Source organism: Bos grunniens, chromosome 6 (genome assembly GCF_055505025.1).
Source record: "Bos grunniens cultivar Pamir isolate PY7600 chromosome 6, Bosgru_T2T1.0, whole genome shotgun sequence".
NCBI classification, from domain to species: Eukaryota; Metazoa; Chordata; class Mammalia; order Artiodactyla; family Bovidae; genus Bos; species Bos grunniens.
In genome coordinates, this window is record NC_141170.1 from 98,786,257 (window position 1) to 99,362,972 (window position 576,716).

The 576,716-nt window shown below is 39.2% G+C and overlaps 5 protein-coding genes, 2 long non-coding RNA genes, 1 other non-coding gene and 1 pseudogene across 44 annotated transcripts; 5 read left to right on the plus strand and 4 right to left on the minus strand.

Annotated features, from left to right (window-relative positions):
• The first annotated feature begins 48,072 nt into the window (after positions 1 to 48,072).
• Positions 48,073 to 199,817, plus strand: ARHGEF38 (Rho guanine nucleotide exchange factor 38). Of its 3 annotated transcripts, XM_086406904.1 has the most exons (14): positions 48,073 to 48,439; positions 97,475 to 97,662; positions 127,226 to 127,349; positions 147,287 to 147,434; positions 154,496 to 154,513; positions 168,078 to 168,277; positions 171,629 to 171,762; positions 177,712 to 177,816; positions 179,961 to 180,083; positions 183,824 to 184,135; positions 188,768 to 188,911; positions 189,731 to 189,929; positions 190,074 to 190,333; positions 199,285 to 199,817. In XM_086406904.1, exons 1-14 carry the CDS (start codon positions 48,244 to 48,246, stop codon positions 199,468 to 199,470), a joined length of 2,337 nt encoding a protein of 778 aa, XP_086263030.1. In that variant the 5' UTR covers positions 48,073 to 48,243; the 3' UTR covers positions 199,471 to 199,817. The 3 variants fall into 3 exon arrangements, with proteins under 3 accessions (XP_086263030.1, XP_086263031.1, XP_086263032.1); XM_086406905.1 differs by lacking the exons at positions 188,768 to 188,911; positions 189,731 to 189,929; positions 190,074 to 190,333; positions 199,285 to 199,817 and having other exon boundaries at positions 179,961 to 180,054; positions 183,824 to 184,065; XM_086406906.1 differs by lacking the exons at positions 48,073 to 48,439; positions 97,475 to 97,662; positions 127,226 to 127,349; ... (2 more) ...; positions 168,078 to 168,277; positions 171,629 to 171,762 and adding an exon at positions 174,455 to 174,589 and having other exon boundaries at positions 199,285 to 199,644.
• LOC147371078 (uncharacterized) lies at positions 87,325 to 100,176 on the minus strand. Of its 3 annotated transcripts, XR_015165790.1 has the most exons (4): positions 100,038 to 100,176; positions 90,714 to 90,828; positions 87,924 to 88,026; positions 87,325 to 87,482 (listed from the first exon to the last, which is right to left on the minus strand). It is a non-coding gene; the product is annotated as an uncharacterized LOC147371078 (long non-coding RNA). The 3 variants fall into 3 exon arrangements; XR_015165788.1 differs by lacking the exon at positions 87,924 to 88,026; XR_015165789.1 differs by lacking the exons at positions 87,325 to 87,482; positions 87,924 to 88,026; positions 90,714 to 90,828 and adding an exon at positions 99,345 to 99,536.
• Positions 199,818 to 207,323: 7,506 nt separating the features above from the next.
• Positions 207,324 to 231,851, minus strand: INTS12 (integrator complex subunit 12). Of its 2 annotated transcripts, none has more exons than XM_086406912.1 (7): positions 231,716 to 231,851; positions 224,666 to 224,830; positions 221,941 to 222,093; positions 220,719 to 220,906; positions 219,104 to 219,263; positions 211,577 to 211,723; positions 207,324 to 208,011 (listed from the first exon to the last, which is right to left on the minus strand). In XM_086406912.1, exons 2-7 carry the CDS (start codon positions 224,819 to 224,821, stop codon positions 207,427 to 207,429), a joined length of 1,389 nt encoding a protein of 462 aa, XP_086263038.1. In that variant the 5' UTR covers positions 224,822 to 224,830; positions 231,716 to 231,851; the 3' UTR covers positions 207,324 to 207,426. The 2 variants fall into 2 exon arrangements, with proteins under 2 accessions (XP_086263038.1, XP_086263039.1); XM_086406913.1 differs by having other exon boundaries at positions 231,650 to 231,785.
• A 28-nt stretch (positions 231,852 to 231,879) lies between these two features.
• GSTCD (glutathione S-transferase C-terminal domain containing) lies at positions 231,880 to 381,852 on the plus strand. Of its 5 annotated transcripts, XM_086406907.1 has the most exons (12): positions 231,880 to 232,100; positions 244,744 to 245,184; positions 245,846 to 246,313; positions 257,951 to 258,202; positions 263,733 to 263,826; positions 349,502 to 349,617; positions 349,778 to 349,822; positions 351,929 to 352,057; positions 368,423 to 368,556; positions 370,468 to 370,498; positions 374,883 to 374,952; positions 379,063 to 381,852. In XM_086406907.1, the coding sequence occupies exons 2-12, from the start codon at positions 244,765 to 244,767 to the stop codon at positions 379,197 to 379,199; spliced, it is 1,896 nt and encodes a 631-aa protein (XP_086263033.1). In that variant the 5' UTR covers positions 231,880 to 232,100; positions 244,744 to 244,764; the 3' UTR covers positions 379,200 to 381,852. The 5 variants fall into 5 exon arrangements, 4 of the variants coding, with proteins under 4 accessions (XP_086263033.1, XP_086263034.1, XP_086263036.1 ...); XR_015165787.1 differs by lacking the exon at positions 263,733 to 263,826 and having other exon boundaries at positions 231,962 to 232,100; positions 379,063 to 379,422; XM_086406910.1 differs by lacking the exon at positions 244,744 to 245,184 and having other exon boundaries at positions 231,963 to 232,100.
• A 27,371-nt stretch (positions 381,853 to 409,223) lies between these two features.
• On the plus strand, positions 409,224 to 409,306 carry LOC147371081 (small Cajal body-specific RNA 18). The gene has a single exon (XR_015166303.1).
• A 19,038-nt stretch (positions 409,307 to 428,344) lies between these two features.
• On the plus strand, positions 428,345 to 528,763 carry NPNT (nephronectin). Of its 25 annotated transcripts, none has more exons than XM_086406918.1 (16): positions 428,394 to 429,215; positions 430,156 to 430,311; positions 431,421 to 431,521; positions 449,338 to 449,388; positions 469,467 to 469,559; positions 474,052 to 474,144; positions 479,265 to 479,384; positions 480,702 to 480,821; positions 482,675 to 482,809; positions 483,118 to 483,240; positions 484,624 to 485,013; positions 497,711 to 497,797; positions 498,372 to 498,470; positions 505,206 to 505,462; positions 506,843 to 506,933; positions 508,315 to 509,622. In XM_086406918.1, coding segments are annotated over exons 2-16 (2,007 nt in total). In that variant the 5' UTR covers positions 428,394 to 429,215; positions 430,156 to 430,309; the 3' UTR covers positions 508,560 to 509,622. The 25 variants fall into 25 exon arrangements, with proteins under 25 accessions (XP_086263047.1, XP_086263065.1, XP_086263061.1 ...); XM_086406931.1 differs by having other exon boundaries at positions 430,189 to 430,311; positions 449,215 to 449,388; XM_086406917.1 differs by having other exon boundaries at positions 430,189 to 430,311.
• Positions 510,290 to 517,973, plus strand: LOC147371083 (ragulator complex protein LAMTOR5 pseudogene; annotated as a pseudogene). The gene has a single exon (XR_015165791.1). The product of XR_015165791.1 is annotated as a ragulator complex protein LAMTOR5 pseudogene (transcript).
• A 12,805-nt stretch (positions 528,764 to 541,568) lies between the features above and the next one.
• LOC147371084 (uncharacterized) lies at positions 541,569 to 545,576 on the minus strand. 3 transcript variants are annotated; one of them, XM_086406942.1, is made up of 2 exons: positions 545,413 to 545,576; positions 541,569 to 543,694 (listed from the first exon to the last, which is right to left on the minus strand). In XM_086406942.1, exon 2 carries the CDS (start codon positions 543,623 to 543,625, stop codon positions 542,861 to 542,863), a length of 765 nt encoding a protein of 254 aa, XP_086263068.1. In that variant the 5' UTR covers positions 543,626 to 543,694; positions 545,413 to 545,576; the 3' UTR covers positions 541,569 to 542,860. The 3 variants fall into 3 exon arrangements, with proteins under 3 accessions (XP_086263068.1, XP_086263067.1, XP_086263069.1); XM_086406941.1 differs by having other exon boundaries at positions 541,569 to 543,697; XM_086406943.1 differs by lacking the exon at positions 545,413 to 545,576 and having other exon boundaries at positions 541,569 to 543,341; positions 543,476 to 543,686.
• A 494-nt stretch (positions 545,577 to 546,070) lies between these two features.
• LOC147371085 (uncharacterized) lies at positions 546,071 to 550,630 on the minus strand. The gene is made up of 3 exons (XR_015165792.1): positions 549,719 to 550,630; positions 547,682 to 547,743; positions 546,071 to 547,187 (listed from the first exon to the last, which is right to left on the minus strand). It is a non-coding gene; the product is annotated as an uncharacterized LOC147371085 (long non-coding RNA).
• Between the last annotated feature and the right edge of the window lie 26,086 nt (positions 550,631 to 576,716).

Sequence of the window (576,716 nt, forward strand, 5' to 3'; positions counted from 1 at the left end):
AGGGGACTAAGAGATACAAACTACTATGTCTAAATTGAAGAAGGAAGTGGCTAACCACTCCAGTATTCTTGCCTGGAGAATCCCATGGACAGAGGAGCCTGGCAGACTACAGTCCATGGATCACAAAGAGTCAGACACGACTGAAGTGACTTACGACTGAAGCAACTTAGGATGCATGCATGCTAAGTCGCTTCAGTGTAGTCCGACTCTGCGTGACCCCATAGATGGCAGCCCACCAGGCTCCTCTGTCCATAGGATTCTCCAGGCAAGAATACTGGAGTGGGTTGCCATTTCCTTATCCAGATTCCTAATAACCAGTGCATAAAAGGAAATAAGATGGATAACCTAAGTCACCATAGGCCAGACCAAAAAATTAAAGGAAAAAGTTTTAATCTTATATCTGATTAAAGATCAGTTCAGTTCAGTCACTCAGTCATGTCCGACTCTTTGCGACTCCATGAACCGCAGCACACCAGGCCTCCCTGTCCATCACCAGCTCCCGGAGTTCATGTATGCTTGCATATTGTATAGAATGGATAAGCACCAAGGATATACTTATACTATACAGCACAGGGAAATATAACCATTATTTTATATCTTTAAATGCATATAACCTTTAAAACTATTGACTCACTATGCTCTACACTCAAACTAATATATTATAAATCAACTATACTTCAAGAAACTATTTAAACATAAAAAAAAATTAACTGAAGTATATGATAAAAGTCATAAAAATCTTGAATATACAGAGCTATTTTTAATTTTGTTGATTTAAACAGAGGATGTTAATATATGGATGTTTATCTCCCCTGAATGTAGGGCCATAACATAGTAACCTGGACCAGATTTACCAGCCACAACAAATATTAATAACTAGAAAAGTGTAAAAAATATAAGAAAAAGTGTTTTCAGGCTTGGGATAACAGGAAATGTAGAACTACTATCTCTGATACAGATGAGAAACAAATGAGATGAGGGCTACATAACCCTGGCTTTTTGCCTAAAGACATTCTACTTTTTGGTACTGATAGGGGGACCCCAAGCAAAGCACAGTGATCTCACTGAGCTAAGAAAACTTTCTCAACCTGATAAAGGGCATCCATGAAGATTCATCACTTTCTCTTGAAGATCAAGAACATGGCAAGAACGTCCCTGCTTTCTCTACTCCTTTTCAATATTTACTGGAGATGCTAGTCAGTCCACAAAGCAAGAAAAGAAAGAAAAACCACAGAGATTGCAAAGAGAGAAATTTGCAAGCAAACTGATCATATATATACAAAATCTTAAAGAACCTAAAAAAAAATTACTTGCTAATGAGTGACTTTAGCAAGGTCCCCAAATCTGAGCTAACATGCAAAAATCAACTGCATTTCTATATACTGACAACAAATAGTTGGAAAATATATTATAAAACATTTCCATTACAATAGTATCAAAACCATGACATTTTAAGGGGTAAATATAATAAAATATGTGCTTGCATATATGTTTATTGAAAACCCCATAACATTGCAGAAACAAATTTTAAAGGACCTGAATCAGTGGAGGAATATATGATTTCATGGATTAAAATGGCAATTCTCCCAGTATCTAGATTCATTTACAAAGTAATCCAAATCAAATCCCAACATATTTTTGGCAGCAACTGACATGCTGGTTATACAATATATAAGGAAATGTGAAGGACCTAGAATAATCAAGTAATTTTAGGAAGGAAGAACAAAGTAAGAAGATATATACCACTGGACTCTAAGATCTATTACAAAAAAATTAACTAAGAATGAGCTATTGGTGAAAGAATAGACATACAGATCAATGGAACAGAATGTAGAGTTCAGAAAAAGATCCACATATAAATGGCCATTTGGTTTTTAACAAAGATATTAAGGGTAATACCTTTAATTAATTCAATACCTTTAATTACAAAGGTAATTCAATGGGGGAAAGGACAGTCTTTAAAAAATGATGCTCAAACAATTAGATACACATATGAAAAGAAACCAGCCTGGATCCTTACTTCATACCAAGTAACAAAATCAGAATTAAATGTAGACTTATACTTAAGAAATAAAACTTAAAATTTCAGTAGAAAACATAGGAACAAATGTTTTATACTCTGGGATGGCACGAGTCACAAAAAATTGATTAAGGTGTTCACTAAAGAAAGATGTGGGCTCTTTAATAAACATTGTCAGGAAGATGAAAAGGTAAGCCGCACAGTGAAGAATATATTCATGTTACATGTATTTGACAAAAGAAGTGAATTTGAAATAAAGAACTTTTGCAATTTGTTAATAATAATATGAACAGCAGCCCATAAACATGGGTGAATATTTTATAAAAGAAAACATACAAATAACTAATGAGCACATGAAAAGACAATATCTTTAGTCATCAGGAAAATGCAAATGAAACTGCAATTAAATACCATTACAATGATCAGTAAATGGTCTGACAACCTTAAGTATTGAAGAACATTGAGTAAAAATTCTCATACATGGCTGCAGGAAACGTAAAATGCTACAATCAGTTTAGCAAATAATTTGTTAATTTTTACATTGTCCATAAAAAGTACTGTATCCATAACAAGGAGAACTAATTAGCCCTCATAGCCACACGTAGTATCAAGTAGAAAATGGTTCTAATAGTATTGAGTACATTTTAAAGTATTTGAATTAGCAAAATGTCTTAAAGAGAAATGTGTAGTCTTGTTTTTACATCTATTGGGAGATGACATTGTTAGGTGGCTCTACAAATGTTAGTGAAAGTCGCTCAGTTGTGTCCAGCTCTTTGCGATCCCATGGACTATACAGTCCATGGAAATCTCCAGGACAGAATACTGGAGTGGGTAGCCTTTCCCTTCTCCAGGGGATCTTCCCAACCCAGGGATTGAACCCAGGTCTCCTGCATTGCAGGCAGATTCCTTACCAGGTGAGCCACAAGGGAAGCCGTAAGATATTAGTTAAGGAATAAAAAATGTTGTAATAATGCTAACAGACCAGGTCAATGTACTATGATGACAAGACATAGAAGAAACTATTAATTTTCAAAATACATCACTTTAAGAGAGACAAGTGGTTGCAAAATTTAACCATAAAAAGAAATAGCCTAATAATAATTATCATGATTTTTAATCTACAGCTAAATTCTATACCCACTTCTTCATCCAATAATCAACTGTTTGATAACAGAGGTCCTGTGACCTTGTCTAGTTTGAAAAAGTCTGTTTTCTTTTTTAAAATCTCCCCTGGAAATACTATTAAAATAGTATTACCAAAACCTTAGGAACATATCAAATTAAGTATAGTAAAAATATTATACAGCAATACAAGGAATATTGATGATATTAACCTAATTTACTACATTAATATTTTAGAATACATGTAAAGTGAGTCCCTTGGACTGCAAGGAGATCCAACCAGTCCATTCTAAAGGAGATCAGTCCTGGGGTTCTTTGGAAGGAATGATGCTAAAGCTGAAACTCCAGTACTTTGGCCACCTCATGCGAAGAGTTGACTCAGTGGAAAAGACTCTGATGCTGGGAGGGATTGGGGGCAGGAGGAGAAGGGGACGAACAGAGGATGAGATGGCTTGATGGCATCACCGACTTGATGCACATGAGTTTGGATGAACTCTGGGAGTTGCTAATGGACAGGGAGGTAAGGTACAGTCCATGGTGTGCTGCGACCCCATGGACTGTAGCCCACCAGGCTCCTCCATCCATGGAATTTTCTAGGCAAGTGTACCAGAGTGGTTTGCCATTTCCTTCTCCAAGAGATCTTCCCAGCCCAGGGAACCCGGGTCTCCCACATTGTGGGCAGATGCTTTACATCTGAGCCACCAGGGAATCCCTACATGTAAAGATATATGTGATTTAAAAGTTGTATAGTTCTTGTATTTGTTTTATCTACTGTTTCAGGTGTTCAGTCATGCTAAATGTGGAATTGCTGCTTATCTTTTTAAAGTAAATTTAGTTAAGCAACCCATCAATGTAAATATATGACTTTAGTAAGTAAAATTATGAATTCAGTAAGCTTTCCAGGTGTCTCAGTGGTAAGGAATCCTTCTGCCAATGCAGGAGCCACAGGAGATGTGGGTTTGATCCCTGGATCGAGAAGATCACCTGGAGAAGGAAATGGCAAACCACTCCAGTACTTTCGCCTGGGAAATCCCATGGACAGAGGAGCCTGGCAGGCTATAGTCCATGGGGTCACAAAGAGTGGGACACAACTGAGTGACTAAACAACAACAACAAAGCTGAAAATCAAACGAAGTGCAAACACTTTTAGTTGTTCCTCTCCATACACAAAATTCAAGGGCATCACAAGACATATAATCAACTAGAAATATATGGGGAACTTACCAATACATAAAGCTCAAGGTTAAATACTTTGCTCCTAGCACAGAGCCTGACACAGGAAGAATCTGGTAAATATTTGTTAAATAAATTAACACAAGGTAAACTGTGAAGAGGGAATTGAATTACAAACAGACTTCTAGGTTTACAAGCCGTGACATGTTTCATAAATGTATATTTTCCAATGGCTCCACAGAGCATGATGGATTGCAAAGGGAAGCCAAGCTAGAATGTTAATTTTTTTTAATAAATGAAGCACAATGTGACTAGCTCATATTTAGCAAATTACAAATTAATTGTGATAAAAATTGAGAGACAGTGAGTTTCCTTGAAGAACAGATGTAAGATTCCCAGTTCCAAATCTAACCCTTGCTGGACTAAATTAGAATATATATTTATCACTTCTTTCAAAAAGATAGTCACCATGATGGTATTAACATATATATTTCAATGAAAAATTCGATTTACACTTTTCACATTGTTCCAAATTTGTTTCTTAGTTTGGAAATCAAGAACAACTGCATAAATTACAATGCATTTAAAGGTGGGAATTTTTTTTCTTATACAATGACTTTCAGAGCAATGTTCTGTTAGTAACTAACTCAGCCAGGAAGGTTTTGGAAAGAAAAATATGTTGCAAATATGTATAAGTATATTGTCCATAAAATGCACACAGCTTTCAGAAATATAGTTTTATATCTTAAGGAATATAAAACCTCATAGAGAGAAGAATTTCTGTACTTTCTATAAACGAATAAAAAACATAAGATCCTGGAAAATGTTTTGTGTTAAAGTTGGAGAGACAAAATTGTTACTTTTCCTAAGATTTGGCTTATCAAGGAAGCTTATATCCCACAGGTTTAGACCTTTGAAACATCAACAGTTTTAATGTTTATCAGTAACACTGAACTTTGCCTCCCATTGAATGGCATGCTTTGCTAAAAAGGGTGTGTGTGGTGATCATAATTCAACAGTTCTAAGTATTGTTGTCGTTCAGTTGCTCAGTTGTGTCCGACTCTTTGCAACTCCATGGACTGCAGCACGCCAGGATTCCCTGTCCTTCACCATCTCTGAGTTGGCTCAAATTCATGTCCATTGAGTTGGTGATGCCATCCAACCATCTCATCCTCTGTCACCCTCTTCTCCTCTTGCCCTCAATCATTCTTAGCATCAGGGTCTTTTCCAGTGAGTTGGCTCTTTACATCTGGTGGCCAAAGTATTGGAGCTTTAGCTTAAGCAACAGTTCTTCCAATGAATATTCAGGGTTGATTTCCTTTAGAATTGACTGGTTTGATCTCCTTGCTGTCCAAGGGATTCTCAAGAGTCTTCTCCAGTTTGAAAACATCAGTTCTTCGGTGCTCAGCCTTCTTTATGGTCCAACTCTAAAATCCATGTGTGATTATTGGAAAAACCATAGCTTGGACTATATGGACCTTTTTCAGGAAAATAATGTCTAAGTATGTGAAAGTGAAAGTGAAGTTGCTTAGTCGTGTCCGACTCTGCGAGACCCTGTGGACTGTAGCCTAACAGGCTTCTCTGTCCGTGGGATTCTCCAGGCAAGAATACTGGAGTGCGTTACCATTTCCTTCTCAAGGGTATCTTCCCGATCCAGGAACCGAACCCGGGTCTCCCTCATTGCGGGCAGATGCTTTAACTTCTGAGCCATCAGGGAAGCCTAAGTATGCTGCTGCTGCTAAGTCACTTCAGTCGTGTCCGACTCTGTGCGACCCCAGAGAGGGCAGCCCACCAGGCTCCCCCGTCACTGGGATTCTCCAGGCAAGAACACTGGAGTGGGTTGCCATTTCGTTCTCCAATGCATGAAAGTGAAAAGTGAAAATGAAGTCGTTCAGTCGTGTCCAACCCTCAGCGACCCCATGGACTGCAGCTTTCCAGGCTCCTCCACCCATGGGATTTTCCAAGCAAGAGTACTGGAGTGGGGTGCCATTGCCTTCTCCAGCCTAAGTATAGTGACCACTTTATTTTCAGGAAGCTATTTAGATCAGTGGAAACTCTGCAGCTATGTCATTTAATCTGGCCCCAGAATCATTCAACATTACCAAAGTTGCAGAAGTGGAAATTGCCAATATTCTTTTGTTTTCTAGCTTCTTTTCAGACTTAAGTACATTTCCTTTTGTGCTTATATTCTACAAAAGCCCTCAAAAAGTAGCTGTTAGAGAGTTGTGTACTCAGATAAATAATATTTTATTAGATCAAAGGAGCATAAATATAATATTGTCAAATAAAGAGAATTTTAAGGAGGGACTTCCCTGGCTACCCAAGGTTAAGACTCCAAGCTTCCACTTAGCAGGCACAAGTTTGGTTCCTGGTAGGAGAACTGAGATCCCATATGCCTTGTGGAGGAATGGGGGCGTAGGGGAGAGGGTGTTAAGGAGGCTCATCCCATCGTTAGCATCTCATCTCATTCATTTCTCACAGTATGCATTGCCACTTCCCTCTTTCCTCAATCCCTTCTCAGGTCCTTATTCCCTGTTAACTATTCTACTTTTCTGGATTATTTTACCAGAGCATAGGCTTGTAGATGCTTGTACTTACCTATACAATACTATTTTCTATTTCTTCTTTAGGACAAAACCCTCAGAGCTACAATACACCCAGCTAGGAAAATCATTTCCCAGCCTTGCTTGTAGCTAGGCAGAGCCACATGATGAAGTTTGGCCAAAGAGATGGAAACAAAAGTGGTGGAGGAGACTGCCTAGAAGGCTTCTTGAAGATGCTGAGAAGTGGACCCTTTTTGCCCTCCTTCCTGCTGGCTTCCCTGGTGGCTCAGATGGTAAAGAATCTGCCTGCAGTGTGGGAGACATGGGTTCAATCTGGGTCGGGAAGATCCCCTGGAGGAGGGAATGGCAACTCATTCCCGTATTCTTGCCTGGAGAAGCCCACGGACAGAGGAGCCTGGGGGGCTACAGTGCATGGGGTCACAGAGAATCAGACATGACCGAGTGATTAACACTTTCCTCTGCACTGCTGACTGTAGGGTAGAAGTAACAGGCAGTGTTTCCACAGGCATATGGGAGCAGCGCTAGTGTGTGAAGGATTATGGAGCCAAGACAAGATGACCACAAAACCACCACACTAGCCCTGGAATGCCCACTTCTGTGACTTCTTTTGGAAGAAAAGTGAAATATCAAATTTTAAATACCACGATTGGACTGTTTTCTGCGGCACACAGTTGCACTTATTGTGGCAAATGGATAGCAGGCTTGAATATGGTAACTGCGCACAGTTTGGGCTTACCCAGCGGCTCAGAGGTGAAGAATCCACCAGCAGTATAGGACATGTGGGTTCAATCCTTGGGTCAAGAAGATCCCCTGGAGGAGGTAATGGTAACGCATTCCAGTATTCCTGTCTGAAGAATCCCGTGTACAGAGCAGCCTGGTGGGCTACAGTCCATAGGGTTGAAAAATGCTGGACACGACTGAAAGAGCCGAGCACACACACAGGGGACAGTTCAGTGAGGGGACTGTTTACAAGCGTGTGAGCAGGACTAAAAAAAATGAACACATTTACCAACTTCAGGGAAGCCTGTTTGGCCTCTAGGCCTAAGGAATCAAGGAAGCAGATACGCCCAGCAGGCAGTGAGTGACTCAGGATAACAGTCACCCTGGTCTCACCTTCCACCTGCTCTTTTCTTCTGCTGTGTCTCCTATTGGCCGAATTAACCGTAAATGAGAGGGCAAAGGTAGTCTGTTGAAATAGTCTATACAAGTCCACCTCCAAAGGCCCAAGGCAGGTCGGAGAAGGACAGAGAATGAACCTGGAGGAGCAAATAGGAACCGTTCAGCACAATGGCTTCATTACTTTGCTGCTTTCAACTCCATTCCCTCACTTGCCCCCAGTTCATCCCACATTCCATTGTGGGGCTAATATTATCAGTAATATTATCTCTTTGCTTAAAATTCTGCAGAGTATCCTAGTTTCCTAGCAAGTCAAGTCCAAACTCCACTGTGCACACAAGGCCATCACCCTCTGGCTCCACCCCGCTTTCCCAAACCTATTTTTCTGCAAGTTCCTGCATGTGTTGCAACCAAACCACAATGATCGCCATTCCAAGTAATAGCCCATGCTTTCACATTTCGTGTGCCTTTTCTCTCTGTGCTAAAGACACAGAGTCTGCTTCTTGCTACTCTATGAAAACCTACCCATATATTAAGGCATAGCTTGAGAGTATGTACCCTATGGCCCCTTCCTGAACCTTTGGGCAGAGTCTCTACCTCCTTGTAAATATTAGCACTTTGTTTCTCTCCCCTGTATGGACTGCCAACTACTGACTCCCTCCTTTACTCCCTGTGTGTTCTTTCTCAGTGAATGGCCTGCTGGTTGCCTAAGACAATACTTTGGAATCACCTTTAACACCTCTTTTCCCTCTCATTTCTCATATTCAATCCTCCAGCAAATCTTAGTGCTTGTATCTCCAACACATATACGTAATTCAACCCCTCGTCACTACCTACCCGGGTCCACCACCCAGTTCCTGCTGTATTGGTATAATAGTCTCCTTTACATCAGTCCTTATCTACCACTGCTCCCTTAACAGCAGAGCAGCGAGAGTCATCCTTCTAAAATCTAAACGAGATAAATCACTCTTCTGTTCAACATTGTCCACTGGCTTCTCATCTCACGCAGAGGAAAAGCCAAAGGTCTTGCAATGAACTACAGAGTCCTAAGTGATATAATCCCCACTCCCTGACACATACACATGCACACCACCTCTTACTTCATTAGCTCTTTTTCCTCATAATTCCTGTCTCACTTACTTCATTCCAGTGATGTTTGTGTCTTGCTATTATAGAGTCATCAAGCCTGTGTCCTCAACCTTTTGCACCACTCTGACTTAAATGTTATCATCCTCCCTACTCCCCATCCCACATGGTTTATTGTGAATTCTTGAAGTTTTCTGTCCAATTATCTTCTTTCCAGTGAGGCCATTCCTAACAACACTATGGAAAATAGAAACGCCTCTGCTCCCCTCACTGCTGGCATGTCTTCTTCTCTTTACCACAGCTCTTATCTACATCCCACTGAGTGGCTAGAAAAACAAGAATGAGGGGATGAATTCAGGAAGAAGTGTAGAGAGGCCTGTCTCTGCAGTTGTGACATCAGGTCAGAGAGATGAGAAGCACTATAGGGTTTCTTGGAGAAGGAAATGGCACCCCACTCCACTATTCTAGAATCCTGTGGACAGAGGAGCCTGGTGGAGTGCTGTCCATAGGGTCGCACAGAGTCAGACATGACTGAAGCAACTTAGCATGCATTCATGCATTGGAGAAGGAAATGGCAAGCCACTGCAGTATTCTTGCCTGGAGAATCCCAGGGATGGGGAAGCCTGCTGGGCTGCCATCTATGGGATTGCACAGAGTCAGACACGACTGAAGCGACATAGCAGCAGCAGCAGCAGCAGTAGGGTTTCCTGGTCTAAAGTTCCCAGTTGAACACCAGTGAAGTGTTTTCTTCTCTTCTGGTATCAGTAGAGGCTAATGGTACTCATCAGTGGCCTGATGAGCAGACACAGAGCTTTGTGCAAAACTGCAAGTTAATTTGTGGTCTCCTCAAAGCAAATTCACAGTTTGTCACTCAATTGAATTAGAATGACAACACAATGGGAGAAAGCAGACTGGTCAAATTTATCTCTAATATTAAGCTTTTAGTATTTTATAGACAGCTTTTTACTCACTGTTTAACCAAGAAGAGTGTCATGGCCTAGCAGAGGACATGCAGGGTAATTTTCCCTGTAATTATTTCAGAAGACTTGGCAAAGAAATCAATGTTGGCAAAATAAATGATATCCCAATAATAATACTATTTGAAATAATAAAATTTTAAGGGATAAGAAAATTTTACTATTTCTCCTATTCACTATGCTACCCATGGATTTTCTAAATATGGTATGGTGGGAGGGAAAAGGGACAAAGACAGGCACACTATTACTTAGCTAGTACAGTTTTTGCCATTTGGTCTATCAAAAAGTTGATGATTTCTCTCACTGGGGCTTCTGTTGGGGTCAACTCACCTTCCCAGGAAGTCATCTTTGGGTTCCCTTTCAAGATAGCCCAAGGGATCCACACTTGGTCCACGTGACATCTGCACGCATCCTGTCCTACCAAATTGTCTCATCAGAGCCATGCCTTTTTCTTCAGCCATCAAAGCTACCTTCAACCTGCCTCTCCTTTAGACATTTGTGGGAATTGGATAGCATGTCAGCCCCTGAGCCTTTGACTATAGGTAAGAAGGAAGCACCCCATCGTGTTCCCTAGGTAGAGAGGAGGAGAAATGTCATAGCACTCTGAAAATAAATAAAGACCACCTTGATGAAAACAGATTCTATTTGTTCACAGCCTATTATAGTAAGGAAGTCAGCAGCATCACTTGAGTTTGGCAGAGAATCAAAGGCAGGAAGAGGAACAGGAAAGCTCCAGAGTATGGGAAGATGAGTGGCTTTAGGTATGCTCTGATTGGAGATGGTTGGTGTGGGGAAGAGCCAGAGGAGACCTAACTAGAAGCAGGGTATCTTTTTTAAAAAAATTAATTTATTTTTAATTGAAGGATAACTGCTTTACAGTATTATATTGGTTTCTGCCAAACATAAACATGAATCAGCCATAGGTATACCTATCTCCCGTCTCCTGAACATCCCTCCCACCTCCCTCCCCACAGAGCTGAAGCAGAGCATCTTTATGTGATGGGTTTGAGGCGCATATTTGGATTTTTCGGACTAGTTCTGAGTTGAAAGTGAGGTTAAAAAAATAGGAAGCTGGCAGTCATGGGCCAAGTCCTAACCATTCTGGCTGATTGTTACAGACGTTGGGCTTTGGCTTTCCCAGCTGGTTGCTGGAGAGGATGTGGGTGAGTGTTCACTTTATATATACGATCTAGTCATTGTTCTGGAGAAGGCAATGGCATCCCACTCCAGTACTCTTGCCTGGAAAATCCCATGGACAGAGGAGCCTGGTGGGCTAGAGTCCATGGGGTCGCTAAGAGTCGGACACGACTGAGCGACTTCACTTTCACTTTTCACTTTCATGCATTGGAGAAGGAAATGGCAACCCACTCCAGTGTTCTTGCCTGGAGAATCCCAGGGACAGAGGAGCCTGGTGGGCTGCCGCCTATGGGGTCGCACAGAGTCAGACACGACTGATGTGACTTAGCAGTAGCAGTCATTGTTCATTTGTATATTTAGTCTCTTATAATTCTCCCCCTAGGGAAGTAACTTACTCATTTCCAAGCTTCTCCTTAAAGTGTCTTTAACGTAGGCTAAGAATGCATCACCTCATTAATTTTCAAACTGTCTCTTTTTCAGTGATTTTGTCACTAAGCATGTCCAACTCTTGAGATCCCCTGGTGTAGCCTGCCAGGCTCCTCTGCCCATGGGATTTCCTAGGCAAGAATACTGGAGTGGATTGCCATTTCCTTCTCTAGGAAGGAAGGGTTGCCATTTCCTTCTCCAGGAAGGACTCTTTTTTAGTCATCTCTTTTTATAATTTGTCAGTAATTCAACATTCTGTTCTCAAGTTTAGAGCCTCACCTAAAGCTGAAAAAATAGTAACCACCTTACTTTCATATCCTGTTACAGAGGCCTCAGTACAGAGGACTCATCTGAGAAGTTTGGCAGCAAAAAAAGGAAGAGAAATTAAGTGGAACTTAGAATGCACAATCAGGCAAATGAGTCCTTTTTCCTTCTCTTCTTCTCCTTTTCTTTTCTAAACTGTAAGCCCTCACAATAAAGTTCAAACTCCTCAGCATGGCTAGATCCTTTGGCCTCAAGACTGGGTCCAGGCTTGCTCCTCTGGTCTCATTTCCTACCACTTCCAAACACCACCTTGTGTGGCCACTGCCAGAAGTGAAGCTGAGCAGGACCCTGAGGGGCCTTCCCAGGGACAGACCCCTCCCCGCTGCCCCCTGCCTCTTGTTTGCAAAAAATCTGCAGGCTCCTAGGCCTTCCCTGAGTTATAAAGAGAAAATTTAATCAGAAAAGTGAGAAAATGGAGAAATAAAGGAAAATAGTCAACTGAGACAAGATAATACTAGTTTAGGCATAAAACAAAGTGAAGGATTTTTAGTTCCCCATCAAGGGCTATAGAGAATATTCTGAGCCCTATCCTTGAGTTGTTTTGCAGAGATTAAAACCCTCACCAGGTGGAAGAAGTTAACTGGATGCTAAACACCCTCACATAGACCCCAGGCCAGTTGGAACGCATAAGACTGATGATGTTGACCCCTGAACTACTGGCTAGGTTACCTCCCATCAACCAAGAATGTGAATGAACTGATCACTCACCCTGCAACTATTTCTTTTACCTTGGGGCCTTTAAAATTGCTTCTCTGAAAGCCATTTGGGAGTTCATGTTTTCTGAGTGTAAGCTACCATTCTCCTTCCTTCACCCCACAATGGGTGCCTTACAATAAATGCTGTACTTTCATTCACCACAGTCTGGTATCAGTATATTGCTTTGCTGTGCATTGGGTAGGCAAATTCAAGTTTGCAGAGTTCCAAAGAATATCAAGGAGAGATAAGAAAGTCCTCCTCAGTGATGAATGCAAAGAAATAGAGGAAAACAATAGAATGGGAAGGACTAGAGATCTCTTCAAGAAAATTAGAGATACCAAGGGAACATTTCATGCAAAGATGGGCACAATAAAGGACAGAAATGGTATGGACCTAACAGAAACAGAAGATATTAAGAAGAGGTGGCAAGAATACACAGAAGAACTACACAAAAAAGATCTTCATGACCCAGATAATCAGGATGCTGTGATCACTCACCTAGAGCCAGACATCCTGGAATGCAAAGTCAAATGGGCCATAGGGAGCATCACTATGAACAAAGCCAGTGGAGGTGATGGAATTCCAGTTGAGCTATTTCAAATCCTGGAAGATGATGCTGTGAAAGTGATGCACTCAATATGTCAGCGAATTTGGAAAACTCAGCAGTGGCCACAGGACTGGAAAAGGTCAGTTTTCATTCCAAACCCAAAGAAGAGCAATGCCAAAAAATGTTCAAATTACCACACAATTGCACTCATCTCACACATGTCCAAAGTAATGCTCAAAATTCTCCAAGCCAGGCTTCAATAGTATGTGAACTGAGAAATTACAGATGTTCAAGCTGGATTTAGAAAAGGCAGAAGAACCAGAGATCAAATTGCCAACATACGTTGGATCACAGAAAAAGCAACAGAGTTTCAGAAAAACATCTACTTTCTGCTTTATTAACTACACCAAAGCCTTTGACTGTGTGGGTCACAACAAACTGTGGAAAATTCTTAAAGAGATGAGAATATGAGACCACCTTACCTGCCTCCTGAGAAAGCTGTATGCAGGTCAAGAAGCAACAGTTAGAGCTGGACACAGAACAAAAGACTGGTTCCAAATAGGAAAAGGAGTATGTCAGGGCTGTATATTGTCACCCTGTTTATTTAACTTATATGCAGAGTACATCATCATGCGAAATGCCAGGCTGGATAAAGGACAAGTGATTGCTGGGAGAAATATCAATAACCTCAGATATGCAGATGACACCACCCTTGTGGCAGAAAACAAAGAAGAACTAAAGAGCCTCTTGATGAAAGTGAAAGAGGAGAGTGAAAAAGCTGGCTTAAAACTCAACATTCAAAAAAAGAAGATCATGGCATCCTGTCCCATCACTCCATGGCAAATAGATGGGGAAACAATGGAAACAGTGACAGACTTTATTTTCCTGGGCTCCAAAATCACTGCAGATGATGACTTCAGCCATGAAATTAAAAGATGCTTGCTCCTTGGAAGAAAAATTATGACTAACCTAGACAGCATATTAAAAACCAGAGACATTACTTTGCCAACAAAGGTCCATATAGTCAAGGCTATGGTTTTTCCAGTAGCCATGTATGGATGTGAGAGTTGGACTATAAAGAAAGCTGAGCACCATAGAATTGATGCTTTTGAACTGGTGTTGGAGTTGGTGCTGGCAGTGAGGTGGTGTTAGAGAGGATTCTTGAGAGTCCCTTGGACTACAAGGAGATCCAATCAGTCAATCCTAAAGGAAATCAGTCTTGAATATTCATTGGAAGGACTGATGCTGAAGCTGAAACTCCAATACTTTGGCCACCTGATGTGCAGAACTGACTCATTGGAAAAGATTCTGACGTTGGGAAAGATTGAAGGCAGGAGGAGAAGGGGACAACAGGATGAGATGGCTGGATGACATCACTGACTCGATGGACATAAGTTTGAGCAAGCTCCAGAAGTTGATGATGGACAGGGAGGCCTGGTGTGCTGCAGTCCATGGGGTTGTAAAGAGTAAGACACAGAACACTACATAAACTTACTTGATAAAGTGGCATCAAGGATTCCCAAGGACTGACTCCAGTTTTGAAAGAAATTCTACTGTAGACAAAGTGTTATCAAACAGCATTGCACACTACAGAGAAATCATTCATGAAAAGAAGTCAATCAGTGTGGCAACCTTCATCACTGCTTTATTTTGAGAAATTTCCACAGCCACCCAACCTTTAGCAACAGTACTCTGATAAGCCAGCAGCCATCAACAATGAAAAAAGACTCTCCTCTGGCAAAAAATTATGACTTACTGAAGTTTCAAATGATGGTTAGCATATTTTAGCCATAAAGTAGTTTTAAATTAAGATATGCACATTGTTTATTTAGACATAATGCTATTTCTCATTTAATAGGCTACAATATATTGTAACCATAACTTTTATGTGCACTAGGAAACCAAAAGATTCATGTGACTCCCTTTATTATGATATTTGGTTTATAGCAGTGGTCTGGAACCAAACTTGCAATATGTCCTCATGTCTGTGTTTAGAAAGAGAATGTTCTATAGTTTCCCTAATTTGTAGATCTTTTCTGAAAGGCTACCTTAAGATGCAAATAGTCCATTAATTCAGTCAACCAATCAACAACCAAAATACCAAATATACACAGGACCATTCTAGGTTTGAAATACTAAAGTGTGTAAAACATAGTCTATGTCTTCAGTGAGGTTTTAATTACTTGGCATTTCAAGGTGTGATAGCACTAAGAAGATAAAATGTGGGAAAGCCATTCACACTGAGTGAGGGGGTTGCTTTAACTAAGGTAGTCACTTCTTTGCGGTTACATTTTGATTGATACTTGAATGATGAGTAGGAGGCAGACACGTGGTTAAAGAAAAACAGATGTCAAAATCCTGAGATGGAAAGGAGCCGACTGTTTAAGAGGCAGAAAAAGCAACATGGCTGGGGAGTAGGGAACAAAGGGGAGGCAAGGCAGCAGGGGAATGAGCACGCAGGTATCGCAAGGATGGTGGATTCTTTTTTCTGGTTATAAAGAGAAGACACTGGGTGATTTTAAACCAAAGTATGGCAGGGTTTGCATCACCCTGTAGAAAGCTCACTTTGGCTTCTGTGTGCAGGATTAAGGAGGCAAGAGTTCTCAGAAACACATGATTTCCCTACTTAAGATTTGTTCTGCTAGAAGACCAATTTAGAGGCTGTTGCCATAGTCTGAACAATAACAACAAAAAAAATGGTAGTTTTGCATTATTAATGGCAGAATATATTTGAGGGATAGAATTTGTAGATTCTACAAGTTCTACATGTGTGTGTGTGTTAGTCACTCAGTCATGTCCGATTCTTTGCAACCCCAGGGACTGTAGCCCACCAGTCTCCTATGTCCATGGGATTCTCCAGGCAAGAATACTGGAGTGGGTAGCCATTCCCTTCTCCAGGGGATCTTCCCAACCCAGAGATCAAACCTGGATCTCCTGCACTGCAGGTGGACTCTGCAATCTGAGCCACCAGGGAAGCCCAGATCTTACTGATGAATTAGAAGAAATCAAATATTTGATTTCTTGGTTCTCCTAATTGTTGTACTAAGTGTAGTAGTATCTTTCTGAGCCCCCTATAAAAAAAAAAAAAAATCCCAAACTCCAGTTTTCCTGAGTATTCATCCTAATTTGATAACCAAAGGAGAATCATATTAGGTGTTTTGTCACTGAATATTTATCTAAAAGTGACATGTAATCTCCACCCTTAAATACAGGGAGGCCAGCTTTATTTTTAAGAACTCCCAACCCACAGAATTGTATTTACAGTTTTAACCAACACTTATTTCAATATACTAGAACATTTTTCCCATTTCTTTTTCATTTGTTTGGCTTCTCATTTGGAGTTCAAGTTCCTATGAGAGCACATACACATATTATTTATCCCTGGATTCTCAGACCCAGTTCAGTTCAGTCGCTCAGTCATGCCCAATTCTTTGTGACCTCATGGACCCCAGGATGCCAGGCTTCCCTGTCCATTACCAACTCCCAGAGTTTACTCAAACTCAAGTCCATAGAGTTGGTGATGCCATCCAACCATCTCATCTGTTGTCTACTTCTCCTCCCACCTTCAATCTTTACCAGCATCAGGAACTTTCCAAAGGAGTCAGCTTTTTGCATCAGGTGGCCAAAGTATTGGAGTGTCAGCTTCAGCATCACTCCTTTCAATGAATATTCAAGATTGGTTTCCTTTAGGATGGACTGGTTGGATCTCCTTGCAGTCCAAGGGACTCTCAAGAGTCTTCACCAACACCACACTTCAAAAGCATAAATTCTTTGGTGCTCAGCTTTATTTAGAGTCCAACTTTCACATCCATACATGACTACTGGAAAAAACCATAGCCTTGACTAGATAGACCTTTGTCGGCAAAGTAAAGTCTCTGCAGTTTAATATGCTGTCTAGGTCATAATTTTTCTTCCAAGGAGTAAGCATCTTTTAGTTTCATGGCTGAAGTCACCATCTGCAGTGATTTTGGAGCCCCCAAAAATAAAGTCTGTCACTGTTTCTACTGTTTCCCCCATCTATTTGCCATGAAGTGATGGAATGGATGCCATGATCTTCATTTTCTGAATGTTGAGCTTTAAGCCAACTTTTTCACTCTCTTCTTTCACTTTCACCAAGAGGCTCTTTAATTCTTCAATTTCTGCCGTAAGGGTGGTGTCATCTGCATATCTAAGGTTATTGATATTTCTCCTGGCAATCTTGATTCCAGCTTGTGCTTCTTCCAGCCCAGCGTTTCTCATGATGTACTCTGCATATAAGTTAAATAATCAGAGTGACAATATACAGTCTTGACGTACTCCTTTTTCTATTTGGAACCAGTCTGTTGTTCCATGTCCAGTTCTAACTGTTGCTTCCTGACCTGCATACAGATTTCTCAAGAGACAAGTCAGGTGCTCTGGTATTCCCATCTCTTTCAGAATTTTCCACAGTTTTTTTGTGATCTACACAGTCAAAGGCTTTGGCATAGTCAATAAAGCAGAAATAGATGCTTTTCTGGAACTCTCTTTCTTTTTTGATGATCCAGAAGATGTTGGCAATTTGATTTCTGGTTCCTCTGTCTTTTCTAAAACCAGCTTGAACATCTGGAAGTTCGTGGTTCACATATTGTTGAAGCCTGGCTTGGAGAATTTTGAGCATTACTTTACTAGCGTGTGAGATGAGTGCAATTGTGTGGTAGTTTGAGCATTCTTTGGCATTGCCTTTCTTTGGGATTGGAATGAAAACTGACCTTTTCCGTCCTGTGGCCACTGCTTTCCAAATTCCCTGACATATTGAGTGCAGCACTTTCACAGCATCATCTTTCAGGATTTGGAATAGCTCAACTGGAATTCCATCACCTCCAGTAGCTTTGTTCATAGTGATGCTTTCTAAGGCCCACTTGACTTCACATTCCAGGATGTCTGGCTCTAGATGGGTGATTACACATGATTATCTGGGTCGTGAAGATCATTTTTGTAGTTCTGTGTATTCTTGCCACCTCTTCTTAATATCTTCTGCTTCTGTTAGGTCCCTACCATTTCTGTCCTTTATTGAGCCCTTCTTTGCATGAAATGTTCCTTTTGTATCTCTAATTTTCTTGAAGAGATCTCTAGTCTTTCCCATTCTATTATTTTCCTCTATTTCTTTGCACTGATCACTGAGGAAGGCTTTCTTATCTCTCCTTGCTATTCTTTGGAACTCTGCATTCAGATGCTTATATCTTTCCTCTTCTCTGTTGCTTTTTCTCCTCTTTTCACAGCTATTTGTAAGGCCTCCTCACACAGCCATTTTGCTTTTTTGCATTTCTTTTTCTTGGGGATGGTCTTTATCCCTGTCTCCTGTATAATGTCATGAACCTCTGTCCATAGTTCTTCAGTGCTCTGTCTATCAGATCCTAGTCCCTTAGTTCTATTTCTCACTTCCACTGTATAATTGTAAGGGATTTGGTTTAGGTCATATCTGAATGGTCTCGTGGTTTTCCCAACTTTCTTCAACTTAAGTCTGAATTTGGCAATAAGGAGTTTATCATCTGAGCCACAGTCAGCTCCTGGTCTTGTTTTTGCTGACTATATAGAGCTTCATCTTGGCTGCAAGGAATATAATCAATCTGATTTCAGTGTTGACCATCCAGTGATGTCTATGTGTAGAGTCTTCTCTTGTGTTTTTGGAAGAAGGTGTTTGCTATGACCAGTGTGTTCTCTTGGCAAAACTCTATTAGCCTTTGCCCTGCTTCATTCTGTACTCCAAGGCCAAATTTGCCTGTTACTCCAGGTGTTTCTTGACTTCCTACTTTTGCATTCCAGTCCCCTATAATGAAAAGGACTTCTTTTTGGGGTGTTAGTACTAGAAGGTCTTGTAGGTCTTCATAGAACCGTTCAACTTCAGCTTCTTCAGCATTACTGGTCAGGGCATAGACTTGGATTACCATGATATTGAATGGTTTGCCTTGGAAACGAACAGAGATCATTCTGTCGTTTTTGAGATTGCATCCAAGTACTGCATTTCGAACTCTTTTGTTGACTATGATGGCTACTCCATTTCTTCTAAGTGATTCTTGCCCACGGTAGTAGATATAATGGTCATCTGAGTTAAATTCACCCATTCCAGTCCATTTTAGTTCCCTGATTCCTAGTTCCTATGCAATATTGCTCTTTACAGCATTGGACTTTGCTTCTATCACCAGTCACATCCACATCTGGGTGTTATTTTTGCTTTGTCTCCACTGAGTTTTCAGTGGAGAAATAACTCAGCCCCAGACAGAATATCAAAAATTGGTAAAAGAGAGAAGAATGGTGCTTTTTGAGGGGAATTACCTAGCTAGTTTTGATTTATGGCTATATCCATTACTAAATGGAACATCTTTTCTTATTTGAGACAAGAAATATAGGTCACTTGATCAGAGAGAAACATAGAACTCAATTGGTGCTAATTTTTTAAATATATTTTTGGGGAATCATCAGTAAACAAAAGTGGGTCTACTGAGTACTGATGTTACAAAGTATCTTGAATGTCACATTCTCCACGTTCTTTAGCCATTCAACTCTCCCAAATAATCACCATCTTCAATATTCTATTTTTATTGCCTTCATTCCCCCCATTTAGAAGTTTCTACTCTTGTCTACTAATATTTCCTGTATTGTCTACTAATATCTTGAAATGAATATTTAAAAAACTTTGAGTTACTCTGCTAGCTGTCACTGAAGTGTCAGGTAAATACAGTAATAAGAGTATTAACTATTAATTTCTTTCTTAAAAATTTTGTGTTATATATATTTTAAACAAATAAAATGATAAACTTTAAATATGTAAAATTATATATATATATAATATTTAGGTACAAAAGTGTTACATGCCCACTGTAACATATCTAAGCAATATTGAATGTATAAGGTTAAGAATTTACTTTTCCACAATTCCACCCTCAAGAGACAATCACAAGTTTTCCTTTGAGACACATTCTTCTGGATTTCTTAAAAACATCTTTAAACCACTGTATCATGGATTTCATAAAAATGTGATCAAATTATACATAATCTGTCAGTTTATAAAATCATCTATGTAGTTGTCTTTATCTTTTCTCATCACTAAGTATAGATACAACATTATTTTAGGAATTGTGTTATATTCCATAGATGACTAGTATATGTTTTTTAACTTGATCTCAACTGATAGCCAATTAAGTGGTTTCTATTTTTTTGTTTTTTTTTTTGAAAACAAAGTTGCAATGAATACCTTTGTACATACATCTTTCTACATTTGTACAATTATTTCTTCAGGAAGAATTCTTGCAATTTCTGAATCTAAAATTATCAATATCTAAATTTTGAATTTGATTTTACTTTAAATGCTGCTAAGTCGCTTCAGTCGTATCCGACTCTGTGCGATCCCATAGAGGGCAGCCCACCAGACTCCCCCATCCCTGGGATTCTCCAGGCAAGAACACTGGAGTGGGTTGCCATTTCCTTCTCCAGTGCAGGAAAGTGAAAAGTGAAAGTGAAGTCACTCACTTGTATCTGACTCTTAGCGACCCCATGGACTGCAGCCTACCAGGCTCCTGCATCCGTGGGATTTTCCAGGCAAGAGTACTGGAGTGGGGTGCCATTGCCTTCTCCGGATTTTTTTTTTTTTTTTTTGTACTTTAAGTAGATTGTTCCAAATTGCTTTTTATAAAGTTGATTAAGTACTAATTTACATTCCCATCTCCTAAAATGGTCTGTTTTCACCACTAAGATATCATTTATTTTTAATCTTTTCCAAGAAAAATTATCTTATTGTTTGAATTCAGTTTTCTTTCATTAGTAGTCAGATGGAGCATCTTTCATATGTTGAGTGGTTATTTGCACTCTTTCTTTGTATTGTTTTTTTCTGAATTTTGCCTTTTCCTTATTTTATTTGGTTATTTGATATTGATTTGTAGTAGTTCTTGTAATTTATGGTGATTAGCCAGCCTGTCAATCATATATGTTAAAATATTAATTCTGAGTTCATTGTATCTACCTCCTTCGTTAGGTATTTTTATATGCAGTTATTTTAATTTTAGGTAGTCAATTTATCTCTTTTATATGTTATATTGATTTGTATGTTACATCTAGGTAGAATTTTGTCAACTAAGTTATAAAATTATTTAATTGTATTTCTCCCTAGCATCTTATTCTTTCATTTTTCATTTAATTATGAGTTTACACTTAAAAATAATCTTGTTTATATACTTATTTGCTAGTAAATCACTATAAATTTCCAAGTAACATAATAGCAGAATATATAATTTGTGATTATAACTTTCAAAATAAATACTTAAAAAGCATCATTTGAGAACTAATGAAAACACTTCTAGTAAAAAAGGTTCAAATTTAGAAAACAAGTGAATAAATTATTTGTTAAAATTTATAAAACTAAAAGTATTTTGCTCCTACCAAGTATTGAGCTTCTGATACCCTGCTGAGTGTTTTGTGAATTTATTATTTGTAGAGATTCAGGTCAGTTGAACAGTTTTAACTGAGGTCCTCCACTTTACCTGGTGCTGGGGATACAGCAGTACAAAGGCCCTGTGATAAAGAGATTTCTGGAGGCTAATGAAGAAAGAAGATTTCTCATTTCTTAGAGAAGGGCTTTTGTGTCTCTCCCTGGTCATGAACCGGAGAAACATTGAGCTTGGAGATTTGGTAGCCATGTGGCACCACAAGGGGGCGCCAACAGTGGGGTGAAGCTGAACTGACGGGGAAGACTGCAGAAGTGAGCGAGAGAACCTTGAGGTTTAATGCTTTTTAGTTGCTGAATCAAACCTATCCTGATCCATCTTTAAACTTGCCAGCTATTTAAACGAATACATCCCTGTAATTGTGTAAGCTATTTTCTGTTCCTTTCATCTAAGACATCGTAACTAACACAAAGGTCGGCCCTCTCATAGCTTCATTAGTACTGTGTACTTCTCTATGTCCGCACATTTCTCATGGTGTTACATCAATTTACTTGTCTGAATATTGTATACTAATCCATACACATGGAATCTAGAAAAATGGTACTGACGAACCTATTTGTAGGGCAAGAATGGAGTCACAGGTGTAGAGAATGGGCTTCTGGACATAGTGTGGGGAGGAGTAGAGGGACGAATCTCCGGGGGGAGTAGAGGGACGAATCTAGAGAGCAGCGCTGACATATATACACTGCCACGTGTGAAACACCTAGTGGGAAGCAGCTGTACAGCACAAGGAGCTCAGCCTGGTGCTCTGTGACAACCTAGAGGGGTAGGATAGGGGTGTGGGGAGGAGGCTCTAGAGGGAGGGGATATGTGTATACTTTTATAGCTGATTCACATTGTTGTACAGCAGAAGCCAACACATTGTAAAGCAATTATCCTCCAATTAAAAATTTTTTTTAATTTTATTTTATTTTTAAACTTTACAATATTGTATTAGTTTTGCCCAACATCGAAATGAATCCGCCACAGGTATACCCGTGCTCCCCATCCTGAACCCTCCTCCCTCCTCCCTCCCCATACCCTCCCTCTGGGCCGTCCCAGTGCACCAGCCCCAAGCATCCAGCATCGTGCATCGAACCTGGACTGGCGACTCGTCTCATACATGATATTACATTTGTCTGTATCCTTTTAACATTTTAAGCAGCAGTTGTATCTATCCTGTATACTGATTTCTACTCACTCAGTAAAGAGCTCACCAGGTCTAGACATCTCAGGTATTTATCAAATGTGTAAGAAGAAATTGTACTATCAAGGGATCTTATATTATTTGATTTCTTAACTTCCACTTATTATGCACTGTTTTTCTTTATTTTTTTTTAGTCAAAAATACAGAAAATCACACAAATCCATGTATATTTGTGCTGCATGTATTGCATAATCCCTAATTTTCTTTTTATCCAGAAAAAAAAAATTATCATTATCTGCCAGTTTAGGTAGGTCAAGCTTTTAGGATAGTATTCTTTTGCATATCTTAAAAATGCATACAAAAAGAATTATACTATGTATAATATTAGGCAACCTATTTTCGGTAGCTCATTCATTTTAACTGCTGCGTTAGTTTCTTCAGCACGGGAAGATATCATGTCTTATTTATGCTGCCATCTATTAGTGGAGATTTGCATTGGTTTCAGTTTTCACTATTAAATGATACTTCAATGAATGACTCTGTTTATGTCTTCTGTGAGAGCTTTTCCATAATAGGCCTAAACAAGAAACTGATGGTCAAAGGGTACCCACATTTGAAAGTGTACTGGATACTGGATATTGCCAAACTTCTTTCTTTCCAAAATGGCTGAAAACTTTCAGATTTTTATGTATGTTAAAATTGCTTTCCAAAGTAGTTGTACCGATGTATACTTTAATCAATAACCTGAAAGGGTAATCATTTATCCACATCACTGCTAAAACTTGGAATTGTTAGAAGTTTTACATTTTTGCTAATCTGATGGATGTGAAATCACTATTATTGTTTTAATATTTTTGCCCAAATTACTAGTAACAATGCAATCTTTTTATGTATTTAATCATCAGTATGCTTTCTACTATTTCAAGGACTAACCTGCTCAAATTCATTGCCTATTGCCAACTCTGGATTGGAAGGGGCTGGATTTTTTACTCTTTTTTCTACTTTATATGTAATAATTTATTAAATATGTTTGATACGAGTCCTTTATTTTTTTAATGTTGTGAACATATTCTCCTTGTCTGATAATTATCTTTTCAGTCAGTCAGTCAGTTCAGTTGCTCAGTCGTGTCCAACTCTTTGCGACCCCATGGACTGCAGCACGCCAGGCCTCCCTGTCCATCACCAGCTCCCGGGGTTTACTCAGACTCATGTCAATTGAGTCAGTGATGCCATCCAACCATCTCAACCAAAGTTGTTCAACATGTGGCTTATAAATACAAAACTTACTAACAGAAACAACTGCCACCATGCATACGCCTGGGAAATGATTAGATGAAAACCAGCATATAGGATAAGAACTGCCAAAGTGTTATTCATGAAATATTTGGTAACATGGGAAACTGGATATGCTTTAACACTAATTATTTTACATATATATACATATATAGAACAAGCTCCGGGAGTTGGTGATGGACAGGGAAGCTGGCGTGCTGCAGTCCACGGAATCACAAAGAGTTGGGCATGACTGAGCAACTAAAATGACTGACTTGATACATATACAGAAAATACGTAGGAAATAGCATATCAATGAAAATGTATATAATGATAGTAGATGTACAATGATAACCATGATTTTTAAAATGATGCGAAAATTAAGAAATAGCTTCTGGGCAAATATCAAATCCAGCCACTCTCAGTAAAACATGTTCTAAAGATAAAATTGAAAGTGTGACTTTAAAGTCTTTTGGTAAAACCTCAGAAAACTCTAAGGGGAATATTTTTGTTGAACATAGGCTTTTAAGAAGCACATAGTATTATTCTTAGGCCATCTTAGCAGAAGTCTAAGGTAGAGAAGGATTTATCTTAAAAAGATTTGTGTGTGTGACTTTTGTTTAATGAGCTAAATTTCAATGAGATTCATGAAAGACTAAAAAAAAATGTTAAGAGACTTACATTGCAGAAATACCACCTGTTTGGACGACAAAGGTTAGAAACAGCACAAAATTAAAACAGGCCTTACATTATCTCAGATTTATAGAGAAATGTAATATCTCATGCGTTGTTGTTCACTAACAAAGTCATGTCTGACTCTTCGCGACTCCATGGGCTACAGCCCACCAGGCTTCCCTGTCCCTCACAATATCTCATACATATTAAAATGTAAAGGGATTCTATAAAAGGTGTTGAAATGAATTCTCTAAAATATCACTACTGTTTCTGGATGGTGGGACCTTGGGATGATGTCTTCTATCTCCTTCTGTACTAATCTGTACTTCTCAAATCTTCCATGAGTGCGAGTTACATTGCTTATCCTTCTAAAAACGCATAGAAACAAATTAACAGGAATTTAGGAAGCCAGAACAAGATCAATACTCAGTGTCTGCTAGACACATGGGGAGGTTAATAACCATTTCCCCTCCTAGTTATTGGGCTTCCCTAGTGATTTAGACTGATGGCATCACTGACTCGATGGACGTGAGTGAACGAGTCTGAGTGAACTCCGGGAGTTGGTGACGGACAGGGAGGCCTGGTGTGCTTCGATTCATGGGGTTGCAAAGAGTCGGACACAACTGAGCAACTGAACTGAAGTGAGTGACTTAGATGGTGAAGAATCTACCTGCAGTGAGGGAGACCCAGGTTCTTTCCCTGGGTCAGGAAGATCTCCTGGAGTTGGAAATGGCAACCCACTCTAGTATGCTTGTCTGGAGAATTCTGTGGACAGAGGATCCTGGCAGGCTATATCTATGGGGTCGCAAAGAGTTGAACAACAGAGCGACTAACACACAGTCTTAGCCATTGTTGTGTTCTACTCCCTTTCTTTGACAAGCTTCTCATATGTGTGGATTATATTTATCCTGAAGTTGTTTCTCACAATTATTTCTTTAAACCTATGAAATCTAGCTCGTGTCACTATACTTTTCTGAAAATGATCTTCAATCGTCAGCAATCACAGACTGCTGTCTAATGAACACAGATTCTGTCAATCTGTGATACTGTAACTCCCTTCTTACAAAAGTTGAAAAGCACTTAGAATATGGAGAAAAAACTGCATCAGAGGAGTAAATATGATCTTGTTTTAGAAAAATAACTCTGTTGTCCTTTGTAAGGTAGAAAAGAGAGCGCAGTTGTAAAAGAATTACCATTTGCACTTCCTTTTTTGGGAGATGTCTATTCATGATTTTGCCCACATTTTATTATTGAGGGGTTGTCGTTAAATCACTAAGTCATGTGGGACTCTTTGGTGATGTTCTTTTTATCAATTCGCTTGAATTCTTGCCATTAAGATATTATTAATGATCTTAACTGTTTTTCATATTTGTGATTTTCTCATTTGCCTTATGATTTTATTTTTGTGTTTTTGAGTCTTTGTTTTTGTTATAAATATATGTTCCATATAACAAACTCAAACAACACAGACATGCATAAAACACAAAGCAGATGACAGGGTAACATGGAATGAAAAAATCATCCTAAACTAATCCTTCCCGCCTTTTCATGCCTCCTCAGTTTGTTTACAGCATTGTTTAAGATCGTGTGTGTGTCTACGTGCTTTCAGTAGAGATTTTCATTTCTCCAGCATGGCCTGGTGTTTTGGATTTGAAGGAGAACAGAAGGGAAGGCTTGGTGCCTCTACTGAACCCCTTGTGTCCTTTCTGCCTGAAATCTGAGTGGAAATAGTACTGATCTAGAACTTCCATGGAAAGTATGGCAAAATATTTTGGTGACTGAAGGAACAATATGAAATGACCCTTTGTTTCAGACTGGATTTGTCAAGTCATCTATAAAAACAAACTGCAAAACCATTAAAAAGCATTAGGGAAAGCTATATTAACATAGCTTTATTAATACGAGTTCCTCTGCGAACACAAACCCACCAGACAGCTGTTTCCACAAGAAAGCACCAATGGGTCTTCTAGCACTGGTCTCTAAGTTCTATATAACGCATTGTTAGCTACAATCAAGGGAATACTCTAAAGCTTAGCAGGCACACAAAGACAGATATAGGGAAGCTTTTGGCTGCCAGTATTTGCTGATCTTTGTTTCCTTTGAGAGAGGGAAGAAAGGGAAACAAATTTGTCCAAAGGACCCAGATATACAATTTTTATTTTACCTAGGTTTAAAACCTCCATGAATTTGCTACTATGATGAATTGTGTTTGTATTGCTGAGGTTTGTATTTTATCTACTTAACTGAGCAGATTGTTTATCAGGTCCCTGAACACAGACAATGAGAGTCATTGCAGTCTGCTTTTAAGACTGCAGATATAGAACTCTCTCCCTCCCTTTCTTTCTTCCCCTTCAGGGAAAAAAAAATCCAGGAGCCCAGGCAATAAATTCTCCTAACCTTCTCCCCTTATCCCAGAACAGTAAATATAGCTTCTTTGTGGAGATGGTAGACTTTGCCATTCACTTATTCATTTATTCTTTAAACATTTATAAAATAACATTTATATAAGCTCTCCTTTAGTCACCAGAGATGCAGAGATGAATAGAATACAGGCCTTTCCTTGAGTCCCTGCCAGATGACAAGTCAGAGCTACAAAATATTATTGCCAGTGATGTCAAATTACAATACACAAAGAAAAGAGCCAGGATTTATAGAAAGTGGCTAAGAGAACTCACACATAGCATCACCACATAGACATGGGAGATGATGGTACAGCTGCATGTAGATTTAGGAGGCTGAAAAGGGTTGCTCAGGTAGACAAGGCAGGGACAAGTACTCTAGAAAAGAATGAATGAAGCACCAAAGATTATTTCCCCTTTTTCGCTTTCTCTGTCCTCTCACTCGGTAAACTCTTTCTTGCCACTTTCTTTCATTCCCTTCATTTAAAACAAGCTGACCCATCAGACAACAGGAATTAAGTTTAATGTATATGAAACTTCTCAAAATGCTCAAAGGAAGGATGCCCTGGAACTATAAATATATTCAAATAATTTACAAAATATCATTATGTTAATGAATTAGTGTTTCTGGAATCATATTTTAAATTTATGCAAAATATTTCTAGTCTATGGAAAGGAAAAAGAAGAGTGTGTACACAAAGATTTATGTGCAGGGATGTTCAATGTCACATCACTTATAATAAAAATTGGAATACCCAAGTTCTAACTTGAGAAACTAGTTATATAAATTATACATATTAATATGACACAGAGAGATGCTCATTACATTTTCTTAATTGAAATAATTACAAAAATCTGCAAAGTATGGTCTCATATCTGTATCAGTTCAGTTCAGTTCAGTTGCTTAGTCATGTCCAACCCTTTACAAACCCGTGGACTCCAGCATGCCAGGCTTCCCTGTCCATCACCAGCTCCCGAAGCTTACTCAAACTCATGTCCATCGAGTCAGTGATGCCATCCAACCATCTCATCCTCTGTCTTCCCCTTCTCCTGCCTTCAATCTTTCCCAGCATCAGGGGCTTTTCCAATGAGTCAGTTCTTCACATCAGGTGGCCAAAGTATTGGAGTTTCAACTTCAGCATCAGTCCTTCCAAAGAATATTCAGGACTGATTTCCTTTAGGATGGTTTGATCTTCTTGTAGTCTAAGGGACTTTCAAGAGTCATATTTGTACAGAAATGCATAAAAGAGAAATTGCACAAAGGATATACTGTCTGTGAAAGAAATACTATTACTTCCAGGTCCTGGAGTTGCAGTTAATTTTTATTATCTCTAACTGCAACTCCAGGACCTGGAAAAAAATACTATTTCTGTTTTTTCAACTTCCCTGGTGGCTCAGACGGTAAAGCGTCTGTCTACAATGCTGGAGACCCGGGTTCAATCCCTGGGTCAGGAAGATCCCCTGGAGAAGGAAATGGTAATCCACTCCAGTACTGGAAAATTTTCCAGTGCCTGGAAAATCCCATGGACAGAGGACCCTGGTAGGTTACAGTCCATGGGGTCACAAGGAGTTGGACACGACTGAGCAACTTCACTCACTCTGTGTTTTCAGCACTGTCTATAATAAACATGTCTCATGTTATAATCATAAGAAAAATCATAATAAATTTCAGCAGCAGGGGTTGGGTCAAATAATAGTTTAATGGACTTATAGAATTTCAACTTTAATCTTTGCTTTCTAAATGAAAGATCAAAGGGAAATAAATACAAGGAATGTCTGCTTGTCTCGTAAAGGAGAACTGTGACGTTGGGTTTTAATCGATTGGATAAACATTTGAAAAAACTAAGTGGAAACTACTATTCAGATTCAAACACTTCTTCTTGCAATCAAAATTTCAAATATTTTTCTGTCTTCAAATTTAAGTAAAAACCTTTTAAAAGCATAGCACATATTGTGAATTAAGCATGTTCACCTTCAGATGAACTTCAAGACATAATTTTAAAACATATCTTTTAAAAGATAATTGAGATTGAATTATTACTGGCTTAAAGAGTATTCTTTTTGTATACCACAGTTTAGCAGCCAGATGCAGATTAGTATTTATCAATCCAAGGTGACCTTTGCTCTGTCAATAACGTTGCTTAGAAATGAACTCTCAAAATTTGTCTTTCTTAGCACCTGTTCTGATTTTAAAAGTTAAGTTCTAGCATTGTAAAAGCTATTCTCTTCTGATGACAAATATGTCATCAGTGAGGTTGTGATGTATTGATTTGTTGAAAATCATAGTAATAACTATATTTCCTTGTCATTAACTATATGCCAGTGTCACAGAGGTGGTGAGGGAGGTATAATTATGAGAATGTAACTAGGCCAAAACAATTAGAATGTAATTTATTTAAAAGAAATATTTTTTCAATAATGTTACAGGTATATGGCATAATAGTTAGAAATTTATACTTGAGTTTGGATTCTGACTCCATAACTTACCATTTATAATGTTGGGAAATTACTTAAACTCTCTAACCTTAATTTTACTCTTTGTACATCAAGAGTCATTGTACCTATCTCATGAGGTTCTTGTGAGAATTAAGTGCCATGATCTATGAGAAGTACCTTGCTTATAGCTTGCACATACTGAGCACTCAATAAATCCTAGCTAGTGATATGTTTCCCTAGCATCCTTGACATATAACACAGAAAGAAGCATAAAGCACCTCTGTTTATGTTTTGAATCTCTTTTATTCAATGACATGCTTACAGGATACCTTTTCTCATTCTTTGGTATGCAATGTACTAAACAGAACATTAACTTTCTCTGGCAAGTGTTGAAAGCTCTTGTGATTTTCCTCAAGCAGTTGTTCTTCGATCTAGGCTAAAAGATTTTACATCGTCAAACTGTCCAAACTGACCTAACTCAATATGGGACAGTTCTGAATATGATATACAGGGTTCTGAGAATGTGCTCGTGGATTCTGCAACAATGGAATGTTTTCCACTTATTAAAAAACAAAACTGTTGTCTGCCTTACAGATTCATTCTATTCTTCTATTTGTTTAACATGTTGGGTGCACAGGAATTTTTATTTGGGGGAAAAAATCTTGCCCTAACCACCACCCCACCACACCATAAATAAATCCATGCTATACTCTGGTCTAAGAAACAGTAATTTAGGTGCCAACTTGAAGCCATTGTTTTCTAGGGTGTCCTGAAGCCACAGTGAAGACACTTTTCCTTTCTTTTATCTGGAATGCTTACACTGACCAAAAAAAAAAAAAAGGAGAGCGTTGAAAGCCATTCTTTACTGATAGGAGTTTTTTGGTTTTTGGTTTTTTTCAATCACAGTGCTTTGATGTAATAAGGTAACTGAGATACCAACCTTCAGGAATGAGAAACTTTCATTTCTATCTCTCCATCTCAAGTTTTCATAATTGTCCTAACACTTATGGCTTTTGTCCAAGACTCAAATCAGATGGTATTTGAGAAAATATTTATGTTTCCTTTGAGTTTATATGCAAGTTTATTTATTGTCACTTTTGTGGATAAATATGTAGAGTCTCTCTCTTCAAATCACAAGATGAAGAGATAGAGAAGCTACCATTCTGATCACTCTTTTCTTCTCTGTTCTGTTTACAGTTAAACCAGTATCACCTTCTTCATTATTAAAGGGAGGAAATAAGACCTCGGTGATTTACTCTGAGAAATAAATCATCCCAAAGACAGAAATTCCCAAAATTAAAGTCTGTATTTTAATATGAAATGAAACTTGGTAACTCAGCATTTATATTTAATAGTAGCTTTTCATTGACTAAAAGAAAGGTACTGATTTGGATTTAATATAACAATATACTTCTAGAAATGTTTTCTATGAGCATTATACACATATTCACTGGTAAAGTTAGAGGTATCCCATTTTGTCTGTTTTGTTTAACATTTTAAGTAACTTTAAAGATACACCTTAAAGGAAATTTAATCATCTTAAATTATTAGGTTCTTTCTAAGCTTCTATAGTTACCAGTAACTAAAAGTAGAAAGGTCCATAACAAAAATAAATCTTATACCAAATTCCCATTCTCTCTCTCTTTCTCTCTCTCTCTCTCTCTCTCTCTTTCTCTCATACACACACACATACACTCACATTTACTAAACAATATTTGCTAGCAAACAGGTAAAAATCAGTTAATACAATGTGTATTAAATTGGGTGATACAGCCTATCACCACTGTGGGTGGAGACAAATAGGAGACAGTTTTCAATGACTGACTCTGTGACTTCACCTCTCACCCTAATTTCCCTTCAGAACAAACTGTATAAGTGACATAAATAATTTCTTGAAACTAAAATCAAAATGAGTCTTAGTTAAAGCGATAAGATAAAGTACACAGATACATGTTGGTCAATTGACCTTGTTGCTAGTTTATAATTACTATCTACTTCTGACTTTCTTGTGACTTTTTCTAAATCTTTACATGAATTGTCACACTCATCTTCCTATCTACCCTTGAGCATTCTCACTTTCCCCTTCTACCTCCTGATACATATACAGCCCTGCACCTTGCCATAATTATATACTCAAGGTTTCTCTTATAACCTGTCAGAGAAGTCAAGCTTCCTTCCATTTCCTCGGTAATAGGTTAAAGCAGTTATCCCAGTCTGCCCAAGTTGGATTAAATATCACCCTGTTGAATAGTCTGCTTACTGAATTTCCCTGTACAAACTTCTCTCTTGGGGTGTACACAGTCCTAGTTCAGAATCTCTGCGCTGTTTCTTCTCTCTTGCTTTTGATGGTCTCACTAAATCTCTGATTATTGCCTTCTAAAAGATCCTTCTATTTTCTCAACTTACTTGCATTCTAAAAACTTTTGGCTTTCTTAACGATTCTTATTTCCAGCCTTTATTGCTGCTGCTGCTACTGCTAAGTCGCTTCAGTCGTGTCTGACTCTGTGCGACCCCAGAGACAGCAGCCCACCAGGCTCCCCCATCACTGGGATTCTCCAGGCAAGATCACTGGAGTGGGTTGCCATTTCCTTTTCCAATGCATGAAAGTGAAAAAGTGAAAGTGAAGTCGCTCAGTCGTGTCTGACTCTTAGAGACCCCATGGACTGCAGCCTACCAGGCTCGTCCACCCATGGGATTTTCCAGGCAAGAGTACTGGAGTGGGTTGCCATTGCCTTCTCCTTCCAGCCTTTATAATCCCACCCAAAATGGTCTGCACACTTCGTTTATACATTATTCATACTAATATTAGGACAACATTTAGCACATTTAAAATCAAGTAGCGTATTTGTTTTTAAGTTTGTCTCTGGTTGCTCTGGATTACTCGTAATCTACATATATATTGTCACAAGGAAAGGAGGAGGGAGATATCTATGCAAAGAATGCCTACAAAATGAAATTTTTGTCTTTGAGAATCTGGGCCAGTTATATCACAGTTTGCAACCATGGGGGCTTCCCTGATAGCTCAGCTGGTAAAGAATACGCCTGCAATGTGGTAGACCTGAGTTCAATCCCTGGGTTTGGGAGGATCCCCTGGAGAAGGGAAAGGCTACCCACTCCACTATTCTGGCCTGGAGAATTCCATGGACCGTATAGTCCATGGGGTCACAAAGAGTTGGACGCAACTTTCACTTTCATTTTGCAAACATGAAATAGAGGAGAAATTGTGTCTGGATTACTAACATGTTGTTGAAAGAGGGGGAAAACAGCTTTGGCATCAGAGACTCCATTTAGTTCTGGGTTTGCAACTAGTCAATTGGATGAACTTTCACAATCACTCAAGTTTTTTGGACGCCTGTTTCCTAAGATGTGAAATAGTGAAATATGTAGTTTAAGGTTGAAAATCTAATTCAATATTCATTCACTCTGACAATCAGGCATTGCTTTCTTTTGAAAACACCTGATCAGAGACTACAGAAAAGGCAGGGACTTCTCTTTTTATGAGGAAAAATGCTGTTCAATGGGAAAAGCACAGGTTTGAGAGCCTGACGCACTTGGGCTAGAATCTCATGACTGCTTCAACCAGATGTTCTAGAGAGGGGTCTGGAACTTCCTTCAGTCTCAGTTCTGCATCCGAACAACAAGAATGGCAGTATTTGCCTCCTAGAATTGTTTTGAGGATTGCCTGAGTTATAGTTTGCAAATAGCATGAACATGGTCGGTGCTCTATAAATTGTCGCTGGTCTTGACACTCTTGTTGGCTTTTTGATTTGAAAAGGAGACTATTTTGACTGGGTTAGTGACCCGAAGAATTCAGTGCTACAGAGAACTTGGTAACTTGTAGGGTGTTTAAGAACGTCTAATACAACCCTGAAAACAAATGAAATAATGCCATTTGTAGCAACATGAAGGACCAAGAGATTATCATACAAAGTAAAGTCAAGTCAGAAAGAGAAAGACAGATACCACATGGTATCACACGTGTGGAATCTAAAATACTGCACAAATAAACCTGTCTACAAAACAGAAACGGACTCATGGATGTAGAGAATAGGCTTGTGGTTGCCAAGGGGGACGAGCAGTGGGGAAGGGAAAGGTTGGAGGTTTGGTATTCACAGATGCAACCTATTATAAATAAGATGGATAAACAAGGTCCTACTGTATAGCACAGGGAACGATATTCAATATCTTGTGATGAACCATAATGGAAAGAATATGAGAAAGAATGTATAAATATGTGTGTGTGTGTGTGTGCATAACTGAATCACTTTGCTGTCCAGCAGAAACAAACAACGTTGTAAATCAACTATACTTCAAAAACATTTTAAAAATGTCAAGCACAGAGATATGTAAATGTTTTAATAAAAAAGAGAAAATTCCCGTCTTCTCCCCTCCAGGTCCTCTGTTCATATATGTATCTGTCCAAACTTTTCCCAAATGTGCAATTTTATGTACATAAATGTAATTGCTTCTTTTCCTTAGAAATATATCACATTATGTATCCTGTTAAATAAAAATACTTAAATGATGAGTGGAAAGGTACAATGATTATTTCTTGGTTTAGTAGGAAAATAGTATCTTTGGGATAAAATATTAGCTGTGACCAAAGCGGAAAGAAGAGATCCCCATGTCACAGAATTCTTTTACAAGAATTCTGCAGGTGTTATTTTCATTAGACATTAGTCACAATATTTTAAAAGAAATATAACTTCACAATAAAAATCTCATTTTTCAAATAATCATGGTGGTTGGGGGATTTATATATAAAATCATATACACATTGTCTAATTTGCATGAAGTTTTCTGAGCATGTGGATCACAAATAAGAAAATAACTCTCCCAGATGCTACTAGGCCCTTTTCCTGTAAAGCCACTTACTTTCAGCAGCCTAACAGAGTTTTGAAAACAGAGGCTGGTTGGGAAAGGATATAGATGTTCTGCTGTTATTTGTTACTTCAAGGGCAGACTGACCTAGTTATGGTTGCCATGGATACTGTAATTTTGAATTTAATAATATCCTCTGAAGGAATAGTAATACAGATCCTGAAAATGCAGAGCCTGTCCTGAATCTCAGCCTTGAAAGGTCGAGAAACTGAGTCAGAGAGGCTGAATGATTTATTCCATGGCAAGACAGAAAGTGAAAGAGTCACAGAAAAATCTCAGAAATAGTGAGACTAATGCTTCTGGTTAGTTCAGTAGCCAATGTGCTTTTAAAAGTCATTCAATCCATAAAAAATTCTTCTTAGCTTAACCGATATATAAGACCTTGCTGTACTTATTAAAAATACACTCCTTCTTCTAGTCATCTACAAATACTGGTTTTCAACTCCAAACTAAGAAAGCACAAGCATCTGCTTGGAGTCAATATACTGAGGTCTTACAACAAACAGGTTTCTGCACAAGTGAAAACCAAGTGAAATAAAAAAGAAAATGCCTTGGAGGTGGGAGAACAAAAGGTCTTTCCTTTTGATTTGCATCTCCAAGATCCTTTAATGGTCATATATTATGAGTCTGCAGCATATAGTCCTGCCTATAAAACATGGTACTATGTCATATAAAACTAAATATTCAACCAAAATATTAAGACTTTATTTTTCAATAAATTGCTTCTGAATTATTCACATTTACAATAAAAGAAACAAAGTTGACTGCTTACAACTAAAATTCTTTACAGTTCTATCTCCTACTTAAAAGCTGCTGCTGCTGCTGCTAAGTCGCTTCAGTCGTGCCCGACTCTGTGCGACCCCAGAGACGGCAGCCCACCAGGCTCCCCCTTCCCTGGGATTCTCCAGGCAAGAACACTGGAGTGGGTTGCCATTTCCTTCTCCAATGCATGAAAGTGAAAAGTGAAAGTGAAGTCGCTCAGTCGTGTCCGACTCCTAGCGACTCTATGGACTGCTGCCTACTGGGCTCCTCTGTCCGTGGGATTTTCCAGGCAAGGGTACTGGAGTGGGGTGCCATTGCCTTCTCCAACTGAAAAGCTAGTTAACATCAATTAAGCCTAGATTTTAGGGAATAAAGATGGGAGAAATCAGAGAGGGAGTCAAAAAAAAAAAATCTTCTGGATTCTCCCTGGGAAATGATAATATCTCATTGGAGAAGGAAATGGCAACCCACTCCAGTATTCTTGCCTGGAGAATCTTAGGGACGGGGGAGCCTGGTGGGCTGCCGTCTATGGGGTTGCACAGAGTCGGACACGACTGAAGTGACTTAGCAGCAGCAGCAGCAGCATCTCCTGTATTGATCATACTGACCAAAGTTGCTGGTCTGCTGGAATAACTGTTAGATAAAGTCTGAAGAGCATTGGAAATTGAACCAATGCTCCTAGATACTGGTATCATTAAATAGAGGGTTTCAAATATTCCATGGACACGCTTTCTTGCTTACACAGCTGGTTTTGATCATGGACAGGCTATCCCAGGCACTTGCAAAGATTCTTCCCCTTCCCAAGATAGATTTCCCCCTGGACAACCTTGAAAATCTTGTAATGGATGATTCATGACAGCTGAGACAAAACCCCAACTGTGATCATATGTCATTGCTAAAATTTCTTCCGTCAAGAGGATCAAAACATCAGAAGGTTTCCCTCCCTCCAGACCTCAGCTCCCATTCATTGTTTGCTGACAAGATCATTATGCGGCTGCGTGGTCAGTGCATTAACAGAAATTGTTGCTTTCAGAAAGCACAACAGTGAGTATAAAAACCCAGCTACAAGATAACAGGGTCACTGTGAACAATTTACAGTTGAATAGGGAGCTCTCAGAACTGGCTTTATGGTCATATCACAGATGCACTAATGACCTCATCTCTGAGGAAGTAATGTTCCCTGATTTTCTCCTTTGTTTTCAGACCCATATCTTTCTTTTCTGGGAAAGAAAATACTAATCAGAAAGAGAGAAAAAAATTACAGCAGTTTATATTGATCTCATATTGCTCGTCATAAGATTTCAAAGGCAAATAGCTCGAAGGGTGCATAACCTAACAAGTCACAGAATATACAAATCTCCCTCTGCTATGATGATAGAGATATGCCGCTACGTAGTTCCAGAGGAGGGTGTGAGTGATTGTTCTTTAGGGGACAGGAAATCTATGTCACAGAAGAGGGGACATTTAAGATGGGCCTTGAAGAATGAGTAGGACTTCACAGGATGGGGAGAGTGATTCCAAGTAAAATAAGCAGCTTGAACAAAATCAAACCTAAAAGAGAATAGAAATTGGTGTATGTGATGGGTATATATGAGTCCAGCTGCGTTTTCTAAAGATAGCTACAGCAATTTCTCCCCTTTGGTAAGCTCTTCTCATAACGGGACTTTGATATTCCTCCCATTGAGAAGGTGGGGGTCTGTGTTCCTTCCCCCTGAATCTCGTCAGGCTCTCAGACTCTGGTGGAAGTGATGCTAGGTGACTTCACAGGATAGGTCATCAGAGTGCATATAATTTCTGCTTGGATTTCTTGAAGCCCTGAACCACAGTATAAGCATTCTGATTTCCCAAAGACTGCCATGCTGTGAAGGAAGCTCAAACCAGCCACATGGAGAGATCAAAGAGGCCCTGAAACCACGTGAGGAGAGAAGGCTGCTGGTCCACCCATGGCTATTCTGACTGCCTGCTATTTCACCTCCTGCCAACATCTGTCTACTAGGACATGAGAGAGCTGAGTCAGTACTGCTTGGCTGAGCCTTCCCTGAATTCCTGACCCACAGAAACTGTGAGCATGAATGCAATAATAGGCATTGTTTTAAGCAACTGTTTTGAGGTGATTTGTTACTCAGCAATCGATATCTGGAACAGTAAGTAATGGACACAAAACTGGACAGTCTGATTGAAGCCTAGAGAATGTTTGCATTTCCTTCTATGTGCAGTGGTGAACCATCCATCAAGCTTTTTAATCTGAAGAATGACATGACCTGATTTATGGTTTAGGAATGAAATTCAAGAGGCACTGGACATGATGAATTGGAGTAGAGACCAGGAGACAAAGAGAATGCTTGCAGGAATTGTCCAAGTTTAACTGTGCATGGAGAGGAAGTGAGATGTTGATAAGATTTCAGATCCCTCAGATTCATCCCAAGGAATAAAGGATAGGTAAGGGAGAATTGTTCCTAGATTCTCTGAATGCTGAAAAGTGCGTTTGTGAGTACTTGTTCTATATCAGACAATTTGCTGGCACTTTATATCAAGCAGAGTGGCTAAGATATCAGGCTCTGCCATAAAAGAGAGGTCTGAATTTGAGTATTCCATTATTTATGAGTTGTGTCATTCTGGGAAAATTACTCAACTTCTCTGAATCTGTTTCCAATTTTGAAAATACAGATACGATCCTTCCTCTCTCACTATTCTACCTGGATATAATCCTTATGTATACTAGCTGTCTAATAATAAATTATTGAAAACTTCTTCAGAAGTGTTATTCTCTTGGGTTTCAACTTCCTTATCTCCTTTCATGGAATTCCATCCATTCTGGCTTATACTTCTACCCCATTACTGAAGCTACTTTTGAAAAGCTTGTCAAACAACTGTGCCAAATTAAAACAATCATTTCTTGTGTGTGTGTGAAATGGCTTAGCTTTATCTGGAAAATATAAATGTTCAGACCGTAAAACTCTAAAAATAGATACATTATAATTTTCTCATGTGCCTTAAACCTAAAATTAAACAAAACTAAAATGATAAAATTGTATAAGAACTACCTATGATAAAAGTAATATATGTACTTGGTTAAAAAATTCAAAAGGTATAGAATGGTATTTGGTGGAAATATTAGAAAAAATAAAAGTTTCCTGCTTCATTCCTTAAACCGCTCCCCAAGCTCCATGTCTCACCACCCAAAAGTAACCACCTTTAAGAAAGTTTTTAATTTTTTTGATGGTTAGCACTATAAATATATATATATATATATAAGCACTATGCTTATGTCACTGTTTCTTAATTTACATATTTTATCCAAGGTCTGTTAACCCCAAGCTATGAATGATAGTAAATCTAGTTCATTGAAAGTATCTCTCTATTAAAGAATCATTTTCTATTTTCATTTTGTTTAGCCTCTCAGCAGACTGACTACTGCTTCATTTTGGAAAAACGTGCTTCCAACTTCTATGATGCAATATTCTTCTGCTTTTTTCCCACCTCAATGGCAGTTCTGCCTCTTTTGCTGGGTTTCCTTCTTCAAGGTCTGATTTTGATCCTTCTCCTCTGGGTACATTTTCTTCCTAAATGGTCTCATCAATGCATGGTTTTAAATATTCTTTATATTATGATGACTTCCAAATTTTAATCTGAAATCTAAATCAGTCATGTTCGACTCTTTGCAACCCCATGAATCGCAGCACACCAGGCCTCCCTGTCCATCACCAACTCCTGGAGTCCACCAAAACTCATGTCCATCGAGTCAGTGATGCCATCCAGCCATCTCATCCTCCGTTGTCCCCTTCTCCTCCTGCCCACAATCCCTCCCAGCATCAGAGTCTTTTCCAATGAGTCAACTCTTCACATGAGGTGGCCAAAGTATTGGAGTTTCAGCTTTAGCATCATTCCTTCCAAAGAACACCCAGGACTGATCTCCTTTAGAATGGACTGGTTGGCTCTCCTTGCAGTCCAAGGGACTCTAAAGAGTCTTCTCCAACACTAGAGTTCAAAAGCATCAATTCTTCGGTGCTTAGCTTTCTTCACAGTCCAACTTTCATATCCATACATGACCACTGGAAAAACCATAGCCTTGACTACATGGACCTTTGTTGGCAAAGTAATGTCTCTGCTTTTTAATATGCTATCTAGGTTGGTCATAACTTTCCGTCCAAGGAGTAAGGGTCTTTTAATTTCATGGCTGCAATCACCATCTGCAGTGATCTTGGAGCCCAGAAAAATAAAGTCTGACACTGTTTCCACTGTTTTCCCATCTATTTCCCATGAAGTGATGGGACCGGATGCCATGATCTTCATTTTCTGAATGTTGAGCTTTAAGCCAACTTTTTCACTCTCCTCTTTCACTTGCATCAAGAGGCTTTTTAGTTCCTCTTCACTTTCTGCCATAAGGGTGGTGTCATCTGCATACCTGAGGTTATTGATATTTCTCCCGGCAATCTTGATTCCAGCTTGTGCTTCTTCCAGTCCAGCGTTTCTCATGATGTACTCTGCATGTAAGTTAAATAAGCAGGGTGACAATATACAGCCTTGACGTATTCCTTTTCCTATTTGGAACCAGTCTGTTGTTCCATGTCCAGTTCTAACTGTTGCATCCTGACCTGCATATAGGTTTCTCAAGAGGCAGGTCAGGTGGTCTGGTATTCCCATCTCTTGAAGAATTTTCCACAGTTTATTGTGATCCACACAGTCAAAGGCTTTGGCATAATCAATAAAGCAGAAATAGATGTTTTTCTGGAACTCTCTTGCTTTTTCCATGATCCAGCGGACATTGGCAATTTGGTCTTTGGTTCCTCTGCCTTTTCTAAAACCAGCTTGAACATCTGGAAGTTCACGGTTTATGTATTGCTGAAGCCTGGCTTGGAGAATTTTGGGCATTACTTTACTAGCGTGTGAGATGAGTGCAACTGTGCGGTAGTTTGAGCATTCTTTGGCATTGCCTTTCTTTGGGATTGGAATGAAAACTGACCTTTTCCAGTCCTGTGGCCACTGCTGAGTTTTCCAAATTTTCTGGCATATTGAGTGCAGCACTTTCACAGCATCATCTTTCAGGATTTGAAATAGCTGAACTGGAATTCCATCACCTCCACTAATTTTGTTCGTAGTGATGCTTTCTAAGGCCCACTTGACTTCACATTCCAGGATGTCTGGCTCTAGGCCAGTGATCACACCATCGTGATTATCTTGGTTGTGAAGATTTTTTTTGTTCAGTTCTTCTGTGTATTCTTGCCACCTCTTCTTAATATCTTCTGCTTCTGTTAGGTCCATACCATTTCTGTCCTTTATTGAGCCTATCTTCCAAATTTATAAATCCAATGTCTACCTGACAGTTCCCCTGAATATCTTACAACCATCTTAACCTTAGTCTATTCCTAAATGGAATTCTTGACAACCCCATCAAAATTCCTCTTCCTCTTGTCCTTCTGTTTGAGCATATAGCATCAATTTCCTCCCAATTAGTCACTCAAAACCTGGAATTCAGCCCTCATTTGTCTTCTTACTTATTCACTGCAATCACACCACATACAAGTTCTGTCAGTTCAACTTTTAAAACGTATTTGAGTCCATCTCTACCACGACTACCGTAGACCACGCATTTCTTGCCTGAACTCTTGTAATACATTTCTAACTTACACTGATAAGTTCTTTTCCTTTGTCCAATCCAAGGTATTTATGATTTTATTCAGAGATGTGATTTTTGTTTTGGAATTAGGAGTTTTACAAACTAAAAGCACTGGGTCTTATAAAGATTTATATATCATTTAATCTATCAGTTCAGTTCAGTTCAGTTGCTCAGTCATGTCCAACTCTGTGTGGCCCCATGGACTGCAGCATGCCATGCTTCCCTGTCCATCACCAACTCCTGGACCTTACCGAAACTCATGTCCTTTGAGTCGGTGATGCCATCCAACCATCTCATCCTCTGTAGTCCCTTTCTCCTCCCTCCTTCAATCTTTCCCATCATCTTTTCTAGTGAGTCAGTTTTTTGCATTAGGTGGCCAAAGTACTGGAGCTTCAGCTTCAGCATCAGTCCTTCCAGTGAATATTCAGGACTGTCACTGGTAATGTCACACAGAAGAAATGGAGTAGCCTTTATGATCAACAAAAGAGCCCAAAATGTAGTACTTGATCTCAGTTCGTTTCAAAGGTAAGCCATTCAACATCACAGTCATCCAAGTTTATGCTCCTACCAGAGATGCTGAAGAATCTGAAGTTGATCAGATCTATGAAGAGCTAGAAGACCTCATAAGACTAACACCAAAAAAAGATGGTCTATTCATCATTGGGGATTGGAATACAAAAGTAGGAAGTCAAGAGATACCTGGAGTAACAGATAAGTGTGGCCTTGGAGAACACAATGAAGGAGGGCAAAGGCTAACTGAATTCTGCCAAGAAAATGCACCAGTCATAGCAAATACCTTTATTCAACAACACAAGAGATGACTTTACACATGGACATCACCAAATGGTCAATACCAAAATCAGATTGGTATTCTTTGTAGTCAAAGATGGAGAAGCTGTATATAGTCAGCAAAAACAAGACCTGGAGCTGACTGTGGCTCAGATCATCAACTTCTCATAGTAAAAATTTAGGTTTATACTAAAGAAAGTGGGGAAAACCACTAGGCCAGCCAGGTGTGACTTAAATTAAATCACCTATGAATATGCAGTGGAGGCAATTAATAGATTCAAGGGACTGGAACTTGTAAACAATATGCCTGAAGAACTATGGATGAAAGTCTGTAATACTGTAAAGGAGGCAGTGAACAAAGCCATCCCAAAGAAAAAGAAAAGCAAGAAGGCAAGGGTCATCTGAGGAGGTCTTACAAATAGCTGAAGAAAGAAGAGAAGCTAAAAGCAAGGGAGAAAGGGAAAGGAATATACAAATACATGCAGATTTTCAAAGAACAGTACAGGGAGACAAGGACTTCTTCAATGAACAGTGTATAAAACTAGAAGGAAACAACAGAAGGAGAAAGACTACAGATCTCATCAGGAAAATTGGAGATATCAAGGAGACATTTCACCCAAAGATGGGCTAAATAAAGATTAGAATTGGTAAAGGTCTAGTAGACGTTGAAGAGATCAAGAAGAGAAAGAAAGAATACACAGAAGAATCATACAAGAAAGATCTAAATGAACCAGATTACTATGAGATGGTGTGGTCAGCCACCCAGAGCAAGGCATTCCAGAGAGTGAAGTCAAGTGGGTCTTAGGAAGCACTTCTGTTAATAAAGCTAGTGGATGCAATGGAATTCTAGTAGAACTATTCAAAACCCTAAAAGATGATGCCATCAAAGTGTTGCATTCAAAATGTCCGCAAATCTGGAAGACCGAGCAACGGCCACAGGACTGGAAAAGGTCAGTTCTCATCCTAATTCCCCAGAAGGGTAGTACTAAAGAATATGCTAACCATTGGACAATTGCACGCATCTCTCATGCCAGTAAGGTCATGCTTAAAATCTTGCATGCCAGGCTTCCCAGGTGGTGCTAATGATAAAAAACCTCCCTGCCAATGCAGGAGATGTAAGAGACATGGAATCATTTCCTGGGTTGGTAAGATCCCCTGGAGTAGGAAATGGCAACCCACTCCAGTATTCTTGTCTGGAGAATCCCATGGACAGAGAAACCTGTTGGGCTATAGTTCACAGGGTCACAAAGCGTCAGACACTACTGAAGCGACCTTGCAAACATGCAGGCTTCAGCATTATGTGAACAAAGAACTTTCAGATGTCCAAGCTGGGTTTAGAAAAGGAAGAGGAACCAGAAATCAAATTGCCAACATTCGCTGGATCATAGAGAAAGCTAGGGAACTCCAGAAAAACATCTACCTCTGTTTCAGCTACTATGCCAAAGCTTTCAACTGTGAGGATCATAATAAAAACTGTGGAAAGTTCTTAAAGAGATGGGAATACCATCTGCAGATGGTGACTGCCACCATGAAATCAAATGTTTACTTCTTGGCAGGAAAACTGTGACAAACATAGACAGTGCATTGAAAAGCGGAGACATTACTCTGCTGACAAAGGTCCATGTAGTCAAGGCTATGGTCTTCCCAGTGATCATATATGGTAGTGAGAAATGGACCATAAAGAAGGCAAAATGCCAAAGAATTGATGCTTTTGAACTGTGGTGCTGGAGATGATTCCTGAGAGTCCCTTGGACAGAAAGGAGATCAAACCAGTCAATCTTAACGGAAGTCAACCCTGAATACTCATTGGAAGGACTGACGCTGAAGCTGAAGCCCCAGTATTTTGGTCGTCTGATGCAAACAGCTGACTCATTGGAAGAGTCCCTGATGCTGGGAAAGATTGAGGGTAGAAGGAGTAGAGGGAGTCAGAGGAAATGGCTGGAGGGCATCACTGATGCAATGAACATGAACTTGGGCAAACTTAGGGAGACGGTGAGGGACAGGGAGGTCTGGTATGCTGCAGTTAATGGGGTTTCAGAGAGTCAGACACAGCTGGGCAACTGAACAACAACAATGTCACAAAGTTGATCTATGTCATGAAGCTGTTTTAGCTGAAACTAGAACTGGGTCCTGGATTCACTGTAGAGTGCTTTTTAAAATAATGAGCCATGAACTGCATGTTCTTTACTCCTAATAAAATTAAGAGAATTAATATCAATATCTGATTAAGTAGTATAAAAACCTTGTATGGAAACATTTTGTACCTCTTTCGTAAAATATAAAGCAGACAAATTAGAAGCCTTGTTCCTTCAGTCTCATTCATTTTCTAGTAAAACATTCCAGTGGCAAAACACTCAAAATCTCTTTAATCTAGCCATTCTTACAGGTAGAAAAACTAAACCATGTTTTTTACATTGGTGATACTAAACACACTGGCTTAAACCATGTCAAAAAGATAAGCAAGAGAACAGTGATTCATTTTATTTCAAGGACTCTCTGTTGAATCCCTTGGAAATGTATTGAAAAGAACTCCAACTAACAATATCTTTAGGATGGAGGTTCCTTTTTATTCTCATAACAAGAAGTGTAAAGGTGGATGGCCACTCATATTCATTCAGTAGCTCAGTGTAACCAGAGCTCATGGTTCTCTGGTCTTTCCTTATGGACACAGGGTAGCTGTAACCTCATGCATTGCACCCGAAATCAAGTTTGGACGAAGGGGGAAGGTTGAAGCCAGCTGTAGAGAAGAAATGCTTTCCCAGAATCAACTCCTTGTCCCCACATCCTACCAGAGGTCTCATTTGCCAGGACTAAGATTACACAGCCACCTGTAAAGGACTAGGATTACATGGCCACCTGTACATGGCCAAGGAGTACATCAAGGCTGTATATTGTCACCCTGTTTATTTAACTTCTATGCAGAGTACATCATGCAAAATGCCAGGCTGGAAGAAGCACAAGCTGGAATCAAGATTGCCAGGAGAAATATCAGTAACCTCAGATATGCAGATGACACCACCCTTACGGCAGAAAGTGAAGAGGAGCTAAAGAGCCTCTTGATGAAAGTGAAAGAGGAGAGTGAAAAAGTTGGCTTAAAGCTCAACATTCAAAAAACTAAGATCATGGCATCCAGTCCCATTACTTCATGGCATATAGATGGGGAAACAATAGAAACAATGACAGACTTTATTTTTTTGGGCTCCAAAATCACTGCAGATGATGACTGCAGCCATAAAATTAAAAGACACTTGCTTCTTGGAAGAAAAGGTATGACCAACCTAGACAGCAACTAGAAAATGGACACAACATTATCATTATAATTGGCCAAGCCTAATGTCACCTGGAACAAAGTAAGGGTCTGTTGACAAGGAATAGCATGCAGTGGGAGGTGGTAGGAATGAACATCAAGAAAGCTATTAACAAGGTCTGCCCCATTCGTTGATTGATTAAAAGACGGTTTTGAAAGAATTTATCTATTATTTTTAAAGTTGACATAGAAACTGTTGTGAATAAATTGCAAAATATATTTACTACTGAATTCATAGTGTATGTGTTAGTCACTCAGTTGTGTATGACTCTTTGTGACTCCATGGACTGTAGCCCGCCAGGCTCCTCTGTCCATAGAATCCTCCAGGCAAGAATACTGGAGTGGGTTGCCATTTCCTCCTCCAGGGGATCTTTCTGACCCAGGGATCAAATCCAGGTCTCCTGAATTGCAGGAAGATTTTTTTTACTGTCTGAGTCACCAGGCAATTCATGGTAACTATTCAATTCGTTCAGTTCAGTCCCTCAGTCGTGTCCGACTCTTCTCAACCCCATGAATTCCAGCACGCCAGGCCTCCCTGTCCATCACCAACTCCCGGAGTTCACCCAAACTCATGTGCATCGAGTCAGTGATGCCATCCAACCATCTCATCCTCTGTCATCCCCTTCTCCTCTTGCCCTCAATCCCTCCCAGGATCAGGATCTTTTCCAATGAGTCAACTCTTTGCATGAGGTGACCAAAGTATTGGAGTTTCAGCTTCAGCATCAGTCCTTCCAATGAACACCCAGGACTGGTTTCCTTTAGGATGGACTGGTTGGATCTCCTTGCAGTCCAAGGGACTCTCAAGAGTCTTCTCCAACACCACAGTTCAAAAGCATCAATTCTTCAGCACTCAGCTTTCTTCACAGTCCAACTCTCACATCCATACATGACCACTGGAAAAACCATAGCCTTGACTTGATGGAACTTTGTTGGCTAAGTAATGTCTTTGCTTTTCAATATGCTATCTAGGTTGGTCATAACTTTCCTTTCAAGGAGTAAGCGTCTTTTAATTTCATGGCTGCAATCACCATCTGCTGTGATTTTGGAGCCCCCCAAAAATATATTGTGTATCTTCTCAACTGGTGAAATTTTAAAATATAATAAAGTTACCACAGCCAGTTCTGCTATTCTTGCTTTGAAAACATAAATTTGTTTCAACAAAAGTGATATATTAGGGAACTCTTTGAGTGTAACACAATTTCACATTTGCTTATGCGTGATTTTATCTACTTGAAACATTAGGTGAATGCAGAAAACCATATCCAGATGCCCTGAGCCATGGGGATGTACACAAAACTCATGCATGAACACCCCTCAAGATTACCAGGCCCTTCAGTTCAGGGCCTGCTGTACTAGCCACACCCATCCACATGTGGTGATGTACATTTCCATCTGACTTTAAATACCACCGCTTTCATCATTTCCTCATGACTTACAGCTGTAACCCTTCTACTACTCACTTCCACAAGCAATGTTTAGTGCTGTTTCAATACAAAGAGCCACGTTTATTGTAGTATTTATCTATTTCTTAGCCATTTATCACAAGTAAAACCATGCTACCATTTTTTTTTTCAGTTTTTTTTTTATCTTTTTTTAGTTGGTCTCTGACAAAGTTTCTGAGTGTTTTAACCCTAACCACGTATTTCCCGTAAGTCCTGCGGTTCCAATTGCACAATTTTGCACTAGCACTATATCTAACAGCATATGTCTGTCAGTAACCAGGTAAATAAACACAACATACATTACACATATATGTATATATAATAGTAGAATACAACTGAGGCATTTTTAATGTGAATTAAAAAAAAAAAAAAAAAAGCTTATTTCACCTCTTAGCAGTGAATGTGCCTTGAGAAGCATTTATTAAATGTATTTGGGACGGCTTGTTAAAAAGACTATCAATTATATTAAATACAAGCCATTCAATATGCCAAGCTATATATAGATGTCTCTATAGTGGGTGAAGATTTGTCATTTATCTTTTAAGGTAATTATGCAAATTTTATTCAGCCCACACACTCGGAGTTGGAAATATTTTTTTTTTCTCTTTTTCTTCATTTTAAAATCTTGTCTAACAAGAATTAACCACGATTCAAAATGGGCAGCACAAAGCTAGATTTTGGCCGTCCCTTTACAGCAAAAAAGGAACCTATTTTTCTCCTTCGGGTCTCTTTTCTTTAATGAGGGCATACAAAACACTCTGCACATTCCCAGAGATTCTGAGAACTTCCCCCTTGAGAAATCTCAGAAAATACAAGGAAAAACAACTTCAAAAAAATTAATGAAAGGCCCATCACTATTTGCCTCTCTACCCTCCCTCTTCCCCAGGCCTTTCCAATTTCTAAGTGACTTTTCTCACTTTCAAACCCTTCCCCTCCTCTCATTTCCCCAAGGTCAGCTGCTTTTCTCCAGCACTCCATCTGCGAAAGAGAGGGAAAAGATCCTTCGGACATCACACATAGGCACAGTGCTGATTTTCCCCAGGACCAGGGTGTAGAAGGATGGGCCTGGGCTGTGAAAGGACTTATTTCAACCTAGGGCAGCAAGTGGAGAGCAAGATATTGAAAAGGCTCCAGGTCTTTCCCACAATGCTAAGTGCCTGACCCCTGGCCAGTGTAAACACTTGTTTTCTCAGGATTGTGGATCAGGGTTTGGCATGTATGTTTTTAGCAAACAATCTGTGAGTGCTCAGTGTTCAAAGGCAGAAGCATGACTTTGAGTGAGCACAGTAATCCTTTCAAAAAAGAAAAAAATCTGTCTCCAATGTTGTGATGTAAACGCAAATTCTCACGGCCCCACACAAGCTCCGCAGTCACATGTGGGTGACTCTAGCTGAAAGTCACATAGGAGCTCAATCTGCCTCCAGGCAGCAGAAACAGCTCCGTGTCCCAGGGCACCTGTCCACACCCAGAGGCGCACACTAAACCCATAAGCCGCAGGTTACACAGGCGTGCTTCCCCTCCTCCCGCCTCACCTTATTCCCTTTCCCCACCCCCCGCACCCCCAGCCCTCGCCCCACACAATGGGATTTTTGTTTGCTTCAGCAGCATGTGACGGCGGAGTCCCTGCTTTGCCTAGCTTGGTGTGGCAGGTCTCTCAGGTAACAGGTGGCAGCTTCCCCTGTTGGATTCTAGGTATAAAAAAGAATGACCTCATAGGGGTGGAGCCCCGGGACTCCGTGGAGGTGGCAGTCACAGACAGGTCACCCTGGAGAGAAGCCGGTTGGTTGGAAGGAGGCAGTTAAACTCCTCAGGCTGGGGTTGTAACCTTCACCCGGGAGGCCCTTTAGCAGCCAGCGATTGCCCGCCGGCCTCTCAAAGTGGTCTCAGCCTCCGATGGAGCCCAAAGAAGCTCCCGGGAAAGAAAACATGGGCACCAAGAAAAAGAATCTGCCCTTCCTGAGGCCCAGGCTCTATATGCTGGAGAGAAGGAAGACTGACACTGTGGTTGAGAGCAGTGTTCCTGGGGACCACTCTGGTACCTTGAGGAGGAGCCAGTCTGACAGGAGCGAGTACAACCAGAAATTACAAGGTAACCTACAAGAAACCAGTGGGCCGGGGGTTACCGCACTCCCAGCTCTTTCCTTCCTACTCTTCCATTTACAAAGAAAACATTCAAGGTAGAGGAGAAGAGCAAACATCACCTTCCTCTATAAGAAGGAAAGTAAGAAAATAAGAAAAATGAAGGAAGTGTAATTCATAAATTATAGTACAAATTTATTATGTCCTTCCAGAGTTAAAGAGCCAATTCTAAATTATTCTTAATAGTACCATGTCTTTTTTTGTCTGCCACCTTCCCTTACCTTGCTTCTCCCTCCTCCACCCGATTTAAGAAGCCAGAAGCACTAAAGAGCAAATGATTTAGAACCCTACACAAGATAGTTTATCTCAACAGATAGGTGTGAGATGTCACACCAGGAGATCTATCCAGGTAATTGTAGTGAACTGTGATTGTGGTTATCTTAAATAGGGGCATGAAAGTACAACCACATCTGTGAAAAATAAGGAATGTTATAGTCACTGGATAGTATAATAGGATTTCTTGAAAAATCACATAGATGTTCATTCCTTTAGAGTGAATCAAGTAACATCCGAATATGGTAAGAGATGCTTAGCATGCTTAGACTGAATTGAGGAAATAACTTCAGTTTATTTTGTGATGGTCATAAGATAATCTGGCACAGTTATTATAACACGTCCTGTTTTAGGTCCTGAATTGCTCTTCCTTCCCATGCACCCTCTCTTTTTCTTCTTCTTTTCTCTTGAAGGTCATTTGTTCTAGTCAACTTCATTTTGATGTGGATATCATGCAACATTTTAATCAGATACCTGTTATGTGATCTCCCTCTTTGAGGCACACTGTGGTTGAGGGCTCATTATCCCACCATGAGCTGTCATTCTGGACTGAAAAACTACCATGAAACTAGAAAGACCAATGGGACAAGCTTGTATTTAGAAGGTCCCTTTCATAAAAAAAAAATGTGCTTGGATTTAGTGATGCAAATTAAATTAAATAAGTTAAATGTATGTAAATTAAATATTTAAGATTCCTGCTATGAGTTCATACTTTTAAAAAAATATAGCTCAGGATTAAAATGCAAAGTTGACTCTTATAACTAAAGAATTTTTTTTAATAGGAAAGGGGTATTGTTTGAACTTTGAAATAATTTATTCTCAAGGATATGGATAAATTGGAAAGCATGCAAAATTTTTTTTTCATAAACAAAATTTTATTTATTTATTTTGGGGGGGGACATTTTTGCACTCACATAATTTTGAAGCTAATCCAAGATATGATAATATCAAATATATCAATATCTGTATCGGCAATATCTTTAGATATTTCTGCATGTACTTGTAAGTATAAGAAGGTTAAGACAAAAACCATAACCACAATATGATAATCGTACCCTAAACTCTCCAATAATTCCTTAGTATCATCAAAGATGCAGTCAGATTAAAAAACAAAGACATCTCATAAACGTAATAAAATTTTAAAATAGTGTTTGTTTAAATTAGGATCGCAGTAAGTTCTGCACAGTGAGATGGGTTACTTTTAACTCTCTTTTATCATATAGGGTTCCTTTTCTTCTCTCTCCTTGCAATTCGTTTGTTGAAGAAATCTGGTGGTTTACCTCAAACTGCTTTACAGTCAGGACTTTGCTAGTTGCATCCATTCCCCCAGGGTTGCAGACAAGCTCCACCGTGGTCTGCTCTTCTGTCAGTTGGTGGTCAGATCTAGTGTTGATCAGATTCAGGTTTGATTTTCCTGGCAAGACTACTTCATGGGAGCACCATGCTTTTTCACCTGGAGGCTTATGATATCTAGTTCTCTTCTCCTTCTCTGATCTTAGCAACTGATATCTAGATCTGTTCAGGCATGGCTGATTCCAGCCAGGAACCAGGAAACATAGCATCTTGAGGAGGCTCCCAAGAACCAGACTGCCATTTCTCCAAGGAGACTGTTTCCTTTCAATGAAAGTCACTCAGTCGTGTCCAACTCTTTGCGGCCCCATGAACTGTACAGTCCATGGAATTCTCCAGGCCAGAATACTGGAGTAGGTAACCTTTCCCTTCTCCAGGGGATCTTCCCAACTCAGGGATCGAACCCAGGTCTCCCACATTGCAGGTGGATTCTTTACCAACTGAGCTATCAGGGAAGCCCAAAATATCTATTGATTTCAATGGGGAATGGTATTTGGAGAACATGATCTGGGTGCTAGGAGTGTTCCTTACACAAGAAGTTGTTTTTGCCAAAGGTGAACAACAAGTTAAAACCTATGCTTTAGGTACACACTCAGCCTTTGGAGCCCAAGAAATCACTGGCCACGAGCACTTACTTCTGCTTGAACAGATCTGGATGTGACAGGAGCTGTTTGCCTGAGGGAAAAGAAAGTTACCCTCCCCAGTGGAGCAGGGCAAAACTGTGGGCAGTTGCCTCAGGGGTCTTGGTTCTCCACAAGAGAACATCAAAAGGCCCTGGGAAGGGGGTGATCCCACACTCCCATTCCAGCCTGGGAAAGGCTTGTTGTACATGGCCACAGGGAGGAGCCTGGGAAGCACAGAAATGAAGCCCAAGGAGGGAATCTGGGGATGGATTCTCTCCCCTTCTTTGCTGGAGCAGTGTGCGTGCATGCATGCTCAGTCATGTTCGACTGTTTGTGACCCCATGAACTGTAGCCCACATCTGTCTGTGGGATTCTTCAGGCAATAATAGTGGAGTGGGTTGTCATTTCCTTCTCCAGGGGACCTTCCCATCCCAGGGATCAAACCCGCATCTCTTGTGTCTCCTGTATGAGCTTTCATACAGCTACCTGAGCCACACTGAGCCACTGGGGAAGTCTTACTGGGGCAGACAGGGCTGCTTTTCTTCCCCAGTAAAGAATGAAAGTGCTAAAGTCATACACATTCTGTTTCCAATCCTGGCACTTCAGTTTACTACCTATAAGACTGAGTAAATCACTGAAAATTTCTGAGCTTCAATTTCTTTGTCTATGAAAGTAAGAAAATTACACCTACCACATAGTGTTATTGGCAGAATGAAATTAGATAATTACATGAAACATCTAGAATATTGGTTGACACACCGTGCTTCATAAACAGCAGTTATTTTCAATTTTAGAAATGATGGGTACCACAATGATAGAACAAGACTTGCCCTTTATTAACCCACATTTTTTAATCTACTAGTCTATTTCAGGCTTCCTTTGTGGCTCAGCTGGTAAAGAATCCGCCTGCAATGTGGGAGACCTGGGTTCGATCCCTGGGTTGCGAAGATCCCCTGGAGAAGGGAACAACTATCCACTCCAGTACTCTAGCCTAGAGAATTCCATGGACTGTATAGTCCATGGGGTCACAAAGAGTTGGACACGACTGAGTGACTTTCACTTTCAATCTGTTTCAACTCTGTCTTTTGAGAAAGAGACAAATAAGAAATTCAGGAAAAACCCACTGCTTTGTCTCTAATAATGTTTCTTCTTTGTGAGATTCACTAATTCAGTATTTTTTTGATCCATTAGCAGAATAAAAACAGAAAATATTTTTTGCTTTCACTTCCTAAACTTAGCTAAAAGAAAGAAAAGTCTGTGGCCACAAAGTACAGTAGATGTTTATTGGTTATTCTGCAGAAGACTTCAGGCTTCTCATGTTTGCCACTGGAGTTGTGGTTTTTCTATGCTCTGTTGGATCCTGTCTTGGAAGGAAAGACTCAGGAGTTAATCCATGGTCCTAGACCTGTCAGAGTACAGAGGAGCACATTAGAGCTGGTAAAGATGGGCTGGCCTCCTGATAAGTAAGATTTTAAAGATGCAATTCAATAAAATCCATGGCTGATCTCTAAAACCTAATAGCACTTTTAGTATGATTCTTCTATAATTGCTTTGGCAACAATAGAGGGCATCTCTCATTGTTGTCGGAAGCAGTCAGTTCTGTGGTTTGCACTCTGGTCTGTCCTCTTCCCACTGTCACACAGATGAGTCCTAAGTCACCTTTGTTTGCATGCCCAGTTGTGTCTGACTCTTGCAACCCCAGGGACTGTAGCCCGCCAGGCTCCTCTGTCCATGGGCTTTCCCAGGCAAGAACACTGGAGTGAGTTGCCATTTCCTGTTCCAGGGGATCTTCCCAACCCAGGGATCGAACCAGCATCTTGTGCCCCCTGCCTTGGTGGGCAGACTGTTTTCCACTAGTGCTACCTGTGAAGCCCTAAGTCACCCTAAGAAACTCTTTATTATTGCAATGCCAAGAGTTTTTCTTCTGCCTACCTTGGAACTGATAGCTCCCTGGGAGGCAGTGAACAAAGACCTGAGCTGGTTAGAGCCCACAGACAGATGGCCAGAGCCATCATGAGGTCACAGTGGTTTCCAGTAGTGGAAAGCAGCCTCAAATTATTGATTGAGCACTGCTTGTCCTTCAGGACTGTGTCACTATCTGAGTAATACAATTCATTGCTCTGTCCCTGTAAGCAAGTTCTCTAGGGTTCTGGAAGATGTTAGATCTGTCTTCAGCATCTCTGGGCTCACCTCTCAACTATACAGTTTATCTGTTCTATTCAATTTCTGACCAACATCACTTTAGTAGTGTGAATCTTAAGTTGTAATATTTTAAAAATGGTAAGGGAGGGATGAGAGCTACTAAGTTAAACGATAGACCATGATTCCTATGAGAACATCATAAAATCTTTGTAAGAGATTATAATCACATCATTCTTACTAAGCCTTAAGTTGTACAATAATAGTTCGATGCTAAGCCTACTGTTAGTGGCTTGTTTTTTCAACAGATTCATTTCAGTTAATTAGCATTTATTGAATATGTTATATGGTAAGCAAAAAACAATATGTGCCAGGAATTACAACTACAAAATCAATAAGAAAAAGCATCTGACCTTTACTCCAAAGGCGCCTGGATCAGGGTTGGGCAGAGAGGTTGTTAGAAAACACTGCACTCAGAGATGATAAGGTAGGAATGGGGTGAAGGTGCGGAATTGGGAGAGAAAGGCGTTTTAAAGTCTTTGTTGAGCTTATCTCTGTCTGAAATAATGGTGTTTGTTTCCTTGTTTATTGCTTATTATTGACCCATTTCCTCTCCCATCTCTTGCCACTCCCACCCCTGCCAGTTGGTACAAGAGGCCATATCTGTCTCACTAACTTTCTGTCTTTGTACTTAGAATCATGCCCAACACATGGGAAGCCCTCAGTAATGTTCAAATAGAATGAATGCCTTGAACCATCCAGTCTAGGCAGGGAATCAGTAGGAGGAAAGATATGAAGGCCTGAATTAAGAGCCCTGTGTCTTCATATGTGAGGATATATGTCTCTGTTCATAAACAAGATTCTTCAATAAAAATAAACAAATATATTCGAGGTAACAGTGCACAGAATTGCCCTTTTGACAAATAATTCTGCCTTTCAGAGCACACCAGGCCATACCTCAGCTCACTGCTCTTCTTCCAATCATAACAACAAAAGTTACATCATTTTAGTGTCCCAGCTTGCTCAGCCCCTCACTGGGAGCTGAGAGTTTTTTACTGGGAGCCATGGAGAATGATCGAAGCAAGGGAAATTTACTGGCTAGTTGTTAAAAGTTTTTTCTTTGGGAAATGATTTTGTATATGACTGTATGTGTGAACTCTATATTTGAAACGCACCTCATTTAAACAGTTACGCACAAGTGTCTGTGAATATACAGATCATTCATCTGTCTGATGTGTCTACTGTATGTAGCTACAGATTAAGTTGTATGTGTGTGTGTGTACTTGAGACATACTTCTTTAATGATTGAAACTTTTAATAAAAAGTTTATTGATTAACATTCAACAGCCTTTTCTACAAACCCTATATGATTGATATAGCTGACATTATTGGTTTCCTTTCAGTGTGCATGCTATGGGATGAATGTTTATGTTTCCCCAAAATGCATTTATTGAAGCTTAACCCCCAACGTGATGGTATTTGGAGAGGGACTTTTGGGAGGTAATTAGCTCAGGAGGGTGGGGCTTTCATAAATAGGTTTAGTGCTATTATAAGATATGAGAGATTTGCTCCCTCTCTCTCTGCCCTTTGCCATGTAAGGATGTGAAATGACAGACATCTGTCCACAAGGAAGGGGGCCTCACCAGCACCTTGAACCTTGACCTTGGAGTTCCCAACTGTGATAAACAAATGTTCATGGTTTAAACCACCCTATTTATGGTACATTTGTTACAACAGCCCAAAATGACCAAGGTAGTTGCGCAGTTACTTTCATCCTCTATGGCCTCAGTAAGCCTCTGGTTAATTTTTTGACCAATGCGTATTTTTGCTTATCAAGTGTCAGGTGAAAGAGAGAATGGTGGGTTAAATGTCCTCACACTGGCAGATAACAACACAAAAGGCACATCTCCAGTTCATGTTAGTTCCGTGATGCTTTCTTTTTTGCAAAGCCTATCATATCATTTTCATCATAAAAGGATTGATGGCTTGTTTTTATGAAAGCCTGAGATGTTCTTACTATGGACGTTAATGAACAAACCACTCTTCTGCATGGACTTTATACAGAATAATATATTTTGCAGTATGAGGTAAAAGACTAGATTAGACTTGGTCAGATTATGGGAACATTTAATTTGTAATGACTTTTGAGAATACAAGCAAGAGGAGTCGTCAATACTGGCAGATTTGCTGATTTTTGTTCAGGGAGTAATGAAGGGTGGAATAAAAGTAGTTGTCCAGCTGTTTGTCCCAGTTTCTATCCTGGGGCCATGGGTCTTTTTTTGTTGCTGCCTTTGTTCTTTGAGTGTAAAGTAACTCATTCCCCTTTACTTGCTTTTAGTGAAATGGGAAGTACTTGGATCAGTAATGTGACACCAACAAAAATAAGGTGTGTTTCACAGTTTGAATGGCAAATATTTATAAAAGGCAGCCGCTGTATAGCACAGGGAGCTCAGCTTGGTGCTCTGTGATGACTTAGAGGGATGGAATGGGGGAGTGGGAGGGAGGCTCAAGAGGAAGGGGACATAGGGCTGATTCATGTTGTGCAGCAGACGCTAACACAACCTTATATTCCAATAAAAATAAGATAAAATAAATAAGCTACAGGAAAAAAAAAAAAAGGCAAGGTACTTTTGAAACTAAGTGATTTCTCTTTCATCATGTGCGAAGACATTTTAAAAAGCTTATTTTACTCTCTTTTCCAGTAAAGGCGTTTTGCAGTTTTTAGAGGACACATATGCATCAAATAAACAGAGTCCTAGAAATCAAGGAAGTTTGAGCTATTCCATTGAGATGGGAAAATTTATTTCTTCCACGTTTAACTGATGTACCTCTAGATATTTCTCCAGGCAAGAATACTTCCCAACTCAGAGATCCAACCTGGGTCTCCCACATTGCAGGCAGATTTCTTTACAGCCTGAGCCATCAGGGAAGCCTTATAACTTTCGTAAAACTAGCAAATTCAGCCTCTCATTGTTTTTTTTGTCCATCAACATGATGGGTTTATCAAAACACAAAATGAGAAATCAAGAGGGCGGGAGGAGTGAATGGAAGGAAGGAAGAAGAGAGGGAGGGTGGGAGGGAATTCCCATAGATAAGCATGAGTAGAAATAGAAGTCACTTTAGTGATAGAGCTGGGAAAAGACGAGTGAGCACTCAAGCTATATTCATCTTTGTTTCTGTTGATACAGGAAAAGTAGAAAATCGTTTTTTGTAGAATTACTTTTTCTTGATACCATAATCATATTAAGTTCAGTATGTTTGTGGGCATTGGTTTCCTGGTGATGATGGAATTATGGCAGGAATTTCTAAACTTTTCAACAGTGTCACCCTGAGAACGAGGCAAGACTTGGCTTCAGGCGAGGCTTTAGAGTGCCCCCCATCACCCCCTTTCTACCAAGCAGATGAGGAGTCCTTGGGGCCCAAGGTTCCTGCCTGCCTGGGATCCTTATTCTCATTTCTAGACTGAGTTCAGGGTATCTAGAACCATGGGATTTTCTGTTCAACAGGCCCAAATACTGGCTCCAAGACCTGCTGGAACCTCTTCCATTCAGTTTCTCCTTAGGACAGACTGTAGTTGCAGGGGTGCACACCCTTTGACTCCAGGGTCCATTGCTTATGCAGATGTGTCTGGAGCTTGATCACGCTGAGGTGTTCACACCAGGCCTAGCAGACCCCTTGTGGGTGGGGAAGTGGGTAGAAGGAAGGGTAGGGATACAAGCCTCATGACTGGGGAGAAGGATTGTACCCCCAGGGCCTCCTGCCAGATTTTGGCATGAAACTCTGAGGGACCTGAGAAATCTAAACTTGAACTTGGCCTTCTGGATTGTTATGAAAGTGTATTTATCAAGATAGAAGGCGATAACATATTTAACAATTTGCCAGCTTGATTTACAACTTTTTATTTTGTAGATAAGGGATGTTGGCCTCCGTTTGTACACTTGCTCCAGGCCCCAAAGGAGGCTGCTTAGTACTGTTGTCTATGTTCAGGACATAGCCTTTCTTCTATACTAAGCTGTGGAAAGAGAAAAGGAAGGGAAGGAAGACAGCATGACTGCCATCCTCCAACAGCCATGTCGTGCATGCTGTCACTGCTGCTGCTGCTGCTGCCGCCAAGTCACTTCAGTCATGTCCAACTCTGTGCGACCCCATGGACTGCAGCCTACCAGGCTTCTCCATCCATGGGATTCTCCAGGCAAGAACACTGGAGTGGGTTGCCATTTCCTTCTCCAATGCACTGCAGTTGTGTCCAATTCTTTGCGACCCCATGGACTGTAGCACACCAGGCTCCTCTGTCCATGGAATTCTCCAGGCAAGAGTACTGGAGTGGGTTGTCATGCCCTTGTCCAGAGGATCTTCCAGATCCAGGGATCAAAGCTACAACTCTTGCGTCTCCTGTATCGGCAGGCAGGTTCTTTACCACTAGTGCCACATGGGAAGCCCTCGGCCAGGGCATTCACACATTGTCATTTGATCCCAACACTTTCTCAGTTCTGGCTTTATAGTTGAAAAAATAGATATATAAAGGAGAAATGACTTTCTCTCTACCCTCCTACATTCAAAAGCTGGATCTATGAAATAACAGGCAGATTAACAGGAGAAAAAGTATACAAGTATATTCATTTTAAATATTATGTACTGGGGCAGGGGGGGTGGCTTCACATGAAAAAAGAAGTAAATACCTCAAAAAAGGTTAGAATCAGAGAGCTTATAAACTATCTTGCTAGAGGAAGGGGAGGAGAGTAAATAAGTAAATAGGGGAGAGTAAATAAGGAAAGATGGACTTAGAATTGCAGAGAGAGGTTGGTGACAAAGTCTGTCCACCTGTGGTATTACTTCTAGTTTCCTGTCCTGTGAGAGGAGTGAACCTCCCCTGGTTGACAGCTGAGCTCCTTTTGGAGGATCTATCTCCAGGCAGATAAGGGGGTACACAGAAAGCCTCTCCCTGCATTTGCTGCTTTTCAAGTGCTCTCAACTCAAATGACCATGGTAGCAAATTTGGGGGTGGCATGTCTTGAACTCCTTCAGGTGGTAGAGTTTAGATTTGATTACAAGTGCTATAAATATATGCAAAAATCGAATGTATCACATTCATTGTCTTACTAGATATTTTGTCTGTGTGGCTTATTAGTAATAAGAAGTCAAAGCACTTTGAGGATTGTGATACATGCTGTGTGATGTGCTGACAACCCTCTGCTACTATGATAAAACTAGATCTGCTAACATTTTCATTTTGGAAGTTACATTCTTTCTCTGGCATTATTGTGACATTCCTCTGTGGGAGTATTGTTGCTATTTAATAAGTGCTATCTCTTGGTTTAATTATTAGGAAACAAAATTACAAAGGTAGGTTAAGCAAATCTGCCCTATTGTAATAGCTTAATCATCTCCTCTCCATTTCCCACTTCCTTGGGTATCTTGACACCATTTCCTTAATTTTATGCCTGTTATCATTTATTTGCATCTCATTAAAATTTAAACACATCTAAAAAATTAAAACCCCTATTTTATAGCAATGGGTGGTGGTGGTGTGTGCATTTGCAAATGAAAAAAATGGAATTATATGCTGAAAACAAGTAGTTCTTTATCTGGGTAGGTGATATTTCCGTAGAATTCTATGTAGCTAGTCTAAATTGCGAGTCTTAAATGCAGCAGGAAATAGAATGTTATGATTAAAAGCCTTTGTCCCAGGTTGTTCCAAACAATTTTTTCCTTGATTAATGAGTCAGAGAAGAAATGGAGACTTAGTAATACCTGCACTGAGGCCCTTGAGAGTAGATACGATCTTGACAGTCTGACACCTAGCTCTTAAAGAAGAAAACCTAAAGGTCATGTCATCTAGCTGTTGCTTTAAGTACGCTGAGACACTGTGCCCCTCACAGAAATTGTCTTTTCTGAATGCTTCCTAATGTTAGGTCTCCAATGTCACTGCAAAGGCTGTTGCAGATTTCTGCTTCGGTCTTTGTTGTGGAATAGTTGATGAAGACATTGTTCATCTCTTTCAGTGCCATCCAGGTTTATTCAAGGAAAAACTTTGGCTCCTCCTAAAAATTAGAATATGTTGTTCTTGCTAAGTCATTTCAGTCGTGTCCGACTCTGTGCGACGCCATAGACGACAGCCTACCAGGCTCCCCCATCCCTGGGATTCTCCAGGCAAGAGTACTGGAGTGGGCTGCCATTGCCTTCTCCTAGAATATGTTACCTTTCCAGATAAAAGCAAGCAATTTATCATGTTTAGCCACCTGAAACTCAGACTCGCTTTTGTACCTAATTCCTGGCCTTTGTATCAGCTGCATCTCCCTGCCCCTACTAAAATTTCCTTCCTCCAAATATCTGAAAGAATGGATTCTCCTCACTGAGATCTTTGCTCACCTTCTGGGAGAGTCATTCCAGACCATACTACCTGCAGTGAAAGAGGGGAGGACAGCCTTTCCCTTTATTCTCTGAGGTTCTGTGGCTGGGGGCCACAAGAGACAGAATAAAAGGATAAAGTGCGTGTATATTTTATTTGATGTTAATATTTTTACTTGGCACAGAAGACTTCATAGAAAGAAGTGAGAATCCCAAAGCAGTTAGACCCAGGGGCTTATATATCATTTTAAGAAAGAGTGATAAATTCTGGAAATGTGCCAAGACAAAGGAAAAGGGGTTTTGAGCTGGGGGTATTAAATTGTGAAGAAGTAAAAAGGAAACATATGAGGGAAACTAACAGAATATAAAGGTTATTTTAGTAATGTTTGTTTGTACAGACTCATCATGATGTCAACTCCTCATCTCTGGTGATAAGAATTCTCTCCTCTTCCTGATACAGGAAGGGCAGAGAGCCCTGCCTGAATCTGGTGCTTCCCAACTGCCTTCGGCTCAAAGTAATGAACACGCCAGTAAGACATATTTGGGGGATGGTATTTACTGATCCCCTGCAGTGTCCTTCACACCAGCTCTCTAGAATTATGCTGTTTTATTCTATTGTTGCCTTTCTCTTTCACTTGAACATAATTTTCCTTGGGGGAAGAGAGTTAGTCTCATTTTAACACTTTAGCAGTGCTTGGTATATGGTAGATGCTCAGCTCAAAGACTACTTACTCAATGATTCAAAACTATTCAATGACTCACTACAACTATGTTAATCCTTAGCATTGGTATATTGGCTTTCACAATTCTGGCATTCAATTTCCCTACTACTTAATTGGAATCAGTTTTTGAGTTAACTCCTCTCATTTCCCTTTTTGCAAAAAGAGAGGCTATAAATAAATTTAATTAAACAAGAAAATAGAAAAAATTTCTTGGCCAGAGATTATGAAATCTCAGTTTTATTGAATTTATCCAACAAGCTGATACCTAGTTCATACCAACCAGATACTAGATCCTGAGAATATAAAGATAAACCAAATTAAACCCAGACTATACAGTGAGACAGGCCATGAACCAGTAGTTGTAGCAATAAGTGCATGAAGTAAGGCTGCAGTTTGGGTTCCTGGGTTGCAGATTCTGAGATAGAAATTTGAGTGCAGGGGGTTTATTAGGGAATGTCCTTATGACGACCTGGAGAAGAAAAAAGACAGGCAGAGGACTGGGAGAGAAAGAGAAAAGTTTAGCTGTGACTTGGTCTCAGTGGAAGCCTTAGCTTACTCTAAGGCAAGTTCTGAAGATGAGATGATCTTTTGGAGTTGTCTCAGTGATCTGGAGGTCCTAGACCATTATATCACCCTTCAATTATTGGATGGGGACACCCTGGGGAGAGAGATGACCTGAGAGGTACTCTCATCTGAGATGATTCCTAAAAAGGAGCTGTTGGCTGGTGACACTCCCAGAATAGGGGTAATAAGTCCTTTTTTTCCTGAAGGGGAATTGGTCAGCTCATCACAGCACTGATGCCAAATTAGTGGTTGTTATTATATTAGAGACATAAGTAAATCAGTATAGGAATTGTGATGAGAAACAGCTTAATTGGACCTTTAAAAATGTCAAAATAAGAGACACTGAAATCTGAATCTTGAAATCCAGTTTGGATTTTTTTCTGGGGAGAGGGGATAGAAGAGGGCATTCCAGAAAAAGGGATTAAATATGTCCTAGTACATGGAACAAGGTAATAAAACTGGTTTTTCTGTTTGGGCTTCAAAGATGGAAAAGACAATACTAATACCAACTAGCATCTGTAGAAGGCACACAGGAACATTACATCATTTCATACTCTTAACAACTTTGCTAAGAAGTTATTGTCAAATATTTATAGATAATAAAATGAAGGTTAACAAAAGTATAGGCACCTGCCAAGTGTTTCACAGCTAGTAAGTGGTGATGTCAGAGTTATACTGAGGTCTACTTGGCTCCAAGATCCATACTTTTTCAACCAATATGAACTCTATTGTTCTAACCAGTTTTTAGTAGGCTTCCCTGGTGGCTCAGACAGTAAAGCACCTGGCTGCAATATGGGAGACCAGGGTTCGATCCCTGGGTCAGGAAGATCCCTGGAGAAGGAAATGGCAACCCACTGCAATATTCTTGCCTGGAAAATTCGTGGATTGAGGAGCCTGGTGGGCTACAGTCCATGGGGTTGCAAAGAGTCGGACACGACAGTGACTTCGCTTTTGTAGTTTTTAGTAGTACCTCTTTTGCAGTTTGTTTTTAGGGAATAGACTGATTTTGATACAATTTTGAACAATACTCAAAAATATTAAGACACCCTTAAGTTCTACCAGCATATTCACCTGCAATCTTAAAAACCACAGTGACTAGTCGGTACTTTCCAGGAGCTGTATTTTATGCTTTCAATAAAATGTTTTATGTGGACTGAAGTTGGAAAGATATGCAATTGCAATGAATGAGGGATACACTTGATAAATTGATTAGAACCTTCTATTCTAAAAATATAAACCAAATGATTTGAATTATCTAGTCTTTGAAAACTACCCCTCCTCACTAACTATAGAGCACAGAGCAAGAGGAGAATGTTTGATGGAAAACTCGGTCAGAATGTTAAACTATATCACTCCTCTGCTTCATATTCCCCTCAATGCCTTTTCATGTTCTCTAGCAGTGGTATCCAAAGAAAGGTATGGGAAGTCCCAGAGATTTTGAGACAATTCATTATAAAAGGAAAAATGAGTTTAGTTTTTAGTCTTATCTTTTGAAAATATCTATTTTTGTCTATTCCTTATAATTATGCAATACATTAATACAGTCCATGTATTGGAGGTACAGTTAATCCAAACAATTTAACTGACACGTGAACAAAAAAGTTTGGGATGAAATTTTGACACGGGCTACAACAGGGATGAATCTTGAAGACATGATGCTAAGTGAAATAAGCCAGACACAAAAATACAAGTATTATATGATTCTGGGCTTCTCTGGTAGCCCAGTGGCAAAGAATCTGCCTACTAATCCAGGAAATGAGGGTTCCATACCAGGGTCCAGAATATCTCCTGGAAAAGGAAAGGCAACCCACTCCAGTATTCCTGCCTAGAGAATTCCATGGACAGAGGAGCCTGGCTGGCTACAGTCCATGGGGTCACAAAAGAGCTGAACATGACTGAGCAACTAAATAAAAACAAAATTATATGATTCCAAGTAAAAGAGGTACCTGAAATAGTCAAATACACACCGACAAAAAGTGGTTGCCAGAAACTGGGGAAAGGAGAGTAGGGAGTTAGTGTTTCATGGGTCCAAGAGTTTCAGTTTGGGAAGATGAAAAAATTCTGGAAATGGATGGCGGTTATTTCAAATCCTGAAAGATGATGCTGTGAAAGTGCTGCACTCAATATGCCAGCAAATTTGGAAAACTCAGCAGTGGCCACAGGACTGGAAAAGGTCAGTTTTCATTCCAATCCCAAAGAAAGGCAATGCCAAAGAATGCTCAAACTACTGCACAGTTGCACTCGTCTCACACACTAGTAAAGTAATGCTCAAAATTCTCCAAGCCAGGCTTCAGCAATACGTGAACCATGAACTTCCTAATGTTCAAGCTGGTTTTAGAAAAGGCAGAGGAACCAGAGATCAAATTGCAAACATCCACTGGATCATGGAAAAAGCAAAAGAGTTCCAGAAAAACATCTATTTCTGCTTTATTGACTATGCCAAAGCCTTTGACTGTGTGGATCACAATACACTGTGGAAAATTCTTCAAGAGATGGGAATACCAGACCACTTGACCTGCCTCTTGAGAAATCTGTATGCAGGTCAGGAAGCAATAGTTAGAACTGGACATGGAACAACAGACTGGTTCCAAATAGGAAAAGGAGTACGTCAAGGCTGTATATTGTCACCCTGTTTATTTAACTTATATGCAGAGTACATCATGAGAAATGCTGAACTGGAAGAAGCACAAGCTGGAATCAAAATTGCCAGGAGAAATATCAATAACCTCAGATATGCAGATGACACCACCCTTATGGCAGAAAGTGAAGAGGAACTAAAAAGCCTCTTGATGAAGGTGAAAGTGGAGAGTGAAAAAGTTGGCTTAAAGCTCAACATTCAGAAAACGAAAATCATGGCATCCGGTCCCATCACTTCATGGGAAATAGATGGGAAAACAGTGGAAACTGTGTCAGACTTTCTTTTTTTGGGCTCCAAAATCACTGCAGATGGTGACTCTAGCCATGAAATTAAAAGACCCTTACTCCTTGGAAGGAAAGTTATGACCAACCTAGATAGCATATTAAAAAGCAGAGACATTACTTTGCCAACAAAGGTTTGTCTAGTCAAGGCTATGGTTTTTCCTGTGGTCATGTATGGATGTGAGAGTTGGACTGTGAAGAAGGCTGAGCGCTGAAGAATTGATGCTTTTGAACTGTGGTGTTGGAGAAGACTCTTGAGAGTCCCTTGGACTGCAAGGAGATCCAACCAGTCCATTCTGAAGGAGATCAGCCCTGGGATTTCTTTGGAAGGAATGATGCTAAAGCTGAAACTCCCGTACTTTGGCCACCTCATGCGAAGAGTTGACTCATTGGAAAAGACTCTGATGCTGGGAGGGATTGGGGGCAAGAGGAGAAGGGGACGACAGAGGATGAGATGGCTGGATGGCATCACTCACTCGATGGACGTGAGTCTGAGCGAACTCCGGGAGTTGGTGATGGACAGGGAGGCCTGGCGTGCTGCGATTCATGGGGTCGCAAAGAGTCGGACACGACTGAGTGACTGAACTGACTGAACTGAATGGTTGCACAACCATGTGAATGTACTTATTGAAGCTTAAAAATGGTTAACATGGTAAATTCTATGTTATGTTTATTTTACCATGATAAAAAATTAATGAAGCTTGGAGACACCATGTTCTAACAGTAAAATAGATATAAGGCCACTCAACCATGACTATATCTTTCCATCTCTGGCCTGAGGGACAGTTTTACTTCAGATTGTCTTGCCTTTATCCTTGCTGTTTCCTCAGCCTGGAGTGTTTTCCCTTGCCTTGGTTGTTTGATAAACCCCTATTCACCTTTTCAAGTCTACCTTTCTGTTATTATGCCCCAAATATCTTTGAGTGTCCCCTGCTGTATACATTTCTCATATTCATTATTCACAGGTCAGGGTTTCTTACTTTTGATAGAACTTCTCTAGGACAGGAGCATTGGTATCACCAGCCAGCACCTAGGGAAGGCTGGCCTGTACTTAATAATCCTGTTGTTAAGTAAGTGAGTGAGTAAATGAATGAATGAATGAACAGTGAATGGGTGGTGTGGCCATGAAACCCAGAATGTGTGGTGAAATCCAAAATGGTTACAGGAGGACCTTCCCATGGTGGGCTTCCTTGAAGCTGGATCCGAATCACTTCTGCACTGACTTCAGGGTCACAGCCCCTGGGTAGGGATATAACTCACATGAGGGAATAATTTTTAATTTTTATCATACTGCATATTTCCCTCCTTCATAGTGTGTTTTCTTGGTCACCATTCACAATTCTGTTCTCATTAGCAAGGGCATGCAAACATCACATGTACCTCATCCTGGGGAACCTATAGATTATGCCTTGAAATTAATCTTATACTTTTATAACCAAATTTAGATAAAGAAATTAAATTATTTTTGTTCTGGGCTAAGTGAAGATTCTGAGTGATTTCCTTTTTTTTTTTTTTTTTGATTAACAAAATCTATAAATCAAAAAATATAAATAATGTATTGAAAATAAATACTCTCCTAGAGTTTGACTTGCTTGTTAATGTCACACCAATCAGACATTTAAGACAGGCATTCTGTTATAATGGTGCTACCATTTTTAAAATATTCAAAACAAAAAAATATTTTTAAAATAATACAATTATAATCTCATAGGTGTATTTTCTTCTTGATTCTGAGCATTTCTGTGTAGAAGGAAAATATTAAATTAAGATATGAAATTAGATTTCTGTTAATTATTAAATTCTTGGGAAGCAAAGTCAATACTTCTCTGACAAAATTGAAGCTTCATTATATTGCAGTTGCAAATGAAAATTTTTTATGCCTTTGACATTTCATACAGAGAGTATAATTAACATAAAACTGTAGTTAAATTTTTTAAAATGAATTATAAATCAAACAAGATTTTGGACTGGGATAAACCTACCAGAGAAGCTATGGTCCTGTATCTTTTTTCCATACATTCTTATCTATACGTACAAACTACCAACAACAAAAATAATCATACCAAACAAAAAACTCAAACCACAATTTGCTCTTATTTCCAAAATATTCTTCTCTATATTTATGTTTGTGTTCAAACTCTGATAACTTTTCCTATTCTCAGATTATATCATATATAGGAAGAGCCTTTTCATATACTCATTGTGTATACCATGTGCATATATACTATATAATTATATACACTAACAATACAGACATACTACATTTTCTTGTGCTTCACTTTATTGTTCTTTATAGATATTCCTTTTGTTTTTTACAAATTGGAGTTTTGTAGAAATCTTGCGTCAAGCAAGTCTATTGGTACCATTTTTCCAACAGCATTTGCTCACCTTTTGTCTCTGTATCCCATTTTGGTAATTGTCACAGTATTATTTTAGTTTTTTATTATTATTACATTTGCTATGGTGGTCTCTGATCTTTGATGTTACTATTGTAATTGTTTAGAATGCTAGAAACTGCACTTATACAGCACGGCAAACTCAACCCATAAATGTTGTGTGTGTTCTCACCACCCCACTGACAGGCTGTTCCCCTGTCTCCCTCTTCTCAAGCCTCCCTACTTCCTGAGACACAAGGGTGTTGAAAATTAGACCAGTTAATAAACCTACAATGGCCTCTAAATGTTCACCAGAAGGGAAGAGTCACACAAAACTAGATACGATGGCATTTAGTGGGAAGGCATGTCAAAAACAAGCTAGCCCTTTTGCACCACGCAGTTAGCCAAGTTTTGAATGGAAGGGAAAAGGTTTTGAAAGAAATTAAAAATGGAATTCCAGTGAACACATAAATGATAAGCAAGTGAAACAGCCTTAATGCTGAGATGGAAAAGGTCACAGTGGTCTGGATAGATGATCAAACCAGCCACAACATTCCCTTAAGCCAAAGCTGAATTCAGAGCAAAGCCCTAACTCTTCAATTCCATGAAGGCTGATGGAGGTGAGGAAGCTAAAGAAGAAAAGTTAGAAGCCAGCTGCGCTTGGTTAATGAGGTTTAAGGAAAGAAGTAGAAGCTGCTTAGCAAGCTATCCAGAAGATCTAGCTAAGATAACTACTGAAGGTGGCTACACTAAACAACAGATTTTCAATGCAGATGAGATGGCCTTCTCATCTGCGTTGGAAGAAGATACCAACTAGGACTTCCATAGCTAGAGGGCAGAAGTCAATGCCTGGCTTTAAAACTTCAAAAGACAGGAGGACTTTCTTATTAGGGGTTAATGTACCTGGTAGCTTTAAGTTGAAAGTAGTGCTCACTTACCATTCTAAAAATGCTAGGATCTTGAGCTTCCCTTGTGGCTCGGTGGTAAGGAATCTACCTGCCAATACAGGAGACATGGATTCAATCCCTGTTCAGGGAGGATCTCACATGCCTCGGGGCAACTAAGCCTATGCTCTGAAATGATTGAGCCTGTGCTCTAGAGGAGCCCAGGAGCCGCAACTACTGAGCTCACATGTCACAACTACAGAAGCCTGTGTGCCCTAGAGCCTGTGCCCCACAGAAAGAGAAGCCACTGCAATGAAAAGCCTGCTCACTGCAACTAGAGAGGATCCCTTGCTCGCCACAACTAGAGAAAAGCCAGTGCAGCAATGAAGGCTCAACATAACCAAATAAATAAAAATAAAATTACTTGTAAAAATCCTAGGATCTTTAAAAATGATTCCCAATCTTCTCTTTCTGTGTTCTATAAATGGAACAGCAAAACCTGGATGACAGCACCTCCATTTACAACATGATTTATTGAATATTTTAAGCTCACTGTTAAGAATTATTGCTCAGAAAAAAACATTTATTTCAAAATATGATTGGTCATTGACAGTGCACCTGGTCACCCAAGAGCTCTGATGGAGATATACAATGAGATTAATGGTTGTTTTCATGCCTGCTAACATAACGTTCATTCTGCAGCACGTGGATCAAAGTATATTTCAACTTTCAAGTCTTATTATTTAAGAAATACATTTCATAAGGCTATAGTTGCCATCAGTAGCAATTTCTCTGATGGATCTGGGCAAAGTAAATGGAAAACCTTCTGGAAAGGATTTACCATTTTAGATGCCAGTAAGAGCATGTGTGATTCATAGAAAGCAGTCAAATATCAACACGAACAAGAGTATGGAAGGAGTTAATTCCATTCCTCATGGATGACTTTGAGGGGTTTAAGATTTTAGCAGAGGAAGGAAGTGTAGATGTGGTAGAAAGAGTAAGAGAACTAGAATTAGAAGTGGAGGCTGAAAATGTGACTAAATTGCTTCAATCTCATGATAAAGCTTGAACAGTTGAGGAGATGTAGTTTCTTGAGATGGAATCTACTTTTGGTGAAGACGCTATGAAGATTATTGAAATTACAGTAAAGGATTCAGAACATTACATACACTTAGCTGCTAAAGCAGCAGCATGGTTTCAGAGATTAACTCCAATTTTGAAAGAAATTCTACTGTGGGTAAAATGCTATCAAACAGTTTTGCATGCTACAGGGAAATTCTTTCATGAAAGGAAGAGTCAATTGATGAGGTAGCCTTCATCATCGTCTTATTTTAAAGATTTGCCAGGCTCAGTAGCAGTTTCCTTAAGAGCAGGTAGTGACTGCTTTTGGGGGAGCAAGAAGGAGGCCCAAGTTGCAAGGCCATGCTTGTGCATACACCACCCAAAATTCTTTGTTTAGAGTCAGTGATATTTTGAGACTGTGAGGGAGACCCACAGAAATTAAATCACTGACTCAGGGCCAGAGGAAAAGTAAACAGGAAGCCTAGACTCAGCCCCAAGTCTTCAAATAGAGTATATAGGCCATTGTATCATACTGACTCTCAGGCTTCTGGAGCAGTAAGATGGTGGAGTAGAAAGACTTGAACTCACCTCCTCTCGAAAAAACACCAAAATTACAACTCACTGCTGAACAAGTATCAATAAAAAAGACTCGAACCTTCCAAAAAAGCTATTCTACAGACAAAGACAAAGAAGAAGCCACAATTAGATGGTAGGAGGGATGCTTTCACAATATAATTCAAATCCCATACATGCTGGGTGGGTGACCCACTAACTGGAAAATTATATCACATAGCTTTTCCCACAATAGTGAGAGTTCTGAGCCCCACATCAGACTCACCAACGTGGGAGTGTGGCCTTGGAAGGAGGAGCCCCCAAAGCACTTGGCTTTGAAGGTCAGCAGGGCTTGAGTGCAGGAGCCCCACAGGACTGAGGGAAGCAGAAACTCCACTCTCCAAGTCAAGTCTTCACATGTACTGGGACCCAGGGCAGAGCAGTGACTCCATAGGAGCCTGGATCAGACCTACCTGTGGGTCTTGGAGGGTCTCCTGGGAAGGCAGGAGTTGGCTATGGCTCACTGTGAGGGCAAGGACTGGTGGCGGACACCCTGAGAATAAACATTGGCATGAGCGCTCCTGGTGGTTGCCGTTTTGGCACTGAGACCCACACAGTAGTCTGCAGGTTCCAGTAATGGGTCACCTCAGGACAAACAACCAACAGGGTGGGAACACAGCCCCACCCATCAGGTCACTTAAAGTCATCCTGAGCTAACAGCAGCGTGTAAACACACCCTTTGACAAGGTCCTGCCTACCAGAGCCACAAGACCCAGCTCCATCCACCGGTGGGCAGATACCAGTTCCTCCCACCAGGATCCTGCATAAGCCCCTGGACCAGCCTCACCCATCAGGGCACAGACACCAGAACCAAGAAGAATTACAGTCCTGCATCCTGAGGAATGGAGAAGACAAACACAGAAAGTCAGACAAAATGAGACAGCAGAGAAATATGGAATAAAATAAAATTGCAGAACAACAAGTAAGTGAAGCGAGAGAGGCAATCTGCCTGAAAAAGAATTCAGAGTAGTGACAGCAAAAACGATCCAAGATCTTGGAAAAAGTATAGAAGCACTGACCAAGAGAATGCAAGAAATGTTTAATAAAGAGTTGGAACCTTTAAGGAATAAGTAAACAGAGATGAACAATATAATAACTGAAACAAAAAATGTGCTAGAAGGAATCGGCAGAATAAATGAGGCAGAAGAATGAATAAGTGAACTGGAAGACAGATCGGTGGAAATCACTGCTGTGGAATAGAACTTAAAAAAAAGAATGAAAAGAAATGAAGACAGTCAGAGACCTAAGGAACAACATTAAATGCATCAACATTTACATTATAGGAGTCCCAGAAGAAGAAGAGAGTGGGAAAAGGGCCTGAGAAAATATTTGAAAAGGTAATAGCTGAAAACTTCCCTAACATGGGGAAGGAAACACTCACTCAATCCAGGAAGCACAGAGAGTCCCAGGCAGGATAAATCCAAGGAGGACCACACCAAGCCACATAGAAATCAAGCTGGCAAAAATTAAAGACAAAAGCAACAAGGGAAAAGCAACAAATAACATACAAAGGATTTCCCATAAGTTTATCAGCTGACTTTTCAGCAGAAACTCTGCAGGCCACAGGAAGTGGCATGATATATTTTAAGTGATGAAAAGGGAAAACTTACAACCAAGAATACCAGCAAGGGTCTTGTTCAGATTTGATGAAAAAATTTAAAGCTTTACAGACAAGCAAAATCTAAAAGAATTCAGCAGCACCAAACCAACTTTGTAACAAACACTAAAGAAATTTCTCTGGATGGAAAAGAATTGGTCACAATAGAAATGATAAAATTACAAATGGGAAAGCTCACCAGTAAAGACAAGCATACAGTAAAGGCAGGGAATCATCCACTGACAGATGATCAAAACCAGCAATTGTGAGAAGAGTACAAATGAAGGATATGAGAAATGCATTTGAAATTAAGAAACCAGCAAATTAAAACAATCTTGTATATATATAGAGAGAGATTGCTATATCAAAACCATATGATAACCACAAACCAAAAATTTACAATAGACACATATACACAAAAGAAAAACCACCCAAATACAACACTAAAGATAATCATCAGATAATAAGAGAAGACAGCAAAAGAGGAAGGGAAGAAAAAAAATCTACATAATCAAATCCAAAGCAATTAACAAAATGGAAAAAGGAATATATATATTGAAAATTATCTTAAACATAAAAGGATTAAATGTTCCAACCAAGACACAGACTGGGAGAATGGATACAAAAATAAGACCTGCATATATGCTGTCTCGGAGAAGGCAATGGCACCCCACTCCAGTACTCTTGCCTGGAAACCCCATGGGTGGAGGAGACTGGTAGGCTGCAGTCCATGGGGTCATGAAGAGTCGGACACGACTGAACGACTTCACTTTCACTTTTCACTTTCATGCATTGGAGAAGGAAATGGCAACCCACTCCAGTGTTCTTACCTGGAGAATCCCAGGGACGGTGGGGCCTGGTGGGCTGCCGTCTATGGGGTCGCACACAGTCGGACACGACTGAAGCGACTTAGCAGCCGCAGCAGCACGTGCTGTCTATAAGAGACTTACTTCAGACACAGGACACATACAGACTGAAAGTGAGGAGATGGAAAAAAGCGTTCCATGCAAATGAAAATCAAAAGAATGTTGGAGTAGCAATACTGAGACAAAATAGACTTTAAAACAAAGGCTGTTATAAGAGACAAAGAAGGGCACTACATAATGATCAAGAGATCAACCTTCTTCAAGAAGAAGATATAATAATTCTAAATATTTATGCACCCAACATAGGAGCATCTTAGTACATAAGGCAAATGCTAACAGTCATAAAAGGAGAAATCGACAGTAACACAAAAATAGTGAGAGACTTTAACACCCCACTTACATCAATGGACGGATCATTCAGACAGAAAATTAATAAGGAAATACAAACCTTAAATGAAACATTAGACCAAATAGTCTTAATTAATATTTATAGAGCATTCCATCTAAAAGCAGCAGAATACACATTCTTCTTAAGTGTACACAGAATATTCTCCAGGATGGATCACATGCTGGTCTATAAAGCAACCCTCGATAAATCTAAGAAAACTGAAATCATATCAAGCAACTTTTTCAGCCCCTACACTACGAGATTAGAAATCAACTACAAGAAAAAAAAAAACTGTAAAAAACACAAACATGTGAAGGCTAAAACAATGCACTACTGAACAATCAGTGGCTCACTGAAGATGACACAGACAGACGGAAAGTTATACCATGTTCTTGGTTTGGAAGAATCAATATTGTCAAAAGAACTATACTGCCCAAGGCAATCGACAGATTCAGTGCAATCCCTAGTAAATTACCAGTGGCGTTTTACACAGACCTAGAACAAAAAATTTTTACATTTGTATGGAAAAACAAAAGACCCTGAATAGTCAAAGCAATCCTGAGAAATAAAAACGGAACTGGAGGAATCAGGCTGACTTCAGACTATTTCACAAACCTACAGCCATCAAAAGAGTTTAGTACTGACACAAAAACAGAAATACAAAGGACAAGATAGGAAGCCCAGAAGTAAACCCATGCACGTACGGTCAATTAATCTATGATAGAAAAGGCAAGAATATACAACGAAGAAAAGACAGTCTCTTCAGTAAGAAGTGTTGGGAAAACTGGACAGCTACATGTAAAAGACTGAAATTTAAATATTCTCTTATGCCAAATTCAAACTTAAATTGAAGACAGTAGGGAAAACCACTAACATTCAGGTATGACCTAAATCAAATCCCTTATGATTATACAGTGGAAGTGAGAAATAGATTTAAGGGCCTAGAACTGATAGAGTGCCTGATGAACTATGGAATGAGGTTCATGACATTGTACAGGAGACAGGGATCAAGACCATCCCCATGGAAAAGAAATGCAAAAAAGCAAAATGGCTGTCTGGGGCGGCCTTACAAATAGCTGTGAAAAGAAGAGACGTGAAAAGCAAAGGGGAAAAGGAAAGATATAAGCATCTGAATGCAGAGTTCCAAAAAATAGCAAGAAGAGATAAGAAAGCCTTCCTCAGCGATCAATGCAAAGAAATAGAGGAAAACAACAGAATGGGAAAGACTAGAGATCTCTTCAAGAAAATTAGAGATACCAAGGGAACATTTCATGCAAAGATGGGCTCGATAAAGGACAGAAATGGTATGGACCTAACAGAAGCAGAAGATATTAAGAAGAGATGGCAAGAATACACAGAAGAACTGTACAAAAAAGATCTTCACGACCTAGATAATCACGATGGTGTGATCACTCATCTAGAGCCAGACATCCTGGAATGTGAAGTCAAGTGGGCCTTAGAAAGCATCACTATGAACAAAGCTAGTGGAGGTGATGGAATTCCAGTTGAGCTATTTCAAATCCTGAAAGATGATGCTGTGAAAGTGCTGCACTCAATATGGCAGCAAATTTGGAAAACTCAGCAGTGGCCACAGGACTGGAAAAGGTCAGTTTTCATTCCAATCCCAAAGAAAGGCAATGCCAAAGAATGCTCAAACTATCACACAATTGCACTCATCTCACACGCTAGTAAAGTAATGCTCAAAATTCTCCAAGCCAGGCTTCAGCAATATGTGAACTGTGAACTTCCTGATGTTCAAGCTGGTTTTAGAAAAGGCAGAGGAACCAGAGATCAAATTGCCAACATCTGCTGGATCATGGAAAAAGCAAGAGAGTTCCAGAAAAACATCTATTTCTGCTTTGTTGACTATGCCAAAGCCTTTGACTGTGTGGATCACAATAAACTGTGGAAAATTCTGAAAGAGATGGGAATACCAGACCACTTGATCTGCCTCTTGAGAAATTTGTATGCAGGTCAGGAAGCAACAGTTAGAACTGGACATGGAACAACAGACTTGTTCCAAATAAGAAAAGGAGTACATCAAGGCTGTATATTGTCACCCTGCTTATTTAACTTATACGCAGAGTACATCATGAGAAATGCTGGACTGGAAGAAGCACAAGCTGGAATCAAAATTGCCGGGAGAAATATCAATAACCTCAGATATGCAGATGACACCACCCTTATGGCAGAAAGTGAAGAGGAACTCAAAAGCCTCTTGATGAAGGTGAAAGTGGAGAGTGAAAAAGTTGGCTTAAAGCTCAACATTCAGAAAACGAAAATCATGGCATCCGGTCCCATCACTTCATGGGAAATAGATGGGGAAACAGTGTCAGACTTTCTTTTTTTGGGGCTCCAAAATCACTGCAGATGGTGACTGCAGCCATGAAATTAAAAGACGCTTACTCCTTGGAAGGAAAGTTATGACCAACCTAGATAGCATATTCAAAAGCAGAGACATTACTTTGCCAACAAAGGTTTGTCTAGTCAAGGCTATGGTTTTTCCTGTGGTCATGTATGGATGTGAGAGTTGGACTGTGAAGAAGGCTGAGTGCCGAAGAATTGATGCTTTTGAACTGTGGTGTTGGAGAAGACTCTTGAGAGTCCCTTGGACTGCACGGAGATCCAACCAGTCCATTCTGAAGGAGATCAGCCCTGGGATTTCTTTGGAAGGAATGATGCTAAAGCTGAAACTCCAGTACTTTGGCCACATGCGAAGAGTTGACTCATTGGAAAAGACTCTGATGCTAGGAGGGATTGGGGGCAAGAGGAGAAGGGGACAACAGAGAATGAGATGGCTGGATGGCATCACTGACTCGATGGACGTAAGTCTGGGTGAACTCCAGGAGTTGGTGATCGACAGGGAGGCCTGGCGTGCTGCGATTCATGGGGTCGCAAAGAGTTGGACACGACTGAGAGACTAAACTGAACTAAACTGAACATCATTCACAAAAATTAACTCAAAATGGATTAGAAACTTAAATGTAAGACCAGATTCTATAAAACTCTTAGCAGAGAACATAGTCAGGACACTCTGACATATTTAGCAGCACAAACTTTTTGGATCCACCTTCTAACATAATGAAAATAAAAACAAAAATAAACAAATAGGACCTAATTAAACTAAGAGCTTTTACACTGCAAAGGAAATCATAAACAATATGAAAAGACAATCCTCAGAATGGGAGAAAATGTTTGCAAATTAAGCAACTGACAAGAATTTAATCTCCAAAATACGCAAACAGCTCCTATAGCTCAATACTAAAACAACCACAACAAAAACAAACAAAAAACTCAATTAAAAAAATCAGTAAAAGATCTAAATAGACATTTTTCCAAAGAAGACAAGTAGATGACCAAAAAGTATATGAAAAGATGTTCAACATCACTCATTATTAGAGAAGTGCAGATCAAAACTACAAAGAGGTATCATCTCACACCAGTCAGAATGGCCATCATCAAAAAGTCTACAAACAATAAATGCTGGAGAGGGTGTGGAGAAAAGGGAACCCTCCCACATTGTTGATAGGAATGTAAATTGTGCAGCCACTGTGGAGAACAGTATGGAGATTCCTTTAAAAACTAAATATATAGCTACCATATGTTCCAGCAATTCGACTCCTGGGCATATATCTGGACAAAACTCTAATCCAAAAAGGTACCTGTCTCCCTGTTTGTAGCAGCACTGTTTACAATAGGCAAGACATGGAAGCACCTAAATGTCCACTGATAGATGAACAGATAAAGAAAATGTCTTGTTTACATATATAGTGGAATATTACTCGGACAGAAAAGGGATGAAATGTCACTTGCAGCAACATTGACGGACTTTGAGATTATTATGCTAAGTGAAGTAAACCAGACAGAGAAAGACAAATATCATATGCTATCATGAATACTTGGAATATAAAAAATGATTTGAGAACTTATTTATGAAGCAGAAAGAGACTCACAGACTTAGAAAGCAAACACGATTACTGAAAGGGAAAGGTAGGGGGAAGGGATAAATTGGGAGTTTGGGATCAACACATATATATACAGTTATATTTAACATAGATAAACAAAGACCTATTGTATACCATACCATACTTCATACTTTGTAATGACCAATAAGGGAAAAGAATCTGAAAAATATATTTATCTATGTATTTATAGAATTTTTTCAGATTCTTTTCCCTTATTGGTTATTACAAAGTATGAAGTATACTGTGGTACAGAGTAGGTCTTTGTTTGTCTGTGTTAAATATAGTTATGTATATATGTGACAGACTTTATTTTCTTGGGCTCCAAAATCACTGCAGATGGTGCCTGCAGCCATGAAATTAAAAGACACTTGCTTCTTGAAAGAAAAGTTATGACCAACCGAGACAGCATATTAAAAAGCAGAGACATTACTCTGCCAACAAAGGTCTGTCTAGTCAAGGCTACGGTTTTTCCAGGAATCATGTATGGATGTGAGAGTTAGACCACAAAGAAAGCTGAGCACGAAGAATTGATGCTTTTGAACTGTGGTGTTGGAGAAGACTCTTGAGAGTCCCTCAGACTGCAAGGAGGTCCAACCAGTCCATGCTAAAGGAAATCAGTCCTGAATATTCATTGGAAGGACTGATGCTGAAGCTAAAGCTCCAATACTTTGGCCACCTGATGCAAAGAACTGACTCACTGAAAAAGACCCTGATGCTGGGAAAAATTGAAGGAAGGAGGAGAAGGGGACGACAGAGGATGAGATGGTTGGATGGCATCACCAACTCAATGGACATGAATTTGAGCAGGCTCTAGGAGTTGGTGATAGACAGGGAAGCCTGGTGTGCTGCAGTCCATGGGGTTGCAAAAAGTTGGACACAACTGAGTGAGTGAACTGAATTGATATATGTATAACTTATCGGTTTGCTGTATACCTGAAACTAACACAACACTGTAAATGAACTAAACTTCAATAAAAAGTAAATTAAAACAAAAAAGGAATTGTCAGTTACCCTGTGCATGTGTGCTCAGTCATTCAGTCAACCCCAAGGACTGTAGCCTGTCAGGCTCCTCTGTCCATGGGATTCTCCAATCAAGAATACTGGAGTGGGTTGTCATTTCCTCCTCCAGGAGATCTTTCTGATCCAGAGATGAAAGCTGCATTTTCTGCATCTCCTGCATTGGCAGGACGATTCTTTACCACTGAGCTACCGGGGAAGCCCATCAGTTGCTCCAGCCTTCATCAACCACCACCTTGATGAGTCAGCAGCTACCAACATCAAGGCAAGACCATCCACAGCAAAAGGACTATGACCTACTGAAAATTCAGATGATGATCAGCTTTCTTTTTGCATAAAGTATTTTAAAATTACGGTATGTACATTGTGTTTAGGCACAATGTTATTCCACACATTAAAAGATATAGCATAGTGTAGACATAACTTTTATATACACTGGGAAATGAAGAAATTCATGACTTGCTCTATTGCAGTGGTCTATAAATGAATGTGCAATATTTCTGAGGTATGCCTATACACATATGCAATGTTACATGGATCACTGTTTTGTATACACTCTTTGGAACCTGTGGCCTGCAATAATTAAGCTGAATTAAAAGAGTCTGTTTCAATTGATTGTAAAGAAAGGCAACTTTCTCACTTGTATAAAATATATACAAGTTGAAGAATGATATTTTCTACATCTAAACCAGCATAACGTTTTTGTCAATAAAAAAGAGGAGAAAAGCAGTGACACTCGGCTAATTTGCCCACCTTAAATTTGTCTTTATCCCCAATTCATGCATGATTAGCACACATATATATATATTTAAAGACAAGAATGGGATTAATCCCCACTCCCAGACCTTATTTCCTTCTTTCCTGGGTTCTGCCCCAAAGTCCTCTTATTAATGAGGTTTTCTTTGACTTCTTTCTATGCAGGAGTAACCACTACCCACCACTTGGTTTATTTTCTTTCATAATGCCTCATCACTTCCCGGTATGCTATATATTTCTTTATTAACTATTTGTTTGTTTCTCTTCTATCACTAAAATGTTTCATAAGTACTGATGTTTTTCTCGCTTTTTTTTCATTGTTGTATTGTCAGCATCTACAAATGGATTTCTCAGGGTTTGGACTATTTGGGATAGATAATTCTATGTTGTGGGGTGTCATCCTGTGCATGGTGGAATATCAGCAGTATCCCTCACCTCTACCTTCTAGATTCTAACAGCACCCTCATCCCCCAATTGTGACAACCATATATTACTCCAGACATTGTCAAACATCCCAGGCAGGTTGTGTGAGGAGGCAAAATTTGAGATTGAAAATCGCTGATCTAAAACAATGCTTGGCACAATGAGCACTCAATAAATATTTGTTGCATTAAAAAAAAAATGGATAAAATCAGTATTTCTCAAGTCAAAAGTTTGCCTTCTCAACAGTAGAACAATTACAACAGAAAAATTAAATGCAAAGAGAACTTTCTCAAATAGAAAAGTTCTGTTCCCATTCGGGGCTTCGACTTTGTCCTCTGTTATTCATCTTTTCCTGCTGAATACTTGAAGTAAAAACAGTTCTCATTTGTTCAGTTTCTAATTGTTTTTGCTCCCTATGCTGATCACCATGAAAAGCGAAAGTGATCACCAAAGGACTCTGTAAATTCGAACCAATGCCACTTAAGCATTTTTCAAGCCAGGTAAGCTTTGTTGAATTCCCTTTTGAAATCTACTTCTCTACTTTCTGCAGCAATTAGCAGTCAGAGGAAATAAATCACATGCCCTTTGAATGAGGATAAAATATTTCCCTGCCCCAGTGTTTGAGCTTTCAAATTCAGAGCAGTGGAGGGTCTGCTCCACCATATTTTCACTTAATACTTCACTGGCTTCTCTCCAAAACCTGCCTGACATGCAATTATTTGCAACCTATTTCACAGAAGGCCTGCTCCATTCATCTTTCTGTGGATCAGCTTTCCGCTGAAACTGATAAAAAGATTTTATTGTGTGAAGCTTAAGTCTGTAGAGTTCAATGCAATGCTAAGCCAAGGGATTTGGATTTTATTTTATTTTTTAAGCCAAGGGTTGTTTTGAGGTTTATGGGGGCAGATATGACATGCAGCAGAGAGGGGGACAAAATTAATCATGTTGGTGGTTTGGTAATGATCTACTTGCAACAAAACCCTAGGTAGCATTATGGGTGAGTGTTCACACTATATGGGTAGAAAGGAGACTATGGGTAATGGTCAGAAGATTTGAACTCAATTTCTGACCCTGTTATTTAAGGTAAAAGACTTACTTTCTCTAGAAATTAGATTCCTTCTTTGTATAATGTGATTGAACTTGATAGACTCTATCACCTTAAGTCCCTTACTGACTTTTTCTCCAATATTCCATATTTCTTTAAATGACACCAGTATCCCATTAATAGCCATAAATCCGAGAGTCAGCTTTGACTTCTCTTCTCCTTTACACCTACCCGGATTGCTCACCAGTGCCTGGGTCCAGCTCCGGCTGATCCAGGGTATTCGAAGCGAGGATGGCATCGGCGAGGATCAGGATACAATAGCTTCAATTAGATATTAATTAAAGATATAAAGAGTAATAGAATGAGGATAGCTCAGCAGGAAAATTCAGTGGAGAAAAGAGGCTGAGTAGCTTGGTTTACTCGGGAGACCAATAAAACTTCAAGACAAGAAGTTTGCACCACTTACAAAGGCCGCAGGCGTCCTTCCGTTCTCCCAAAGGAGAGGAGACACTGAGGCCTCCCCGGTCGGATCTTAGAAGCCCAGGCAAAATTAGTAAGCTTGGTGGGTTCCACGCTCCAGATGGAGACTCAGCCAGAGTGAGAGAGCGAGCGACATGGGGAGACCAGTATTTCAAGAAACTGATCCCAATTCTTTGTTTTCCATTGTCTACTTTTATACACTGAGATGTTATGCAAAAGTCACGCGGGGTCAGCAGTCCTGACTTTTATCAAAGTCAGGTGCTTCATACAAATGTATACAGAGGTCTTAGGGGTGTTACATCATCTTCTGGCCAGGGGGCCTGCTGACAATTTATGACCCTCTCCTTGTGACAGCGGTCAGTCAACCAGGACACTTATTTCTCAGAGGGGTGATTATTCTTAAAACAGACGCCACCCAAATAAAGTTACATTCCTATAGGGTGAGGGTGTAGTGGGTTTAGTTAAGGAAAGAATTTACTTAGCCTAAGGTTTAACGGGATTATTATCAAAGGTTAATACTTATTTTTTCTATATATTCGTTAACGTGTTAAGGGCAGGGGATGTGGAGACTTAGCAACAAACATTGGCTCAACAAATGAAAAACCCTTCACCAATACAATTTCTAATCAGCCCATTATACTTATACTAATAGTTTTCTAACTTTTCTAAGGAACCTGTTTTTAGAGGGTTTAAAGCATCTCGTGCCTCTCATGGTTGGGAGGCTGTGAGCAATCACATGTGGCCAGACAAGCCTGTCAGGCAGACTAGGGAACCTTCAGAGGAGTTTGTAGGTTAAAACACTCTTGTCACGCCCAGGAGTTTTTATTAACTGGAGCTCTAAGTTAACTCCTTCTCTGAAAGAGGTGGTGGGGGACAGCCCCCATAAAGTCAGAGGTGTAGGTGAGAGCACAAAGTAGTAAAGTAGGCAGGATCTGGTTATGGGGGTAGATGCTCGAGGATTTCCAGGGGGACTTCTGAGGCTCGATCCCGCCTTTGCCTATGTCGAGCCTCCTTCCTCATGACCTTTGCCATGGGCGGAGTGCCTCACTCTGGCCCCCAACACACCAGTTCATGTTAATTTCATCTCCTAAATTTATCTTGATCTGTTCATTTCTCTCTATCCTCTTGACAACTAGACAAAGCTTAATTTCCCCCAGCTCTCCCCTAGCTTCCCTGATGGCTCAGTTGGTAAAGAATCTGCCTGCTGTGCAGGAGACCCCAGTTCAGTTCCTGGGTTGGGAAGATCCCCTGGAGGACAGGACTGAGTAACTAAGCACACACAGATCCAGGTTCATGGCCACTTGCCTGTCTCCTCGCCTTCATCTTTGTTTTCTGCCTTCTTCCCCAAAATCTGGTTCTACTGAGGTCGAAGTGATCTTGTGAAGACAATTTGATGTCACTCACATGTTTAAAATTTCCTCCTTCATTTCCTATTATTCTTAAAAATTCCGTATTCCACAGGACTTCCCTGGTGGCACACTGGATAGGAGCCTGCCTGCCAATGCAGAAGAAATGGGTTTGATTCCTGTTTGGGTGGAGGGGGGATTCCACATGCTGTGAACAAACTAAGCCCATGAGCTGCAAGTACTGAAGCCCATGCACCTAGAGCCTGTGCTCTACAACAAAAGAAGCTACTGCAGTGAGCAGCCTGCGCACCATGATAGAGAGTAGCTCCTGCTCACTGCACCTAGAGAGAGCCTGCAAGCAGCAACAAAGGCCTGTGTGTGTGTGCTCAGTGGCTCAGTCATGTCCGAATCTTTGTGACCCCATGGACCATAGCCCACCAGGCTCCTGGGTCCATGGGATTCTCCAGGCAAGAATACTGGAGTCTGTTGCTATTTCCTCCTCCAGGGGATCTTCCTAACCCAGGGTTTGAACCCAGGCCTCCTGTATCGCAGGAGGATTCTTTACTGTCTGAGCCACCTAGCATAACCAAAAATAAATATATAAAAATTTTTAAAAATTTTATATTCCCTAATAAGGCCTTCAGGATCTGTCTCCTGATCATTTCTCTAGACTCATCTCCATAGCACATTCTTTAACATTTATACTTTCATCACACTAAGTTTTTTGCAAGCCTTTGTTTGTCGCCAAGCATTTGGACATGCTGCTGCTTCTGCTCAGGATCCCTGACCTTATCTCCTCACCAGTACTACTCTCAGATTTCACTCGTGCATCTCTTTTTCAACAGGCCTGACCATTAGGCTATGTTCTGCTTAGCATATGGGTCATAGTTTGCTGTAATTATACTTGTACAGCAGTTTTTAAATACTGACTGATATTTTAAATTGCAAAGTGGTTTGTTTGTAGAATCTTTCTCAATAATTTTCTCCTCTTTTACAGTTGTCTCATTCAACTCCTGGTAGAGCAGCAGTGTTTTGGCAACTTAAAATTTTCAAATCATTTCAAAGCATTAAAGCAGTTTTCATGGAAACACACATACTCTTTTAACACTAGTTAAGTTTGAATTAATGCAATTATAAGAAGTACAACTGACATAATCAGGTTTGCTGTTGAACACAACTAATTATTGGAAAAAGTGCAATTTGATCATTAAGTGGATAAGTGCACAGGCATCAGTGGCTACCTCTTAGGGAAGGAATGGAAGGTATTGATTTATCCTGCTACTTTAATAACCTATCTTTACTTCTAGATTATACATTTCTTGACAGAAAGGACTGCTGTTTTATTCACTATAATATAACCAACATGAAGCATAGTCCCAGCTCAAACCTACTATGTAATTTAAGAAATCAATATTAAATTAGATACAAGATTTCTTTAAAAATATGAAATTCATAAAATTGCTAAATTATCTTCAAATTCTGCTATTTTTATTTAATTATAAACATACGTGTTGTTGTGATTAAATTATGGATTAGGGTCAGGTTCTTACCTTATGTTATCCTTGTGTTGTCCACAGTCAAATGACTCTGTGAATTACATAATAAGTAAGAGTTGCATGGTGTATGTATACTTGCCTGGTCTGGTCTTGGGGGCTTGAAATGGGTGTGAGGGCAGATGTTGGTAAGCAAGACTTTAAGTAAAACTTTAAGCTTTGTGTATTAAAATATTAGCTCCAAACTTCCTTAAGTGATAAATGAGATTTCCACATCATAATGGAAATAAAAATCCATGATCATTTATTGGTAGCCATTGATAAATAATAGCAGCTAGGGTCCTTAATTGGAGAAGGCAATGGCACCCCACTCCAGTACTCTTGCCTGGAAAATCCCATGGACGGAGGAGCCTGGTAGGCTGCAGTGCATGGGGTCGCTAAGAGTCGGACACGACTGAGCAACTTCACTTTCCCTTTTCACCTTCATGCATTGGAGAAGGAAATGGCAACCCACTCCAGTGTTCTTGCCTGGAGAATCCCAGGGATGGGGTAGCCTGGTGGGCTGCCGTCTATGGGGTTGCACAGAGTCGGACACGACTGAAGCAACTTAGCAGCAGCAGCAACAGCAGCAGCAGCAGGGTCCTTAATCCAAATAAATAAAGACCTAGAATATTAAAAAGCTGTGTATGTTAGCAGGACATATTTTAGTCATCTTGCTTTTCAACTTTCTTGAGAAGCACATTTTCAGTGAATTTCTGAGAAACTTATTTGCACTGGTGATTTAGCTCTAGGACAAATGAGAGAGAATCAGATTTTTTTAAATTCAAGGGTTTATACTACACTAAACAAGAAAGAAGAACTATTATCCCTACCTCATTTGAATTCAGCCTGAATAGGAAGAGGGCACATTAAATGGCCTGGTATTGAACAGACTTTGCAAAAGATCTTGCTGTTTTGTGCTTTTTTTTCTAGAGCAGGTCCAGAGCCAAGAAGACTAGTTTCCTGATGGTTGCTCCATGACCCCTCCCACACTTGGAACATTTCTGAGGGGAGAAAAAAAGGAGGAAAAGCAGGTGCAGCCATTCTGAACCAGATATAGAAATATGACAAGTAAATCGTGGTCATGAAAATAACGGCCAACATTCTTTGAGAGGTTTCTGTGTGTTAGACACTGAGTTAAGCAATTGACCTGCTTTATCTGGATTCTCACAATCTCCTAGCAGTGGGCAGTGGTCAAAACGCAGCTTTAGAAACCAGGCTGACTAGGTTTCCAGTCTGAATCTACTTACTATGGTGTGACCTTGGGCCTTAACCTTAACCTGTGTTTCACTTCTTTGTGTGTGCTCAGCTGTGTCTGACTCTTTGCAACCCTATGGACTATAGCCTACCAGGCTCCTATGTCCATTGAATTTTCCAGGCATGAATACTGGAGTGGGTTGTAACTTCCTCCTCCAAGGGATCCTCTCCCGACCCAGGGATCAAACCCACATATCCTGCATTGGCAGGCAGATACTTTACCACTGAGCCACCTGGGAAGTACTTCACATGGAAATAAAAGGAAGGGAATTAAAATGTTTCCAGTGTATTATCTTTAGAAAGATTGGATGGATGCACTTTGCACTAACTCCCCTGCATTATCTGAACACATGAAAAAAAATAGGCATTTTTATTTTGCTTTTAGGAAATATTAACTATGAAGGAGTTCACTTTGTCTTAGCCTAACATAGGTGGTCTAAAACCTTCATGATTTACTAATAAACCTTCATGATATACTAATAAATAAGATGAGACATTGTATAGAATAGTTGAAATAGAAAGCAACTTCCATAGTAAACACCAGCTTTTCCCCCTTCTCCTCCTCTTTTCTGTTTACCAATGTGAGACCCCCATCCCCTGGAAAAATGTCTGGTTAATAAAGACTCAGTAAATATTCATGGAACTTAAAAAAATCCATTATGTAGTATTTTTGTAAGGATTGAAGAGCTAATTCAGGACAGGCTCAGTATTTAGCACAAAGTAAGTAACCATCCCTTGGAATCCATGGGAAATTGATTCCAGGACCCACACAGATACCAAACTCCACAGACGTGCAAGTCCCTCATATAAAATGGCATAATATTTACACATCCTCCAGTATTTGTTAATCATTTTTAGATTACTCATAATACCTAATACATTGTTAGTGGCATGTAAATAGTTGCTGGGCACTCAGCAAGTTCAAGTTTTGCTTTTTGAAACTTTCTGGAATTAAAAAAAAATTTTTTCTCAATCCTTGGTTGGTTGAATCCATGGGTTCAGAACCCACAGATACAGAGGACTGACTGTACTCAGAAATGTTAGGTTTTATTATCATTACTGGGGGCTTCCTGGTGGCTTCCTGGTAAAGAATCTGCCTGCAATACAGGAGCTGCACGAGACACAGGTTGGATCCCTGGCTTGGGAAGATCCTCTGGAGTAGGAAATGGCAACCCACTCCAGTATTCTTGCCTGGAGGATCCCATGGACAGAGGATCCTGGCGGGCTGAGTCCATGGTGTTGCAAAGAGTTGGACACAACTGAGTGACTCAGCACGCATGTCCATTATCACCGCTATCACGATTGTTCTTATTCTTCCTCTACAGAGGAAGCAATTTAGTGAGTCCAAATGACTTGGCCAAGGTCACACAGCTAGTGGGTGGCAGAGTCAGAATTGAACTGTGTGTGTGCCTGTCCAGCACAATTTTATTGCACACAACACAGCATACCCTGATCACAGCATAAGCAGACTGGTTAAGGAGGGAAGAGAGCCTGGGCTTCAGAGTTAAGCGTGCCTGGTTTGAATCCCATCACTTCTGCATACTCTGTGAGCCACTGCATTCGCTTTCCTCATTTGAAAAATTAGTGTGATACTCCATTTGCAGCATTGTGAGGAAGATTATAGATACAGATATAGATATCTATATATCTATATATAGATAAAATATAGTATATATTTTTCATTGGTATATAACAGGTACTTGATAATTGTTACTCTTATAGGTGATCACAATACAATTAGTATAACTGCAGTCACAGTGTATAATGCTTTACTATCAAAAATATTTTTTAAGAAAATATACTGATGCTGGGAAAGACTGAGGGCAAGAGGAGAAGGGAGCAACAGGATGAGACGGTTGGATAGCATCATCAATTCAATAGACATGAATCTGAGTAAACTCAAGGAGATAGTGAAGGATAGTGTCCGTGGGGTCACAAAGAGTCAGACACAACTGAGTGACTGAACAATAACGTCTATTATATGAACAAAATATGCTCTATACTTATAGTGGAATATTATTTGACCTTAAAAAGAAAGACAATTATTTTTTAAATTGAAGTATATTTGGTTTACAATGTTATGCCACTCTCTGAAGTATATCAAAGTGACTCAATTATACACATGTATGTTCTTTTTTTATATTCTTTTCCATTACAGTTTATCATAGTATAGTTTCCTGTGCTGTACATAAATGTAACAGTTTGCATCTACCACCTCCAAACTCCCAGTCCCTCCATCTCCTCCACTCCCTCTTGGCAACTGCAAATCTGTTGTCTACGTCTATGAGTCTATTTCTGCTTTGTAGGTATGTTCATTCATGACATATTTTAGATACCACATATAAGTGATGTCACATGGTATTTATCTTTGTCTTTCTGACATACTTCACTTAGTATGGTAATTTCTAGTTGCATTCATGTTGCTGCAAATGGCATTATTTCATTTTTTATGGCTGAGTAGTGCTCCATTCGGAGAAGGCAATGGCAACCCACCCAGTACTCTTGCCTGGAGAATCCCATGGATGGAGGAGCCTGGTAGGCTGCAGTCCATGGGGTCGCTAGGAGTCAGACACAACTGAGCGACTTCACTTTCACTTTTCACTTTCATGCATTGGAGAAGGAAATGGCCACCCACTCCACTATTCTTGCCAGGAGAATCCCAGGGACGGGGGAGCCTGGTGGGCTGCCGTCTATGGGGTTGCACAGAGTCGGACACGACTGAAGCGACTTAGCAGCAGCAGCAGTGCTCCATTGTATATATGTACCACATTTTCTGTATCCATCCATCTGTCAGTGGACATTTAGTTTGTTTCCATGTGTTGGCTATTGTGAATAGTGCTGCTATGAACATAGGGGTGTGTGTATCTTTTTGGTTTATAGATCCGTCCAGGTATATTCACAGGAGTGGGATTGCTGGATCATATGGAAATTCTATTTTTAGTTTTCTGAGGCATCTCCATACTGTTTTCCATAGTGGCTGTACCAGCTTACATTTCCACCAACATCGCAGGAGAGTTTCTTTTTCTCCACACCTTCTTCAGCATTTGTTATTTGTAGACTTTTTAATGATGGTCATTGTGACTGGTGAGAGGTGATAGTCAGTGTAGCTTTGATTTGCATTTCTCTAATAATTAGCAAAGTTGAGCAATTTTTCCATATGCCTACTGGCCATCTGTATGTCTTCTTTGAAGAAATGTCTATTAAGGTTTTCTGACCATTTTCTGATTTTTTTTTTTTTTGAGTTGTATGAGCTGATTGTATATTTTGGAGCTGTTCATATACTAAGCCCTTGTCTGTCTCGTTTGCAAATATTCTCTCCCATTCTGTAGGTTATCTTTCAAAATTTTTTTAATGGTTTTCCTTTGCTATGCAAAAGCTTATAGGTTTGGTTAGCTCTCATTTATCTTTTGTTTTTGTTTCTATTGCCTTGGGAGACTACCCTAAGAAAACATTGGTGTGATTTGTCAGAGAATGTTTTGCCTGTGTTCTCTCTTGGAGTTTCAGAGTGTCTTGTCTTATATTTAAGTCTTTAAGCCATCTTGAGTTTATTTTGGGGCATGGTGTGAGGGTGTGTTCTAACTTCATTGATTTATGTGTGACTGTGGAACTTTCCCAGCACTACTTGCTGAAGAGAGTGACTTTTTCCCATTTGATATTCTTGCCTAAAGAAAGGAAGACCATTCTGACATCTACTATACACAGATGAACTTGAAGACATTATGCTAAGTGAAATAAACCATTCATAAAAAAAAGTTCTATGAGTCTGCTTATATGAGGGACCTACAGTAGCCAAATTCATTGGACAAAAAGTAGAATGGTGGCTGGGGGAGGAGGAAACAGGGAGTTACTGTTTAATGGATGTGGGTTTCCCTTTGAGAAGATGACAAACTTCTGGAGAAGGATGGTGGTGATGGTTATACAACAATCTGAATGCACTTAATGTTGCTGAACTATGCCCTTGAAAAAACTAGTTGACATGGTGAATTTTATGTTATCTATATTTGCTGCAATGATAGGGGGAAAAAGAATATATTTTTGTATAAGAGGAAAATATTATTATTGAAATTATTTAAATAAGAAATGAGTCTTAAGATTATCCCCTGCTTCTTCAGTAATATTTTTGATGTTTTATATTGAGTTTCACCGAGAAGTCACTTTAGTCTTTATATTTTATGAGGGAGAAAGTGTGTGTGACTATTTTTATCCACAACATATGTTTCTATTTGAATTGGCAGGTGAGTATCAATCAATGTGGGCATTATTCTAATGATATTGTCAAAGGAGAAATAATATTGTTATGAAACCAAGAGAACATTTTATTATACACATTACCTTGAAATAACATTTTTGCCAGGAAATTTGATGCAGCACACATATGGAACATGATAGAAAGAAGCCAAGCTAAAGTGCATTAGTTATGTGTGCGGTACATGATGTACAGTCCAAGTTCCTGCAAGATACAAGGATATAGTAACTCTGAAGGTCATTCCATCACCAGTATAATATTTGAAACAGTTATGCTGTTTATACATCAGGTTCTCGTTTTTATAAGCTTTCCTTTCTATGTGATTTTTTTAAACTCCTGTAAAGTTTTTTTCTCTTTTTTGAAGAGGAGAAGGTCCCTTTTGTTTAAATTGTCTTGTGCTCCAAATCCAAACCATTTTGTCTTTGAAACATGACTTGCTTCTGACATTGAAACTCTTTTTCTTTTTTTTGAAGTTACTATAATAAACGTTAAATTTTGAGAAAAAAATTAATATACTCATAAGGTCATTTGTGTGTCTGTTCTATTTGCATCTGTTTCAGTCTCATTACCCTCATACTTATTGATGTTCTCCTTTATCTCTTGCATTAGTTCTGCTTTGATAAAATACCCGCTCTATTTGCTCACCTTAGGTTGCCTTTCTGGACTTATATCAGAGCCTTTTGGACAGCAGCAGGAGCTGTAGGCCTCCGGTCTTTGATCCAAACTCCTCCAAGGCCTTGTTTTCTCTCTAGACACAAGAGTGAGCATTTTTGCCCATCTTTTCTCTCTCCAAAGAACTCCTAGCCTCAAAGTACTGATACTGCTAAACTTTGTGCTGCTGCTGCTGCTAAGTCACTTCAGTCATGTCCGACTCTGTGCGACCCCATAGACGGGAGCCCACTAGCAATATCCTATTACTTGTTGAATGTTTTTGTTGGGAGTTTGGAGAGAGTGAGTCTCTACAAGAAGTCTCTCTCGTTTCGTCTCCTGCTCTACTGAGATGTTTGGGTCCTATCTCCACTTAACTGGTACTCTTACTAAAGTAATGTTTTCAGAGAGACTACAAGGGTGGCTATTTGCCAGATTCTCCTGTACTTTAAAGTAGTGGCCTTTTCACATAAATGATACATAACAAGGGGGCAAAAATCAAAATCTTTTCTTCTCAGAATCCTTTATACCTGATTCCAGTGAATTCTAGCATCCACCGTTACATATGAAATTTAATTCAAGTGCTACCCTCACCTGAATTTTTTTCTCTCAGGAATCTTATAAGAGTTTCTCTTAATACTTAGAGTTTAAAAATTTCTCTATAATGTGTTTAGGTGTGCTCCTTTTTACAATGTGTAAAACATAAAAGGCAATTAAATATTTCAGAACTAGAAAGATGAGACAGTTTTATCAGTTTCATTGGTTTCTGTTCTAACATAACCTCTCCACCTATTCAGATTCCTTCTTTCTAGATTAATATTCCATATGATTTATCTTTCCCTGTTTATTTATATCCTATTCCTTTTTGCACTTCCTTATCCCCTATGGGACCATCTGCCCTCTCAGTGGGCTTCTCTGGTGGCTCAGCACTCTGTGCACGCATGCATGCTAAGTCACTTTATTATCATGTCCGACTCTTTGCGACCCCATGGACTGTAGCCCGCCAGGCTCCTCGGTCCATGGGATTCTCCAGGCAATACTGGAGAGGGTTTCCATGCCCTCCTCCAGGGGATCTTCCTGACCCAGGGATCCAACCCACATCTCTTATGTCTCCTGCATTGGCAGGCAAGTTCTGTAACACGAAGGCCACCTGGAAAGCTCCCAGCCTTCTGGGCAAGGTACATGTAGAATTACTTTTAATGAGGCTCTTTTGGTGGTAAACTAAGATCTTATGTTTCTAAAATGTGCTTATTTTACCGTCATTTTTGAGAAGGTTTTGCTAGGCAGCTCAACAGTTATTTCAGTTATTTTTCTCTCAGCTCTCTAAAGGCATTACTCTACTATGTCACGGTTTGTGGCAATGCTGATGTAAAGGCAGCTACGAGTCTAATTGTTATCCCTTTGTTGGTAATATGTCTTTACATAGTATTTTTATTATTTTAATAGTTGGCCTCGAAATTTTGACATGTATTCTTAATTGAAAAATATCTAAATTACATTAATGCCTTTACATTTTCTGCAACACTACAAAGATGTTTAAAAGTTTAAAATACTTATAAAATTGCCCTCTCCTCCGGTATCTCCTACTCCCTCTCAGCCACCTACCACTTCAGTCATTCATGTATCTAGGGTACACAGTTTTTAGCAGAGGACCCAACCAGTGGAAAGTTTTAAGGTGAGAGTGTGTATGCCCTGTTCAAGGACCAGGAAGGAGTCAGATATATGCATTACTCTTTGTCCCCTTTCAAGTCTTTGCTTAATTTGAGAACTTCCCTGCTGTCTTTTTTAAAATTTCATACCTTTTGAGTATTTCCCTTATGGCTGTATTTTCCTCCATACCACTTACTACCTTTTGTATACTAAATAACTTACTTATATTCTTCTTCCTCCACTAAAATTTATCTCCATGAGAAAACGGATTTTTAAAAACATATTTTTAAAATTACTGTATCCTCAACTGCTGAAACACTTTCAGGCTTATAATAGGCCCTTAATCATTTGTTAAACAGTCATTGAATCCAGGCCCCAAACCCACATAAGAGCCAATTACTGTTCTGGAATTATTAGGGAACATTCCTTCCTGCCCCCGCTTTTTTTTTTTTTTTCTTCTATCATTACTCAAAGCCATGGATAAGACAATTTTTACTGCTGTCTCTCCCACTGGAGCATTATTTGTATTGAACCAGTTCACCTTTCCTTGGGTATATTTCCTTTCTGTTCCTGGCTTTATGCTGTTTGTCTAAACAGGCTCCCCCCGTGCCCAGAGATCTCGCCCAGATCCCATCTCTAACATGCCCTGTCTCCTCATCGTGAACACGCAGAGTTCCCATCTTCCCAGGACACCAGTGTCTGTAGATGTCTCCAGGGTAATTGGTAGTTGCAGCCTCCAAACTTAATTCCCTGGTCTGAGCTTCAAGTTTACTCCAGACCTCAGAGGACTTCTTAACCATTTTTGAAGGCTTATTCATTCATTTAAATAGTTTTAAATGTTTTATCTGTTGTTCTGTAAACTCTCTGAGTCTCTACCAGGAAGTCAGGATTCATTTTTCACGATCTGTGTGGCTCAGAGGTTAAAGCGTCTGCCTGGAATGCGGGAGACCCAGGTTCAATCCCTGGGTTGGGAAGATCCCCTGGAGAAGGAAATGGCAACCGACTCCAGTACCCTTGCCTGAAGAATCCCATGGAGGGAGGAGCCTGGTAGACTACAGTCCATGGGGTCGCAGAGTCGGACACGACTGAGCGACTTCACTCACTCACTCACTCACTTTCAGGATCTGTGGAATATACCTGAAACGGCGTGCCTTTCCTCTATAGTTGTTCATTTCTTCTCTTTGCTGTTGTCATCGCTGTAACCTTCAAAGCCACTGCGCCACTGGGGCCGTTGTGTGGTTGTTCTGGGAAACTATTAAAATGAATTCAATACAGTAATTCATCAGATCACAGGGACTCTCTGCTTTATTGTTGATGTCTCTCAAATGGAAAATTTCTGTCCAATTCTGTACCTATGGTCCAAGGGTGGTTTTTATGGCCTATACTGGAAACCAAGACATTGAGGAAAAATGAAAAACTGTATTGACAGAAAACATCTAACTGACAATCTCATGTCTATTTCATTATCAAAGCTCACGCTACTGGGATGCAGGCAATCTTGGACAAGTAGTTCAGGAAGACTCAGTGATAAACATGGAAAATTGGAAGGAATCTTACAACGTGTAGTTCAATGTTCTTAAAAGGGTAGTCTAAACAGAGACTGATCTCTCAGGGGTCAGATTATTTAGGGATTCTGGTTTCCTATCACCTCTGTAACAAATCACCACAAATACAGTAGTTTATCACAAACGTATTGTCTCAGCTTCTGCAGGTTAGAAGTCCAGAGTCTCTGCTTACTAGTCTCACAGCTGAAAGCAAGGTGTCAATAGAGCCATGCTCCTTTCTGGAGGTTTGAGAGGGAAAGCCATTCCTCAATCTTCAGATTGTTGGTTCCTATTTCCTGGTGGCCTGTTCTCACCTTCTGAAGGCCACTCACGTTCCTTGGCCCTTAGGCCCTCTTCCTCTCTCTTCAAAAACCAGCAATGGTGAGTTAAGTCCCTCACAGTCTTCACCTATCCTCTGCTCTCTTCTTCTTTGAATGGTGAATGTGATTAGATTGGGTCCACCAGGAGAATCCAGGATAACTTCCCCATCTCAAAGTCTGTAACCTTAGTCACATCAGCAAAGCCTCCTTTGCCGGGTGAGGTAACGTACTCACAAGTTACGAGGACAAAGATGTGGACATCCTTGAAAGACCATTTTCTGCCTATTACAGTGAGCAAGAATCCAGATTATAGAAACCAGGAGAAAGTATATCAATAATTAAGAGGTAAGTCAGGACCACTAATGCCCAGAGATACTTTCCAAAACCCAGAAGTCTCTCCATTCAGAAGTGCAGCAGGGTATTAGCAGAGAACCATGAGTCAGACTCAGGGATGAGGCCCAAGAAGGTGGATCTGACATTAATAGAATTTCCCTAGCCTGATGGCCTCTGGCCATCTCTCAGACACCATTAAAATTTATCCAGGCTGGTATGCTTTCCCTCTCTGTAATGGCAGAGTACTCTTCATGGAAGCAGCAGCCCTGAGACATCACTCTCATCTTCTCCTGAAGCTATTTCCTGGGCTTTCCTTTAAGAATGGCAGTGGTTGGCATTTTCAATCAATTTTGGGACTTTCGGGCTATTTAAATTATAGGCCACCAGCAGAATATCTTTTTTGGGTGTTTTCATCCATCTGTTTTTGTAGATTGGCTAGCTGTGGTCTGAGCTCATATCTCATTGGTAAGCTTTTGTTGAAAGTGACAAGGAAGAATCAAAACATGCTAACATTTTGATTTTCTACCAATTCCCTAATTATGTGTCTTGGTATGCAGAAATATACATTTACCAAATACTTTGCCACTAGATTTTAATGGTAACCAACTCTCCAGACTACAAATGTCCTCCTGATAGCCTTCCTCCCCTGCTAGGTCAGTTTCACATAGGTTGCATTATTTGCAGCACTCGAATTTCTAGATATCAAAATATCTATCTCATAAGAATAAAAAGAACAGAAAAAAATGTGACCTAACACATGGATATTTATGTGTCTCATACAAGAAGTCTAGGAGTAAAGAGATACTTCACATCTTTCCACACACTGCTGTCCATTGTGTATAGCTTTAATCTTTGTGACTAGTACTTCATGTTCCATCATGGCTGCCACCCCTCCAGGATTCACATTCACATTCCAGACAATAAAAAGAAGGCAAGAACCATAAGGGGTGGAGGATGGAAGAAGCAGAATCCCAGCCAAATTTGCTTTTTAAAAACTCCCGAAACCACTCTCAGAGATTTCTGCTTAACATCTTATTTGCCATAAATGAGACATAGTTTGAAAAACAATCTAAGAAGTAAACATTTTTATCTATTCAGAGTTCAATTTATTTTTAAAAAGTGGGAGACTAAATATTGCTCAGGCAAATAAATGGCAGTGTCTGATGATCATACTGTTATTGTAAAGAATAAAGATAAGTGTATATACATGTATATATGTGTGTATATATATACATATATACACACATATAATATGCTCACCAAAAAATATCTATTGTAACTTCTGTATGTACATTTACATGTGCATGAAAATATTTTGAGAAGGTTACACACTAAATTAGAATACAGCTAAAAATACAGGGAAAACTATATTATAGCTAATAAACAGGAATTGCCTCTAATAATAATAGCAAACATTTACAGAGTATCTACTATTTTAAAGACACTATTGTACTTAACAAACATTAACTCATTTCATCTTCTACAATCACTTAACTTACAGATGAGGAGACTGGTGCACAGAGAGTTAAATAACTTGTTCAAGGTCACATATCTAATGTTAGAGGTGGAATTTGAACTCAGGAAGTCTGACACAAAGTCTAGGCACTTAACCTCAAAAATATAATTTTATAGCTTGAAAAAACTACTTACCTCTCCTTCAAATCACCCCGATAACAGCAGCAGCAATAGCAACAGCAACAATAGCAAAGCAGAAAGAGCGCACACAAACTCTAAGCAAAACATGGGCTATCAGTGAAGACTGTCATCAACCTCCTCAACCACGCCCCACACAAGCAACCTTTGGGGGCTTTTTCACCCCTCAAAAAGATGAGGGTTCTCCCCACGCACACAGCTAGCCCAGGAAAGCTACGCAGGATTCCAAACGTCAGCTCTAGTCTCAATTTCCTCCGCGAGCTATGCCCCTATTTCTCTTTCTCTCCCATCTGAACATAGCTGTCCACCCACTTCAAGTCATACATTTTTCTTGCCAAGTTGATAACTATAAAATAATGAGATCGTTATTTGCCCTAGGTGGTGGAAAAGGTCAAGAGTAGAGAAAAAGGAAGCCTATTATTCCCGTGTCTGGAAATAACTAACATTTATATGGTTTTAAAGACCCTATGGAACTTCCATATACAGTTGCTCATTTAATGTGATGGTTTTCGCTCCTAGTTTACAGATGAAGAAACTGAGGCTGTGTAAGGTTAACTATTTTTTTTATCCACCAAGTTTTCTCTGTGAAGAGTGGCAAAGCTGATCTTAAGTCTGATTATCTTTTCCCCAAACTGCTGCAAAATCCTTTTACATAAACTTCCTTGGCCAAGAATTTCCACATATGTTCCTCATGAAATTTGTGGCTAGAATAGTGAAAATTCATCATCACTGCTGGAAAAATAAAACTTGAGGGTGAAAGAAAGAGGCTGGAGTTGAGGATCATTTACATGTTACAGTTTTCATGCATGGTAGCAATATTCTGGTTAAAACAAACTAAATGGGGTTTTTTAGTTTTGATTTTTTTTTTCTTTTTTTTTGCTGTTGGCCATTTTTAAAGTCTTTATTGAATTTGCTACAATATTGCTTCTATTGTTTTATGTTTGGGTCTTTCATCACGAAACATGAAGGATCCCAACTCCCTAAGCAGGGATTGAACCCGTACTCCCTGTGCTGGAAGGCAAAAAGTCTTAACCACTGGTCTGCCGCTTAAGTTTCAAGACTATCTAAATGTTCTTTTAGCTTCCATTTCCCTTTAGTTTTGGCACAATCTTTTAGTTTATGCTGCTGCTGCTGCTGCTAAGTCACTTCAGGCGTGTCCGACTCTGTGTGACCCCATAGACGGCAGCCCACCAGGCTTCCCCGTCCCTGGGATTCTCCAGGCAAGAACACTGGAGTGGGTTGCCATTTCCTTCTCCAATGAATGAAAGTGAAAAGTGAAAGGGAAGTCGCTCAGTCGTGTCCGACTCTAGTGACCCCATGGACTGCAGCCCACCAGGCTCCTCCATCCATGGGACTTTCCAGGCAAAAGTACTGGAGTGGGGTGCCATTGTCATCTCCATTAGTTTATGCTAGCTCCTGGAAAATAGTCATTTTGGAAGTTTTATTTTTCCTTCTTTCCTAAACATTCAGCTCCTCTGTGGCTTTATCTAGAAATAAAAGATGATCATAGCTGACTGCTGACTTGGTAATCTATGTTGGTTGTATTCATGTGTTACAAATAGTTTTATATAAAAACACAGTATATGTAAAAACACTGTATAACTAAAAGATAAAAGTTTTAAAGGTCAAGAAGGACCTTATAACAACAAAGCTTGTGCTCACAGTGTATCATGAAGAGTTTGTTGGTTTAAGAAATGCAGACGTAGAACGTGTTTAGAGACTGGATGGGAAAATGATGTAAGTCTTTGTTCCCACAATAAACTTGAGTCAAAAGAGCAAACAAGATAGCTCACAAGATCACGCCACTCTGAATTCTCTCAGAAGGTTTTTATACCTGAACAGAAAAGTTTCTGAAGTTAAATATCTTGACTAACACTATTTCCACCACTGTGACCTCCTAACTTGGTTCTGAACAAGATACTGTGCAGGATTAGAACATATAATTTTTCATTAATAAATCTAGGATTGTACATTTAAAGTGCAGCAACTGGAGAAATTGGTAAAGTAAATTAAATTGAAGTAGTAATTGAGTAGTAATTGATGTAGTAATTGAGTTCCAGAATTGAGAACTAACAAAAACCTGAGAATGTATTTTTAGAATATTTCTTGGCCAAAAATCAGAAAAGACTCCCTTCTCTTTGCTAGTCCCCCAAAACTGACAGATTATTTGAACCCCCATTATTCCCTGTTGCCCTTTGACTTCCAACCCCCCAGCTTTTAAAAGGATCAGTCAAAAGGAGGCTCACACAGGTCACAAGATCAGGTTACAAATACAATCTGCTCACTGCATATCTCCTCACCTCCAGCCCTGCCCTCCTCTTTTATATCCAAAATAGTTTACAATACTGACATCTCACTATAACTTTTCCTTCGAATCTGGGGTGCTGAAAGACAAGATTTTTATACCTTCCAATAAGAGTACTATAAATTATCAAGCACCCCCAAATTCTCAAAATTTGCTTCAAGATATGAAAGCTCCTTCCACGATTCTCTCCTTCAATAACTGATATAGATTATTTCTCTAGCACTGAATGGCCCAACCTTTGTAAAACCATGTGCTCTTAGATGGTATTTGTCAAATCCTTCTTTCCTGAGGAAGGAAGAATAGTTTCCAGGCAAATGACCCAGAAGCATATTCACCTTCAAGTCAGGATTGTTCAAAAACCAAACTAGTACACCTTTCAAACTAATGATGGAATTACCTTCACAGCATCATTCCAGCCTCTGCCTGGACTCCTGAAATTACTGAGCAAGAGAGAAAGGAGTGCTCAATACTTCTTGTGTCTCTTCACATTCTTGGGGCAGTCTCTCTTTACATGGAATCATTAGCTCTGCTATTATATTTCTTCAGTTGTCTTGGCTCTTTCTGGAGTCAGCCAAGAGAAGATCCTGCAACTCTATGGGCCATAGCCCACTGGGCTCCTCTGTCCATGAGATTCTCCAGGCAAAGAACACTGAAGTGGGTTGCCATGCAGGGAATCTTCCCCACCCAAGGATCAAACCCATATCTCTTTAAGTTTCCTGCATTGGGAGGCAGGTTCTTTACCACTAATGCCACCTGGGAAGCCCTAAAAAGGTCTTACTTTTCAGTTACTAGAATCATATTGGTTTTAAAGGAAATAAAGTTACTTCTGCAACTACAGAGACTATGATGAAAATTAAGTTTGTAATGACTTCAAGTCTGAAGTGAATTCATTTACAGACACACATACTCGCTGCCCCACTATCTATCACTGCTCTGATTTCATCTGTGACCTAGTTTGTGGCTTCCAAAACTTTACATCACTGTGGGAAACTCATCCTTGAAGATATTTAGCTTGCTCACATTATACCTTCTATAAAACCCTGGCTACATGTGAGCCTTCCCACTTATTTCAACATCTCCTGAGCACTGTGATTTTTTTATCAAATATTTCCATTTGGCAGTTCAAAAATTTTGCAATAACAAGATATGCATAGTATTGAAGATGAGGCATAAGAAATCTTGGTTGAAATGTATTTAACCTACCACTGCCTCACTCCTCATGGATTCTGATTGTGAACTGAAAGACAAATCTCAATCACATGTAATTATTTTCCATATTATGGAGATTTGCATACCACCTACTTAGAATGAGGGACAATTATTTTTAATAGATACAAAATTGGAAAGTGTTCCATTCACAAATTAAAAAATCTTCCCTTGATTTAAAAGGAAATGTGTCGAGAAGTTCCATACTAGGATTTTATACATTTTTACCTCTAGCTGAAGATCAGGTTTATAATCTATTATAATAGCAATGGGGTATTTTAAAGACGAGACATGTCAAGTATTTTTTAACTGACTTGTTAGAGATATTCTTTCTGAAACGCCACTCCTGCTCACAGTTTCACAGCATTCCAGCCTGAAGGAGAACATCTACACATCACTTTCCAAGAACACAAGTGAAGACACCTAAGCCTTCTTCCTTGCTAACAACAATTCTGCAGTGATGGATGTTTGTAACAAATGAACAAGAAATCCTAACAGAATGTCTCAGGTGTATTAATACACATTTTCATTTAACAGAAAAGATGACGCCACAGGCTGGGTGTTCCACAGCTGAGACCCTAACTCAGGAGGATGAGCATCAGATTCAGAGAATGATGGCAAAGCGTGCGAAAATCATCAAGGAGCTGATACAGACGGAAAAGGACTATCTCAATGATCTAGAGCTGTGCGTTCGAGAAGTGGTTCAGCCCTTGAGAAATAAACAGGTAAATGCAACTTTGAGGGTCCCTCCAGCCCCATCCTAAATAGGATCACCAGAACCGGGAAATCACAGAACCCAAGTGTATCCGAGGATCCTTATCCTCTATCGCTGCGATGGCAGGAGCAATGGGCCCTTCCCCTGAAGCCCTGGGTTCAAGACAGCAGAAGTCATCACCAGACTCAGACTTCTGTCAGCACAGGGACACCCAGCATCAGGGAAACTGTATTCTAAGATATGCGGAAATGGAAATTCAGTTTTTGCCACTTTGAAATTTCTATGTGTTCTTTCTTGAATGCCCATGGAACTGCCAACAAACTCTGAGTGGTTGAGTTTTTAAGCAGTTTAAGAACAAAGCACTTAATTTGATCTAAAGATGGTCAAGTTTTCAGAAGAGAAAACTATGTGGGTTTTTTTTCCTCCCCTATGTTGAGAGCTCAATTGAATTATGCCTATTAGCTAAGTAAAATGAAGCATAGAAATGAACTTGAATGTAGGGTAACAATTTTCTCTTAGGCAGAACTGGCCTAAGACAAAAATAGAGGTGTTTATAAGTTAATGTTTCTCCTCCTCTTTATTCAAGATCTTTTCAGGGAATTAGAATAAAGGTACAAGAATTTTCTCTTACATATATGTTAAATCACTAAGGTGGTAAGTGGTCCTCACATGCAATTCAAACAATATGCAAAAACATAAACCAGAATGTAAAAATGATCAGGAATTCCATGACTCAATGATAATCACTATTTACATGGTTGGAAACATCCTTTCAGACATCAGTTTGGATACTTGCATATCAAAACACTCACATATATTTTATAGATAAACATAATCAGAACCACACATGCTATTTTGTAATATGCTTGTTACATTCAGCAGTCTGTTGGACCTATTTTCATGACCACTAACACTTCTCAATGTTTTTCTACTATTACTGATGCTGAAACACACATGTTTTGGGTATTGTCACCTTATCTGCTTGGAATAAATTCTTAGGAGTGGAATTGCTAAGTCAAAGGATATGCATGCTTAGGATTTTGATAAAAATTGCCAACTTAAAACCAAAAAGTTGACAGTGTTCTAATTTTCATTGCCACACACATTGCTTGAGCTGGTATGTGGCTGCATCATCTTTACAGCTGAGCATTATTGGTTTATAAACAACAGTGAAGACCAGGTACCTTTGGTTTCTTCTGACAAGTATATATTCATCTGCTGCTTCTTTTTAATCCTTATTCATATCCAGATCTTTTGCCCTTTTGAAAAAAATTATGGCTTGTCTTTTTCTTATTGTTTTATAAAACCTCCTTTTATCTATATGTGGCAGCTGATTTTCTCAGTTTGTCTTTTGCCTTCTAACATTGACCAAGGTTAAAAAGTCAAAACCTTCTTTAAGGCTTATTCATTTGTTTTTGCCATATTTAAGTGGCCAGATATATCCAACTTTGTGGATTCTGGGTTTGGCATCTTAACATGTACCCCAGATTATAAAAAGATGGCAAGTCAGTTGTTCTAACATCAGTTATTAAGCCTCTTCCCCAGTAGTTTACATTTCTTAGCAAAAGACTCTTCTCAGAAATAACAGATGAAGTGGTCTAAAAATCAGGGAAAACCAGTGTAGATCAAGGTGACCTTTGATGTAAAAGGGTTTTTTGTTTTTTTTTTTAAATTTAGGCCAATGTGTAAAGCAAAGAGGCCAAATAGGCAAAACATTTTCCCTTCATCAGGAGTCATCTTTCATTTTCCTCCTTCATGACTTTTTATTAGGTATTGCTATTTGTCAGGTCCTGATCCAAACACTTCATTAGTATTCCGATTTAATCCTCTTGCAGTTTTCATGTTAGAAGACAATTTTATGAATCTGGAAATTTCTTAGTAATTCTGTAAGAGTAAGAATAACATTTACACTCATGACAAAAAGCTGCTCTTGATTCATTGCTCAATATATTAAAGTATTTTTGGTGTGTTTTTCACTTAATTTAAGCTAGCTGCATTGATGCAACCTCTTCTCTGGCAGATAGTCATGGTTGTTAATACAATGTTTATTTACATATTTACTCAAATGTTGATTTTTAAATGCATGTGGCCTCAGACTCTATCAAATATCTACCCTCCCTTATGGTCCAGTCCTTACTCCTATTCTTCAGAAAATTTTATACCTAACACACTGTCTCCATAATTTCTCTCTCTCTGTACCTAATTTTGCCATCCATTTTCAGTAATTTCAACATTCAGGCACAGCCTTTCACTCAGTTCTTTGACTTGTTCGTTATAGTCAATGAGCTTTCCTCAACCCCATCTCAGCCGCTCTCTCCAGGGGCCCATCCTACAACCATCACTACCAGTAACTTCATGCCTTCTGAACCAGAATTCCAAGCTTACCTTTCTCTAACCCCCATGTCCTGTCTTTCAGCACACTCCCACTGGTCCTGTCTCCAGCAATTTCCAGAGCAATTTCTCCAGCAGTGCTGCCAGGGCTCCTCAGCTACTGAGCTCACCCCTGCCTATTCACGTGTTCATCAAGCCCACACCTGGTGTAGTTTCCAGGCTCCTTCACTGTAAAATCACTCCTTGCAGATGAATTCAATTCCCTTTTCTTGCTCTCTTTCATTTACTTGCCTGAAAAAAAGCTGCCTTTAATGAAGTTCAATTGTCTGTGTACTTTCTACCTTTACCATATGCAGCTGAACCAATCTCTCTTAAAATTCATAACCATTTTTTTCAAGTGGGGCCCCCATAATGTCTCTGAAAGGACTCTTTCATATCTTCTTCTTGCTCCTCACACCTCAAACACTCTCTTTTCTCTTCTAACTCTCAGTTAGCATCATCTTCCATCATTTCATGGAGAAAATAGTCACAATAAGAAGATTCACACACTCTTCAAAAAATCTAAACCTACCTGCATCTCCACTCATATAACCTGGCTGGTGGATCCTGCTTCTCATTAAGGAGAACCTCTCTACTCACAGGATTTTATCCTCTCAAGCTTACTCCTCAATTTTGGTCCTGCCAGTGTCCTTTTTCTGTCCTGTGTAATCGGTTTTACTCTGCCTATTGGATGGATTTTTCTCACCATCACTGGCTATCTTAAAAAATACAAACAAAAACTCTCCCTTGATCCTAAAAGAATTGTCTATATTCTCTGTCTTTACTTCTTTCTCTTTTTTAAGTTGACTCTGAAGTATTTAATATGTATAAAAGCATGTGTGACTGAAACATGTTTTAAAATAAACACAATTTGCCAAAGCTCTGTCCCTTGATGAGTTAATGATCAATACCAAAAAAAGAGACTACATATACAAGAAAATGCCTTCCTTTGAATTAATAATCTTTTTTTGAATCAAATGGAATAAGACATTTATTTAGAATGTCTTCACTTTTAGAGCATCAGCTACACTGGTGAATTAAACTGGTGCCGCCAGTGTACATTCCATTCCTGAGCTGTACACCTGGGTATGCGCTTTAATTTTTGCTTGCTTTTTCACTTCTGTTGTCTTATTTTTTTGCTTCCTATGTAACTCTTAGGAGCAATGCTAAGACTTGGTGCTTCAGACCGTGTAAAATAAAATGTTTCTGTTATGTAACATGTTTATTTACTTGGCTTGTTTAACTTTGACTCTTAATACTTTGAATTACCATTCTCATAATTCTAACTACCATTTCCTTTGTCATTCTATCTGGATTGTTCATAGCTTGTTGATTTTTCACATCCGGCACTTCCCAACGCGTAGTTATCTTTCAGTGCTCTCTGCCTTCCTCTTTGTGGAATTTAGCTTCAGTCCAGTAGTCTATGTCCTTTCCACTAATGTTATAATAGCGATCAGTTGGAGGTTTCTCAGAATTCTCATGTCAGATCCACCTTTCTCCCACTTCATTATGCTTTTAAGCTTTGGTTAAGTAAAATACCGGAGAAGGCAATGGCACCCCACTCCAGGACTCTCGCCTGGAAAATCCCATGGATGGAGAAGCCTGGTAGGCTGTAGTCCATGGGGTCACTAAGAGTCGGACACGACTGAGCGACTTCCCTTTCACTTTTCACTTTCATGCATTGGAGAAGGAAATGGCAACCCACTCCACTGTTCTTGCCTGGAGAATCCCAGGGACGGGGGAGCCTGGTGTGCTTCTGTCTGTGGGGTTGCACAGAGTCGGACACGACTGAAGCAACTTAGCAGCAGCAGCAACAAGTGAAATACATGTTTAGGAATTCAGAGGATTCAGAGGATTCTGAATCTAAATCTAAATCATTCTAAATCTATCTGCATACTGAGGTAGTTAATTTACACCACCAGTTCATTAACTTTACCACCTTTTCCTTGGACATTCACTCTCTGTCCTGTTTCAATACCATGGACTTTCCACATAGGCCACCTGTCATTAGTTGGTGTCAAAATTTAGAAACTAATACATAGTTTTCATGTTACTATGGAAATGATCTGCAACCATGCTTAGCTAAACCATAAATAAATATTTATTTATGGCAACATAAATAAATATTTCACATGTACAGGTTAGGCTGGAAGGGACTTTGGGAAGTCATCTGATGGATGTCTTTTCTCTTGCTGAGAAGACTCTTCACCACATTGTACTCCCTCCATGTCTTCTTTCTAGGCAGCTGATTCATGTCTTTTCAGCCCCAGAAGAAGCAAGTCAGTTTATAAGAGTGAAAATTGGAAGAAGGAGGTTGAAAACTGAGAAAAGCCCTGTGCTTATCTGAGTGAACTTGCTTGAATGAATCAGGGTACAGATGACTGTCTGGAATAACCTAACAGTGGAAACAGTTTTATGTATAAGGAAAGGACCAAGAAGTGATTGAAAAGCATAGTCAGATAAATTTAAATACATGTTTTTAGTTTTTTTTTTTAATTTGTGAAATTCAGATAATACAAAAATACCAAAGATCTCAAGGACACAATAACATCTTACAGCTATTCAGTTTCATTTTCTAGAGACAAACATCATTAGCAGCTTCTTTTTATCCTTCCAAGGATATTCTATTTATGTGTATATATTTGAATACACATTTAGTCTGTTTTCATTTATGTAACAAGAAAGTTATGTGTAATTATTCTGGATTTGTTTATATCTGCTCTAATTGTGTGAACTTATACTTGACTTTTTTATTTTATGAAAAAAGGACAAATCATTTTGTAGTGACAAGAGCTCAGTTGCAATTTCCTGTTAGAATTGGGATACTCTTTCTGGCAGCAATTTTGTAAATAATTTTCATTTGAAAAAATATATAGAAGAAAATAAACATGTATAGCTTTACCACTTAGAAATAAGCACAATAAATATTTTGGTTTATTGTCTAGACATATATCAGTTCAGTTCAGTCACTCAGTCATGTCCAACTCTTTGCAGCCCCATGAATTGCAGCACGCCAGGCCTCCCTGTCCATCACCAACTCCTAGAGTTCACTGAGACTCACGTCCATCAAGTCGGTGATGCCATCCAGCCATCTCATCCTCTGTCATCCCCTTCTCCTCCTGCCCCCAATCCCTCCCAGCATCAGGGTCTTTTCTAACGAGTCAACTCTTCGCATGAGGTGGCCAAAGTCCTAGAGTTTCAGCTTCAGCATCAATACTTCCAAAGAACACCCAGGACCAATCTCCTTGCAGTCCAAAGGACTCTCAAGAGTCTTCTCCAACAACACAGTTCAAAAGCATCATGGACATACCCAAATATTTCGTGATACTATAATCATACCACATATGTGTGTGCATGTATATATATATACCCTTATGGAAACTTTCCCCCAAAAAACGTTTATTTACATGTTGTATTTTAAACCACAAATAACAAGTACTAATTTAAATGGAGAAATATTTTATTTTCTTTATTGAAGGACCATACATTTGAGAACAATATCAAGCTCTCTCTGGATGGAGAGCCCTCAAGTGGAAAATGGTGCCGACCAGCATTATCATGCAAGTCTAGATGTTGTGATGGCCGTTGTACTGTGCGACATATGTGGCCTATGACACACTGTACTGACATCCTACCAAAACCCTCTCCTCCAGGGTCCAAAGTGGGTAAGGGAAGGCCTGGAATAGGAGAACACAAAAGGCAAGGAATTAAGACAAATCCTTAACTTGCCCTTTGTTTTCAAAGTGCAAGAGAGGGAAGGGACCACGGGGCCCAGGGAATTCAGCTTCCTGCTCCTGTCCTCCACCTGAGTGAAGCTGCTATAGCTTAAATTATGGCATCAACCCTGATAGAGAAGCTTATGCATAAGGAGAGAACATAGAGTAGATCAAATCATCTCTGAAAGGAGCCAGGGAGGAGGAGGATGTAAATGCATGATGGTAATAAAAATACTGTTCAAATATGGCAACGCCATGGAAATCTGTATGTGGGCCTCCCAGGTGGCGCTAGTGGTAAAGAACTTGCATGCCAATGTAGGAGGTGTAAAAGATGCGCATTCTATCCCTGGGTCAGGAAGATGCCCCTGACCCAGGGATAGAATGCCCACCTGAAGAGGTGGGCATGGCAACCCACTCCAGTATTCTTGCCTGGCGAATCTCATGGACAGAGGAGACTGGCAGGCTATGGTCTGTAGGGTCACAAAGAGTCGGACATGACTGAGTGACTAAGCATGCACACAGCAAAAAGATAGTCACGGCTCAGTTGCTGTCCTGTGAATTTTAAGTTGTAGTTACTACATTTTAGTTTGATGAATGATTTTTATTTTCCTTTGGAGTTTGCTGTATTTTTTAAAAGTATCTGTTTATTTATTTTGGCCATGCTATGTGGCATGCGGGATCCTAGTTCCTCAACTAGGGATCAAACCGATCTCTGGAGTGGAACCACGGAGTCTTAACCACTGGACCTCCAGGGAAGTCCCAAGTGGCCATATTTGTAAGGACTCCCTCCTCACCAGAATGAGTCCATTGTTGGCCTACATGAAAGGGACTGCAGCTTCAGCACATGTTCTGGGAATTTCTGAAGATTGCCCTCTCATCTGAGGTTTCTGATTTGACATAACTGGTGTCTGCCTTGACCCCTCAAAGCTGGGCTCTACCTCAATATGCAGCCCTTGGATGGCTCTTTAGATGAAAGGTGCTCCCAGGAGTTATACAGAGCACAGAGGCTGTGTAGCAAACCCGCTGGACAGCCTGCCTGTCTCTCAATTTTAGCTTTGCTCCTTGGATGCACTCTCTGAGATTACCCTTCCAAAACCACCACCATACTCTTCATTCAGTCATGTCTGACCTTTGTGACCCCATGGATTGCAGCGTGCAAGGCTGCTATATGGAATTCTCCAGGTAAGAATACTGGAGTGGGTAGCTATTTTCTTCTCCAGGTATCGATCCCAGGTCTCCTGCATTGCAGGCAGATTCTTTAGCAACTTAGCCACCAAGGAAGCCCTGAGATTACCTTAGTTCTGTCTGAACCTCCTCCCTAATCCCCACCCAGCTCAGCTCTTAGACACCCACTTCTCCTTAAGAGGATTTTAGACAATCACGTGTAATGAAATTTTACCAATCTAACTGAACAAAGAACAGAATTATGATCATGATAATTCACTGAAAAACAAGATGAAAGAACCAAGACAGAAATATTTTATCTAATAATTATTAAAATAGACCCAGTTTTCACTTATAGATTGATACATATATCATTTATATATATCTTATTTATATATTTCATTTATAGATCGATATATAGCCACTAGGGAAGCCCTTACAGATCGATAGGTAGATAAATTAGACTTCTCAAAGCTATTTGTTAAAACTTTGCTTACATAACAAATAGAGGAAATCATAGGTGAGCAAATTTTTTTTGTCATGAGTTTTGAAATGTCATAGAAGCGTCTTGTCAAAATTGTCCTCTCTAGCTGTCACCTCCACTAAAAGACTTTAACTGTTGCCAAAAATAAGTCATTCATTTTTAACAGGCAACTATGCAATTTTTTCCCCTCCTTTTTTTTTTTTTTTTTTTTATCATCCAGCTACTCTTTTTTTAAAGACATTTTTTTTGGAGCACTTTTGGTTCATAGCAAAGTTGAGGGAAGATTTCCTGTATTGGCCTGACACCATGTATAATTCTCCCCATCATCAATATCCGCCACTAGAGTGTTGGTTTTGTTACAACTGATGAATATTAGCACACTGATATATCGTTACCACCCAAAATCCATAGTTCATATGATGGTTGCCTTTTAGCGTTGTCCCATCGGCAGAGGAGCCTGACCGGCTATGGTCCATAGTGTTGCAGATTCTGACACAACTGAAGATACTTAGCACATGTACACACACATGGAATTTTACAAATGTACAATGCTGTGTCATTGAGGTATTGTGGAGAGTACTTTTACTGCCCTAAAAATCCTCTCTTATTCCCAGAATGTCCTACAGTTGTAATCACACAGTATGTAGTCTTTTCAGATCGACTTCTTTCACTTAGTAATATGTCTTTAGGATTCCTTCTCGTCTTTCCATGGCTTGATAGCTCACTTTCTTTTAGGACTGAACAGTATTCCATTGTTTGGATGCACCACAGTCTGTTTATCCATTCACCGAAGGGCATCACGGTTGCTCCAAGCTTTGACAATTATGGATAAAGCTGCTACAACAACATTGTGCAGTTTTGTGTGCACATGAGTTTTGAGTCCACTTGGGTGAAAACCAAGACATGTGACTGCTCGATCATATGGTAACGAGATGTTGAGTTTTGTAAGAAACCACCAAATTGTCTTCCAAAGTGAATGTACAATTTTGCATTTCTGCCAGCAATGACTGAGAGTTGCTGTTGCTTCATATTCTCACAAGCATTTAGTAATATCAGTATTCTGGATTTTGGCCATTCTAATGGTGTCTCATTGCTTTAATTTGCATTTCCCCAGTAACATAGGATGTGAAGCATTTTTTCATATGCTTATTTGTCATCCAGAGATCTTCTTTGGTGAGGTGTCCATTAATATTTTGGTTCATTTTTTAAATGGGTTGTTTGTTTTTCTGTTACTGAGTTTTAACAGTTCTTTGATATTTGATTAATATTCCTTTTCCAGATGTGTCTTTGAGAACATTTTTCCTAGTCTATGGCTTGTATTCTCATTCTCCTGCTCTTTCATGGTTTTTTAATTTTAATAAAGTACAACTTATCAACTATTTCTTTCATGGATCACACCTTTGTTGATGTACCTAAAAAGTCATTGCTGTACTCAATCATCTGGTTTTCTCCTATGTGAGGTGTTTTTCTTAGGTTTGCATTTTACTTTTAGTTCTATGATCCATTTTGTTAAATTTATCAAGAGGGTAAACTCTGTGTCTAGATTCATTTCTTTACACATGGACATCCAGTTGTTTCCGCACCACTTGTTGAGAAGACTATCTTTGCTCCATTGTATTTCCTTTATTCCATTCTCCAAGATAAGTTAACTATCTTTGTGTGACTCTACTTCTGGGCTCTTCTATTAATCTATTTGTCTGCTCTTTTACCAATACCATACTATCTTGATTTACTGTAGGTTAATGGTAAGTCTTGAAGTCAGATGGTGTCAGTATTCCAACTTTGTTCTTTTTTAATATTGTGTTGGCTATTCTGGGTCTTTTGTTTCTTCATATAAACTATATAAACTTTGAAATCAGTTTATCAATATCCACAAAAGAACTGTTGGGATTTTGATTAGGATTGCATTGAATCTATTGATCAAGTTGGGAGGAACTGACATCTTGATAATATCAAGTCTTCCAATCTGTGAGCATGGACTGTCTTTCCATTTATTTAGTTCTTTGACTTTGCTCATTAGAATTTTTAGTTTTCCTTGTACAGGTCTTGTATATATATTGTTAGATTTATATCTAAATATTTCATTTGCAGAATGCTAATGTAAATGGTATTGTGTTTCTAATTTCAAATTCCACTTGTTCATTGCTGGTATGTAGAAAAGCAATTAACTTTTGTCTGTTAACTGTGTAACCTGCAATCTTGTTGTAATCACTTATTAGTTCCAAGAGGATTTTTGGTTGATTATTTTGTATTTCTACATAGACAATAGTGTAATCTATGAGCAAAGACAGTTTTATGTCTTCCTTCCCAATCTGTATGCCCTTCATTTCCTTTGTGTTAGTGCACTAGCTACAATTTCCAGTACAACATGGAAAATGTGAGATAAGAGGGAACATCTTTTGCCTTGTACCTGATCTTAGTAAATATGCTTCAAGCTTCTCACCATTAAGTTAGCTGTAGGTGTTTTGTAGATATTCTTTATCAAGTTGAAGAAATACCTCTCTATTCCTAGTTTATTGAGAGGTTTTTTTTAAATCATGAATGGACATTCAGTTCAGTTCAGTTCAGTCGCTCAGTCGTGTCTGACTCTTTGCAACCCCATGGATTGCAGCACGCCAGGCTTCCCTGTCCATCACCAACTCCCAGAGTTTACTCAAACTCAAGTCCATTAAGTTGGTGATGCTTTCCAACCATCTCATCATCTGTCATCCCCTTCTCCTCCTGCCTTCAATCTTTCCCAGCATCCAGGTTTTTTTCAATGATCAGTTCTTCACATCAGGTGGCCAAAGTATTGGAGTTTCAGCTGTAGCATCAGTCCTTCCAATGAATATTCAGGACTGATTTCCTTTAGGATGGACTGGTTGGATCTCCTTGCTGTCCAAGGGACTCTCAAGAGAGAGTCTTGACTACAAGACTCTCAAGGGACTCTCAAGACCACAATTCAAAACATCAATTCCTCAACATTGGATTTTGACAAATGCCTTTTCTGTATCTATCGTATGATCATATGATTTTTTTTCCTTTTTTAATCTGCTGATGTGATAGTGAAAGTCACCCAGTCATGTCCAACTCTCTGCGACCCCATGGACTATACAGTCCATGAAATTCTCTAGGCCAGAATACTGGAGTAGGTAACCTTTCCCTTCTCCAGGGGATCTTCCCATCCCAGGGATCGAACCCAGGTCCCCCACATTGCAGGAGGATTCTTTACCAGCTGAGCCACAAGGGAAGCCCACTGGTGTGTTGGATTATATTAACTGATTTTTGAATATTGAACTGTTAATGCATACCTTGGATAAATCCCACTCAGTTATAATGTATCATCCTTTTTATACATTTTAAAATTTGATTTGCTAATATTTTGTTGGTGATTTTTGCTTCCCTCTTCATGAGAGATACTGGACCATAGTTTTCTTTTCTTGTTTGGTTTTGGCATTAGGATAATTCTGGTCTCATAGAAACTCCCAGCTACTCTTCGTGTATCTGTTAACTTCCAAATTTTTCAGATTGTATTCTAGGCCTCAAACAGATTCCACCTTAGTTCACTAACCATAACTTTCTTAAAAATCAACCTCATCTCTTCCATGAAATTTCCCTGAACTAAGTAGAATCAAGATATTAATTTTTCATAGACATGTCTTATTTATGCAAGCAATCACCATACTCCATTCATATGTTCTATCAGTTCAGTTCAGTTCCAGTTCAGTCACTCAGTCATGTCTGACTCTTTGCAACCCAATGGACTGCAGCACGCCAGGCCTCCCTGTCCATCACCAACTCCCGGAGTTTACTCAAACTCAAGTCCATTGAGTCAGTGATGCCATCCAACCATCTCATCCTCTGTCATCCCCTTCTCCTCCTGCCTTCAATCTTCCCCAGCATCAGGGTCTTTTCCAGTGAGTCAGTTTGTTGCATCAGGTGGCCAAAGTATTGGAGCTTCAGCTTCAGCATCAGTCCTCCCAATGAATATTCAGGACTAATTTCCTTTAGGATGGATTCGTTGGATCTCCTTGCTGTCCAAGGGACTCTCAAGAGTCTTCTCCAACACCACAGATCAAAAGCATCAATTCTTCAGCACTCAGCTTTCTTTATGGTCCAACTCTCACATCCATACATGACTACTGGAAAAACTATAGCTTTGACTGCTGCTGCTGCTGCTGCTAAGTCACTTCAGTCGTGTCCAACTCTGTAAGACCCCATAGATGGCAGCCCACCAGGCTCCCCTGTCCCTGGGATTCTCCAGGCAAGAACATTGGAGTGGGTTGCCATTTCCTTTTCCAATGCATGAAAGTGAAAAGTGAAAGTGAAGTCTCTCGGTCGTGTCTGACTCTTCGTGACTCCATGGACTGCAGCCTACCAGGCTCCTCTGTCCATGGGATTTTCCAGGCAAGAGTACTGAAGTGGGTTGCCATTGCCTTCTCTGATAGCTTTGACTAGACGGACCTTTATCGGCAAAGTAATGTCTCTGCTTTTGAATATGCTGTCTAGGTTGGTCATATCTTTTCTTCCAAGGAGCAAGTGACTTTTAATTTCATGGCTGCAATCACCATCTGCAGTGATTGTGGAGCCCAGAAAAGTAAAGTTTCTCAATGTTTCCACTGTTTCCCCATCTACTTGCCATGAAGTGATGGGACTGGATGCCATGATCTTAGTTTTCTGAATGTTGAGCTTTTTCACTCTCCTCTTTCACTTTCATCAAGAGGCTCTTTAGTTCTTCTTCACTTTCTGCCATAAGGGTGATGTCATCTGCATATCTGCATATTGATGTTTCTCCCGGCAACCTTGATTCCAGCTTGTGCTTCATCCAGTCCAGCATTTCTCATGATGTACTCTGCATGTAAGTTAAATAAGCAGGGTGACAATATACAGGCTTGTTGTACACCTTTCCCTATTTGGAACCAGTCTGTTGTTCTACATCTAGCTCTAACTGTTGCTTCTTGACCTGCATACAGATTTCTCAGGAGGCAGGTCAGGTGGTCTGGTATTCCCATCTCTTTCAGAATTTTCCACAGTTTGTTGTGATCCACACAGTCAAAGGCTTTGGCATAGTCAATAAAGTAGAAGTAGATGTTTTTCTGGAACTCTCTTGCTTTTTTTGATGATCCAATGGATGTATTCTATAATATATCAAAATTCAATGCACACAGAGTCTTGCAAGATATTATAATTGGAGGAATTTGTAAAGGGCATCCCTCTATTTTTTTTTAACAGCTGCATGTGAATTTATAATTATTTCAAAATAAAAAGTTAAATTTAAAATTATAATGCCCTTATTTTTTCTTTTTTCCTTTCTCTTTTAAAACTACATTATCCTTTTAAATATACATGTAAAATTTTATGTGCAAGAATAAAAACCTTTTCTATGACTCTACCTTATTTACTTTGCCAAACTTTCCAATTAATTCTCTTTTTATTGTGATTTCAGGGAGGAAAAGACTACATTTTTAGAATAAGGATATACATTAAGTTGTTTATAAGAAAATTTGTACTATTTAATAATCGCCTACATATGTCGGCTCTTTCTTGTGCTATGCATAGAATAGTAGAAATCCTTCTATATTTTAAACCAAAGGGAGGGAAAAGCCAACTAAAGTCCCTCTCTCCACTTCTTCCTCCTTCTCAATCTAGTCCTTTCCCCTGTACAGTCCATCACCTCCTATGATCAAACTTCTCAGTAACAAGACTTCACAGAGTGAGTGCAGAGATAAAAGGCAGGTTGATAATATAAAAACGAAAGCTGCCCAGAAAGTCAGAAAACACAGCACTTTAATTGCTATATTAAATAAAAATCTGAATAAATCAAAGCAATTCCTACTAACCATAATTCAGGTGCCGGGAGCAATGACTCAGAAATGCATTTGAATTTCTGATTCTGCTTTGTACTGGCTTTTCTGAGCTAATGTGCTGACTTTAAAATATTATACTTTTGCTGGAAATCTGCTTGAGGCATTGATACATATATCCTTAAATCCTCTGAAAATACTGATTTTCGTACTTCACTAATGGTCCAGTATTTAAGAATCTGCCTGCCAATGAAGGGGACATGGGTTTGATCCTGGTTCAGGAAGATTCAAATGCTGAGGGGCAACTAAGCCCGTGTGCCACAGCTGCCTACCTCGTCCAGGCTCTAGAGTCCATGAACAGCAACTGCTGAGCCAAATGCCCAGAGCCTATGATCGCAACAGGAGAAGCCAGGACGATGAGAAGCCCGGGTACCGCAACTAGACGGTAACCGTCACTCATCGCACCAGAGCAAGCTTGTGCGCAGCAGTGAAGACCCAGCACAGCCAAAATACATACATATATTCAAACCTTAAAAGAATACTGATTTTCATGGTTACTGAGATCTCATCACAATGAAGAATCTCATGATCGATATGGCCAGGTTAGAACTCCCTGTTTTTTAAGATCAAAGACTTCATTTTTACACTCATTGTGGAATCTCAACATTTATTACATTATCTGGCCTTTGTTCCTCCATTATAAGGTCAAATAATTGATGTCACATTAGAAAAGGGGGGAAGAAAGTCAATGAAGTTTTCCTCACTTTTTAAAAAGTTTGTCGATCAGTTTGGAAAAGGCTATAGTTGTGGAACACTAAATTTAAAAATAAAAATCACATAAGTAAACAGTGCGGCCAAACACAAGGTCACTGTGTTAACATATAATACGTAACTGACATTGAGTCATCACTGTTCAGATTTTCCCTGGGAGGAAGCTTTCTGTTTCGTCATCTTGGAAGACAGTTTGCTGTCAGATTGGATTCAGATTTACTTGGGTATGGAAGTGATACATCAATATTCCAGTATGTGAAACTTATTTTCCTAGCCAAGAAAAGCTCTTATCTTTGCTTGTTCAGAAGTCCTCAGCTCAAAAAAATATGGGATTTTAAAAAATCCCTGAATTACAGTTTTGTGATGGAAACTCTCCCCCAGTTCGTTACATTTATAATCACCTCATAAGCTTCATTTTAAGGCAACTACAGTTTTCTCTAAGTTTTATAATCTATTGTCCAGATCGAAACCTGATAGGCCAAGTGAGGAGATAAATGAATGCATTTTCCATTTCAGTGCAGGATCTGGAAAGCTCAAAATTGAAAAAAAGGAGAGATGTGATAGGCAAAATCTATTTTAATATCTAGGAAAGTCATCCCTTCAGCCTGAGTAACAAGATCGTGCTCATCATCTCACTGCTCAGAACTAAGATGCATAAACCACTATTTTAATTTGCTTTTATCTGTAAACGTAAGCAACAAAATTTCAGTGGCTGTGATTATTATAATGATGCTATAAACCTCTCTAACAGGACACCAGAGATGGGGAGCACCTTTCCACATAGGTGAACTAAGCATAGATGAGCACTGCTGTGCCTAGGGCTATGAATCCTGGATTCCAAAGAAAAATACTAAGTCAGAAAGGAAGCATATATTGGGGATACATGTATTTATTAATAACACTTATTTAGGGTACTTTAGATTCAGACAAGATCATTGATTACACGAGTCAATAATTTGAGGCTATTTGGAATACACAAAGACATGTGAGACTCATCGTTCATCATCGAAAGACTAGTTAGAGGTGTTAAGAATCCCTAGTTAGAGGTGACAAGATTCACAGCTATGAAAAGATAACTTGGAATGCAAAGCAACAATTGATAAGTGCAGACAATAAATCCAGTTGGAGTTCACAGAAGGGACAGATCACTTCCAGATAGATTAAGCAGGCAATATTTCATGGAGAATGGAACATTTTAGTTGAATATGCAAATTAAAACATTAAATGTTTGTAAAGTGTCTAGGCCCTTTGTTGAATTCTGCATGGAAATCATGGAAATTTATGTCATGATCCTGCCCTAAAAGAGTTTATAATATGGTCAAGAAAATGACTCATAAATGCATAAAAGGCCAAGTAACAATCAAAGATACGTTTCAAGGCAGTGCTAGAAATGATCACAACAGAAGGCAGTTTGTTATTAGTTATGCTAATTACTTATGCGGTAAACAGTTACTTTAGACATTAGCAGAAAAATGATACCAGAATTTGAAAGGAAAGCTATCTCTTTTTGTGTCCCAGGACTCCACATACCCATGTTTTTCTCCCTACTATTCCAAAGACTCCTCCTCAATCTTTCTTGTCTTTTTTGCAGGTTGATCCTTACCTGTAAATGCTGAAGTAGCTCAGGGCTCAGTCTGTGGCCCTCTTCTCTCTTTTGTCTCCATTCACTCTGTTGAGGATCTGATCTGGTTTCGTGCCTTTAAATTCTATCTACATGCTGAAGGTTGATAAATTGTATCTCCAGCCTGGACATTTTCCCTGAAGGCTTGCTTTGCTTATTTTCATCTCCCCATTCGAACCTCTACATGATCGTCTACAAGACAATGCAGACTTAATGTTAAACCGGAGTCCCTAATTTTCTCTTTACAATTTGCTCCCCTTACAGTCTTTCTCTCCTCAGTAGAGAGGGGAGTTGCTTGGGTAAAAACTCTGGAGTCATTCTTGACTTTTTCTTTCAAACTGTCTATCGAATCTACCAGCAAATGCTATTAGCTCTGCCTTCAAAATGTACCCCAAATCAGACCACTTCTCACCTCCTCCTTTACTTCCATTCTGATTCCAGAACCTATAAATAATCACCTAGATTATTATATCTGCCTCCTGATGCAACTCTTCTCCATCCTTGTTTCAACAAAACAGTAATTAAAAAAAAATATTAGTCAGAGCCCATTCCTCTTCTACTCAAAGCCATCCAAAATGACTTTTCAGCTTACTAACAAAATCTAACATTTTTATGTGACCTACATGGTCCTAAAATGAGATAGTCCTTCATTCTCTCTGACCTCACCTATTTCCACATTCTTGCCTTCTTGGTGTTCCTTAAACAAGCCAGAGGCACCACTGTTTCAAGCCCTTTGCTCTTGCTGTTTTGTTTGCCTTGAACATTCTTCCCCAAGATAACTTCAAAGCTTACTCCTTCACCTCCTTCAAGCCTTTACTCAATAAAATATTCCATGGCCACCTCACTCTGTCTTACACTGGGTTCCCTCTAAAAACTCCATTAGAAAGATTTTACAGCAAGTTGTTTATTGGGGAGACAACCTCTGGAAGGGCGGGAAAGGAATGAGAAATGAGCCAGGGAAAGGAGGACAAGATAGGGAAAATTTGTAAGCAGATTACTTCTGTGGCCACTTGGGGCCCATATCCTACTGGGAGCTCGAGGACACTGTATGGAACCTGCCTGAGGGCTGGCCTGCATGCAGGGTATCATCCACCATTTCCTGTTAGAAATGGCTGGACGGATGCTCCTGGGCATTGGTTCGGTTCTTGAAAATTAAAACTCTGCAATTGTGTTATTAAAGGGGGGGAAATTGGCCAATGTTGAGTCAGTCCTTTCTAACATCAGTAATTTCTTTCAGATATTAGATCTGAAGGAAATAGATGTTCTGTTGAAAAGATTATACTTTTGTTTCTTTGGTTGGTTGTTTCTGACTGGTTGGTTTTTATACCTAATAAGCTCTGAGTCTGAGTATGCAGGGAGAAGAAAGGATAAACATATGAGTATACACACACATAATGAATACTCAAGTGATCAAAACACAAAAATGTTTACCCCATTAATTGTGCTCAGCAAGAAGCCCTTAAATATAATTTGGTGCATAAAAATTTTACATATTTTTAAAATAATGTCAGTGATTCAAACAGTTTTCAAATTATTTTCTCTTGTATTTTCACAATATAATTCGGTGTTTATACTTTTAAAAAGATTTTCTAAAGGGCCACAAAATTTACTGAACCTTCAACTCAGAAGGGCTATTCCTAGCAGAATTATTTGTCCTCTGAACATTTTATGTAAAACCCTGAGCAGGAAAGGACAGGAAGCCCAAAAAGCACCTCTAACCCTTATCAAGTAACTCTTTCCTACCTGTCCCTGAGTTAAGGCAGATTGGAGAAACAAAGCAGAAACCCTGGGTCGACTTTCTACCTTTTATCCAAGATATCAAATTGGGTATCTTCCTTTTATGCTATTAGTCAAAATAAAGTTTGGGATGAACTTCTCGATCCTCTTCCTTTGTCAGTTGAGTTCAGTTCAGTCGCTCAGTCGTTTCTGACTCTTTGAGACCCCATGAATCGCAGCATGCCAGGCCTCCCTGTCCATCACCAACTCCTGGAATTCACTCAAACTCGTGTTCATCGAGTCCGTGATGCCATCCAACCATCTCATCCTCTGTCGTCCCCTTCTCCTCCTGCCCCCAATCCCTCCCAGCATCAGGGTCTTTTCCAATGAGTCAACTCTTCGCATGAGGCAGCCAAAGTATTGGAGTTTCAGCTTTAGCATCATTCCCTCCAATGAACACCCAGGACTGATCTCCTTTAGGATGGACTCATTGGATCTCCTTGCAGCGCAAGGGACTCTCAAGAGTCTTCTCCAACACCACAGTTCAAAAGCATCAATTCTTCGGTGCTCAGCTTTCTTCACAGTCCAACTCTCACATTCATACATGACTACTGGAAAAACCATAGCTTTGGCTAGACGGACCTTCATTGGCAAAGTAATATTTCTGCTTTTTAATATGCTGTCTAGATTGGTCATAACTTTCCTTCCAAGGAGTAAGCGTCTTTTAATTTCATGGCTGCAATCACCCTCTGCAGTGATTTTGCAGCCCCCCAAAAAACAAAGTCTGACACTATTTCCACTGTTTCCCCATCTATTTCCCATGAAGTGATGGGACCAGATGCTATGATCTTAGTTTTCTGAATATTGAGATTTAAGCCAATTTTTTCACTCTCCTTTTTCACTTTCATCAAGAGGTTTTTTTTTAGTTCCTCTTCACTTTCTGCCATAAGGGTGGTGTCATCTGCATATCTGAGGTTATTAATATTTCTCCCAGCAATCTTGATTCCAGCTTGTGCTTCCTCCAGCCCAGCGTTTCTCATGATTTACTCTGCATAGAAGTTAAATAAGCAGGGTGGCAATATACAGCCTTGATGTACTCCTATTCCTATTTGGAACCAGTCTGTTGTTCCATGTCCAGTTCTAACTGTTGCTTCTTAACCTGCATATAGGTTTCTCAAGAGGCAGGCCAGGTGGTCTGGTATTCCCATCTCTTTCAGAATTTTCCACAGTTTATTGTGATCCACACAGTTGAAGGCTTTGTCATAGTCAATAAAGCAGAAATAGATGTTTTTCTGGAACTCTTTTGCTTTTTCCATGATCCAGCAGATGTTGGCCATTTGGTCTTTGGTTCCTCTGCCTTTTCTAAAACCAGCTTGAACATCTGGAAGGTCACAGTTCATGTACTGCTGAAGCCTGGCTTGGAGAATTTTGAGCATTACTTTACTAGCGTGTGAGATGAGTGCAATTGTGCAGTAGTTTGAGCATTCTTTGGCATTGCCTTTCTTTGGGATTGGAATGAAAACTGACCTTTTCCAGTCCTGTGGCCACTGCTGAGTTTTCCAAATTTGCTGGCATATTGAGTGCAGCACTTTCACAGCATCATCTTCCAGGATTTGAAATCGCTTAGCTGGAATTCCATCACCTCCACTAGCTTTGTTCGTAGTGATGCTTTCTAAGGCCTACTTGACTTCACATTCCAGGATGTCTGGTTCTAGGTGAGTGATCACACCATCATGATTATCTGGGTCATGAAGCTTTTTTTTGTACAGTTTTTCTGTGTATTCCTGCCACCTCTTCTTAATATCTTCTGCTTCTGTTAGGTCCATACCATTTCTGTCCTTTATCGAGCCCATCTTTGCATGAAATGTTCCCTTGGTATCTCTAATTTTCTTGAAAAGATCTGTAGTCTTCCCCATTCTGTTGTTTTCCTCTATTTCTTTGCATTGATAGCTGAGGAAGGCTTTCTTATCTCTTCTTGCTATTCTTTGGAACTCTGCATTCAGATACTTATATCTTTCCTTTTCTCCTTTGCTTTTTGCTTCTCTTTTCACAGCTATTTGTAAGGCCTCCCCAGACAGCTATTTTGCTTTTTTGCATTTCTTTTCCATGGGGATGGTCTTGATCCCTGTCTCCTGTACAATGTCATAAACCTCCATCCATAGTTCATCAGGCACTCTATCTATCAGATCTAGTCCCTTAAATCTATTTCTCACTTCCACTGTATAATCATAAGGATTTGATTTAGGTCATACCTGAATGGTCTAGTAGTTTTATCCACTTTCTTCAATTTAAGTGTGAATTTGGCAATAAAGAGTTCATGATCTGAGCCACAGTCAGCTCCTGGTCTTATTTTTGCTGACTGTATAGAGCTTCTCCATCTTTGGCGGCAAAGAATATAATCAATCTGATTTCAGTGTTGACCATCTGGTGATGTCCATGTGTAGAGTCTTCTCTTATGTTGTTGGAAGAGGGTGTTTTCTATGACCAGTGCATTCTCTTGACAAAACTCTATTAGCCTTTGCCCTGCTTCATTCCGTATTCCAAGGCCAAATTTGCCTGTTACACCAAGTGTTTCTTGACTTCCTACTTTTGCATTCCAGTCCCCTATAATGAAAAGAACATCTTTTGGGGGTGTTAGTTCTAGAAGGTCTTGTAGGTCTTCATAAAACCATTCAACTTCAGCTTCTTCAGTGTTACTGGTTGGGGCATAGACTTGGATTACTGTGATATTGAATTGTTTGCCTTGGAAACGAACAGAGATCATTCTGTCATTTTTGAGATTGCATCCAAGTACTGCATTTCAGACTCTTGTTGACCATGATGGCTACTCCATTTCTTCTGAGGGATTCCTGCCCTCAGTAGTGGATATAATGGTCATCTGAGTTAAATTCACCCATTCCAGTCCATTTTAGTTCGCTGATTCCTAGAATGTCAACGTTCATTCTTGCCATCTCCTGTTTGACCACTTCCAATTTGCATTTATTCATGGACCTGACATTCCAGGTTCCTATGTAATATTGCTCTTTACAGCGTCGGACCTTGCTTCTATCACCAGTCACATCCACAGTGGGTATTGTTTTTGCTTTGGCTCCATCCCTTCATTCTTTCTGGAGTCATTTCTCCACTGATCTCCAGTAGCATATTGGGCACCTACTGACCTGGGGAGTTTCTCTTTCAGTATCCTATCATTTTGCCTTTTCATACCGTTCATTGGGTTCTCAAGGCAAGAATACTGAAGTGGTTTGCCATTCCCTTCTCCAGTGGACCACATTCTGTCAGATCTCTCCACCATGACCTTCCTGTCTTTGGTGGCCCCACACGGCATGGCTTAGTTTCTTTGAGTTAGACAAGGCTGTGGTCCATGTGATCAGATTGGCTAGTTTTCTGTGATTATGGTTTCAATGTGTCTGCCCTCTTATGCCCTCTTGCAACACCTATCGTCTTACTTGGATTTCTCTTACCTTGGACATGGGGTGTCTCTTCATGGCTGCTCCAGCAAAGCACAGCCGCTGCTCCTTACCTTGGATGAGGGTATCTCCTCACGGCCGCCCCTCCTGACCTTGAACATGGAGTAGCTCCTCTCAGAGGCCTCCAAAAAGCTCTGACATTTGACCACAGTCTCTGGTCTAATGAAGACTCTCCTCACTCACCTCTCTTGGCTGTGCTCCTTCTCTTGCTCATCCTGAGGGGTCTGTCCCAGGGTCCCAGCCTTACTTTCTGCATGATCAGGCCTTTCCACGTGAATGTCTCCCAGCCTGGGACTGTTTCCGGGCAGGTATCAAGTAACTGGGGCATTTAACTGCGAGATTAGTGAAAAGGCTTGCTGTCTAGCTGTGATAGTGACTTAACTTGCAGTTTAACTCAATTAGCCAGTTTAGAGTCTAGTTTCACAGCAGGAAAGTTCACACATACAAATCAGTAGTTTTGAGAAACCTGATGAAATAATGGCTAGTTTACCCTGAAAAGCTTTGCAATCTAGAAGCCAACCATCTGAGTAAATGCCATCGTAATTAGATAATTATTCCAGCCCTGCAGTTGCCAGGGCCTTCTGCCAACATCCTTCTTCCCCACTTGCTGCAGTTTCTGTCTCACAAGGCTTCCTCTTCTCAGTTGCCTCACCAAAAAATAAAACTAGACCTGGTTCTTCCCTTTCAGAACATCCCTCCTGGGTCCCCACTTCCTAGAGTTGTTTTTAATACATTTTCACTGTTCTTCCACTCTCACCTTGTTACAGTTAAAATCTTAATATCATTGGGCTTTTAGCTTTCAACATTAATAATGGAGCAAACTAATTTAGTGACCATGCCCAGGCTTCACCATAATGCTGTGTGCATGGTACTGGCTTGTAGAAAGGACAGATAGGACCCAGGTTTTCTGAGACTGAGTCAGATGATATCCAAGATGGATTTCCTCTATATGAACTCTAATACAGGGTTCAGAGTTGGACCTTATATTGAACCTACTTTGTATGTGTGTGTGTTTGTGTTTGTATGTGTGCACACTCAGTTGTGTCTGACTCTTTGCGACCCCATGGACTATAGCCCACCAGGCGCCTCTGTCCATGGAATTTTCCAGGCAAGAATACTGGATCAAGTTGCCATTTCCTACTCCAGGGGGTCTTCCCAACCCACATCCAGGGATTGAACCCACATTTCTTGCATCTCCTGCATTGGCAGGTGGATTCTTTACCACCTGGGAAGCCCATATTGAACCTAGACTTATTGTCAAACCACATCAAATAGAAATATTGAAGTCTTCTCTAGAAACAATTTCCAGAGAAGCATTTGGATGGTGGCAATCACAATAGTCCTCAAAAGCAATGTTGTTTATTTTCTTCCTTATTCTAGAACTGTTGTATGTATATACATTGAACATTAAAGTTGTGTGATTTTGATCATCAAATTAGAAGCTTAAAATACATTTCCACATTGAGGTCAGGGCAGTAATATCCAACTGTGGGTTTTTAATTCATTGGGTTTTAGAGGAAAACAATGTAATTACTGCTATAATTTGCCAAGACTAGTTAGAAAGCCTTAAGAAATATTAATAACATTAGCTCAATAATTACACTTAAGAAATTTATCATAAGGAAATAATCATGGATGTGTGAATATGGTTTTAGTCAGAAGAGCTGCTTATCATAGTGAATACAGCAATCTATCTAGATTTCAAAGATTTAATGACTGATTAAGTAGACTACAGTATTTCCATATAATATTGACATTTAAAATAGTGCAACTGTGAAAAATTAATGACATGAAAAGATGTTCATATTATACTAAGTTGAAAAAACACAACTTATAACAGGGTTGAAAGTATATAAATCTTTTGTACAGTTGTACACACACACAGAGAAAAACAATATGGCAGGACATACCTCGCAATGTCAGTGGTCATTTCTGTGGGGTAGAATTATATGCAATGGCATTTTCTTTCTTTTAGTTATCTGTGTGTGCGAGGTTGCTTCAGTCGTATCTGTCTCTTTGTAACCCCATGGACTGTAGCCTGCCAGTCTCCTCTGGCCATGGGGTTCTCCAGGTAAGAATCAGTATGTTTCTCATCAGTATGAAATGAGTGGGTTGCCATTTCTTCTCCAGGGGATCAAGCCTATGCCTCTGATGTCTCCCTGCTTTGGCAGGCGGGTTCTTTGCCACTAGAGCAACCATTTTCTTTTTTTTTTTTTTTCTCTTTTTTTCTTTTTTCTTTTTTTTTTATTTAAAAAAAAATATCAAAATGAATCCACCACAGAACCATTTTCTACAGTGTACATGAACTACTTTTCTGGAAAAAAAAAATTTTTTTAACTTTGTTCCTCAACTTCTTTTCAATGGTCACTTTTAAAGGTGTTTGTGGTTGGGGTTTGCGCAACACCTGAGAAGGTTTGGTTATTCCTGTCTTTGACTGTGTGTAGGTTGACCGTCCCAAAGCTCATTAAACAGAAGACAACAAGCAGGGATTTCCCAGCTGTAAATGAAGGAGGAAGTGTAGCCTTTGTTAGCAAATCTTCCAGGTTTAGTAATAGCCAAACTGAGCACAACAGTTTTCTTTGCAGATAAAATTTAGCAGAAAATTATAAAATAGCCACTAAATGTGATATTTTGAACAACCAAATGAGATGATTTTGATTTTTTTTTCTTTAAACCACTTTGATCTCCTCATACTTGTGACTCAAGGCCCAGTAGAGTAGAGAAAAAGGATATTTATTGATGGTTCCCACAGAGAAAATCAATCATTTCAATTGTAGTGATTCAATTCAATTCAAATTGTCAAACTTTTATTGAGTAACTAGGTGGGAGTCTAGCACTGTATTAGAAACAGTGGGGCATTCAAATAACTCATGAAGACAAATGTCCTGGAGGAACTCACAGTTTTTACATAAAGACAGACAAATTAATAAATATCTCCTAAATATAAAATGGGCTTCAATATAAGCACTGGGTCATCAGAGCAAGAGTCATGGCAGCTCAGGACAGGGAGAGGTTAATTCCAACCAAGGGAGCAGGAAAGATTTCTTAGAGGAAGTGAGATTCTGGCTCACTTCTGAATAAAGAGAAGTGTGTTAGTCCCCTGTTAGTTACTGAAACAAAATTCCAACTAACTTGAATTTTAAAAATCAGCTCATCAGCTTCTATAATAAGGATGTCTTGCTTTAGGCAAGGTAGATACAGGAGCTAACATGATGATGTCAGATTCAGTTTTCCTCTCTGTGTTGGCTTTGCAGCAGTCAAGTTCTCCACAAAGATGACTGCTAAAGACAGAAACTTACATTCTTAGGGCTAGCAATCTAGGCTCTTCTATTTCCCAACAACTATTGATTAAAAATCAATGAAGATTCTCATTGGCTCTGCTTAGCAACCTGCCATCCTAGGCCAATTGCTATGGCAGTGGGTCACATGCTCACCACTGGAGGGAGTTGGGCAGGGGCAGGCACCATGACTGATAATTCCACCAGATCAGGTAGAACTGGGCAACCGTGGCTTCTCCCAGAAGCAACAGAAAATACAGGGAGCTGAGCAAAACTACTGGGCAAATGCTACCATTACCATATTTCATTTCAGATGGGTAGAGTGTTGTAAGGTATATGAGGGCAAAGCCTTTGTGAGCAAAGGAAAGAGCTTGGGGCTGGGATGTGATCGTGGGAAAATGCAAAATACGTTTTGAAAAGAGTGAGTACAAGATGCTGGTGGTGACAGAGGAAGTCTATACTGATGATTAGAGTCTCTGAACAGAGAAAATTTTAATGATGTGTTTTCTTTTACTTAGACACTTATGGCTGGGCAGATTTGCATATACATGCAACCATACATACAGCAATTATTTAAATGTAATGGGAACTTACTATTTGAAGTATATCCTGTGAATACTTTTGTGAAGCAAAAAATTAAACTGTCACCAAAACACTGACCTTTAATATTTCTGTCTTGTATTTTCAAAAGATTATATATTGACTTTGCTTAGAATAATGTATACACTTAAACTAAATCTCTTTATCAAAAAGTGAATTTTATTTCATTTAAAATACAACTCAGCCTAGGCTGAGTACTGCCCATTTCTAGTAAATAATAAATGTATGCAAATGCTTCCTTGAACTTACATCAGTAATTATAAAATCATCTACCAGTTTTAAAAGCCTATTTAGATGAGACATTTGTTTGTTCCTTGGCATAGTAGAGACTAAATGTGAATTCATCTCATGATTCACAAGATCCCCATGGGCTATGGTGATACTGGTGATTGAAACTGTACCAATTGATGTTTTAATACTTTCTGTCCTTCAGAAATAAAAGAAATCAAAACCTATGTTTTTTTTATTTAGAATTCATTGCATCAAGCTCTGATTGTAGATAGAATACAGAGTTAGATCCTTACTAAATGAATTTAAAATATAAATTAGATATGTGGGATTCTGACCTTGAGAAATAAATTGTAGAGGTGACAAATTTGTGAAAACTTCAAGCTAAAAAATCCAAACAGAGATGATGAAGTATTCTATTATTATGTATTATTATGGACTGTAGCATAGAAATAAAAGGTCAATTTCCAGCTCAAACTCTGTCTTGAACTTCATAATTTTGGGCATGGTAACTCTCTTCATTCTGCATGAATTTCCCTGTTTTCACACTGATTCATATTTTACAGAGAAGTTGGAACAATATAGGAAATAATAAATATTAAGCACTTTATGTCCTTCTGAATGAAGACCCCCAAATAAATGAAATAATAGTAAGGTTGTTGTTATTGTTCAGTCGCTCAGTGTCCAACTCTTTGCGACCCTCATGGACTGCAGCACGCCAGGCCACCCTGTCCATCACCAACTCCTGGAGCTTGCTCAAACTCATGTCTGTTGAGTCGGTGATGCCATCCAACCATCTCATCCTCTGTCGCCCTCTTCTCCTCTTGCCTTCAATCTTTCTTAGCATCAGGGTCTTTTCCAGTGAGTCAGCTCTTCACATCAGGAAGCCAAACAATTAGAACTTCAGTTTTAGCATCAGACCTTCCAATAAATATTCAAGGTTGATTTCCTTTAGGATTGACTGGTTTGATCTCCTTGCTGTCCAAGGGATTCTCAAGAGTCTTCTCCAGCACCACAGTTTGAAAGCATCAATTCTTTAGCATCAGCCTTTTTTATGGTCAAATAATAGGGTACACTATATGAAATATTTCCTTATAAAACAAGTAAATTAGGGATGAAATTTGATACTTTAGAAGGATTTATTTCAAAATATGATTTTACAAAATGTTAAACTAGCACATCTAGAATCAATCAATCTAGAAAAAATTGACTCATACAGAACTTTTGTTAAACGTATTTTGCACTATGCAGTTATGCCTTTGTGATTTAATTAATGCTCAATACATTACTCAATTGATATGTGTACTCAAGAGATATGTGTCATTTAAAATTATAATTAACAAAAAGTCATATGATTGTTATCTGCCTTTTAGGTATTTTTGTATAATACTAAACATACTTACTAATATAAAATAAAGTCTTGAAAACCCATAGATATTAGGCAGAAGAGCCACGTGTGCCCTGTCCTATAGTTTTCTTGAGGACCAGACTAATGATAATAAGGTGAGGAATTTCCCAAGATGGTTGAAATCCATATATCCAGCCAGAATATATTCCACAGGAAGCAACTGACATAGTCACAAAATTTTAAGCAAGGTGCAATATGTAGTATTGCTTTCATGTTTCAGAACATCCTGATCAACTTGGGCTTCCCTAGTAGCTCAGCTGGTAAAGAATCCACCTGCAACCTGGATTGGGAAGATCCCCTGGAGAAGGGAAAGGCTACTACTCACTCCAGTATTTCATGGACTCCATGAAAGTCCATGGAGAATTTCATGGACTGTATAGTCCATGGGGTCACGAAGAGTCATACAGGACTGAGTGGCTTTCACTTTCATCCTGATCAAACTAATATCCATGTCCAGTTGTGGAACAAGGTTTCAAGAATGAGATCAATGTCCAAAAAAGGATGGGATAAAAAATGAGCAGCCCGCCTCCTCCCTGCCTCCTAAATATACGCAGCACTCCTGAAGAAACTGTTGTTGTTCAATCGCTAAGTCACGTCCTACTCTTTGCAACTCCATGGACTGCAGCATGCCAGGCTTTGCTGTCCTCCACTATCTCTTAAAGTTTGCCCAAATTCACATCCACTGAGTTGGTGATGCCATCTAGCCATCTCATCCTCTGTCGCCCCCTCCTCCTCCTGCCCTCAATCTTTCCCAGCATCAGAGTCTTTTCCAGTGAGTCGGCTCTTTGCATCAGGTGGCCAAAGTATTGGAGCTTCAGCATCAGTCCTTACAATGAATATTCAGAGTTTATTTCCTTTAGGATTGACTGGTTTGATCTCTTTGTTGTCCAAAGGACTCTCAAGAGTCTTCTCCAACACCACAGCTTAAAAGTATCAATTCTTTGGCACTCAGCCTTCTTTATGGTCGAGCACTCACATCCGTACACGACTACTGTAAAAACCATAGCTTTGACAATATGGACCTCTGATGGCAAAGTGATATTTCTGCTTTTGATTATGCTGTGTAGGTTTGTCATAGCTTTCCTTCCAAGGAGCATGTGTCTTTTAATTTCATGGCTGAAGTCACTGTCTGCAATAATTTTGGAGCCCAAGAAAATAAAATTTGTCACTATTTCCACTTTTAATATTTGCCATGAAGTGATATGACCAGATACCATGATGTTCATTTTTTTTTTTTTAATGTTAAGTTTTCAGCCAGGGTTTTCACTCTCCTCTTTCACCCTCATCCAGAGGCTCTTTTGTTCCTCTTCACTTTCTGCCATTAGAGTGGTATCATCTGCATATCTGAGGTTACTGATATTTCTACCAGCGATCTTGATTCCAGTTTGTGATTCATCCACCCTGGCATTTTGCACGATGTACTCTGCATGTAAGTTAATAAGCGGGGTGGCAATATACAGCTTTGTTGTAATCCTTTCCCAATTTTGAAACAGTCAGTTGTTCCATGTCAAGTTCTAACTGTTGCTTCTTAACTCACAGAAGAAACTGATGTTGAAAGCATAAAAAAGAAGCGGCAATTGTTGCCCTTCATTTCCCGGAATTCTTCCAGGTCTGTCTCTTATTCTATATCCTGTTCCCAATTTCCCTTCATTTCTTGACTCCTTTTCTTCTGATCCTTAGATGAACTTGCTGTCTCTCTCTCACCCTTAATTTTGCCAGACTTGTTTTGGACAAGTAATTCTGTTTTTCATCTTTTAAGCTTCTCCATGACTTGACTATTGATGACTTAGTTATCCACCTATTCCTCATGTACAAAAAAAACCATAAATAAAAGACATCTGCTCCTTTTCCCTGTGGCAGCTGAGTGGAGCCTGAACCAAGATGCTGTTTGATTATGAAATGAGATCTGGTTTAAAATCATCAAAAAGATTTTGAGTAGGATCCAGCAAAATCTGGCACATAGCTCATCATGCTCTTCCTGGATAGGTTAGGATCATGGGCCATCCCTTACTAATCACACAATGCCTTTGACAGAGATTGGCCTCCATTGCAATTCTTAGTACATAAAAGGACTTCAGAAATTATTTAGTAAAAGAATGAATAAATTATTATAAGCACCAGCTATAACATCTAGAACCCATTACACTGGTTTTTGAGGGTGTGTGTGTGTGTGCTTAGTCACTCAGTTGTGTCCCACTCTTTGCAACCCCAAGGACCGTAGCCTGCCGGGCTCCTCTGTCTATAGAAATTTCCAGGCGAGAATACTGGAGTGTGTTGTCATTTCTTTCTCCAAGGGGATCTTCTGAATTCAGGGATCAAACCTGCATCTCCTGCATTGGCAGGCAGATTCTTTACCACAAGCGCCGCCTGGGAAGCACTTTTGAAGGTGTGCATGAATTTATAAAATATGATGAATCTTTAATTAGTAGAACATATTTGGTGGAGATTTCCATTTACATTTCTTTTAAGGAAAGAAAGCAGGAAACAACTCAGCACATCTACTTGTCATCACTTTCAGAACATCTGTGGTTTTAAAACAACTTTGAAAATAGTTACTTGCCTAGAGTAAGGTCTGACTTCTGCTGTATAAGCAGTAAAATGTTCTAAATTCATATGTACTCATACATACCCTCATAGAGGGCAATTAATAAAATACCAATTATGGACCCCATATCTTCTTCACACTCTGGTTCTTACAGGGGGTTATGTAGATGTATACTCAACTCATTAAAATTAAGTCAAAATAAAGAAAAAGAGGAAGGTAACAACAGATGCACCATCCCAATCTCTTGCATGAAGAACTGCACATTCCCTCTTGGAACCCCAAATAAGAATGTTTACAGAGGCAGCTGATGAAAGCAGTATGGGCTGGCATATAAAATGCTTACTGTTTAGCAGGAGGAAACGTCTTAAATAGCGTGCATCTCTCTCTCCATCAGCTGGTGCTCAGTGTTTGTGTTTCTTCAGGTTGATCGGCTGGATGTGGATAGCTTGTTTAGTAACATCGAATCGGTGCATCAGATATCAGCCAAGCTGCTGTCATTGCTGGAAGAGGCCACGACAGACGTAGAACCAGCCATGCAAGTAATCGGTATGTTTATTCTCTTCTCAAGTTCTCCAATACAACAGGAAATAATATTTTAATAGCCTCCCGTTGCTTTGGCTTTATGTTTCTGACTCACCAAGCTTCCCAGGAGATATATAAACGCTTAACGCATCTTAGGGCTCATTGTAATTACACACACTCTGTATTTATTTTCACATGGGTTTATATCCATTTGCCGAAGTCCCTCAGTAGCACTAAGCACACCATTTGCTTTTTTAATTTCCAATCTTTCAACCTCTTTGCCTTCCAGATGTTCTCTTATTTAGTTTTATGGCCAACAGTTACTTGATTCTTAAAGAATTAAACATTTAAATACTTTAATAGCTTTACTGATTTTAGTCACAATGTCTCTTATTCATCTTATGACTAGGAATCCACGGATTTGGGGATTGTAACATTTGCAAGGAGAGTTTATATGATTATTAAAACAACTTAACAATGACTTTTCCATGCTTTTCCTTTTTCTCTATATTATTTGCTTTTCAAATATGTTTCTACTCTCACACAGTCATAGATAATTTTCTTATTCTGATAAGATTTTGAAAAAAAATACAGAGAAATCACTGAAAAAGTGTTGGGTCAAATTTTTGTTCCCTCTATATTCTCCATTCATTGGGCATTTATGTATCAAATCACCTAATGAGTATCTATTAAACAGTAGCATATGCCAGGATTCTTAGGAGCTTCAAGGGAATGTGGTGTTGTGAACTACTTGAAGGCGATTGCCACAACCAAGATACCACAGACACAGTGCCATGTAGGCCAAACATTTTTTAATGTGCTGTAATCATTTTTTCTGTTTCACAAAAAATATTTAATATATGCTCATTACAAAATATTAAAACAATTTGGGAGTATACAGTGTAATTCAACCCACCAACGCAATGAGCATCCCCTTAAATAACCATTATTGTCAGTTTGATATGCGTCCTTCCTTTGAGACACACACACACTCACACCTTGTGTTTTTATTCCCCCTCATTATGTGTTTGTTAATGGGGCTTCCCAGGTAGCTCAGCGGTAAAAACCTGCCTGCAATGCCGGAGCTGCAGGAGATGCAGGTTTGATCCCTGGGTCCGGAAAATCCCCCAGAGGAGGAAATGGCAATCCATTCCAATATTCTTGCCTGGAGAATCCCATGGACAGAGGAGTCTGGCAGGCTACAGTCCATAGCATCTCAAAGAGTTGGGCACAACTGAAGAGACTTAGCATGCACACACACAACGGAAAAATGGCATGAAATTGATTTTGTTTCATATTTAAGGAAGATCCAAAATTTAATAAGCAAGATTGATCTTACACAAAGGTGAAACAACCTGGGCCATTTGTAGTGTTTTACATGTCAAAAGGCCACCCCACTTAAAAATATTCCCCCACAGTTTTTAATTGTCGTTTCTTGTGATTAAATGTCCCCCTTATATACTGCAGAACTTCAGGCCATAAAGAGAATATATTATATGGGGAATCAGAGAATTCTTGAAAATGTTACTTGGGCTTAAAGTATTAAGTCAGATTTCAGCAAGTGAGGTCCATGTTGAGAAGACTAAGTGGAAATAATAGCGTGAACAAAACCATGGACAGAAAATGACAAGTGTGTTTAGGAAACGGTGAGTGACCAAGCTGAGCTGGAGTGAAGAAATCACATAGGGAGGAGTGAGAAATGAATCTGTTAAGTGTAGAACAGGGACCAGCTGTACTTGGAATCAAAGTTTGGAATTTACTCTGCAGATAATGAGGAGCCATTAAAAGATTTTTCAGCAAGGATGTGATGAGACACAAAAGTTTCTGGAGAAAAGAAACTATGGCAGGTATGAAAAGAATGGATAGAAAGAGAAAATGAGTCCTCGACCAGTAAACAAGTCATAGATAATTTAGCCATGTGGTAAGAAGCAGCTAGGCTAAGGTGGATACACTGAGAATAGAAAATAGGTGTCAGATTCAAGAGAAATGTAGAAAAAGCACAAACAAAATGTAGGGGTTGGTTGTATTTGCTGGAATCAAAAACAGTTCCAGGTGTAAAAAGTCTTGTATTCTGATTTGTCTAGAACATCTTGGTTTTAGCCTGTTCAAGCATCCAGTCCAGTTTAGCATTTGTCCCGGACTTCCTCATTTGTTAAGGACGATCGTTATTTATAGTTGCGCCACAGAGATTTGGTAAGACCTCTTCATCATGCTTTAATTTCTGACATGGCTTCTCTTAGCAGAATGTTAAGAGTCAGGTGCATTTTAAAGAGTTCTTATGTGGTAAACTCTAAAAGAGAGCCCGTCTCTCTTTTCCCAACTTTTTCTAGTCTCAAGGATACTTATATCTTCCTTTGAAGTACAGCACACAGGGAAACGACTGATAAAATGAAGACTTTTGGAAATGAATAGCTAGCAAGATCTAACTGCTTCCTGTTCTGGTGAGGGTGGGAGATGTACTTGATGCTGTAAGTCCTGCAGCCACTGGGTAGAGCAGCAAGTGGGGTCATGACCCACACTGGGTGGCTTATGCCCTATGCCATGACTAGTGGGAGGCATCAAGCCCCTAGAATGACAGTCAGTGGGTTTAGAGGGATACGTAGAGAATTAAAGATTAGATGCAAATGAAATACGTGTAGAAAGTGGAGGCCATTTGTGTCAAAGGTGAATTTTCTGACCATATTGTAAATGCTACTGTTAACTTTACTTCGGAAAATGCGTTAATGTAGATTATCATATGAATACATATTTTGGTGGAGCATCACAGTAAAATAATGCTTTTTACTAAAGTAAGAAATCTCTGAAACAAAAGTATTGTGGTGTGTATGTAATAGACCTGTGATATTTTATTAATTGAAATGGTAACTGTAGTTAAAGCTCACATGCAGTTTTACGTATATAAAATTGAAGTGAACTATATATAATATTCAGAGAATATGCACACTTTTTTTGGTGTTGGTCACTAGCTTTTAGAAATTGCATTTTGTTCAAAATCAGTAGAAGTCTTTAGTTAAGATATTCAACAAACAGATGGAAAAAGTAACTTCAGTTTGTTAGTCTTCATGATTGCAATTACTGAAAACAAAATTTACCCTTATGGAAACAAGGAATTAACTGAAAGATAATTAAACAATGAGAGATTATACTGTATAACAGATTTAATTGTGAAACTTTGTAATTGTATTTTGGAAAACTTGAATTATGAAAAGAAGCTGTTGGCAGAACTTCTATTTAGTAGGATAAAGTAATATACTTTGTACCAGATTTTACAACATCTAGAAAAATATCTAAAAATCACAAATAGAAACAACTTGTTTGATGAGTTTTACTTTGCAAAAAGAGAGAAAAGAAAATGGAAGCAAGAAGACAGAACTTTGAAAATATTTAAACTCAAATATTTATATATTTTAATATAGAGCAATATATAATCTGAATTTTAATATCTTACATTTAGTAGAATTTTCTCCTAGCTTATGAGGTACCTTTGTGTTAGGAGGAAAGTATTTCCACAATTAAAAATATTATGGTTTATATATTTGAGCAGCCAAATAAATAATACTAGCATTAGATTTTAACCATAGAATAAAACAGAGTCCACACTGATATGAATAAATGAGGAGAAAGGAAAGCTCTTCCTTACTTAAATATCAGCAAGTAAATATAAAGGAAAGAGGAAAAATTTAAATCTCCATTAGGTAAAAACTGTAGTCATAATTATTATCGAAGACTCCACTGAGTGATGCCAGATTTATTGAGTGAAAGTTTGAGGAGAAATATATTTTCATAGTTTCAAACTGTCTCCAACAAAAGTGTTAACTTCAAAGGGAAAGATGGTAACTTTTCACTGAGAAACCAGGCAAAGAGTATCTTAACCAAGCAAGTGATCAAGGTCAACAGTACCAGGAAATAACACACATTCATATCACGAACCTTGTGACACAGGGCACAACATCATATCTGTGGTACTTTTGTCCAAAAAGATGTGCAATCACATCCAATCATTAGAAAACATTAGACAATAGCAAATTCAGTGAAAGACGCTGAAAATAACTGATTAATATGGTTCTAAAATGCCAAAGTCATTAAAGACATTGTAAGACTGAGGAGGAACTCTTGAAGACTGCAGAAGACGAAGGAGGAGTAACAAATAAATGCAAGTGGGAGCCTATATAGACTAGAATGGGAAAAGACCATTAGTGTCACAATTCCAAGTAAAGTTTTTAGTGGATAGTATTAGAGCAAATGTCATTTCCTTTTACTGAAAATTGTACTATGTCGATGGAATATTGGGGAAAATGAGTGAGGGATATTTGAAAACTACTGGTACTATTTTTGCAACTTTCCTATAAAACATAAAATTAATTCAAAATGCTTAATATATAATGGTTTGCAGATAAAACCCAATTGAAGTTGTTCGCAATTTCAAGTTCACTAATGATAAATTGCAATACTGAGGAAAATTATAGAAAATTTATGAAAATAAAAAGTAAACCAGTAGGACCATAATTTAAAAGAAAGAGTTGGAGGCATAATTTTAATTTCCCTACCCTTTATATCTGGCCTGGCTTCATGACTTTCTTTGACCAATAAAATGCAGCAAAGTGATCTTCTACAATGGCCTTGTGACAGTCACTGTCTGCTCAGGGAGAGAGAAGGTTCAAACAACCCAGTCAGGCCAGTCAACACGGTCAAGGCCTTGAACATGTGAGTCAGGCCCTCCTTGGCCAGCTGACTTCATGCTACAGACTGCAAACCTATCAGTAAATCCCATTAACACCACAAGGAAACAGGCCATCCCAGCTGCTGCTGCTGCTGCTAAGTCACTTCAGTTGTGTCCGATTCTGTGCGACCCCATAGATGGCAGCCCACCAGGCTCCCCCATCCCTGGGATTCTCCAGGCAAGAACACTGGAGTGGGTTGCCATTTCCTTCTCCAATGCACAAAAGTGAAAAGTGAAAGTGAAGCCGCTCAGTTGTGTCCAACTCTTAGCGACCCCATGAACTGCAGCCCACCAGGCTCCGCCACCCATGGGATTCTCCAGGCAAGAGTACTGGAGTGGGGTGCCATTGCCTTCTCCCCATCCCAGCTGAGCTCTACTCATATCATCAACCTGGAGAATCATGAGCAGATAAATAGCGTTGTTTTAGGCCTTTAAAATTTTCTTGGGGCAGGGAAGGAGGGTGATTTCCTGCATCAACAGCTAACTAATACAGATACAGAGAAGAAATTAACTAATTCAGCTCAGATAATAAAGAGAAACTTGATTTAGAAGGTGGCTTTTAAGCGAGGACTTGAATTTACAAAGATGGAGATTTGAGCAAAAGACTTCTCAAATGACATAGAGGCAGAAAGCAGAAGAGTACGGGAAGTTCTTATAGAGGACAGCAGTTCAATGTGACTGGAGCACAGTGACAAGGAGTACAAGTAGCCATATCAATGGAGTTCACTGGCACTTGCCATCACTAAATCTTTCATCTTGCTTTCCAAAAGGTAAACCGATTTGGGGTGAGATTTCCAAAGTCATGCTGCCACAAAATGAAAAGCACAGCTGTTCCATTTTTTTGTCCTTAGATCGCATGAAAGAGTTTGTGATTCATAGTTCTAATGCCAAAGGAGAAACTTTCCTGATACATAGATAAGCCAGGAGAGCTTTACTCAATTAGAAAAAAAAAAAAAGAACTTGGGATTTGGATGAGGTTCAAGTTTAAGCACAGCGGAGCACATGTTTGTAGATCCAAGAACTCTGGGAAATTGTCTGGACTATCATACCAAGATAGAAACTGGATTTTAAAATCTTGACTGAGCAAGCTGCCTAGACAGGAAATGGGTTTGAAATTTTTAGGGATGGGAGTGTGAGAAGTGACTCTTGTTTCCACTTAAAGATCATTTTGTAACAAATGAATAGTGAACAAGGACCAAACAAGTGAAGTGGTAGTGCAGAGTTGAAGAACACACAGGCTGCAATCTCAGGCTGATTTAGTTTGTATCCAGGCTCAGCGGTTGCTAGATGTGGGCGGTTGCTAGATGTGGGCTTGTAGGCGAGTCACAAAGCCCCACTGAACTAAATTTGAGGCAATAATACCTACCCTACAGAGCATTTATGAAGATTAAATAAAATAATGTATATAATGATAACCAGTGCCCATCCTTCATCAATAGCCAATGCATGATGTTACTAACTTGTTAGGACCCTGAGAATATTAAACATACCCACTTATTCACAAAGCTTGATTTCTTATATGCAAAATGTGAACTTTTTAGAGATCCTGATCATGTTTTTCAAAGATTCACCGGCCTGTGTGGTTTCCAGGTGTTCCCCATATGTGTGCATCTTGATCATTTATCTATCTATTGGTACTTTGGCAACATGTTTCCTCCTATGCAGGATGATTTGAGATACCAAGTATCGTTTCCACATTTGATAAAGTGAACAGCAATTGCAGTAGTAGTCCTCAAGGAACTGAGCCTTCTGGTGTTCACACTGCCATGCAGTCTGGTCCCATAACGCCTCTAGATGGCCCTGAGAGTCATCAACTAATACAATGCATAGGAGGAGACCCTGTGCCGAAGTCTGGCATGGCCTTAAGAAAGCTGGATGTTTCTACATTTTGTTGATTTGGGGAGCCTGCCATTTAAGAAATCCAGCTACGCCAGTGGAATATCACATGGAGAAAGATTAGAGCTGAGACTATCTAGTGAGAAAGTGGTCCCACTGTCCCAGCCTCCCTGCCAAGGCACCCAGACTTGGGAATGAGCCATCTCAGACCATCCAGCCAGTTAACCCTCTGAATGAGTGCAGCCCCAGCAAATCTCAAGTAAAGGAGAACCACTGAGCTGATACCTGCCAACCCACAGAATCAGGCTGCTACTGCTGCTGCTGCTAAGTCGCTTCAGTCGTGTCTGACTCTGCGACCCCAGAGACGGCAGCCCACCAGGCTCCTCCATCCCTGGGATTCTCCAGGCAAGAACACTGGAGTGGGTTGCCATTTCCTTCTCCAATGCATGAAAGTGAAAAGTGAAAGTGAATTCGCTCAGTCGTGTCCGGCTCCCAGTGACCCCGTGGACTGCAGCCTACCAGGCCCCTCTGTCCATGGGATTTTCCAGCCAAGAGTACTGGAGTGGGGTGCCATTGCCTTCTCCACAGAATCAGGAGAGAAGATCAAATGGTCTCTGGTCTTAAGGCACTAAATTTCAGGGTGGTTTGTTACATAATGACAGAGAACCAAAACAGGGCTGTGTCCTCTTCTATAAATTTTCAACAATGTTGTAATGTTTCAAAGTATTTTTAAAAGACTGAGTTATGAACACATGTGAGGTTACTTTCTCTGCTTACTTCACACACAGGGTAAAGAGAACCAGAGCTGACAGAAGCTTGTGGTATAGGAATTACAGTTTCTCACGTGCTTTTTCCTCAGGGTGAGTTTATCCTCGGAGACAAAGACGGTATAGAGCTTTCTGTTCTTTGAAGATGGAGTGGGTGAAGCACTGTTACTCTGTGGCAGTCCTTTGTTCTCCTGAAGCTGTGTCTCTTGTATGTCCCTGAAGCAGGAATCTGTGCCCTTAGCAGTGATTCTGTGAAAAGAGATTAGTCATTGACAGTGATGCTGTGTGGGAGATGCCACAAAGTAGTTCACCTGAATCACTGTTCTGGTACTATTATATCGTGTGCACACGTGTGTGTGTGGGTGTGTGTGTGTGTGTTACTCAGAACATGGAAAGGCCTGGCTTGTTCATCCTGACCAGTGAGGGCAGGTTTGGGAGCTTCCCCCCTGCTCAGTGGGATATGTGAGGCCAGCAGGTGGAGAGAGACCCGGACACAGCAGCGAAAGGTCAGGGCGTTTTATTCCAAAAACTGTCAGTAACAAGAAAGCTGTCGGCTTCAGAAAACAGGACAGAAAAAAAGGTGGAGGGGGGTGGTTCAAGGTCAAGTACACACAAATCCACAGAGGAAAGGAAAAATCAGCAGGAGGCAGTCACCAGGACACAGTGCAGAAGCTGGACCTCCGGTCTCCTGAGTGAGGTCAGGGTGGGCCCCAGGTCTACCAGGACTTATTTCTCATAATAAAAAGAAAACCGGGAGGGCTTAGTAACAAGTTCTATAGTTCTGTTCTCTGAGGAGAAAGTGAAGTTCTACAATGTGGAGCTGGCTCCTGGGGGTCAGTGGCTGAGTTGTGCTGTTAGACTTGAAAGGAGTTGTGGAAAGTCAGATATTGTACAGAATACACACAGAAGTCCTAAACTTCTGTGAGTGTAAGAGTGCTGTGAGTCCCTGAACACTTTCCCAACTGTTAGGAAGTCAGAGGAGAAGCTGTTAGCAGGGATGCCACACTTGAGGGGTACAAGAGCCTGGCAGGAATGTAGCCTTAGGAGGGAGCCAGATCGGTGCCCTGACACTGGCTCCATCACTGCTACCCCCGTGCTGGGGCAAGTCACTTGATCAGTGAGGACTGCCCTCGCCTGCCTGGAATAGAAACTTCACCAAAAAGACTTAGCTTTTTCCCTCACATAACAAGAAATCCATAACTCAATAGCCTAGAACAGAGACAGCTACTTGCTGGCTACTTCCAGCTTTTTCCTTCCCAGTACTTAACTTGTGGTATTTGGCTTCATGGCCTCAAGATGGTTACTCCACTGCCAAGCATGCTTCCTGCAGGTAATAAGAGCAAAACCATCTCCTGCTCTGGCTCTTTTCATTTGGGGGAAATAGAAAGCTTTCCCAGTGACTTCTCCTATACCTCATGATCTCATTTTACACACACATTATTCCATCTCTCTCTCTCTCTCCCTCCCTCCCTTTCTCTCTCTCTCTCTCACACACACACACAGAGACCTAACCACCTGAACTACCAGAGACTGGGGAAAAGGTTAGTATTTTTAACTGGGTGCATGTGTGGTCCAAACAATAAAAGTTTGGGAGATGAGAGAATAGATAAGCAACTGGCAACAGAAAGCAGGTTCACTGGTTCATTTTTTCCAATGGGGATGGCCAGACCTTGGTGGTAGAGGGGAGAGACAGAGAGTGCACCTGTCTAGGACACAAGCCCCAGGTGGGGGGAGTTTCTTGTCTGTTTTGTTATTGTTGTATTACCAGCACTTGGAACAGTGTCCTCAATAAGTACTTGGTGAATGAATGAAATGAATGGCGGAGACAATGCTCAGTATCCAGGATGCCAGTTGGTACACTGAGGGAATACAGTCATTGTCATTGCTCTTGTTGTTACCAAGTCCTCCTGTGGTTTTTCCTGTGTTGTTTTCCAAGGCTGGTAGGTGGTGAAGAGCAACTAGCAGAGGCAAGCATTCTCAAGAGAGGTATTTACCAAGGTGGGCTGAGAATGGGGTCTTTAGCATTATCAATCCTGAGGAGGGAAAAGTTATTGTACCTTTTCCCAACCTAGGCAGCAGAAACGTTTTAACTTTCAACTCTCAGAGAACCAATGTTTCCTTAATGTGTGAGTTGTTATAAAAAGCCCATCATAGAGTTAAGGTATCCAGGAAGTCAAAAAGGTTCAGGAAGAGACCTTGAGTTATTATCAAAATCAACAGTTTTATCCTTGAGTGTTGCTGCTGCTGCTGCTAAGTCACTTCAGTCATGTCCGACTCTGTGCGACCCCATAGACGGCGGCCCACCAGGCTCCCCCGTCCCTGGGATTCTCCAGGCAAGAACACTGGGGTGGGTTGCCATTTCCTTCTCCAATGCATGAAAGTGAAGTTGCTCAGTAGTGTCCGACTCTTCACGACCCCATGGTCTGCAACCTACCAGGCTCCTCCGTCCATGGGATTTTCCAGGCAAGAGTACTGGAGTGGGATGCCATTGCCTTCTCCTCCTTGAGTGTTAGTGTTAGTTCTAGACTAATACTTAAAAAGAAAAGAAAGTGTAGTCGTTCAGTCTTATCCAACTCTGTGTGACCCCATGGACTGTAGCCCACCAGGCTCCTCTGTCCCTAGAATTCTCCAGGCAAGAATACTAGCATGGGTTGCCATTCCCTTCATGGGGTCTTCCCAACCCAGAGATCGAAACCACATGTCCTGCATTCCAGGCAGATTCTTTACCATCTGAGTTACCAGGGAAGCCCAATTCCAATCCAACCATCTCACTGTTCAGATGAAAAAGCTAAGAGCCTGAGTTTCTCCAAATAGCATCACTAATTCCAGACACAGTTATAAGGGAGCCCTAGCTCTTCCTGATATAGGTCTTATTACATATTACATACTGTCCATTACTACTGCCTACTATTGCTCCCCAGTTTATCCTGCCCATCTGTTACACTGTCAGTGATGGAATAGCCTTTCCTTTGAGAGACCCCAGCACAATTATGACATTGTCCTCTGTGGCACTGGATGCAACTGTGGTCATGGGACAGGACCCCACAGTCTGCTCTGGCTCCCTTCCTTTCTCTTTTTTTCCTTTTATGGTCTATCAGTCTCTTACTGGTCTTACCCTGCTGCTGCTAAGTTGCTTCAGTCGTGTCCAACTCTGTGCTACCCCATAGATGGCAGCCCACCAGGCTCCACTGTCCCTGGGATTCTCCAGGCAAGAACACTGGAGTGGGTTGCCATTTCCTTCTCCAATGCATGAAAGTGAAAAGTGAAAGGGATGTCGCTCAGTGGTGTCCGACTCTTAGCGACCCCATGCACTGCAGCCCACCAGGCTTCTCCGTCCATGGGATTTTCCAGGCAAGAGTACTAGAGTGGGGTGCCATTGCCCTGTTCCCTCCTAAAACCACTACTCTAAAATTGCTATTACCACATCACCAGAGACCTCAGAATTGTCAAATCCAATGAACACATTTTTCCGAATTTATCATATGGTAGCATTCTTGCCTGGAAAATCCCATGGATGGAGGAGCCTGGTGGGCTGCAGTCCATGGGGTCGCTAAGAGTCGGACACCACTGAGCCACTTCATGTTCACTTTTCACTTTCCTGCATTGGAGAAGGCACTGGCAACCCACTCCAGTGTTCTTGCCTGGAGAATCCCAGGGACAGGGAAGCCTACTGGGCTGCTGTCTATGGGGTCGCACAGAGCCAGACACAACTGAAGCAACTTAGCAGCAGCAGCAGCAGCAGCACTTCTGAAAATTTTTAACCGAATAATTCCTAACATCAGAAGAGAAATTTCATGAGCCCCAGGGAATGTGGAGTTCCAACCTGAAGCCACAGCCACAGGCATGAAATAATTTGAAATCTCATTTTATCTTAAGAATTCAAGTAAATTTTCCATGCTATCCTTTCACATGAAAATAATGTTTTTTTTCTTCAAATATCTTTATAAAATTCATACTCAAGGGACATGCTCGTTTGAATCCTGTGGCTACATATTCCACCTGGCACTTGGGTTTGAATTTCATAACCCTAACCAGCGTCCCTGGAGTATCTCTCAGTACTCAGTGTTATCCCCAGGCGAGGCAGGAACTGAACGAGACCAAAGGCAAAGGATAGTGGCTTCTGTAAGCAGCGTTTACTCTACAACCTCTTCCTTCTCACCTCCCTCCTCATTTTGCCTTCCCCTGGAGAACAGAGGAGGCTCAGAATAAAAGGAATGAAATGTATGCACCTGGCATATGGGCTGGCTGAGCTGCTGCCTTGCTTCGTCCCAGTGGCTGGGCTTCCGTCCAGGGAGGACAGCAGACCATGAGAAACTCTCCCAGTCAGTCTGCTGCAAGCTGCCAGGGGAGCTTTTTCATCTCATGATGGCATATTTACTCACCCAGGAAGTGTCATTCAGAGGCTTGTATTATCTTACTCGGATCTCAGAACTTCTTTTCTGGAAGGGGGTCATACCTATGCTCTGTCCTCAGAGAGGTCCCACTCCTGTCTCTGTATTCTGAATGCTCTGTCCTGATAATCAGGTTTTACTCAGAACTGCAGAACTGCCTTTTGGGATAGATCTTAGATCACAGTTTATGCTTGAGAATTTTTCCTTCCAGTTTCATTGAGATGTAATTGATATATTACACTGTATAGGTTTAAGGTGTATTGCATAATGATTTCATTTACATACATCATAAAGTGATTATCACAATGAGTTTACAGAACACCCATCCTCTTATCTAAACATAAAATCAAAGAACAAAACCTTACCAGCTCAAATAAGATGTATGCGTGCTAAGTTGCTTCAGTAGTGTCCGACTCTGTGTTGCAACCCCATGGACTGTAGCCTGCCAGGCTCCTCTGTCCATGGATTCTCCAGGCAAGAATACTGGAGTGGGTCGCCATGCCCTCCTCCAGGGGATCTTCCCAACCCAGGGATTGAACCCATGTCTCCCGCATTGTGGACAGATTCTTTGCCAACTGAGCCACAAGGGAAGCCCAAGAATACTGAAGTGGATAGCCTATCCCTTCTCCACGGGATCTGCCCGACCCAGGAATCAAACTGGGGTCTCCTGAGTTGCAGGAGGATTACTGGCCGAGCTATCAGGGAAGCCCTAATCTCTTTTCTAGATCTTCTATTTCCTGAATCCCAGACTCATATTGCAATTCTATAAAGGGCTCTTCACTTTAATATACTATGGGTGACTCAAATTCAATACTTCTAAAATTAAACTTGTTGTCTTCCCATAAAAACACCCTCTTTATCTTCTCATCATTGTCTATCCACGTGTTTACTGAAATCAGCTTCCTGAGATATGCATGGAGTTATCCTCTTCATCTCTTACATGTGCAATGTCCTTTTTTTGTTCTCTTCTTCATCCTCCCTGATTTTGCTCTCATGGTTATAACTAACATCTAATGAACATTTGCACATGCCCATATAGACACATTACATATTTTAACTCATTTAATCATTAAACAACTCTTCCATTATGATGGTTTCTTACTACAGATGAGGAAATTAAGAAACAGAGAAATCAGGAATTTTCCCAAATGTCACATGAGTAAATGGTAAAACCAGAATCTGATACCAGGCAGTTGATTTGAGAGCATTCTCTCAACCGCTATAACATTCTACTTTAGCCCTTATTATTTATTTCTTGAATATTTATAGAAGTCTTTCAATTGGTTTCTCTTTTCTAATCTCCCTAACTCCTCCCCCAAATTCCATTGTTCAGATGACTAACTCCCACAGAAAACTTTCTAAAATACAGTCTCATCGTGTTAATCTGCTGCCTAAAATCCATCAGTGCTTCTCCATCACCTTCAGGTTAAAGTTCCAACTTCTTAATAATGCACAAAGTCTTGCATGGTCTGGCCCCTGCCTACCTATACAGCTTCTTCTGAAACCTCCCCCCAGGTGTGGCACCAGCCAGCCAACTGAGATCACTTGCAGTTTCTGAGCAGAACTTGCTTCCTCCATGCATCTCTGTGCTTTTGTACTCACTCATAGCTCCTACTTCAAGGGTAGACTCTTATGGAAAGAGCTCAAAGTTTCTCAAGAGCAGAATGGCTCACCCTCTGTATTTATAGTTACTGTCATACTTTTCCCACAGCATGCTAAATGGAGTTTACTCTTCTCTATCCTTTACTGACCTTGAGGGAAGTGTTGATTCTTTTTCTCTGCAGACCTACCAAAGTACTCAGGGCATGCTAGTCACTCATTGGCTTTCCCAGGTAGCACAGTGATAAAGAATCCACCTGCCAAAGAGCAGGAGATGCAAGAGACCCCGCTTCCATCCCTGAGTCGGGAAGATCCCCTGGAAGAAGAAATGGCAACCCACTCCAGTATTCTTGCCTGGAAAATTCCATGGACAGAGAAGCTTGGTGGGCTACAATGGGGTCGCAAAGAGTCAGACATGACTGAGCATGCACCATCACAGTCACTCATTAAATGGCTATCAAATCAGTTCAGTTCAGTCGCTCAGTAGTGTCTGACTCTTTGCGACCCCATGAATCGCAGCACGCCAGGCCTCCCTGTCCATCACCAACTCCCGGAGTTCACTCAGACTCACGTCCATCGAGTCAGTGATGTCATCCAGCCATCTCATCCTCTGTCGTCCCCTTCTCCTCCTGCCCCCAATCCCTCCCAGCATCAGAGTCTTTTCCAATGAGTCAACTCTTCGCATGAGGTGGCCAAAGTACTGGAGTTTCAGCTTTAGCATCATTCCTTCCAAAGAACACCCAGGACTGATCTCCTTCAGAATGGACTGGTTGGATCTCCTTGCAGTCCAAGGGACTCCCCAGAGTCTTCTCCAACACCACAGTTCAAAGGCATCAATTCTTCGGTGCTCAGCCTTCTTCACAGTCCAACTCTCACATCCATACATGGCCACTGGAAAAACCATAACCTTAAAACTACTTGAAATCTCTTTCAAAAAAAAAAAAAAAAACACCATAGCCTTGACTAGACGAACCTTTGTGGGCAAAGTAATGTCTCTGCTTTTGAATATGCTATCTAGGTTGGTCATAACTTTCCTTCCAAGGAGTAAGCGTCTTTTAATTTCATGGCTGCAGTCACCATCTGCAGTGATTTTAGGATGAACTAAATAAAGACTATAATTGCTTCATTTCCTTTTATGCCATTTTCCTAAACAAGGCCTCTGATAGGCTTCTTGGGCATCATTGGTTTCACCCCGGATCACTAACCTGCAAGGGAAATTCATCTAGATGTGGGGTCAGAATAATATAGACGCCTATCACTTGGTTTGGTACATCTTAGGGATGGACATGAGAGTCTGGAGGTAAAGAGGTGGGCCAAGAAGAACATGAATATGTTTACATTAGTGAAGGGAGCAATGTGCCCCACAGGATAGTGATGCCAGGACATAAAATGTGTTCAATAATCCTGAGAGTTGTTCTTAAAGGAGATAAGTAAGTGCATTTTAAAAAGTGCATTTTCTTCCTCCTTTTGCATGGCAGTTATTCTGAGGGGAAGCCAATGTAGAAAGTCTTGGGATGCAGAATTTTTTAAAGAGAAGCACACGATAGTTATATTTATTACATAGGATTCTGGTGCTTTTGTGACAGATATCCAGGAGGGAAATTACCTTCGCCAATCTTGGCTCAGACCCTTCTCCACTCTTAATCATCCCTTCAAACTCACATACAGTAGACAGAGCAGTTGTCCTTCACCACTGAAGAAACGCAGCCCAGAGTTACGTTACCGTGGAAACAGAATCTTTTTTTTTTTTTTTTTGCTTCAAGACACATCGCTTCATCTGCACTATTATGAAGCAGAATACATTGGTAGGGCTGGGAGGGGAATCAAATATTCTGCCCGCCAGTATTGTGCTTGGCCTCTGGGTGAATAGATGACTTTCAATTAGAGTGCTTAAATATCTTTTAACTTTAATCATTGTTATTAGAGGCCCAACAGAATTTTACTTGGAAAAGAGTAAAAAATTCAACTCTGCTGTTCAGGAGAGAGCTATAAATTTTTTCAAGCTAGAACATTTCTCTTAAAGAAAATACAAGCGAATTTACAATTAATGGTTTCATTGCGTGTAAAATAAATGCCTTTGTCCTTTGTGTTTTGACTTTCTGACTTGATCCCATTGTGGATTTATGAGATTGTCCAGACCTCTTTCTTCCTTTGTCTGTACTCTAAGCTGCTTTGTAGTGAACATACGTATTTACAATTTCCTCTGGCATTGGGCTGCAGGTATTCAGGTTCACCCTTCCTGACTTACTGCCAAGCCCATCTGAGCGTTGACTCCCTAGGCCAGCCAAAGCCCTCGCTCCTATTTGCTGCCTGCTGCAGTGACTGCAAGGCTTGCCTTTTTTTATGCCCAACACTAAATTTAGCCACTGTCCTATTTTATTCTCTCCTCCTTTAACTACTCTCTTTTCTTACTATTTGTGTTGCTAACTGTCGTGAAGGGTGAATCTACAAGACCTCCACTGGCAAGAGGATCAATTCAGTAAAATCCCAGAAATCTAATAAGAAGCCCTCATCCCTTCAGTTCCCAAAATGCTTACAGTCACTGCATTTTCTTACAAGTCCAAAAAAACATAAAAAAAAAATAAAAGTAAAACATATACACACATGCAGAGTCTAATTTTAATCATAGGGAAATCCCATAAGTGAAAAGAAAGAAACATCTTTTATTAGTTGTATGTAAATTAGGAAAATGGGCTTCCCAGGTGGCTCAGTAGTAAAGAACCTGCCTGCCAATGTAGAAGACGTAAGAGATGTGGGTTCGATCCCTGGTTCCAGAAGATCCCTTGGAGGAGGGCACAGCAGCCCACTCCAGTATTCTTGCCTGGAGAATCCCATGGACAGAGGAGCCTGGTGGGCTACAGTCCATGAGGTTGCAAATCATTGCCCGTGACTGAAACGAGTTAGCATGCACAAATTAGAAAATAATATAACACTTTATAATACTTTAAAATTATTAGTATCTTAGTAAAAATAAAAACAAAAACAAACAAATGGAACATAATTAAACTTAAAAGTTTTTGCACGGCAAAGGAAATCATAAAATGGAAAGATAACCCTCAGAATGGGAGAAAATATTTGCAAATAAAGCAACCAACAAGGGGTAAATCTCCAGAATATACTAACAGCTCATGCAATTCAATATAAAAAAACTAATCAAAAAATGGGCAGAAGATCTAAATAGACTTTTCTCCAAAAAAAAAAAAAAAATACAAATGACCAAAAAGCACCTGAAAAGATGCTCAATATCACTAATTATTAGAGAAATACAAATCAAGACTACAATGAGGTATTATCTCACACTGGTCAGAATGTGCTTAGTTGCTTAGTCATGTCTGACTCTTTGAAACTCCATGGACTGTAGCCCGCCAGGCTCCTCTGTCCATGGAAATTTTGAGGTAAGAATACTGGAGTGGGTTGCCATGCCCCTCCCCCAGGGGATCTTCCCAACCCAAAGATTGAACCCAAGTCTCCCTCATTGCAGGAGGATTCTTTACCATCTGAGCCATCAGGGAAGCCCTGCCATCATCAAAAATCTACAAACAATAATCCTGGAGAAGGTGTAGAGAAAAGTATACCCTCCCACGCTGTTGGTGGCAATGTAATTTGGTACAGACACTATGGAGAACAGTATAGAGGTTTCTTAAAAAATGAAAAATAGACCCATCGTATGATCCATCAATCCCATTCCTGGGCATATATCCAGAGAAAACCATAACTCGAAAAGATGCATGTATGCCAATATTCATTGTAGCACTATTTACAATAGCCAAGACATGAAATTTACCTAAATGTCCATCCACAGAAGAACAGATAAAGAAGATTTGGTACATATATACAATGGAATATTACTCAACCATAAATCTAAGGCCGTTTGCAGCAACATGGATGGACCTAGAGATTATTATACTAAGCGAAATAAGTCAGACGGAGAAAGACAAATCCCACCTGATATCACTTATATGTGAAATCTAATTTTAAAATGATACAAATGAACTTATTCACAAACACAAACAGAGTCACAGATCTGGAAATTATACTTATGGCTACCAAAGGGAGAATATGATGGGAAGTGATAAATTAGAAGATTGGAATTAACATATTAACACACTACTATATATAAAATAGATAACTAACAGGTACCTACTGTATAGCACAGGGAACTCTACTCAATATTCTGTAATAACCTATATGGGAAAAGAATGTGAAAAAGAATGGATATATATATATACACCAGTCATATATGTATATAACTGATTCACTTTGCTGTATACCTGAAACTGACACAGCATTATAAATCAACTACACTTCCATAAAATTTTTTAAAAGTTGAAGACCTAGTGTTTTAATTCTCGAGACAGTAGAGCAGCATTAGAAAGCAAGTGACATATATGGAGGAACTAGTCAGTGCCAGCTGATTTAACATCCGCATCTCATTTAATTCTCAAATTCATCTCAAGTGTAACTATTATCTCCATTTTACATCTGAAAGAATTAAGGCTCAAAGAATTTTTTTTTAAAGTCATTCCTGCAGTCACCACACAATCCTAGACAATGATTTCTGATTCTGACTCCAGTGTTTCTGCCAACTCGTCACTGTGTCCTGCATACAGCAAAACTCTCCTATGGGAAGGGCTAAAATCTAAGGAGAAAATGAGGAGAATATGGCCTCTAATCCTGGCTCTCCACCTCCTGATAGAACTGTGGAAAAACCATGTATTTGTTTTGAAGTTAGATTTGTCCATTCTTATTTAATATGGATAAATAAGCCCCTTTCTCCTCATATGTATAAGGATTCAAGTAGTTAATGTAACCAAAATATGTTGAAAATCTAAAGGGCACTTCTTTTTCTGTAGGAAGAATGCCTTTTGTTATTATAATAGACCCAGATTAGCAGGTCCATATCACTTGCAATCAGTTCAGTCCCAATCATTATCAATCCCAAATTCACAATGTTTTTGAGAGCAGATCTATTACATATTTCTTCTGTGTTTCCCAAATCACCTTAACACAATTCTGGGTTGGATAGTGGATGCATTTTTATTAGATGAAGTGACAATTAAATCAAACTATTGTCCAATATGGACTTGAGCCATCAGTGATAGATCCCATTTTATCATATATCAAAATATCAAAAAGGACTCCTTAAATGCCTGGACATAATTAGCCCAAGTTGCTTTATGAATAGTCATAACACTGGTTTATAGTATTATGCAACTGATTTATAACAGGAATGATGGCCAATTCTATTATCATGTAAGAGAAAATATTTTCCTCAACTTCATTGCATGTTTCAGACAAACTCAGGAAATGTTAGTAAAATAAACAGAAAAATAATTGACCTAGACCCTGAAATTTCACTCTCCATACCTCTAACTAGGGGTAAAGAATCCACCTGCCATTTCAGGAGACATAAGAAATGCAGGTTTGATCGCTGGATTGGGAAGATCCCCTGGAGGAGGGCATGGCCACTTGCTCCAGTATTCTTGCCTGGGAAATCCCATGGACAGAGGAGCCTGGCAGGCTTCAGTCCTTAGGGTCACAAAGAGTTGGACACAACTGAAGCGGCTGAGCATGCATGCACTCACTCTAACAAACTGACAATATCTGCTCCATTTGGGGCATTTGCTATCTATGTATTGTAATCTGACTGTTGCATACACTATCTCTTTAATTTTGTAATGACCCTATGAAACTGGATCTATTAATGTCTTTGCTTTATATGTGAGGAAACAGGTTCAAAGAGTAAAAAATAACCTGTCCAAGTCATAACCTGTCCAAGTCTGTTGCACAGCCTGGCCTGTACCATACAGACTGAGTCTAAGTGTAGGCTTTAACTCATGTCAAAGAAAAACCCACGATGTAAGAAAAACCCACAAAGTAAGAGTCATGAGTTTAAGTTTTATTCAGGAACTTACCGTGGACTCTAGCCCAGGAGATGGCCTCTCAGTGGCTCTGAGGAAGCTATGCCAAAGAGGGGGAAGAGAAGCCAATTCATACATGATTTTGGGAGCTAGGAAATACATGCAATCAAGCATACGTCTTGGTAAAAGATTGCTGCCAGTCACAAAGAACAGATATTCCAAGTTAATAATTTTAGTGCTTTTCTATGAACGGCAAGATGCAAGAGTCTGGGGTCATTGAAATGCTTCCTGAGACATACACCCAACTATCAAAGGGCCTGTTTATCCAAAGAACCAAGTGCCTCTGTGGTTTTTCATCCTGAATTCCTCTCAGGGTGGGCAGTTACAGTGCGTGGGGACAGCCCTCATAGAAGCAGGTGGGGAGGGATGCCCTTTTTCTCTGTTTACACCAGAACTCTCTACACCAGCCAAGTGCATAATCTGAGAAAACCAGCTTTCTTTTGCTGCCCATCTTCATTAAGCTCATTATCCTTTATTTTATAAAAGAAAAGAGGAAAGGGATGAAAAGAGAAGAGAAGGAGGAGGGTGCAAAGAAAAAGAAAAAAAAGGGAGAAAAGAAGGTGACTCAGTGTTGTCTATTGCTCCCCCCGCCACCCCGACATAACATGGGCATAAAATGCAGCCTGCCCAACTTTTTAATGCTAATCAACATTGTTGCAAAACAAATACGTGAAGTGCCAGTTTGGTCTGACTTGATGTCATCTTGCCTTTGTTTTGGATTTATCAGGAGAAGTATTCTTGCAGATTAAAGGGCCACTGGAAGATATTTATAAAATCTACTGCTATCACCACGATGAAGCGCATAGTGTACTGGAGTCCTATGAAAAGGAAGAGGAGCTGAAGCAACATTTGAGCCTCTGTATCCAGTCCTTAAAGTAAGGCCTTTTCAAATGATGGTTTCCATGCACTCTCAGTCGCCTAGCAGGGAACATTTTAACTGGATGTAGATGAAAGGTCTCCCATAAATCTTATGTTTTATGAGGCTTGCTGGGAGCACTACTTTGTGTTCTCTTCATGAAAAGCTGACATGCCAGAAACCCTGATTGACTTTTTTTTTTTCCCTGCAAGGATGACTAAAAATAACACAGGAAAGATACAGGGCTCTGTAGAGATAGAAAAAACGCAATATCAAAAAATGAAACGTAGAAGAAAAGCCTTTCTTCAGGCTGTGGTTACTTGTCTGCTCCCACCTAGGTCAAGAAATAAGTGGAAGCCCGTGTGGCACCACGGTCACGGGAGCGCATCAAATAATAGAGCTAGGGGATGTCCCAGGACCCTCTGAATGCCCCTGGCTGCTCTGAGACGGGGGCCCGAGGGGAGACTGGCAAAGACAGGTCAGGCCCTTTTAGAGGTAGTTTCAGGAAAATTAGTTATGCCTTCCTCTTCTCTAAATTGTTCATGGGAAGTGCTATGTAATGTACAGTGTTGTTGTGTTCTTTTTTAATCTGGTAGAAATATTTGTTTGCTATAAAAATCTGAAAAAGGAAGTTCCCTGGTGGCCTGCTGGTTAGGATTCCAGGCTGTGGCCCAGCTTCAATGTCTGGTAAGAGAACTGAGATGCTGCAAGCCACATATATGCCGCCCCCTCCAAAAAAAAAAAAAAATCTGAAAAAAATACACTAAAAAGCATGAATAAGATTAAAAAAAAAAAACCTTACTATTCCATCTATTAATTCTTTACTAACCATGGATTAAAAACCACAGTTTGCACTTTTTCTGATCCTATTTGTATGCATAAATATGAAGATGTATTGGGTTGATTCTTATAAATGGAATTGGTATCTGGCTTTATCTACAGTTTTCTACCAAATGAAGTTTAAAGCCAAAATGTCTGCCCTACTCTACATCCTACCACATGGTTCTATTGTGGTTTTTCACTTCTAAGGTTTATCCATTGTCAAATGGTTTTGATTAGGCTAAGAATGAACCAAGCAGAGTGCTATGGTATTTAAATCAATGCACCCCAACCCGTCTGATTCTCCCCTTTCATGTACTCTCTTATGGGGGCAGAGGGTGGTCCTGATATAGTACAACTGAACTAGAGTGAAATCAGGAAGCTAAATGAGACTGTTCTGGATAATGCCTTTCCAGACTGGAACTGGGACTGAAAATGGGTTTAAATTGGACCTGACAAATTTCTTAAAATTAACTTTATTGCCCTCTACTGGCCATTAAGTAACTGCAGTTCTTTAACCATTTTTCATGCTGTGGAAAAATAACAATTTTGAGTCACTAAATTGCAAGCATTTACATAGTACTTGTTATAGCAAGCGTTGATCTGGTTCCTGAAAATACAAAAATAAATCAGTCTTTGACCCTGCCCACAAGCAGCTCCATATGATTAGGTAATTCTTAAAGATAATATGCAATGAGTGATTTCAGTTCACCATTTCTCCATTAATTACTGTTTAGTTCAGTGTTAGCAAATCAGTTTAGGTAAGCTTTAAAGTTGAAGTTGTATCCATCTTAATAAATTCATATATTAGAAGCAACATCTAAATTTACAGGTACTTTTTCCAAAGAGGAAATAATAGTTTTATCCTCAGTGTGAAGGATGACCTTTCTTATCTTAAACTAGTGACAAGATCCAATAAATGTGTATCTTGAGTCATTTTCCTTCTTCAGTTTCCAGAAATAAAAGAGAGAGATCTTAACAGCACGTGAAAAGTAGCACCTCGAATCCTCACTCCAATCCCAACCCCAGGACTGGAAGTCGATATGGGGAGAGGATGTAGTTTATTTTGGCACGTGCTTCTGACAACTGACCAGAAGTGAAGCAGTCTGTTCAGAGTGGGGTGCACAATAGCTTTTGAGTCCTAAGAGGAAGAAATTAACTCTGTCAAAATAGTCCATCAGTCAGTACAGGTCAGGATCATATCCCCTAAAAAGTAAGCTAAAGCAGAGGTGGTTTGGAAACTTCCTCATTACTGAAAATTACTTTCAGATCCAGCAGCTTATTTGACGTTTTTTTCTAAAAGCCTCAAGTTCTTGCCCTGGTGATATCCCAAATCTTGTATATTCTGCCCCATTCTGATTTTAGGGAATTATTTCAGGTGTTGGAAGGTGCTAAGGTTTACAAAGCACAAAATCCAAAGGAAGTAATATTGGCAGGACTATTTCTTCAGGGAAAGAAAATCAAAATAAAATAGTTTAAGTTAGATCTATTTTCTCCAAAGTTGCCTTGCCATGAAAATAAAGTTAATGATGAATTGTACTAGTCTGCCTGAAAGCTGAGAGCAGGAGAATTATTAACATTAGTATAATACTGACCTCAAACGAGCTAAGCTTTAAATTCTGAGAAACAGGTTTTCAAACAGGTTTATAGGCCAAAGAGAGTCTGGAACACCCCAAGGGCTTGACTTCCCTTGCCAGGTAATCAGTCAAAGCTATTACTGGGGCTCTGCCTTTTTCTTGTGGCTAAATAACAGAGCCCAAGTACACAGTTGCCAATTTCTAATGGGTATTAGGTATGGCCTCCATTTTCTACCAGGCCGGAGGGTATTGGAACAAGTGTGTTTGAAGCGGTATCCACGGAGAAGGTGGCTTTATGCCTCAGAAGTTAAAGCCACAGAGGTTGCATTTTAACCAAAATTAAAATGTTTATTGAGGGCCTAATTAATATTTATTATAAATACTAAATAATGTTGAAAATTTTTTTTTTCAAATATGTAAGCATAATTCTTGCCTCCTGGGAACATACCTTCCAGTTGGTAGATAAACAAAACTATGTGGAAAGCTTAACAATAATACAAAAGTTAATTTAAATAACATACTAGAAGCTGTCACGGTGAGGTTCAAGACTAATTTCCAAAAGGAGAGTAGAAAGATTTCCTGGTCCGGTAACCGGGAGACTTGCGCTCATAACCTAGGGCTATCCTTTGAAGCCCAGTATCTTTCAAATGAACACATAATATTTGTATCCAGAAAATAATTTTGATTCCCCTTGAAAGGTCAGGGCAGTGTTTCTTGCTGTGTGAGTCCTCCTGCATCAGACCTGAAAGGGATGCGTATTAAAGGAGCAGGTGCCTATGCTCTGCTCCAGACCAGAAAAATTAGGATTGCTGGGCATCCAGGCCATGAACCTGTGCTTTAACAAGCTCCCTTGGGTAATCGTGCATACACACTCAAATTAAGACCTACTTTAAAAAAAAAAGACCTACTTTAGGAGGAGAAAGCATGCCCACGGTACCCATTTCCTGCTTTCCCTGAAGCTGTTTCCATGACTGTAGATACAATCTAAGTAGTAATTTCAGGATTTGGAGACGTTAAGAAAGAAAAGGCCAAAACAATCCAGAAGCACAATCCCACGTCTTTGTCTATAGCCTATAAATTGGAAATCTGCAAGTTTTTAATTTATTCAACAATAAGTATTTACGGAGTCATATTAGTGACCTCTAAGATTACATGAAATATTGATTCAGTACAGTTTCTAAATTTATGCAAGTTATTTGCTAAGGATCTAGTTCCTTAGCCTCTTTGGAGTTATTTAAGGTTTCTGATCTGTGTGAGGAAAATGAAAAATAGAACAGCCATGAATGCAAGTGTAGCTATAATTAGAATAGGCTGTCTGTAGCCTCCTTTGTCTGTTTTTCTAGTTATAAATACCACCAAGTCTCTGATGCCTTTCAGAGGTCCTAGAGACTTATTTGTAATAGGATAAGAATGAAGGAACTTTTCCAAGTTTTTTGGGAGGTAGCAGGAAGATGCATTTCTAGTTTCATGTCTAGTTATGACAAGTTTATCTACATTTTTCTTCTTCCTAACCAAGGTCACCATCCTCAGGAGGAAAACTTCCAACCTGTAGTCATCTAGACATTTTGACTGATCAGATTGCTGCTGTAGTTTCTCCATACAGGGAGTAGGAAGGAAGCTAAAAGCTCATGCAACGCAGCATCAAAGGAATAGATTTAAATTTGTTCACCATGTTTTATGTATCTTAATATTATTCTAATAGGGTGTTCCAAATGAAAATTAAAATCTCTTTTGGAAACTCATTCATTTCCTGGTTATGTGGTATCATGTTTGAACAAAGACGATAATCCTTAAGAAATAGCCACATAAAAACTTTTGTTAATGGTAAGTCAAATTATAATGAGCCCATGAAGGTGTAAGGTGGGGTGGTGAATATATTAAGTTACTTTACCCGCCCCAAAAGTGTAAATGGACCCAACTTAACTTCCTCTTTCCTGAAGTGTCCTTGGCTGGGGTTAACTCCTGGAAACTTTTAGCCTAAAAAGGAGATTTTTTTTTTTTAAATGATAAACAAGTAAAAAGGAGTTGTTATAATAAAGTACCACTATGCCACAACTCCAGCTAGATTTCCCTGTTGGAAAATCTCAGGTTTGTTTTCATATAATGTTGTATTTACATTGTAGCAGTGAAAGTCGCTCAGCTGTGTCTGATTCTTTGTGACCCCATGGACTCTGCTGCTGCTGCTGCTAAGTCGCTTCAGTCGTGTCCGACTCTGTGCAACCCCATAGACGGCAGCCCACCAGGCTCCGCCGTCCCTGGGATTCTCCAGGCAAGAACACTGGAGTGGGTTGCCATTGCCTTCTCCATTGTGTGAAAGTGAAAAGTGAAAGTGAAGTCGCTCAGTCGCGTCCGACTATTAGCAACCCCATGGACTGCAGCCTACCAGGCTCCTCCATCCATGGGATTTTCTAGGCAAGAGTACTGGAGTGGCTTGCCATTGCCTTCTCCCCCATGGACTCTACAGTCCATGAAATTCTCCAGGCCAGAATACTGGAGTGGGTAGCCTTTCCCTTCTCCAGGTTCTGATCTTTTCAACCCAGGGATCGAAGCCAGGTTTCCCACATTATGCAGACTGTCAGCTGAGCCACCAGGGAAGCCTGCATTTATATTAAATACAGTATTTAATATATGTTATAATATGTAGGCTTTATTTCATTGAAATAAGTGAAATAGAGAAAAAAAATTGTCCATGTCTTCTCTAGGAGTTAAAAAGAACAATCTTGTCTTTCAACTTCAAAGTATGTGTTTTGGTTCCAAAATGATCACATTTTCACTTGTTTGTTTTCATAGAAAACTGCATTTTTATTTTTACTCAACTTCTGTCCCAAATTTTCTCATCTATGACTCACAGAGCAAAATGAGAAAGGAAATTCCTTAATAGAAGGAGATAGAAATCAGGGAAAGAATGTGAGTTTAAAAGAAAGGAATGGAAAGAAATACTGGGTAGGGGGTAGTGGTGGAGTATTTTCTTTCATTGAGATAGAAGAGTTCTTCAAACAGCAGTTAATAATTGTCTGAAATTGTAGCACCTGCTGATTTTTAAAAGTTTATAATCCTTTGTTGGATTCCCAGCTGGGAGGTTTGGGATTCAGTAAAACCTAGTTATTTCAAGATGTCTAGGAATCCATTCATACACTATGTCAGGAGAGTGAAGGGTAATTGCCTTACATATATGTACACCATTGTTTTATACATATATAAAGTACTAGGATTAATTTTTTTGATTTATTAAGTCCATTAAAATTTATGAAATTCAGCACAGTTGTTGAATTTTTTCTCAATCATTGAATATGAAAAGACCACCTAGTAGAATGTGATGGTATCATAATTTTTTAATTTATTATTTTTAAAATGTTTATTATTATTATTCTAATTTTATTTATTTATTTGGCTGCATTGGAGTGGGATCTATAGTCACAGCATGTGGGATCTAATTCCCTGAACAGGGATCAAACCTGGGCCCCCTGCACTGAGAGCACCAGGTCTCAGCCACTGGACCACCGGGGAAGTCCCCATAAAATGTTTTTGTGCTGGAAACAATCGTTGTATTCCAAAAGACTGAAAAGCAGAGGTCAAGGTGATCAGTTTTAAATACAGGTTATTACTGTATTTCTCTATATCCACATGAGGCTTGTATCTCCTTTATCCTTGAAATTTAACTTGAAAGATTCCCATTTTCTAATTGTTTAATTAATTTGACAAGTATGTTTTGTGATCCTACCATATGCCAGTCAGTTTTTCAGGAACTGGGGCTACAACATAGAACAAGACGAACATAAATCCTTGCCCTTGCTGGCATCTGGGAGTGGAGAGATAAACACAATAAACCAAATAAATACATTATTTTAGAAAGTGACAAAGCATTATGGGGATAAATAAACATAAGGAATGAGGATAAAGAGTCCAATGAGAGGCAGGTACAATGTTTAAAATGCCAGGCAGGGAAGGCTTCACTGGGAAGGGGCATTTGAACAAAGACCTGAGGAGATAAGGAGGGAGTCCTACAGGTAACTGGAGGAAGGGTAGTTAGCAAGTGCACGGACCTCAAGGCAGGAGCCTGCCTGCCTTCTTTGAAAAGGGCAGGGAAGCCTGCAATTGCCAAAGATGGGGAGTAGCTGAACAACAGGGAACGAGGGAGAGAAGGGGAGGAGAGGCAGACTGCATTGCCTTGGGAGGACTTTAGTTTTGCTTGAGTGAAATGGAAGCCACAAAAGCTAGTGATGCCGAGTGAAATTTTCTATGGAAATTATCTCACTGAATAGATGAATTGTCTATAATCAATCTACATAAAACTTTATAGACAGAGATTGTAGTTTTCTGCATGCCAGTTACACTTTCCTTTGTAATCTTGTAATCTGTTTCTCCTACTACTATTAATATGTTTAATAGATTCTTATTTCATAATAGAAACAAATGTTGACATTTAAATCCATTTTCAAAAGACTAAAATTTACTAACTATAGTTTAAATCAAGAGTTGCTAAGTTTATATAAAGTGTGAAACAAATATGGTAGATGCATACTAAAATAAAATTTTAGGGACATGATTATACGACTAATTCTACAAAAACATTCATGAAAATGACTTGCTATTTTACATAAGATTTTAAAATTTTTATAATCTTTGCTCATTACCTCAGATAACTGGATTTATATTAATTTACTTTTTTTTTCTTCTCTTGTAGGAACATATACATGCAACAGTAAGTACTTTTGTTTAAATAATAGCAAATATAAAAATCAGGGAAAAAGCTAATGAATATTTCTGTGCAAATTAGGATTTTTAGTTTTTATAATGATGTTCATTGCTTTTAATAAGTAAGTCAAGATTTCAAAGACATTTACCCTAGACATTCTTGATGCATTTATTTCCAATTTGTCTCAGCTGATTTTACATATTAGATTATTATTATCTTAACCTTATTAAACTTTTTGGAAGAATCTTGGGGAATAATTTACTTAAATCACAAGTTTGCTGGTAACAGGAACTCTTTGGGAATTGTTCATCACACATGTATTAAAGAATCTTAATGTGTCCAAAAACACTTCTTCCTAAGGAAACATTAGTCTAAAAAATTTTAGATTAATACCATAATGTTTTTTAAGGTTATATAGATTAATGTATAAGAGATTACTTATTCATTATAGTAAAATATTGAGTTTCTTCTGACTTAGACTCTGATTTGCAGAGAAAAAAATTGTGCACACACATGTGTATGTGTGAAGATGAAATAACTGGATGACATCTCTACACATAGATATCACCAGACGGTCAACACCAAAAAAAAAAAAAGATTATATTCTTTGAAGCAGAAGATGGAGAAGATCTATACAATCAGTGAAAACAAGACCAGGAGCTGGCTGTGGCTCAGATCATGAACTCCTTATTGCCAAATTCAGACTTAAATTGAAGAAAGTAGGGAAAACCACTAGGACATTCAGGTATTACTTAAATCAAATCTATTACAATTATACAGTGGAATTGACAAACAGATTCAAAGGATTAGATCTGATAGAGTGCCTGAAGAGCTCCAGACAGAGGTTTGTGACATTGTACAGGAGGCAGTAGTGATCAAGATCGTCCCCAAGGAGAAGAAATGCAAAAAGGCAAAATGATTGCCTGAGGAGGCCTTACAAATAGCTGAGAAAAGACGAGAAGTGAAAGGCAAAGGAAAAAGGAAAGATAAGCCCATCTGAATGCAGAGTTCCAGAGAATATCAAGGAGAGATAAGAAAGCCTTCCTCAGTGATCAATGCAAAGAAATATAGGAAAACAATAGAATGGGAAAGACTAGAGATCTCTTGAAGAAAATTAGAGATACCAAGGGAAACTTTCATGCAAAGATGGGCACAATAAAGGACGGTATGGACCTAACAGAAGCAGAAGATATTAAGAAGAGGTGGTAAGAATACACAGAAGAACTACACACAAAAAGATCTTAATGACCCATAAAACCATAATGATGTGATCACTCACCTAGAGTCAGACAGCCTCGTGTGCGAAGTCAAGTGGGCCTTAGAAAACATCACTGTGAACAAAGGTAGTGGAGGTGATGGAATTCCAGTTGAGCTATTTCAAATCCTGAAAGATGATGCTGTGAAAGTGCTGCACTCAATATGCCAGCAAATTTGGAAAACTCAGCAGTGGCCACAGGACTGGAAAAGGTCAGTTTTCATTCCGATCCCAAAGAAAGGCAATGCCAAAGAATGCTCAAACTACTGCCCAATTGCACTCATCTCACACGCTAGCAAAGTAATGCTCAACATTCTCCAAGCGAGGCTTCAATAGTATGTGAACCAAGAACTTCCAGATATTCAAGCTGGATTTAGAAAAGACAGAGGAACCAGAGATCACATTGCCAACATCAATTGCAAGAGTTCCAGAAAAAATCTACTTCTGCTTTATTGACTATGACAAACTCTTTGTGTGGATCACAATAAACTGTGGAACATTCTTAAAGAGATGGGAATACCAGACCACCTTACCTGCCTCCTGAGAAATCTGTATGCAAGTCAAGAAGCAACAGCTAGAACTGGACATGGAACAACAGACTGGTTCCAAATAGGGAAAGGAGTACATCAAGGCTGTATATTGTCACCCTGCTTATTTACCTTACATGCAAAGTACATCATGCAAAATGCCAGGCTGGATGAAGCACAAGCTGGAATCAAGATTGCCAGGAGAAACATCAATAACCTCAGATGACATCACCCTTAGGGCTGAAAGTGAAGAGCAACTGAAGAGCCTCTTGATGAAAGTGGAAGAGAGTGAAAAAGCTGGCTTAAAACTCAACATTCAAAAACTAAGATCATGGCATCCAGTCCCATTACTTCATGGAAAATAAATGGGGAAACAATGGAAACAATGACAGACTTTATTTTCTTGGGCTCCAAAATTACTGAGGACGGTGGTTGCAGCCATGAAATTAAAAGACACTTTTTTCTTGGAAAGAAAGGTATCACAAATCTAGACAGTATATTAAAAAGCAGAGACATTACTTTGCCAACAAAGGTCCGACTAGTCAAAGCTATGGTTTTTTTTCAGTAGTCATATATGGATGTGAGAGTTGGACCATAAAGAAAGCTGAGTGCCAAAGAATTGATGCTTTTGAACTGTGGTGTTGGAGAACACTCTTGAGAGTCCCTTGGACTACAAGGAGATCCAACCAGTCAATCCTAAAGGAAATCAGTCGTGAATATTCATTGGAAGGACTGAGGCCGAAGCTTCAGCTCGAATACTTTGGCCACCTGATGTGAAGAACTACTCATTGGGAAAGACCCTGATGCTGGGAAAGATTGAAGGCAGGAGGAGAAGGGGTCACATAGGATGAGATGGTTGGATGGCATCATTGACTCAAAGGGCATGAGTTTGAGCAAACTCTGGGAGTTTGTGAAGGACAGGGAGTCCTGGCATGCCCCTTCCACGGGGTCGCAAAAAATCGGACGATGATTGAGCGAGTGAACTGAACTGAGGGCAATATAGAAATTATAAAAGCAACACACACATACACCTACTTTGAAAGATGTCCATTTCATAGAAAGAAAGCATATCTAGCCTAATAGTGAAAGGATGATATTGACTTAAATATGAACTCATATTTACCAGGACTTAATACAGCACATCTGCCTTAGCATGCTCAGGAACAATCTAAAGTCCTGAGCTCCTAGTGTGTTTGTGTGTTTGCTTTGTGTGTGTGTGTGTGTGTGTGTAGGTGTATCTGTATGTATTCTAAACTGCTGAAAATTTACATCAACAGGATAGATTGTGAGGAGGAAAGTGAGCAATTCTTTTATTTTAATTTTCCTTTAGCCACAGACTTTATTATTTGAATATTTGCAACTACTATTCTATACACAAATTTCAATTTCTTACAAAACTATATATCCCCTATTGTTAGATCCCATCACTCTCCATTTTATGCCGCACTTCCATCAAAAAGTATTTCCCCAAATCACCATGTACCTGATTGTGTGTTTTTGTTATTCAGTTGCTAAGGTTTGTCCAACTCTTTGAGATGCTATGGACCATAGCCTGCCAGGCTCCTTTGTCCAAGAGATTTTCCAGGCAAGAATACTGGAGTGGGTTGCCATTTCCTTCTCCAGAGCAATTCTTTTAATACGTTAGCATGCACAGGCTCCTACATACAGACTACTTAAACAAACAGTACCTTGTATTGAAATGCTGCTTGAAAATTGCACTAGCTTTTGCCACAGTCCTGCTGTGTGGGACTAGCTGACTGCATGTGCCCTTCTAGCCTGTTCTATAGCTTAAGAACTCGAAAAGAGGAAGAAGAATCACAGTGTGTAACTGGACAAACATCAAAGCCACATTTGCCTTGAGTTATTTTCCTTCCTGATTCTCTCATTCAGGTCAGGCATCACACACGCTACTACATAAAGGGGTAAAAGGCAATGTCAAGTGCTATGTAATTGTTGAGCTCCTCAGTAGCCAAGGCCAAAATGTTGCAGCTAGAGTGGCGTTTATGGGATGTGGGTTTTTTAATGACTTTTTTGAAAAAAAGATCTCTTACTTACTGAAACTAAAAATGGTCTTTTTTTTTTTTTTTTTTGCAATCTACATTTTTAAAAATACAGAAAGGCAATGATATTATAACTTCTGAAAGGTTTACTTTGAATTATAATCTAATGCAAACATCAAAGACAGTATTAAAGTGACAAGAATCATAGATTCTTCTACCAGAGTCTCCCTCAAAGCATCTGATCCAAGTACCATGTTCTAAAGCTAGAAAAATATCCCTATTATAAATTTACCTCCAGAAATAAACTTCTTTATCTTAATTATTTAGACTCTTCTATATGCTTAGAAGTAGTCTGACCAGCTATTTCTACCTTTGCATTGCAGGATTTTAATCAATCTCAAAAGTTTTATAAGTTATTTTGTTTGTTAAGGTTTTTATTTTTTTAATTATTGAAGAAACACTGCAAAACATAGAAAATCAAAATGAGGACATTAAGAACGATTGGTTCTTACATTCCAGAGTGAACTACTTTAACATGACATGAGTCCCTCACTTTCCTGCCATTTTTTCCTCTATACAGATACATGTTGACTGAAATAGGACAGCTATATATTTCCTGTATGTCAACTTGCTACCTCTTCATCAATACATTATGGACATCTCTCTATGTCAGTAAATATAAATCCATCTTGCTGTATGACTACATAATATTCTATTTGATGTATGTACCATAATTTAGTTTACCAAACTCTTACAGATACTTGAATTATATGTCTTGCAGATGACTTTATGTGTTCATTCTTACATAAAATTTTGAACAACAGTTTATTTTCTTTTGATGAATTTCTAAAACTGGAATTTCTAGATCAAAGTGTTTTTGATACTTATTGCCAGATAATTTAAGAGAAGTTGAACTAAGTTTTAGTCCTACTACTATGTATGAGTTGCCCATTTATCTACTACTTGCTAGCACTAGATAAAATATTTGGATCCTTACAATTTATGGCAATATCATAGGCCAAAAATAGCATTGTAATGTTTTCATTACCATTAAAAATGATCTTGAGCATTTTTATGTGTTTAACCATTTGTATTTCACCACTAATGAATTATCATTTTAATTGATTATTCACTTTTTTGGAGATGTTTGTCTTTTTCTAAAATATTGATAATGGCTCTTTAGTGAGTGTATTATCCATTTTTCTATCTTATGTACTGTAAATAATTTTCCTTCTTATTACTTGACTTTTAACATAGTATATAGTTGCTTCCAGGAGAAGGCAATGGCACCCCACTCCAGTACTGTTGCCTGGAAAATCCCATGGATGGAGGAGCCTGGTAGGCTGCAGCCCATGGGGTCGCGAAGAGTCAGACATGACTGAGCAACTTCACTTTCACTTTCCACTTTCATGCATTGGAGAAGGAAACGGCAACCCACTCCAGTGTTCTTGCCTGGAGAATCCCAGGGACGGGGGAGCCTGGTGGGCTGCCATCTATGGGGTTGCACAGAGTCGGACACAACTGAAGCGATGCAGCAACAGCAACAACAATAGTTGCTTCTGTTTATGTTTTTATCTGTTCAGTTTTACAGAGCTAAATTTTAAAATACATTGATCACTTTTTTGTACTGTAGCTTTTGGATTTTGTATCTCACTTAGAAACTTCAAGTTTGTTTTTAAACTGTAATCCCATGTTTTCACCAAAGGTCTTGTATAGTTTCATTTTTAACATTTAAATTTTTGATCTGGAAATTATTTTGCTGTAATGAATTAATTTTTATTTTTCTATATGGTTAGCTAATTATCACAATACCTGATATTGAATAGTTCCTCTTTTCTACTGAGGAGGAATGTCACATTTACCATGTACTTAATTTCCATACATACCTGTATTTATTCCTTGATTTTCTATTTTGTGCTTGATTTTCATATGTCCATACCAAATTGCCTTCATTTTTGTAGTTTTATATTTTGATATCAGGTATAACTAATCTCTGGGCTTCCCTGGTAGTACAGTAGTAAATAATCCACCTGCCAATGCAGGAAATGTGAGTTTGATCCCTGGGTCAAGAAAATCTGCTGGAGAAGGAAAAAGCAATCCATTCCAGTTTTCTTGCCTGGAGAACCCCACGGACAGAAGAGCCTGGTGGGCTACAATCTATGGGGCCTCTAAGAGTTGGACATGACTTACCGACTAAACACACAAACACACACACGCATACAACTAATCTCAGCTTAGTATTCTTCCTTTTCAAAATTTTCTTGAATATTCTTGCATGTTTCCTTCTTTAAAAACATTCTCTTTTGTTAAAATTATATCTACTCATGGTTTATAAGGGCTTCCCTGGTGGCTCAGATGGTAAAGAATCTGCCTACAATCCAGGAGACCTGGTCCGATCCCTGGGTCAGGAAGGTCCCCTGGAGAAGGCAATGGCAACCCACTCCAGTATTCTTGCTTAAATTCCATTGACAGAGGAGCCTGGTGGGCTACAGTCCATGAGGTTGCAGAGTCAGACATGACTGAGTGACTAACACACACATGGTTTGAAAAGCCCAATAGTTCTAAAAGTTATAAGAAAAATAGTAGTCTACTGTATAGCACAGGGAACTATATTTAATCCCCTTGGATAAGCCATAATGGGAAATAATATAAAAAGAATGTATATATGTATATAATTGAGTCACTTTGCTGTACAGCAGAAATTAACACAATGGTGTAAATTAACTATACTTCAATCAAAAAGTTAGTTAATTTAAAAAAGAAAAGGAAAAGACTAATCCCTTTCACTAATCCTTTTCCCCTTCCCCTAAATGCTCCTCACCAGAACTCAAGTATATTCATTTAGTTGACAATTTTGGTATTTATTTTCATGACTCTAAAAACACATTTGACTCTTCCTTCTTATGTATTCACTTCTCTCTATGGAAGACAAGAATTTATCTTTCTTCCCTAGCTGATCTCCACCACACACACACACACACACACATATCCTTCTCACCTCTCCATTCTCCCTATGGAGTTACATTATAATTTGGATAAGAGCAATAATTAGTGTTTGAATTGTTATACCTGAGTAAATTTCTTTTCAGAGATAAACCTTGGAATAAACAAATACTTATTTTGCTGGGAATTAACTATTATCTTTTTCCCCTTTACTTTTCTTTTCTTTGTAATCATTAATGCCAAACTCACAGCTAATCATCTTAAAGTCAGCCTGATGAAATTTGTAGGCTATCCATTTCATCTCTCTGTAAAACCCTTTCCTAGAGACTTCTGACCTATTGAGTTTGGACAAATTACACTGGACATCACTAACTCCCCTTGCCTGGAAAACTCCAAAGACAGAGGAACCTGGTGGGCTACAGTCCATGAGATCACAAAGAGTCAGACACAACTGAGCAACTCAGCGCATACATACAAACTGCCATACCTAGTTTCTCTTTGTCTCTTGCCTGTTTTTAGTAGAGGACATCCTTCAATAATTTCCTCTATTCATCAAAGAATACATGGGAAGGAAATGTTAAGAACCTTTACATCCAAAAGGTCATTATTTTACCCTCACACTTGACTTATATATAGTGTGGTTTGGAATAGAATTCTAAATTGAAAATCATTCATCTTCAGAATATATAGGTAATTCTTCATCATTTCTAACTTTCAGTGTTGCTACAAGAAATTCAACGGTTTTTCTGACTCCTAATTGTTTGTAACTGCTTAGTTTACACGTTTCTCTGAAGGACTGTAGGCTTTTCTCTTTGTCCCTGATAATTTGAAGTTTTAATAATTCCGAGGTGTGAGGCAGTTTCATTCACTGTGCTGTGACCTCAGCAAGTTCTTTCAAAGCGCTAACTCATTTGCATTGAATTATCTTACAGACGAATTCCTTCCCATATGTGCCCTCTTCTTTCTCTCTGGGACTTATTATTTTGATATTGGACCTTTTAGGCTGATCCTCTAATTTTCTTATATTTTCTTCCATTTCTGCATTTTTGCTCTTCCCTCTAGAAAGTTCTTGAACATTTTCTCCAACATTTACGAGTTTTTATTTCTGCTGTTATCCTTTTAGTTTCCAAGAGCTCTTCCTTAATCCTCCAAATGATCTCCCTTATTTGTATAGCACCTTAAGAATTACACTGTTTCTTAAAGAGGTTTCCAACTGGTTCTTTTTATTATAAAACCCACACCCTTCTCCCTTTACTTCCATATATTTTCAAGGACTCTAGTTAATGAAACTTTGGAGGACTGATGAAATAACTACTTCATATTACTGGTTCTTTCTGGTCTGCTATGTCAATTACCGTTTGCTCATCTCCTTTAAATCTTCTAAGATTTGCTAGTGGTTCTGTATTTATTTTCAAAGCTATTTTAAAATTATGACAAGTGCTATTTGTTTATTATTTGTGCAGCAATATATAGTTTCCTCTCAAGTTGACTTATGATGTTTTTAAAGAAGAGTAAATGGAAAAAAATTCGATAGCAGTATGGATGGTTTGTAGCTTCTGTTGATTAAATATTAAATTTAGGATTCTTGTGGCCATAAAATAGAGGAAATTCAAAGTAGTTTGATCAATAGCTACATGATTAGTTTTCTTTTCATTTTCTCCTTCATATTAAGAAATATAGATATATCTCAGTGTTGAATCTGATTTTTTGTTTTCATCATAGTTTTTACATTGCTAAATATCACTTTAATTTTCATTGTGCAACTGTTTTCTTATACTTGATGCAAAATCTTTATAGCAAAACTGGATGCTTCTAAAACAAAGCCAGCTGTGTTTACTTGACTTCGTAATTTTTTGATAATAATTTGTAATGAGATTAGTGTAGCTACTTTTGGTACTAAATATTTGCCAAAGTGTTCATGATAATGTAGAAGAATATGAAACATAATTACAATTTAATAACTACCTTAGTTTTCAGCACAACATAAATGGGGAATTGTGATGCATTTGATTACTTTCTAGGGGGTAGGCTAGTGATAATTGGCTGCTTGGCTAAGAAAGTTATATCACATATAAGACTCATCTACCTTGCACAGCTGTCAGACTCAGTCTTACTGGGAGGAATTAGACTGGGTAAGAATTGTGGCACTGAATGCCTGGAGCGTCATTATCTAGTAATACATTCTATCTTTTCTACCACACTGCTTGTCTGTGTAATGCAGGTATCAGAGCATCATTGCTCATCACTTGGGCAACTGTCCAAAGTGCTTATCTTAAGACAAAGGTGTCTGGGAGATTTCTCACTTTTGAGAAAAATTTTTTTTAGTATTCACATTTGTGATGCTTTTAAGAGAAACAGTTATTATTTATAATTGTTATTGCTTTCATTTGAAGCCTGAAAGGGAGAGAATAGAACTTTTATGCCAAAGAGTGATACAAAAAAGTAATGATTAGATTTGGACAGAACTAAAGGGCCTAGGTTGGGTTTTTGATGGATCCTGATAAGGGAAGAAGGAGAGCAGCTCAAAGATACAAGTACATTCTTTAATATATCTGGGGATTTACTTTTCGTAATTAAAAGTTTTAAAATATGTGTATAACAATAGACCACACTGATAAACTATCTTAATAAAATTGACTTTATTTGATCAAATTGTTTGATTACATCTACCTTTTGATAGTACTTTCAGTGATTTGAGAAGATTAAATAAACTAATCCTGTGCCGTGCTGTGTTGCTCAGTTGTGTCTGACTCTTTGTGGCCCCATAGACTGTAGCCCAGGCAAGGATACTGGAGTGGGTTGCCATGCCCTCCTCCAGAGGATCGTCCCAACCCAGAGATCAAACCCAGGTCTCCCACATGGCAGGTGGATTCTCTACCATCTGAGCCACCAGGGAAGCTCAAATTAATATCTGTGATAGTAAAAAGAAAAACTCAGAAGAAATCTGATCATATTCATAAGGATAATATGATTTCTTCTACTCAAGTTAGTACCTTCCGTATTCCTGACTTGTTCTTATTTAAGGAAATTATTTCTATTTAAGTGTCTAAATTGTTGTATTATTGATGAACTTACAGTTAAGATATATAAGGCTGCTATAGTTCAGATTCAAAAGTTCTGCTATTGATATAGCAGTTAGAAAATATGTTTTTAGTTATTATTTTTTAGTATTCATAAAAGATTACATATTTTCCCATCCATTTTACCCAGTCCTCTTGGAAACCAATAACATCTCTTTCTCCTTCTCCTTCTTTCCCTCATTTCCTCTTTCCACCCTGTCTCCTTACCTCCCTTCCTTAGTAGATTTGGTGCATATGAGTAGAAAGTGCAAGATAAATCATACTAAAGCAACAGTTTCTCAATAAAGTGGGCAAGAATGTATTGATACAACAGAGAAAAGACAGTGTCTTCAGCAAGTGGTGCTGGAAAAGTTGGATAGCCATATGTAAATCAATGAAGTTAAAACACACCCTCAGACCAGATGGGCTTCCCTGGTCGCTCAGTGGGTAGAGCATCTGCCTGCAATGTGGGAGACCTGGGTTTGATCCCCGGGTTGGGAAGATCCCCTGGAGAAGGAAATGGCAACCTACTCCAGTACTCTTGCCTAGAAAATTCCATGGATGGAGGAGCCTGGTAGGCTACAGTCCGTGGTGTCGCGAAAAGTCAGATATGACTGAGCAACTTCACATCTCATACCATACACAGAAATAAACTCAAAATGGTTTAAAGACTTAAGTATAAGACAAGACACCATAAAAGTCCCAGAAAAGAACATAGGCAAAACATTCTCTGATGTACATAGTACCAATGTTTTCTTAGGTCAATCTCCCAAGGCAGTAGAAATAAAAGTAAAAATAAACAAATGGGATCTTATCAAACTTATAATCTTTGAAAACTGTAACCAGCAAAAGAAACCATAAACAAAATGAAAAGACAACCTATGGAATGGAAGAAAATATTCACAAATGATGGGACTGACAAGGGCTTAATTTCAAGGTATACTAATAGCTCACACAACTCAACAACAACAACAACAAAAAAAAACACAAACAAACCAATTTTTAAATATGGACAGAAGATTTAAATAGACATTTCTCTAAAGAAGACATATAGATGGCCAATAGACACAGGAAAAAATACTCAATGTTACTAATTACTAGAGAAATACATATCAAAATCAATGAAGTACTCTTTCACACCAGTCAGAATGGCCATCATTAAAAAGTCTACAAATAATAAGTGGTGTAGAGAGTGTGGAGAAAAGGAAATCCTCTTACACTGTTGGTGGGAATGTAAATTGGTACAGCCACTGTGGAAACAGTATGGAGATTCCTCAAAAAACTAAAGATAGAGTTGCCATTGGATCTAGCAATCCCATTCCTGGGTAGATATCCAGACAAAACTATAATTTGAAAAGATACATTCTCTCCCATGTTTATAACAGCACTGTTTACAATAGGCAAGACATGGAAACAACCTAAATGTCCATCAACATATGAATGAAGAAGACACTATAAATACACACTGAGTAATGGAATATCAGTCAGCCATAAAAATGAAATAATGCCATTTGCAGCTACATGGATGAATCTAGAGATTATCATGCTAAGTTGAGTAAGTGAGAAAGACAAAGACAAATACCACATGATATCCTTATATGTGTCTAAAATATGACCCAAATGAACTCGACTATGAAACAGAAACAGGCTCACAGACTCACAGAGAACAGACTTGTTGTCAATCGGGAGGAGAGTATAGGGAAGGGAAAGACTGAGAGTTTGGGGTTAGCAGAGGCAAACTATTATATACAGGATGGATAAACAACAAGGTCCTACTGTGTAACACCAGAACTCTATTCAATGTCCTCTGATAAACTACAATGGAAAAGAATATGAAAAAGAATATATAGGTATAACTGAGTCACTTTGTTGTACAGTAAAAATTAACACAACACTGTCAATCAACTATACTTCAAGAAATTTTAAGCTAATAAAAAGCAATTCTTTACTCCCTTGCAAACCTTTAACATTTATTTTGGTTTTCCTTTAAAAAATGTTGTCTTTTGGGTTGATTCACCATTTGTCTCTATGGATACCAATTATTTTCTCAACATGTAAATAAAACTCAGTCATTTATTCAGGACTACTGTGCAAGTTTTTTGGGGAAAAAGTTCAATGTAAAATAACAGCACATTACAGAAAATGTAAGTAATCTATTATTTCAAGCTACAAATATTCATTGAGAGAATATTATATGTCATGTTGGACATATAATGGTGACAGACAAATTGAATATAAACTGATCAATAGAGAAAAAAAGACAATTCCAGATAGTGCTAAGTGCTGTAGTGAAAATAAAATGAGCACATGTGACAGAGTGATTGGTGTGTGTGTGTGCACCATATTTGCACTTATGTGTGATAAATTTCCTTAGTTTCTGATTTATCAAATGAAGAGTTCAAATAGATGATCTCTGGGGTATCTTCATTTCTTTTCTAGTGATGTAACTTTGCTAACTTTGTTCCAAGTTTTTAGATCCATTTCACCATTTCAATTATGTAGTCTGTTGTCTACCCATAAAGTACTTGAAAAATAATTGAAGAATGAAACATTCACCCATCAGAATTTGAAAGCCATGTCTGTCTGTATTCTCTGTCTTCTAAATAAAAATCTAAAGGAAAACCAATGAGTATATCTTTCCATCAGAAGGGGCTCAAAACACAATTTTCATCCATGTTCCTCTTACAGTGTCTCTTTTTTTGCCTCTTTGCATAAAGAGGCTTTTAGAAACCACTGATTTCTGGCTGAAAAAAAATGAATCCAGTTGGTTGGACAATGGATGTCCAGTGGACAATGGCATGATCAAGTTTGTAGCTTTTTCTTTTCCTGTAGACTTCTCGGCTAGTGGGATTGACTCTAGGCTCATCTCAGAAGCTCTGAAGGGGATAGCCAGGGGTGAGTGCTCACTTTTGTGTAGCCATTTGAAGACCTGTGGGCTAAGAGGAAGTCCACATGGAAAGGCATTGTGTACTAGTAATGATCAGTGATAGTCATGGCATTAATAATATCTAGAGAAGTATTGCATTTATTGGAGAAGGAAATGGCAACCCACTCCAGTATTCTTGCCTGGAGAATCCTAGGGATGGAGGAGCCTGGTGGGCTGCCGTCTGTAGGGTCACATGCATGTATTGGAGGAGGAAATGGCAACCCACTCCAGTATTCTTGCCTGGAGAATCCCAGGGACAGAGGAGCCTGGTGGGCTGCCGTCTATGGGGTCGCACAGAGTCGGACACGACTGAAGCGACTTAGCAGCAGCAGCATTGCATTTATTATAAATCTCTTTTGGGGACTGTGGTGGAACCTCTGGAACACTGTAAGTTTAACTTCTCAATTTGGTAGAAGAAAGAAAACAAACTTTGTGTTTAGATTTTTAAATGATGACTTTATTCTCCTCACTTAATAATATCAAAAATAACATCAAGAAAATGCATTTTTCTTCGTTGTCATGGAAAAGTGCAGTCTAAAATTGTTTCCCACTATTATTATAAAGCCTGTTATTTAAAAAAAACCTGTAAGTGGAACATAGTTGGAAATCATGCTTTCAGTCCTTTTAGGTAGACAAATATACTTGTTTTCTTTTAAATTTTGTTTAGAAGTAGACTCTTTCAGCCTTGCTTCTTTCTGTCACCTATTGCCCTTGCTTCATTTAGAAATTGAACATAGCCAAATCAGAGAAGAAAAGGGTGAAAATCATCTTCAAGATTAATCATAAAAAAAATCACAAAAATAAAAAGGAGTTAAGAAGACAAATGTTTGTGAAACTGATATGATGTATCTTTATTGCAGAGGCAAACCAAACTTACTGGACATGGGCTCTTTGATGATCAAGCCAATTCAGCGAGTGATGAAGTACCCGCTATTACTGTGTGAACTCCGGAATTCCACCCCTTCCTCTCACCCAGACTTCCAAGCACTGGAAGATGCCTATGCCGCCGTGAAACACATTAATGTAAACATTAATGAACTCAAAAGACGAAAAGATTTAGGTAAGAGGAGATATGATGAAGTGGGAGTTTTGGGTTGAAATCTTCTGTTTATCTTTTGGAGGATCAGAATGTGTCAGAAGTTACAGAAGGTGCCGTGATAATGATCATTTTATATCTAGAGATACAGGCCAGGGAGGAGAGGATGGTTTTGCCTTTCTAGCTAGGTTCTGAAGAAGATCACGAGACACAAACTTTGACAACTTTTCATCAAACAGCCCTACACTCAACCTCTTTTGACCACCACATGCCTGGTGACATATTATGGGCTGAAGAAACCTACAGCATATGATCCTCCTGTTCTTGGTGTTATATATATATGGCAGAAGGAATGGCCAGGTAGTTGGGAGCAGTGAATAGCTAGAGCTGAAAAGCGGTGGTGAGAAAGGTGGATACAGGGAGGATGACCTGGCTAAACAACAGGCTTATTTGGTTCTGGAACACAGAGAATGGGTATTTTGGGCAATAATTGCTCCATGAAGGGAGCAATTATATTTCTTTCTCAGATTAACAAATTATTCTTAACTGTTCATTAGCTAAGAGGTCAAGTGTTAGTCACTCAGTTGTATCCAACTTTTTGCAACAACATGAGCTATAGCCCGCCAGGCTCCTCTGTCCATGGGATTTCCCAGGCAAAAATACTGGAGCAGGTTGCCATTTCCTACTCCAGGGGATCTTCCCAACCCAGGGATCGAACATGGGTCTCCCACACTGCTGGCAGATTCTTGACCATCTGAGCCACCAGGGAAGCCCAGCTAAGAGGTAAGATTCACCTCTCAAGGAGAATGTAGATTTTAAAACAGGAAGCACAATTAGATGGTTTCTATCTTCTCAGAGTTAGCAGTGCATTGGGGTAGACTATGGGTCCTCTCTCAGTGTGATTTGTGTCCATAAATTCTTAATTGGCTTTGTAGTTCTAACTTTAAATCTCAGTTCAACATTTAGAGCAATGGTAGAACTGTGGAGCTAATTGATCCAACCACTGTGTTTATTTTTATTGCCTTTATTTTCTAATTTTTATTTTAAAAATTGTATGTATTTGTATTAATAAATTGTAACTATAAAGAAGAGCATAGAGTGAAAAGGGAAAGTTGCAGAACAAAAGATGCCATAAAAAAATAGCCCATAAACAAAGGATTACTATCTAGAATATATAATTATTGATACTAAATAAATAATAAAAATATTCTAATACAAAAAATGTTAATAATAAAAATGAGCAACTCACAGAAAAAAACCAATACATTTTTAAATGCTAATATCCACTAGTAATCAGGGAAATGCAAATTAAAAACATAATGACAAGTGTTTTCAGCCCATAAGATTGGCAATGAGATTTTTAGTGAATAATGTTAAGTGCTGAGTATTAGTTTGCAGGTAAGAATGTAAATCCTAAAGGAAATCAGTCCTGAATATTCACTGGAAGGACTGATACTGAAGCTGAAACTCTAATACTTTGGCCACCTGATGCAAAAAGCTGACTCCTTTGAAAAGACCCTGATGCTGGGAAAGATTGAAGGAAGGAGAAGATGGGGAAGACAGAGGATGAGATGGTTGGATGGCATCACTGACTCAATGGACATATGTTTGAGTAAGCTCCAGGAGTTGGTGATGGACAGAGAGGCCTGGTGTGCTGCAGTCCATGGGGTTGCAAAGAGTCAGACATGACCGAGTGACTGAACTGAACTGAACAGAAGGATGTAAATTGGAATCACCACTTTGGAGAACAATTTGACAATACTTATTAAGTTGAAAATGCATACACCCAAGACACAGAAAATCAGTTTCTAGATATTTGAGAAACTGGCTCATATGCTGGTGGAGAGGTATACAAGTAACTAGCAATGTTCATAATAGCAAAAGGAAAAAAAAGAAAGAAACAAGCACACAAAGAAAATGGAGAGTGGCTTCCATATTAATTCAGATAGATAAACTGTGTATTATAAACTACGGTACCATAAGAGCATAAAATTAAAGTACATGTATCAGTTGGATAAATCTTGAAAACACAATGTTGACTTTTTTAAAAAAGTAAACTAGCAAGTGACAGAAGAATGAATGCAATATGGTACCATTTTTAAAAAAGACTGAAAATATTCAAAATAATACTATATGGTATATGACTACATACCTACAAAATAAAGGCATGGAAATAGATACAGATATAATAAAGCTCATAATTGAGTATCACCATTTAGGGATCAAAGATGGGGATCAGAGAAGCTTCAACTATTATGTGATTTTTTTTAAATAAAAAGATTAGAAACAAGGCAAAATGTGAGTGTTTGATAAAGCTGGGATATGGACAATAGCTGTTGTATTAAATTAACTTTGCTGTTTGCTTAATCTTCAAATTTCAAAGTTTTAATGAGGAAAATTTTTCTACTCCATGGTTCCAGTTTGCATACTAACATTTTAGTAAGTTTTCTTTAGAATTTTCATATCCTTTTTTTTCTATTTTCTTTCATCTCTCTCCTCCTTCTTCCCTTCCTTCTGCAACATGTATGACACTACTGTTTTCTGGGTCTTTCAAAAAACTTAATTGTATATCATGAACATTTTTCAAGTTAATGTGGTCTTCTTTTAAATGGCTCCATAGTAGTCCATTTAAAAATGTGTCATAATTTATTAAACTATACCTCTATGGATAAACTTTTAGATTGTTTCCAACATTCTGCCGTTAGGAAAAATGCTCTAGCAAATAAAACTTTGTAGGCTTGATTATGGGAAGTATATTTCTCTACATGGACTTCCTGGTCATAGACTATACTATTGTTATATTTAAGGTTCTGCCAAATTATTCTGTACAAAAACTATATTGATTTACTCTTCATCAATGGTGTATTAGTATGCCACTCTCACCACATCCTTACCAAAGCTGAAGGTTGGGGATAGTTAACATTTTGAACAATATGAGAGGGAAAATAATTTTAAAGATAAAAAAGTATAGCTCAGAGGGATGGCTCAACTTACCTTAAATCTCTCAGCTAGTGGAGACAATTTTAGGATGGATATGAGGTCTCATGTTGGCTGCAGTTGTCTTTCCATTAGGTCTTGATGCTTCATTCTGGAGATCCCAAATAACAAGCGTATTGTCTAAGAAGAGAGAAAAGAGCTTAGTTTTTCCCCCAGTATCAGGAATTTCTCTAATGTGGGAGGCAAATGCAGTTGGGCTTTGAGGAGCTCAAGTCCTAGGATGGTTTCTGAAGGTTAGTGGTGGGGAAGAGCAACAAGCATGAGCCAAAACTCAGAGTTTTATCTCAAATATAAATATTATTCTTAAATACTTTGGATGAAACACACACTTTCTGTACCGCATATGTTCGAATATGTTATTGCCTTCTTCCATTTCAGTTCTGAAATACAAGAAGAATGATGAGGAAGAATCACTTAAAGATAAATTGTCTAAACTAAATATTCATTCAATTAGCAAGAAATCAAAAAGAGTGACAAATCATCTAAAGATTCTGACCAGAGGAGAATCACAGGTAAATTTTCTTCTTGGGCCACAAACATTTTCCTGGGGAACACGAACACTGATACTTTGGTGAGATTTCATTTTATTGTTATCAGAGCTGTTTCTGGAACACACTGACAATCGAGGTAACTGCCCAGAGCTGTTCCTTTCTTTCTCTCTCTCCCCGCCCCCTCCCTCCCCCCTGTGGGATAATGCATTGGGTGGTGGTGGTTTAGAGGGTAGTTTTGACTCTATTTTAGCTGTGGTGCTTCCGTTCATGGAGAGGACAAAAGAGAGATAAGGACAGGACAGGGATCAACAAAAGATGCCCCAGGAGTCCTGATACCATCAATTAGCACATGAAAGAAAGTTGTGTCCAACTCTTTGCAACCCCGTGGACTGTAGCCTGTTAGGCTCCTTCATCCGTGGGATTTTACAGACAAGATTACAAGAGTGGATTGCCATTTCCTTCTCCAGGGGACCCAGGGATCGAACCCAGGTCTCCCGCATTGTAGGCAGACTCTTCATCATCTGAGCCACCGGGGAATCCAAATTAGCACATAATCTCACCCAAGGCAATGCCCTCCTTTCATCTGTCTCCTTTCTGCTTTTTAAAATCTCATTTCTTTTAGTACCCTTCGTGTTCATCTTATATTTATTTCACCTATAGTGTTTGGAGGCCTATCTTAGTGTGATTTTTCCTACCTGTTATCCCTTACCTCTTCCCCTACTCTCAGGTGCATTATATTCCTGGGTAACTCTTTGGTGTCATCCTGAACACTTTCATCTGAATCCCTAATAAACAATTAATGGATTAGCAAAGCCTCTCAAGCTTTAATGTGCATGAGAATGACCTGAGGAACTTGCCAAAATATAAATTCCTGGGTTCCACTTGGTTCAAACGTGTAACCTCAAAGTTTGTATTTTTATAAAGACTCCAGATACTTTTAAGCTGATCGATCTGGAAATTGAAAATCACAAGATAGAAAGGTCAAGGCCCAGAAGTGGTAATACAGTGGGCCTCTAACCAAAAGTAGGCAGAACAGTTCTTAAGATACTAGATAGTACTTCCCGACCCCCCTTTTCCTGTGCCTGATTTCATTCTTCATTATGTTAGCATCTCTAACAAAAGTTTTTACTTTGAACTAGAGGCAACTGGTTCAGCTCTGACTCTTCTTATCTACCTCACTGTTTGGCTGCTGTGTTTTTTTTTCGTTTCATTAAGTCTTTGCAGCTTTCAGACCACTAAGCTAGAAGTGGTCTCTTCTCTTCTGAACGCCTGACACACTTACTCAATGTATCTCAGCCTTGGCCCTGTTAGTATTCGCAGGAGTCAGCACAGAAATTAAGAGCAAAGTTTCTGAAGTCATTCAGACCTGGGTTTGAACCTCAATTTTACCACTTAATAAATATTTTTCTTTAGGTGCATAAATTCAATATTCAGTTCAGTTCAGTTCAGTCGCTCAGTCGTGTCTGACTCTTTGCGACCCCATGAATCGCAGCACGCCAGGCCTCCCTGTCCATCACCAACTCCTGGAGTTCACTCAAACTCACGTCCATCGAGTCGGTGATGCCATCCAGCCATCTCACCCTCTGTCATCCCCTTCTCCTCCTGCCCCCAATCCCTCCCAGCATCAGAGTCTTTTCCAATGAGTCAACTCTTCACATGAGGTGGCCGAAGTACTGGAGTTTCAGCTTTAGTATCATTCCTTCCAAAGAACACCCAGGGCTGATCTCCTTCAGAATGGACTGGTTGGATCTCCTTGTAACCATCTGTAAATTATAGTAGTGGATTATAGTAGGACCTAATACAGGAAGTGGTTGTGAGGATTCAATTGTTGGGGGAGCGTGTAATGGCCTTGGTTCTGTCTTGCCGCAGCAAAGATTTGAAATGGCAGACGAGTGCTATAGCTCAGAGTTTTATTTGGCAAAGGATAGTACACCCTCAAGGCATGAGGGCAGGCTGACCCCAAAGGATAGACGCCCTAAGGAGAGGCATCTATCCGTCTTGGATTCCTCTTTTTTATGTTTGTCTATTCCACCCCTTGAGCCTGCCCTATGCAAATTGGGCTGGCTGAGCAGGGGGCCTGTTGGTTTCACCTGAGGTTCTCACTCCTGTCCTCGGGTTTTCTTTTGTTCCATATTTGCAGGTTTTTTTCCTCTCTTTGTCTTTTAGCCACTGCCATTTTGGACTCCTTTTTCCTATTCTAACTGCCTAACACAATGAAATGATACATATTTTAAAAAGTACTTAACATAATGTGTAAGTATTCAATATATTGGCTATCATCATCACTATCTTATTTTGCATATAAAATACTGTTATTTATCTTTTAACCTGCAGACTTCTTACTCCCTTGCAGATAAAACTTCTTTATGCTTAATGTATTAATCATATCTTATACTTCCTGTGTTTTATGATGTTTTGCCATCTTAAAAAAGCTTGCAGGCCAAAGAAAATGCCACTGGTAGGGCTAACCCACTCTTACAGAGGGCAAAGAACTCAGCTGGAATTGCTTCTTTCATTTGCAGACCAACGAATCCTGGGTCTAGAGCCACAACCATCTCCTTATCTAAATCTCACAGGTGAAACCAATATTTCTCTGCCCTCGATCATTCCAAGGCCAGGTACCAGGCAACCAGAACCACTTCTATAGCCCAAAGCCTGCTGGAATTATTCAAACTGGCTAGTTCTAAACATTTTACCCTGCCCCAGCTCCTTCTCTGTGATTTCTCACAGAAACTCCAATAAAGACTCTAGCCTTGACTTTTCCCTTGCTCCTTCCTGCCAAATGACGCAATCTCACTGATTCCCCTGTGATCCTGCATGACATACGGTGACCACTTCTCTAGGACCTGTGAGTATAATCAACCTCCAAGCTTCATTCTCTTTTCCTCCTGTGGCTGCATTGTCCGTTCCCTACCATACCCAATATGGATATTCTTACAACATATGGCTTATATCATCCTGTATTTACTTCTTGCTTTTCTTCCATTGAATAGAGGAGATAATTCCAGGCCTCCCTCTCTTCAATGTGGAACTATAACATGGGAAGCTTGGGACATTTATGGCGTGTGGTCATAGTAACAGAATTGAATTGGGAATTCATTTGAAGAAGAGACCGTAGCCTCCATGAACATGTGTAAATGCAATGTAAACAATTCTCCTCTACTCTTTAGAATGTTGCTTCTGATCCAAGACAATACTGTTGAGGAACAATATCCAGGTCTTAATCCTGGGCAGGCTCCTGTAGAAGCTGTTCCAGTCTTTAATGCATTTGCCGTCAACTTCTGATATTTTCCAACTGCAAACTTAAAGTGAATTGTAGTTAAAGTAGCCTGAAGGGATATTAATTAGATTTTTTCCCATTAATCTTTTGAGAGGATGTCCTGTCAGCAATGAAGCATTTCACTGTTAATCAGAAAATCAGCTGCATATGCTGGACTGTAGAAAAGATAAATCTCAAATCAGTCAATTTTGCACTTGTCAGCAGCTCAAGTGAAATATTTGGTGGAGTTAGGGTATAAAACTGTTACCCAAGAGGAAGATTCTATTCCATTCATCACACATATATTGAACTCCTTTGTACCCAACACTGTTAGAGATTGCAAATGCAAAGAGTTCTAAATTCAGACAGTTTGGGCTGGAATCCTAGTCCTATTAACATGGGTAAGTTTCTTTAACTTTTTATATTAGGTCACAGAGAGATTCTCTCTCTTATAATCATCCAGATGTGCTGTGCTGCACAAGATCCTCCAGGATCCCAGTTCCCAGTTTTATGCTGTGCTCTTCCCTAAACATATTGTCTTCATCTGCCTCATTAAAGCTGGGTCACTGCCATGTCTTCAGTCAAAGTCCCAAGGACAATGTTGTAAGCCAAGATTCAGAAATGAAATGCATCACTTCCGCTCACATCCTATTTGCCCAAATTTGCCGTGTAACCCAGTTACCAGGGCAGAATCAGCTGCAAGGGAGTCTGGGAAGGGCTGTCTACCAGGGCAGCTGTGTGTCCATCTTAAACTAAAAGGGCAGGTTCTATCGGTAGAAGGTCGACATGGGGAATGTTCAAAATGTCTGCCACACCTCCTGGAACTTCTGTTTCTTTATCTCTAAAATGGGGGTAATCATAGTATCTACTTCATAGGGTTGTGTAAGACTTAAATGAGAAAACGGAAGACAGGTTTTAGCATAAGTGTCTAAAACACATTTGAAAGTGAAGTGAAAGTGTCAGTCACTCAGTCATGTTCGACTCTTTCCAACCCTATGGTATAGCCCACCAGGCTCCTCAGTCCATGGATTCTCCATGCAAGAATACCAGAATGGGTTGCCATTTCCTTCTCCAAGGGATCTTCCCAACGCAGGGATTGAACCCAGGTCTCCCACACTGCAGGCAGGCTCTTTACTGTCTGAAAACATAGTTAGTGTTTAGTAAATGTTACAGATTATTATTATTAATAAAAAATACTTCCTTTCCAATGCTTGCAATCCATCAATGGAGAGAATTGCTTAAATCATTAACTAGTGAGAGCACATAGGATGGTGCAATTAATTTTCTGGAGTGGAAAGAACAGGAATTAGAGGAAGGAGTTGTAGCAGGGGTGACAGTTGAGCAAGTCTTTAAAAAAAATAAACAGGACTTTGCAGAGAAGAAAAGGGACAGCAGCATAATCCAGCAAAATAGCACAGCATGAGAAGGCTTGGAAATAGGGAAGTGGAACCGGGAAATATTTTTCATGCCATGATCCTTGAAACTCTTATTTTAGCATCATCTGGGTCCCAGCCAGGACACACAGAGTAAAGTAGTTGGTCCTTGAAAACTACATTTCAAAGAAATCTGTCCAAGCATTATGCTTCAAACTGGCTCAGAGCATAGAGCTCCTAGGGCAGAGGGTGATGAATTTTGTGCAGATTACAAAGAATGAGGCTAAGGGAGGTGGGAGGGGGGTTCAGGATGGGGAACACGTGTACACCCGTGGCGGATGCATGTTGATGTATGGCAAAACCAATACAATATTGTAAAGTAAAAAATAATAATAATAATTAAAAAAAGAAAAGCTTTGCAGATAAACAATTTTAAAGGACTTAAAAATATTAAAATAAAATGTCACCATTTTCTATGCATTCAGTTCTAAGGTCAACCATGTAAACTAATGGATGTAAGAACTGAGAACAACTTCAGTTATTAGCCAGTACCAAACTGATTAGACATACCATATTCCATAAAACAGGCGTGTGTTCACACAGATTTTGCCGATACAAAGCTGGTTCTGATCTTTTTTTGTATAATTTTGAATGTCAAGATATATTTCTAGTCATTAACAGCATAATGTCTTCTTAGAAATTGCCACAAGCACATAAAAAGCATATTTTTCTGAATGCTAACAGGTATACATGTAAGATACCAATGACAACAAAAAACTGAACACATGTGGGCACCATCTTAACTCTGCAGAGTTTTACTACTGGAACTGTTTTTGTTAAGATTATTCATCATCTTTCAAATTTGAGCTGGTAACGAATTATGATATTTCTTTAGCCAAGACCCTAAGAATATTTTCTGAGTAACCACTGGGAAATAAATAGGGATGAATCATATCTGCAAAATGATAAATTCTACTCAATAGATCAAATTTTTAATTTCATTTTACATTTTATTAATTATCTGATAGACCTACAAATGCAGTGTAATTTAGGAGAACACATATAATACATGCCATTAAAAACTCTAGAGGGAAGTTTAGCATCCCACATCTACTGTGACTGGGTGAAGCACACAGCTCTGCTGCACTATTGAACATCAGTTGTGTCAATTGCTGGACAAAGAAAGGACTGTGTTAAGACAGTCAGCATAGTATGAAAAGTTTTCATCTAAACAAGGAGTTTTTTCGTAACATGCTGGGCCAACATGGTTTGTGGTTTTCTTAAAAAAAAAATACCAGATTCCTCTGAATTATAAAAATAATTTCATCTATATTTTAGGTGAAAGACAATACCTTTAACAGAGAAGAAAAGCTATTTCGATCTTTAGAAAAGACTGTGAGGCACTGTGTGAAGAACATTTCATCCTGTCTCCAACACATACAGGTGGGTGCGACACCACTGTCTTTTTCAATGTTTCTCTACAAGAAGGTCTTGATGTCTCTGGTTTTAATAAGGAGTAGATGTGACTGTTCATTCATTTATATGATGACACCTATTGGACCAAATTTGGGAGGCTCCAAGGTGCTGGTGAAGGAAGCAAATACAAAGACTTGGATTTTGCTCTCTGTCCCCTTCCTCCTCCATCCTTCCCCTAATCTAAGTCATCATACAGTGGGACAAGCATGGTTCACATGCTTGCCACATGGGGCCGGACCATTAGCATAGTTTCTTTATAATATGCTAAATGGCAGACGAGGTAGAAACATTATTTGTTTGATTATACCAACATATGTTTTTCCTGGCCTGAAAACACATATTTGCAAATTTAAGATTAGGACTGAGGGAAAAAAGAAAACCAAAAGAGGGGAAAAAATAAAACTAGAGAAATTAAAAAGTAAAAAGTGCATAATATAAAGGCCATAAGTTCAGTTCAGCTCAGTCTCTCAGTCGTGTCTGACTCTGAGACTCCATGGACTGCAACACACCAGGCCTCCTTGTTAATTGTCAACTCCTGGAACCTGCCCAAACCCACATCCATCAAGCTGGTGATGCCATCCAACCATCTCATCCTCTGTTGTCCCCTTCTCCTCCTGCCTTCAATCATTCCCAGCATCAGGGTCTCTTCTAACGAGTCAGTTCTTCTCATCAGGCGGCCAAAGTATTAGAACTTTAGCATCAGTCCTTCTAATGAATATTCAGGGTTGATTTCCTTTAGGATTGACTGGTTTGATCTCCTTGCTGTCCAAGGGACTCTCAAGAGTCTTCTCCAAAACCACAGTTCAGAAGCATCAATTCTTTGGCACTCAGCTTTCTTTATGGTCCAGCTCTCACGTGCATTTGTGACTACTGGAAAAACCACAGCTTTGACTAGAGGACCTTTGTCAGCAAAGTAATGTCTCTGCTTTTTAATATGCTGTCTAGGTTGGTCATAGCTTTTCTTTCAAGGAGCAAGTGTCTTTTAATTTCATGGCTGCAGTCACCATCTTCAGTGATTTTGGAGCCCAAGAAAAGAAAGTCTCACTGTTTCCATTGTTTCCCCATCTATTTGCCATGAAGTGATGGGACCAGATGCCATGATCATAAAAAACCACAAAAACCCACATGTGCATCTCAAATTTAGCTGTAGGCTACCTCCCAGTCAACCCCAAAATGGAGATATGATCATGCAATTTTAAGACAAACCAAATATCTCTATTTATTTTATAACTGGTAATTTGTAACACCCCCTTTACAGTTCTGATCCTTCTCCAGGGGATTTTTCCCACCCAGGGATCAAACTCACATCTCTTGCCCTGGCAGGTGGATTCTTTACCACTGAGCCACTTAGGAAGTCCTAGTTAATAAATGGTCCCTTCCTATTTTCTAGTTTTTCTCTTGGATATGTTTTGGAAGATGTTTGCATGCTTTAAAAGACGATCATACAGAAGATTAAGCTGACAGGCATAGTGATTTGGAGACAAGTTTCTATGTTACATAACCAACAAGCCATATTCTTTTTATAAACTGATGCAAAACCTGATTTTGCAGTCAGATTTGCTAATCTCTTCCTAAAGCCCTGATTTCTGTGAAAGGAAAATCAAACCATAGTTATAACATCCAGAGAGCAGTGGAAACCCTGTGCCTGAAACACTTTTCAAGAAGTCAGTGCCTCCTGGGAACATCTACAGAAAAGTCTTCTATTTCCACTAACTGATTCAACAAAAGTGTGATCGTCTTCTCTCAAAGAGAAGATTAAATTCATCAAGGAAAACTGATGACATAAATCAAAAAGGAGTGATTTTTTAAATAAGAGATCTGTAAGAATTGAATGATTAAAAATAGCCAACAAGGGAATTTAAGATGGATTCTACTTAATAAAAAAGGGTGTCGTACCAACGGAGAAATATGAGAAAGCGACAAAGGGAAAAGTAAGGATATAGGTCATTACAAGTAACGTGACTGTGCAAAGTGTTTACAGAATTTTTCCTTCCCTTTGTCTTTTTCTCTCGGTGGTACCAGTTATATTGATGAAGTGCAGATTTAGGATGCACTCCCTTGTACTCACTTCAGAACTTTGCACTTTTGGTAACTTTGCTCTTGGCTTCCAGGATGCCATGCCTTTAGCTCTGCAGAGCATGATGGAGCTCCAGGAGATTTCACACAACAAAGATGAGGAGGAGAGCAGCTATTCAGAGTCTCCAAGTAATGCCCCAAATCCCTCTGAAGACTTTGTAAGTTATTTATATTCACAGATGAATGCAAATGGAAATAGTAGGGTGAGAAGAAAAGCTGCTTTTCATTTACTTCTTTGGAACTAAAAATAAAACGTGCACTAAAGCAAATACTAATGTGAAAATTAGTAGATTTAAACAGGAGTTTTTTTAATCATTAAATATTTTGAAGTGGATTTGTGAGGCTTTTATTATAATCAAAATTTAAGAGGGCTCCAGACTGTGTTTGTAGGATATCCAGTGTCTGTGCAGCTTTTAAAATCAACATTTAGTTTAAGTCTGCAAATGGTATATTAGGGATTTATTAAGTTAGGAAGCTGTGATTTTCTTAGAGGAATCTCTGGAAATGCCTAGAGTTTTTACAGGAGGAGTGAAGATATTCTGTGAGGATGACTTTTATTAACATACTATACACTGGAATGTAAGAGAGTAATAGTCGCTCAGTTGTATCCAACTCTTTACGAGCCCGTGGACTGTAGCCTGCCCGGCTGCTCTGTCCATGGAATTCTCCAGACCCGAACACTGGAGTGGGTAGCTGTTCTCTTCTCCAGGGGATCTTCCCAACCCAGGGATTGAACCCAGGTCTCCCACATTGCAGGCAGATTCTTTACCATCTGAGTCACCAGGGAAGCCCAAGAATACTGGAGTGGGTAGCCTATTCCTTCTCCAGGAGATCTTCCTGACTGGGAATCAACTAGGCATCTCCTGCATTGTAGGAGGATTCTGTACCAGCTGAGCTACCAGTGAAGCCAAGTAAGACCTTTCTGTTCGCAAGGGGCTTTTATTTAAGAGTCATAGATCTTCTGTTCTGTGGTAAAATATTTGTTTCCTAAGAATTATATAAAATATACAGAATTATAAAGCATAAATTGGGAATCATTAAAAACATGCTTGAGGCAAGAAAGTATTTGGGCAGCAAACTAGTCTGAGTAATATTTATTTTAATTTAGTATCTTGGGCTAGATAGGTATTATTATTTCATAATAATATTTCAAGTATTATATAAAAGATATAATAGACTCCTCCATCATTCTGAAGGTCCTTGAAAATGACATTATTTTTGTATTGGTATTATTGGCATTTGGGGTCAGATGAATCTTCACTGAGTGGCCTTTGTATTGGAGGATATTTAGCTTTCCTACCAGGCTCTGAACCCCAGTAAATGTCTGCCATCTCATATTTTCGAATCCTGGGAAGTGATACAGCACCCACTCCAGTAGAAAAATACCCAGAGACATCTAGCTTTCCTGGCACTGGGTAATGAAAAGTCATGATTACATCTGAAACTAACATGGTAGATTAGATGGATGGGAGGAAGGAAGGGGCTGGGAGAGGCAAGGAGAAAGGAGAGGGTTTTTATAACATGTTAAATGGAAAAAATGTGCCTAGTTCTTTATATGTTTTCTGGACTTAATTACAGTGAGCACATTTTAGAAAAGTCCTCATGGGTTTGCTCTCTGGTTTAATTCTGACTCATTAAGGTGATAAATATTTATTGAACACCCTGTAAGACCATAGTATATAGCTTCCCCATCATCAAGCATGCTCCAGAACCTGACAGAATGAAGAGATAAGGTATCCTTCCCTACCTTGCATAAAACCACAGGATGATAAATTAGGCTAAATTAGAAAGCTCAATATAAAAGTACCTTTGTATAAACAAAGTGTATTGAACTCTCTTTTAAAAAATCAAATATTAAGCACTCAAATCTATCTAAAGGCAGAGCAATTATTTTTATCTAACCATGAGAATATCTATCTACACATTTTGTATAGCACAAAATATGAGAATAAAATCTGATTCTTATCTGTTCCAATCATAATTCCTATGTACAGATGAACTGGTTCATGTCTGTGTGTCACAGAACATATATATTGTAACTATATTCTAATATTGTAATTAGTGGAGTAGGAAATGACAACCCATTCCAGTATTCTTGCCTGGAAAATTCCATGGACAGAGGGGCCTGGCAGGATATAGTCCATGGGGTCACAAAGAGTCGCACATGGCTGAGTGACTGAGCATTGTAATTAGATTATTCATTCAACTATGTCACAAACACAGTAATTCATCCCAGAACAGTAAACAGATTCTTTGCTTAGTTGACAGACTCATTAAATAATCTGAAGGTGTATATTGATTATTTTATAAGCTAGATATCAAATTTAATCTGTGCTGGCTATTGCTGGCACCAATATGAGATTGGTTTCCCTCCTCTTCTCCAGTTCCCATGAGTTCAGACAAAGTTACCAGAGTTCATGAGTGTGTGCTAAGTCGTTCAGTCGTGTCCAACTCTCCTCTGTGCATGGGATTCGCCAAGCAAGGATACTGGAGTGGGTTGCCATGTCCTTCTCCAGGGTATCTTCCCAACCCAGGGATCTAACCCAAGTCTCCTGCACTGGCAGGCAGGCTCTTTACCACTAGCATCACCTGGGAAGCCCTACCAGGGATCACATAAGTTATTTAATACAAACTGCTGCTCAGACGGAGAAGGTGATAGCACCCCACTCCAGTATTCTTGCCTGGAAAATCCCATGGACGGAGGAGCCTGGTAGGCTGCAGTCCATGGGGTCCCGAAGAGTCGGACACGACTGAGCGACTTCACTTTCACTTTTCACTTTATGCATTGGAGAAGGAAATGGCAACCCACTCCAGTGTTCTTGCCTGGAGAATCTCAGGGACGGCGGAGCCTGGTAGGCTGCCGTCTCTGGGGTCACACAGAGTCGGACACAACTGAAGCGACTTAGCAGCAGCAGCAGCAGCTACTCAGATGTTGATTCACTAGAACATCTTTCAGGGTACAAAAGAGAAATCTTTTTCCAAATTGCTATAGCCTAATCATGACACCCAAGCCTATATAATAAAGGGAAATATTGGGTAGTTAGCAAACATAGGAGACTTAGAACAGAGGGGAGGCAAGAGGAAACAAAAGAAATTAAATCTAGACTGCTCGGGTGCTGGCATGGAGCTAAACAGTGATTCAGTGTTCATTTTCAATGCCTCAGACCCACAAATAGAACAATTTAGGACACAGGATCAGCATCAGCTTAATCTTGCAAGGTATTTAAAGAGGAAGCAATAACTATCTAGCCATTTCCGTAACAGGAACAAAATACCTGTAATAAGGGGGTACTCTCTGTATAGAGGATACAATTGCACTACCAAATTTAACCAGCAGGGTAGACAGGGAAGGGGTGGGCGTTGCAGGTGTGGGAGGAACAGACACAGCCTCTCCTAAGACCAACTGTCCTCCTTTTATTGCTAGCAAAGGAGGCGAATGATATGTGCATTATTAATAATACAGGTTTGGTAGTCCAAGGTGGAGATTACCTGCAATGCTATATTCGGGAGGAGCTCCACTTGGCTCTGAGATTAGAAAGAAGGGGAAGGGGAAAGTGTGGAGGGAGATGACCCCACTGACAAAGCCAATAGTTGTGGAGAGAAGACTGGAGCATAGTTTGGGTGTGCAAGTTTCAACTTTTGTATTCTTCTTCCTGTTCACTCTTCAGTTCCAACGTTAGAGTCTAGAGTTGCTATTTTAGGTCCTTGCACAGGTTTAGCTAGACAAAAAAAAAAAAAAGAAAGAAACACAACATGATCCCTTGCTCTTCGAACTTGGCTGGGTACTTTTCTGCCTTCCTTTGTGCTCCAGCAAAGAGGAAGTAAGCCTGTTGCTAACAGCTCTGGGCTTGGTATCGGGTGTTCACTCCGTGATGGCGTTGTTCTGCTCTTTTGGCAGGCAGCTCATTTGCAGAAGCTCGTCCTGACGCCCCTGTCAGCCCTGCTGTCCCTGTTCCCAGGGCCTCAGAAGCTAATCCAGAAACGCTATGACAAACTGCTGGACTATAACAGCTACTTGCAGCGGGCGGCGGCGGATGAGTCAGACTTGGCCAAAAGGGAATATGAGGCCCTCAATGCCCAGCTGGTGGAAGAGCTCCAGGTGTTCAATCTGGCCGCGCGGAAGATCCTCCTCAATTGTCTGTGCAGTTTCGTCACCCTGCTCAGGGACCTGATGATCGTGGCCCAGGGGGTTCACACCACCACGGTGCCGGTAAGCACAGCAGCAGGATCTGTCAGAAACCACGCCGTGCAAAACAGCCTGCTCATAGCGTGCCTGAGTGTGGTGTGCATGTGTGTGGTGTCCGTTTTAACTGAAGCCAGGCAGAGAGTGTTCTGCGCCTTATCCCTCTTCCCCACAGGAAGCTAAAAGCAAGTTTCCTAGTGCAGGTTTACTGTGACTTACACACACGGAGTTCTTTTTGGAGATTCCTTTTCAAACACCGAACATCTTTCAGCTTGGCTCCCTTTGTTGGCAGAGCCAAAGTAGCTCCATCTGCCTGATGCGATCTTGAAGCTTATCAATTTATATTTTGTATTATCTTCCTATTCAACAGTTTCTAAATGTTAACCACGACTAAGACATGGATCCAAAAATAAGGCCATCTCAGTGTAGTGACAGAAATAGGATATCCGTCAAACCAGTCTTTGTTTTGCTTTTGTGTTTCTCTGAGGAATAGAAGCCTGATGTGTGTGTGTGTATGTGTGTGTGTGTGTGTGTGAGAAATATGTGCATATATATGTGCATATATCTAAAACAGGGCTTCTTGGTGGCTCAGCAGTAAAGAAGCCACCTGCAGTGCAGATGTGGGTTCCACCCCTGGGTCAGGAAGATCTCCTGGAGGAGTAAATGGTGATCAATCCACTCCCATATTCTTGTGGGGAAAATCCCATGGTCAGGGGACCCTGGTGGGTTACAGTCCATGGGATCACAAAGCCTCGGACATGACGGAAGCGACTGAGCATGCATGTGTATATAAAACATAGATATAGTAGTACGAAAAATATATATCTATACCTATATATCTTAACTTTCCATTAGGGTATAATTTTATAATCATTTTCTGAAGAAGAAGAAAGATATTTACACCCTAATATCAACTTAAAAAAAATTAGCTTTGTTACCTGGCCTTTCAAGTGTATTACTTATCTTTCAGCTGGTTAGATATCTAATGGACATTTGGAGAAAAATATATTGTATAATTAACTTTTAACTTATCCTCTGAATTAAGTTGGATAAATAGGTGCTACATTTACTTGGCTCAAGAGAAAAAGCTATATAAAAATGTATAAGCAGCCTCACACCCATTCTGACTCCAAACCACCTCATCTCCTGCTCTCACCCCCATTGATATTAGTTTATTTTTATTGTGCCATTAAAAGTCTAATAAATGCAAATATGTGTTTTATTTCTTACACAAACTAGCAAACTGTAGTACCCTTCTGCAGCTTGTGTTTAACATCCATGTCAGTACATAGCCTCGTCATTTCTTCTACATCTTTATATGTCTACTGCATACTTGTACAATATTTTTTGGTAACAACTTTATTGAGATATAATTCACATACTATATACTCCACCTGTTTAAAATATAACGATTCAATGATTTTTGTAGATTCACAAGAATCATGCAGCCATCACCACAATTTTAGAAAATGGTCATCACCCCCCAAAGAAACTGTGCCATTAGCAGTGACTCCACTTTTCCCCTAGCCTCCCCAGTCCCAGACAACCACAAATCTCCTTTCTGTCTCAACAGATATGCTTATTCTGGACATTTGGTATAAGGAGAATTTTACAACATGTGGTTCTTTGTGACTGGCTTCTTTCACTTAGTATAATGTTTTCAAGTTTTGTTCATGTTGCAGATGTGTTTTACAACTTAATTCTTTTTATTGCCAAATATTACATTCTATGGGTATATCACATTTTATGTATCCATTCATCAGTTGGTGAACAATTGGGTTATTTGTACCTATTGGCTATCATGAATAATGCTGCTATGAACATTCAAGTTCTTAATAGATATATGTTTCCACTTCTCTTGGGTGCATACCTAGGAGTGGAATTTCTGGATCATAAGCTAACTCTATGCTAACCTTTTGAAGAACTGCCAGTCTGTTTTCTGAAGTGGTTGCACTATTTTACATTCTCATTAATTATGATTGAGGGCTCCAGTTTCCTCAATCTGTCTTTTTATTATGGCTGTCCTAATGGATATGAAGTGATAACTCATTGTGGTTTTGATTTGCATTTCTCTGATCAGTCCCCTATTTTAATTTTTTAATCCCCCCCATTTTTAAACTTTTAAAATTGAAGTGTAGCTTATAAGATTATATGCAGTAAAATGCATCTATCTGAAGTGTATATCTCAATGAATATTTGCACATATATGCATCTGAGTTACCACCACCCAGATCTAGATATAAGCCTTTTGTGGTTCCCTGTTAGGGAACTATAATTTCCAGATTACAGTCCTCCAAAGGTAACCACTCTTCTGACTTATATTACCATGCACTGTTTGGCCCGGTTTGTATTTTATATAAATGAAATCACACAGCATGTATTCTTGTGTATATTAATCTGTCCCTATTGCAAATTTGGAAAACTCAGCAGTGGCCACAGGACTGGAAAAGGTCAGTTTTCATTCCAATCCCAAAGAAAGGCAATGCCAAAGAATGCTCAAACTACTGCACAATTGCACTCATCTCACACGCTAGTAAAGTAATGCTCAAAATTCTTCAAGCCAGGCTTCAGCAATACATGAACCGTGAACTTCCAGGTGTTCAAGCTGGTTTTAGAAAAGGCAGAGGAACCAGAGATCAAATTGCCAATATCTGCTGGATCATGGAAAAATCAAGAGAGTTCCAGAAAAATATCTATTTCTGCTTCATTGACTATGCCAAAGCCTTGACTGTGTGGATCATAATAAACTGTGGGAAATTCTTTAAGAGATGGGAATACCAGACCACCTTACCTGCCTCTTGAGAAACCTATATGCAGGTCAGGAAGCAACAGTTAGAACTGGACATGGAACAACAGACTGGTTCCAAATAGGTAAAGGAGTACGTCAAGGTTGTATATTGTCACCCTGCTTATTTAACTTATATGCAGAGTACATCATGAAAATGCTGGGGTGGAATAAGCTGGAATCATGATTGCTGGGAGAAATATCAATAACCTCAGACATGCAGATGACACCACTCTTATGGCAGAAAGTGAAGAGGAACTAAAAAGCCTCTTGATGAAAGTGAAAGGGGAGAGTGAAAAAGTTGGCTTAAAGCTCAACATTCAGAAAACTAAGATCATGGCATCTGGTCCCATCACTTCATGGGAAATAGATGGGGAAACAGTGGAAACAGTGTCAGACTTTCTTTTTTGGGGCTCCAAAATCACTGCAGATGGTGACTTCAGCCATGAAATTAAAAGACGCTTACTCCTTGGAAGGAAAATTATGAGCAACCTAGATAGCATATTCAAAAGCAGAGACATTACTTTGCCAACAAAGGTCCATCTAGTCAAGGCTATGGTTTTTCCAGTGGTCATGTATGGATGTGAGAGTTGGACTGTGAAGAAAGCTGAGCACTGAAGAATTGATGCTTTTGAACTGTGGTGTTGGAGAAGACTCTTGAGAGTCCCTTGGACTGCAAGGAGATCCAACCAGTCCATTCTAAAGGAGATCCTGGGTGTTCTTTGGGAGGAATGATGCTAAAGCTGAAACTCCAGTATTTTGGCCACCTCATGCGAAGAGTTGACTCATTGGAAAAGACTCTGATGCTGAGAGGGATTGGGGGCAGGAGGAAAAGGGGACGACAGAGGATGAGATGGCTGGATGGCATCACCGACTTGATGGACGTGGGTTTGGGTGACCTCCGGGAGTTGGTGATGGACAGGGAGGCCTGGCATGCTGCAGTTCATGGGGTCGCAAAGAGTTGGACACGACTGAGCGACTGAACTGAACTGAACTGATTGATAGATATTTGAGTTATTTCCAATCTTTTTCTATTACAAATAGTGCAAGAGTGATTTTATATGTGAGCAAATGTATTAATATCTTTAGGAGAGATTTCTGAGTGTCCACTAGTGTGTGGAGCGATCTGATTGCAATTTCATTCGGGAACTCCTGGTGATAGCCATCAACAGGTCTTTCCTCTTGTGTTGTTCAGAATCTTCAGAGATGTCCTTTCAAGTTTTCTGTCCAAAGGGAAATGGTTGACTGTGAAGCCCGGTTGGCAGGGTCTCTGGATCCAGTCTATATCCACTCACTTAATCACCCTCTTTCTAACTTGGGTCCCCACTGTCATTTGTGCCTAGTGTCCCAGTCTAGAGACTCTCCATTTTACCATTTGCAGAGAAGAAAACTTCCATCTTCTGCTCAAGTATTGAAAGTCACCAAGATTCACTGAGATGGAGAAGGAATCTTGGGATCCAAATGCTTCAGAACAGTTCCAGTTGTCTATATCTGCATAACAGTTTACACCAAACATGGTGGTGTGAAACAACCAATGGTCACTTATTATTATGGTCTCTCATGGTTCTGGGGTTCACTGGGGTCAGGTAATCACTCTCAGTGTCTCAGTCAGATAATAACCGGGGCTGAAGTGTCACAAAGATTTTCTCAGGCCATTGTCTAAGGTTGGTGGTTGGATGATGATAGAAGACTCAAGCAGTTGGAGATTGGAATAGCTGGGGTTGCAGATACCCCACTCCTTCCACCCCACTCCCACTGGATCTTTCAAGATGGTCTTTTAATATGGTGACGCCAGTGCAACTGGACTTCTTCTATAGTGACTAGAGTCTCCCTAAAGTGTCCCAAGAGAAATGTTGTATCATTTCTACCTTTAGGTACCACAGTTGGCTTCAAGCATCTCTGAAATTCAGAATCGAGTACTAGAAGAGGTTCAAAACCTGAATTTTGTAAAGGATAACAGTGCTACCTTTATTGAGAGGAAACTTAGTTTTGAAAAGAAGAAGCCTGTGCAAACTCTGGTGAGTTTGGTAGCATTCAGTAACAATGATGACTATCACTTGCTTTCCTTGTTCAAATCATAGTATGTTATTTTTCATATCACTTATTTCATTCTAGTATCTTATAATTACCTACTTATTACACATAGAATTTCTCATTTATTTCTACCTTCTGCACTATGATCTCCATAAGGTCATAGGTTTTTATCTGTTTTGTACAAGATGTATACAGAACAAGTGCCTAAGTGTACTTGACGCAGGTAGGCACTGTATAAATATCTGGTAGGTGAATGAACAGAATTTTACAGAGCAAAATCATTACAGTTTAAACCTTACATTTTTCTAGATAAGGAATCTTATTCTGCAGAGATGAAGTGGCTTTTTCAATGTCACTTAGTAGTAGAGCTGGGATAGGGGCCAAGCCTCTTGACTCCTGCCTAATTTACTATTTCCCAGAAAAATACATGCACATATACAATGTAATTAATTAAATATTGTTTATCAAGTGCTTAATACATAAGTGCCTACAACATCGCAAAAAATTTAAAAATGTTCAACAACCAAGAAGGATTAGAACCTCTGCCTTTTTATTCTCAGCCGAATTTTCTTTCTTCTCGACAACACTGCCCTCATGTGCTAACTAGAAAATTTTTCACTGCGTAAGTCAGCTAAATACTTTCACAATAATACCTGATCTATGCCTCAACATTGAAATAATCCCAAATTAATGTTTGGGTTCCACATTTAAAAAAACCTCCAGAGAAGAAATACTTACCAGTATTTATTTGTGAGGATTTTATTATACATCTGTCTAAATAAACATCTCTCCTAACTTTCCAGCCAGAAGTGCCACGCCAGACGGACACTCACCGCTCCAAACTTCTATCCACATACAGCACAGAGGAACTCTACCAAGCTAAGCGCAAGTGCAATGCCACACAAGAATATGACATCAATCTTCTGGAAGGGGAGTTGGTGGCTGTGATCGAACAAAAAGATCCACTGGGGAGTACCAGCAGGTGGCTTGTTGACACAGGAAGTGAGTTTTTTGCATAAGATGCAAAGAACTTCCACCTCTCTACTGCTTGAAATCTTCCCAGGGGCCTCTGTGTGCTTCTCCAAGTGCAACTGTTTGGAAAGAGTATATAAATAACCTTGTTTCTTCTTTTTATTTCCTACCCAGTTATAAAAGGATATGTGTATTCCTCCTTCCTAAAACCCTACAATCCAGCAAGAGTGCAGAAGGTGGATGCTGAGAACAGGTTCTGCGATGACGATTTTGATAACATCAGCCTCTTTGTGTCTTCACGGCCAGCCAGGGACAGTGTCGCAGGCACCCCAGAAGGTAGCATAAGTGGTAGCAGCTCATCTCTTAGTGGAACATGTGGGAAGTCTGAAACAAATGGTACTGACGCTGACAGTCTTCAAGAGGCAGATGAACAGGTAAGAATTTGAACCTTGATGTGAAGAGGCTTGGCTGTTCAAATCATGAAATATGTTCTCCCTTACCGTGAGACTCGGGAAGTGTCAGCTTCCGTTTTGTGTACCTTTTTCAAGGGATTTAATTCTCTGAGCCTGTTTCCTCAAATGAGGAAAAGAAGACAGTAATCCCCACTTGGCCAAGTTGATGCGAGGATTAGAAATAATGTGTAAGTGAGCTATCTATGAATTGGTTGTTTTTAATCTCTAGCATAACACCACCACATAATGACGTATACTATATACTGAAACTTTGAAAAGCTACCATTCCCCCATTTAACCAGTGCAAAGTCTATTGGCATAATCCTTTCCCAAAATGGTAAGTTAACTATTATATAGGGCTCCTTTTGCTACCTCAGAAAGTTTCGGTATATTTGTTAATCCCCAGTGGTGACCAATTAACTGGTTCCTTTTTTTAAACTTGCTTTTTTCTTTACTGGCTTTATTAATTAATATTAACTTCTTTAAAAAAATAAGGTTAATACATGTTATTTGTGAAAAGTCAAAATAGTAGAAAAATATACGTAAATTAAAAGTAAAGATCTTTATTCTCTCCTCAGTCCTACTTTGCAGAGATAACATGCAGGTATATCTTTTCAAATACTGTATTTATCTGAGTATGTTTATACTTACATGAGTGGGAACATATATGTTGTACATAATTTCTTTTCACTTAACAATATATCTTAGACACAACCATACTTAAATATCTACCTTCTTCCTTAACAAATTCTGCATAACACTTCATTATTCAGATATATCACAGTTTATGTAACTATTACCATAATAATAGACATTCAGAATATTTTGAGCTTTTTAAAAATTTCAAACAATATTTCAGGCAAGATCCTTATTCATCTATTTTTATACACTTAAATGAGTATATCTATAAGGCAAGTTCCTAAAAATATTGGAGCATCAAAGGAGATATAAAGTCTTGATAGACAGTGCCATACTGCTCTTCAAAAATATTTTATCTATTCAATTTCTTTCAACAATACACTGAATGCTGTCCAATTCATGTCTGAAACTTTAAAAATGGTTTTATTAAGTACTTACTTACATATCATAAAATTTATACAATTTAAATATACAATTCACTGACATTTAGTATACTAACAGTTACCTGAATCCAACTTTAGAACATTTGCTTTACCCTAAAAGATTCTTTGCACTCATTTTGGAGCCCTTCCTGTTTCCCCCTTTAGGCCCAAGAAATCTTTAATCTACTTTTTTCCTCCATAGATTTGCCTTCTTTGTATTTTTTGTATTAATGAAACCACACAGTATGTGGTGTCTTACAGACAGCTGCTTTCACTTAGCATAATGTTTTTTGAGATTCACCCATGTAGTAGTATGGATATGTAGTTTGTTGCTTTTTATTGCCTAATAGTATTTTATTCTTCGAATATAGCTTATTTTGTTTATCCATTCACCAAATGATGGACATCTGGGATAACTTCTATTATGAATAATCCTGCTATGAACATTTTTGTGCAAGTCTTTGTGTGAATTTCATTTTTCTTGAGTGGAGTTGCTTATTGGTACCATTAAATTTTTAGAAAACTGTCAAGCTGTTTTTCAAAGTGATTGCACCATTTTATGTATCCAACAACAATCCGTAAGGATTGTGAACTGCAGTTGCTTCACATTCTTGCCTTATTGCTTTTTTTTTTTTATCACAGCCGTCTTAATGGAAGTGAAGTGGTATCTCATTGTAGTTTTGATTTACATTTCCCTAATGACTAATGCTGTTGAATATATTTCATGTTCTTATTGACCATTCCTGGTTGTTTTTTTTGATGAAATGTCTTTTCGGGTATTTGCCCATTTAAAAAATTGGGTTCACTTCTGTTCTTATTATCCAGTTTTAAGAATTCTTTATTTTTCTGGATACAGTTCTTTATCAGATATGTAATTTGCAAGTATTTTCTCCCAGCCATGGCTGATTCTAAACTCATCTCTACATTCCTGTGTGTTTTTACCACTTTCCTGTCTTGAAGTTTCAAAACCCTTTTTTCACTTATTCACTCTCAGCTTATTCAGAGTTTTTATAAGACTATATAATGTTACAATACCAACTGATTAATGAACTTTTTTTAGTGAAATCCATATACTTGATTAAATGTCCTGGCTGACTTTGCCTTACCTCAATAACCTGGAAGGACAGACATTGGAGGACGAAATTTGTGAAGACACCCTAAAGCTGGTTAGATGTTGAGTTCTAGTTTTTACTTGGCTTTATAGGAACTTTTAGATGAAGTGCCTCACTTAGGCTCAGCATGGATTTTGTAGTTTAACACTGCATCTAGTGCCAGTAGCTACTGCCACTGCAGAGTAATTAATTGCTTTGAGTAATCCTATCAATATGCATCATGGGAATTAGGTCCATTAGAAGTTTCCATTACTGAGGGGGAAAATAAGAATCTTCTTTTGCTCAAAACAAAGTATATTAATGACATCTTCCCAAAGTGCTGTTTGTTCTCCTTTTCCTCTGAGATTCAAACCAATTCAAAATAGGCTATGGTGTCATGGATATAAATACAAATATTATTACTGGTACAACTGAATTAGAAAAGGCAGCTTGGATCTGTGAACACATAGGATCCCCTGCACCCTTCCTTTGACTTGAAATAACCCAACTCAAATTTCAGATTTCTTCCATTAAATAATAATGGCATGGTCTATATTAGTTTTCTATGCTGCATAACAAATTATCACAAACTAAGTAGCTTAAAACAACATAAATTTATTATCTTATCATTTTCTTGGTCAGCAGTCCAGACCACAGCTTAGCTGGGTGCTTTGCTTGGAATCTCATAGTGCTACAGTCTAGACGTTTGCTTGGCTGTGCTTCTTTCTGAAATTCAAGATCCTCTTCCAAGCTCGTGGTGATGGCAGAATTTAGTTCCTTGTTCCAGTAAGACCAAGGCTTCCATTTTCTTGCTGGCACAATCTTTGGTACTTCTCAAAGAAGACCAAGTTTAATAATGGCTAAAATCCAGCTCTAGAGGGAAGTAATGTCTTGAGAATCAGTGCTCTTTTCTTTTTCCATGTGAATAATACTGAGAACATAATTTTTGACTTCTGAAAAGTTGGTTGTTTTGTAATAATTCTAGATTCACTATCTGATCCCCCCTCTTAATGTTTTTCAACTGCTTATAATAATGCTATATGTCTAGCATGTAATCATTTAAAAAGTGCTTCAAAAGTTAGAAGGCTGTAACATAATGTATCTAACTAGTCATTAAAATGATGCTTTAGAGAGCTATTTATTGAGATGAAAAGATTTTAAAATATATCTTGAAGTGAAAAAGCAGGTTGCAAAAATTATGTGTACTATAATTACATACTTAATACCACTTTAGGTAGGTAGAAAGAAAAGAAGAGGACAAGGAATAAAGGATAAAAGAACAAGGTATTCACAGAAATTGGGTAAATTTTTGTGTGCTTACCTTTATTTGAAACTTTTCTTTTACAAAAATTACTTGCATGATAACAATTTATATTTTTTAACTAAAGAACATGAAGGCTTGCTTTTGTGGGTGAGAGAGAATGAGCATTTTTCACGCAATATGACTATCTTGGCTTCCTGAGCTAATATGATGTAATATTGTAAATGCTCATTTTGCAGATTTTTTAGTTTTGGAAAGGAAGATTAAGATATATTATGATTTTAGTTGCTGCCAATTAGAGAACTGGGATGAAATCAGTAAAATGAGTGAAGATAGGTAGAGTGGCTCACTAAGCGAGGAATAATTAAATGCACAGTTACAGAATTAGGAAATGGCGAATTGGCAGTGGCACCGCAAGGAAAGAGCTGGTGGTTGTAAACAGCAAGTAATACATTGGGTATCGGTCAATAATACAATAATACAGGGTGTTATTAAAAAAGGAAATGTGGAGAACTGGATTGTAGTCACAGAATATTGTACATAAAATGAACCAGAGCTTTATATATTGCAAAGAAGTAATTAATAAAATATATTTTACTGAATGCCAAGGAAAGGATCAGATGATTATGGCTTAAATTTCTAAAACTGTAATAAATGTGTCTGGACCAAAACATAGTAACATTGAAAGTTGAAGGATATGGCTTAGAACAATGAAAACATTTTTTAAAAAGAGAGAAAACCTTTAGCTCTTAAATTCATAACTGAAAATTTCTAACTTGTAGTCTAATGTTATCAACTACTGTCTCTTTAAAAGCAGATTTACTTCCATTTTGAATATTTATCTTGTGTTAAATGGAGGCACAAACATATCTAAAAATTGAAAAATTCTCATCCTAAGCTAACTATGGACTATGATCATCTAAAGTATTCAAAGTGTATAATTTTGTAATTTAACTTTAAAATTTTATGAGTGTTTATGTTGAATGTTTAAAATATAAGCTTTGCTAGGTAGATTTTTTATTCTCCCTGAGAGTATATCTCCCAAATTGAAAGACCACCATAAATATTTAGGAATCATATTATTAGTAGGTAATTTGACTTGATAAAAAATCTATAGCTGCACTGATAAAGTATGTATATTATGTATGCATGTATGCATGCTAAGTTGCTTCAGTCGTGTCCAACTCTGTGTGACTCTATGGACTACAGCCTGCCAGGCTCCTCTGTCCATGGGATTCTCCAGGCAAAGATACTGGAGTGAGTTACCATGCCCTCCTCCAGGGGATCTTCCTGACCCAGGGATCAAACTCATGTCTCTTATGTCTACCTGCATTGGCAGGCAGGTTCTTAACCAATAGCGCAACCTAGGAAGCCCCATAATATGTATAAAAATTGCAAAAGATGGCTAGCAACTACTAATGTGGGCTCTTAAAAGATTATTTCAGAAGCTGTATTATAATATATCATATTCCTGAAAGCTTTTGCAAACCATATCTTCCACTCTGTTCTTACGGGTATATTCAATGCCTTCACTTTCTAAACAACAAAAACAGCAGCAACAGTATATTAGAGATTCCAGTCCCTTTCTACAAGAATACACTCTGCACATCCTTGCTAGAAGAAGAGTTTGGTTCCTAAAGTACTATGAGATATGAATGAAGCACACGATTTGGAGTTGGAAGATACAGTCCAAGTAGTACCAACTAGCTCTATGATTAGGAGCATGTTACTTCTCCAAGTTTCATCTCACAGGGTTGTTAAGGAGACAGCACATTTGACATGTAAACTGTTGTGAGAGCTATAAAAGGTGGTCATTATTGCTACCATCTCTCATCTGAGATGGGAATGCCAGACAACCCTACCTGCCTCCTGAGAAATCTGTATGCAGGTCAAGAAGCAACAGAACTGGACATGGAACAAGAGACTGGTTCCAAATAGGGAAAGGAGTATGTCAAGACTGTATATTGTCACCCTGCTTATTTAACTTATATGCAGAGTACATCATGAGAAACGCTGGGCTGGATGAAGCATAAGCTTGAATCAAGATTGCCAGGAGAAATATCAATAACCTCAGATATGCAGATGACACCACCCTTAGGGCAGAAAGTGACGAACTAAAGAGTCTCTTGATGAAAGTGAAAGAGGAAAGTGAAAAAGTTGGCTTCAACCTCAACTTTCAGAAAAGTAAGATCATGGCATCTGGTCCCATCACTTCATGGCAAATAGATGGGGAAACAATGAAACATTGAGAGATTTTTTGGGGCTCCAAAATTACTGCAGATGGTGATTGCAGCCATGAAATTAAAAGATGCTTGCTCCTTGGAAGAAAAGCTATGACCAACCTAGACAGCATATTAAAAAGCAGAGACATTACTTTACCAACAAAAGTCTGTCTAGTCAAAGCTATGGTTTTTCTAGTAGTCATGTATGGATATGGATGTGAGAGTTCAACTATAAAGAAAGCTGAGCACTGAAGAATTGATGCTTTTGAACTGTGGTGTTGGAGAAGACTCTTGAGAGTCCCTTGGACTGCAAGGAGATCCAACCAGTCAATCCTAAAGGAAATCAGTCCTAAATATTCATAGGAAGGACTGATGCTGAAGGTGAAACTCCAATACTTTGGCCACCTGCTGTGAAGAACCATGTCACTGGAAAAGACCCTGATGCTGGGAAAGATTGAAGGAGGGAGGAGAAGGGGATGACAGAAGGTGAGATGGTTGGATGGCATCACTGACACGATGGACTTGAGTTTGAGTAGGTTCCGGGAGTTGGTGATGGACAGTGAAGCCTGGTGTGCTGCAGTCCATGGGGTCACAAAGAGTCAGACACAACTGAGTGACTGAACTGAACTGAACTGAACTGATTGTTACCATTCCACTGCTCAAGAATTTATGGCATCTCCTTTTTGGTTTTCTCTTTACTTCTTTAATTTGCAAAATGATACATACCCACCAGTCTGTCTTGTATGTATCTTGTATGACTCAAGATAATCTCATGTGTTCTCATATGATATTCAAGCCTTTCAGCCTTACTTTCAAAACAAACCAACATATATTTGAATTCCTACTATATATCATTGATATGGTCAATGGAGAAAAATTAAAATGTGGTTCGTCTCCTCTAGCTCATGCTAGAGCTGTTGAAATGATACATGTCAGTGGTGTCAGAATACCATCAAAAGCTAAATAGTTCAAGTTCTAAAGAACAGCTTACGCTGTATCTGTACCATTGACCCTTGAACAACTCTGGGGTGAGGGAGCTGACCCCTGGGCAGCTGAAAATCCACAAAAAATTTTGATTCCCCCCAAACCTAACTCCTAATAGTCTACTTTGAGTAGAAGCCTTGATGATGATATAAACACTTGATTAACATTTATGTTTATGTATTTTATATATATACATACAATAAAGCTAGAAAAAATATTAAGAAAATCATAAGGAAAAGAATACATTTAAAATACTTTACTGTATTTACCAATATGTAAGTTTATGTCATTTACAAAATGAATCATTTAATACATCAACATTATATGATATAAAGCAAATGTAATTTTATTTGCATTACTAATGCTAGACATCAGAAATGAAGAAATTATATAAAAAAGAAAATCATATTTATTTACAGGTATAACAATTTATGCATTGAAAACAAAGAAGCACTCGGATTGTTTTATGGTAGCTTAGTATAATCAGTATGATTGCTTCACAGTAGCCTAACCTATGCACTAATGACTAAATCATAAAATTTTTTTGGCATACAGTATTACAGTCATAGTCATAGTATTGGGTGGGCCAGAAAGTTTTTTTGGGTTTTTTTGAACAATCCAAACAAACCCAAACAAATTTTTTGCCCACTAATACAAACTGGAAATGTTACAGTTTTTAAAAAAATCACTTACCTATGATGATAGGCTGATATGCAGTCTCTTCAGTTATGAGAGGCATACTGAATGGTAATATAATTCTTTGAAAGCAAAGTTATCAAACAGTAAGAAAACATTATAACATTATTAATTTTATGTTAAATATCACTCATCTGCTTTAGTAATTTAGTATTTTATACATTCATGACATCTTATTTTTTGTCTTTTCAATATTTCTTAACTATGTGGTTCATCTGTGAGTTTTTTCAAATAGTCACAAATCTCCCCATTTTTTTTACAATATACTTACTGAAAAAAAGTGTGTAAGTGGATCCACTCAGTTGGGTATTGCCCAAGGATTAACTGTAGTCCCCGCTCCACAACCCAGTCTCCTGCTCAATGGATTTATCTTATTTCTCGTTTCCTTTTTATCCTGACCCTCAGTTTTGAGAAAGTGAATCTGCCTGCCTTTTCCAGGTACTGTTTCCGTGTATTCATCTCTGTACCTTTGAATAGGAAATATCTACCCTCTTTATTAACTTTGTGACCTATAAAAGGTTACTTCTTCCAAAACCCAGCTCACAAACTAGCTTATATACACACACACACACACACACATATATATGTGTGTATTTATGTGTGTATGTATCACCTGCATTTGCATGGTTTTTTTTGTTTTGTTTTGCTTTGTTGTTTTTGCATGTACTCCCATTTTTTTGGCATTTTTTTCCCTAGTGGGGTTATAAGTGCTCTGACAATATAATATCTGGCAACTAATAAATACATAGTAATTTTTAATTAAATAAATGAATGAATAAATATTGTTAGCTGACTGCTTAATTTTATAACATAACTAAACATTTTTATTAACAGTCTTGGTGGAAGAGGGACTAAACACTTAGAGGCTTCTTCTGCATCTAATAATTATGAAGTTTTAAGGTTAAAGAAAAATTATGGTCACTCAAAGAATTTAAAATTATAAATTTAATACACTGTCATTATAAAAGTTTATAAAATAAGAAAATAAAAACAAGAAAAATTTAGTAATACTTCTAAATCTTGGAAATCTTTATTATGTTCGTCTATAATAATTGTACTATTCAAAGAAAACCACCTAACAGTATTAGACTTATATTGTACATCTGGTTTCTTTTATCATAAAAGAGTATTTTATCATAAGCATTTTCCTGTGTTGTCTCAGAAAACAGTATTTTTATGACTACAAATTTCCTTAGTGTAAGCATCTAGAATTTAACTATTGTTTACTGAACCTTTAATGTTATTCCACCTCCCTCCCACTTTTCACCTTATAAGTGGGTATTACATTAACATTATTACGCAATAATCTCTTCCAGTGTTTCCATTTCTGTAGAAGAGACTCTTGAGCTATTACTGAATCAAAAAAAGCTAACATTAAAAAGATTTAATAAAAAGTTCCAAATTGCCTTCAAGAATGAATAATTTAGACTCCTTCCAACAGAACAATAAGAATGGCAATTTCACTGTTTTCATCTTGGACCATACTTTGGCAAAATAAATCCAACAAAGGAGTTGGGGAAATGTAACTTTATGAAATTCTAAATCTTGGAAATCTTTATTATGTTTGTCTAAATTTTTAGGTTCTGCTTCTAATAATATCATTTGCTTCTTTGTCTAGATTTTCTATGCAGTTCATGCCTTTCAAGCACGGAGTGACCATGAACTTAGCCTTCAGGAATACCAAAGAGTTCATATACTTAGATTTTGTGACCTAAGTGGTAATAAAGAGTGGTGGTTAGCTGAAGTTCAAGGACAGAAAGGCTATGTTCCAGCTAACTACCTTGGGAAGATGACTTATGCTTAAGAAAATAAGCCTTTGACTTTCATTATCTGGCAAGTTGTTGATTGACTACCTCATAAAACTGCCATTACAACATGTTGGCCTAGAAATCAAGAAACCTCCAAATTATTAATTTAAGAGCTGACACCATTTCAGATTTTAAGGAAGACTATGCTTCCAAACAAGATTATTTCAAAATGTACAATTAGGAATGCATGTTGAAGGAAACACCAAACACACAGAACGGCGAAACACACAGCCAAAGCTCCAACTATCAACTCCTTAAAAGTGATCTTCCGAAAGGGTAAATGTATTCTTTATCATCATGAAAGGCTGGGTCTAAGGATAAAGGTTTTTCAATTTACTGTATTTTATTTTTCTGTATTATATATTTTGCCTTAAATGTTTTTGTTTTTATATTTTTCTCTTTTGAACACGCATGCATGTATATACCTACACACACATATATACATAACATTACATGGTTTTACACACATGTATGTGTACTATGTGGTACAGATTATACATATATATGCATGAACCAGGGAGTGTACTAAAAAGACATAAGAACAGAAATCGATTACTTAATTATGTGACTCTCTCTTTAATGGAAGTTTTGAATTTAAAAGAACCCTGACTAACATAATGGTAATATCTAACATTTACTGAATGCATATCAAGTGCCAGACATTATTATAAATGCTTTATATGTGGTAAATTATTTGATACTCAAAACATTATGAGGAAACTATGGCCTAAATAGATGAAATAATTTATTTAGCCCAAGTTACATTGCTAGTAAGTGGCAGGGCTGAAATTCAAACCTAGATCTAGTTATAGAGGTCCATACCCATAAACATTACATGGTATATATTTACTATCAGCAAAGAACATAGTGATAAAAATAATCAATGCTGAGGAGGACCATTTTCCTCTTAGGTCCATATTTAAGTATTGAGAAATTTTTCAAAATCAAGGGCTATTGGAACTTCCATGATTAGCTTAGAGAATAGGAAGTACCTAAGTTTATTATTTTTATTTTTTGCTTAAACATTGTTGAAAGTGAAATTGTTTAAAAACTATCCAACATGATCACTAACGATACTTTAATGAGAAAATATTTTTGGATCACTCAATCATGTAGATGATGAATGAGGAATATGTGTTCCATGTTCTGAGCCAAGATGTAAATATTCTTAGTTGCTGATTTGTACTTAGACAAGGCAGGCATTGAGGATAGCACTTGCTATAACACAATGTCCCGGGACACTGAACTTTCATTTAGGAATAGCTCAGAACTGTCCTCTAAGATTTCAGGCATGTTTTGTCTCAAGACATTTTATTGAACGAAAGATGTTTCTTTGGAATAGAAATAAAGATTAAATTTGACTAAGTGGTTTCTTTTAAAAACCAAACTAAGGTAGATTTTCATTGTCCATATAAAATGTGTTAATATATTAAATTTTAAAATTTTAAAGTTAAAATTACTCTCAAAGATTTGATCTCAATACTACATATTATTACATCTATTACTGAGGAATACAAAAAAATGAAGAATGCCGTTTTTCAGAGAGCTGTTGACCTTTAACATACACAGGGCATGTACAACCATAGAAATTCATGAGAAGACATTACATGACAGAAAAATTTATATTTTATGATATTGTTTCTAAAATTCTTAAACAAGGTTTATCAGGTTCTATTTATAAGTTGTTTCTGCATAAAACTTTGTTTTGAGTCGGGTACCAAAAGATTGGATGTACAGCAACTTTTTGTCTTTTAAAGGGTCCTTTGTATTCAATAGTGAAACATAAGTAAATTCCAGTTTGCTTAGGATAAAGCAAAAGGAAATCCAAACTTGTAACTTGTGGCATATCATGAATCTACCAACAACTAGTGAGGAATTTTTATATAAATTAGCTGTGACCTAAATACTCCTCCCTGAAATGAAGAATTATATAAACAACACATATCTGGTTTTCTGGCTGAAATAAGTGACTAGATGTAGATGTATAGGAGAAGTTCTGTCTACCTGTGTAGTCCTAAGATTGATGCTTCCTGTCTGACCTTAGAAGAAACCACACCACTGAAATCACAGCTGCAGTTAGTAACTGAGCAAGACTTCCAGTGAAGCCACCTTCTGCAGTTCCCCACTATTGTGGCAAATATGCATTACTATAAAGCAATGCTGTTGCTATTTTAAAAATACGACCTACATTTCATATGCTATTTAGGCTTTTTTAAAAAAATTATACAATATATATATTTTAAAAGTATATTATTTAAAATCAAGTAATTGTAATTTTTTAGTCAGGCATTATTTTGTTGGGTCTAAGGGAAATAAAATCCCATATGTGTGTAAGTGTTCAAGAAGTTTAAAAAGACAGGCCTGTTGGTGACATCCCTGCATATAAGGAAAGGAATGCTAATGTAATTCTGTTCTTTCTTTATGTCTTTAAAATCAAATGTTATTATATAGTAGACAATTCTCTGAAATAGGTATTTTTACTAAGAATGAAGGGGAAATTTTTGTGGCTGTTTTTCTTTATGAAACAAATAAACAGGTGTATGTATACACTTTATTTAGTATTTATTTTTAAATACAGATGCCTTAAGCAATATACATAATAAAGTTTAGAAATTATATTTTAAACTCTAGTAATACAAAGTTGCCATGGGTGCTTAAATCATGTGAAAGAGTCACAAAGCCACTATGTGAACATTTCTTGTATTTTAGAAAAATATCTGGTCTTAGTATTTATTAATAAAACATTTCTATGAAGGAAGAATTGTGCAGAAGAAATGTCATGCACATTGTTAGTCATATAAATGCAGCATTGCATGAACAGTTTTAAGTACTGGTATAACTTGGACTTTTAGAAATAATGGCTATTAAGTGCCTGTCACTATTTGTGATGAATATTTAGATAATTTACAAACATTTAGTAAACATGGAATTAAAAACTCTCCATTTTTCCATCAACTTCCTTGACTTCTGTCAATGGCAAAAACCTCTCAAAGTTATTGTGAATTAAAGAGAGGAAATCTTTATATCCTAAGATGGCAAAACCACTTTATTTAGATCCTATTTGTCAAAAATATGGCTTCTTAAGGTACTCAGTACACGGTTCAATACTTGAATACATTGAGAAACCTCACAACATTTAAGCTAAATTAAGACATGTGCATTTACATTATAGTGATGAGGAAGGAATTAAATTTCACTGACTGGAAGGACACTAGATATTATATGCTTTATAGAGATATCCTACTATTTATAGAATGCTATTATTTTTAAAGTCTATTTTTTTCAATTATCTCTCTCATATATATACTAGATAGTATATATAAAAAGTCACTAAATTCTTTGTGACCTACAAAATCATTCCAATATAAAAATATTTACTGCAGGAATTCAAGCTGAATCTCTGTGAGCCAATAACTGTGCTCACAATATTACACTCTACATACAGACAAAACTTGCTTTAATTTCTCAGGAAAATAAGTCACATTTTAGTATATGCCAGAACAAGATGTTCTTGTTCAAAAATCTTGTGAATGTATTCTTAGTAAATTAAAAACAGCTTCTCTTAAAGAAATATTACAGTATGTAAACATGGCTTTCTCTACTTGCTTATAATTTTTATAATTATTGCGCCAAATGTATTTCCGTAAAATGATGTATTTCCTATACAACCTATGGTTACCATAGTTTATAATCTGTTACTAATAAACAGTACTACCACATCCTTGTTAAGAGTCAGAATCACCTAACCTTTGAATATTAGAGGCCTTCCATTTTATCTCATTCATTACCATTTATGTTTTAAAGAGGAGGAAACTAAGATCACATAGCTAACACATGGAGAGACTGGGATTCAAAAACAGGTCTTCTGACTTTAAGCCAGTGTCCTTTTAGAGTTTTAAGTCACTAAAATCTCCGATTAAATAATCTTAACAGAAAAGCACAATATGCAAAACAGAAAAGTGAGACTGGCTAAATTTCTACTAAAATGGATTTGAACTTACAATCCTAAAAGCTTGCTTTTTGGCTCACCTATGTATCTGTCTATTCTTTCACTGAGCCAAGAGCTGCAGTGGGAACACCATGATGTGCAAGACACACAAAATCCCTGCCCTCACACAACTTAAAATTCTGTGCCAAAAACAAACAACATAACAAAATAAAACAAATGATAAATACTCTTAATATAAAGCTGGCTACATTCATCACATGCTCAGTTATAAAGTTCACTTAATGATATGGAAAAATCAAGGTCTAAGAGCTACTTGGGGTAAACTCTAATACCAAATATACCTCTATGAAATACCAAACTTAGTTATACACTACTCGATGTATGTATCCTACACATATGTCCAGATTCTAAATATATATTTATACACACATGCAATCTATAATCACTGCAGATGGTAACTGCAGCCATGAAATTAAAAGACGCTTACTCCTTGGAAGGAAAGTTATGACCAACCTAGATAGCATATTCAAAAGCAAAGACATTACTTTGCCAACAAAGGTCTGGCTAGTCAAGGCTATGGTTTTTCCTGTGGTCATGTATGGATGTGAGAGTTGGACTGTGAAGAAGGCTGAGCGCCGAAGAATTGATGCTTTTGAACTGTGGTGTTGGAGAAGACTCTTGAGAGTCCCTTGGACTGTAAGGAGATCCAACCAGTCCATTCTAAAGGAGATCAGTCCTGGGTGTTCTTTGGAAGGAATGATGCTAAAGCTGAAACTCCAGTACTTTGGCCACCTCATGCGAAGAGTTGAGTCATTGGAAATGACTCTGATGCTGGGAGGGATTGGGGGCAGGAGGAGAAGGGGATGACAGCCGGTGAGATGGCTGGATGGCATCACCGACTTGATGGACACGAGTCTGAGCGAACTCCGGGAGTTGGTGATGGACAGGGAGGCCTGGCGTGCTGCAATTCATGGGGTCGCAGAGAGTCGGACACGACTGAGCGACTGAACTAAACTGACAATCTATAAAAGAACCATGCTCAATAAAAGTTAAATTACTTCCTAAACAAGTTAAGTCCTCTCTGAAATACTATAGAAAGTAAAATGCTTTTTTTCAACTCTATCCAGCAGATGTCATTGGTAATTAAATATTAACTATGTGCAACTGTTTGCATTATTGCTTTAATTTCTTGTAGGTACTGAGGTTATATTAGTTATTACAGTTGTTGAACTGAGCTTGTATCATATCATTTTATCCAGTTTAGTTCAAAATGACCCTGAACTATATAAACAAATGATAATGAATATACATATATTTTTTGGTCTTTTGACACTAAAGGGGACTTGGAGTTGATGCCAAATTGATATTTAATCAACAGAAACCTGAGTTTCAAAACAAAGACATATGCAGGCAGATTTTAAGCATGTAAATAGATGTTTACTGCACATTGTAAGTATTATTTCAAATTTGAGTTGTAACTTACCATGAATTCAGTGCCATTATTTAACAAAGCACTTTAAAATGTCTTTCCTTAAAAAAGGCCAAGCTTACTTTAAAATGTTTTAACATCACAGAAAGCATTTACTAATATATTTTAGAACAATAATGTGAGAAAAATACAGGAATTATGGGCAAGGGTTTGAGTTCAGAAGTTTATAGTTTTAGTAGCATACCTCAAAGCTGAAGGAACAGGCTGCTCAAGTTTAGTGAATGTAAGAATTTGCTGGACGTGTAGTTTCTGAATGAAATGAGGTATTCATGAAGTATAAAATGACTACTACATTTTGCTGTGAACAATGAACTATTCCTCTGATCCAGAAAGCCTTATGTCTTCTGTCAGAATAAGGTAACAACTCAGATCCTTCACAATTTCTGAGAGAAATGTGAGAAAAGTATTGCACTTAAAGGGCATGGGGGCTCACAATCTATTGGAAGAGATAAATGCCTAAATAATTGATATGAGGGGATAAAAAGATAAAAGCATAACACAAGAACATTAAAAATTACTTTTGAAAAGAAGAAGTTGAAATATTTGGTGGGAGAGGGAGAATCAGTTGAAATGAGCCTGGGACTGATAATGAACATTTAGCTATGGTGGGCGAGGAATAGAAAACTTTATTATCGGGCCATCCTTGTCTTCTTGTAAGGCACCTATTCGGCAGGATCAATTATTGGGACTGTGTTAAAAGACAGAAATATAGATCAATGGAACAAAATAGAAAGCCCAGAGATAAATCCACACACATATGGATACCTTATCTTTGACAAAGGAGGCAAGAATATACAATGGATTAAAGACAATCTCTTTAACAAATGGTGCTGGGAAAACTGGTCAACCACTTGTAAAAGAATGAAACTAGAACACTTTCTAATACCATACACAAAAATAAACTCAAAATGGATTAAAGATCTCAACGTAAGACCAGAAACTATAAAACTCCTAGAGGAGAACATAGGCAAAACACTCTCTGACATCCATCACAGCAGGATCCTCTATGACCCACCTCCCAGAATATTGGAAATAAAAGCAAAAATAAACAAATGGGACCTAATTAAACTTAAAAGCTTCTGCACAACAAAGGAAACTATTAGCAAGGTGAAAAGACAGCCTTCAGAATGGGAGAAAATAATAGCAAATGAAGCAACTGACAAACAACTCATCTCAAAAATATACAAGCAACTCCTACAGCTCAACTCCAGAAAAATCAATGACCCAATCAAAAAATGGGCCAAAGAACTAAACAGACATTTCTCTAAAGAAGACATACAGATGGCTAACAAACACATGAAAAGATGCTCAACATCACTCATTATCAGAGAAATGCAAATCAAGACCACTATGAGGTACCATTTCACACCAGTCAGAATGGCTGCGATCCAAAAGTCTACAAGCAATAAATGCTGGAGAGGGTGTGGAGAAAAGGGAACCCTCTTACACTGTTGGTGGGAATGCAAACTAGTATAGCCACTATGGAGAACAGTGTGGAGATTCCTTAAAAAACTGGAAATAGAACTGCCTTATGACCCAGCAATCCCACTGCTGGGCATACACACTGAGGAAACCAGAAGGGAAAGAGACACGTGTACCCCAATGTTCATCACAGCACTGTTTATAATAGCCAGGACATGGAAGCAACCTAGATGTCCATCAGCAGATGAATGGATAAGAAAGCTGTGGTACATATACACAATGGAGTATTACTCAGCCATTAAGAAGAATACATTTGAATCAGTTCTAATGAGGTGGATGAAACTGGAGCCTATTATACAGAGTGAAGTAAGCCAGAAAGAAAAACACCAATACAGTATACTAACGCATATATATGGAATTTAGAAAGATGGTAACAATAACCCTGTATACGAGACAGGAAAAGAGACACTGATGTATAGAACAGTCTTTTGGACTCTGTGGGAGAGGGAGAGGGTGGGATGATTTGGGAGAATGGCATTGAAATACGTATAATATCATATATGAAACGAGTCGCCAGTCCAGGTTCAATGCATGATACTGAATGCTTAGGGCTGGTGTACTGGGATGACCCAGAGGGATGGTATGGGGAGGGAGGAGGGTTCAGGATGGGGAACACGTGTATACCTGTGGCGGATTCATTTCGATATTTGGCAAAACCAATACAATATTGTAAAGTTTAAAAACAAAATAAAATTTAAAAAAATAATTATTGGGACTGTGTTAGAAGATGCATTTTTCTTTTTTTTTAATCTGCAGATGCACCAGTCTTCTAGGATTTCAGAAGTTTTTATTAAGAATTAGTCATTCTAATGATTGTTTTCACACACTATGAAAACTGTCAAAATAAAAATGTTAAAACAGATTTAAGATAAACATTTCCAAGTTTCACTAAATACTATTTAGCATTTTAAGGTAAGAAATAATAGAAATTTCATTATGAAGATTTTTATTAAATTATAGTATATTACAATTTATATCTTAATAAGATTTTAATCTTTAGGATAATATGATATAAAAACCTACTTGGCCACATTACTTCTTGAGTTTCTTTTGGGCAGCCTTCTTCTTGACCATCTGTAATCGCTTCATGGCATTGAGTTGTGATTCTTGTGAAGTTGGACCTTTAAGGGATGCAGACGGAGAGGTGCTCGGTTCGGAAGCGGTTTTGTTAGTGGTACTTCCACTAGGCCCTGATGTCCCACTATTTCCATTCCCACTGAGTTGGCTGCTGCTTCCTGGAACCAAACTACTTGGACTGGGAAGACCTACTTTGCTAACATTGTCACAACTAACTGAGCGACTAAGGCCAGTTTTGCCTAGAGTGAGAGGTGGAGGTGGTTTCAACGGTACAGTGGGGGAAGTGCTGTTACTGGAACCTATTTTGGAACCTATTCCCCCTTTGGATGTTGTTGCCAGACCAGTCAAACCCACGGGCTTCTGGTTAGCAGAAGAGGTAGCAGGTTTCCCGCTATTGTTTTGGGCTGCTGAACTCAATTTTGCTGTTGATGGACCAGCAGAAGTAGTTTTGGCTGCAAAAGCTGCCCATCCAATCAGGCCACTAGTTGCTGAAGAGGAAACATTGGTGCTAGAAGAATTTCCTGAAACGACTGTGGATGCCTAAAAAATATAAGATAAATATTAGAGGCAAGTATAATTAATACCTAATATTCTTAAATACATAAGAAGATTAATGGTTAAGACTTTTTATACAAAAATAGTGATCTTGGAAATTTAAATTATCAAAATTAAGTTCTGATAAACTGATATGACAAAACACATAGAAGAAAACCTATCCACAGCTAACGGTGCTACCATTTCCAAAGCAGGAATTATGCTATGTCATATTCTTATTCTAATCATTTCAGAAAAAAATTTCCTTTTTGAGGACTGCTTCTAGATTCAGTCACAAGCCACATCAGAAAATCAGATTTAATGCTTTAAGTTGTTTTTCATGTAAAAAGGTTATTATTTAGCTTAGTAAAACATCTAATTCTTTAGACCTTGCTCCAGATGACTTGTGGATCAATTCAAAAAACAGAATCCACTCTTAATGGACAAAAATGCTTATGCCCAGGATACTCAGTAGATGTCTGAGATGAGATTTTGAACCTATTAAAAAAAAATTCCCCCTAAATTTTGAGCAAATACTTGCATATATACAGGTACACTGCATTAACTACATGAAATTATACAACTGGTGATAATACTAAAAACGTTTCATAACTTTATTTTTCCAATTTATCCATGTTTCCACTGAAACTATCACAAAGAGATCCCTGTTTCAATATAAAGGATTTTTTATAAACTGCCTCAATAAGCTGCATAGTGACATTTTGGGTATGCCTGACTCACTCCCAGATTTATTCCTTAAAGGTGTAACACATATTAAATTTCTCTAATTAACTTCCTTGGACAGTCAAAAGCTAATAGAATACCAATGTCACTATATAAATACTGTTCTTCTTCATACAAAAACAATTTTTTTTCATATTAACATTTAGGGGAAAATGCACTTTGTTCAAATTGATTGTGAATTGAATTTTTCTATCTTATTTTCATGGGTCACAAAAGTGTTAAATATGTAAAAGATAAAAATCTTACAAATAGTATCTGACTTAATATGCTAATTATCATGCTTAACATACACCCAATTATATTTTAGAACTGAATTCCGAATGAGTTGATAAAAATGCTTTTAGTTCTAACAAAGTAGTCTTCAGTGTTGTCTGCATTAAACATTATAAACCAATGAGAAAAATACTGAAAATAGAGGGCTCTGAGGTCTTTAGAAGAGGAAGGTCCAGATTATTGTTCACATACTGTGAAAAATGATAGGATTTTTTTAGTTACATCATATAATGACTATCTCATAAGGTTATGCAAAGAAGATAAACTTTACATAAATTGCAAATTCCTAGAGAAATGCATATATTTAATGAGAAAAAGTTAGCCAAGGTAGCAAAGGACACAGGCGTAGTAAACTTAATTTTCAATTATAAAAGATGTTATTTTTTCCTTTTCTTTCTAATAAATATAAAACTGCCTGCCATTTGACTAAATGATCTTTCAATAAACTTTACAAAAGAAAACCCATCTGAAGTAATCAAAAAGACCAAAACTTATGAAGTACAAAGCAAGTTCTGTGTATATGACATTTTATTTTAATGGTTTGGTGTTACTGGTATTGCTTTTCAATTTATTAAATTTCATAGTAAACATTTATTCTATTTTATCAGAAAAATATCAAAACCTCTTAATCAGAACAAACATGACAGCCAAGGCCTTAATTTATTTGCTGCAAAATAATTTCATATTGAGTTTCCTAAAAATAAGCCTTGGTAGTAATAGGTTGGAGAAGGAGATGGCACCCCACTCCAGTACTCCTGCCTGGAAAATCCCATGGACGGAGGAGCCTGGTAGGCTGCAGTCCATGGGGTCGCAAAGAGTTGGACATGACTGAGTGACTTCACTTTCACTTTTCACTTTCATGCATTGGAGAAGGAAATGGTAACCCACTCCAGTGTCCTTGCCTGGAGAATCCCAGGGACGGGGGAGCCTGGTAGGCTGCCGTCTATGGGGTTGCACAGAGTCGGACACGACTGAAGCGACTTAGCAGCAGCAGTAATAGGTTAGTATAAAAATCTATCTGAAAGTAATTTAAGTATGAAATGAAATGAAAGTTGCTCAGTCGTGTCTGACTCTTTGCAACCCCATGGACTATAGAGTCCATGGAATTCTCTGGGCCAGAATACTGGAGTGGGTAGCCTTTCCCTTCTCCAGGGGATCTTCCCAACCCAGGGATTGAACCCAGGTCTCCCACATTGCAGGCAGATTCTTTACCAGCTGAGCCACAAGGAATATAGCAACTCTAATTATTTTCAATAAATTATTCTTACTTCTACTCTAGCTCACCAAGTCTCTATGTGATAAACCAATAAGGGCTATCCCTTGGATATCAACTCTTCCTTGGTGGTGGTAAAGTTGCTCAGTCGTGTCCGACTCTTTGCAACCCCACGGACTGTAGCCTACCAGGCTTCTCCATCCATGGAATTTTCTAGGCAAGAGTACTGGAGTGGGTTGCCATTTCCTTCTCCAGGGATCTTCCCTACCTAGGGACTGAACCCAGGTCTCCTGCATTGCAGGCAGACGCTTTACCCTCTAAGCCACCAGCTAAATTAAATTAAAAATGCTCTGCAAATAAAATTATCAGCACCTTTCTCAAGAGTACTTTATATTTATATTCTTGATTTTCACTACCTATAGCCAATTGGACAAGGCAATATCTTTAGAATTTTCTGGGAGTAACCTTTGAGAATCTGGAGCTAACATTTTTTCTTCCATCTTTAATATTCTGCTTAAAATTAGAATGTGTAACTCAATAAAAGCATTCCTTTTGTTATAAAATTAGATTAGAAAAATATTTTATCCTATGATATCAAAATGCCAGGATAATAATAATAATGTAGCATGATATCAAGGAATGAGAAAGGTAATACTCTCACTAGATAATCTGGCCCTTTAGTATAGGAAAGAGCCACTTCATGGGAAAATTCATAATAATAGAAAGAAATAAGAGAAAGCAAGAAAACTTCAAATAGCCAATGAGTAGGGCGAAGAAAGCTCACAAATGATGTGAGGAGCAAAACTACTGCTACTGAGGACAAAGGCATTTGGAATTGAAACCAAATTCCTGAGGGCAGAATATTGGCTGACTACACAGGAATGATAACGAATGTTATCTTAGAATGCTCACAGATAGTTCCTAACCACGATAAAAAAAGAAACAGCAGAGTTCAAGATAATTACATAAATGTTCTCTTTCTACTTAATGTTGACAGTTTGCTGTTGTTTAGTCACTAAGTCATGTCCAACTCTTTTGCGACCCTATGGCCACAGCCCACAAGGCTCCTCTGTCCATGGGATTTCCCAGGTAAGAATACTGGAATGGGTTGCCATTTCCTTCTTCAGGGGATCTTCTGGACCCAGGGACGGAACCCTTGTCTCTTCATTGGCAGGCGGATTTTTTACCACTGAGCCACCAGGGAAGCCAACGTTAATAGTAATACAGTCTTAATTTCCAACATATGGCCATTTAGTCTACAAAGTTCCTGATTAATGTTTTCAAGTAACTAAGTCAACTAAATTTAAATCCAATCTTAGATAAAAATAGAATGTACTATACCTTGACTTCTGATCTCTTAAATGCTAGAAAAGTTGTCTCTGGTTTGAGTTTAGTTTCTGGTTTCTTAACCAATGGATCTTTAACAGCTGGAGCTACAGAAACAACTGTGGGGGCTGGTTTCTGTGGTGGTTTCTGAGTTTTCTGAGCCTGCAAAAATCAGTGTTAAAATTAAATTAGCTACAAAGTCTTAGTTAAATGTACAAAAAGACAATAAAATCTACCACAGGACTCCTCAATGAACTGTAATATAGATAAACATTTAACATTAAAAAAATACAACATTGTGATGACATGGAAAATATAAACTCTTGGACAAATTATTTTCATCATATCAATTAATGACTTTATAGATTTTATTAGTTTCTAAACTGTAAAGATAACATGAGGTTTTAAAAATTATGCAGACTGGAGTTAATTAAATATTTTAACAAAACAGTCCAAAATCATTAAAAAGAAAACGAAAAAAACCATATAAACATTTTCAGTTTTATTTTGACCAACAATGATCTTTTTCCTTTATATTAGGTACTTTACTAAATTCTCTTGTACATGAATCATTTTTTAGTTTATTCTTTAGTGTTTTCCAGCTAGATAATATTAACTATACAAACGGAATAGTGTAGTGTTCGAGAGGACAGCTTTTGGAATCAAACAGAACTAAAATTAAAGCCCAGCTCAACTACTTCCCTATCTATGTTACCTCAGGTAAAATATGTAAATTTCCAGAAGTCTCATTTTTCATCTGCAAAATGTGGATAAAATCTTCTGTTCTAAAGGAGGGTTATGAGAATGCAGTGATTATGTAAGAGTTTACACAGTGTCTTGTACATGTTAAGTGCAGATAATAACAGTTACTATTCATTCATCATCATTATTTACAAATGTAAGAAAACAAACTTTTCTTACTGATTCCAGAAGAACACTTCTCTATTAGATGAGTAATGGTGCTCCCAGCCATTCCACTGTTTTTGACAATCCTAATAACGTCACGCAAGACTATACCAAAAACTTTATTAATGATGTGCTCCCATTTCTGGAAATTTGAATGTTTTATCTTTGTTTAGACTTTCTTGTGCTATGATTTGCCATATAATATATTTTCACCCTTAAGTCTCAGTTCATCCCATTTTTTATATTACATATTTTCCACATGAAAGTATACCTACTTTCAGACATCAGTTATAAAGCAACACTTAGATCAAGAATATTATAAAGAATGCTGGAAGATATCTATGGTAAAATATCTACTACCAAGAAAGATTATCATACCTTGTACTGCAAACCATGTTATGAAAATGTAGCCTTCAGAGTATCAGGAGTACATGGTATTCTAATCTTACACTTTCCCCCACCCACATCAGTAGATGAGGTTAGACTCTGAAGACCGACCTAACTTGTATGGTTTAGTAGATGAAGATTCATTACTATGAAGCTCAGAAAGAACCTCTGCCTAGGAGATCACGTTTGGATCTTCTTCTGCTTCCTGGCTATTTCACCTACCCATCTTAGAACCTAAGAGATACCCAAAACCCTCTGCTCTTTGCTGGTATACTAGTTTAGGGAACTAGGATATTATCACTGATTCAGTATTGCTCAACAAAGGCACTCTAATTTTTTTATTGGGAGACTGACTCACATAGTGTAGAATGTATGAAACTCACCACTCAAGGCAATATGGCCAGTACAGTAACAATCAAAAATACCACGTACTTCTGTTACTGCTGAGTAGGAGTGTGTTGCCACCTTAGACTGAGAACCACTGCAATTAGTCATGAGTGCTGGGGCAAATCCCATTGCCTGGTAGAAAGAAAATTACAGAACTAAAGAATAACTCTGGACCCTGCCACCCACTATCACACCATTCTTATCTCTGTCTTCCCATCTTTCTGTACTGTAGAACCTGCCACAGTTGAATAAATTAGTGCAAGGGGAAAGAGGATATAAGATGCTTTTTAAGGTATCTTTGAGATACCTTGGAGCAATAACTAATGCACATATGAGAACCTCACTGAAAGCAATTCAGTTTAGCATCCCTTCCATTTCCAAACCCCTTTCTCTCACTAAAGCTTGTGTTTCCTGGATCCCGATCTTCAGGTTCACTTCAGATCACGCAGTTGGTATTTCCCCAGGTCCACTCTTGGTGTATTTAATCATGCTCTGACATTGGTCATTCAGCACTTGACTCTTGGACATACAGACTGAACTTCTTGACTGCTGATTTCTGGCCCAAATCTGTATTTCCTCTATTTTTATGTATCTTAAAATGAAACAACAGAATGTGGGATGTGTCCAGTCCTGAGCTCTGCTCTGGTGCTCTGTCAGTGAATGAGACTTGCTCTTAATACAAATTAATTAGGCATTTAATTTGCAAAGTTGATAAAGAATAAAATGTATCAGGATGAGGAGAAGCTGAGAAACAGGACATATGGGAACATGAAAGTTCACCACATACTCAGGAAATGAACCATTTGGTTTTATGTGGCCACAGTATGTGGTGTATATGGTGAAGTGGTGGGAAGAGAAGGATACAAAGGTAGAACTGGGTCAAAAAGAGAAGGTCCATAATCCACCCTAACAAGGATAACTTCATTATATAGGTAACTGAGAGCCACTGGGCACACTTAAACAGATAAAGTTAGGTAATTATTGTAGAAGAATATTCTATTTGTAGTGTATAAAGTGGACTAAAGCGAATCAAGGAGCTAACACAACAGCAAGAAATGAGCGATTTGTGGAACAGGGTAATAAAAGTGAAATGAGCAGATCTGTGAAATACATATGGGGTAGAATTAACAAGTTTGGTAAACAAAGGGATGTGGATTTAAGAGAGGCATCAAGGATAATATTATCAGTTCAGGCAAATGAGGAAAAACTGAGTGGAGAAGAAAACAATTTTAATTTAAAAAATATTGCACTTGAAGTAACTGTAGGATATCTGGTCATCTGCCAAAATTCACTTCAGAAAGAGGGTAAGAACTATAAATATAGATTTGGTATGAGTTAACTCACAAAATATAAGGGAGAAAAACGTAGGAGAGAACAGCACTTACTTTATTGAGAGACTTATAATAAAATAATAATAAACCTTGAAGCTATGTTAAAGAAAGATCACTATCACAAGTTATTTATTTTGACTAGCAATACTTAGTGACTACTTGTGCCAAAGTGCTGGAACCTACTATTCTGCTCACCCGTAATTACTTGGGTTGAAGTCCTGGAGGGTAGTTTAAGTAATAAACTAAATAAAAGTCAGACAGAGCAGAAAAAATACTGTACCATGTCACAGAACTTTCTTGTTACAAACAGTATAAATACTACTGAAATTTTATTACTTTTCATAGGAATAAAAACATAACCTATTTCTGATTTAGTGATTAAAATTTCTTTTTATTTAACTAAGTACTTCTGACTTTAAAAAGATATATTTGGTCAAAAAATTTATGTAGAAATTGACTTGGTTAACAATATGAGAACTCTTCTATAAAAAGTCCTTAATCTTCTGGAGAAAGCTATAATTCAAAAAAATACAGGCACTCCTATATTCACAGCAGCACCATTTACAATAACCAAGACATGGAACCAACCTACATGTCCATCAGCAAAGGAATGGATCAGCCCATGGAATTCTCCATGCCAGAATACTTGAGTGGGTAGCAGTTCCCTTCCGTGGTAGCTACCAGGGAAGTCCCAAAGATATAGTATAGACATATACAACGGACTATTAGTCAGCCATAAAAAAGAACAAAAGAATGCCATTTGCAGCAGTGTGGATGGACCTAGAGATTATCATATAGGAGAAGCAAGTCAGACACAGAAAGACAAATGTCGTATGATAATCACTTCTACGTGGGATCTAAAATATGACACAAATGAACTTATTCATAAAACAGAAACAGACTCATAGAGAATAGACTTGTGATTGCCAAAGGGGTGGGAGCGTGAGGTAAGGATGGACTGGAAAGTCGAAATTAGCAGACAAAAATTATTATGTATAGGATGGATAAACAACAAGGCCCTACTGTATAGCACAGGGGACTATATTCAATATACAGGATCACTTTGCTGTACATCAGAAACCAACATGATAAATCAACTGTACTTCAGTAAAAAATGGAGTAGCCATCATGGTCAACAAAAGAGTCTGAAATGCAGTACTTGGATGCAATCTCAAAAACGACAGAATGATCTCTGTTCGTTTCCAAGGCAAACCATTCAATATCACAGTAATCCAAGTCTATGCCCCAACCAGTAACGCTGAAGAAGCTGAAGTTGAACGGTTCTATGAAGACCTACAAGACCTTTTAGAACTAACACCCGAAAAAGATGTCCTTTTCATTATAGGGGACTGGAATGCAAAAGTAGGAAGTCAAGAAACACCTGGAGTAACAGGCAAATTTGGCCTTCGAATACGGAATGAAGCAGGGCAAAGACTAATAGAGTTTTGCCAAGAAAATGCACTGCTTATAACAAACACCCTCTTCCAACAACACAAGAGAAGACTCTATACATGGACATCACCAGATGGTCAACACCGAAATCAGATTGATTATATTCTTTGCAGCCAAAGATGGAGAAGCTCTATACAGTCAGCAAAAACAAGACCAGGAGCTGACTGTGGCTCAGACCATGAACTCCTTATTGCCAAATTCAGACTTAAATTGAAGAAAGTAGGGAAAACCACTAGACCATTCAGGTATGACCTAAATCTAATCCCTTATGATTATACAGTGGAAGTGTATAATCCATAGATTTAAGGGCCTAGATCTGATAGATAAGAGTGCCTGATGAACTATGGAATGAGGTTCGTGACATTGTACAGGAGACCGGGATCAAGGCCATTCCCATAGAAAAGAAATGCAAAAAAGCAAAATGGCTATCTGGGGAGGCCTTACAAATAGCTGTGAAAAAAAGAGAAGTGAAAAGCAAAGGAGAAAAGGAAAGATAAACATCTGAATGCAGAGTTCCAAAGATAGCAAGAAGAGATAAGAAAGCCTTCTTCAGCGATCAATGCAAAGAAATAGAGGAAAACAACAGAATGGGAAACTAGGAATCTCTTCAAGAAAATCAGAGACACCAAAGGAACATTTCATGTAAAGATGAGCTCGATAAAGAAAAGAAGTGGTATGGACCTAACAGAAGCAGAAGGTATCAAGAAGAGACGGCAAGAATACACAGAAGAACTGTAAAAAAAGATCTTCACGACCCAGATAATCACGATGGTGTGATCACTGACTTAGAGTCAGATATCCTGGAATGTGAAGTCAAGTGAGCCTTAGAAAGCATCACTATGAACAAAGTTAGTGGAGGTGATGGAATTCCAGTTGAGCTATTCCAAATCCTGAAAGATGATGCTGTGAAAGTGCTGCACTCAATATGCCAGCAAATTTGGAAAACTCAGCAGTGGCCACAGGACTGGAAAAGGTCAGTTTTCATTCTAATCCCAAAGAAAGGCAATGCCAAAGAATGCTCAAACTACCGCACAATTGCACTCATCTCACACGCTAGTAAAGTAATGCTCAAAATTCTCCAAGCCAGGCTTCAGCAATATGTGAATCGTGAACTTCCTGATGTTCAAGCTGGTTTTAGAAAAGGCAGAGGAACCAGAGACCAAATTGCCAACATCCGTTGGATCATAGAAAAAGCAAGAGAGTTCCAGAAAAACATCTATTTCTGCTTTATTGACTATGCCAAAGCCTTTGACTGTGTGGATCACAATAAACTGTGGAAAACTGTGAAAGAGATGGGAATACCAGACCACCTGATCTGCCTCTTGAGAAATTTGTATGCAGGTCAGGAAGCAACAGTTAGAACTGGACATGGAACAACAGAATGGTTCCAAATAGGAAAAGGAGTTCGTCAAGGCTGTATATTGTCACCCTGTTTATTTAACTTATATGCAGAGTACATCATGAGAAACGCTGGACTGGAAGAAATACAAACTGGAATCAAGATTGCCGGGAGAAATATCAATAACCTCAGATATGCAGATGACACCACCCTTATGGCAGAAAGTAAAGAGGAACTAAAAAGCCTCTTGATGAAAGTGAAAGTGGAGAGTGAAAAAGTTGGCTTAAAGCTCAACATTCAGAAAACGAAGATCATGGCATCCAGTCCCACCACTTCATGGGAAATAGATGGGGAAACAGTGGAAACAGTGTCAGACTTTATTTTTCTGGACTCCAAAATCACTACAGATGGTGACTGCAGCCATGAAATTAAAAGACGCTTACTCCTTGGAAGGAAAGTTATGACCAACCTAGATAGCATATTCAAAAGCAGAGACATTACTTTGCCAAAAAAGGTCCGTCTAGTCAAGGCTATGGTTTTTCCTGTGGTCATGTATGGATGTGAGAGTTGGACTGTGAAGAAGGCTGAGCGCCGAAGAATTGATGCTTTTGAACTGTGGTGTTGGAGAAGATCCTTGAGAGTCCCTTGGACTGCAAGGAGATCCAACCAGTCCATTCTGAAGGAGATCAGCCCTGGGATTTCTTTGGAAGGAATGATGCTAAAGCTGAAACTCCAGTACTTTGGCCACCTCATGCGAAGAGTTGACTCATTGGAAAAGACTCTGATGCTGGGAGGGATTGGGGGCAGGAGGAGAAGGGGACGACAGAGGATGAGATGGCTGGATGGCATCACTGACTCCATGGACGTGAGTCTGAGTGAACTCCGGGAGTTGGTGATGGACAGGGAGGCCTGGCGTGCTGTGATTAATGGGGTCGCAAAGAGTTGGACACAACTGAGCGACTGATTTGATCTGATCAGTAAAAAATAAATTAAAAAAAAAAAGAGTCCCTAATCAAAGGTAGGGGAACGTGGATGGGGGAAGTAAACAAGACACTGAAGTAAATAACAACTTGATTTCTTTAAAAGGAAAATGATAACGTTCATCCATCTACTTTTAAATGAATAAAAGTTAGAAAACAAATCCAATATAACAAATGAAAATGTTTCAGTATTATATTAAAGTCAGTTATGTTTGTGAGCAGTAAACTGAGAAAGTACTTGAGAAAATAGGCTAAATGGTGACTTGAAGACAATGAGAAGGAAAGACAAGGCATAAAGAGAGAAACACAGAAGGAAAGACAGAGATGGCTCTGCACACAGCATGTAAGTTTGGTTTTTTGCACTCACTCAGGAATAGACATTTTCAATATTTCCTTACCAGACTCATCAAAGACTAGGGCTTCGTATCTCACGACTCCCCATAGTGCTTTGTAGTACTTTAAATGTGCACAAATACACTGACACAGCAGTAGGAAACAGTCCCAATTTGTGGGTCTCCAATTCTGTTCATTTATACTAGAACAAGCTAAAAGCTGAGCCGAGAAAAATACATATATATGGTCTGGTCCACTTAGGCACAGACACATAAACCACACATTTATACTATATAAACAAGCATTAAAATAATCAGCTTATAAGATTTTTTTCAATAGCATAAATGTTCAGATTTTTATCTTAACAACCACATATTAACAAAGAAAAGGACAGAGATTGTTTAAAATAGAGAAAAGTAATTCCTACCATTCTTTTCATTTGTCTGGTACATCGGGCACAATACCACACAAGGCGAGGGTCAGTCACTTCCTTGTCTGTCACCTGGGGCTTATGGCAATCTTGGTGGTAGAGATTATGGCATTCCTGACATTCTACTAATTGGTTACCGGATGCCACTGTCATTTGCCTACGAAAATATATCATTAGATATGACACTTATTTGAATGCAACAATTTAAAGCCACTCTAGGGTTCTTCTGGTGAAGTTTGATATCTTAAAGATATATCAGAGAAGCCAAACAGCAAAATAACAAATCCCAACGTGTAGCCTGCACAAACAATTCATTTCTTTTAAAGGTTATGTTTAACCAGTAAGAAATATATAAGGCGACTTAGACTAAACTTGGCTATATTCTTCTTCTTAGCATTTTCCATTGTAATTTTTTTCCTTTTCCCAGAAGGCAGTAGACCTTGGCTCATCCTCCAACAGTCTCATAACATTTTCTTTGTACCTCTATTAAATTCCTTTATATTTGTTGCCTACATATTGTTCTATTTTCTTCATTAATACACGAGTGGCCTAAAGGTAGAAAATGAACCTAATTATCTACAGTGCCTAGCACATTACTACACAGACATGGGGTACTCCATAAATAAATGTCTTAATTAACAAAATAGAATCTATTAATAAGTGTATCAAAAAGGTAAAAATTGCAACAGCAACAGCCTCAGACCATCATAACAAATCTTCTTATGGAGGATTACAATTACTAGTTCTTTCCCCCTTATTACTTTACCATTTATTTCTTTACATGAAAATGGCAACCCTTACAGTAGATAAAGGTTGAAATAAACAAATATGTGTTAAAGCAATGAAGCTCTAACGAAATAATCCTATTCAGAAGTACATTAACTGATGCTGTATAATGTTCACAAAATTTTAGAGCTATGTGTTCAGTCCCATGCACCAGAATTTAATATTTTCATGAAGCGAATAGCAGGAAAGGTGACAATCTCTTCTACTGTGCCAGGCAATGAAAGTTATTAACAACTAAAGACGGAGACTCTGGTATCAAGGAGTTTAAAATCTAATTATTCTTATTTTTAAGATGAATCTTCTACTAAGCAGAATTATCTATTTTTATAATTATGCATCCATGTTTCAAAACAATACTCAGAATAACCTACATGATCCATTAATTTCATTTTCCTTATCCTTAGGAAAAGATTTAATGCTATTTTAGAAAATGGTATATAACCGTTTACTTTATAAATTCTATGAACACTTCAGGAAAAAAAAAAAGCAACATAGTCTTCTTAAAAAGAAAGGTGGAAATAATTTAGTCTGCTAAACAGTGTCTCACTAAAAATTAAAGAAATAAGTGCTTTTACTCTAGAAGCCAAGAATGCAGAAAATGTTATAACAACATAACTGATTATAAAGATGCCTATTAGTAATATAAATTTTTGACAATTTATTAGATATTTAATTGCCACATGGGCAGTTTATCTCCTATCCACCTCCAAATAATGAAAACGGAATTTAAAAAACACCCAACAATTGGTCTATTTTTTTTTTCTTTTTTAAATTGTTTGTTCTTTACAAAGAAACAAAAGAATCTACGTGGCAAGATACAACTTACCTACAAACAACACAGGCCAATCCCATCTCCATGGCAAAATCATCAGCACTGGTCTCCTCAAAGCTGGAAAGGTCAGCCATGGCTAAATCCTTGCTGGTTTGGACAGTGATGGGAGAGGACCGTGTCTCTGGTTTCTCCAGTCTAGGTTTCTTTGGGACATCAGCTCCTTCAGTGATGTCTGATTTCATCTATAAAAGGCACCCAATCAAAAAGTAACACATTAAAATGAACTTTAAATCACTGAGAGATGTACAAGACAGACAGTGTGCAATGACCAAGTCCACTCCGCAGACACTTTCACATAGTTAGGGACAAAAGCACACACTAAAGACCCGTAGAAGATGTATAAGAAATTCGTACTCAGTATGTTAGAAGAATCCAACAAGGTAAAAAGAAACAAATCAGAACAGTTCAGCATGCATCTGTATCTCTCTCTGTACTCTTTTATTCATTAAAGAATCATGGAAGTTCAATGGATTTACTTACACTGCCCTCCTACCCCCCACTGGATGCTTTGAATTGAGAAGCCACAGCACTAATAAGGATATTTTTAAGGCTATTTTAAAATATTTTAAATTATGAACTAATGATATTTTATATTGAAAAGAAATGAATAATGAACTTCCACCAGTAACTCAGGCTTAACACATTGCCATATTTGTTTCAAAGCAAATTCTGGCTCCTTTCTTTAAAATACAAAGAGAACAATATAATATAGGTAATAAAGAGCCAGTACTTAGAAAAAGTATGGAAACACAACCCCTTGAGGGCAGGTATTACTAAAGTTTTTTTAAATGTTTTTTTTACTAAGTTCTAAAATCCTAATAATTAACCATGTGCAGAAATCATTCACAGTAGACAATCCAAGAGTTTTCTATAACCCTGTTAAAGCACATGCTTTTCTGCAAATTTCATGTCTAGTGATTTACATCTTTATTCTTTCCTTGCCATCTTTTCAACAACTCTTCAATATAAAATATTTGAGTTATAGATTAAAGTTTTTACACATGAAATTAGTATATCTTCTAGGGCTCAAATATTTGTTGACAATGATTTCAATAAACGGTTCTAAAATGTTTCTAAATTTTAATTTAAAAAAAATCCATAATAACCAAAATATATTTACTGAGTGATTATTACATACTTTTACCAATTATTATATACAAAAAGTAAGCAAAAAACAACTGATTGATTGATTTACTAGAGTAAAGCAAAATCTTACTTTATCAGCAGGTCTCTTTTCACCTTCCTTTTTTACCTTCTCAGTTGTGAGGACCTTGCCATTATTATTGCCAGAAGGAAGACTAGATGATGTTTTGGGCTCCTGCTTAACGGAAACAGTTTTTGTGCTTGAAATTTTGGGTGGCTCCACATCCTGTATATGAAATTAAAAGATACCTATAAAGAAATATTCAGACTAGTATATTATTAAAAACAAAACCAGATCACAAATCTAAATTATCAGTTAAAAATTAAGACATCAAATGTGCCAACATATTGTGTCTTTTTCTTCAATAAGTTTCACTATATGGTTTCACATTTGTGAGACATCACTACGATTAATATAATGAACATATTCATCATCTTGCCAAGTTTCCTTGTTGCCCTCTATAATCACTCTTAGAGGCAGACATCCTAGAAAACTAAGCCACCCATTCTCAGGAAACCACTGATCCATCTTCTGTAACTATATAGGTTGCATTTCCTAGAAATTTTCATAAGTGGAATCATGCAGGATATACTTTTTCTGGCTTTTTCACTCAGTATATTTATTCTGAGATTCATGAATGTCACTGAGTGTAACAAAAGTTCCCTCCTTTTGTTGCTGAATAGTACTCCATTGAACAAATATACCATGATTTGTTTATTCATTTACCTACTGCCGGACTACTGGGTTGTTTCCAGTTTGAGGCAATTACAAATAAAGATGTTATGAACATTCACGTACAAACCCTTACATGGACACATACTTTAATTTCTTTAGAATAAATGTCTAGGAGTAGGATGTCTGGATTGTATGGTAGGTTTATGATTAACTTTTTAAGAAACTGTCAAACCATGTTCCAAAGTGGTATACCATTTTATATTTTCATCAGGAGTACCTGAGAGTCCCAGTTCCTATCTTCAAATCCTATCTTCAAATCCTCACCAATACCTGGTATGGCTAATCTTTTTAATTTTAGACATTTAACAGATATGTATGGCATATCATTGTAGATTTAATTTACATTTCTCTAATGGCTAAAAATGTAAGGGCAGGAGACGTTTTAGTTGCAACCGACTTCTCATGTACTTTAACAAATGCGCTTCCTTCTGTTTTAGAATCTCAAAATACTGCTTCTTGGGGCTTCCCTGGTGGTCCAGTGATTATGAATCCACCTGCCAATTCAGGGTACATGGGTTCAGTCCCTGGTCTGGAAGATCCCATATGCCATGGAGCAACTAAGCCCTGGCATCACAACTACTGAGCCCACACTCTAGGGCCCGTGAGCTGCACCTACCGAAGCCCTGCGCCCTACAGGCTGCGCTCCGCAACAAGAGAAGATACTGCAGTGAGAAGCTGATGCACAGCAATGAAGAGTAGCCCCTATCTGCCACACTTAGAGAAAGCCTGAGTGCAGCAGTGAAGACCCAGTGGGGCCAAAAGTAAAATAAGTAAATAAATTTTTAGAAAAATACTGCTTCTTTAGTAATAATAGGAATTTCCTATTTGGACAATATCAATACTCGGAGCAGAACAAATTTGTTAGTGCATTTTGTTGAGTTTTATTAAGTTGGTTGGTTTGAGCTCACCGAACCTCCAGAATGAGAATGGTAAAATAAATGAAGTCAGGATGGCTCCACTATTCAAAGGACAATAAAAAGGTCTGAGAATATGAGAGCTTATTTTGAAAGAAGGCCTGGGGGAAAACATCACTGCTTACTTGGGCTCTGAGTCTGGGACTCGGCCCTGTCTTGAGTTTGAGATTCTGGATTAGACTGAGCTAGTCAGGTAGTTTGGTCTTCTCCTTATCAGTTTGGTATCCAGGTATTCATAGACCTGGGTGACTCGAAGTTTCAAGGCTAGAGTTTTAGACAGGTTTGAAAGAATGTCTTAGGTAGGTATAAAGAATATAGTAAGAGCTGTCATTCACTAAGAGCTTATTATATACCAGGCAGACACTACACTAGGTGTAGTGTACCAATGTTCTTTATTTCTTTTAATGTTCATTACTTTGCAAGGTAGTTCTCATTATCCTCATTTTACTAATAGAGAAACAGATGCTGGGTGAAATGAAGTTACTATGTACCTCAGTTTCCTTATTGTAAAATAAAAATAAATAATACCTATCTCAAAGGATCATTATCACAATTAAAATTAATTATACACCTATATCACTGAGAAAAGTACCTAGGACACAGTAAATGTTCAAGATATGTTACCTGTCATCACACTAGTAAGACGTAAGCTGGGATTTAAAACAGATCTGTCTGGTTCCAAAATGTATATTCTTTTCATAGAAAGCTGCTTGGCCACTTTGTTTGCAATGGGAGTTACATAGTTCTCACAGTTTATCCATACCTCCTTTTTCCTTAAATTATCCTATCTATATGTAATTCACTTCATTGTAGAATTCCTGCCCTTTTATTTTTTTGCCCCTAAAACATTAGAGAATAATTACAAGCTATGGTTTCATTCATCAGATTAAAAAAATCCTAATCATAAAGAATTAAAATTATAATACATAAGTGGGTTTCTATACACAGAAAATAGCAGAACAAAATATTGTCCACTCTCAGCTAACTTTTCTATACAGTGGAATAGTTCTCTGAAAGCTTGAGAAAGAAAAGAACACTGTAAAGTTCTTCATGCCACAAGGGAAGATTATCTGGCAGACTGTTTTGAGATGGTCTAAACATTAAAGACTTTACAGAACTCCCTCCAAGCCTGTAATTCAGTTATATACCTTTTGAGATGGACGGTAACTTGAATCAATGCCCCGAGCCAAAGATTCATCAAGTAGTGTTTTTAGCTTTTCAGCAGAATCTTTACTCTTTGAATGTAAGAAGCCTAATGCTTTCAAAAATATGGGATCAAGTTCCAAGTTCACTGCAGCAGCCATCCCAAACACCTGAAGGAAAAAAAAAAGAAGGTAATTTACAGACAATGGGCAATTACCTGTCGAAATTTATCTGTCTTGTTCTGTTTAAATGTATTACTGTGCACCTGATACAAAATTCAAACTGTCTAAAAGGTTATTACAGATACATTTCCTTCTTATCCCTAATTGGAATTATCTAGTTCTCTTCTCCTAAAGTGAGAGTATTATCAGCTTTCAGATAAGCTCCTGCTCTTCACAGAGCCTCTTCCTAATATAGTTTTCAAATAATACACTTACAATTTAGTACAGAGAAACTTGATGTGTTTAGGTCAAGTTTATGGTATATCAAAATTTCTTCTCTCAAACCTTATTTATACACCCCTCACCCCTCACACACAGACTGGAGGAAGGGTGTCACGGGAGACAACAGTTAGAGCATACATTAAGCAATAAGCTATAAAAGTTAGTGCTGAAATTTTAACCTCAGTTATCTTTTTTTGCCTCCTTAGTCCTCAGCCCCAATCTTGAATGCCTCAGAAAATACACTTATGATAATTTTATTGCATCACATTTAGCTTGTGGTATCTCATGCATTAACCTATTTTTAAAAAGCAAAGTCTGTGACAAATGGTGCCGAAGGATATATATATATATGGCCTATGATATTCTCTGTGCCCTAAGGAGCTTAAAAAATAGTGAAGATATACATCAAAGGCTTATGAAATTCTAAAACATTAAAACGTTTTCTTTTCAGTTAATACCAATGCTATTATGTTGTTTTATTTTTGGTGTCACTTTTTAAAATACTTCTCCAGGCAAGGAATTATTAAAATAAAAATGTATACTTTGTATTCAATCCTTTGATCAACATTCTAGAGCTTGAAACTGTCTTCTGTCCTTGAGGTTAATACTGTAATAATGCAACACACTTGTACTTGCTAGAGTTAGGGATCTGTCAGCAATTCCACAGTAATCTCTCATTTTCAGGGATTTATAAAGCCATTAAAACTTGCTGTAGGTTTAATCTTGGTATATGAAAGACCACCCTGAAAATGGATTTTGTTTGTTCCTTCCCTATCTACCTTCCTCCTAATACTTCTTCAGTTTTTATAGGAAACACACATACACACACTCCGAATGTTTTTTTTTTTTTTAAAGAAGGTATAAGATACCCCTCTGATGGCCACAAAATTATTGTCAAATTCTGTGCTCTACTCAATCACCCAAGAGCAGGGGTCCAAAGCTCAATATTAAAAGAAAAATAATCTACCTCAAACAGTTGTATGGGTAATAATTTAATAAAAATTGAGAAGCAACCTCTGTTACTTCTTAAGACTGTATTATTACATACATTACCCATATATAATGATAGGTACAGAAAGGTGTATTTTTTTTTAATTATTCATGAGGAGAAAAGTGTTCCTCATTAAAATGTCCACAATGAAAAGGAGTGAAGTTGCCACTCCTCCTGAGTGTACAAGGAAACACAGCCTAGACTTTCTACTGACTTAAGTTTTTATAGCTCAGGAACACAGTAGTTTACTTATCCAGAGAAGTCTGTATTTTGAGGTGCTGAAAGGACTGAAACTTAGAAGAATCCTTTTAATATACTAGAAAAACCATTACTTCAAACTTCTATGTTGAAAATTAGAAGCAAAGTATTTCTATAATCACAGATAGAAAAAGGTTTATATTACAGATTAGGTAACAAGAGCCAGCACCTCGTCTTTTACATCTCCCCCACTGGCAGGTGAATTCTTGACTACCAGCACCACTTGGGAAGCCTGTATAATTGGTAGCTAAATACATACATAAAGAAGTGTACTTACTTTTTTACTCATGGAATAAATGGTGAGAAAAGTTTGGAGACCAATGGGTTAGCCTTTCTAGCAATTTCCAGTTTCCCTTTTCCTATTATATATACATAATGGTTACTTTAAGGTACAAACTTACTTCCCCCTTGAAAATCCCTCCAGTACTTATTTAGCTCAGGGCTTCCCAGGTGGCGCCAGTGGTAAAGAAACTGCCTGCCAATTCAGGAGACATAAGAGTGATGGGTTCGATCGCTGGGTTGAGAGGATCAACCATGGGGGAGGGCATGGCAACCCACTCCAATATTCTTGCCTGGAGAATCGCACGGACAGAGGAGCCTAGCAGGATGTGGTCCGTGGGGTTGCAAACAGTTGGACAACGAAGTCAGACAATGAAGCACGCAAGCATGCACTCATTCAGCTCAGTCCTTCCCCCCTTCACATTAATTTCATTGCTAGCTCCCCAGCATCTTCTAGCCCCTACTTATTACCAACATATTCCCCTAGCTTTTTCCATAGTTTTCTCAAGCACTCCTTTTATTGCTTTACCTTGACTATCCGCTCTCCCCGCCTCCCATACACACAGACTTCACCTGTTTTACAGCCTTCCCAAGTAGTGAGTTGTTCCTATTCAAAGACCAAACAGAAGTCTACAGAGACCTTACTCCGTATTGCTGTTTGAGGGAGAATACTCCGACCATCATTGATCAACATCGTCTCTTGAAACCACACCTGCATGTTCACTGTTGCTAATGGACAGAACATTTGTACCAGGTTCATCTTCTTCCTCTCCCCCTTGCCATTATCTCTGGTAATTTTAGCGTCTATACTGGTGTTCTTCTCCGAATTCCTGTGCTAGGTTTATTTAGATCTTCAACCTCAAAGAGCTTCATCTTTAGCTACTGAAACCTGGAACTCACAACTCTTCTCTTTGACTACAGTCAATTCTCCTTTTTAACTACAATCTTCCAGCACTCTACTAATCTCTTCTACTGCTTTGACCCAGGAACCTCTTCAGGGTACCAAGTAAATTTTTCTTTCTTTTAAAAATTTCTTTACTCCCATCCACCTGTACTTTGAATTTATAGGGGCCTCCACTTTTTTGTTTCCTCTGCTTCCTCTTTATTAGCACTTTCTCGACCCAACTTCTGTTCCCCATCCAACAGAAAAAAACAGGAGTTGGGCCTAAAATAAAACACTCATCGTTATATGTTTTATCCTTTATTGTTTTGCTTTCTACCTTACTTTCCCTCTCCAGTTTCTATTGCCTTCTCCGGTTTCTATTACTTCTCCTTTCTTACTGGCAAATACACATTAGTAATCCTCTGTATGTGGACTCTGAATAGCGTGATGAAGTCACACGCCAGCTTGGCCTATCCCATGTGGGATGTGAATTATCCCTTTGTCCAGTGAATCCCATCTGTTAGTCACTAGCCAGCTCGGTTATCAGACTGGCTGCCAGGGTACTGCAGTGCTTGTGTTCATGTTACCTTATTATTATTTATTTAATGGCCCCAAAGAGCCAGAGTAGTAAGGCATACAATTCAGATATGCCAGAGAAGCTGCAAAGTGCATCCTCTAAGTGAAAAGGTGGATGTTTTCAACTTAATAAGAAAAAAGTTATATGCTCACATAATGAGGTTGCTAAAATCTATGTAAGAACAAGTCTTCTATTTGTGAAATTGTGAAGAAGGAAAAAGAAATTTGAGCTAGTTTTGCTATTGTACCTCAAGCTGTAAGAGTTATAGCCATGGCACATTAAGTGCTTAGTTAGATTGGAAAAGCCATTAAATTTGTGGGTGGACATGAACAGAATATGTGTTCAAACTGACAGAAATGCGTTGGGCCAGAAAGCATTGAGCATCTACAAAAACTTCAGCAAGGGATCCCCTGAAATGAGTGACACCAGCCATTTACTGAAAGTAAGAGATGGTTACATAGATTTGGGTTTAGACTGAAAAATATATAAATTACTGGAGAGGCTATGTCTGCCAATGAAGAACCCACTGTCACATTTCAGGCAGAGTTAAAGAAGCTGAAGGGAGAGACTATGTTCACATAACTTTTATTATGGTATGTTGTTATAATCATTCTATTTTATTATCAGTTGTTGTTAATCTCTTACTGTGCCTAATTTATTAATAAAACTTTATCACAGGTATGTATGCAGGAAAAAAAATGGTATATATAGGGTGTGGTACTATTTATGGTTTCAGGCATCCACTGGAGATCTTGGAACATATCCTACATGGATAAGAAGGGACTACTGAATAGTGAAAGAAATTTCTTTTTCTTCTATGGTCCTAAAGAGGTCAGCAACTGTGGTGTAAATCTATCACTCAGTAATGCTGGCCAAGAGAATTCACTGTCTCTTTCAAAAACCTTTCTTTTCCATGAGAAACACTCAGCTTTTCTGGTTTTCCTTTTCTATCTCAGTCTCTTCTTTCTGTGGGTCATCTTTTCAACTCCATTGATCTTGGTATTGCCGAAGTAATTGTGTCCTCGTCTAGTTTCTTTAGTTCTGCTACCAGTTTCCTATTTGGTAATCTTTATATATCAGGTTTTCAACTAGCAACTGTAGACAGATGATTTCATACGTTTACTCCCAGTCCATCTCTCTTAAGCTTAAACCCCATATTTCCAACTGCTTAGTAGACATATCTAACTGGTTGCCCTAATGTATCTCAAGTTCAGCTATGATTGAATTTGAAATTATGAATATCTTCCCCCCAAATTTCCCTGTCCTGCACTTTCAATAAATGACACACTCTCCATTAATCAGGTCTGAGGCCTAAACCTTTGCTCACTGAGTCCTTCCCCATTCCTTATTCTGAACAATCAGCAGGCCTTTCCTGTGAATTCTGAGTCTGCAACATTTCTCACATCTGTTCCTGCTTTTCATTTCCAAGGCTATTACTCAGATTCAGGTTTTCACTTGCTTTTTGTACTACAGTAATAATCTGGTTATTCTCCTTGACATCAAGACAGTTGCCATATTAATGTTCCTACAACACATTTTCTTTCTTTCTTCTTTGAAAATTAAGGCAACCCACTGCCTTAAGCCTAACTTCTTGGCCTTCCATTAAGAAAGATTCAGTAACTGGCACAAAAACTTTAAGTCTTCATTCCTAGATTTTCAGTAGGGCAGAGTCATTAGCTGGGCTTGCTGCTGCTGCTGCTAAGTCGCTTCAGTTGTGTCCGACTCTGTGCGACCCCATAGATGGCAGCCCATCAGGCTGCCCCGTCCCTGGGATTCTCCAGGCAAGAACACTGGAGTGGGTTGCCATTTCCTTCTCCAATGCATGAAAGTGAAAAGTGAAAGTGAAGTCGCTCAGTCGTGTCCGACTCTTTGGGACCCCATGGACTGCAGCCTTCCAGGCTCCTCTGTCCATGGGATTTTCCAGGCAAGAGTACTGGAGTGGGATGCCATCGCCCTCTCCGGCACCATCTTCTTCTTCTCTTCTTCTCAATTTGTCTGTCTGAGAAGCATTTTACCTTTTTTTATATTTCCAAATCCTATCAAGACCTGGTTCAAATACTACTTCTCATAAGGACTTTACTTATAGCTAGTGTTCTGCTCTATTCCCTGGACTACGAATCCTGCTCTCCAAGGATATCTAGCAGTGCATTCTCATGGTATGGGAGTTTTCTACCTTGAACCACACTTTTTAATTTTTTTGGACATTTGTTATATTCTCTATAAAACTCTCAGTACTGTAAGGGGAGAAGCTATCCTTTTTGCCTGTGTGTGTTTGTGTGCTAGGTGGCTTCAGTGGTGGCCAACTCTACGTGAACCTATGGACTGTAGCCTGTCAGGCTCCTCTGTCCATGGGATTCTCCAAGCAAGAATACTGGAGTTGATTGCTATGCTCCCTTCCTATCTTTGTTGCCTACCATTTTGCTATTTTGCAAAGTACCACAATATAATGGCCACAGAATTATTAGAGGTCAAAGTATAATGATCTTTTCTCTGCTTCTACACAGTTCTAAACATTTCCAAAGTCCCTTAACAAAAAGCGACAAAAAAGAAACTCAGAGCCATCCCCACTGCCTCGCCCTGGCCCAAATCCTAAAACATCAAAAAGGGAAAGGCAGTACAAAACAAAAACACCTCTTTCAAGACTGGGGACTTGTACAGTGTTCCTATCTGCAATACTCTCTTGCCAATCCTTTGTCTGGTTTAAATTTTTTAATCTCACTAGGCTGTAAACTCCATGCAAGCAGGGACTTGTTTTAGTCACTGTTATATACCTAGTGCTTGGAACTTAACAGACGCTCACAACTATTTGTTGAGTCATTGAACTAGGTTTCGTTTAAATGTCACTTTTGAGGGCTTCTGTGATTTCTCCAAACTAAGTTGGGTATTCATATATTAATATATGCTTTCCTCTAGATTCCATTTCCCACTCAACACGCCGATCTTTTTTTTTTTTTAACACGCCGATCTTAAAAGAAGTGCAAAGTTGGTCTTCATGTGAACGAGATGCAGGAAACTGACCCTATTCACACAAAGTGCAATATTAGGGTTGTCATCACAGAACGGCTCTAGATAGCTTTGCCTCTTCATCTTTGCAAGCTCTTGTAACCCATCCCTTCAAAGATGCTACCCTTTTTATTCCTTCACCGAGTTCTTGGCCCTAGGTTATACTGATATCTTAGGCACACGTCCGGAAACACAGGTGAGGCGGAAAGACCTTGATTCCAAACCAATCAAGTGACAGAGAATCTAAACAGTGACCAGAGAGGCGCAGAACAAGAATGCCAATATTTTGACCAAAGTCGTGACACACCCAAGGCCTATGACAAGTGAGCCGGAGAGGTGAGAGGCAGACAGAAGCTGTACAGAGAAGTCGCCAAAACCTGCCAAGGAAGGTCCGAGAAAGGGTTCCAAGGACCTAGTCCCTGGGGCTTACTCTCCGAGGAAGCACGACCCTCGTTGTAAGGAGAAAGCGGTCAGCCTGGGCACTCGACCGCCTGTAGACAGCGAAGTGAGAGGGAGCGAGAAAACTCTTAAGACCCCACGGAACTACTCTCCCACCTCGCCCCTCGCGGAGGTCTGAACCCCTGAGAGTCGGCTGAGAGCCGGCAGCAGGTCACTACTCACTATTCACCGCTCCGCCCAGCTGCTCCGTCCGTTGCCGGTGGCCTGGCGAACCGGTGCCAACACCACCAGTCCGCTCCGAGAGCGGAAAAACAAAGGTTCCCGCAGGAGGCTCGGCTGGGGAACGTTTTGACTGTGCGACGGTAGGAAGTGACGTGACCCTCTCTTTCCGGTCCGCCGGATTATGAATGACGGTCGCCGCCGCCGCTTCCTTGAAGCGCTCTGCGTTCTTTCTCTCGTGGCCTCGTTGGCAGCGAGTGGTCAGCAGACGAAGACTCCCTGAAGTGGCCTCGGGAAACTCGGCTCGGGCGGGGCTGGAATGCGCTGGCGGCCCCTGTCGCCTACCCACTCACGCACCCTCCCTGCCTGGCCGCGCCTCTGCGACCAGGTAAGGAGGGCGCAGTCCCCGTGACCCCGAAAAACCGCCTCTTAGCATAGGGGGAAACAGGATGCACCATGCGGGCAAGGGTGGGAAGGCTCCCGTCCCCTTCCCAGTTTTTCCAAGATCAGTGGCCGTGGCTTTCTCTGACAGTGGAATGGAGCAGCTTCCAGCTGCAGCAATCTAAGGGGTCGTTTGCCACGTGCTGCTAGGTTTGTGTGTGGACTTCGCTGATGGCTCAGACGGTAAAGCGTCTGCCTACAATGCGGGAGACCTGGGTTCAACTCCTGGGTCGGGAAGATCTCCTAGAGAAGGAAATGGCAACCCACTCCATTATTCTTGCCTGGAAAATCCCATGGATGGAGCCTGGTGGGCTACAGTGCATGGGGTCACAAAGAGTCGGACACGATTGAGTGACTTAACGTACTCAATCAAGTTTGTGTAGATTTCTTGGATCGTCTTGAACTTTTTTTTTTTTTGAAACTTAGTTTTCTCTCCCAGCCCTACCTCGTTGGAGAAAGCAGTTGTCTGTGAATATTAGCAAACTGTTGTTCCAATGAACTTGCTTCATTTGGGGCCATTTGCTTCTATTGCATCATCAAAGCTGTGTTTCACTTTGGTTTAGGATTAGGTGACTTGGTTTTTTTTCTTCATTCTTAATGTCATGATCCTATCTTGGATATCAAGAAAATGCCAACACTTAATAATACATCTTGGCAAAAGTATTGCTAGAGGAGATCGAGTACTTTTTTCCTAAGCTTATCTAGAAACAGTGTTTAAAAGGGAACATGCAAAAGCAGGCAACAACTAGTAGTATGACAATTTAAACTTTAACCATGGTCATTTAAATAATGTGGAATAAAATCTTTGTTATAAATACCACCGAGTAATTTGCTGTCATATTGAGTAAATCAAACATCAAGCTATGTGACTTTTTTTTAACTCCCTGGTGAGTAGTATTTGTAGTTGTTCAGTTTCTAAGTCGTGTTACACTCTTTGCAACTCCCACGGACTGCAGCACACCAGGCTTCCCTGTCCTTCACTATCTCCTGGAGTTTGCTCAGATTTACGTCCTTTGAGACAGTGATGCTATCTAACCATATGCTCTGCCACCCCCTTCTCCGTTGCCTTCAGTGTTTCCCAGCATCAGGGTCTTTTCCAGTGAGTCAGCTCTTCACATCAGGTGGCCTAAGTATTGGAGTTTCAACTTTAGCCTCAGTCCTTTCAATGAATATTCAGGGTTGATTTTCCTTAGGATTGACTGGTTTGATCTTGCAGTCCAAGCGACTCTCAAGAGTCTTTTCAAGCACCACAGTTCAAAAGTATCAATTCTTCAGCTCTCAGTCTTTGTTATGGGTCCAACTCTCAAATTCATACATGACAACTGGAAAAAATGCTAGCTTTGACTATATGGACCTTTGTCAGCCAAGTTATGTCTCTGCTTTTTAATATGCTGTTTAGGTTTGTCACAGCTTTCTGTCCAAGTGTCTTTTAATTTCATGGCCGCAGTCACCATCTGCAGTGACTTTGGAACCCACAAAAATAAAATCTGTCATTGCTTTCTCTTTTTCCCCTTCTATTTACTATGAAGGGATGGGACCCAATGCCACGATCTTTTTTTTTGAATGTTGAGCTTTAAGCCAGCTTTGTCACTGTCCTCTTTCACCCTCGTCAAGAGGCTCTTTAGTTCCTCTTTGCTTTCTGCCATTAGAGCGATATCATCTGCATATCTGAGGTTGTTGATATTTCTCTTGGCAATCTTGATTCCAGCTTGTGAGTCATCCAGCCTGGCACTATATGCAGAGTACTCTGCATATAAGTTAAATAAGCAGGGTGACAATATACAGCCTTGATATACTTCTTTCCCAATTTTGAATCAGTCTGTTGTTTCCATGTCTGGTTCTAACTGTTGCTTCTTGACCTGCATAGAGGTTCCTCAGGAGGCAGATAAGGTGATTTGGTATTCCCATCTCTTTAAGAATTTTCCAGTTTATTGTGGTTCACACAGTCAAAGGCTTTAACATAGTCAGTGAAGCTGAAGTAGGTATTTTTCTGGAATTCCCTTTCTTTCTCTATGATCCAGTGAATGTTGGCAATTTGATCTCTGGTTCTTCTGCCTTTTTAAAATCCAGCTTGAATATCTGTAAGTTCTCAGATCACATACTGCTAAAGCTTAACTTGAAGGATTTTAGGCATAACTTACTAGCATGTGAAATGAGCACAATTGTATGGCAGTGTGAACATTCTTTGTCATTGCCCTTCTTGGGGATTGGAATGAAAATGGACCTTTTCCAGTCCTATGACCACTTCTGAGTTTTCCAAATTTGCTAACATGTTGAGTGCAGCAGTTTAACAGCATCATCTTTTAGGATTTGAAATAGCTCACCTATTCCATGACCTCCACTAGCTTTGTTGGTAGTATTGCATCCTAAGGTCCACTTGACTTCATATTCCAGGATGTCTGGTTCTAGATGAGTGACCACACCATTGTGGTTATCTGGGTCATTAAAACCTCTTTTTGTATAGTTCTGTGTATTCTTGCCACCTCTTCTTAATCTCTTCTGCTTTTGTTAGGTCCTTACTGCTGAAAGGATTGCCTTAAGCATATCTCATTATTCCACATTGTGTTTTCTTTAAGATTTTTTTAATGTGGACCAATTTCATAGTGTTTATTGAATTTGTTATAATATTACTTCTGCTTTATGTTTTGGTTTTTTGGCCATGAGGCATGTGAGCTCTTTGCTCCCTGATCAGGGATAGAACCTGTACCCTCTGCATTGGAAGGTGAAGTTTTAACTGCTGGACTGCCAGAGAAGTCCTGGAAACTATGTTTGAGTTATACCTGAAGGCAATATTTTAAGAGGTCTAACTTCAGAAATAAATCTGGAAAAATCAATGAGATTTGAAAATTATTTTATCAATTCCTTTATTGTTTTACACTTCTGTTATATGTTTGTCTGCTTTAAACAAAGCTCAAACTTGAACTTTTGTAGTAGAGGCTCCATCAGGGGTTTTGGAGGGGTTGTTTTTGTTTGTTTGTTTATCTGAACATGTGTTTGTAACTTTTCTATCACCTGTGATTTGAAATAAGAATAAATGCTGACTATCCAATTGATCTTTCTAACCAACAATTTAGCAGACTTTGAAACTGAACAAATTCTGAAGCTAGTCAACTAAAACATCTCTAGTATACACAATTCCTTAGCACATGTTGTTTTTATCTTCAAGTTTTTTAGCTAGCCTACTGAATTCTGTTATGACTAGTGCTTGCAAAGCAAGGATTTATACCATTCAGTTCATGATGAGCACAGATATTAGTTACTGTGGGGATTCAGTAATTTTATTTCAGGTTTGCTGATGTTTCTAACAGGTTAGCATTTCATGCTGTGGCTCCTTGTTAATTGTGAGGTCAAGCTTATCTGCAAGCATTATGATTCTATGGCAACAGATGATTCCCTGATTCTATGGAGAGAAGATGCCACAGTTCCCTTATGGCTAAGGTTGTAGTAGGCTTTCTTATTTTTAAATAGTTTTTCCCCACTTCTTGCCTGGATAAGAAAACAGCTAATTTTAATCATAGGATTTTGTCCTCTAGGACTTAGTGATATGTGTCTCGATGTTTCACAACGTAGTGAGCACTGAATAGCTCGGTTTTTTCTTTCTTTTTTGACCTTTAATATCTAAGGTAATAAGCTGCTATTTAACTCTGTAGAGGCAGGCTTTTCTTTCCTTTTTTTTTTTTTAAATCTATATTATTGAAAGAAAACAATGAGCTATTTGCAACCAAATACTGTTATTTTGGGGATTTCCCTGGTTGTCCAGTAGTAAAGACTCCCTGCTTCCAGTGCAGGGGGTGTGGGTTCAGTGCCTGGTTGGGGAACAAAGATCACACCTGCCACATGGCATGAAAAAAAAAAAAAAAAACCCACCTTGTTATTTTTATGTATAAAATACAAGCTAGGTTCTAATACTCATAATGTTGAACGTTTTGATGTAGTGGGGAATTCAAATGAGCTTAAATTTAAACTTGAATCTTTAAGAAGAGTAAGTTTGTCATTTTTTTATGCTTATAAATTGCTTTAAACTATTCGATATAAGCAGTTAATATTCTAGTGAACTTAAGATATCCCATTTATACTCTGGAATTTTGTGACTCCCTGGTTTTCAGCCTTAAATAACAGATTTTTTTTTTTCAATGTTTGGTTTCAATCTTTTCTGTTTTTAAAAAATCTTTTTATTTTATATTGGAGTATAGTTGGTTAATAGAGAAAATCTTTTCAACTCAACACAAAATCTCTTATTTTTATTGAGAAGTTTGGAAATATAAAGCATACTTGAAGACTTGCCCATCAAACTTGGTGTTTTTTGACAGTATCAATGCATAAGGAATTTGGGGATAAATTACAAGTAGATAACAATAGTATTTATTTAGAGGATTACTAATGTGATAGATGATGTTAGTTCTCACAACATCCTATATGGTAAATATTGTCATTATTATTATCTCTTTTTATGAATGAGAAAACTAAGGCACAGAAAAAATTTATATTACTAGATACTAAGTATCAGAACCAAGATTTAAACCCAATCAGTCTGTACCAGAGTCTAGACTCTTATTCATTACTCAGTGTATGAATATTCTACTTGTTAAGTAAATATATAGAATCTCATTAGGTTCCTAATTCTCTTGCCTAAATATCAGTAGACATAAAAATGTTTATGCTATATTTACAAGTTTGAGTGGATTCTAGTTATACTTTTTCCGACTCAGCTCATGGTGGTGTGTTTCTTCATTTTAATTTATACCTGCTGCTGCTACTGCTAAGTCGCTTCAGTCGTGTCCGACTCTGTGCGACCCCATAGACAGCAGCCTACCAGGCTTCCCGTCCCTGGGATTCTCCAGGCAAGAACACTGGAGTGGGTTGCCATTGCCTTCTCCAATGCATGAAAGTGAAAAGTGAAAGTGAAGTCGCTCAGTCGTGTCCGACTTTTAGCGACCCCATGGACTGCAGCCTACCAGGCTCCTCCATCCACGGGATTTTCCAGGCAAGAGTACTGGAGTGGGGTGCCATTGCCATCTCCAAATTTATACCTAGTTTGCTCTTAAAATAGATTTATTTGGAAGAGAAAGAATGGTGTCAAGAAGAATGAAGCTTATGTGTACCAAGACTAATGTTCTCAAAAATACTGTCTTTACAGGGATTAGTGACAATCATTTATGTACATTTATTCATTTATTCATTTGAACTAAAATTTGAGTACTGTTTACCATTGGAGACGTGCAGTAATAAGTGCTGTAAAGAAAAAGAAAGCAGGATAAGGGGCTAAGAAGTGTTAGGAGTGCTTTTTCAATTCAGGTAGTCAGGAGAGACTGCTCTGAGTTAATATTCAGAGACCACAGTGAAATAAAGGAGCAAGCCATGTGAATATCTTGAAGAAGAATATTCTAGGCAGAAGGAATCGCAAGCACCCAAATTCTCAAGTGTGGGAGCACTGCTGGCATTGCACCAGAACAGCAAGGAGAATTGGCTTGAGGGAAGTGAACAAGAGGGAGATCAGGTCAGAAAAGAAGGACAGCCAGGGTCACATCAGACCCAGAGACCATGATAGGAAATTTGAATTTTATCAAGTGTGCTGGGGAGCCATTGAATGGTTGTGAGCAGAGACATGGTCTGATTTATGTTTTTAAAGGATCACCTTGACTCGAGTTGGACAATTGACTGTTGTGTAGGAAACAGTTAATGGGCTTTTGCAATAGTCCTTGTAAAAGCTAGTGATGACTTAGATTAAGGTGATATAACCTACCCTACCAATATCACCTTAATCTAAGTCATCACTAGCTCTTTCAAGGACTACTGCAAAAGTCCATTAACTGTTTCCTACACAACAGCCAATTCTCCAGCTCGAGTCAAGGTGATCTATTCGGAGAAGGCCCATAATTAATGCACCTCTAGACTTTATTTGAAGAAGGCAATGGCACCCTACTCCAGTACTCTTGCCTGGAAAATCCCATGGACAGAGGAGCCTGGTGGGCTGCAGTCCATGGGTTGCTGAGGGTCGGACACGACTGAGCGACTTCACTTTCACTTTTCACTTTCATGCATTGGAGAAGGCAATGGCAACCCACTCCAGTGTTCTTGCCTGGAGAATCCCAGGGATGGTGGAGCCTGGTGGGCTGCTGTCTATGGGGTCACACAGAGTCGGACACGACTGAAGCGACTTAGCAGCAACAGCAAAAAGTTAGTATTACCATGTATTTCAAAGGCATAAATAGTAAAGTAAGAGAAAAAAAGGAATTGAGTGACACTTCAGAATTATGGGCCCAAGTATCTGGGTAAATGGTGTTGCTATTTTATCAAGAAGGAGATTACTTGAGGAAAGAGGAACAGGTTTGGAAAAGTGTCCTAGTGAAGATATCAAGTAGGCTACAGGAGTCTAAAGTTCAGGGGAAAGGTTGCGGCAGAGATAAATATCAGAGTCATCAGTACTATTTAAACCTGTAGCACTGTGAATCACCTTGGACAGTGTTGTCATAGTATAAGTTGTAGCTCATGGATCTTGGAATCAATTTAGTGAGCACTAACCAACATTAAAAACAAACAAACAAAAAACAACCCTGGAAAAAAAAGAAGAAAAGATAAACTGTTTGTTATATCTCCTATGGTAGAGTAGTTTTTTGTGAGTCTTTTGTTTCAGTTTTATTCTGTGTATAATGACCTTCATTATAACGTTTATTTCTTATTGTATGGCATGATCAAAAGTGTGAAAGCCGGTAATCAAAGGTGTGAGTTTAAGTTGAGAATAGGGCAAGGTGCTAAGCTACAGGTCACTAAGAGGTCTGAGGAGGATCCAATAAAACTTAAGAAGGAATGATCAAAAAACTTAATCCAGTGCTGAGAATTGTCAGATACTCTGTCTTTAGCATGGAGGTTTTTATCAAGAGTGTACATGCTCAGTCACTCAGTGTCTCTGACTCTTTGCGACCCCATGGACCGTAGCCCGCCAGGCTCCACTGTCCATGACTCGTCCCAGGCAAGAATACTGAAGTAGCTTACCATTTCCTTCTCTAGGGGTTCTTCCAGACCCAGAGATGGAACCCGCATTTCCTGCGGCACCTGGACGGGCAGGTGGATTCTTTACTTCTGAGCCACCTGAGAAATTTGCTAAGAATAACATAGTTTCTGATGATTTTCACTGTGGTGAAATCGTGGCTGTGATGAAATTGCAATATGGTTCTACTTATGAAGTTTATAAAGTAGTGCTATTTATGTTAGAAAAATACCCATTCCTTAATGTTTTCCCATAAGATCCCTTTATAGATTCAAATAATGCTTTTGGATTGAAGTACAGTTCTTATTCATGTAGTGGAAGTAAAATGTACTTTAAGGATTATGAGGGCTGAAGTAATGCATAAAATTCCAGGTGCTTATTAAGCACATATTTGGTAGGCAATAAAATGTACATAATATTATTTAGAATTGCATTCTTTGTTCCTTTAACATTTATTAAGCTCTTATCAAAAACCAGCCACAGTAATAATTTCTTACTTAAAAAATACAGTCAATTGGTTAATATTTTTGTTGCAGTTATGTACTTTTGGACTTTATTATGTAATAAATAGGGCTTTCCAGGACATTAGTGGTAAAGAACCACCTGCCAATGCAAGAGACATAAGAGAGGCAGGTTCGATCCCTAGGTTGGGAAGATCCCCAGAGGAGGGTATGGCAGCCCACTCTAATATCCTTGCCTGGAGAATCCCATGAACAAGGGAACCTGGTGGGCTATAATCCATAGGGTGGCAAAGAGTTGGACATGACTGAAGCAACTTAGCATGCGCACACACATGGAATATGTAACTTATCTATTTATCTGTTATGTGTAGTTGCCATAGATCCAGACTTGAATTTCGAGCACAGAAATTTTAAACTTTTTTTCTAGCTTCCAGAGAAGTATGCTTATGTTCAATATTTACAGTGTTTTTTTCTTTCTTTATATACATATGCACCGAGTAAACTATTGATAATAAAATGGCTTCAAATAAGAAAATCACTATAAAACGCATTTCCCCTTTCATGTATGAAATGTTTCACTTTATCAGCACCATGATACATTGATTATGATAAATGAATAAAAATGTTAAATTCCTGAAATATTAAACCTATGACTACATTTGTTTAAAAATATCTTTGAAAATTGCCAATTAATGAAACCAAGGCTTAAATATTTACTTTTTACCTGTTTTTGTGCTTCCCAGGTGACTCAGTGGTAAAGATTGCTCCTGTCAATGCAGGAGGCCTGGGTTCAGTCCCTGGGTTGGGACGATCCCCTGGAGAAGGGAATGGCAACCCACTCCAGTATTCTTGCCTGGGAAATTTTGTGGACAGAGGAGCCCAACGGGCTACTGTCCATGCGTTCGCAAAAGAGTTGGACATGACTTAGTGACTAAACCACAACCTGTTTTTATTCCCTCTGCAACATTCCCAAGCAAGGGAGGAGATGCACACTCCCTCAGCTCTGTTCAGGCATCTCAAGCCTGTGGTTTTATCTTCCGCTTTCTCGCTCCCTCTAAGTGCAGTGTGGCACCTGTCAAAGCTGAGAAAGAGCAGATGACAGCACTTCCGTGCTAGGCAGAAATGTAATCTGGAGTAACAAGATCTGTACCCCAGCTCCATGCCTTGGAGACCCCAAGGATGATTCTACAGTACCTACCTTTTAAAAGCTCATGACATAAAACTGATAAGATGAGGAATTCTCTAAGTAGAAATGAAGAAGAAAATAGGTTTATTTTACTGTATTGCAAACTTTAAACAAAAAATGTGTTCTACTTTCTTGAAAAATTAGACATGGTACATGCCAAAAACAGATATCAAAATTTTACAGGTTTGCTAATACTTATTTTAGAAATTATAGTAAAATTTAATGTGGAGAAATTGCCCAGGGAGAGTGATTGGTTTTTTAAACCCCAAGATCATTAAGTAATATTTTTAGTCATCAAGGGGGGGGAAATACCAATATTTATATTTTAAAAAGTTAATTATGTTGAGTCAACAGTACTTTGCATTTTCTCTTAGGCATCTCATTAATTATTAGTTATCTCCAGGGACAGATTATTGCTATTCTCTTTTGTTGACATTTAGCATTTATTAAGTGCTCACAGCAAAAAAAAAAGTTTATGAAATGTGTAAAAGTTAATTCTGGGACTTACGTGCCTCAGTTCAGTTCAGTTGCTCAGTCATGTGCGACTCTTTGCAACCCCATGGACTGCAACACACTAGGCCTCCCTGTCCATCACCAACTCCCGGAGTTTACCCAAACTCATGTCCATTGAGTCAATGATGCCATCCAACCATCTCATCCTCTGTTGTCCACTTCTCCTCCCGTCTTCACTCTTTCCCAGCATCAGGGTCTTTTCAAATGACTCAGCTCTTCCAATCAGCTGGCCAAAGTATTGGAGTTTGAGCTTCAATAGTCCTTCCAATGAACACCCAGGACTGATCTCCTTTAGGATGGACTAGTTGGATCCCCTAGCAGCCCAAAGGACTCTCAAGAGTCTTCTCCAAGCTCACAGTTCAAAAGCACCAATCCTTCGGTGCTCAACTTTCTTTATAATCCAACTCTCACATCCGTACATGACTACTGGAAAAACCATATCCTTGACTAGACGGACCTTTGTTGACAAACTAATGTCTCTGCTTTTTAATATGCTGTCTAGGTTGGTCATCCCACTCCAGTACTCAACCCACTCCAGTGTTCTTGCCTGGAGAATCCCAGGGACAGGGGAGCCTTGTGGGCTTCCATCTGTGGGGTTGCACAGAGTCGGGCATGACTGAAGCGACTTAGCAGCAGCAGCAGCAGGTTGGCCATAACTTTCCTTCCAAGGAGTAAGCGTCTTTTAATTTCATGGCTGCAGTCACCATCTGCAGTGATTTTGGAGCCCAAAAAAATAAAGTCTGTCACTGTTTCCATTGTTTCCCCATCTACTTGCCATGAAGTGATGGAACCGGATACCATGATCTTAGTTTTCTGAATGTTGAGCTTTAAGCCAACTTTTTCACTCTCCTCTTTCACTTTCATCAAGAGGCTCTTTAGTTCTTCTTCACTTTCTGCCATAAGGGTGGTGTCATCTGCATATCTGAGGTTATTGATATTTCTCCCAGTAATCTTGATTCCAGCTTATGCTTCCTCCAGCCCAGCGTTTCTGATGATGTATTCTGTATATAAGTTAAATAAGCAGGGTGAAAATATACAGCCTTGATGTACTCCTTTTCCTATTTGGAACCAGTCTGTTGTTCCATGTCCAGTTCTAACTGTTGCTTCCTGACCTGCATATAGGTTTCTCAAGAGGCAGGTCAGGTGGTCTGGTATTCCCATCTCTTTCAGAATTTTCCACAGTTCATTGTGAGCCATACAGTCAGAGGCTTTGGCATAGTCAGTAAAGCAGAAATAGACGTTTTTCTGGAACTCTGTTGCTTTTTCAATGATCCAACGAATGTTGGCAATTTGATCTGTGGTTCCTCTGCCTTTTCTAAAATCAGGTTGAACATCTGGAAGTTCACAGCCTCAGGAAGTGGTGATATATATGTACTCTAATTTTTTAATATTAACATTTCAGCATATCCTGAATCAAAAGCTGTAAAATAGCATGATGTTGTTTTTAGTCTTCTGTTTTGTGTGTCTTTTTTAAGTGTTGACAGGACTGGTTTCTGCTAATTCCATGAGGAAATTGATTATGTTTTCTTTCCAATCTGCTCCTTAGGAAGGCACTTAGGGACCTTCTTTATAGTATGGCTGAGTCCCTTCACTGTTCCCCTGAAACTCTTTGTCACAATTTTGTTGATCAGCTATACCTCAAAACAAAATAAAAAGTTTAAAAAAAATTTTAAAAAGGAAGGTAGGATATGACAAATGTGACATATATGCACAATAAAACTGTTATTTGCTATTTAAAAAAGTAATCTTCTTTATAGTGTCAACAAAAGGAGTTAAGAAGATTGGTAAATTAATCAGCAAAATATATAGAGGGGCAAACTATATCTATGTAGTTTAGGTATAGAAATAGCAACCCACTATCTCCAAAGAGACTATCAATTTTCTACAAAAGGTTGGTTTCTTTTGCCTGTGAGCTTTAACAAATGCCCTTTAATGCTTTCTTTTAAAATCAGCTCTAGATGAAGAGAAAAGAAAAAAATCCAAAAGGTAATTAAGTTAGCTCAGGAAGAAAATAGTTTCCTTCGGCTAAAAAGTTGTTGCTTTTAAATTGCATGAAATAATTTTCTCCTAGATAATCTTAAGTAACAAGCCATGGTGCAGGTCTGTTACGTTTTAATAAAAGAAATATAAACACTAGTGATTGTTTGCATTACCAAGAAGTTTTCCAAGACAGTAATGTTACTGTGTATATCTTTACTAACTATATCTTTGTTATAATGAATTATTAGCTCTTTAATAAAGTTGAGGACCAAGATTAATGAGTACTTGATTGTTTTGCTTTTAATTACAAAAAAAAAAACTAAGGAACTTACAATGTAAAGAAAATTTAGTTGATTTTAATACCCTAAATTTTGGGGTACACTAATATTTCAAATATACTTAAAGAGTTGCATGTGTACTTTTTAAAGGCTTTTAAAATATTTTTTTTTAATTTAAAATATTTTTTCTTTAATATACCAGTTAGTATGTGGCTAATGCTTTTAAAGGGTGCCATCTAGTGTCAGTTTGGGAATTTTGATTTATGGATTTGAACATGGGGAATTTTAGACCCAGAAATTGTAGAATTCAAGCAAAAAGTCATAACTGACCAAAGTCTTAAGGATTATGACTTGAAAACACCCGTCAATAATTTGACCACAAGATTGTGTATGTTTTCATCTTTAAAATAATGAACATGTCTATTCATCTATGCATTCACTCAGTGCTTTTTGATTATACATACATACATATATATATATATATAATGTCAGACCTTGTTTTAGATATTACAGTGAATACAATGAAATTTATAATCTCGTGGAACATGCTATTGGAGGAAGACAAGAATAGATATATAATATGTTGCAATAGTGATAAATGCTAGGTATTCTTGATTATTTCTTGTGTCCTATTCTGTTCATCTTTTATTCTCACCTGTAGTGAGACCGACAAGTACTTGACTGGGAGGGCTATATTGCAAAGCACCTGAGGTATGCTCATTTTAAAGGAGCTGTGTATAAAATCCCCTTGCGTGCATGCGTGCTAGGTCACTTCAGTCATGTTCAACTCTGTGCAACCCCAAGGACTCTGGCCCACCAGGCTCCTCTGTCCATGGGATTTCCCAGACAAGAATATTGGATCGGGTAGCCATTTCCTCCTCCAGGGCATCTTCCCAACCCAGGGAGCGAACACGCAACTTTTACGTCTCCTGCATTGTCAGGTGGGTTCTTTACCACTAGCAGCACTTGGGAAGTCCTAAAATCCTCTTAAGACTAGTTAATGCACAATGTGGGCCTCATTCTTTTGGAAGCCATTTATTCATGCCAAGAACAAATTTTTGTAGAATCATATTGATCTCAAATCCTTGCTGATTTCTAGAAAAAGTTTTAAAGTGTTCATCTTTTATGTTAGCTTTGCAACGACTATATCCTAAGACCTAAAACCACTTCAATTTATGCTTCAGGTAACCCAATGAAAGAAGAAAATGAAAGGCATTAAGAAAAGCCTTACAGAAGAATATCTGTACTTGGACTTTTCTCACCAAAAAGAAGGGTGCATCTTTCCTCTTCATACATCTGTAACTTTATTTTTGTTATCATACTGTGACTGCACAGTCTTTAAAGTTTTCTTAGTCCTCCCTGGAGAAAGCACAGGTATTTCACTACTTAAAAATGTACCATCTGAGGGTGTTGAAATACAGATTATTTCAAGGCAAGAGCTTCCACCAATAGTCCAGAGTTGCTGTTTACCTGCAGTAGTAGAAAGACCAGACAATTTCTGTAGAGCAGGACTTGCTGTTGTTCTGAGACACATAATCCAGAAGTCATATGAAACAGACCCCTCAAAGAAGGAAATTTTGGAACTTCTGGGTTTTAAGAAGACTTGCTTGAAAGCTTGTGCTGAAGTAAGTAGAATGCCTCTTTTCTGTTATTTAAAGCCATAAGTAATCATTGCAGGCAGACTCTTTGTCTTCTGAACCACAGGGGAAGGCCATAAGTGATAACACATTCACTTGAATATTCATTTAACTCTCTGTTGGAAAATAAAGTTTAATTTACTGAAAAAAAAAAAAAACAACAGTAACCAATAAAAGAGTTACAGTAGCCTTTCATGTGTACCAGTATTTCAGTGCAGTATTAGAAAATAAGAAGTAAAGCTTTAATTTATGAGATTTAGAGACATTATTTTTAGGAAAAGATTTTTTTTAACCTTTTATTTTAATTATGTTGAGGATTAAAGGAGCTCAAGTAGCAATGTTTCAGAAACCCAGCTTTTTTAGGGAGAGTATACTTTAGAGGCTTTGGGACGTGAGGATTTACTCAGTAAGAGGATATAAGAGAATAGCATATATTTCCAGATACAGGAGTGCTAAACCTACATTGTTTAATGTTATCACTTCTGAAGTGCTGTGATAATGTCTCTTGGTAGAGCATAAAGTCTAGCCTAGGAATGGTTTAGCTCAAGACTTTAATTCTCTAAACCAGTCTTGTTTTCCAATATGAAGTTATTTTTCTTCAAGTTCGGTTGAAAGTAAAGAATCGTTTCATTCTTGTTTTGTTTTGTAGGTTAGTCAATGGACCAGGCTATGTGAACTTACTGTCCCTTTAGCTGTTGAGAATTTTCTCAAAGAATCTTTTGATCAACCTCCGACCATTCCTGCTGCAATACTAGAGCTTGAGAAAAAGCTTAGTGAACCCGTTAGAGTGCATAATGATGACAAACTCCGGCGGCAGAAGCTAAAGCAACAGAAGGCTGCTGGGGTTGGACCTTCCCTTGCTAAGGAAAAAACGAAGAGCAAGGGTCATAGGCAGGAAACATCTGAAGAGGGGGACTCTTCATCTGCAAGCCTGGAACTGAAAGTGGCATTCTCAAAGCTCACAATACACAAGGAACCTGCTTCTGCCAACAGAGAGCCTTCTTACGTCAGAAAAGCAAAAGCCTCTGACCTGCCACCTCTGGATCACGTGTTTGCAGAAGGCCTATACTTCACTTTGGCAGATATTGTGCTCTTGCCCTGTATCCATCATTTTTTGGTAAGGTTTATCAGGAGTCGATACACTGTTGTAGGTTTCAGTCTATAAAGCTTCCCAGGTTTGAATTCCTATTCCATTTCTTATTATGCTTCTGGGTGAGTTATTAATATCTGTCTGCATTTCCTTATCTGTAAAACAGCGATGATAGTAGCGCCCATCTATTTGGATCAGTGTGAGGAACAAATGACAATTTGTGCAAAGTAGGAACAACGCTTAGACATAGTTGCTATCAATAAATGTTAGTAATTAGTATGACTTTTAGCTTTGAGTTGCTAAAATATTAGCATTTGTTATGATTATTAGGGACTTCCCTGGTGGCTCAGCTGGTCAAGAATCTGCCTGAAGTGCAGGAGACCCCAGTTCCATTCCTGCTCGGAGAAGATCCCCTGGCGAAGGATAGGCTACCCATTCCAGTGTTCTTGGGCTTCCTTGGTGGCTCAGATGGTAGAGAATCCACCTGCAATGCAGGAGACTTGGGTTGGATCCCTGGGTCGGGAAGATCTCCTGGAGAAGGGAATGGCAACCCACTCCAGTATTCCTGCCTGGAGAATCCCATGGACAGAGGAGCCTGGCGGGCTACAGTGCACAGGGTCGAAAAGAGTCGGATACAACTGAACAACTAAGCACAGCACACAGTACATGGTTATTAAGCTTAAATTCTCTTGTGATTACCTTCTAATACTAGAGGTTCCACTATTAAAATACTGAAGTCTCTGGTCAACTATATTTTATAATTGAGTAGTCACTTCAAATGGCTTGCTTCCCAGGTGGCTCAGTGATAAAGAATTCCTTGCAATGCCAGAGATGTGGGTTTGATTCCTGGGTCAGGAAGATGCCCTGGAGAAGGAAATGGCAACCCACTCCAGTATTCTTACCTGGGAGATCTCATGGACTGAAGAGCCTGGCAGGCTACAGTTCATGGGGTCGCAGAGTTGGACGTGACTTACAACTAAACAGGTCACTTCAAATTCCTTACCACTAGCGCCACCTGGGAAACCACTGATTTCATTATGGTAGACATTGTTAAATCAGAAATGTTGTGCCCACATCTCTCTGTTATGGAACAGAACAGTCAGTCCTATTCAGTACTGTGGAAGATTATAAATGGAAAGTTTCCATGTTTAGTTCAGGTGTGTATATATATATATATATATATATATGCATGCATGCTAAGTCTCCTCAGTTGTGTCTAACTGTTTGCAACCCCATGGATTGTAGCCCTCCTGGTTCCTCTGTCCTTGGGATTCTCCAGGCAAGAACACTGCAGTGGGTTGCCATGCCCTCCTCCAGGGAATCTCCCAAACCGGGGATTGAACGTATGTCTCTTAAGTCTTCTGCATAGGCAGGCAGGTTCTTTACCACTAACTCGGATATTTTTTTTTTTTTTCCTCCCCTGTCTGTGGGAGGCACAAAGAACAAGGTATAAACAGTATCAAGTGAACCTGAAAAGCTAGAGCTCTTTGTAGCTTTCTTATTGGTTTTCCAGAACTGCATTTTTCCCACTTTGAAGCATTTCACCCTTTCCTTTACTAAGGAATCAGATAATCAGATTTTATTTATTATATATCACCAATACTTCAGGTACATTTACTGACAATGGAGAAAATATTTCTAATGAACAGCTATGTATTTGAACATCTATGTATTTGGAGACCAGTGCTTCACTAATAAGTTAGGTGGCATCAATCAGTTGGTGTTTTATTAAAGAACATTTCTCTCTTCTTTAAAATGGGAGCAAAACAAGATTAGAAACCAAAATAACTTCAGAATTAAAGGATGTAAAAACAAGAGATTTAGGAATTGTTTGGATGTTGATTAGTATTGTAAATGTCACGTGTATTCCTACTGTCCTTGGAGCTGGAGCTGGATGGGGAGACAAACATAGATTTTTTTTTTTTTTCCTAGTCAAATCATTTCTAAATTCTCTTGTCACCATTATTACCAACTTTAGTCATTAAAGCAGTCATTTGGTACATATTATAAAATACTGTTGATATTCATGGCTTCTTGGTCTTCTTGGATAACTCTTTGTTTCTAATTTCTTAAAAATTGATTCTTAAGTGGTACAACCATTAATTCATTCACTTGAGAAATTTACTTGAAAGCCTACTGTGTATGTCATGCTCTGTTGTACATGCTAGGAATACAGTGATGAACAAGACAGAAAGAGTCCCAGCCCTTATGGAGTTAATATTCTAGTAGAAATAGCAGAATAGGAAAGATAGAAACGAACACATAGACAAACAAATAATATACATTTAAATAATGGTGAGTACTACAAAGGAAATAAAACAGGTTGATAGAGAAGACTTGAGTATTTGCTTTCAAATGTAACAAGACATAAAAAATTGGATTCACCTGCATAAAGATGATTTTTAGATCATTATCCAGACATCCATCTTTTACATTTCAGTTCAGTCAGTTCAGTCGCTGAGTAGTGTCCGACTCTTTGCGACCCCATGAATCGCAGCACGCCAGGCCTCCCTGTCCATCACCAACTCCTGGAGTTCACTCAGACTCACGTCCATCGAGTCAGTGATGCCATCCAGCCATTTGATTTTAGCTTAATTTAATACTGTTTACCTGATTAGGATCAACTGAGGTGAAGGTGTTCATAATTGAGAGGATTTTTTTCCCCCTTCAATCAGGTTGGACATCAGCCTGACCACTGCTATGTAAATCTACCTAATACAACTAAGGAACTCTGTCTCAGTTTAAAATAGTGGAAAACTTGTACACTCAGCCTTTTCTATTACATGTATTCTGTGATTAAATTCTTCTCTTTTGACATTTATATGTAAACTAATTCTCTAAATATTTTCCTTTGTTTGTTTGTATTTTTCCTGGATCATCACATTTTCTTTCAGGAATTAATCTTTCTTTGCCAAAGCTTTGATGTTGTTTTTGTTATATTTATTTTCCTCTTATAAGTCATCTTGGGTTATGAAGCAGCCGTTTTAGTTCAGATGGCGGCGATGATGCCAAGCCTTTATACTTGTAGTAACTCACATCGAGGTGATGAAGTAGCAGTCCAAACGATCAGAATCAGGATCAAGATCATGATCAGGAATGAAGGTCAAGTTACTAGGTTTGGATCAGAATCAGAGAACTGCATCTAGGGCCAAAATATTTAGCCATAGAAATGAGATCAAGAATACAAAAGAGCAGTCAATTTTGCTGATTCAAGGTTTGGTATACCAGAGGTCAAAATTAGAAGAGTTAGGGAAAATACCCAGTTTTGCTAAACAAAATGATGGCTTCCTGGTAGCTCAGACAGTAAGGAATCTGCCTGCAATGCAGGAGACCGGGATTTGATCCCTGGGTTGAGAAGATTCCCTGGAGAAGAGAATGGCAACCCACTCCAGTATTCTTGCCTGGAAAATTCCATGGACAGAGGAATCTGGTGGGCTACAACCCATGGGACAGCAAAGAGTTGGACACAACTGAGCAAGCAAGCAAGGGAAAATACCCAATTTTGCTAAACAGAATAAAGCCAAATATGCAAAACAATAGCTAGGAGAGGCTGCAGTGTTACATCTAAACCTCAGCTCCAAGCTCCTTTTCCTCTTCATAGGATATTAGCTGGCAAAGGTAACCCCTGATAGCCCAACACTGCTTCCTGGAAGGTGCTTGATAAAATCCTCTCATCTGGAAAGTTTCAGGAATGGATTTAAAAAGAATAAATTAAAATGCATACTACTTATGATTTCCCCTTCCCTTTAATTGTTAGAATCTTCTGGTATACAGAAGAGCAAGCAGATGGGAAAATTGACAATGAATAGCCATACTTAAGGTAAAATCTTGCTGATACCAGATAATCTTCAGATACCAGAAAATTTTATAGTTATTTTTAAGTTACTGTTGCTAAACAGGGACACTTTGATCGAACTGTTTAAAAGATTGTTCTACTCCTGGAATATAAACAAATTGCCACTTTATGAAATATTTTTGTAACCTGCATATGTATGATTTAACATACTACATTTTAACTTCTAATGCTTTGAATTTAGCTTTTAGAAGTATGACATTTGTTACAAAAGTAAAAACATTGTATAAATTGATTTTTCAGCAAAAATGCCTATGTTAAATACCTCTTTCATTGTTCTCATTGGCATAAAATTGAGAATAAAATGGGAATCTGGCTATTGGTTGACATATTGCAAAAATCATGAATGCTCTAGTTAATTTATATTTTCTATATCCTATCCTATGTCTTAGGTCCTTAAGAATTTTCAGTTTTAACTCACCAGTTCTAGACTGTTAGAAAAGCACTAAACTGGGATTTTTATTTCCACTTAGTTTACTATTTTTTACACTGCTTACGCTGCTCACCTAAACATTTGTTAGTTATGACATGCTTTTGAAAGAGTAGACGTGACTAAGGAAATGACATGAAAGAATTACAACATACTCTAATAAGTTATGGAAAGTAATACAGAGATCTTTTGGATAGGTATAATATCTTCTCTTTTTATTCATGCAAGTTTTTTCTGCCCCTAATTGTAATTAACTGCAAAGCCACTCCTGGTGGCTTAGATGGTAAAGAGTCTGCCTGCAATATAGGAGACCCAGGTTCAATCCCTGGGTTGGGAAGATTCCCTGGAGAAGGGAATGGCTACCCATTCCAGTATTCTTGCCTGGAGAATTCTATGGACAGAGGAGCTTGGTGGGCTACAGTCCATGGATTGGCAGAGAGTTGGATACGACTGAGCAACTAACTCTTTCATAAAGCCACTAGGATTTGATTTTGTGCTCTTCGTAGCAGTGGTTGTGTTTTTTTTTTTACCATTATTTAAAAAATGAATTCTCTAGTTTTCTTGTCCTTAAGTAACTTGATTAAAATTTATAATGATTTTGATCTTATCAGCCAGGTAACATTTTTAAAAAATCATTTCTTGGGGACAAATTTAATTCTTGTTTCACACATTTTTCATTAGCTTCTTCCTTAAATACATTTTCTCAAGTGTAATTAACAAATGTGGTGCAGTACCTCCTGAGCTGTCTGGATAATAGCAGAGCAGCCTGGCATGTTGATTAACTGGAATGACCTGTCATGTAGAGTAAAAGTCCTCAGTTTTTTTAAACATAAATTATTGGTGCTTAATTACAATTTATTTCAAAAAGAGGGAAAGATGTCATATGCCTCTAACAAATAAGAATAAATCACTACCAAGGGAAGTAAAGAAAAGTGAGGAAATGAGAACATTTCTTATTTGATTAATTTATCATAGTTTAAAGCTCAATTCCCTTAGCTCATAATCTGTTTTCAGGCAACTAAGTATTTTGTTGAGAGTTAGAAAGTTTTTTACTCCCAGAGTACCATTTAGACAGTATTTTTCAAACTTTTTTAGTTTCCATAGTAAATGATGCATTTTACAAGATGATTGAGCATACAAGTATACATCTTTACATTATACATATAAATACAAAATAATCTGCCTTACTACTTGCTATTTACCCTGTTATTTTCTATTTTATTTCATTAAAAAAAAAAACAGCTATATTGATTTTATTTTTTAATATAAATTTATTTATTTTAATTGGAGGCTAGTTACTTTACAATATTGTATTGGTTTTGCCATACATCAACATGAATCCACCACAGATGTACATGTGTTCCCCATTCTGAACCCCCCTCCCACCTCCCTCCCTGTACCATCCCTCTGGGTCGTCCCAGTGCACCAGCCCCAAGCAACCTGTATCATGCATCGAACCTGGACTGGTGATCAGTTTCATATATGATATTATACATGTTTCAATGCCATTCTCCCAAATCATCCCACCCTCTCCCTCTCCCACAGAGTCCAAAAGACTGTTCTATACATCTGTGTCTCTTTTGCTGTCTCGCATACAGGGTTATCGTTACCATCTTTCTGAATTCCATATATATGTTAGTATACTGTATGGGTGTTTTTCTTTCTGGCTTACTTCACTCTGTATAATCGGCTCCAGTTTCATCCACCTCATTAGAACTGATTCAAATGAATTCTTTTTAATGGCTGAGTAATACTCCATTATGTATATGTACCACAGCTTTCTTATCCATTCGTCTGCTGATGGGCATCTAGGTTGCTTCCATGTCCTGGCTATTATAAACAGTGCTGTGATGAACATTGGGGTACACGTGTCTCTTTCAATTCTGGTTTCCTTGGTGTGTATGCCCAGCAGTGGGATTGCTGGATCATAAGGCAGTTCTAATTTCCAGTTTTTTAAGGAATCTCCACACTGTTCTCCATAGTGGCTACACTAGTTTGCATTCCCACCAACAGTGTAACACGGTTCCCTTTTCTCCACACCCTCTCTAGCATTTATTGCTTGTAGACTTTTGGATTGCAACCGTTCTGACTGGCATGAAATGGTACCTCATAGTGGTTTTGATTTGCATTTCTCTGATAATGAGTGATGTTGAGCATCTTTTCATGTGTTTGTTAGCCATCTGTATGTCTTCTTTGGAGAAATGTCTATTTAATTCTTTGGCCCATTTTTTGATTGGGGCATTTATTTTTCTGAAATTGAGCTGTAGGAGTTGCTTGTATATTTTTGAGATTAGTTGTTTGTCAGTTGCTGCATTTGCTATTATTTTCTCCCATTCTGAAGGCTGTCTTTTCACTTGCTTATAGTTTCCTTTGTTGTGCAAAAGCTTTTAAGTTTAATTAGGTCCCATTTGTTTATTTTTGCTTTTATTTCCAGTATTCTGGGAGGTGGGTCATAGAGGATCCTGCTGTGATTTATGTCAGAGAGTGTTTTGCCTGTGTTCTCCTCTAGGAGTTTTATAGTTTCTGGTCTTACATTTAGATCTTTAATCCATTCTGAGTTTATTTTTGTGCATGGTGTTAGAAAATGTTGTAGTTTCATTCTTTTACAAGTGGTTGACCAGTTTTCCCAACAAGCACCACTTGTTAAAAAGATTGTCTTTAATCCATTGTATATTCTTGCCTCCTTTGTCAAAGATAAGGTATCCATAGGTGCATGGATTTATCTCTGGGCTTTCTATTTTGTTCCATTGGTCTATAGTTCTGTCTTTGTGCCAGTACCATACTGTCTTGATGACTGTGGCTTTGTAGTAGAGCCTGAAGTCAGGTAGGTTGATTCCTCCAGTTCCATTCTTCTTTCTCAAGATTGCTTTGGCTATTTGAGGTTTTTTGTATTTCCATACAAATTGTGAAATTATTTGTTCTAGCTCTGTGAAAAATACTGTTGATAGCTTGATAGGGATTGCGTTGAATCCATAGATTGCTTTGGGTAGTATACTCATTTTCACTGTATTGATTCTTCCGATCCATGAACATGGTATATTTCTCCATCTGTTAGTGTCCTCTTTGATTTCTTTCACCAGTGTTTTATAGTTTTCTATATATAGGTCTTTAGTTTCTTTAGGTAGATATATTCCTAAGTATTTTATTCTTTCCTTTGCAATAGTGAATGGAATTGTTTCCTTAATTTCTCTTTCTATTTTCTCATTATTAGTGTATAGGAATGCAAGGATTTCTGTGTGTTGATTTTATGTCCTGCAACTTTACTATATTCTTTGATTAGCTCTAGTAATTTTCCGGTGGAGTCTTTAGGGTTTTCTATGTAGAGGATCATGTCATCTGCAAACAGGGAGAGTTTTACTTCTTCTTTTCCAATTTGGATTCCTTTTATTTCTTTTTCTGCTCTGATTGCTGTGGCCAAAACTTCCAAAACTATGTTGAATTGTAGCAATGAAAGTGGGCACCCTTGTCTTGTTCCTGACTTTAGGGGAAATGCTTTCAATTTTTCACCACTGAGGATAATGTTTGCTGTGGGCTTATCATATATAGCTTTTATTATGTTGAGGTGTGTTCCTTCTATTCCTGCTTTCTGGAGAGTTTTTATCATAAATGGATGTTGAGTTTTGTCAAAGGCTTTCTCTGCATCTATTGAGATAATCATATGGCTTTTATTTTTCAATTTGTTAATGTGGTGTATTACATTGATTGATTTGTGGATATTGAAGAATCCTTGCATCCCTGGGATAAAGCCCACTTGGTCATGGTGTATGATCTTTTTAATGTGTTGTTGGATTCTGATTGCTAGAATTGTGTTAAGGATTTTTGCATCTATGTTCATCAGTGATATTGGCCTGTAGTTGTTTTTTTTTTTTTTTTGTGGGATCTTTGTCAGGTTTTGGTATTAGGATGATGGTGGCCTCATAGAATGAGTTTGGAAGTTTCCCTTCCTCTGCAATTTTCTGGAAGAGTTTGAGTAGGATAGGTGTTAGCTCTTCTCTAAATTTTTGGTAGAATTCAGTTGTGAAGCCCTCTGGACCTGGGCTTTTGTTTGCTGGAAGATTTCTGATTACAGTTTCAATTTCCATGCTTGTGATGGGTCTGTTAAGATTTTCTATTTCTTCCTGGTTCTGGTTTGGAAAAGTTGTACTTTTCTAAGAATTTGTCCATTTCTTCCACGTTGTCCATTTTATTGGCATATAATTGCTGATAGTAGTCTCTTATGATCCTTTGTATTTGTGTGTTGTCTGTTGTGATCTCTCCATTTTCATTTCTAATTTTATTGATTTGATTTTTCTCCCTTTCTTTCTTGATGAGTCTGGATAATGTTTTGTCAATTTTATTTATCCTTTCAAAGAACCAGCTTTTGGCTTTGTTGATTTTTGCTATGGTCTCTTTTGTTTCTTTTGCATTTATTTCTGCTCTAATTTTTAAGATTTCTTTCCTTCTACTAACCGGGGGGTTCTTCATTTCTTCCCTTTCTTGTTGCTTTAGGTGTAGAGTTAGGTTATTTATTTGTCTTTTTCTTGTGTCTTGAGGTATGCCTGTATTGCTATGAACTTTCCCCTTAGGACTGCTTTTACAGTATCCCACAGGTTTGGGGTTGTTGTGTTTTCATTTTCATTCATTTCTATGCATATTTTGATTTCTTTTTTGATTTCTTCTGTGATTTGTTGGTTATTCAGCAGTGTGTTGTTCAGCCTCCATATGCTGGAATTTTTAATAGTTTTGCTCCTGTAATTGAGATCTAATCTTATTGCACTGTGGTCAGAAAAGATGCTTGGAATGATTTCAGTTTTTTTGAATTGACCAAGGCTAGATTTATGGCCCAGGATGTGATCTATCCTGGAGAAGGTTCCGTGTGCGCTTGAGAAAAAGGTGAAATTCATTGTTTTCGGGTGAAATGTCCTATAGATATCAATTAGGTCTAACTGGTCTATTGTATCGTTTAAAGTGTGTGTTTTCTTGTTAATTTTCTGTTTAGTTGATCTATCCATAGATGTGAGTGGGGTATTAAAGTCTCCCACTATTATTGTGTTATTGTTAATTTCCCCTTTCATACTTGTTAGCAAAATCTCTTAATGGGCCATAAGCAGCAGTTTGAAGAAGAGGTGGCAAGAATACACAGAAGAACTGTACAAAAAAGAGCTTCACAACCAAGATAATCACAGTGGTGTGATCACTCACCTAGAGCCAGACATCCTGGAATGTGAAGTCAAGTGGGCCTTAGAAAGCATCACTATGAACAAAGCTAGTGGAGGTGAAGGAATTCTAGTTAAGCTATTTCAAATCCTGAAAGGTGATTCTGTGAAAGTGCTGCACTCAATATGCCAGCAAATTTGGAAAACTCAGCAGTGGCCACAGGACTGGAAAAGGTCAGTTTTCATTCCAATCCCAAAGAAAGGCAATGCCAAAGAATGCTCAAACTACCGCCCAATTGCACTCATCTCACACGGTAGTAAAGTAATGCTCAAAATTCTCCAAGCCAGGCTTCAGCAATACATGAACCATGAACTTCCAGATGTTTAAGCTGGTTTTAGAAAAGGAAAGGAACCAGAGATCGAATTCCCAACATACGCTGGATCATCGAAAAAGCAAGAGTTCCAGAAAAACATCAACTTTTGCTTTATTGACTATGCCAAAGCCTTTGACTGTGTGGATCACAACAAACTGTGGAAAATTCTGAAAGAGATGGGAATACCAGACCCCCTGACCTGCCTCTTGAGAAACCTATATGCATGTCAGGAAGCAACAGTTAGAACTGGATGTGGAACAACAGACTGGTTCCAAATAGGAAAAGGAGTATGCCAAGGCTGTATATTGTCAACCTGCTTATTTAACTTCTATGCAGAGTATATCATGAGAAACGCTGTGCTGGAAGAAGCACAAGCTGGAATCAAGATTGCCGGGAGAAATATCAATAACCTCAGATATGCAGATGACACCACCCTTATGGCAGAAAGTGAAGAGGAACTAAAAAGCCTCTTGATGAAGGTGAAAGAGGAGAGTGAAAAAGTTGGCTTAAAGCTCAACATTCAGGAAATAAAGATCATGGCATCCAGTCCCATCACTTCATGGGAAATAGATGGGGAAACAGTGGAAACAGTGTCAGACTTTATTTTTTGGGGGGCTGCAAAATCACTGCAGATGGTGATTGCAGCCAGGAAATTAAAAGATGCTTACTCCTTGGAAGGAAAGTTATGACCAACCTAGATAGCATATTGAGAAGCAGAGGCATTACTGTGCCAACAAAGGTCCATCTAGTCAAGGCTATGGTTTTTCCAGTGGTCATGTATAGATGTGAGAGTTGGACTGTGAAGAAAGCTGAGCGCCGAAGAATTGATGCTTTTGTACTGTGGTGTTGGAGAAGACTCTTGAGAGTCCCTTGGACTGCAAGGAGATCCAACCAGTCCATTCTAAAGGAGATCAGTCCTGGGTGTTCTTTGGAAGGACTGATGCTAAAGCTGAAACTCCTGTACTTTGGCCTCATGTGAAGAGTTGACTCATTGGAAAAGACTGTGATGCTGGGAGGGATCGGGGGCAGGAGGAGAAGGGTACGACAGAGGATGAGATGGCTGGATGGCATCACTGACTCAGTGGACGTGCGTCTGGGTGACCTCCGGGAGTTGGTGATGGACAGGGAGGCCTGGCGTGCTGCAGTTCATGGGGTCTCAAAGAGTCGGACACAACTGATTGACTGAACTGAACTGATAACTGGATATATCTGTAGAGATTTTCTGTGATTTGTCCTTTTCACTTTTTCTGTTCATAATTATAAGTCATAATCTGTTTGTAACATTATAACTTTCTATGGAAACAGCATTCAGTGTCTTACAAAGAAGAAGAACATTCTAATTTTTAAAGAAATTGAAGTTTGGTGGTGGTGCTAGGGAGAAAGCATCTGACCAAGGCAAAATAAACGTTAATTTACATCAGGGGTAATGGTTTCCAATGTTTTTAATTTGAAAAGTCTTTCTTTAAATGCTGCATCATCATAAAAAACAACAAACTGCTGATAAATGCAACTACATGGATGAATCTCAGAATCATACTGCTAAATGAAACAAACCACATTTTGTGATCCCATTTTCATGCAGTTCTAGAAAAGGCAGAATTATACACATGAGAAGCAGATCAGTGATTGCCTGCAACTGACTGGGGAGCAGAGACTGATTGCCAGCAGTCACAAGGGAACTTTCCTCTGTGACATTGAGCATTCCAGTAGGAAGTTATCATAGTTGCACAACTGCTTAAATTTACTGAAACTCATTCTGTGAACTGTACACTTAAAATGTGTGAATTTTATGGTATGTAAGGTTACTTCAATCAGCTCTTATAACAAACAAAAATTATGTATAATAATATGTTTTGTTCTTTTTCTGCCTAGGTAATTATCTGCAGGAAACTTTCTGGAAAGCTGGTAGAATTTCCACTGCTGGCTGCCTGGTACCAGAGGATTCAGGAAGTGCCAAGAGTGCAAACAGCAGCTTCTCAGTGTGGGATCCAATTTATCAGTTTACCAGCATTACAGACCACCTCAAGTCAACAGCCTCCAAACTTGGATGAGGCCCCAAGTGCAGAGGAGCAAAATGATCCTTCGTTTATTGGAGGACCAAGACCCACTATGACTAAATTAATGGTAATTCAGTTGTTTTTATTAAAATTTTGTTTGAAAGATTCCATGTGATAAAAGTTGCTTAGTATACTACCCCAACTTGTAATTATCTATTGACATTTTTGTTATAAATTTTATTTACATCACTCTTAACCAATCACACTTTCCACTAGTCTTTTCATTTAAGTGAAATACAGTAAATTGAAGATGTTTACTATTATGTGTCTTTGGAGGTAAGTCAGAATATATATTTTTAAGAGTATTTTTCTCAAAACATTTTGTTTTACATTTGATACACCAAAGTCATATCTCATATGGTCAAGTTTACTGTTTTAACCTGATGTTTTTCTGTTGCAAGGAACTAGTCTTGTTTTTTTTAATTTTGAGGTGATGATTTGAATTAAAGATATGAGAATGATTATCTCAGTTTATTTGCCAAAGTTTTGTCTAAATTTAAGATTTTTGAATTCTGTTTTTAATTTATTCCTTGATTTTATTACCTTATATAGAATAAGAATGCATATCATTTATTTTTCTCTGTTTGTAGCATAATTTGTTTCTAATGGTACTAAGTGTATACATTTTCACCAATAGGCTTTCTTTTCACTATCGTTCAAAACAATTTGCAAAGGAACTTCTCTGGTTGTCCAGTGGCTAAGACTGCGTTACTAATGCAGAGGGCCCAGGTTCAACCCCTGGTCAGAGAACTAGATACCACATGCTACAATTAAGACCCGGTGCAGCCACATAAATAAATACTTTAAAATATTTACAAAAATGGCTTGCTTTTAACTGAGACTACTTGAAGATTTATTTGAATAGGGAATTCATGAATTAATTTGAGCTAGTCATCTGAGTTGTATTGGCAAAAAAATTAGTATATTTTTCTTACTTGGGTTAGGAAGTATCTGAGTTCTAGTGTTAAAAAAGTTCTTTGATTTAGAAAAGCACAAGAAGATGTTAGTAGTAACACCAGCTCCTCATCTCTTCAGCTAAGTTTTGTTAGCCTAGTGATGAAACAATGAAACAGGAGTTGATTTTAGAAGATATAGTAGTTTGATGTGTCTTGATCAGATGGTTATATTGTTCAGCAATCTTTCGTTTACCTCCTGATTGTTTTTGTTTGTAAAACTAATTGTCAGGAGAGTAATCTTTGTATTAAAATACTAATTTCTAAAATTTTAGCAAACCAATAATCCGTGCTTTTATTTGAATTCGTACTTTTACAGAGTCTTGAAAAAAGATTGGTAATTCAGATTTTTCTGCCTGTGCTTTTCCAGCAACAAAATGATATTAGGAAAGACATTTGCCTTTGTTACATTTTAAAATATTTATATAAAAGAGATAAATATATTCAGAGAAAAGTTAAACAATCATAAAAATTAGCCCTTTGTAATAATATTAAAAATATAAAGGAATCCTGAAATTTTAAATTACAGGGGATGAGTTAGTTCATGTCCTTCAAGAAGCAAATTCCAAGATAGGGTTAGATGTGCTGCAGGAGGGGGAGGGCACCAGAGGAGGGTGCATGAGCCTTCAAAGGTGGTGCAGGTTTGACCACTGTGCATGAAAACAGGAAAGGAAGGAAGGTGGCGTCAGGAAAGTCAGACTTCCGTGCAATTCTGTGAAGGTTTGGTCAAGGTAGTGAGGAATCCTCGAGCTTCAATCCTCTGTCACAGAGTTCCATGTTTCTCAAAAGTGGCCTGCACTTTCAGTCTCTGTGCCTGAGACTTAGTCACTGACTTGGCAATAGTCCCTGGGAAGGCTATATTAGAGACCAGGTGACTTGGGTTCTACCCAGCTTTGTAGTCAAGCTAACATTAGTATTATACCTTCAGTAAGGCATTTAACCAAATGGTCTCAATTTCTCCTTTTATAGAGTGAGGTATACATTTGTATTCTTTGGAACTCTGCATTCAGATGTTTATATCTTTCCTTTTCTCCTTTGCTTATCGCTTCTTTTCTTTTCACAGCTATTTGTAAGGCCTCCCCAGACAGCCATTTTGCTTTTTTGCATTTCTTTTCCATGGGGATGGTCTTGATCCCTGTCTCCTGTACAATGTCACGAACCTCATTCCATAGTTCATCAGGCACTCTGTCTATCAGATCTAGGCCCTTAAATCTATTTCTCACTTCCACTGTATAATCATAAGGAATTTGATTTAGGTCATACCTGAATGGTCTAGTGGTTTTCCCTACTTTCTTCAATTTAAGTCTGAATTTGGCAATAAGGAGTTCATGGTCTGAGCCACAGTCAGCTCCTGGTCTTGTTTTTGCTGACTGTATAGAGCTTCTCCATCTTTGGCTGCAGAGAATATAATCAATCTGATTTCAGTGTTGACCATCTGGTGATGTCCATGTATAGAGTCTTCTCTTGTGTTGTTGGAAGAGGGTGTTTGTTATAAGCAGTGCATTTTCTTGGCAAAACTCTATTAGTCTTTGCCCTGCTTCATTCCGTATTCCAAGGCCAAATTTGCTTGTTACTCCAGGTGTTTCTTGACTTCCTACTTTTGCATTCCAGTCTCCTATAATGAATACGACATCTTTTTTGGGTGTTAGTTCTAAAAGGTCTTGTAGTCTTCATAGAACCGTTCAACTTCAGCTTCTTCAGCGTTACTGGTTGGGGCATAGACTTGGATTACTATGATATTGAATGGTTTGATCTGATCTGATACATTTGTATATGAGTCATTTTTACTTTTAAATCTTTATGATTGTATGAAAGTTGACTGGGACATCACATCAGCAATTTTAAAAGAACAAAGTTTTCAAATCTAAAAATAAACTAAAATTTCAATTTTCTTTTAATTCTACCTTGATTGTGTGTATTGGATACGTTTTTTCTTTTTATCACTTTCCCAGCTTTTTTAAAGTTCACCTAAGTAACATTTTCCTTTTTAATAGGGCATTGTTTTTGCTAAGTTTCTCATTGTCATATATTTGAAAGACAATATTATATCAAATTAACATATTCTGTGAATGTATTTATTTATACTGTAGTTTTTCATTTCTGTATAGTCAGAGTGTGTGTGTGTGTGTGTGTGTGTGTGTGTGTGTTTTTGCCGATTGCATGACGACACATGAAATTGGTCCTAAGTGGATGTATAAAATCGGAGAAGGCAATGGCACCCCACTCCAGTACTCTTGCCTGGAAAATCCCATGGACGGGGGAGCCTGGTAGGCTGCAGTCCATGGGGTAGCAAAGAGTTGGACATGACTAAAGTGACTTAGCAGCAGCAGCAGCAGCAGCAGATGTGTAAAATACAAAAAATTTTCTTGGTAATGCTCACATCTCACCCTTTTTTCCTTCTATTTTCTCTGGCACAGTCTTGCCTCCAAAATCTCCCGTATTCTTGAGAGGTTTTAAATTTATTTATTCATCCAGTCAGTCAAAAAATGTACATGTATTTACTAAACACCAGACATTGTTCTGAATGTTGAATATATGAAGAACAAATTGGACTGCCCTCATAGAGGTTACATTCTGGTGGGGATAGGTAAATAAAAACCACAAGTAAATATGTAACACATTAGCTAATGATAAGTGTTATAAAAATAATGTGGGATGAGGGGAGTGGGGATGATGGAGGTCATGATCGTATTTTAGATAAGGTGGTCAAGAAGTCTTAACTGATGAGGTGAAGACATTGATCAGATGACCAGAATGAACATTTGAAGATTTGGAGGATATGTTCTAGGCATATAGTCCAGCTAGTAGAAGACCCTGAACAAATTTACAGAGACAGAAAATGGATCAGTAGTTGCCCAGGCCAGGGAGCTATGGGCAGAGAACAGAGAATATCTGCTAATGGATATGGGATGTCTTTTTTTGAGATGATGAAAATGTTCTCAAGGTAGATAGTGGTGATGGTTACACAACCGTGAATATTTTAAAAACCATTGTATTTTACTCTTTAAAGGAACAGATTTTATGGCATAGAAATTATATTTCAAAATAGTTGTATTTTATAAAAGACCCTCAGTTAAGAATGAGTACGGTAAAATGAGGAATATCAAGAAGTTCAGTGTGGCTAGATTGGACTAAGGGAGTTTTAGGAAAGAGGTGATGATGTCAAAGAGATGTGTTTATCTTTCTGGAGGCAGATGAGTACTCTGGCCTCTATACCTGTAGCTATATACATACCCCAACAAAAGAATCTTTTTTACCATTTCCTTTTGGACTGGAATTCAGCTAGTCTTCATGATGGAAAGTAATCTCCTAAACTAACTGACTACAAAGGGGTTAATGATTGATTTTCAGGGATTTTTCTTTTGAATAAGATATTCCTGGAGATTAAAAAAAAAAACCAATTCCAGAATCATGGATATCTATCTTGTGGGCTGTGGACACCGAATGTTATTACAAAGGGTCTGGAAATCCATGAGTAAGCCATGCCACTGTCTGTAGATCAAATAAATAAATATACAACATTCAACATGAGGAAGGAACCTGAGAATTTTTTTGTATATGGAAGAGGGACAATCATTTTTTTAAATGTTGGGAACTAGTTGGTTAAACAAAAGGGATCCTTTTCTAGAGATTTTGTAGGTCCTCGTAAGAGACTAGTATGATGATATTTGGGGTGCATGTTAAAGTGGGGACTTTCTGATCCTTTAAATATAGCTGCTAGGCTGTAGCAACTTTTGAATAATACATGACAGACCTTGATGGATGTATGCAGAGTTAGTTTTGATTATGTGGATTGTTTTTGATAAAAGTTTTATTCTCAGGTGACTTTTCTCTTTGACACCTAATATTTCTAGGTGGCTTATTACTTCTATGTCACTTCAGGTAATAATTTTAGTAGGAAGTTTAATAGGAAAGTAACCATACTGTTAAGAAACTCAACATTTATTTCTTGTTTTGGGGGGAAGAATACTTTTCAAAAACATCTTGATCATTATTTCTTCTGCTTTTACTTGTTTCTGACTTCTGTTTGCAGAAGTCAGGGTAAGTGTTTAAAGAGTTTTAACAGTAAGCAGGGAACAAGGTCAAATACAAATTTTCGTGATAGTCTCAGATCCCATAGTGTGAATCTAAAGAAGAGAATCTATTAGGGTTGTATTTAAGATCATAAACAAGCAAGCAAACAAACAAACAAAAAAATAGAATACACTGTGATAACAATTAGAGAAAGAGAATAAACCACCTGTTCATTCATTCACCAAGCATTTATTCAGTGTTACACCAGGCAGTGCATCAGACTCAACTATGTATTAGTATGGCCTATGGAACTCAATTATATCTCTTCACAGATATTTTACTTTTCTCTCTGGGTGGCTATGTATGAAATATTTTTCTGATGATTATTACAAGTTCCTACTTCTTTGAAATATCTTGTGATATTCTGCAGTCATGGAATAGCTAGAGATATTTGAAAGAGTATATATATTTCAACATATATCTCTTATGTAACAATATTTTGAGGAATGCTTGATGTTTATTAGAATCTGTATTTCACCTTGCCAGTGTAGAAAATAGAATTTGGTGTTCTAGAATATAACAGGATTATATTAATTCATTAATTTGGAAAGGGCCTATCTCCTTTTCCAGGAAAAAGGCATTGAAGTGATGTTTTCTCCCCACCCTTGCCCTACTTGGACCCTTGATTGGGATACACTTCCTGCAGCAGTGAGCCCAAAGGAAGGTAAATTGTTTTTTGTTTTGTCTCTTTAAATTTTATTCATACTCTGGATACCCTCCTCTGACCCATCTTCCAGTTCTCTAGTTCTCTCTTTGGCTATCTCTAACATTCTGATCATACTATCCACTGAGTTTTCATTTTATTTTTATTACAAAAATTTTACATATACACATTGCTTTAGTTTAGTATTTCCCACGTTTGCCAAATCTGATCTTTGTTTTTTCTTTGCTGAAGTATTTTGAAACCTATCCCAGATAATATGTCACCCATAATACACATCTAAACAATATTGACATCTTAAATAATCACCATGTCATTATCATGCTTAATAAAAATCAACAAAAATTCCTTCATCATCTAATAACCACTTCATAATAATTTCCCCCAATTATTTAAAATATTATTTGAAAAAATATTTTGATAGATTTTTTAGTTAAATATATTTTTTATCACTAAAAACTACATTTGGTTTGTTTATTTTGATGATATATTTTCCTTGGTCATGTTTCAATTTTCTCTTTTTATAATTGTTTAAACATAGTGATTTTGTATACTGCATATATTATTTCTAATAGCTGATATTCATTGAGGTCTAATACTTCTGTTCATTGTTTCTGTTGACTTCACTCCTGGTGTCTCACATCCCTGTCAATTTTGTAATTTTAGATGCTGAATTCATTTTTGGGGTTCCCTAAATTTTGGAATCTTGTGAGACCTGGTTAGAAATGAATTCCCATAGTTAGAATTTATGTTTGTGTATGCCAGACATCTTAAACTATTGCACTTAATGCACTGGAACTTATTTTTCAGGTTGCAATTCCTTCGGCCTTTTCTATCTAGAACTGAGGCTTACACAGAAAATTAACTTTTTCACCTTTCTTTGTTGTTGAATAGAGCTTTTAAAAAAAACATCTTTTCACAATGAATATAGCTTTTCAAGGTTTCTGCTTCCATGTAGTGATACTAGTTTCAGCTCTCCACCATGCTAGGGATCAAGGACTAGCCTCTCTTCTTTCTCTTGCTGTTAAAGCCTAGAGCCCTATTATCAGTAGATACCCTCCAGGCAGCTGTAGTGTCAGTGAGATCATTACACTGCTTTTTAGTCCCTTTCCCCCTTTATCAGGTCCTATGGATTTTCCTTACTCTCAGAAGTCCAATTAAACAGGTAAAGGATAATAGTTGAAGTTTAAATGCCATTTTAGGCATTTTTAGAGGAGGAACATTTTCATAGCTCAGCATTCTATTTCTTTAATTGTTTATGTGTTCTTTAGTTTTATACTAATCTAAATATCAGAGAAGGCAATGGCACCCCACTCCAGTACTCTTGCCTGGAAAATCCCATGGACGGAGGAGCCTGGTGGGCTGCCGTCTATGGGGTTGCACAGAGTCGGACACGACTGAGCGACTTCACTTTCACTTTTCACTTTCATGCATTGGAGAAGGAAATGGCAACCCACTCCAGCCTTCTTGCCTGGAGAATCCCAGGGATGAGGGAGCCTGGTGGGCTGCCATCTATGGGGTCACACAGAGTCGGACACGACTGAAACGACTTAGCAGCAGCAGCAATCTAAATATAAGTTTTGATTTTTAAAGCACTCTTTAAAATCATTTGCCTTCCTTTTTCATGTTCTTCTCTTCTATGATACATCCTGACATTCCTGTATCTCACTAATCACTTCTGTTCTGTTAATCAAGGAAACATTTTAGAATTCTTCCAAAATGGAAGAAGATTATATTGGATAGTTAAGAATGCTGCTGCAAAGATATTTTATAAAAATGAAATTCATTTTTTGTTTTTATTAACTATATGAAAAATAGTCACTAGTGAATTTGTTAATGTTTTAATTTCGATTTTTTTGGCATTTTACAAAGCTTAGATGTTTTTATTATACATGCAATTAAATTTTCTATACTCTTCAGTTATAGATTTTGAATGGGTTAAACCTATAGTTTACTAAATAAAAGTCAAATTTTTATTAATACTTATATTAAAATGAAAACAGCCTTTTAAGTGTGGCATGTTTTTCTTTAACTATAATTAATTTACTATGAAGGCAAAATGGTATTTTCACTTATTAATATGAACACTCAATTATATCTGCTAACAACTCAGAAATTTGACATTAAGCATTCATGTCTGGTTGTTTTACTGGTTAGAAGTGCATATCTAATGGAGCTCATGGAATATATTACTCATTTTATTCCTTTAATTGGATCACTTTGTTTTAATAAATATTATGACAAAGATGGAGCTAGAACAGTGGATCTCATGGTATACTCACATTTCATTTACTGTAAAAGGTTTGTAGTCTTGTTTAACTAAGGTAGAGTTGTGGTATTTTTCAAGGTTCTGTTTTGAGTTCTGGTGATTTCAATATTGCACAGTTAATAGGATCTTTGTGAAATAAAATTATTGTACATCGTGGTGCAGATGTCACTATGAATGTGTTCTCATGATTTGTGCTCTGGTACTATCTTTTAGGAGAAATTAAATTCTACTAAGATATTATTGGTACTTGGTTCATTTTAATGTGTCAGAAATCAACTCTATTTACATCAAGATTATGGTGCATGAGAATCAGCTTCTTTACTATCAGAGACTGTATTAATTCTCATAAAAGAGTCTAACATAGTTCATAAACCTATCTAATCTCATTCACTCTGCTCACCCGTTTCTCCCCCTCTATCTTATGTACCAGTGCCTAAGTTTCTTGCTATTTTCCTTCTAAGATCTGTATTTTCTCTCTCCATGCCTTCACCTTTATTTTTCTTGCAGCCTTAAATATTCCTCTATTTCCCATTTCTTGAAATTATATTCATCTTTTAAGAATTAACAAAGCTTCTTCATCAGTTATGGAGTCAGATTGCCTGGGTTTGAAACCTGGCCTAATAGCTAGCTAGATAACCTATGGCCCGATCCCTTTCTGAGAATGTCTGAATTCTCTGTATTCTCAACAGACAGTTCTCTGTACCTCAATGGCCTTATCTGTAAATAGTGATAATAATACTACTTACCTTATGAAACTGTTGGTATATTCAGTGAACTAATATAAAAAAAGTACAGTGCCAAACTATAAGTAATAACTGTTAAAAAGTACTAATACAGTAGTCAGAATTAATCACTTCCTTTCAATATTCCTTTAGTATTTCTCATACTTCATTTTTGATACTTACAGAATACTTCTCTTATACTACGTTTACATACATATTTTCCTTCTCCAATAAACTGTGAACTCTTTAAATATAGGACTTCTGTGAATAGGTCCTCAATACTTTTTTTAAAAAAATTGAACTGGATTGAAACCGTAGATCCTTTTTTATCCCCCCTTGTCTGAGTGTGTCAGACACTCAGTCATGTCCAACTCTTTGCGACTCCATGGACTATAGCCTGCCAGGCTCCTCTGTCCAGGGAATTCTCCAGGCAAGAATAATGGAGTGGGTTGCTATTCCCTTCTCCGTTTTTTCCCCCTTGGTGTTCAGTAAATATTTACTGAGAAAAATGAACAGCTTTGGGGTCTGCAGAGGAGTGTTCTGCCTCCAACACCACTTTCCATCCACGTGAGAGTGAGTTTTTTGCTTGGCCCCAGACGTTCCTGGAGAGGAGGAAGTTTTTGACTGGGGAGTTTGGGGACTTCTGAGTCAGGACAAAACTTGTGTCAATCCAGATGACAAAGGCGCTGTGACACCTAGAATGGAGTTACATCCAAAAGATATGTCTGGGGGCCTGTCTTTACTATTTAATTTCTGGTCCTGATGAAAATTAAGCCAACTAAAGTCCTGGACCTGTAGAGGTTCCCAGAGTTGTGGTAACCATGCAGATCCTTTTCTTTTTTTCAAACTTCCAGGCAACTTTTTTGTCTCATTGAGATTTAAAAGGCTAAAATAGTTGGGATTATTTAGTTTTAAGAAAAGAGAACTGGATATTTAATTTACATTATTATTTTTATTGTTGTTGTTACTATTATTAGTGTGTGTTTTTAAACGGACTGTTGGGGAGTACGTTGCAGACATCATGACTTCACTTCTCTGTACTTACCTTTGAGAACAAGATCATTTTCTTATATAGCTGTAGTACAATGATCAAAACAGGATATTTACTTTAGTACATACTTTTATCTAATATAGAGTTCAGAAGATTCTAGTACATTTAGTTGTCATGTCTCTTTAGTTTCCTTTAATATCGAATAGTTTCTCAGACCTCAGATGTTTTTTGTCTTTCATAACATGAACTTTTTTGAAGGGTTCTGGCCAAGTTTTTGGTAGACTGTCTCTCAATTTGGATTTGTTTAATGTTTCCTCATAATCAGATTCACTTTACGCATTTTTGGTGGGAATGCTACAGAAATGATGTTGCGTCCTTCTCCGTGCTTCATTATCAGAAGGCATATTATATCTGTTTGGGCCCAGTTATGTTAACTTTAATCATTTGGTTAAGCTGGGGTCTGCCAGGGGTCTATGTCATATTACTATTTTGCTATACTGACTTAGGTAGTTTGTAGGGAGATATAAGACTACATAGTAACTTGTTCCTTTTCAATCTTTCACTTACTAGTTTATATTCATTTGATGCTTCTTGCCTGTGATAGTTGCAAAATAGTGATTTTTCAACTCCATCATATTTCTATATTTATTAGTTGTCACTGCACTGTGAGGAAGTCTTCTTTCTCCTTTCTTCTATCTTTCCTTTTTTTCTTTCTTCCTTTCTACTCATAAAATTTTTAAGTTAAGTTTCAGTGCTCAAGTTGTTGTAGCTGCCTTCAGGCTAGCTCCTGATCCTTTGGAAATGCCCCAATTGTTCTATGACGATGTCCTTAATTTTGGGTATAACGAAATATTACAGGCTCATTTTGTCATTTCCCTGCCCCAGCCCTAGAATCAACTGTTTCTCCAAGGAACCCAGGTTCCTTTTAGTAGAGAATGGTATTTAGAAACTAAGATTTGGGCACTAGGTACGCTCATTGTTAGCAGTGTTGCTTCTAGGTTCTCTTGGCAGGGAGCTGTGGGCTTCCCAGGTGGCGCTAGTGGTAAAGAACCCACCTGCCAATGCAGGTTAGACGTAACAGACACAGGCTCGATCCCTGAGTCGGGAAGATCCCCTGGAGGAGGCCACAGCAACCTACTCCAGTATTCTTGCCTGGAGAATCCTATGGACACATGAGACTGGCAGGCTGCAGTCCATAAAGCTGCAGAGTCAGACACTACTGAAACCACTTAGCACACACACAGCAGAGAGATATAGATTGATCCATTAGGAAATAGATGTATGTGTCTACACATCTACGTACACACACATCATAATCATACACATCAGCATCTACTGCTATATATATATATATCAATGTCTATAAGCTATATATATTGAAAATCATGATTTTATACTGATACTTCTAATCCCAATCCAGTACCATAAGATTCTTCCTAGTTTTTCTGAATTCAGTATCTGTATCTACCTTTCACAACAGTAAAAATTATAGCACCCAATATCACCTGTGTTTTTGCTCATTTGTTCAGTCCCTCAGTGTTTAGACAGTAATTTCAGAATTATTTTACCCATATCTATGTGAAAAATATACCTGCTAAGTTGAGTTCCAGTTTGTTTGCGGTTATTTTCACTTCTGAATTGAGTGCGTATGGTCACAGTTCTCATGCAGGTAGTTGTGATCACATGGTTCTACAGAAGATGAATTGTGAAAAGTGAAATGTTTGAGTCAGTATTAATCATTGTCCCCTGATAGAAAATCTTCAACCAACAGTCTGCACTGAGAAGACCCGGGCAATAGATAGTCCCTATTCCCATTTGTCCTCAAATACCTGTGATTTCCTGCTTTAATGAACTAGTATCATTCTGTGAGCCTGAAGACTACTTTTGTTAAGTCCAGAGACAAAACTCCAGTTTTGTTTTGTCAAAACAAAAAAAAGTACAGTCCAAGACTCTGTGCTTGCCTTTGGAATTTTTTCCCTCTGAGTATGAAAGGGAGAATAGATATAGTCTTTTGCCTTAAGACCTAGAATGGAGCTGCTTTAAGACACTTATTCCATCGAGATTTCCCTGCAGCCTTTCTGTTCTCCGGTAGTTTTAGGTGGATGGTTCCTGGATTAGAAGTGGCTCCTAGTCCCTAATAACCATATCAATCATATAAAAGGGAGGAGTCAGAAGCATGACCTTATAGGAGATAAAAGCAATAGAAGAAGATAGTTACTTAGGTATTGTTCCGGCTATAATCCCTTTTTTTTTCTTATATTCAGAGTTCTACTATCTTAGAAATATGGTCTACTTAGGTATTCATGTGGCCTTGGTTTTGCTTTTGAGCTGCATGAGAGCACTAACTCCTAGGGAGACTGATATGAGGGTGACATCTAAAAACCTTAAACATCTCCACTCATTTACCCCCTGCCACCCAGTTTAGAGTATATACTTATCAGTTGAGAAAAAAGACCAAAAAATTGATGTTAGAGTTTTACTAGAAGGAGATAGTAAGATCTCATCTATCTAGAGGTATTGTATTATATCATATATATATAATATAATAATGTTATAGATTTTATTTGCTTGGGACAGATATTTATGAATTCTTAGAACAAGAATTACAAACTTGTGTATTCTAGTTCCTGCTATGTAACTCACTGATTAAATTTATGATTCTAAGGGAATGTATAATTTTTCAATCCTAGTGGCAGATTATTCAATTAGTAGTAAGGCATTCTTTTTTATCAACTTCTGTTTACAGTAGATGACTAAGGTTTTTAAATTTGAAAGCTTATTCTGATGAGGATCATTTACATAAATACCAATTTTTATTTCCCCAATTGTTTTCCAGAGAGTATCTGGGGTGTAAAAGAATAATTGATCTTAACATTAGGAAAAAATATAAAATAAGATGGTGATACATGATAAAGCTAGTAAAAGTGGGCCTCAATGCAAAGTCTCTGCTTTTCCCTGACCCTTGTGTTATATGCCTCTAGAAACCAAAGGGATCACTCTTTCTTTTTCCAGCAGAAGTGATTGGGAGGGGAAGGATGTGGTCAAGGTCTTTGGATAGAGTTGTAGCCAAGATGGAGAATGGAAGGACCCAAATAGAGCCTTTTCCTCTATCAGTGATTCTTAAGGTTCTTACCAAACTCTTAAGGGCTATGGTAAACAGCATTATTTATTGCTCTTGGTGCCTGAAGGTCAGGGATGCTAAAAGTTCACCATAATGAAGAACTGTCTCATCTGTAATACAAACATCATCCTCCTTTGGGGAAAATGAAACATAAAAGTTTGTTTTAGCATCTTTAGTCAGAATGTAAGAATGCTATATTGTTCTAAACCATTGCTTTTCAAACTAGGACATCCATCAGAATCATTTGTATGGCATGTTATAACAGAATGCTGGGCCCTACCCCAGAGTCTGAGGCCAGGCCCTAGAGTTTTCATTTCTCGGAAGTATCACCACGTGCTGCTTCTTATTCTTTAGGGACCACAGGTGGGAAGTTATACCCCAGGTAGCTGGTACAGTGAGCACATGGGCTGCTTTGATTCCAAAGTAAGATGAGCAAGATCAAAGTTTTCTGGTTTTTTTTTTTTTTTTTCTTAACAACCCAAAAATTTATTTTTTGCCTCTAAGCACAAAGTCCATCAAATATAAGCCTTTGTGCATACCGTTGAACCATTTGGTAACCATGAAAACTTCTACTTTAAATGAAATATGCTAGCAAATATAAGTGGAAGTAGAAATATCTTGATAGTATAAATAAAAGTAACTGTCTCTTTCAGGAAATTTTTTTTCTTGAAATGCTGGTCTTAGATTCTTAAGGTGAGATTCAAAATTAGCACACTGTTTTCCTACTTTTAAAAATTATTCTCCAGTGAGACAGTGTAAAGATATAGTCTCCTTAACACTTTTTTGTTTATACTGAGTAACTTTATATTATAAGGCAGTTACATTTTGAACTTCTTGGCATTTAACATACTAAAAGTGCACCAAGAGAATGAGATCAAAGGCTTTTTTTTTTCTTCCGACTTTTATGGGAAAAAAATTCTCTAACATAAATGTTTTTCATTTCTCTAAGTTATACTTAGCTGTGAAACTCAAAACTTGACCATATTTGACTCAGAATGCTACAAATTTATAACTGTTTTCTCTTTCAAGAGTGAGGTTCTCAAGCATTTTGGTGCTTTACCAAAAGTAATACAATCTTGTATTTGAACTGCATTTTAATCCAAAGCTAAAAGCCTCTAAAGCATAGTGTGTATATATATATATATAGAGAGAGAGAGAGAGAGAGAGAAAGAGAGAGAGAGAGGGGGGATTTATATTAAACGGTTTAAAATATAACAAAGTTGCCAAGAACAAGTTTGCTATTTGCTTAGTGGTGCTCTTGGTTTAGTGCCAAACACGAATACAAATAGGTGCAGAGTCTGAGACAGAGAGGTATATCACATATGTATTATATTATTATATATTGTATATATGAATGATGTAAAGCAAACCATGTGTTAAATTCATCTCTTTTTCTAGTAGATAGTGAGAGAAGTCAGCTAACGTAATAGCAGAAAGAACTGAAACTGACAGAGATGTGTAAATTTTTACTTGGCAAATTCTTCCAATTATAGCATTAAACACTCATATAAAAACGTTGGTCTTTTATAAACTACTAGTTAACTGTACTTTGTAATCAAAAGAGGTAGGGCTGGTAGTAGGAATATTTTTATATAAACTTGAATGAGTAACCATGAGGTGAATATTTTAATTAAAATGAATTAATACATCGTGTTGTAATCTTTATTTGAAATGAAGGTGACATAAAGAGGTAGAGAACTAGTGGAAAGGTATCTATTTTTTCAGTGTTATTTTCTTCATGTGGGATTTTAAAAGGTTAAAGTTTCTTTGTGTGAAATGTCAAAAGTTTAAATAAGAAAAAGAGAACCATGTAAAATACACACTCTTATTACACAGTTGACCTTTAAAAAATGCAGGGGTTTGGGTGCCAGTTCTTCTTGCTGTTGAGAATCCCCGTATAGCTCACAGTCTGCCTTGGGAATCCAAGGGGTCCTCTCATACCTGCAGTTCTGCATCCACACATTCAACCAACTACAGATTAAGTTAGAACCACAGTACTTACCATGAAAAGAATCCACATGTAAGCATACCTGCGCAGTTCAAACCCAAGTTGTTAACAAGTCCACAGTGCTTGTATAGTAATAACACATTCATTTATATTTATTTAAGCCTTTTTAATTTAAACCTTTTAAAAATGCTATACCTGTTCAAGGGCTTCCCTGGTGGCTCAGTGGTAGAGAATCCTTCTGCCACTTCAGGAGACATGGATTTGATCCCTGGGTCAGGAAGATCTTTTGGAGAAGGAAATGACAACCCACTCTAATATGCTTGCCTGCAGAATCCCATGGACAGAGGAGCCTGGCAGGCTACAGTCCATGGGGTCGCAAAAGAGTCAGACATGAGTTAGCAACTAAACGAGAACAACAGCAACCAATACCTGTTAAAGTTTCGCGTGAAGAACACTTTAAATAATTTAATCAGATTCTCCTCAAATTTACCTATATGTTTAGCATAACTTTTATCAAAATCCCAAGATTTTTAGTAGATATAGACAAGCTTATTCTAAGTTTTATGTGAAAAAAGAATTTGGAAAAGAATGGTAGAGAGAATCGTTCTACTCAATGTTGACTTCCTGTGTAGCCACAGTAATTGGAGCGATATCATATAGATCAATAGAATAGAATAGAGAACCTACAAAAAGGCGTAAAAGCAACTCATTTGGAGAAGGATAGTCTTTTTAGCAAATGTTGCTAGATCAATTGAATAGCCATAGACAAAGAAAATGAATATCTAAATTGCATCCCTTATATAAAAGTTAACTCAGAAAGAATCATGGTTTTAAATGTAAATTTTTAAATTATAAAACATTAGAAGAAAAATTTGAAAAAGCTTTGGGATCTGGGGATGAAAAAGAGTTCTTACACATGACACCAAAAGCACAGTGCATTAAAACTTTTTTGGTAAGTTGGGCTTCATCAAAATTTCAAATGTTTACTCTGCCAAAAACTATTATGAGGGTGATAAAAACAAGCTAAAGATTAGAAGAAAATATTTGCAAACCAGAAATATTTGCAAATCTGACACAGGTCTTGGATCTGGAGTGTATAAAGAACTCTCAAAATTTGAAAGTAAAAAACAAACAAAAAGGAGTCCAGTTAGAAAATGGGCAAAAGACATAAACGGTCGTTTTACCAGTGAGGATATACAGTTGGTACACATGCGCGTGAAAAAGCTTTCTGCTTTTTAACCATCAGGGAAATGTAAATCAAAACTACAATGAGCTATCTGATAGCTAACATCTATCAGAATGACTAAAATAAAAAAAGTAACATGACCACGCATTGACAAGGATGTGGAGAAACTGAATCACTCATACATTGCTGGTTGGAATGTAAAATGGTACAACCACTCTGAAAAATAATGTGTTACTTTCTTATAAAACTACAGATACAGTTACCACAAGACAGTGGCACTACTGAGCATTTATCCCAGAGAAAGGAAAACATATTCATTCAAAAACCTGCACGTGCTTGTCATAGCAACTTTATTCATAATAGCCCCAAACTGTAAATAACCCTAATGTCCTTCAATGCATATATCATTAAACAAATTCTGATGTGTCTTTGCTACAGAATCCTACTCAGCAATGAAAAGGTTATACTTGTAACAACTTGGATGGATCCCAAGGGCATCATGATTAATGAGAAAAGGGCCATCTCAAAAGATTACCTATACTATGTGTTAGTCGCTCCATTGTGTCCGACTCTGTGATCTCATGGACTGTGGCCCGCCAGGCTTCTCTGTCCATGGAATTCTCCAGGCAAAAATCCCCTCTCCAGGGGATCTTCTGACTCAGGGGTCGAACCCAGGTCTCTTGCATTGAGGGTGGATTCTTTACCATCTGAGCCACTAGGGAAGCCCATATGAACCTATACGTGGGATCAAGTTCCATAAAACTATACATATGCTCATGAATACAGACATGTTAAATCTGATGAAAACTAAGCAAGGTATGTGGTTAACAGTGTTGTAATAAAAATGATTTTCTAGCTTTGATATTGTAGTGTAATTATATAAGATGCCACCATTGGGGAAGCTATTAATAGTTGGGTTCACAGAAGTCTATGTACTATTTTTAAAACTTTTATGTGAATCTATAACTATTTTAAAATAAAAAGTTAAAAGTAAAATTTAAGTAGAAGTTGGAAATGATCTAGAAAATAAAGAATATTGCAATGTTTCTCAGTTCATCTTTTTTGAAAAATAACAGAAGACTTCTGGAGTCTGTAAGTCAAATGATAATTTGATACAAGACCCTACCTATAAAATATTCAAATTGCAATGCAATTCTATAATATGTAGTTAAACATTGATTTTCACTGTTGAAAGTCCATTTCCTAAGTTGCTATTCTCAAGCTCCTAGAGGAATGGAAGAGAAGGCAATGGCCCCGCACTCCAGTACTCTTGCCTGGAAAATCCCATGGACGGAGGAGCCTGGTAGGCTGCAGTCCATGGGGTCGCAAAGAGTCAGACACGACTGAGCGACTTCACTTTCACTTTTCACTTTCATGCATTGGAGAAGGAAATGGCAACCCACTCCAGTGTTCTTGCCTGGAGAATCCCAGGGACAGCAGAGCCTGGTGGGCTGCCATCTATGGGGTCGCACAGAGTCGGACACGACTGAAGCGACTTAGCAGCAGCAGCAGCAGAGGAATGGAGAAAGTCAAACGTAACATAATTTGAAGTTTTTATATCAAGATTGCTTCAGGAGAGTGATTGGTTTGATCTTGAAATAGCCCTAGTATAAATCCTGGCTGATAGTTTGCACTAAGGCTCACGCTCAGTCACCAGAAAATTTCAAGTTTCCTTGAAGATGTCATGGTGTTACATATGTTATGGTTGATAGAGAGGGATGTTGCAGAGAAAGTTCTTTCATACTGAAAGCTTAGTTATGTGCAATTTCAATTTTATACTTGCAATACAAAGTACTGAAAAGTAGGACTGAGGGTTTTGTTTTGGCTGTCAAAATGGTTGTGTGAATAAGTTTATTTTATAGTTTAGATCAGCTCAGGTGTGGAAATGATCCAGTTGTACAACATTGTACCACTAATTAAATTGTCTGGAACCACTTTGCGGTAAGCAAGTCCTGACAAAGAGTAGCAAGATTAAGTTCAAGTTTTATTGCTTCCATGTCCTCAACAAAAATCAGTGCAGAGCCAGTATCTACACAGAGGCACAGTTCTTTAACTAGGGGAGCACTGGTGCAGTGGGCTCACAGCTTCGGGACCTTATGTCTGCACAGCGCTGGGCTCACTGGGTCTCTCTCTTTATTTCTTTTGCTGTTTTTAAGCCATGAAACCAGATTGTCTTAGAAAAATGCAATCCTTTCTTTCTTTCATAGTACTCTGAACTATGGCATGTGATTAAAGAAAAAGTTAAAAGTCTTTTTTTCTCCTGGAGTTACATTTGCTATAATTCTTCCCACTGTTATGCTATGCTTTGTTCTATCCTTTAGAATTAGATTTCAAGCACCCTATTTATAGACCATGTTTTTAGTACTTTGCAAGCAGAGCCCATGACTGGTTACCAAGAAAGGTTTTAATGGCCAGTTTACTTAAGGTGGATTACGTAGACTATTTTGATCGTGTTGCTTGATAAGACAAATAAAAGTATTTGACATGAAGAAGTATATATATATATGAGTAAGTGATTTTATCAGAATTTAATTAGGTCACATATGGAGTATAAAATTATTTGGAAAAGTTTTTGTGTACAAATGAGCAAATTGAGAAGTTATTGAACAGTCAAGGATATTAAAATCTATTCCTGACTCCACTAGGTCATAATGGCACCCCACTCCAGTACTCTTGCCTGGAAAATCCCATGGACGGAGGAGCCTGGTGGGCTGCAGTCCATGGGGTCGCTAAGAGTCAGACACAACTGAGTGACTTCACTTTCACTTTTCACTTTCATGCATTGGAGAAGGAAATGGCAACCCACTCCAGTGTTCTTGCCTTGAGAATCCTAGGGACAGGGGAGCCTGGTGGGCTGCTGTCTATGGGGTCGCACAGAGTCGGACACGACTGAAGTGACTTAGCAGCAAGCAAGTTTGAAAGTTACCATGGTTTGTTTTAAGAATATGAATTCACTGATGAGAAAGCTCAAATTACCTATTCAAATGAATATTGCTTATTAGTATGTTTCAGAGATCGAATTGCTTTATCAAATAGCTTTGTGTAAGTAATAAAATACTTATTTCTGAAAACCAGTACCAGGCAGAGGTTCAGATCTCAAAGGGTGTTGAAATGTAGTTAGGATGGTACCATTTTAATTCAACGGGACCTTTCTGGTGAACAGATCTGGAGCACCCCTTCCACTCTTGCTTTGCTTTCAGTAGCACTAGCTCAGTTGGTTAAAGAAGCTGCCGCAAGGCAGGAGACCCTGGTTTGATTCCTGGGTCGGGAAGATCTGCTGAAGAAGGGATAGGCTACCCACTCCAATATTCTTGGGCTTCACTGGTGGCTCAGCTGATAAAGAATCTGCCTACAATAAAAGCAAAAATAAACAAATGGGACCTAATTAAACTTAAAAGCTTTTGCACAACGAAGAAAACTATAAGCAAAGTGAAAAGACAGCCTTCAGAATGGGAGAAAATAATAGCAAACGAAGCAACTGACAAAGAATTAATCTCAAAAATATACAAGCAACTCCTACAGCTCTATTCTAGAAAAATAAATGACAAAATCAAAAAATGGGCCAAATAACTAAATAGACATTTCTCCAAGCAAGACATACAGATGGCTGACAAATACATAAAAAGATGCTCAACATCACTTATTATCAGAGAAATGCAAATCAAAACCACAATGAGGTACCATCTGACGCAGGTCAGAATGCTGCTATCCAAAAATATACAAACAATAGATGATGGAGAGGGTGTAGAGAAAAGGGAACCCTCTTAAACTGTTGGTGGGAATGCAAACTAGTACAGCCACTATGGAGAACAGTATGGAGATTCCTTAAAAAACTGGAAATAGAACTGCCATACAACCCAGCAATCCCACTGCTGGGCCTACACACCAAGGAAACCAGAATTGAAAGAGACACGTGTACCCCAATGTTCATCGCAGCACTGTTTATAATAGCCAGGACATGGAAGCAACCTAGATGTCCATCAGCAGATGAATGGATAAGAAAGCTGTGGTACATATACACAATGGAATATTACTCAGCTATTAAAAAGAATACATTTGAATCAGTTCTAATGAGGTGCGTGAAACTGGAGCCTATTATACAGAGTAAATTAAGCCAGAAAGAAAAACACCAATACAGTATACTAATGCATATATATGGAATTTAGAAAGATGGTAATGATAACCCTATATGCGAGACAACAAAAGAGACACAGATGTAAAGAACAGTCTTTTGGACTCTGTGGGAGAAGGCAAGGGTGGGATGATCTGAGAGAATAGCACTGAAACATGTATATTATCATATGTGAAACAGATCGCCAGTTCAGGTTCGATGCATGAGACAGGGTGCTCAGGGCTGGTACACTGGGATGACCCAGAGGGATGGGATGGGGAGGGAAGTGGGAGCGGGGTTCAGGATGGGGAACACATGTACACCCATGGGTGATTCATGTCAATGTATGGCAAAACCACAATATTGTAAAGTAATTAGCCTTCAATTAAAATAAATAAATTTTTAAAATTTTTATTAAAAAAAAAAAAAAAGAATCTGCCTGCAATGCAGAAGACCTGGGTTCGATCCCTGGGTTGGAAAGATCCCCTGGAGAAGGGAATGGCTACTCACTGCAGTATTCTGGCCTGGAGAATTCCATAGACTATCCATGGGGTCGCAAAGAGTCAGATGCGACTGAGCCACTTTAACTTTCAAGTTCTCTTAGGGATGGAGATGTGTACCCATTTCAAGATAAGACTTTTCCTAAGCATTTCTTTATGTTTTGTCTGTTTTTGTCAAGGCTTTGATGCTTTAGAATGAGGCAGCTTTTTCTATAAAAAAATTTATAGAAATTTTACATTAATAATTAACAGTAATAATTAAAATTACATTAATCATTAAATTTTCAATAATTTAAGTAGAGCAAGACTTACTATTGGTGTCATTCAGAAGCAATGAAGAATAGAGAAGAAGCAAAGATATGTGTAATAAAAGGTTTAGTTCAGCCTTTAACATCATTTCTAATGAAGACAAATTAACAAGTAACCCAAAGCACTTGTCACGTTTATTTTCAGAGTTATAGATAAGCCATGTATAACTACTCTGAAAGCTCTGAAAAACAACTTCTGTTTATAATTAATGCAAAACCAGCTCTACACTAATTCCATTTTGTGCATTTGCCAAGAGGTATTTCTTCATATAATTTACCTCCTGGATTGACTTTCCAGACTACTTTTGAATATTTCACACCAAGTAACTTAGTTTTTTTAAGCTTAAAAAACTTGACTTGCTTTTCTTGACATTGCTTAACTTTCAAGAATTATTTCTTTAAATGATAAATGTTTATAATCACATTTAGGAGAGAGAGGGAAGACTAATGATGTAGATCCTTATTTTTCTGCTAATGTAAACTAATTAGTGTTATTTATTTCCATTTAAATTAGCATTCTCTGTACTATTCCAGATATTTATGATTAAAATCAGCTTGGCTGTACAATGAACTGTTTTATTCTGTGCTTTGCACAGGTTCCTCTCAGCACCCAAATCCTTTCATTATTTTTATTTAATTAAGCCTGACTCACATTGGAGAGATATCTGAAGCAAGGAAATTTCCCTAATAGTTATGCAATCACAGTAGCTCACAGACTGTAAGAATACGAAATTAATGAAAGAAGAAATTCAATAAAAACTGAATCATTGGGAGAATTTTTTAAGATTATCCTTACCTATAAGACAAAAGGGGAGAAGGAAATGGCAACCCACTCCAGTACTCTTGCCTGGAAAATCCCATGGACGGAGGAGTGTGGTAGGCTGCTGTCTATGGGATCACACAGAGTCGGACACAACTGAAGTGACTTAGCAGCAGCATAAGACAAAAGTGTAGTCATTAATATAAAACTGTCATTTAAAGAGCATAAATATATAGTATTGGTAATCAATAGCATAATGTTTGTATATATGAATATATTTATTTGTGGAAAATTATTAAAGTAGTTTTATGCTGAAACCAGTGATTAGGAAATTGGCTATATTCTATATTGGCTATATTAGAAGTGTGAATTTATATGCTTCCTAGGGGAAAAAAATAGGAATTTTGCAAAGAATCCCATAGCAGATATTTTATAATACTAGGGAAAGCCGAATTTCCAGGACAATTCCTTATTTTAAAAGAGTTATTTATTTTTTTGAGTTTTTTAAAAAATATTTCACATGTAATTGAGATCATACAGCATTTGCCTTTGACTTGTATCACTTAGCATAATGAACTCTAAAACCAGTTATTTTACATGATGGTTTTATTCTGACATGTCTTCTGTAGTGAGGAAACAGAAGAATTTTGGTGGCAGTGTTCACATCTAACAAACTACACATGAAAAACTGCAGGGTTTTTTTTTTTTTTTTTTTTTTTTTGCAAAGGAGAGAGATTAGATGGGGCTAAGCCCTCTTTTTAAAAAAAGAAAAAGATAACAAACTTCGTTGACTAAACACTTTCATGCCCTTGGGGACATATTCATACTTAATTTTTTTTTTTTCAGCAAAACAAGGAAAGGAAAGAAAATCAAGCTGCCAAAAGCAGTGTTAGAGAAAATGACAGAAAATTGCTTTCGAGTCATGCTTATCTGCTTTCATCTAATCTAAATGGTTTACTGTAAAATTGAGTAATTTTTGGATTACAATAATCTAACTAAAAAAAGTTTTAAAATAATATTTTTTTGTAAAATAGTGTTTTCAGTGTTTCTTTCAAGTGACTTTAAATCTCATCAATAAGCAATAAATATTAGATTCTGACTTACATCTTTGATCAAATTCTTAAAAGTGATTGTATGAATCAAATTCCAAATGGGAAAAGATGGCACATTCAAATTGGAAATATTCTAGGAGGATTTATATATAAAGATATTAACTATAAAGTCATAGGCAGGATGTCTTAAACTGAAGGGATAGATCAGTAAGTAGCCACAAAGCTGTTTCTACCCCTAATCCTGATTGGAGAGGTAAAAGAAAAGAGAGAAAGTCCCATAGAGCAAGCTGCTTTGAGAGGGGCAGTAACCTTCAGGCAAGAGACAGAGGCAGCCTCAAGTGTCTGTAGGGGTGAGAGCAGAAGAAAATTACCCTGCCCTCATTCTTCTATATCATTTGCCTTCTATCTCATCTCCTGCTGCGGCTTCTCGCTGACTAAACCCTTCTAGATGCCAGTGGGCAAGGAAGTCTGTAGATGTAGCCGATGCAGGTCACTGTCTGGGCCGAGAGCTAGTTGAATTTGGAGGAGGCAAGCCTAAGATATCTGGCAGAGTAATTCAGAGCTGAGAGAGACGTTAGAGGTCATCTTGATGGTGGGAAAGATTGACGGCGGGAGGAAAAGGGGACAACAGAGGATGAGATGGTTGGATGGCATCACCAACTCAATGGACATGAGTCTGAGTAAGCTCTGGGAGGTGGTGATGGACAGGGAAGCTTGGCGTGCTGCAGTCCATGGGGTCGCAAGGAGTCGGACACGACTGAGTAACTGAACTGAACTGAGAATGAGGAAATCTGAAGCTTGTGGAGAGGTTAAGCAGCATGCATTGGGTAACATACAACCAAGACACATTGTCTATCAGTCTGCTGTGTCCAGAACAGGAGCTCTGCAACCACTATGCTTTGTAATCATGCCAGTGTGCTCTTAAGCATCTGTGCAGATCTCTTGTGCAAAGTTAAACTGACTTGTATTGCTGCCATCTTAACAAAATTAATAAAATTTGAAATTTATTTACCTGGCAGGTAGGATTTGCACTTATTAGAGGAAATGTTTTGGAATAATAGTTTGCCCCATAAAGCTTATATCAGCACCTACTCTAATTGCCTGAAAATTACTTTAAGTGACCATACCTGTTATAGAAAATTGTTCCTTAATGTGACTTTCTTAAATCCTAGAACTGTGGTGGTAAGATAGAGAAAATAGAATAACCCTCTAACTACTGGAATTTTGCATTAGAGGTTTAAAATTTGAAACTCGTTTGATTAAAATTAAAAGCAGTCTGTAAAATTCTTATCATATTAAGAATTTCCGTTCCTAAGATGAATTCTGTCTTTCACTGTTGGAAAATGTTTCAGTTCAGTTCAGTCGCTCAGTCGTGTCCAACTCTTTGCGACCCCATGAACCACAGCATGCCAGGCCTCCCTGTCCATCACCAACTCCCGGAGTTCACTCAGACTCACGTCCATAGAGTCAGTGATGCCATCCAGCCATCTCATGCTCTGTTGTCCCCTTCTCCTCCTGCCCCCAATCCCTCCCAGCATCAGTCTTTTCCAGTGAGTCAACTCTTCGCATGAGGTGGCCAAAGTACTGGAGTTTCAGCTTCAGCATCAGTCCTTCCAAAGAACACCCAGGGCTGATCTCCTTTAGAATGGACTGGTTGGATCTCCTTGCAGTCCAAAGGATTCTCAAGAGTCTTCTCCAACCCCACAGTTCAAAAGCATCAATTCTTTGGCACTCAGCTTTCTTCACAGTCCAACTCTCACATCCATACATGACCACTGGAAACACCATAGCCTTGACTTTTGTCATGGACCTTTTTTGGCAAAGTAATGCCTCTGCTTTTGAATATGCTGTCTAGGTTGGTCGTGACTTTCCTTCCAAGGAGTAAGCATCTTTTAATTTCATGGCTACAATCACCATCTGCAGTGATTTTGGAGCCCCCAAAAATGAAGTCTGATACTGTTTCCACTGTTTCCCCATCTATTTCCCATGAAGTGATGGGACCTGATGCCATGATCTTCGTTTTCTGAATGTTGAGCTTTAAGCCAACTTTTTCACTCTCCTCTTTCACTTTCATCAAGAGGCTTTTGAGTTCCTCTTCACTTTCTGCCATAAGGGTGGTGTCATCTGCATATCTGAGGTTGTTGATATTTCTTCCGGCAATCTTGATTCCAGCTTGTGCTTCTTCCAGCACAGCATTTCTCATGATGTGCTCTGCATATAAGTTAAATAAGCAGGGTGACAATATACAGCCTTGCCGTACTCCTTGTCCTGTTTGGAACCAGTCTGTTGTTCCATGTCCAGTTCTAACTGTTGCTTCCTGACCTGCATATAGGTTTCTCAAGAGGCAGGTCAGGTGGTCTGGTATTCCCATCTCTTTCAGAATTTTCCACAGTTTCTTGTGATCCACACAGTCAAAGGCTTTGGCATAGTCAATAAAGCAGAAATAGATGTTTTTCTGGAACTCTCTTGCTTTTTCCATGATCCAACGGATGTTGGCAATTTGATCTCTGATTCCTCAGCCTTTTCTAAAACCAGCTTGAATATCTGGAAGGTCACGGTTCATGTATTGCTGAAGCCTGGCTTGGAGAATTTTGAGCATTACTTTACTAGCGTGTGAAATGAGTGCAATTGTGCGGTAGTTTGAGCATTCTTTGGCATTGCCTTTCTTTGGGATTGGAATGAAAACTGACCTTTTCCAATCCTGTGGCCACTGCTGAGTTTTCCAAATTTGCTGGCATATTGAGTGCAGCACTTTCACAGAATCACCTTTCAGGATTTGAAATAGCTCAACTGGAATTCCATCACCTCCACTAACTTTGTTCATAGTGATGCTTTCTAAGGCCCACTTGACTTCACATTCCAGGATGTCTGGCTCTAAGTCAGTGATCACACCATCGTGATTATCTTGGTCGTGAAGATCTTTTTTGTACAGGTCTCCTGTGTATTCTTTACTTGTAACATTTTCAGCTGCTTTTTACCTTATTCTTTTCACTATTCTGTTAATACATCTGGCCATATTATCTCAAGTAATTTTCCACTTGTTAAATGCATTTGTATTTTACTAGAAGTAAAAGTGGTAGATTATGGAGCATTGTTTCAAATTTTCCCTACGTTCTGAAACTCTTGATTGAAATGTACTTTTCATTAGAAATTATTTTTGTGAACAGAAATTTTTATGTTTTCTTCACATAAATGATCTTGTATTCCAAGTCTCTTCATCCTTTCTCATATAGCTTATGTGAGTATAATGTATAAACTGTTAAACCAAAACACTAGATTATCGCTAAGGTCTTTTATATCTCTGTATCTAAGATTAGAAGTCATCAGTGTCATCTGGACTTCGATGCTGTGTCTATGGTTGTAATATTTAATTGTAAATGCTGCATTGTACCCTACCTACTTTATAAGAGATACATTCTGTTGCTTTTCTACTAGTAAGGTTTAAATATCTATAAAATATAAAAGTTTCTGATTAAAAAAAAAACTGAGTATAAATGCAGAATATTCTCCTTTTTAGAATGCAATAAACTATACTTAGCTAAAATGTACTCTAGCTTCATAAATACTTTCCCTGGATCTTTAAACATTTTCCTTTCATATTTTTCCTTTTATCAGGCAGTGTGATAGATCTTGTCATTGAATGTCAAACCATATTAAACATTTCAGCTACTTTAATATATTTATAATGTTTGCCTTTGAAAAAATTTCAGAATTTTGAAAATTAACACAACAGTCCTCTCATAACACCTTGTTTTTTTTAACGATTCCATAATATTTCATTGAGTAGATGTAATGTATTTTGCTTAATTATCTGTAGTTGAATTTAAAATTACTCTCAATCCTCACACTACAGATAACACTGCAGTGGATATGTGCTGCATATAACTTTTTCTACACTTTGAATTATTTCTCAGAAGTGAGATTTATGGGATCAAAGGAAATGTGAACATTTTTGTCACTGATGATGTGTATTAATAGATACCCCAAAAGGGTTTTAACTTGTTTATTTACCATGGCAATGCTTAAGAGCCCCTGCATCACTCCCACTTTCATTGGCATTGTTTCACCAAATAATTTTTGTAATTTTCCCAGACTAATAGACATACCTTGTTTCATTTTGTGTTATCATAGCAAGGTTAAATGTTTTCATTTAATCAGTATTTTGCTTTAGTATCTGTTTCTTGCCAGTTTGAAAGAGTTCCTCAATAAAAATATCAATCTTCTGTTTATTTGCTAAAGATATGTTTTTCTCAGGTTATTGCTTGCCTTTTTTATTTTAATTATCAACATGTTTTTCTTAAACCTGAGTAATTGCACAGGTTTTAGTTCTATTTTGTAAACAGAAAACTACTGCAAAAGTGGACAGTTTCTGTAGGTCCTTAAGAGAACAACAGTCTCAGATAGTCTTAACACTAGCACAGGGTCTGTAAGCTCTAGAAGCCAGCTAGCAATGGTAAAAGCAGAAATCTGAGATTATTTTCTACCCTGCATATTTTTAATTAATTTCCTATTTGTTCTACCTGGAGTATTTCGCAAAGTCTTTTAAAAATGGCAGCCTGTCTCCATTGTGCTAATAGGAGCCAAAGAAAAATTTTTCTGTTATTATTATTGTTTTAATTGAGAAAGAATGGCACCCCACTCCAGTACTCTTGCCTGGAAAATCCCATGGACGGAGGAGCCTGGTAGGCTGTAGTCCATGGGGTCGCTAAGAGTCGGACACGACTGAGCAACTTCACTTTGACTTTTCACTTTCGTGCATTGGAGAAGGAAATGGCAACCCACTCCAGTGTTCTTGCCTGGAGAATCCCAGGGATGGGGGAGCCTGGTGGGCTGCTGTCTATGGGTTCGCACAGAGTCGGACACGACTGAAGCTACTTAGCAGCAGCGGAAAACATACCCTGAGAAGGGAGCATGAAGGTGGAGGTGATAATTCAAGTGAAACCCACGTGAAAGGTGAAGCTGAAGGGGACACAGGGAAGCCACTTTGTCCAGCTGTCCTACACCTGGAGTGTTGAATGTTACTAGTTGGTTTTAGTTCAATAAAGAAGGTGATTACTTACCTTCCCATATACTATCCCGCCCCCAACCAGACAGCTCTTTGAGGGAGGAAAAGGTATTCTTGTTTGGAACTCATCCCTGGCTGAGTGACCAGCATAAAGAGAGCAGAGATTTAATGAATTCCTGAATGAAATAATAAATGAATCAAATGAGGAGAACTAGAAATAGGAATCAATTGGAGTTGCAAATATAATATTGATTCTGACTACTGCAGGTCCCCAGAGGAAGAAAATAAAAATTACGTTCTTCTTAAAATGGCTATACTACCCAAAGAAATCTATAAATTTAGTACTGTCCCATGACATTTTTCACAGAACTGGCATAAATAATCCTAAAATTTATATGGAACCACAAAATCCCATATTCAGAATTTACCAAAGCAATCCTGAGGAAAAAGAACAAAACGGGAGGCAAAACCCTTTCAGACTTTGGACAATACTACAAAGCTACAGTAGTCAAAACATCAGAAGGATGCAAGAGTCAGGTTGAAGGGTGCCTACTGGCCAAATCTGGGACAATTTGGATATTAAAATCAATAGTAATGGAATGTAACCGATTGAAAAAGTTGGAATCCAGAAATCCAAACTGATACAGAGAATGATAATAAATGAATGAGGGAGAAAGGAAAACTTTTCCTTAATTGCCAATTAATAAATATAGAAGGAATTGTGAAGGGCAGAAAATCACCATTTTTAAACATTATAGTAGTTAATAGTAATTGATTCAGGCAAGAATCATTCATGGATGGTAAATGAAATGTGATGAAGAAAAAGGTACAGCTTCAAAGTACTTCCCCACAAATTACTTGTTAATTACAAAGGGGAAAATAGTAACTTTATACTGGGTAAACCTGCACATGCCATCTTAATTCAGGTAACCAACATCACCATTACCAACGAAGGGATTCTGTGCACATTACTTCTGTGGTACTTCTGCCCCAAATCTACTACAGCCTGAATCTAATTATGAAGAAATGTCAAACAAATTGACATTTGATGGAAATAGTCTTCAAAATAACTTGTCTATACTCTTCAAAAATGTCTCATCCAAAAAAAAAAAAATCAAGATCATAGGTAATACACAAAAGTCTAGTAATCATTTCAGCTTAAAAGTAACTAAAGACACATAAAAACTGAATACAGTATGATCCTAGAGTGTGTTCTGAACCAGATAAAAAATAAATATAAAAGATATTATTGGGACAGTTGATGTAATTTGAATATAGAATATTGAAATAATAATATTGTATCAGTATATGAATTCCTGATTTTGATCATTGTACTGTGGTTACATAAGAAAATGGGTAGAGGAATTAAAAAGGGGCAAAACATCTTCAACTTCTCACTGGTTGAAAAAATATGCATATATATATGTATATACACATGCATATATAGAGAGAGAGAGAAAGAAAAGAGTATAAATGATAAAGCAAATGGGGCCAATAATTGGTGAATCTGGATATCTCTTGCACTATTTTGGCAATTTCCTTTAAGCTTGAATTATATTAAAATAAAAAGTTTTAAAGCCCGCATGCCAACAGCTCCCCAAAAACATTGAATTTAATCAAGAACATGCCAAGGAATTAAATTTCAGAAAATGCATATATCACTTTGCTAAAGCAAAAGGAAACCACTTTATTGTAAGACCAAAGATTCTATGTAGCATAGTGAAGTTAAAAAAAAAAAAAGCTAACACTGTACCCAACATATTTATTTCAGAAAGCTGTTTGTTCTAAAGAGTAAAAAGAAAAAGTTCAATTTCCTGAAGATGTAATCTAGTCTTATCCACACCAGGTGCAATATCCCATCTTATCCAAATAAATCAGTCCAAACATATGCTTCTAAGAGCAAGAAAGGTCAAAATTTGTACAAATTGTCCATTTCAAACAAAAAGAAAGAAAGAATGTGAAAAGTGCTCTGTACAAATAAGGTGCACTTGTGTTCTGGCACGGTTGCTATTAGCAATGAGATGACTTTGACATTAAAGAAAAAAATTACTTGAGGTTCCGCTAAATTGGCACTTGGTTTTTTTTTTTTTAATAGACAACATTCAAACAAAAACACAGTAATTCTTTTTATATAGATTAAAGTGAAAAACCCAAAGTGAATTCTTTGTATATTTATTAAGGCAACAGATCAGAGGTGATTATTAAGAATTCTGAAGCAATCATAATTCCTATGTGTTGTGAAGCCATAAAAGATTGGTCTGGCTCCTTTTTATTTGTTTTTCTCTTCTCCTGTTCCTCATATTCTCTTCCTTGCTTTTTCTCTCAACTACCCTGCCCGTGCAGGCTAACCTGCATGGCTTACCATGGCCAGGGACAATCAGCTACAGAGGTTGCTGACCTTGTACAAGGCAGGCACAGAAGTGGCACATTTATTCTGACAGGGCATTTACATGAAGCAAACCATCTTTCCGAGCATCTTAATGAAAAACAGTTCCTGCTGGGAAGTCTGTGGGCTTCAGACTGTGAACTGCCTCCTGCTGAGCTTAAACGAAGTACCTTTCGGATCAGCAGCACCATGTCAGTCTCTGACAGCTGTGTAAGGTGGACTTTGATTTACATTTGCTTTCCCCAAACCTGTATTGTCCTTGTCAAAGAAAAATTTAAATAGGTTAAGAGACTATGAGGCAGAGTCATAAATGACCAAAAAAAAGAAACAAAACAAAACCCCTGAAAATTTAGATTTCCTTTTGGTGAGATTGTTAATCTTCCCAAAAAGACATTTGTGTTATAGGTCTCTCTTCCCTTAGTAACAAATATTTTCACCTTTCCCTGCTTGTTCTACTTCCTAGGAATGCTAATAGAATACTTTCTAGGAATGCTAATAGATTCACAAAGTTATTTTTGTTTCAAAGAAAAGAAAATCAAATTTTAAAAGTTCAAAGAAAAATCTTTAGCATAAAATAAAATACCGGGTAAATTAACATTCCTTTTCCATTTTCTGTGTCTCAACAAAAATACCACAGTACTGGGTGAGAGGACAAAGTAAGAGCTAGGCACTGAATAAGATACTTTACGTATTATTTTACTTAATGATGTGAGGTAAATATTATGGTTTTCTGAGCACTGAGACTTGGAAAAATTAGATAATTTACTTGAGATTATACAGCTAGGAAATGGCTCTAAAATTAGGCCTACATGAAATCTAAGTTTACACTTGTATGCCTCTCTCCTGCCTCCCTGGAATTTCTCTAAATATCTCAGTAATATAAGAATATCTTGACTTTTCAAATAAACCAGGAGGAAAATAACTCTAGAAGTAAAAAGTTTGAAATGAATTTTCAGAATTTAGTATATACTGGCCTTTCAGACTCTCTGACAGACTAATCTGTATGTAATTTGACTAATTGACCAACTTGATAAGTCACTAAAAATTAATACTTCTTATTGAAAAAGAATGTCCAGACTCATGTTAACTGTATGAATCAGTAACAGACTTATCTGTAAATGTTTTTTTAAAAAGGGTAGGAGGTGATAACAGTGCATTTCCTCTGATGTTACAATATCTTCCTTGGTGAAAAGTATGCTCTACATTATGACTCACTCAAATATTTCATTCTCTGTCCAATCAGCTTTTGTACGGCTCAGACTTCTTGTTACCAGCTAGGGAACAGGACATAGTAAAATTTCCTAGAAGCTTTATCCTAGCAGTCTGGTTGATAGCCAGATTCAGTAGCACATATGTTAACTTAGCCAGGAAAAATTTTCCAGAGCATCATGAAGAGAGGCCTTAGGGGAGAGCAGTGAGCCAATGAACACAGCGGTTGAATATTGTAAGACAGCTCTTCCCTAGTCTGAAAGGCTCAGTTTGAATTCCCTGCAGGGCCATCAATTTCACAGTTCATCATCTAGAGCAGGTTGCTGTTAATAAGCCATGGGCCACCAATATGGTGAGGGCACCATTTCTGAAGAAACCCTGAGTCTGTCCATCATGGGAAATGGCAGATACATATTTTGTGCTGCCCTTGTTAAGCAAGGTTGATTATTCATTATTATTAACATGTATTTGTTGGCAAGGAACAATATGGAACATGTAATTAGATACAACATCTGTGCAGCAGGTTTTCTATTCAAGCAGGACTCTATTCTCTGTAGAGGGGAAAATAAGGAAAAAAAAAGAAAGATTCAGTTTTAAAGTCTGAGTATTACATATTTATATAAAGAGCACCACTGATTTAAAATTCATTCTGACCTAACATAAAACAGCTTTTCTGGAACGTCTCTGGAAAGCTAACCAGTACTAACTGAACATTAGGGAGATACCTCAATTCTTTCCCTGTCAGTGGCCCTAGAATTTGGTGGCAAATTTTGGTAAAAATAAATTCCCTCAAACTACTTACTTCCTTCAACATTTTGGTTGATTTCGGACAAAAAGAAAAGAAAAACTTGCCATAATATTCTGTTTCATCTCAAATTCATGTCATTACTTATTACCATAGATACTAAGTTTCTTTCTAAAGAGTCTCTACCTTTACCTTCATTTAACAATAAATATAGGGCTTCTCCGATGACCCAGTGGTAAAGAATCTGCCTGCAACACTGGGGACTTGCAGGAGATGCAGGAAGATCTCCTGGAGAAGGAAATGGCAACCCACTCCAGTATTCTTGCCTGGGAAATTCTGTAAACATAGGAGCCTGGTGGGTTATAGTCCATGAGGTCACAAGAGTCAGACATGACTGAGCAATTAAACAACAACACAATAGCAATAAATATACTTGACAAACTGCAACAATCTGACAGAGAATATTGCAGGAAAAGTGTTATACAATACTGCTGCTGCTGCTGCTAAGTCGCTTCAGTCGTGTCCGACTCAGTGTGACGCCATGGACTGCAGCCTACCAGGCTCCCCCATCCCTGGGATTCTCCAGGCAAGAACACTGGAGCGGGTTGCCATTTCCTTCTCCAATGCATGAAAGTGGAAAGTGAAAGTGAAGTCGCTCAGTCGTGTCTGACTCTTTTCGACCCCATGGACTGCAGCCTACCAGGCTCCTCCATCCATGGGCTTTTCCGGGCAACAGTACTGGAGTGGGGTGCCATTGCCTTCTCCGTATACAATACTAATACTTTACTAATAGGCTAAAAAATCAGAAACATGAAATAAAAATAAAAGAATTGAGAACTATAAATTTGCAAATATACTAAAAATTATAATGGTCTTTCTTTTCCAAACTAAAATTCATCTTTAAGACTTCTGGTGTCCTCTTGATATGACGCACTAAGAAGAAAATAATATCAGTTCTGTAGTATTCCTGCTCAAAGTACATCACCTGAATCTAATCATAAAAACCAGACATCCAAATTGAGGTGCATTCTTCACAGAAATTGGCCTGCGTTCCTTAAAAATGTCAAGCAAAGACTGAGAAAGTGTTGCAGATGAAAGGATAAAGATGTGACAAGTAAATGCAATTGGTAATATGGGATTTTTCTGTTACTCTAAAGAACACTATTGGAGCAAATGGTGAAATTCAAACAGGGCCTGTAGTTCTGTATCAATGTTAATTTTCTAATTTCGATGATTATTTTTTGGTTGTTTAAGAAAATGTAATTGTTTTTTTCTTGTTTTCAGAAGACAGTCTGAAGTATTCAGGAGTAAATAAGGGGCATCATGCCTTCAAGAATCTTAAATAGTTCAGAGAGAATGAGAGAGAGAAGGGAAAGAGAAAGAGAATAAGGCAAAATGTTAATATTGGGTAAAGGGTATCTGAGAGCTTCTTAGTACTATTCTTGCAATTTTTGTAAGTCTGGAAAGTATATCAAAGTAAAAAGTTTAAAGAGACTATAACCAAAAACTTAGTTACATTGTTATGGAAAATACTATAATTCACAGCAATTTTAATTAAAATAAAGTGACTGTAAGGTTCACATAATATATATCCCTTGATTGTTTTCACATATCATGCAGTTGCAGCTGTCATAGCTGTCACTTAAATAGTTTTTTCTCAAATTTAGCTAAACCAACGGGAAACAATGGCATGATAATCCCAAACAGCTGATAATTTAAAAACCATTTGCAAAGTATTATCTCACTAACTCAAATAAACAGGAAGAATAGTGTATAGCTGGAATAAATGCTATCTTGTTACTTTCTAACAGGTATTGCAAACAAAAATATTAAACAAATGTTGGCATACAGAGGTCCTTCAAGCTTATATAAAGGAATGTGTGTTTCATGCACACACACACATATACATATATGTGTTTTTGTTGTCATTTAACACATAGTCTATAAATGGCTTATTAAAACAGCAGCTAATACTGCATTCTTACCAAGCCAGTACTTTTAGATAATTTTATTCTCCAAAAATAATCCTATGAAGTAGTCTCTATTATTACTGTTAAGCTATGACTACACTACTCTCTGAAGTTACATGCTATTGTCTTGGCTTCAGATGCCCTTTTTTGCTCATTTCTTCTCATCAAAATCATGCCTCAGATACAAAGTTCAAATGCCAACTGCAATCAAGTGTTCCTCAATCCCACAATCAAAATTAATCACTCCCTCTTCTTAGTTTCTATAAGCCTTTCTTTATTCATTAGCATTAATTAAAAGTTTTCTAAAAATATGCATTAGACACTAAGCTATTTGCACGGGGTCATGGGGAAGAAGGCGGAATTATTAACATAATTTTAGTTATATAATAAAACATTGGTGTTATTAAGAAGTCCTTGAATTTACTGGACACTTATCAATATGCCCAGCAGGGTACTAATCACCCTATAAAGAAGTCATTATTAACATCTCCCTTTTGCAGATGAAGAAACTAAATCTTAGAGAAAACAATGAACTTTAGGCATAACTGATAAATGAAAGAGCCTGGTCTGTGTCTAGAGGCTGTGCTCTTAAACTATTTACTGCCCTCAGGCTGATGGTTCAGTGGAGAAGAAAACACGCATCTAACTATATTATAGCGCGCAATGAAAAAGTAATGTTTTATTTTAAAAAAAGAGGTTAAGGAAAAGCTTATAGGTAACATGAGTATTGAAAGATAAATAGATAAATGAGAAAGAGAAGAAAGCCATTCTGAACTGGCAGTGATGGAGAGGTGTTGGGAATTCTAGGAATGTTTGGAGGGTCCATAGTCTGCATAAGGGATATTAACACTAGAAAGACAAGCACATTTATCCCTTATGAAAGTTAAATACAAAATTATAGGATTTGAACTTTCCCAGTAGTGTGAGATGCATAAACTTGAAATCAATTCAATATCCCTAGCTCTAAAAACGTACCAGACAAAATATATTATGTACCAAAAACATATTTTTGTTTAACAGGTATTTCAGTTCAGTTCAGTCACTCAGCCGTGTCTCACTCTTTGAGACCCCATGAACCGCAGCATGCCAGGCCTCCCTGTCCACCACCAACTCCCAGAGCCCACCCAAACCCATGTCCATCAAGTCGGTGATGCCATCCAGCCATCTCATCCTCTGTCGTCCCCTTCTCCTCCTGCCCCCAATCCCTCCCAGCATCAGGGTCTTTTCCAATGAGTCAGCTCTTCGCATCAGGTGGCCAAAGTACTGGAATTTCAGCTTCAACATCAGTCCTTCTGATGAACACCCAGGACTGATCTGCTTTAGGAAGGACTGGCTGGATCTCCTTGCAGTCCAAGGGACTCTCAAGAGTCTTCACCAACACCACAGTTCAAAAGCATCAATTCTTTGGTGCTCAGCTTTCTTTAGAGTCCAACTCTCATATCCATACATGACCACTGGAAAAACCGTAGCCTTGACCAGACAGACCTTTGTTGACAAAGTAATGTCTCTGCTTTTCAACAGGCTTTTAATAAGTTGTACTCAATAAGAATCCCAATACATGAAGAAAGCTACTACCATTTTAGTTTTTTTCCATTCCAGAACAGCCATTAGATTTGATCAGAGTTATATACACTGTGAAAATAAATCTGACAGCAGTCTTACAGTGAGTTGGAGGAAAGCAGAAAATGAAGGTTGTGGGAACAATTATAAAGTAATATGACTCCCTAAATCGTGCTGTAACATATTAGAGATAGATGGCCCCATAAAGATCATCCAACGAAATTTTCTTGTCCCAGAGATGAGGAAACCAAGATAAACAGAATCCTTAAGATTATAAATAGCAGATATTAATAGTTAACTTTTGTCAAACAAGTAATTCTCAGGTGGGGAAATGCTGAAATAGAATCTACTGAGCACAAAAGACTAAATGGAAGGCAAATATAAGACACAGAACACAGAAAGAACTTTTAAGATCTGCCTGCATTGAACTTTTAAGAGATGCCTGAGCTTCATGTTCAATACAATTTGCCACTCTAAAGTTGTTAAATGGAATTTTACACCAGTCCCCCCTCTTTCCCAGCAGTCTCTGTCGTGCCTGTAAAAATGATATGGATAAACAAATCTGTTTTCCAGTTGTAAAAGTTACATATACATACCAATGGCAGAAAATTTGAAAAACCAATCCACCAAAAATAAACCAAACAAATAAGAGAATCAACTATAAAATTTGCCAGCCAAAGCAGCTACTCTTAACAATTTGGCTTGAAGAACTAGTAACAATTCTGTGGATTCTGGGAGGAAAAAACAGCAGTTGTAAAGGTACAGAGCCAAGGAATCATATGGGGCCTTTCAAAGATCTGAAAATAGCAAGTTGGAATACGAATCTGGGGAAGACATGGAGATAGTGGAAGATGACACAACAGATAATAAACTGCAACTTCCAATTATGGATTCATAATGTGGTCACCAATGATATGTTAGTTTTACCCATGCATTACTGTCTACTTCCTTCCCCAATAGGCAGTCCACAAAGACTGATCCTCTGTGGCTCTCTGTCCTCATGTCAGGGAGTAACACAGTTGGCCATGTATAGTGTAGATATCGGAGAAGGCAATGGCACCCCATTCCAGTACTCTTGCCTGGAAAATCCCATGGACGGAGGGGCCTGGTAGGCTGCAGTCCATGGGGTTGCTAGGAGTCGGACACAACTGAGCGACTTCACTTTCACTTTTCACTTTCATGCGTTGGAGAAGGAAATGGCAACCCACTCCATTGTTCTTGCCTGGAGAATCCCAGGGACGGGGGAGCCTGGTGGGCTGCCGTCTATGGGGTCGCACAGAGTCAGATACGACTGAAGCGACTTAGCAGCAGCAGTGTAGATATACATTTTTATTGAGATAGAATTGACACATTAGCATTATATTAGTTTTGGGTGTATAAACTAATGATTCCGTATTTGTGTATATTGCAAAATGATCATTCCGCTAAGTCTAGTTACCATCTTTCACCATACATAGTCATAGAAAATAGTATTTTCTTGTGATGAGAACTTTTAATATACACTTTCCTAGCACCTTTCAGAAATACAATACCATGTTATTAACTATAGTCACCATGCTGTCCATTTTACATCCCCTGACATTTATAACTGGAAGTTTGTACCTAGAATATATTTTTTTTAATGAGGTAGAATGTGTTTTCTGAGATGAATTAAGTCTGTTCATTACTGAAAACAGCTGAATTGACTAATTGACCTTTCAAAATATAAAATTTCTTTTTACTTAGAAATATGCAGGAAAGAGTAAAATGGAAGACATCAGTTATTACTCTCAAGAATAGAAATGTTCAGACAAATTCAGATAACCTTATCTGAAATAAAGGCATAAATCAGTTGAAAATCGAGAATCAATTTTTAAAAGTTTATGTGGGTCTGAAAGTAAAAAGAAAAAGCAAAAAGTTCATGAATAGAAACCGATCACTGTAAATGGCAACATGGAACTCTGAAATGTCAATTTCACACTGCACTAAGCATATCCTTCCAAACACTACCAAACTGCTGTTTGGAAAAATATCAACACCTGACGCTACATTCCTTGGAGTAATAGGTCAGACATATTAGCCAGGTCAGGTACAAAACTGCCTCCACTAGGACCTACCACTCAGGAATCATTTTCCATCTGTTTCAGTGTTTTATCACTTTTAAATCAGATGTGTTAATTGACCTAGAAAAGCAGCCAACTCCAAACAACTCCATGGTTTGGCTCAGTACAAGTAAATGCTAAGAATATCCTAAAGAAAGCAGGTGGGGGAACTTACAGTGAGTTAGAACATATTCATCTAGGATTTCAGGCTGACGGCCGAAATATATAACCTATTGCTGCAATCTGCCACTCATATACCCTCTGCAGTCAGGTGCCCACCAAGTGCTGACAGCCCCAGTCTGAATCACTTATTAGGTGATAACAATTATTCAGGGGAGAGCTGACTATTTTCCATATGAGAAGTTCTTTGGGGAAAACACTTGCAATCTGGCCTCAGGAAGTGAAGGCAAAGATACTTCCAGTCTGACAACAAAGCAAAAGAATGTGTTGCTGTCTTACTCAGAATCTCTGGGGAATTTTCTCCCTCAGGGAAACTGGGGCTGTGGGGTACCCAGCACTACCCAGACCCTCCCTGACATGAGTAAATGAGGTCTGTCAGTGATATGCAAGTAAAGAGCAACTCCAGAAATAGAATTTTCAAACTTAAGGAGATATAATTGAGGGTGATAAAGCACACAGACACAGAAAAAGGTGACTTAGACTTCAGGCACACAAAAAGGCCCAGAGCCCTTAGCAAAAGTAACAGGGTGGAATTCTCTCCATGTGCTTTTGGTCAAGTTTCTTTCCCTGGTGTGTGCGCACATTGCTACACCCCAGAAACAAACGGCAAACAAGCCAGCTAGCTGTCCATTGCACTGAAATACCAGGTTTTTATTATATCATCAACAAATGGCGGCCAAGGAGGAGTCCATAAAAATGCTTTAGCCCTTAAGTGAAAGACAGCTGGCAGAGTCAAAGATTTGCAGAATCAAGAAGCCAGATAAACATGGCTTCATATTCAATAAATATAGCAAATTTACTGTAGTCTTCTCACAGAGAAAGATTATTTACTCTGCCCTTTTAATAGATAAGTTATTGGTCTCCAGTACTCATACTCTAGAATGTCACTTATTAATGTCCAGAGGACCAGAAAACTAGTAGATTGTATCAGTACTGCCTCTGTTTTTCTCTGGAAAACTGGTTTTTAGGAATTAACAAGTAAACCTACAAAAGAGATACATAAAATTATTGTTATTTGCCCTTAAGAGTTCTGAAATGATAAGATTTTGAAATCAAAAGAATTCAAATTCAGCCACCCCACTTCACCCCCCCCAAAAAAAGCTCCACAAAATTGGCTTTTATTACAAGAGAGAAAAGGCATAAAGTATGACATTAAAGGCTGTCAATGAGCTGATTCGCCTTAACCAATCATCCACAGTTGGCATTACTTCATAAAACTAGTTTTCTGACATTCACTTGAAATTCCCTTTCCATACCCATTCTCTCTAGTCTTGTTAATGCTATTCCCTCTCAGTAAAATACTTCACATTCTTCTTTCTTTTAATCTAAAGTTTATTCTGTTTCAAGGCCAAATTCAAGAACTGCTTGACCAGCTTGACACCTTTCCCAACCGAAAATCAGCATCCTTCTTTTCTGGCCTTTTCCAACACCTACTGTTCAGTCTTTCCAATTCAGTAATCTTTCTCTGCAGAAATTGTGTTCCTAAAATGTAATACAGTTGGCAAGACAGACCCAGCTGGTAAGATCAAAGTCTCATAGAAACAGGGTATTAAGAAAAAAAAAAAATCTTTTAGATCTGTTTTCCTTGAAAAGAAAGTTCTGAAAGTCGTCTGTTCCAAAGCATGTAGATTTACTGGAGCTATCTCCTCTTATGGGCTTCCAAATAGGAAATCCTGCTACTGAAGTTGACTCTCCAAGTTCAATGTCAGGAGGCTGTTATCTCTTGAGACAGCCCTTACTGACTTAGAACACTGTTTTCTACATGAATTTTCCCTTGTTTTGTCTTTGTTTCTTTCTTGCTCTCTCTCTCTTTCTTTCTTCCATTCTTCTTTGCAAATCTTAGCAAAATGCTTGTTCTATTAACTGACCAAATTACTAGGCTGCATAACAGTTTTCTGGACTGGTTTTCTTCATAGAGTGAAGGCTGAGAACACACAGGCTTCACAGAGGGGGATGTACTAAATTGATCATGCTCTGTTGTTTAGGGACACATAATTATAAGAATGAGTTATCTCAAAACACTGGTTTTTGAGAATTAATGTATGACTTTTAATAGTAAAATAAATGTATTTCTCATGTCAGTCCCAATTTTTTCTAATACAAAGGCTCACAAACCTGCTTTGTTCCCTCATCCAATTCCTAAAGTGGACAAATGTGAGTTTTGGAATATTTAATTAGCCTTTATAGACATACCCATTAATAATACATACTTTATAAGGAAAATTTTTTCAAGATTTTCTTCTTAATTGCAGTATTGCTAAGCAGACTTGGGGCTGTAGTATATCCAAAGACAGATGAGCAAATCTTGAATCTTTCTTCAAAGCTATTGTGCATTTTGAACTACGAATTTTACTATAAGAACATGAAATTGGAATTTGTGATTATATGTGATTTCTCTATGTGTTTGCTATCAACATATAGTCATTGAAACAGAGCTATAAAGGGGCTTAAAAAAAAATCACTAAACTTTTTTTTTTAATAGAGGAGCAAACAGGATGTATTAGTTATGTATTGCTGCACCCCCAAATTTAGTGGCTGAAAACCGTGAACATTTATTACATCACAGTTTCTGTGGTTTAGGAACCTGATGGAACTTGGTTGGGTCTTCTGGCCTAGAACTTCTCACAGGCTGCTTTGAGCTGTGGTTTCACTTTAATCTCAACTTAGAGATGTTTTACTTCCACACCTGTATGTATGCCAGTTGGCAGGATTCAGTTCTCGAGCACTGTTGGAGTGGAGGCCCAGGCGCTCACTGACTTCTGAGCTTTGTTCTCATAGGCTTCTCCATAGGACAGCTCACAGCATGGCAGCTGGTTTCTCTCAGAATGAGCCAGAAAGACAGCAAGCTAAAGAGAGAAACCACAGTCGTCTTATGACTTAAGCACTGAAGTAACATTGTGTCACCTTTACTGTATTCTGTTTATTAGAAATAAGTCACTAGTTTCAGCCCACAGTCAAGGGGAGGGGATTGCACAAAGGTGTGAATACTGGGAGGGGTGATTGTAGAGCACCATTTGGAAGTGCCTCCCATAGAGATCCAGAGAAGTGAAGCATCCCAAGTTATACAGTTTCTCAGTAGAAGCATAGGGTCAGCTCTCTGATTTCTCAATTCCCAGTCCACCATGCTTTTGCATTTTAGTCATTAAAAAGGAGTTGATGACATAACTCTTTCTCTTTGAGAAGAGAAATGACTTTTAATTTCCTCCAGCTCATGAGATTACATATAATATTGCAGTAGGGGAAAGATGCAGAGAGGGAAGCATAAATAATATTACTGAATTTGCTTTCCTACTCAGTGGAAATCATGCCAAGTTTAAAGGCCATAAGGGAGAGCTTAGAGATCTCCCAGCTAAGCCTTTCAAATATGCAACTAGACCCAGATTTGTTAGTTGGGCACTTCTATAATAAGCTCACATTTTAAAAGAAAATGATTGATGAGCACATTAGTATGCTCCACAAGTCCTTACATAAATTAAATTACAGCACCAATAAAATATAGGCAAGTAGGAGTGTTAATATAATTTAAAAATATGAAAGGCATCAGTAATACTGTGCTTGAATCCAGTGGCGCTGTTGCCGTCAAATGCTGGGGAATAAACCTTAAAGCGTGCTGGGAGTTGGAATACAGAGGAGGATGCATCCATTTGCAACTTGTAGAATAGATGCATAAAAAAAATAAGCAACACAAATTATCACCATTGTTCTTAGAGCAGTTGTTAGTTCAAGAAGAAGTGGTAAGAGTCAACATCCAGTCGAACTTATTGTTTAATCACTGTAATAAAGCACGGCTTGCTAATATACTGGTTTCCCAGGTGGCTCAGTGGTCAAGAATCTGCCTGCCAAAGCAGGTGACACAGATTTGATCCCTGGGTTGGGAAGATCCCCTGGAGAAGGAAATGGCAACCTAGTATCCTTGCCTGGAGAATCTGATGGACAGAGGAGCCTGGCAGGCTACAGTCCTTGGGGTCACAAAGAGTCGGACACAACATGGAGACTAAACAACAACAGCAAGCTAATATACACAGCAAACAACGTTATGTCTCTCACAAGAACTTGAGGTTTTTTTGTGGTCTGAAAAATAGGCCATGACAAAAAGAGAAGACAGACATTCCTCTGTTATAGATTGTGGAGACTGCTAAGAAAAAAGAGTAAGAAATGCTAAGATATAGAACTTACTTGGTTGATGAGTTAAACATGTTTAAAAAAAAAAATGTTTTGAGTAACTCCCTCTTGTCACTGATATGTCTCCATGCAAAAATTACTTCTTTGGAGAAATATCTCTTGACCACTCTGTCTAAACTCATTCCTTCCCCTTTTACTGTCTTTATCAGGTTATCCTGTGTGATTTTTCTTAGCAGTTATCTAGTTTTTAAAATCGTCTGAGACCAGATAGCTTTTCTATCTCATTCACTACTGGATTCCCGGAATTTAAAATAATAACTGGAAAGGACTTCCCTGGTGGTCCAGTGTTAAGACTCTGCGCTTCTACCACAGGGGGCACGGATTCAGTCCCTGGTGGGGGGACTAAGATCCCACATGCCCTATGGTGTGGCCAAAAAGTTAATTAATTTATGAAAAAAATAGTACCTGGAATATAGATAGTAGGCATTTTATGCTTATTTGTTGAATGAATAAATACAGTATTCCAAACACACTGCAGTAAAAGAATCTATATGTCAGAGCTTTCCAGACTTTCACCCTCAGCATGCCTATAGTTTTTTAGACAGCACCTCTAAACCAGTGAAATTAATGTGGTGTGATTTACTGTTGAAATTGTGAATTATTTCATCTAGTAATTTGTGTGGTAACCAATAGATGTTCAGTATAGCTATGTTTCCTTAAAAAATGTAACATATTCCACAATACTACTGTAGTAAGTTCACTATAGCTCCCTGGGGAACCATAATCTAACATGGTTTATCTCATTTGTTAATGCCATAAGTTAAAAGCTTGGATGTCCAGGAAGGAGGCTCAGTCTCTTCCTATGAAGCCATGCGATCCAGTAAGCATTACAGTCAGTATCAGATCAGGGCCCAATGTATTGACCTAGAAAGAATCAATCTTAGTAAATGCCTAACTAAATAAAATCAGGACATGTTAAATAATTCTAGAGCAGAGTCAGGCTCCCAAACAACTCAAGAACCTCTAAGTCTAGAAGTGAGTTGTTGTTGTATAATCTCCTAAGTTATGTCCAACTCTTTGCGACCCTGTGGACTACAGCACACTAGGGTTCCCTGTCCCTCACACTCTCCCAGGAATTGCTCAAACTCATGTTCATTAAATCTGTGATGCTATCCAATCATCCCATCCTCTGTTGCCCCTTTCTCCTGCCTTGAATCTTTCCCAGCATCAAGGTCTTTTCCAGCTAGTTGACTTTCACATCTGGTGGCCAAAGTATTGGAGCTTCAGCATCAGACCTTCTAATGAATATTCAGGACTGATTTCCTTTAGGATTGACTGCTTTGATCTCTTTGCTGTCCAAGGGACTCTGAAGAGTCTTCTCCGGCACCACAACTCAAAAGCATCAATTCTTCAGCACTCAGCCTTATTTACGGTCCAACTCTCAACTCTCATATCCATACATGACTACTGGAAAAACCATAGCTTTGACTGGATGGACCTCTGTCGGCAAAGTAATGTCTCTGCTTTTTAATATGCTGTCTAGGTTTCTCGTAGCTTTTCTTCCCAGGAACAAGCATCTTTTAATTTCATGGTTGCAGTCACCTTCCACAGTGATTTTGGAGCCAAGAAAATAGAATCTGCCACTCTTTCCACATTTTCCCCTTCTGTTTGCCATGAAATGATGGGATCGGATGCCATGATCTTCGTTTTTTGAACGTTGAATTTTAAGCCAGCTTTTTCACTCTCCTCTTTCACGTTCATCAAGAGGCTCTTTAGTTTGCTTTGCTTTCTGCCATTAGAGTGGTATCATCTGCATATCTGAGGTTTTTGATATTTCTCCTGACGGTCTTGATTCCAGCTTGAGAGTCATCCAGCTCCACATCTCACATGCTGTACTCTGCATATAAGTCAAATACGCAGGGTGACAATATACAGCCTTGAAGTACTCCTTTCCCAATTTGGAACCAGTCAGTTCCATGTCTGGTTCTAACTGTTGCTTCCTGACCTGCATACAGGTTTCTCAGGAGATAGATAAAGTAGTCTGGTATTCCCAACTCTTTAAGAATTTTCCACAGTTTGTTATGATCCACATAGTCAAAGACTTAGCATAGTCAACAAAGCAGAAGTAGATGTTTTTCTGGAATTCCCTTGCTTTCTCTATGATCCAATGAATGTTGGCAATTTAATCTCTGGTTTCTCTGCCTTTTCTGAATCCAGCTTGTACATCTGAAAGTTCTTGGTTCACATACTGCTGAGGCCTCGATTGAAGGATTTTGAGCCTTATCTTCTAGCATGTGAAATGAGTGCAGTTATACAGTAGTTTGAACATTCTTTAGCATTGTCCTTCCTTGTGATTGGAATGAAAACTGACCTTTTCCAGTCCTATAGCCACTGCTGAGTTTTCCAAATTTGCTGGCATATTGAGTGCAGCATGAAATTAAAAGACGCTTGCTCCTTGGAAGAAAAGCTATGACCAACCTAGACAACATATTAAAAAGCAGAGACATTACTTTGCCAATAAAGGTCCGTCTAAGTCAAGCTATGGTTTTTCCAGTCGTCATGTGTGGATGTGAGAGTTGGACTATAAAGAAAGCTTGAGTGCCAAAGAATTGATGCTTTTGAACTGTGGTATTGGAGAAGACTCTCGAGAGTCCCTTGGACTGAAAGGAGATGAAAACAGTCAATCCTAAAAGAAATCAGTCCTGAATATTCACTGGAAGGACTGATGCTGAAGCTGAAGCTCCAATACTTTGGCCACCTGATGCAAAGAACTGACTCATTGGAAAAGACCCTGATGCCGGGAAAGATTGAAGGTGGGAGGAGAACGGGACAACAGAGCATGAAATGGTTGGATGATATCACCAGCTCAATGGACATGAGTTTGAGTAAGCTCCAGGGGTTGTTGATGGACAGGGAAGCCTGGCATGCTGCAGTCCATGGGGTCACAAAGCCTGGCATGCTGCAGTGCATGGGGTCACAAAGAGTCGGACATGACTGAATGACTGAGCTGAACTGAACTGAGTGCAGCACTTTAACAGCATCATCTTTTAGAACTTTAAATAGCTCAGCTGGAATTCAGACACCTCCACTTGCTTTGTTTGTAGTAATGCTTCCTAAGAAGTGAGTAAAATACCAAAATTTAAGATGTTGATAGGTAGATGTGTAAACTTGCTGGTCTTTGTATAATAAAGAGACTTCTGGGCTTATTTTCAACCAGCATCTGAGAGGAGGGCCTGGCACCTTGCCTCCTAATGGATCTTTCTTCCCTGGCTCTTTTTTGAGTATTTTCCCTCAGTGTTCTGCCCCACCTCCTCACCCCCATCCTCCCCTGCCTTCTGCACAGGATCATGCTTTGTAATGAGGATTAAGATAGATACATATTAAAATTCTTTATGAAACATAGAATTAAATAGCTTGTATTTCCAAACATGCTGCAACACCAAGTGCATGGTTTTCCTCTCTTTGATTTTGTTTTAATAAAATGTCAAATTAATATTCAACTCTGTACTCAACGCACTTTAATCGATTTATAATTTCATTTATTTCCCTTCTAACAGTTTAATTGCAAAGAGTCTTCAATGGTTATATTAATATATATCTTAATAATTATATTAACTTTTCTGTATTAACTTAAAGTTGATGTATATCTTAGCTTTTCTAAGAATAAAGTATAACTCATAGATGTGTACTACTTTAAAGATTAAACTGCATTGAATCAAGGAGAGTGAAATAATCTTAACTGTTTCCCAAAGAGTCAAGTGATAAATATATTTCTGCTAGAAAAAAGAGAACTTCCTAAATTATAATTTTCAGCCAGATGCACACTGCTGTGGTAGAAAGAACATTTTAGAAGACAAAATCCATGCCCTACCCCAGCTCTGTACTCATAAGTGCCTTAACTTTGGACATGGCTATGAGTGCGTGTGAAGTTGCTTTCAGTTCATTTTAGTTCAGTCATTCAGTCGTGTCCAACCCTTTGCAACTCCATGGACTGCGGCACACCAGGCTTCCCTGTCCATTACCAACTCCCAGAGCTTACTCAAACTCATGTCCATCAAGTTGGTGATGCCATCCAACCATCTCATCCTCTCTCGTCCCCTTCTCCTCCTGCCTTCAATCTTTCCCAGCATCAGGGTCTCTTCCAATGAGTCATTCCTTCGCATCAGGTGACCAAAGTTGCAGCTGCAGCATCAGTCCGTCCAATGAATATTCAGGATTAATTTCCTTTAGGATTGACTGTTTTCATCTCCTTTCAGTCCAAAGGACTCTCAAGAGTCTTCTCCAACACCACAGTTCAAAAGCATCAATTCTTCAGTGCTCAGCTTTCTTTGTGGTCCAACTCTTACATCCATACATGACGACTAGAAAAAGCATAGCTTTGACTAGATGACCTTTTTTAGCAAAGTAATGTCTCTTTTTTTAATATGCTATCTAGGTTGGTTATAGCTTTTCTTCGAAGGAGCAAGCATCTTTTCATTTCACGGCTGAAGTCACTATCTGCAGTGATATTGGAGCCCAAAAAAATAAATTTTCTCACTGTTTTCGTTGTTTCCCCATCTATTTGCCATAAAGTTATGGGACCAGATGCCATGACCTTAGTTTTCTGAATGTTGAGCTTTTAGTCCTTTTTTTCACTCTCCTTTTCACTTTCATCAAGAGGCTCTTTAGTTTCTCTTCACTTTCTGCCATAAGGGTGGTGTCATCTGCATATCTGAGATTATTGATATTTCTCCCAACAATCTTGATTCCAACTTGTGCTTCATCCAGCCCATCATTTTGCATGCTGTACTCTGCATATAAGTTAAATAAACAGGGTGACAATATACAGCCTTGATGTACTCCTTTCCCTATTTGGAACCAGTCTGTTGTTCCATGTCCAGTTCTAACTGTTGTTTCCTGACCTGCATATAGGTTTCTCAATAGGCAGGTCAGTTGGTCTGGTATTCCCATCTCTTTCAGAATTTTCCACAGTTTGTTGTAATCCACACAGTCAAATGGTTTGGCATAGTCAATAAAGCAGAAATAGATGTTTTTCTGAAACTCTCTTGCTTTTTCTATGATCCAACAGATGTTGGCAATTTGATCTCTGGTTCCTCTGCCTTTTCTAAATCCAGCTTGAACATCTGGAAGTTCACGGTTTATGTACTTTTGAAAGGCTTGGAGAATTTTGAGCATTACTTTGCTAGCATGTGAGATGAGTGCAATTGTTTGACCATTCTTTGTCACTTTAGCCATATCCGATTCTTTGCAACTCTATGGACTGTACCCCGCCAAGCTCTTCTGTCCATGGAATTCTTCCGGCAAGGATACTTAACTGGGTTGCAATGCCCTCCTCCAGGGGATCTTCCCAACACAGGGATCAAACCTATGTCTCATGTCTCCTGCATTGGCAGGCAGTTTCTTTACCAGTAGCGCCACCTGGGAATCCCAGCATGGCTATAATCTTGCATAATTTTTCTCATTTGTAAAAGTCAGCAGTTTTCCTACCTTGGTTACCTCACAGTATTGTGGTAATAATTTCTAAAAGTTGTACCTATGTTGCACAAAGGACGTAGAATATGAACTCAGAAGAATTTGATACATTGCATTCTTTTCTGTTTATTGGCTATGTGGTTCAGGCTAGCCACTTTCTCAGTCTGTTTCATATCTGTGAAATGGACATGCTAATACTATCTCATAGAAATATTAGGAATATGAAACAAGAAAATTCCTTGTAAGTTGTAACAGAGTAGGCTAGGATGAGTTTCTGTAAGTGTCAAAATTGACATCTGAGTATAAAGTGTTGTTATCATATTGAGCAGGATATCCCTGCATTGAAAATGAGATTGGCCCAGATGACCCATAAGATCCTTTGTAAATCTCTTTTACATCAATGATCTATATAATATGGCAATATTATGATCTACATAATATGGCAATATTTTTTATACGTTTGAGTCTTTTCTAATAGAAGGAAACTTAGGAATCATCTCCTTAAATTTCTTCCTTAAATTTCCTCTGTGTGTGTGTGTGTGTGTGTGTGTGTGTGTATGTGTTGCTCAGTCGTGTCTGACTCTTTGCAATCCCATGAACTATAGCCCACCAGGCTCCCCCGTCTATGGGGTTCTCTGGGCAAGAATACTGGAGTGAGTTGCCATTCCCTTCTCCAGGGGATCTTCCCAACACAGGGATCGAATCCAGGTCTCCCTCATTGTGAGCAAATTATTGTGTGTGTGTATGTGTGATGAGAGCTCTTAGGATTTGTTCTCTTAAAAATTTCATATATAAACTACAGCAGTGTTTTTGTATTTTTAGCATATTATTTAATATGTCAGTACTGTATTTCATAAGACATGTGATATGGGTGTATTTTTATCTTCTCCCAGACAACCAGCTGTGTTAACCTTTATTAAATGATTCAGATTCTTTACCATCTGAGCCACCAGGGAATCCCACATTTCCTCTACATTATTCTAATTGTCATGATGCTTAGCCCAGCAGTTAGCATCACACTGAAACTCAAAAAGCTTGCTTTTATGAACAAGAAAAGCCTACAGTTTTCATGATATAAGACTTTTAAATATTATAATTGTTGATGTAATTAAATCTGTAATCTCAATGTACATAAATTTAGATTAGAATTGGTTAAAATAACCAAGCTTATAGTGAATATTTTTTATAAAAGCATAAAAATAATACTAACTGATGTGCATTAAATTCTTACTATATGCTAGGCTTCGCAATTGTCGTCTAATTTTTAACCCTTTTTTAATGGGCCAATACCAATTAATTCGAATTGAAGCACCCTAACTTGTAACAATCTTTTACAATAAGATGCCTGCTAGTGTGTTCAGCATTCACTAACACTAGACTTGTATCATTTGCTGCTGCTGAGTCACATCAGTCGTGTCCCCATAGATGGCAGCCCACCAAGCTCCCCCTCCCTGGGATTCTCCAGGCAAGAACACTGGAGTGGGTTGCCATTTCCTTCTCCAATGCATGAAAGTGAAAAGTGAAAGTGAAGTCGCCCAGTCATGTCCGACACTCAGTGACCCCATGGACTGCAGCCTACCAGGCTCCTCTGTCCATGGGATTCTCCAGGCAACAGTACTGGAGTGGGGTGCCATTGCCTTCTCCACTTGAATCATTTAACAAGATCTTAATAAAGGTTCTTTTATTCTGTTAGCTTATTTCCAAATTCTATCTGTAATCAAAATGTGTTCAAGCAAACACATTTTAAATGTTGGTTTTTTTTTAACATGGGTGGATCCTGGCCATTTCTCTTACCACCTGCCTTGTAACTTGGTTAAATAGGGCAAGAAAAGATGTGGAGAGTTGAAAAGCAGCAGCTTTCTTCCACGTCTCTCTTTATACTTGGAAATTCAATGCCCTTGTCCCCAGCCCCACTGTTTTTTGAGAAACTTTCTGAATGGGACCTCTATTGTCATCCTCCGGAAAACAAAGAATTTAATACCACTTTGTTTAAAAATTTGTCTTGATTTCTACTTCAAATGATAAATTAGTTGGATGAGAACTGATTAATAGACTAAAACTGGGAGCATAAATAACCAAAAAGCTTGAGTGGCAACAGCAAGAGATGTTATTGTCAGTTGGTTCCTCTTAGCTGTATAATCTACTTTTGTTTAAAACCAGTCAAAAGTGTCCAGAAGGAAAATGAATAGGTAAAGCCAGCCACTTTTGTGAGGAGTAAGAGATATGTTGACTCAATCAATAAAGAACTCATTTCAATCTTGATTCAAGTAATAAATACATTGCAAAAATGCGATTTTGAGATAGCTGAGGAATTTGCACACAAATTAGATATTAGGTGATATTAAGAAATTATTGATATTAATTTATTGGATATTATGAATTTGTTAGAAGAAAGAAGGGTCTTATCAACTAGAGATACATACTAAGATATTTTACAGATAAAGTAATATGATTGTCTGGAATTTTCTTTATGATTACATTGGTGGAAAATTCAGGTTGGAGGTAGATGAAATAAGATTTGCAAAATAGTGCTATTTATTGCAGCTGGGTTAAAGTAATGTAGAATTTCATTATACTATGCTGTCTACTTTTGTATGTTTTTAAATTCTCATTTTTATCTTTTCTAAATTGAGAAACAATGTTAGCCACTTTCAGCAAAAAATTTATCATGGTTGTTGGTGGTTATCAGTTGCAAAGTTAATTATACCACAGGATGGTTTCAGAGTTAGAGTCTAACCTCAGATATTCTGCAGCCTTGTTGGAGAAAATGTCTAGTTTTTCTTTGAAAAGCCCATATTTCTTGGTAGAGAACAGAACCAAAATCTTTACTATTAACTTTATATGAAGATGTCCTCCTATCTATTTAGTTTCCAAAACTTATCTCTGTGTGTAATCTTTTAATCTTCAAGTTTAATTTTAAATAAAATCGAACAAAATAGAGAATAGGCAAAATCATGGTTAATGTGGAGAGGGAAAAGCAGGAACAGATGGGAGTGCGTGATGAAACAGAACTAAATTGCAGAGACCATCACTGACTGGGACCAGATGTGACTGTATTCAGGTGAGAAAATTCTCATGGGACGGCTAATTTCATATATAGTAAAGCTGTAGACACATGATAAAAACATCATGGAAGATGTTACCCGAGACCTTCTTTGGTCAACTCAAAAATTATGCTTAGCAGCTATTTTATATCCGTTCTAAAAGAAATGTTTTCTTTTTTTAAAAAACTGTATCTTAGGTTTAGTTTTAATATTGCTCAAATGGCATAATAGTATAACTGATAGCTTTTTGAAAAGAGAAAATAATATGTAAACCAAATATACTAAGTCACTTCAGTGGTGTCTGACTCTCTGTGACCTTATGGACTGTAGCCCACCAGGCTGCTCTTTGCCATGCCCTCCTCCAGGGGATCTTCCCTACCCAGAGACTGAACCTGCATCTCTTGCGTTGGCAGGTGGGTTCTTTCTCAGTAGCGCCGCCTGGGAAGCCCAAACAACTGGTACCATTTATGTATCATCTTTCCAGTCTTTCTATTTGCATATGATGCATTCATACGGACAAAACACATCTGTGATTTTTTTCACTTATAATTATTTCATTTGCATCTTCCAAATTTATCTTAAATCCCTTGCAACCTCACAGGTTTTTTGAAAAGTACATTTATTCATGAGTACATTGACAAAGGGATATCAGACATATTCTCAAAAGTCCTAATTATTATTTGGACTTTAAAGAATAGTTAACCATTAGTTTTTAGTTCACTCAAATATATATTTGATTCATATAAAATGTATTTCCTTAACTGGGTATGTAGGGCTTCCCTGGTGACTCAGTGGCAAAGAACCCGCCTGCAATGCAGGAGACATGGGTCCGATCCCTGGGTCAGAAAGATTCCCTCAAGAAGGAAATGGCAACCCACTCCAGTGTTCTTGCCTGGAGAATCCCATGGACAGAGGAGCCTGGTGGGCCACAGTCCATGGGGTCACAAAAGTTGGACACGACTTACCAATAACATCAGCAGCTGGGTATGTGAGAGAGTGGTATTGAGAGAAGATTAAAGAATGTGAAAATCTATGGAATTGCTCTATTCTGTGCACCAAGACTTGTGCTTTGCTTGACATGTCTGCTTCTTAGACTGAACTATACACTTTGAAAGGTTTCACTCCAGTACTCTTAGTTGAGATAAAACCCCTCTTGAATATATTATATGGTTCAAATGCCTTGCTTTTCACTGGATGCTTATCTACTGGAAAAGCCAGGCACAGTGATATCTGGGGCATAACCACATCTCCTTGCTTATGCCCCAGGATATCACTGAAATCAGTGGTGTGATACACAGTTCCATGATCCTCAATTGAGATTTGCCTTGGTAAACTCTGAGTAAGAAGAAGGTAAATTCTCCACAGAAGCAGCCACTTTACTTTTTATGTTGAAGACCGACAACTGTGCACCTCATCTTTGGAGCATTACTTATTCACGGTTGTAAGACGAACCCTGCTGAGGCACTATAAATATTTAACTACTGATCACTAACAGAGAAGATACAAAAGAGGAAGTAAGAATTATAATGGGAATTAAAGGCAAAATTATTCATCTTTTGATTCTGTTCAGTAAGTTGGTAATGACATGGGAGAGCTTCAGCCCCCTTCCCAAGTCATGGGAGAGGCTCACAATGGGCCTGGTCATAAGATTGCTGTGAGGATGACATGAGAGAATGTACATAAAACACAGCTCTTGGCACACAGTGAAGGCTAGTAACAATGGTAGGCATTATCCTTGATTCCCCTCTTCCTCTCATTCACCCTTCCCCTATCCAGTTAATCACTGTGCTATATGGTTGGGTTGTTTTTTGAATTATATGTGTCAAATTCTTTCACACCCTGTGTCTCTGCCATTCCTCTGTTAAAGGCCGTCATTGTCTCTCAGATGGTTTGTTGCAACAGGCTATTAGTAGCTCTCACTGCCCATCATCCATTCTCTACTTCACATCTAGGCTGATCCTTAAAAACACAAATCTGAATATTGTCATTTCTATGTTTTAAAAGTCTTCAGTGCCTTTAGATAAAGTCCTGCTTCCTTAACATGACTTCTGTGTGTTGCTCCTACCTAATTCTTTCCATTCTCTCTGACTCTCTCTACCTTTGCTGCACTATTTTCAGCTCCACAGCCTGAAACACTCATTCGCAACCCCCTTCACCCTATCTTTAAGTGTTGACTCTCCTACGAGCTCTCCCTGTTCTAGGTATTTCTGTTATCATAGTTCTAAGTACCATGTGTTTTAATTATGTGTTTTCTTGTCAGTGCTTTACACTCACCAAGACCATAATCTTCTTGATCAGGGATAATGCCTGTCTTATTCGTTAGGAGCTTTATAAATATTGGAAGAGAAAAATAAGAGAGAGGAAGGAAGAGAGAGAAGTGAAAAACAACAAAGTTTACTGTAATGTACTTACTATTTTGGTGTTGAATTGAGTTGCAAATAAACTTTGCCTTTATTTTAAATTCATATTCTATTTCACATTTGCCTTTCCTAACAACATACCTATATTTCTACTTGCGTAACTAAGGGGAAGTGTTTTACAACATGTATATTCGTTCTCAAATCTCAGCAAACAAATAATCTTGCTTCTTGCCCCTCCACCCCTACCCACACTAGTAAAAGTCTGTCCTTTTTCTCTTAACCAGTAAAAGGGATTGATTGGTTGCTAGATATTTTTATCTGTATGAATTATGTGAGTGTAGCACAAAGCCCTCCCTGCCAGAGCTATGCTGTGCTCTTTGATAAGTTAGATGAAGGGTTCAGTAAGCTGGGTGTGCCCATTAAATTATAATGTCAAAAAACTTGAATCCTAGAAGCATATGCTGCTGATATTCAGGGTTTTAATAGGATTAGCTCTACTATGAAAGAATTTGAGAACTTATGTTCCTGTGAAACTGTGTTTGTGGGTTAATTTGATATGAAAAGAAATGAGCTGCTTTGTTTGCTATGTCAAAAAAAGATTTGTTTGTACTCTGGGAATTTGAGAACTATATAGGAAATTATCATTTCATAAAGTATTTTAATCCTTATTAATCTATGTAAGAATATTTTCTTATTCACGTTCTTGAAATATAACACTAAAAACACTTCTTAACTGCATGACATTTTGGGAAAGGCAAAATTACAGTGACAGTAAAGAGATCAGTGGTTGCTCTGGGGTTAGGAGGGAGGGATGAATAGGTGGGACACAGAGGATTTTTAAAGCAGTGAAACTGTTGTGTATGATGCTGCAGTTGTGGGTACATGTCATTATACATTTGTCAAGACCCATAGAATACACCACATTAGAGTGAACACTTCGGACTTTGGGGCTATACTGACGTAATTCAGTTCAGTTCAGTCACTAAGTCGTGTCCGACTCTTTGCGACCCCACGAATCACAGTATGCCAGACCTCCCTGTCCATCACCAACTCCCGGAGTTCACTCAGACTCACGTCCATTGAGTCGGTGATGCCATCCAGCCATCTCATCCGCTCTCGTCCCCTTCTCCTCCTGCCCCCAATCCCTCCCAGCATCAGAGTCTTTTCCAATGAGTCAACTCTTCGCATGAGGTGGCCAAAGTACTGGAGTTTCAGCTTTAGCATCATTCCTTCCAAAGAAATCCCAGGGCTGATCTCCTTCAGAATGGACTGGTTGGATCTCCTTGCAGTCCAAGGGACTCTCAAGAGTCTTCTCCAACACCACAGTTGGGGCATAGACTTGGATTTCTGTGATATTGAATGGTTTGCCTTGGAAACAACATAGGTTCATAACAAATGTACCACTGTAACAAATGTACCACTCTGGTATGGAATGTTGGTAGTGGGGGGGATGCATGTGGAGGGGATGAGGGACTATGGGAACTCTGCAGTTTCTGCTCAATTTTGCTGTTATCCTAAAATTGTTCATAAAGCATAAATATAATACTATATTTAGTGTATTTTTTTCCTGAATTGCCCCAGAACTTTAAACTACTCTAATCTATAGAATGTCTTTGTTGTAAGTTATATTCGTGCCAACAAAGTATATTCATATGTGGAGAAAATTACTGCAATCTTTTGCATTTCTAAAATTTGAGTTGGATTTTTCTTTTCCTTTCCACCATGTTTTTAGATTATTTCTGTTTTTCTCATAGTATTTTCTTCTTTATGTATTGTGATTATTATTTGCTTGATTTCATGGATCAAATGCTTTAGTCATGTACAGATCCATGCTTCTTGTTTTATAATAGATTTATTTCTAATAAAAGCGCTAGACTTTTTTTTCTGAGACCTGCTTTGGCTATATCTCATAAATCTTTATATAGTGTTCTCATTGTTATCCATTTGTTAATAGTATGTAGTTCATTTTTATTACTATTTTAATCCTAGAGATTTTTCAGTTATATATATATATATATTCTTTTTCAGGTTTTTTTTCATTATAGATTATTGCAATATATTGAATGTAGTTACCTGTGCTATACAGAAGTTCTCTGTTGTATATCTGTTTTATATAGTAATCCCAAACTCCTAATTTATCTCTCCTCTACTTCTCCACCCCCTCACCCCCCATCCTTTTTGGTAAGCTTGAGTTTGTTTTCTTTGTCTGTGTCTATTTCTGTTTTGTAAATACATTCATTTGTATCATTTTTTTTTTTTTTTTTAGATTTCACATTTAAGGGATATCATATATGTTTTGTCTTTCTCTTACTTCACTTAATATGATAATCTCTAGGTCCATGCACATTGGACTGCAGTTGGCATTATTTCATTCATTTTTATGGCTGAGGGTAGTGTTCCATTGTTTATATAGGGCACATCTTTATCCATTCATCTGTTGATGAACATTTAGGTTGCTTGGCTGTTTTAAATAGTGCTGCTATGAACATTGGGGTGCATGTATCTTTTTGAATTAGAGTTTTCATCTTTTGTGGTTATGTGCCCACGAGTAGGATTGCTGGATCATATGGTAACTCTATTTTTAGCTTTTTAGGGAACTTCCACACTTTTCTCCATAGTGACAGCACCAATTTACATTCCCACCAACAATGTAGGAGGTTTCCTTTTTCTCTATACCCTATCCATCATTTGTTATTTGTAGAGTTTTTAATGATGGCCACTTTGACTGGTACAAGGTGGTATCTCATTGTGGTTTTAATTTGAATTTCTCTAATAGTTAATGATACTGAGCATCTTTTTGTGTACCTTTTGGCCATTTATATGTCATCTATGTAGAAATGTCTATTTAGGTCTTCTGCCCAGTTTTCAATTGGGTTGTTTGTGTGTTTTTTTGTTTTTTTGGTAAGTTGTATGAGCTGTTCATATATTTTGGACATGGATGTCTTGTTGGTAGCATTGTTTGCAAATAGTTTTTCCCAGTCTGTAGGATGTTTTTTCATTTTGTTTTTGGTTTCCTTTGCTCTGGAGAAGGAAATGGCAACCCACTCCAGTATTCTTGCCTGGAAAATCTCATGGATGGGGAAACCTGGTAGGCTACAGTCCATGGGGTCACAAAGAGTCAGACATGACTGAGCAACTTCACTTCACTTGCCATGCAAAAGCTTTTAAATCTAATCAAGTCCTATTTGTTTATTTTTGTATTTTTTATATTTGGTCATTTTTATTTTCACTACTCTAGGAGACAGGTCCAAAAAATATTGCTGGCAATATATGTCAGAGATTGTCATCCCTATGCTCTCCTCTAGGAATTTTATAGTATCCAGTCTTATGTTTAGGTCGTTAATCCATTTTGAGTTTATTTTTGTTTTATGGTGTGTGAGAATGTTCTAGTTTCATTCTTTTACAGGTAGCTGTCCAGGTTTCCCAGCATTACTTGTAGAAGAAGGTATCATTTGTCCATAGTACATTCTTCCCTCCTTTGTAATAGATTACCTGACTTTAAGTGTGTGAGTTTGTTTCTAGGCTTTCTATCCTATTCCATTGATCCATATATCTGTTTTTGTGCCAGTGCCATACTGTTTTGATATCTGTGGCTTTGTAGTATAATCTGAAGTCAGGGAGCCTGATTCCTCCACCTCTACTTTTCTTCCTCAAGATTGTTTTGACTATTCAGGGTCTTTTGTATTTCTGTACACATTAAAATTTTTTTGTTCTGGTTCTATGAAAAATGCCATTTATAATTTGATAGTGATTGCATTGAATCTGTAGACTGTCTTGAGTAGTATGTTTATTTTGACAATATTGATTCTTCCAATCCAAGAACAGAGTATATCTTTCCACCTGCTGTTGTCTTCCATTTCTTTTATCAGCATCATATAGTTTTCATACAGGTCTTTTACCTGCTTAAGTAGGTTTATTCCTAGGTATTTTATTCTTTTGGATGTGATGCTAAATGGGATTGCTTCCTTAATTCCCCTTTCTGATCTTTCGTTGTTAAGTACATAGAAATGCAAGAGATTTGTATGTATTAATTTTGTATCCAGCAACTTTATTTAATTCATCAATGAGCTCTAGTAGTTTTCTGGTAGTGTCTTCAGGATTTTCTGTATATAGCATCATGTCATCTGCAAACAAGTGACAGTTTTACTTCTTCTTCTCATTTCTTTTTCTTCTCTGATTGCTGTGGCTAGGACTTCCAAAACTCTGTTGAATAAAAGTGGTGAGAGTGAGCATCCTTGTCTTATTCCTGACCTTGGAGGAAACGTTTTCAGCTTTTCACCCACTGAGTATAATGTAAACTGTGGGTTTGTCATATATGCCTTTTATTATGTTGAGGTATGTTCCCTCTTTGCTCACTTTTTGCAGCTTTTATCATTAATTCATGTTGAATATTATCAAAAGCTTTCTCTGCATATACTGAGATGATTGTATGGTTTTTAAGTCTTCAGTTTGTTAGTGTGATGTATCATATTGATTGATTTGCAAATATTGAAAATTATTGTATCCCTGGGATAAAGCCCACTTGATCACGATCTGTTTCTTTGAAGTTGTCCATTTTGTTGGTGTAAGTTGCTCATAGTATTCTCTTATGATCCTTTGTATTTCTTTGATGTTGGTTGTAACTTCTTCTTAGCTAAGTGCTGTCTAACTCTTTTGTGACCTCATGGATCTCAGCCTGCCAGGCTCCTCCATCCATGGGATTTCCCAGGCAGGAATGCTGGAGTGGGTTGCCATTCCTACTCCAGGGGATCTTCCTGACCCAGGGATCGAGCCCATGTCTCCTGCATTAGCAGGCAGATTCTTTACCACTGAACCACCAGGGAACCCCATTTAAAAAAAAAAAATTTTTTTTTTTTTAAAATTTATTTGACTGCACCAGGTTTTAGTCTTGGCATGTGGAATCTAGTTCCCTGACCAGGAATTGAGCCTAGGCCCCCTGCATTGGGAGCTTGGAGTCTTATCCACTGGACCACCAGTGAAATCCCTAACTTCTTTTTATTTTCTGATTTTATTGATTGGGACCCTCTCCCTATTTTTCTTGAAAAGTCTAGCTAAAGATTTGTCAATGTTGTTTATCATTTCAAAGAACCAGATTTTAGTTTCATTGATTTTTAAATATTTTTTTAGCCTCTGTTTCATTTATTTCTGCTCTGATCATTATTATTTTTCCTTCTACTAACTAACTTTCAGCTTTTTTGTTCTTCTTTTGTTTCTGTACACATAAGATTAGGTTGTTTGAGATTTTTCTTGCTTACTGAGATAAGCTTATATCACTGTAAATTTCCTTCTTAGGACTGCTTTTTCTGTGTCCCATAGGTTTTGGATCATTCTGTTTTCATTTTCATTGTCTCTAGGTATTTTTTTATTTCATATTTGATTTTTTCAGTGATCCATTGGTTGTTTAGTAACATACTATTTAGCCTCCAAGTGTTTGTGTTTGTAACAGTTTTTTTCTTGTAGTTTTCTAATCATGTAGCATCATGGTCAGAAAAGATGTTTGATGTGATTTCAGTTTTCTTGAATTTATCAGGTCTCACTTTGTGGCCCTGCATGTGATTCATTCTGGAGAATGTTCCATGTGCCTTTGAAAATAATGCGTACTCTGCTGCTTTTGGTTGGAACGCTTTGCAAACATTAAAGTTCATCTGGTCTAATATGTCATTTAAGGCTTCCTTACTGATTTTCCTTCTGGATGATCTGTCCATTGATATAAGTGGGATATTAAAGTCTCCCATTATTATTGTGTTACTGTCAATTTCTCCTTTTATGTCTGTTAATATTTGTCTTGTATATTGAGGTGCTCCTATGTTGGTTGCATATTTATAGTTATTATATCTTCTTGGGTTGATCTTTTGATTATTATGTAGTGTCCTTTGTCTTTTCTAACAGTCTTTATTTTTAAGTCCAGCTTTCATTTGATTTCCATTTACGTGGAATGCCTTTTTCCATCTCCTCACTGTGAGTCTCTAGGACTTATCACAGTGCATCATAATGGTCTGTTTACCTACCTGTCTTGTATATAGCCTTCCCCACCCTTTGAGATCCCAAAGGGTAATGACATATCATATTTATCTTTGCAGTCTCTTGGATACATCACAGTGCATGATTCATGGCAGAAATAAATGCTTATGAATAAATTTAAATTAGTACCAAGTGATATCAACCATTGAAGTAGGTTTCACAGAAGGTTGTAAAATTCTTTTTGACCTTATATAAAAATTTGTAGGAACTCCGCTGGTGGTCCAGTGGTTGAGACTCTGTGCTTTCTCTGTAGCAGGCCCAGGTTCAATCCTTGGTCAGGAAACTAAGATCTCACAAGCCACACAACCCAAAAAAAAAAAAAAAAAATTATGGATACTACATAGGCAGTTTTCCCTGATATCACTGTGATTTCTTGGGGACTTTACTAGGTCCTAAGAATCTTGAGTTCAAAATATCTTTCAGATATGGACATGAAGAAAAAATGAGAAATATACATTTTATTCTTACAAGGTAAAATAATGATTTTTATAAATTCACATGACACAAAATGGTAAGTTCAGTTCAGTTGCTCAGTCGTGTCCAGCTCTTTGCAACCCCAAGGACTGCAGCACCTGAGGCTTCCCTGTCCATCACCAACTCTGGAGCTTACTCAGACTCATGTCCATTGAGTCAGTGATGCCATCCAACCATCTCATCCTCCGTCATCCCCTTCTCCTGCCTTCAATCTTTCACAGCATCAGGGTCTTTTTCAATAAGTCAGTTCTTTCCAATTTCCAATGAGTCAAAATGGTAAAGTATTTTAAATTATTTCCCAGAGAGGCAAAGTGTGAAAGGGAATATTAAAAAATAATACCAGTTGCTATTGATGCATAATATTTGCCCAATAGATACAATAAATTTCGTTATTCATAGTAGTCATGTTCTATAAAATCATTGCAAACTCTCAATTACTAGGTACTAAACCACTGCTCTAGGAAAAATATTGGATTAAGTCCCTCCAAGCCTCTGATCACATTTTTGTCAAGCAAGCATATATAACTTTATGTGTGTTTCTGTTTAAAGACACTTTATTTAATATGTACCCTTGTCTAACATTGAACTCAAAGCCAACGGTAGTGTAATATGTGCCTGAGTAAGCTTATCTAATGCACACACTTTCTCCATAAGGCACATCACAAGCTTCTTGCACTTAGAACACTAGACAGTGCTTCAGCACTATGCTCCGGAGCCACTTTAAGCTGCAAAATCACCAACAAAATAAAAGCACAAAAATATGAGAAAATGTGGGGCCAAATTGACCATGAATAGGAGACTTGTTTATGGAGAAGGCAATGGCACCCCACTCCAGCACTCTTGCCTGGAAAATCCCAGGGACAGGGGAGCCTGGTAGGCTGCCATCTATGGGATCGCACAGAGTCAGACACGGCTGAAGCAACTTAGCAGCAGCAGTAGCAGCAGGAGACTTGTTTATAGTAGGTCTCAGCTATCATACTATAAACAATTCTCCTTTTCATGGTCTATTTGGTCCCATATTTTCAGATCATCACCTCATTCAACCGCAACTGGACTATGTGTGTTATACAACTCTGCTACTCTGTGCATGTCCACAAATGACTACAAAAGCACCACAAGTGTCAGTCTTGAGGTTACAAATTTAATAAAAAATAATTCACAAATACAGAATCTGTGAACAATGCAGTTGACACCATTTGATTTTTTCATTCAATGCTAGGCCATGAGGGCAGATAAATGTCAAGACGAATGAGGGCAGACCTTTGTGAAATGAATTGTGTTAAGGTTTTTGTATTAAGATGGTCTTCCCTCTCTTCCCCTCCTCCTCCTCCTCTTCTTGTTTTCACCTTCTTCTTCAAAATTTCTTTAATAAAATGACAATTAAACTCTGATCTAATTTTATAACATTGAATTACAAAGTCTACCATACACCCTTATAGCTCAGTTGGTAACCCGGGTTCAATCCCTGGGTCAGACAGATCCCTTAGGGGAGGAAATAGTAACCCACTTCAGTCTTCTTGCCTGGAGAATCCCTTGGACAAAGGAGTCTGGTGGGCTATAGACCGTGGGCTCGCAAGAGTTGGACACAACTTAGCAACTAACGTGAACGTGAAAGTCACTCAGTCTTGTGTGACCCTTTGAGATGGCTAGAATACTGGAGTGGGTAAACTTTCCCTTCTCCAGGGGATTTTCCCAACCCAGGGATTGAACCCAGGTCTCACACATTGCAGGCAGATTCTTTACCAGCGGAGCCACCAGGGCAGCCCTTCTGTATGAAGTTCATCAATATATTATTTGATTTACCCTTCTGCCATAGTAAGCCTGAAATAGTCTCTGAACAACAAAATAGTTTTTTTAACAACAAAAAAAATGGATAATGCGTCAGGACAAAAATTTAAATAACTAAAATTAGAAACAAGCTTTTGATGCCCTATTTAGGAAGGCTACCCACACCAAGATTGCATAAAACCACCTGTCATTATCTTGTCATGATTTATGTTTACTTTTCTATCTTCTCTTTTTATACTTTTTCTTCCAAGAGACATTCAGTGGATGCTTATGATTTGATGGAGTCTAACAGACATGGTTTCTGCTGCTGCTGCTGCTAAGTCACTTCAGTAGTGTCCGATTCTGTGCGACCCCATAGACGGCAGCCCACCAGGCTCCCCCGTCCCTGGGATTCTTCAGGCAAGAACACTGGAGTGGGCTGCCATTTCCTTCTCCAATGCATGAAAGTGAAAAGTGAAAGTGAAGTCAGTCGTGTCCGACTCTTAGCGACCCCATGGACTGCAGCCCACCAGGCTCCTCCATCCATGGGATTTTCCAGGCAAGAGTACTGGAGTGGGGTGCCATTGCCTTGCCCTCTTTTTTTGAACTTATTATTAATAGCTATGTGACTGGCCAAGTTGATAACTTTCCTGAGCATCCTATTTCTTCAATTGCAAGATAAAGATAATGAAGGATTTCCCCAGTAAAATGAGAATAATATTAATGAGAATATCTTCACTTATAAAATGAAGATAATAGTATGAGGATGAAATGAGATACTATATAAAAACTATGTAGACTAACTGGAGCCTGACATTGCCCTGTTTTTTCATTTCCCAAAGAGGGTGAGTAGACTCTTTAGACACTTGTATATTAGAGAAGATGGTTCTGTTTCTGTCTGGGAAAATTTCTGTCCCTCAAGACAATATTTCTTCAAATAAAATCTTCGTTCCGTTTATTCTGGTCTTCTTTTTAGGATGACTGGTTGTCCGCAATGGACTTTTCATTGTCCTTTACCATGTTCCTCAGCTCTTTCTTTAACTTTTTTTCTCTGTGTTTCTTTTTTGCATTTGAGAAGTGTTTAAGTCACAAACCAATTTTTCTGTAGTAGCAGTTCTGCTAACATTTATAATGAAGTGCTTGCTGTGATTTTTAAAGCTATAATAATACCCTGCTCCCATGGAGATCGTATGTCTGGAATTAGATAGAACACATCTGTGGGCCGGGGGTGAGCCAAAAATACTCTGGTCTCTTGAAGTAGCTGGGCAAATACCATGCTCTAATGTAAAGTATATATGAAGGAGAAGCAACCTACATTTACTGAAGGCCAGTGACTTAGCTGGGACTATGTATGCTACGGTGCTATTTATTTCTTGCAATAGTTCTATCAGATAGGATTGTTACGTGCATTTTAAAGATGAGAAAGCAGATACTCTCAGAAAGATTTGGTAACAACAAAGTCAGACAACTAATAAATGCCTGAGCCAGACTTGAAATACCAAAATCTTTGTTCTTCCCATAATACCATTTTATCTCATGATTGTACACATTCTCTCTAGAAAAGCTCCCATTTGGCCTTTCAGTCATAACCTATTTTTTCTTCCTGTTGGCACTGCACTCACATTTCATTGGCTAGGCTCCAGGTCTATGGAGAGGAAATTGAAAATAGAGAATGTTAGAATAAACATTGTAGCAATGAGAAGTTTCTTGCCAATAGCTGAAGATTAAGAGAGAAGAACTATAAAAAGCAGACTAAATATACTAATTCTAGTAAAAATTAGAAAATACATCTCTATAACCTCTGAAGGCATTGTTATAATGCTGTATTGTGTAAAATTGATAGTCATAGTCTTGGCCTCAGTAAAGAAAGTTTAAATTATATTCAAGTTTTTAAAAGGTTAACAAATATGCAGCCAGCTTAAAAAATTCCAAAATTGTAGATGTTTTCAGTTGTTTGTAATTGAAAAAAGAAAAAGCAAAAATGAAACATTTCAAATGACTAGCAACAAGAAAATAGATAAATTATATTAAAACTCTACAATGGAAAAACAAAGTACAGTTATATATATATACATGGATGAATGTTAGAAAACAGCAAGAAATGAAATTTGCATAAATTATGTATAAAATACAATTCCATTTACCTACAGTTTAGAAGTATTCAAAACTAAATAATATAGCATTAGGGTTATACATGCATGTAGCAAAAAAAGAAAGCCAGTGCAATGATAAACACAAAATTCAGAATAGTGACAGTCTCAGGGCAGGGAAAGATGAGGGAGATACAACTGGGTAGGGAAATATATATAGGATTTAAGAGTATTAGTAATGTTTTATTTCTTAGGCTGGACATTGGATATCCAGTAATCATTTTATTACCAATAGTGTTATTTATAATATATGCATATAAAATACATTTTTATGTAGGGGATATTTAATAACACAAATTTTACTTTTTAAGAAGGTTATGTTTTAGTTATCTAGAAAATTTTGGTTTATGAGAAATATTTCCAAAGGTTTCAGATATGTGATTCATTATTATTATTATTATTATTACAAAAGAAATATAAAAATAACCAGATGGCTATATCAGGGAGCTCATTTAAAAAACAAAATATATTGGTTTACTTACCTACAGATACCTCCTTTATATTAGACCATTGAGTACTAATGTACAGAAGGTGGTTTCTATAGGGGGAAATTTTTGAAATAGAAGTCAAATCCCATAAATTATTATGATATGTTCTGAGAAAATCTGCTTTCTATAACTTATGGTACTTTGGGTGAATAAGGAACAAAATTCCAGTAACAAAATACCCCTTAAATTATAGAGAAAAGTTCACCCAATACAAAGAATTTACATGTTATGATATTTAATATTGAGCCCTGAGGATGTTTTAGAAATCTGAGTGGCCATTTTGGTCCCTAGAAGTGACTGAGCATGTTACAATACTGTCCTATATTTATATGTCTTTATATGTGTCTTTCGGAGAAGGCAATGGCAACCCACTCCAGTACTCTTGCCTGGACAATCCATGGGTGGAGGAGCCTGGTAGGCTGCAGTCCATGGGGCCGCTGAGAGTTGAATATGACTGAGCAACTTCACTTTCACTTTTCACTTGCCTGCATTGGAGAAGGAAATGTCAACCTACTCCAGTGTTCTTGCCTGGAGAATCCCAGGGATGGGGGAGCCTGGTGGGCTGCTGTCTCGGGTTGCACAGAGTCGGACATGACTGAAGTGACTTAGCAGCAGCAGCAGCATATATGTCTTTATATTATAGTCAAGTGATTATTTTTATTTAGATTATATAGATCTTCCCTGGTGGCTCAGACAGTAAAGCGTTTGCCTGCACTGTGGGAGACCCAGGTTCTATCCCTGGGTTTGGAAGATCCTCTGGAGAAGGAAATGGCAACCCACTCCAGTACTCTTGCCTGGAAAATTCCATGGACTAAGGAGCCTGGTGGGCTACAGTCCATGGGGTTGCAAAGAGTTGGACACGACTGAGCGACTTCACTTTCAAGCTATATTATCTTTGCATTTTACTTTGGAATAGTTAAGGAGTATATTATAAAATATTTGTTATAAAAGGGGTATTAAAACTATTAGGGCTGAGAAAAAAGTAATCTGTACCCACTTAGATATATGCACAAATTATTCTGAAGGGTTAAGATCAAGCCAGAAGTCTCTAAGAAAAATTAAATTATGTGAATATTTAGGAAGCTTTATGTATTTCCCCATTGTTTGAATTTTAATTGCATTTTAATCCATAATTAATAATTAATGCAGATTGACATCCATGATTAAAAGGATAGATCTATTAATTTTCATTTCCTGCTTATGCATGAACAAATTCATCTTTCTGGTTAAAATGCTAAAAAGCACGTATGTATTTTGCAAGATTTTCAGATATTTTTCACTGAGAAATATTTTCTCATACAAAATAATTTTAATTTCATCTCTAATTTTGGGAGGGAATAAATATTGAATACTGTTTTGTTTTTAACAGGTGATTTGGGAAAAGAGTGCACTCTGATGCCTTGTATGAGGTTCTCTCTTTATATGCAAAATGCTTTACTTTCCCTGGAAACTAATCTCCTTAAAAGCTAATACCCAAATCAAACAATGTACCCTTTTCAGCAGTGAATGAAAATAGGTCAGGAAGGGATTAAAAGACTGGCACTGCACTAAAGTGAAGCAATGAAAGTTTCACTCTTTAAGCTCTCCCTTGTTACGTGAGAATTTATAAATTACCAGTTAGTTCAGACCCCTTCCTTCTGCCTACTCTAGCTTGCCTCTGAGCATGTAAGCCTTTATTGTCCATATATGTATGAAACACTGTTTTCTTAGAAATGTTCTCATTACTGTTAGATATTTTTTAATATCAACATAGAGTCCACTTTACTTCATCTGTGTATTTAATCAGTGGAGAAACATAGGTTGATTCTGTATAATATTCATTTCTTCAGTTTTTGCTACTGTTTCTTCTTCTTTCACTTCTCCTTTCCTCTTAAGTACCTGGTGATCAGCACCGTGTCCTGAATAGTCGTAGATTTCTTAAGAGATTTAAGTTTGCTGAAGTGTTTAATTCAATAGGCATACTTGAAAATCCACTAGGTACAATGGAATATGAAATCAGTATCGAGTTGGAAAAGATTAAAGTTTGAAGTCTTACCGAGAAGTCCTTAAAATAAGATTGCAATAACTGCAGCACACATGTAAATTCCATCAACTGATGCAAATCGCTATATGACTCTGGGGATAGTATCCAAACTTTTTGAACCTCCTTTATTTACATGGAAAATCGAAGGTAAAATGTATTCCTTTTTTAAAAACTTTATTTTTTTGAATTGAAGGATAATTGCTTTATAGAATTGTGTTGGTTCCTGCCGAACATCAATATGAATCAGCCACTGGGTATACATATGTCCCCAATACCTTTTATATAAGTAGTTTTCAACACAGGAGATGGTGTAGACAAAGTACTTATCATGGCACTGTCATGTCAGAGGATTCCAGTGGATGGTTTATATTCCTCTCTGTGCTTGTGTGCTCCGCTCAGTTGCTCAGTCGTGTCCAACTCTTTGTGGCCCCATGGACTGTGGCCTGCCAGGATCCTCTGTCCACAGGATTTTTTCAGGTAAGAATACTGGAGTGGGTTGCTGTTTCCTCCTCCAGGGAATCTTCCCAATCAGGGATCTAGCCTGCATTTCTTATGTCTCCTTCATGGCAGGCATATTCTCTACCCACTGAGCCATCTGGGAAGCCAGCTATTTAACTTTGGGTGCACTTGATTCTAGTTTCATAAGTGACTTTATTTTTTTTTTTTTAGAACCAATGTGAATTTTTATTTTGAACAAAATCATAATACACTTAAAAAATTTAAAGCTAACAAATACCAAAAACATTCAAATTTTCAGAAAGATAACTATATATATATATATTTTTTTTTTTTTAGGTGTTATTATCCCTATTTATTTTATTTTTAAACTTTACAATATTGTATTGGTTTTGCCAAACATCGAAATGAATCCGCCACAGGTATACACGTGTTTCCCATCCTGAACCCCCCTCCCTCCTCCTTCCCCATGCCATCCCTCTGGGTCGTCCCAGTGCACCAGACCCAAGCATCCAGCATCGTGCATCGAACCTGGACTGGCAACTCGTTTCATACATGATAGTATACATGTTTCAATGCCATTCTCCCAAATATTCCCACCCTTTCCCTCTCCCACAGAGTCCATAAGACTGTTCTATACATCAGTGTCTCTTTTGCTGTCTCATATACAGGGTTATTGTTACCATCTTTCTAAATTCCTTATATATGTGTTAGTATACTGTATTGGTGTTTTTCTTTCTGGCTTACTTCACTCTGTATAATAGGCTCCAGTTTCATCCACCTCATTAGAACTGATTTCAAACGTATTCTTTTTAATGGCTGAGTAATACTCCATTGTGTTTATGTACCATAGCTTTCTTATCCATTCATCTGCTGATGGACATCTAGGTTGCTTCCATGTCCTGGCTATTATGAACAGTGCTGTGATGAACATTGGGGTACACGTGTCTCTTTCCCTTCTGGTTTCCTCAGTGTGTATGCCCAGCAGTGGGATTGCTGGATCATAAGGCAGTTCTATTTCCAGTTTTTTAAGGAATCTCCACACTGTTCTCCATAGTGGCTGTACTAGTTTGCATTCCCACCAACAGTGTAAGAGGCTTCCCTTTTCTCCACACCCTCTCCAGCATTTATTATTTGTAGACTTTTGGATCGCAGCCATTCTAACTGGCGTGAAATGGTACCTCATAGTGGTTTTGATTTGCATTTCTCTGATAATGAGTGACGTTGAGCATCTTTTCATGTGTTTGTTAGCCATCTGTATGTCTTCTTTGGAGAAATGTCTATTTAGTTCTTTGGCCCATTTTTTGATTGGGTCATTTATTTTTCTGGAATAGAGCTGTAGGAGTTGCTTGTATATTTTTGAGATTAGTTGTTTGTCAGTTGTTTCATTTGCTATTATTTTCTCCCATTCTGAAGGCTGTCTTTTCACCTTGCTAATAGTTTCCTTTGTTGTGCAGAAGCTTTTAAGTTTAATTAGGTCCCATTTGTTTATTTTTGCTTTTATTTCCAATATTCTGGGAGTAGGTCCTAGAGGATCCTGCTGTGATATATGTTGGAGAGTGTTTTGCCTATGTTCTCCTCTAGGAGTTTTATAGTTTCTGATCTTACGTTTAGATCTTTAATCCATTTTGAGTTTATTTTTGTGTATGGTGTTAGAAAGTGTTCTAGTTTCATTCTTTTACAAGTGGTTGACCAGTTTTCCCAGCACCACTTGTTAAAGAGATTGTCTTTAGTCCATTGTATATTCTTGCCTCCTTTGTCAAAGATAAGGTGTCCATATGTGTGTGGATTTATCTCTGGGCTTTCTATTTTGTTCCATTGATCTATATTTCTGTCTTTGTGCCAGTACCATACTGTCTTGATGACTATGGCTTTGTAGTAGAGCCTGAAGTCAGGTAGGTTGATTCCTCCAGTTCTGTTCTTCTTTCTCAAGACAGCCGTGGCTATTCGAGGTTTTTTGTATTTCCATACAAATGGTGAAATTATTTGTTCTAGCTCTGTGAAGAATACAGTTGGTAGCTTGATTGGGATTGCATTGAATCTATCAATTGCTTTGGGTAGTATACTCATTTTCACTATACTGATTCTTCCAATCCATGAACATGGTATATTTCTCCATCTATAACTGTCCTCTTTGATTTCATTCACCAGTGTTTTATAGTTTTCTATATATAGGTCTTTAGTTACTTTAGGTAGATATATTCCTAAATATTTTATTCTTTCCATTGCAATGGTGAATGGAATTGTTTCCTTAATTTCTCTTTCTGTTTTCTCATTATTAGTGTATAGGAATGCAAGGGATTTCTGTGTGTTGTTTTTATATCCTGCAACTATACTATAATCATTGATTAGTTCTAGTAATTTTCTGGTGGAGTCTTTAGAATTTTCTATGTAGAGGATCATGTCATCTGCAAACAGTGAGAGTTTTACTTCTTCTTTTCCAATTTGGATTCCTTTTATTTCTTTTTCTGCTCTGATTGCTGTGGCCAAAACTTCCAATACTATGTTGAATAGTAATGGTGAAAGTGGGCACCCTTGTCTTGTTCCTGACTTTAGAGGAAATGTTTTCAATTTTTCACCATTGAGGATAATGTTTGCTGTGGGTTTGTCATATATAGCTTTTATTATGTTGAGGTATGTTCCTTCTATTCCTGCTGTCTGGAGAGTTTTTATCATAAATGGATGTTGAATTTTGTCAAAGGCTTTCTCTGCATCTATTGAGATAATCATATGGTTTTTATTTTTCAATTTGTTAATGTGGTATATTACATTGATTGATTTGCGGATTTTGAAGAATCCTTGCATCCCTGGGATAAAGCCCACTTGGTCATGGTGTATGATCTTTTTAATATGTTGTTGGATTCTGATTGCTAGAATTTTGTTTCGGATTTTTGCATCTATGTTCATCAGTGATATTGGCCTGTAGTTTTCTTTTTTTGTGGGATCTTTGTCAGGTTTTGGTATTAGGGTGATGGTGGCCTCATAGAATGAGTTTAGAAGTTTCCCTTCCTCTGCAATTTTCTGGAAGAGTTTGAGTAGGATAGGTGTTAGCTCTTCTCTAAATTTTTGGTAGAATTCAGCTGTGAAGCCGTCTGGACCTGGGCTTTTGTTTGCTGGAAGATTTTTGATTACAGTTTCAATTTCCATGCTTGTGATGGGTCTGTTAAGATTTTCTATTTCTTCCTGGTCGAGTTTTGGAAAGTTGTACTTTTCTAAGAATTTGTCCATTTCTTCCACGTTGTCCATTTTATTAGCATATAATTGCTGATAGTAGTCTCTTATGATCCTTTGTGTGTTGTCTGTTGTGATCTCTCCATTTTCATTTCTAATTTTATTGATTTGATTTTTCTCCCTTAGTTTCTTGATGAGTCTGGCTAATGGTTTGTCAATTTTATTTATCCTTTCAAAGAACCAGCTTTTGGCTTTGTTGATTTTTGCCATGGTCTCTTTTGTTTCTTTTGCATTTATTTCTGCCCTAATTTTAAAGATTTCTTTCCTTCTACTAACCATGGGGTTCTTCATTTCTTCCTTTTCTAGTTGCTTTAGGTGTAGAGTTAGGTTATTTATTTGACTTTTTCTTGTTTCTTGAGGTATGCCTGTATTGCTATGAACTTTCCCCTTAGGACTGCTTTTACAGTGTCCCACAGGTTTTGGGTTGTTGTATTTTCATTCGTTTCTATGCAAATTTTGATTTCTTTTTTAATTTCTTCTGTGATTTGTTGGTTATTCAGCAGCGTGTTGTTCAGCCTCCATATGTTGGAATTTTTAACAGTTTTTCTCCTGTAATTGAGATCTAATCTTACTGTATTGTGGTCAGAAAAGATGCTTGGAATGATTTCTATTTTTTTGAATTTACTAAGGCTAGATTTATGGCCCAGGATGTGATCTATCCTGGAGGAGGTTCCATGTGCGCTTGAGAAAAAGGTGAAATTCATTGTTTTGGGATGAAATGTTCTATAGATATCAATTAGGTCTAACTGGTCTATTGTATCGTTTAAAGTTTGTGTTTCCTTGTTAATTTTCTGTTTAGTTGATCTGTCCATAGGTGTGAGTGGGGTATTAAAGTCTCCCACTATTATTGTGTTATTGTTAATTTCTCCTTTCATACTTGTTAGCATTTGTCTTACATATTGCAGTGCTCCCGTGTTGGGTGCATATATATTTATAATTGTTATATCTTCTTCTTGGATTGATCCTTTGATCATTATGTAGTGACTGTCTTTGTCTCTTTTCACAGCCTTTGTTTTAAAGTCTATTTTATCTGATGAGTATTGCTACTCCTGCTTTCTTTTGGTCCCTATTTGCATGGAAAATCTTTTTCCAGCCCTTCACTTTCAGTCTGTATGTGTCCCCTGTTTTGAGGTGGGTCTCTTGTAGACAACATATGTAGGGGTCTTGTTTTTGTATCCATTCAGCCAGTCTTTGTCTTTTGGTTGGGGCATTCAACCCATTTACGTTTAAGGTAATTACTGATAAGTATGATCCCGTTGCCATTTACTTTATTGTTTTGGGTTTGAATTTATACACCGTTTTTGTGTTTCCTGTCTAGATAATATCCTTTAGTATTTGTTGGAGAGCTGGTTTGGTGGTGCTGAATTCTCTCAGCTTTTGCTTGTCTGTAAAGCTTTTGATTTCTCCTTCATATTTGAATGAGATCCTTGCTGGGTACAATAATCTGGGCTGTAGGTTATTTTCTTTCATCACTTTAAGTATGTCTTGCCATTCCCTCCTGGCTTGATGAGTTTCTATTGAAAGATCAGCTGTTATCCTTATGGGAATCCCCTTGTGTGTTAGTTGTTGTTTTTCCCTTGCTGCTTTTAATATTTGTTCTTTGTGTTTGATCTTTGTTAACTTAATTAATATGTGTCCTGGGGTGTTTCGCCTTGGGTTTATCCTGTTTGGGACTCTCTGGGTTTCTTGGACTTGAGTGATTATTTCCTTCCCCATTTTAGGGAAGTTTTCAACTATTATCTCCTCAAGTATTTTTTCATGGTCTTTCTTTTTGTCTTCTTCTTCTGGGACCCCTATGATTCAAATGTTGTAGCGTTTAATATTGTCCTGGAGGTCTCTGAGATTGTTCTCATTTCTTTTAAATTGTTTTTCTTTTTTCTTCTCTGATTCATTTATTTCTACCATTCTATCTTCTAATTCACTAATCCTATCTTCTGCCTCTGTTATTCTACTATTTGTTGCCTCCAGAGTGTTTTTAATTTCATTTATTGCATTATTCATTATATATTGACTGTCTTTTATTTCTTCTAGGTCCTTGTTAAACCTTTCTTGCATCTTCTCAATCCTTGTCTCCAGGCTATTTATCTGTGATTCCATTTTGATTTCAAGATTTTGGATCAATTTCCCTATCATTATTTGGAATTCTTTATCAGGTAGATTCCCTATCTCTTCCTCTTTGGTTTGGTTTGGTGGGCATTTATCCTGTTCCTTTATCTGCTGGGTATTCCTCTGTCTCTTCATCTTGTTTAAATTGCTGAGTTTGGGGTGTCCTTTCTGTATTCTGGCAGTTTGTGGAGTTCTCTTTGTTGTGGCATTTCCTCGCTCTGTGTGGGTTTGTACAGGTGACTTGTCAAGGTTTCTTGGTTAAGGAAGCTTGTGTCAGTGTTCTGGTGGGTGGAGCTGGATTTCTTCTCTCTGGAGTGCAATGAAGTGTCCAGTAATGAGTTTTGAGATGTCTATGGTTTTGGGGTGACTTTGGGCAGCCTGTATCTTGGAGCTCAGGGCTGTGTTCCTTTGTTGCTGGAGAATTTGTTTGGTTTGTCTTGTCCTGGAACTTGCTGGCCCTTGTGTGGTGCTTGGTTTCAGTGTAGGTATGAAGGCGTTTGATGAGCTCCTGTCAATTAATGTTCCCTGGAGTCAGGAGTTCCCTGGAGTCAGGGTTTGGACTTAAGCCTCCTGCTTCCAGTTATTGGTCTTATTTTTACAGCAGTTTCAAAACTTCTCCTTCTATACAGCACCATTGATAAAACATCTACATTAAAGATGAAAAGTTTCTTCACCGTGAGTGTCACCCAGAGAGGTTCACAGCGTTACATGGAGAAGAGGGAGGAGGGAGTTAGAGGTGACCCGAATGAGATGAGGTGGAATCAAAAGAGGAGAGAGTGGGCTAGCCAGTAATCACTTCCTTATGTGCACTCCACAACTCAGAGATGCTCAGAGATGTTCATGGAGTTATACAGAGAAGAGAAGAAGGAGGAAGGAGGCAGAGGTGGCCAGTAGGATAAAAGGGAGGAATGAAAAGGAGGGAGACAGATCCAGCCAGTAATCAGTTCCCTAAGTGTTCTCCACCGTCTGGAGAAATTCACAGAGTTGGGTAGAGTAGAGAGGGGTTAGGGAGGAGACACAGGCGACCTGATGGAGAAAAAGGAGAGTCCAAAGGGAGAGAGAGCAGTCAAGCCAGTAATCTCGCTCCCTAGTGAAAAATGGGTACTGAAGATTGGGTTCTTAAAGGTACAAAATTGGTAACAAATACATAGAAGCAAAAATTAAAAATCTAGAGTAGAGTTTGGAATTTAAAAAATACAATGTTAAAGAAAAGAAGAAGGAAAAGAAAGAGAGAAAAAAAAAAAAAAACAAAGTCGCAAAAATTATAAAGAAAATATAGGTATAAAACTGATAACAAATACCAAAAAGCAAAAGTTCAAAATCTCCTTTCGAAGACTTGGGTTGCTTTTCTGGGTGCCTGATGTCCTCTGCCGGCATTCAGAAGTTGTTTTGTGGAATTTACTCAGCGTTTAAATGTTCTTTTGATGAATTTGTGGGGGAGAAAGTGTTCTCCCTGTCCTACTCCTCCGCCATCTTCAATATATTTTTTTCCATAAGTGACTTTAATATCAGGCAGTGAATTATCATCAACTGTATCCTGAAGAAACTATAGAGACAGAGATTGGTTTTAGTAACAGCGTTAGAGGTGTGGTTGGATTAAATTATCTTTAGTTGTCTTTCCAAATCTGAGATTCTGTGATTCTTTTTGACCTTGTATCAGATTTGTCCTGAATTGCTAAGGCCTGGAGCACCTGTTGTCTTCACGTTTTTAAAGAGAATGAATTTTACACACTTGCCCTGCATTATAATACATGGGTGCATACGTGCTTAGTCGTGTCTCATTCTTTGCAACCCCAGGAACTGTAGCCCTCCAGGCTCCTCTGTCCATCAGGGTCCTCCAGGCAAGAATACTGGAGTGGGTTGCCATTTCCTCTTCGAGGGGATCTTCCCAACCCAGGGATTAAACCCCCATCTCTAGCATCTCCTGCCTTGGCAAGTGGATTCTTTACCACTGCGCCACTTGGGAGATTTTTTTCTAAAATGTCAAATAATGTCACAAAATGCATCTAACTCAAAACCCAAAGTTCTTACATAGATTTTACAGTCCTGCGTACTCTGACCCCTGGCTATTTCTTTGATCTTCTGTCCATCTCCTATTTACTAACTCTATCTGTTATCCCCTTTGCCTGGAAAACTCTTCCCCAAACAATCCATATGGCTGACTCGGTCACTTCATTCAGATCTCGCATGTCACCTTATCAGAAAGTGCCTTTCAGATCATCCATCCTGTCTAAAATAAGTCTCCTCTCTTTTACTCTTTGACCCCTTTCTCTGTTTATGTTTCTTTTTAGCCCTGATGCAATATGTTTGTTTTGTGTGTATCATCTGTCTACCTTCACTGGAGTACGTCTTCTGTGGCAGCCCGAACTGCTATATTCCCAACCCTGAGAGCAGTGCTTCAGTTGAGTTCAGTTCAGTCAGTCAGTCGTATCCGACTCTTTGTGACCCCATGGACTGCAGCACGCCAGGCTTCCCCTCCATCACCAACTCCCAGAGCCTACCCAAACTCATGTCCACTGAGTCGGTGATGCCATCCAACCATCTCATCCTCTGTCATCCCCTTCTCCTCCCGCCTTCAATCTTTCCCAGCATCAGGGTCTTTTCCGATGAGTCAGTGCTTAGCACCCTACAAATATTTGTCAGTTGGCTGTTGAAATGGCTCTCTTACTTGTCTGTTAGTGATAGAAAGAAAATGTGTTGGTTTTTTTTTCCCTACTTCTAGTGACAGTTTTAGTTTTATAACTGCTGTTCTTTTCCTCTTGAAATGTTTGCAATGTTTCAAAATATACTTTAGCAAAGAAATTACTTTTTGTGGGTTGTATAAATTAATGGATTATTTTTAGTTTTGCTGCTTCTTATTCCTAATCCCAGTATGTTTTTTCTTGATGTTTGGGTATAATTCCTTAAAAGGCAACTAAAATTCTCAAATGTTAACATTGTGTTGTTTCTTTTATTATAAATGGAAGTACAAAGTCTTTTGCTAAATCATCCATATGTGAATTTTAAAGCCCATCAGTACAATTGTTTATTTTAATGTCCCATTCTTTAGGAGATCTACCTGTTTCTTACTAGCTTATGAAGAGAGCAGTTCTCACTTCTTTTATTAACTTGAAAGTAGAAACTAATTGCAGGCTTGTAAGATTTGAGTAAACTAATGGAAATTGATGGAAATTTTGACTAACTACCATCTCCAGATGTTTTTTGTTCTGTATGTTTGGTGTCTCTGACTATCGTATATGTGTGTTCTAAATAATAGGTGGAAATACATGAGTTCAAACCTGACTTTAACAATTCTTGAAAGTGACCCAGATATGTCTCCCTGTTTTAAAGAATGAGGAGATTCACTTGCCTGTTTTGTGGGTATGGAAATGTGTAGGTGTTACTCATAAATGCCCTATGCCACCATGTCCATATCACAAACGTCAGATGATATATTTGGGGGCTGTTTGTTAGGGAAGATATTTTGATGTTTATATTACATATATGTTTCATTGGGTATCTAGAAAAGTTAAGTTTTAAACATTATCTTCAAGGGTTCTCATAAGGAATTTGTTGTTTCTGTATATAACTAAACAAAGCATCTGTTTTAACTGTGGTGACCACTACTTATGACTCTGTGTTCTCAGAATATTTCAGAAGTTTACATTAAATATGCCATGTTCTTTTTCTAAATTAATATTTAGGAAGAAATATTGTAATAACTATTGTCTTCATGCTTCTAAATATATTTTTCATAACTCACTTTCAAGGAGTATGTTTTAGGTGCTTTTTGTTGCTTTTTGTTGCTGACTTAGTGAATTGAGCCTAACTAGTATGTGACTAAGTTTTGTATACTAATAATTTCTGGATGTCCGTGGGAAGAGATACACTTGTCCTGAGGTAGACAGTTTGTAGTCTGAAGAATCTGGTCTGTGTCTTCATTTTCTCACTGCATTCATTGGAAGTGAATTCGAAGGATGAATAGGCATTTCTAAGTGAAGAAGTAGATAAAGCAATGTTTTCTGAAGTGGGTTCTTAAAATAGTGCCTAAGGAGAATCAGATAGTAAAGGTATTCAGTTGTCAAATAATTTGGGAGAACACTGTATTTCTACTCCGAGACTCTGTAAGAGCCTTCACTATGCTAATGAGCATTGTGATTCTCCAAAAAATTAAATAATATATGAATTGCCTAAGGCTACCTGATTGTGGATGTGACCTTGTTTCCCTCCCAGTAGCTCTTAATATCTTGAGGAGCTAATGTTCCAGAAACAGTTAGTGATTTCTGAGACAGTAGTATGCATGACAAAACAATACATTTAAAAACTCAGAAAGGTGAAATAGCATGATACGTTCAGACAATATCTTAAGTGTTCCATCAGACCAAAGAATGGTGAGAGTGCAGGATCAAAGAGGCGGCAGGAAGTAAACTGCGTCAGACAATGAGGTCTCGATCTTTAACATCTATTCTGCCAGGCCATTGAAGACTTGCAAGAAGGGAAGCAGCATGAATACACTGGCATTTTTCAAGGATAGGTGTGAAAGGTTGAGAATATAGGACAGTGTTTAATTCTGAGTCAGTGGCAGTAGTAAAAGTGAGAAATAAAAAGACTGTGAAATGAGGATATGGCTTTGGGTGATGAATAAAATGGTGGTATCATTAACAAATAGGATTCCAGAAAAGAAACAGGTTTCATAATGGAAGCCAAATGAGTTTGATTCATGGATATGTTTGGTTTGAGGTCCCTGAATGGCATAAACAGAGATAGGTAGGATGTAATTAGAAAACTTGATCTAGATCTGATACACAGTTTCAGAGGACAGCATTAGCTGAATTATAGATTTGAATGTCTTTGCTAGAGATGTGGAATTTTAAACTACCGGAGGAAGGAGAGAAAAGAAACATCTTTGTAATAAGAGAAGTCTACCCATTCTGAGTTACTTCAAATTTACTTCCAAGTTCTTCTGTTCTGAATTTCTGAAAATTCTTTTTAATGATTATGTGAATCCAGGAAGCGTTCCTTTAACAAGTAAATGTCAAGCATGCTGTGATTATTTTGGTTCTTTGGTTGGTTGGTTGGTTTTGTGTATGCACGTTTGTACATACTCACACACTGTAGTTTTTAATTCACTATTGACCATGACTTTTGCACTTGAAAGTCTAAGCAATGTACAGCTAGAAGTATTCCATTCAGTTCAGTTCAGTCACTCAGTCGTATCTGACTCTTTGCGACCCCATGGACTGCAGCATGCCAGGCTTCTCTGTGCATCACCAACTCCCGGAGCTTGCTCAAACTCATGTCCATTGAGTCAATGATGCCATCCAACCATCTCATCCTCTGTTGTCACCTTCTTCTCCTGCCTTCAGTCTTTCCCAGCATCAGGGTCTCTTCCAGTGAGTCAGTTCTTTGCATCAGGTGGCCAAAGTATTGGAGTTTCAGCTTCAGCATCAGTCCTTCCAATGAATATTGAGGACTGATTTCCTTTAGGATTGACTGATTGAATCTCCTTACAGTCCAAGGGACTCTCAAGAATCTTCTCCAACACCACAGTTCAAAAGCATCAATTCTTCAGCACTCAGCTTTCTTCATGGTCCAACTCTCACATCCATACGTGACTACTGGAAAAACCAAAGCTTTGATTAGATGGACCTTTGTCGGCAAAGTAATGTCTCTGCTTTTTAATATGCTGTCTAGGATGGTCATAGCTTTTCTTCCAAAGAGCAAGCATCTTTTAATTTCGTGGCTGAAGTCACCATCTGCAGTGATTTTGGAGCCCAAGAAAATAAAGTCTGTTACTGTTTCCATTGTTTGCCCATCTATTTGCTATGAAGTGATGGGACCGGATGCCATGATCTTAGTTTTCTGAATGTTGAGTTTTAAGCCAACTTTTTCACTGTCCTCTTTCATCTTCACCAAGAGCCTCTTTAGTTCCTCTTCGCTCTCTGCCATGAGGGTGGTGTCGTCTGCCTGTATGAGGTTATTGATATTTCTCCCAGCAATTTTGATTCCAGCTTGTGCTTCATCCAGCCCAGCATTTCGTATGATGTATTCTGAATAAAAGTTAAATAAACAGGGTGACAATATACAGCTTTGATATACTCTTTTTCCTATTTGGAACCAGTCTGTTGTTCCATGTCCACTTCTAACTGTTGCTTCTTGACCTGCATACAGGTTTCTCAGGAGGCAGGTAAGGTGGTCTGGTATTCCCATCTCTTTAAGAATTTTTCACAGTTTGTTGTGATCCACACGATCAAATGATTTGGCATGGTCAATAAAGCAGAAATAAATGTTTTCTGGAACTCTCTTGCTTTTTCGATGATCCAACAGATGTTGGCAATTTGGTATCTGGTTCCTCTGCCTTTTCTAAATCCACCTTGTACATCTGGAATTTCTCAGTTCACGTACTGTTGAAGCTTCTCTTGAAGAATTTTGAGGATTACTTTGCTAACGATGAGTACAATTGTGCAGTAGTTTGAACATTCTTTGGCATTGCCTTTCTTAGGGATTTGAATGAAAACCTACAAATAATATTTATCAAACTTTGGTTATGACCAAAAGAAACACTTTCCCTGAATATACAGTAACCACCCAGTCAAGTTTTGAATAAGTTATTTTACTATGTTAAAGACATTTATGTACATATGATTCAACTCCAGCACTCTCATTGCATGACACTCTTCTTAAAAGTTGACTTTAGCATGCATTTCACGCTGACTTTGAGATTGGAATGCTGTATATTACCAAAATACGAAAGACTGATATTCAATAATGATGAGTAGAAATCTTGTGTTGAAATACAGGTGAAATATATATTTATACCACACAAAGAAAGCAGCAGTGTATACTAAACTAGAAAAAAAAAAAGTTGTATTTGTTTTTTCTAAAAAAGACAGTAACTTTAACAAAACAGTGTTTAACAGATAGATAACCCTGTATATATTTGTGTCCTGTTCAAAAAATCTTATAAAGATTTGTCATTCCTGGGGTAGTGGGTAGGAGCCTAGGCCCTACAGTGAGACTGGCAGAATTTAACCTTGGCTGTACCGTGGTATAACTATATGACCGAGGCAAGTTACTCTTTTTTTTGTAAGATTTATTCATCTCACAATGAAGTAACAGCACCAACCTCCTGACAAAGGACTGAAACAATAAATAAAACATTTTTAGCACATAATAATCATTCAGTTGTGCTAATACCAACAAATAAGAATATCTCATCAGTGACTTTATTTATATATTAGTGATGAAGAAATATATATTTGTATAATTATAATTATCTTCCTCAAACATTCTTTCCCTGATGACCACATCAGTAGTTCTTTCTCTATGAAGTGTTTTTTCCTCTTGTTTCACATGGCTAGATTCTTGTCATTCAGATCTCAGTTTTGTTTGTTGCTCAATAGGACTTTTCTTAGCCACCTAATCTAAAATTCCACCAAGTCAATTTCAACCATATCATTCTATTTTCATTTCCTTCATATCATTTATCACTTTATTTAACTGTTTGTTGTCAAACTCTCTTCCTTGAAATATCAGAATCTCTCTTGCTTTCCATTGAGTTCTAGCTCCTTGATCAGGACTAGATATATAATGAGTGCTTAAATTTTTTTGCTAAATTAATAACTACTCTGCAGAGGTTATAATGAAAGAACCAGAGAGAGGGAGGAAGATAACGAAATTCCAGTTTAGGGAAAAATGTCAGTACCTGCCTTCGCTGAGAGTTGGACATGACTGAGCACTTCTCACTTTCACTTCACTTTTCACTTTCATGCATTGGAGAAGGAAATGGCAACCTGCTCCAGTGTTCTTGCCAGGAGAATCCCAGGGCTGGGGGAGCCTGGTGGGCTGCCGTCTATGGGGTCACGCAGCGTCGGACACAGCTGAAGCGACTTAGCAGCTGTAGCCGCCTTCGCCTGCTCTACCCAGGCCCTGAACTAGTGTATCCATATATCAGTAAACTCCAACCTCCCAAATGGAACAGTTTCAGTGCAGCCTTATTCTTTTAGATCTTTCATCTCTTGTGACTTAGTATAAGTTCTGCCACCCACAAGTGCCCATTGATAAACCTACTTTTCCCTCAACGCTGCTGTCTGGAGACCCCCGTTGGTCTGCTAGTGACCACTCTCTCTAGACCTGTGTGAATATCGATACCACATTTGGTATCTCTTGAATATGTATTTGGATCATTGTCCCCATCTCTACGCATGCCTATACCTGGGTTCCTAACCATTATCTTTTTCTTTCCACCATCCCTTGCTGCTTAGATCCCAACATTCTTTACATTTAGGCTCATAAGGTTTAGGACTATCAGAAAGAGAAAAGAAATAGTAGGACTGGAATTCAAGACTACCTCTGAGGTTTATAGAGGAGTCCCTCTCTAACTTGTAATGAATACCATTGCCTTGGGCTATTAATTCTTATGTATAATAACAGTCCTCTATTTTGGTTATTGTCATAGTATCCAGCACCATTTCTTGTATAGGTTGTTGTTATTCAGTCACTCAATCATGTCTGACTCTTTGCAACCCCATGGACTGCAGCATGCCAGACTTTCCTGTCCTTCACCATCTCCTGGAACTTGCTCAAAATCATGTCCATTGAGTCAGTGATGCCATCCAACCATCTCGTCCTCTATTGTCCCCTTCTCCTCCTGCCTTCAATCTTTCCCAGTATCAGGGTCTTTGCCAATGAATCAGCTCTTTGCATAAGGTGGCCAAAGTATTGGAGCTTCAGCCTCAGCATCAGTCTCTCCAATGAATATTCAGGATTGATTTCCTTTAGGATTGACTGGTTTGATCTCCTTGCAGTCCAAGGGACTCTCAAGAGTCTTCTCCAACTTCACAGTTCATGTATAGGTAGATGCCTGAATAAATACTGTTCAATTATGATAATCCTCACAAATCCAGTGTTAGGATGTCATTCGTATGATCTATAGCTGCATAAATGTACCAACAAGCTTAGTGAGTTGAAAACAACACTTATGTATTTTATTCACAAATCCTCAACTCAGAAGGTCATCTCAGTTGGTACTAGCGGTGAAGAATCCTCCTGCAAACAGAGGAGATGCAGGTTTGATCCCTGGGTCAGGAAGATCCCCTGGAGTAGGAAATGGCACCCCACTCCAGTATTCTTGCTTGGAAAATTCTATGAGCAGAGGAGTCTGGTGGGCTTCAGTTTATGGGGCCACCAAGAGTCAGACACAATTGAGCAGGTGAACACATACACACAACTCAGGTAGGACATGGTAGAACTTGTTTGTTCATACATCATCAGCTGGAGAGAGTTGGCTTCCTAAAGCATGGTTTGTGTTCCGAGAGCAAGTGTCTCAAAAGATAGGATGTGGAACCGACCAGAAGCGTGCACAGTGTTTCTTCTCGGTTACGCCAGTCAAATCTGCACAGAGCTCAATTCAAGGGAGCAGACATGGATGCCACCTCTTGAGGGAAATACTGTATATTAATATAGTATTAATATTATAAAAGAATTGGGGACCATACCACCTTAGATATACACCATTTTCATTTTTTTAATCAAAATGAAATATTTGAAAAAAATCAAACAAGAAAACCTATGAGTCATATCATAGTAGGAGTTGGAATACTATGCACATGAGAAGCTATTTTTAAAAATAGGAAAGTTTAACTTCAGGAAAGTTAACACTCACTATTCAGGTTACTAGTGTATCATTTAACCTAAATACAGTGAAACATCAAATGAAAAGTCAAATTGAGGATTACTTGAATGATCTCAAAAGTTAATGGAAGTATTAAAAGCTCTTACTTTTGTTAATTTAATCCCCTGGAAAAGAAATAAATACTTATATTCTAGAGTTAACTTTTGTTGTTTTAAAGCATTTCAATTTGGTCTTGTGGGCAACTTGGAAGATATTGTGAATTTTTTTTTTCACTAAATTCCAGGGCAAAGAAATGTTTATTTTGTGTGGTGTAAATAACATTTGAATGAAATGAAAATATATGTGTTCAATTAACTGTGGTATTCTGAAGTCAAAAGTTTTATTCATCTTAGAGAAGAAAATAGCAGCAATAAGAAGTTTTTTAAAAAATGTCCACTATTCAATGTATCTAAGCTCTTTTATAAACAAAACTGAAGTTTTGATTTGGCAAACAATGTGGCTATACTTTCTTCGATTTTCATCCCTCAATTCTGTATCTTGCTTGAATACTTTTAGTAGTTATTTTTTAAAAAGATGCTCTGGAATTAGATATTGAAGGGTGAAGGTGCATGCTATATTTGTCAGCATCTATAGTACTATAACATGAAAGATCATCCCAATCTATTTTCTTTTTTTTCTCCTGGATAATCCAGTTTTGCAACAAATTGATTGCTCAGCCTCCCCATGTCACTTTTCTATAAAATTTAAAATTTTGCTACAGTACAAGGTGAGGAAATGGTCTTTTTCTGGAAAGGGTGACAACCAAAGGTCAACTCATTAAACAGAGTGACTTATGAGACCTTCAGATAATACCTTAGTGATATATTCTGCAATATTGAAGTTCAGAACTTAAATTGATCCTTTTTACTGGTAAGCCTGCTTTTGGGAAATTTTATTTAGAGGAAAACTGAAATAAAATACATTTTATGACTGATTCTGAAGAATTAACCTTTTTTCCCTAAGATATGATTGTTAGAGGCTTCCCTCATTTCCCTAGAAAATAACCTTGTTTCCTTGAACACATAAGAAAGGGAACCAGGCCTGGGATTCTAAAATCACAAAGTCATCTGTGTAAGAAATAGAACCCTATTGGAAAGAAGACTGAACCTAAAGTTAGAATCATGGAAATAGCAAGAGAGTTCCCGAAAAACATCTATTTCTGCTTTATTGACTATGCCAAAGCCTTTGACTGTGTGGATCACAAGAAACTGTGGAAAATTCTGAAAGAGATGGGAATACCAGACCACCTGACCTGCCTCTTGAGAAACCTGTATGCAGGTCAGGAAGCAACAGTTAGAAGTGGACATGGAACAACAGACTGGTTTCAAATAGGAAAAGAAGTATGTCAAGGCTGTATATTGTCACCCTGCTTATTTAACTTATATGCAGAGTACATCATGAGAAACGCTGGGCTGGAAGAAGCACAAGCTGGAATCAAGATTGCCGGGAGGAATCTCAATAACCTCAGATATGCAGATGACACCGCCCTTATGGCAGAAAGTGAAGAGGAACTAAAAAAAGCCCCTTAATGAAAGTGAAAGAGGAGAGTGAAAAAGTTGGCTTAAAGCTCAACATTCAGAAAATGAAGATCATGGCATCTGGTCCTATCACTTCATGGGAAATAGATGGGGAAACAGTGGAAACAGTGTCAGACTTTATTTTGGGGGGCTCCAAAATCACTGCAGATGGTGATTGCAGCCATGAAATTAAAAGACGCTTACTCCTTGGAAGGAAAATTATGACCAACCTAGATAGCATATTGAAAAGCAGAGACATTACTTTGCCAACAAAGGTGTGTCTAGTCAAGACTATGGTTTTTCCAGTAGTCATGTATGGATGTGAGAGTTGGACTATGAAGAAAGCTGAGTGCCAAAGAATTGATGCTTTTGAACTGTGGTGTTGGAGAAGACTCTTGAGAGTCCCTTGGACTACAAGGAGATCCAACCAGTCCATTCTGAAGGAGATCAGCCCTGGGATTTCTTTGGAAGGACTGATGCTAAAGCTGAAACTCCAGTACTTTGGCCACTTCATGTGAAGAGTTGACTCATTGGAAAAGACTCAGATGCTGGGAGGGATTGGGGACAGCAGGAAAAGGGGACGACAGAGGATGAGATGGCTAGATGGCATCACCGACTCGATGGACATGAGTTTGAGTGAACTCCGAGAGTTGGTGATGGACAGGGAGGCCCAGCGTGCTACAATTCATGGGATCACAAGGAGTCGGACATGACTGAGCAACTGAAATGAACTGAACTGAGCTGAAAGTTAGAAATCCTTGGTTAAAAACCCAGCTTCTCTGCCTATCAGCTGTGTGTCTTTAGCAAGTGCTAAGTCTGAGCAGTCTCTTCAGTGCTGTGTCCTCATTTGTGAAAAAAGGAACAGGTTATCCACCTGACAACCTAACAGTCTTGAAGTTAGATGCTCTATCAAATGTGCAGGTGCTTAATAAACTGCAAAGCATCATATAAACAGAAACTGTTATCAATCATCTTAGAAACTTTAATGAAAGAACTATGAATTTTTAAGTTAGGGCTGTTAAAATGTCATAAAATTATTGTACAATGTGGTTAATAATATTCATCTCCTAAGGCCAAGTGTAATGGTTTTTGTACTATTTTAAATAAGGTGTAAGTTCATGAAGGACAGAAATCAAGTGATAGGCATCTTTGTGTCCCTAATGTTGTCTAGAACAAGTCTGTGTAGGTCAGTTTAGTTGGTTGATTTGTTGGTTAAATGATTGATTGAGGTAGTTTATGAGGTCAGTATTCCTCAATTTAGAGAAGAATAAATTGGCTTCTTTTAGCATTTTGAATTTCTAACTAATAATTATTGCTCTAATAATATCTGTAACAAAACTATCAGAGTGAAAATGCCTTCGCACTGATACACTATTGTTGATTTCATAGACTGCACTGTGAGAAGTGTGGATGGGCTGGGGGTGGGAGACAGAGGGCAAAGGTAATAGATGATTAGTGTCTATTGTTAGAAGAATACTGCCACTCTGAGGTTAGTATGGCCAAGAGGATTAGTGAAACCTGCAACTGGCTTTAAAAATTGCAAATTCAGACAATTCTAATTTTCAGTATTTCCAATAAGTAATTTCCAAAATTTAAACAAGTTTCCCCTATCCTAAAGTATAAGCTTCACATTGCTGCTTAGTTTCATGCATCTTCTCAGGCATTTCTTTAGGAATTGTATTCATGCTTTTCTAGTTTTTGGTATAGCTTTAAATGGCAGCTTTCTTATTTCCTCTTAAAAGTTTTCAGAAACTTTTCCATCCCCACCTAAAACACTGTTTCATAGTTGACTCCTTTTTCTATTTCAGTACAGTATACTTTCAAATATGATTGAATTTGTTTTCATACTTAGTACCTTCAAAAGTTAACTGCCTTAAAATGCTGTTTAAGTCATAATTATAGAGAAAATTCATTCATTAAACTTTTATTGAGCACGTGTTATGTGCCTGTCAGTCTCCTAATAGTCTTTCCATTTAATTGGGCCCAAATTTATGTAATTCCAGAAAAAATCATCTGTATCTATTTCATGTAAACAGAAGCAATTTCAGCTAACAGTCCTTTTGGGGATAGTTGGTATAATGAATAATGCCTTAGTAATCATTTTAAAATAAGAAAACTTTTTTCAGTAGTTAATAATAACAGCTTTTACAATGTAAAAAAACAGCCTTTATAGTATAAAAGTGTTTTGGATAGTGACAAGGAGTTTAAAAAAGTAACTTTTTTGTTTTTGTCTTTAAAAAAAAAAAACCTATTATAATAGGAATTCATGTCAGTGTAGCCAGGAGTGAAGAATAGGTTTCAAGCAAAGAGAACAAAATTTATAAAGCAGCTGATTCACCGGCAGTGATATAGTCAAGGAACTATAGCCATTTATCAGAGAGGCTGGAACATAGAGGGTATAGTATGAACTTAGCAGAAAGAGGGTCGGCAAATTAACAGGGCCCAGATCATTAAAGGCCTTGCTTTCTTTCCAAGAAGTTAGGCCTTTTTTCATAAGGCAGAGGGGAGCCTTTAAAAGTATTTTAAGTAAGGACAGGTATTTTCATGGGTAGTTTTGGAAGGGACTTTTTAGTAATATACTCCAGAAAATCACCCATAGTGATGAGCTATGAAAGAGAGAGAGAACCTGGTGTGCACAGCATTTCAGGGACCGCAATGGGGAGAGAAGCCCGGGAAGGAGAGTGAGAAGAATCCAGTAAGGATCCAAAGGCATTCTTGGTCTAGAACAGCAGAGCTTGAAATGATTCAGTGAGTTCAATTTATTTAATTTTATTTTCTTAATTACATCATTTAATGACATTAGTATCAGTTGAGGTTGAATGCTCCACATGAATTTATGAATAATTCTATCTGATTTGTGGATATACTCTATCCAGAATTTAAAATGTTGCAGGATAGCAGTATAAAAGAACATCTTAATATGGAATAATGTAAAAATAACAAAGCTGTCTATTCAAAGAGAACTTGTCTGTAAGGAGCTCTAAGCATACATGTTAAGTATAAAGTAAGACTGTTTTCTCTGCAGCACAAAGAGACAAGATAACAAGCATGCCCTTTCCCATCTGGCCCTGCCAAATTCTCAGGTCTATCCCATGCTCTACCACTTTCTCATGGATCCTCATTTTCAAGCACAAGTGAGCTAATTGCAGTTTCTCCCCTAAATATACCATATCACACTTAAAAAAAATTTTTTTTTCATTTTATTATTTTTTTGGTTGTGCTAGGTCTTTGTGGCTTTGCACAGTCTTTCTCTAGTTGCGCAAGTCAGAGCTACTCTTTGTTGCTGCGTGTGAACTTCTCATTGCAGTGGCTTCTCTTGTTGCAGAACACAGGCTCCAGGGCACATGGGCTCAGAACTCGTGGCCCACGGGCGTAGTTGCTCAGTGGCGTGTGGGATCTTCCTGGACCGGGGATCGAACCTGTGTCACCTGCATTGGCAGTCAGATTCTTTATCACTGAACCACCAGGGAAGTCTCTGCCGTGTCATTTTTAGCATGCTTTCCCCACCCATTCTACCTGGCAGGTTTCTGTTCTTCCTCAGAGACTCAGCTGAGATACCCCACATCTCAGTAAAATCCCGAGTGATGTCTCAAACAGGTAGTTCTGTATCTGCAGTGCACATACTTTGCACATAATGAATACTCATAGCTGCATACCGTCTTCTTAGGCATCCTTCTTAGGCACTTCTTAGACACAGGGACTGTCTTACTTTGCATTGTGTCCTCAGCCTGTAGACAACTCCTGGGCATATACTTGGAGCCTAGTGACTCTTCGCAGCATGAAAACCACGGCTACCCTGAAGGTGGAATTTGGGCATCGCTGGCCATTACCCTTTGAAACATGATATTTGTCTTAATGTTTTGGGCTTCTTGAAAACATGAACATGTGTGGTTATTACGTTCCTTCTCACCTGCCAAAGGCCCTATTGGTGCACCCGGTGTATTCAGCTGTCTCGTACCTTCTCTGCAACCTATTACAGGCGTCTCTGCTGGGGAAATTTACTCTTGCCCTCTTGATTTGATAACTTTCCAAACAAAAATGTATTTTAAAAAAATCCCTGCACCATTAGTTTTAGCCATCTCCTTTATCTCCATATTTAATGATTAAAAAAAATTTCACAGAATGAGAGTGGTGTGCTACATCTCAAAGAAATACTTAGAAAACAAAACAGCAAATGAATCTTTTTAAGGCTAAAATGTATCCAAGCACCCATCCATTTTCCTTTTTACCAGTAATTTATAACATTCAAGGTACTTTGTTGCTTCCGACCGAGAAGGAATAAATTAAGAGCTGCCTACGTTGGTGTATGGCAGAAACCAGCACAATATTGTAAAGCAAATATCTTGCAATAAAAAATTTATTTTAAAAAAGCTGCCTGATCTTGAGCACTATTTATTGATGCTAGACTGAGCAGGTGTCCTGACTGCACACGTGCACATTTTCCATCCATGGCTTTTTTTTTTTTTTTTTTTTGGTCCTGCTTTATTTGATGTTTTGAACTGACCAAAAATACCAGTATCCTAATATGGTGCTTCCTTAGTTTAAAAATTGGCTCCTTTACCCTGTACTTTATTTTTGTGTAATGCGAACAATGAAGTTGTCTAAATAATCAGGTTCCTCCTAACTTGATTTAGACAACAGACTCTACTGTAGAAGAATTTACATCGCAGGATAAATAGGATCATTTATATTAAAACACTTGCTTCTTGGGTTTTGTTTTTTCATGATGACACCTAAAGAACCATCATTTTTAGTCAAGTTAAAAAAAAATACTTTTATACATGTAAATGGCATCAGGCACAAGAATATTGGGTTTAAATAAAAAGTACAATTTGGTTTTTAAATGAATACCATATCTCAAAATATGTCTTTCTTTTTTTTCTGATTTAGTTTCTTTATTAGAGTTATTACAGCCCTTAAAACACCAAATTTACTAATGTATTGTCATCTGACAAAGCATAATCAAAATACCACTTTCTTACCTGGTTTAACATATTAAAGATCCTATTCATGTTTCCAGGAGCTTCATAATATTTATAAAACTAGAATGGTGAGGAGGAATTCTTTATTAGATGCAGTTTTTCCATGAAGCACCTAGGCCTCATGCTACTATATTTTTAGTTCAACCTGTGAATGTTATGGGCAATTTAATAGTCTCTGTATTTAAACAGAACCCTGAAAGGTCCCTTTTTGCCTTTATTTAAGCACAGATTCTTCATATGCAAAGAGGCAGGTTTAGCAAGTAAAACAGATCTTCATCAACATTTGCTTTTGAAACAAACCTGAGAAAGTTAGGCCATTCTAAATATCTGATAGAAGTACAGTACAGAACTTACTGTTAGATATTCCATTAAGTAAGTTTTATTTTCTTATCTCCTTATTAACAAAAGATAATTCCTTTTCACTTTCTTTTTTGAAAATCCTTTGGCTAAGAATTGTTAAGAAATCCGCAAACACACCAAAGACTCAAATGCCAGTGCTAGTTTCTTTGCCGCTTGATGGCTCCATTTAATAGCAGCATTTGTGACTCTCACTCTCCCAAGGGCCTCAAAAGTACTTTTCCTTTTTGCCTTCTGATTCCTGCCCCTTCTTCCCCTTCCTTGTTCTTATTCTTCTTCCGCCAAATAAAAACTACACTGCCATAATAAAAATAGACAATTAGGGGGATTTATGACTGGATGCATAGAGGGATGGAAAGATAGAAGTGTGATGAACCAACTCTGCTGCTACTGCTGCTTAGTCACTTCAGTCGTGTCCGACTCTGTGCGACCCCATAGACAGCAGCCCACCAGGCTCCCCCATCCCTGGGATTCTCCAGGCAAGATCACTGGAGTGGGTTGCCATTTCCTTCTCCAATGCATGAAAGTGAAAAGTGAAAGTGAAGTCGCTCAGTCGTGTCCGACCCTCAGCGACCCCATGGACTGCAGCCTACCAGGCTCCTCTGTCCATGGGATTCTCCAGGCAAGAGTACTGGAGTAGGGTGCCATTGTCAACTCTAGTAGGCTGTTAATGGTAGAATCTAGGTAGAGGGTACAAAGTCATTCACTGAATGTTGATTCTTTCAACTTTGCCTTGTGTTTAAAAATTGTCATAATAAAACCTCTTAGGAATGGCTGTCCACAAAATCACAGGGGCTTTTACTAACTGTTTAAATAGTTTGCTATTAGATAAAAATTAAAATAAGTACATGAAACAGTCTTCACAAATGAAGTCACCAAACTATTGATTTCAATGCTTTTCATGTTTGAAATTCACATTAGGCCATGCTAAATAATTAAGAATGCACACAATGAGTCAGGTGTATGATAATGACCATGTTGTTACAGTAGGAAATTGGTTAAATAAATTGGGTATAGGTAGTTAATAAAATTTTCACTGCCATTAAAACTTACAGTGTAAAAACAAATTCATAGACACAAAGATTTATAATGTTTTCTATGCTGTCTAGAAAATTAGGAACTTACGGGTATAGTTGGAAGTACATATATTAAAAATAGAAAAGTACATAGAAAAATGACTTTTTATCTCATATAGATCTTTTTAAATTCACATTTTCTGTTTTTTCCTAAAAGTTTCCCAATGTTTTAATTTTAGTAATGGAAAAAAGAAGGAAAATACAAAAGAAAAAAGCATAATATTTTTCTGTGAAAATGGAGTGGAGAAACTTGTTATCTGTAAATAATTTTTGATCACGCCCAAAAGATTATCTGCATTTTTCCTTTTATATTTATCACTGAACTTCCCTGTAGCTCAAACAGTAAAGAATCTGTCTGTGATGCAGGAGACCAGGATTCGATCCCTGGGTTAGGAAGATCCTCCAGAGAAGGGAATGGCAATCCACTCCAGTATTCTTGCCTGGAGAATTCCATGAACAGAGAAGCCTAGCAGGCTACAGTTTGTGGGGTCGCAAAGAGTCGGACAAGACTGAGCAACTAACACACACACACTTCACTGAAAGCTACCCTTATATTTTTTAAATCTTGCTCTGATGAACAGTGCATTAGAAATATGTTAAAACAAATACTTTTATTCATTTTTCTGAAGATATTTTAGTGGACTTGACCAATGGCTTTTGAAAGGAAAGTTAAGATGTTTTCATATTGCTAGGCCCAAGGCGTTTCGTGCTTGGAAATGCCCTATCTTCTATCTCTAATTACATTAAATTTCTGTGTCTGACTCATGAGGAAAGGAAGCTTCAAAGCAGAAATAAGAAAATCTAATTTATTTCTAAATGCAATAACAATTGATGTATTTTAGACAATGTGACACCTGTGTTCCAAGTGTCTTAACCAGAAGAATTAAGAGTTCACAGATGTGCCAGTTAGAGAATAAAAATGTTTTTATTATTATAGGTCTCTTTTCTCCAAGGAGATTTAAATATGTGCTGAAATTAGATAATCTTTATACTATGTCTCTAAGAGGGATAGAGGGAAGAGACTATTACTGTTAATTTTTATTCCTCCAGTAACAGACACCACCCTTATGGCAGAAAGTGAAGAGGAACTCAAAAGCCTCTTGATGAAAGTGAAAGAGGAGAGTGAAAAAGTTGGCTTAAAGCTCAGTTTTCAGAAAACTAAGATCATGGCATCTGGTCCCATCACTTCATGGGAAATAGATGGGGGAACAGTGGAAACAGTGTCAGACTTTATTTTGGGGGGCTCCAAAATCACTACAGATGGTGACTGCAGCCATGAAATTAAAAGACGCTTACTCCTTGGAAGGAAAGTTATGACCAACCTAGATAGCATATTCAAAAGCAGAGACATTACTTTGCCAACAAAGGTCTGTCTAGTCAAGGCTATGGTTTTTCCAGTAGTCATGTATGGATGTGCGAGTTGGACTGTGAAGAAAGCTGAGCACTAAAGAATTGATGCTTTTGAACTGTGGTGTTGGAGAAAACTCTTGAGAGTCCCTTGGACTGCAAGGAGATCCAACCAGTCCATTCTGAAGGAGATCAGCCCTGGGATTTCTTTGGAAGGAATGATGCTGAAGCTGAAACTCCAGTACTTTGGCCACCTCATGTGAAGAGTTGACTCATTGGAAAAGACTCAGATGCTGGGAGGGATTGGGGGCAGGAGGAGAAGGGGATGACAGAGGATGAGATGGCTGGATGGCATCACCAACTTGATGTACATGAGTTTGGGTGAACTCTGGGAGTTGGTGATGGACAGGGAGGCCTGGCGTGTTGCGATTCATGGGGTCGCAAAGAGTCGGACATGACTGAGTGACTGAACTGAACTGAACTGAACATTTATTAAACTATTTATGACTCTGAAGTTAGTTTTACACTTATTCTTTCCTCTCTTTCAAAGACATTTTTTCATAGATTTTTCTGTCAATGACAATTAAAAGAATAGTTGTGTTAGTCACTCAGTCGTGTCTGACCCATTGGTACCCCACGGACTGCAGCCCAACCAGACTTCTCTGTTCATGGAATTCTCCAGGCAAGAATACTGGAGTGGGTTGCCATTTCCTCCTCCAAAAGAATAGTTAGGTAAGAATAAAAGTAAAATTAAGCAAAAAGAGATTTCACCTCTGGGTTCCAGTTCTCTAATCCTCTCGTGGTGGGTCACATGGAATGGTACTCACTTACGTCTGTGCCAGTCTTCCTATATGCTGCTGGTCTAGTGCACCAGTGCCTTCCCAGTCCCTGCAATACCTAATGTGTCACTGTCTTCATCCCTTTCCCAGGTAAAATGTCCAGTGATCGAGCTTTGAGGAAGCAGCAACAGTTGAACAACCTTGTTTATATGGTGACAAATCAAGCCAAACCTGGAGACAGAATTGTGGATTTCTGCAGTGGTGGGGTATCGTATCTCTTCTTTATTCTCTTTAGCCTTTCCAAGACAAAGTGACTTTACTACCTTACACTCAAGGACATGTTTTTATATGACAAGATTGTTGTCTCAGAATAAACAAAAGCCTGAGAGACCAAAGTTAACTTGTTCCTTTTCTTGCCTTTTTCAGGGCCATGTTGGGATTGTCCTAGCTCACGTGCTGCCATCATGCCAGGTAAAGTCTGAATGATAGATGATAAGAAACTGCACAGTTCAATTAGCTGAGTCTGGCTTATCCCTCTTTGAGTTGATAATCATTCACTGAGGTCAGATATGAGGCACAGGCATTTTATTTTTCGTTGAACTACACTTCTGAGATTCAGAATCTTAGGGGGAAAGAGTTAGGGCCACGTACAGTTTTTATTTTTTATAAAAGAAATAATTATTTAACTATTAAATAATTAATGATGAAACCAGTTTAATTGTCAACATTATTTTGTACTTGAAATACTAGCTTCTGGAACTTGTTGAGCATATTCTTTGGTGCCTTGGTTTTTAGTCATTGTATCAGAATTGTAAAAATATTTTTTAAAGAAAAAGATAAACCCCAGTTCTACCACTCTGATCCACCAAATGCATTTCCCCCCATGTGCTCATTAAACCATTGTTCAGAAGGATGCTTGTGGCTGCAAATTCTAAGACCGCAAATACAATTTCAACCACCTGCTTTCACTCAATCTTATGTCATAAATGTTTTTTTTCCTATTGCAAGTAGTTTTAAATATCATCACTGAAATGTGACTTCATAATATGTTTTTGAGTAAATGTACTGTAATTTATACAATCACCATCACCATTTGTTAGAAGTTTGTGCCATTTTTAGTCTTTTGTCATAGTAAATCATTTCCTCCCAGCTTTTAGCATAAAAGCTAGAACTTAATGTCATTTTTTCAAATTACAATTCTTTGCTTGTGAGCTCTCTGGAAATTACAAAATAATTAAAGTGATTATTCTCAGAAGGAAAAATGTGGAAGAACTCATAAACTGGCCAGAATGATAGAGAGTGGAAGACATTATTCTTTATCTTTCTTAGTAAATAAATGAGGACTATGAGGAGAAAGAGGCAGGCATCTGTTTCATCACCAAGGAAAACAACAATTTCGTGGTTGGAGTAAGAGGAAGAGAGCTCACAGAGCAGAATCCTGGAGATGCAGAGTCAGGGTCTGGTGTCTTTTTTTCCCTTCCTAAAAGGTCTGGAAACTTAGAGATGTTGAAATTGGAGAAGGAAAATCTTGGCTAGAATAAAGGCTGGAAACCTTTGACACCAAATATCCTCTGACAAGCTTTTTATACAAAAAGGTCCAGAATTTTTCCATAAAGACCAAAGTAAGGACAAAATAAGGACCAAACTAAGAATGAGAATGATGAAAGTGACCTAAGTCTGCCCACTTTTCTTCATCCACATCAGTGATGGCTCCTGTCTTCCTTGGCCTGGCTTACTATCAGAAATTTGTAACTTGCTGCCGTGCTTTTGCCTTGGCCCCACCAATCCATACTATGCATTGCAAGCAACTGGTTGTCCTTTTATCCCATGTGATCTTGACTCCCATTACCTCTCCAGTCTGATTTCTACTCTCCACACCCTGTCTCCCCACTCCAAGCTCCAGCATCGCTCACTGTACCCCAACTATACCAGTCTTCTCAGTTCTTCAAACCCACTGTATCTTTCTCACCTTGGGCCTTTATACATGTCCCTCTCTCCACCAGAAACACTCCTTCATTCCTCCAGCTAATTTCTATTCATTTTTCAGGCCTCAATTAATGTTATTCTTTAATATTAAATGACTAAAACCTCTCTTAGTCATCAAGTTTACATGCTTTGATAACACATTATATGTCTTTGATTAAGCACTCACCGCTCGCTGTATTATAATTACCTGTCTCACTTGTATCACCATATCTATAAGCTCCAAGGGTTCAAGGACCTTGTTTGCTTTTGTACTGTACTATCTGGCATATGTCCTAGCACAGGATAGAGAAAATGAAGTGAAAGTGAAAATCACTCAGTCGTGTCTGACTCTGCGACCCCATGGACAGTATAGCCTGCCAGACTCCTCTGCCCGTGAAATTCTCCAGGCCAGAATACTGGAGTGGGTAGCTGTTCCCTTCTCCAAGGGATCTTTCCAGCCCAGAGATCCAACCCAGGTCTCCCACAGCACAACAATAAGGATCAATATAATATGATCAACATTATTAAAGCTAGTAAATACAGTAATAATAGTTGGCTTTAATGTCTAAACTAGTTTACTGAATATACTATTGTTTCCTGTGTGAAATCTAGGTTATACTAATAGAAAACAAGGAATTATCATTAATTCGTGCTAAGAAGAGAAGTGATGAACTAGGTTTAAGCAACATTTGGTTCATTCAAGCAAATATGGAGTATTTTACAGGGATGTTTAATATTGGGGTAAGTAATCACGCAATTTCAGTTTCTTTAACTAAATAAGAGAAATGAAATGTCCTAGAGTAAATAAAGGAGATACATTTATTTTCTTTGCTAAACAAGAAATTTATAACTTTTGTTTTCTACTATCTATAAAGTATACCTTATTAATGAATATTACTTCATTCACAGCATTTTATTATTATATGGTAAAGATAATATTTGTTCCTCTACCAGACAAGAACTTTATTTTCTTCACTGCAAAATCCCCAGTGCCTGAAAAAATGTTTGACACATGGCAAGTACTTTAAAAATAGTCACTAATTGAATGAATTCTAATGAAGATGACTTCCCTTGGTTTATTCTACATTTTTAGAAGGTAGTGAAAGAAAAACAGAATATAATAGAGTTTGTTTATATGTGTAACTAATTCACTTTGCTAAACACCTGAAACTAACAGATTTAAATCAACTATACTCCAATTGAAAAAAAATAAGCTGCAAATACTTGAGTTGCTTTCAGATAATTCTTTCTTTAGCAAGGATTTGATATTTTCATGTATTCTGAGCTTCTAGTATAAAATCTATCGGTGATGTTTTTGAAACCTTCAAATCAGATTGTTGTTGTTTGATACCACTAGAAGACCAAAGATAATGTGATTGTGTCAGTTCATTTAAATCCAGGGTTGTACACTCTGGTGGAATTTGAGTTTCAATAAGATGTTAGCATTGCTGCTGTTCTTGTATCTGTTTTGAATGTTTTTCCTTATTTTTAGAGTACTAAATGCTTGATGTAGAAAGCTACATAATAATATAAGGAAGAATCACCAGTATTTCTGCTAGTGAGAGATAATACTATCAAAACCCTTTAGTCTTTGTGTATTTATACACACAAACAAATGCATATTTACATACACCTTGAGATCCTGCTTTACCTGAAATTGTCATAAATACTTTCCCTACTCATTAATCATGTTCCTTTTCTATTGTTATTATACTTGTTATTTATTATATGTGTCTAATGATGTATCAATTAAGACTTTTGATTCCTTTGCCTAATCACTTTACAGGAAGGTTGTGCTAACTTGCATTCCCAACTGGTTATGGTCACATAGCATATACAATGGGCTTGTATAGTTGAAATTCTTGTCCAATCTTAGAAGTCCAGACCTTTCATAGTACTTTTGATTTTTGTTCAGTCAGTGAAATTCATTTCTTAAATATCAACTTCTGTAAAATTGTGAGACTTATTGTTATATAGCCTGAAAAGAATGCAATGTGTTTCCTTTGTGGATATAATATAGATTGGTTATCTCAAGCAAAGCTTATGGAAAGAGAAGTAAACTTTTAAGAAACCTGTTAGGAAGGATATTCAGGAAAATATAGATATCTGATACAGCAAGTTCAAATTAAATATATATTTATGTACCACCTAAATTTTACATAAATGTTGAGGTGGAAGATAAAGCTTCTCCCTAAAACAGGCCATTAAACCAATGTCCATGTTACCAGTACACCAGGAAGAGTGTATAAGGTAGCATTTACTCACCTCTCAAATCACAAAATTCCCAGCCGATCAACCATGTATCTCTTTACCCTTCCATGGCTTGTAGGTGATAAATCATTCTGACACATTCTTATACCTTTCAAGGTCGTGTAATTCACTAACACCAACTAGCAAAGTATATGTCTTTTGGGAAGTGACATTTTTCCCTTTCAAGGTCGTGTAATTCACTAACACCAACTAGCAAAGTATATGTCTTTTGGGAAGTGACATTTTTCTCTATATCTCATAATAATATACCCATAATGGTTTTTTTTTTCTTTCATAATTACCTTTGTCAAGATATATGGAAAATAAATTAAAATTACTTGGAGGATTAAACCAAAATTAGATTTAAGAATATAATTTGCCTAGGAGGATTAATTGAAGTATTGTCAGTAGATAAATCAAACCAAATGCATCAGTGGCTCTTTTATATGAAATAGACTCTAGTGAACACACTGTAGCTAGAGAGGAAATCAGAATAACCAGGTATTGGGAATGTAGTAAAGCTCTATTAATTCAGTTTTGTGGTATTTCAAATAAGAGTTTGCTGCTACTGCTGCTAAGTCGCTTCAGTCGTGTCTAACTCTGTGCGACCCCATAGACAGCAGCCCACCAGGCTCCTCTGTCCCTGGGATTCTCCAGACAAGAACACTGGAGTGGGTTGCCATTTCCTTCTTAATGCATGCATGCATGCTAAGTTGCTTCAGTCATGTCCGACTCTGTGCGACCCTATGGACAGCAGCCCACCAGGCTCCTCTGTCCACAGGATTCTCTAGGCAAGAATACTGGAGTGGGTTGCCATTTCCTTCTCCAAAATAAGGGCTTAGTTAGTGTTTATCTTTGCTTAGTAAATGCCTTTTCTTTTGCTATTTTTCTCTGGACATAAAAATCAATGCTGTAAACAAGATTTTAAAGGGAGATTTTTAAAGTCCTCAAACCAACTATCTTTAGAAACGTCAAACAAATCAATTATATGTAAGAATTGAAATACTTATTATTTGTCTTATCTCCATTAATACAATGACCTGTATCAGGCAAAAATGAATAGATTTACTAACTTTGTAAAACTAGTGTGACTTGAAATAATGGAAGAAAACAAATCTAAATACTTTTAGGTCTTTCAACAAGGTCTTCCATCACCCCAAGGCCTGTGCTTCCCCCTTGTAACCAGAATCAGTGAGGTAATACCATATTCCAAAGAGCATTTGTAGTTTCTGACTTTCCCTTGTGTTTATTTGAGAAATGTATTTGCTTAGAAATACAAATATCTAATAAGCTTATTCGAAACATTCAAAGTCTCTAGTAACCAAATGCATTTCAACTTGAACAACAATGATATTCTGTTCTTGTTCTTAGTATTTGCAAGGATTTTAAAAATATTACTCATTGACTGTAAGACTTCTGTGAGGAGCCCACATCATATAGGAGCTTTGAAACTTTTCATTAACATGATATTTGTAATGATTTGTTAATGACATGAAATGTTAGTTATAATGGTAAACAGAGAAATTTTTATTAACATAATTGTTCTGTGCATCCATGCTCACTCATCGTGCCCAACTCTTTGCAGCCCCATGGACTGTAGCCCACCAGGCTTCTCTGTCCAGGCAAGAATTTTCCAGGCAAGAATACTGGAGTGAGTTGCCATTTCCTACTCCGAGGAAACATATTGGTTAAGAGAATGCATTTTAAAATTGAATTTAACTTGTGCTAAAGTCTCAGAGTTGCCACTTACTCGTTGTAATTCCAGGATTCCTTCAGAAGCTAGAATCATCTCCTTAATCAAAGAGGTTAAAAGAGCCTCCTCTACAGAATCAGAACAATCCCCAGAGAAAATACTATAGCTATAATTAAAAAAAAAAAAGAAAGAAAAAAACAGCTGACCACCTGATTACATAGTCACTAAGGAAGTTTACCTTCAAGCCTTTCACTCAAACCTCCATCAACTTTTTAGAGATTCACTCTTGTATGAACAGGCAACTGAGGAATATCAAGTGTGGAAAACTTCCAAAATAGAGGAGATCAAAGCAAAAACCATGACAAAGCATCTCCTTTTTATTCAAGGAGAGCTCAGAGAAGATACTGCATGAATGAAACAAAGGTAAAATGAAAAAGAAGTGAACCATCAGAGAACAAGAAAGAATAAAACATGCTAGCTCAAATAAAAAGCAAGTGGAAAATCTAAAACATGAAGTATAGGACATCATTTGAAAAAACAGGACAAAAAAATGATAGGGACTGAAAGAAGCATTTTTTTCCAATAGAGATTTAGTCTATGAATCCAATACGTCAATAATAGGAGAACCAGATATAGAAAACAGATAAAATGATGGAGAGAAAAATATCAAAGAATTAACATAAGAAAATGTGTAAGTAATGAAAAATATGTTTCTCTTATCTGAAAAAGCCCACTTAAATAAATGACCAAAAGCAAGGCACATTGTTGGGGGGCGGGGGGAGGGGAAGACTGTTGTGATAAAAAGAAGTTCCTGACAGTTTCCAAAGAGAAAAAACAAATAGGTCACAAACAGAAAATTTGAAATCAAAATGCCATCACACTTCTTAATAGCCACATGGAAAGCTAGAAGACACTGAAGCAATGCCTTCAAAATTCTAAAAGACACTTTCCAACCTAAAATGTTATGCCTGACCAATCAACAATCATGTATGCAAGTAATAAAGAAAATGTCAAGATCTCAAGAAAATGTACATCAGGAAACTATGTAGAAGATGTGTTTCACCAAAATAAGACAACACAGAAATACAAAGGATCATAAGAGACTACTATCAGCAATTATATGCTAATAAAATGGACAACATGGAAGAAATTGACAAATTCTTAGAAAAGTACAACTTTCCAAAACTCAACCAGGAAGAAATAGAAAATCTTAACAGACCCATCACAAGCACAGAAATTGAAACTGTAATCAAAAATCTTCCAGCAAACAAAAGCCCAGGTCCAGACGGCTTCACAGCTGAATTCTACCAAAAATTTAGAGAATAGCTAACACCTATCCTACTCAAACTCTTCCAGAAAATTGCAGAGGAAAGTAAACTTCCAAACTCATTCTATGAGGCCACCATTACCCTAATACCAAAACCTGACAAAGATCCCACAAAAAAAGAAAACTACAGGCCAATATCACTGATGAACATAGATGCAAAAATCCTTAACAAAATTCTAGCAATCAGAATCCAACAACACATTAAAAAGATCATACACCATGACCAAGTTGGGCTTTATCCCAGGGATGCAAGGATTCTTCAATATCCACAAATCAATCAATGTAATACACCACATTCACAAATTGAAAAATAAAAGCCATATGATTATCTCAATAGATGCAGAGAAAGCCTTTGACAAAATTCAACATCCATTTATGATAAAAACTCTCCAGAAAGCAGGAATAGAAGGAACATACCTCAACATAATAAAAGCTATATATGATAAGCCCACAGCAAATATTATCCTCAGTGGTGAAAAATTGAAAGCATTTCCTCTAAAGTCAGGAACAAGACAAGGGTGCCCACTTTCACCATTACTATTCAACATAGTATTGGAAGTTTTGGCCACAGCAATCAGAGCAGAAAAAGAAATAAAAGGAATCCAAATTGGAAAAGAAGAAGTAAAACTCTCCCTGTTTGCAGACGACATGATCCTCTACATAGAAAACTCTAAAGACTCCACCAGAAAATTACTAGAACTCATCAATGATTATAGTAAAGTTGCAGGATATAAAATCAACACACAGAAATCCCTTGCATTCCTATACACTAATAATGAGAAAATAGAAAGAGAAATTAAGGAAACAATTCCATTCACCATTGCAATGGAAAGAATAAAATATTTAGGAATATATCTACCTAAAGAAACTAAAGACCTATATATAGAAAACTATAAAACACTGGTGAAAGAAATCAAAGAGGACACTAATAGATGGAGAAATATACCATGTTCATGGATTGGAAGAATCAATATAGTGAAAATCAGTATACTACTCAAAGCAATTTATAGATTCAATGCAATCCCTATCAAGCTACCAATGGTATTCTTCACAGAGCTAGAACAAATAATTTCACAATTTCTATGGAATTACAAATAACCTCGAATAGCCAAAGCTATCTTGAGAAAGAAGAATGGAACTAGAGGAATCAACCTACCTGACTTCAGGCTCTACTACAAAGCCACAGTCATCAAGACAGTATGGTACTGGCACAAAGACAGAAATATAGATCGATGGAACAAAATAGAAAGCCCAGAGACAAATCCATGCACATATGGACACCTTATCTTTGACAAAGGAGGCAAGAATGTACAATGGATTAAAGACAATTTCTTTAACAAGTGGTGCTGGGAAAACTGGTCAACCACTTGTAAAAGAATGAAACTAGAGCACTTTCTAACACCATACACAAAAATAAACTCAAAATGGATTAAAGATCTAAATGTAAGACCAGAAATTATAAAACTCCTAGAGGAGAACATAGGCAAAACACTCTCCGACATATATCACAGCAGGATCCTCTATGACCCACCTCCCAGAATATTGGAAATAAAAGCAAAAATAAACAAATGGGACCTAATTAAACTTAAAAGCTTCTGCACATCAAAGGAAACTATAAGCAAGGTGAAAAGACAGCTTTCAGAATGGGAGAAAATAATAGCAAATGAAGCAACTGACAAACAACTCATCTCAAAAATATACAAGCAACTCCTACAGCTCAACTCCAGAAAAATAAATGACCCAATCAAAAAATGGGCCAAAGAACTAAATAGACATTTCTCCAAAGAAGACATACAGATGGCTAACAAACACATGAAAAGATGCTCAACATCACTCATTATCAGAGAAATGCAAATCAAAACCACTATGAGGTACCATTTCACGCCAGTCAGAATGGCTGCGATCCAAAAGTCTACAAGCAATAAATGCTAGAGAGGGTGTGGAGAAAAGGGAACCCTCTTACACTGTTGGTGGGAATGCAAACTAGTACAGCCACTATGGAGAACAGTGTGGAGATTCCTTAAAAAACTGGAAATAGAACTGCCTTATGATCCAGCAATCCCACTGCTGGGCATACACACTGAGGAAACCAGAATTGAAAGAGACACGTGTACCCCAATGTTCATCGCAGCACTGTTTATAGTAGCCAGGACATGGAAGCAACCTAGATGTCCATCAGCAGATGAATGGATAAGAAAGCTATGGTACATATACACAATGGAGTATTACTCAGCCATTAAAAAGAATACATTTGAATCAGTTCTAATGAGGTGGATGAAACTGGAGCCTATTATACAGAGTGAAGTAAGCCAGAAAGAAAAACACCAATACAGTATACTAACGCATATATAAGGAATTTAGAAAGATGGTAACAATAACCATGTATGCGAGACAGCAAAAGAGACACTTATGTATAGAACAGTCTTTTGGACTCTGTGGGAGAGGGAAAGGGTGGGATGATTTAGGAGAATGGCATTGAAATATGTATAATATCATATATGAAATGAGTCACCAGTCCAGGTTTGATGCACGATGCTGGATGCTTGGGGCTGGTGCACTGGGACGACCCAGAGGGATGGTATGGGGAGGGAGGAGGGAGTAGTGTTCAGGATGGGGAACACATGTATACCTGTGGCAGATTCATTTCGATATATGGCAAAACCAATACAATATTGTAAAGTTAAAAAAAAAAAAAAAAGTTGGACTTATCATATCCTAAAAAAAAAAAATAAATAATAATAAAAAGGAATCAGTTCAGTCACTTACTTGTGTCTGACTCTTTGTGACCCCATGGACTACAGCATGCCAGGCCTCCCTGTCCATCACCAACTCCCAGAGTTTACTCAAACTCATGTACATTGAGTCGGTGATACCATCCAACCATCTCATCCTCTGTCGTCCCCTTCTCCTCCTGCCTTCAATCTTTGCCAGCATCAGGGTCTTTTCCAATGAGTCAGTTCTCTGCATCTTGTGGTCAAAGTATTGGAGGTTCAGCTTCAGCAAAAGTCCTTCCAATGAATATTCAGAACTGATTTCCTCTAGGATGGACTGGTTGGATCTCTTTGGTGTCCAAAAGACTCTCAAGAGTCTTCTCCAACACTACAGTTCAAAAGCATCAATTCTTCGGCACTCAGCTTTTTTATAGTCCAATTCTCACACCCGTACATGACTACAGGAAAAACTATAGCTTAGACTAGACGGACCTTTGTCAGCAAAGTAATGTCTCTGCTTTTTAATATGCTATCTAGGTTGGTTGTAACTTTTCTTCCAAGGAGTAAGTGTCTTTCAATTTCATGGCTGCAGTCACCATCTGCAGTGATTTTGGAGCCTCCCCCCCTCAAAAAGTCTGTCAGTGTTTCCACTGTTTCCCCATCTATTTGCCAAGAAGTCATGGGACCAGATGCCATGATCTTAGTTTTCTGAATGTTGAGTTTTAAGCCAAATTAAACTGCTGATTAAACTTAAACTCTCTTCTTTCACTTTCACCAAGAGATTCTTTAGTTCTTCTTCGCTTTCTGCCATAAGGGTGGTGTCATCTGCATATCTGAGGTTATTGATATTTCTCCTGGCAATCTTGATTCCAAATTGTGCTTCATGCTGTCTGGCATTTCTCATAATGTACTCTGCATATAAGTTAAATAAGCAGGGTAACAATATACAGCCTTGACGTACTCCTTTTCCTATTTGGAACCAATCCATTGTTCCATGTCTGGTTCTAACTGTTGCTTCTTGACCTGCATACAGGTTTCTCAGGAGGCAGGTAAGGTGGTCTGGTATTCCCATCTCTTTAAGACCTTTCCACAGTTTGTTGTGATCCATACAGTCAAAGGCTTTGGCATAGTCAATAAAGCAGAAGTAGATGTTTTTCTGGAACTCTCTTGCTTTTTCCATGATCCAGAGGATGTTGGCAATTTGACCTCTGATTCCTCTGCCTTTTCTAAATCCAGCTTGAACATCTGGAAGTTCATGGTTCATGTACTGTTGAAGCCTGGCTTGGAGAATTTTGAGCATTACTTTACTAGTGTGTGAGATGAGTGCAGGTGTATGGTAGTTTGAGCATTCTTTGGCATTGTCTTTCTTGGGATTAGAATGAAAACTCACCTCTTCCAGTCCTGTGGCCACTGCTAAGTTTTCCAAATTTGCTGGCATATTGAGTGCAGCACTTTCACAGCATCATCTTTTAGGATTTGAAATAGCTCAACTGGAATTCCATCACCTCCACTAGCTTTGTTCATGGTGATGCTTCCTAAGGCCTACTTGACTTCACATGCCAGGATGTCTGGCTCTAGGTGAGTGATCACACCATCATGATTCTTTGGGTCATGAAGATCTTTTTTGTATAGTTCTTCTGTGTATTCTTCCCACCTCTTCTTAATACCTTCTGCTTCTGTTAGGTCCATACCACTTCTGTCCTTTATTGAGCCCATCTTTGCATGAAATGTTCCCTTGGTATCTCTAATTTTCTTGAAGAGATCTCTAGTCCCATTCTATTGTTTCCTCTATTTTTTGCATTGATCACTGAGGAAGGCTTTCTTATCTCTCCTTGCTATTCTTTGGAAGTCTGCATTCAAATGTTTATATCTTTTCTCCTTTGCCTTTCACCTCTCTTCTTTTTACGGCTCTTTGTAAGCCTTCCTGAGACAACTATTTTGCCTTTTTGCATTTCTTTTTCTTGGGGATGGCCTTGATCACTGCCTCCTGTACATTGTCATAAACCTCAGTCCATAGTTCTTCAGGCACTCTGTCTATCAAATCTAATCCCTTGAATCTATTTTTCACTTCCACTGTATAATTGTAAGGGATTTGATTTAGGTCATACCTGAATGGTCTAGAACTAACATCCAAAAAAGATGTCCTTTTCATTATAGGGGACTGGAATGCAAAAGTAGGAAGTCAAGAAACACCTGGAGTAACAGGCAAATTTGGCATTGGAGTACAGAATGAAGCGGAGCAAAGGCTAATAGAGTTTTGCCAAGAGAACACACTGATCATAGCAAAGCCCTTTTCCAACAACACAAGAGAAGAGTCTACACATGGACATCACCAGATGGTCAATACTAAAATCAGATTGATTATATTCTTTGCAGCCAAAGATGGAGAAGCTCTATACAGTCAGCAAAAACAAGACCAGGACCTGACTGTGGCTCAGAGCATGAACTCCTTATTGCCAAATTCAGACTTAAATTGAAGAAACAGGGAAAACCACTAGACTACTCAATGGACATGAGTTTGAGTAAACTCTAGGAATTGGTGATGGACAGGGAGGCCCGGCGTACTGTAGTCCATAGGGTCGCAAAGAGTCAGACATGACTGAGTGACTGAACTGAACTGAACTGAATGGTCTAGTGCTTTTCCCTACTTTCTTCAATTTAAATATGAATTTGGCCATAAGGAATTCATGATCTGAGCCACAGTCAGCTCCCTGTCTTGTTTTTGGTGACTGTACAGGGTTTCTCCGTCTTTGGCTGGATGAAAGATGTACTAAAAGGGAATGCTGCTGCTGCTGCTAAGTCACTTCAGTCGTGTCCGACTCTGTGTGACCCCATAGACAGCAGCCACCAGGCTCCGCTAACCCTGGGATTCTCCAGACAAGAACACTGGAGTGGGTTGCCATTTCCTTCTCCAGTGCATGAAAGTGAAAAGGAATAAGTGGTATCTAATACAAGAGTGGGTGAAGGGACTGCTTAGTGTGATGGCAAAGGAAAGTCACAGGACCAGACAGAGCTAGGTGTTAGGCCTAGAAAGCTGTGAATCCAGGTTTTAGTAAAAGGTCAGAAGGCCCAGGAAAGATGTCTTCAGGAAAGAAAAATGGAACAGGCCAATTATTTGACAATTTTCACATAGTGGAAAATTGTACCATAGAACATTTTACAGAACTTTTGTGCAGGGAAAGTCTTGGATGTTAAGAAGAAAAAATTTTACAGCATAGTTAGCTCAGCAGTGAACTATACATATGGTTAATATACAAAGAAATATTAATAAAAGACACTGCATGAACACTTAACTAAAATTTAGAGGTAATATTAAGAGGATGACCAAAGGGAAAGGGCATATAAATTATGCAAAAAAAAACACCCCACTTTATCTCCTGAAACAGAAAATCAATAGATGGTGTCTAATATTTACAAATCAAAAGAGCAGTGTACGTTTTTTAATTGCAGTATAGTTGATTTACAATGTCATGTTAGTTTCAGGCATATAGCACAGTGATTCAGATATACATATATTTATGTAAATATATATATATACACACATATTCTTTTTCAGATTCTTTTCCCTTATAGATTATTACAAAATATTGGGTAAAGATCCCTGTGCTATACAGTAGGTCTTTGTTGGTTACCTATTTTATATATAGTAGTGTGTATCTGTTAATCTCAGTCTTCTAATTTATCCCTCCTTTTCCCTTCATAACTGTAAGTTTGTTTTCTGTTTGTGGGTATTTTTGTTTTGTAAATAATTCATTTATATATATATTTTTTAGATTCCACGTATAAGCAATATCATGTATTTGTCTTTCTCTGCCTGACTTTCTCCACTTAGCATGATAATCTGTAGGTCCATCCATGTTGCTGCAAATGCTATCTCATTTTTAAAGGCTAAGCAATGTATATACTCCACTGTATATATTATATATAACATTGTTGTTGTTCAGTCACTAAGTGTGTCCAGCTCTTTGCAACCCCATGGACTGTAGCACATCAGGGGTCATATATATATAACATATATAATTATATATTATATGTATATGTTATATGTATGTGTGAAAGTTGCTCAATCTGTCCAACTCTTTGCAACCCCTTGGATTATACAGTCCATGGAATTCTCCAAGCCAGAATACTGAAGTGGGTAGCCTTTCCCTTCTGCAAGAGATCTTCCCAACCCAGGGATCAAACCAAGGTCTCCCACATTGCAGGTGGATTCTTTACCAGCTGAGCTACCGGGAAAGCCCATATGTTTTATATATATATTTATATATATATACACACACACACACACACACACACACACACATATTAATATATAATGTATAATTAGTATATAATATTTTATTATATTAATCACATATATCATATAATATATTAAATCTATATAATAAATTATAACATATCTATGTTATATGTTATATGTATATGTTATATATATGTATAATGTGTGTGTATATATATATTATATCTATGTTACATCTTCTTTTTTTGTTTTTCAGACTTGCCCTCAGGTGTCAGAACCTCTGCAGAAAGAGCTGTGAGGGCAGACAGCTCTTTCTTTTTTAACATGTTTATTTTTTTGGCTGTGCTGGGTCTTTGTTTAGTTTCAGCCTTTGAAATCTCTCATCTTCGTTGCAGCATCTGGGATCTTTCAGTTGCAGCATGTGAACTTAGTAGCAGCGTGTGGGATCTAGTTCCCTGACCAGGGATTGAATCTGGCCCTCTACATTGGGAACTGGGGTCTTAGCCACGGGACCACCAGGGAAGTCCCTATCTCACATCTTTGTTGTCCATCCCACTCCAGTGTTCTTGCCTGGAGAATCCCAGGGACGGCAGAGCCTGGGGGGCTGCCATCTATGGGGTCACACAGAGTCGGACACGGCTGAAGCGACTTAGCAGCAGCAGCATCTGTTGATGGACACTTAAGTTGCTTCCATGTCTTGGCTATTATAAATAGTACTGCAGTGAAAATTGAGCTGCAAGTATCTTTTCAAATTATGGTTTTCTGTGGATATATTCCTAGGAGTGGGAGTGCTGGATCATATGGTAACTCTATTTTAAGTTTTATAAGGAACCCCCATACTGTTCTCCATAGTGTCTGCACCAATTTATTTTCCTACTAACTGTGTAGGAGGGTTCCTTTTTATCCACACCCTCTCCAGCATTTATTATTTGTAGACTTTTTGACAATGGCTATTCTGACTGGAGTAAGGTGATACTTCACTATAGTTTTGATTTGAAAGAAGCAATATACATTTATTGTATAGAAAAACAGAGATGGATTTCAGGAAAGAAAACCAATGAGTTGAAAAGCATTATCTGTTCACCAGATATTCTCTTTGAGTGAAGTGTGTACAGAACAAGGAACTGTTTTTGTCATTCCCTCCTTAGCGTTATTTAAATTTTAAAGCCAATTGCCTATAATATATTACGTGAAAGTTTTTAAAGAGGGAAAACAGGAGATCAGTTGAGACCAAGCTTGCTTCTGTCTAAGATATCTGGTTAAGAATCCTTCTTTGAGAAGCAGTGGCTCAGAGCATGATTGGGTTGAGGCAAATTTAGAGATGATTCAGTTTAGCTTTCTCCTTTTGTAGATACAAAAGTTGAGGCTGCACTTGGGGAAGAGGAACGTAGCAAGTTAATGTGAGAGCTGGGATTGGAGTGACTTCCTGTTTGCTCCTCACATCTGAAGAAAGAAGTAGACAAGGAACATAGAGAATTAGAATAATGGTGTCAGAGAGATTGAGATTAAATCTTTTCTTCGTCATTTATGACCTTGGATTAACCACTTGGTCTTTTTGTAAAATGGGGAATACAACATCTATATCTGTGGTTTGGACTAAGAAAAGACTATTAAATGTTAAATTAATCTTAAAAAAAAAAAAAACAAAGCAAAGAAAAACAACCCCAAGGATAGGATGCCTAGTAAAATCATAAATCTAGCACAAGCTTAGTTTTGGGGGTATGAATAAGGCATAGGCTTACTGTCTTTACCAACATATATTCTTTTAGAATATATGTGTCTTTATCAACATATATTTTCTTAGAGAAGAATCAATCAGCTTTGCCTAGAATCTTGCCTTGTTTTTTAGAAGCTGCCAGTTGAAAGACATTCTGAGAGTGAGTGATGATTAATTTCTTTTATTTACTACCACATATAGCAAAGATACATGGTTTGAAGTTTCTTGGCTGTTCAGTTATATTTCACTGGCTAACATCATAGGATGTGTTATACTTAGAATTTTTAGGACATGTATTAAATAGATTAATTGAAGTAAGGAAAAGTAAGGGAAAAGCCCTTAATTTATAGTCTCTGAATTCTTCAGCATTTATTTGGATCAATAATATTTACATATACTTTGGAATGTGCATTACCTTGGCCAATGGATACTTTTACAATTCAACTTTTATCTTTTGTTAGAATTCAGTGTATTTACAGAGAACCACAATACCGAATTTTGGGAATCAGTGAAGCACTTGTTTGCTGTGTTCTCCACTAGTTGTTGATTAAGTATGGTGTTTTCCCCCAGCACGGTAACCTTTATTAGATACTCATAGTTTATGTTTTATGCTCTTTCTACAGTTGTCAGATCTATCCAGTGTATATATTAATAAATCTATTCATCCTTTATATATTATATTACAAACTCTCTGGTCATATGTTTAAAATGTACTTAGAAATTAGATTTCATACCAGTTTCTGTAAATAGTAATGGTTTAAGAAAAAAAAAAATTAGATGTATTTCTCTTTGTCTCTTCCTTCCCTTGTCACTCCTTTATGTGTAACTAGAACATGTTCCATTCCTTCTTCTCTTAAATCAGTGGTGAACCTAAGCGTGACACCCAGAAATTCTTCATTGAAACAGATGGTCTCTAAGGGTTCCTTCCAGCTCCAAATAAGTTGGTCAGGGAAGGCATAGCATGATGTAGTGGAAAGCCTGTGAGCTTCAGACCTGGATTCAGAGTTCATCTGGAATGCTTGCTGTCTAGGTGACCTTGTCATGATATTGCAAGAGACATAGTAAGAGCTATTTAAAGTATTAGTTTTAAAAAGAAAAGAATCAAGCAATTAAAACAAGAAAAAATATCTATGTAAAGATTTTTACATCTTGCAGACACTGAATACATGCTAGTTCCCTGTGGTGGTGTAATTCCAGAGGATAGTAGGACCAGTGAGATAAAGAAAATGAGAAGGAATGTACAGTATTCCCCCAACCCCCATCTTTGTAATTTTGCTTTCCTTGGTTTCAGTTACCTGTGGTCAGTTATGGTCTGAAATATTAAATGGAAAATTCAAAAAAAAAAAAAAAAAACCCCAATTCCTAAATTTGAAATTATACACTGTCCTCCAACCAGCCCAGGACATGAATAATTCCTTTGTCCAGGGTATTCACGCGATATACATTCTCCCCCCACCAATATAGGAATAAGCATAGTACAGTTGACCCTTGAACTACATGGGTCAGGCTGGGGGTCAGGATCCTGCCCTTCAGGAGCTGCTTTGTTGAGAGTATATACTGAATTGCCCCAAGCTTGAGTTTCCTCACTTCTCGGATGGAGATAATAAAATCTTTCAGGGCTGTTGTGAGCATAGGAGGATGTGTGTGCCATCACCCAGCATAGTTGCCAACACATAAAGGGCACGGGGTGAGTATTGGTCTCTTCTCTCTCCATCCAGGGGAAGGTGCATCTATAATTTTTACTATGAGGTTTTCTCCAGCCACCCAATGCGAATAAGAACTAGCCTGAATTTCACCCTGCAAAACTGATTTTTAAAAAAAGCGGGCAGATGAAAAAATCCAGGTTCTTTTCGATCCATTAGTTGCTGCTCCCTTCACTGGACAGCAGCCTGCCTGGGTGATACTCGCGAGTGAGGCGGGAATGGTGGTTTGACAGCAACCACGGAGATAGTTGACCTCTGTGGAGTTGAGGGAAGCCTGCAAGGAGGGGAGAATTCAGAAGCAGGGCTGAGAGCAGAGAGCCTGCTTTCCTCTTCTCAATACAGCTTTGTCTTTGGTCTGCCAGTTCAAAAGGGGAATCTGACTTACACTACTTAATATCCAGGAATTTCCAGAAAACCTCCTTGTCTTCACCCTAAAAGCCCTTCAGCCCTCTCCCTACCCTGAAGTTGAAAGATTTGTGTCTAGAAAGGACAATTATAATCCAGTACAACTTGCCTCTGTTCAGAATGAGATCTGAGCATTTTTCTGACAAAATGCTTCGTCTTTCAGGATCCCTACATCTAATTTCCTTTTGGAGTCCTAATTTTCCTTATTTAGCCTAATAATTTTCAAAATGGTCTACTTTAGATAATGGTACAGTATAGATAAATTTAGGGCATTTATTCTAAAAACATTTTAAAATCATTTTATTTTTCTTTTCATGAATTATTGATGCACTAATCATGACTTCAGTCCACAATGTTTTTCCTTTTTAAATAAACTCTTTAAGAATATTTCACACAAATCATCATTCAGTGTTAAGAATTGTAATTCTATGAATATAAAAAGGAGCTCCATAAATATGATTTGATCAGTTTTATACAACACTGATGAGAATATATTCAGACGGCATTTGAAAAAGTGTTTTCAAATACACTTCTGTTTAGTGTTGCAACAGCATTGTGATGTGTCGGTATTATTAACCATAGTTTGTGGTGGAGGAAACTGAAGCCCAAAGATTTTAAATTTCAAGCAGCCCAGGATCACCAAGCCATTTAGAGTTCTGAACTAGAAATTCTGATTTCCAAGTAGAGTTCTTGCCAGGATGCCACAGCTGAATTAAAGTTTCAATCAGTAAGAGCATTAGTTTAGACTTGCATACATATTGAATCTTCCATGTTTAACATGACATCAGCTTTTCCATTGGATGAATCTTATGCTCCGTTATAAATGTTCCATTTGTAATCTTTAAACCTCTTGCTTAATTTTCTTAATTAATACAAATACCTAATTAGTCCTTTGGCATGTCCAAATGAGAACTATTTAAACTACTCTGAAATAACTTTCTGGTAACTGGAAACCTCTTCAGGAACAATCCTTACAGTTTTGTTGTTTTTTTTCTAATGGCACAAAGTAGCACTGTTAGTTAAAAAGAACGTAGTGCTGAGGTCTGGTCTTACTTTCCAGGTGGCGTTGCACGCGTGTGGAGTAGCGACAGACATGGTGATCGAACACTGCCTCAAAACACGGGCCTCCTTTGTCACGTGCCCTTGCTGTTACGGTTTCATTCAGAACACCTCCAAGGTCAATTTTCCCAAAAGGTGAAATCTTGTGTTCTGCCACAAGGTATCAATATGGGTGTTAATACACAAAACTCTTTTGATATAAAGTTGCAATGAGATCTCAGGCTCCAGCTCATTTCCTTTTTCCACAATGGCAAGCATTGTTTATAAGCTGCATAAGGAAGAGAGGCTCTCCTCCATGTCTGCCCCTCCATATCTACTCCTGGATCCAGCTCTTGCCAAAGTTTAGAACACATCTGTCGAGAAAGAGCAGATCTGACTGACAGCCAGCACTCCTCTGTACTCGGAGAAAATCATCACCCATGAGAGGCAATAGAGGGCAGTGGTCAAGTGCTGAAAGTTTTCTGTCCCGCTGCTGATATTGGCTCCTCCTTCTTTTGTACATTGTCCCACCTCAGGCAATTCACTTAAATTCACTCTTTTTGCCTACATTTCCTCATCTACAAAAGGGAGATTATAATAATATCTACCTCAGGGTTTTTATGAGAATTGAATGATATACACGTAAATCACTTAGAAGTGGCACAGAGTAAGTACTCGGTAAACACGAACTGTTGCTAACTACAGCAATAGTTTAAATGCTTCCCGAGGCTAGTGATGATTAACCTGCAAGCTCAATGGCCATATTTACTGTCCTCCTTACCTCACACAGAAAAGGGAGACATTTGCATTGTCGTCACTTTAAGTCAACCTGCGCACACGCTCAGTTACATCCGACTCTTTGCGACCCCATGAACTGCAGCACGCCAGGCCTCCCTGTCCATCACCAACTCCCGGAGTTCAGTCAGACTCACGTCCATCGAGTCTGTGATGCCATCCAGCCATCTCATCCTCTGTCGTCCCCTTCTCCTCCTGCCCCCAATCCCTCCCAGCATCAGAGTCTTTTCCAATGAGTCAACTCTTCACATGAGGTGGCCAAAGTACTGGAGTTTCAGCTTTAGCATCATTCCTTCCAAAGAAATCCCAGGGCTGATCTCCTTTAGAATGGACTGGTTGGATCTCCTTGCAGTCCAAGGGACTCTCAAGAGTCTTCTCCAACACCACAGTTCAAAAGCATCAATTCTTTGGCACTCAGCTTTCTTCATAGTCCAACTCTCACATCCATACATGACTACTGGAAAAACCATAGTCTTGACTAGACAGACCTTTGTTGGCAAAGTAATGTCTCTGCTTTTGAATATGCTATCTAGGTTGGTCATAACTTTCCTTCCAAGGAGTAAGCGTCTTTTAATTTCATGGCTGCAGTCACCATCTGTAGTGATTTTGGAGCCCAGAAAAATAAAGTCTGACACTGTTTCCACTGTTCCCCCATCTATTTCCCATGAAGTGGTGGGACCGGATGCCATGATCTTCATTTTCTGAATGTTGATATAGGATATTAAATATCCTGTTAAATATAGGATAGATTAAATATGTTCCTTTGAGTTGTTCAGTCTACAATCTCACTTAACTGATTTTAATGTCTCAGTTTAGTGTCTGTCAACTTTTCCACTTCTCTGTGGACTTACTGACACTTGCCCGCTTTGTCATTAGGGGAACTACTCCCAGGCCCCACTGTCCCCTTGCCCTAATCACCTTAGGGCCAGGTACCAGACAACTCGGGACAGCCCCTATGCTGAATAACAATAAAACCTACATTTTTAACATGCCTGAATCTGTGTGCACCCATGCAAGGAAGAGAAAATAGTGATTGTGCTTCTCTAATACTCTAAACAATCTTTGAAAGAAATTCTTTCAAATGAATCACATACAGATATGTGCTTTTGTCATTTTATGAAGATACTTCAAACTGGCGTTGTTTTTAGTTCAGGATAGCATGATACCCTTCAGATAAAATACATATTTTTGTTTATAGTTTAATTTCTCCAAGACTATTTCCACTCTTTAATCTTTGGTATTTAAGTAATTCATTTTTCTTTTCTATTTCAGTGAACTATTCAAGAAAACATTATCATACAAGGTAACTTTTTTTTTTTTTTAATTGGAGGCTAATTACAGTATTGTGTATTTGCCATACATTCACATGACTCAGCCATGGGTGTACATGTGTTCCCCATCCTGATCCTCCCTCCCACCTCCCTCCCCAGCCCATCCCTCAGGGTGATCCCAGTGCACCAGCCCTGAGCACCCTGTCTCATGCATTGAACCTGGACTGGCAATCTATTTCACATATAATAATATATATGTTTCAATGCTATTCTCTCAAATCATCCCACCCTCGCCTTCTCCCACAGAGTCCAAAAGTCTGTTCTTTACATCTGTGTCTCTTTTGTTGTCTCGCATAAAGGGTCATCATTACCATCTTCCTAAATTCCATATATATACATTAATATACTATATTGGTGTTTTTTCTTTCTGACTTACTTCATTCTGTGTAATAGGCTCCAGTTTCATCCACCTTATTAGAACTGATTCAAACGCATTCTTTTTAATAGCTGAGTAATATTCCATTGTGTATATGTACCACAGCTTTCTTATCCATTGGTCTGCTGATGGACATCTAGGTTGCTTCCATGTCCTGGCTATTGTAAACAGTACTGCGATGAACACTGGGATACACGTGTCTCTTTCGATTCTGGTTTCCTCAGTGTGTCAGCCCAGCAGTGGGATTGCTGGGTCGTACACACTATCATACATGGGGTCGCAAAGAGTTGGACACGACTGAGCGACTGAACTGAACTAAACTGAACACTATCATACCAGGAAACTTTTAAAAGATCTAGATGTTTTGCTCATATACTTTTTATCCCTTCTTTATATTTTCTATCTCAAATTTCTAATGGAGTATATAATCTACTTACACTTGAATCACTCATGAGCATCTAACACAGATTTTTTTTTTCTTTTTGGCCAGTCAAGATTAATCTTCAAGTAGCTGACAAGATTTGCAAAAAGTCTGAGAGTTGACCCTACTCACAGGCTAACAAATTGGCCTGGCACAGTTTTCATGGATGCTAGCAGAAGATAGGAAACCCCTGAGTCAGAGGCAAAGGGCAGTATTGCTCAGAGCAGTAGGAGTAGCTGGACTGTCATCAGTTTCACAGTGACTCCCTGAGCCTCCGTTCCCACAGGGCGGCACAGAAAGGGCCAGGTGACACCTACATGTACAGTGAATTGCATTATAAGGAGGAAACCTGAGCTAGGAAACCCGAATGTTTTAAGATGTAATGTTTAAGTAAGCATGCCTCCCCTTTTCTGCAGAGGGAGAGAGGGCAATTTCCAAGTCTGTATAGTTTCCAGGACTGTTCACTTTGAAAGGATTATCTGGAGCAGAGGCACATTTTTTTCTGTAAAAGGTAGTAAATACTTTAGGCTTTGCTGGGCACTTGCAAATCTCCCACATATTCTACATCCTCCTTGTCATTGTTGTTACTGGTATACAACTCTTTGAAAGTGTGAAAACCCTTCTTAATTTGCAAGCCATACAAAAACAGTTCATAGACTGAGTTTGGCCAATGGGCCAGACATAGTTTGCCAGTTCCTGGTCTGGAACAAAGACAGTGCCTCTTCTCATAAGATGTAAAGAAACACAAGAGACCCACAGAGAACTGTCTTCCAGCAAGAGTCAGAACATTGCACAGTTTTGAGTCACCAGTCTGAGCAAAACAGTTTGCAGCTTTCTGACCATCACTATGAACTAATTAATTGATCAGTGATGTTGATGTAATACAATCTAAGAAATGGTGATTTTGAGAGAAATATACAAATAATCCCATTAAAAGCTAATAAATTAGTCTGTATTCTTAGTTTGGTTAATTCCACTTCTTGCACAGACTCACTAAAAATATGCAATCTCAGTCTCATTTTATATACCAGCCCCTGCTTTCTAGGAATTTTACCTTCTTCCCCTTCCAACAGAGAAACTGTGAGATAAAGTAACCTAAAAATGCTCATTTCTTCCACGTTGGCCTCTATGTCTCCCTCACCTCTACTTTGCAACTCTTAAACACCCGTCTCTAGTTCTGTCTCCTGCCTGCCTTCACCTCTCCCCCTTCCCCAGCTCTCCCACCCCCACCCGTCCAAGTACGGAACTTGAGTGTTCACGCATTCATCCAGAACCAGAATTATTTCATCTTTGCTTACTGGGTTTAAAATCTTCATATTCTAGAGAACTATAGTTTTTTTGGGAAACATCAGGACCTCAGGGACTTTATTTTCATAATATTTAAAACACCTCATCTTTTTTGCCAAAGGCCTTAAAATAAAAAATGAACTGAAAAATAAACAAAGAACAAACACTAGAGCCTTGCTTGAATCCCTCCTCTAGGATGCTAAGTGAAAAACCTAGGGTGCCACAGCCTCATTGTCTGGGAAAAGAAATCTAACATTTCTGGAGTCAGAAGGCACAGGGCACCCAGGCACTTCAGAGAACATAAAACTCCCTGGTACCCCAGTTCTGTTTATTTCCTCTTCCTCCCACACCCCAAATCTGCTTGGCCACCCCACCTGCCCTTTGAGTATCTTTTAAGTGTGAATGTACTATGAAGTTTTAAACCTCTTGCATGCTGCTGCAAGATGATATCTCAGTATTTCTTAACCATGGCAGGTGGGTGGCAGGCAGAACCAAATGGACTTAGTGCCCTATTATCTTGAGAGTCACTTTGGAAGTGTTTTTCTCCACAGTCCAATTTAACCAGCAAACCCTTACTGAGTACCTCCTATATGCCTTCCCCTTTCAGAATTTTACTTCTACTGGGAAGAACACATACACAGGTAATTCCAATAAAATATGGTGAGACTTATCAGGACAAGGGAAGCGAACCTCATATGAGGTTCTGATTGTTGCAACATCATCTTTACTTAAAGTGAATCTTAATTTATAAACATGTGGACAAAGGGCAGGCTTTGCATTGACTTTTCTTCCAATTATAGAGTTATAAGCTTTTCTTCTTCCCCTTTGTTTATGCCAGTTCGCAGGACCTTAATAAAAGTTATTCATTTGAATCATTTTATTAGTATCGGGCTTCCCTCATGGTTCAGTTGGTAAAGAATCTGCCTGCAATGCAGGAGACCCGGGTTCAATTCCTGGGTCGGGAAGATCCCCTGTAGAAGGAAATGGCAACCCACTCCAGTATTCTTGCCTGGAAAATCCCATGGACAGAGAAGCCTGATGGGTTACACTCCATGGGGTCACAAGAGTCAGACACGACTTAGCGACTAAACCACCACCCATTACCACTAAATTTTATAGTGAGCATTAAAGTGTTTTTGTTTTTTAATGTGTAAAAGTTGAGACAAAAGTAACCCTTCAAAAAGAAACAGCATCTCACAAAAACGTATTTAATAGGTTAATCAGAATAACCCTTTAGAAAAAAATGAGTCCTCAAATTGAATGTCCAAAAACCCAAGGAGACAAATGATGGATCTGAGTGTAGCGAGTTTGCTAAACTGTCAGGTAAGATCATTTACACACTTGGAAACCACAGCTGCTCGGAATGAACAGTTGTCATGGGAACACTGCAGTTATCTTAGCTCCTAATCACTCACCTTTGTGTAGTTGCAGATTTAAGAGTGCAGGGCAGACCCTTCCCCTCTCTGTCCCTTTAAAGCCTTGTTCTTCAGTAAGGTAATCTTTCCTAAAATTGTGAAGCAGAAGCAATAATGTCCCTTCCGTTCTTTCCAGTCCCCTTTACAGTCTATCTACAGTGCATCTGCGTGCCTGAGTGGGTTGCCACGCCTTCCTCCAGGGGATCTATCCTCCTCCAGGGATCAAACCAGCATCTCATGTCTTCCGCGTTGGCAGGCGGGTTCTTTACCACTAGTGCCGCCTGGGAGGTGCTAAGCACATCTATGTGCATCTAAATAGATGCACTTCCTGCAGCCTCTGGAGTGAGTGAGAGGAGGGTGAGCCAGCCTCCTTTCCTCTGAAGGGACTGACTGGACAGAAGGGTACAGCACTGTGCCGGGACGTGGGAGAACTGCAGAGGCCATAGCCATGATCTTCTCGAGTACTTCCTTTCCTTCTTGTAGTGGAGGAAAAGCCACTTAGAATGTCTTCCTGGAGCCATGTTCCTGAGACTCAAATTTTATTAAAAGGGAAATATAAGTGACTTTTAGGTCTTTGAGTTTAACACACTATAACCACAAATTGTAACCATATTTTGGCTAAAAGCAGCAGGTTAAAGAGCCCTGAGGACCTTCCATGCATCTGTTCTTAAGAACTACATCTGAAGACCACTCTACTTAAAGGGAGAAAAATTATTGAGTGCTGTTTTCTGAAAATGCGATCTGTGCAGCACTTTATTTAATTAAGCGATGTAGAGTTCCAGAAAAATAAGTGAATTTTTTTTTTAACTTTAAAGAAGATTTTTTTAAAAGCCACATTCTATTGCTTTTTCTTTCAGGAACACATGATTCTATGCAGATTTGCAGACCAGACAGCTGTCCAGCTTCCACCCCAGCGAAGGCTCATAGGTATGGGTTTTCCCAGAGCAGCTGTTGCATAGATTATGTCCACGATGCCTAGGAATGAATGAACCAATGCTATACGGGAAAGTGGGAAGCCACTGCATGGTCCATTTATCAGTGAGACACTCAAGTTGTTTTTCCCAGAAAAAAAAATCCATCTTGAAAAGAGCTCTAACTATAAGAATATTTTATCCCATTTTTTGTTAACATTAATACTTCCAAATGTATTTTCAGTGTTCATATGTTGAGTAGATTTATGTTAAATATTTTTCTTACTGTTACAAACAAACTGAAGAATCTCTCAAAAGCCATAGAAGAAAATACTAAAGATGGAAAAATCAACTATGCATACCAAAATTGATGTATTACAAAATGTATAAACAAGGATGATAATGTTTTCTTTCACAGAAAATATATACTCGTATAATATTAATCATAGACCAATTTATTTGACATTTATAATATTAAACATTACCTAACTTGGAAGAAAAATAGTATTTCAAGTTTAAGTAATGAATTTATCCAAGACTTTGCTTTAGAAAGAGAAATCATGTTTAGAAAGATAATAGCAGCTAACAGGAGAAGGTAATGGCACCCCACTCCAGTCCTCTTGCCTGGAAAATCCCATGGATGGAGGAGCCTTGTAGGCTGCAGTCCATGGGGTCGCTAGGAGTCGGACACGACTGAGCGACTTCACTTTCCCTTTTCACTTTCATGCATTGGAGAAGAAAATGGCAACCCACTCCAGTGTTCTTGTCTAGAGAATCCCAGGGACGGGGGAGCCTGGTGGGCTGCCGTCTATGGGGTCGCGCAGAGTCGGACACGACTGAAGTGACGCAGCAGCAGCAGCAGCAGCAGCTAATAGCTATTGCACATTTTAGCTTAGCTAAATGTCCTCCACCCACTATCTCAGTAAATTCTTATAAAAATACATGTGGAATATGTGCTGTTTTTTCACATTTTACAGGTAGGAGAATGGGGCAAAATCTTGCCCAGGACTGGTAGATGGTGAAGCCACACTGTAAACCCAATTTATTTGATTCTAGACGTAAAGCTCCATTTCTGCAGTGACCATCAGTGACAGAGTGACATTACTGGAAGGTTAGGTTCCAAAATTAGGGCTTAACATGATTGAATGGAGTCAAAACTAATCTTAAAAATGATTCAAAAGGCCGCCCATTGAAGGCTGTCATGATGGAGCAGAAAACGGATTGCTGATTCTTTGGCCCAGCGCTGGGTGTAGTAATTAGCTTGCATTCAGAGACCACATTGTACGTGAAATAGTTATCTGTAAACTCTAAAGTCCAAGTCAGCATAGCTGTATCATCATGGTTGGAGAGGCATTTGAGACCTGAGTCTGAAGGGACAAGAGATTTCATTCTTTGTCTCACACTCTAGGGTGTGAACATACAGAAGAAGCTTGTAATCTCCCTCTTTGATTATTTTTCCTTCTTCCTCTTTTTCCCATCCTCACATTTTGAGTAGCTGAATGCATATTTAAATGCAGTCAAATATATATATATATATATATCTGCTAAGTCACTTCAGTTGTGTCCGACTCTGTGCGACCCCATAGACGGCAGCCCACCAGGCTCCCCCACCCCTGGGACTCTCCAGGCAAGAACACTGGAGTGGGTTGCCATTTCCTTCTCCAATGCATGAAAGTGAAAAGTGAAAGTGAAGTCGCTCAGTCGTGTCCTACTCTTGGCGACCCCATGGACTGCAGCCCACCAGGCTTCTCCATCCATGGGATTTTCCAGGCCAGAGTACTGGAGTGGGGTGCCATTGCCCTCTCCATATATATATATATATATACACACACACACACACACATATATATGTGTATATATATATATATAGAGAGATACCATTTATACATATATATCAAGTTACATTTGCTACAACTCCACTAGACTCAATCAAAGAATAATTGGTGTGGTGGGTGGGGGTGTACCTGTTGATGTTTTAGGCATCAAATGAGAAGGGAGTGGCTGGAAGGGAAATTGCTAGAGTTGAGGAAGAGCCTTTGGCAAGATTGCTGGCATGAAGGCAGGGAAAGTCAGGTTCAAAGTCACTGACTCCATCAATTCTACATCTCTTCTTGGCACAAGCCATAGTTTTGTTCCGTAAACATTTGAGGAAGCTCCCCAGACCCTAAAAGGTAGACTACCAACATCTGAATTTCAGTTGTGAAGACACTTCTTCAACATGTGAAAACAAGAGACTCTTCCATGTAATGCAAAAGGAAAAATTATCCAGACTGGGATCAAAGCCAAGGGTAAATGAGCTGCAGTGTAAACCTAGGGTGGGTACTGAAGGAATGCAGAGCATCCCTTTCTGACAGAGAATGTTTCATTTTAAATTGAAGGGTAGGTGGGGTGGAGGGGGACACATTTACAGATGTCTTAAAGGAGGAACAATATTTTAAGGAAAAAAAAGAATTGACAGCCATGCAGCTGTTGATGAAGGGGCCATTTAGCCTAAATGGAATTCTAGACATCTCTTTTTATAACATTTCCATCACAGTCCATCCTTTATGGCATGGGGCCTTTTAAGAGAAATATACAAAATATTTTGAATCTTTCGTTGTCAGTTTCTTAGCTACTGATTTTGTTGCAGGAAGGGGGACCCCTTCCAGGGCCCGAAACTGGGCTCTTGTCTAGCACTCGGAAATGAATTGTCCGAGGAGACACATGTGCTGACAAAGCAAGAGATCCTATTGGGAAACAGCACCCGGGTGGAGAGCAGCAGGGTAAGGGAACCCAGGAGAACTGCTCTGCCACGTGGCTCGCAGTCTCCGGTTTTTTGGTGATGGGATTAGTTTCCGGGTTGTCTTTGGCCAATCATTCTAATTCAGAGTCTTTCCTGGTGGCGCACGCATCACTCAGCCAAGATGGATGCTAGCAAGAGGGATTCTGGGAAGTGGACGGACACACGCGGTGTCTCCTTTCGACCTTTCCCGAACTCTTCCGGGTGGTGGTGGCTTATTAGTTCCGTATTCCTTACCAGGATCTCCCGTCATAAAATAACTCATGCAAATGGTTACTATGGTGCCTGGCCAGGGCGGGCGGTTTCAATCAGTGTGCTTCCCCTAACAATTTCACCTTCCTCTGTTTTTCTGGGCGGATTCATGTCTTCCACAGAAGAACTTTTCTATTTCAGTTATGCCTTCACTTCTAAGGCTGTTTTAGCTTAGCAATTTCTACGGTCATTCAAACAAATCATTTTAAAATGATGCATAGGCCTTATTATAATTGTTGAGGAAAAAATGGAGTGAAGTTCCGCATAGTCAATAACCTTTTTTTCCAAGATGATGAAAAGTTTATATATTGAATTTAAAGAAATGGAAAGTATAAAAGCAAACCTTAGCTTTGAATGTATTCAACCTCAAATCAGTCCGTTGTGTTTTTTTTTCCCCTAGCTACTTTGAAATAGAAGTTTGCATTTGCCAAAGGACACAAAATAACTGCTTTACTTGACAGTCAGGTTTCCTTTTTTGTTTTCCAAGATTAGAAAGAAAATTGAATACCACTGTTTCATAGGGGTGTGGGCACTCCATTAAATTAAGATAATATTACACTCAGCATTACACATCCACCTGAAATAATCAACACACAATTGAGAATTTTCTCAAATATATTCTATTTCTCATTTCTTCATTGTATTCTGAAAACACCAACTGCAAAATATAATATGTCTTTGAAGTGTCCCTTTGTCTGGATGTTATTTTGGACATTCTTAAAGACAGATTTTTCTTTTTCTACAATATGGCAGATAATGTCTTTTCATAGAGGGTGAAGAGAAAAGGTCTTAACATGGATTTTTACCAAAGTGGGGAATTTGTAGTTTTTTTATTTGAGATTTATTTATAAATACATCTTAAAAGATTAATGTTGTTTAAATTACTAGCAGCAATAAATCTGTGAAATTGTCTTATATTTGTTATTGTCTTCTCTCCATACTGATCAAGAATTAAATTGAAAGAGACCAAACAGGATGTGGGGGCAAACATCATTGTACATAATAGATTTTGTCATTGTGTAGAGCCCCTTAAACAGACTGACTCTGCACTGTTAGCTGAAGGGCATCTCATGATACCATTTTTACATATTTCAGGAAAACAGTGCATGTGCCTGGTGGACCTGGATCGAGCAAGAGCTGCAGAAGAACATGGCTTCTCTGTTCAAGTGATATCCATGGAGCCAGAGAGCTGCTCTCCCAAAAATAACATGATCGTGGGAGTCCCCATTTAGAGCAAGATATTCACATTTGATGTTTTGCCATCCCTCTCCGTGATAAAAGCCCGGTGGCATTCAGGAGAGTCTTAGCATAACTAGGAAACAGCAGTAGCCATCTTGATCCTATTGTGCTCAGGAAAGAACCCAGCAGGAAAGTCTTAGAAGAGGGCTGCCTGCGAAGCATCACAAATGCTCTTGTAATGTGTGATTAAAGGACTGCTGATTTTCATAGTGAGAATCCTCTGAAGTCTCAGCTGCTGGCAGAGTGATACTCAGGAGAGGAGGTTCCATCACTGGAATAACAATTTCCTTCTCATCTCACAGCTTTTCTGATCTTGCCAGTGTGGTATTCAGTGCAAAATAGTGTACTCACACTCTTATAATCATTTAGAGATTCAAATGGAGACCAAAACTTGACTCGGTGGGTTTATTTGTTTTTTATATTTTTAGCAATTGTACTTTTTAAATAATTTTTTTCAAAAACCCAGGCAGATAGTTACAGTATGCTTGTATTTTTAAGCTGGGGTGAGTTGGACTTCTATATCATTTCATGTACTCCTTTTAAATATACTTCTCATAAATTACCAAATGAGATCATTGCTGGTTCAAACAATTTACATGAAGATATTATAAAATAATTTTGGTAAATTTCCCATTACAAGAACATGTAATTGGGACTTAAATTCTAACTAATTAGTCAGTACATTGATTTATTAATTCAAGTCAATAAATAATTATTGCAGATCCATTAATTTCAAGATGCTGGCCTAGGTTCTTCTAAGGATATAAAGATGAGTTGCAGGAGACACAGTGCCTTGCCTGTAGAAGTAAATCATGATTCAAAAGAAAGGTTCATGAATGAAGTTCTTTATATCGTAATGTAATGTGTGGTCCCAGGATTTGTTTTTCAGATACCAATCATTTTTTATTAATTTTTTTGGGGGGGGTAAAACTTACTGAGTATAACTTGGAGGTAGAAGTAATAGAGTACAGAGGCTTATTTGAGTAATTCTCCCCACTCAAATTGTTCTTATTCCACCAGCCAGAGTTTTTAAAACCAGCTGCCATGTCCTTTCTCACATGCTGCTGATTATTTTTTTTACATGTCCTGAGTATTCCACTTGAGATAAAATTTATTTCATCGATTTTGATGTTTTCAACCCCTGTCCCCTATATGACACATATCATGATAAGAAAGGGCTTTAATAAATAACTATTTCATTACTGTGGATTAAAACACAGGAATAATTTATCACAGGGACAGGGGTTTGAACTCTTGCTTTCTAGGCTAAAATTAAATAAAAGAAGCAACCATCAGCCCTAAGTATCTTAGTCATTTGCACCTGTAAACATACCATGCTCTTTTATCCTAGAATGTCTTTTTTTAAATTGAGGTATAATTACAGACAATAAAATAACAGATTTTAAGTATTCTTACTTAAGTATAGTTAATACAGTTTGTGCAACCACCACCAGAAATAAGATATAATGGATTTCTATCAGCCCAAAAATTCTCTCATCTGCTTTCTGTCCGATTTCCCCCACCCCAAAGGCAACCACTCTCTGATTTCTATCATCCTACATTTGTTTTGCCTATGTTTGTCCTTCATGTAAATGAAATCATTTAGTATACTGTCTTTTGTGTCTGGCTTCTTTTGCTCAACATGGTATTTTTTGAGAAATATCCACTTTGTTGTGTGTATCAATGCTTTCTTTTTATTCCTAAGTGTTATTTCATTGTATAAATGTATCAGAATGTGTTTATGCATTCTCCTATTTGTATTTATATGGATTGTTTTCACTTTGAGGATGTTATGAATAAGGTCTATGAACATGCTTCTACAAGCCTTTATGTAGACATATATTTTCCTCTCTCTTGGATAAATACCCCATAGTAGAATTGCTGGGTTGCTGAGGAAGTGAATGTCAATTGCCAAACAATTTTCCAAAGTGGTTGTACCATTTTAAATATGTTCCCACCAGCAATGTATAAAGGCTGTAGTTCTCCACATCCTCACCAACTTTTGATGTTGTCAGTTTTTTAAATTTTTACCACTCTGCTGCTGCTGCTGCTAAGTCGCTTCAGTTGTGTCCGACTCTGTGTGACCCCATAGACGGCAGCCAACCAGGCTCCCCCATCCCTGGGATTCTCCAGGCAAGAACACTGGAGTGGGTTGCCATTTCCTTCTCCAATGCATGAAAGTAAAAAAGTGAAAGTGAAGTCTCTCTGTCGTGTCCGACTCTTAGCGACCCCATGGACTGCAGCCTACCAGGCTCCTCCATCCATGGGATTTTCCAGGCAAGAGTACTGGAGTGGGGTGCCATTGCTTTCTCTGCTCTAGTGGATGTGAAATGATATCTCATCGTGGTTTTAATTTTCATTTCTCTGATAACTGGCATGTGAAGTATCATTTCTAAAGAGTCTCCTCAAGTCTTTTGCTCATTTTTTTAAACAGGTAATTTGGGGTTTTTTAATTATCATGTATTCTGAATTTGAGTCTTTTTGTCATATATTGAGACTATTTTTCCCAGTCTGTGGCTTACTTACTCATTTTCATAATGAATGTTTCAATTTTTAATAAGCCTAATTTATCTGTATTTTCCTTTTATAGTTAATATTTTCTGTGTCCTCTCTAATAAATCTTTACTTATCCTAAGATTATAAAAATTATTCCTGTGTTTTCTTATAGAAACTTTATGGTTCCAGCTTTTTATATTTAGGTCTGTGATTCATCTCAAATCAATATTCACTTACACAGGTAGGCTTTGAGGAACATACAGTTGTTTCAGTGGCATTTGTTTAAAAACCTTTCCTTATTGACTTTACTTGGCACTTCAGTTGAAAATCAGCTGATGTATATGTATGCATCTGTTTCTAAATTCTCTAGTCTGTTCCATTAATCTGTTCGATTACTGGAGCTTTATAGTAAGTCTTGACATTAGATAGCTTGTCTTCCAATTTTTTTTACTTTCCAGATTATTTTGTCTGTTCTAAATCCATTGTTTTTCCATGTAAATTTTTAATTGGCTTATCAGTTTATTTTAAAAGCAAAAGGCCTGCTGAGATTTTTGGTGTTGCCTAGAATCTTTAGATCAATTTAGGGAAAATGAACATATTAACAATATTGAATCTTACAATCCATGAATATAACGTGCCTTTCCATGCATTTTGATCTTCTTTAATAACTCCCAGCAGTATTTTGTAATTTTCAGTGTAGATGCTTTGTTTATTACTATTTGATATCAATAGTTTTGATGCTGTCACCTTGAGGTTTTCCAGCTGGGATGGCTGAGGCCAGTCCTAGACATGGGTATTAACAATTGCCCTTGGATCATGATTTTTCTGTGTAAATTCTTGCCAGGATTTCTTCTCAGCCAGAGCAAATAAAAAGAGTTGGATGCAGGCAACAGGAAGGCTGTTGCAGTGACAGCAATCTGAGTAAGTGACCTGGTCTCACCCCTACCTCCGTCCATCAAAAATAATGCTACTCCTCACTAATTTATCTCCTGCCATGGTGGTAATATTAGAAGCCAGAGCTTAATGTTTATTGACTTTTGAGCCTGGCCCAGAGAAGCAGGGATATAATTATTAATGACTAAACAACCTTATCTTATTTAAGGAGACAAATTTCAGTTCTATTAGAAAACAGTATTTTCAGTCCATGCATGCAAAATGAAATGCATGTGATGATAATTATTTCACCTCCTTCTCAAGATTTTGGCTTCAAGTGCTGCCTACTCCATGGTTCCAGAAATTTGGCATTAATAGAACTTCCATATAGTGACACCTATTTTCCTGTTGATTTTCACAATTAGAGATACAGTCCTGTGGAAGTAATGAAATCGTAATAAAACATACATTTTTTTAGGTACAATTTTTAAAAAAAGTAGTTTTTGAATAGATTTTTGAAATTATACCAGAAATACATGTGTGTTGGGCAGAAACTAAAAGATGTGGTAAACAAAAAGAGGAAACACTTTAAGGTAACTGTTAATCCTGTATTATATTCCTTCCTAGACTTTGTTCTGCACACACACACACACACACAGATTTATTTAACACAATAAACTGTGGAAAATTCTTCAAGAGATGGGAATACCAGACCACCTGACCTGCCTCTTGAGAAATCTATATTGCAGGTCAGGAAGCAACAGTTAGAACTGAACATGGAACAACAGACTGGTTCCAAATAGGAAAAGGAGTACATCAAAGCTGTATATTGTCACCCTGCTTATTTAACTTATATGCAGAGTACATCATGAGAAACGCTGGACTGGAAGAAGCACAAGCTGGAATCAAGATTGCCGGGAGAAATATCAATAACCTCAGATATGCAGATGACACCACCCTTATAGCAGAAAGTGAAGAGGAACTCAAAAGCCTCTTGATGAAAGTGAAAGTGGAGAGTGAAAGAGTTGGCTTAAAGCTCAACATTCAGAAAACTAAGATCATGACATCTGGTCCCATCACTTCATGGGAAATAGATGGGGAAACAGTGGAAACAGTGTCAGACTTCATTTTTGGGGGCTCCAAAATCACTACAGATGGTGACTGCAGCCATGAAATTAAAAGACGCTTACTCCTTGGAAGGAAAGTTGTGACCAACCTAGATAGCATATTGAAAAGCAGAGACATTATTTGCCAACAAAAGTCCGTCTAGTCAAGGCTATGGTTTTTCCAGTGGTCGTGTATGGATGTGAGAGTTGGACTGTGAAGAAAGCTGAGTGCCAAAGAATTGATGCTTTTGAACTGTGGTGTTGGAGAAGACTCTTGAGAGTCCCTTGGACTGCAAGGAGATCCAACCAGTCCATTCTGAAGGAGATCAGCCTTGGGATTTCTTTGGAAGGAATGATGCTAAAGCTGAAACTCCAGTACTTTGGCCACCTCATGTGAAGAGTTGACTCATTGGAAAAGACTCTGATGCTGGGAGGGATTGGGGGCAAGAGGAGAAGGGGACGACAGAGGATGAGATGGCTAGATGGCATCACCGACTCGATGGACATGAGTTTGAGTGAACTCCGGGAGTTGGTGATGGACAGGGAGGCCTGGCGTGCTGTGATTCATGGGGTCGCAAAGAGTCAGACACGACTGAGCGACTGAACTGAACTGAACTGAATACTGTATTTTGGAGAAGAAAATGGCAACCCACTCCAGCATTCTTTCCTGGGAAATCCCATGGACAGAGGAGCTAGGTGAGCTATCTCTTCATGGGGTCACAAAAGAATCAGACACAGCTTAGCAATTAAAAAACAACAATACTGTATTTGCTAGGTACTATTCTAAGCCCTTTACAAATACCTTAGTCTCTTTTTAAAGTCATTCAATCCTCATAATGACCCTCAAAGGTAGCCACCATTAGTAATCCCATCTTACAGAACTAAGACCAATGTTTCATAGTAAGAACAGACCTAGGTTTGAATTTAACCAGTAATTGGCAGAGATACTATTCAAATTCAGGCTCCTCAACAATCCTCTTAGGATTGGCTGAAACAACCTATGGTAACTAAATCCTTGTACCTTTTGAAGTTCTACACAAGAAAGATGTATTTTTTGCTTATACTACATATCCATCCAAGTTAGCGCTGACTACACTATCATGCCTGACCAAGCAGCCTCTACCAGGAACATGGCTAGTCTGGTGGCAAAGAAGAAAAGACATGGCCCACTATCAGCCCCCTACTAAAGATTCTGCTCAAGTCTCTTGTACTTCCCTTCCCTCAGTTTGTTGACTAATGCAAATTACATAGCCCCTCCTGAGTTTAAGGTGGGGAGATACATATATAAACCCTTTGGGGTGGAGGTTGCAGGTAATTTCAAACAATAATGTACCGTCAGCAATGTATTTGAAGGAGAAAGAGAAGAAAAGGAAAAGAAGGAAGGAAGGAAGAAGTAAACAAAGAAAAGGCCATTGCATCTTCCAGTTGAGAAATTGTCTAAATCTGGTTGCAGCAAATTCGGGCTGCAACCCGAATTACTCTTTGTTGTGGTGTGTAGGCTTCTCATTGTAGTAGCTGTCCTGTTGCAGAGCTTGGACTCTAGGCACAAGGGCTTCAGTAGTTGCAGCCCATGGGCTCAGTACTTGTAGTATTCAGGCTTAGTTGCTCCATGGCCTGTGGTATCTTCCTGGACCAGGGATTAAACCTGTATCCCCTGCATTGACAGGTGGATTCTCAACACTGGACGACCAGGGAAGTCCCTGGACTTTTCATACTTACTTTCAGAAAGGAATTTTCGAGAAAGAAATACTCAAAGGAGTTGTTTTTATGGTTGCCAAAGGTTGGAGAAATTTCTATTAAAAGGAGTTTCAGATTTGCAAATTCTGCCTCCTTTGTTAAAGTGCTTGATCTATATAATGCCAGGTATTCCTTCAGTAAGGTATGAGTTTACACACCTAGGAATGTAAGATTATATCCCTGTACCCTTAACTGGGGCTTCCCTTGTAGCTCAGTGGTAAAGAACCCACCTTCCAAGCAGGTTCAATCTCTGGTTTGGAGAAGTTCCCCTAGAGAAGGAAATGGCAACCTGCTCCCATATTTCTGCCTGGTAAGTCCCATGGACTGAGGAGCTTGTCAGGCTACGGTCCATGGGGTCACAAACAGTCGGACACAACTTAGCCATTAAACCACCACCACCACCCTTAACCAACATAGGTGTTATCAGAATTTTGTTTTAATCTTGGCCAATTTGATGGTCAAAATCCTATTTTCTTTTGATATTCATTCTTGACATTATTCACATAATTGCATACTCTTCATATGTTTACTGGCCATTTAAATTCTGCCTATTCATCAACTTATTCATTTAATCAACACATATGTTGACCTCTTGCATTAAGACCAAGTATTGTGTACATATTTCTGGCTTATTTTTTATCTAGTACCTTCATCTTTTACATAAAGATTAGTAAAGATTTATTCTTTGTATATATTTATATATGTATTTATTTATGAGGTTTTTTTAAATTTAAATTTATTTGTTTTAATTGGAGGCTAATTACTTTACAATATTGTATTGGTTTTTCCATACATCAACATGAATCTGCCACGGGTGTACACGTGTTTCCCATCCTGAACCCCCCTCCCTCCTCCCTCCCTGTACCATCCCTCTGGGTCATCCCAGTGCACCAGCCCCAAGCATCCTGTATCCTGCATCGAACCTGGACTGGCCATTCGTTTCTTATATGATATTATACATGTTTCAATGCCATTCTCCCAAATCATCCCACCCTCTCCCTCTCCCACAGAGTCCAAAAGACTGTTCTATACATCTGTGTCTCTTTTGCTGTCTCACATACAGGGTTATTGATACCATCTTTCTAAATTCCATATATATGTGTTAGTATATAGTATGAGTTTTATTTTTTAATTTTTATTGGAGTATAATTGATTAACAGTACAACAGACTGGTTCCAAATAGGAAAAGGAGTATGTCAAGGCTGTATATTGTCATCCTGCTTATTTAACTTATATGCAGAGTACATCATGAGAAATGCTGGACTGGAAGAAGCACAAGCTGGAATCAAGATTGCTGGGAGAAATATCAGTAACCTCAGATATGCAGATGACACCACCCTTATGGCAGAAAGTGAAGACAAGCTAAAGAGCCTCTTGATGAAAGTGAAAGTGGAGAGTAAAAAAGTTGGCTTAAAGCTCAACATTCAGAAAATGAAGATCATGGCATCTGGTCCCATCACTTCCTGGGAAATAGATGGGGAAACAGTGGAAACAGTGTCAGGCTTTATTTTTGGGGGCTCCAAAATCACTGCAGATGTAATTGCAGCCATGAAATTAAAAGACACTTACTCCTTGGAAGGAAAGTTATGACCAACCTAGATAATATATTAAAAAGCAGAGACATTACTTTGCCAACAAAGGTCTGTCTAGTCAAGGCTATGGTTTTTCCTGTGGTCATGTATGGATGTGAGAGTTGGACTGAATTGGTGCTTTTGAACTGTGGTGTTGGAGAAGACTCTTGAGAGTTCCTTGGACTGCAAGGGGATCCAACCAGTCCATTCTAAAGGAGATCAGTCCTGGGTGTTCTTTGGAAGGACTGATGCTGAAGCTGAAACTCCAGTACTTTGGCCACTTCATGTGAAGAGTTGACTCATTGGAAAAGACTCTGATGCTGGGAGGGATTGGGGGCAGGAGGAGAAGGGGACGAGAGCGAATGAGATGGCTGGATGGCATCACTGACTCGGTGGACATGAGTTTGAGTGAACTCTGGGAGTTGGTGATGGACAGGGAGGCCTGGCGTGCTGCAGTTCATGGGGTCGCAAAGAGTCGGGAACGACTGAGCGACTGAACTGAACTGAACTGAAAGGTTTATTTATGGATTAAGGACTTTTGTTAATTACATTGCAGTTTAAGTTGGCCTTTCCAGAGGAAGGTGTTGTGTCTGTTTTTGTTTAGTTATAAATTTTAAAATACACATTTGTTCATATATTGTCACTCTTGTGATTTCTGCTTAGAAAGATTTTTCACACACAGTGATTAAAAAAAAATACCTATATTTTTGATGTTCTAATTCTTAGTTTTTACATTTAAACTTTTACTCAGCAAGAATTTCTTTTGTGGGGGTAGTTTGAGGTAGAAATTCAATATTTCTTTTCATGTTATTAGTTACATTTCCCCATACTATTATAAAAATCTAACTTTTTCCATTTATTCCAGATGCCTTTAGAATATTAAGTATGTGTTAGGCTTTCTTCATTTTTATTCTTTCCATTTGAATTCTAGTACCAACCAGAATCACACTTGGTTTGACATCTAGCAAGGTAAGTTTTATCTTTGGTAGTAATTTAAAGGGTTTGTGACCTGAGACAGATAATGTGTGAACCTCTCCTGAAATTGCACCCCATGTTTCAAATGGACATGTGTTTTCCTAGTCTTTATTAGACTCTTAATTGGATTCTCTAAAGAATCCATGACCCCAAATAACATTATCACTGATCGAAAGGAAGCAAAAATGTAACAGAACTCAATCTTCTACCAGAAAGAATTAGCCAAATACTAAAATCTTTCTTCAATATTTACGATAAAAGAATCATTATTTGCTTTTCCTGACTTCTTTTTCATAGTTGTCTCAAGAAGCCAGGTTTTGTTCATTTGTGTTTGTTTGTTTGCTTTTAGATCTAGTTAATCTGACCTAAACAACAACAGTTTATAATTAAGCAAGAAAACAAAATTCAGCAGCAAACAGAGGAGAATATTTACTGGATGACTAATCTACAGTGTCCTGAACATTTCTATAATGTGAGTCAGATACTGTGTTAGCTGCTGTCACTTTCTAGAAGGAAGCTCTCTGCCCAGCTAATCCACAGTGGCCTCTCCTGGTTACTCGCTTTCTCCATGGAATACGTTTGTGTATGTTTATCATGTGTCTCTCCGTAGAATTTAAGCTCCAAGCAGTCTGTTTTATCCACCATTACACTTTCAGTACTTAGTCCAATGTCAGGCACATAGTAGGAACTCAGTAAATGTTCACAGAATGAATAATATATTTTAATACCTTCCACGTGGCGTAAAAATACATATAAGGTTTTCCTTTACCATCTGTAGACATATCCAGGCATCAGGCCTGCGGACTTTTCTTATTGTTTGGGCTTAGTGTTGTTTTTATTTTGTTTTTTTTCTTAAAACTCATTTAGCAAATCCAGTTCTAAAGAAGAGTAAGCAGTGACTGTTATTGCTTATGTCATCTGAATAGTTTTTATGCAGAAGTTACTGGTAAATTATTTTCCCTGCCTAAGGAGGAAAGGAAAAAGTGAATATGCTTAAGCTAAAGTGAGAAGAGAAAGTGTGTTAGTTGCTCAGTCATGTCTGATTCTTTGTGATCTTGCTCCTCTGTCCATGGAATTCTCCAGGCAAGAATACTGGACCCAGGTTTCCTGCATTGCAGGCGGATTCTTTACCATCTGAGCCACCAGGGAAGCCCCTCAGAAAGGTTTCCCTGACCCGGAATCGAACCCAGGCCACGGCAGTGAGAGCACTGAATCCTAACCACTAGACCACCAGGGAGCGAGAAGAGAAGGTTCTCATAAATGTCAGTGGATGTTGACCATTATAAACCTGTCCCAGCCTAGAGCAAGATTCACATGAGGTGATGAGTAAATAGATGTGAAATCAGTGTTACTGAATGACCATTAAAAAAATAAAACCAGGGACCATGCAGTCTGTAGGAAGATAGTATTTCTGTGTCACCAGGGCTGCTTCAATGAGAAAAGAGATGCTTACTTTTCACATGTCTGATGACTGGGCTCAAATCACAGATCAGTTCTCACCATCTGCCTGCATTTCAGTCAGAAGAGAAGAATATTCACAGCCTGGGAGTCCCACAGACTATTTTCCTTGTATGACGGTTCCTCCTTTGCATAAAATATAGCTTGCTCAATTATCTGAGAATAATAGATAGCCCAGTATAAGTTTGGAAAGCAACACATACTTTATTGAGAACAGCAAAGTTCTCAGAATTAGGGAAAGTAAGCCAACTAGGGGCTTCCCTGGTGGCTTGCTGCTAAGTCACTTCAGTCGTGTCCGACTCTGTGCGACCCCATAGACGGCAGCCCACCAGGCTCCCCCATCCCTGGGATTCTCCAGGCAAGAACACTGGAGTGGGTTGCCATTTCCTTCTCCAATGCATGAAAGTGAAAAGTGAAAGTGAAGTCGCTCAGTCGTGTCTGACCCTTAGAATGGACTGCAGCCTACCAGGCTCCTCCGTCCATGGGATTTTCCAGGCAAGAGTACTGGAGTGGGGTGCCGTTGCCTTCTCCATCCCTGGTGGCTTAGATGATAAATAATCCACCTGCAAAGTGGTTGACCCAGTTCAATCCCTGGGTCAGGAAGATAACCTGGAGAAGGGAATGGCAACCCACTCCAGTATTCTTGCCTGGAAAATTCTGAGGACAGAGGAACCTGGTGGGCTATACTCCATGACATCACAGTGTCAGACACGACTGAGCGAGTAACTCACACAAAAGCTAGCTAGAACTTCTTGGATAGGCAAAGAAATCCAGTATGGGGTAAAAATTTACCATAGATAGTTAAAACCATGGTTTATATACATAACCAACTAGATGTTGATTATATATAATAGTAACAAAGGTGACTTCTATATAGCCAAATTTACTTTCACTGCAAATTTTAAATAATCATCTGACTTCTTTGTTTCAAACCTATTATTTATCCTTCATAAATCATCCCACAGTTTGCCTTGAATTTAATGAGACTAAAAATACATAAGTACATGCCTGGGTAAATGGTGTCTGTCCTTCCCTTATTATATTTTGAGTTTAGAGCTTCCACAATGTAGGGATGACAATGATACTCCTTGAGTAGATTTTCAACTGAGTACCTGGAGACATGTTTGCTGCTGAATGAGAGCAGTTACTTTGGAAAAGCATGTGTGTGTCTGTATTTGGGGAAGTGAAAGAAGGTCATGGGGAGAGATAAAACAATGTATATAAATTAGTGCAATTCAATTTTCCCCTCAGTCTCAACAAAAGAGAGCATCTTCACATTATACCTAGAATTCATGACTAGAAACAGTTGACGTAGCCAAACATGACTTTCAACACCTTTAGTAAATTTAACACCAACGTTTCCTGACAGACTAAAAGTCAGTCTGATTTTTGAAGACATCCAAAGCAAGACATTTTAGCTCCTTTCTCAGTAAATCTTTATTATATTTTCCATATCTCACTTCACAGAAATTCTATTTTGGCCAAATTTCTTGGTACTACATTTAAAAGGCATCTCAGGTGTTTATGTCAGTGGAAAGGAACATCAGCTATGAACTAACTTTCGTTACTTTAAATTTGGATATATCTCTAAAGTATTACTTTTAACATGTTTATCATTGTTTGTACAGTATTGTTAGAATCATCAGACTAAAGATTCCTAATTTTACCCTTTGAGTCCTAAGTCTTTCATTATTTCTAAGGCTCGCTTCCAAACCTAGCCCAATTTCCACCTCCTCCTTGACCATAAATTTTGGATGCTTTACAGAAACAATCTGAACAGAATCATTAATGCTAATTACTCTCTTAATTACACACAGCTTTCTTAGTCTTGATGTCTGGCAGAAAGAAGCCCTGCCTTATTCTCCCTCAAAATAATCTTGGCTCTTCCTGCCCTTTTGCTCTTTCCCATCTAAAATTTAACATTGATTTGTCAAGTTCCATTGATTTGTCAAGTTCCATGAAAAAGCCTTTATTGGACTTAGTGATTGCGTGCAGAAGAATTAACATCTTAACAATGTCCAGTCTTATTTCTGAGCATAGTGTATATGAACAAGGTACGTGCATGCGTGCTGCATCGTTTCAGTCGTGCCCGACTGTTTGCGACCCCATGGACGCCAGGCTCCTCTGACCATGGGATTCTCCAGGCAAGAATACTGGAGTGGGTTGCCGTGCCCTCCTCCAGGGGATCTTCCCAACTCAGGGATCAAACCAAGTCTCCTGGGTATCCTGCATTGGCAGGTGGATTCTTTACCATTAGTGCCACCTCAATTCAGTTCAGTCACTTGGTCATGTCCAACTCTTTGCAACCCTGTGGACTGCAGCACACCAGGCCTCCCTGTCCATCACCAACTCCCGGATCCTATTCAAACTCATGTCCATCGCATCAGTGATGCCATCCAACCATCTCATCGTCTGTCATCCCCTTCTCCCGCCTTCAATCTTTCCCAGCATCAGGGTCTTTTCCAATGAGTTGGTTCTTCACATCAGGTGGCCAAAGTATTGGAGTTTCAGCTTCAGCATCAGTCCTTCCAATGAATATTCAGGACTGATTTCTTAAGGATTGGTTGGATCTCCTTGCAGTCCAAGGGACTCTCAAGAGTCTTCAACACCACAGTTCCAAAGCATCAATTCTTTGATACTCAGCTTTCTTTATAGTCCAACTCTCACATCCATACATGACTACTGGAAAAACTATAGCTTTGACTAGATGGACCTTTGTCAGCAAAGTAATATCTCTGCTTTTTAATATCTAGGTTGGTCATAACTTTCCTTCCAAGGAGTAAGCATCTTTTAATTTCATGGCTGCAGTCACCATCTGCAGTGATTTTGGAGCCCCCCAAAATAAAGTCTCTCACTCTTTCCATTGTTTCCCCTTCTATTTGCCATGAAGTGATGGCACCGGATGCCATGATCTTAGTTGTCTGAATGTTGAGTTTTAAGCCAACCTTTTCACTCTCCTCTTTCACTTTCATCAAGAGGCTCTTTAGTTCCTCTTCACTTTCTGCCATAAGGGTGGTGTCATCTGCATATCTGAGGTTACTGATATTTTTCCCGGCAATCTTGATTCCAGCTTGTGCTTCTTCCAGCCCAGCGTTTCTCATGATGTACTCTGCACAGAAGTTAAATAAGCAGGGTGACAATATACAGCCTTGACATACTCCTTTTCCTATTTGGAACCAGTCTGTTGTTCCAAGGAGCAAGTATCTTTTAATGTCATGGCTGTAGTCACCATCTGCAGCGATTTTGGAGCCCAAAAAAATAAGTCTCTCACACTTTTCATTGCTTACCCACCTATTTGCCATGAAGTTATGGGACCTGATGCCATGAGTTTTCTGAATGTTGAGTTTTAAGCCAACTTTTTCACTCTCCTCTTTCATTTTCATCAAGAAGCTCTTTAGTTCTTCTTTGCTTTCTGCCATAAGGGTGGTAGAATCTGCAGATCTGCATATCTGAGGTTATTGATATTTCTCCCAGCAATCTTGATTCCAGCTTGTGCTTCATTCAGCCCGGCATTTCACATGATGTACTCTGCATAGAAGTTAAATAAGCAGGGTAACAATATACAGCCTTTGCCAGTTTGGAGCCATTCTGTTGTTCCATGTCCAGTTCTAACTGTTGCTTCTTGACCTGCATACAAATTTCTCAGGAGGCAGATCAGGTGGTCTGGTATTCCCATCTCTTTCAGAATTTCCCACAGTTTGTTGTGATCCATGCAGTCAAAGGCTTTGGCATAGTCAATAAAGCAAAAGTAGATGTTTTTCTGAAATTCTCTTGCCAGAGGATGTTGGCAATTTGATCTCTGGTTCCTCTGCCTTTTCTAAATCCAGCTTGAACATCTGGAAGTTCATGGTGCCACCTGGAAAGCACATAAAGAAGGTAGTTCCCTTCAATTCCACCTTGATCTTGTATAGATTGCTGATTTAGTAAATGCCTTTTCTGTATCCACTGAGATCATCATCTAGTTTTCCTCCTTTTACTGTTTTTTTTTAAATTCTTATTAATTTTGATTGCACCCCATCTCAGTTGCAGCACTTGGAATCTTTACTTGCGGCATGCAGGATCTTTCAGCTGAGACATGTGAACTCTTAGCTGTGGCACATGGGATCTAATTCCCTGACCAGGGATCAAACCTGGGGCCCCTGCATTGGGAGCTCAGAGTCTTAGCCAGGGGACCACAAAGAAAGTCCCACCTTTTACTATTTTAATGAGGCTAATTCCATTAACATATTTTCTAATGTTGAGCTGTCCTTATACTCTTGGGAAAAAACTTAAATTGCTCAAAATGAGGTTTTTTTTTCCCCAGTTACTAATGTTTTATTTTTAATTTATCACCTTTGTTCATAAGTCTTATTATCATGTGATAATCATCTTGTGATGTTATCCTGATCTGATTTAGGTATCAAGATAAAGGCTACTCTAGCACCATTAACTGATATGGAAAATATATCATTTTCTATTCTCTAGAACTGTTTTTATAAGCTAGAGCTTGTCTTTTTCAAATGCTTGGTTCCCTGGCCTCTAAAACCATGTACTATATCTGGGGACAGGTTAATAGGAATTAGATTTTAACCTGTTTACTAATGTCTTTGGTGATTATGGCATATTTAGATTGTTTCATTTCTTCTTAAATCTCTTTCCTAAGGTGTATTTTTCTAAGACATTGTCTGGGTTGACTTTCTTATTTCTTTATCTATGCTGGTGATGAAAACTTAAAAAAAAGGCAAAAAAAAAAAAAAAACTTAGGCTCCTAACTGACTTTGAAAAACACCTTATATTATTTTTTTGACCCTCTAGCAATTTGTATTCTCACCTAATAGTTATGCTGTCTGGACCATGTTTTCTAAATTTATTGCCTCATACAACTAAATCACCTAACCTTCCTAGAGCCATGATAAATTAGAACTATCTCTTTTTCTTGATCTACTTGGGAATTTTATCCTAATATATCAGGTTAGTCTGACAGTGTTTATTCTTCATGAGGACTTGCTGGCAGCTATCAGCAAGATGCTTGAAAGTTTTTCTTTCAATGATGTTTAAATGTACAGACATTTATTGTATAGAATTTATACTCACATTGCTAAAGTTTTTGGAGGATTTTCCTGTGAATGTCATAAAAAGTGCTTTTCAAGAACAAATTTCAGGAACAGTAATAGAAAGTAGAGAATAGAATGGAACCCTGAACAGACTCCTAAAAGAAGGCATGTTGTCCTTAGCAAGACATGGTAGGATGTAGTTGTAGACAAATGTGCATTAAATCCTATCTCTCCAGTCAGAAATTAAAGTGCTCAGCAGTAAAGAATCTGCCTGCAATGCAGGAGACCCAAGTTCAATTCCTGGGTCAGGAAGATCCCCTGGAGGAGTAAATGGCAACCTGCTCCAGTAATCTTTCCAGGAAAACCCCATGACAGAGGAGCCTGGAGAGCTACAGTCCATGGAGTTGGAAAGAATCAAACATGACTGAACGACTAAGCACATGACTTTATGTCACTGACAGCAAGCACCAACAGATGGCTCTCGTGATGTTCCAAGACATTTGAAAGAAGATACCAGTTGCCATCAGATGCAAATGAAAAAGATTCTTATCAAATACAACAGGAGAGGAAGATCATCCCTGTGGTTTCTTATCCCATCCTAGGCATTCCAGAGGAAAGGAAATATAGTAGCTTCTACCCTTATGGTGGGTTTGTATGGCCTTCATATTTGTGTGTGTGTGTGTGTGTGTGTGTGTGTGTGTATGTGTGTGTGTGTATTCAATTTCCCAGTTTCTAACTAGTGCAATCCATTCAATCTTTTTGAAATAATTAATCATAGATTGCCAGACTGAAGCCCAAAGGCCAAACCCAGCCCACAGCCTATTTTTACAAATAAAATTTTGTTGGAAATTTTATTTCCAGTCATGTTCATTTGTTTATATATGTTCTATAGCAATTTTTGTGCTACAAATGCAGGGCAGTTTGGATAGAGGCTGGCTCCCAAAGGTGGAAAATATGTAGCCTCCTACTTTTTAAAGAATATGCTTGCCAATCCCAGAGTTTGATTATTAGGTGTCAAAAAAGCTGGAGAATCAGTTAATCTAGGTAAGTGACCTTAAACTGGGGTTCATAAGTATGTATCTAGGATCTGTCATTCCAAGAAATGATTTGTATTTTTTATTTTATGTGTGCATTTTACTGGTAAAAGAGTCCTGTGTCTATCAGATTTTCCAAGAGGTCGTGTGATCCAAAATGTGTTAAGAACTAATAATTTAGGTGAATATTGTTTATTTGTTCTTTTGAATGCTTGCAGGAAACCAGAATTGAAAGAGACACGTGTACCCCAATGTTCATCGCAGCACTGTTTATAATAGCCAGGACATGGAAGCAACCTAGATGTCCATCAGCAGATGAATGGATAAGAAAGCTGTGGTACATATACACAATGGAGTATTACTCAGCCATTAAAAAGAATACATTTGAATCAGTTCTAATGAGGTGGATGAAACTGGAGCCTATTATACAGAGTGAAGTAAGCCAGAAAGAAAAACACCAATACAGTATACTAACGCATATATATGGAATTTAGAAAGATGGTAATGATAACCCTGTATGCGAGACAGCAAAAGAGACACAGATGTATAGAACAGTCTTTTGGACTCTGTGGGAGAGGGAGAGGGTGGGATGATTTGGAAGAATGGCATTGAAACGTGTATAATATCATATAAGAAACGAATCGCCAGTCCAGGTTCGATGCATGATACAGGATGCTTGGGGCTGGTGCACTGGGATGATCCAGAGGGATGGTGTGGGGAAGGATGTGGGAGGGGGATTCAGGATGGGGAACACGTGTATATCCATGGCGGATTCATGTTGATGTATGGAAAAAAGCAATACAATATTGTAAAGTAATTAGCCTCCAATTAAAATAAATTTATATTTAAAAAAATGAATGGTCTAAAAGAAATAGCAGTTCACAGAACCGACTCAACACAATGAAATGTCATGCTAGACGTGTTAGGATGGCTATTATCCAAAAAGAAGAAAAAGCTAAGTATTGGCAAGTGCGGAGAAATTGGAACCATTGTACAGCATTGGTGGCCTTAACAGAATCAGTACAGTTTCCTCAAAAAATTACAATAGGACTACCATATGATCAAGAAATCCCACTTCTGAGTGTAGAAAGAAATGAAATCAGTTGTTCAAAGAGATAGCTGCACTCCCATGTTCATTGCAGTGTTTATTTACAATAGCCAAACTATTGGATTGGAAGAAATTTAAATGCCCATCAATAGATGAATGGATAAAGAAAATGTGATATTGATAACATTCAGCCTTAAAAAAGAAGGAAAGTCTGTGATCTGTGACTACATGGATGAACCTGCGGACATTGTACCAAGTGGCAATAGGGCCAGGCACACAAGGACAAATGCTGAATGACAATGTCAGATATACATGCTATCCAAACTAGTCAAGCTCACAGAAACAGAGAACAGGGTCATGGTTGCCAGGGGCTGGGGAGGAGGGAAAACGAGGGCTGCTGGTCCTGGGTACAAAGTTTCTGTTATCCAAGATGAATAAGGTCTAAAAATCTGATGAATAATATTGTGCCTATGGTTAACAATGCTGCATGGTGCACTTAACATTTTGCTAAAAGGGTAGATCTCACATTAGTTCCTGCCACAATAATAATAAATGAAAAACTGACCCAAAGGTTTTTTTGAAAGGATGGGGAAGTTAGTAAATACTGTTGTCTAAGGGAATTTTGTGTGTGAGAGAAACAGTTTCCTAACACTCCAGAGTTAAGTCATTTGTTTCTATTGATTCTGTGCCGTATATTGTTCATGATGTCTTATTTTCACAACGTTGCCTGATGGATTTTAATACCTCATTTTACAGAAGAGTGAACTAAGGCTCACTGAGAATACAAAATTTATTATTAACAATAGCGAGTAATAGTAAGATTTGAAATAGCTTATGATTCCTCGGACTGTGTACCACATACCCTCCTCACCAAAGATTCTTACATTATCATACATTGTCAATGACATGTTGCTAAGGAGTTTAATGCTAGTTTTAAAATTGAGAAAAATCTTCCCTTGTGGCTCCACTAGGCATCACAAGGCTTGAGGTCCATCCCCATGAGGACAGGTACACAACTCTTCCCTCTGAACTCAGATCACTTCTAGAGAGTGGAGTAGAGGGTTCTGCTCTTCAAAGAAGAACTCACTGACTGCAAAGTGAGTCTGGAGAAAATTCTCTCACCAGTGCCTTCCTCAGAGTTTTTCCTCTCCTCCCCTCCTTGGCTTTGATAAAGAGTTCTGCATTAACAATGAATTCAGGCTTTCAAAAAAGAAAGAGGGTTATTTTCAAGTTGTATCTGTTTTAGGCCCTGAACAAACCCTTATGCCAAAAAGAAAAAATACAAACGGGGTCATTTGTGTGTGTATGTGGAGTCGGAGGGTAATACATGGGTTTGGGTTGTTGTTGTTCAATCACTCAGTCGTGTCCAGCTCGTTGCAACCCCATGGACTGCAGCACGCCAGGCTTACTTGTCCTTTACCAACTCCTGGAGCTTGCCCAACTCATGTCCATTGAGTCGGTGATGCCATCTAGCCATCTTGTCCTCCGTTGTCCTCTTCTCCTCCTGCCCTCAATCTTTCCCAGCATCAGGGTCTTTCCTAAGTGAATCAGCTCTTCACATCAGGTGGCCAAAGTATTGGAGCTTCAGCATCAGTCCTTCTAATGAATATTCAGGATTGATTTCCTTTAGGATTGATTTGTTTGATCTCCTTGCAGTCCAAGGGACTCTCAAGAGTCTTCTCCAACACCACAACTCAAAAGCACCAATTCTTTCACATTCAACCTTCTTTAGGGAGAAGGCAATGGCACCCCCCTTCAGTACTCTTGCCTGGAAAATCCCATGGACGGAGGAGCCTGGTAGGCTGCAGTCCATGGGGTCACTAAGAGTCGGACACAACTGAGCGACTACACTTTCACTTTTCACTTTCATGCATTGGAGGAGGAAATGGCAACCCACTCCAGCGTTCTTGCCTGGAGAATCCCAGGGACGGCGGGGCCTGGTGGGCTGCCGTCTATGGGGTCGCACAGAGTCGGACACGACTGAAGCGACGCAGCAGCAGCAGCAGCAGCAACCTTCTTTATGGTCCAACTCTCACATCCATACATGACTACTGGAAAAACCATACCTTTGAATAGATGGTCGACAAAGTAATGTCTCTGCTTTTTAATATGCTGTCATATTTAATATGCTGTCATATCCAGGTTTGTCATAGCTTTTCTTCCAAGGAGCAAGCAACTTTTAATTTCGTGACTGTAGTTACCATCTGCAGTGATTTTGGAGCCTAAGAAAATTAAATCTGTCACTGTTTCCCTTGTTTCCCCACCTATTTGCCATGAAATGATGGGACCTGATGCCATGACCTTAGTTTTTTGAATGTTGAATTGTAAGCCACTTTTTTCACTCTCTTTCACCTTCATCAAGAGGCTCTTTAATTCCTCTTTGCTTTCTGCCATAAGGGTGGTGTCATCTGCATATCTGAGGTTATTGATATTTCTCCCAGCAATCTTGATTACAGCTTGTGCTTCATCCAGTCCAGCATTTCTCATGATGTACTCTGCATATAATAAGTTAATAAGCAGGGTGACAATATACAGCCTTGATATACTCCTTTCCCAATTTGGAATCAGTCCATTGTTCCATGTCTGGTCCTAACTGTTGCTTCTTGACCTGCATATAGATTTCTCAGGAGGCAGGTCAGGTGGTCTGCTATTCCCATCTCTTAAAGAGTTTTCCACAGTTTCTTGTGATCTGCACAGTCAAAGGCTTTAGCACAGTCAGTAAAGCAGAAATAGATATTTTTATTGAATTCTCTTGCTTTTGCTATGATCCAACAGATGCTGGCAATTTGATCTCTGGTTCCTCTGCCTTTTCTAAATCCAGCTTATACATCTGGAAGTTCTCGGTTCACGTACTATTGAAGCCTGACTTAGAAAATGTTGAGCATTACTTTGCTAGAATGTGAGATGAATGAAATTGTGGTAGATTTAACATTCTTTGGCATTGCCCTTCTTTGGGATTGGAATGAAAACTGACCTTCTCCAGTCCTGTGGCCACTGCTGAGTTTTCAGATTTGCTGGCATATTGAGTGCAGCACTTTCACAGCATCATCTTTTAGGATTTGAAGTAGCTCAACTGGAATTCCATCACCTCCACTCGCTTTATTCACAGTGATGCTTCCTAAGGCCCACTTGACTTCACATTCCAGGATGTCTGGCTGTAGATGAGAGCCATCGTGGTTATCTAGGTCACGATGATCTTTTTTGTATAGTTCTTCTGTGTATTCTTGCCACCTCTTCTTAATATCTTCTACTTCTGTTAGGTCCATACCATTTCTGTCCTTTATTGAGCCCATCTTTGCATGAAATGTTCCCTTGGTATCTCTAATTTTCTTAAGGAGATCTCTAGTCCTTCCCATTCTGTTGTTTTCCTGTATTTCTTTGCATTGTTCACTTAGGAAAGCTTTCTTATCTCTCTTTGCTATTCTTTGGAACTCTGCATTCAGATGGGTATATCTTTCCTTTTCTCTTTTGCCTTTCGCTTCTCTTTTCTCTGCTATTTGTGAGGCCTCCTCAGTCAACTATTTCGCCTTTTTGTATTTCTTTTCCTTGGGGATGGTTTTGATCACCACCTCCTATATAATGTCATGAACCTCCATCCATAGTTCTTCAGGCACTCTATCTATCAGATCTAAACCCTTGAATCTATTTGTAGTAAAGAGAACCTATTGAATCTATTTGGGTAAAGAGAACCAAATCATTAACTAATTCCTAAATACATTATCATGTGACAGTCTTATTGGCAGTGAGAAGCCATTGAGTTCTTGGAAGGGAGTGAAGGATGGAAGTATTTGTTTTAAAAAATGGGAAACATTTGCTGCAAACAGAATCAAGCCTTAAACTTTTCACGATGTAATTATTTCACAATGAAATAATTGTGAAATAAAGTCTGCTAAGGTTACTTGAAAATAATTGTAAATATACATATGGCCAAAATCTACCTTAAATTTTAAACTTGCAAATAGAATAGAATTGAATGGGCTTTCCTACAGCCCACCCTCTGCCTTTTACCTGTGGTGACTTTCACACATGAGAAAAAGAATTTGGAAATTTTGCCTTTAAAACTAGTAACTAGCATCTTTCTTTTTGATACTAGTGTTCCCGTGCTCTTGTTCACGTGTTTTCTTGGGAAAGGTATTCTTGCTTTCCGGATGTATAGATCAGTTTATATGGTGCACAATCTATCAAATTCTGGATCAAATTGCCTTTGGTTTTTTATATCCTGCACTCCAAGAACGTCAGGTCCTGACAATGACATTTCTGCTTCCTGCAGTGGGTGCTATCCCTTCTGGGTAACCTTTTGTGAAGCCACATGAGTGGCAGCTAGCCTAACTCTGGTTGTCCTCCTCTAGGCAATGACATTTGAGCTGCTGTCGTTTCATCTTGCAGCCTATCAAAGCCAATTTTTCCTCCAGGTTTTCAGCAACATTAACGATGATTACTCTTTTCCTTGTTGAATTTATAAAATGTGTCTTGGCATTTTCAATTACCCAGGCATTCAAGGAGACAAGCTTTTGTGTGAGTGTTGACTCAGGCCCACACCCACGCAAGTGACGGAGGTTCTGTAACCACGCGGCCAACTCCCCATAATAAGAGAGAATGTACGTATAAGCTGAATTATGATTTAATCCTATTATTTTAATCACCAAAATAAAATTCTGGATTATCCTTACTTAATTAAAGGAGCAATTTACAGTTAATCCAAAATAATTTTTTGTATTAGATTTGGCTGTTACAATTTACTACTAATAATATAATAACTAATGTGAAGAGGAGGCAGCACAAAAACATGTAATTCTTGCAGGTAGAGTTTAGTGAAAACAGAAAATAAAAAGTTGTTTGAAACCAAAAACAGAATTTAGATTTGAAAACGGTCCTGGATCCACAAAGTAAATAGTCTATGCATGAAGCATGCCGCAGTTGCAAACACCCACTATAAACTGTCTTCTTAAAGAGTCTGGGGATTTTCCTTATTTCCTCCACATTAACCACCTCCTTGGATGTGAAAGTTGGACCATAAAGAAAGCTGAGCACTGAATTGATGCTTTTGAACTGTGGTGTTGGAGAAGACGCTTGAGAGTCCCTTGGACAGCAAGGAGATCCAACCAGTCAATCCTAAAGGAAATCAATCCTGAGTATTCATTGGAAGGGCTGATGCTGAAGCTGAAACTCCAGTACTTTGGCCACCTGATGCAAAGAACTGACTCTTTGGAAAAGACCCTGATGCTAGGAAAGATTGAAGGCAGGAGGAGAAGGGCATGACAGACAATGAGATGGTTGGATGGCATCACTGACTCTATGGACATGAGTTTGTGTAAGCTCCGGGAGTTAGTGATGAACAAGAAAGCCTGGTGTGCCGCAGTCTTTGGGGTCACAAAGAGTCGGGCACGACTGAGCAACTGAACTGAACTGTCTTCTCACATCCCTTCCTTATTCCCTTCCCCTAGCCTTCAGCTGCTTGTGATCCCTCTTCATTTGAACCACCTGCTGGAACCCTGATTGATACGAAAAACTTCAATGAGTAGACATGGACTGCTTCAAATGGTATCTTTTTCTTTTTTAATGGCCATATTGGAATGTAGATGTTGATGGGGGAAAAAACTTGTGATAAAGAGTCTGACTAACTTAAAAATGAAACAATTAAAAGTTGACTATTCATTGCTCCTTTGTTAACATTTATCCTTATGGCGTCCTAGAATTACCTAACTTCCTGGAGTTAGGTCAAATTGTTTTATAATCTAGTGGCACACAAACAGGGATTCTTTCATTAATTTCATTTTTGGTAAATTCTAAGTCTGGCATTATTTAAAGAAAAATAGAGTCATATGATCAGAGCAAGCATAAATTGTATATTTGTATATCTCAACATTCATTGGTCATTAAGTCAAAGTTAAGCAAATATCAAACTGTTGGACATTAAAGTAGGTAAGGCTTTAAAGTTCTTCAAAGATCAAATCAAAGTCAGTAATAGAATTCAAAATGAATAATTCATTTATTTGCATAAGCATCTGAGCTTTAACTCTCAGTATTTCAAATCAAATATTATTTTTTTAACTTGTGCAGGTGTCTGTAGTTAGTGTATGAATTAGCAATGTTAATTTGCTAAAATCTCACCCATACTAGCATTCTGTAACTACAACTGGTGTGTGTTTTCTTCTTGTTAACATTTATGTTTCAATCTAAGATACACACACACTTTGGAGAAGCTAAAGATTTTTTCATATAGAAGTCTTTCGAGAGTGTAAATCTGAGTTCATCCCAAACAGAATTAGAACAATCCCCCAGAAATGTCTCTTTTTGCACTTGGTCTGAAACATTGCTCTTCTAAACTGTCCAGTTGTCAGAATTGCCTGGAGAGCATTTTTAAAACACAGATTACTGGCCTCAGTCTCAGTTCTCCTGTAGAGGCTGGATGGGGCAAGGCGGGACTCCATCTGTTACATTCATCACTGTGTACCCAGGATGTAATGCATTACACACATTATGGCCTGCCATAATCATTTGATGAACGAATAAATCAGAATGTCCGAAGGTTGAATCCAGGAACCTGTATTTTTATAAGGGCTCCAGTTGATTCTGATGACCAATAACTTCTCGAATCACTGATTTTCATTTGGAATTTTAGACCTGGAGGAGATTTTAGCTGTTATTTAATTCAACCCACTTGCTTTGTAAGTAAAAAAACATGAAGTCTTAGCCATTAAATAACTTATGTATAATCATATTTTCATAGTTAGCAATCTATTTTAGGACAAATGATGAGAAACAAGGAGAAAGGGAGACAAAAAGATACAGTTTTTCTGTGTGTGTGGCGTGTTAAAATGCCAACATGGCTAAAGATTTTTTAAAATTATAGTTGATTTACTATATTATATTAATTTTAGGTGTACAGTATAGTGATTTAGTGTTTTTAGTGATTATACTCCATTAAAAGTTATTACAATAGCTATAATTCCTTGTTCTATTCAATATAGCCTTGTTGCTTGTCTATTTTGTACAGAGTAGTTTGTATCTTTTAATTCTATACCCCTAAATTACTCCTCTCCCCAGTGGTAACTACTCGTTTGTTTTCCATGTCTGTGAGTCCATGCACATTCCATATACATTCATTTGTAGTATTTTTTTGATTCTACATATTAGTGATATCATACAGTATTTGTCTTCTTCTAACTTACTTCACTAAGCATAATATCAGAGTCCGTCTATGTTGCTGCAAATGGCAGAGTTTCATTCTTTTTAATGACTGAGCAATATTCCACTGTGTATATGTATCTACCACATCTTCTTTATCAGTTCATCTGTCGGTGGGCAATTAATTGGTTTGCTTCTCTAGCTTGGCTATGGTAAACAGTGCTGCTGTGAACACTGGGGTACATGTATCTTTTTGAATTAGTGTTTTCATTTTTTTCAGCATACATACTCAGAAGTGGAATTGTGGGCCATATGGTAGTTTGATTTTTGGTTTTTTAAGGAAACTCCCTACTGTTTTTCCATGGTGGATATATCAATTTATATGCCCCCCCCCCACCAACAGGGTACAATAGTTCCTTTTCCTCCATATCCTCTTCAACATTTGTTATTTGTGGTTTGGGGGGTTTTTTCCTTAATAGCTCACTCTGAGTGGTACGAGGTGGTACCTCATTGTAGTTTTAATGTTCATTTCTCTAATAATTATTGGTGTTGAGCATCTTTTCATGTACTTGTTAGCTATCTGTAAGTCTTCTTTGGAAAAAATGTCTACTTAGGTCTTCTGCCTATTTTTTGATTGAGTTTTTATATGTATATATTGAGTTGCATGAGCTATTTATATATTTTGGATTGAAAGATATAGTTTTTACCTTAAATACAAGCCATTTTACAACTTGGCCTTACGGACTATAAGAGGTCAACGGAAAGACAACTTGAAGCCAGACTCATTACAGTACTCACCTACCTGAGACTCCTGGTCAGGACACTAGTTCAGAGATAACTAAGGAGACCACCCTCCTTTGCTCTCTTTTCTCCCACAGATTTGCATCCAATTATGTCAAATACTTGAAGAAAATGTTTTGCTTTTACTTAAAGTATCTATGGTAGCGTAGTGGTAAAGAACCCACCTACCAATGCAGGAGACCTAGGAGACATGAGTTCAAGCACTGGGTTGGACAGGAATGGCAGCCCACTCCAGGATTCTTGGCTGGAGATCTCATGGACAGAGGAGCCTAGCGGGCTACAGTCCATGGGGTCTCAAAGAGTAGACATGACTGAAGTGACTTACACACACAAATTATCTATAATGGCTTTCTCTTCCAATAAGATTTTCTCAGACAACTCTCATATTCTCTGTGCAGCATAAATTAGGCAAATAGTAGAGAAGTTATTTTTTCTTGCAAAAAGCCTATCAGTTCAGTTCAGTTGTTCAGTCATGTCCGACTCTTTGCGACCCCATGGACTGCAGCACACCGGGCTTCCCTCTCCATCACCAATTCCTGGAGCTAACTCTAACTCATGTCCATAGAGTCAGTGATGCCATCCAGCCATCTCATCCTCTGTCATCCCTTTCTCCTCCTGCCTTCAATCTTTCCCAGCATCAGGGTCTTTTCCAAAGAGTCAGTTCTTTGCATCAGGTAGCCATAGTATTGAAGTTTCAGCTTCAGCATCAGCATGAACAGTATGAAAAGGCAAAAAAAGCCTGTCAATAATGCAAAATTCATTTGCTAACACAATATTTTATGCAAATACACCAAAAAATGTTTAATATCTAACTTCTTACTTCTGCCTGCATATTAACATGATTAGAAAATATTTGTGGCTAGATAGTCATCAGAAAGTAAACATTCAGTCACCTAGCAGTTATTCACAAAATTATTTCACTATGTTTAAATGGAATTTATTGCTGACCACAGTAATTCTTATCTCTCTTAAAAGGAGCTATGCAGCTAATATCCTCAAGAATATTCAACAGTCCAAAATAAAGGTGCTGGCATAATTTTTTAAAGTACTAGTAAAATAAAATTTAGTGTTTGCTAGAAAATGATCCACATTCTCTTTTAAAAGTGTGTGTGTGCGTGCTAAGCCGCTTCAATCATGTTTGACTCTTTGCAACCCTATGGACTGTGACCCACCAGACTCTCCTGTCCATGGGATTCTCCAGGCAAGAATACTGGAGTGGGTTGCCATTTCCTTCTTCAGGATATCTTCCCGACCCAAGGATCAAACCCGTGTCTCCTGCATTGAGGCAGATTCTTTACTATCTGAGCCACCAGGAAAGCCAACTATGTGCTAGTTGTATGCAAAGCACTATGCATAGAGTACTTCATTTATCTAAAAATGTAAGATACTAAGCAAGTATCATATGTGGATATTTTTGTGTATACACATACAAACATGTATGTGACCATGTATATGGCATACTCATATAATGATACATGACATAGTACTTATATTTACTTAACTACATAATGTACAAAATTTCTGGGCAGATAGTAAAACCCAGTTGATCATTTTTATTGTGGTCATCACCAGTGGCCTGCCAAATAACCATTGCCTTTCTGTTTTGCCAACAGAACACTGGTTATGTTGAGGCAGCCATGTGCCAACCCAGGGGAGGAGTTACAATGGACCTAAATCAGTCATGGGTCTCATTCTCTTCTGCCCATGGTGGGTCTAGGGCTAGGAGCCAGTTCTTGTTTGGGAGTGAGAGATGAGAGGAAGTCTGCTTACGGCTTCTGGGAGGATGTCCCTCCTCATAAAATGAAGGCGTGCATGAGAAGAAAGCTCTTTTTGCTTCTACCCCATTGCTTCCTGCATGGCAATCTTTCAGTTGAGAATGCACTGCCTAGGGCTGTATTAGCCTCCTTGTGGCAATAGGATGCGACATTTCTGGTACACTGTGACGCAAGCGTGGCTTCTTGATTATGTCGCAAACTACAGAGCCAAACCCAATACCACCTACCCCTGAATTTCATGTAAATCAGCAACAGCCACCATTGTTAGGGGTTCCTGTTGCTTTCTGAGAAGGCATTCATGACTGATACAGTTAGTTCCGGGAGGTAGGACTAAGGGGACAGGAAAGGAGAACAGTGTCTTATTTAAATTGCATATTGTATTGTGCTGCTTTAATTACTTATTTTACCATGTATGGACAATACTTTCAAAACTACAGCGCAACTCATCTAATCTTTTTAAAATTGCATTTCTGAATATCTGCTGTATTAATTTGGAGAAAACTGAGAGCCATAATGTTTTAAATAGTACCCTAACTCATTAGCTCACAATTTATATCTAGGCATTCTTTCACCAATATACATATAAGCCATCCCTTGGAGTATTTGAGCAGTTAGCTAATTTTGAATTTTAACATCAAATTCTCCTTCTTTCCAAAGTATCTGTGAGTGCCTCCCAAATTATACTTATATACAATATAAGTATAATTATGAGTCTCCCTAGCATGAGTTTGGAGGGGAGTCGTTTAGTGTGTCTACTGGGATTTACTTCCTTCCCACAGTTTTTTCCTAACAGAGTGAGAATGAAGAATTGTTCCCAGTAGCTTGGGCTAAGTCAGGAGATATTTATACCAGGTAGATATATCTGGTCTAGACATACCAGATAGACCAGGATGAGGAAGAAGGGCTGAAGGCAACATGAGCTTAAGGGCTCAGTGGAGTTTCTGCAAGAAAGGACCTTTATCTTTGTATAATCTAATTGACCTTAATATCAAATTTAACAACTGTCAGCCTATGAGAAGGGTTATAACCTTTGGCATGTGCTTGTGCAGGATTCCTGGGGACAAGGCTTGCCAGGGAATCCATAGTTTTCTTCCCATTTCTCCTCAGAGCTCTCACATCTTAGGCTTCTTCTCTCCCTTAAGTGAAGGTGTAGGAATTGAACAGAAGTTGGTTTTGCCACCTGGAGAAAATGACAAACTACTGCATCATGAAAGCTGACTTCCCTGTCCTTATCTGCAATCTTTAATTAGATGGATTCAGGGGGAAGAATCAGGATCAAGACAATTAGATCCAGGCCTGTCTTAACATTGCCACTACTGTGATCCTACCCAAAGAACAGTCCTCAAATTCAGGATCACATTCACTTCATTATTTATAATACCATGCTCTATGCCTGGTCCATCATTAAGACTTGTTGAGGTTTTCTTAGTTAAAGTTCTTGAAAACCTCACTTCTTTTTCAACTCTCTGTACTCTTTTGTAACTACAGTATCTGCCTTTTCAGATCTTCATTCTCCAACTTATTTACATATAGCTGTCATAATAATTACTATTTGTCATCACATTATTCCTTACCTAAGATTTACTGAGAGATAGAAGCAAACATTTGAACAGATGGAGAGATTCAAAAAGCAATCATTTAATAACAAATGATGGAATCCACATTTTTCCATGAGATATTCCTTTTCCCATTTTTTTTTTTTGTCCCATTTGTGCATATAAGGGCTTCCCTGGTAGCTCAGCTGGTAAAGAATCCATCTGCAATGCCGGAGACACCCGTTCAATTCCTGGGTCAGGAAGAATCGCTGGAGAAGGGATAGGCTACCCACTCCAGTATTCTTGGGCTTCCCTCGTGGCTCAGATGGTAAAGAATCTGCCTGCAATGTGGGAGACCTGGGTTTGATCCCTGCGTTGGGAAGATCCCTTGGAGGGAACAGCTACCCACTCCAGTAACCATGGACAGAAGAGCCTGGCAGGCTACAGTCCATGGGGTGGGAAAGAGTTGACACAACCCAGTGACCTTCGCTTTCACTTTTGCGCATATAAACTTGTAGGGATATAGACGAAATAACCATAAATCTATTATTTATTTATACTAATTTAGCTATCCTCACTACTTAAAATCACAAATATAAAATTTTAGATTATTACCTTAAAATACTTCTTTTTCTCATCACTGAAGGAAAATAATTAAAGTGTTTCCATTGCAGCTTCTACATCATGTCTTTGTCACAGTTACAGCTACTTTTTATCATCCAACAAAAGCAGACATGCATGGCTCTTTCTCTTAAAAGGAAGCCTGTAGCAGAACCTAAAGGAGGTTCTGAGGGGAGATTAGGAGGAAAAACCTGAGTCTACAGCTCAGACTGCTTCACAGGTGGTGCTTGGATAAGGCATTTCCTGGCAGCAGCCTCCTGGGTCTGATACACCACTTCAGTGGTCACTTAGATGCTACATTTTGGTTGAGAGGCCAAAGGAATGGCCTGATTTTAACTAGTCCCATCCATGACTCTTTACCTCAATTTATAGAAGATGCTGTGACATCTTCTGAGTTCTCAGTCTTTACCCAGTCAAGTAGAGTATAAATGGCATTGAGACGTTTTCCTAGTAAGATCTCCAGAATCCCCCAATAAAAAACAATGTTCCTTTTACAAACTGTAATAACCATTAATCTTGGAACACTGAGAATAGAATAGCCTAGGATGTGCAAACCAGAGGCAGAGGTCTAGGACATGAGGTCCAAAGGAGCCTGGGCCTGCTGGGTGGGGGTAAGGAGACTGGGATGTGAGAGGTGCCGCTGGGTCCCCAATGCAGCTCCCAGATGAACCTTCAGTATTTGCCATATTGCCAGGTAGCTTCTGAGGCTTATGAAAATGTGTCTGGAGAAGTGGGGCCAGAGGACCAGGGTGGGGGGTTAGGAACAGCAGGTTAAGCTAGAGATGAAGGAGGGTAGGAGGCCTCTGCTGCTGTAACTGTGAGTCCTGGGTTGGCAATGATGTGATCACTGTGCAGTCTGAGTCCTGGGAACCAGGTGTCGGGGTATGTTCTGAGAGTGAATTGAGAGTGGGGGGAAAAAGAGAAATAGCCTTTATGGTGCTCCTTTCATGTAATTACGGTACAACGTCTGTGGGTCTACCTCTGGCTATAATAATTCAAACCTAATGAGAGTTTACTGCACAGGGCTCTGTTGTCATGATACTATCAGCTATTTTCTCCTCTTTTGCAAGAGAGAGTGCATTGTCACAAGGCTACAGTGTGTGCAATTTTGTAATGATGGACTGAAATAATCACCTTCCTATGGCCCCAGCCTGCTTCTACATACACATAACACTTAACATGGAGCTTTTACACTGAGGTGGGCTGTAACTAACTCAAACATACATGTTCTCTGACCTGGGAATACCTGCAGATCTACAATTGTGGAATCATGAGGCCAGAGGTGCTACAGAGCATGGATTTCAGAATCAGATACACTTGAATTAGCAAGCAGACTCTGTCACTTACTAGCTATGTGACCCTGAGTGAGAGCTACTTAACCTCTCAAAGTCTCAAGTTCTTCATCTGAGAACCAGGAATAGTACTGACTAACCAGTGTTGTTGTTTTTTTTCTAGAAAAGAAACTGAAAAATTCTACTTAGTTGTCCAACTTCACTTCCCTCTCTGCAAATAAAGGCCAAGGAATAAATAGTGTATGCCAAGTGCCAATGGCCAATCAATTACAGACATATTTTCTTTCCCCTCTGGAAAAATGCTGTTTGTCTTTCATTTAAAACTGAAGTTGGATTTAAAATAAGATAGCCTCAAGTGTTAGAACACTATGAAACTTTTTTTTTTTAATTTTGGCTGAAAATGACAACCACTCAATACACAAAAGTTTAATGTAAAAGGATTCAAACAAAATAACACTACAGTGACAAAGTGACACGGAAACTGGATAGCAAAAAAAAAAAAAAAAAATCATACATGCTTCAAACAGAATGTAAAATCAAAGTAATGGACAAAAATGGATTTTATTTTAATTATACCTGAGAAACTAAAATTAAAAAGCCAAGTTTCAAAATCTTCTAAAGAATATTGACAACTGTATAATCAAATGATTTTTTTGCTTGAATAGGATTTACCACTATTTTTTTAAACAATGAATATAAACATTTTAATATTTACTATTGCATGTTAAATTAATATTTAAATGTTTAGTTGAAAATAGACTATTAAATTCAGTATTCAAAAATGAGAATATTTCAGTATTAAACTATTCCACTACCAGAGATAAATTCTAATCCTGAAACAATGGCCCTGGAAATTTGAAGTCAAGCCAGTTGGTTACATTCCATGAAGTCCCCTCTGTCTGGCCCCCAAATCTGGGTGGGGCTAGTATTTGGCTCTGGCTTTGATCCTATTGGGGATGATGGTGGCAACAGAAGCTGTCTCTCTAGGAACTTCTTGATCCAGGCCCTGCTCTGGTTTAAAAGTGAACTCCAATGGGGTTAGGTGAAGGTATCAGAGAGAAAATGAAAAATGTTACTCTCTGATGACGCTTCTGAAATGTTTATATTGTTTCACTCAAGTTATAGCACAATAAAGCATTTTGCTTTCAAATCATGTATTGATCAATATTTATTGCATATACCTGGATAATGGATATTGTATGCCTAATGTATCTTAGGTACTCAACTCCATTGGTATTTGTCCTAAAAATCTTCAGTTAATGATCAAATGTGTCACTAAAAGTTTTTATTTCGGTTTTAGAATTTCGCTTCATTCAGTTCAGTTCAGTTGCTCAGTCATGTCTGACTCCTTGTGACCCCATGGACTGCGCACGCCGGGCTTTCCTGTCCCTTACCGACTCCCAAAGCTTACTCAAACTCATGTCCATCGAGTCCATGATACCATCCAACCATCTCATTCGTTTCATTGATGGAGAGTAATTCGTGAGCTTAAATCTCATTTGGTGGGGAATAATTTACATATATTTATATACTATCTTTTCCATTTTAATTGCTTTTTCCCGCCAAAGCTTGTCCCAGTATTTGAACTTGTCCTTGATAATTATTTAAGATACTGAGAGGGTTCCAGGACACTGAAACCCTAGGTCCAGATTATAGTGACTAGGGATACATTTTGAGATTTCTTCCCGGTTCTCTTCTTGAAGAACCCCTCTATCCCTTGGCCAACTAGCTCTGAGCCTATCTTCCCTATGTTTATACCAAATAAACCCAACCCTTCTTAATTAGGTGATCCATGAACCAGACCAGTCTGATTATTTTTCTCTTGAGAATTTGAACTGAGAGATATAGGCTGGGAGGTCATGTGCTGGTGGTGACGAGGGCTTCAGGATCCTGTGGAATGAGACACTGTGACAGCTATTAACAGCCGTGTGTGTGTGGCGCTCACACAGAGAGCTGGTCTGCAGGGAGGGGCTGGACAAGGCAGGGGAAACAGAAAAATGCGCACGAGAACATGCAGCCCCAGAACAGCTGCATAGCCCCAAAGCCTCTTCAGTTTCCAAGTCTAATTCCCGACGGGGCTCGACTGTCCTTCCTGTCTTGAATTCTGTGAGGAGCTTCTGTATAATAAATCTTCTTAACGTGAAGTAGCCAGAGTGAGGTTGTGTTCCTTGCAACCAAATGAGCCCTAAGACCTCGAGTGAAGCCTTTCTGTTTTAGAAATTCCACATGTCTGACTCCATTGACAGCAAGGGAGTATTTGATAATGACATCCTCTCTGAAATACTTCCACCCAAGACTTGTGGATTCACTCTTCTGAGACTAGCGACATTTAAAACTCAATGTTAATTACAGTATTGGATTAGATATATATGGCCTTGGAGGAAATCATACCATCATAATTTGTAATTTAATTCCTTTATAGAGAGTGCGTTGTAAAATTTATGCCTCACTTTACATTTGCCCTACTCTTTTCAATGTGAACATGTTTCATTTTCCTTGAAGGAGAGGAACAGCAGCTATTGACTGGCTTTGTCTCCTCCTGGCATCTGTTAACATTTACCATCTTCCCTGAGCAGTAGGCCTGTTCTTGTCATGGTGATTTTCTCCTTTTAAAGTTTGCTAAACAAGAGCTGGGGGTCTTAGCATTCTTGTCCAGCTTCAACTTGTTTTGGATCCAGCAAAGGACTATTTCTGGTATGAAGTCAGTTCATTTATCTTTTACCTAAGGGATGTGTCAGAGAAGGCGATGGCACTCACTCCAGTCCTCTTGCCTGGAAAATCCCATGGATGGAGGAGCCTGGTGGGCTGCAGTCCATGGGGTCTCGAAGAGTCGGACACGACTGAGCGACTTCCCTTTCACTTTTCACTTTCATGCATTGGAGAAGGACATGGCAACCCACTCCAGTGTTCTTGCCTGGAGAATCCCAGGGACAGCAGAGCCTGGTGGGCTGCTGTCTATGGGGTCGCATTGAGTCGGACACGACTGAAGCAACTTAGCAAGGGATGTGTGCACTCAGTCGCTCAGTTATGTCCAACTCTTTGTGACCCCATGGACTGTACTCTGTCAGGGTCCTCTATCCATAGGATTTCCAGGCAAGAATACTGAAATGGGTTGCCATTTCCTACCCCAGGGGATCTTCCCAACCCAGGGATCGAACCCATGTCTCTTGCATTTCCTGCATTAACAGGCAGGTTCTTTACTATTGTGCCACCTGGGAAGCCCCAACCTAAGGGATAGGTAAAAGTAAAATGAACTTGAAGAGATACACAAATAAGAGAATGAAATATATGTGATAAAAATAATTGTGGTAAAGACATGAGTTAAACATTCACCTTGTGGGGAAAATACACATGACCGCATAGGCTCTGAAGAAGGCCCCAAAGCCTAATGGATTAGCTTGAAGTTTCCTGTGAGATCATTTGCCTTTTCTTGATGTCTCTACAAATAAGGTCATTCATAGCCAAATTGTGTGCTGTTTTAACAGCCACAATTACGATGCTTCCAACTTTGTCCTGGTGGACACAGTTCACTCTCTTTCCCTTTACTTCTGTTAATGAATAACAGTAAGGCTTTCCAGGTGACCCAGTGGCAAAGAATTCACCTGCCAAGCAGGAGACGCAAGAGACTCAGTTTTGATCCCTGGGTCAGGAAGATCCCCTGGAGGAGGAAATGCCAACTCACTCCAGTATTCTTGCTTGGGAAATCCCAAACAGAAGAATTTGGTGGGCTACAGTCTGTGGGGTCACAAAGAGTCAGACATGACTGAGCTGCTGCTGCTGCTGCTAAGTCGCTTCAGTCGTGTCCAACTTTGTGCGACCCCATAGACAGCAGCCCACCAGGCTCCGCCGTCCCTGGGATTCTCCAGGCAAGAATACTGGAGTGGGTTGCCATTTCCTTCTCCACATGACTGAGCATGCATGCACAAAGAGCAGGAAACATGATGGTCAGAAACAGGCTCTGAAGCCAAACTGCCCAATTGTTTTGTTGTTTTTTTAATTCTTTCCTTATTCATTTATTTATTTTGGTTGTGCTGGGTCTTCGTTGCTTTGCATGGACTTCCTCTAGGTGCAGTGAGTGGGTCTACTCTTCACTGTGGTGCACAGGCTTCTCATCACAGTGGCTTCTCCTGTTGCAGAACACAGACTCTAGGCACATGGGCTTCTGTAGTTGCAGCACTCGGGCTCAGTAGCGGTGGCACACAGACTTAGCTGCTCCATGGCATGTGCGATCTTCGTGGACCAGGAATCGAACTGGTGGCACCTGCTTTGGCAGGCAGATTCTTAACTTCTGTACCACCAGGGAAGTCCCAAACTGCCTAGTTTTGGATTCCAGCTTCACCACTGAACAGCTATGGACCTTGCAAGTTACTTAACCTCTTTGTGCCTCAGTGTTTTAATATGTAAAATGGGAGAATACCACTACCTACTTCACAAGAAGGATGTGAGAAGTAAATGAGTGCTGGTATATTGTATGAGCTCAAGAAAGTCAGTCATCATTGGGAGAGTTGTTAGTATTATTTGAGCAAGTCGAGGATAGGTGGTATGAGAGAGAATGAAAAGTTGGGTTGTAATGTCCCATCAGAAGTTTACACTTTCCACTGGATAACATAGGTGAGGGGAGCAAGAGTCATGAAGTCAGGCTTTACTTCTTACTAGCCCTCTGACCTGAGCCACATGACAACTTTTCCAAGCCCTGGTTTGCTTGCCTAAAATTGGGCATCATAATGGGATCTACCTCATCATGCCACTGCTGCTGCTGCTGCTAAGTCGCTTCAGTCGTGTCAGACTCTGTGCGACCCCATAGATGGCAGCCTACGAGGCTGCCCTGTCCCTAGGATTCTCCAGGCAAAAACACCAGAGTAGTTTGCCATTTCCTTCTCCAATGCATGAAAGTGAAAAGTGAAAGTGAAGACGCTCAGTTGTGTCCAACTCTTAGCTACCCCATGGACTACAGCCTACCAGGCTCCTCCATCCATGGGATTTTCCAGGCAAGAGGACTGGAGTGGGGTGCCATTGCCTTCTTCATACCTCATCATATGGAGAAGGAAATGTTAACCTACTCCAGTATTCTTGCCTGGAAAATCCCATGGTCAGAGGAGCCTGACAGGCTACAGTCCTTGGGGTCACAAAGAGTTGACTATGATTTAGCAACTGAGCATGCACTCACCCACTCCATCACAAGTGCTCAAACCTACTTATATATACAGTGCAGAGCAGAATTTAAGTCCAAGTGAATACCCACTGTCATAAGAAAATGCTGTAAAGATTCTGAAACAGGAATGCTGCTTCGGTGTCCCCTAAGTATACCTGACAATGAATGGACAGAAACACAGAGTAAAGCAAAGCCAAGTTCAATGCCCATGTTCTGTACAGACCCCCACACAAAACTCTCCTCTTCACCCCACCCTAGGAAAGGAAGTAAGAATAGCCAGTAAAGTTTGTGTATCTTTAACTGCTTTAAGATTTTTATCTCTGATCTTACCAGTATCATCTAGATATGGTTTTCTTTATAACATCCTACTTGGGGTTCGTGATGCTTTTTAAATCTGGCTTGATATTTTTCAGAAATTTTGGAAAATTCTCAGTCATTATCTCTGCATACCTTTATTCTGTCCCATTCTCTCTGTCCTGCTCTCTCTCTCTCTCATTCTGGGTTTACAGTTCATATATTTTAGACTTTTTCACCTGTTCCCTGATGTCACTCATACTCTTGTGTGTATTTTCCATCCTTTTGTCTCTCCATGATTCAACCTCGATGCTTTCTTCTCACTTACCCGATTCTTGTTCAACTGTATCTAATTGTTATTTAAACCTATTCACTGTAATCTTAATATCAATTATTGTGTTTTGAATTCTAGAATTGTCCTTTTTAACTTTTATCTTCATTTCCTATTCTCTCCCAGTTTTATCATTCTGGCCTTCTAATTTCTTAAACGCGTTAATCCTAATTTTCAAAAATTCTTACTGAATAACTCTGAAGTCCATACTCCCTATAAGCCCATTTCCGTCGTTTTCTCTTTTCCTTTGAGTCTCATCTTTTTATGTGCTTGATACTTTTTAACTGATTGCTAGATTTTGCAATAAAACATTCAGAGATAATCTATGGTCATAGGTGATGTTATCTCCCTCCAGAAAGGGTTTGGTTTGCCTCTGGCAAGCAGCTGTGCTAGAGTACTAGCAGACACAGATCACCTAGGCAATCAGGCTATGGTCTTTGTGAGGCTAGTCTCTAGTCTCTACCCATCCAGCATACTCTTGTTCTTGGATATACCCCTTTGAGACTCCAAAACAGCCCCTGGAGGGGAGGGGGTTGCTGGTTTACCAGGTCCCATCCTCCTTGGCAAGCTCTGACTGCTAATATTTCTTCCCATGACCCACACATCTGCAGAAAGCTCTACTCAGGGTCCAGTCTCTCAGGTCCCACTTTTAGAATTGGCATTTGCCTGAAGAAGAAAAGGGGCTTCCTGGGTGGCACAGTGGTAAAGGCTCCGCCTGCCAATGCAGGAGACACTAGAGACGTGGGTTCAATCCCTGGATTGGGAAGATCCCCTGGAGTCGGAAATGCTAACCCTCTTCAGTATTCTTGCCTGGGGAATCCCATGGACAGAGGAGCCTGTCAGGCTACAATCCATGGGGTCACAAAGAGGTGGATATGACTGAGCGCACACACACACACACACACACACACACACAGAGAGAAAAGAAAAGCAATGAATTTCACACTCATTTGTTTGGGCTTCCCTCTGTCCCCATATCCAGACCCTACTAACCCAGTTCCTTACCACCTAGGTAACATTTCTAATTCTCAAAGAGAGGGTTGGTTCAAAACATCCTTGTCCACCACTGTTAGAACTGGAACTCTTGTCTTTGATTTTGTTGCATATCTGATGTTCTTACCTTTCATATTTCAAGCAGCATGACTATTTCCAAAAAATTAATAATAAATGTGATAATGTTCCAAACAACTTGTCAAACTTATAGTGGAGAAAATAAATGTTAAAGACACAGGTAGGTCAATGGGAAAGGAGAGAAACATCCCTAAGGAGCCCCACACCTTTCCCACAGATGGTAAGGCCAACATATTCCTTCATTCCTTCATAAATCCCATTATCAGTAACTTGAGGAATCTTTAGTTGTATGACCCCTTTAGTTTCCAGGATGTTACTAAAGTCCTTGGGAGCCTTTACTCCTTATCTGTAATTTTTTTTTTTTTTTACCTTTAAAAGAATTTATTTGACATATAGATGGTTTACAATGTTGTATTAATTTTTGCTGTATAGCAAAGTGGTTCAGTTTTTTATATATACATTCTTTTTTAAATATGCTTTTCTGTTATAGTTTATAGGATATTGAATACAGTTCTCTGTCCTATACAGTAGGACCTTGTTGTTATCCATTCTATATATAATAGCATATGTCTAACCTATTAGATTTTAATCTCCTTTCTCCTAGCTTATCCTGGGGTTACTTTTGATGAGTAAAAAAGATGGACTCACTACCATACAAAAGGCAACAGCATGGTGACCATAATCTTTTTTATAGGTTTTGTAGGGGTTTGTTTTGTTTGTTTTTAGAAAACAAAACCAAATTAAATGACTCCGAGGGATGAGGCCCGCCTGAAAGGCTGGATAGGACATAGCTATGACACAGTACGACACACACAAGAGTTAGGCAGTAGATTACCTGTTCAAAATAAAATCTCTCTCTGAGACTATAAAGAAACGAGCTGCTTGCGCCAAGGGTTGACACGAGCCGAGAAAACATCTCCCTCCTGATGGGGAGCATTTGGTGCTGCTCCTAGAAACCGAACCTGGGTATCAAACCCAGTCAGTGTTTTCGTTGCCTTCTTTTGAGTTGGTATGTTCCACTTTCATCTTTAATTCATTAAAATAATAAACTCTTTATGTCTCTAGTCCAGGTGAATCCCTCCTTATCTGGAAGCATTAGTTGGCTAGACTGTTGGCAGAATTCATACCTGTTGTTGAAAGACAGGAGCCTCTGCTTCCAGCCTCTATGAGAGTAAGAGACAGGAAATCCCTGTGGCAAAAAAAAAAAAAGTCGTGTTCATAAGAATGCAGAAATGGTCCAGCATTCCTTTCTATCTCAGATGCTGTGTCAAGAGACAGAGGTGCAGGCCCTCCAAAGCTTTATATTCAGATAAAGTATGAGCATGGATGGTGGTCCAGATCATTAATAATGGAATTATATTAATACTTCCTATGTTAGGCTTACTTTTCCTAACAGCAACTCTTCACTGAAGGTTTTCTCCTTACTAGGGATGGTAATGATGGCATTGTGTTTTCACAGTAACTCTGCAAGACACATGTTGGTTGTTTTATATTCTTTAATGAGATAGTCAGGAAGAAACAAGGTTTATTATACTCACAGGTCCTAGAGGCAGGAGGCACACCAAGCAAGGCCAGTGGGAAAAAACAGGGTGGTTAGAAGGCAGAAGACAGGAGTTGGGGTGGGGGAAGCACTTAGGCTATTTTATTGAGGTGATCATGCAAAAGGCAAGGCAGGGCAGGGTAAACAGTTTAGGACTGGCAAGTTGGAATATTGTGTGTTGGCTCTGACCTGTAGAGTGATCCCTAGTTCCTGGCACCTGGCCCTGGGATAATTAAAGCAGAGGAATATTGCCTCTGGGGTGGATTGAATGTGCACCAGATAGAAGAGATAGGGCTCTGGAAAGGTTAGTTTGCATATCAAAGTCATGCTCCAGGCTGGGCCATTTGCCATCTGTAAGAATCAGCTCGACCAGGGAGGGGCAGTCTCTCTGCAGCCAGAATGGTTTCTTATGATGTCAAAACATCATAATATACAGGAAATTATGTATACACAATACATTAGTATTCCTTTATAATAGAAGAGGAAACTGAGGTTCAGAGAGGTCCAGTTAGAGCTCAACTGGTATTTATCAGAGTAAAATTAAACTTGAAGCCTGAACAACCATCAAGTGCTATCCTGCATTAATTTTTCCTTGAGTTCTTCCAAGCCACAGTATTTCCAGATATGTATTTAAACAAACAAGACAATACTGCTAGAGTGATTTGATTTTTTTGATGGATTATTTTGTAAATTAGTACATTGTAGTTAATATGCGCATTTACCAGAGTTGAAGACACTGTAATTAAAAACATTCATCAAGCAATACTTTCAGTTGTTCAATTTTCACAAATTTATATTTCATCTTATTTGCACTGGGGAGTAGGGCTTTCTCATTCAGTAGACCATATAGCTTGTCGGTGTATTGTATGGTGTTTTGTTTTCTCCAGCCGGGACATGCGTGAGTCACTTCAGTCGTGTCCAGCTCTTTGTGACCCCATGGAGTGTAGCCCACCAGGCTCCTCTGTCCATGGGATTCTCCAGGCAAGAATACTGGAGTGGGATGCCCTGCCCACCTCCAAGGGATCTTCCCAACCCAGGGATCGAACCCACATCCCTTACATGTCCTGCATTAGCAGGTGGGTTCTTTATCATCTGGGATAGACAAGTAAACATGGTCTTCACTCATTTAGGTTTCACATAAGGAACTTCCCAACAAAGAGCTGTGAGGTCTTGGAGTTGTATTCACACCTTCATTTAGAAAAACTTTATCTATTCTATGGGAGACAGATTTTATTGTTTGAATGGGGGGGGGGTGCAAAAGTGAACTGTTACAAAGAATGTGAACTATATATATTACAAGTAAGCTAAAACAATTCAAAATTTAAAGAATTTCTGGAGAACATAACTCAGTGTTAGAAGCAGGGAAAAAGCAATTTTTGATGGGAAATCCTAAAACAACAATTAAGCTACAGCTTTTAGATCAAACCTAAATCTTAATAGTTGGGAGACTATATTTTTATCTTTTTACTTATTGAACTTATTTTGGCCTTGTTTCTTTCCAAAATGAACTTGGAGAAAATCCTCAAGAAATGATAATATAAAATAAGGGTAATAAAAGAAAACTCTATTTCTTCCTGCTCACAATACTTCTGACACCAAATGTGTGGGCTTTCCATGCCAAGCAGTTCTCCAATTCTCTGTGACACCAGCTGGGTGCCCTGCAATTTAATTCATTATGACACTAACTACCCAGAGTTAGCAAAAACTCCACAAGTTAAGGGCTCAGTCCCATAAGACTGTCCCCACTTCAGACACTTGTCACTTGTCCTAGCTTGTCACTGGAACTTCTGACTGGCTATAAACCAGAGGTTCCCATGACTCTCTCCTTGAGTTTAATACTTTGCTAGAATGGCTCATAGAACTCAAAGAAATACTTTACTTACCGTCACCAGTTTATTATAAGGGATATAGCTCAGGAACAGCCAAGTGGAGATACAAGGGCAACATACGTATCAAAAGCGGGGTAGCTTCATGCCCTCTCCAGATCACTACCCTCCTGGTAATATGGATGCCTTCAACAATCTGGAATCATTCTGAACCCCACTCCTTTTAAGCCTTTATGGAGACTTCCTTATGTAGCCATGGCTGATTAAATCTTTAGCCATTAACTCAGTCTCCAGCCATTCTCCCCTCCTCAGAGATCTCAGGATGGGGCTGAAAGTTCCAACCATCTAATCACATGGTTGGTTTCTCTAGCAACCAGCCCCCATCCTAAGGTATCTAGAGTTCCATAGAGAATCACCTCACTAACTTAAACACAAGTATGATCAAAATGGGGTTTCCTTGGTGGCTTAGCGATGAAGAAAACGCCTGCCATTGCAGGAGACACGGGTTCAATCCCTGGGTTGGGAAGATCCCCTGGAAAAGGAAATGGCAACCTACTCCAGTATTCTTGCCTGGAAAATCCCATGGACAGAGGGGCCTGGCGGGCTACAGTCCATGAGTTTGTAAGAGTTGGACACAACTTAGGGTCTAAACAACAATGTGGTCAAAAGGGACTTACTGTGAATAACAAAAGACACTCCACTCACCCTTAATTATTCAGGTGATTACAAAGGTTTTAGAAGCTCTGTGCCAGGAACCAGAACAAAGACTAAATATACATTTATTACATTGAACCCAGGTCTCCCACATTGCAGGCGTATTCTTTACCATCTGAGCCACCAGGGAAGCCCATCATATCACAGCATGTTAGGAAATAAAACAGAAAGAGAAAACTGGGACTAGTGAATGAAAGAAATGAGCACACACGCTAATCCACTCCAAGAGTTTAAATAACTCAAGGCAGAATTTAACTCTGAGCTTTGTAGTAGACACTTTAAAATTGTATTTATATAATTTATATAAAAATATATATAATTTTATAATAATTACATATTACATATCATATATATCATATAATATATTGTATAATAATAAATACATATATAATTTATTTATATTCCATGTTTACATGAAAATTTTAATCATCCATAATTTAAAGTAAATACATTAAACACAACTGCCACATAAAATTTAAATTATTGAGGAAAATTAATGGTAAAATTATAAACCCTCTCTTTTAAAAAATTTTAATGGATTTATTTTTTAGAGCAGTTTTAGATTCACAGCGAAACTGAAAGGAGGGTTCAGAGATTTTCCATACACCCCCTTCCCCTCCTCATTATCAATGTCCCCCATCAAAGTGGTACATTTGTCACAGTCAGTGCACCTACATTAATACATAATCGCCCAAAGTCCATAGTTTACACTAAGGTTCACTCTTGGTGTTGTACATTCTGTGGGTTTCAAAAAATGTATAATGGCATTTTTCCCACAATCATCATATGATACAGAATAGTTCCACTGCCCTAAAAATTCTCTGTGCTCTGTTCATCATCCCCTTCTCCTTGTCAACACTGATCTTTTTACTGTCTCCATAGTTTTCTGGAACCCACTTTTAAAAAGGAAACTTGATACAGTAAGTATTCATCAGAAAATAGAAGACAAAATTTTCTCCAAAGAAACATGTTTATTGGCCTGAAATTCTGTAAGAAATTAATTACTTTAAGGGATGGAGACAGATATATCAGATAACATCCATGACAATCTTCCAGAAAGTACAGGTGGAGATCTTATTTAGCTATATCCTATAATAAACTCATTAAAGCTGTAAACCCAATTTAGTAAGAGTCTTCCAGGTTCCAGGTTAAATTCCAAGAGACTAACTTGATTGAGTTAATGTTTGGGTAAACCACAGGGGTTGTTAGATAGCACACCCCCTACCTAGACTGGCTTCTATAAATATCATTTAAGAAGGATTTCTATAAGCACCGAAGTTTTGCCTAAAGAATGGTCTTCCATGTTGTTTGAGAACAGAGCCATGCTTTAGAGACCAGAAGAGTAGGTTGATATTTTAGTAGCAAAGGTGAAAAGCTTAACTAGTACTTCCCCCATGTGGCAGTGAGATGCAAGAGGATTTTAGGCAACTGAATTTGCTCAAATACTTTGATAAAAGCTAAACTGAGATTAGAGATTCACAACATAGCATTATCAGAGCTGGTTTAGGCATAGAAAATGTTAAGGCAAGTGTTTGAAGATGCCTGTCTTGGTCATAAAAGAAAATCTTAGAGAAGCATTTAATTCCCAGTAGTAAAACCTTCCCTTGAGTTGAGTCAGTGTTTGTTGAGTACTTACTACATGTACCAGCTGCTTGATTAGGTATTATATACAGTTTACCTAATTTAATTGGGTGAGTTATATATTAAGAATTCCCAAGTAGATATATTGGCCCGCTGTATGATGAAAATCATTGACTAAGTGAATTTTGGAGAATGATTTCCAAGTATAATGATTTTTCAGTGATGTCATAGTTAAATGTTAGGCTTCCTTTCTGGCAGTAGTTAAATACAAAGTTCACTGATTTCTTGAGGCAAAGGCAATGCTAGGTGTTAGATGAAAAGTTTTCATTTTCCTCCTTGGCACACTGGAAAAATATTCTTTCCAAATTCTCTCGAAGTTAAGTTGGAGCCATGTAACTGGGTAGTAGCCAGTGGAGTGCCACAACCCCCAGAAATGATTGCCTGGGCTCTCTCTCTCCCTTGGCCTTATGGCTACAGGAGGAGAACTCCGGAAAGACAGAACCGCAGGACAGAAGGAGCCCAGATCCCTGAAGAGCCACTTGTAAAGGACCACTTAGGAAAACTGTCCAACCTTCATTAAATCTGTGCACAAATGAAAGGAATTTAATTCTGTTAAGCCAAAGAGATTGTGAGTAACGTGTTAAAGGAGCTGGCTAGTGTTACCCCTCCTGGTTTTGTGATACTAAAAATGTATTGACAGCACAGAAGAATCTTTCTATTTTATACACAAAAACATGAATAAAATTTTTTGAAATTTGCATCAGATCATGCCCAGGTGGTGCAGTGGTAAAGAATCCACCTGCCAATGCAGAAAACATAAGAGATGTGGGTCCAGTCCCTGGGTCGTGAAGATCCCCTGGAGTAGGAAATGGCAACTCACTCCAGTATTACGATACAAATTTAAAAGAGTTGAAAGTTAGGAAACTTAACATGACTATTTCATAACTCTTGAAACTTCTTTCTAATTTGTTGGTGAGCCATTCATGCCTATTTCAGTTCTTCTGGTGATGTTTAAAATAGAACCGAAGGCCCATCAAATAGTCTTCCGTTGTCACTGCAGAATTATTTGAAGATGGATGAGAATTATTGGCACTAAAGACAGTGGTCCCTCCATATCGACAGGGGACTGGTTTCAGGACCCCCATGGAGACTGAACTCCACAGATGCTAAAGACCCTTAAATAAAAGACTGTGGTACAGTATATGGCCCACATCTGCAGATTCAACCAATGGTGATCCATCTTTGGTTCCATCTCTCGTGACAATTCCATTGGCCTAATGTCCAAGGCCTCTGCAAGGGACATGCCCAGTTAGAAGAAGCACTGAACTCAGGTCGGTCCAATGTTATGCATCAGGCATAGGTGGTTCTCCTTGTCTAAATGCAGTTTACCAATCAGGGGTCCATTTTTACCAGCAACATGGTTCACAAATCACTTTATCAGGTTGCCAGGGGAACAGTGCTAAAAAGTTAGCATAAGGTCAAATTCTCATGCAGAAGGGGAAAGGATTTTGTTAGCCCTTTACCCACATACAGGTTTCTGTCAACTTGATTGCAATGGATTCTTTCAGTATATTCCTGGACTGTACTTGCTAATCATTTATTTAGGGCTTTTGCATTGATAGTCATATCTGTATATGTGTGTATATTTGTGCACATATGAAAACACTTTTTCTGGGTGTAGATATCAATGACTTCTCAGGAATAATTTGTAAGTGTGTCTTTTTTGATGCTTTAAAAGAATTTACATAGTATTGGAATTCTCTCTTCTTTGAAGAGGTGGTATGCTACAGTTATGGTATTAACTATACAGCTGCTGTTTGTAGGCTGGAAAGCTTATGACACATGTCATTTTGTAAAATCATTACTTATGCTCACTTGGAAGGTACAGTATATATCCAGATAAAGGGGATATCATTTTAAAAAATGAAAATCTTTGTATATGTGGTGCTCCTTGTTGCTTTTATAAGGTATCTTAAGAAAGAGGTGGGCTCAGGCAAGGACTAGCTGTTTTTGCAAGCAGAAATGGCAGGAAATGAGAATGTCCAGAAATTTCAGGCCTCCCAGGGTTGAAAAAGACAACTGCTTTTATGTCCTGAACATTAATATAAATATAGGGATCCACGCCTTGTGGTGAGGATCAGGGTAAGGGTGTCACCTTCCCAAACAACCCTATTATTTAAGCTAGCCTCAAGGTGGCCTCCATTAAGATGAAAGAGTTAAGTATGGACACAAGGAAGCAAAGAAATAAAGCAGGCTTAAGAACTAGGACTAGAAAAGACTTTGGTTATGGTTATCTGCACAAGGAACTGACTGGAAACAATTAGAAGCCTATTAGGGTTTTAAGGAAATCTTAAAGCCACAGAAACCTTAATTCTGGCCTGAAAATGTGCTATCTCTATTAGCTCCTTTAAAGAAACAGTCAGGCCTTCAAATCTGTATCAGTAGAAAAAGAACTGACAATGATGTACAGCCCCAAGGAAAGTATCTGCTCCAACAGTCATTTCTGACATGGTTCATGGATCAGGGAGTAGAAGCAGGGGTGACCTGACTGTCTGACCAAGGCCCTCCCTCCATGGCCAGAGCAGTGCATCGCCATAATTCTTGCTCAGCTGGGAGTCAAGACTGCTGTGAATGAGTAGCTGTGTGCTCCTCATCCTTCTCTTTTCCTAAAAAGAGAACTGCTCTATAGGAGTTTTTGAAGCAGTAATCCTGTCCCTAAGCACCGCTGCATATGGGACAAGAGGAGCAATAAACTGCTGAATGTCTTGCATGACACTGACAATGAGAAGCTGATAGATAAAACACATTTTCTCTTTCCTGTGACCCACAATCCCTTTATCCCAATGCTGCTCGAATGTCATCTTCCAGAGGTGCTGGTAGCTCAGCTGGTAAAGAATCCGCCTGCAATGCAGGAGACCTCGGTTTGATTCCTGGCTCAGGAAGATCTGCTGGAGAAGGGATAGGCTACCCACTCCAGTATTCTTGGGCTTCCCTGGTGGCTCAGCTGGTAAAGAATCTGCCTGCAATGCAGGAGACAAAAGTTCGATCCCTGGGTTGGGAAGATCCCCTGGAGAAGGGAATGGCGACCCCCACCAGTATTCTGGCCTGGAGAATTCCATGGACTGTATGGTCCATGGGGTCACAAAGAGTCGGACACTGAGTGATTTTCACTTCACTTCACTTGAGAGGCGACCTAAAATCACAGCCCATCTCTTTCTACTACCTACCCTTCCTTGAGTCTCTACACCTTTACCCTCTCTCCATAGTACCTATTGTCTTGCTCCCCAACTGCAATGTAAACTCTTTCTGGGCATAACTTTGTCTTGTTGCTGAAGTCCTAGCACATAGACATGGTTAATACATGGTAGGGTCTCAGTAAATATTTACTGGGGGAGAAAAAGACTCAATAATTAAGAGCTTCTGATTTCCGGGTGGGGGAAGCTGTGTTCACTTGGTTCTATTTTGCTGTTGATCTGTGTCACATTGTGACCAGTAAAGATTATGATTTTTGTGCAAGGATATTGAGATTACTCCTTCCAAGGTGGCATTATCCCCTGTGAAACCTAACCAAAATGTCATCCTACTGGAAAAATACATGCAAAAAGCATGCTGTTCAGTATGTTTTGTAATACACCACATTAACAAATTGAAAAATAAAAACCATATGATTATCTCAATAGATGCAGAGAAAGCCTTTGACAAAATTCAACACCCATTTATGATAAGAACTCTCCAGAAAGCAGGAATAGAAGGAACATACCTCAACATAATAAAAGCTATATATGACAAACCCACAGCAAACATTATCCTCAATGGTGAAAAATTGAAAGCATTTCCTCTAAAGTCAGGAACAAGACAAGGGTGCCCACTTTCACCATTACTATTCAACATAGTTTTGGAAGTTTTGGCCACAGCAATCAGAGCAGAAAAAGAAATAAAAGGAATCCAAATTGGAAAAGAAGAAGTAAAACTCTCACTGTTTCTTGTTTGTTTTTAAGACTGAGATAGCAATATGTCACTCCCATGGGAACCCCGCTTCTTTTTTGGAATGGGCACTGGTGGTCCTAACTGCATCAGGCTACCCGATTAGACCTTGCAATTCTTTTAGAACCCCCTCTGCTCCATGATTCAACAAAGAATGATATAATTAACTACAGCTGACTTGAAGGAGAGGCTAACGATCACCAAGCAGAAGTCAATCCAGCCTGTGCCAGGTACCGTGCTGGGCACAAGGAATATAGTGACACTGCTCTTGCCCTCCTGCTGGTTAGTGTCTTGGGGAAACCTCAACGTGGTAGAGAGGCAGTTCCACCAGTGCTTTAAGAGTTACTCTAGGGGACGCGAAGGGCTGTAGAAACACAAGCTACAGGAGTCTCAGCCAAGTGAAAACGTACACGGGCTTCCTTCCTGGGTAAGTGTCAGCTAAGCTTGGACCCAAAGGGTAAGTGGAAAGTGTGTCTGTATGAAGAAGGGAGATGCTGAGTCACTTTGCTGTACACCTGAAACTAACACAACAATGTCAATCAACTATATTCCAATGTAAAAAATAAAAAAAAAGAAGGAAGATGAATGGAGTGTTTTCTAGGTCAAAGAAAAGATACAAAAAAAAAAAAAAAAAAAGAGGCAAACAGAGGGGGTATTACAATCTTACTCCAGCTATCCATCCTGTTTTCACCTACTACTCATCCTCCTTTCCTTCCAACTCCAGTTTCTAGCCTGTCGGTTAGCCCCTTTCTCTCTAATCATCCATTGCTCAACCCAGGAACCTATAAAACAAAGAAAATGACTAAGGAGTAGCCACTGAAACCTGGAACCAAGCCTACATTACACTTAAAAATTTTTATTTTCTGCAGAAAAAATATTTTGACTACTACATTTTTGGAGTTCATTAGAAAGATCTGAAATGGATGACACCAAGCTGTTTGCCTAAAATAATTTCCCAAGCCCAAAATGGCATGGATGTTTCCTGAGATTAAAATAGAAACTTGTTTTGCTAACAGAAAACAACTTGGAAATCAAAGAGTCATTTAAGTTGAAACCATTATTTTTCCTTTTCTTGCAGAAAATGCCTGTGTTTATACACACTAAGAGATCAGGATAGTGAGGTCACTCTGCCACAAAATTTTCCATTAAAAAATTTAAAGTTGGAGAAATCTCAAAAAGAAAATAAAGATTGGGGTAAAGTTTGTAACGTAGCAAACTCAGTCAATAAACATTTATGAGCATGAATGAAACATACCGTTTCACTACATGAAACACACCGAACAAAGAAACTTGCCCTTGTAGAGTTTGCATTCTAGCAGGAAGAAGATGGGCAAAATAAGAAATAAGCAAATTATATAGGAAACAGATGGTACAGTGGTAAAGAATTTGCCTGCCAACGCAGGAGACCCAAGAGAGGCAGGGTCGATCCCTGGGTCAGGAAGAGCCCCTGGAGGAGGAAATGGCAACCACTCCTGTCTTCTTCCCTGGGAAATTCCATGGACAGAGGAGCCTGGGAAGCTACAGTCCATGGCATCGCACAGTCGGACAGGATTGAGCACACAGGTACAGAAAACTAGAGGATGAGTGGTTTGCAGAAAAGACAAAGAAGAACTGGCAGGGGACATCAGGAGGGGACAGGTTGCATTTTTAAATAGGGTGGTCAAGACTGGTCACCTAGAAGAGGTGACATAGAGCAAAGACAAGGGAGGGTGAGAACCACACAGAGAAGAACTCTCTGGGTTCAGGTGGAAGTGACCGTCAATGGCCTAAGGCAGGAACGCCTGAGTGTGGAAGAAAGGCATGGGCGACCACGGATTAGAGGAAGGGAGGGCATAGACTGTTAGTTAGGTCGGAGAGGTGTGGGATGCCAGATCAGTGCCCCGGGCAGTCATTCCGGGTTGGGTGTGGGATGAGAGGTGACTTGATCCGACTGATGCTTTAACATGAATTTTAGTATAATCATTGCGTGTTTATATTTGAACACAGCCCTTCTACAATACATTTCACTCAGCAGTAACAGAGCAATAATTGCTCAAAATGGTTCTCTAAATGATCTTCGAGGATTAGGCACCACAAGACTTAAGAAGTAACTGCTCTCCCTCTCTGGCGGGCATGTGCCCCTGAAGGGGCAGCCGCTGCTATCCTCCTACTGTGCTCAGAGTCGAGCTGGCGGAGACGGAAACAGTCTGCACCTCTCTTCAAAACTCGAAGACGCCAAGCATTTCGTTCGGTTGGTTACAAATTTTTTAAAAACCCTGCCTCTGCCAGCTCTGCGGGAGAAGCAAACTCCCAGAGTTTGCCTTCGCTAATTTGTCCAAGTCGTGCTGCGGTTTCGTTTAAATGCAGACACAGCTCAGCTCTGGCCCCACAAACCTCTCATCTTGGACTTCGCCCTCCGGTGAAAGCTAGGGCTCGCCCCTGCGGTCCCCACCTGTTCGGAAGGAACCCGCGGAGCGCGCACCTACGCCCGGGGCCCCTTTCCTCCCCGGCTCAGACTTTCCTGCTGAGCACCCTGCTCTCCCTGGTCCAGGCCGGGCTGGCAACTTTTCTCCCAGCCTGGCGATCGCCCGGCTTGGCTGGTCCCCAAGAGACTCTGCCTTTCTGCAGTGCCCCCGCCCCCGAGCTTCCCGCCGAAGGGCCGGGCGCCCTCCACCCCTCACCCGGGGACCCGAGGGCGGCGAGCCGAGCGCACGCGCGCCCCCCGCCCCTGCGCCCCTCCCCGCAGGCGGCGCGGCTTCCCGGGCAGCGCCTCCCCTCGCGGGGAGGGAGCCGGAGGGGCTCGGGACGCCGCAAGCAGACCTGCTCCGGCTGCGTGCCGCGCGGCTCTCCTCCGAGAGGGGCAGCAGTAACCTCGGCGCCCGCAGCTCCTCGGGGGAGCCGAGCACGCCTCTTCTGCGCCCCCAGCACCCGCCACCTGCTCCCCGCTTGCAGCTGAGCCTCCGCCCGGGACTCGCAGCCCGAGATGGATTTCCTTCTGGCGCTGGTGCTCGGGTCCTCGCTCTACCTGCAGGCGGCCGCGGAGTTCGACGGGAGGTAAGTCGCCCCCCGGGGACCCTCTCTTGCTCTATCCAGCGCTAATTTCACACCGCCCTGGAGTCCCATCTCTCTTCTCTAGGGCCAGAAACGGGGCCACCGCACGGCCTCGGCGGGAGGAGAGCCGTCGAGCAGCCGTCTCCACCAGTGGCTGCCCAAGGCCTAGAGGGCGCGCCCCCTGCGCGTCCGGGAACCCGGGGAGGCTGCGCTGCGGGGTGGGCCGCCGAGCCCTAGTCGGGGCTGCGGGAGAAGGGAGGTGGAGCCCGGCATCTGGGCTCTGAGGGCGCGGGTTAGCTGCCCCACAGGCGGTGACGTGCGGGACATCCCTTGGGTGGGAAATTCTTGCTTTAGACAGCTCTGCAGTGGGGAAACTTCCAGGTGGTCCGGGCCACATCCCGCCTGGGGGCTGTCACGATGACTCACACAAAGGGTAGGGAGAGGAAGCCACTGTGTTTCCAGAGGGAGACCCGTTTGCTTCCCCACTTGGTTTCCTTGGTGGGAGGGAGGACTCAAAATAAGGACCGAGGGGCCGGGGGGAGGACGCTGCGCGCGCGTGTGTGGGTGCCTGTACGCACACACAGCTCCCGAGACCTCGGGCGAGCCTGACTGCTGCGTGCTCTGACAGGTCCCAACAACCCCAGGCTCTGCTCCGCTCCCCTGTCACTCAGCCGCTCCTCCTACTGCAGAGCGAGGAGCCCTCGCCCCGGCTGCCAGATCGGCTCCCGAGTGTGTGCGTGCATGCGTGTGTGTGTGTGTGTGTCGGGAGGGCGTGCTTGGTTACTCCACCTCGGTGCTATTACAGACCAGACTTGCCCCGAGCGCCCATCGCTGCTGCTTAAGCAGAAAACAGGCAGCAGGAGCCAGGAGAGATTTTTAACTTGGGTCCCACCGCCACCCAGTCAGCCCTCATGCAATGACCCTCACCCCCGCCCCCGCGCAGCCAGAGAGACTGCCGCACCTGTTTTACCTGCAGTCTTGGAACGAATCAATTCCACGATTGATTGGCTTTCTTGTGCCTGGAAGGAACGGAGGGGAGCCAGTGGAGCGCTGGAGAGAAAAAGAGCAGCCGCTTGTTTATCACCTGGTCTCAGGAAATGTAAAGTTCGGGGTTATTTGTCCTTTGGGCTCGGGGGCAGAAGCGGGAGATGAAGGCAAGGGGAATGAAAAGATTAGTAAAGTTAAAAAAAAAAAAAAAAGTGGGTAGCGGCCAGAGGCTGTTTTATTTTATTAAAGCAATGATTTCCCCACATTCGGATATCCTGTGCGTTTCTTGCACACATATTTGCAGCAAGAAATAATCACATGACTATGCATAGATTTTCATGTAGTCTTAAAAATATCTAAAACAGACGATTAAAATATTGATCCTCTGGTGGAGGGGGTGGCGAGGAGAGTCGTCGAGGTAGGTGTGAATCTAAACAAGGAACCGATGTACCAAATAAGGTGTCAAAGTGGAATCTGGTTGGTAAATCGGATCCTGAAATCCAGTGTTTGCTTTAGTCCTTATTTATGTTAGAGAGGACGGTAACACGAATTGTTGATGCAGGAAGGAAAGTTTCAAACTACAAGGACACTTGAGATGTTAGCTACACTTTAAACTCTCCTTGGTTTCATTTAGTCTTCTTTCTCCAGTACGTTTTTTTTTTCTGAAACCTTTTTTTGCAGAAGAGTCATATCCCCAAAAGAGTTTTGTTCCATTTGATTTTGAGAAACCTCCCCTCTTTCTGCCCCTTCCCACAGGTACCCCCTTATACAAGGCAGACTTTTTTTTTTTTTTTTTCTGCTTTGACATGTCTGATTTAATACTTTTCAGTTTACCATGAATCAGCCAAAACTGGCCTTCCCCTCAGTAACAGGTGTGGGCCTTTGAGGAATCTGTTTTATTTCAAACTTCAGAAACCATCCTGTGAGTGGCAGACTTGAGAATTCTTCATTTTAGCTGGTGCTATTTCCCTGTAAGAAAGGATCTTCCCCTCCTTTTTCCCCTCAATTCTTGCGCTGTTGTATATATGTCTGTCTGATGTTTGAAATTAGATCATAGCAAAACCATTTCTCTGAAGGTGTTCTGTTGTTTAATTTCTTCAGGCATGAAAAGGATTCGTAGAAAATTGTTGGGTGCTATTAAAAAGTTTTTCTAAAGTACTGAGAAAATTATTTTTGATTTCAAGAGTGTCTTTATTTAATTTGCATCTTTTTGTTTGGTAGGTGGCCCAGGCAAATAGTGTCATCCATTGGCCTGTGTCGTTACGGTGGGAGGATTGACTGCTGCTGGGGCTGGGCCCGCCGGCCCTGGGGACAGTGTCAGCGTGAGTATCAGCCGGGGACGCCAGCATCTGTGGGGGGCGGGCTGTCCACTGTCAGTCATGGCTTCACTGTGCACATCGGAGGGCTCCTTACTGAGCAAGGCTTCCTGGTGTGGTTCTGACGTGGGAGTTGCCCCTGACCTCTTACTCTGCCCCCTTCCAACCGGAATCCCCCCTACTAAAGTAAGGTGCCAGTTTTGTTATTCCCAGAGGTACCTAAGACGCCCATTTTAGCATTTGTCCTAGGGACCTCCAGCTCTTGTTTTCCCATCAGGCTTACTCTTTGCTGTGGGCTGTGAGATGGGGGTAAGATAATGAGTCTAGACTGTATTTACACTAAATAAACTCTGAACCTTACAGCACTTGTAAATTCCTTGCCATAGCTGTTGTATAAAGTGGCCTATTTGTAAATCTTTTTTTTTTTTTTTGAAGTGAGATTTTATTGACTGGATTCTAAATGGACCACCCAGTATAATCAAATAGCACTTAAAAAAAATCATTTTGAAGTTCTATGAGTAGTCAACATCATGTAATAAGTGCCAAATCAGAACACTGATTTTTTTTTACCTTTTCCATAATCACAAATGGATATTTTACTGGTAGAAATCAGAGCCACACCCCAGAAGTTTGAGAAATTCATTCCCACTTTTTTATCTACATCTTAAAATTTTATCTTTCCCAATTGCCCTAACAAAAAAATTCACAAAACATTCAAGTAAATTTCTGCCATATCTTTGGATCCCTAGATTGGTATGTCTGGTTAGATGGTGGAACTGAGTTGATTTCGATGTATTCCATTGTTTTTAACAGTAATAAAAAAGGGGCTTAGAGAAATATGGAAGGGTGGTTAAAAAGGCTGGAGTTGCAAAGGGAGGAGCCTGCCTTAGAGAAGTGTTGGCGAGGTGAGGAATCAGGTAAATTTCAGTTTGGAAAGCTAGGCATTTCTTAGTTATTTCAGTCTTTGGGGATGTCTGCCCCTAACTTTGTGAAAGAGGGAGAGTAACAGCCCTGGGTTGACGTCTCTGGTTAGGGAGGAAAAGGGAAAGGGGACTCATGGTTGTTTGCCCGTTCCTTGCAAGCCACTGGGTCAGACTTGTTGCACAGCTGGGTCACTGCTGCGTTTATTAAAGGCAGATGGTGGTAACTCCAGTTTTTGGTAAACAAAAGAACAAGGTAAAGCTTCTGTGCCCCTACTGGTTGGTCTGTTTCACGTTGTTTTTAAGGGAAGATGGTCAGAGAGAAGAATGGTACCTGATGGACTATAGTCTATGGTGCCACTTATGCCACTGGGGCAGAGGTGTTTGCACAGCTGGAGGCCACAGGTGTGGAATGTGAAGATCAGTCAGGTGTTGTTAAGCGAAAGGTGAAGAGAGGACTCTTCTCTTGACCCAGTCAATATACACACCTCTCCTGAATAAAAGATAAGTAGCTTCTTGGCAGGCAGGAAGGTAGTTTCCACCTCCTTCATTGCCTTTGTTTTCTGAACACCGCCAAAGCGAGTGTTGCAGCACTGTGGGGTGTGCACAGGCCCCCAGCCCCACCCAGGACAAGGCTGCCTGGCAGAGCGCACTGGAGTGCACCTCCCTTGAAGGCAGCGTGCCAGGGCAGTCGGCAGAGGCAAGTGGGAGGATATTTGCACTCTGCCAGCTGTGCTTAAAGAATTTTGAGGAGAAAACTCTCTTAGAGGTTCATCAGCTGTGGAATTCCCCCAGAAAGAGCTGTTTTATGTCTCTTTATCTTGGAATTAAATTTGCTCTGATACACACTGCCTTGGCAGTTCTGAATTTGAATGAGTTTAAAGACCTTTGAAGAGTCCAGTGGTATGACAAAATCTAAACGTCCAAGTGATTGCCTGGCATTTCATTTTCTGTGCAGTAGTTTTCCCAGCAGATACGGGACACTCTAATTTTCTGTACCTTCATTTTGTTTCTGAAAGACCGCACAAGCAGTCAAATATAGTATTTGATAGTATTTATCTTTTCTTTCTTGCATTGGATCTGAGGAAGCTGCAACGTGGCATGAGTTAGTTATTGAAATGGTGATAAATGCGTTAAGGTGATCCTTCACAAATCCCAGTTTATCTTAGATTTGATGAAAATTTGAAAGGCAGCATAATGGAGGAAATGTGGACTCTGGAGCTAGACTCCCTGGGTTTAAACTAGTTCCACCTCCTATTAGCTGTGTGACCTTTAACAGATCATTCAGTCCCTCTCTGCTCTGTTTTGTTCATCTCTAAAATGGATCTAAAATAGTACAATACCTCCTAGGACCGTAACAGAGTTGAAGTAAATTATCATTTGTAAAGCATAGAAAACTACTCCAGGTATACCCTATTATGTGTGTCTGGTGAAATTAAATATAAAGGAATACTGGTGTTGACACAGTGTTGTGGGATGGGTCCTTATGTGCCATTAGATTCTTTGTTCTTTATACCGCCTATGTTTTTTAAAAAATGGTTCTGAGATTCTCTTTGTTGCAGTAAAATAAAATGCCTTCAGAAAGGGCCAGATGGATCTTTACCGATGGATGCTTCCTTGCCTGTGTTTTATTTTTGCAGAATCTCAGATGGTCCCAGCATCTTTTACCAGTTCAGAGATCCCTCTGTCTTTGTTTTGCTATAAACAGGTAGAGGAATGTGCATGTTGGGGGTGAGTCTGCTCAAAGTGGGAGTGAACAGCACCAAAAAGAGGCTTGTCGGGGACAGAAGGAAAACTCCTGATTGGTTTTAAAGAAAGCTTTTGTGAAATTTAAACCCTTGTCACTATATTTATTCGAGGAAAAGAGACTTGCTATTCTTTAACAGTTACATCTGGTAATGGATTACCTATAAAAATTCCGAACAGCTGCTGGGAAATTTAATGTGAAAAATGTTTTTGCCTTTCTGACCCTTGTATAATCTCAGAGTCCCTTTCCCATGAGGAGCGTTCTCCCTTCCTCAACAAGGTGCCCTGGGTCTCGTTTTTCTGAATGATTCACTTTGAAATTTTCCTTCAAATCAGCCCAGCAAAGCAAAAGGGAGCAATTCCCTCCTGCGTACAGTACCTCCCAATTTATCCCTTAGGAAAGGTGTAAGTTGGGGGAGATCTCACAGGCTAGAGCACTGACCCTGTGATGTCTATTCCATTTGGTTGAGCACATGTGAGATGTTTTGACTCAATATTTATGTGAGTCGAGTATATGTATTTACCCAAAAGATGCTGTATTTCATTTTCACTTGCTGCCCACCTTTTCATGGACGATTCACCTGGCATGGGGCTTGCATTGCTCAGCCTGCAAGTCCAGCCACAGTTCCCCCAGACCTCCCGTCCTTTCCTCTGGGACTAAGAAAGGAGGGACCAGAGATGCTCCCCAGCAGGCACAGGAACCATCCTGCATCCTGCCCATGCCACCCAACGCTTCCACCTGGCCAGGGAAACACGCCCTGTTCCAGAAATAGGCAGGTTATGTTTTCACTGCGCTTTCAGAGGTCATACCTGTATCTTCCTTCTATCCTTTGACTCTTTGTTTCATATTCTTGACTCAAACGGATCTCTACATGTTGAGGATTCAGAATTGGAGTTTCTAATTACCTGTCTTGGACTTTACCTTTATTGACTATTGATATAACTCTGGACTGGAAAAGGGAGGTTTCCTAGTATGTTTGCAGCACACCGGATGGGTCTATGTTTACAGAAGCACGTTAATCATTCAGAGGGTCACAAACTACTTGTTACTTGCTCTGTAGTTATTCTGCTTCACTTCCTTAACTTCCCCATCGTGTTAATGAGACATTTCAATTACTTTAACAATTTCTCTGCTCCTAACAAGTGGAGATCTCAGTAATAAAGATTTCTCGGTGTTTCTCTGATTTTAAAAAGCCATGCATGCCGTGGAAACAGTTCTTAACTAAAAGCACAAGACAATTTGAGACGACTGAGTGGAGTTCTGACGTTTGCACCTGATTGGCTATTTAACATTTCTCAGCGGCACTTTCCCAGTTTACCAGTGGATTCTAAGGTGCCCTGCAGCTCTAAATCCCACCTGAGAACTTCCTTTATTTTTTAAAGTATACAGGATCTAGACATTGCATTTTCTGTATGGTTGTTTCTCTGTTTCCTGGGAGGTTTGGCTCTCTATGTGGCTGTAACAATAGTGTTTCTGTCGAAAGCACTTTGTAAAGGTGTGAAGAAAAATTCAAAATGCAACTAGTTCTAGGTTTCAACAAAGCTATTAAGTTTCTGAGTTCTTTGGCTGTCCTTGAGCAATTATTCTTAAGACCAGGAAAAACTGTGGGAATTTTGTTATGTTTCTTTGGAGATTTTGGTGAGAAATAAAACCCACACCTAAAGTTTGATTTTACTTTACTAGTTCTAAACCTCATTTCCTCCTACCGTCCCCCGCCCCAAAGTTAGTAAAGGCTGCTGCTGCTGCTAAGTCACTTCAGTCGTGTCCGACTCTGTGCGACCCCATAGATGGCAGCCCACCAGGCTCCCCCATCCCTGGGATTCTCCAGGTAAGAACACCGGAGTGGGTTGCCATTTCCTTCTCCAATGCATGAAAGTGAAAAGTGAAAGTGTAGTCACTCAGTCGTGTCCGACTCTTAGCGACCCCATAGACTGCAGCCTACCAGGCTCCTCTGTCCATGGGATTTTCCAGGCAAGAGTACTGGAGTGGGGTGCCATTGCCTTCTCCTAGTAAAGGCTACAACTGTACAATTGCCATGTAAAGTGAAAATTCTGGATTCTTAAAAGTGCTTGATAAACTTACAGGTTAGTTCAAGGACTAACTCAAGGACTGAGAAACAGTAATTCATTCTGAAACTGTTTTGGAGTTGTACCTCCAATAATTTCATTTGGATAATATGCGTTATGGCTAATGATCGTGGATCACTGGAAAGAATGATGAGCAAATTATTGAATGCATTATTGCTGTATGTCAAATGAAATGGTTATTAGTTGAAGCAGAAAATTTTAGTACAGTAAATGAAACACTTAAAATTCATATTTTATTCCTCATTCACATCTGGTTTCAGAAATCCAGCCTCATAAAAGGAACATAATTTGTTCATTTTCGCTCCCTATGTTAGTCATTGATTTCATGTCCCTAGTCACAAAATACATAGATTACATCCTTCTTGGATTATTTGGATTTTGAATCCTTTTTTAAAATAAGAGTAAACGAGAAATACCAGAAGTGATTTTGAAGGCCAACCCTAGTGTTCCCACACTGTTCCTAGTGAGTGCCTTTCCCTTAGTAGTGAACAGCTATGGCAGCCTGCACTGGACATGAATCAGCGTTTTATGGATGAAGCAGTTTTCTATACCCATACAACTGTATGCATCCCACCAGGAGTGGCTGGGAATCTCAAGGTGAGCTGTGCTGCTCAGAGCCGTGTTGAAGACTGCCAGCAGGTGCTGGGCCAGCTTAATGGAGTTGAGCATGCTTCTCTGTCTTAATGTTTTTCAGCTTCCTCCTCTAATCTTGGGGTGAGAATGCAAAATGTCATGGTTTATTTTTGGAGGTAGGAATAAATGCTAGACTGTGGACCATCTTATAACTACTTTCAGCGCTCAATCTGAATTTCCACATCCTTAGGAAGTAGTCTTCAAGATAAACCAAACCACCCACTTTCCATGAAAAGGTTATTTAAGAATGGCATGTACTTTGGGTAACTTCAAGTGGTCCTGGAATGTAGATTCCACACCAAAATCAACGCTGAAGAAGTTTGACTCTTTCGCATAGGTAGTTTTGGAGGATGAGTCTTCTTGCAAGTCAAGGTTCAGAGAAATTACCTTGTTCGTTCATTCTTTCCCTTGATTAGAACTGATCTTTATATCTTACTATTGAGAGCTACTAATTTCCTTAGAGGGCTTCCCAGGTGGTGCTAGTGGTAAAGAACCTGCCTGCCAATGCGGGAGACATAAGAGACGGGGGTTTCATCCCAGGGTCAAGAAGATCCCCTAGAGGAGGGTATGGCAACCCACTCCAGTATTCATGCCTGGGGAATCCCCTGGACACAGCCTGCAGGCCGCAGTCCGCAGGGTTGCACAAAGTCGGACCCGACTGAAGCAACTTAGCATGCTCCTAAGATCCCCATTTCAGTTAATCTGGGCGGGTCTTAACGTTTATAGACCAGAAATGTTAGCACTTCTCAGCCTGGGATATCAGGTCAAGTGAAAGGAAGCACTTTAGTGGCTGGAAGTTCAGCTGCTTCGTCTGCCCTCAAATACCTGCCACATGGAGATGCTGCCTGAAAGCATATGCACCTCTGGTCCCAAGGAGCCGCTTCGGGCCCAGAAATGACACTGTTTCCTCCTTCGAAATTTTTTAATAAGCTTTGAAAAATGTAGGTGTACTCCTCACCCTCCCCTCCTGTGGCAATTGTAATGGTGGTTTTCAGATGTAGAGTTCGTGTTATCTGCATTTTCAGTCAATTGAACCAACCGCATGCATTTAAAATGACAATCCAGAGATGCTGAGTGATTCTGCAGTTTCCTTCTGTGAATAATGGAATATATCCACAGGGGAGGTGAAAGGGAAGAGGAGGAGCATTCTTAGCCTTAATTCTCATTACTTCCCACTCCCCTAACTATAGTGGATATTTTTGTCTCTCTCTCAGCAATTTTGTGCAGGTTTAAAATTTTTTCCCACTAATTTTTTAAAAAAATATATTTTATTTTATAAGAGTGTGTTCAGGTCCTTAAATACCCCTTGTTAAACAATATTACCAGGTTTTTGTATACTTTTCAGAAATATCTTACATATTTGTGGGCAAATTCCTGTGTATCTCCACGCCTACCTCTTTGATGCAAATGAAAGCATGCTATATACCCCATTTACCTTCTTAAAAATGCATCTTGAAGGCCTTTCTTTATCATCAGTACATGAAGCAATTGATCATTTTTTAATGAATGTGTAGTATTCCACCATTGGAGAAGGCAATGGCACCCCACTCCAGTACTCTTGCCTGGAAAATCCCATGGACGGAGGAGCCTGGTGGGCTGCAGTCCATGGGGTCGCTAAGAGTCGGACACGACTGAGTGACTTCACTTTCCCTTTTCACCTTCATGCATTGGAGAAGGAAATGGCAACCCACTCCAGTGTTCTTGCCTGGAGAATCCCAGGGATGGGGAAGCCTGGAGGGCTGCCATCTGTGGGGTCGCAACAGAGTCGGACACGACTGAAGTGATTTAGCATTAATATTCCACCATATGACTATGTTATAATTGATTAATCAAAATTCTTCCTGTTCATAAAGTAATGGCATGAAGTAAACCTAGTCTGTACCTTCTTTTTTCATATAATACTACATTTTGGAGGCTAGTTCTTATCAATTCATGTAAGCCTGACTCATTCTTCTAAATATGGATTACCATATTATTGTTCAGTCGCTGAGTCGTGTCCAACTCTTTGCAATCCTATGGACAGCAGCGCTTCAGGCTTCCCTGTCCTTCACTATCTTCTGGAGTTTGCTCAGACTCATGTCCATTGAGTCAGTGATGCTATCTAACCATCTCATCCTCTGCCATCCCCTTTTCCTCCTGCCCTTAATCTTTCCTAGCATCCGATCTTTTCCAATGAATCAGCTCTTTGCATTAGATGGCCAAAGTATTTGGAGCTTCATCTTCAGCATCAGTCCTTGCAATGAATATCCAGGGTTTATTTCCTTTAGGATTGACTGGTTTGATCTCCTTGCTATCCAAGGGACTCTCCAGAGTTTTCTCCAACACCACAGTTCAGAAGCATCAGTTCTTCAGCCTTCTTCATGGGCCAACTCTCACATCCATACATGACTACTGGAAAAACAACAGCTTTGGCTAGATGGACCTTTGTTGGCAAAGTAATCTCAGCTTTTGGACACACTGTCTAGGTTGGTCATGTTTTTCTTCCAAGAAGCAAACATCTTTTAATTTCATGGCTGCAGTCACCATCTACAGTGATTTTGGAGCCCAAGAAAATAAAGTCTGTCACTGTTTCCACTTTTTCCCCATCTATTTGCTATGAAGTGATGGAATCAGATGCCATGATCTTAGTTTTTGGAATGTTGAGTTTTAAGCCAACTTTTTCACTCTTTTCTTTCACCCTCATCAAGAGACTCTTTAGTTCCTCTTTGCTTTCTGCCATTAGAGTGATACATTTTCATATCTGAGGTTGTTGATATTTCTCCCAGGAATCTTGATTCCAACTTGTGATTCATTCAACCCAGCATTTTACATGATGTACTCTGCATATAAGTTATATAAGCAGAATGACAATATACAGCCTTGATGTAATCCTTTCCCAGTTTGGGGCCAGTCTGTTGTTCCATGTCTGGTTCTAACTGTTGCTTCTAGTCCTACATATACGTTTCTCAAGAGACAGGTAAGGTGGTCTGGTATTCCATCTCTTTAAGAATTCCCAAGGTTTGTTGTAATCGACATCAAAGGCTTTAGCATAGTCAATGAAGCAGAAGTAGGTTTTTTTAATTCTCTTGCTCTTTCTATGATCCAGTGAATGTTGGCAATTTGACCTCTGGTTCCTCTGCCTCTTCTAAATTCAGCTTATACATCTGGAAGTTCTCAGTTCACATACTGTTGAAGCCTCGCTGGAAAGATTTTGAGCATGACCTTGCTAGCATGTGAAATGAGCGCAATTGTACATTCTTTGGCATTGCTTTTCTTTGGGACTGGAAGGAAAACTGACCCTTTCCAGTCCTGTGGCCACTGGTGAGTTTTCCAAATTTGATGTATTGAGTGCAGCATTTTAACGGCACCACCTTTTAGGATTTGAAATAGCTCAGCTGGAATTCCATCACCTCTACTAGCTTTGTTCATAGTGATGCTTCCTAAGGCCCACTTGACTTCACACGCCAGGATGTCTGGCTCTAAGTGAGTGATCACACCATCATGGTTATCTGGGTCATAAAGATATTTTTTCTACAGTTCTTCTGTGTATTCTTGCCACCTCTTCTTAATATCTTCTGCTTCTGTTAGGTCCTCGCCATTTCTGTCCTTTATTGTGCCCATCTTTGCATGAAATGTTCCCTTAGCATCTCTAATTTTCCTGAAGAGATCTCTAGTCTTTCCCATTCTATTGTTTTCCTCTATTTCTTTGTATTGTTTACTTAAGAAGGCTTTCTTATCTCTCTTTGCTATTCCCTGAAATTCTGCATTCAGTTGGGGATATCTTTTCCTTTCTCCTTTACCTTTTGCTTCTCTTCTTTTCTCAGCTATTTCTAAGGCCTCTACAGACAGCCACATTGCCTTCTTGCATTGCTTTTTCTTGGGGATAGTTTTGGTCACCACCTCCTGTACAATATTGCAAACCTTGGTCCATAGTTATTCAGGCACTCTATCAGATCTAATCCCTTGAATCAATTTGTCATTTATACTGTATAATCATAAGGGATTTGATTTAGGCCATACCTGAATGGTCTAATGGTTTTCCCTACTTTCTTGAATTTAAGCCTGAATTTTGCAATAAGGAACTGATGATCTGAGCCACAGTCAGCTCCAGATCTTGTTTTTTGCTGACTGTGTAGAGCTTCTCTATCTTTGGCTGCAAAGAATATAATCAGTCTGATTTTGGTATTAACCATCTGGTGGTGTACATGCGTAGAGTCTCTCTTGTGTTGTTGGAGGAGGGTTTTCCTATGACTAGTGCGTTCTCTTGACAAAACTCTGTTAGCCTTTGCCCTTCTTCATTTTGTACTCCAAGGGCAAACTTGCCTTTTATTCTAGGTATCTCTTGACTTCTCACTTTGGCATTCCAGTCCCCTGTGATGAAAAGGACATCTTCCTTTTTGGTGTTAGTTCTAGAAGGTCTTATAGGTTTTCATAGAACTGATCAACTTCAGCGTCTTTGAAACAAGAAGGCATAGACTTTTTCTATGAAGAAGTGGGTGGTAGGGGCATAGACTTGGATTACTGTGATGTTGCATGGTTTGCCTTGGAAACAAACCAATATCATTCTGTTGTTTTCCAAGATTGCACCCAAGTACTGCATTTCAGACTCTCTTGTTGACTATGAGGGCTACTCCATTTCTTCTAAGGGATTTTTGCCCACAGTAGTAGGTATAATGGTCATCTAATTTAAATTCCTCCATTCCACTGGAGAAAGGAATGGAAAACCATTTCAGTATTCTTGCCTTGAGAACCCCATGAACAGTATGAAAAGGCATATGACACCAGAAGATGAGCCCCTCAGGTTGGTAGGTGTCCAGTATGCTACTGAGGAAGAGTGGAGAAATAGCTCCCGAAAGAAGGAAGAGTCTGGGCTAAAGCTGAAATGCTGCTCAGCTGTGGACATGCCTGGTGGTGAAGGTCAAGTTTGATGCTGTAAAGAACAATATTGCATAGGAACCTGGAATTTTAGGTCTATGAACCAAGGTAAATTGGATGTGGATGCACCATAATTAATTTTAAATTAATTAATTAAAAAATCCCCTGTTTATGTACATTTAGATGGTCTTCAGTGCTTTGTTTTTACAAAATAAGCCGTAGTGAATATCTTTACATATTCATCATCACTATTGTATACATACAGATGTGGGGGAATTGGAGAGTCATTCTGTTTTTATGTAAGTACAGTTACTAAATAGCTCTCATTTTATTTTTATAAAATTTCTTGTATAAAACATGTAACTTAAAGGAGATTAAGTCATGGATAATATTACTGAGCGTAAACCTTCCATTCAGTCACTTTCTATTTTGGGCTCCTTAGAAGATACCTTAAAAGACAAGCAGAATGGATTTATTTCTATGGTTTTATGTCCTACCTTGTTTGGAAGAGGATGTGGTTTCCAGGAACGAGTGCCTTAAAATAGGAAAATAGAATTAACAAAGTCTAGAGGAAGAAAAAAGGGTAGAACAAAATGTAAGATGGGAGGAGAGTTAATAAATGCAGACACGTAAGCCATAGGAGTCAAATTCTGTTGTACAATTTGGCTCTTAGTTTTTCCTAGCCAAAGAGAAAAGGGAATTTTCATTGCTCATATAATTCTTCTTGTTTGTTAGGGAAGAAGCAAGCCCGTTATTTGGGGGAAATTATGGCTTTTACCACATACAGTTCTGAAAGACTTTCATGTGGTATTTAGAGAAGAGGGGTGAATGATGGAGTGGAAGGGGCCACAGCAACATTTTTACCATGAAATAGTGGTGGTTTTGTGAAGCTGTTCCAAAAAAGAAGGCCAGCCTAAGATGAGGCCTTTACTCGAGAAGTGCAGTTCGTAGAAAACTGTTCTATATGCAGCTTAAGAAACATTATACACACTGAGCTGTCCATTTTTTTTCTTTCTTTCTTTTTAAATAAAACAAAGATGAATATTTTTAATGATAAAAGGTACAATGTATGAAGAAGATAGACATCATAAACCATTAGACACCTAACAACAAAGGAACAAAAGATACATACAGCAAAAGTCAGAAGAAATTAGGGGAAAAGAAAAGAGTATATGATCAGAGTAAGACACATTAACATTTCTCCGAATATTTTATCAGGTACAGAAAAAATAAGAATAGGAGCATCTTGAATGATGTCATTAATAATTTAAACATAATAGATTTCTATTTATATTAATTTATATTAATCTTATATCTTACACAAATATATTTAAAATTTTGTTTCTCATATGTTGTTATTAGATGTCCATGGGACATTTAGAAAAACTGGCAAAAAGATACACATTACTAAATTTTAAAAAGTAGAATTCTTTCCTTTTTTTGTGTGTTTGTTTGCCTTAGCATGAATAGAATGCTAGATTTCTAATTTAAAAAATAAGTATGCAACAAGCAACAAAGTTTTACTGCATAGCGCAGGGAATATAGTCAATACCTTGTAATAACCTATAATGGAAAATAATTTAAAAAAATATATATATGGTATAATTTGAGTCACACACTGAGCTTTCTGATGGCTCAGCTTGATTCATTTCAGAATATCTGGCAGCAATGGGTTAACTATGGGATTTTGGATGGACTAATTGGATGAACCAATTAGATTTTGGTTAGACCAGACAGTTTCAAGTTAGGATCTCTAACAATGTCAGGTTTTCTGTAATATTAATTAAAAGCTAACCATATATCTTTACTTTTTTAGCCCATGTATTTTAAGATCAGTCAGCAGTTGATGGAGTTGGTACCTAGAGGCACTGGGAATGGAATACAGACAGATGTCTCCTAGGATCCAGTATCGGAGAAGGCAATGGCACCCCACTCCAGTATTCTTGCCTGGAAAATCCCATGGACGGAGGAGCCTGGTAGGCTGCAGTCCATGGGGTCGCTAAGAGTCGGATACGACTGAGCGGCTTCACTTTCACTTTTCACTTTCATGCATTGGAGAAGGAAATGGCAACCCACTCCAGTGTTCTTGCATGGAGAATCCCAGGGACGGGGGAGCCTGGTGGGCTGCCGTCTATGGGGTCGCACAGAGTCGGACACAACTGAAGCGACAGCACCAGCAGCAGCAGCAGCAGGATCCAGTATAAAGAGGCTCTGCAAAGAAATCAGTGGGAGAATTTTTTTGTATCAATTTTAATGAGTTATTATTTTTGTATTCATTGAACATCAGTGTGAAAGTCATTATCATTTTGTATGTACTTTCTCCTTTTTGTGCAAATTATGACTTGGCATAAGTGGTGAGGCATGAACGCATCATTTATCTTACTTACGCTGTAACATGGAATAAGGGCCAGTGAGCCAAGAAACAACAAAATCTTTGACCAGTGTTCATTTCCCCAAAGCTCCTGATTGTTATACATGTGCAGAGGAGCCAAAATGACTCTTAGTTTTTATTTTAGTTCCCCTGGATCTCATGGAAGGCTGCTTTAAATAAGCTACTTAGACCTGAATAGACTCAAAGCAGGGTCTCAGGTCACCATCCAGACATACACTTAACTTCACTGGGGCCTGAGGAAAGCCTGCCTGGCCTTCCCAGGTGGGGCTAGTGGTAAAGAACCTGCCTGCCAGTGCAGGAGACATAAGAGATGTGGGTTTGATCCCTGGGTCAAGAAGATCCTGTGGAGGAGGAAATGGCAACCCACTCCAGTATTCTTGCCTGGGAAATCCCATGGACAGAGGAGCCTGGCGGGCTACAGTCCATGGGGTCACAAAGAGTCAGACACAACTGAAGTGACTTAGCACACACACACATGAGGAAAGGCTAATTCTCAGGGACTCCTGAAGCTCCAGTGGCACTGGAACCTGAAACTCTGGGATACATGTGCCCAGGAGAATCACTCTGTCTCTCTCTCAAAAAAGAAGAGGACTCACCATGAATCTTGAGAGGGCACCAATCCAGTAAGTCCCCCATCTCTTTAGGAGAAACACAGAAAGGGGTTTTGAATGCCTCTCCTCAAAGATCAGCACCAACCGAGAATCTAACCTGTCCAAAAATTGCCACCTTGTATCAACCTGGAGGGGAGCCAAGGAGTTTACATTGCCAGGGCCAAGATCTTACACTTCTTTGTGGGGATTAATAAATGATCAGTTCTCAAAGAATTAAGCAAAGATAATTTGGCTTGAAAAAATTTTAAAGTGGTATCAATCACTGCCCATAGCAAAATACTGTTCAGTTCAGTTCAGTTCAGTCGCTCAATCGTTTCCGACTCTTTGCGACCCCATGAATTGCAGCAGGCCAGGCCTCCCTGTCCATCACCAACTCATTAGCATAGGCTTAATGGGATTGACAGTGTATCCCTGGAAATTGACCAGAGCAAACTGGTTGCAAAATATGAATCTAATTACTTAAAAACTGGTGCATTGCAAGGTACAGAGTTCAGTTAAGTAATGTCAAATATAAAGAAGCTTGTGCATTTTAAATTATATTTAGTGCATTTTAATGCACTAAAGCTTCATTTAAAATTTTCCAGTTTTACCACTCAAGTTACTGCTAGTGCCTAATTCAGATAATTATGGTCATAATATAATTACTAATAAAATTCCTAACAAAGCCAGCATAAAGGAATACATTATAGCCTAGATGTGATAAAGTATTATTATATGTTAAAATAATGTCGGATACCCATGTGTTATTACATATTCTTTCATAAATATTCTCAAGAATTGTAGTTTTACCTTAGCCTATGAAGCACAAGTCAATTTGTTATTTTTATCTGATTGAAGCAAAAAGAGCTATGAATAATTAAGTTGGCTTCTTAGCTTTATTGTAGTTGATTTTGTAGAAGAAACAGTTTTATTTTTAATTATATTTAGCTAGAAGCCCTCATTTTTTTTTTTGCCATATTTAACCAAAGGCTGGAGACAGTCTTCATAGGTACTAGATGCCAGGGAAATACAAGTTAAGACTAAAGATTTGCTGTAGATGATTCAAATGAGGGTATTCTAGAATCAAATAAAATTTAAAACTGAACATTTAATTTGGTCAATATGTCTTTAACTGTCCTGTAGATTAACGATATAAATTCTCCAAATCTGACATTGTTTTCCTATTATAACATCATTAAATCACAAGGTTAAAGTTGTCTTTTGTAAATATTACTGACTTATTCTCAAGTTTTAGGAACTATGTCATCACAGTTAAAATTTGCACTGATGTACACAAATGAAGAAACTAATATTTTTGGATTTATGCTTAACTTTGCTGAAAACAATGCTGTTTTATAAAACTTTAGCCTTGTTTTCATAGATCAGAGTTTTCAAACTCAGTTTCTATGAAAAATCCTTAAACGGTCAGAGAAACTAACTAGCACAGAAACTAACTCCTAGGATAGACTTTCTGAATATAGCTTCATGCCACCCAAAATATTTTTCTAAAGCCTTTGTGACCTCCTGTTTTCTTTCACTGTTAAGGTTTTGTAGGTACTTGAAATCTACTGTCCAAATGCTTTCATGCCAACAACTAGCAAGTAATAGAAAAACACAAATTGCAGCTTACATGTATTTTTTTAATATACATGGGTTAGGGTACATGATTTTATATAATTTACTATGGCGATAGTTTCTACTAGATAAATTGTCCTAAGTTCATCTGATTACATAAATATTTCATGGTGTTTCATATTGATAAGGTTAGTTTCAAGTTCTTTTGTCCCTTAGATTGTTTTTAAATCACTGATGAATTAAAAAGTTCATTACATCTTTGTGTATGGTCCAAAATTAAGATATCCCCCTGCATAGCTTATTTCCTAATTAAGGCAGAATTGTGGGGGTTTTTTGTTTTGTTTTTTAAGCAATTAAAAGGGGGGAGAAAATACAAAATTATGAAGAGATAATTTGTAGATTTGTTAAATGTTCTGTTCTCTAATCTTGTGTTGAGGTTTAATGAATTTTGTAACTTAAATACTTATAAAAGAATGGAAAGATTCCAGATTGTTACTCAAAATTCTATTCATGGGATCTGTTGTCTTGGATGTTGCTTTAATAAACATGCAGAGTTGGAGAGTTGTCTATAAATAGTGTTTCCTGGGCCAATATTAACTTTTTTGACAATGAGAGATACATGAAATTTTGGGTTAGGACATAGAGAACATCTTAGAGTTACTGCTTTTTCCAGCTGGAGATTAGGGTTGGAAGATAGAGGTGCAAAGTCTGGGAGGGCCAGTCCCTTTCATCTGGGAGCCTGGATTTATCGCCTTGAAGGAAGTGCGTGTATCATGCTTCAGAGGCTGTGTGATGATACACCATAAGATAGGGATCCCCTTGGATAATACAGAGGCTCCATTCCTTTGGGTTTCTTATCCCTTATTTTCCCTAACTCTGTCCAGGGCCCAGAATGGACTCCAAATCTGTGACCTGTGTTTAGCAGGCAAGAAAAGACATCCCCAAATTGTTTAGCTTCTCTGGTTTATGTTAGTTACAATTTTATAAAGTCATCAGAGTGCTTATGATGTTTAAGGATGCCTAATAATCACGGAGACCTGTCTGTAAAGTCAGAGTGTCACTGGGAACCTCAGGTGAACTGAAGCAGTGGTCTGGGGCAAGTCTCAGGAGAGACTTCTGCAGTTGAGAATTCTCACTGGGTGGCTTGGAGCTGGCAAAATTGCATGTGTTAAACACTATGGCTTTTTATAGTGGCTGTTGGAAAACTGATCATCAGGAGAAAATGGACAGGCGTTTCTATATTATGTGCTACGAATGAATCCTATTTTAGTGCTTTTCACTGTGGGGTTTATACCACACAAAAAATACATGTAGGGCATTTTTATTTTGGCAGCTTTCACAAAAATTGTGGTGATGGTTGCCTATGAACATTTCCTTACACATCATTAGAGAATAGATTCCAGAAACTTCCTGGAAATAATTACTCCAAGTTTAACATTGCTTTGATTTAAAATGCAGTTTTGTATAGTTTTAAAATGCAAATTTTAGAATATGGGACCTCGGCTAAAATTTCATTCTGGAAGTCTTATTTAATGGGTGTAGATACCAATACCATAAAACTTGCTAAATCTATGTGTGTCAACACTGATTTAAGTGAAGTAGGAGAAATGTGACCCAACTAAGATATTATGAGACAAAAATAAACTATACAGAACTGTTTGGCTGCTTGATACTAACATAACTAGTTAGAAAATAATGATGTTTGCTATTCTTTATTAGCTTATTTCACCTTTATTTTAAATCATTTAATATTTTTTCTTGATAGATTATTCAAAATTGACATTTAAAGAGTATTAAAGAAACAGTATCCTTTTATATTTTTCCTTCTCATACATAACCATAGTCCTGGTTTTCCTTAATATGTGATCCAGAATATAATTTGCAATTTATGCTTCGATATATTTTCAGCTTTTTGCTTAGATTGTGCCTGATATATTTCATTATTTTAAGAAATGTATCAAGATCAGGAGTTCTTTTAAAGTTAGGAACAATAACAAAAACAACATGCTAACTTGTAAACCCAATGGACATGAAAATAATACTCTAAAAAGCAAATGTTATGTGTGCCTTTAAAAGTATAAAACAATCATTCTGGATCGATAAACTGCTACTTTGAGTCAAATTGGACTTACAGTTTTTTTCTTCTGATACTACCCCAAAGAAGGCTCTATTCACCTCGCTTTAAATTATACAAACAAATAACACAAATGGACAGTTAGAGTGAATATTTTATGCTTTAAAGAAGACTAATATTTTATGCTATAAAGGCATGATCCAAAAGAGAAGTAATAAAATCATCTCTTCCCTTACCTCTAGGATTTCTAGGCTGGTCGAACCCTGACCATTACTAGTAGTGTTTCAAGTTTCTTCCATTTACTTTCATTATACTGGGTTATTTGTATCTTCGAGTGAAATGGCTGAGCTTTCCCTCTAATTCCTGTTGCTATTGACAACCAAAGCAGCCATGCAAGAAGAAAATGCTGTGGAAGGAAAAGAAAAAAAAACCTTAATATTCCCTTCTCAAAGTTGGAGAGAAAAGGGAAACACAGTATGTAAGAAACAGGTAAGTAAAAAAAATATCAATTTAAAAAACTACCAGCCTTGGTTACTAATTGATCAAAAGTTTTAATTTTTTTTCAGATATTTTGTCCAATATTCATTTAAATAAAAGGATACTGTCTCTTGGAACCAAACATTAATATTCTGAAGATTAAAAATTGGACTGGAAGGTACAATGTCGTTGAGGTCTGAAATATTTTAATTTAGAATTTGAACTATGAAAGAATAGCACAACTTCAATTATTGGTTAATATTTTTGTTACAGAATGTTTTTTAATGACAAAATGGTGACTAAAATATTACTATTTTGAACATGTCCTAGATTTTTTTTGTTTGTTTCAGAAAAGCACTGAAAGTTGCAAATATGTAAGTCTCCGGGAATGTAACAAGTTGATAAATACCCAAGTCCAGCCTCCTTACAGAGAAAAGATCTGGAATTTCTTTTTTTGGACATTTGTTTTGCAGCTTTCTACGTCTTAAGGCAGAGAATAGCCAGGATAAGGTGCCAGCTCAAAGGTTAGATGAACATTTTTTTTGAAATAATTTCAGCTAATCTATGTCTTGAAAGGCATACTTCTAAATAATAACTTTATAAAGTTATTAATAAAACTTAACACTAGTTGTGTTCTTGAGTTGCTTTTTGGGGGGAAGCTGTATTCCTTAGAGATGTGTTTATTCTGTTCATAATTTTGTTTTCAGTTCTTACATTAAACTTTTCCATTTCAGTTTATAATTCCTTTCTTCTGTTTTACGAATCTAATAAATTGACCTCCATTCTAACCTAAAGGACAGTTTATATTTTTAATACTTAAAGAAGCAAAAAAAAAAAAAAAAATCCACCAAATGAAATTACTAACACCATCCTATCATTAACCTGAGGGAATTGTGTCTCGTATTCATTAATTCTCCATGGAAAAATCAGGTAAGAAATATTTTTATTGTATAGCATATGTAAGATGTTGTACTAGCACCTAGGAGTGTTCATGCTATGATTTTGGTGCATAAGGAATTTCTTGTTTTAAATATTTTTGAAAATGAACAATGTCACCTGACAAATCATCCTTATGATACTTAACTGGAAATTTTTGGTGAAATATGTGTAATTCTGTTTTATGGATTTGGTACCAAAAAGACAATGTACTTTATACTTTTACATGTCAGAGAAAGTGTCTTTAAGGGGAGATTTTAATAAAACCATTTGGGAACAAGCTTGATAGTTATAGAAATAAATGTTAAGACTTTTTCTGTTCAGAGAGACTTAAAAAATCAAAGCATGTGTATCTTTTATTTACTGTCAGCTGTAGGATTAACTATCAGAGCTATGGCTGAAGTTAAGGAGTCAGTGCCAAAGAATATAATTTGGGTTTTGTCCCCAACACATGTGGGTTCAGGACTCTTTCCTGTGACTCACCAACTATGACATACTGCTGCTGCTAAGTCGCTTCAGTCGTGTCCGACTCTGTGCGACCCCATGGACTGCAGCCTACCAGCCTTCTCTGTCCATGGGATTCTTCAGGCAAGAACACTGGAGTGGGTTGCCATTTCCTTCTCCAGTGCATGAAAGTGAAAAGTGAAAGGGAAGTCGCTCAGTCGTGTCTGACTCTTAGCGACCCCATGGACTGCAGCCTACCAGCCTTCTCTGTCCATGGGATTCTTCAGGCAAGAACACTGGAGTGGGTTGCCATTTCCTTCTCCAGTGCATGAAAGTGAAAAGTGAAAGTGAAGTCGCTCAGTCGTGTCTGACTCTTAGTGACCCCATGGACTACAGCCTACCAGGCTCCTCCATCCATGGGATTTTCCAGGCAAGAGTACTGGAGTGGGGTGCCATTGCCTTCTCCCATGACATACTAGATATTTTATTTAAGTTTTCTGAGCCACGGTTTCCTAATCTTTAAACCTACTGGCAGGATTGTTGCTGGCCATAAGGAGAAAGCCTCCTTCTCATGAAGAACAGTTCTTGATAAGTGTTTGAACTTTGAAATGGTGTTTTACCAGGGTCCATGATAGCATCCTTGGTATATAGCATGTTTTAAATTACATTTTGTTTACCATGCCCATCATTTGGAAATAATCCATTGGAAATAGTAGAAAATTTCTCAAATTATTCATGTCTAAAGTAAAAATTGTCATTGGATAACTGCCTGTGCTTCTGAACCATTCCTTTTCCACTTCTTTAATAACATCCATTTGCAGATGTCAGAATGAGGTACGGTTTTGGTTACCTAGCCCAGGAAAAAGGAACTGGAAGAATTGAATTGTAGAATTACATGTAGAGTTACTTAGAGATTTATTTGACACACATTTGAGAGCTTACTAAAGGTAAGGAGCTAAGTTAAGGGCTGGGAGAGAGACCTTTAGTAAAAGTTTAATCCAAGTTTAGTAAAACATGGACTCTTGCTTAGGAGGAGCTGATTTGATAAGTGAAGTGAAGTCGCTCAGTCCTGTCTGACTCTTTGCAACCCCATGGACTGTAACCTATCAAGCTCCTCAGTCCATGGGATTTTCCAGGCAAGAGTGCTGGAGTGGATTGCCATTTCCTCCTCCAGGGGATCTTCCCAACCCAGGAATCGAACCCAGGTCTCCCACATTGCAGGCAGACGCTTTACCGTCTGAGCCACCAGGGAAGCCCTTCGATAAGATGGTTGTCTCTTATTCCTTCCTGGATTCTAAAGTAGGCAAGAGTTAGGGATTAAAGAGCTGAGGCTGTTTAGAGGAAGAACTACTGCCGGAGTGGATCAGGGAAGATTTCACAGACTCAGTGGGCTTCAGGTGATTCATTCATTCAGTAGCTACATACTGAGGGCTATCCCCTGTCTCATTCTGGGCCAACCACTGCAGACATCAGTAAGATGAAGCTACAGGCATTGATGTCATTCCCTGTCCATGTGGAAGGCCTGCAGATGAAGACAGTATTGGATGAGAGGTGTGTTTTGATGCAGGTGTGCTTTGAGATAAGCACTGTGAAAGCCCATCACAGTGGGCAGCATCCCAGCCAAGAGTGATGGGCTGGTGGCCCAGCTGTATCCTCAGGGTTAAGTCAAGTGAAGGACACCGGGCCAGATAAAAAAATACACTGAAGCCTCAGAAGCCAGAGTTAGGGGCACATTCCAGGAAATGTAAGAACCTTCATCTGGGCATTGGGGTGTGTGTTTGAAGGGTTTGTGATGACAGATGCTGTGGGAGAGGGAGAAATGAGCTGACTTGCAGAAGGCCTTTGATGGCATCTTAGAGTAGTGTTTATCCCAGGGCTGTAGAGGAGCATTGTGTATATTTTAAGCAGGGGAATTACCCAATCAGATTTATATTTCAGAAGTTATAAGCTCGTTCTAATGGGTCAGCATTCTTGCCTGAAAAATCCCATGGAGAGAAGGAGCCTGATGGGCTACAGTCCATGGAGTTGCAAAGAGTCGGACACGGCTGAGCATACACGCATGCAGCGGGTCCAATCTAGCATACAGGTGAATGTAGTTTTGCTCACAGAGAGCTTGAACGTTTTTTAAAATAGGTTCCAGTGTTTCCAAGGAAAAGTGATCAGGCTTTGTTAATAAATCAGTCGCTCCTCTTGCTACAAGGAATTGGTGGGCTGGAGTTGCCTGGTGCTGCCCTGTTGGATGAAGCAGGCACTCCCATAGGACTCATTGCTTCAGGACAGACGCCAGGATCTGTAGGTACTTGGGTTCTGGGGCCACTCGCTGAACATTTTGCTGGTTGGCAATTAAGAGAGAGCCTTTTGAGGCTCAGGGCTAGAGGCTGTTACAGTAAACCTGGCGAGACATCCGAGTTTTATCTTAAGCGACACTGGTGGGAGCAGAGAAAAATAGGGATTGGTGGATAATAAAAAGAAAGGATGGAGGGGTGAGTATTAGGACAGGGGCGAGGAGTTCAGGCTTCCTGGTCAGACCCAGCTGTTACCAGACCTGTGTTTTTGAGAAACTTACCTGACCTTTCTGGGAAATAGCTTCTTTTTTGGTAAAATATAGATAAGAACTCAACCTTATAGGGTTTTTTTTTTTTTTATGAAGATCAAATGAAAAAATGTGAAGCACTTGGTTTAGTAATTATTTTTTCACATTCGGTGAAATGATAGCAGATGGTGTGAGAATGGTGTGAGGAAGATAGAATCAAGGACGATGCCCGGGTTTCTGGTGTGTGATTTGGTGGAGAAAGTTCAGGGGATGACCTCAGTGTTGGATGTGACATTGATGAAGTTCTTGTGAGACTCAGAAGTGGAGAGATGTGATACGTGGGTGGATTCCAGGCCTAGAGCTCCAGGGCGGGTCTGAGTGGGGCACCGGCTGGGGTTGATTGAATGATCTCTTCACCTCTGTCCTGCTCGCACCTTCTTTCCCCACCATCACCTTCAGTCAACATTAATAATCCTCACAACTTCCTCCATAGAAGAATAACATTAAACATATCCGAGGAATGTGGGAGAGGGAAAATACTGTATTGCATGTGGGCTGAAACGTTCTCTTGACAGTTTTCGGTTCTTGACAAAGTTTCTTTCCAGTTTACCATTTTGGCCTTTAGCCAAAAGAAATGAGTAATTCAACATTTGTTTATATCAAGGGCTGAAAAAGAGAACCACTCTCTTAAAACATTCTATCTTTCTTCCCCTTTTGGTTAACTTTTTCTGTATCCCATCACTATCCCTTTTAATTCTAAGCAGATACTCAAAGTGAATTGTTGTTAGGAATGAACAGCCACACTTGTGTGCGTGTGTGTGCATGCGTGTGTGTGTGTGTGTGTACGTGCTTAGTCTCTCAGTCATGTATGACTCTTTGTAACCCTTTGGACTGTAGCCTGCCAGGCTCTTCGGTCCATAGGATTTTCCAGGCAAGAATGTTGGAGTGGGCTGCCATTTCCTACTGCAGGCGATTTTCCTGACCTGGGGATCGAACCCACAATCTCCTGTGGCTTCTGTATTGCAGATAGATTCTTCACCAGCTGATCCATTGGGGAAGCCCACACGCATGTTAGAAGTTTATGTTCTTTCTTATTAGAACATACTGTGACTCAGCCCTGCCTCGGGTCCTGGCTCAGATGCTGCCTTCACTCTGCATTCCTGACTTTAGTGACAGGAAGTCTTCTCTTTCTCTACACTGAGTTATAATGCTGGCGTGGCACCTGTCTCATCCTGCTCTACGTTGGGATTATTTGTGGATCTATATCATTTGTTCTGCTAGACTGTTAGTTCCATGAATCTGGGGACTGTGTCTTATACCTCTTTAGCTCAGTCAGTACTTTGAAGGTATAAGGACCAGGCACTTCTATATAAAAGAAATAAAAAATGTGAACATGATGTAATATTACTAAGCAGATTGTAGTTTTAGGAAAGACAGTTTACTGAGGAAATAACTATATTTAATTTGTCTGCCTTTCTTATGACCTTACCACATATTGTATAAAAGATCTTAACACTTGAGGAAGGTTCTTAAATCAATGTACACGCTTGAAAACACATAAAGCATTGTCTGATTGTGACATCTACTTCTTATAATCGACTGATTGTTTGCCATTATGGATGGAATACTGTTTCTTTGAGTATGAGAGTCTTTAAGCTGGTGATTGCCTTATCTTAGAAGGACTCTTTCTTGCCTTTTGGACACAATCACAGTGGGCTACCCTTGTGCTGCCAGACCCTCTGCTGCTTCTTGCGCCTCTGGCTTTGCTTATGCTGGTTGTTTTGAAGAAAAGGCCCTTCACCCATCCACGTGGTGAATTCCTATTCATCTTTTAAGATTCAGTTCACATTTCCTCTTGCAAGCCTTTCCTGACATTTTCTCTACTCCTGTCTGCCTGCTGAGAAATTCTTTCTTCTATATTCTTTTAACACCTTGTACACCTGTCATGCCTGTCTTTGTTAGGAGACTGTGTGAAATTTCAGAGCAGATACTGTGTATTTAAAGAGCTCAAAGTCTAGAGAAGGAGCTAGGTAAGAATAATACTTGTGATACTATAGGATGATGTGTGTGTGTATGAATCACACACACATATATATATAATTTATGGCAGAGTTATGCACAGAGGTTTATGAAGGTGCTGAGGAGGGCCCCAAAATCAGAATTAAGGGCTAAAGCAAATATTATTTAAGCTGAGTATTGAAACTGTCTAGATGTTAGGCCAGCAAACAAAGGGAAGCACAGCAGTCTGTGTAAAAGCGTGGGAGTATTGGAGTATGTGATTTCCTGGGAACTACCATTAGTTGGTCTGTTTGTGGATATGACCGGAGAGGAGACTGGTGGGATAGGCAGGAGTCAGATTGTGAAATGTGGTGTTGAATGCCGTACAAAAAGTTAGAACCAGCATGATGAGCTCCAAGTAAACATGAAGGGGAGTCAGTGAGTGTGTGGGGAGAATGGCATGGTGAAATCATGGTGAAGCCTGTTTTTAGTGAGGTCGCTCTAACAGCAGATGATACCTGACTTGAAGTCCACAATCCTGGAGGCAGCAAGACCCTTGTGCCACCACTTATTTAAGCAATCCCTTTTTGATGGACATTTGTTTCCAAGTTTCTGTGTAAGGTCCTCCATCAGATAAATTTGGAACAATTAGTGAAGTAATGCTTTCCTTTAAAAAAAAAGTGAGCCGCACTGACAAAATGCTTCACATCCTGCATTTCTGTGTACAGTCACAAAGTTGGTTCCATCTTAAAATGGTTAATAAATGGCTCAACTCATTCTCCTTTAAACGTAAGGATTTTGGTCACTGAAGGAAGTGGTGATGGTTAGTTTAACACTTTCTGGCCTTTTTTTGATGATTGCTCAGTACCCCTATTCAAAATTAGAGCATCATCTCCTTAGCCAAAACAAATATAATTTTCACCTAATATGTCTCTCATCATTGCTTGCTTGCTTGTGTGCTCAGTCATGTCCGACTCATTGCAATTCCACAGACTGTAGCCCGACCACACTCCTGTGTCCATGGAATTTTCCAGGCAAGAATACTGGAGTGGGTTGCCATTTCCTACTCCAGGGGATCTTCCCAATCCAGGGATTGAACCTGAATCTCTTATATCTCCTACATTAAGGGGTGGATTCTTTACCACTGCGCCACCTGGAAGTCTGTGTTTCATCATAATCTCAACGAATTCTTACATTATGCTATTGGTGTTTTATAAGTTTCTTTTTTTGAAAGAAATCTGTTAGCACTATTTCCTTTCCAAAACCTTTTCTGACTCCCTTAAACCTATGTAATTGACCGCTTCCTCTCCTGTATCCTCTACATATATCTGTTATTAAGATATCTTTGCTTACTTCTCTCTCTCCTTACTAGACTTCGTAGTTGAGGGTGAGAACTTGATCTCTTACTGATTTTATTATCCCTAGTCCTTAATACAGTTTCTTAGACACTGTAGCAATTCGTCTTTGTTGTTCTTATAATTCTGTTTATAGATATTTTTTTTTGAGCTCTTACTATGAGGTGGGTACTGTTCTAAGTACTTTATTTGGATTTTCTCATTCAATCATCCCCATAAACCTATGGGTAAACTCTATATGCACCCTGTTGGCTTACTGCTTTTTAAGTAAAAAATGGCTGCGCTGACATTTTCCTCTGGTTCAACCTGTAGTCTTCATTTCAGAGCAGAGAGAGCTGGATACTCTGCATAGGTGAACCTGGGACCCAGGGCTCTGACTCCAGCACGTGGCCCTTACCCCTTCTCTAGAGTGCACTAAGTACACTGAAGCCCACAAGTTAAGAAATATTTGTCAGAGTAATTCAGTAATATTTGTCAAGGTATGCATATCATACTACATTTGTTTATACATTTTTCCCATTTTTGTACTTGAAAAATTTCAAATCTACACAGCAGTTGAAAGTATAGCAACAGTAAATAGCCATGTACTTTTCATGTACAATTGTTAACATATTACACATTTGTAGGTATGCTACATACACTCTTTCCCCTCTCTTTCTCTCTCCCCACCCCTATCTGCACACACACACACAATTAGTGAGCCATTTGAAAGTAATCTAGATATAATGGCTCTTTGTACTTATATACTTTAGCATGCATACCATGTCACACTTAAATTTAACATAGGTACAATAATAGTATGTAGCAAACAGTCCATGATTAGATTTCCCAAATTATCTCCAAATGATTTTTATGGATTTTTTGGATCCAGAGCCAATCATAGATGTTTCATTTCGATGACATTCCTTAGAACAGTTCTAGACCTACTTTTTTTGTAGACCTGAATTTGAAGTTTCCTCATTATTAGATGCTGGTTAAACCTTTTTGGCAAAAATTTACATAGGTGATCATGTATTATGACATTACCATTGCACATAATGTTAGTTTATTCTGTAATTGGTGGTGCCAAGTTTGATCACTTGATTAAGGAGTCTACCAGATTTCTCCACTGAAAGGCACCTTCTCTTTGTAATGAATAAGTACCCCATGGGGTGATACATTGACATTCTCTGAATGTTCTGTTCCCTAACAAACTTACACCCAGGGAAAGTTTTAACATCTATGGATAATTTTTACTCAAATTATTTCAGTCGTGGTTGTAAAATTATCTTTTCAGATTCTGTCATTCCTTCTGCATGTTTGCTGGCATTCTGTAAAGAGGAGCTCTGTGCTCCTTTTTTAGAATCACTCTGGACCATGGATTCTTTCATTATTCAGTTCAGTTCTTCAGTCGCTCAGTCGTGTCCGACTCTTTGCGGCTCCATGAATCACAGCACGCCAGGCCTCCCTGTCCATCACCAACTCCCAGAGTTCACTCAGACTCATGTCCATTGAGTCGGTGATGCCATCCAGCCATCTCATCCTCTGTCGTCCCCTTCTCCTCCTGCCCCCAATCCCTCCCAGCATCAGAGTCTTTTCCAATGAGTCAACTCTTCTCATGAGGTGGCCAGAGTACTGGAGTTTCAGCTTTAGCATCATTCCTTCCAAAGAAATCCCAGGGCTGATCTCCTTCAGAATGGACTGGCTGGATCTCCTTGCAGTCCAAGGGACTCTCAAGAGTCTTCTCCAACACCACAGTTCAAAAGCATCAATTCTTCGGCGCTCAGCCTTCTTTATAGTCCAACTCTCACATCCATACATGACCACTGGAAAAACCAGAGCCTTGACTATTCAGTTGTTATCAATTACTATCCTTATTCTTTTTGGTGCTCAAATTATGTCAAATATGGCTAGTGGGAACACTTCCAAGTAGCTCCTGTGTCATTTTCACTTGTTTCTATAATTTTTTGAATATGCCTTTGCTTTTTGTCACAGCAAAATATTCCAGCCTCTTTGCTTCAGCCCTGGTTTTATTGTGGAATGGTATTTGGAAACCAAGATATGGGTGTTATGTGTGCTCATTGCTACTGTTCAGTTCAGTTCAGTCGCTCAGTCGTGTCCGACTCTTTGCAACCCCATGAATTGCAGCAAACCAGGCCTCCCTGTCCATCACCAACTCCTGGAGTTCACTCAGACTCACATCCATCGAGTCAGTGATGCCATCCAGCCATCTCATCCTCTGTCGTCCCCTTCTCCTCTTGCCCCCAATCCCTCCCAGCATCAGAGTCTTTTCCCGTGAGTCAACTCTTCACGTGAGGTGGCCAAAGTACTAGAGTTTCAGCCTCAGCATCAGTCCTTCCAATGAACACCCAGGACTGGTCTGCTTTAGGATGGACTGGTTGGATCTCCTTGCAGTCCAAGGGACTTGCAAGAGTCTTCTCCAACACCATAGTTCAAAGGCATCGATTCTTCAGTGCTCAGCTTTCTTCATAGTCCAACTCTTACATCCATACATGACCACTGGAAAAACCATAGCCTTGACTAGATGGACCTTTGTTGGCAAAGTAATGTCTCTGCTTTTGAATATGCTATCTAGGTTGGTCATAACTTTCCTTCCAAGGAGTAAGTGTCTTTTAATTTCATGGCTGCAATCACCATCTGCAGCAATCTTGGAGCCCAGTAAAATAAAGTCTGACACTGTTTCCACTGTTTCCCCATCTATTTCCCATGAAGTGATGGGACCAGATGCCATGATCTTAGTTTTCTGAAAGTTGAGCTTTAAGCCAACTCTTTCACTCTCCTCTTTCACTTTCATCAAGAGGCTTTTTAGTTCCTCTTCACTTTCTGCTATAAGGGTGGTGTCATCTGCATATCTGAGGTTATTGATATTTCTCCCTGGCAATCTTGATTCCAGCTTGTGCTTCTTTCAGCCCAGCATTTCTCATGATGTACTCTGCATATAAGTTAAATAAGCAGGGTGACAATATACAGCCTTGACGTACTTCTTTTCCTATTTGGAACCAGTCTGTTGTTCCATGTCCACTTCTAACTGTTGCTTCCTGACCTGCATTCAAGTTTCTCAAGAGGCAGATCAGGTGGTCTGGTATTCCCATCTCTTGAAGAATTTTCCACAGTTTATTGTGATGCACACAGTCAAAGGCTTTGGCATAGTCAATAAAGCAGAAATAGATGTTTTTCTGGAACTCTCTTGCTTTTTTGATGATCCAGAGGATGTTGGCAATTTGACCTCTGGTTGCTCTGCCTTTTCTAAAACCAGCTTGAACATCTGGAAGTTCATGGTTCACGTATTGCTGAAGCCTGGCTTGGAGAATGTTGACCATTACTTTACTAGCGTGTGAGAAGAGTGTAATTGTGCGGTAGTTTGACCATTCTTTGGCATTGCCTTTCTTTGGGATTGGAATGAAAACTGACCTTTTCCAGTCCTGTGGCCACTGCTGAGTTTTCCAAATTTGCTGGCATATTGAGGGCAGCACTTTCACAGCATCATCTTTCAAGATTTGAAATAGCTCAACTGGGATTCCATCACCTCCACTAGCTTTGTTCATAGTGATGCTTCCTTAGGCCCACTTGACTTCACATTCCAGGATGTCTGGCTCTAGGTCAGTGATCACACCATTGTGATCATCTGGGTCATGAAGATCTTTTTTGTACAGTTCTTCTGTGTATTCTTGCCACCTCTTCTTAATATCTTCTGCTTCTGTTAGGTCCCTACCATTTCTGTCCTTTATCGAGCCCATCTTTGCATGAAAGATTCCCTTGGTATCTCTAATTTTCTTGAAGAGATCTCTAGTCTTTCCCATTCTGTTGTTTTCCTCTATTTCTTTGCATTGATCGCTGAGGAAGGCTTTCTTATCTCTCCTTGTAATTCTTGGGAACTCTGCATTCAAATGGGAATATCTTTCCTTTTCTCCTTTGCCTTTCTCTTCTCTTCTCTGCACAGCTATTTGTAAGGCCTCCTCAGACAGTCATTTTGCTTTTTTGAATTTCTTTTCCATGGGGATGGTCTTGATGCCTGTCTCCTGTACAGTGTTATGAACCTCTGTCTATAGTTTATCAGGCACTCTATCAGATCTAGTCCCTTAAATCTATTTCTCAGTTCCACTGTATAATCATAAGGGATTTGATTCAGGTCATAGAAGGCAATGGCACCCCACTCCAGTACTTTTGCCTGGAAAATCCCATAGATGGAGGAGCCTGGTAGGCTGCAGTCCGCAGGATCGCTAAGAGTCGGACACGACTGAGTGACTTCACTTACACTTTTCACTTTCATGCATTGGAGAAGGAAATGGCAACCCACTCCAGTGTTCTTGCCTGGAGAATCCCAGTGACGGGGGAGCCTGGTGGGCTGCCGTCTATGGGATCGCACAGTTGGACACGACTGAAGTGACTTAGCAGTAGCAGTATACCTGAATGGTCTAGTGGTTTTCCCTATTTTCTTCAATTTAAGTCTGAATTTGTCAATAAGGGGTTCATGATCTGAGCCACAGTCAGCTCCCGGTCTTGTTTTTGCTGACCGTATAGAGCTTCTCCATCTTTGGCTGTGAGGAATATAATCAGTCTGGTTTCAGTGTTGACCTTCTGGTGATGTCCATGTGTAGAGTCTTCTCTTGTGTTGTTGCAAGAGGATGTTTGCTATGACCAGTGCATTCTCTTGGCAAGACTCTATCAGCCTTTGCCCTGTTTCATTCTATATTCCAAGGCCAAATTTGCCTGTTACTCCAGGTGTTTCTTGACTACCTACTTTTGCATTCCAGTCCCCTATAATGAAAAGGACATCTTTTTTGGGTGTTAGTTCTAAAAGGTCTTGTAGGTCTTCATAGAACCGTTCAACTTCAGCTTCTTCAGCGTTACTGGTTGGGGCATAGACTTGGATCACCATGATATTGAATTGTTTGCCTTGGAAACGAACAGAGATCATTCTGTTGTTTTTGAGATTGCATCCAAGTACTGCATTTCGGACTCTTTTGTTGACCATGATGGCCATTCCATTTCTTCTGAGGGATTCCTGCCCGCAGTAGTAGATATAATGGTCATCTGAGTTAAATTCACCTATTCCAGTCCATTTCAGTTTGCTGATTCCTAGAATGTCGACATTCACTCTCGCCATCTCTTGTTTGACCACTTCCAATTTGCCTTGATTCATGGACCTGACATTCCAGGTTCCTATGCAATATTGCTCTTTACAGCATCGGACCTTGCTTCTATCACCAGTCACATCCACAGCTGGGTATTCTTTTTGCTTTGGCTCCATCCCTTCATTCTTTCTGGAGTTATTTCTCCACTGATCTCCAGTAGCATATTGGGCACCTACTGACCTGGGGAGTTCCTCTTTCAGTATCCTATCATTTTGCCTTTTCATACTGTTCATGGGGTTCTCAAGGCAAGAATACTGAAGTGGTTTGCCATTCCCTTCTCCAGTGGACCACATTCTGTCAGACCGGTCTACCATGCCCGCCCATCTGGGGTTGCCCCACAGGCATGGCTTAGTTTCATTGAGTTAGACAAGGCTGTGGTCCTAGTGTGGTTAGATTGACTAGTTTTCTGTAATTATGGTTTCAGTGTGTCTGCCCTCTGATGCCCTCTCGCAACACCTACTGTCTCACTTGGGTTTCTCTTACCTTGGACGTGGGGTTCTCTTCACGGCTGCTCCAGCAAAGCGCAGCCACTGCTCCTTACCTTGGACGAGGCCACCCCTCCTGACCTTGAACGTGGAGTAGCTCCAGTTCACCCTACTTAAAGAAAACCTCCCCCAAATCTACTTCACACTTCCAGATAAGTAATAACACTTTATGAAATGTTCTTAAAGTCTCATTTAGCATTAGTCTAAGTTTCAGTGTTCTGCTACAATGAAAACAGAAAAAAGTTAAAATTGCAAGTAAACCAAAAATGACAATACTTTCAGAAGAAGATTCCTTAAATGAAAATGGATAGTGCTTAATTATAGTAAATAAAAGTTGGTTTGCAATTCAAAGATGCAGGCACTTATTTTCTTTGGTCTACTTCAGGAATTAAAGGTTAAATAGAGATTAAATAGACACTTGAGAAATTTCAATTGGATGTTTCAAAAAAGATAAAAATAAAATAACCAGACATCTTTTGGAAAATAACATTTTATAGAACAGAAATCCTTATTTATTTTAATTTCATACTCTAAATTACCAACTGATTGACTTAATATTTGACTGTAGTTTATGATTAGTTTAAGTTCTTAATGAAAATAACATTTCTTAAAATGTGAGAGCAAAAAAATCATAGATGTAGTAATACATCAGAAGATATAACAATTCTGTATACTTCATTAATGATTCAGAATCTAGCTTCTGTACCTAACAAGAAGTGAAGTAAAAAGATCATTTTATGTTGAAATATTCTGGCAGTGTTAACTTAAATTTTCTCAAATTATAGGTTGTATTCTTAACTGTGACTTCTTCCTCGAAGTTTTATACCTTCCTAAATACTTTTATGCCTTTAATTACCTTTGATATTCTCTATCCCTCTCATCCTTTCCTGGTTAGTGTTTTCATATAACCTCACTCTCCTCTCTTCCAAATCCACTCAAAAAGCTAGGTTTCTGGAGTTTTTCTGAATACCAAAAGAATTAGAAGATTATAAGAAATTTTTTCTGAAATCGGGCAAATCACTTAACTTTCTGTGCTTTTGCTTGTCTGCTGGCAAAATAAGAATAATGTCTGTCTCTCTCTTGCCTTATATGGATATTGTGAGGGTAAATCTAATCAGTCATATAAAGTGGTTTTGCGTTCTGTATTCGTGAGATCGTTTAACAGATAGTTTTTTTATAATGATAACAATCAGAGGCATTTTTCCTCCAGTTTTTACGACAGAAGGGATTTAGATTTGAAAATAGGATATGCAGCACTAGAATACAGGATATTAGGAGGCTGGAGAGTTGTTTTCCTCTGGAGATCTTGGGATCTGTAGGATTCTTCTCTTGGGTTTGTGGTACCTATGATAAAGGAAACTCAAGGCCCTTTTCGGTGGAGCCCTCTACCATTCTGCCTCTGTTCCTTCCAGCTCCCATTAATACAGCAATGGCTTGCTTAATGCCTCTTTTAGCAACTCTCTCTCTCCCAAGGCCAGTTGCTCTTTGAAAAAGATACTCCTTATTTTGTGTTCCTCTTTCCTTAAAATGAGTGTATCCATATCTGAGTTCTGTGAAGCTTGTTAGGTGTCATGAGCACTCTAGGAAATGTCCCAGTTTTGTATCCATCATCCTTCTGCCCTGCTCTGGAATACTTTATGTAATTGTTGTTTCCAAATTACTCACCCTGGAGAGCAGTTTCTTTGTTCTGCCTTTAATGGTGCCATGTCTGAATAGCAACATAATGGAGACTGCAAAAATTACAAGTGATTCTTAGGATTTGAAAGACAATCTTATCTACATTAAGAAAATACTTCCCAAGTTACAACATGATATAGAATAGGAAGATTACAAGTGATTTTTTTTAATTTTATTTTTAAACTTTACAATATTGTATTAGTTTTGCCAAATATCGAAATGAATCCGCCACAGGTATACCTGTGTTCCCCATCCTGAACCCTCCTCCCTCCCCATACCATCCCTCTGGGTCATCCCAGTGCAGCAGCCCCAAGCATCCAGTATCGTGCATCAAACCTGGACTGGCAACTCGTTTCATACATGATATTATACATGTTTCAATGCCATTCTCCCAAATCTCCCCACCCTCTCCCTCTCCCACAGAGTCCATAAGACTGTTCTATACATCAGTGTCTCTTTTGCTGTCTCGTACACAGGGTTATTGTTACCATCTTTCTAAATTCCATATATATGCGTTAGTATACTGTATTGGTGTTTTTCTTTCTGGCTTACTTCACTCTGTATAATAGGTTCCAGTTTCATCCATCTCAGGTTCAGAAGACGATCTTATTTACGTTAAGAAAGTACTTCTCAAGTTACAACAACACCTGAGGTTGAGTTGGCTTTTCCCTTGCCCCTCTCCAGAGCCAACATCTGCTTGGGCAACTCAGGGTCTTCATTTTTTTTTTTTTTTAACAAATGTTGGCACTTGACTCCCAACTGTGATTAGATTACATAAGATATTATATAGAACTGATGTGGGAGTTTAATTTCCCCCATCTTATTTGATAACATTGTCTAACTTAGTGTCAGAAAACATTGTCCAACTCTCAAAACTCCAGTTACATCAGTTAGGATGAATTTTTAAGAGGAAAATCTTAGATTGTAGTCAAACAGGAACATGTGCCATTAAAGAACTCTGTTTGCTTTGCCAGTTGAGACTTGTTTCTTTAGTTCAAGTAATGGTTTAGGGGTTATTTTAAGGGCACTTTGGAGATTGTGTTGTAGGAATGTTACAGAGTAAATTTTGAGTGTGATATGCCCATTTGACCTTAATTCCAACATCTGATTTTGCGGGGAAGAGAATCTGTCATTCACTGACTACCTGTGATCCTCACCTGAATTTGGTTTCTTGAGCTGCTAAATCATATGTGGATGCCAGTGGTCCTCCATGGACCACATGTGGCCCAGACTTCTTGTCCCTGATCCACAGGAAGCTCAGCGAAACAGTGCTGACTTCTGCTTAACCTTTAGCGACAGCAGACACATTGTTTCCTACCAGTCAGGGTCTCATCTATTTTTGTTGTTTTGAGAAGATCATTCTGAAATAGACTGCTAAAAAAAAAAAAATAGTCTGCTTATTTTTTTTTTTCCTTGACCTACTATTCACAGCAAGTTGTGAAGGTTGGTGTGTGCTGACCACTGAGAACTCACATTATAGTGAAATGGGTTGTCAAAGGGTGGGTCTGTTTACACGGAAGTTGGGAATCATTTTTCCCTAATGTCAAGGTGGATCTGTGTTTTTTCATCTAGTATTTAGATGTAGCAGTGAAGTTCTTTAGATACTTCTGAAGTATATGATAGTGGAAGTTTAAGATAACTTGACAAGTTGTGTTTCTTTACGAAGATTCTGTCATAACAGTTCTGTCTTTAGTTTGTATCCAGCATCTGCTGGCTTGATGTGCTCCAGGATAGTCAGGTATTACTTGTAAATTATACTATATTGTAATTGTACTTGGCTGCAAGGAACACTGACACAAAGACCAGTGTCCTAAAAGGCTAGAATGGCCATTTAGGGTTAGTATTATGACTTCTAGTTCAGCCTCTTTCCCATTCTCAAGATTCATCCCATAATCACAAAGTAGCCATTGTAGTTCAGCCATGACTTCTATATTCCAGGCAAAAAGACAGAGGATATATATACTAATCAGTCACCTTTTTAAGTAGCTTTCAAGTTCCAAAAGCTGCACCCAATACTTTATGCTGACCAGAATTTAGTCACTTGACTACCCAAATATGTCAGGGAGGACAGGGAATATAATTGTCTATTGCTAACTCATTACTTGTTATGGGTTACTCATTACAATGTGGGAAACCCAGGTTTGATCCCTGGGTCGGGAAGATCCCCTGGAGAAGGAAATGGCAACCCACTCCAGTACTGTTGCCTGGAAAATCACATGGACAGAGGAGCCTTGTAGGCTACAGTCCATGGGGTTGCAAAGAGTTGGACACGACTGAGCAATTTCACTTTCAACTCATTACTTAGGACTTCCCTGGTGGCTCAGTGGTAAAGAATCTGCTTGCCAGAGCTGGAGAGCAAGAGACGCAGATTTGATCCCTGCCTGGGTCAGGAAGATCCCCTGGAGAAGGAAATGGCAACCCACTCCAGTACTCTTGCCTGGAGAATCCCATAGACAGAGGAGCCTGGTGGGCTACAGTTCATGGGGTCGTGAAAGAGTCAGACATGACATCGACTAAACAATAAACCCTTCACCTACTCAGAAAAAAAAAAGCCACTCTATTTTAAAGAAGGGAAAAACAAATATTAGTAACAACCTATCACTTTCTGCCACCAGTGCCTTTTATGACTTACACCAACCTATCTTTTGCTCCCATCTGCTGTTCTAAGCACTGTATGGCTTTACCCTGTATGGCTCCACAGAGCCTTGGTGGCCCCTGAGAACACCCTTTATTGTCCTTCCCTCATCCTTTGCTTGATTCTGCAAGGCTTTGTCTCCCATCTCAACTGCCTCTGCTGCTTACCTCTCAGGCGTTGCTCAGATCACATTTCTGGCAGGAAGCCTTTCTAGGACCACAGTCACAGTTACTCTCTGCCCCTCTCTGCTTCTTTCATCTCATCTGTCACAGCTCTTGTTAACTTTCAGCCAACATAGTAAAATTTCAAAGTTAGTTTTCATATCCTATGTAAGCCCCTCTTCCCCCTCACTTGCCTAGTAGAATAACTGCATCTACTCAATATTTAGTACATGTGTATTGAATTCCATTGCAGACCTAATGCTAGCAGGATAATAGGAGAAGGTCTTTTTGTGCAATAAGGGTGTTCTTTTTGTAAGGCAATATATATATATATATATATATATATATATATACACACACACACACACACACACACACACACACACCAGCATTGTGAGTATCTTAGTCTATTTAATAGCTGTTGACTAATATACAGGTTGTTGGTTACTTCAGTGAATAGTCTGTTAGGTAGAAGTGTAAATAGCAGTCTGTTTGAAAATACTGGCTCCCTAAACATGTAGGAAACATTAACAGTCTGGGCCTCTTAGAACAAGGGCATTTGATGTGCCCGAGATTAGGGCACTTCACTCCAAACAAACAAGGAAAAAGGAAGGGGGACAATAAAACCTTTTATTTCTGAAAAGTACCTGAAAGCACCATAAATGGATGGACTTCAGGCTGGTCAGTGGGGCAAAAGGCAGCCCACCCTGGGTGCCTCATATGTAATTGTTTGACAAACTTTTTCATGTGCTACTTTCTAAATTTCTTTTTCATGTTTTAGAGATATTTTCAAAATCCAGTTATTTGGGGAGGTTTTTACCTTGACTTGCATTTAATTATTTTGAGGTGTTTACTTTTTTCCCCCCTTCTTCTTTTTTAAAAATTTATTTTATTCCAATCTAGTTGATTTACTAATTTTTTTTTTCAAATATGGCACTTGGGATGCATCTGTGATAACAATTCAGGTTGTATTAATATATAATTGTTAAGATTTATGGAACATCTTTCCTTTAAAATTAAAATGTTTTAACTTGCATTTCTTGATTGGGCCTGGAACTTACATAAAGGATGGCTTATTTCTGGGACTTCTTTTTAAAACTGCATATAAACCATCTACCAGGTATACAGTTGACTGAAGCATAATGTTGGAAGGACCTCCTAGATAGTTCATTTCTTCTCACTGCTTTCTGTTGAATGTCATGCCATGTCTAAAATCGGATTTTTATGAATTTCCCCAGTGCATTTCTCTACCACATATACTTGACTCTCTGCTCATCATTTCTTTGTGCAAGATTTTACATTAAATACCTATAGAGCAGCAGTAAGGATTAGTCATGGTACAGGGTTCACTTGGGGTGAGTAACACAGGCGGGAAAGGGCTAAAAGTAAGATTGGCAAACAAACCTGTGTGTGGAGTGCTCAGCAAGGGGAGGGTTGGTGAGTCAAATGAGGAAATGAGGAAAACACCAAAGATAAAATGCACAACAGTTTCATAGGAGTGTTAGTGCTTTGAAGGAGATGATGTTTGAGAATTGTCCAAAAATGGGAGCATCTGCCAGGATGGAGAAGAGTGTGGGCTGATATGGCAGGGAGCAGGTGTCAGGTACTGGAGACACAGAATCACTGTTGACCCCTCTCCCCTTGGTCTTCAAGACCTATTTGCTCGTCCCTCAGGGGTTAGTGAAGCCCACCTCTTCCTGTCACCAAACATAGATCATTTTATCTGCATGTCAGACTCCAGTCCATCCTGCGTATCATCACCATGCTAATATTCCCAGGTTATTTTTATCAGGGAATTCTCCTAAAGATAATGATGAAGTGTTCACTTCTTGTAGACAAAGTGCATATTCCTCAGCCTGGAATTTAGGGAGCATCACGCTCTGGTACCACTCACCTATGATGCCTACCTCTTATTCTTCCCCTAATGTTTGCCTATCTCTTTGGCTTGATAAGCCTCCTCTAAATCAATGAGACCCGTTTTGCTGTATAAATCTGCACACCTTGGATGGTCCACTGTCTTCTCTGTCTACCTGGCTTCAAGATCCACCTCAAGACCTCTTCTTCGAGGCTTTCTGTACAACTCTATGTGGCTATGTGATGATTTCTTCACAAATCCCACGTGTGCCACCATTTTTGCTCATAAATGTTGCCTTGAATAAAAACATGATTGCTTTGTCTTTGTGTCTAGAGTATAGGCTCTTTGAGACCAGGGACCACACTATACAATGATTTTGCATCTATTTTAATATCTGGTGTAGCACCATATACAGATTTGGTATAGAGCAAGATTTCTCAGTCTGGCACCATCACATTTTGAGCTGGATAATTTTTGTTATGGGGAGTTACCTGAGCATTGAAGGATGTTTAGCAGCATCACTATATACTTGCTAGATGCTAGTGGTACCCTGTTCCCAGTGTGACTATAGAAAATGTCTTCATTTGTGCTAAGTGCCCCATAGACAGCAAAATATCCCCAGCTGAGAATTACTGTATAAACAGAATAAATTCTTATCAGTATCTTAGCAGGAATTGAAGACTATGAAAAGATTTGATTGATGGTTTACAGCATTTTAGGGTCTTGAACGATGACAAACTCAGCTGATAGAAGATTGGCAGTGTAAAATGGAACTTTGTCTTTTCTGTGATAAGCTATAGGAAGCCTATTATAGATTGATGAGTGATTATATGTAACTTAAGGTGAAGGAAGGACAAAATGACAGAAGTATACTGAAGTTGAAGTTTCCAAAATACTGAGTTTTAGTTTCTAATTCATTTTGAACCATTGTATACTTGGAAATATCCTTTCCAAGAAAATATTTGTTATTTAATTGGAAATTTATCTAGGGGTTCATTTTTAACTAATATCTTTGGATTGAGAACTATGTTTTGAAGCATATTTGAGAAAATCATTTTGAAATTATGGGTGCAGGTTATTGTAAAGTGATAACTGTTGACAAAAATCAGTTGTATTTGTATATAGCTTTCCAATGTTTCTTCTTTTTTGGCTATTTGAGTACTGTCCTCAAGTTTAGCAAAATTCCAGCCCCAAGCAATACACACACAAGCAATATACACACACACAAAATACATGTGTGTGATTGTGTAGTCTAGACAGTGCTTACTGCTCACTCTGTTGCAAGTTCTTAGTTTTTTCTTTGATTATCAAACGGGTACATGACATAGATTCTACATGGTTGACGTGCTGCTGAACTAGGAATAATGCGTGATACCCTCTTTCCACAGCTGTGTGCCAGCCACAGTGCAAACATGGTGAATGTGTCGGGCCAAACAAGTGCAAGTGTCACCCTGGATTTGCCGGGAAGACCTGCAATCAAGGTAGGGAAACCCTGTGCAAAGTAGACAGTCATAAACCCTCTCTACTCCTCCCTGATATAGAAACTTAAGTTCTCATGCAGACCACTTTTCCATGACCATTGTCCCCAAACATGTGAGATGTCATTTTGCTGAAAGATAAAAATCGAATAATGATAAGTCTTGTTAAATCTACTTAATTGTGGGGCAGTTAAAGAATTTCGTCCTTTCATTCACTATTAATAATGAAAATGCATTTTGAAAAAGAAAATGATGTCAGTAGAAGCCTTACGTCTGCTCCTCCTTGGTCTTCCACTAACTATTTGGAAAACTTTAGCAAACTCTTAGCCTCCTTGGATCTCTGTGAGGTGAAAACACTTTAATACGCAAAGTCAGGTAGGAGGTTTGGCTTGAAATTTTGAGGTCCCTTCCAACTCTGAGCTCTTTGATCTTTGTGATTCAATTCCCTTCAACTTTGGACCAGTTTGTGAGGTTCCTCTGAGAAATCAAGATTTTGATTAACCTAACAAATTATTTTTAATTTGGTGTCAGTTGCTTTTAAAAGTAGATCTTTATTTAGTCCTCATGGTGCTAAGGTATTTTGCATATATTACCTGTTTATATCACTACAACAGCATTAGGAGGTAGAATGTTATTTATTATAATTAGGCTATAAATAGTATTTTCCTCTTGATGAGACATCGTATATAATCAGTGTTTTGTCCAGGTTCACAAAATTAGTTGGTAAAAGATCTATGTCAACTTAGAGCTGTTGTCTATATAACTCATGTTCTTTCTACCAGTGTAGTTTTGCATGGCAAAAACATTGGAAATGTGATCCTCTGACTTGCTGCATTACAAGGCTGACAAGGCTTGTCTGTTTAATTTCAACCAAAATCTTTCTACCGTTCAAAGCTAAAAACAGATGTAAAGAAAAGATAGGGTTAGATTTCACTAGAAAGATTCAAGGATAAAAGGAGTAAAATTTTTCATTTATTCCTTAAAGTAATATTTCCTAGCATTTTAAATGTCAAATGAAACAGTTTGTATAGGGTCTAACTGTCCCATAGATACTTAGTTGACCTCATCTGATACAGAAATGATCTTGTTGAAATATTCTTGTTCTTCGGTATCTGATGTTCCTTGAAGTGTGTCATGTAAACTTGTGATTTATAGACATAGTTTTCACAAGAATCAGGCACACTGAAATTTAAAAGTATGGGTAATTGTTCCTGAACTACCAGATGAAATCCATGTTAGTGAAATGTGACATGTTTTTAAACCCATTTGATTTTAAAAACCCATTTAATTTCCTCTCCAGTGTGAGTTCTCAAGTAGCAGCATGTTCAGTTCTGATTATTGAGTTGTCAGTGTTCATCTTAGAGTGCCAGCATGCTTCTTTTTTTTAAAGTGCTGAACATAAAGCATCGCAGGTTTCATTAATATGTCAGCACCATGAAACGCTCTTCCTCATGCCAGGAATGTATACAAAGAAGATTATTAAAAGAAGCCACTGTTGAGGTTGCAGAGAAATTCATTTAAATTTATTTGCAGGAGCTACATCAACTTTAATATGATTCGTAGACACTAAAACTATCATTGGAACACGGATCCATCTCTGGGTATCTCTGATTTTCAGAAAACTAGTTGACTGTGTACCTTTCCTTGCAATAATATCTGTTTCTCTTAAGAAAAATGGAAATATACCGAGTTGAAATCTTGCCTTCCCAAACTAAATATAATTGGGGGAAAGAGGATTTTATCAGTGGCAAAATGGGATTTTACACCTGCAAAAATAGTGAGCCTTACTGAAAATGTAATTTCAAGTTAAATCCTGAATATAAAACTTGCTGCTGCTGCTAAGTCGCTTCAGTCGTGTCTGACTCTGTGCGACCCCATAGATGGCAGCCCACCAGGCTCCCCTGTCTCTGGGATTCTCCAGGCAAGAACACTGGAGTGGGCCTCCATTCCCTTCTCCAATGCATGAAAGTGAAAAGTGAAAGTGAAGTCGCTCAGTCATGTCCGACTCTTAGTGACCCCATGGACTGCAGCCCACCAGGCTCCCCCGTCCCTGGGATTCTCCAGGCAAGAGTACTGGAGTGGTGTGCCATTGCCTTCTCCATATAAAACTTGAGTCTACAGTAAACCTACATATTTTGATCATCTCTCTTTTCCTTTTTTACCATATAAGCAATTGTGGCAAGTTACATTCGTTGAGAGCAGGAACCATTTGTGGGGTCCCTCTGACTTCTTGGTTCCTGAAAATTTTTATCAAAATGATTTGCACATGATAAGTGCACGTGAAATATTTGCTTAGTGACTGTTTAATGTCATGGTTCTTGGTCCTAACACCATAGGAACTGAGAGAGTTCCCTGGAGCTGTTTGGTATAGCTCTTTATTCTTTGTATCCATGGACTATTTGTCAGGGTCAGAGAGGCTGCCGCAGTGATCCAGGTAGAGGCCAGAGAGCCCCAGAAATGTTGTTAAGTATTAGAACTAAGTGTTTATATCTGCTACATAACAAATTAACTTAGACTGATTTTATCCAGACGTTTTATCCATACATTTTAATAAAATGAAAAACATGCCTCAGAGATATGAGAAATCAAGCAGGTTTTTTTTTTTTTTTTTTTTAAGCCCAGGGTGTTTTTGTTTATTTTTTGGCCACACCATAGGGCATGTGGGATCTTAGTTCCCTGACCAGGGATCAAACCCATGCCTCCTGCAATGGAAACACAGAGTCCTAACTAGGAGACCACCAGGGAATTCCCTGGTTTCTTTTTTCTTGAGGAGAGAAATGTTAAGAAGAGTTAGAATTGAAATAAATCTCCACAGAACTGGAAATTAGCATTTGATTAAAAGTAGGTTTGGGTATAAGGCAAAAATTATACCCACTAAAAATTGTGTTACGAGCTGTGTACTTTAAGAACTCACCCCTGGAGACTTGCTTGAACAGCTGAGTGAACAGCTCGAACGGATGACAAGCACTTAATGAGTGCTTTTGGAGCTGCCAGAGAGCAGAAGAGCAGGGCAGGCCCACTTTGGAACTGGCTTAATTTAGAAGCCTTGGTACAAGATTAGTGTGAATCTGCTGGTCATGGCTTGTGCTTCCCTCTGGGTCACACTCTGGATTTGCCATAGCCAGATCACATAGAAAATCGTAGGCATGGACTGACCATATTCATTCTAATCTGAACTCTGGCGAATTTTTTTTTTTCCAGCTTACTTTCTCTGGTAATTTTATTCATGAAGATTACTGCCCCCACCCCCCGCCAACCTTGGGCCTCTACCCATACAAATCCCCTTTCTCCTCAGCCAAAAAAGGATACTATTATAGATAATAGTGTTTTTCATAACTTTCCCATTAGAGAATTATTTGGGGCATGTAATGTATCATATCATTGCATATTTTCAGGAATGAAAGATATCCTGCTGAATTTACAGCATGCTTTATAGTATAATAATTTCAGAAGAAACTTCATAAATATCAGTTATTAATCTCTTCACATGGTTTTTGTTTCAAATGTTGAATTCTTATCCCAAGAAAAGAGTTGGTATCTTGTACCAGGGAACCAGACAGTCAACTGTGGTAAGCTAATTAGGTCTAAATTGATTGCCTTCCTTAGAACAATAGTTGGAGTGCTTTAACTAAGATTAAGGTAGTTTCTTAAGGCTTTATTTTTTGAATGACGTGTGGTTTCAACCCCAGAAACCAATATTCATTTAATTTGGAAATTTAACTGGCTGTTAATAATGTGATAGTCTTGAAACAGGATGTGATTGCCTACTTTGGGACCTACTCATAATATTTTGGTAAGCTAATAATGGCAACACCACTTTTTTTGCAGAAAGCTTCTAATGTATATTCTTTTCTTCCCCCAACCCCTGATATCTCAATCCTATCTGTGTCCGGGCAGGGTTTCTTACGTATATTCTAATTAAAAGTGACCTAAATGTGACATTAGTTCTTACACCTGAATGAATACATAAATGATCTATCATGTTACTTATTTAAATGAGATCTTTATGCAGATCATAAGTTTATGCATGATTATGTAAGGTTTTAAACTGTTGTACAACATACTAATATAGGAAAAGATATTAAGTTGGTCATTTAAAACCTAGATGTACCTGAACAGAGCAGGTTGATTATAGTCAATTTTTGTATAATCTTTGAATTTTCTCTTTGTTGATGACTAAAATCATTTTTAAAATGACCATCTCTTTTTTGTGTGTGCTTAAAAAAGTTGATATGAAGATGTGGATTGTTAACTTATAATGTTTGTGTATTCTTCGGAAGCAAGATAGCAGTGATAAATTTTAAGAAACACAGAAATTAAAACTGAAAAAGAGAAGCCAGAAGAACTAGAAACTTATTTTTGTAAAGTATCTAAAGCGTTCTTTTTGAACTCCACCAACTTTATGTAATTGTTTAATATATACTTACAAAGATTTTTAGGGCTAAAATGACATCAGTTCAAAGTTGACTCTTATTACCTTCTTCCTGGTGTGAAGACGAGCACCTCTACCCAACTCCTCTTGACCAAGGCAGTGAACAGCCTCTTTTGCAACCCCCGGATCATCCAGCCACCAGTTTGCCTTCAAGGGGTGAGCGTGCGTCGTCTCAGGTGGCCTGACCCCCACCTGCACGGCTTCCTGCAGTGTTGTCATTTCTTGCCGGTGTCCTGAAGGCTCCCCCAGGAGCGCCCAGTCCTCCGTGTCCTGAGCATGTGAAGCAAGTGGCAGGAATTGTCAGCTGGTGCCGATTCTCTGCGCTCCTAAAAGCCTGGCGCCTCTGCTGTCCTTTCCCTGCCTCAAGTACCCATGGCCTTTCTTCTTCTCTTCTGAGTTTCAAACTTTTTCTCAGAGAATCAGATAACAAAGTAGCTTCTGTTTTCTTATGTAGGCCAAGTCAGGAATTCCACAGCACCTGAGACTGGGGTTTTGATGACTTCTGCTGAATAGATTTTAGAAGTGTGCAAGTCCTCTTCCCCACCACCACATTTGGTGTATAGAGTTTTAGGTCACCTGGAAATCAGACCATATGTGAGCTTCCCTCTTTTGGTGAACCAGCTTGCCTGGTGGCTCAGATGGTAAAGCATCTGCCTGCAATATGGGAGACCTGGGTTCAATCCCTGGGTTGGGAAGATCCCGTGGAGAAGGAAATGGCAACCCACTCCAGTACTCTTGCCTTGCCTAGAAAATTCCATGGACTGAGGAGCCTGGTAGGTTACAGTCCATGGGATCGCAAAGAGTCGGACACAACCGAGCGACTTCACTTTCATTTTCTTGCGATATTAGAAAGTCTGAGTTGTGGTTCCAGCACAGGCCTTAAGAGGCTCTGTCATCGTGCTCAGTAGTGTCTGACTCTTTGCAATCCCATGGACTGTAGCCCTCCAGCCTCCTCTGTCCATGAAATTTCCCAGGCAAGAATATTGGAGGGGGCTGCCATCTCCTACTCCAGAGGATCTTCTTGACCCAGTGATTGAACCATGTCTCTTGCATCTCCTTTCTTGGCAGGCAGATTCTTTACCACTAGCACCACCTTGGAAGGCCCAAGTAGCTCTATAATTGTGAGCAAATCTTGGCATACCAATTAATAATAGGAGAGTAATTCCTGTTCTGGTCATCTGCAGGGCTGGCGTGAGAATAGAAACACCCAAAATATTAACGTCTTCATTAGGCTGGAAAGTTTTGTAGAAAAATTAAATGGCAGTATAACTTTACAGTATTTCTGAAAGACTTTTTTTCCTCACTCATAAATTTAGGAACTTAGAATGACTGAGTTAAATTCATTTAAATTATTATTGCCTGTGCTCATAGGGAACTTGATTTGGATCAAGAAATTCGGGCAATAGGATGAGTTTCAGAATCATTGAAAATTTAAGGGGTAAGAGTTATGACGGTTGACATACTGAGATCTGTTTGCCTGTGACCTCCACTTGAGTCAGACAAAATGCAAAAGCTTATTAGACTTCTGAGGCATTGCATAGTTTAAGCCTCAAAGGAAGAAAAAAATGTCCAAATTACATTAAATGAATGAAAGATGATATTCCTTAAAAATCCATGGCATTATTTCATTCAATGAATCTCTTCCAGATTTTCAAGTTAATTTTCATTGTCTGCATGCTAATAAAATTTCTGATTCTTTTTTCTTCCTGAAGTGTAATTATAATGCTATGCAGCTTGCATTTTTGTCCTGGACCAGCTCCTTCCCGCTTCCCCTCCCCCCACCCCAATCCAAGCTCCTGAATTCACCCACTTGCTTAAATATACTCCTGACTGTAATAGACACTCCTTAAGGATTGTATATATAACAATATGAGTATTTGAATGTAAGTGGTTTAATTGTAAAGTTCTGTCATTGATGTGATAAGATAGATACATGATAAAGTCATTCATTTTTTTATAATAGATTTTCCTTATGAAGTATATTACATTACAAACTTCTAGAGAAAGACCAAAATTTAAGTAAATTTAAAACAAAGACAAAAGTTTTCTTTCCTACATTCTTTCGTCAGCTTCTAAGTGTGATCTGAGAAAGTGCGATCAAGGGGCATTTACTTGTTCTTTATAATCTGCTCGTTATTGTAGGAGCCTTTCCTATAAATTGGAAGTGTCATTTTCGAATTTCTGACTTAATTTGATAGTAATAAAAATGTTACAAGGGCTATTACGCTAGAGATTTTGGGAGCAGGAAACATCAACTCAATTTTATAAGGTCAATAAGGAAATAAGGTATTAGTCCCTCAGTCATATCCTACTCTTTGTGACCCTGTGGACTCTAGCCCGTCAGGCTCCTCTGTCCATGGAATTACCCAGGCAAGAATACTAGAAGGGGTAGCCATTTCCTTCTCCAGGGAATCTTCCCAACCCAGGGATTGAACCTGAGTCTCCTGCATTGCAGGCAGAAATAAAGTACAAGATAGTAATCATAGACTAGAAACTCTAAAGAATATTGAGGAAAAGGAAGTTCATCACAGGACACCAGATGCTTTTAATCTGTTGAAGCGCCCTGCCTTAGAGTTCTAATATTTGGTAAATACTGAAAATCATGGATAATTGTGGAATTCTATTTCATCATTTCTGCAGTGGTTTTATAAGGGTCAGTGGGAAGTTTTTAGGAGACTTGCGTATGGCAGATGGGGCAATGGTGGCCATCACTCAGGACGTGGACAGCAGCCAGCTGTCGGGGGGTGTCACCCAGCCTGTCACCAGCTGTTAGAGTACAGCTTTCTCAAATTGCTTTCAGCCTATTTGGATGCTTATGTGTCAATTTAATAATAGTAAAATAGCCAACACGTGTCTCCATATTTGCCCCCCTAAATACTGCATGTTTATTTAATTTTCCATATCATTTCATAGGTGATTCTCAGGTTTGTTTGGGTCTTTTTTATTGGAATTATGATATCTTAGTGATTTTTCATTTCCTTTCAGTTTTATGCTTCTTAACCCCTAAGTGTTTTTTTCTTATGGGAAGGGAAAGGTAAATTTGATTGAAGACGACCACCAACCCCAGTCTGAGTCGCAAAGACTCCCCTGGGCATCCTCAGGGCCACTTTATCCACCAAGACTGGAGCAGCCTCAGCTGGGCTTCAGCTTTAGTTCATGACCGTAGTGTCCGCAGACATTTCCATTGGCATAAATGCGCCTTGTATACGAGCTGCCTGGTGCTATAAACATCTAACCAATCCCATCCGGAAACCACAGAAGTTTCTGATGCTTTTTAAGGGTTCTTAATTGACATGTTTTATATCCATCAGTATGCTTCCCTTGGGGTATAGAATTCAGTCTTACTCTATTCTTTGTTGTTCTATTCTAAAACACAAAGCCTTTCTCTTAATGTATTCAGATTTAAATACTATTTACTATAATATCAGTCAGTTCAGTCGCTCAGTCGTGTCCGGCTCTGTGACCCCATGAATCGCAGCACGCCAGGCCTCCCTGTCCATCACCAACTCCCAGAGTTCACTCAAACTCATGTCCATCAAGTCGGTGATGCCATCCAGCCGTCTCATCCTCTGTTGTCCCCTTCTCCTAATATCATTCAGGGATTTATCAAAGCCAGATGTGAATCTGCAGGGACACATTAAGCATTGTAATTAACTCTTAGAACATGAGAAATGACTGCTTGACTCTAATTTTTAATAAATACTGAAAAACAAGGTAGAAGAATATAAGAAGTGGAATGGATGTCTTTCTCTGTCTTTTCTCTTTGATTTAAAAATTTTACTCATTTTAACAGAGGGGAGAAAATAAAATTTTTGTTGATATTATAATTTGCAAAGCATTTTCTTTGAGGAAATTTTTTGAAATAAAAAATTTTAATTATGATTCTGTTTTGAATATCCTTGGCTGGGGAAGAGTGTATGAAGTTTAAAAATAAAGAAAGCATAGGAGATGATGAAGGTATCTGGTTTATTTATGTAACCTCCCCAGGCTTCACCCAGCTGGGGATCTGCTCACAGTTGTGTTAAGGTTAGAAAATAGACTAAATCGGCAAGTTGGTAAAACAGTTTTAAAATTTTTATATGAAATAACTACTTGATGGTTTTAAAAAACAGTGTACTTGGTTACATTAAGTATATAAAAATGTATACATTAAGTATATAAAAAAGTATAGACTTTTAATAAATGAGCAGGTCAGATTTAAATTTAGTTAGATTTGAAAACAACTTGTAACTAGATATATTTCCAATTTGATGACATGGATTAATAGATAATTAAATTAGGCTAATCAGGTGCCTTTGCTGGCAGTCCTGACAAAATAAACACGTCATATTTCTTTTTAATGAAATCTGTATTTTGGGCATTAGTGTTTCAGTGTATATTTGTCATGAGATTTATTTTCACTTGAGGCAATGTTCAACTTGGGTTGGAAAAGTCTCACGTGAAGTTCATTAGCTCCCTTCGTATTGATATTTAAACCAGTAAACCTAAAATACAGGATGATAGTCTATTATGTATTGTCCATTTGTATTTCTATATGCCCTTCCTAACTGCAGAATGAATGAAAATAATGTTGGAGGGTCTTTTTTTAAGTTTATTTTGTGACTCGAATGGTTTACTATAGTAGGAGACTGAAGCTTCTTCTTTAATCTGAGATTAGTTTATAGACTATGAATAAGAGGAACCTCAACAGTGATCACTCTAATTCATTGAGCTTCTATCCTCTTAAAAAAAATAGCCTTTCTTTGGGAAGGTCAAAGCAGTCTAATATTAAAAATCCGTATACTTTCTACAAACTAAGATAGGTTCACACAGTATCTTCTTTAAACAGAGACAAGAAGTTGAAGTAGGAAGATCACATGGACCAGAGTGAATCTAGCAGTATAACCCCAGATATTTTGAGGATGTTGAAGTCAGATAGATGGTGTGTACACTGCTCTTTCTAGGGATGATAAGCCATGTATGTGTCGGTGAGGAGAATCTCCCCAACTGTCCTCTGTAAACAGAGATCACACATGTTAGATTAAGTCCCAGAAATTCACACAGCCTTCCATTGTTATAAGGCTTCTGGTCACCTTTGCTAGCAGACTCTTCACAGCTCTAGTGTAACCAGCATTAAAATGAAGACACTGTGAGCAAACGATCTCTTATGTTTATGGCTGGTTACGATAGCTTGATTGACTTTTCCCCTTTATTCTTCGGCATAGAGAAGCATTTGCAGTGGTTCGCAGTGGCGTCGAGGTTTTGTCATCTCTCTGCTTCCTCCCCGTTCTCTGCAGACCTAAACGAGTGTGGCCTGAAGCCGCGGCCCTGCAAGCACAGGTGCATGAACACTTTCGGCAGCTACAAGTGCTACTGTCTCAGTGGATACATGCTTCTGCCGGATGGGTCCTGCTCAAGTATGTCAAGAATCTTAACTGCTTTATAAGTGCTCTGGGCTTGACTGCACGCCGTGCCCGGCAAGTGTGTGAGAGTGGCCTCCTAACCTCCTCCCAAGCAGGATGTGAGCGTGTGTTTTTATGTGTGCCTGAGGAATGGAAAACCAGAAGAGCTGCCCACTGTAGATGTCTCGCATTCTTTTACTGTGGGTGCCAATGTCAAATTAATTTGGAAATGGTTTTCTGATGTTATTCCTAGCACATTTTCCCTGTCTTCCATCTGGTTTTAGAACTGTTCCATGTAGAAAAAGAACTTCGGTGACCATTTGAGGACTGTTGTGCTCTCCATAAGGCTGGGCAGTAAACTGTTGGCTGGTAGGGAATCCACCCAGCCTGGTTATTGAGTATAAACCACCCACAAGTGGTTTGTACTCAATAAACCACTCACTTCAGTTTTACATTTCTTTATAATAGTCTGAAGGCTAAGTTACAGCTTTTGTCTTGAAAAAAGCATAGTTCAAATGAAAAAAAAATGCTTATAATAACTTAAAAGTAGATTTCACATGTGTCTTTGTAAGAAAGAAATGGATGGTGTTTCCTACTATCATTTGGATGTGTTTTATAAATGGACAATGGCCTAAAATTCTCTGCAGGCTGAATGTTGAATTGAGGTTGTGGTTATAGGATATCTAATAGTTAATGACTTGAATTTTATTTTTACTGAAATAGATCAGCTAGATCAGTTAATTATCAATAGGTATCAGCTATCTCTAACTGGATTGCATTTTATAAAATAAAAAGGTTAGCTAATTTTATTATTTCATATTTAGCATGGAACTTTTTGCAGTGAGGCGAGTTCATGCTTCTGAACAAGTGGGGGGGATGCTAGACTCCTCTATCCTTGTACAGCTCACTGGGAACAACGTGCTGTACCTGGAGACATTTAAGGGATGGTTGAGGCAATTACTTGGATGTTTTAGCTAAGACCAACACTTAATATGAGTAATCAGGGAAAAATAACCTCCATTTTCTATCTGGCTTGGCCACTGGAAAAAGTTCCATATGATTTTTCCAAGTTTTACATTTGTCTTTTAGTTCTTCAGATGCATTAAGGATCTTCCCCAGATACTAACAGAACTGGTTCACTTCTTAATCATCTCTGAGGAAAGAGATCTCCTTCTTATTTTTGACTTTTTTTTTAGATTGTTGGAGAATTAAGCCCGTTTTGTCTTCTTTGTTGGTTCCGTGTCACTGATTTCAGGATAAGTAGAAAACATAGCTGTTTTGGGGACCAGGCATGCTCCCCGTCTCTGAGGCAGGCAGTCCCTGTCTTTCCAGGTGCCCTGACGTGCTCCATGGCAAACTGTCAGTATGGCTGTGATGTTGTCAAAGGTCAAATTCGGTGCAAGTGCCCCTCTCCTGGGCTCCAGCTGGCTCCTGACGGGAGGACCTGTGTGGGTGAGTTGTAAGACCAAGCATCTCTGTCAGCAGCCTCTTGAGGGTAAGGAAGAAAATGAAATATGATGGAGGGAAGGGAAAAGGGCAGTTAAATAACATCAGGAAATTAGTTGCCCTTGAGAGGCTGTCACATGTCTCACAGGGGGACCCACTCTCTCTGTGAAAACCTTGTGAGGGGCAGGAGGAAGGTGCAGCCAGAGGAAACCGCATGTGCCAAGGCACTGACGTTGAGAGGGAGCGCAGTGTTCAGGGAACAAGAAAAGCTCAGTATTTCTAGGACATAAGAGGCAGTGAGCGTTGAAGCTGAGCAGGTAGACAGGGCTAGACTGCATGTCCTGCACTTAAGGATTTGATTTTTTTCTCCTGTAAATTAGGAAGGCAGTAAAGATAAGAGTGTGGGCTTTGATTTCAAAGCTGGCTCTGCCATAGACTTGATATGTAACCTTAGGTAAGAGACTTCCTTTCTTTGAGCTTGAGTCTTCTCATTTTTAAAATGGGAGTAATGCCATATGGAACCCTTGTGAGGATTGAATGAGATCATGGATGCAAAGAGCTTAGCATCTAGTAAGCTAAGCTTGTAGTACCTTGCATGGAGTAAGCACTGAGTGAGTGGAGGTGTTTGGGGACTTGAGAGAGATTTGTTGAGTACTTTCTATATTCCAGACACTGTTAAGTGCTAGGATGTAGAGTAATGGACAAAGCAGACCAGATTTTAATCCTTACAAAACTGATATTTTAATGGGAGGGACAGAAAAGAAAGAAATATCCAGTGAAATTACAAACAATACCAACTGTTAATATGAGGTACTAAGAGAGTGAAAAACAGAAAGGATCTGTTTTAGAAAATAATGGTCAAGATAGCCATAAAGTAAGACCTGGACTGCTGGCCATGTGAAGAATCAGCCAAGCAGGTGAACATGTTCTAGAGCACTGCAGTGAAAGAGAGGCTGACTTCTTTGAGGTTTGGAAAGAAAGAAGACCATACCCTTAAGTACACAGTATGAGGGGTGGTGGCTTAAGATACAGCCGGTGAGGGAGGTGAGGACTGTTTATTACAGGGTCACCAAAGACATGGTGAGGAACGAGGAATGGATTCAGAAAGCAAGTAGAAACAGTTGAGAGTTTTGAGCTTGGTAACAATCCCTTCTTAGGTCTCGAGAGTGAAAGTCGCTCAGTCATGTCTGATTCTTTGCGACTTCATGGACTGTAGCCTGCCAGGCTCCTCTGTCCATGGAATTCTTCAGGCAAGAATACTAGAGTGGGTAGACATTCCCTTCTGCAGGAGATCAAACCCAGGTCTCCCTCATTGCAGGCGGATTCTTTACCATCTGAGCTCCCAGGGAAGCCCTCTTATGTCTTAATAAAATCGTTTGTTGGCAATTGAGTGGGAATGCTTTGGAGGGGATAAGATTGGCAGAGGACAGGCCAGTTTGGAGGCTCCTATAATAGTCAATCCTGGGAGAGCTTGGACTATAGTCATGGCAGTAGGTGAAGAGCAGAGTAAATGAGTTCACAGAATTTTCCAGAGAAACAAACAGCTGGGATCAATGATGTAGAGATTAAGGGATATGGGGTTGTCAAGGATGACTCATGTTTCTAGTTCAGGCTAGCAGGGGGATATAGGTGTAGTGCATCCTGTGATGTGGTGCAAGAGGAGGACAGCTTGGGTTGTAAGGATGAATTGAAATTTGGAGATACAGAATTTATGTTGCCTGCCAGGGCCACCAGCCGGATAACATTTATGATGAGCCACTACGTCAGGCAACCGTTTGCAGATAATTGTTTATTTTAAAATATACTCCACCTGAACATGCTGTTGCTCTTCCTAAAATGCAATTGGCTTCTGTTTCTAGACATTGATGAATGTGCTACTGGAAGAGCCTCCTGCCCCAGACACAGGCAGTGTGTGAACACTTTTGGGAGTTACATCTGCAAATGTCATAAAGGCTTCGACCTCATGTACATAGGAGGCAAATACCAATGTCACGGTAATAAACCCCAGCCATTGCATTGTGTTGTGTTTTTCCTGTGGAGCGGAAAGATCTCTTAATTATGATGATGACTGGGATGTCAAGGGCACAGGAGGTTACTGGCAATTAAATTAAGCAGACGTGAAATTCAAACCCTAGTAGTCATGGATGCAAATGTACTTTATTTCTTCCCTTTATCTGCGATTTTACGTGAACATTCACATTGCAAAAAAGAGGCCTTTTTTTTTTTTTTGAAACTATGTATTTTTTGTGACTCATTATTTATCTCCCAAATAAACCTCTTCTTTTCCTACTTCCTGATGCAGATATAGATGAATGCTCCCTTGGGCAGTATCAGTGCAGCAGCTTTGCGCGATGTTACAACATACACGGGTCCTACAAGTGTAAATGTAAAGACGGATACCAGGGCGATGGACTGAATTGTGTGTGTGAGTCATGCTTCTCTCCCAGCTCTGAATTCCAGCAGGAAGTACAGGGTTACACAAAGGCCATTGCTAGAGAAGATAAGGAACAAGATTAAGTATCAAAGAAATATCGTTTTTCATAGCTAGTAAAACTAGTCTTTGATTTCCACAAATAAAAATCACTTGCTCAGGTGTTTTAAAAAATTAAAGACTCAATGATAGACTCTCATCTTAAAAGCATTGAGTTCCTTGACTGAACTCTCTCAATAGCTTCTCTTTAGCAGGTAAGGCATTTTAGAGCCCTTCCTGAGAATTTGATTTTGTTACAATCAGAAATAAATCTATGTTTGTCATCATCATTAGACTAAAATGATGGGATAATCTGAATATTTTGTACATTTTTGTTCCTCTGGTTTATGCCTCCAATTCTGCTATTAAAAAAGCATTTCTTTATTTATTTTCTCTATGTTCAGAACTGTTTTGCTTTTTAAAACTTTATACATTCTATTTGTAGTATGGCTATGTTAGTAGATAAACATGGAAAAAAATACCCTCCAAGATGAAAGTTTCACAAACCAAAGGCCACAATTTAGCATACATTTCATGCAGCAATAGATAAATTAAAAATTTCTGTAGTAAAATATTTACTGAAGATCATGGAGCATAAAATCAGGATTAAAGGATTTTTGAAGGGTCATGTAGTTATATGCCCAGGCTAGAGTAGATCATTCCAGAAAGATTAAATATTAATTCCTTTTGGTGAATACAATCAAGGACGAAGTTTCCACAGATGATCTTCATGATCTCTGGACATTTTTCTAAAAAGCAATTGTATAAATTAATAAAGGGGAAGGAAAGCCAAATATTAAACCATAAATAGAGCATTTAGTGAGAATGTGTTTGTGTGAATTGAATTTATATAAAGTGTGGAAAAGAAAAGTATTAGTCTTTAGACAATTCTAAACATGATTTTATATTGCTAATATACACATACCATGGGGACATTTAACATTGACTCTAAATATACATTTCTCATACTTTAAAATTTTAGAATATCTCTGCATTAAAAAAAAATCTCATCGATTCTTGTTTCTTTCTACTTTACAAATACTTAAAACTGTGTTTTGATACATTTCACTTTAGAAACACAATATAATTCTTTGTACATCCACCAGATATGTTTATGCGATATGTGTTTGAGTATATATATGTATATATTATATATACACACTAGTATTTGCTTTTTTCTTCTTAAACAGCGTGACTTACATTAGGGGAATATTCTAAATGTAAAAAGTAAGCCTCATTGGCATGAGGTATTTTGATGTGTTTGTTTCTTACAAGTCGATATCTTTGTTTTTAAGGAGAGATGGTTATGCACTAATTAAAATATATTTACTCTTCTAGATATTCCAAGAGTAATGATTGAACCTTCAGGTCCTATTCATGTTCCAAAGGGAAATGGTACCATCTCAAAGGGCGATGGAGGACACGGTAATTGGATTCCTGATGTCAGAAGTACTAGGTGGCCTCTGAAGACACCATACATGCCTCCCGTCATGACCGACAGGCCCACTTCTAAGCCAACAGCTAGGCCTACACCAAAGCCAATGCCAGAGCCTACACCCCCTCCACCCCCACCCACAGAACTCAGAACACCTCCACCAGCAACAGCCCCGGAAAGACCAACCACCAGACTGACAACCGTAGCACCAGTTGCCACCACGTCTCCAAGAGAGATTACAGTTGACAACAAGATACAGACGGATACTCAGAAACCTCGAGGAGATGTGTTCAGTAAGTCACAAATGCTGCCACATTTGGGGGGACTTTTCCTCCAGTTCTTTTGAGATGTAATTGACATTCAGCATTGTAGAAGTTTAAGGACGTACAGCATAATGGTTTGACTTATACTGTGCTGTGCTGAGTCACTCAGTTGTGTCCCGTTCTTTGCGACTCCATGGACTGTAGCCCACCAGGTTCCTCTGTCTATGGGGATTCTCCAGGCAAGAATACTGGAGTGGCTTGTCATGCCCTCCTCCAGGGGGTCTTCCCAATCCAGAGATCGAACCCAGGTCTTTTGCCCATTTTTTAATTGAATTATTGGTGGTGGTTTTTTTTGGTTTTTTTTTTGCTATAAAGTTATATGAGTTTCCTGCATATTTTAGATACTAACTCCTTGCCAGATATATGATTTGCAAGTATTTTTCCTCATTCTGTAGGCTGTCTCTTCACTCTGTTGATGCTTTCTTTTGCTGTGCAGCAGCTTTCTAGTTTGATGTCATCCTGCTTATTATTTTCTTGCTTGTGCTTTAGGTCCCATCAAAGGAAATCATTGCCAAGATCCGTGTTGAGGAACTTTCTTCCTGTTTTCTTCTAGGAGTTTTGTGGTTTCAGGTCTTTTGTTCAAGTCTTAAATTCATTTCAAGCTAATTTTTGTGAGTAGTATAAGGGTCTAGATTCATTCTTTTTTACCTGTTATTATCCAGTTTTCCCAGCACCATTTATAAAGAGACTGAATTTTCTCCTTTAAGTATTCTTGGGTCCCTTGTCAAATGTTATTTGACCTTATGTGCTTGGGTTTATTTTTGAGCTCCTGATTTTGTTCCATTGGTCTAAATGTCCGTTTTTATGCCAGTACCATACTGATTGATGACTGTATCTTTCTAGTATACCTTAAGATCAGGAAGGGGGTGCCGACCAGCTTGTTCTTCTTTCTCAGGATTGCTTTGGCTGTTTGTGGTCTTTTGTGTTAGCCACAGGCCATGTCTTGAATAAGAACCAGTTATACATAGTATAAGTCATATATCCCTATTGTGACATATTATAAAGAGCTATATAAAAGTCTGTCAATTGGGCAACTAAGAATGTGAGTGGAAAAGGAAAGAATAAGTAGATCATAGCTTCTATTCAGTATGAGAATTCTCCTAACCTATTCAGATTTAGTTGAAAACTTTCAGAGATGGGGAGCTTAACATAGCACATGCCATTTAACTTTTAATCTAAGTGTTCATTCATTCAACCAGTAAACATTTTAGAATGCCAGGCCCTGTATTAGGCACTGGCCTTACGAAGGTAAAACAGAAAAGCATACACGCTGATGGAAAAGACAGTTGCCCCGAAGATAACTGTAGTACTTAGTGGGAGAGAAGTGGAGGTAGGGAAGAGGGGTACCTAACTGGCCAGGGACAGTTTGGGGAATGGGGAGGCTTCTTGAGTGAAATGGGGCAAAGGGGATTAAAAAAAGGGAGGCATGGTTCACGGGCACAGCAGAGGCACAAGGGTAGGAAGCAGCAAAGCATATGCAATAAACTCCCAGCAAACCGGCAGGCTGAGCCAAGGACTGAGAAGAAAAACTGGCCAACTACCCCTTGTCTTTACTGTAAACTGGTGGTTAGATCTATACGGGAACCAGGTTGGATTCAAGATTCCAGATTTTTAATGGGTGTCAGTGGAGATAGAGGCTGTAGGTAAAGAAGTTTTGAAAGTGGGGAAGAGGTTGTCCTCTTATTACTAGAATAAAATTTGCTTTGTTCAACCTCTTTTTGAGCCTTTTAACGTGTTATTTTTTTTTAATAGTCTCTTTCTTCCCATTATTCCTCTCTATACCAACACACATGAATTTAAAAATAACATTGACGTTCACCCCTAGCATTTAGCAGGATAAAACTGGGGAGATGCAGGGCTCCAATGATGTTTGAGAGCACTCGTTTTAAGAGACTGTGATCTTAAAGACTTGCCCTCAGGAAGAATTACCTTGATCCCATGCCAAGACTGTTGGATGCGGCAGATAGTGTGGCTGCTTTGGGATACTCCTGCCAAAAATTAAATTCCACTCTCAGTTCATCTTCAGTCATAGCTGCTGGTTAAATTAGCATGGATGAGGATATTTTGGAAGCTTCTTAATTTGCTGTCTGGAGTCTATAGCATATATTCCAAGTAAGGGAGTGGTTCTAAGATTTTAATTCATAATATAAAGAAAAGTTCTATTTAACAACCTCTTCCACTAAACATATATATCTTTCAATGTAAAGAAAAATACAATCGAAGTAAGGGGCTATTTGGAGACTGCCCAACAGTGGCTGTAACTAACATCAACTGAAAATTCATGAAATGAGGAGAGCCAAAGTCTATTCTCAGACCAGTGGAGAGTAAGGATGGCTTAAGAAATTACGAACTTGGGTAAACTCCAGGAGATAGTGAGGGACAGGGAGGCCTGATGTGCTGCGGTCTATGAGGCTGCAGAGTCAGACACAACTTAGTGATTGAACAACAACAACAGCAAGAAATAATTATGCCAGAAATGAAGAAAGTATCCAATGAATAAATGGTGTTGAACTGAAATAGTGTTAAGGTTTCTCTGCCAGGTATGTTATAGTGCAGATTCATGGGCAGGTATCTAATCAGCAGTTGTTTTCCCTGAGGCGGGTCATACAATGCCTGGGACAGAGTAGGCTCTCAGAAATATTTGTTGAATGAAGTGAAATGGATTTTTATATTGGATTCAGCTATTTCTCAACTATTCAATAGACTATTGATTCTTACAGGCTATCCCCAAATAATCTAATTTATTTCAGACTTATGATCTTTCTCTTAGGCTGATGAAGCTTAATGTAGCTATTAAAATAAAACATTCTCTGGAAAACTAAATCTAACATACTTCTAAATTTTTAAGCATGATTCTGAGAAACAGTCAAAAGATATTGGAAAAGAATATAAGACAGAGGCATATGAAAATGAGAAGTGCTACTGTTGAGGATAGAATACATTGAATCAGAAGATACGGTTTTGATTCTCACCTCTATTACATGTGAGTTCAGTGACTTTGGCCTGATTACTGTGTTTTCTACCTGAATGTTTTCATCTGTTACATGAATGTTTTCATCTGTTACATGGCAGTAGTATTTAACATTCTCATAGAGTGCTTCAGGGATCAAACATAATACAAGTAAAAATGTTTGTGAATTTTTAAATACTGTGAAATGTAAAAGATTGTTGTATTTTATAGGAATGACTATGATGGGGAACATTTAAATAATATGTGATTAAGACAATAACTTTTATATATGATATGGAATATTAAGCATATGTTTTTTAAATAATTTCAACGTGAGGAACCCTAGGTTTTTCAGATTGTGTGAACAGAATTATAATCAGATATATTTGCAGGACTAGCCCTAGCTTGTTTTAAGCAGCACTGAAGTTACCTGATGGGCTTCCCTAGTAGCTCCGATGGTAAAGAATCTGCTTGCAATGCAGGAGACCTGAGTTTGATCCCTGGGTTGGGAAGATCCCCTGGAGAAGGAAATGGCAAAACCCACTCCAGTATTCTTGCCTGGAGAATCCCATGGACAGAGGAGCCTGGTGAGCTATAGTCTGTGGGGTTGCAAAGAGTTGGACATGACTGAGGGACTAACACTTTTGCTTTCAAAGTTACCTGATACAGCATTAAATTCTTGTTCCTCCACTAATGGGACAGACCGATGCTTTTCAAAGTGTTTTATAGAACGTTAGTTTTCTGGGATATTAGGCAAGTGTATACCTAAAAAGTTCTGAAGTCGAATAAATTTGAGAGATCCTATGCTTCGTCAGGGCTTCCCAGGTGACACAGTGGTGAAGAATCTGCCTGCCGACGCAGGAGACACAAGAGATTCAAGTTTGATCCCTGGGTTGGGAAGATCCCCTGGAGGGGAGGGCATGACAACCCACTCCAGTATTCTTGCCTGGGAAAGCCCACGGACAGAGGAGGCTGTTGGGCTACAGTCCATGGGGTCACAAAGAGTCGGACATGACTGAGCAACTGAGTAAGCCTGCAGGTTTAGTCAACTTAAATAGGTTTGTTAAGTATAGGACTTTTCAATATGCTAGCGGTCATTATGAATCTCTTGAAGAGGCATATAAGGTGCATCATTTCCCAAATGGATTTAACCATGGGATTATTTAACTGTTGGGCTCAGAGTTCATTATAGCCCACTTCAGATGAGGCTGGGTTGAACTAAGACTTCTAGAGACTACAAACCCAATAGCCTTATCCCATTAGCTGTCATTTATGTGGTTTCTGAAACTACTGGGTTGATCTTGGACTCAAAGAGCCTGGTGGGGATATAGTAAGGGGGTGTAGGGAGGACAGAAAATTACCGGGCAGACTTAGAGCAAGAAAGGCAGATTTAACTGGTGGGCTGCCTGCCTGGATATCAGAGGTATGCTGCAGGGGATTGCTAAAAGGTTGGAGACCAAGTGAACACCAAAGACAAAAATCTGGTATCAGAGCAGGTAGGAGGGATCCCAGAGCAGAGAAAAAAGGAAAAACGCTATATAGAACCCAAAGTAAAGGACGTTAGGGAAAAATGCAATTCCAGTCTAGCAATACAGTGAAATATTATGCATTGATTTCTTTTTCTAAAAAATGTTCGCTGACTTGGAAAAGTACTTACTTTATAAAAATGTTAAGTGAAAGAGAATATACAGAACTGGGTATACCATTTGATCCCAATTAGGTATAAAATACACATCTTCCTATGTCTGGATGAATACAAAAGTCTGGAAGAAAAAAGACCAAAATAGTAACCATGGATCTATCCAGTTCTTGATGTTTGGGGTGATTTTCATTGCCTTTTTGTTATCCTCATGCAGTGATTTTTAATCTTCCCATTCCCCCTGTCACTGGTCACAGTAATTTATTACAACAGTCTTTCCTTAGGAGAGGGTGGTTGTTGTTGTTCAGTCGCTAAGTCGTGTGCAACTCTTTGCAACTGACCCCAAGCATGCCAGGCTTCTCTGTCCTTCATTGTCTTCTGTAGAATCCCACCCTCCTAGCAAGAGAGTTTTGTGTTTTGAAAAAGTACCCCAGGGAATGTTGATGGTGAATCATGTTAACTTTATTAGAACTTGCTGGTTTTTAAAAACTCAAAGTTTTGTTAACTTCTATTTTTAACCTTTCAAAATTTGTTTATAATTGAGCATGTCAGATTTGTCCAGTTTTAGCTAGAAAGCTCTGCAAGGAATATAATAGCACTGGGATCAGAAAGTAGATTTTTCTCAGAGTGTTACCAGAAGCCCAGTTGAACCAGAGTGATTTAGGGTACTTATTTAAGATGTAGAGTCCTAATCCACACATTAACTAGATTGGACTTTCTGGGGAGGCATGTCTCAGTCTTCAGTGTGTATATAAATCAGACAGAGACTATGTTAAAAATGTCCAACTCTTAGAATTCCATGGACTGTAGCCGCCAGGCTCCTCTGTCCATGGGATTCTCCAGGCAAGAATACTGGAGGAGGTTGCCATCTGCTTCTCCGGGGGATCTTCCTGACCCAAGAATCAAACCTGGGTCTCCTGCATTGCAGGCAAGTTCTTTACCAAAGAGTAGGGTTCCCTAAAACACAATGACAACTCAGTACAGCAAAACCATGCCTTGAATGGAGACAAAGCCAGCTGTGGGTTGTTCCACCTGCAGTGCAGGAGATGCAGGAGATTCGGGTTTTATCCCTGGGTCTGGAACAGCTCCTGGAGGAGGGCATGGCAACCTACTCCAGTCTACTTGCCTGGAGAATTCCATGGATAGAGGAGCCTCGTGGGCTACAGTCCATGGAGTCACAAAGATTTGGACATGACTGGGCAATGGAGCGTGCACACATGGTTGTTTAAAATTTAACACTTGTGCCTAAAACATAGTGTATAGCATCTGGGCCATATCAAGAAGGAAAGTGTTGCAGAATAAAGATTATGGAATATAATGTAATATGTATCAGGGGCTTTTAAGAGTGGCCATATCAGAAAACCAGACTCATTGTTGCTGTAATACTCTAGATCATGACTGTGTGCTGAAATTCCAGTTGAGCACCATCAGTAAGACAGAGTTGTTTGCCCTTTAATGATTGCTGCTTGGCTGCCTCCTGTCCACAAGTTCTTTCTCTTTTCCCTTTTACGGATTTTGCAGAGTCTGTGGCTGGTGTGATCACATTGTTCCATAGTCATGGAAATATGATCTCTTTTCTGATTCTGTGTGGTGATGAGTAAAAAGATTGTTTCTGCTGAGGGGTGAAAAGGTCTTCAAACTAGTTTGCTTTCTAGTAGACCGTAAGGCCTAGAGAGACCCTGGAGAAGATGCCTGGCATCTTCCTGAAGATGAAATTTCAGCAAATGTTTTGAAGGACTGCTTGAAGGTCAGGTTCGAATGCTGTGAATTCTGAAAGTTTTCAAGGCATTTTATTTATATTTTAATTGGATCCTGTGATGGCTGTTTAAAAAAAAAAATAGGTCTCTCCCGAAGGTATAAATTGAGTTCTTGGTGAACATGAGCAAAGTCAGAGATCAGATTTTTTTGTTGAGTTGCTGTGCACATTTAGAGTTGTAATGAAAAATACTATGCTCATAGCCACTCTGTGACTTGCAGCATGTTACCAAATCTTCCTGTGCCTTTGTTTCCTTATCTGTAGGTGGGGGTAATAACAGTATCTGCTTCATTGGGCTGTTGTGAAAATCAGGTGAGAGAGTGCTTGTAAAACTCTTACCATAGTGTTTGGCATACAATAAGAACTCAATACCCAAAAGCTGTACTACTTCTATTGATATTGTTGAATTCATTTACATGGTGAAGAAAACATGTCCCACTTAACTCATAAAAACACAGCCTTATTTTGTCTTCTAGTTTTGAGTTTATATTTTTCTGATGCTTTTTATCATGTTTCATTACTTACGACCAAGTAATTGGAATATCCTGTTTTATTTTTTTAGGTATTTATGGTACCTAATTGAACAGTGGTAATGTTAAAACAGAGACAGTATCACCTCAACTTCTTTACTGAGCAAATAGTGATGACAGCCTTTTCAGAGATGAATCTATGTAGATGGGAAACTTACATGATGGGTCTTCTAAATACCAGAAATAAAAGCTTTCCCTTTTCCTTTGAAGTGATTCATTAGTCCCAAGGGCATGAGGCCTGTCCCTCACAGTGGTGGGCTTCTGTGTCACCCAGGGTATTGGTGCTGTGCTCATCCAGGCAGCAATAGTCAGAGAGTCGGCTATGGTACCACCTGTGCTCTGTTCTAGGGCTCAGACTCAGGCCTCACCTTCTAACTTCCTTTGGCTTATAGGAAAGCAAAGGGAAAAAACGTTTCTGGTGGTAAAACCTAGGGATCTTCAGAGATTACAGAGTGGGGATGAAAGGCAAGGAGTCTGAGATGCTGTCTTTTGCCTCCCACCACTCCTCTCTTCCTTGTTCTTTGCCTCCACATTCCTTGTCCAGTGATCTGTGATCTAGAAAAGATGAGTCATCACTCTTATGGTCATACTTAGAGAAAAGCCATCTCTTAGACATTCTCTTCTCCTGGTGTGGCTCTAGGCAAGTGCTTCAAGTCATCCTGCAACCTTACTAGAAGAGAAAGGGAAGTTACAAAAATGGGGCTGATTATTGTTAGCTGTGTCTATGTTCCTACCTTTCACTAGAGATTTAATTTTTCCCAGTTCTACTCTTTACTCTCAGCCCAAAGGTGTCTTTTGAACTTTGGGGATTTTTCCCACAGTGAAAGCTTTGGCACACTGGGGCTTATTTCTGTGGAGCTCAGCAACCCTTTGCATTTTGTTAGTGATCGGTAGATGACTGAGAATTTTCTCTAAGGTAGTTAAGGAAATTTCAGAATCTCTTTTCTAATCTTTTTATTTGCTTCCCTCTGGTGATTTAAAGCTGTACTGTGTATGTTCTTCATCTGGAGAAGGAAGGAAAGGACAGGGGAGAGAGGGAAGTGGGGCAGGGGGAGAGGAGGGGAGGGGAGAAAGGAGGAGGGGAGCAGAGAGAGGTGAGAGATAGTCTCTTAAAACCCTTGTCATTCATGCCCACTTCTGCCACAAGAAAGAGCCTTCAGAATATTAGGGAAGTTACATATGTACCATTTTCTCCAGATGAACTAAACCGCTAAGTATAGAAAGAATTTAAGACAGTGTTATCTTTAATCTTCTAGTCCTGCAACAAATGCCAAAACTGGCCTGGGTAATGTCATGGGAGCCACCCTGGAACAGAAACAGAATTTGTAAACCTACCTTTAATAAATTGTGCTTACATTCTGCTATAGTAGTTACTCTTTGAAAGAAGTCTGGTAGTAGGTGTGTGGGATAATATTTACATTTCCTTCACTGGGCTTACCTTTTTTTCAATTGGAGTTGACTTGCTTTACAGTGTTGCATTAGTTTCTGCTACAGCACAGTGAATCAGTTATCTGTGTACATGAATCTCTTTCCTGGGTTTCCTTCCTGTTTAGGTAACCACGGGAAATTGAGCAGAGTTCCCTGTGCTGTGTAGCGGGTTCTCAGTAGTTATCTATTTTATACATAGGCTTTAGGGGCTTCCCTGGTGGCTCAGTTGGTAAAGCGTCTGCCTGCAATGCGGGAGACCCAGGTTCAGTCCCTGGGTTGGGAAGATCCCCTGGAGGAGGAAGTGGCAATCCACTCCAGTATTCTTGCCTGGAGAATTCCAAGGACAGAGGAGCCGGATGGGTCACAAAGAGTCAGACACGACTAGGCAACTAACACTTATACAAAGTAGAGTATATATGTCACTGTGCTTACTTTTAATGTTTTTTGGTAAAAATATTCAGTTGACTCTTGGGGAAACCTCATTTATGAAAACAGGTTATATATTAATACCATTATCCCTGAGGAAAATATACTTACTAGAACATCCCAGGGCAGAGTTCCTTTTAAGAGGTTTTTTGCTTATCTGTGTGGCCAGTTCTTCTCCCAGGCTTCCGGGCTCCTGTGTCCCCCAGCCATCGGGAACATCCTGGGCCCCTGAGCCCCATCCAACCACATTTTATCCGTCTGTCCGCTTGCTTCAGTACCTGTTCCTTCTCTTTATTTTAGTTCATAAGATTATAAGAAGTAGGTTTTGGTGGATGAAACATTGACTAATGGAAGAAAAGGTTTTAGGAAATTATCTAAATAGTATATGAAAACACTCTTTGGTTGGTGTTAATTGTGGTCCTAACTGCCCTTTGACAGCCACTCCCCCCTGTTCATCCTCTACGCTCCAGCCAGAATGCTGTACCTGATCTTGGCGCTCCTCTGTTACAGTCTTCGAGACTTCAGTTTCAACCAGAATGAAGTCCACAGTCTTCACAGTGCTGTAAAAGGCCCTGCAGGATCTGCCTGCACCTCTAGCTTTATTTGGAGCCCTCCCTACTTCCCCTCTCCACCACCGCCTCCAGCACCCTCGTGAGCTCTGCCCCTGGAATGATGTTCACATTCATACCTGATCAGTCTCTAGGGCGCCAGCTCACAGTAACTCATCCTGCAGGTCATAGTGTAAGCAGCTCCTCAGAGATGTTCATGCATCTGTCTTCTGGTCAGCCCCCTGTTCCCCGGGGAGTCTTTAACCCATTCTGTCATTTTGTGTGTGTGATAATGATCCAGTTTCACCTTTTTTTTTTGCATGTGGCCATCCAGTTTCCCAACATTTTTTATTGAGGAAACTATTCTTTCTACACTGTAGACTCTTGGTTCCTTGGTCATATATTAATTGACCATGCATGGGAGTGTATATCTCATCACTTTTTTCTAGTCTGTTTTTTTCTTTGTTCATTTGTTTTTCTTGTACATAGTGGAAATCATTTCATTTAAAGTTTTATATAAACTGTAAAATATACCAGGGGGTGGGTAGTGAACCTTCTCTTGACACTTCAGTGGGACACTTCAGTCCATACTGGTGTGTGTAAGGAAGGAGGATTCGTTGAATAATTTAGCAGAGCCACAGACTGCAGCACACAAAATTGTACGAACTAATAGCTGCTGAGCATCTTAGATCTAAATTCCTTGGCATACTTCCCGGTGAACTGCAATGAAGGTGGGCATGACCATCCACTGCTAAATTAAATGGTTCTTGGAAACGAAGTGCCTAAAATACTAATGAACCATCTGGCACTTCACAAGTTGTTAGATGACTAATTCTCTGAGTGGCTGTTTTCCAAACGTGTGGTCTCATCCCTTACTTTTAACCTCCATCCCTCCCACTTTCTTCGTTTCTGAGCATCCTCCAGACACTGTGAATACCTTTCTCTCATATTTCCAAGCACCTTCTTTGTACTCACTGCCTTAAATACTCGCTCTTCCCCGTCTCCAGCACTTGGCTTTTAGCTTGGAAGGTTCCATCTTCTTTCCGTCTCAGACTGATCAGTGGTTGCTCAGAGAGGACCTCCTTGGTAAAACAGGCCCTTGTGCCAGGAAACCTTTGTCCTGTCCTCCCCTCTGCACCAAGACTCTCCTTACCATTTGACGTCCTTCATTTAGAGAAACAGGGGCTGATAAACCTTCATCAGTTCAGTTCAATTCAGTTGCTCAGTCATGTCTGACTCTTTGCAACCCCATGAATCACAGCACGCCAGGCCTCCCTGTCCATCACCAACTCCCGGAGTTCACTCAGACTCACGTCCATCGAGTCAGTGATGCCATCCAGCCATCTCATCCTCTGTCATCCCCTCCTCCTCCTGCCCCCAATCCCTCCCAGCATAATGCCCTTAAAATATGGTAGTGTCAAATTTGAGCTATTCCAGTCCAGAGATGATTTGTATATTCTATAACAAGAGAAGGGAACAAAAAAGTAATTGTTCTATGGATTTGGTTTTTTTAAAAAAACTCTATGTCATGAGAAATGAAACATGTGTGCCTACAACCCTGTAATATTTCTAGTCATAAGAGGCGGACTGCCTCTCAGAACCCCAGATGAGGAAAGGAGAGCTGAAATTGGACGACTTTGCTGTCAGTCATTTGGGTGTAAAAGTGGCCTCCCCAAGGGCGCTTGTGATCAGTTTGTCCCGAGATCTTGTCCATTAACTAGCCTCTCTTCTTCCACCCATCTGATGCTGTATTTCAGATGGTATATATGAGTGGGGGGCAGGGCGTGGAGATGAGCAAGGGGCTTCAGTGTTTAGATTTCCACAAAAAAAAAAATAGAAAAGAAAAACTTCAAAAGTAGTAAGCTAAAAAAATCAGGGCAAGTATTATGGGTTTGTTACTTAATTTTAAAAATTATTGCTAAAAATCACTGGAACATTATTGAAAAAGAACTTTTTTGACTGATGTCTGTTCCATGGTGTTCTACATCTTTCCTCCCTGCCTTATAAAAATAGAGCTAATTAATTTAAGTTCTGGCAAAGAAAAGGGAGGATTCCCTGGTCTTGGGCCAAGAATCCCCTCCACTACCACCAGCATTCTCTCACACTCTCCACTCCCAGCCCAGCTACTCTCCCTGACATCATCTGGCGCTTTTCCATGCTAGTTTTCATTAGAATTTGGAGTTGTAGTGTCCTAAATTCTACATTTAAAATTTGCCTCTCCCATTAGAATGCAGGCTCCGAGGGGGCCGGGTCCTTCTTGCTCTTGTGCAGTCTGTTTCCTCGGGACCTCCCCCAGGGCTTGACATATGTGTGGCAGTTAGATGTACATTGAAGAAGTAAATAAATGGATATGAATCCATTTTTAAAGTGTACATGGGCTTCTGACAAGGTCTTCCCATTCACTCAATAAACACTTACTGAATGCCTGTCACTTGGTTCAACCCTGGAAATGCCACATGAATAAGACGTGATTGATGCCCTCCAGGACTTCAGAAGCCAGCAGAGGGAGAGACGCACATGTGTGTAAATGACTGCAGTTCTTTAGGAAAGAGTGGAATAGCAGCATGTAAATATGAGTACAGTGGGGAAGAGTTGAATTCACTCAGAACATTAGAGTTTTCACCCGGCCAGTGGTATTTATGCTGAGCTTTGAACAGAGATCTTGCCTGGAGAATCCCATGGACAGAGGAGCCAGGCAGGCTACAGTCCATGGGATCGCAAAGAGTCAGACATGCCTGAGCGACTAAAAAAACATTTTTTTTTTGTAACAGAGAGGGGAGGTTAGATTGGTTAATTAGCAGGAAGAAGAGCATCCCGGGCTGGGCAGGGGGTCAGAGAGGTGAACAGGACAGCATGTTCGGGCAGTACTGTGTGTTTTAGGGGGTGGATTGTGAACTCTGTGCTAAGGGGTTTGGATTTGATCTAAAAGGAGCCAGGGATCCTGCTTAAGCCCTGAAGCCTATCGCAGATGCGGAGTTCACTGGAGACGAGTTCATGCTTTGGTTAGAAAGTTAAACCGTTCGCTGCAATTGCAGGCATCCCCACCGCCCATTAAAACAGCCTTAGAGTCCATAATGTATCTTTCATAGACAAATTTTAGAATTTCATAGAGATATTTTGCTAGAAATTGGTAGCTGTTTTAAAATGTATTTTCCAGATACTTTTTAATGTATGTTGAATTTTAGAAGCTTTTGAAACCCATTTATTAAAACTGTACCCAGAAAAATGTTATCTCTCCAGAACAAACTTCATGAATCCTCATGTGAACTGTGATGAAATATTTTGGAGTTTCCAGATGAGTGTAATACCTACGTCTTTCCCCCATTGTTAAAGGTAATGCCTCTTTGTCAATGCCTCATTAAAACTGAACAAAATGCATCTCTCTTGCAGTTCCACGGCAGCCTTCAAATGACTTGTTTGAAATATTTGAAATTGAAAGAGGAGTCAGTGCAGATGATGAAGCAAAGGATGATCCAGGTAGATCCCTATATTCTTAGTACTGTTATAATGACACTATTCCCCTCTATTTCATTAGAATAACATTTTTTAATTGGAGGATAATTGCTTTACAATGTTGTGTTAGTTTCTGCTTTACAACAACATGAATCAGCTTTAAGTAAAACAGCTTTTAAATTGTAGATTGTTTGGTCACATCTGAGAAAATGGTACTTTTTTCTTCTTTTTTTACCACTTGGTTTCCCCTGTAGTTAGATCAGTTGAGCAAAACAGTGAATCGTCATTATCTTCTTTTAAAAAATATTGAAGCAGCATTAAGCTGAGGAGGAAGTCATATTTTATAAGTGATGACGTAACAAGGTCATAATTTGGCAGCAATGGTGTGTTCTATTTTTACAGCTGAGCACTGATGCACCATTGTGCTGAGAAAGGATTCATGTGATTTCCTTTTGATCTCATGGACAGACCTTCTGGTGGGATATTTAAATGTGGACAGGAGAGAACACTTGGACAGATACTCCTAGTTCTCAAGACTTTTGTTGTTGTTAGCCCTTGGGTTTGTGGTCTACTCATCTTTCTGGTAATTTCCTTGCAGGTGTTCTGATACACAGTTGTAATTTTGACCATGGGCTTTGTGGATGGATCCGGGAAAAAGACAGTGACGTGCACTGGGAACCAGTGAGGGATCCAGCAGGTAAAACCATTCGTCTAACTCTAGTACACATTTCAGCTGGGTCCTATCTGAGGACCCAGTTCCGCTACTCAAGGATGCTGCGACACAGCTCTCTGTTTACTCAGAAAAGAACGTGTGTCCAGCATTCATCTTCTATTTTTTTAGGTGAACTGAATTTGTTAGCTAGCAATTAGAATTATAAGTAGACAAGCAATTTATTAAAAGGCCAGCTAATTTCTCTCAAAACAGCTTGGTGTAAATATAAAACATGTAGACTCATTCTAACATGTAAAGTTATGTGTAGTGCCCCCTGCCCAAGGATAAAAATAATATGATACAGCAGCCATCATATAGTCCCTGGTTGTTTTCTTGATTATGTCTTTCTTTAAGAAATAGTAGAAGGAAACAGTGGAAATTTCTGTGAAGTTGTGGATCTCTCTCACAATCTAGTTTTCAGTCTAATTTGGATGTTGGACAAATTCGTTATAAATTACCACCACTTTTTCTACAAGTGAATGTTATTGGAAAGGTAGGTGTAAATATAGACACTCGGAAAATTAAGACTTTTAAATTACACACGTCCTACAAATCTAAAGTTTCAGAAATTACAACATGTTTTGTCATCTTGCTTCAGGAAACAAAGCTACATATTATTGTTGGTTTTCCCCTCCTCCCTTTAGTAGTTAGTCTTTTATGGGTGAGTCAAACTTAATGGAAGGGTGAGAAGTTTGGGTTCTTTTTTTTCCTTTTTACACTCCCGATTCTAGACTAGGGAATGAAAGATGAAAATCATGAAAAAAAGAATAAAAAAAAGTTACTTGCTTTAAAAGCCTAGTTCCTCAATACTATCCCAGCTATAGAGATAGAGCACAGAACATGTAAAGGTTAGCTTGAGGATATGCTCTATTAAAACCAGCTCTTCTTAGTGGTCAGTATGCACCAAATCAGCCGGAGACCTTGTTAAAATGTAGGTTTTCATGCATTTCTCATACTTCCTGGGGATACTTTTCAGGTTCATCCCTCATGTACATTTTGAGTAGCAAGTTACTAAAGATTGGGGGCCAAAATATATTCATTAGATCCCCTAAGACTGAAATGTTAGAGATATTTAAAAAATGAAATTTGAGGTAAGCTTTTAAAAAATTCCCTGGTGGTTCAGATGGTAAAGAATCTGCCTGCAATGTTAGACACCTGGATTCAGTCCCTGGATTGGGAAGATTGCCTGGAGAGGGGAATGGCAACCCACTTCAGTGTTCCTGCCTGGGGAATTCCATGGACAGAGGCGCCTAGCAGGCTATAATCCATGGGGTCACAAAGAGTCAGACACTGACTGAACGACTAACTGTTTCACTTAAAAAAATAAGTATGCAATAAATTCAGAGGGATTTTTAGATTTAACTATAAAATAATTTTTAATCTCACATACACACATACCAGTACATTCTCTCTCATTCTCACTTAAGGTTAGCTCTGAGACAGATGACATTATTATTAATGTCATAGATAACTGTGAATAAGGGAGAAATCAACATTTATTTGATAGGTACTATAGTCCTGACTCATTCATCATCTCAGTTTTATTTAATCCTCTTATCTACCCTGTGGAAGTAATGTTTTTATTTCACAAAGGCCCAGGGGTTACATCAGTTTCCTAAGGCTACAGAGCTACAGAACAGACTTCCCATCCAGGCCTCTCTATCCTGCCTATGCAGCCACCTCAGCAGTTCAGTGCCCACAACCCCTGCAGCATTACTGAGGTTGGCCCCATCCAGCCTGGCCTCCCTGTCCTGGGATTGTGTACATGATCTGATTAGCAAGTCTCAGGCCTGGAGATTTGAGTGACCACTGACCTGGAGTAGTGTGCTATAGAAGGAAGGATCTTTAGCAACCTGATGTGAAAAATGGTGAATAATGCTCATAAGCGTAATGAATAACTGTTCTAAGTAAGGTACACTGGGGAGAGTAATTCACACTCAACTCAGAATTCATTGCACTTGTCTGTAAACAGCCCGTGTGAAATGTTTGACTTTTTAGAATTTAAATACTGTCTTTTAGAACCAATTTAGTACTTTTCAATAGTTTTTATTATTCATCACATATGTAAATATTTAAATTTGCTGTGACCAAACCCCGCCTCCCCCCCCACCCCCGACCCCTGCACCCCCACCAAATGCACTTGCCCTCCAAGAGGAAAATGAAAAGAGGATTGGCAGTTAGAATGGTAGACAGAAAAAGGTCTGAAACGGTCCTTTGGCTGTGATAATACAGAACAAGTGGAAAGGAATGGTGGCTGCCTGGGTAATTAGACAGCTCCTGCTCATTGGCTCTGGCCCCTTTGCTGGGGTTGCTCCAGGTTTCTGCCAACAGCTTGGATGAACTGGATGTTGAAGGCGTACTAACCAATCTGTGGATAACTTAAAGCCATGGGAGAAAGCAACTGTGTGTGCTGACACAAACACCCTCCAAAGATTAGACCAGTGGGCCACACTTAAGAGGCGGCATCTCCTGGGGATGAATACATAGTGTAGCTCTTGAACCACCCACACAACTGTGGGAGTGCAAGGATGTGACTTAGCAGTAAGTGTGAAAGACTTAGAGTTTTAATGGATAAAATCAATGTGAGTGAACCCTGTGTCACTGCTGCCAGAAAGTTGGGTCATTTGCATAGAAATAGGTATTTTTTTCTAGAATGCAAAATACACTTTGGTTCTTACCAGTCAGAGAAAAGAGGTAATTGTCGGTGACTCAGAAGAGTATGACCTTGATAGAAAGATATCTCAAAGCTTATAGAAAAACAGGTAAGAAACCCAGGAACCCAGAATGTTTAGTCTGGAGTAGAAATAATGGAACAGGGCAGCTTTTCAAATACATGACCGGCAACATCTATCTCCGTTGTTCTGTGACCGCAAGGGGATAAGAACTTGAATCAGTAGGTAGAAACTTACAGGGGGGCTGACCTTTGCTCACTATCAGAACTTTCCCATAGTCAGAGCTGTCTAAAGAGAGATCAGGGGGCTGTCAGTGGGGACCTTGGACTGGGCGACACGTGACAAGGTGGTGTTTTGAGAATTGGACAAGGGTTGGATTCGAGCCCTGGGAGCCTCTGAACCAGAAGGGAACATCCCAGGTCATCCACGGAAATCAGAGAGCAGAGTTCTATCTTGGAAAATGGATGGGAAGTCCAAAGATGACGGAGTTGGAAGAGGTGGTTAGAAGACCAAAGATGACACAGCTTATATGTCAGGGCGTAACTGCAGGTGGGTGGTTTGTTTTGTTTTGTGTCTTAGCACATATTGGGAAATTCTGACCATATACAGATTCTAACACACTCAGATGGTAAATACTACTGAAGCTTACTTTCTGAGCCTACTTTTCTTCTAGGAAGTCCAGGTGAGGTTGTGTGTATATCACATGCTTAAGGCCAGAAAAAGACTATAAGCAATTTAATCAATCACTTTTGTGTGATTATTCTAATTACCAAACTGTTTGCTTTTTGCTTCTTTCTATCTAGATTATACCATTTGTAAGGGAACATATGTTTGGATTTCTGCAGTTATGACTGACTTTTATGTTGTGTATTTCTTATGCAAGATCCAGATTTGCAAATATTCTTAGATACTAATATCTCTAAGACAAACCTTAATTAAACAAACTTACAATTTTGAGAAATAGCTGCAAAATAAGTGCATTTATTAGCTGCTTTCCTCGTGCTGATTAGATTTTGTTATCACATTCAGTCTTGAACTTAATTGTGACTTAGTGAAATTAATCCATCCTCTAGGGAGTGTGTGCTCCTGACAGATGTGATGTTGTGCTATAGACTTGTTGCTGTGACCCTGAATACATGTCCTTTTCCTGTAGCGTCAAGACTAAACTTGGGACCCTTTTCCTGGAACCCTCTGGGAATCAAGAGTTAAGGGCAACTGACTCAGCCTGCTACTGAGAGCTACAGGGAATTCATTTAAATATAAAATTATATGCTAGCATGTATGTACAAGTATGTCTACTGTAGCATTAAGAAACATTATTTTGAAATACATTATTTTGAAAACAGGAAAAGAAAAGCTCCCTCCTAACCCTGGCTGCCAGATGCAGCCAGTTTCTTGGTTACCTTTCCAGAGAGAGATTTTTCCACACAACAGCCCCCTCTTCGGTACCTTGCTTCTTCCACTTAACGGTGTTATCTTAAGAGTTAACATGAGTGTGGACTTTGAAGCCAGGAAGCCTGGGCTGTAACCTGGCACCACCACTTACTAGCTTTGATCTTGAGCAAGTTAAGTTACTTCAGTAGTGTCTGCTAAACATATGTAAAGCATTTAAGGCAGTCCCCGGCCCAGAGTTACCATTAAAATAGTATTAGCTGTTGCTGCTGAAGATTGTTCTGTATCAGCACATACAGGGCACCCTCACTCTTGTTAATGGTGGTTACTCCATTACTCCTTAAACGTATTTAAACAGCCATCCACTGAGGGACGTTTCAGTTGTTTCCAGCCTTTGGATAGTTCAGACAATGCTGTAGTAAGTAACCTTGTCCAGATATCATTTCCTATCTGTTTGAAATTAAAATTTTATCACCTGTATATCTGGCATCTATTATTGACCAAAACCAACTTTAGATACTGTGATGCTTTAAATTGAATCCATGAAAATAAATGTAATTTTATATTTAAACCAGTATTTTGTAATCAGAAGTGAAAATATTTAATAGGGTAGTTTGTTTGGAATGCTCAATCACTTTTCCCTTACCATTCTAAAGTTGTAATAGCTCCATTTATTAAAAAGGGAAAAAATTCTTTGTGGTTAAAAAACAAAACAAAATAAAAAATTCCTAGTGGCCACAAAGTAGCCCTATACGGGGAGAGCAATTGTAACCTCATTTATAGAATTTGAAGTATCTATATAAAAGGATTATTTGACTCTTCATAGGATTCCTTGGTTTTTGTTAGCTTGTCTTGTTTGCAGGCAGTATCTGGTATGGTGATAGTATCCATTCCACAGGGACTTAAGATAATCCTTGTTTTCTTAAATATTACAGATTAACTGTAATAACCTTATATCTTTGTCTTGACCAAAATACCTGTGATGATTCAAAAAGCTGACTAACAGGGAGACATTTTAAATCCATCTAAATATTTTGGCTCAAAATATTGTTTGGATTCATTTGAGGAAGAGAGAGGTGGAAGGAGTACAAAAAATTGTGTTTGTTTTGGTGAGTCAAGTACATGACTCAGGGACTTATTTCTCTGTTGTTTTTTGCTGTATTCTTGGAACATCATTAATTCAACAAATGGCATTAAACACCTACCATGTATTAGGAATGCAACGGGGTTTAGGGGAGAAGTTGGTTACAACAAAGAGTTCATAGTCTCCTGGAGGAGGGAATTGTGGAGATACGTGATTCCCATGCTGAACAGGTATTCAAGCAGTTTTGAACTCAAACTGTTACTCAGCTACACAGTGGCTGGATGACACCTTGGGTGACTTCACCTCTCAAAACCTCAGGCTTGTCTGCAGATGCAGAAGCTAAGAGGTGTTCACCTCAAGGCTTGTTAGCAGGCTGAATGAGATGCTCCTCATGGAGCACTTGCACAGGTACACCCAGATCACCTCTTTGGGTCTTTAAAGGCCCAGAGGGGACTTGGTAGAGGAGAAGTCACTTGCAGAATAACATCCCAAACCTTGTCATGTCTTGTGCAGTTTGTGTTAAGAAATCATCTCCAATGAAATGTAAGTGGTGTTTCTACCAAAACAGATACACATGTTCAGCATTGCAACCACATTCTTCCTATGGACAAGTCAGTATTGAGACATCAGTGTGTTTTTCAGTTGGTTGCAATAAAACAGCCTGAGGGGAATGTCATTTGTACACGGACTGAGTTTCAAAATATGACTTGCAGCTTTCCCTATCCTGAGAAGCAGCACCCCCTCCCACATCACTGCTGCTCAAATCTTTCCCCCTTAGTTGCAGTTCCTCTAACAATAGGGGGAAGCAAAAGCTGTAGCCCTGAGGATCCAAGATCATCAAAGTGACCTTTCCAAAGGGAAAGATTTTATTAACATTTTGTATTCATGTATACATAATAGAAATTGTATATATTAATTGCATTGTTATGGATTTGTTTTCATATAAACATGTTTTAAACTATTTGCCTCCAAGTAATACTGATGCTCTGGGAAGAGTGGCAGGTTCCCAGAACATTTCTGCTTCTTCTTGAGGTCAGGTATGAGAACCACAGTGAACTCATTTGTAAATGATCCTTCTCCCTTGAGAGATTTTTTTTTTTAAATGGGGAGAAGCGAGAATAATCAGATCTAGTGTCCCTTTAAATCACCATCGGCTCTACTGCCAGGAAGTAGAAAATCCACCTAGAAAATTCTCCCTGGCAACTTAAGGCAACCACCACACCAGGCAGGCAGTAGATGTATGCGGATCAAGAGGTGGTGAGTGTGTGTTTGCCTGTGTGTGTCTGATCATATTCAACTGGAAATATTTATAGCATTAAGATTACTATTGCAGGCATTCTTGGCATAATCTGTGCCCCTCATGAGCAAAGGTTCTCTGTTAATAGAAAACCACAGAATTTAAGACAGTCATAGAGATAAGTCCTGTCTTCCTCCTTCAAAAGTCTGCAATTATTTACAAATGACTGGCACAGCCTGAGGCTTACCAGGACAGAAGTGAAGCGCCAGTCCCCGCCCTGGTGCCAGCAGACACCTGAGCGCATGCGCACACACGGCCCTGCTCTTCCCCTGCAGGTGGACAGTATCTGACAGTCTCAGCAGCCAAAGGCCCGCTGGGAAGGGCCGCCCGCCTGCTGCTCCCTCTCGGCCACCTCCTGCATGCAGGGGACCTGTGCCTGTCATTCAGGCACAAGGTGACGGGGCTGCACTCCGGCACGCTCCAGGTGTTTGTGAGAAAACACGGTGCCCACGGAGCAGCCCTGTGGGGAAGAAATGGTGGCCATGGCTGGAGGCAAACGCACATCACCCTGCGAGGGGCCGACATCAAGAGCGTAAGTAGACCCACCAGGGACGCAGAACCGGGGAGGTTTTCCTTTCAGAGGAGAACTCGGGGGTCTGCAGTGGAAGCCTCCTCCTCTCTTCCTGAATTCAGGCAGGAGGCTGTTGCATTTTCCAGGCGCGGTGACCCTGCCTCTTGCTTCTTTCTTTAACCCCGTGCTCCTTCATACATGTTCTTCACGGCCACCTCTGATCACCACCTCTCCCCTGACCCTGGTGAACAGCCCCTACTTTTAATGGAAAAAAAAAAAATTAGGAGTTGCAAAAGTTAAAAAAAGTTAACAAAAACTTCAAAAGGTGGGGGTTGTGGTGGACTTAACCTGCTTTTCCTTTTACTCAAACTCCTTCAAACTATGAGCACCATGAGCTACCCTAAAGTGGGTTATTTTTTAAATGTTTCTTTAAAGTCTTTTTTTCCCCCTCTTTGGCTCAGAGATCATAGTTAAGCAGCCTTGGGTGGGAACCAGAACCAGAATGTTTGGAAAGTATTATTCTATTCAGGACAGGATGTGGGGAAAGCTTCGATGGAATATATAAATTTTATCTGAAGTAATCAAGTTATAGGTGGCAATAAAAGATCTATAACACCCCACTGAAATAGTGAATGTATTTGGGAAATGTGTCGTCTTTATGGCGATACTTATAAAAATTATTAGGGGATTCTGCATCTATAACTAGATGTATAGTTTCTAGAAACTGCTTTAAAAAGAAAGGATGGAGTCCTTGAAGACAGCTTTTATCAGAGAATTGGATTTTGTTTTACTATTTTTCTGAAATTTTCTCTCAATATTTACATTGTTTGGAGATAAAAAACAGTAAGTTGTTTCACACCCTAACATAGATTTCTGTTTTAAAAGGAGCAAGGATACTCTACAGAAGATAAAATGCAGGAAAGACTTTGGTCTTTACATAAGTGACCAAGGCTGTGATTGCATCAGGGTGTTTGGTTCTGCTCCATTTTAAGCAACAAAACTTGGAAAACATCTAAGATAGGCTGCATGATTGTGATCTTTCAGATCTTTGGCTCCTAATTTCTACACCATTATATTCCATCCCACTCTTTTCTTCTGACCTTGGTAATCTTTGACAAAGTCTCTACTTCATAATCATTCCTAAATGTAACTAGTCTATTGTTTAGAATGACTTTTCAAAGAAGAACTGATTCTGGGTAAGGTGATCTGGTGAACAGTCGACTGATGACTTAAATTCCTACCAAAAGGCAAGCATCGGTGACACTGGCAACTCTGTTCTAGTCTTTCCTTCTGTTAAGCTTACTATTTAGTTTTGGGGAAAGGTTGCCTTTATTTTGGTAAATGAGCAGACATTGGACAGGAGCAGAGGAGGCTTGACCCGTGTGTGCATTCTCTCTCTAGGTCATCTTCAAAGGTGAAAAAAGGCATGGTCACACTGGGGAGATTGGATTGGATGATGTGAGCTTGAAAAAAGGCCACTGCTCTGAAGAACGTGAGCAACTCCAGAACTAGCAAAGAACCCCTGTGTTGCTCCCTCCTCTTTTTCCAGCCTTCACCTCCTGTCCTCTCCTCCCTCTTATCAGGCCTAGGAAAAGAGTGGGTCAGGAAAGTCTGGTTGGTGACCCACATCCCGCTGGCCTGCTTTTGTTGTGCAATCCCAACGAACAGTGACACCCTCCTTGAAATACAGGAGGGCATCTGTAGATGTGTCCAAAGTCATTTTTGGGTGTTAACCTTTCATGCTGAGTCTCTTAAGAAGGCCTTCGGCGTCTGTGACCTATACCATCCTTCATCCTGGTTGCAAGGTGTTTCTTGTAGCAAATTATGGGAGAAGGTTTCAGAAGAAATCTGTGCAAATGGCCATTCTGTTATCTGTTCAGTGTTGTACCACAAGTAGTAGTGACTTCCCCTAAGATGTGTTGTACAGTGTGCTTGTGAAATTTGGTTTCTGCTCTCCACTCAGTATGGATAGTTCCTGAACTCTTTCACTGCCATTCTCTTTGTAAAAGAAGGGTGTATAACATATCAAGATGCATTTATTCTTGTTAACTGTATTTTTCTTCTAAAGACAATTATGTAAAGTGGGCACATAATCCCTCGTTAGTAGTATTGTGTTTTGTGTAAATGTGTTATTGGTAATAAGTAGTTACGTGTTCCTAATTGTTACAGACTCTAGTTGCAAGGGAAAGGCAGCTTGTGATCTCTTGAGTTAAAAAATACGCGGTGGAATGGCATCCAGTTCCATGACCTTATATTGGCAGCAAGAGAAAATTGGAAGAGGTGTCAGGCTGTGGTCATAGGAGGTGAATTTAATGGCATCGAGTTTGATCATTACAAAGGACAGTAGACCATTCAGTAATAGACAGGAAACTGAGGTTAACATATAAAACCCTCACTGTCTCAGGTTACGCTTGAAAACCAACAGCTTTTACTGTAACATCAAGGCTCTTTCTGGTAATCTGTAAGAAGCTTTATGAAAGTTCAGGTTGTTTTGAAGAAAAGGTTCTGTTTGTGGAAGCAGGGTGTTTGGAAGCATGGGGGAAGCTCCGTTGAATAGATTTTCATACTAATTTTAAACCAGTATAAATTTAGGCAGATCTAGATCATGACCTATGTGCTGTTGTGTCAGGAAAGGATAGGAGGCAAATCTCATGCTTTGAGGCGCTGGATGTGCTGGAATGGGTTTCAAACACACACTAGGGCCACAGGACAAGATTGGAATTCTAAGATCAATGAGCCCCGACTACATTTCCTCCCTGCAAAGTTTACTTGTAGGTTTAAAAATATACATACCGAACTTTTAAAAGGCAACTTATTCCTGAGGCTTTCGTTTCTGATTAAGTAATCAAAATATTTTCTGCTGTTTTTGCCAGGAATCACAAAGATGATTAAAGGGTTGGAAAAAAAGATCTATGATGAAAAGTTAAAGGAACTGGGATTATTCAGCATGGAGAAGAGAAGACTGAGGGGCAAACCATTGCTGGTTTTCAAGTATATAAAGGGTTGGTACAGAGAGGATGGTGACCAGCTGTTCTCCACATGCACTAAGAATAGAACAAGAGGAAACAGGCTTAGACTGGAGTGTGAGGGAGCGTTTCCTGGCAGGGACAATTGTTAAATTAGAATCTTTTGTTTTTAAAAAAAGTGTGAATTTTTTTGAGACTTTACAAAAATTTGATAACATTCTTTTCTATTAATTTAAGATGGTTAAAAGTGTTCTTACCTCAAGGTAGAGTAACAGATTACAGAATCTCTCCAAAGATACCTTGATTGTATTACTATGTAATGAAAATTTCCAGGCCTAAGTAACATGGACTTAAGCTAAGGTCTAACTGAGGTATTTCCCTCTTGGCCTCCGAATAGAGAGGAATGAAAAGGGGGAAATCCACAGTACTGAGCTCATGAAAAGGTCTCTCTGTTTATGGCAAGCCTAGAAGTGTTACAAAAACAAACCCCCCCCCCAAAAAAAATAGGAAAAAATGTAAAATCTATTTATTCCAAAAGAGTATGATGGGCAGATATTTTAGTATCTCAGTGACAGCCTAATGTGGTGGTGTGTATTTTTTTTCTTAGTAAAGTTATAACCCTTTCACTTGCTTAATGGATGATATTTCAAATTTTTAGAGAGACTATAGCTAAGAACATAGCTTGAGAGAGATTTTTATCTGGTGCAATCTCCCTGCAGTGTGTGTGACAACTTAACCTGGCTACTGAAAAAGAGTGCCATGCCCAACACCACTGCCAGGACCTTTCCTTCACCTAATAGCAGGAGTTTCTCTCATCAATTGGAATCTCCAGGCCCCACAAAATGGTATTGTTTTTGGAACAATAGGACTGTAGAATCTTTCATCATTTAACTTGGTGGAGGCAGGGCTGGAGGGGGAATATAAATCAGTAAGCCTTTGAGTTAGGGGCCAGGAAATACAGCTTTAGATCCATTTTTAATGATTCATTTCCTTTTTGGTCATATAACTGCACAACGGGAGATGAAAGGGGAAAATAGAAAATTTGACTTTTAGGTGCCAATAGTACATTGCACTACACTGATCGAAGAAGTTATCCAAAGTACTGTATAACATCTTGTTTATTATTTAATGTTTTCTAAAAGTGAAAAATGTTAGTGGTTTTCCAAACAGCCAAATAAAAATAATTCTTTGTAAATAAAAACACTGTTAATAATACCAATCGTCTCTTTGAGTTTCTTTTTTTTTTTTTACCTGGAAGAATTATCAAGGTAGTTTGAGTTTTCACAGAAGCCATCTATAGTAGAACCACTTTAATACCAGGAATATTGGGAACAAAGATGATAAAATATTGCCATTATCAGTAAACAGAGGATGTCGCAGTCATCAGCGATTGCAGCCCTCCAACCTGAGCTGGTGAGCCCTGAGAAACAGAGCTGAGAAAGGAAAGAATACCTACCATCTAGCAGCCATTAGCCTGCAGCCACTCCCTATGGTGAGCCCTGAGGAAACTCAGGATGTGAAAACACAGGATACTAGCCCCAGGGAAGTGAAATGAAGTGAAGTGGAAAGTTGCTCAGTCGTGTCTGACTCTTTGCGATCACATGGACCATACAGTTCATGGAATTCTCCAGGCCAGAATACTGGAGTGGGTATCCTTTCCCTTCTCCAGGGGATCTTCCCAACCCAGGGATCGAAGCCCCAGGGAGCTGAGTTGCATATCAAAGAAATGATTTCACTGAGCCCAGACTCTTGCATCTTCCCATACCAAAAAAAGTGAGAAATTCCTTGAGATATCTAGTTTTCTTTAATTAACAATAATCTTGATGTTCAGACTACCTGCCCTTTAATGCAAGACTTCTATATAACCTGGCTCCTTCCCTTGCTTTCTTGGAGCAGTTCTCTCGGGATTACTTGAGATGCTGCCTCCCAGGCTTGAAGTCCTAAAAATTGCCAATGAATGAAATATAACTCTCAACTTTCAGGTTGTGAATAATTTTCTAGTTGAAAGATATTACCACATTATTATGCTTTCTGAGAAAGATCGGAAAATCACTATAACATGTCATACCTCAGCAAATTGCTTTAGTTATGTTTTCTCATGTCTCATTTACTTCTAAACATTTGTCTTAAATCTTTTTATGTAAAGGAGTATAAAGATATAAATAAGTATATATATATGAATTATGAGCCTTTTTAAAAAAACGTGTTGATTTGGTTAGTGACATTTTACTCCTATTCTAATCTTTCCTGATAGACAAATCTAAAGATTGACAATTAGTCCTACAGAATTATTATAGAGAATATGTTACTAGCTTCTTCCTTTCCAGGACTCAGAGAACCCTTAGTGGCTAGGAAGCTCAAATTTTGTATAAATATATACTTTAAGCAAAAGATAATAAAAAACTTCAGCTTCCTTATCTCAGTTTTTTCCTTATCTCAGAGATCCTTCCTAATCATTTCTAGGAGATCTGAGAAAACTGAAGTTTTCCAAATATTTTAGAAATAAAACCTCTTCCTAAAGTGTTTGAAGTTGGAAGAAGCAAATGAGTTATAAGATCTCAGAGTCACTGATTTATTTGACAGATTTTACAGCACTCACTATGTGCCTGGCTCTGAGGTACAACCCCCTTTGTGGAGTTTGAAACTAGAGAGGAAGATGGACATTTATCAGAGTCATACAAATAAATGCAAAGTTGCTGTTGTAAATACTGGTATACCTTGAAGGCTCTGAAAATGTGATGGGTTCTAGGACCTTTGGCTCACTGCTTTTCAAGCTCTAATGCACGTGTGTGTGGGAGGTGAAAGTGAAAGTCGCTCAGTCATGTCCACTCTTTGCAACCCCATGGATTATACAGTCCATGGAATTCTCCAGGCCAGAATACAAGAGTGGGTAACCTTTCCCTTCTCCAGGGGTCAAACCCAGGTCTCCCACATTGCAGGCAGATTCTTTAGCAGCTGAGCTACCAGGAAAGCCCAATCTTGTTAAAAATTCAGCTTGATTTGGGAATCTGGAGCGAGGCTTGAGATTTTACATCTCTAACCAGCTCCCAGGTGATGCTCATGTTCCTGGTGTTGGAATCAAATTTGGATTACAAGCCCTTACTGATAATACACTGGGTGGGGGGTGGGGTGGCTAGGGCCTTCATCTCTGTTAATATTCATTGTTGGATGGTATAAAGGACCATGATAGCAAGATGTATATTTACAAATATTCACTTAGTTCCAGTGTATTCTTTCCTTCAAGAAACTTCTGAGCCTCAACAAATAGAGAATATCAATTAAGTAGAGAAATATTGGGGCAGGAGGAGAAGGGACGACAGAGGATGAGATGGCTGGATGGCATCACCAACTCGATGGACATGAGTTTGGGTAAACTGCGGGAGTTGGTGATGGACAGGGAGGCCTGGCATGTGTGATTCATGGGGTCACAAAGAGTAGGACATGACTGAGTGACTGAAGTGAGGTAAATATTATTTTAAAAACGTGGATATCATAGCACAATCACTAAAATGAAAAAAAATGATCAAAATACTCAACAGCAGAATTGAGCTGGTAGAATAAATAATCAGTCAATTTGAAGATTGGTCAGTTGAGATTTTCCAATTTAAGGAAAAGAAAGATAAAGCTTAAGTAAGGATAAACAACTAGACTTGAGATCAAAAGGATATAGAAATGTTGAAAAGTTCTATAAACCAACCAGCATGCACGCATGCACTTCAGTTGTGTCTGACTTCTGTGCAACACTATGGACTGTAGCCCTCCCACTTCCTCTGTCCATGGAATTCTCCAGACAAGAATACTGGAGTGGGTTGCCATCCATTCCTTCAGGGGATCTTCCCAAACCAGGGATCGAATCCATATCTCTTACTCTCCTTCACTGGCAGGTGGGTTCTTCACCACTAGCACCATGTGGGAAGCCCAAATATCTATAGAACACTCCACTAAACACAAGAGTATATGTTTATTTCAAATGCATAGAGATGTCGACAGACATGAATTAGGCCATAAGACACTATCTTAAATGTAAAAGGCTTGAAATTATACAAAATAGGTCCTTCTACCACAGTGGATGAAATCAGAAATCAGTAACAAAGGAAAATATGACAAATTCAAAATATGTGGAAACTAAGCAATATGCTTCTAAACAATGGCTAAAAGAAGAAATCACAAGGAAATTAAGAAATATTTTGAGATTAATGAAAATATTCCAAAATTTATGGGATAAACTAAACCCTTGTTTAGAGGGAAGTTTATATTCATAAATGCCTATATTAAAAAAGAACCTTGTAAAACTACGAAGAACAAATTAAATCACAGTAAGCAAGAAGGAAAATAAAAATTAGAGCAGAAAAAAAAAGAAAAACAATATAGAAAATCAATGAAACTAAAAGTTGGTTCTTTGAAAAGGTGAATTAAAATTTATGCACATTTAGATAGAGTGAAAAAGAAAAAAAAAGACTTAAATGAACAAAATCAGGAATAAAAGAGGGGACATCATCACTGACCTTATAGAAATACAAAGGATTTTAAGGAATAAAAGAGGGGACATCATCACTGACCTTATAGAAATACAAAGGATTTTAAAGGAATACTATGAACAATTTATGTCAATGAACCCAGATGACATAGAGTCTTAGACAAAAACTATTGAAACTGCGTCAAGAACAAATAGAAACTTGAACAGACATTTCAAGTAAATGGAATGAGCTAATAATCAAAAACTTCACAACTGAAAGAAAATGCCCAAAGAGCTTCACCAAAGCAACGAAGTAAATGGAGTATTTAAGAATTAGTACTAACCAACAACAAAACTAAGTATTCGTAAATTCTATATGGAGGAGGATACACTTTCCATATATAGAATACCCACCCTATCTATCCATATAGAATATCCATATATAGAATATTTCAGAGATTGCTAAGTCATTTCAGTCGTGTCCGACTCTGTGTGACCCCATAGACGGCAGCCCACCAGGCTCCCCCGTCCCTGGGATTCTCCAGGCAAGAACACTGGAGTGGGTTGCCATTTCCTTCTCCAGTGCATGAAAGTGAAAAATGAAAGGGAAGTCGCTCAGTCGTGTCTGACCCTCAGCGACCCCATGGACTGCAGCCCACCAGGCTCCTCCATCCATGGGATTTTCCAGGCAAGAGTACTGGAGTGGGGTGCCATTGCCTTCTCCAATTTCAGAGATTACCACCATCTTAACAATATTAAGTCTTCTATGAACAAGGGATGCAACGAAGGCAGTGCTCAGGTACTGCAGTGAACACAGTAAATGGTGAAAAGATCTAAAATCCATGTTGATGTTGTTTAGTTGCTAAGTCATGTCCAACTCTTTTGCGACCCCATGGACTGTAGCCTGCCAGGCTTCTCTGTCCAAGGGATTTCCCAGACAAGAATACCAGAGTGGGTTGCCATTTCTTTCTCCAAGGAATCTTCCTTACCTAGGGATTGGACCCATGTCTCCTGTATTGACAAGCAGATTCTTTACTGCTGAGCCAGCCAAAAAAGATGCAAATTAAACTTAAAAACAGCAGGAGGAAGAAAATATATATGAATGAAAATGAAAGAGAGAAAACCCAGAGAATCAATCAAAGTAAAAATTTGTTCTTTGAAAGGATCAACAAAAATTAGAAACCGTTAACTAGACTAACAACCAAAAAAAGCTCTAAATAACTAAAATCAGGAATGAAACTGGAGTTGTTACTACTAACCTGACAAAAATAAAAATGATTATAAGAGACTGTTACGAACAATTATATGCCAGTTAGTTAACGAGTTAGTTAACAGTTAATGAGTTAGATATTCTAAATGAAAAGAACAAATTCCTACAAATTGGAAACAAACAAACAAAAGAACCCTCAAGAAAACAAAATCTCAATAGGCTTATTACAAGTAATGAAAGTGAAAGTGAAGTCGCTCAGTCTTTTCTGTTTCTTTGCAACTCCATGGACTGTAGCCTACCAGGCTTCTCTGTCCATGGGATTTTCCAGGCAAGAATACTGGAGTGGTGTGCCATTTCCTTCTCCAGGGGATCTTCCCGACCCAGGGATTGAACCTGGGTCTCCTGCATTGTAGTCAGACGTTTTACCGTCTGAGCCACCAGGGAAGTCCAAAGAGACTGGAGCAGTAATCAAAACCACCCAACAAAGAAAACTCCAGGACCACCTAAATGTCTTCACTAGTAAATTCTACCAAAATTTAAAGAATTAACATCAATTCTTTTCAAACTCTACCAAGAAATAGAGGATGAGGGACAGTTCCTAACTCATTCTATGAAGCCAGCAATACTGATACAAAACTAGATAAAGATATAACAAGAAAAGAAAATACAGTTGACTCAAACAACTTGGGTTTGAACTATTGGGGCCTACTTATACGTGGATTTTTTTTCCCAATAAATACCACGGTACTACATGCCCTCAGTTTGGTTAAATCCATGGATACAGAACCACTTTATAGTGGGAGGGTCAACTGTGAAGTGATGCTCAGATTTTCAATCTCCCCAGGGGGTGAGTGCCATTAATCCCTACATTGTTCAAGTGTCAACTGTATAGATCAGTATCCTTTATAAGTACAAATATCTTCAACAAAATACTAGCAAGCTGAATCCAAAAGCACATTCCAAAGATTCTATATCATGACGGGATTTATGCCAGAAAGTCAAGGATTTATGCAAAGAAGGGAAAAGTGGTTCAAAATAAGACAATCATTTATTCAAAATTTTACTGGATGATCTAGTTAATGCAATTAGACGACAACAAGAAATAAAATGTATTGGAAAGGAAGAAGTAAAACTGGCGCCGAAAACTAGGAATTCAGAAAATCACGGTAAACTGCAGGCTTCACATGGCTGCGGCTTGAGGCCCCTAACTTACTTCTTGCTTTCTTTCTCTTGCTCTCCCCTTTGCTTTCTTTTCAAGATGATGCTAGGTGTAATCTGTCTGCTCACAGCATTATGGCCCCGCCAGCAACACTGTGGCTGGCAAGGGAATCCCTAGGCCTTGCAGATTCAAATAATGGTTGATGGACAGCTAACGCTGTCCTGTGGAACATGGTGGAAACATGATTTCTGAACCCAAGCGGTCTCACTCTCATTCTTTCACTGTCCCATCTGGAACCCTCCATTATTCTTTTCTTTCCCACTTGACTCATACAAGCAGGTCTCTTTCCACATTTTATCTCCTAGCCCTTTTAGGGAAGGAGTTTAGGATGTCATTCCTAAACTGCAGCCCCACTGTCATACCCGGTACTGTCTGTGTCAAACAGATTCCATTCTATCTTAGCTGCCAGGCAGATAGGGCAAAGGATTTGGGGTTTTCCTGCTGTCTAGTCTCTCGTTTCACTCAATCCTCAGAAATTTACTATGACAATTTCTCTCTCAGCCCTCAAGCCGTAGACCCTGTGCCATCTTCCACACTGCTGGGTGCTGCACTTAGTCACTCAGTCATGTCTGACTCTTTGTAACCTCATGGACTGTAGCCCGCCAGGCTCCTCTGTCCATGGGGATTCTCCAGGCAAGAATAGTGCAGTGGGTTGCCATGCCCTCCTCCAGGGGATCTTCGCAACCCAGGGATCAAACCCAGGTCTCCCACATTGCAGGCAGACTCTTTAACATCTGAGCCACTAGGGAAGCCCATCTTCCATAGTGCCCAGCTCCAATTTCTCCAAGGGTTCCTCTTTGCATCCACTGGACTCCCTTCACCCCAGGCCTTGGCAGCCAACACACTGCTATGGTTTATCAGGCTGACCACTACCCATAAGCCTAAATTACAAACTCTGTGGATGCTCAGTCACAAGGAGTACACCCCAGTGGGCATGCATGAGTGGGTGCTAAGTTGCTCAGTTGTGTCCAATTCTGTAGACTCCATGGACCAAAATCTGCCAGGCTCCTCTGTCCATGGGATTCTCCAGGCAAAAATACTGGAGTGGGTTACCATGCTCTTCTCCAGGGGATCTTCCTGACCCAGGGATCAAAGCCATGTCTTTTATATCTTCTGCATTGGCAGGCAGGTTCTTTACCCTACCTGGGAAGCCCACATCCCAGTGTAGGAAGACTTATAGGACATAAGCTCTCTAGACAAGGAATACCTCCTAAGGAAAGTCCTGACAACCAGTCTGCTCTAATTCCAAAGTCCTCCTCTGGGTATGCTGTGGGAGGCAACTTGCGCAATGTCAAAAGGAGGGCCAGAGATGTCTGGTCAGAAATCACTGGGAGAGTAGAGGATGCTTGAAACCCCATCAGATTTGAAGGGAATTTGGGGGACGCCCTGATATCCAGGTTACAGCTTCCTGGTAAATGTTTCTGAGACACTGGATTCCATTCTAGGAGTGCTCTCTTGTTCTCAGGTGTAGGTTACTCAACATGGGAGGAGCCCCCTCTGAGCCAGAAGAAACGCCTCTGTACATACTTATATACAGCGTGTACTTGAGAATCAGAATTTCTGACCTGACACCAGTGATGAAGAAAGGCAATGCACAGTGGGATGGAGCTACCTTAGAGCAGTACTTGGAGGACACGATGAAGAATCCATCCATTGCTGGAGCGCTAGGCACGGATTCACAATGGCTCAATCTGGGCTGCCTCAGAACCCTGTCAGATGAGCATGCTGGGGTGATATCTGTTTTAGCCCGGCAAGCAGCTAAGCTAACCTCAGACCCCACTGATATTCCTGTGGTATGTCTAGAATTAGATAATGGGGACGTTAGAAGCACGACAGCATCACACTGGCCGTGCACAAAATGGCCTCTTGATGACTCATAGTGGTTCTCCAGCATCCTGTCACAGGGACTCAGTCACACTTAATTATCTTCTAGAACTATTAGAGTTCCAGTAATTAGACCATTCATGTAATATGCACTGGGTACTTTTCTATTAATTTTAGAGTAAACTGCTTTTTGACATTCTGTGGATTGAATACTATCAATACTTATCAAATACTAGATAAAGAAAGTATCATGTTTTGAAGCAGCAGGTTTAGGTCACCTTGTATACAGAATTTTGTTATGTTTAATAAGCCTGGTTGGAGGGGGGAGAAAAGAATTGGAATTTTTTTTTTAACTGAAGGGCTAAAAAAGGAAAAACTTAAATTCTATTGTAGCTGTGCCTGGCCTTTGTGTAAGTTGGAGGATGGAGAAAAATGGCCTAAAAAATGGGTCTCTAATGTATAATATCACCCTGCAATTGTATCTCTATTGTTGCAGGATGGGAAAGTGGAGTGAGAGTCCCTATATTCAGGCTTTTGTGGTCCTTTACCAAAATCCTGCCTGATACAATTCTTATAATTTAAAGCCTGGAGGACCAGAAGACTCTCCTGACATTTTATATGATTCTCTTCTAAGCTCTCCTGTCTCTCAGAGGGAAAACCCAGCTCCTCCTTCTTCTGACAGAACCCTTACTTCTCCAGAGGCACCTACTTCTCCTGATCCCTCTGATTAGTCTGACTCCACCTTCCTAGGCTGGAAGAAGCACAAGCTGGAATCAAGATTGCCGGGAGAAATATCAACAACCTCAGATGTGCAGATGACACCACCCTTATGGCAGAAAGTGAAGAGGAACTAAAAAGCCTCTTGATGAAAGTGAAAGAGGAGAGTGAAAAAGTTGGCTTAAAGCTCAACATTCAGAAAACCAAGATCACGGCATCTGGTCCCATCACTTCATGGGAAATAGATAGGGAAACAGTGGAAACAGTGTCAGAGTTTATTTTTTAGGGCTCCAAAATCACTGCAGATGGTGATTGCAGCCATGAAATTGAAAAGACGCTTACTCCTTGGAAGGAAAGTTATGACCAACCTAGATAGCATATTAAAAAGCAGAGGCATTACTTTGCCAACAAAGGTCCATCTAGTCAAGGCTATGGTTTTTCCAGTGGTCAAGTATGGATGTGAGAGTTGGACTGTGAAGAAGGCTGAGTGCCGAAGAATTGATGCTTTTGAACTGTGGTGTTGGAGAAGACTCTTGAGAGTCCCTTGGACTGCAAGGAGATCCAACCAGTTCATTCTAAAGATCAGTCCTGGGTATTCATTGGAAGGACTGATGCTAAAGCTGAAACTCCAGTACTTTGGCCACCTCATGCGAAGAGTTGACTCACTGAAAAAGACCCTAATACTGGGAGGGATTAGGGGAAGGAGGAGAATGGGACGACAGAGGATGAGATGGCTGGATGGCATCACCTACTCGATGGATGTGAGTCTGAGTGAACTCCGGGAGTTGGTGATGGACAGGGAGGCCTGGCGTGCTGCAATTCATGGGGTTGCAAAGAGTTGGACACGACTGAGTGACTGAACTGAACCACCTTCCTATGTTCCTCCATAACCTCTGTTATCCCAAGAAACAGAGACTAGTCCCTCTGGGGTAACTCTAATTGGAGTTCCTATCACTCAGGATCCTAATTTTATGCTCTCTCAAGGCAGTGGCAAATGGTGAAGGATCAGAGTACATATGCCCTTCTCTTTAACCAACTTAGCCCAATGCAGACAGGAACTGAGCCAATTTTCTGAAGACCCTAGTAAGTTTGTTGAAGGGTTTCATGCCCTCACTCCAGTTTTTGATTTATCTTGGAAGGATATTCAAGTCATTTTATCTACTTACTGTACCTCTGAGGAGGAACAGAATCTGGACAGAAGCCCAGGGGCACGCTGACCAGCTTGTTGGAGACCAACCTAGACATTATACTATGGGTGGAGATGCAGTCCTAAGCCAGGAGCCCCCTTGGAATCATAATTCCTGGGAGGGAACAGAAGCCAAGAAGCACATGAGCCAATGTGTATTAGAAGGGATGAGAAAGTGTTATCAAAAAGTCAGTTCACTATGAAAAGTTTAAAGGAGTGACCCAAGAAGAAAAGGAAAACCCAGCCCCCTTTCACAGGCAGCTTGTGGAGCCATTTAGGAAATATATATCAACATAGATCCCTCCACTTCTGAAGGTCAGTCCTTTCTGGGACACCACCTTATTAACCAGTCTGCCTCTGATATCGGAGAAGGCAATGGCACCCCACTCCAGTACTCTTGCCTGGGAAATCCCATGGATGGAGGAGCCTGGTGGGCTGCAGTCCATGGGGTCGCTAAGAGTAGGACACGACCGAGCGACTTCACTTTCACTTTTCACTTTCATGCGTTGGAGAAGGAAATGGCAGCCCACTCCAGTGTTCTTGCCTGGAGAATCCCAGGGACGGGGGAGACTCGTGGGCTGCCGTCTATGGGGTCGTATAGAGTTGGACATGACTGAAGCGACTTAGCAGTAGCAGCCCCTGATATGGGGCACAATCTGGCCCACAAATGCCCATGCCCCAACTTCTACATGTGGCCTTTGAGGTATTTAATAATTGAGACCAAGCTCAGGAGGAAAAGAGAATCCAACGTGAGAAAAGACAGGCCAGGGCTAACACACCACAGATAGCTGTTGCTGACAGCCATGCCTTGCTACCTCAGGACAATCTGAGGGGGCAAGAACGTCCAACCATCCGGCTAGAGGTAAGACCAATAAGGGGGAATGCTACAAATGCAAGTCAGCTGGCCACTGGGCCCAAGATTGCCAGAAAGAGTTCCCCGGGCCATGCCCAGCCTGCCAACAAACAGGTCATTGGAAGAGGGGCTGCCCTCAGTCCTGAAGGGGAAGCGGGGCCTCCTGCTCTCGAGATGGCCATGCTGGACGACTGAGATAGCCCAGGGATTCTGGCGGCTCCCCACAATGAGATGTCTGTCTCTATGGAGGAGCCCCGGCTAGTTCTTGCAGGGGCAGGTAAGAAAGTCTATTTTTTAATTGATACAGGAATCACTTACTGTCTTAATTTCTCACATTGACTTCTTTCCTCCAAAAACTGTACTGTGACTGGTGTTGATGGAAAGCCTCACACCCACTATCTTACTGGTCTCTCACTTGCCAGTAAGAGCAGTAGTTGATTTCACATGCTTTTCAGTTGTACTTGAATGTCCCACCCCATTACGAGGGTGAGACCTTCTGAGCTCCCTGGGGGCCACACTATGAGTAGGAGGCCCTAAGTAGCCCCTTATCTTGACTCTAAGACAGACCAGCCAGAAGAGCAAGATGTTATTCCCACCATATTCTACAAGCAGTTGACCCTCAGTTTAGGACAAAAAAATCCCTGAAAGGGCCATAAATGCCCATCCTATAAGAATTAGCCTTAGGCCAGAAACTGCCTAACCTAGCAGGAGACAATATCCTATAAAGCTGAAAGCGAAGAAGGGTTTATGACTTCTCTTGGATAAATTCTTAAGGCATGGCCTCTTGTTGCCCTGCCAGACTCTGTGCAATACTCCTATTCTGCTAGCTGTTAAGCCAAAGGGTGGTACAAGACCTTAAAGCAGTAAATGACACAATGGTCACTGTATATCCCTTTGTGGCCAATCCTTACAACATATTAAGCCAGATCTCTGAGGACGCTATATCATTTATTGTACTAGATCTCAAGAATGTCTTCTTTTTCATCCCAGTTCATTTCTCATCACAATATCTGTTTGCTCTCGACTGGACTAACCTTGACTTGGGCCAAATGCAACAATATACCCGGACGATATTGCCTCAGAGGTTTCCAGACAGCCCACACTTGTTCACCCAGGCCCTGGGAAGGGAACTAAGGGAAATACACCTAAAACGAGGTGCTATTCTATAGCATGTAGCTGATATATTAATATATAGTCCCTCCATGGATCAAAATACCATGGAAGTCCTTAATTTCCTGGGGACCTGGGGTTACAGAGTCTCTTGTACAAAAGCACAAATCTCAAAGCAACAGGTTAAATATTTGGGATTATGTTATAAACCCTGGAATTAGACAGTTATCTCCAGATAGAAAACAAGCTATGTTAGGCCTAAGCACTCTGAAGACAAAGAAACATCTCCATACATTTTTGAGCAAGGCAGGACTTTGTAGAATTTGGATTCCAGAACTCGGGCTAATAGTTAAGCCCCTATATGAAGCCACTAAAGGCCCAGATACAGAACTGTTACTTTGGAACGGAGAATAGGAAAAGATTTTTAACGATAATGAGCCCCTGTTCACAGTCTTCCCACCTTGAAAAAGCCATTCATCTTATATGTGGCTGACAAGCAGGGGACAGACGTGAAAGTCCTCATACCAAAGTTAGGGGGAGTTCCTCACCTATAGGTTACTTTTCCAAGCAACTAGACTCCATGGCCTGATGTTGGCCTGGCTGCCTCTGGACAGTAGTTGCCACCACTTTCTTAGTGGAAGAAACTAACAAACTTACCTTTGGACAGCCCCTGGAAGGCCGGACGCCTCATCAACTGTATGTACTCATCAAGTACAAGGGATGCTAGAGATAAAAGGCCACCATTGGCTAACAGGAGGCTGCATTATTAAGTGGTTTTGCTCCTTGACTCTCCAGAACTAAACCTCAAAACTTGCCACACTCTTGGGCTTCCCTGGTGGCTCAGCGGTAAAGAATCCACCTGCCAATGCAGGATACACAGATTTGATCCCTGGTCTGGGAAGATGCCACATGTCATTTAGCAGCTAATCCTGTGTGCCCCAACTATTGAGCTTGTGCTCTAGAGCCTGGGAACCACAACTACTGAGCCCATGCCCCAGACCTACTGAAGCCCATGCACTTAGAGCATGTGCTCTGCAACAAGAGTAGGCAGTGAGAAGGCTGTACACTGCAACGAAGAGTCAGCCCCGTTCTCCACAGCTATAAAAAAGCCTGTACAGCAATGAAGACCCAGAACAGCCAAAAATAAATAAATTATACATAAAAAATACTTGCCACACTCTTAACTACATTAATGCCCACCAAAATCCCATAGCTAACACATTCTTGCCTCAAAACCCTTGACCAGGTCTGTGCCCATTCAGTTCAGTAGCTCAATCATGTCTGACTCTTTGTGACCCATGGACTGCAGCACACCAGGCTTCCCTGTCCATCACCAACTCCCAGAGCCTACTCAAACTCATGTCCATCGAGTTGCTGATGCCATCCAACCATGTCATCCTCTGTCGTCCCCTTCTCCTCCTGCCTTCAATCTTTTCCAGCATCAGGGTCTTTTCCAATGAGTCAGTTCTTCCCATCAGGTGGGCACAGTATTGGAGTTTCAGCTTCATCATCAGTCCTTCCAATGAATATTCAGGACTGATTTCCTTTAGAATGGATTGATTGGATCTCTTTTCAGTCCAAGGGACTCTTGAGTGTCTTCTCCAACACCACAATTCAAAAACATCCATTATTCGGTGCTCAGCTTTCTTTATAGTCCAAATCTCACATCCATACATGACTACTGGAAAAACCATAGCCTTGACTAGATGGACTTTTGTTGGCAAAGTAATATCTCTGCTTTTTAATATGCTGTCTAGGTTAGTCATACCTTTCTCTTCCAAGGAGCAAGCGTCTTTCAATTTCATGGCTGCAATCACCATCTGCAATGATTTTGGAACCCCTCAAAATAAAGTCTCTCACTTTTTCCATTGTTTCCCCTTCTATTTGCCATGAAGTGATGGGACCGGATGCCATGATCTTAGTTTTCTGAATGTTGAGTTTTAAGCCAACATTTTCACTTACCTCTTTTTTTTTTCACTCTCCTCTTTCACTTTCATCAAGAGGGTCTTTAGTTCCTCTTCACTTTCTGCCATAAGGGTGGTGTTATCTGCCTATCTGAGGTTATTGATATTTCTCCTGGCAATCTTGATTCTAGCTTGTGCTTCATCCAGCCCAGCATTTTGCATGGTGTACTCTGCATATAGGTTAAATAAGCAGGGTGACAATATACAGCCTTGACATACTCCTTTCCTGATTTGGAACCAGTCTATTGTTCCATGTCCAGTTCTAATTGTGCCTATAGGTCTGACCTAACAGACCAGGTATAGAAATCCCTGAGGAAGAATGGTTTACTGATCACAGTAGTTTCATTAAAGATGGAGTCAGGAGGGCAGGATATGCTATAGTAAGCACTCAGAGTCATAGAAGCAAAACCTTTGCCACCTAACAAACTCAGCCCAAAAGACTGAACTGTTAGCTCTAACCTGAGCCTTAATCCTAAGGGGAGGAAATACTGTAAATATGTACACAGACTAAAAATATCCCTTCCTCTTTTTACATGCCCACACAGCTATCAAGAAAGAGGGAGACTTCTAAATGTAAGAAATTCCTCTATAAAATATGGGGTTGAGATCTTATATCTCATAGAAGCGGTTCAAAAACCAAAACAGGTAGCAGTCACTCACTGCTGCAGGCACCAAAAGGGAACTTCTCACATTTCCCGAGGAAACAACAGGGCAAATTGAGAAGCAAAGAAAGCGGCTTTGATGCCCATAAACAAAGTGGCTGTAATGCCATCCCTAACCCCTTTTAACATTATACATGGTACTTGACTTCCAAAAAGCACTGGGCACAAGACAGAGAGGGAATTAAGGGAACAGATGGGTGGTGGCACATAGATCAGAAATTGCTCATACTTCTGACCAATGGAAAATTATCAAAGCGCTCCTGGAGACAGTTACTCAAGCCTGTGCCCTTCATACCATCCATAATCCAGGAGGCAATGTCAAGCCTCTCCCTCTTGTTAACCAAGTACGGCAACATGGGACTTACCCAAGAGAAGACAAGTAGATTTCACTCAGGTGCCCTCTTTTCAGGGCTTCAAATACTGACTAGTCTTTATAGATACCTTTGCTGAATGAATAGAGGCCTTCCCTACTAGAAAAGAGAAGAGACTGAAGTGTCGAAGGTGCTCCTAAAGGAAATTATTCCTAGATTTGGGTTGCCCCATCATCTTCAGAGTAACAATACACCTTTGTTTGTAGTGAAAGTAACTCAACAATTTTTGCAGCTTTAGGAATTAGCTACCACCTCTATTCATTCTGCGGAGAAGGCAATGGCACCCCACTCCAGTACTCTTGCCTGGAAAATCCCATGGCTGGAGGAGCCTGGTGGGCTGCAGTCCATGGGGTCGCTAGAGTTGGACATGACTGAGGGACTTCACTTTCACTTTCCACTTTCATGCATTGGAGAAGGAAATGGCAACCCACTCCAGTGTTCTTGCCTGGAGAATCCCAGGGACGGGGGAGCCCGGTGGCTACCATCTATGGGGTCGCACAGAGTCGGACACGACTGAAGTGACTTAGCAGCTATTCATTCTGAAAACCTCAGTCCTCAGGAAAAGTGGACCAGGCTAATCATACTCTAAAGAAAACCTTGTACAAACTCTGTTAGGATATGCTAGAGGCATAGTATTGCCTGCTGCCAATAGCCCTTTTAAGGGTCAGGGAAGCTCCTAAAACAATGACTAAGTTAAGCCCTTTCGAAATGACATATGGAAGACCGTTCCTTACTCTGAACATGCTAGGTGATCCAGAAAACCAAGCTCATAAACCTAGCATTAGTCACTTAGTCATGTCCAACTCTTTGTGACTCCATGAACTGTAGCCTGCCAGGCTCCCCTGTCCATGGAATTCTTCAGGCAAGAATACTGGAGTGGGTAGTCATTTCCTTCTCCAGGAGACTTCCCAACCCAGGGATGGAACCCAGGTCTGCCTTGCAGGCAGATTCTTTACCATCCGAGCCACTAGGGAAGCAGTGTATTCTAGGTGTCATAAACCTAGGCTAAATCCCAAAGTCTAAATGAGAATATGGCAACAGGACTTCCCTTATGATTCAGTGGTAAAAAAAATCTTCCTGTCAATGCAGGAGACACTGTTTTGATCCCTGATCTAGGAAGATCCCACATGCCATGGAGCAACTAAGCCCATGCACCCCTGTGCTCTAGAGCCTGGGAGCTGCAACTGCTGAAGCCCTTGTACCTTAGAGCCCCTGCTCTGCAACAGGAGAAGTCACTGTAATAAGAAGCCTGTGCAATGCAACTAGGGAAAAGCCCATGCAGCAGTGAAGACCCAGTACAGCCAAAAATAAGAACTGAAATTAAAAAAAATAGGAATATGGCAACAGAGTACAGCCCTCTCCAGATAACAGTTCCAGTGGCTCTGTTGTAAACTCTGAAAAGTGGGTACTTTAAAAGACCTTGAACAATGAGTCCCCTGGTGACCAGCTACTCCCAAAATGGAAGGGTTCTTCCCAAGTTCTGCTGAGCAACCCCTATGGTAGTCAAACCCCAGGGGTTCACCAGCTGGGTTCATCTGTCCAGGATTAAACCTGTTTCTACTGATATGTTACAGGAATCTGAAGACCCACATTCCAGCCCATCCCTGTGAATCCACTCCTTCCTCCAAGACTCCATAGGATCCAGAGGATCCAGGACAGCATGAAAATTTCAGATGGAGGAGTGAGCCACTACAAGACCTGAAGCTACTATTCAAAAAGGCCCTAGGCCTAAGTATCCATAGCTACAGTCTTCCTTTTGCCTCTTGGTACTCCATTCCACTTACAGAGAAATAGATATATTCTGGTAAATGATAACTATTGTCTTTTTTTGCCCTCACCCTTGCTCTCAGAATTCACTGAACTTTTCTGCCCTTGCTGGGTGATTTAAATATGATCCTGACTGGTGCTGCTATAAAGCTAATAATTGCCTTAGCTTTTCTATGACTATTTTCCTTACCCACAGGATAGACATACAGCTCTCTGGTTTGCAATGCACAAACTTTCATTTCCTCCACCCAGTTGACAGAAGGCTGAATTTGTTTACTCCAAGCTAAGTCCATCATGCACCAGAACGACCCCCTTCCCATCCCATAAGGAATTTTAACCAAGTTCCTGATGGAAATTGCTCTTCTACCAGAGATCCAAAGGCTCAGAACAGTAATGTACAGGGTCAGAATTGTTCATTTTCCTACTGAAGAAAATTCTAATGTCTCTTGCCTAAGTCCACCCTTAGCAATAGAAAGAGAAAATAAAGCCAAACTAGAAGGACGAAGAATTGGCATTAACACACCCCAGCACTTTATAGTGTCTCCTCCTAAACCAGAATTCCAGTTACCTATGTGTGCTCAGAGTCCAGATTGCTACCCGAAGGAAGAAGGATCAACACTTAAGGAACAAGTATCAAGATGGAGGGGCTTCCGAGGAGGCTCAGAGGGTTCAGGATGGGGAACACATGTATACCTGTGGCGGATTCATTTTGATATATGGCAAAACCAATACAATATTGTAAAGTTAAAAAAAAAAAATTAAAAAAAAAAAAGAACTGACATCTTGGGGAAAAAAAAAGATGGAGGGGCTTTCGAGGCAGTTCAGTGGTAAAGAATCTGCCTGCCAGGCAGGAGCTTTGGGTTTGATTACTGTGTCAGGAAGATCCCCTGGAGAAGGAAATGGTAACCCACTCTGGTATTCTTACCTGGGAAATCCCATGGACAGAAGAGCCTGGGGGCTACAGTCCATGGGGTCACAGAAGAGTCAAACATGACTTAGTGACTCAACAACAATCAGGTTGGAGAACATTTTTCATAACAATAGAATTGAGCGGCTGGGCCTCGAAACCTTAAGCCCACTAGTCTATATTGTATCCCACCAGGATATGTTTTCATATGCCAGGTGGGTAAGAAACCACGGGCCACTAATTGCCTATGCAGCAACTCCACACCTACACAGTATATGCCAGGAACCTTGATTACTCCTTTCTCAATACACTCCTTAAATGAATTGAAGCATTTGGCCGAGTTCATCAACTGTTCACTGGATTAACTTGAGACTTACCTGGTGCCATCCCAGACAGAGACACCTGTTTCTTTGGGTAAACCTTGTTACCATAGTGGAGAGTAGCTGCACACCAACATGTCCTTCGAAACTTGTCTCATACTCTTCCTGCCATAGCTAACAGTACCGCTAATTCTCATTAGTTTACAGAAGTCTCTAGACTCACTGGCCAAGGCTGTACTTGACAACCATATGACACTGGATTATCTGTTGGCAGAAGGAGGAGGAGTATGTGCAGTTGCCAACAATTCCTGTTGCACTTATATTAACACCTCTACTCAGGTAGAGACAGACATTGAAAAAATTCAACAGCAAGCAACCTGGCTTCAACAATTAGCTAGCAATCCTCGCTATTCAATACAGGCTGGAGAATTGAAAACTGGTTTTCTAACTTGTTCTTCTGGATTTCACAAGGTATTAAAAACTTTCTGATGGGAGGTTTCCATTTTCTTATAACCTTCCTCATTTCAGCCATACTGATTTATGCTATATTTTGCCTAGTGCTTTGTTGTCTTCCATATTATTGCAAATCTGCAACTTAGACCTTTCAGTCCAACAAGGAGGCCTGAGACCAACAGGTTCAGACTTTCCATTTTAGAGATAGATATTAAAATTTTAAGCCTGAGATTAACAGATATGCTGACCTTGCATAACCAGATTCCTACCCTTGCTTGAGCCTCTGATTATAATAGTCGTTTACTGGTTTTTAGTAAAAGACCCCTGCTTCTCTAACCAGTTTGTTTTCTCCAGGGCACCATAAGATAATGATGATGCAGGGACTTCAGCCACTCCTCAAAGCAGATCCTGCCGAAATAACAATAAAAGTCACTCTGGGGCCCCTTAATGAGACAGGTTGAGAGCTCTGTGACCCCAACTAGGTAGGGTCTAAGAGCCCCTTGCCATGCTTTAGAAGCTACAGAAAACAGACCTTTGCCCTTCATCTTCCCAATAAAGATTTCTTGAGGTCTCTTAGTGGGTATTTGAGAGAGGAGGTAGATGGACCTCACAAGGTAAAGCAATTAGAGATTCATCCCCTGTGGACCTGGCTGCTCAGATGGCGCTAGTGGTAAAGAACCTGCCTGCCAATGCATAAGACACAAGTTCAATCCCTGTGTTAGGAAGATACCCTGGAGTAGGGCATGAAAACCCACTTCAGTTTTCTCCAGTGTCCATGCCTGGAGAATCCCATGGACAGAGGAACCTGGCAGGCTACAGTCCACAGGGTCACAAAGAGTTGGACACAACTTGAGTGACTTAGCATGCAGCACTCATACGCCCCTGAGGACCTATTCTCTAAGATGAGACTAGCAGGACAATTGAGAAAGGGGGCTGGGCTCTGTCCAAATAGAAGGTAAGAGACCACATATGTCTCAAAGTCAGGAGACCTCACCAATTACACAGACACAAACACACACACACAGAAAGGCTCCTTGGAGGTCAAAAGGGGAGTGATGCTAAGTGATGCCAACTACCCACAGGCCTCTCTTGTAGAATCTATGTTGGCTAAGAGATGTGTGCATACACATGGGTGGATCCTGAGATACACTAACTATGGACTCTGAATCAGCAAATTAAAATGATTGGCCAAGGGAAACCTGGAAGAAATATCCCATAAAAGTAACTCAAACTACCATAAGTATATGACTCTGTGACTCTTTCTGAGTCTGCCCGTGTGTCTGTCCACATGTACTATATGTACTCTTTTTCTCTTAATAAATACTTGTTTCACTATATTCCATCTTTGTGGAAATTCTTTTCTGCAAAGCCAAAGAACTAGGGCCTTGTCACTAGACCAACCACTGGTCTAGTTAGGTTAGGATTCAGTGCTCTCACCCCCATGATCTGACATCAATCTCTGGCCAAGAACCAAAACCCTGCTTTAAGTCACTGCAGGCCAAGACCACACGAAATCAAAACTATCTCTAATGCAGATGTCATGATCCTACATATAGAAAATCACAATAAACCCACAAACAAGCTGCTAGAGTTACTAAACAAATTCAGCAAAGTTGCAAGCTGCAAAATTAACAACTCAGTTTTTCTTTGCATCAGCAATGAGCAATGTGAAAAGGAAATTAACAATTTCATCCATAACATCCAAAAGAATAAAATAACTAAGAATACATTTAGCCAAAGAGATGAAAGAACTGTACACAGAAAACTAAAAACACATTGCTTAAATAATGTGATGAAATAAAATTTATATTTTATGGCAAGGTGGGAGCAATTTAAACATGAAATTTTTCTTCTCCTATTTGGGCTTCCTCATTTCCCTTTAGGGTATATTGTGCATTTAACCAGACCTCCTTAGGAGATAACCTTCCTTTTTAATCTGCTAAGGGGCCATGATAACCCATGATCCACTGCTCATTCTTACGTGTAGATCTGGACAATGTAAACTGTCAGCAATACATCATTTGACATACAACCCTTTGTCTCAAAACTTTGTATAATTGTGCTTTGACCTTTAACAGGTAGAATAGTCCTCAGAGCTTTCTGAAAGATTGTCACATTGGACATTTTATATATATATATATAAAACATTGGAATAAAATTTTTCCTTTCTTAGATCAACTATTAATAATTATCTACCAGTTTAAGAAGATTTTAATAAGTTGAAAGACATTCTGTATGTGTGGATTAAAAAACATCAATATCTTAATACTACTAAAAGTGATCTACATACTCATAACAATGCCTATCAAAATTCCAATGACCTTTTCTTGAAAAAATTGGAATCAGTTCAGTTCAGTTTAGTCGCTCAGTCGTGTCCAACTCCTTGCGACCCCATGAATCACAGCACGCCAGGCCTCTCTGTCCATCACCAACTCCTGGAGTTCACCCAGACTCACATCCATCGAGTCAGTGATGCCATCCAGCCATCTCATCCTCTGTCGTCCCCTTCTCCTCCTGCCCCCAATCCCTCCCAGCATCAGAGTCTTCTCCAGTGAGTCAACTCTTCGCATGAGGTGGCCAAAGTACTGCAGTTTCAGCTTTAGCATCTTTCTTTCCAAAGAAATCCCAGGGCTGATCTCCTTCAGAATGGACTGGTTGGATCTCCTTGCAGTCCAAGGGACTCTCAAGAGTCTTCTCCAACAAAACCAATGTTCAAATTGATACGGAATTTCAAGGAACCCCAAATGGCCAAAATAATCTTGAATAAGAAGGACAAAATTGGAGGATTCACACTTCCCATTTTTAAAACTTACTGCAAAACTACAGTAATAAAAACTGTGATACTGGTATAAAGACATACACATGGATCAATGGAAGAAAATCAAGAGTTCATAAATAAACCCTGGGGAAAGGACAGCCACAGATAGAGCTGGGACAAGAGGATATCCACGTGCAAAAGAATGACATTGCCTCCATACCTCATATTATATACAAACATTAACTCAAAACTGATCAATGGCCTGAATGTGAGAGCTAATACTATAAAACTTGGAGAAAATATACAGGTAAATTATCATGACCTTCAGATTTGGCAATGAATTCTTAGCTATGACACCAAAAGCATGAGTAATAAAATAAAAAATGGGCACAATGAATTTTATGAAAATTGAAACACTTTGTGCAAAGGACATAATTAAGAGAGTGAAAATACAACCCATCAAATGGGAGAAAATATTTGCAAACTGCATATCTCATAAGAGTCTAGTAAACAGAATATGTAAAGAATTTTCACAACTCACCAAAACAATCCAGTCTAAAGATGGTTAAAGAATTTGAACAGACATTTCTCAAAAAAAGTTCTATTCAACTGGTCAATAAGCACATGAAAAAATACTCATCATAATTAGTCTTTTGGTGTTCCAAGATTCAATTTCCAATGTATGTATATGCGGGTTGGGGGAGGGAGGGTTGTTTCCCACACACCAAACAATTTTTGGACACCAGCAGGATTTTCAAGAATTCAACTCAATTCTGATATTAAATATCCACATAATTTACCTGGAGACAGTAACAGATGCCATAGGTTAAGAATTCAGTGTCACAAGACTACCAACCAAGTCCCCACTTCTGACCTTAGTTGCAAGCCCAGGCTGTCACGTGTGCTTCTGACTGATCAGCTACAGATGGAAGATTCCTACAACCCTGCTTTGGATTTGATTAGTTTGCTAGAGTGGCTCACTGAATTTAGAGAAACATTTTACATTATTGCTTGTTTTAAAAGGGGATATAACTCAGGAACAGTGGGATGCAGAGGGAAGGTATAGGGAGGGGCTGGGGAGCTTCCATGTCCTTTCCTTCAGGTGCCATTCTCAGCACCTCTATGGTTCAGTTCAGTTCAGTCACTCAGTCGTGTCTGACTCTTTGCAACCCCATGAATCACAGCTCACCAGGCCTCCCTGTCCATCACCAACTCCAGGAGTTCACTGAGACTCACATCCATCAAGTCAGTGATGCCATCCAGCCATCTCATCCTCTGTCGTCCCATTCTCCTCCTGCCCCCAATCCCTCCCAGCATCAGAGTCTTTTCCAATGAGTCAACTCTTCACATGAGGTGGCCAAAGTACTGGAGTTTCAGCTTTAGCATCATTCCTTCCAAAGAAATCCCAGGGCTGATCTCCTTCAGAATGGACTGGTTGGATCTCCTTGCAGTCCAAGGGACTCTCAAGAGTCTTCTCCAACACCACAGTTCAAAAGCATCAATTCTTCGGCGCTCAGCCTTCTTCACAGTCCAACTCTCACATCCATACATGACCACAGGAAAAACCATAGCCTTGACTAGATGGACCTTTGTTGGCAAAGTAATGTCTCTGCTTTTGAATATGCTAGCTAGGTTGGTCATAATGTTCCTTCCAAGGAGTAAGCGTCTTTTAATTTAATGGCTGCAGTCACCATCTGCAGTGATTTTGGAGCCCAGAAAAATAAAGTCTGACACTGTTTCCACTGCTTCCCCATCTATTTCCCATAAAGTGGTGGGACCAGATGCCATGATCTTCGTTTTCTGAATGTTGAGTTTTAAGCCAACTTTTTCACTCTCCACTTTCACTTTCATCAAGAGGCTTTTTAGTTCCTCTTCACTTTCTGCCATAAGGGTGGTGTCATCTGCATATCTGAGGTTATTGATATTTCTCCCGGCAATCTTGATTCCAGCTTGTGTTTCTTCCAGTCCAGCGGGTGCTCACCAACAAAAACGCTTTCCAAACCCTGACCTTGTGTGGTTTTACAGAGCATTCCTCACACAGGCATGATTGATGAAATCATTGGCAAGTGGTAATTGTTTCAACCTCCAATCTCTCTCCTCTCTCCAGAGGTCAGGAGGTGGAACTGAAAGTTTCAACTTTTTAATCACTTGGTTGGTTCTCCTGACAACCACACCCATCCTTAGGGGGTGTCCAGAAATTACCTCATAGAAAAAGAACATTTATTGCTCACCTTACTTAGGAAATTTCAAGAGTTTTAGAAGCTCTGCACCAGAAACAGGACAAAGACTGTATCTATATATTTATTATAAATCACAATATCACAATTCATCATTAGGGAAATACAAATTAAAACCTCTATGTGACATCACTTCATACCCACAAAGTAGGTGATACTCAAGAAAATGGAAAGTAACCAGTGTTGGTGAGGATGTAGAGGAATGAATATTGCTGGTGGGAATATAAAACAGTGCAGACATCTTGAGAAACTGCTAAACTGTTTCCCACAAAGTTAAACAGTTAACCTACGACCCAGAAGTTTCACTCTTAGGTCTCTGACCAAAGTTTTGAAAACAGGTACTTAAACAAATACTTGTATACAAATTTTCATAGCAGCACTATTCACAATAGGCAAAACATAGAAATAACCATATGTCGATTAATATATAAATAGATAGGCAAGTTATGCATCAATTCATGGACAATTATTCAGCCACAAAATGGAATGAAGTGATGCCACATGCTCCAATGTGGATAAACCTCAAAAATACTATGCTGAATAAAAGGAGTCAGACACAAAGGTTGCATATTCTATTATTCCACTTATGTGAAATATCCAGAATAGATAAACCCACAGAAACAAAGTAAATTTGTGGTTGCCAGAGGGTGAATGGAGAGTAACTGCTTAATAGTAAGGGATTTATTTTGGGTGATTAAAATGTTTTGGAACCAACTGGAGGTCGTGTTTGCACAATGCTTTAAGTGTAATAAATGCCACTGAATTGTTTACTTCAAAAATGGGTAGTTTATGTCAGGTGTGTTTCACCTTATAAAATATTTTTTAAATTTTCAAATAATGTAGTAGAAAAAAAAAGAGAAAGAACAGTAAACAGATGAAACAACTAGAAAACAAAGAGCAAGCTGATAGATTTAAACGGGAACTTTAACAGCAATCATATTGTGTATAAACGGGCCTAAACACCCCATTTAAAGAGATTGTCAGAGGTGGTCCTAAGATGGCAGAGGAATAAGATGGGGAGACCACTTTCTCCCCCACAAATTCATCAAAAGAACATTTAAATGCTGAGTAAATTCCACAAAACAGCTTCTGAATGCTGGCAGAGGACACCAGGCACCCAGAAAAGCAGCCCATTGTCTTCAAAAGGAGGTAGGAAAAATATATAAGACAAAAAAGAGACAAAAGAGAGAGGGACGGAGCTCTGTCCCAGGAAGGGAGTCTTAAAAAGAGAGAAGTTTCCAAACACCAGGAAACACTCTCACTGTCGAGTCTGTGGCCAGCCTTGGAAGCACAGAGGGCAACATAATAGGGAGGAAAAATAAGTAAATAATGAAAGCCCAGAGATTACGAGCCCAACGGTAACTCCCCCAGCAGAGAAGCAGCGCAGATGCCTGCACCCGCCACTAGCAAGCAGGGGCTGGGCAGGGAGGCGAGGGCTGCATCGCTTAGAGTAAGGATTGGGCCTGAATGCCCCGAGGCTAATCAGAGCGAAATAATTTGGGCTAGCAAACCAGAATGTAGGATAGCTACCACGCGAAAAGCCCTAAGACACTGCCAGGCCCATGCACAGAACAATGGGCTAAACAGAACTAGCCGGCTGCAGACCATCCCCCTCCTGTGACAGGCAGCCAGAGCCCAAAGGGGGCAATCACAGCCCCAGAGAGACATTATCTACTTAACTACAAGCCTGGGGTTGTACTTCCAGGTAAGACTTCCTGGGGTTCTGGACAGTTATCATCCGCCTGAGAAGGTGAGCCGGTTCTACACCCAGAAAACCGAGTGGCAGGGATGGGAAAAGCGCTAAGTTGCAGTGACTGCGCTTGCCAAACATCTCATCACCCGAGCTACTCGGAGCTGGGAAGGGCACAAAACGCAGGCCCAACGGAGTCTGCACCTCTGAGGACTACCGGAGAGCCTGAACCTGAGCGGCTTAGACCTGGGAGGTGCATGCAGCCCAGGGCTGGCCTCGGACGGTTCCGGCGGAGCAACCTAGAGCCTGAGCTGTGTGGGCAGGGAGGGTGCACACGCTGTGAGCGGGGACAGGCCCAGTGTGGCTGAGGCACTGCGAGCATACGCCAGTGTTATTTGTTTGCAGCACCCCTCCCTCCCCACAGCGTGACTAAACAAGTGACCCTAAAAAAAGTGTCCACCACCACCCACTATGTGTCAGGGCGGAAATCAGACACTGAAGATACCAGCAAACAGAAGAAGCTAAAACCGAGGGAACCGCCTTGGAAGTGACGGGTGCAATAGATTAAAACCCTGTAGTTAGTACCAACTACATAGGATGGGGCCTATAGATCTTGAGAAATATAAGCTGGACCAAGGAACTATCTGAAAATGAACTCACCCCACACTGCCCACAACACCACCAGAGAAAATCCTAGATGTATTTTTACTATTTTTATGATCATTCCTTTTTTTTTTTTAACTTTTTAAACAATTTTTAAGTCCTCTATTACTGCTTTAATTTTCATTTTTATAACCTACTATTACTTTAAAAAAAAACCATTTTTTAAAGCAAACTTCAATATATATATTTTTTGTGTGTGTAATAAAGTTTTATTAAAGTATAAAGGAGATAGAGAAAGCTTCTGACATAGGCATCAGAAGGGGGCAGAAAGAGTACCCCCATATATATATATTTTAATAGCTTTTGTGACTTTGTTTTTTTTTCTTCTTTTCTTTAATATTGTATTTTTGAAAATCCAACCTCTGCTCTAGAATTTTAATCTTTGCTTTCTGGTATTTGTTATCAATTTTGTACCTTTAAGAACCCAATCTTCAGTACCCATTTTTACTTGGGAGCGAGATTACTGGCTTGACTTCTCTCTTCCCCTTTGGACTCTCCTTTTACTCCACCAGGTCGCCTCTGTCTCCTCCCTTCCCCTTCTCTTCTCTACCCAACTCTCTGAATCTCTGTGTGTTCCACATGGTGGAGAACACTTAGGGAACTGATTACTGGTTGGATCTGTCTCACTCCTTTTGATTCCCCCCTTTTATCCTCCTGGCCACCTCTGTCTCCTTCCTCCCTCTTCTCTTCTCTGTATAACTCCATGAACATCTCCGAGCAGTCCAGACTGTGGAGTGCACATAAGGAAGTGATTACTGGCTAGCTTGCTCTCTCCTCTTTTGATTCCACCTCATCTCATTCGGGTCACCTCTAACTCCCTCCTCCCTCTTCTCTTCTCCATGTAACTCTGTGAACCTCTCTGGGTGTCCCTCACTGTGGAAAAACTTTTCATCTTTAATGTAGATGTTTTGTCAACGGTGTTGTATAGAAGGAGAAGTCTTGAGACTACTGTAAAAATAAGACTGAAAATCAGAAGCAGGAGTCTTAAGTCCAAATCCTGAGAACAACAGAGAACACCTGACTCCAGGGAATATTAATCGATAGGAGCTCATCACACCCCTCCATACCTACACTGAAACCAAGCACCACCCAAGGGCCAACAAGTTCCAGAGCAAGACATACCACGCAAATTCTCCAGCAACACAGGACCACAGCCCTGAGCTTCAATATACAGGCTGCCCAAAGTTACTCCAAAACCATTGACATATCATAACTCGTTACTAGACACTTCATTGCACTACAGAGAGAAGAAATCCAGCTCCACCCACCAGAACACGGACACAAGCTTCCCTAACCAAGAAACCTTGACAAGCCACAGATACAAACCCACCCACAGCAAGGAAACTCCATAATAAAGAGAACTCCACAAACTGCCAGAATACAGAAAGGCCACCCCAAACTCAGTAATATAAACAAGATGAAGAGACAGAGGAATACCAGCAGGTAAAGGAACAGGATAAATCCCCACCAAACCAAACCAAAGAGGAAGAGATAGGGAATCTACCTGATAAAGAATTCCAAATAATGATAGTGAAAATGATCCAAAATCTTGAAATAAAAGTGGAATCACAAATAGCCTGGAGACAAGGATTGAGAAAATACAAGAAAAGTTTAACAAGGACCTAGAAAAAATAAAGAGTCAATATGTAATGAATAATGCAATAAATGAGATCAAAAACACTCTGGAGGCAACAAATAGTAGAATAATGGAGCAGAAGATAGGATTAGTGAATTAGAAGATAGAATGGTAGAAATAAATGAATCAGAGAGGAAAAAAGAAAAACGAATTAAAAGAAATGAGGACAATCTCAGAGACCTCCAGGACAATATTAAACACTCCAACATTCAAATCATAGGAGTCCCAGAAGAAGACAAAAAGAAAGACCATAAGAAAATACTTGAGGAGATAATAGTTGAAAATTTCCCTAAAATGAGGAAGGAAATAATCACCCAAGAAACCCAGAGAGTCTGAAACAGGATAAACCCAAGGCAAAACACCCCAAGACACATATTAATCAAATTAACAAAGATCAAACACAAAGAACAAATATTAAAAGCAGCAAGGGAAAAACAACAAATAACACACAAGGGGATTCCCATAAGGCTAACTGCTGATCTTTCAATAGAAACTCTTCAGGCCAGGAGGCAATGGCAAGACATACTTAAAGTGATGAAAGAAAATAACCTACAGCCCAGATTACTGTACCCAGCAAGGATCTCATTCAAATATGAAGGAGAAATCAAAAGCTTTACAGACAAGCAAAAGCTGAGAGAATTCAGCACCACCAAACCAGCTCTCCAACAAATGCTAAAGGATATTCTCTAGACAGGAGACACAAAAACGGTGTATAAACTCGAACCCAAAACAATAAAGTAAATGGCAACGGGATCATACTTACCAATAATTACCTTAAACGTAAATGGGTTGAATGCCCCAACCAAAAGACAAAGACTGGCTGAATGGATACAAAAACAAGACCCCTATATATGTTGTCTACAAGAGACCCACCTTGAAACAAGGGACACATACAGACTGAAAGTGAAGGGCTGGAAAAAGATATTCCATGCAAATAGAGACCAAAAGAAAGCAGGAGTAGTAATACACATATCAGATAAAATAGACTTTAAAACAAAGGCTGTGAAAAGAGACAAAGAAGGACACTACATAATGATCAAAGGATCAATCCAAGAAGAAGATATAACAATTATAAATATATATGCACCCAACATAGGAGCACCACAATATGTAAGACAAATGCTAACAAGTATGAAAGGGAATATTAACAATAACAGAATAATAGTGGGAGACTTTAATACCCCATTCACACCTATGGATAGATCAACTAAACAGAAAATTAACAAAGAAACACAAACTTTAAATGATACAATAGACCAGTTAGACCTAATTGATATCTCTAGGACACTTCACCCCAAAACAATGAATTTCACATTTTTCTCAAGCGCACACGGAACCTTCTCCAGGATAGATCACATCCTGGGCCATAAATCTAGCCTTGGTAAATTCAAAAAAATTGAAATAATTCCAAGCATCTTTTCTGACCACAATGCAGTACGATTAGATCTCAATTACAGGAGAAAAATTATTAAAAACTCCAACATATGGAGGCTGAAAACACGCTGCTGAATAACCAACAAATCACGAAGAAATAAAAAAAAGAAATCAAAATATGCATAGAAACGAATGAAAATGAAAACACAACAATCCAAAACCTATGGGACACTGTAAAAGCAGTGCTAAGGGGAAAGTTCATAGCAATACAGGCATACCTCAAGACACAAGAAAAAGTCAAATAAATAACCTAACTCTACACCTAAAGCAATTAGAAAAGGAAGAAATGAAGAACCCCAGGGTTCATAGAAGGAAAGAAATATTAAAAATTAGGGCAGAAATAAATGCAAAAGAAACAAAAGAGACCATAGCAAAAATCAACAAAGCCAAAAGCTGGTTCTTTCAAAGGATAAATAAAATTGACAAACCATTAGCCAGACTCATCAAGAAACAAAGGGAGAAAAATCAAATCAATAAAATTAGAAATGAAAATGGAGAGATCACAACAGACAACACACAAATACAAAGGATCTTAAGAGACTACTATCAGCAATTATATGCCAATAAAATGGACAACGTGGAAGAAATGGACAAATTCTAAGAAAAGTACAACTTTCCAAAACTGAACCAGGAAAAAATAGAAAATCTTAACAAACCCATCACAAGCACGGAAATTGAAACTAATCAGAAATCTTCCAGCAAACAAAAGCCCAGGTCCAGACGGCTTCACAGCTGAATTCTACCAAAAATTTAGAGAAGAGCTAACACCTATCCTACTCAAACTCTTCCAGAAAATTGCAGAGGAAGGGAAACTTCCAAACTCATTCTATGAGGTCACCATCATCCTAATACCAAAACCTGACAAAGATCCCATGAAAAAAGAAAACTACAGGCCAATATCATTGATGAACATAGATGCAAAAATCCTTAACAAAATTCTAGCAATCAGAATCCAACAATACATTAAAAAGATCATACACCATGACCAAGTGGCCTTTATCCCAGGGATGCAAGGATTCTTCAATATCTGCAAATCAATCAATGTAATACACCACATTAACAAATTGAAAAATAAAAGCCATATGATTATTTCAATAGATGCAGAGAAAGCCTTTGACAAAATTCAATATCCATTTATGATAAAAAAAAATCAGGAATAGAAGGAACATACCTCAACATAATAAAAGCTATGTATGACAAACCCACAGCAAACATTATCCTCAATGGTGAAAAATTGAAAGCATTTCCCCTAAAGTCAGGAATAAGACAAGGGTGCCCACTTTCACCACTACTATTCAACATAGTTTTGGAAGTTTTGGCCACAGCAATCAGAGCAGAAAAAGAAATAAAAGGAATCCAAATTGGAAAAGAAGTAAAACTCTCACTGTTTGCAGATGACATGGTTCTCTACATAGAAAACCCTAAAGACTCCACCAGAAAATTACTAGAGCTAATCAATGAATATAGTAAAGTTGCAGGATATAAAATCAACACACAGAAATCCTTGCATTCCTATACACTAGTAATGAGAAAATAGAAACAGAAATTAAGGAAACAATTACATTCACCCCACTCCAGTACTCTTGTCTGGAAAATCCCATGGATGAAGAAGCCTGGTAGGCTGCAGTCCATGGGGTCGCTAAGAGTCGGGCACGACTGAGCGACTTCACTTTCATTTTCACTTACATGCATTGGAGAAGGAAATGGCAGTCCACTCCAGTATTCTTGCCTGGAGAATCCCAGGGACAGAGGAGCCTAGTGGGCTGCCATCTATGGGGTCACACAGAGTTGGACACGACTGAAGCGACTTAGCAGCAGCAACATTGCAACGAAAAGAATAAAATACTTAGGAATATATCTACCTAAAGAAACTAAAGACCTATATATAGAAAACTACAAAACACTGGTGAAAGAAATCAAAGAGGACACTAACAGATGGAGAAATATACCATGTTCATGGATTGGAAGAATCAATATAGTGAAAATGAGTATACTACCCAAAGCAATCTATAGATTCAATGCAATCCCTATCAAGCTACCAACAGTATTTTTCACAGAGCTAGAACAAATAATTTCACAATTTGTATGGAAATACAAAAAACCTCAAATAGCCAAAGCAATCTTCAGAAAGAAGAATGGAACTGGAGGAATCAACCTGCCTGACTTCAGGCTCTACTGCAAAGCCACAGTCATCAAGACAGTACAGTACTGGCACAAAGACAGAAATACAGATCAATGGAACAAAATAGAAAGCCCAGAGATAAACCCATGCACCTATGGACACCTTATCTTTGACAAAGGAGGCAAGAATATACAACGGATTAAAGACAATCTCTTTAACAAGTGGTGCTGGGAAAACTGGTCAACCACTTGTAAAAGAATGAAACTAGAACACTTTCTAACACCATACACAAAAATAAACTCAAAATGGATTAAAGATCTAAACATAAGACCAGAAACTATAAAACTCCTAGAGGAGAACATAGGCAAAACACTCTCCGACATACATCACAGCAGGATCCTCTATGACCCACCTTCCAGAATATTGGAAATAAAAGCAAAAATAAACAAATGGGATCTAATTAAAATTAAAAGCTTCTGCACAACAAAGGAAACTATAAGCAAGGTGAAAAGACAGCTTTCAGAATGGGAGAAAATAATAGCAAATTAAGCAACTGACAAACAACTAATCTCAAAAATATACAAGCAACTCCTACAGCTCAACTCCAGAAAAATAAATGACCCACTCAAAAAATGGGCCAAAGAACTAGACATTTCTCCAAAGAAGACATACAGATGGCTAACAAACACATGAAAAGATGCTCAACATCACTCATTATCAGAGAAATGCAAATCAAAACCACAATAAGATACCATTTCACGCCAGTCAGAATGGCTGTGATCCAAAAGTCTACAAGCAATAAATGCTAGAGAGGATGTGGAGAAAAGGGAACTCTCTTACACTGTTGGTGGGAATGCAAACTAGTACAGCCACTATGGAGAACAGTGTGGAGATTCCTTAAAAACCTGGAAATAGAAATGCCATACAACCCAGCAATCCCACTGCTGGGCATACACACTGAGGAAACCAGAACTGAAACAGACACGTGTACCCCAGTGTTCATCGCAGCACTGTTTATAATAGCCAGGACATGGAAACAACCTAGATGTCCATCAGCAGATGAATGGATAAGAAAGCTGTGGTACATATATACAATGCAATATTACTCAGCCATTAAAAAGAATACATTTGAATCAGTTCTAATGAGGTGGATGAAACTGGAGCCTATTATACAGAGTGAAGTAAGCCAGAAAGAAAAACACCAATACAGTATACTAATGCATAGATATGGAATTTAGAAAGATGGTATTGATAACCCTGTATGGGAGACAGCAAAAGAGACACAGATGTATAGAACAGTCTTTTGGACTCTATGGTGGAGGGGGGGGATGTTTTGGGAGAATGGCATTGAAACATGTATAATATAAGAAACGAATTGCCAGTCCAGGTTCGATTCAGGATACAGGAAGCTTGGGGCTGGTGCACTGGGATGACCCAGAGGGATGGTACGGGGAGGGAGGTGGGAGGGGGGTTTCAGGATTGGGAACATGTGCACACCGTGGCGGATTCATGCTGATGTATGGCAAAACCAATACAATATTGTAATTAGCCTCTAATTAAGATAAATAAATTAAAAAAAAATAAAGAGATTGTCATATTGGATTTATTTATTTTGGAGGGACTGGTTATTTCAAAAAGACATTTATCAATTTTCAGTATCAAAACAGTTACACTATTGGGTTTTTTTCTCCCAATTGGTCCCCAAAGAGACCACACCAAAGGAGAGGACATTTTAAGCCAATTAAGCTGCAGGATGCACCCCTAACAGACCTCACTGAAACCTCATCAAAAAAGGGGGATTGGGTAGGGAAAGAAACTTTAAAAGATCAGCACACTGCTAGCCCACAGACTGTAGAGAGCTCTCACAGGCAGAGGGGTGACCAGTTTGCCTCAACCCCAAAGAAGCAAAGTTCCAAAATATAAAAATTTACAAGTTTTGTACATACGCTTTTCAAGATTTCTCCAGCACTAACCGATACAAAGCACAGTGAGATGGCACTTTTAGAGACAGCAGCTTCAGACCCAGAAAAGGGTGATGAGATGAGTTTCATATGGCTAAATCAGTGGCAAAACATAATTTTCTTTCCTTTCTTTCAAGGAGGCAGGAGAGCAAATAAGTTGTCACTTCAATATAAGGGGCACATGATCCATTCTGTGAGCAGTTGGGAACAGGGTAGAGCTGGAACAAGGATTTGGTCTCAGAGGTTTTACCATCTTAATTGTTTGGTCACTTCTGATGAAAAAAGAAAAAAAAAAAAAAAAGTTGTCCAAAGATACCGTAAAGCTGAAAACCTGAACAGCATTTTTTTTTTTTTTTTTTGGCTAACTCCTTCTGGAATCATCTTTCTGCTTTGGCAGGTACTTTTTACAGGGCAATGAGGTTTCCCCAAATGAAGCCTTTCTCTGGGCTGCTAGGCTCTCAGTAAGGCAGGCCCAAACCTTTTCCCTTTCTCTCTGGAGAAGGCAATATGCATTAAGCTGAAATGTTACCTTCCAAAAGTGAGAAAGGGATTAGACTGCTGCTTCAGTTCTACGGAATTATCTGGAATGTTTTTTTACAAATGGGTGTAACATCAAGAACAAAAAAGGTAATTACAAAATGTGTACATCACAACATGCTTTTAAAGACACTTTGCATTGTGCTCACATTCCCTTAAACGTTGTTCCCAAAGGTGCTCAGCCTCTAGCCCAACTGGAATCTCTGGGGAGAGGCAGAGACTGTTTGGCGAAAAGGACACAGGAGTAGGGGGGTGGGAGAGGTGGCGAAAGGAGAAAGCAGCCTTCCAGTTAAAGATCAGCCCTCCGTTTAAAGGTCAGCTTCGGGCAGGCTGGCCCCAGTGGAGTCGGAGTCGGGGTGAGAGGGAGGAGCAGCGGCAGGGCGGGGCTGGGGTGCTCTACATTTTATTCAGGTCAAGCAGAGTCTGGTTCAGCATCCTTTGTGTACAGAGGTCCTCCTCTTTGGTGCATTTCAGTTTATCTTCCAAATCATCAATTGTCTTTTCCAGCTTGGCTACTGATTTCTCAGCAAACTCAGCACGAGTCTCTGCCTCCTTGAGTTTATCGGTAAGAATCTTTATCTCTTCCTCATATTTGTCTTCCTTTTGAGAGTACTTTTCTTCAGCAGCACTCAGACACTTCAGGTGCTGGTCCATCAGTCTGATTTGCTCACCCATCTTTCGGCAATGGGACTCTGCCAGCTCCGCTCGCTCCTCTGTGCGCTCCAAGTCTCCCTCAATAATCACCAACTTGCGAGCCACCTCTTCATACTTCCTGTGTGCCTCTTCTGCAATGTGCTTAGCTTCTTTGAGTTGGATTTCCTGGAGTTCCATTTTTTCTTCATCTTTTAAGGCTTGGTTTTCAATAACCTTCATAACTCTCTCGCTCTCATCAGCAGCTTTCTCAGCTTCCTCCAGCTTTTGCAGCGCAGTGGCCAGGCGCTCTTGAGCTCGGTTCAGCTCCTCTTCAACCAGCTGGATCCTACGGTTTAAGGAGACCACTTCAGCCTCAGCCTGTTCTCGGGCCCATCTTTCTCCATCCACTTTCTGCTGGAGGCGCTTGGCCCTCTCCTCTGCATCATCGGCCTGCTGCTGCAGAACCTGGATCTTGCACTTCATTGCCTCGGTGACGGCGATCGCGGCCATGACAGTGGTCCCGGCCATGGTCCCCACCCAGCTCCTGCTTGCCTTCGGGTTCCTGCCTCCTCCGCTCGGCGCTCGGCGTTGCAGCCGCTTCTCACCCAGATTGGATTAAAAAAAAAAAAAGCAAGACTTAACGATATGCTGCTAGAAGACAGCCCCCAAAAAGACATTAAACAAAACTTTGGAGCACAGAATAAACTTGATAACCTGGTACAAAATGTTCCTTTGTCTAATAAATAGCAGGGGCTTCAGAATAAGAAAGTCATAATTGAGGACACTTAAACATAAGTGAGGCAGCGATCCAGAAAGCCCACATTTTAGAAGACAAAGGGACATTCATGTATCGGGGACAGCTGACTAAAAATGCTTTGCAGGGCTCCAGGATGAGGAAAGCTGAAAGCAGCTTGGAATTACAGCGCAAGTTAGTTCCAAGTTGATTATCTGGGGTTAATTCACTTAAAAGCCAAACACTGAGCCCTTATCATAACCTGGTCATTAAATTTTGAAAAGCATGGATTACTACTCTGTTCCATTGTTTCACATGGATCTTCGTTTTTCAGACCAAGCCACTTCATCATTTCTGGATTTTCTCAGTCTTTTCCGATCTGTTGAATTATCTAAAGGTGTGGTTCCCATTTGGGGGCAATTCTGACCCTCAGGGGACATTTGGTAATACCTATAAGCATGTTTAGTTGTATTATCCTGGGGATGCTACTGGCATTTAGTGGGTAGAGGCCAGATATGTTGGTACACATCTTATAAAGCCCAGGACAGCTCTTTACAAAAAAGAATTATCTGTCTAAAATGGCAATATTGCCAAGGTTACAAAAGCCTGATTTAAATCAATTATTTCCAAAGAGTGGCCCCCAACCATGTAACCCCAATGCAGGGGATATATTAGAACTGCACATTCCTGGGGCTTCATATCTGACCTGTAGAGTCTGGAACTCTGGTGGTGGGGCCCAGAAAACAGTGTTATTACAACACCCCAACTGATTCGGATATATGTTGGTTTGAGATTAAATTTCCTTTCTCTTTCTACTTTCCACCGACTACCTACAAGCCTGACTTACATGAGACTCACCTTCCAGTGCCTTAATACCACTGCTCGACTCTGAACTTTAACTGTTCTGTTAAGATTGCTTTTTCAAAGACTACATGTTCTCTTGTACTTTGTTCCACTGTTCAACTCACACGCAACATCACACCAGCAGCATTTAGCAATGGAGGTTGCTGTACCCACTTCTCTGAAATTTTCTTCTCCCTTGAACTCCACAAAAGACATTCCTACACTTCCAACCAGTTACTAGAAAAAACTAAGAGGTCCCAAACTGTATGAATTATAGTTTATTTTCCTCCCTTTTTTTCTTTCCCCCAAACCTGCTCCCTGTTGCTAATTCCCCCTTTCTCTGGATAAAAGCAGCATCTTATCAACATTATTAATTCTTGAAATATGCCACTGTTTAACTTATGTATTATTTCTATTTATTCAAGTCATTGACAAATTCTAATCGTTCTCCTTCTGAACAGTTCTTCTGAGTGTGTCCCCGCCCTGCCCCCCCAAAAAAATGCAAAATATTTGAGATGACACTTTAAAACTTGAAGTTAAGAGAGAATGATTTAATTTACAAGGCATTTTAAACGATAGGTCAGTAGTCCTGCTCAGTCTTTCTCATGAACTAGTTTAGTCTCTTTGGCAGGCGACAGCCACAGATGCAGACTTCTTTTCAGTTTTGTTCTTGTATGCACTTCTGCAAGCTCTTTCTAATATATTATTCAATAAGGTAACACAAAACAATAGGACATACCTTGGTTCCTGCAGGGTTGAACTTGTGGCCCACACTAGGCGAAGAGCATGCGCAGTCGAGGCTGACAGTAGGAAGCTTGGGATACTTAGGAATGGTGGGCTGCAGTTTATGGGGTCGCACAGAGTCCGACACGACTGAAGCGACTTAGCAGCAGCAGCCTTTTCTACTTCTTCTTTAATAGAAATCAAATGCATACCCGTGGGCTGTACCTTTCAGTTTGTTAGTCAAATTATGGTCAGCAGACCAGTAGAACAAGCACCACCTGTGTGCCTTTAGAAACAGACTCAGGAGCCCATCTTAAACCTAATGAAGCACAATCCACAAGTAACAAGAATCCCTAGGTGACCTGTCTGCCCATTCGGGTTTTCAAAGCACCACTTTAGAATATAAAAATTTTCTACAGACCTGAGCCTTTCCTACATGTAAGGCCCTGTGCAACAAGTCTACCCAGCTGACCATGTTTGAGAACAGTGGGTTCTCACAGTGTGGTCCTGGAACCAGCAGAATCAGCATCACTAGGGAATGGACCAGAAATGCAGGTTCCTAGGCCCACCCGGAGGTGGATCAAAATCTCAGGGCGGATCCACATCGGTCTGGGTTTCGGCAGCCCTGCAGTGATTTCAACGCTAATTCTAGACAATCACTGCCTTAGGGAGGACGGTTTTGGATCATAGTTGCCTGGAGAAGCTCCCTGCCTTCCCTAATAGCTTCATGAGTGCCTGCAAATGACAGCACAGCTGCAAGCACCAGCAAATACCTAAAACGTGGTTTAGGGCTAATTCATAATTAGAAGAACCTGAGTCAGTGCTAGTTCTTCAGCACTGTGAATAATAACATTTCAGGTATACACAGAAAAGTTACAATTTACAAAGCGCTTTCTGAGCCATTTAATTTAATCTTCACTGTAATACAAGGACATAAATATAACTGCCTCCCTCAACAGATAAGGAAACTAAGTGTGAGAAAGATTCAGTGACTTTTTAAAGGGCACGGGGATGTGAAGGGGCAGAGCTCGTGTTGGAACCCAAAAGCAAATTGCAGAGAGAACTTCTACCAGCTATTTGGCAAGTTAAATGGAGGAGGAGTCTCAATGTGGCTGAATGTGCCAAATTGTTTTTACCTTTGGAAAACAAATTCCAGGCACTCAGGTTAATGAAGAAATACACATAAAAAATAAAATTCACAACTTTCTTTCTAATGGTTCAACAGCAAAATATATGAATATAGAGAGACAAAGCAATAAAGCAAATGAGGCAAAATGTTGATGTTTGGAAGAGTGTTACAGAGGAAACATTTCTGAGTTTTCATTATACAATTTTGGCAACTTTTCTTTGAAAAACAATACCCACAGGGCTTTAATGTGTGTCTGTGCTAAAGTAGATGTGATGTGGGAATTCCCTGGTAGTCCAGTGGTTAAGATTCCAGGGGGCAAAGGTTCCATCCCTGGTTGGGAAAAATAAGACTCCGCATGCTGAGCAGCACACCAAGAAAAATTAAAAAATAAAGTGGATGAGATGTTATACTTCTTATCTGTCATTGTGTATGTTTTTAAGACTTGGGTCAAAAAGCTTCTAAGTATAAAAGAATTTAACTATGTCTGCATTGTGAGAAGGAGAAGGTGATGGCACCCCACTCCAGTACTCTTGCCTGGAAAATCTCATGGACAGAGGAGCCTGGTGGGCTGCAGTCCATGGGGTCGAGAAGAGTCGGACACGACTGAGTGACTTCACTTTCACTTTTCACTTCCATGCATCGGAGACGGAAATGGCAACCCACTCCAGCAGCATTTTGAGAAAGCAGAGAATAGACATATAAGTAACAAGCAAAATGCATTTACATTTTTTCTTTTGGAGTGAAGATCATTCATGTATGCCAATATTCTTCATGGGGTCAATAATTCACTGTCGAAGGGGCGATTCTGAATCACAATTTTTATTAATATGGTTGTTTCAATCTAACCCTAGGCATAACATCAGTTTCACCAGAGACTCTGGGGATGTCTTTAGAGAATCTGGCTATTGACCATGCTGCAGCCTGGGGCTCTATTCTTCCAACCCTAGAGCCAGGACCTACAGTCAGCTACGTCTCAGGACATTTCATACGTATAGACCACTTTCTTCACATTTCATAGCTGGAGTTTCTAAAAGCCTTTTTATTAAATATCAAAATGTGAAAACAATGACTAGAAAGACATTACTGAGACAAGTAGGGAAATCTGATTTCAATAACAGCATTTCTGTCAAAAATGAATGATTACACCACCACACACCTGTAAGCCACTTGTAAGGAGCAGTCCTATCACCTGGGCTTGGGTCCTCTTGACTTCTATTCCTGTGTGGATAGCAAGGATATTATAAGAGCTAAGAATTGCACATGGGTTACAGTCAACAAACACTTTTCCATTTATTATCTCAATTGGCCTCATTGGATAACATAATTCCCTTGTATGACCACAGTGCTTGACTATAGGCATTACTAAGTTTTTTATTTCACAGACAAGAAATATGAGGGCCATTGAGTAATAAAACTTCCCAGGATCACTTGGACAATAGGTACCAGGCCTGTACTGCACAGCCAGAGTAGCGAGTCCCATAGGCCCTACAGGGAGGTGGGGGAAGGCCAGAGCAGGAAGAGGCTTTAGGGTCTGAACATGTACTCAGGAGTACCCAGAGAACCCAATGAACATTTCTGGAAATTCCAAAAGTCATAAATGCTCACTGAAAAGTATTGAGAAAATTCAAAAAGAAAGAAGAAAAAAAAGAAGGAGGGGAAGAAGTAACAAAGGAAGACATTATACCTCAACCTGGAATAGGCATGGCTGCTACTTGGGTATGTATTCTTTCAGAACTTTTGTTTTGTGTGAACCTATGCTCACTATCCAAACTCCAGGTAGAAGCTTATAATTAACAACACTTTACGGACAGCTTTCCCTGAAGTTGGACATGCCTTTACTACCTTGTCTGAATGGCTGTTGAGTATTCTTTTGAATAGATAAACCATAAACTTTTGTTTCTCCAGGACTTTGAACTATTTCAGTGGACAGGCCCTCTGTGAGCCCAATTATGCTGCTGAAAATGAGTCACAAGCTGTTTGTAATTGCTGGCCTCTTTCCTTCCCTTCACTTGCTCCAGTGAACCATGGCAACATTCCCTGGAGGCCTGGGACCAAGTGCAGGAGGTTAGATTCCCAGAAAAGCCAGGCTGGAGTGGTTGGTAGTCCTTTAGAAATAGAAATAGGGAAGACACAGGCCAATAGGAATCTTTTAGACTCAAAAGCATTTCACTGAAAAACAACAGAAGAAAATGGGCAACAAAATTCACTGCTCCCTCCCAGCTGCTCTGCAGGCCACCTGCAGGGGAACTTATAGTAGGCAATAAGGGAAATTTGTAGATCTGAAGGTTTTGCAGTTGAGCTCAGTGGATTATTCCTCTAAGGTCTTGGTAATTAAAGCATTATAACAGTGAAGCTAGAGTCAGAATTTAGATGCCTTTGTAGATAATGGGTTCATTCTGGAAGTTTACTGCAGAAGGCAAACATGCCTGTGAACCACATTGAAGGTAGAAAATCTGGTGAATTGTGGCCAGACCAATTCCAGTATTGAAAGAAATAACTTGCAGTCATGTCTCTAGATAACTGTGGAGCCGTTTGGATAAGTGAAGTACCGTACATTATTTTCTATGCTGGCTTGTTTAAAATGGAATTTTACTTCAACACTACTTAAACTGATGTATGTCAGCTAAAATTGCATTGCTTGGGATTAAATGCTGTAAGAATTCTTCATAAAACCTCACAGGTCCAGGGGTTTCTGGGTGGTATGTGAAAACAAAACAAGCAAAACAACTAACAAACACAAAACCAAACACCTTGCCCAATTCTGCTTGGAAAGGTGTTGCTTTTTAGCCTTGACTGTGTTCATTGAACTGTTAGCTAGGTAGAATAGAAGAAAGGAGTCCAAAATGGTGGTGGCTAAAAGATAAAGAAAGGGAAAAGCCCGCGAAAATGGAACAAAAGAAAACCCACGGACTGGAGTGAGAACTTCAGGTGAAACAAACATGCCCCCTTCTTGGCCAGTCCAATTTGCAAAGGGTAGGCTCAAAGCGGGAAAGAGACAAATCTATAAAAGGAGAAAGCCAAGATGGATTGAGGCCTCTCCTTTGGGGTCGGTCCACCCTCACACCTCAGGGTGTACTTTTCTTTGGTTGCCAAATAAAACTGAGCTGTAACTGAGCTGTAACACTAGGCCACTGCTTCAATTTTTTGCTGTGGTGAGACGGAAGTGAGGAAATTACACACTGCCCCGACATACCTGGTGCTGTTTCTGGGATTTAACCAGGCTGAAACAATCTTGGCTTGGCCCCCAGAAGCTCAACTTGGCAAAAGCTCACATGGTGGAAGCTGAACACGAAGAAAACCCAGGGCAGTGGATGTGACAAGAAGCCCAGCGTGCTGGAAATCAGGACAGCAAAAACAAACTCGGTAGAAACCTCACTTGGCTCAGTCTCAAATTCCAGAAGATCTCCAGTTAAGGTAGGAGGTCCTTGCCCCTATGGCTGGAAGGACATATGGCTAACAAAACCTTAATTCCTTTACAATCTCTTGTTTCTTGTTTCCTTGAACCCTCTGTGAACAAGCAAGTGGCAGTGGGTGCAATTGAGTGACTCTGGCAGGGGCTGCTCCCCAGTGTGTCCCAAAGGCTCCACTGTCCTCTGTGCCCTTGTAGCTGTTGCCCAAGCAGGTGAGGGTTCGTCTGTCCTTAACCTCCTTTGTGCCAAGGATCAGGCCAATGAAAATTGTGGGCACAGGTCAGGCATTTAACAGTTTTTCTGGCAAGTTATGAAAGGGGTTCCTCAGCATGCTTTTCCCACTGCCTTTTCCTCCCATCCTTCAGCTCCTCTTTCCATCTATGACACTGTTTGATTGGGCAGGTCATCATCTTTCCATTTCTGAAAGTTGTATTTGAAACTGTTTATCTAAGGTTGGGACTCAAACCCACATGGTAGGGACTCTGTGCTATGCTCAGCCACTCAGTTATGTCCGAATGGGACTTGAGCCTGGTCAAAATCCATGTTGCCTGGTTTCAGGACCAATGAAGCTCAAGTTCTTGATGTCTCATTGCAAAAAAATTCAGTGAGAGACACAGCGATAGGTAAGAGGTAGATTTGTTTGGATTCAGAGAGAAGCACACTCCAAGAGTATGGGCCATCACAGAGGGTGAGTGTGGTGGCCATGGAATGTGGTGTGGTTGGTTTTTTTATGAGCTGGGTGATTTCATATGCTAATGAGTGGGAAGATCATTCCAACAATTGGGGAACCACCGACTCCTTGGTCTTTTGATAGTGTCTTGAAACTGTCATGGTGCCTCCAGGTGTGCCATTTAGTTTGCAGATTGAGGATCAAGGTTTAGCTGAATTGTATTGGCTAGTCTGCCATCTTGGACCCATTTGATTCTAACCAGTTTATGTTATGCCCTTGAAAAATGAAAGTGAAGTCGCTCAGTCATGTCCGACTCTTTGTGACCCCATAGACTGTAGCCTACCAGGCTCCTCCATCCATGGGATTTTCCAGGCAAGAATACTGGAGTGGGTTGCCATTTCCTTCTCCAAGAGATCTTCCCAACCCAGGGATTGAACCCAGGTCTCCCACATTGTAGGCAGACACTTCACTGTCTGAGCCACCAGGCAGATCTCATGTTATGCCCTTGGCCTATATCATTCTTCCGAAAGTTGTGCCCTGCCCCCTTCTGTCCCGTTTCATGCTCTTTTCCTGAGCCCCATCTGGGCCCACAACGATGCTGCTACAATCTTCTGGAGGGACAACCAGAAAATAGCTGGCCTTTGGAAGGGAAATACTGTATAATATCCAATCTCTCCAGATATTCGGGCCTTCATCTTCCATGTTTCCTACAACATGTGCGACAACAGCACCTCTCAGTGGACCCACTAGGGCTGGTGACAGGCACACAATGCCTGCTAGAAGTCCATCTGTTGGTGGCATTCCTTCAAGGGCAATTGGGCTTCCAGGGACAATGTTTGCCACTTTGGGAGTTATCCCTGCAGGCTGTTTAGGCCCAAACCCTTACCACACTTCTAAAATTACAAACATACCAAATCTCCACTCCACTTTTATGGAAAATCTGGTGTCGCCTCTTATCAATTTGTCCTTAAGCCACTTACTAATTCCTACAACCAGGACTCTGCCCCCTCTATAGGCAACATCACTCCACCCAGCTTATTATTAAAATACTCTTAAAGCCCCTAACAGGCCCAGATAACCCACTCCTTTGTCATTACTTCTGTTATTACCTAAGTGGGTCTATGACAATGAAGTGTTTACCATTGGAAACACCCTAAATTGCTCTTGTGGAGGACTAGGGGAAGAAATCAGTGACTTATTAGCTCAGAGCAATAAGAGGATAAGGCTTACGGCTGTTTCACCAGATTTCCAGTTACAGGCTTGGATTGCTGTACATCATGGTGTCTATTCCCATCCACGGTGGACAAACCAGAAATGAGTTAAGATTACAACCCCTTAATCCTACCCAGCACTAGTCATGCTGGAGAACTTGGAGATACCCAACTCCAGCCTGGGGTCCCAGGAGATTGACCTGCCTTGACCTACTTAGGGATCTCATCTCTGGGAGGTTGTCATGCCTCAACCTGCTTGGGGATCCACCAGTCCATGGGTCCCAGGAGGTTGACATGACTGACTTGCTCAGGGACCAACTTCTCTGGAGGTTGACATGCCTTTGACCTGCCCAGTGATTTGGTCTCCAGGAGGTTGTCATGCCTCAACCTGCCTGGGGATCTGCATCCTGACCCGGGGAGGCCTGACTCTCAGGTTGCAACAGTACTGAGAGGATAAGCTTCAGAAAGACTCACCCCTAAGGAAGCCCACCTGTGGAAATAGAAGGAAGCCAATTAGTTGTAGGACTATGCCCAGTCTCAGCAGTAACTCAGCAGCCCAACGAGAATCCCATTGCCTTTCTGGAAAGGCTAAAAGGGGCCCTCCAAAAGTTTACCAATCTGGACTTAGACTCTTATGAGGGACAGGTGATTTTAAAGGACACATTCCTTTCCTAATGTGCATCAGACATCAGGATAAAGTTACAACAGCTACAGCAGTAGGACCCTGCTGCCTCTTTAGGTGAGATGGTCCAGACAGCCACCAATACCTTTTATTACAGAGAACAGAAGAGGGAGGCCAAGTCCCAGGAAAGGGAGAGAAGGAAAGAGATAAGGCATGCCAAGATGCTGGCTGCCCTCCAGGGAAGCCCTATGGCAAACCCTGAGTCCTTGAAGGACAAAAGTGAAGTGAAGTCGCTCAGTCGTGTCTGACTCTTTGCGACCCCATGGACTGTAGCCTACCAGGCTCCTCTGTCCATGAGACTTTCCAGGCAATAGTACTGGAGTGGATTGCCACTTCCTTCTCCAATTGAAGGACAAGGCATGAGGCAAATGCCTAATTAGACAGGCGAGACATAAGGCCAAAGAGTGTCCAAACCATGACAAGTCCCCTAAAACAGCTTGCTACAAATGCCATCAATTGGGACATTGGGTGGCACTCTGCCCTCAGGACCCAAGGGCCTCAAGGTCAAGTGCCAAGCCTTCCCTCACAATGGTTCAACAGGACTGAAGCAGCCCACTCCAGTCAGCCCACCCATCACAGATAACCATCATGGGAGTAGAGCCAAGAGTGCAACTGGATGTGGCAGGTAGGTCCGAGACTTTCTTAGTTGACACAGGGGCTCCCTACTCTGTCCTGACCTCCTGCTCCAGAGCCTTCTTCTCCCAAACCTGTACCATTTTGAGTGCTACAAGAAAAATAATTACACAAAGATTCACCTGAGCACTTTGTTGCTGGGATGGACAAATATTTTCCTACCAGTTTCTGGTGGTCCCTAGGTGTCTTACTACCTTACTGGGAAGAGACTTTTCCCTGCCTTTGAAATCTTGCAGCTGTTGCAGTCTTAATAGAAGATGCTTTAAAACTCTCTCTTGGGGGCAAACTATTTTTACTAGCCACCAACTGAAACAACTTCTGAATGGGAGAGGCCATTTATAGATGTCTGATTAAAGGATCCTTATGTATCAAGTAGTGCTGATGGCAAATCCAGGCCTGACTATATCCCCTTGTGAGGTTCTTGACCCAGCTACTCTCTTGCCTATCTCCCAAGGGCTCTCTCCCCTTTCACTCTTGCCTAGAAACCTTGGACCACTGGACAAAGCCCCAAGAGGGATTGTCAGAAGATCCTCTGACCCATTCTGCTGCTGCTACTAAGTCACTTGAGTCATGTCCGACTCTGTGCGACCCCATAGACGGCAGCCCACCAGGTTCTTCTGTCCCTAGGGTTCTCCAGGCAAGAATACTGGAGTGGGATGCCATTTCCTTCTCCAATGCATGCATGCATGCTAAGTCACTTCAGTTGTGTCCGACTCTGTGTGACCCTATGGACAGCGGCCCACCAGGCTCCTCTGTCCACAGGATTCTCCAGGCAAGAATACTGGAGTGGGTTTCCATTTCCTTCTCCAGACCAATCCTGAGGAAATTTGATATACTGATGGAAGCAGCTTTGTCTTAGATGGAAAAAGAAGAGCTGGATATGCAGTAGTCTCCAATTTTGAGACCTTAGAAGCTAAACATTTGCCACCAGATTCTTCAGCCCAATTAGCTGAGCTCATAGCCCTGACTCGAGCTTTAGAGCTGGGAAAAGGAAAAAGAGTAGCCATTTACACTGACTCCAAGTATGCCTTTCTAGAGCTACATACACATGCTGCTATTTGGAAAAAAGAGGCCACTTGACTACCTGAGGGTCCTCAGTCAAATATGGTGATCAAATCCTTAGGCTCTTGGAGGCAGTCCATCTGCCCACTGAGGTTTCAGTCTCCCACTGTAAAGAACACCAAAAAAGGAGCATCAAGGTGGCAGAGGGAACCAAGTAGCTGATCAGACAGCTAAGAGAGCAGCATTACAGAACAGGGACCTAACAGGGGTTGCCACCTTAGTTCCACAGACTACTTTGCCAGAAACTTCTTCAAATACTGAAGGTGAGATCCTGAAGCTAAAAGTGAGGGCTTTCAAGAAGATCATATGGGGTGGTCCCAAAAGGAGGGATTCTTTTTCTCTCTGGGAAACTCTAATGGAAGTTGGTTAGCTCCTTTAGGGGGAAAGGTCCTCCAAAGATTACTAGAAAGGTCTTTCAGAGGAACAGGCCTCCAAACGACTATAAGACACATGGTCTTCTCTTGTCCCACTTGCCATTAAACAACCCCCATGGAGCTCAAAGACGCCAGCTGGCCCAGCCCGTCCAACGACGTGGGGCCTACCCAGGAGAGGACTGGTAGATGGACTTCACCTAGATGCCAGTTTCTCAAGGGCATAAATACCTACTAGTCATGATAGATACATTCACAGGATGGATTGAAGGCTTTCCCACCAGGACTGAGAAGGCTGAGGAGGTGGTAAAAAAAAACTGTTCCATGAAATCATTCCATGATTTGGTCTGCCCAGCTCATTACAAAGTGACAATGGGACATCATTTACTTCTAATGTCAGCCAAGGGGTCTCTAAAGCATTGGGCATTACTTATTATCTTCATTGTGCCTTCATTCAGTCATCAGGAAAAGTAGAAAGAGCCGACCAGTTCTTAAAATTAGTGATAAAATAAATAGCCAAAGAGACCTCCCTGGGAAGGAAGGAGGCTTTACCAATAGCTTTCCTCCATACCTGTATTGCCCCTAAAGAACGGGTTGGTTCTAGTCCTTATGAGATGCTATGTGGGAGATCTTTTGTTTATGTCAATGACCTCTTCCTAGATCGAGAAGCTCAGACCCTCTGGTCTTATACCATGGCTGTTGGGCAATTCTAACAAGATATACGCCTTTGGGTATCAACCAGGATCCAAAAGATTCTAAAGAGCCATGACTATATGCTCCAGGGACTCAAGTCCTAATTAAAGCCTGAAAAGAGGGGTCTCCAAAGGCTCAACTCCAGCCCACCTGGAAGGGCTCCTACCCTGTAATACTTTCTACCCCCACAGCAGTTGAGGTAGCAGGAGACAACTACTGGATTCACTACTTACAAATCAAGCTGTGGAAAAAAACAGAAGAGGACACTCAATACACCTGTCAACAAGCTACAACATGCAATGCCAGTTCAACAAGGATATATAAAACTACACCTGATCACATAAAATATCACTCACCCTTAGATGGACACTGATATAAGGACTCTGAGGCTTGAGAATAGCAAGAGGGGGAGACCCAAGGCCCCTCGCCATCCCAGCTCAGCAGGAAGTAGCCAGAGGCACCTCGATGGCCCTACTCCCAAAGAATTGGGCCTCCCATCTCTCGAGGGGGGAATGTTAGGTAGTTAGAATAGGAGAAAGGAGCCCAAAATGGAGGTGGCTGAAAGATAAAGAAAGGGAAAAGCCCACAAAAACAGAACAAAAAAACCCTGTGGACCAGAGTGAGAACTTCAGGTGAAACAAACATTCCCCCTTCTTGGCTAGCCCAGTCTGCAAAAGGCAGGCTCAAGGTGGTGGGGAGGAGGCAAACGTATAAAAGGAGGAAGCCAAGACAGACTGAGGCCTCTCCTTTGGGGTCGGCCCACCCTCATGCCCTGAGGGTGTACTTTCCTTTGCTTGCTGAATAAAACTGAGCTCTAGCAGAGCTGTAACACTGGCCCGCTGTTTCAATTTTTTGCTGTGGTGAGGCAGAACTGAGGAAATTACACATTCCCCTCACAGAACAAAAGAAGGTTTTTCCTCAACAGAGGTTAAAACTCTTTGGGAGTCTGTTCCCTTCCTGTAGGGCTACTTTAGCAAGCGGTCCTATGTGTACATGGAGGCAGTCACACCTCCGCACCGCTGGCTCTCTGTCCTTAGGCTTCCAAGCACACGCTGTCCATATCACTCCTCTGTTTCAGTGCCCTTCAAGCTCCTTCTCTGGCCCACAGTCAGGCAGTCCATTTCCATCAGTTCAAGCTAGGATAGCCACCCTAGAGCTAATCTGTCCTTTTATTTTCAAACAAAGCTCTAAACTCTTCTGTGGCTTTCAAAAGCTAGGAGTCCCCATCCTACCCTCCAGTGTTACTTTGGATTCTGGGTGGTCCTGGGAAGTTCACACAAGTCTCCCTCATTCACATGCAGTTTGATCTTCTCCAAGCAGAGTAGATGTCTCTTAAAAAGTCAAAGGTCCTGGGTCCCATTGGGAAGTTGAATTCAGTCAAGCTTTGTAATATATCCACCCTCAGGGTAGGAAAAAAGCTTGGCTATCTGTTCTCCCATAGGGAAATGTGAGATTATGTCTCTTTGGGTCTCTCTCTCTTTTTCTTTGTCACCAGGGGCAGAGTGGTGGTGGTGGCTAGGAGAGCCGTCTGCACCTGTCCTGGGTTCGCCCAAGGACCCCTTGATCAACAATACCATTAATCTAGAGAAGTCATGATCCAGAAGCAGAAAACAAAATAGGGAAAAGAGAAGTTTCTTTAAGTATTTTCTTCTAGTTTTTTCACTCCACATCATGTTATGTTGCTAGCAAAGAAGAAAAATAATGACCTTTGAAGCTCTGTTCTGAAGAAGTTTGTTCTTTATTTTAAGGAATGAGAAAGATGTACCTACTGATTCTGCATTTGCATTATGGTTAATTTTTAAAGGTATCTTTTTGGTCTGTTAAGAACTATGTGGGAACTGAAGTTTTTTCAATGTCCTTTCACAGCCTGATGAGAACCTATTGCAGAGAGTCAATCACTTGGTCTTTCAGAGAGTATAGAGTTCTGTAACTGCATGGTGTGCATACATTGCTGCCAAAGTAAAAAGGCACTATAAATGCTCAAAATCCTCCAAGCCAGGCTTCAACAGTAAGTGAACTGATAACTTCCAGGATTTAGAAAAGGCAGAGGAACCAGAGATCAAATTGCCAACATCCGTTGGATCATAGAAAAAGCAAGAGAATTCCAGAAAAACGTCTACTTCTGCTTCATTGACTATGCTAAAGCCTTTGACTATGTGGATCACAGCAAACTGTGGACAATTCTTCAAGAGATGGGAATAGCAGACCAGCTTACCTGCCTCCTGCGAAATCTGTATGCAGGTCAAGAAGCAATGGTTAGAACTGGACATGAAACAATGGACTACTTCAAAATTGGGAAAGGAGTACATCAAGGATGTATATTGTCACCCTGGTTATTTAGTCTTCCCTGGTGGCTCAGATGGTAAAAGTGTCTGCCTACTATGTGGGAGACCCGGGTTCGATCCCTGGGTTGGGAAGATCCCCTGGAGAAGGAAATGGCAACCCACTCCAGTATTCTTGCCTGGAAAATCCCATGGACAGAGGAGCTTGGTAGGCTACAGTCCATGGGGTAGCAGAGAGTCAGACATGACTGAGCGACTTCACTTTCACTTTCACCTGGTTATTTAACTTATATGTAGAGTACATCATGCGAAATGCTGGGCTAGATGAAGCATAAGCTGGAATCAAGATTGCCAGGAGAAATATCAAACCTCAGATATACAGATGACACCACCCTTATGGCAAAAAGCAAAGAGGAACTTGAGAGCCTCTTGATGAAGGTGAAAGAGGAGAGTGAAGAAGCTGGTTTAAAACTCAAGATTCAGAAAACTAAGATCATGGCATCTGGTTCCATCACTTCATGGAAAATAGATGGGGAAACAAGGGACACAGTGACAGACTTTATTTTGAGGGGCTCCAAAATCACTGCAGATGGTGACTGTAGCCATGAAATTAAAATACACTTGCTTCTTGGAAGAAAAGCTATGACAAACCTAGACATCATATTAAAAAGCAGAGACTATTTTGCTGACAAAGGTCCATATAGTCAAAGCTATGGTTTTTCCAGTAGTCATGTATGGATGTGAGAGTTGGACCATAAAGAAGACTGAAAGCTGAAGAACTGATTCTTTTGAACTGTGGTATTGGAGAAGATTCTTGAGAGTCCCTTGGCATACAAGGAGATCAAACTAGTCAATCCTAAAGGCAATCAATCCAGAATATTCATTAGAAGAACTGATGTTAAGGCTGAAGCTCCAATACTTAGGCTACCTGATACGAAGAGCCAACTCATTAGAAAAGACCCTGATGCTAGAAAAGATTGAAGGCAGGAGGAGAAGGGGATGACAGAGGATGAGATGGTTGGATGGTATCCCTGACTCAATGGACATGAATTTGAGCAAGCTCCAGGAGACGGTGAAGCACAGGGAAGCCTGGCGTGCTTCAGTCCACGGGGTCACAATGAGTCAGACGTAACTAAGTGACTGAACAGCAACAACAATCTTCTAAATCTACATGGTGAATAGGTCCTGGTTTGAGTTAGACATCTGGAATCATTTTAATGGTAACTTGAGGTATTTATACCACCACCTGCCCATTTGACTTTTTCATGGACTTCCTTAAAGATATCCCCTGACACCAATGACTGATTATCATTCTACTGTAGGAAATAGATTATCTTAGTTTTCTATTAGTCTAACCATATTTCCCACAAATTAAAACAACACACTTATTATCTCACAGACACTATGAATCAGGATTCTAGGTGTAAGTAGGTTCTCTGCTTCAATGTCTTTCAAGGCTGCAACCAAGGTGTCGGCTAGGTATGTCATTGTTGGCAGAATTCAGATCCTTGCATATGCTTCGTTTCCTTGCTGGATGGAGGCTGTAAACTTTCCTTAACTCCTTGAGGCTTCCCACAGTTTCTTCCCACATGGGGCTCCCCAAGATGACTACTTGCTTCTTTAAAGCCAGCAAAGGAGAGAGAGACACCAGCAGGATGGGCACTAAAATATTTTACGATGTAATCACAAAACAATGTGCGTGTAACCATCCAATGGTCCATTTAAATACATCTAATTTGTAATACACAAAGATTATCCCAAGTCCTGCCCTATGATATGTGCAAATGTGATTTGTGTCTGTTGTTCCTACATGGCAATCAAAAGCCTCGAATTATTTATCTCCTCCAAGATCAGAAGAAAGTTCCTCCTCTGCATACAGCAAACTTTCAAAGAGCTATGCTAATCCTGGGAGGAACACTTTGCAAAAGACTCTTCCCACTTTGATGTGCTAGCTTTTACCCTACATTCAAACGCAAATCCCTCTCTATTCCTACTTTTATGAGATCACTGAGGAATGGAGCTGCCATAAATTTCTCCTCTAAAGGGTCACATTGTATGCAAAGAATACCAAGTTATTTTTATAAAAATGTTAAGTCTCTAAGTGTTTTTAAAAATAGTATTAATGGGGAATTCTGTCAGTGTGTACTGCTCTTACTACCAAGTCTATATATTTTCAAGTTGGTTGCAACTTGATCATCCAAGATTAGCCAGCTGTCCTAAACACGACTTTATTTTGGCTTCGAAGTTTGTGTGACCTTATTAGGACACCCCTGGGGTGGGGGGTTTACTAGCAGTGCTCACTGTTAAATATCAGCTTAATTCCCACCCCTGACCTTCTTCTATAAAAAAGCTGTAATTTCCTTGGGCATGAAGGAAATCCTCCCATTGGTGGGAGTGGTTGGCAGTCCCTGTTATGAGATCACTGGCTATTTTGTCCAAGGTGAAACATTTCCCTTTGACCTGGCAAGGCCATTTCTAAACCCACAGCATTTTCAGAGGAGGTGAGCAGTGCCAACTTGCAAAATGGGTTAATCTGTTTGTTTCAATAATTTTAAAATCCTAAACTCATTGAATAATGAACATATGATCTTAACTGCTTTAATTAAAAAATACCATTCATTAAAAAAACTTCTTTCCCAGCAAAACTCATGAAAGATGTATTTTTGAGTGTACAGCTTGTGACCTGAACGTGTCAACCACTCTTCTTCACTTCTTCCTCTATAACCTTAGTGTGTCTATGTCTCAGTGCATAATGTTCCGTAATTTTAAAACTCACTACAGGATAGTAGATATTTAGAACCTTGAATCATTCTTTAGGATATTTCATATTTCTAATATTTCCTTCTATCCTTACACTTTTGGTGGGGGATACCTTTTTTCTCTCTTGCCATTCTAATTTCCCTCTAGAGTTTTCCTTTTTATTACTTGTCCATACAACTCTTGGATGTGTGTGGGGATGGGTGTTCAGAGAGGGGTGGATAGTGATTGGTGTTCCCCCTTCTCTGGGCTCCTACCAACCCACAAATTTAGGAACTCTTCCTTTTCTGAAGTAGCAAGGAAGTCACTGCATTCTCCTCTCTTTACTCTCCCTCTGTCTTCCCAGGACCAGTGAATAGTGTCAGGCTAGACCTTTGGTCCATAGATCCTGTTGGGTGGGGCTAGTGGAGCCTCACGCCTGTCTCTCTTTGCCTGCCTGTAGTTTCCACATGTTTATCTCAATCTTATAAGCCCTCTCAGGGAAGATTGTGCTCCTGGAGGGCGGTGGGGAACAGTCCTGTAATTGTTCAGCTGCTTTGGCTAAGAAAGTCTCTTAGGCGAGTGATGATTGGTCATTTAGTCACAAAGTCGTGTCTGACTCTTTGTGACCCTATGGACTTTCTGACTCTTTGTGACCCTATGGACTTCAGCCCGCCAGGCTCCTCTGTCCTTGGGATTTTCCAGATGAGAATACTGGAGTGGATTGCCATTTCCTTCTCCAGAGGATCTTCCCAACCAAGGGACCAAACCTAGATCCCCTGCATTGCAGGCAGATTCTTTACTGCTGAGGCACCTGGGAAGGAAGCCATTTGGGTTGCAGATCCAAGCTACCTTCTTAAATCTTGCTTAGCAGTGATACAGATAGTCTTTTGGTCTCTGACAACAGAGACTTTTAAATTTATTCCTCATCTAGCAGAGAAGGGGGTGCTATGAGTTCATATCCTCAAATACCAATAAGGTGCTATCAACCTAGATCTGCCTCCCAGGGAGAGAGACTGGGAGGAAGGCAACAGGAGTCAAGTGGGCAGCAGAGATTGAGAGCAACTTCACGGGTCCTGCTCAGGAAAGCAGAAAAAAAGCCGGATGTCCTGTGAAGTGAGGGCATTTGTGATGTGGGCCACCAAGCCAAGTTTAGTTCTTCCTGATTCCAGCCAAATCGCAGGAGGGGTGCCAAAGTTTCAGTGGAGACTCTGGGCAGGAAGCCAGGCTGTAGGAACCTGCTTAAAACACACCCAACAAGTACCAAGGGCATAGCTCATAGACCCAAAAGATGGACATCCTCAGTCATGATGACAGAAATGGACAAGCTGGCCATGGCCCTGAGGAAGCAGGCTTGCTCACAGCTTTTAGATTGTGCTTTCCAGTGTATGTGAGGCAGGAACAACAATGTGTCCCCAAATCGCTTCCTTGAAATTAAGAATCATGACTTTGACCAACCCAGACTTCAGTGAGGTGAACTCAAGGATTCTGTTAAAAATAGGGGAGGGCCCTATCTGACTAGGAATTGATGTGACCATGGTAGGATGGTAAAGAAAGCTGAGCACCGAAGAATTGATGCTTTTGAACTGTGGTGTTGGAGAAGACTCTTGAGAGTCCCTTGGACTGCAAGGAGATCCAACCAGTCCATTCTGAAGGAGATCAGCCCTGGGATTTCTTTGGAAGGAATGATGCTAAAGCTGAAACTCCAGTACTTGGCCACCTCATGTGAAGAGTTGACTCATTGGAAAAGACTCTGATGCTGGGAGGGATTGGGGGCAGGAGGAGAAGGGGACGATGGAGGATGAGATGGCTGGATGGCATCACTGACTCGATGGACGTGAGTTTGAGTGAACTCTGTGAGTTGGTGATGGACAGGAAGGCCTGACGTGCTGTGATTCATGGGGTAGCAAAGAGTCGGACACGACTGAGCGACTGAACTGAACTGAACTGATGGTAGGATGCAGAGAATGGAGTATACGCACAGAAGCTAAAATGTCCTGCTTCACCCAGGTATGTATCACGAAGAACTCCCACATCCCCCTGCTAGCAGTCACTTGGGGTGAGTGAAGATAAGTATCTCTGGCAGGCAGGAAGGGAAAGGAAGGCCTTTATTATCCCCTCTTTGATGATGAGAGCAAGTTTGTCGAATGAGATGCCTTAAAACCAAAGGAAATGCAGTGTCTGATCCTGAGTGCTTCAGTGAGGCCTCTTCAACACCCCAGAGAAACAGTGGACCCTGTCACCACAACCATATCACCAAGAGCAGCAGCTGTAGCCCCATGGGACCTACAGTTTTGACTCTCTGTCTGCAGCCCCCTTCTTCCTCCTGTAGTTCTATGCTTGCCTCAGGGAGTGTGGGGTAGGTGGGTAGGTGGGTAGGTGGAGTGGGTGCAAAGGGGTCTCAGGACTGCCTGCCTCAGTTGGCATTAACTGTGTGGTCATTCACCTGTATGGTGACTTGTCCTCATCCTGCGGCCCAGGTCATCCTGGATCCTGGCCCCAGAAGGCTTATTGTTATCATCATTGTCACAGCCTTCTTTCCACAATCCAGGATGTGCATCTCTGCTCATTGCCAGCTGTGTGACCTTGGGCAAATTAGTCAACCTTGCTGATCATCAGTTTCCTTTAAAGAGATACAATACTTCTTTCAGGATTTATGTGCTTGGTCATGCTCAACTGTGTCCAACTCTTTGTGACCCCATGGACTGTAGCCTGCCAGGCTCCTCTGTCCATGGAATTTTCCAGGCAAGGATACTAGAGTAGGTTGCCATTTTCTCCTCCAAGGGATCTTTCCAACTCAGGAATTAAACCTGTGTCTTCTGTGTCTCCTGCATTGCAGGCAGATTCTTTACCACTTGAGCCATCAGGTAACTTGAATAGTATATTTTGGTACCACTTAACACAGCATCTGGCCATAACAGGCATCCAATGAGTAAGAAGTCATTATTACTATTATTCCCAGTGTTACCATTAACATTGTTATTGTTGTTATTACTGGTAGCTTATTTAGATTGCCTATGCTAGTACGTTTGTTATATACCTCTATGTATATACAGTGGACCCTTGAACAACATGGGTTTGAGCTGCACGAGTCCACTTACACACAGGCTTTTTTCACTAAATATATGCTACAGGACTGCATGATCCATGGTTGGTTGAATCCACAGTGGAGGAATCTCAGATAAGGAAGGCCAACTGTGAAATTATATTCAGATTTTCGACTGTATAGAGGCTTTGTTGTTGTTCAGTTGCTCAGTGGTGTCTAGCTGTTTGTGACCCCACGGACTGCAGCATGCTAGTCTACCCTATCCATCACCATTTCCTGCAGCTTGCTCAAATTCATGTCCATTGAGTCGGTGATGCTGTCCAAACATTTTGTCCTCTGTCATCCCTTTCTCTTTTTATCCTCAATGTTTCCCAGCAACAGGGTCTTTTCCAGTGAGTCAGCTCTTTTATATCAGGGAGCCAAAGTATTGGAGGTTCAGTTTCAGCATCAGTCCTTCCAATGAATATTTAGGATTGATTTCTTTTAGGATTGTCTGGTTTGATCTTCTTGATGTCCAAGCAACTCTCAATAGTCTCCTCCAACACCACAGATCATCATTTCTTTGGTATTCAGCCTTCTTTATGGTCCAACTCTCATATTCATACGTGACTACTGGAAAAACCATAGCTTTGACTATATGGACTTTTGTCAGCAAAGTAATGTCTCTGTTTTTTAATATGCTGTCTAGATTTATCATGGCTTTTCTTCCAAGGATAAAGCATCTTTTAATTTCATGGCTGCAGTCACTATCTGCAGTGATTTTGGAGCCCAAGAAAATAAAGTCTGTCACTATTTCCATTGTTTCCCCATTTATTTGCCATGAAGTGGGACCAGATGCCATGATCTTAGTTTTTTGAATGTTGAGTTTTAAGCCAGCGTTTTCCACTCTCTTCTTTCACCCTCATCAAGAGGGTCTTTAGTTCCTCTTCACTTTTTGACATAAGGGTGGTGTCATCTGCATATGTGAGGTCATTGATATTTCTCCCTGAAACCTTGATTCCAGCTTGTGCTTCAAGAGCCTGGCATTTCCCATGATGTACACTGCATATAAGTTAAATAAGCTGGGTGACAATATGCATCCTTGATGTACTACTTTCCCAATTTGGAGCCAGTCCATTGTTCCACGTCCAGTCTTAACTGTTACTTCTTGATCTGCATAGAGGCTAAGTGTCCATAAACCCTCACTGTTCAAGGGTCAGCTATATTCACATACATACTAGTTTCTACATCCAAACACTTACATCTTTGCATGGCCAGCACTTGTATTATGAGGCATAGCACATACAATTTATGTATAGAATATATCTGTTATATTCAGGGTAACAGGATCAATATACACTGGAATTTTATTTCTATAGCTAGTTTTGAGATAAAAGAGCAGTATTTAGGTTTTAATTCTCCATTTGCATTGTATAGGTGGCTTGGCCAACTGTATGGATGGCCATTGTTTTAGCGTAACCAGGCTCTTGTAATAAAATACCATGGACTGGGAGGCTTAAACACAGGAATTTATTTCTCACAGTTATGGAGGTCGAGAAGTCCAAGATTAAGGTGCCAGCCAACCGGGTTCCCTGAAGAGGTCCTGCTTCCTGGTTTGCAGACTACCACCTCCTCACTGTGTCTTCACATGGACAAGCTCTCTGGTATCTCTTTTTACAAGGGCACAAATCCCATCATGAGGGTCCCATGCTCATGGTCTCATCTAAACCTAATAACCTCCAAATGCCATGAAATTAGAAGATGCATGCTTCTTGGAAGGAAAGCTATGACTAACCTAGACAGCATATTAAAAAGCCAAGACATCACTTTGTTGACAAACATTTGTATAGTTGAAGTGTGTTTTTTCCAGTAGTCATGTATGGATGTGACGGTTGGACCTTAAAGAAGGCTGAGTGCCCAAGAATTGAAGGTTTTGAACTGTGGTGCTGGAGAAGACTCTTGAGAGTCCTTTGGGCTGCAAGGAGATCAAATTAGTCAATCCAAAGGAACTGAACCTTGAATATTCATTGGAAGGACTGACCCTAAAGCTGAAACTCCAATATTTAGCTACCTGATGTGAAGAGCCTACTCACTGGAAAAGACCCTGGTGATGGGAAAGACTGAAGGCAAAAGGAAAAGAGGAAGGCAGCAGATGGTGGATAGCATCATTGACTTAATGGATATGAATTTGAGCAAACTCCAGCAGATGGTGGAGGACAGGGAAGTCTGGCGTACTGCAGTCCACAGGGTTGCAAAGTCAGACATGACTTAGCAGCTGAACAACAACTGCAATGAGGGGGATTAGGCTTCAACATATGGCTTTAGGGAGACATAATTCAGTCCATGGCAGGCATGTTTAGCTGTTTCTTTTTCTTAAAAAAAAAAATTTTTTTTTATTGAAGGATAATTGCTTTACAGAATTGTGTTGTTTTCTGTCAAACCTCAACATGACTCAGCCATAGGTATATATGTATCCCCTCCCTCTTGAACCTCCCTCCCATCTCTCTCCCCATCCCACCCCTCTAGGTTGATACAGAGCTCCTGTTTGAATTTCCTGAGCCATACAGCAAATTCCTGTTGGCTATCTATTTTACATTTGGTAATGTAAGTTTTCATGTTACTCTTTCCACACATCGCACCCTCTCCTCCCCTCTTCCCATGTCCATAAGTCTATTCTCTGTCTGTTTCTCCATTGCTGCCCTGTAAGTAAGTTCTTCAGTACCATTCTTCTAGATGTATGTGTGTTAGAATATGATATTTATCTTTTCCTTTCTGACTCACTTCCCACTGCATAATAGGTTCTGGGTTCATCCATCTCATCAGAAGTAACTCAAATGCATTCCTTCTTATGGCTGAGTAATATTCCATCATGTATATGTACCACAACTTCTTTATCCATTCATTGGTAGATGGATATCTAGGTTGCTTCCATGTTCTAGCTATTGTAAATAGTGCTGCAGTGAACAATGGGATACATGTGTCTTTTTCAATTTTGGTTTCCTCAGGGTATATGCCTAGGAGTGGGATTGCTGGGTCATATGGTGGTTTTATTCCTAGTTTTTTAAGGAATCTCCATACCATCTTCCATAGTGGCTGTATCAATTTAGATTCCCACCAACAGTGCAAGAGCATTCCCTTTTCTCCATACCCTCTCCAGCATTTACTGTTTGTAGACTTTTTGATGAGAGCCATTCTGACTGTTGTGAGGTGATATCTCATTGTAGTTTTGATTTGCATTTCTCTAATAATGAGTGATGTTGAACATCTTTTCGTGTGTTTGTTAGCCATCTGTATGTCTTCTTTGGAGAAATGTCTGTTTAGGTCTTTCCCCCATTTTTTGATTGGGTTGCTTTTCTGGCATTGAGTTGTATGAGCTGCTTGTATATTTTGAAAATTAATCCTTTGTCACTTATTTCATTTGCTATTGTTTTCTCCCACTCTAAGGGTTGTCTTTACACCTTGCTTATAATTTCCTTTGCTGTGCAAAAGCTTTTAAGTTTAATCAGGTCCCACTTGTTTACTTTTGTTTTTATTTCCATTACTCTAGGAGGTGGGTCATAGACAAACTTGCTTTGATTCATGTCATTGAGTGTTCTGCCTATGTTTTCCTCTAAGAGTTTCATAGTTTCTGGTCTTACATTTAGGTTTTTAATCCATTTTGAGTTTATCTTTGTGTATGATGTTAGGAAGTGTTCTAATTTCACTCTTTATATGTAGCTTTCCAGTTTTCCCAGCACCATTTATTGAAGAGGCTGTCTTTGCCCCATTATATATTCTTGACTCTTTTGTCAAAAATTCAACTCATTCTTCTAAAAAAAAAAAAAAACAAAGTTAAGTATGTTACTTAGACTGCTTTTATTTATTTTTTTGAATGTAAACTTGTTTGTTTTGATTGGAGGTTAATTACTTTGCAATGTTGTGTTGGTTTTGCCATACATCAACATAATGTCCTCGGTGTTTTAGATGGTCTGCTTCATTTAACTGAAAAACAAATCTATGAGAAAATTATTGTCAATATTCCCATTTATACTTCAGGAAGCTGAGGCATTAATGAAATTGCTAGTAAGTGAAAGAGATGCTTTTGCTAACTGTGTTTATCTATACTTAGTAAACTTTGTGGGAAAGGGCATTGTCTATGTAGAATGTTTGGGGGAAAAAATTTGATTTCAATTCTATTTAAAAAGAAACCCCAAATGAAGTATGTTACTTAAGTCTACTCAGCATGTCTTCAGTGTTTTACATGCTCTGCTTCATTTAATTACCAAGAAAATGTACGAGGAGGGTGTTATCAACATTCCTATTTTATAGATGAGGAATCTGAGATATAGAGACATTACTGTTGTTACTAGTTAGGGAAATACATGCTTTTTGTTGAGCGTATTTATCTGTTTAGTAAACTGTGTGGGGAAAGGGCATTGTCTGGCTAGATTGCTGGGGGAAAAAACCCAATTTCAATTCTCTGTATTAAAAAAAATTAAGTGAGTTGCTTAGATCTTCTAAGCAATGTCCTGGTTGTTTTGCATGCTCCTCTTCATTTAATCCAACAGAAAATCTACGAGTAAAGTGTTATTAACATTCCCATTTTATATATGAGGAAACTGAGGTGCAGAGGCTTTAAGAAAGTAATTGGTAGGTGAAAGATGATGTATCAGTGGGCCTATTTATCTATACTTAATAAACTTTGTTGATAAGGACACTGTCTATTAGATTTTTGGGGGAAAAAACTCAATTTCAATTCTCTTTTAAAATGAAGTATGTTACTTAACTCTACTAAGCATGTCCTGGGTATTTTACATGCTCTGTTTCATTTAAAGAAAAATAAGAACCAGTAAGGTAAAAGAAAATCTACAAGGCTGTGGGGTAAAAATAAAGATTTTAACACTCTTAAAAAGAAAAAAACAAAAAGGGACCCATAGGTGCAAGGGTTTATCTCTGGGCTTTCTATCTTGTTCCATTGGTCTACATTTCTGTTTCTGTGCCAGTACCATACTGTCTTGATGACCACAGCTTTGTAGTATAATCTGAAGTCAGGAAGGTTGTTTCCTCCAGCTCCATCTTTCTCAGGACTGTTTCGGCTATTTGGGCTCTTCTGTGTTTCCATATGAACTGTGAAATTTTTTGTTATAGTTCTGTGGAAAATGTCATTGGTAATTTGATAGGGATCACACTGAATCTGTATTGCATTTGGTAGTATAGTCATTTTCACAATATTGATTCTTCCTACCCAGGAACATGGAATATCTCTCCATCTGTTTATGTCATCTTTGATTTCTTTCCTTAGTGTCTTATAATTTTCTGTGTACAGTTCTTTTGTCTCCTTAGGTAAGTTTATTCCTAGATATTTAATTCTTTTTGTTGCAATGGTGAATGGGATTGATTCCTTAATTTCTTTTTCTGATTTTTCATTGTTAGTAGATAGAAATGCAAGTGATTTCTGTGTATTGATTTTGTATCCTGCAACTTTGCTAAATCCACTGATTAGCTCTAGTAATTTTCTGATACTATCTTTAGGGTTTTATATGAACAGTATCATGTCATGTACAGTAAACAGTATCATGTACAGTAAACAGTGAGAGATTTACTTCTTCTTTTCCAATCTGGATTTCTTTTATTTCTTTTTCTTCTCTGATTGCTGTAGCTAGGACTTCCAGAATTATGTTGAATAATAGTGGCAAAAGTGAACACCCTTGTCTTGTTCCTGATCTTAGGGGGAATGCCTTTCAGTTTTTCACCATTGAGAATAATATTTACTGTAGGCTTATCATATATGGCCTTTACAATGTTGAGGTAGGTTCCTTCTATGCCCATTTTTTGAAGAGTTTTAATCATAAATGGGTGCTGAATTTTTTCAAAGACTTTTTCTGCATCTATTGAGATTATCATGATTTTTATCTTTCAATTTGTTAATATGGTGTATCACATTGATTTGCCTATATTGAAGAATCATTGCATTTCTGGAATAAATCCAACTTGATCATGGTGTATGAGCTTTTTGATGTGTTGCTGAATTCTGTTTGCTAAAATTTTGTTGATGATTTTTGCATCTATGTTCATCAGTGATATTAGCCTGTAGTTTTCTTTTTTGATGCTGTTTTGGTATCAGGGTGATTGTGGCCTCATATAATGAGTTTGGAAGTATTCCTCCCTCTACAATTTTTTGAAAGAGTTTTAGAATAGGAATTAGCTTTTCTCTATATGTTTGATAGAATTCTCATGTGAAGCCATCTGGTCCTGGGCTTTTGTTTTTTGGGAGATTTTTGATCACAGCTTCAACTTCAGTGCTTATAATTGGGTTGTTCATAATTTCTATTTCTTCTTGGTTTAGTCTTGGAAGGTTGGATTTTTCTAAGAATCCATCCATTTCTTCCAGGTTGTCCATTTTATTGCCATATAGTTGTTCATAATAGTCTCTTATAATCCTTTGTATTTGTGTGGTGTCTGTTGTAACCTCTCCTTTTTCATTTCTAATTTTGTTGATTTGATTCTTCTTTTTTTTCTTGATGAGTCTGACCTAAGTTTGTCAATTTTATCTTTTCAAAGAACCAGCTTTTAGTTTTATTAATCTTTACTATTGTTCCTTTCATTTGTTTTTCATTTATATCTGCCTGGATCTTTATCATCTCTTTCCTTCTATTAATTTTGGGGGTTTTTGTTCTTCTTTTTCCAGTTGTTTTAGGTATAAAGTTAGGTTGTCTGTTAGATATTTTTCTTGTTTCTTGGGGTAGGATTTAAACTTCCCTCTTTTGTTGCATTGCATAGGTTTTTAGTTGTCATGTTTTCATTGTCATTTGTTTCTAGAAAATTTTTGATTTCCCTTGTGATTTCTTCACTCACCTGTTGGTTATTTAGACACATGTTTAATCCCCATGTATTTGTGTTTCTTATAGTTTTGTTCTTGTAATTGGTATTTAGTCTCATAGCACTGTGGTAGGAAAAGATGCCTGATACAATTTCAATTTTCTTAAATTTACTGAGGTTTCATTTGTGACTCCAGATGTGGTCTATCCTCGAGAATGTTCCATCTGCACTTGAGAATAAGGTGTATTCTTCTGCATTTGGATGGAATGTCCTGAAGATATCAATGAGATCCATATCATCTTATGTATCATATAAGACTTGTGTTTCCTTATTAATTTTCTGTTTTAATGATCTGTCCATTGGTGTGAGTGGGGTGTTAAAGTCTCCTACTATTATTGCGTTACTGTCAATTTCTCCTTTTATGTCTGCTAGAGTTTGTCTTATGTATTGAGGTGCTCCTATGTTGACTGCATAGATATTTACAATTGTTATGTCTTCCTCTTGGATTGATCCCTTGATTGTTATGTAGTGTCCTTCATTATCTCTTGTAATATTCTTTATCTTAAGATCTATTTTATCTGATACAAGGATTGCTACTGCAACTTTCTTTTGCTTCCCATTTGCATGGAATATATTTTTCCATCCTCTTACTTTTAGTCTGTATGTGTCTTTAGGTTTGAAGTGGGTTTCTTGTAGACAGCATATATATGGGTCTTGTTTTTGTATCCATTCAGCCAGTCTGTGTCTTTTGGTTGGAGCATTTAACCCATTTACATTTAAAGGAATTGTTGATGTATATGTTCCTATTGCCATTTTCTTAATTGTTTGGGGTTTATTTTGTAGGTCTTTTTTCTTCTTGTCTTTCTTGACTGTATAATTCCCTTTAACATTTGTCGTAAAGCTGGCTTGGTGGCACTGAATTCTCTTAACTTTTGCTTGTCTGAAACACTTAATTTTTCCATCAATTTTGAATGAGATCCTTGCCAGGTATAGTAATCTTGGTTGTAGATTTTTCCCTTTCAGTACTTTAAATTTATCCTGCCATTCCCTTCTGACCTGCCTAGTTTCTGCTGAAAGATCAGCTGTTACACATATGGGGTTTCCCTAGTATGTTACTTGTTGCTTCTCCCTTGCTGCTTTTAATATTCTTTCTTTGTGTTTAGTCTGTTAATTTGATTAGTACGTATCTTGGCATGTTTCTCCTTGGGTTTATCCTGTATGGGACTCTTTGTGCCTTTTGGACTTGATTAACTCTTTACTTTTCCATCTTGGGGGTATTTTAAACTATAATCTCTTCAAAAATTGTCTCATACCCTTTATTTTTCTCTTTTTCTTCTGGGACCCCCATAATTCCAATGTTGGTACATTTGATGTTGTTCCTGAGGTCTCTGAGACTATCCTCAGTTCTTTTCATTCTTTTTACTTTATTCTACTCTTCAGAAGTTATTTCCACCATTTTATCTTCCAGCTCACTGATTCGTTCTTCTGCTTCAGATATTCTGCTATTGATTTCTTCTAGAGTATTTTTAATTTTAGTAATTGTGTTGTTTGTCTCTGTATGTTTATTCTTTAATCCTTCTAGGCCTTTGTTAATTGATTTCTGCATTTTCTCCATTTTGTTTTCAAGGTTTTTGACCATCTTTACTATCATTATTCTGAATTCTTTTTCAGGATGTTTGCCTATTTCCTCTTTATTTATCTGGACTTTGGTGTTTCTAGTTTGTTCCTTCATTTGTGTAGTATTTCTCTGCCTTTTCCTTATTTTTTTTAACTTATTGTGTTTGAGGTCTTCTTTTGCAAGGCTTCAAGGTTGAATTGTTTCTTCCTTTTGGTTTCAGCCCTCCTAAGGTTGGTCCAGTGGTTTGTGTAAACTTTGTATAGAGTGAGATTTGTGCTGAGTTTTTGTTTGTTTTCCCTCAGATGGGCAAGGCTAAGTGAAGGGTAATCCTGTCTGCTGATGATTTGTAGTTTTGTTTTTTGTTGTTGTTGTTTAGATGAGGCATCCTGCACAGGGTGCTACTTGTGGTTGGGTGATGCTGGGTCTTGTATTCAAGTGGTTTCCTTTGTATGAATTATTACTCTTTGATAATCCCTAGGGTTATGTCTCTGGTCCTCCACTGGCTGAGGGCAGGTCCAGCCCTACTAACGCTCCTGTTTTTCCTGCCTAGTTCCTTCATCCTACCGAGTTTTGCATGGTTCTATATATCCTTTTCCACTGGTCAGGTACTCCTGTCTGCTCTCAGCTGGTGTTCTTCATGCATTTCTGTGTCTAAAGGTGTATTCCTGATGTATCTGTGGAGAGAGATGTACTCCATGTCCACCTCCTCCTCTGCCATCTTGTTCTTGTCTCTGTTTAGCTGTTTCTAGCCTACACATAGATCAGTCCAGCAAAGGATTTGGGTATTTTTCAAGATGGTGGAAGCAACATAAGTGGAAATAGCATTATGTAATGCATCGCTACAAACAAAACTAGTGGAGGTGATGGAATTCCAGTTGAGCTATTCCAAATCCTGAAAGATGATGCTGTGAAAGTGCTGCACTCAATATGCCAGCAAATTTGGAAAACTCAGCAGTGGCCACAGGACTGGAAAAGGTCAGTTTTCATCCCAATCCCAAAGAAAGGCAATGCCAAAGAATGCTCAAACTACCACACAACTGCACTCATCTCACACGCTAGTAAAGTAATGCTCAAAATTCTCCAAGCCAAGCTTCAGCCATACATGAACTGTGAACTTCCAGTTGTTCAAGCTGGGGTTAGAAAAGGCAAAGAAACCAGAGACCAAATTGCCAACATCTGCTGGATCATCGAAAAAGCAAGAGAGTTTCAGAAAAACATCTATTTCTGCTTTGTTGACTATGCCAAAGCCTTTGATGTGTGGATCACAATAAACTGGAAAATTCTGAAAGAGATGGGAATATCAGACCACCTGACCTGCCTCTTGAGAAATTTGTATGCAGGTCAGGAAGTAACAGTTATAACTGGACATGGAATAACAGACTGGTTCCAAATAGGAAAAGGAGTACGTCAAGGCTGTATATTGTCACCCTGCTTATTTAACTTCTATGCAGAGTACATCATGAGAAATGCTGGGCTGGAAGAAGCACAAGCTGGAATCAAGATTGCCAGAAGAAATATCAATAACCTCAGATATGTGGATGACACCACCCTTATGGCAGAAAGTGAAGAGGAACTCAAAAGCCTCTTGATGAAGGTGAAAGAGGAGAGTGAAAAAGTTGGCTTAAAACTCAACATTCAGTTAATGAAGATCATGGCATCTGGTCCCATCACTTCATAGGAAATAGATGGGGAAACAGTGTCAGACTTTATTTTGGGGGGCTCCAAAATCACTGAAGATGGTGACTGCAGCCATGAAATCAAAGGACGCTTACTCTTTCGAAGGAAAGTTATGACCAACCTAGATAGCATATTCAAAAGCAGAGACATTACTTTGCCAACAAAGGTCCGTCTAGTCAAGGCTATGGTTTTTCCAGTGGTCATGTATGGATGCGAGAGTTGGACTGTGAAGAAGGCTGAGCACCGAAGAATTGATGCTTTTGAACTGTGGTGTTGGAGAAGACTCTTGAGAGTCCCTTGGACTTCAAGGAGATCCAACCAGTCCATTCTGAAGGAGATCAGCCCTGGGATTTCTTTGGAAGGAATGATGCTAAAGCTGAAACTCCAGTACTTGGCCACCTCATGGGAAGAGCTGACTCATTGGAAAAGACTCAGATGCTGGGGGAGATTGGGGGCAAGAGGAGAAGGGGACGACAGAGGATGAAATTACTGGATGGCATCACTGACTTGATGGACGTGAGTCTGAGTGAACTCCGTGAGTTGGTGATGGACAGGGAGGCCTAGCATGCTGAGATTCATGGGGTTGCAAAGAGTCGGACATGACTGAGTGACCGAACTGAACTGAATGCATACTCTTCAGGAAATAGATGTAGGGCAAAGAAATTCACTGGCTAGTAGCTAGGAGACCATGACTGTTTACTTTTGAATGTTCAGTCACCTTGGAATATCCATGCATCAAAAGGTATGTGGAATTCAAACCTTATCTAGGCTGACAGACTCAGATTCCTAAAAAGCATAAACCTTTGGCATCCAAACTAACAAAAATCATTAATTAACCAAAAGGACAAGACACGGCTTTAGAAATGAGTTTTACATTTGTCTTGTTGTGTGAATCTAGAAAAGTTAATATAGGGACATAGTGAATACACTCAACAACTGGTAAAGAACCAGAGAAAAATTAGAAAGTCTCAAAGCCACAAGAAAGAAAAAAACTATTTATTGCTGCTGAGATGCTTTATTTAAACTGCATCACAACTTTTAAAGAAATATTATTGTCCCCATTCTATAGATGAGGAAACTGAGGCCTGGGGAGTTTAAAAAATTCTTGCAGAGTCAGCTTGGTAGTGAGTGGCAGTGGGGCTCTGAAGTGGCCATCTTTCAAATAAACCACATGCCCCTGCACTATCCTTTGTATTGGGTTGGCCAAAAAGCCCATTTTGGTTTTTCCACACTATCCTATGGAACAATCTGATCGAACTTTTTGTCCAAACCAGTATCATCACCATAACTGCTCTAGTCAGTTGTACTGTATGCAGACAGTGCCATTTTAAAGTACAGGAAATGAGGCAATGTAGAATGTGAGGGGTGGGGGTAGGGAGCATATAGACAGGACATTCAAACTGGTCCTTGAGATTCTTTCTTAGAAATCCTGTGATGGGCTCCTGAACTGTGCTTTCCATTAGCACATATCTCATTGGCTATGTTTCAAAATAATGCCTGGGCACTTTGACAAGTTGGCACTCCCTCAATATCTGAGGAGGATGGGTTCCAGCACCCTTGCAGATAGCAAATCCAAGGATGCTCAAATCCCCTATAAAATAGCTCACTATCTGCATATGACATACACACATCCTCCTGTATACTTTATATCATCTCTAGATCACTTATAATACCAAATACCATGTAAATGCTATGTAAATAGTGGCCAATATGCAGTGAAGTCATGTTTTACTTCTTGGAACTTTCTAGAATTAAAAAAATTTTTTTTCAGGGACTTCCCAGGTGGTCCAGTGGCTAAGACTCTGTGCTCCCAAAACAGGGGGCCTGAGTTTGATACCTGGCCAAGGAACTAGATCCCACATGCTATAACTAAGATCAAAGATCCTATGTGCTTTGACTAAGACCTAACTCAGCCAAATAAATAAATATTTTTTCACGTGTGTGTGTGTACTCAGTTATGTCTGACTCTTTTGCAACCTCATGGACTGTAACCCGCCAGGCTCAGAAAATTCTATGGAATTTTCCAGGCAAGGATACTGGAGTGGGTTGCCATTTCTTCCTTCAGGGGATCTTCCCAATGCAGGGATCAAAATGCATCAAAAGATGCATTTCTTGCATCTCCTGCATTGGCAGATGGATTCTTACCACTGCACTACCTAGGAAGCAGTTTCTTAAAAAAAATATTTCCAATCTATGGATATGGAATTCAAAGACATGGAGGACCAACTGTATTTTTAATTTTCAATATGTTTTTTATTTAAAAGATAGTATAATTTTCAGAGTTCAAATTCTAAAATATAGCAGTGATTCCATAGGTCTGACATATCTCCAGTTAAGCACCTCACCTCTCAGGGCTTCAGTGAATAAAGCCCTGCTCCCCGACCCTGTGAGCCTGGAATGGAGCAAAGTACTTTCCACTTAATGATCCCTACGGCCACCTTGCAAGAAACCACCACCCACATCCTCTTCCACGGATGAGGAAAGAAAGTGATACTCAGAGAGTTGTCCAAAGTCAGTGGGTGGAACCAGAAATCAAACCCAAGCCATGGGCCCTGCACGTGCTGTTCACACTGCTGGCCTTTGTTACAAAGGTTCAGGAATGTTCCTGGGTGGGCAAGAACCTGGTGGTGGGGGGGGAATAAATAGGAGCCTGGGATCACTTCTGTTAATTGCTTGAAAACGCTTCCCTCCACGTATCACTGACCTCTGTACTCTCAGAGTAGAAAGAGTGGCTATTAGTGAAGCAGGAAATTGTCCAATGACATAAGGACATCCCCTCAGTTTACTCTGCCAGCCCTGAATCCTGCCTGGCAGGTGTGTGGCCACATGCCACATCCTGTCCTGTCCTCCCAGCTACAGCAGAGCAATTGGGTCACTTACACATGGAGTTAGAAGGTTTGCGTTCACCTCAAAACCTTCCCTCCGTGTGAGCTGCAATTAACTCCGCTCATTTCCATCCCACAGACTGGCCACCTCCTTTGTATCCACCAGACAGTTAATACTTGCCACGTAAAACATTCCTTCATTTGTTTGCATGGGAACAAACTGAGACATAGCAAGATTTCACGCCAGCAACAAGGATTATTATTACCCTTATTGTATAGAGGAGAAAATTTGGGATCAGAGAGGTTAAGTAACTTGCCCAAGGGCACACTGTTGGGAACTGTGCTGCCTGCCTGTCTGCCTGACTCCAGAGCCCACGTGTTGACACTGCCTCAACTGAGTTAGGGGCACAGACCAGACTAGAAGCAAGTGTTTCTGCATCTATTTCAAAGCCCTTTCCAGTCATTACACTGCTTCCCTCCCTGAGATGAACTGAACAT

Excerpts from the sequence above, each read along its gene's own strand:
- ARHGEF38 (XM_086406904.1), top strand. The coding sequence starts at position 48,244 with ATGGAGCCCAAAGAAGCTCCCGGGAAAGAAAACATGGGCACCAAGAAA. Across the intron at positions 48,440-97,474 it reads GTACAACCAGAAATTACAAG|AAAAGATGACGCCACAGGCT; the intron begins GTAACCTACAAG and ends TTCATTTAACAG. Across the intron at positions 180,084-183,823 it reads CAAATCCCTCTGAAGACTTT|GCAGCTCATTTGCAGAAGCT; the intron begins GTAAGTTATTTA and ends CTCTTTTGGCAG.
- INTS12 (XM_086406912.1), bottom strand. The coding sequence starts at position 224,821 with ATGGCTGCTGCAGTGAACTTGGAACTTGATCCCATATTTTTGAAAGCA. Across the intron at positions 220,907-221,940 it reads AAAAGAGACCTGCTGATAAA|ATGAAATCAGACATCACTGA; the intron begins GTAAGATTTTGC and ends TGCCTTTTATAG. Across the intron at positions 211,724-219,103 it reads CCAGACAAATGAAAAGAATG|GCTCAGAAAACTCAGAAACC; the intron begins GTAGGAATTACT and ends TGATTTTTGCAG.
- GSTCD (XM_086406907.1), top strand. The coding sequence starts at position 244,765 with ATGAAAGGCATTAAGAAAAGCCTTACAGAAGAATATCTGTACTTGGAC. Across the intron at positions 245,185-245,845 it reads GCTTGAAAGCTTGTGCTGAA|GTTAGTCAATGGACCAGGCT; the intron begins GTAAGTAGAATG and ends TTTGTTTTGTAG. Across the intron at positions 349,618-349,777 it reads TGGATTTCTGCAGTGGTGGG|GGCCATGTTGGGATTGTCCT; the intron begins GTATCGTATCTC and ends TGCCTTTTTCAG.
- NPNT (XM_086406914.1), top strand. The coding sequence starts at position 429,145 with ATGGATTTCCTTCTGGCGCTGGTGCTCGGGTCCTCGCTCTACCTGCAG. Across the intron at positions 469,560-474,051 it reads CGGGAAGACCTGCAATCAAG|ACGAGCACCTCTACCCAACT; the intron begins GTAGGGAAACCC and ends CCTGGTGTGAAG. Across the intron at positions 498,471-505,205 it reads ACCAGTGAGGGATCCAGCAG|GTGGACAGTATCTGACAGTC; the intron begins GTAAAACCATTC and ends CTTCCCCTGCAG.
- LOC147371084 (XM_086406942.1), bottom strand. The coding sequence starts at position 543,625 with ATGGCCGGGACCACTGTCATGGCCGCGATCGCCGTCACCGAGGCAATG.